The following is a 535,902-nucleotide window of genomic DNA, read 5'->3' on the forward strand; positions in this document are numbered from 1 at the left end:
CTTCCCACCATGAAGGGATAATAAAAACTGGATCCCTCATGTTGCAATAAATGACATTCCCAATATAGTCATATAGTCTGTGCCCCACTGGGAATCTACTTCTTTTGTGGCCATCAGGCTTATACCCACATACCATATACTAACTTTTCCTGTTTTCAGGACAATTTTTAGAGACTTTCAGATATTTAAAATTACCACCCCTCTAGTAGATCATGTTCCCTGAAAAGAATGTCCAGAAACTTTCAAAAAGAGGTGAGCAGAGGCTACCTGAGAACTGTCAAAGGGGACAACCAACTCTTTCTTTGTGCACAGTGTACAAACTGCAATTCCCACAGTAGGGATCCTTCAGCCAGAAGGGATGGTCCAAAACTTCTCCCTGTCCCTACTAAGACAACATCAATTATGCAACTTCTGGCTCTGGAAGCCAAACCAACCAGTTTAAATGTATATGCATAAGCCACAGTTGTCAGGGGTGATCATATGGTCCTTAATTTGGTCTTAGTTAGCTGAGGGGAATTTACACAACAGCAAACCTTTCTTGCTGCAGCCATGTAGACACTACAGACTCAAGTAGAACAGTCTGGAAGTAGGCTAAAAGAAAAAGCCACCTGGATCTCTAGAAAAAGATCAGCTGGATTTGGGACACATTTTCATTGTCTGGAGTTGATAATCCAGGCTCCTATCTTCAGGGCCTATTATAAGAACCAATAGCAATCTTTGTTTCTGGTCACTGCCTGTGTTGCAGCTGGCTGGTGTCTTCTATTCAGAGTCTTTAATGCTACTGTGCAGCTTTTGTCACATCAGAAGATTAAAAAACTCACCCTGCCACAAAAGGAGCAGGAGAGACTAACTCATCCAACGACAGACTGCAGTCTCTGAACAACCTCCTAATCAGCAAAATGCTGGCAATGGTGAAGACCCGAATATCACAGATTCATGTTTTGCAGCTTGGCTTTGCCCTTGGCCAAAAGGGATCACTGGGGAAGAGAAAAGCAGCCCCTGCCAGGGACTGACTTGGCACTCTCAGTTAGTCCTTAGCGTTCTCCAAGTCACAAAAATGACCAGACATCCTCTGATCCTGGCTAATACAAGTGACTGCAGCTTCTTTACCAATTATGGCCTTCGCCTCGCTCCATTCCTCCTGCCTTCCGGATAAAACATATTAAGACCCATTTCTTCCCTTTTCCCAACAGCATGCAATTCACAGCAAAGGCCTGCTTCCTTGAGTCCTTGAGTCCCAAAATCACCTAACCAAACTCAAATCCTATAAGAGGTCCTTTCTAACACCCTTTTGCCAACACTCTCCATGTTCCTCATGAGGTGCGTTTACCCTTTGTTGCAATGGCCAATAAACCAACTTTGTTCAGCTCAAGTGTGTTTCTGGTGGCCTTTGGCTGGAGGGTTAAATGCAATGACAGATACAGAAGCACCTTGACAAAAGGCAGACGTTGGAGTGTGCTATGAGACGTGGCTCTGTTCAAGTGGGAAATTATATTAATATAGAGAGGAATTATTAGGCTAGCACTGAAAGTGAAAAAGGTATCTTGCAAGCATTTCTGGATATGACCACGTTTAGGGCTGGAGGAAAGTGTTTTCTGCCTTTTTGCCAGACAGGAAAACAACTATTTTGATCAACAAGATAACCAGGGACCCGAATATGAGAAAGAGAAAGACATTAAGACTGCTGATGTTGTTGACTCGCCAGAGTGAGAGTGCCTGGGGCAGCGAGCAGGGGTTTGTGCAGAAGACAATGGCTGGGATCCCATGGGGAAGGGCTTGAGGGCAGATAAATAATGTGTTCTGCCTGGGAGCTCGGGGATGGCTGGCACCCCAAGCAACACTGCCTGCTGCCCTCCTGCAGGTCTGATCAGTCTCCTGGTGGTACCTGCTAGCTGGCACGCCTTACAAATGACTGTGGCAGCCAGCCTGCCAGAAGGGAAATACTCCCCCATCCCATGCTCCAACCCCCTACCCCACCTCACTCCCAGGGGTGGCAGGAGACTAAGAGTGAGCCAGGAGGGCTACCCACTCACTAAGCAGGAAAATGTTACCACCAAAACCATGCAGGAGCACAGAGAGGAGAGTCCATTTAAAAAGAAAGAAACCCATGATGATGACAAGAAAAATAGTTAATACACTTGAGAGTATAATGCCCTCCACAGCATCAAAAGAACATATTCAGAGGAATTAGACAAAAATCTCCCCTCTTGGCAAAGAGATAAACACCACAATTCGGCAAATACAGGAGGATACACGGGGACTTCCCTAGCCAGACTCATTTCCTGAGCCCTCTCTATCTAACGTTTCTTCTGAGTCTTCGTGTTCACCCTATCAAACACCATACCAATCTCAGACTGAAGGGCCTTTGCATTTCATTATAAAATGACCATGAAGCAGAAGTAGCTCTTGTTTCAAAAATGTCTTGTTTGACAAATGAGAAAACTGAAGGCTAGCAAGATAACCCAGCTGATGATGACTGGAGTGTCCAGTCCAGGTTCTTTAACCCCAAATCTATTATCTGCTTTTTTTTCCCACCAATGTCAACTCAAACACAGCTTCTGAAATCTGCATGGTCTAGACTGGGACCAGCTTCCCTTCTCTTTGACATGTTCTAGCATGGTGGGAACACCTGGGGTAAAACAGGTTAAAGCAGAAGTAAGCAGTCTACAGCGTGTCCAAGGCCTTTGCTATTAAGAAACATGTCAGATGCTGAACACGCATCTAGAGTATTATAGTCCAGGGCCTGGTTACCTCTTTTCCTTTCCTATAACATGCATTATGGATACATAATTACAGTAGTCAAGAAACTAAACCATTGGGTGGGCCAGCGCCCTTCTCCAGGGATTCTAAGAGTTATGTTTGCACATGCCTTATACCTTGTGAGTTATTTGGAATCCTCACTATAAAAAGTAAAATAGAGGTTTCTCTTCAAAGACTTTCCTCCTCATCTAATTAGGAATAAATAGTAACTTCTTTTAGAAACAAAATTTATTCAAAGACCTGGCTAATGTTCTTAAATATCTGCTAGCCATAATAAAAAAATCAATATAATTTATGTTCTTAGCTCCCACAGTTTAGCCTAAATATTTGCCCTGACATACTTATACTAGTCCAAACAAATATTAGATCATAGCCTGTTTCTCTTCCTTATTTAAAGATGTTTTTACCCTTCTGGACATTCTACAAGTTACTTCCTCCTTCTTTTGTTCTCCTCTGTCTTTGCCTCTTTTAAAAAGTTCTAAGTTACTAACCAATCAAAACAAATATAAAATATAAAGTCCTGTTCCAGCCAATAAAAACCAGACACAGCAGTAAGGTGGACACGTCAGGTTATAAATGACCCTGTCTCCTTTGTTCAGTATACTCTCATGACAAAACTACTGACAAATATACCATTTCTACAAAAAATAAAAATGTCCTTACTAAAAAATTAAATGTATTTTCAAGTACTATTTCTTTATAACACCGAAAAACAAGTATTTCTAACATCACAAACCACACACTAGCCTGGATTTGTTTTTGCATCCCAAGCACTATTTCAGGTACCTTCAATTGCCATTGGTCACCTAGCTTTCAGAATTTATTTTCCAAAGCTAAGTCTGCCATGACAGGTGCTAAGGTATCCCTTTGAAATTCTTGGCTTTTCTAGCTTGGGGTAGTTAGACAGCCATCATGTTTCAATTCCTAGATTGCTTTTCAGGAAGTTTCTAACAGATCTCAGTTTGCATTTCTAGGTGGTCATTTTACAAGTTCAAACTCATATTTTTCATTGCTATTCCTTATACAGAGCTAAAGTGCTATGGGGGCTTTCTAGAAAAGTGACCTTTTAAAATGGAGTCTGGATCTCATTCTTAGCAGAAGCATCAAGGGAACACCTTCATAGCATTGCAAGGTCAGTGACTTAGGTCAGCATCAAACTCCCCACTTCCCATGCCCAGGCCTAACTTGGACTCACTCCCACCTATGGGACCCTTGCTCTTTTTCAGGAACTGGAAAGGAGGTACCCCTCAGATACAGGGCCACAGGCAGATAGATTTAACCTCTAGATTCATCCTATGCCTCATGAGGCTGAGGCAGGTCCCTCCACTGGGCCTCAGTTTTCCCTAAATGTGTAACAGAGTGGGGTTTGGGCCACATGATCTCTAGGTCCTCTTCTGGCTCTGTGCTTCTATGACTTGGATTAAGAGAGGCAGATGAACACCTCAATAGAGGAAGACAGCCCAATTTTTAAAAATCAGATTGACTTTTGCCATTCAGGTCCATTACCCCCTCCCTTTCCTATAGCTGCCAGCTGTTCAAACCCTCTAAACCCTAACCTCTTTAGGCAAACCAAATCTTGCCTAGATGGCTGCAGGGTCCTCTGAGACACCTAAACCCTGCGAACCTTGACCAACCCTACCCCACCCTGCCACCTAATTGAAAGAGCCTCAGGAGCTCCACTGCCTTCAGAACCTAATTTCTCAGGACAAAGACGTGCCCTTGAGGATGTGGCCTCTCCTCACCTTGTTGGGTGCACAGATACCAGCCTCCAAATATTCGCAATTCTCTTTTTGATCCCTCTCTCTCTCTCTCTCTCTCTCTCTCTCTCTCTCTATTGTCCTAACCCATGTTCCAGGTAAGAAAAAATTCTTCTCTATCCTAATGAGGGTGTTGCAGACACTCCACCTGTGACCCAGCCCCATCCCACAACTTGTCCTCCTATCTCCTCAGCTTGCTTCCCTACCAAGGCTCCAAGCTAGACCCAGTTCATGAAGGCAGAGAGGGTAGGTATCAGGCCGAAGTTGGTGGGTTCTTGCTCAAGGTTGGTATTTCAGAACTAAAATCTGCAAGTACATTTTTCCTTTTCTTTTTCTTCTTCAGACCCCTGATCAGGAGGTGAGATTCCTTACACTTGGCCATACAACAGGATGAAATCCTGCCATTTATGGTAACATAGATGATCCTGGAGGTCATTATGCTAAGTGATATAAGCAAGGCACAGAAAGACAAATACCACATGATCTCATTCCTATGTGGAATCTAAAAAACTTGACTTCATAGAAATGGGGAGTAGAATGATGGTTACCAGAGTAACCCTTAGGGGAAGTGGGAGAGAGGTATACGAAGAGAGATTGATCAACAAAGTATAAAGTTACAGTTAGGAAAAATAAGTTCTGGTGTTCTATTACACAGTATGGTGACTATAGCTAACAATAATGCATTGTATATTTCACGATAACTAGAAGAGAGGATTTTGAATATTCTCATCACAAATAAATTATAAATATTTACAGTGATGGATATGCTAATTACCCAATTTGATCATTATACTATGTATACATGCATTGAAACATCACACTGTACCCTATAAGTATGTACAATTATTATATGTCAATCATAAATAAAACTTTTTAAAAAGAAGAAGTTAAGATTCCTAGAGGAAACTTCACCTCACCCTTTCTACCCCTACCCAAGCCAGTAGCCAGAGCACCTCACAACCAAGTTCCCAAAACCCATCTCCAGAATGACACGTGGGGCCTTATCCTCTTCAGGAAGAACAAAATGAGCCCAGGCTTCCCCCTTAGGACCGCTATAATGTGTTCAAATGTTTTCCGTCGAAGAAACTAAGCTGCACAGAGGTCGAGACTTGCCAAGGTTATACTGCCAGTTAGCAGCCAAGACCAGACTTCAAACCCAAATCATCTGACTGTGAGGGTTCTTTCTTGGCATCCAACCCAGATTAGAGGAAGAGCTTATTTCTCTGGTTGCTGTGGGGGTGTACCCCACACTCAGGCTCCCGCCGGGATTGCCACAACTGTCCCTGCCGAGTCTGGCTGCCTCCAGGGATCTAAAACCAGGGACTTTGTTACCTTTTGTCCCTTGCTGTCCTCATAAGGTACTGATTGACTGATGGAGGCATGACTGGAAGACTGGCAGAAGCAGAAAGCAAAACTATGTCGCCCCCTGCCATGCGCCTGTACCTCTGTCTAGACTTCACAGAGGAAGGAGGAAGTCATCAACCCAGGCTACTCACCACTGCCTCTCACCCTTCCTCCCTCACGTATATTCCATTCAAAGACTGTGGATTTCCCCTAGGTCGACTTGAGAATTTTCTAGAGTTCCCAGTAAGCTGCTGAGGATGAATTGGGGGTTGGTGGAAAGGTCAGAGACAGACCTGAACAGCTCTCTTCCTAAGAGGCACAGGCAATCACTGGGCCTCGCCCGCCCCAGGTTGCCTGTTCTCTTCACCACCAATAAACTAGAGGGACCACGATCTCACAGAGTCTGTGAATAAAGTCATTCGGCAAAGGTCTGGTGGGCAGTCATCCTATACCAAGTACCAAGAAGATGCAGAGAAGTCTAATGCCTCCTGAACCCGCCCATCTCCTGTTTTGGCTATTGTCTGTTCACCCCAGTGCATGGGTATTGACAATCATTTCTTAAAGGAGTCTTCCTTCATCCAGTACTGTCCATGCTTTACAATATAAAACCCAAATCACCCCTCACACCTGATCCATCTTCACACAAGTCCAAGGTCCCCAGGCACTTGAGATCACGCCACACGCCTGGAGTGACTTCTCTTGAGCAGGTTTGGAGTATGCTCTTACTGCTAACTAGCTTTGTGATTTGGGGCAAGTCTTTGACCTCATGGGCCCAAGGTTTGCTTATCTGAGGCTCCTAGAAAAGAAAGTCCAAACTCCTCAGCATGGCTGGCCAGGCCTTCCCCAAGCCAGCACCACCATCCGCTCCAGCCTGTTCTCTACTCAAAGGCCACAGTTTTTGCCTGTTTGTGTCTGACAGCACTCATTTCACTCCGAGTTACATCCAAGGGATCCGTTGCTAGGCCATCTCCCAGCTTATGTGTAAGCTCCTTGCGGGCAGAGCTCCTCTGAAGCACCTATAGAGCCCTGCACTGGGCGTGAGCAGGGCTCACTCAGCAGGGCCCACTCAGCAAGTGCTAGGTCGTCAACGACCTGTGGAATAAATAGCCAGCCCTCCCAAGCAGCTGCCTGCCTCCCTCCTCAAAAAAGTCTGTTGACTCCACAGATCCCAGAATCAGGCTTCTCAAATGTGCTGCATGGATGACCGGCAGCTGAAATACCTAGTGAGCTTGTTAAAGATTCAGGTTCCTCAGCTCCACCCCACACCTATGAAATAAGAATCTCTGGGGTGTGCTGACTCCAAGAGCCTCCCCAGGTCTGGCCCAGAGCTCCAGTGGACTCTAAAGCTAGGCCCTTCTGCAGGAAGGGGATAGACAATGTCCCATAAGCAGCCCAGGGTATAGATGGCAGGGGATTGAGGCAGGGGACAGGACTGAGATTCTGCATCTGCTAACCATCATTGCAAGTCCCTGATACTTGCCTTTCTCTAACCAAGTTATGACAGCAAAGGCACCACCTTCCTGCCCATCACCAGCAGCTAGCAGTTCTCTTATTGCTGCCTTCCTTCCCCGTCCCATCAACCCAACAGGGCTGGAACTGACTCTCATCTTCAGTCAGCCTCTCCCTCCACCTAAGGCCTCATAGCTCTTCTTCCACTGAATTTAAACAGCTTCTTCTTCCCCAAGGCAAAGAAAAAAAGGGATTCTTTTCCTCCTACTCTTTCCACTGCCCACCAGCCTGCTAGGGTGTTTTCTAAAACCAATGTGAGAAGCGTTTTCAGTCACACACTTTATATCCCACCTAACTAAACCTCTGCTGGCTGTCCAGACAGACTTTCCTCCCATCCCCTGGGGCTTCAGACCCACAGGGCCCTCACAGACCTCTCAAGTCAAGTGTCAGTGGTGTGCTGGGCACCATCACAGGACTGGAAATACAAGTGCCCAGGTGAGGACCAGCTCCAGGTGGACCACGTGGCTCTGGGGAACTCTTGCGCCCCTCTGTTGGGAATAACGTTCAAAATCCTAAGGAAATTGAACACTCAAACAAAGGATGCTTAGCAAAGCAATTTTGCTTCTGTGCAGAGGGTGCTTCTCCTTGGCCAGTCGCCATGAGAGCACACCTGAACAAAGGGGCACGAGAGCCTTTAATCCTGACGCAAGTCCTGCCCCTGTACCCTTTCCCCGTTGGCCAGGGTCAGGTCGCACAATCTGAACTAATCCCGGTTGGCTAAACATTTCAGCTTTTTTTTTTTTTAGATAAGGTGGGCACATAAGGGAGAGAGGGGAAAGGGGAAGGGGTGTCTGCAATGAGCTAGAGAGCTGGTCTTCTTTCCAAATAAGGAAAGGAATGTCAACTGGTACTGATAATGCCTGGTACTGTGGTGTGTCTGGGCATGTAACAAAGGCAGAAAGGAAGAAAAAAAGAGAAAAAGGAAAAAGGGGTCGGGGGTACTATGAATTAAAGACTAAAGGATTGATCAGGCTATTTGAAGAAAAAAACCTCATCATATCCCACACCTCAGTCTCTGAAGAAGAAAGAATTTGAACCAGGTGAGCCCAGGGAAAATTTGGATTTCCTTTTGAAGAGGGATCTAATGCTAGAGTACTGGAATTCTCTAAGTTATTACTCCAGGACTAAGGGCTGCAGGGTGAGAAGACCAGAAGGAAAGAGCTCCAGCCACGAGGACAGAGCCCCAAAGCCCGGAGAAGTTGCCCTGATGGTGGTGGTCAGGACTCAACTTCACATTTTAGCGGATGCTACCCTGGGAGAAGCCAGGGGGCATTTTCCAGGAGAAGCAAGTACTGGGCCCGAGTGAGGCAATCAGAGCAAATGCTCACATCACAGTGACTCTGAGGCAGGCAACGTCTAGCACCTGAACTCATTTAATCTGCAACACATCCCATAAGGAAGGCGTGATGATTATCCCATCTAATAATGAGGATGAGGAAACGGGCACAGGAAAGGCAAATAATTTGCCTAAGGCCACAGAACTAGCAGGTGGCAGAGACAGAATTCGAACACAGGCCAAGTCGGTGAGTCGACACTCTCCACCACAATCTGTTCTCCTGTCACTCAAGGAAGACATACCCTCTCTGACAGTGTCCTTCAGCCCATCCTGCCTACCTCACAGGGGAGCGGAGCCATGCAACACTATTTTCGTGTAAGCTACCACCAGAAGCGTAAAGTCTTTGAGGTCTCAAGTCAAATGGCCTATATTTGACAAGAGACCACACATAGATTTGTACATTTCAAGAATGGGTACCTAAGGCCTAGCCCTGGGCAACATGGCCAGGTTGGGAAAAAAGATCTTTGGTGTCCCCTTCTTTCTTCACTCCATCTTTCTTCCTGGCATCCTGTTCATCTCTTCACGACAACCCCACCACCACCACCACTGCTGCCTTCTGTGCTGGGTGTAGAGAAGAACTGGACTTCAGTTTGAGTCCTATTCATTCTCCCAGCCTCTCTGAGCCTCCATTTCCTCACATCTGGCTGGCTTCTGGGCCTAGGAGCAACATCATCTAGTGGCTGGTGTCTGAGCTTAGGAAAGCCACCGAAGCTCAACTGCCACTGTGGCAGACACTGTCAGGCCCCCGCCTGCCAGCGTGTGAAATGGGGCTGTGCTGGGCTACCCGGGGGATTCAGGGCAATGCGTGGGAAGTGCTTGGGAGAGAGTCTAGCACCAAAGTCAGCACATTACCTCCATGTTCAGAAGTCGATTCAGTGCTCTTGGGAGCATGGCCTCATTTCACACTGTGGATGAAGCCACCTCCCCCGAGGAGATTCAGAGCTGAATGTCACACGGGGCCCAGCCTGGGAAAGCACTTCATGAGCAGCTCTCAGGTGGCCCGGGACCAACTGCCAGCTGTCTGGGGAATTTCTCACTAAGGCTGACATCCATTTTCCACATTTCTGTCATCTTCCTTCCTCACCCTTAGGATTCCAGATCACCTTCAGATCCCTGTAGGAAGGCAAAATGCCTCCTCGAAGCAACTGCAAACCACACCCTGGGACAAAGTATCCCGAAAGCCACGGGGCCTCCTCCCCTCTGACACCACTTCTCCATCCCTGCCCATGCTGCTCAGAAGGCCGACTCTCATATCTCTTCAACTCAAAACCTTGCCCTGCCTTCCAGGCCCCACTGGAATTACACTATTTTCAAGTGAAGAATTTCCCCGGGCTGAAGTGAACTGCCTGCTTCCTGAGCTCTCATGCCCCTGTCCTAGGATTCTGTGTGCCCGCCAGCCTCTAAGTGAGACAATGTGCTTCTTGAAGAGACCCCATGTCATGCTCTTTTCCTGAACCTGCTCATCACCAGCCTGGGTCCTGGATATGTGGTAGTCATACCATCCATGCTTGATAAACAATATGGAACAGGAGAATAAACACAGTGGTGTGCTCTGGTCCAACACAAAAGTTAGCAAACAGCAAAGGTTGATTTCCCTGAAGAACCTGGATTGGGGTGTTTCTCTACACCATGGGCTCCTGGGCCCATGTAGAATCTTCCCAACAATGCTGTGTCCTTCTCTCCCCTTTAGATCTGGACCTCAACCTCTTTCTAAAAATGTGGCTCTCCCTGCCTAGTAGACAACTGGCCTCTGCTGATTTTTAGTCTGCTTTGAGGCCAGTGTGAGGCTTTGCTTCCTCAGCAGCTGCTTCTTGGGAGAACTGGGAAAGAGGCTCCCATGGCAGCCTAGGATGGAGTATGAAGATTGTGCCCTTGGCTGTGATCCATCTTCTCAGCTTGAGCTGAGAGGTTTTGCCCAGGCAGGGCCTAAAATGGATGGGTCACAGGGCATATTAACAAATCCACGTTTAACAGAAGGTGGCCAAGAGAAGGTACCTCATGCAAAAGTCAAAGAGGCGGTCTCCTTGCTGGAGTGGCCTTTGGTTTTGTTGCATTGTTTTTTGGGGGGCGGGGAGGCAAGGAATAGAGAAATCTCTCAAAAGTGTCTCCCTGGCTACTTGTGAAAGGAAGGATAGGCCACAGGAAAGCACTGGACACTTCAGAAAAGAATGAAGGGTGAGGACTTTTTGCAGTTTTGTCCAGAGCTAGCGTTGCAGGTGGGTCTCTGGATTAGGCTCCACCCCTTATGTACAAACAACTGGAAAATGTAATCATCTGAAACACAGACAAAGTGTTATGCACAAAGAGGCTGAGTCTAGTTTGTAATGGTAAAAAACTGACCAAAATGTCTGGTAAAAGTTGAATAGTCAGATGAATAAGGACAGCTCCTTGGGATAGATTTTTATTAATATATTAAATTTCTTGAAGAATTTTCATGACACAGAGAAATGCATAAGCCATAAAGAGAAAAAACTTGCTGCAATACTATACCTACAGTATATGCAGGCTGCACCAAACCAGGAAAAAAAAACAGTGGTCAAACTCAGCGTGATAAGAAGGCAGGCCCAGGGGACCCCTAGAAATTGAAAGGGAAGAATAGTGGAGGCCACATCAAAGCACAGTGACATTCTGAGATCTTCTCTTATGTATTTATTTCTGTGTATACATTTCCAAGTTTTCTATAATGAACTCATATTTCTTTCATAATCTAAGATCATATAAAAGGAAACAAAGAAGAAAAGTAGGGAGGAGTGACTGTTAGAAGACAGAGAAGAAAAAGGGAGGCAGGCAGGGTACCTGCGATGAGGAAGGGTGAGACCTTCTTTGTCCCACTGAGCCCTGGAGGGACTAGATTGGTGTCACCTCAGAACCCTGCCACTGGGAAGCAGGGTCTGTGCCAAACCATGGCAGGGCAAGGAAACGGTGGTCCAGGCTCCATTCAAAGGCTGGAGCAGAAGTGAAGAGAGAGAACAAAGGGAGGAGACTTTGGCACCCCACTTCAACAGCCTTTGTGCTGGCACCTACTCCGCTTGGCCACATGCTAGGACAGCTTAGCAGCGTGTGTCCCTGAGGAGCAGCCTGGGCTCTTCATGCACACACACACACGGACACGCATGCACGCACACACACACGTGAATCTCCCAGCCCAGTCACCCCATCTCTAGTTCCTCCCCTTCAGGCTGCAAAAGGGAAGGATGCCTGGCACCTAAGGCAGTTTGCCCTAGTCCGGAAAGCTCCCACCTGCACCTCTCCCTCCCTCCACTTCCCACAGCTTGCCACCCCCAGGGCCTTGGGTCTGGCTTCTTTCTGCTTCTACCCAGCTCCTCTGGGGTGGCTTGCAGGTGCCCCACCTTCTCCAGCTCACTTCTCCAGGTCCCTGCCGGCCATGCCTGAGACTTCACCTGGTAGATCTGCCTCTCAGTGCTACTGCTGCCCATTCTAGCCTCCACCACTCTCCCCTTTCAATTCCTAGGGCCCTATGGGGCTGGCTCCTTATTACACAGTCCAGTGTGTGTCTTTGCAAAGTAAGGACTGAAGAGCTAGAGTGTGCAGACATTGCCCTTATCGCCAGCCTCTTCTGAGAAAAACCACAACATGTTAGAACTGGAAGAGACTTCAGCAGCCATTGAGGTCAGCCCCCTTTGCCTGCACCTGCCCCCAGTTCTGCTTCCAAAGATCCAGAATCAAACACAGCAACCCCAGGTCTTCTCCCAAATGCCCTCCAGCTTCCACAGGATCCATGGTCCTGCAGAAATGCACAGGGGAGATGGGTGAGACCATCACTCTGCACAGGTGTGTCATAAGGAGTGCCACAGAAAGTTCAAAGATGCCCCAGAGCCCAGGATGAGACTCAAGTAGCCAGTGTAGCCCATAAGACACCTCCGCACACACACAACCCAGGACCTCTCCCCATCCCTGAGACACCAGGGCCAACCAGAGGGTCTTTTCCTCTCCCATGACTCCCCTTTGAAGCCCATCGTCCTTCCCAAAGGAATAAGAGAGCTTAACTCAGACTCTCTTCACTGGCTGAACAGGATATTGGACCACACATGCTCCACTGAGGGTCCTAGAAAATCCTCAAATTCAGAACCCAAATGGTACAACTGCCAGAAAGATATTGCCTGCCCCTTACATGCTTTTGCTCAGAAGACCACCTAGAGTCCCAGCCCAGGAGTAGTCCCAAGAGATGAGAGATGTTCCAGAGGGGACAAGGACACATAGTGTCTTTCCACCACCGCCTCTTCCATTCCTCTCTCCCCATAAGGACATGTGGCTCCTCTCAGCCATCCCTGTGTTTCATTCTCATTAGGCCCCAGAGGAGGGATGTCATTGCTCCTTAGTTCAACCGGAACAATAAGATAATGAGGAGACACTTTCATATTTCCCAATCTGACTTCACATGGCTGTTGCAGAACTTTTCCTTAGTTCAGCTAAAGACGGGGTTCTTTGTCCCACAGCCATGAAAATTTAGGTTTGCAGACAATTTGAGTGATGAGTAAGACAGGGTTTTATTGGGTGAAAAGGAAGAAAAGGGGGAAACAAGGACTCTCACCAGGACAGAGTCCCTGCTACACGGCTTCCCACCTGGCCTTTTCAAATCTGTTTCCATACAGGAAGAGGAGAGGCCAGTCTCCTCCCTGCTGCAAACGTCATGAACTTCCTGAAACTTCACCTCAGTGGGCAGGCTGGTTGAAGTTCTCCAGGGACCCCCTCCCACCTGGCTGTCTCAGCTGCAAGGAGGGACTGCATTGGGGATTGCTGAGAGATAAAAGTTTAACTCAGGTCCTGCCATCTCTCTTGGCCACCCAGCCAGCCAGGAGTTTAAGATTAATGACTGAGAAGAACAGGCTTATGGAACTCCAGTGGGTTGGCTGGAATTTGAAATGTCTATCCTAGAAAACAAGGAGTTTAAAGGAGCTCCAGGCTTAGAGGCAAGGAAAATTAACTAGGAGGATAAAGAAGTGGGAGATTGGCAAGATAGAAGCTAGGGATGGGCAGCTCCCTGGACAGGGCAGCCAGGCAGGATGTCGAATCTGGTGGCAGAATATCCAGCCCATCCCAGGGCTCAGAGAGTTCCAGCTTCTTCTCTCCTCATCCAGGGAGGCAGCAGAATGGAAAACTAGAAATGCTTTAGAGCAGGACAGACTGAGGCTCCAATCCTCATTCCGTTGCTTCTGAGCTATGTGATCTTGAGCATATTACTTAAGGTCTCTGAGCCTCGGAGTTTTGCCACCTATAAATGGGAGTCACTGATACCTCAAAGTGTTTTGTAAGAGCTAAATGGGATAAATGAAAGCCCTGAAACAATTCCTGGCCTGTAACAAATGTTGGATCAAAGTAGGCAGTTCTCCTTTAAATCACATGAAATATCAGATCTTCTCAGGCCTCAGAGCTATTTAGCCACCTGCTCCCCTTTAATGGGAACAAAGGTCTCCTGAAGGACACACCGGTTATATGAGGACAGCCCACTTATTCACTCATTCATTCATTCATTCAACAATTGTTCATTGAGTGTTTCCTTATATGTCACGCCATAGGAATGTAACTGGACAAAATGAGGTACCTGCTCTCATCCTTAACACAGACAATAAATGGGAGAATATGCAAAATACCAAGCAGTGATAAATGCTATAAAAACATAAAGCAAGCATGGGGAGAGAGAATAATTGTTTTACACAGAACGGTTGGGAAAGACATCTCCAGAGAGGTGTCATTTACGGATACCTGCAGAAGTGAACGGCCAGCTGTGTGGGGTTATCTGGGGGAAAGCATTCCATGGGGGGACAGAGAGTGCAAAGTCCCACAGTGATAGCAAGCCCCAGTGAGAGATGCAGACACCAACTACTGATGGGTTTAGCTCATAAGAAGGAGCACCCCTACCCATCAGGAAGAATCATGAAAGGCTCATAGAGACCAAGGTGTTGAAATTGACCTTCAAGAATGGGTAGTATTTTAATAGGCTTAGAAGAGGGACAGAAAGAATCCCAAAGAGAGCACTGCAGCCCTCATGTTTTTGGGATCTAGCTCACTCTCCCCCAAAGAAGGGCTTGCGAAAGTCACACCACCAATTAGGGAAGTCAGAACATGAATCTGTCCTCCTGAAGCCCAGTCAAAAGCTTTCTAACTGGATGAGTCCTTATTATTCAAAATATATGTAAGTCAGCTCCCTGGAGAGACTGCAAGCTATCTGGGGTCAGAAGCCCATTCCTTGCCAACCTCATTACTCCCAGAGCCTACCATGACACTAGACACAGTAGGAGGCTATGACCAGTTCTTGTTTTGACTTGAACTCGCACGTCCCCCACAGGGCCAAACACCCTTACTTTCCTCTAACCACACCCGTGCATTCGGCACAATGCCTTTCTTAGCACGTTCTGGGTCCCTTGATCCAGAGAACAATCTGCCTGACTGGATTTACTGACACTTACCACCCCAGAGGGGCGTAAGGTGACTGCCCAGGAATTCTGACCAAGTCTTGCTCATCTTCATCGGAGTCTCTGAGCATCGCAGCTGCCAGGCAGCCAAGCATTGTGTCGCAACTCTGCAGAAGTGCCACACACACAGTGATTAATACCCTATCTCCTAGCAAGTAATTATAATTAATGCAGAATATCAAATCAGGAAATCAGGCATTATTAGGAGGAATTAACTATTTATTTTCATTTTACGCTCTGCTCTCCCCCACCTCACCTCCCACATCTCCACCCCCACCTCCTATTTCCAGGTCTGAGCTGGAGAAGAAGAGCGCAGCTAAAACTTTCTTCATTCCATACGTGTGTAGCAAGCACCTATGTTCCAGGTCCTGAATGGGGCTTTAAAAAGACAAAGAGCAGCACAGTTCCTATTCTCAGGGAGCTTATAATCTAGTGGAAAGCACGCTTCTCAGGTAATTAATGGCAGGGATGGGAGTAAACAGAAACTGCAGTGGCGGCTCAGGAGAAGAAGCACTTGACTCTGCCTGAGAGGGCCCAGGAGGGCTTCTAGAGGAGGTAGCATTTGAGCTGGGCCTGGAACGATGGGCAGCAGTTTTCCAGGTGGGCAAGCAGGGGAAAGGGCATTCCAGGCAGAAGCCCTAAGATACAAGAGAAAGTGACTGAAGAGCAAACGATCCAAAAAGGGGAATGAGGAGTGAGAAGGCTGGGCAGGGAAATGGGGCCAAAGTGGGAGGGGCTGTTAGCCCACCAGTGCCTGGGAAGCCAAGAAAGAGCTGAAGGAAGCCCCAATCAGATTCTGGGCCAGGCCCAGGAGGTGAGTTCCAGAAGCAAATATCTGGGGATCAGGAGAGACGAAGCAAAGTCTAAGAGCATGGGGGTGCAGCTGGTCGTGCAAAGAGACTCAGGCTGGAAGTGGAAAGGGGTCTAGCACTGGTTTCTCCTACTACATTCCTTTCAAGAGAGGCTCAGGAGCACCCTCCAGGCATCTGGCCATGTTTAGCAGTCCTTGCTGATATTTAGCTGGGAACAAAAAGAAACACTGAGTCAGAAATAGGGAGGGTAATTAATTAGACTGTAAGCTCCAGGAAAGCAGGGGCGGCAGCGCAGCCTATGCTCAAAGGGCATTTGATGATTAGGTAACTGCTTGAATCAACAACTTCTGACAGCAATGTGGAGAACGCATGGCAGCAGATGGAGGCTGAGGTCTAAGGAAGCTACAGCAACATTTCCAGAGGCAGGTGGGGCAAAGGTACAAAGACCCAAGTAGAGATCCTCTGGGTAGGGAGAGGATGCCTGGAATGGATTTGGGAAAGAATCTGGAAAAAGGACCAGAAGAGAAGCCCCGTGACACTATCAAAAAGGGCCCCCAAATGTCCAGATTCCTCACCTCTGCTGCTTTGTCTCAGGAAAGCATAAAAAGGGGAGTGGGATCCCCCAAGGGCCAAGACAATTGCCTTCTGGGGAAGACACAGTTGGAATTCTCTAATCCTAATCACAGTAAATTAAAGAAAGACGAGAGGAGTAATCCAGCAGACTAGCTTCAGGCAACTGGACTCAGATGAAGAAGAGTGTCTTGAGAACAAGGAAGTGTGTGGGAAATCTGGAAGGTAGCAATAAGGCCTAAGGACTAAGCATTTCAGGATGGATGGCTCCGAGGCCTGGAGACATAATATCTAGGGTATGTCCTCCAAGGAGTTTTTGCAGCGGGGTTCTGATGCTTTGGAAGCCAGAGTAGGTCAGGCCTGCCCTATCTGACCAGTTTCTCTGGATCCAAAAAGCCTCTTCCCAGCTTGAAGGGCCGGATAAATAAGAACCCCATCAGATGACTGCTGTCACCCCTTTAAGACTGGACACACAAGACCTGAATATAAGGACCTTTGACACTAAGACCCCGTGGTATTCTCAACCCAGAATATCTAGTTAGGGAGGCAGCCTTCAACACAGGTCTTTGGGATCAGGGTTATGGCCTCTCATAAATCAGTCTTCCTCTAGCTTCAAAAGCAACTTAGGCCAGTACATTTGAACGCAGCTTAACTGTCTTATAGCTCCATTACTGAGTGTCTAAAGCTTTATCTTACAGATATCTAGCTCTAACCTCGACAGAAAAGCATTCTCTCCATTTTTCAAATGAAGAATCAGGCTCGGAGAAGTGAAATGACTTTGCTCAGTGTCACGTGGTGGCACTCAGTGTCCAAACCCAGCTCTGGCTGACTCCACAGTCAGATACAGGGTGTCTTTGAGTGGTCCTATCTACCTTAGTTTAGGTATAAGTAGCAACTGTAGCCCAAATTCTATTCTGGGTGAAAATTATAAAGTCCATTTTGAATTGGCTATGGTTTTGCCCCACCAAAAAGATAATCAGCTTTTCTCTAGTAGCTACCGTTATCAAAACATTGTTCTAGTCTTTTGATATGCATTGTTTGATCTTAGATCCTTCCATCCCAGCTGCCTGTGTCCAGCTTTAGAGTTCAGCTCGTTTCAGACCCAGGTCCCACCTCCTCTTTCTTCTCCCACCCCTGACTGGGTTCCTGAAAGTCTGTTTTCTCAAATCTACCCTGTTCCTTCAACCAAACTTGAGAACCACCTGCCCACCCCATCCCACGCCATCTACCACTCCTGACTGTACAACTGGCCACAAAAAAAAAAAAAAAGGAAGTCCATCTTATCTCCCATAGCTTCTGCTCCAGGCCCCAATCAAGCTACATAACACACCCCAGCAGAACCCTGATTCTCCTCTTACACTGGAATTCCCACAAGAGATCCTGTCTACAATTCTCTCTTGCAACATAACTCTCACCCTAGCAATAGAGAGAAAGACTGTCACCCAATAGCAAGAATCAGACTGAAATAAGAAATGCACATCATCACCTTTAAACTCAAAAGAAATATAGAGGGTTACCAAAAGAGGGAAGACAAGAGAGGAAACTGGTCTAGAAGTCTCCCCAAGTCCCCATCATTAGGGCCCCCATTGCCAGAGGGAGGCGAGCCAGCTGATTAAAAAGCAACCTCTCCTATAGAGAGCTGGCCCCCAGCTGATAACCCCAAGCAAGTCAGCCCCTTGGATGATGAATAACTTGGCTTGGCCACCCAGTAGAGGCACTGCACCCAATATGCTGTAGTAGAAATTGGGGCAGCTCGTTCAGGTTAGCTGAGCCTTAAATTCCTCATCTGTACACTCAAAATAATAATCTCAGCCCTGCCTACAGGAGAGGGTTATTTTGAAAATCCAGTGAGATCTTGGATGCAAAGGTGCTTTGGCTACTGGGAGAGGAAAATGGAAAGGAGGAAAGGAACTTATATATATAAGTCGAAAGGGCTCAAGCAAGACCATGTGGTGTCCCTCCAATCTGCCAGGTAGTATTCATTCTGAAAACACACACAGTACTTGCTGTGCTTTAAGGCAGAAGTGCCAGTGTGGGGCAATGGGGCTTCAAATTGCATGCTTAGACATTGGTGAGGTTATGTGCACACAGAGCTAGCCCACCCCTCACTACTAGATGAATAGGTAGCAGGACTTGAAAGAATATGAGTACTAAAGACAAAGACTTAGAGTCCAAGCTATGTCACTGACTTACCTGAGCCTCTGTTTCCTCATCTGGAAAATGGGAAGAAGATATCTCACTTATAGGGTTTTTGCAAATTTTTAAAGATTATGTTAAATAATTTATGCCATGTGCCTGGCACAAATGGTAGTTGTTCCTATAATAGTGATGATAACAATAATTTCCCCTTTGCTGCTGTCTCATCCCTAAAGGTAAGGAGGCAGCACTGAATGGCTATTGATGAGAAATCCACAACCCACCTTAAACAATAGGCAGCTACTGGGCCCTCAATAAGCTCACTAAGCATGAAATTGAGCAAGAATACTTATGTGTCTACTTGAATGCTAATGAGGCTCTAACTAGGAAAGACAGGATGTCTGTGGAGTTCCCACGCTGGTGATGGGGCTGGCAGGTTAGAAAATGAGGTAGAGGGAGGAAGAGCAGTAGGGAAGCTATTGTCCAGGTCCCAAAAGCCAATAGCTTCTGCCTGGTGGTGTCCCTGCAGGCAAGTTCTATGAGCCTGTTGAACACTCCTTTCCAGCCAAACATTAAACACTCAACAAACTCAGATGTGGCATTTCTAAGACTGGAAGCATCACACTCATGGATTTCCAAGTTTGGAAGGGTGACCCCGGTAATCCCTAAGAAATGGTCACCATGACCTGGAAGGAGGTCCACCCCAGTGGGACAGCTAGGAAATGACAGCAATAGCTTCAGCAGAGAACTAGCTTTAGATCACTCCGGAAGGGGGTCTCCAGGTGAAACTTTACAATGAAAAGAAGTAAAGAAGAAAGGGAAGAGGGGAAGGACTGGGATAGACTGACTGAACAGTTTTAGTGGATGGAACATCAGAGAGAAAACAGAGATAGTAAAAGGGAAAAGCAACAGGTGTCAGAACAGAAGGGAAAATGTGTTCCTGCTTGTGTACGGAAAGGCAAACAGGAAAGGAAAGAAAGTAGTGTTTCTTAAGCCCCAGCTTTATGCTGGACAGCATGCTGGGATGGTGATAGACATTATCCTATCTATCCTCCAAACATCCTGGCTAGAGCAGTAAATTATTACCACCATCTCAGAGATGAAGACAATGGGACTTTGGGCCACTGAGTAACGTGCTCTGTTAACTTTCCTTTTTTAATTCTCCATTCACTTTTAAACAAAACAACAATGAAAATGTTGATGTTTAGATACCGACACCTGATGAAGAAAAAATTCCATGGCTACATGATCCATTGTGGGGTTTTTCCCTGTTGTTTCAGTTCCTGATTTCCTACTTCAGCCCTTTCCTTTTATCTGTGAACTTTCTGATTCTTGTTTGTAAAAAAGACATACTCTTATTAAAACAGTTAAATGCAAACGCAAATGTCACATAACCCTTATTTTTAACACTTCATTAAGCACATGTTTGTAAAAGAATAAATGCCTAGGTTACAAAATTCAAGACCTTTCTCAAGAATCCTAAACTTTTCATCAGCTCACCCTGAATTTTGATTTGGCATCAGAGCCTTGTGCCATTGAATTGACCTTGACCTTAACCTTGCTTAAGGCACCCATCAACTCCTTCTCGCTTAGTGGCAATTATTCTCTCTCTCTCTCTCTCTCTCTCTCTCTCTCTGTCTTTCTCCCACCAACTGTTTAGATTCCCCTGCTGGGCCTGTTTAAGTCAATCAGAAGGAAAGCCTTAATTTGCCTTTAAATCTGTATTTTCAGAGCTCCTGCATTCTTTCCCTTCACAAAGCAAAACAGAGCAGCAAGGGTGCAGAGCCATCTGTATCCAACCCCTCCCGCCATGAGGGTTTATCTGCCAGTTTGCCTCTGTTTGGCTCTCTAGAGACAATCCCTCTCCTGGCTCAGTCTTTGCCTGTATAACCAGCACTATGCCAGGTAGGGCCTCTCCACCCCCAGTCAATCTCCACACCCAAATGTTATCCCTGATGTATGACTGAGATCCACCTTGTTCATAACATTTTCCCGGATCTCCTAAGACCTCCACTCCAAATCTGAAGAACCTCTTCTTCCCCTGAATTACTTTGCCATTTCCAGAATCTTTTAGCACTTTTGACTTGCAGTAAGTACAGTTGTTACTTTTCTTTCCTTTCTTCCAGACTGTAAGCCCCTTGAAGGCAGGACCTATGTCTAATCTGAAGGAAGTTCGGCTTCTCTCTCTAGGATCAATCTTAAAAGGACAAGGCTTACATCTTTTGCAGATTTCTCGTATTCAAAGCTGAGCATTCCCCTAAGAAGGACCCTTCCCTGGAAGCAAATCCCATAAGGACAAGGACCTTTGTGTCTTATTCACAGATATCCCCAATGTGTGGGCACTCAGTTAATACATATTTAACAAATACTGTCTATAGGCTAGGATTTCCTAGGATTGTTCGTGATTTTTGCATTACTGCTTATCACCTAGGATCTTGCATCCCCCTTGACTAGGATCAGATTTCTGGCATTAAGTCTTTTTTACTGACTAGAACGTTCAGCCCCTTTTCATCTGCTATTTGACTTCTTAAAGTTAGAACTAGAGGCAACATTATTTGAATGCAATACCTGTCTACTTCCATGACAGCCTATTGCCCAGTGATGCCATCAGACATATGAAATTAACAGATTTCTTTATAATTATTTTACTAAAGGTTCTATATCCTTTATGTGACATTATATGAAAACATTACTTAACACATAAAGAATAGTTGATAAATGCTTGCTTTCCTTCCTTCCTCATACAGAACATACAAAACAAGATTTAAATAACATTTGTAGTGGAGATTTAGGTTCTTTCCAATTGGTGCAAAGGGGGGATGTATGAGTGCAGAGAGATGCCTATGAATGTAGGATACATGTAAGGACACACGTGAGTCTAGGTGTAAAGGACAATCAGAGAAGGCTTTTAAGCAAGGAACCCAATGGAATTCGATTTACATTTTTAAAAGACCCCTCTGCTATAGTATAGAGCAAGAGCAAAAGCATTTAGGAGGCATCCAATGTCTAGGCTCACGATGATGGTGGCCTTGCTTACAGGTAGTAACGGTAGTGCTAACGAACACATAGACAAGTCTAGAATGTATTTTGCAGGTAGCACTAACAGGACTTGATGACAAATTGGATGTGGAGATGTAAAGACAGTAGATAAATCAAGGGTGATCCCAATTTGAGGGCTGTGAACAAATGTAGGTCCTATTATTAAAGTGGGGGAGACTGCTGCAGAAACAATTTGGGAGTTGAACTAGAAAAGGAAATCAAGGATTCTGTTTTAGACAGGACACAAGCAGTTAAAAGCTCAATCTGGCTCTCATGGGAGTGGAGAGCCATTAGCATATAATCTAAAATCATGAATCTGGCTGAGATTAGAGGAGTATGGAAAAGCAATTGCCCCAGGACCTAGGCTAGTCCAGCAGAGGCCACTGAAAAGTGACTCATGAGACGGAAAGAAAACCAGAGGAGGGTAGTGTCAACGAAGCCAAGGAGGGGAAGGCATCCTCACATATTTAATGAACATCCAACTCTCCACACTATCAACACTGAAGGCACCCAGTTAGGCACTGGGATTACAGAAACGAACAAGGCACAGCCCTTACCTTCAAAGAATTCACAGTCTAGAGGAATAAGAGGTAACACTTAGGAAATGGGAAATTTAAGTGGAGTTTCTTGGCAGTACAGATTCTGATTCAACTACAGCAACACCAGAAAAAAACAAAACACGAACCAATTGAAAAGGAAAGTTACAGCTACAAGATAATAGTTGCAATCCTTCTGCTTTATGTATAGATCAGCAGATTTTTAGATGTATTAAACACAGGCTGTGTCACAACCTACAGGTTGCTGAACTTGTATCCTATTCACAACCTCTAAGAGGCTTCAAGTCTAGCAAGGAAGCCTTGCAACAGAGGGACTATCAGCCACCCAGTGGCATTTCGTGTCCCCAGCAAATCAGCCTGAATGGTGAGAGTAGAGAGAGAACGAGATCACACGGCAAGTCACACTTGATCTTACCATTATCCCTCAACACAAGTGCACGAGTTAAATCCTGTTAGAATAATGACAGGAACAGCCCAAAGACAACGTGTCATCTCAAAGAAGCAATACCTGGAGGTTCACTGAAATTGGATCGAGGCAACTACCACTGAATTTTCTTAACAATAGCCATGGGGTGGCAGGAGTTTGGGCAATAGATTTTCTGTCCCAATTCCCTGCCCCTGAGCTATAGCAGAAGCCACATCAGTCATCGCAACAAGAGGAAGACTAACGTTCTAAAGAAACAACCAAACTCTCTATACAAACACTGCCTCTGGCGCAGAGGCATACATTAAAAGCTTATAATAGATTCTGTACACATTTAGAGCTAGAGCTTTCTGAGGTTCTCTCAATCTAAAAGTAGCATCTCGCCAAGGTAGAAGTGAGGTAATCATTTGAACAACAAGCATGGGAGGTGGGAGGCTGGTAAGTGGCATTTTCCCTACTGTAGCCATTTTGGATGTGTTAACCAGAAGGACAAAGCCACAAGCCATCAGGGACCAGGGAAGAGGAGATGGACAGAGGAAATGCGTATCAAGGGTGCAGAGAAGAAGAGGGGAAGGTACAGGGACAAGCTGTTGCATTAGGAACATACTTGTACCAGGAGAATTTGTTTTTAGATATTAATTTTGTGTTGTGACTTTTTATATTTCTCTCTCTCCCTCCAATTTCAACCAGGTAACCTTAGGCTTTTAAATCCTTGCTTCAGCTTTCTGACACTGTCGTGGCAGAAAACTGAAGCTATCTAAAATCCATTTAGTTGATCATTCCAGCTGTGTAGGGGGAGGAGGAAGGTGCCTATGAGAAGCAGACAAGTGAGAAAGGAGATTTCCCAAGTCTAGGAAGGGGACAAGGGCCAATGTCCTCTCAAGCAAATAGGTACCAGGCCCTGCTCTCTGGCAAGACACTAGGAAAGTGGCAAAAGTTAAGAAAGGAACAAGAGATCTCATTCCCTTTCCTGCCCAACCATGAAATGAAGAAATACCACTGGTCCTAATCCAGGCAGACTTGTGACTGATGAGCTAGAAAAACCTTCTCAATGCCTTGGCCAACTAAGACATTGGAACCAGGCAGCAGTAAGGAGCTGCCAGGGTGACCAAAGTTGAAGCTCAAAAGTAAACACACTGGCGTAGCCTACTACCACATGACCTAAGCAACAAGTTAGAGGCATCATGAATAGAAAAAGTTTTGGGTTTTACAACCAGCCTTGACCTTTATTAAAAGCCTCATGGACTTCATAGACTGTCTGCCTATGGTAGAGCAAGCTAGCAAATTAACTGTGCCAGGACTGGCACACCTCCAGACAGTTTTTTCTCACCCCTCCAGATAGTTTTCCCGATCCCTAACCTACAACGTGACAGTCATTCCTCTCTCATCTAAACTCTGGTTGGCTGCTTTAGGCTGAAATTCCCTGGACAGCTACCCTTTGATAGAATCTTTACATTCCAAGATTTGCAGGACATGTATTGCACATTTGATTTTATCACTTCCTCAGTCAGACTCCAAGGAATAGATGCATACCCACCAAGTTCCCAAGAAACAGATTTTAAAGCTCAACTGCTACTTAATGCCTTTGCAATAATCAATTTGCCAGCCCAAGTTATCTATGTGGGACTTGCTCTTCTTGGCCATACAACACAACAGAGACCAGAATAGAACAGACCTTGGGAAACACAGAATCAGAAAAGAGAAAATATTGTCTTACCCAAAGGATATTGTATATATATAAGGGCAGGACTAGAGGAGGATAACACCAAGGCAGGCAGATAGATAGATAGATAGATAGATAGATAGATAGATAGATAGATAGATAGATAGATCTTGATGTTATCTGCCTCTAGTCTAGAATAACTAACAGGATAGAACTATCCCATCATAGAGTCACTGACAACGAAGTCATGCTAAACTAAGCAAATTTTCTATTTTGATAGGGTGACCAAGAGTAAGAACAGGAGGAAAGAATGGCATATCATACACCTTGACCAGTAAAGTACTTGACAAAGTGTCATAATGTCCACATCAACCAGACAGAAAATGTGCACAGGATGATAGGATGACTAGGTAAACCCATCACTGCATGACCAACTAGAGTCACACTCTGCTTGGCTCCACCCCATTCAATGTTTTTTTAAATAATGAAAACAAAGACATAAAAGTAGTGTCCCTCAATATGTGTCAATACTACAAAATAGAGAGGTATAGCTAGTACTGCCTGAGTGAATTAAGACTCAGAACTGTCTCAAGAGATAGATATTGTTTTTAAAAATGAAATTTACTAAGAAGGGTTCGTAAATCTTGCACTTAAAAGAAATCAATATCATTAAGTATAAAATGAAGAGCCTCATCTAGTAACAGTATGAGTTTTAAGAAAAATGGAAAAAATAACAGGGATTCAGGTTTTTCTTACTATGACCTCCTCAGTCTGCATCAACTCAACTACAGTCCCCAGGTAAGGATTTAACAGTATCCTCTGTGCCTAGCTGAGTACCACTGTGGTACTATATTTCAGGGGGACAAAATGACTTAGAGCAAGTCCACAGAAGAGTGAGCAAAATTATGAAAGGACTTGAAAACATATTTTATGAAGAATGGTTGGGGATGGGGAAATGATTGAAGTAGCCAAGAAGGCTCACAATAGTTCATGGGGATATTTGCTTGCTTGCGTCTTATATTTATGCACAGGAGAGATTTTGCAATTTAACAGACTACTAAAGGCTGAACTAGAACCCATGGGTGCTAGTTATAAGACAGACGGATTTCAGATCAATAAAAATAACTTTTTAAATTAATCACAACCACCCTACAGTAAAATAAACTACCCTATGAAGTAGAAAGCTCTCAGTTACATGTGGAGCCCATCTGTTATGACCTGCTCCCTCCCGGGAAGTAGGCCAGTCCCCATCCACAGCTCAGAGACCAAGCGGCCAGCTTTCTCACAGAACTTGAAGAACCATTCAGGGCAGCTAGATCAAGTCCTGGCTGGGGATTCTGGTGACCCAGGAACCTGGGCTCTAGCATGTGGGCCCTTGGCATTCTTCCCAATGAACAAGTCGTTTCCTCAAACACCAGTTTCAATAGGTGAAGCCACTGTTTTGTTCTTTGGTCCTCAAGAGCAAGCTGATATCTTGCTTTTCATTCTGTTCACTATTTCATTATTTCTTAAACTGGAGTCTTATCTCTCTCTGAGCCCCAGTCTCTACAGGTAGGTCTCTGGAACTACCCCGAAGGGGTAAGGCTGTCAAGCCCCCAAGGCATCAAACAGTTGTCAGCCTGGATCATTGCCTACTGCCTGCTGCCAGGAGCCCTGACGCCAGGCCTGCCTATCAATTTTAGGGCAACTGACAAAACTCCCTGCCCTCAGCCCTCACTATATATCAGGCACTGAGGATAAAAAAAAAAGGAACAGTACTTGCCCCCAAAGAGCTCCCAGTCTAGCAGAGAAGTCTTCATATTTGCAACTGATCACACAACTAATACTTTATATAAATGAGAAATTGGAATGTAAAGAACCACTGAGGTGTGGCATAGGGAGGGTTCTCAGGATAGACTTCAGAGGACATGGCACTTGAGCTAGGTTTTGAAGGATGACCAAAGCCTTAAGAACTTTCTGAGGAAGAAGTATGCACAGGTTCGAAGGCAACACAGACCCTCACTTTTACTCTCCCTCCCACCTCCTTTTGCCCTCTTCCTTTTTCCCCCATCCATTGCACTGCCACTTCTAGTAGTGGTTATTTGGGAGAGATTCTGTTTCTTTCCTTTGGATTTCCAAATTCATACTTCTCCTACTCCACCCTGCACCTTTATGGTCCCTTGTTCCACAACAGGAACAGATTTTGTGTCTTTACCCACATGGAAATTCAACAAATAATTTAGTTCAATTCAGTAAGTGCCGATTTATTGAGCTCTTAATATATGCTAGACACGTGGGACATAGAGATGAAAGAGCCTGTTCCCTGCCCTCAGGGAGCTCAAGGAAACAAGGGAAGAAGCTGTCTTCTACCTGGCTCTGACTCAAATTCTCTCCACTTTCTCTCTTTTCCCACACAAACCCAAGTCCCATGAGTAATTAACAAGATGAGTAATAGATCTTCACCCAGAAGGTACATCTTGCAAGCTGGAAAGTTTAGCAAAAGTGGCTTTGTATAGTTTCCTTTTTTTTCTTTTTACACCTTTGAAAGGCTCTGAAGACATGGCAAATGTAACTTTGAAATCAGCAGAATCTTTTTGAGGGGCAGCTGGTATAGGAGGAGTGACTTGGTGGACTTGTCACCTGGGCTGATGTAGTCTTTTTCTGGGTTTCTGCCTTTCAGTGATTACCTGATTTTCTTTTTCTGTGTCTGTCCTTCAGCTCATCTGATTCTTTATCCTCCTTCTCCTCCCACCCCCATTCAAGATGGAAACGAATCTTGGAAAGTTATGAAAGATGTAGGTAAAGGGGGAGAGGGCATCTTCCACCTGCCAACCACAAGAACAGACTTCAGAGGCAAAGTGAGGATCACCCTGGCCATGTGATACTTCCATCTGGAGACCCTGCTTCTGAGTCGATGTCTTTCAGAAGAGGCTTTCCTCATTCATCAGAAACCCACCATTTACCGTCTTCACAGGGATGACCCAGGCTTGTCTATGTCACCTGATCTGCCACAGTATCCTCACCCATGATCTCACTTAACTAACCCAAAGGCCTCCCATGTTCTGATAAGCTCACCTTAGATTCTGGCCTGCCACAGAAAAGTATTAGCCCTTCATCCTCCCAGCCACTCTCTGGCATATTTATTATTGTTCACTGATAAAATTATTGGCTACAAACTCAAGTCAAATGAGAAGATTCACTCCCCCAAAAGCTCTTTTCTCTTGACAAAAAGCCACCTCAGCCTTTTGCTTCCACCCTGCATTTGTTTCGCTAAACTCCACATTCTGCTAACATCAATCATGTGATGAGAGGGCTAAAGAGAGGAGAACAGAGCTGGGATGGCAAAGACATCAGGAAGGTGCGAGAAAAGGAGGGATGGCTGTGCCTCCCTTCTCTCAGAGATGAAAAAGAGGCAGCCACCCTCTACCTGGGCACTGGCCCAGGCAACTCTCTTGTAATGATGCCACCCAGTGCTCCAGATACCACACTGGGACATTTCTATCTGATTAAGGCACAGTGGAGAAACCTCATATAAGGAATGAGTTTCACTTTGGCTGGGCATGGAGGCTCACGAGTTGTGTAATCCCAACACTTTGGGCAGCTAATGAAGTACCATCACCCGAAATCAAGAGTTCAAGACAAGCCTGGCCAACATGGTGAAACCCCATCTCTACTAAAAAGACAAAAATTAGCCAGGCATGGTGGCGTGCACCTGTAGTCCCAGCTACTTGGGAGGCTGAGGCAGGAGAATTGCTTGAACCCGGGAGGCAGAGGTTGCAGTGAGCCAAGATCGCACAACTGCACTCCAGCCTAGGCAACGGAGAGAGACTCTGTCTCAAAAAGAAAAAAAAAAAAAAAGAATGAGTTTTAAGGGAGTAGGAGAAACCTCACTCTCTCTCCTACTCCCACCTCTCATTCCCTGTTTTCTCCCCTCCAGTCCCAGACTCCCCAACTGCTAGAGTGATTAGGGACCCTTCAGGGAGGCCTACTCTTCCTTTTCTTTCTTCTCGTTTTTTGACTCCTAACCCTACCCCTTCCCACACTCTAGCCCGCTGCCTTTCACAGCTCTCTTTTCTGGATCACCCAAAAAAAAATGGAGACATTCTCTTTGTTCTGTTACACCCCAAGAAAGAGGAAAAGAAGACATCTGGCAGGGCCGTCCCTCCTGTGGCCCACTGCCCCTCCCACCTTCCCCCAGCAAACCAGGAAACCGGAAGGAAGGAATACCAACCAAGTTCCAGCCTGCTTCTGTGAAAGTGCACACCTCTTCCAGCTGAGAGGATTTATGTGAAATGCATAGTGTAAATAAACAGTTTTTCCTGAGGCCTGCAGGGTTCTAAAAACACTATGACCATGCTCTGTGAATTGGCTGAACTATTTTCAATGGAATACAAGAGCAACTTAAAAGGCTTAGTTGCCTCCTTCTCCAGGCTGTCTGTCCACCTTTATCTACTTGAACTTTTTTCCATGCCTCCCCTGCTTCCTGCAGACATGCTCTCCTCTTCTCCCCCAATGCAGGCTCTCCAGAGAAAGTGGAACTGACATTAGGGATTCAGAAGCATTTTACCAACCCCTTAGCCTCAGGTAGCCACATAAAGCCACACAGGAGGCGTGGAAAGAAGATGGTCCCTAGTACTTCCTACCATTGCATTGTTCTAGCTGCCCACATGCTTCTCTACCTACATCCACAGGAAGACCAGACACATCACCCTGTGGGCCCTAGTTCATGGATGCTTCCCATACTTCCCTGACAAACTCAAGAGGCCTATCAGGTCTCTTGCAGCAGCCAAACATAGGCACCTTAGACTCCAGCCTGCCGAAGGCCCAGGCCCCTGTGACCTTGCACCCGGCCCACTCCCTGACCTGCCTCCTTAATGCGTTATCTTGTCTGTTGAAGCTGCTGTTTCTCCTCAGTGGTCCCATTTACAATTCCAGACTGGAAGATTTCTTCTTCTATTGTTCCTCAATGAAGCAGTCTTTTTCCTCACTGCCTTCCCTTGCTGGTCAATTAACCTCATCTAACCCAATATCAGAGAGGAGCCAGCTGGTGGGGGGAAGAGCTTGGCCCCCTGGAGAACTAGAGAAAGTAAGAGGATGTGGTGCAAAAGTGCCCTTTCCTCCAGCACCCCACGGGATCAGACACAGACACGAGTCCTCTTCCTCGCTCGTCCTCCCTAAAAAGGTACGCATACCCAGGAACATAATGTATTTCTTTAGTAAATTACCCCCATGCCACCACCATGACTCCGATTCCATCAACGACTCAAGTGACCTGACAAGAAACTGCCTTGGCCTCTGAGGTGTGCACCACAGGCCTGTTATAATGGGACCTCTAGCGGGGCCTTCTAGGGGGGCCATGGTTCCCCCAAGACTCCGGCCTCCAGCCAAGACACAGACAGTTTACTTCAAGAGCTGCATCATTCCCCAGCCTTCTTCTTTTGCTCCTATCCCCTAAGACCCAGTTCTCAGTGTCACCCTGAAGCCTTCCTCAGGCTCACTGACCCCCATCAGGCACCCCATCACAGAGTATCTTAGCCATCCTGGGGTCACTCAGACTTCAGGCTCTGCCACCCACATCCCTCACCTATTGCCCTGGAAGGCCCCCTGAGGCCAAGGCCATACGTCCATAAGCCTGCCAACATCCAAGGAGATGCCTGCTGAGACCACTAGACTCCAGAGCTGGCTAAGGTAGCCCCACCCTGCCCACTCTCCTCCCACCGGCCTGCCTACCATTTTAGCATTTGCATGAATTCACTCTTTTATTTGTATATCATATTAACATACCTAACATATACTTCTAGATTAAATATTCAATGTGTTCACATTTTCTCTGAGGTTTAGTTTATATTATTAGGCTCCAGCCTTGTCTTCTCTGTGAAGAAATGACCCTTATTTTCCTTTGAGAAAAATTCCTTTCAACAGTAATGTGTTTTTAGTATTAATTTTGTAAAACTGCAAAGACTGGATTCCGTAACCACTGGGAGGACAGGAAAGACAGGGGAGGGGACATCTTAGGAGTTTTCAAAACAGGAACAGAGATGAAACGTGAGCCTCGAACAGCATTTTATTTCTCTTGCTAATGACCTGACATCTCTGTGCACAGCCTAACTCCTTATGCCACCCCTAAAATGGCTCCTACACAGGTTAAAACTAGAGAATAACAAGGTTTTGCACCCCAACTAGTCAACCAAGAGAAGAGATCTGGGCTAGAGTGCAGGACCACAAAAACAGAGGAACGGGACAGGAGGTGAGATGGAGAAAGCTCTGCTCCACCCATGGTGACCAAAGAGTGGAGGAGGCGACCCCAGGGCTCTGCAAAGTATCCATTTCCACAAGACCAAGATGAGAACGGGTGGGGGAATCCAATAGAGCCAAACGGCTAACGGCAAGGTTTAGGATCATGGCAGGTTGCCAGCCAGTCAAAAGCCCTGTTGGCTCTAATGTTTTCACATCATCTTATTTTATTTTCTTTTAACCTTTGTTTCCCTGTAAAAGTTCGTTTTGAAAAATTCCAGTCTTGTCCTAGGCTGCCGCGGTGCAAAGGACTATGCTCACTCCCATGGCAATAATGCTGGCAGACAACTTTGCAGACTCTTCCCTCCTGCCTGTTACATGCATCTCATCAGAGGGGGCTTTGGAGGAAAAACAGAGGTCTGGGCTTAGGGAAGGGCAATAGTATAGGATGGGGAGTTTCTGCTTCCTTTGAATCTTATAACACATTAGAAGGTATTCCTCCCATCCCTAAGTAGGAAAACAATTCACCCAAAACCTCACTCCTGAATCTTAAAAGCATCAAGTTCCAAATATGCCACAAGCAGAAGAAATAATTCAGGGTACTCAGATGGGGATCAGGAGTCTCATCTCATTTCTGGTGGCCTAGAGGCAGCCTTAACCATTACATAACACAACTACCCAAGGAGCAAAGTGACACAGAGACACCTCTTCAACCTCACCCTCAGGCATTCCCATTTTATTTTCATCACCTTTTCCATCCAGGCCTGTCCACCTTCATCCATGCTCTTTTCCCCTCTCTCAACCAGGCTACTGCAGCAGACTTGGAGAGAGTAAGGACTCACAACTCCTTCCTGCCTCCTTCTACTCCTCATTTTCTCCCCTCCCCTCCTTTCCCTGTATACGCCCATGTGGAAGGGAAAGGGGGCAGCTGGCAATGTTTACCTCTCAGGAGTGCCCTCACATTATCTAGGAATTAGCGCAAACCCCTTGTCTCTGAATCACTTAAACTCTTCATAAGCTGAGGGATCTATTTTTTAGCAAGTAGGGACACCAAATGCAAGTTGGGAAAGTTTAGCTCAGAAAGTATGATGGTTGGGCTCTAAATCCTTGATGGAGGGCATAAAGATCCCCTGAAAATGAGCATAATCATTTATGAAGAAAAGCAACAGAAGAGATGTAGAGGCGGCATCACTGTTCAGTGACTCTGTCTTTCTGTCTCTGCATATATCACCTTGGTTCAGTTTCTCCCCATCCCTGTCTCTCTTCTTCTTTCCTACCCTCCTGCTCCCCACTCCTCACTTTACTGCAAGACATATGACAGGTGACAGGCCTAGGAGGCTGGGAAGGACGGGAAGTTTAATCTCACAGAAAGTCCAGCTACAGAACACTACCCGGGAGTAGCAGAGGGAGGTAGAGGACTCATGCGCCCACCTGCTCTCCTGCCACCGGCTGGGTTTCTCTGCCTGCCTGCCTTCTCCCCCACCTCCTCAAAGCCTCCTGGTGACCATCAGACCCTGTCACCACTTCCCACTGGCAGAGGGAAGAACTTGGAGAAAAAGTCCATGAAATCAGGGGATAACTAGCTCCCAGTGTGCCGGTTACTGCCTCCTCTTGGACATTTCCCATATTTGGAGTCACCAAGACAAGGCCACCACACAGGAGAATCATCTACCCTTCCAAGCTGAAAACCCATGTTCTGTTGCATACAAGCTTCCCATGCATGGAGATGGTTTAGTGGAAGTCAGTACCTTAAATGACAAAGGCCATTTTCTGAAGCCCCAAACCCCGGATCCATTTTAATCACCCTTGGTGTTTTATTAGAATCATCTCAGGGAGAAGTAGGAGCAAAAAGAGACATCCTTAGATGACCTGAAGAGTCAGCTAAATGGCCTGCCATCTCTCATGATTCTCCATCACACTCATTTGCCTCTCTTGCCGTCATCTGCTTATTTCCTCTTCTCCATCTCTGACTCTGCCCATGACCCTCTCAGGCCTGTTTGATTTCCTTCTGGTGGGAGGGGAGAGTACCTTTCCAGACTAGCAACAATTGGCTTCAGGGCCCTGCTCAGTACCTGTGCCCTCCTTACCCAGGCCCTACTTTCCTCCCAGCCCCTTGCCTACAACCTTAGTCAGATTATCAGAAACACTTCTAGTCATTGACTATGAGTAAAACATCCACAATCATCAGAAACTAGCTCTCATTGAGGGCCAGTTTATCCTCACTCCCCACTACCATGCTCCATCAGGTTTTCTCCACTGCAAGGCCAACAGCCTCTATCATGATGCTAATTATCTCCACATTAGCACCTCAACTGTGATGCCACTGTCCATGCCACATCCCAGCATGCTAACAAGGAGACTTACTCCACTCCTATCCAATGACTTGTTCAGCCCTTGATCCATGGAGATAAGAAATGAGAGCACCTTCTAGAAACCAACTTCCAAGCTTTGGCTTCCACAAGCACCCCACTGCCTAGCTCATCTGCCCCACCCAGATCTGAACACCATGAGCAAGATCATCAGGAGTTTCCTGGGAGCCTTAACAAAATTCTGAACAGTTTCCATAAAGTGGGTAGAAGTGAGTAAATGCAAGGCTTTCTGGAACCATAGAAGACTATATAAATTTTCTTTGTAAATTAGGAGAACCATATTCAGTGGAAATAGAAATAGAAAAGACTTTGAAGATTTGGCAGGTAAGTTAACTGGGTCATTCCAGGGCTGTCTCTCGTAACCCTCTCAGTCCAGCCTCAGCCTCTGCTGTCACTAATCTCTCCATCTTGTCTCTGCCTTCTTCTCTGTGTCTCTCCTCTCTCTGGCCTACCTTATCTTCCCCTCTCCCTACTTGCTTTTCCCCCAGACATTATAGAAGAGAGTTCCTTAGGTAGTAGGCTAGTCCAGGTGGCTTTGCATTTCAACTGTTGCTCAAAGAGAGCTTGTTGGTTCCCCTACAGATACATATTTAAGTGGAATTTGGGGTCTCAAAAGCACTCTTTGCTCTTCCTTCAACATCACCTTCTCTTAGCTACCTCAGAGCTGCCCAGTCTGCACCCCTCCCAACAAATGCCAATCATTCGATGACTTGCTAAAAAGAGAGCACACATTAGTGAGGGTAGGAAGGCCAAGGGAAATGGAGTATTGACATCAGGAGTTTCATTTTTTCTGTTCAGAACCTTGACGCACTGTACTATGCACTCTCTGTTTAGGAGCCTCAGCTGATACACACCCTGCTTGCCAAATAGAAAATTTAGAAGAGTCTTTTCCTCTCTTCCCTCAGAAATTTGTGGTGCCTGAGTCGGTTGACATTTGTGACAATGATTGTTGGGAATTTCCAATGGAGTCTTGAATCTCACCACCATTCCCTTTTCTTAGGAGAGACAACTAGGGGGGCTCCTCCCCATGACCCCACCCCAGCAATCATGACAACTGTTATGTATATCATACATGGTTCACCCAGGGCCTAACCATGCCACAACCCATTCTACTTCTCACCTGTTCCCCTCTCTTTCACCTCACTTCTAACAGGCTCTATTGAAGACACTTGGAAGGGCAGCCTCTCCCCATGCCTACTTCCCATCCTTTGGGTTTCCAGCTGCAGAACATACCAGCACCCTCTCTCTTTAGTTCAATTCTTCCCTCTCATTCACCCAATGGAGGAGTGGTTTCTGCAGCTCTCATAATCACGGGGGGAGAGAAGCGGACAAGTAGAATGGACTATTTTCCTGGCACTCTTTTACTTCTCCACTCACTTCCTCCAACTGCCTTTGAACTACTAGACTTGAACGACCCCTCCCCTACCCTTCCAAAGGGAGCAATAATAATAGCTAGCACTTACTGAGTGACAACTATGTACCAAGCGTGGTTTGCTCAGCTTTTCTGGGACTCCAGCTCTCAGTCCCTGTGGCACTCTCTCTTTCCTTTGTCAAACTTTCCATCTCTCAACTCCCTGTCTCATCTCTCTTTATCTCCAACTCCATCTTCTAACCAGTTATGGGGTAATCCACTGTCATTCTTCCAGAGGCCCCATCTTATGTGACTAGACCCTTCAAGGATAGGCCACCCCATCTCTATGCTCGGACCATCACTAGCTACTCTCAGGAATTGTCTCATGGTCCAGGCTACCCTTTTCACCATCCAAGCCAGCTCTTACCACAACCACTGCCTCATCACCCCACTGCCAGTTAGCCCCCGATTCCTGGACCTTAAGAGTCCCCTGAAGTGACCCCATCCTTTCCCCCAGGTCCCAGAACCTATCCAGACCCCAAGAATGGCCACGGCATTTCACACAGGTTACAAAAGCTGCAATAAGCATTTTTGACTCCAGCCTTCTGCTGCGTGACTCCTCTGTCCCCATTCCCGGCCACCTTTCCCCTCCCTCCTGCCCACTCACTTGCCCACCAACTGTTTAGCAAAGCAAAACCCCCTTTATAAAATGATTCATTCAATATGACACTCTCATTTCTCCTGAAGGGTTCGTTTGTACTTTTAGAGCCCCAAACGCATTCCTTCTTTGGAAATTTCTTTACACCCTTTACTGAGAAGACCCTGGATTTTGAGTGTGAAAAATGGCTGAATCTACTTCGGAAAAGAATAAAACCGTTACCCCAGGATCTCGCAAAGCGAGAATTGACTGGTAACTGCCATCACGCTTCCAAGGCTCATCATTCACTGGGCTACTGACCTGTCAATCACTTCTGCTAGGCCAATGAGCAGCACCCCCTGACACAAACGGAGGTTGGAGGACAGGCCAATCGCTCCCAGCTATTTGAGCCAATGGAGAAGTTCCTGATGCCCACACCTGCTGGTCTCACCGCTAGGGCCTGGGCATCACAGGCAGGGGGAATGGGGAGGGGACGGTAGCGTCAGCCTACACCCACACGCAGGTTAGAGCCTTGGACGGGGAAGCGGAAAAGGCTTAGCAGCTACTAATGGGTTCTATTAATAGTAGTAGTGTTAGGTAGGCTGCACTGGCTGTATTCTGCCCCCATGCCTATCATTCCCTCACTCTGTGACCCTGGGCGAGTCTCTTCCTCATCCTGGTGCTCAGTTGCCTTTTCATAAAGAAAGGGTTGATTCCCCATGATCTGTTGACTCCTTTGCTTTTGGATATTTTGGAAGACGCCCTGCGTCACGGGCTAGTTAATTGTGAACGTCAGGGAAAGCACCAGAGTAGAGAAGCACTTCCAGGATCCAGAGCCAGGAGGATGCTCAAAAGGAAGGGAGGAGAGATGCCCTTCGGCCAAAGGGAGAGCTTGGAGGGTGAGGGGAAGTGGTTGCTTACCAGAAGGGCCTCGGAGTGTGAACTCAAAAGATAGAGGATGGCCGAGCGTGGAGGCTCATGCCTGTAATTTCAGCACTTTGGGAGGCCGAGGCGGGCAGATCACTTGAGGACAGGAGTTCGAGACCAGCCTGGCCAATATGACGAGACCCCATCTCTACTAAAAATACAAAAATTAGTCAGGCGTCATAGCAGGCACCTGTAATCCCAGCTACTTGGCTACTTGGGAGGCTGAGGCATGAGAATCACTTGAACCTGGGAGGTGGAGCTGCAGTGAGCCGAGATTGCACCACTGCACTCCAGCCTGGGCGACACAGTGAGACCCTGTCTTAAAAAAATAATAATAATAGAGGAAGCGTTTTGGTCCACTGTCCACTCACACAGGGTTAGGCGGAGAGGAAAAAGCTACTGAGACTGAAGAATGCCCTTTAACCCCACTTACTGGTTGTTTTGATTCTTTCCTGTAGTTTCCTGATAAAAGGTCCTTTGGAAACTTTGATTCTCTTCTCACCAAGTTGAACGGAGATGTGTTCCCATAGTAAGAGTGAGGCCCCTGCATTTGCTGCCCTCGGTTTTCCCAACTAACACCAGGGCCTCCCCCCTGTACCCCATTCATATGCCTCAGAAGCTGACAATGACTGTTGGGCTTTTCCAATGAATACCAGAACACCATTTCCTGCAGCCTGAAAAGAAGACAGTATAATTGTTTGGCAGCAAGAGGTGAGCATGGGTAAGGAGGGCGGAACTCTTTCACTCATACCCACGCCTCCTCCTCTCTCCTTTCCTTTTCCCCATATTCTTTCTCCCCAGCCCTTCCCTCCTCCCACCTCCTGACTCTAGCCCAGGCCAGCGAAATTTTTTCCACTTTTCACTCCCGCCTGAGAATTTCCGGGGGCCTGAAAGAAGACCTGTTCCCTAGCACTAGTTCATCGTCTGCTCCACTGAGAAATAACCAGCTACCAGAAAGTTTGAGAAATTGATTTGCAGAAAGAGGGCACCAAATCAGTTTAGAGTCAGGGTCTGTAGTCAGTAGAGTTGGCAAATGCCATTTCCCTGACCCACTGGGTATCTGAATACTTGTCATTGGCCCTTGAGAGCTCATCAACTGTGGATGTGCAATAAGCTTGTCCAGGACCAAAAGTGTCTCTTGCTGCTTAAATATCCACCAAAAAGATTCCACTTGTCAAAGCACCTGCCTCCCTGCACTGACTTCTTTTACCTTCTGTCTCTTTTTTCTCACTTTCACACTGTTCTCTTTTTCTCTTTTCCTGTGCCCTTCTCTCTCTCTGGTTTGATTTCTTTTTTCCAGGCCAAGCAGGAAACTAGAGATATGGTGACGGTAGTGGTCCCAGGGAGGAGCTTTAACCTGAGCACCACCCACAGAAGGCAGACCACCCTCCCAGCCGCAGTGCAAATGAATGTTGGCCCCCACCCAGGTCCCCAAGTGCTTTCCCAGTCACGCCCCAGCTGCCAGGTTTTTTTCTCCAGGCCTACTACAGATGGGTTACCCTGACTCCACCCCCAACACCCTCCAATGATTAGAACCACTGACTCCTCCCTCCCATGCCTGCCTCCATGGCAGGCCCCTGCAGAAACCAAACATAGTCACCTTAGACTCTGGCATACTGAGACCAGGGCTTGATCCTGGCCCCCTTGCCTCCCTGGCAATTTATCATTTAATAAAAATATTGTTAAAAAATATTCATGCGTCTAAAATATGTGTATTGTTTCAGAATGTAGCATCAAATTACATCCCAGCTACCCGGGAGGCTGAGGCAGGAGACTCGCTTGAACCCAGGAGGCGGAGGTTGCAGTAAGCTGAGATTGCGCCACTGCACTCCAGCCTGGGCGACAAGAGTGAAACTCCGTCTTAAAATAAAAATTTTAAAAAATTGGTTTCCCTGGGCACAGGACATTGCACCGGATTGGGGAGCATTTCCCCTACTCTGTTAGGACATTATGTAACAAAGACTGAGGGTTCTTGTGTTATTTATAACAAAAGGCCAAAAATAGTTACATTTGAGTTGGTTCATGTAGTGAACTATTGTGTAGCTGTTAAAAGGCATTTGAAGACTTTTTCATGACAGAAGGAAAAAGGCATATTCCAAAACTGTATGTACAGTATGTTCATAATTTTATAAAGTATCTATGTGCATAGGAACTTTGCAGAAAGACACCAAAATCTCCAGAAGTTGGAATTCTGGCTGATTTTTATTTTATCATTTTTTTTTATTTTCCACAATGAACATTATTATCATGAGAATAAAAGAAATCCCATATTATAAAAGTTGTTGGGTCTTCCCTGCTGGAAATGAAGAAGGAATCACAGCTGCTCTGGTGAGGGAGCTGTTAGGTCCAGTGCTCTCTGACACTTGACTGCTTAGGCCAGCGGAGGTGGAAGGCCCAAATGGGAGTCAGATCCTGTAATCCTGCCAACCATCAGGAGGAGACAGATTTAGATCTGGTGGAGGACAAGGCAGTCTGTTCCTCCCTCACCGCCTCCCACTCACTTTTCCTTTCTCTTGCACCTTCTTTGTGCTGTAGTGACAAGCACTCTGCTCTTAAGGGCAGAAGACCTGGGTCCACATCTTGACCCTCACACCCCCTAGATAGGTGGCTGGATGAATTTTTCAGTCCTACCAAACCTTACCCCGTTTACCTATAAGACACAGAGCAGAAGCCTCAGATTGATCATTAGCAGCTCAATCGTACCTAAGGGACTTTGCAATTTTTTTTTAACACACCCACATCTTCTTAACAGCAACTCTTTTCCCTCTTTCTAGAATGTCATGTGGTTAATTCCTTCTTGTCATTTGGGTCTCAGAGTGGCACCTCCTCAAAGAGTTCCTCACTCCCCTCAGTCCCTCTCCATACATTTTTTATTTTTGCTGAGTACTGTTCCCTAACTATTATCTTATACATTTGCTAGCTTGCTTCTTGTCTCCTGGAAATTAAATTCTTTGGGAGCAGGAATCTTGCCTGCCTTGAGCACCACTGTATCTCCATTACCTAAAACACTGTCTGTCACCAATTAAATGAGTCAAGTACTGTGCAATACATTTTCACCATGTTTTCTTATTTAATCTTCCCAAGAACCCCGTGTGGTTTATGTATGAGAGAAAAGTTAAGAACAGAGAGGTGAAGTACAATGAGTAAGTGACAAAGCCAGAATTAGCACTAATTCTGTAACACTTTCCACTTTGCTACCCCTCCCTCCCATGCAGCCAGCATGAAGCCTGTTTTGGAGAGAGGGCTGGGACGGTTCAAGGGCAGGGAACATGAAGAGCCAAATTTCTGAGTCTGGAAAGTTCAAAATAGGAAAAAGACAGAATTGGGTTATGGTCATGGGAAATAGGGGGAGCAAAGGCTGGAAAGAGCTGGAGAAGCTTGCTTGGAGTTTAGGATCTTGAGACCATTTTATAAGTATCTGAGTGACACATCCTCCCTTTCATTTATTCCATAAGTAGACATTGAACACTTCCTGTGGGTTTTAAGTGGTTCAGAACTTCCCTGGAAGGGGCAGCCCCTGTCCTTAAGTAAACACCTACTGTGTGCTCCATGTGGCTCAGGACACATCTAGGCTGGGAGATCGTTGTCCTTGTCCTGCCGGTGCCCGGGGTACTGCCTCGAGCCAACTGGGTGTCTGCTTAGTAGGGGTTACCTGCCCTGAGCAGAGACAGATGGGAGATTTCAGTCATCATTAAGGCTTATTGACCAGCAAGGCTGGAATTTCCCAGAGAGAGGAAGTAATCTCTCTGCTGACTGAGAGCAGACATCCTGCTGGGAGTAGTTACATAAATTCTGTTGCTCAAATTAATTAGGATTGTGATTCATTTGTTTAATGAGGAAGAATCTGATGATGGCAAGAGTCAAGCCAGCCTGGCCTTTCAGAGCCCAGCCAATCCCAGGTGACACTGTGGCAGGTGGGAGGATCCGGTGGCTGGAGCAGGGCTCTGCCATGGGCAGAAGAACCTAGCCAATCAGTAAAAGGAACAAACTGAGGCAGGCAAAGACAGCCAATCAGAATTCAGTGCTAGTTTAGAAGGGGATCCGAGGCTTTGGAGTCTCCTGAAGCTCATGTCTGTGTAGTCTCTCAGCCAAGCATGGAAGGATCTCTCAGCTTCATCCAGAGTCTTACACCCTCCTCTTTTTCCAAGCTGTGGAGAAAAATTTCTGACCTGAGATCACCTCAGCAGCACTCCCAGGACCCATCCAGCCATTTCCCCCATCCCCAAAATTTGCAGGAGGAAGGGTTATTTCAATAAAGCAAAAACCTGTTGCCTGAAGCATATAAAAAGATTCTTCTCTTTCTCCTACCTCTACTTACAAAGTGACCCCTCCCTTCTACTCAGAATGTCCCTACTGCCTATTCAAGGTAAGCCCCAAATCCCACCAGCATCACCTTCATTCTACCTGTGAGGCCCCTGCTGGCCTGGGTCTCAGCTTCCTTAAGACCTGGGTCTCAGCTGCGGTAATACCGGTGAGAGACAGGATGGTTGCTGGATGAGGGTAGCCACAGTGGGGAGGGAGAGATGCAGAAACTCCACACAACTCCGGGGGTCATGATTCATATTATAGTGTATGTGATGGTGCCCTTTGGGATAGAACAGAAAAGGTGCTTCCTGAAGGTGTGTTTCCTGGTGGCCCTGAAGAAAAGGGGCCAGAGTCAGCAAATGTTTGGAAAGGCAGAAGGATTTGGTGATGGACTACATGTTGGGGAAGAAAAAAGGAGAATAATGCAAATTTTGGGACTTATGAATTCACAGCAACATCTACAGAAACCCCCACGGAGCCTTGTTTTCTTTCAAGGCTCACCCACCTCTTACTGTGACAGACCAGACTGGTGTGACCTGGATAAATCATGAGTTGGGCACAACAGGACCTGTAATGAAGCAGGAGTATTGTCAAGGGTGGGTGCTGGGCTGCCCCAAGGGCTTCGTCTTCTCTGCATACCAGGCCGAGAAGCTTCACCTGGAGCCTGGTCAGTTGTGCCTCAGTTAGAGAATGTGTAGCCACAAAGGGCCACTGGTCTGGGAACCAAAAGTACAAAATGGAGTGAGCTAGGACAGATCTTGTCAGCTCTCTGGGCCTTACTTGCCTCGTCCTTGAAAGGTGCCTATTGTCTGCCCTGAGGAGAATAGATCTTCTGCTCTTGCTCCCTATAGACTGTCGCCCATCAGCTGCTAGAGAGATCTTTTGTAAATTTAAGTCAGACCTTGTTATTTCCTATATTTTAAATCCCTCTAAAGCCTTTTCAACACATTCAGAATTTCTAAAAAAAACAAAAAAGAGAAACTAATCCTTGGCAAAGGAGGCCCATGTGATCTAGCCCCTGCCTGCCTTTCAGTCACCCTCCTCTGCAGCTCCCATCCCTCACCCCACTCTGCCCATGCCAGCGCTCCTTCTGATCCTTGAATCCAAGCCCATTCAAATCATAAGGCCTTTGCACTGACTGGTCTCTGTCCCTGGGGCATCTTTCCCCAGCTCTTTACATGGGTGGAAATTCAATTCTGCTTAAATGTCACCTTCTTGGACAGACTTTCCCCAACTAATCTAAAGTAGCCCAGGCTCCATCCATTACCCTGTCTAATTTTTCATTGTAACATTTTTTACTACCCTTCTTTTATTGGTTTGTTGTCTACCTTCCTCACCTGGAATTTAAGGTCCACGAGCCCGAGGGCTTTCCCCATGGCATCAGTCAGGGTCCAGCCAGGAGAACAGGAACTGCACTACATATTTCAGAGGTGTCATTTAATAAAAGAAGTTACTTTCAATAAAACATATTAGAGGGAGAGGAAAAATCTAAACACGAACACTGAAGTAAGACAGAGGTAATAACCACAAGAAGTAGTGTGTGTTGTCAGAATCTATGTACTGGGGCCGGGCACAGTGGCTCACACCTGTAATCCCAGCACTTTAGGAGGCTGAGGCGGGAGGATTGCTTGAGGTCAGGAGTTCAAGACCAGCCTAACCAACATGGTAAAAACCCATCTCTACTAAAAATACAAAAATTAGCTGAGTGTGGTGGTGGGTGCCTATAATCCCAGCTACTCGGGAGGCTGAGGCAGGAGACTCACTTTAACCCAGAGGCAGAGGTTGCAGTGAGCCAAGATTGTGCCACTGCACTCCAGCCTGGGCAACAGAGACTCCATCTCAAAAACAAACAAACAAGCAAAAAAGAATCTATGTGCTGTGAGGAAGAACCCACAGAGGTAGGAGCCAGTCCTCCAAGGGGGCACCACCCAGCTGCCACTCACCTCTAAGGTGGCATAGGGAGGCTGGTTCTGGGAGCGTTGAAAGGAGCTAGAAACTAGAGCCAGCTTCTGCCACGAGGAAGAAGGGCCATTGCTGGGGCAACCCTGGCAAGCATAGAGGAAGCATAAAGGAAAGATCAGTTTCCTGCTTCCTCTGCCTGCCTTCCAGTGTCCAACTAGTATCACCGCCAATGAAAACCGGAAGTCCCATGTCAAAGGATATACCAGCCCCAGCATCACAAAGAGAGCATTAAAAGGTGGGATTTGAGCCAGGCGCGGTGGCTCACACATGTAATCCCAGCGCTTTGGGAGGCCAAGGCAGGCAGATCACTTGAGATCAGGAGTTCAAGACCAGCCTGGCCAACATGATGAAATTTCATGGGCTTGTGGACCTTAAATTCCAGGTAGGGAAGATAGACAACAAACCAATAAAAAGAGAGTAGTAAAAATCTACTAAAAACACAAAAATTAGTCGGGCGTGGTGGTGGACACCTGCAATCTCAGCTACTTGGGAGGCTGAGGCAGGAGAATCACTTGAATCCAGGATGTGGAGGTTGCAGTGAGCTGAGACTGTGCCACTGCTCTCCAGCCTGGGCAACAGAGTGAGACTCCAACTCAAAAAAAAAAAAAAAAAAAGGTGGGATTTGGAGCAGAGATACAACAGCAGAATGACTAGTACACCTGTCTTGTACAGTTCCTTAGCCCCATGCTGGAAGAGTGCTTGGCCTCTAGTAGACAATCAAATATTTGTTGAATGGATGGATGAAAAATGAATCATGCACCATATACAGTGTTAGTAGCTAGGGGTGCAGATATGAGACACACACTCTAACCTCAAGTGGCTCACACTCTAGTAAGAGAAACAGGCATTGTTTATGGTTCAGGATAAGTGTAACAAGAGAAGCACCTGCAATGTACTTTGGAAGCACAGAAGAGAGACTCGTCATGGCCAAGGACAAAGAGGAATTAGTGAGACACACAGGGAAGCTGATGGTCAGAGGTGTGAGGTTGCAGAGCACGTTAGGGCTGGGAACAGTTCATACAAAGTCAGAGCTTGGAGAGAGTATGACTCAAGTAGTTCATGACAGCTGGAGCATCCATAGGACATCAGGGAGAGCTGAGCCTGGAAAGCTCAAGTCCAGCTCATGAAGGCTTCTTATGTCATGCTCAAGGTCAAGGAGCACCGGCCAGGGTTTCACCTCAAGGCAAAGGAGTACTGGCCAGGATTTATGAGCAGGACAGCACATGATCAGAGAGTAACATGATCAGATCTGAGGAGTATGAGTTTGCAGGGAGAAGAATGAAGACTGGAGCCCAGTTAGAAAGTTTTTAGAATAGGCCGGGCCCAGTGGCTCAAGCCTGTAATCCCAGCACTTTGAGAGGCCAAGGCGGGCAGATCACGAGGTTAGGAGATCAAGACCATCCTGACTAACACAGTGAAACCCCGTCTCTACTAAAAATACAAAAAATTTAGCTGGGCATGGTGGTGGGTGCCTGTAGTCCCAGCTACTCGGGAGGCTGAGACAGGAGAATGGCGTGAACCCGGGAGGCGGAGCTCACAGTGAGCTGAGATCGCGCCACTACACTCCAGCCTGGGTGACAAAGTGAGATTCTGTCTCAAAAAAAAAAAAAAAGAAAGAAAGAAAGTTGTTAGAATAGTCCTGGATAAAAACGATGCTGCCTTAGTCCATTCCTGCTGCTATAACAATGCTATAAACAATGCTATAAACAAATGCTGCTATAAACAAAATACTTCAGACCAGATAATTTGTAAATTATAGAAATGTATTTCTCACAGTTCTGGAGGTCAAGGTGCCGGTAGATTTGGTGTCTGGTGAGGGCTTGCTCTCTCCTTCCAAGATGACACCTTGTTCCTATACCCTCCAGAGGGGATGCACGCTATGTCTTCACATGGCAGAAGGATGAGAAGGGCCAGGCAGCTCTCTGAAGCCTCTTTTTTTGAGACAGAGTTTTGCTCGTGTTGCCGAGGCTGGAATGCAATGGCACAATCTAGGCTCACTGCAACCTCCGTGTCCTAGGTTCAAGTGATTCTCCTGCCTCAGCCTCCTGAGTAGCTAGGATTACAGGTGCCTGCCACCATGCCCAGCTAATTTTTGTATTTTGAGTAGAGACGGGGTTTCACCATGTTGGCCAGCTGGTCTTGAACTCTTGACCTCATGTGATCCGCCCACCTCAGCCTCCCAAAGTGCTGAGATTGCAGGCGTGAGCCACCACGCCCAGCCTCTGAAGCCTCTTTTACAAGAGCATTAATCCCATTCCCAAGGGAAGAACCCTCATGACTTAATCAGTTCCCAAAAGGCCCCACCTGTTAATACCACCACAATGGGGATTAAGTTTCAACATGAATTTAGAGGGACACAAACATTCAAGCTTTAACAGATAGGTATTCATCTAACTGTATACTTTCATGGATGTAGTTTGCTATTTGTAATTTATACCTCAATAAAGTCGGATTAAAACAAGAAATAAATGATGGGAATCTGAGCAAAGGCTGTGAAGGTTGAGGACCAAAGGAGGGGAAGAAAGAACTACCGAGGAGCTGGGATCACTCAGCCTGTAAACTGTCACGGGATAACCCAGGCTCCGGTGCCTGAGAGTCAGCCAGGTCGTTACATCGTCCCCTCACGAACGTGTAAGACTTCAGAGTTGGAAAGAGCCTTCAGAGAATACATCAGTGTCCCAACAGGAAACAGAACTCTGCTCAAATAGTTCAACTGAAGAGACCTTACTGAGGAGGTACTATTTACAGAAGGCTAGATTAAAGAAACCAAGAAGAATATTGAGAAACCCAGAGACTGCAAACTGCTGTGTATTAGTGTGTTGCCGCATTGCTATAAATACCTGAGACTCGGTTATTTATAAAGAAAAGAGGCCCTGGGTATGGTGGCTCATGCCTGTAATCCCAGCACTTTGAGAGGCGGAGGCAGGCAGATCACTTGAGGTCAGGAGTTCGAGACCAGCCTGGCCAACATGGTGAAACCCTCTCTCTACTAAAAATACAAAAATTAGCCAGGCATGGTGGGGAGTGTCTGTAATCCCAGCTCCTCAGGAGGCTGAGGTGGGAGAATCACTTGAACCCGGGAAGTGGAGGTTGCAGCGAGCCGAGATCATGCCACTGCACTCCAGCCTGGGCCACAGAGCGAGACTGTGTCTCAAAAAAAAAGAAAAGAGGTTTCATTGGCTCACAGTTCCACAGGCTGTACAGGAAGCATGGCAGCATCTGCTTTTGGGGAGACCTCAGGGAACTTATAATCATGGCAGAAGGCAAAGCCAGAGCAGGCATTCACATGGCCAGAGCAGGAGGAAGAGAGAGAGGGTGGAGGTGCTACACACTTTTAAACAACCAGATCTCATGAGAACCCTATCATGAGAACAGCACTAGGGGAATGGTGCTTAAGCATTAAAACTGCCCTCATGATCCAATTACCTCCCACCAGGCCCCACCTCCAACAATGGGGATTACAATTCCACATGAGATTTGGGCAGGGACACAGATCCAAACCATATCATGCTGGAAACCACCCATGGGCCTAAAGAAGGTTACTGGAGCCCACTGAGGCCTGGAGCAGTGGGAAGGACTGCTGGAAAGAAGCTATAGCCAGGCAGAATGGCACTGGCCCAACCCTGCATCAAAGCAGAGAGGTAGCAGAGAAGAAATACTCTCCCACTTTCCAGCCTCCTGCCTGTGTCTCCCAGTGGCCAAATCATACTGGAGCCAATAGACACAGGAACCCATTGATTCATTCCACAGGGATCAGCCTTCTGAGGCACAGAGCAATTCTAAGAAGGAGAGACAATGAATTGAAGACGACAAGTGGAGAACAACAGCATCATGTACTGCAATTTCCACCCTGTTGTTTTTCCCCAGAAGAAGCCTCAGAGAGTGGAGGCAATCTGCCAAAGGCCATGTAGCAAGTTAGGACAGGGCCCTTAGCTCCTCTTCCTTGGGGCCCAGGTTCCTTGCACACTGGGCCTGCACCGAAGGCAGCCAGGTGGGATGCCCCATTGTCTTGGAGCTGCAGCTGCAGGTCCCAATTAGCCAGAGGAAGGCAGCTGAGCAAGGGCAGCAGTGGGCAGGGCCAGGAAAGATGAACATCCAAGGGCTGGCCACCCACCCTCAATGTCAGGAAGGTAATAGACACTTGCTTCCTTGTCTCATGATTTGCTACCTGCCCCCCTGGTCCCCATTTCCTCTCTTGAGTCCTCCCTAGACCTGGGGACAGGAACCCAGACCTAGGATTGGCAGGAACAAAGGGAGGAGACTCTGCTTCCCTGGTAGCCAGTGCTGCTCATCGATTCCCTAGAGCTGCTCACTGATCCAGCACAAGATGGTTTAATTGAAGTCACTACAATAAATGGTGCAGAAAAGCAACACCCTTTGTCTGCCAGGAGCCTCAGAGAAATGGGAGAGGGAGCTGGGAAAACCAGCAGCAGCAACTGCCATTACACGATGATGCAAAGGGGGTGAGACTGAGGCGTCACAGAGTCCTGGGTTCGAAGCCTGACTGGTCACTTACAAGTTATGTGACCTTAGTCAAGTCCCTTTATCTTCCCGAGCTTCTAGGTCCTAGTCTAGGAAAATGGGAATATTGTAACCTGTCCTCCCAGGCCCTGCATGACCCTGGGCCCTGCCTGCATCTCCAGCTCCATCTCCCACCACCTCTCACCTCCTGTCACTCTGCGGTTACCCACGTGGGTTGCTGTTCCCTGCCAGTCCTCATATTTCACTCACATGGATCTCTCCCCTGAAATGCCCTTCCCATTCCTTCCTTGAGTAATTCCTACTCACCTTTCAAGATTCAGATCCAGAGTCACCTCCTCCAGCATGACCCTCTATGCCCAGCCTCCCTTCCCCTGAGTGCCTCTAGCACACCCCGACTGCTGACATCCATTTGGCATTTGACACTCCCTCTCGTGCACAACAGTCTTTCTCTCTCCCTGTGGCTTATCTTCTCATGGAGATAAACATGGGAGCTGTATCTTCTCTTTCTCATCTTCACATGCCTAATATATGCCTAACATCACAGTCGTGTTGGGGTTGGGGGTACTGAGGTGCAGAGATTCAGAGTCCAGAGGTGGGCACAGCCAGGATGCAGCCGGCACTGGCAGATGATAACTCCCATGTAGCCACGAAGCTCCCTTCCCAGATAGTTAGGATGGTACGTCCACCATATGTTCTTGTCTTCAGCATGGAACACAGCCTCCTCTGTGCCCAGGACCAGCTGGCTCTCTGCTCAGCTCCATAAACTACTATCTGATTCAGTATCAGAGGACAGAGGATCCAAGTTGTGAAATCATAAAATGTCAGCATCTAACCTTCTAATGTAGCAAAAGTGATGTCTCAGTACCTCCAGTCTACGTCATAAGAAGCCTTATCATTTCCACTTGTGTCTCTTGGGATGCTCTCTCTCAGAATCCAGGTGCCCTTCCATGAGAAGCCCAAGCCATGTGGAGAAGCCACGTCTAGGGACTCCAGTTAACACTCTCAGCTGAGTCCCCAGCTGACAGTCAGCATCAACTGCCAGCCACCTCTGTCTAAAAGTGGGCTATCTTGGGCATCCAGCCCAGTCAAGCCTTCAGATGAGTCCAGTCCCAGCCACTATCTCACACAACCACACGAGAGACATCAAGAACTCCCAGTGGAGTCCAGTCAGCCCATGGAACTGCAAGAGGTAATAAATTATTGTTTTACAGTACTAAAAAAAGTTTTAAAGAAATGTAATAGCAATGTCATCTTACTTATGAGAAGCAGAAGCTCAGAAATGCCATGTAACTTATCCAAGGTCATAAAATAAGTTAGAGGCAGAGTACAGTGCAGCTAACTGTTGTCACCCATCATCAGCATCAGAGATGATAAAGGGAAGTGAGCTATCTGGGGTGGGAGTGGAGGGAGAGAGAAGGAAGCTAAATTGTGTAGGAAACATCCCAAGTTAATTCTGTTTATCTGTTTAAGAAGAAACTATTTCAAATGTATATGTATTTTTTTAATTTTAAAAAAGTGTCTTATGACTTTTCAGAGTTTACAGAGTTAATGGTTCTATATTTCAGCCTTGAGTTCATTTTGTTTTTTCTTCCCCCTTGAGATAATTAGCCATAAGCGTACCTGAGTACATTTTTCATGTCAAGAAGACAATGGCTTCAAAGGAAGGGAAAGGGCAGCCCCACAGGAGGCCCAGAAAAGAAGGCCAGGTGAAAAAAGCAAAGCCTCCCAGGGAAACATTCACATTTCCTGAATGATCTGTCATCAAAAATGCATGTGCATGCAGAGGGGCAACCAACAGAGTCAGGGCAAACGCAGCCAGGCTGGCCCCTGCTCCCAACTGTGCCCGGAGGACTTTGAAACACACCCATACCCAGGACAAAAGCAACCCTCCTTCCCGAAATCACTGCCACCTATCTGGCAAAACCACAAGTCCAAAGGAAAATCTTGGATTTGGCTTTTTTTTCAGGCTCCTAAATTTAAGCAACATTAATTTTTTAAAGGCCTGTCCTGCTCTCTATACTGCAATGGAAGATTCAGGGGAGCAGCATTTCATGGTAAGATTAGAACCAGGCCATTCTGTTCTTAATCCTTACCTTGGAGTTGATGTGAAAAGGTGTTGGCTTCACACTTGGATAGTCCTGGGACTGGGCCCAGTATTCCCTTGTTGTATGTTCTGGAGCATTGCTGTGAGAAGCCATTATTTTTTGCTTATGTCCCTGGGGCTTTATTTACTTCACCTCGTGTTTAATCTTCCCAGCAACCCTATGAGGGAAGTATATTACCTCATTTCAAGGGTAAGGAGATTAGTCTCAAAAAGAAACACACACTCCAAATAACAGATGGGATTCAAACCTTGGCCTGCCCAATTCCAGAGATCTGCTCTAATATGGTTTTGCTGTGTCCCTACCCAAATCTCATCTTGAATTCCCACTTGTTGTGGGAGTGACACGGTGGGAAGTAACTGAATCATGGGGACAGGTCTTTCCCAGGCTATTCTGATGATAGTGAATAAGTATCATGAGATCTGATGGTTTTTAAAAGGGGAGTTTCCCTGCACAAGCTCTTCTTCTCTTGTCTGCTGCCATGTGAGATGTGACTTTCACCTTTCACCACAATTGTGAGGCTTCCCCAGCCACGTGGAACTGTAAGTCCATTAAACCTCTTTCTTTTGTAAATTGCTCAGTCTCGCATATGTCTTTATCAGCAGTGTGAAAACGGACTAACAAATACTCTTCCCTGTACACCGCTTCTATCAGTTACATACTGCCATAATAATTCTGTGAAATAAATAATCACAAAACCTAGGTGGTATGGAATAGTAAGGCTTTATTGATCACAGGTCTGGGATGGTTGGCTAGGTGGTTGTGCTGATCATGGCTGGGCTCACTAACATGCTTAGGGCTTGGTTGCCATCGACTGACCTAGGCTGGCCTCAACTGGGACAGCTGGGATGACTCAGCTCTGCTCCAAGTGTCTCTAATCCTAGCCCAGGCATGTTCTCATGGCAATGGCACAGGTACAAGAGAGAAGGCAAACATGATTAGTTGCACAAGTATTTCTCAAGCTTTTGCTTACATCACATTTGCTGTTGTTATCCTGTTGGCCAGAGCAAGTTATATTGCTGAGCCCAGAATCAGAAAAGGACATTGCAGATGAATGGCAAAAGGTGTGCGTACAGGGAAGGGTAGGGATTTGGAACCAGTTTTGCAATCTACCACATGATCTTGGGTAAGTTACAGTCCCCTCTCAGAGCCTCTGCTCCTGCATTTTTTAATAGGATGGTATCTACTTCATAGGGCAGCTGAGATCATTAAATAAGACAAGCTGTGTGAAACACTAGCAAATTGAGAACTACCCTTCCTACTGATGTATTTCAAGTGTACAAGCCTGGGGGTGTTTGTACACATTAACAGAGATACATGAAAACCTCCATGTCTATTTCCAGAGTCCACAGAATTCTACCCAAGTCTCAGAGGTGAGATGGTCCAATCACTGAGATGATAAACAAGAATTGTAGAAAGAGAATAAATCAAGGAAGAAAACAATAAGTAAATGATGTAATTAAAGTTACTGTTGAATAACCTATCAAGGAGAGAATGAGTCAGTGGCAAGTTGAAGCGATGAATCAGGCACAATGTCATGTTTCTAGAATTCTTGTCTATTTCAAGAAAGCCTGATGTCCCAGTTAAAAGAGCACCTTGAGCCTGTAGCAACAACATCTGGAAGGAAACACTCTTGTAATTTTAATTCCTCCTGGGTGCCACCACTAACGACAGGAGCAGCACCCGGGTAGCACAGTTAGGCACTCCATAAAATCTCTCGTGGGAGGAGCTGAAAACTACAACATTACCTCAAATGTATTCAAGGGGATTTTATTTTTTATTTTTATTTTTGCTGGATTTATTTATTTATTTTTTTTTTTAATTTATTTTTTTATTGATAATTCTTGGGTGTTTCTCACAGAGGGGGATTTGGCAGGGTCATGGGACAATAGTGGAGGGAAGGTCAGCAGATAAACAAGTGAACAAAGGTCTCTGGTTTTCCTAGGCAGAGGACCCTGCGGCCTTCCGCAGTGTTTGTGTCCCTGATTACTTGAGATTAGGGATTGGTGATGACTCTTAACGAGCATGCTGCCTTCAAGCATCTGTTTAACAAAGCACATCTTGCACCGCCCTTAATCCATTTAACCCTGAGTGGACACAGCACATGTTTCAGAGAGCACAGGGTTGGGGGTAAGGTCACAGATCAACAGGAACCCAAGGCAGAGGAATTTTTCTTAGTGCAGAACAAAATGAAAAGTCTCCCATGTCTACTTCTTTCTACACAGACACGGCAACCATCCGATTTCTCAATCTTTTCCCCACCTTTCCCGCCTTTCTATTCCACAAAGCCGCCATTGTCATCCTGGCCCGTTCTCAATGAGCTGTTGGGCACACCTCCCAGACGGGGTGGTGGCCGGGCAGAGGGGCTCCTCACTTCCCAGTAGGGGCGGCCGGGCAGAGGCGCCCCTCACCTCCCGGACGGGGCGGCTGGCCGGGCAGGGGGGCTGACCCCCCCCACCTCCCTCCCGGACGGGGCGGCTGGCCGGGCGGGGGGCTGACCCCCCAACCTCCCTCCCGGACGGGGCGGCTGGCCGGGCAGAGGGGCTCCTCACTTCCCAGTAGGGGCGGCCGGGCAGAGGCGCCCCTCACCTCCCGGACGGGGCGGCTGGCCGGGTGCGGGGGCTGACCCCCACCACCTCCCTCCCGGACGGGGCGGCTGGCCGGGCGGGGGGCTGACACCCCCACCTCTCTCCCGGGCGGGGCGGCTGGCCGGGCAGAGGGGCTCCTCACTTCCCAGTAGGGGCGGCCGGGCAGAGGCGCCCCTCACCTCCCGGACGGGGCGGCTGGCCGGGCGGGGGGCTGACCCCCCCACCTCCCTCCCGGACGGCACGGCTGGCCAGGCGGGGGGCTGACCCCCCCACCTCCCTCCCGGATGGGGCGGCTGGCCGGGCGGGAGGCTGACCCCCCCCCCACCTCCCTGCCGGACGGGGTGGCTGCCGGGCGGAGACGCTCCTCACTTCCCAGATGGGGTGGCTGCCGGGCGGAGAGGCTCCTCCCTTCTCAGACGGGGCAGCTGCCGGGCGGAGGGGCTCCTCACTTCTCAGACGGGGTGGTTGCCAGACAGAGGGTCTCCTCACTTCTCAGACGGGGCGGCCGGGCAGAGACGCTCCTCACCTCCCAGACGGGGTCTCGGCCGGGCAGAGGCGCTCCTCACATCCCAGATGGGGCAGCGGGGCAGAGGCGCTCCCCACATCTCAGACGATGGGCGGCCGGGCAGAGACGCTCCTCACTTCCTAGATGTGATGGCGGCTGGGAAGAGGCGCTCCTCACTTCCTAGATGGGATGGCGGCCGGGCGGAGACGCTCCTCACTTTCCAGACTGGGCAGCCAGGCAGAGGGGCTCCTCACATCCCAGACGATGGGCGGCCAGGCAGAAACACTCCTCACTTCCCAGACGGGGTGGCAGCCGGGCAGAGGCTGCAATCTCGGCACTTTGGGAGGCCAAGGCAGGCGGCTGCTCCTTGCCCTCGGGCCCCGCGGGGCCCGTCCGCTCCTCCAGCCGCTGCCTCCCGGGCGGCGCTCGCCGGCGCGGCGGCAAAGACTCTATTTTTGCTGGATTTAAAACATTGTTTTTATGGGTAAAATGTAACTGAAAATATGACCATCATAACATACTTAAACCAAAAAACAAGTATTCAAACCACAGGTCTTATGTCAATTCACATCTGTCTTTTTTATTATTTTTTATCTTTTTACAGACAGGATCTCGCTGCGTTGCTCAGACTGGTCTCGAACTCCTGGGCTTAAGGGATTCTCCTGCCTCAATCACAGCCTCCCAAGTAGCTGAGATTAAAAGTGCTCACCACCGTGCCAGCGAGTTCAGTTTTTGAGGTAAAAACAAGTGCACTCAAAAAGAAAAACACTGACAAATGTGTTAGAGTGGAGCATATTCCAAATAAGAATCACAAGCCTCGAAGAGGGGCTTCTGGAGAGTTCAGAGACTTACAGGCTAAAGATGACAGACCTCGAAGTGAGCCAGACCCACTGTGTACAGAGGCTGGATTTGGTCAGGCAGTTTCTTGGGACTCAAAAGAAGTAGAATCAAACCAGAAACAAAAGAACAAAATTTCCAGAAATGCTGGGGTCTTGGGTGTGCAGACTGATCAGGATTGAGTGCTGTTGCCCAGTTCTGGGTCTTCTTTTTCTCCCCCAGCTTTATAGAGATGTAATTGACAAAAATTATATATATTTAAGGCATGCAATGTGATTTTTGATATGTGTATATATTGCAAAATGTTCACCACACTCAAGCTGATTATCTAACATATCCATCACCTCACATAGTTCCTTTTTTTTTTTTTTCCTTCAAGACAGGGTCTCACTGTGTCATCCAGGCTGGAATGCAATGACGTGATCTTAGCTCACTGCAACCTCCGCCTCCTGGGCTAAAGGAATCCTCTTGCCTCAGCCTCCCGAGTAGCTGGGACTACAGGGACATACCACCACATCTGGCTAATTTTTTGTATTTTCAGTAGAGGCAGGGTTTTGCTGTATTGCCCAGGCTGGTCTCAAACTCCTGGGTTCAAGTGATCTGCCCACCTGGGCCTCCCAAAGTCAATTTTTTTTTTTTTTTTTTTTTTTGGTGAGAACAATTAAGATCTACTCTCAGCAAATTTCAAATACACAATACACTATTGCTAATTGTAGTCACCATTAGATCTCCAGAACTTATTCTGCATATCTGGAACTTTGTACCCTTAGACCAACCTGTTCCCATATCCCCCATCCTCCAGCCCCTGGCAACCACCATTCTACTCTCTGCTCCTAAGCATCTGACTTTTTTTATATTCCACATATTAGTGAGATGTGTGCAGTATGTGTTCAAGGAGATTTTAAATTATTTTTGCAAAGGAATTTCCTGTGCAATATGCTATTTGATTGCCAAAACAAGACTGTGAATTCAGTGCAGGACAATGTGAATCACTCTACTCTATAGATGAGAACTGAGGCTCATACAGTCCTCTAGTTAGCAGCAAGACAAAGGTCAAAAGGCAAGCCTCTTAGGCTCTGTTATCTGAACTAACAGAGAACTGTATTCCAACTATTGGTAACTTCATTCAGATAATTTCACCCTCTGTAAGAAATAACACTGAACACTTATTGAGCACTTACCTTATAAGCATAGTAGTTCATGTAATCCTCGCCACAAACTGAGAAGTCAATCTATGTGGGTTCCTTCCATTTCACAGATAAGGGGAAATTGGAGCTCAGAGATTTAAGCCACCTGCCAGAGGTCACATGGCCCATAAAAGGTAAACCAGGATTCACACTCAGGTCTGCGTGACCCCACACACCAAGCTCAACACTGCCGTTATGGATAAATTTGCCCCCTACCCACACACACATATATGTTTTGCCCAGTTACTCAGAAAACACATTTTCTCACCTGTATTTTGCACTTCACTTTGCCTGCCCAGCCACTGCCTTTAACTGACACAACTCAAGGCATAGGGGCAAGCGATATTAGCTCAGGAAACCTGAGCTGTGACCCTGAGCTGCTGACAGAATGTCTGATATTTATAGCAACTTAGAGTCAAGCACCAGGAAAAGTGTGTTCTGGACTATTGCAGATGTCCTCAGGGAGAAAGAAAATATCTCTATGAAAAATCATGTGGGATGCTTAACTGATGGAACATCAAACATGAAAAGACAGTTCAATGGGTTTGCATCGGTTAAAAAATAATAGTAAAAGCATGACCCAGTCAACCTCTGTGGATAACATTCTTCAAACGTTTAGGATATAGCCACAGGAGAAGACCCATCACTAGTTGAATTTCTAAATTGCCACCCTGTACTTTAACTATCTTACTTATGCATTTTGTTATTGATTTAGATCTGTCCCATTCCACCAAGGATTTAAGGCTAAAGATTTAAGTTGTGAAGATGATAATGGATTGACTCTATGAATGGCCACATTTTTTTATGCCTCCCTTTTCCCTTGTCCTCGGGCAGTGTCCTCCGACACTGACTCTGTGCTTGGCCCTGTGACTTGCTTTGGCCAATGGTACAGCAGCAAACTTGATGCAAACACAACTTGAAAAAGAAGAGGACAGCCAAGTCATCCCAGCCAAGGCCACCCTGGACCAGCCAGCCTCTTGCCAAGCTGCCAGTGACCACAGAGTCCAATTAACAACAGCCAGTCCTGGCCCAGGTCAGCACACCCATGAGAAAGAACTTGCTATCATTTAAAGCCATGGGTTTGGGGGTGGTTTGTTGCACAGCAATAACTAACTAATACAGAAACTTACATTCTACAAAAATGCTATTAATCAACAAGCATATTAAGATGCAATCTCGGCCTGGTGCAGTGGCTCACACCTGTAAACCCAGTACTTTGGGAGTCGGAGGCGGGTGGATCACCTGATGTCAGGAGTTCGAGACCAGCCTGGCCAACATGGCAAAACCCGGTCTCTACTAAAAATACAAAAATTAGCTGCACATGGTGGTGGCCGCCTGTAATCCCAGCTACTCGGGAGGCTGGGGTAGGAGAATTGCTGGAACCCAAGAAGCGGAGGTTACAGTGAGTCGAGATCACGCCATTGCACTCCAGCCTGGGTGACAAGAGTGAAACTCCATCTAAGGAAAAAAAAAAGATGCGATCTCCACCGCTAGAAACTTTGTATTTACTTGTGGCAAGACAGAAAAAGGAAAAATACCAGGGAGATCTAATTAAACTATGTCAAAATTGTTTATATCCTATTCCCTCTACCAGGCCAAGCTCATATGCCAATTTCCTCATGGAACCTTTCACTCCTCCATCTCTTCGCCAAGTTGAAATGTTAACTTCTGCTTCTCTGGGATACTTCGGACCTTTGTTTAAAGCTCTCCCATCTGCTTTCTGCGCTATGTTTAGGGTTATGTCTGGATGGGAATAGGTCTGTCTCTTGCCACTACTGGTAAAATTGGTTCTTGCTTAGCATGATGTGGGCTCCCCACATCTGGCACAGTGACTTGCGCAGGTATGAGCAATCTTGATCAATGTTTGTTGAATGAATAGGCAAATAACTATTGTAAGAGTTTAGCATGAGGGAAAACTCCAACAGAAGTGTGGTAGTCAAGAAGGGTTGAATTAAGGAAGGAGGAGTTAATGTCCTTGACAGGGGCCTCCCATTAAGAACTCATAGAATTCATGGACAGAAGAATTTAGATGAGGAAAATTTTACATCTTCAGATTCACTGATCTCTGAAACTTCACATTTTCTTCCATTATAAATGTAGGCTACAAACCACAGAAGTAGATGTAACAGATACTTTGCTATCACACGTAATGTTGCAGATATTGGAGAGAGGAACAAAATATAATTTATGTTCATCACTACTGTACTTTGAAATTATAGTGGCTTTTTGGCCAGGCATGGTGGCTCATGCCTGTAATCCCAGCACTTTGGGAGGCAGAGGCAGGTGGATCACTTGAGCCCAGGAGTTTGAGACCAGCCTGGGCGAGACCTTATCTCTACAAAAAATAGAAAATTTAGCCAGATATGGTGGCATATGCTTGTGGTTCCAGGTACTCGGGAGGCTGAGGTGGGAGTATCTCTTGAGCCCAAGAGTTCGAGGCTGCAGTTAGGCAAGATTGTGCCACTGGACTCCAGCCTGGGTGACAGAGAGAGACCCTGAAAAAAAAAAAAAAGAGGAAAGGAAGAAAGGAAGGAAGGAAGGAAGGAAGGAAGGAAGGAAGGAAGGAAGGAAGGAAGGAAGGAAGAGAGAGAGAGAGAAAGAGAGAAAGAGAGAGAGAGGGAGGGAGGGAGGAAGGAAGGAAGGAAGGAAGGGAAAGGAAGGAAGGAGGGAAGGAAGGAAGGAAAAGAGAAAAGAAATTGTGTTTTTTTATGTTAATAAAGGAAAGTATTCTTATATCATAAATTTGGTTTTTTGAATACTTTAGTAACTGTTTTCAGTTTCTTTTATAATCCTGTGTATTTTATATCTTTCAAATCATTTTTTGGAAGACAGGCCTAATAGGCTTTATCAGACCATTAAATGGTGCCCATGGCACAAAAGTGGTTAAGATCTCCCTGCCTTGGAGAATAGGTAGATTGTTATTACAGCGATGGGAGGGAAGTATACATCCCAAATAGATGACCAGAACAGCATAAACCAAGATACAGGTGGGGAAGAGTATGAGATGCATGGCGGGATGGAATGTGCCTCCCCTCCCCATCCTTGAGGAGAAAGTCTCCTTGGCAAGATTAAGTAAAAAGACAGCGACTTTATTAGCATAATAATGCATCAAGGAGCAAGAGAATAGTTGATTTGTTTTAGACATGCTCTAAGAATCTGGAGAATTTAAATTCTGAAGGCTCTAACGTCTCCTCTGCAGGGTGGAGCCAAGACTCTGAGGAGAGGGCTGAACTGTGAACCTAGAAGTACCATCTCCCCCTGCACACACCTTTGGTCAAGTTGACCCCAAGAAGAAGGACAAGTCCTCTGCACGGCGATGAGGCCATACACACAGTCTGTGGCCCGGCTTTGGGAGACTGATGGGACAAAGGATGTTTTGCACGATCCTTGGTCTCTGAGCAAATATATACATGGGTTAACACAAAGGCTCTCTTTTTGAAAAATGTGACTGTGAAAGTGTGCCCTCCCAGATATTCCAGGCATAACACAGGAGTGACTGCATGTTTGGGGACAGTGCGGAGGCCACTCTGATTAGATCAGAGGATGTGGACTGGTTCATGATGTAAAAGCTGAAGGGAGGCCGGGCACAGTGGCTCACGCCTGTAATCCTAGCACTTTGGGAGGCCAAGGTGGGTGGATCACGAGGTCAGGAGATCGAGACCATCCTGGCTAACAAGGTGAAACCCCGTCTCTACTAAAAATACAAAAATTAGCCAGGCGTGGTGGCAGGCGCCTGTAGTCCCAGCTACTGGGGAGGCTGAGTACTGGGGAGGCTGAGGCAGGAGAATGACGTGAACCTGGGAGGCAGAGCTTGCAGTGAGCTGAGATCGCGCCACTGCACTCCAGCCTGGGCAACAAAGCGAGACGCTGTCTCAAAAAAAAAAAATGCTGAAGGGAGGGTGGTAATGAAGGGAAGAAGACTCCAGGGTTTCAAGTGCCATGGATTAAGGGAGGGAGTAAAGGCAGAGGGCCAGGACAGATGGTTGGATCTGTCTTAGAGGTGAGGTACCTTCAAGATGCCTCAGGGAAAATGGCCAGTAGTCCATCAGGACTCAAGAGTAAGACTCCAGGAAGACACTTGAAATGGGAAGAGAGCTAAGAAAATAATCCACATAGAGGTGATCATTAAAGGCGTAAAGAATAAAGCAATAACGTAAAAAAAAAAAAAAAAAAAAAAAAAAAAAGCAAGGACTGAACTTTAGGGAACAAGTAAGTAGGCTTCTTTTGTGTCCCAAAGCCAGAGAACGAGAACATTTCAAGAAGAGGGGTTAAATTCAGCCTGAAGAAGGAAGTTGCACAAAATCTCTGGATGTGGCTACCGGGAAGGCCTTGGTGAATTCTGAGCGAGCCGTTCCCACGGAGGGAGCAGTGGATGGAGGCCAGCTGAGGACTGCCGGGGTAGAGGGTGGGTGGAGCAGCCAAGGGAGACAGGAGAGGGTGGGAGCCAATGAAACGGAGAGAGGGAGGCTAGGAGATTTGCAGGCCAACAGCATCACATTAAGTTTCTTTTTAACAAGACGATCCAGTTTTTCATTAGAGAAAGAAGGAAACTGCAAATCAGGGGTATTTAAAGGTCGTGTGAAAATCACGAAAACCTCAAGTTGAATCTGTTCCCACCTAAATAACTTTTGTTTAGAAACCAAGCAAAGCCACTGAAACCATCTCAGCACAAATCCCAAAATGGAATTATTCGGATGTCTCTGAAATGGTGTAGGTGCCATGAGCCACTGTGCTAATATGCAGTGTGTCCACACAGAGCCCAGGGCCCAGTGGTGTCAGAGACAAAGGCCAGAGCTTCCCAGAAAGTTCCATAAGGACAGGAATTCAGGAAGTGGGGTCAAGGGAAGAGCTGCTGTCACTGAATATACTGCAGCTTAAGAAAATGATCCTGTTTAACCAGCACCTACTATGGGCTAGGCACTTCACCGACATTTTTCTCATCCTGAACAAGACTACGAAGTATTTTTTCTGTTACTATCCCCACAGTGGAGATAAGGAAACACAGGTTCAGGGTAAGTTGCCTCAAACCCACAGTTCGTAAGTGGCAGAGATAACCTTGGAGCCCAGGTATATCTGCCTCTAACCCCACCGTGTTCCCATCCGGCCTGGAACCTCACCCAAACACACTGGACCCTCAAAAATAAAAAAATGAATAAATAAATAAATAAGTGTCATTATCACCTGTAACAGCCAGTAAAAGACAAGTGCCCCTTGATGTGAGTGCAGCATAACTTTCCCAGTTTGACCTCTTCAAAAGTTGGGTTTTGTTGTTTTTTAAATTATCCTGAACTTGACAAACTTTATTTTAAAAAAAAAATTCACTCACTTAGTCTTTGAGTAAATGAAGAATAGGGCCATGTGTCAGTGCTGGGGACACAAGCCCTGTGCTCAAGTTGTCACAGAGAGAGAAGGCTCAGGACAGCAGGGTGGTGGGGGGGCATCTTCCTTCATAGAGGAGAGAATATGAGCCAAACCTATTTGTCTAAATTTGTTTTTATTTTCATCAAAGTATTACCTATAAATCTGAAAAACCAAATAGTGCCCCAAAAAGCTTACAATTGAAAATGGAAGTCTCCTGTTTCCTATCCTTTCACCTTGTTTCCCCAAAGCTGTCTCTGCTGTTATTTCTATCCCCATCTCTAAATAATACATGTATTCTTTAAGCCAGGTGCGGTGGCTCATGCCTGTAATGCCAGCACTTTGGACAGCCAAGGCTGGTGAGATCACTTGAAGCCAGGAGTTCAAGACCAGCCTGGGCAACATGTTGAAACCCCATCTCTACTAAAAATACAAAAATTAGCCAGGTGCAGTGGCACATGCCTGTAGTCCCAGCTACTGGAGAAGCAAAGGCAGGAGGATTTCTTGAGCCCAGGAGGTGGAGGTGTCAGTGAGCTGAGATCAAGCGACTGCACCCCAGCCTGGGTGACAGAGTGAAACCCTGTCTCTAAATAAATAAATAAATATATAAAACTAAATAACATGTGTATTCTTCAATCTCTTGGCTCGTCATCTCAGCCTCGTTGTGTTTAGAGAAATTTTTCTTCCATTCCCTCTTTTCCTCCCCTTATGCTCCCAAAATAATATCTCAATCTTTTAAAATCCACATTCCACATTTTCACTTTTATAAATACACAAATATTATCTTATTCCTGGGCCAAGTAGCACACTATGATCTTATTTCCTTTCCTTTTTGTTCTTCCTGTTAACAATTACCTCATTTTTCATCAACTTAGTACGGTTTGTTGTTGTTGTTGATGATGAAAACAATTGATGAAATCTTTCCATGCCTCAATATAATTTTCCACATCACCAAACCTGTCAGATCATTTGTTAGGCCGAGTTTTCTTCCTGAGGACAAACTCCCCCAGCCACTAGAGCCTTCTGACTTCTGCTGATCTAGGCAGCTTGCTCTCTGGTCCAAGGCATAGCTGTCTCCTTGTGTCCCTGGAGCCATGACCCAAGGAATTCCCTTCTCTCTTCCCTCCTCTGTTGCAGTCCTTGTTTCTGGATCTAACTTCTTTCTTGGAGCCCTGATTTAAGTTAAACACATCCTTCAGCAGTTCCCTAAGAAAGGTACATAGGAGGCAAGTTATTTGAAGACACAATATGTCTAGAAAGCTCTTTATTTCTCCCATCATGTTTAACTGACAGTCTGGGTTGGTGTGGAATACTAGTTAGAAAAACATCTTCAGTCAGATCTGTTTTTTGCTTATTTTGAGACAAAGTCTCACTGTCTCCCAGGCTGGAGTGCAGTGGTGTGATCTTGGCCTCCCGGGTTCAAGAAATTCTCCTGCCTTAGCCTCCGAAGCAGCTGGGACTACAGGCCTGTGCCACCACAGCCGGCTAATTGTTGTATTTTTAGTAGAGATGGGGTTTCACTATGTTGGTCAGGCTGGTCCCCAATGCCTGACCTCAAGTGATCCACCCGCCTCAGCCTCCCGAAGTGCTGGGATTACAGGCATAAGCCACCGCTCATGAGCCAGTCTTAGTCAGAATTTTGAAAGGCATTGCTTCCTTGTCTTCAAACTTCCAGTGTCACTGTTGAGCAGCCTGATGCCATCACTCCAGAGGTTTCCTGTGCGGAGCTGGGACTAGGACGAAGTGAGTGAAGCACCCATCTGAGATGCAAACATGCAAGGGAGTGCCAAAAAATTCACCCATTGAAATGTCAATTTCAAATAAAGACGAGATCCAAACCTACGCTTATTCAGCTTGACCTCACTCACATCGCCCAAATCCCAGTCCTGTCGGACCATCATGTCTTTACTTAAAATTTTGCTGTTTGTTTATCATGGGTTGCTTTCTTTTTCTTTTCTTTTTTTTTTTTTTTTTGAGACAGAGTCTTGCTCTGTCACCCAGGCTGGAATGCAGTGGTGCGATCTTGGCTCACTGCAACCTTCAACTCCCAGGTTCAAGCAATTCTCCTGCCTCAGCCTCCTAAGTAGCTGGGATTACAGGTGTGCACCACCATGTCCAGCTAATTTTTGTATTTTTAGTAGAGATGGGGTTTCTCCATGTTGGCTGGGTTGGTCTTGAACTCCTGACCTCAAGTGATCTGCCTGCCTTAGCCTCCCAAACTGCTGGGATTACAGGCGTGAGCCACTGCGCCCGGCCTCTTTTTTAAATAGTGCATTAATTTTTTTATCTTGATCACTGAGTTTTTTGGTGCCCCCTTAAATTCCACCCACAAGGCAAGTGCCTCACTTGTCTCGTCTAAGTCCCAGCCAGCTGTCTCCAGAAACCTCACAGAACTACCTTGATCTCTGCATCTGAAAGGTTGTAATGATGAGCCTGGATGTGGATATTTTTTTCACTGACTGAGTTGGATACTCAGTGGATCTTACCATCTAGGACACATGTCCTTTAATTCTGGGAAATTTTCTTGTATTATTTCCTTGACAATTTCATTCCTTCCTCTCTCCATTTCCGGGACCCCTATTAGCTGAATGTTGGACCTCCTAGATTGATTCATTAATTATATATAAATTTTTTCAGAGACAGGTCTTGCTCTGTCACCCAGACTGGAGTACAGTGGTACGATCAGGGCTCAACAGCAGTCTCAAACTCCTGGGCTCGGCCGGGCATGGTGGCTCACACCTGTAATCCCAGCACAACAGAAGAAAAAAAACCTCCTGGGCTCAAGTGATCCTCCTATCTCAGCCTCCCCTAGTGGCTGCGACTACAGGTGCACCATATGCAACTAATTTGTTTATTTTCTGTAGAAATGTGGTTCTACTATGTTGCCCAGGCTGGTCCCAAACTCCTGGCCTCAAGCAATCCTCCCACCTCAGCCTCCTGAAGCACTGGGATTATAAGCATGAGTCACCACGCCCAGCATGATCCCTAATTGCTTACACTTTCTCTCCTGCCTCTTCTCTGCTTCATGTCTTTGTCTCTCTTTGTTATATGTACAGAGGAAGTTCTTCAACTTTATCTTCCAACTCTTGATAATTTTTAAAATTTTTACCATCAGGATTTTTACTTTTAAGGATTCTTTCTTTTTCTCTATTTCTTTTTTATTTCACTCTGTTACTTTTTAATGGGTGCAATATGTTCTTGTATCTCTCTAAGGATATCAGTTATGGTTTCTTCAACCTTATATTCTGCTCCCTGCATAGTCTCCATTTCCTCTTGGTTCATATCTTCCTCAGAATACTGAGAGAAAGTGTCCCTCAAGTGTCCGTGATCTTTGGGTGTGTGTTGGTATTTAATGGTTCCCCACTGCAGGGCCAGTTGGAGGTATGAAGTGCCTGAGTGTGGCATGTTAATTGGACACTCAGTTGCTCCCACCAGCTTATCTGCTACAGACCCCTGAGCATAAGCATCTGTCAGTCATTTCTTTGGGCTTGTTTAATTCCTCCAGTGAAAACACACTTCAATCTTTGCATGGGGTTAGTGCAGGATGCAGGCATAAGCCTGATTCTGGTACCCTGGAGGTGGGTGGGGAAGGAGGCTGGGAGCCTTTATTAGGACACCTCACCCCTTCTCTTCACACTTGGCATCTCTGAGACCAGGACCTCTGGTCTCTCGTGGGAGTAAGGAGGACAGTCACCTGGCTGCATAGGATGGAGTGGGACTTGGAAGTCTACTGCTCCTTACACAGACTTTCAAACTACCCCCTACCCCTATTCTCAGGTCCTGCCCCACTTCCTGTGATACCTGGTGCCTCTGATCCTGGACCCTTTCTGGGTCTCTGTAGAGAAAATCAGCTCATTTCTATAGTGCCTTCCCCACTGGTAAGTACAGAGGTTTGATGTTTCTCCTCTCTGCTGAGCGCTTTATCCTCCTCCAGCAGCTTCCCCCTCCACGTATTGAGATTCAAGAGTAGGGAGGTCTCCATGTTCCACCAAAGACGGAGTTCAGGCTTCTATTCCTGTTCTCCTGTGGTTTCTGTACAGTTTTCAGGAGGGGAAAGGAGTGGAAACCTTTCTTCTACTGTCTTAGAAAGTCTTGGGCAAAATCTGAAATGGGGGATAGGAGTTGACCAGGCAGATGAGGCAGCAAAGGGTATTCCTGCCAGAGGCAGCTATCTTCACAGGCAAAGAGGAATAAAGAGAGCCTCCTGCTGCATGGCTGCAAGCAGGGAGAAGCTAGAGCCTAGGCTAAGGAAGTGGATCCGGAAGGGCCTTCAATGGGCCAAGAAGTGTGTCCTTGATCCTGGAGCAAACGAGGAGTGGGAGGAGAGGAGCCCCTTGGCCACATCTGCCCTGGGGCAGCAGCATGGCAGAGGTGCCAGGGGAGCAGAGCGTGGGGGGCATGCGGGGGAACAGACACGCTGGGAGGAGAGAGTCCCCTAGGGATGTGAATGTGGGAACAGGAGGAGGAGTACTCTGAAAGCTGTCTCAGAGCTGGAACCAGCAGGACTTGTGACTAACAGGAACGGGGCATGAGGGCAGAGGGAGAAGTGTAGTTTGAATCAAGTTTCTGGTTTGGGCAACAGAGTAGGTGGCAAGGCTGTTGACAGAGATGAAGAAACACCGCGGGAGAAGGCAATGTGGGGAAAACTCTATTTGCATCTGTATTACATTCCTCCAAATTCCATCTCTGAGAAGTCCACGCTGGCATTATATATAGTCGCAGTCAATATCCACATAACATTGTGGTCCTGCTTTTTTCCCTTAGCAGTACGTTTCCAGGTGTCACCAGAATCCTCAACGTCTTCCTTTGATTTGGCCACAGAATATTCCATTGTGTTAATAAACATGCCGGTTTCACCTTCTTATCCCCATATTCTGGGCATTCTGAAGAGGACTGTGATGGACACCAAGTTGTTCTCAGTAGGGCCTGTGAGTGGCTCCATAGCCCAGGTCTCCTGCCTCCTCCAAGGCTGAGGACCCCCTGAGGGCAGCTCAGGGGTGCCGTTGCATCTGCTCTGCCATCTACAACAGGAAATGTTGAGGAAGAATGCTTGAGACCTCACAGTCCCTGTAACTCACTGATCCCCAAAACCACCCCTGAACCTCAGAGGAACTTGCTTCCCCCTCTGGTCCCCAGGCAACACTGATTCTCCCAAGCTAGGTCGGAGCAGGGAACCTCACTCTTCCTCCACCTGAGCCCTCTCCCCTTCCCAGTGGCCATGCTGTTTTCTGCCGTCACCCTCCCCAGTAATGGCCTCGCTCACATCTCCTCTCAAGAGGGTCCCAAGGTACATGGGTCAAGTGAAATCAGGGTTGCCCCAGACCTAAGAACAGTGGTGCCCCCAGAGGGAAGCTGGAGCCCTGTGGCAGAGGTGGAGGAAGAGGAGAGGACCAATCAGTTGTTATGGCAACCAGGGCTCCCAAGATGGAGGGAAGGGAAAAGGCGGCCCTGCTCATCAGTTGCCATGGCAACCCAGAGCCTCCAGGCCAGCTTTGAAAACAAAAACCACACACACCCCACTTAACAAAGAAAGTACCCAGGACTCCTCGGTATGCTCCGCAATCCAGAGCGCCAAACGGAACAGGTCAAGGTCTGGTCTCACGATTGACTTTGTAGACTTTTTTTAGGGGCAGAAGGGCTGCTTTTTTTCTGAGAAAATAGAGAGCCAGGGCTTGATAACCCGTAGGGTCACTCAGCAAGCATTTACTGAGCCTACTACATGCCAGGGCCACAGCGACAAATTAAGATCCAGACCCACTTTCAAAGGAGGAGAACAGATATTTCCACATCAGTACGAGACTTGCTGGAAGTCTTCCCTGACGACGGTTTGGCAGTGTTCATTAAAAATTTTAAGTGGATGTTCTCTGTGACCCAGCAATCCCATTTCTAAGACGCTGCCTGCAGAAATATTTGAATCTGAAGGTGATCTTTGCAGCATTATTTACAGCAGTAGATAATGGAAAACAACCTAAATGTCCCGTAATGGAGGCCAGTTACATCAATTTTGGTACATGCATACACGTTGAAAATGCAAAGGCGTACGGGCGGAAGAACACATAAGGAACCATTAGCAGCCATTACCCAGGAGTCGCAGGACTGACCAATAGGGTTAGAGAAGGGGGGCGTTTCACTTTACTTCTCAACCATTTGGAGATGTTACAAGAGTGCGCTTCCCTCCCGCCCCCAAGAGAGACGGGCTCTTGCTTTGTCACCCAAACTGGAGTGCAGTGGCACATCACGGCTCACTGCAGCCTTGACCTTCCAGGCTCAAGTAATCCTCCCCTCAGCCTCCTGAGTTCAGCCTCCTGAGTAGCTGGGACTATAGGTGTGTGCCACCTGCCCAGTTAATTTTTTGTATTTGTTTAGTTTTTTTGTTTTTGGGGGTTTTTTTTTCCTTTTTTTGAAATGAAGTATTACTCTGTCATCCAAGCTGGGGTGCAGTGGCACTATCTCGGCTCACTGCAACCCCCGCCTTTCGGGTTCAAGCAATTCTTGTGCCTCAGCCTCCTGAGTAGCTGGGATTACAGGTACCCGCCACCACGCCTGGCTAATTTTTGTATTTTTTAGTAGAGACAGGGTATCGCCATGTTGGCCAGGCTGGTCTTGAACTCCCAACCTCAGGTGATCCACCCGCCTGGGCCTCCCAAAGTGTTTTTGTATTTTTTGTAGAGACGGATTATCGCTATGTTGCCAGGGCTAGTCTTGAACTCCTAGCTTCAAGCGATCCTCCGCCTTGGCCTCCCGAAGTGCTGAGATTACAGGAGTGATCTACCGCGCCTGGTTTACTTTTATAACTTAAGGAAAATGCTAAATGTTTGGGATGATTGGTCATACAATGGGATTTATAGTGATGAAAATCAAGTACGTTAACTGGTTATGATACAATGCAAAAAAAAAAAAAAAAAAAAAACCAGCACAGGCCAGGCGCGGTGGCTCATACCTGTAATCCCGGCACTTTGGAAGGTCAAGGCGGGTGAATCACTTGAGGTCAGGATTTCGAGACCAGCCTGGCCAACATGGTGAAAACCCGTCTCTACTAAAAATACAAAAATTAGCTGGGCATGGTGGCCAGTGCCTGTAATCCCAGCTACTCGGGAGGCTGAGGCAGGAGAATCTCTCACACTCAGGAGATGGAGGTTGCAGTGAGCCTTGATTGTGCCACTGTACTCCAGCCTAGATGACAGAGCAAGACTGTGTCTCAAAAAAAAAAAAAAAAAAAAGCACAAAGGCACTTACAATAGGAGCATCAAGGGAGAAGAGGAGAAGTAAGATGGGTGGGAAGAAGTTAGGTCTTGCAGGTTGCAGAAAATGTCATCATCAGGAGAAGGAGGAAAGGCATTTTAGCTGAAGAAATGGCAAAAGCAAAGGCTAGGAAGAGTAAAACTTCCAGTACTCTAGAAAATCCCAAGTGGTCTCTGTGGCAGAGGTGAAGAGATGTGACACAGACCTTACACAGGAGCAGCAGGAAGCCATCCCAAGTTTGAAAGTAGGGAAAGGACATGAGGAGAGCAGAACCTACAAAGATTTCTCCAGGCAGACGTGAAGGAGAAGTACTAGAGTCCAGGAGACACCTTAGGAAGCTACTGTAATCACACAGGAGTGACACGAGGAGGACCCCACAGGAGGGTGGACGGAGGGGAGAGGGAATTACAAGAAGTATTTCATATGTAAATGGCAGGAGTTTATGATGTTTCTCAATCCATAGACTTACTTTCTAGAGCTAGATGAGGTTCCTCAGCTTACAGATGGGGAAACCGAGGCACAGCTAGGGGAAGTGAGGGTTTCCAGGACAATAGGTTTATGACTTGAAGTTTTCTCTGGGCCTCCTGGGAGAGGAGGCTCAATCCTTCCAAGATCTGACCTTTTTTAACTCTTAATTCAGACAATTCCCAACTGAGGGGGATGGGCAAAGGTGAGGCTGTGGCCCAAGAAACCCCTGCAGGAAGAAAAGAGGGAGGAAGAGGACGACCCCCTTTGGTATCTGGATGCTGAGAGTCCCACTCTGAGATCCCAGCCTCCTTAAAGAGAGCACTCTTGGTCCCAGACTCGAGCATGGCTGTCCTGCAGGGAGCTTGGGGCAGTGCTCAGGCCCTGGGAGGGGTGTCTGGTGGTGGGCAAGGTGCCACCACGAGCTGGTCCAGGAAGTGCCTCTGTCACGTGCGTGCCTCCCCAGTGTCCTGTCCCACACCTGGCACCATGGCAGCACTGGGACAAGCACAGCGCTGGACTCAGGAGTCAAGAGCCCTGGAATCTACTGCCTTTCTGTCCTGCCACTCAGCAAGCTGGCCTTGAGCTTGCCACTAGCACTCCCATGTGATAAGGCCCATGAAGGCATGAACTCACACTGAGGAATGCTATGCTAAACACGGCCCTCTTCCTGGAGAGGAAAATGGAAAAGCCCCAGGCGGGGGAGTATTATCACAAAACTGTCAGCATGTCTACATTTATCAGATTAGTTAAAAGAAGAGACAGGGCTGATCGTAATCATTCCCGAAATATGTGCAACTATTCAGCTTGCAACTACTCCCACACACAGGCCTCTCATTTGACTTTCAAAAATTAAAACAAAAACACTCAGGACAGGTGCTGCTATTCCATTTTACAGGAAGCAGGTTCTGAGAGATTCAGACTCAATCCATATGTATTAAGTGTCCATCTCACGCCAGCGCCTGGACAGAGGTACCAGCAGCTGCTAGAATACAGTTAGATCCGTTCGCACTGGTCCAAAAAGATACTCCATGAGAACAGGGTTACATGTCAAACAAGCTTAGGAAATACTCCAGACTTTATCCCTCCCGCTTCTGATGAATCGCTGTGCCTATTAAATTACTCAAGGCCCTGCCTGGGAAGTCCTGCTTAGCTCTGTTCAACATCTCTCCCAAGTACATGGCCATGGAACCGCCTTTTACACACAACTTCTTAACAGCCTGCAGAACTTGGGTTTTGTGGAACACATTCTTGCAAATGCTGACCTGAGCAGTAGAAACAGAGCACTGAAGATGGGATTTCAGACAATCAGATGAAGAATACATCCTGGGGCAGCATCTTGCCTCTGTCTATCAACTCACAGCAGAAGCATCTGCCTTTTCCTGGGCTTCGGAATACAGCGAGCTGATGGGGCCAAGTTCTGTGGGACTGTTAGTTGTAGTCTCAGCTGGCAAGTCAAGGACCAAGCCTCGGCTGCATCAGAGCTTGTCTGTGGCTCTGGACCCGTCGTTTTCAGGTGGGCGCAGGGTCAGGCATCTGGAACAGCCAAGACACAGATGTTCCAGCCACTCTTGGATCCCCGCCTGGGCTCCTGCCTTCCCTAATTCCAATATTTGGCTGCCGCTCTCGCCTAATTCATATTCCAATGTCAACACTGCATAATCTCCCCCAAACACTGACAGCCTTGGAGTGGGAAAGGGGAAGGGACAGCTGATGAGCAGGGGCGGTAGAGACCCAGGCAGAGGCAGAGGCAGAGGCAGAGGCAGAGGCGGAGGGAGCGTGGGGGGAGGAGATGGGCAGAAGACAGGAAGTTCCCCAAAGCCCTTAGCAGGCAGCACTCCCCCAGACTCTCAGCTGAGAGAAGAGGACCTCCAAGGAGTCCCAGAGGCACCCAGCCGCCACCCCGGGCAGTCAGTGCCACAAGACAGAGAAGGGAAACAGAGCCCCCACAGTGGTCAGGCTGGGCTGCCTGGGAGGGGAGTCTTGTATGCTATGCAGGAAAGAGAGCAAGACCGCCAGTCAGGACCCTTGGTCAAGCTCCAGCTCTGCCCCTAACTAGCTGTGTGACCTTAGGCAAGTCCCTCAACCTCTCTGGGCTTTATTTCATGTATTAAATGAAGAGTTACCCATCTCTGAGACCCACCAGCTCTAACATTTGGGAGGAGGCTGTAGAGCATCAGGAGGAAACAGCCCAAGTCTGAGTGTGAAGCTGGATCTGTCCTGGCTCTTCTACCTCATGGGACTCCAGCATCCTCATCTGTAAACTGGGAGTAATAATAGTGGCTACATAGCCAGAGCTTATTGGGATTAAATGAAACAGAGCATGTAAAGCACAGATTTCCCAGCTGGGCTGTGAAGGGTAGGAGCAGCTGGAACCAGCCTGAAGACCCCAGACTCACACTCACCGAGCACTTTCTCTCCCCGGCCCTGGCCATGCCTCGCTCCCCGCATCTTCACAGGAGCTCTGTGAGGGGGAGACTGTTACTAACCTGTATTACAGAAGAGGAAACTGAGGCTTGGTAACTGGCTCACGGTCACCCAGCTGGAGGATGACCAAGGTCTGTCTGATGGCAGGACCAGGGCTGGCTCAGGATCCCACGCTGTCTTTCCAAGCTTCCGGACTGGCTAAGGAGTGGGCCTGGCTGGGAGAGGGATCCGGTCCAGGGATGCAGAGCTGCTGAGTGCCCCTTGCTGCTGGCGACCGCCTGCACCTTCACACAGTCTCCGCGCTCCATAGGCTCCTGTGTCCATCCGGACTGGCCTCCGCCCCCATGCGCACCCCAGATCCCAGCCCTACCCCACCTACCCCCACCATGTCTGCCCTCACCACTCTTTCCTCCCACCCTCCCCCACACCCATTCCGAGGCAACTGTTCTCCCTGGTTCTCACTGCAAACTCTCAGGAATTCAGTGACCTCCACCGAAATTTTCCCCCAGGGCCACATCCAGGCCAAAGTCCCAAGGAGGGCTGCTGATAAATATGGGTGATATTTGCATGTGATTTGCATACACTTCTAAGGCCCTGGAAGGCAGCTTTTAAGAGAAGCATTATCCAGGCTATACCCTCCTTCTTATCTATTTCTTCACATTCCTTTGAGCCCAGCCCCCACACACACCCACCTCCTCTTGTCCCCACCCTACTCCACCCCTCCCTGCACTGGTCCCCCTTTCCTATTTCTCAATGTGTAACTAAGTAGGAAGAGCAAAAGTTTTAACAATAACAATTGCTGTTTATTGAGCAACTATCTGCCAGGCATGGCCCCTCACAACAGCCACCAAAGGAACTACTATTTGAGGGTGTCTGAGTGGACCCAGTATCCGTCTTCCCAGCCCCTGTTCAGAACCAAGTGAGATGAATTTCAGACTTGACTATTGGTGAAGGTGATTTCGGAGAATACATCTTAGGTCTGCGGTTTCCTAATACTGAACCCCAGAATAAGACAAAACGACTCACTCCCAGACTGCTGGACTTCGCCCCCAGAATCCAGCCTCCCCTCACAGAGACAGAGCTGGCCCCTGTAAAACTTGAGGTAGAGAAGAGCGTGGAGAGAAGGCTTGTCTCCGCAGGTGGGCAGAGCTCCAAAGAGAAGAGAAGGAAGGGGCTGCGCCGCACAGGCAGTGACTTGGTCCCAGGCGCACCAGTTAGGCCAGTCACCCCCTCCTCCCTGGGGAATATTGGGCTGGGCCCAGGCCAACCTTGTTAACAGATGACCCCTCTACAAGGACGGAAATATCAGGAGTGGATGGGAAGTGCTCCCCCTGTTTTACAGAGGTGAAAGCTGAGGTTACTTAACAGAGAGTTTACCTAACTTGCCCAGGGCCACTCAGTAGGGAATGGTGGGTGGGCACTGGAACCCAGAGCCTATGGTCTTTCACACCACCACGATTATGTCTCAGAGAAAAGCCCACAGTCCAGGGGAAGGGAACAGAGAAAGCGTGGGAAGAGGATGGAGGGAGGATGGAGGAGTGTGCAAACGTGGGTCAAGTGCAGCTGGGGGAAACCTACGGTCTCAGAGCCAGAGCACGGAGGCCTCTGGACACCATGGAGTCCAGGGACCCACTCTCACACGCCCACAGGGTAAAGCAGCCTGTAAGTGAGTGGGTGGCAGGGAAGACAATAGGGAGTGGTAAGGACTGTGGTGAACGGAACAGGGGCAGGCCCAGACCAACTCCAGGCTCTCCTGGTCATGCAGCAACACAGACTCAGAGTCACCAGATCTTCTGACTCTTCAAGAGATGCCAGAAATCATATTATGACTTGAAATCTCCCTATTTGTATATGTTGGCTCAATGCTTTAATAAAAGAACAAACTCTATTCAGGCAAGCAAAATGTCACTGCCTTTTGGCTTCAGCCCACTGGCACAACCAGCAACCTCAAAAAATGCAATCCCATCACCTCCCAAATGTGCTCACTGGAGTGTGAGCCGCTGAGCTCCAGGACTGGCTGCATCTTTGTCTCCTGCCATCTCCCCAGGCTGGCGTCCTATGTGCTCAGTCTCAGGGAACATCCATGGAAGCCTCTCCCAGAGCCAGCAGGTGGAGATCCAGGTCTCCTGACTCCTGGTTCAGTGCTCCTGCCACAAACTCACAGCTCATCTCACTGCTTTCAAGGAAGTGCTTGTTAAAAAATGCAGTTTCCTAGGCCAGGCACACTGGCTCACACCTGTAATCTCAGCACTTTAGGAGGCTGAGGCGAGTAGATCACTTGAGCTCAGGAGTTCAAGACCAGCCTGGGCAACATGGTGAAACCCTGTCTCTACAAAAATTAGCTGGCATGGTGGCATGTGCCTGTAGTCCCAGCTACTTAGGAGGGTGCGGTGGAAGGATGGCTTGAGCCCAGGAGGCGGAGGTTGCAGTGAGCCAAGATCGAGCCACTGCACTCCAGCCTGGGCAACAGAGCAAAATGCTGTCTAAATTAAAAAAAAAAAAATTTAAAAATGGGATTTCCTGCACCGCACTTCAGACCTAGAGTCAGAATCTTTGCAAGTGAAGGTTGGAAAACTGCATTTTTAACAAGCCATCCCAGGACATTCTTAAACATGCTAATGTGTGGAAATCATTGCAGGGAAGCTGATGACAAAGATGAAAAATGCATTGGCATAGGTCAGAATGCCAGCTCTGCCATGTCACCACCGGAAGACACTCTGAGCCTGTTTTCCCACCTGTTAAACAGACACAGCATCGGCCGGGCGCAGTGGCTCACACCTGTAATCCCAGCACTTTGGGAGGCCGAGGCGGGTGGATCACGAGGTCAGGAGATGGAGACCATCCTGACTAACACAGTGAAACCCCGTCTCTACTAAAAATACAAAAAAATTAGCCGGGCCTGGTGACGGGGGCCTGTAGTCCCAGCTACTCAGGAGGCTGAGGCAGGAGAATGGCATGAGCCCAGGAGGCAGAGCTTGTAGTGAGCCGAGGTTGCGCCCCTGCCCTCCAGCCTGGGTGACAGAGTGAGACTCCGTCTCAAAAAAATAATAATAATAATTAATAAATAAATAAATAATAACAAGACACAGCATCATCTGCCTCACAAGCCTGCCTTGAGGAGAAAATGAGGGCAGGTACACAAGAGTACTTTGTAAACTCTTAAGCAGTGATTTTTCAAACTACAATTCCCAGCCAATAAATGGGTCACAAGCTCAATTTAGTGGGATTTGACTGGCATTGTTTCCAGTGAGATAGAACGGAATAGAAAACAGAAAGAGTATATATTATTTCATGAAACTTATACACGTATGGGAATGCTAGGTAACAACACATGTTTTCTTCCTGTGAGTAGTGGTCAAAAACTTGTATTTAAAAATACACTGCTGGCCAGGCACGGTGGCTCACACCTGTAATCCCAGCACTTTGGGAGACCGAGGTGAGTGGATCGCTTGAGGTCAGGAGTTCAAGACCAGCCTGGCCAACATGGTGAAACCCTATCTCTATTAAAAATACAAAAATTAGGCTGGGCATGGTGGCTCACACCTGTAATCCCAGCACTTTGGGAGGCTGAGGTGGGCAGATCACCTGAGGTCAGGAGTTCGAGACCAGCCTGACCAACATGGAAAAACCCCCATCTCTACTAAAAATACAAAATTAACCAGGCATGGTAGGGCATGCCTGAAATCCCAGCTACTCAGGAGGCTGAGGCAGGACAATCGTTTGAACCCAGGAGGTGGAGGTTGCGGTGAGCCGAGATCATGCCATTGCACTCCAGCCTGGGCAACAAGAGTGAAACTCCATCTCAAAAAAAAAAAAAAAGAAAAAGAAAAAAAATTAGCCAGGCATGGTGACGCTCGACTGTGGTCCCAGCTACTCAGGAGGTTGAGGCATGAGAATCACTTGAACTCAGGAGGCAGAGGTTGCAGTGAGCCAAGATTGCGCCACTGCACTCCAGCCTGGGTGATAGAGTGAGACCCTATCTCAAAAAACAAAAAAAATGTACACCGCTCTAAACATAGGTGTAAATCTTCCTGACCTCGGATCAGGCAATGATTTCTTAGAAATTACACCCAAGCAAAAGCGACAAAAGAAAAAATAATCAATTGGACTTCACCAAAATTAAAAACTTTTGTGCATCAAAGAACATTATTAACCATTTTCCCGTTTAGAACAAAAGCTCAGCTCACTGCCAATGCTCACTTAAATTTATGTAAACATGCTCTTTGAGGCTGAAGCAAACCTGACTGATTTTCAATGTGAAAATAAAGTGTAAAAACTGTTCTTGGAGTTATTTCTAAACAGAACTAACATCAGAATCATCTGAATCATCAGAAGAGTCTATATCAGAAAAAATCGGATTCATCAAATGAATCTTCAGTCAACAACTGTCCGAGAATGAGGTTAACATCACATGTAAGAAAGCTACATTTTCTAGGATTTGACATTTTCAGCGATTGAGAATGACTATAATTTATAAATGGAAATACCACTGCTAAAACCAGCCTGCTATAAATAGAATAATGTCTTTTGTTTCCAATGTCAATTATACTGGAGCAATGCAAAAATAATAATAAAAGCAAGATCGTGGCCGGGCGCAGTGGCTCACGCCTGTAATCCCAGCACTTTGGGAGGCTGAGGTGGGCGGATCACAAGGTCAGGAGATCAAGACCATCCTGGCTAACACGGTGAAACCCCATCTCTACTAAAAATACAAAAAAATTAGCTGGCTGTGGTGGCGGGCACCTGTAGTCCCAGCTACTCGGGAGGCTGACACAGGAGAATGGCGTGAACCTGGGAGGTGGAGCTTGCAGTAAGCCGAGATTGCGACACTGCACTCCAACCTGGGCGACAGAGCAAGACTCCCGCTAAAAAAATGAATAAATAAATAAATAATAGCAAGATCGTTCATGGCAAATTATCTCAGGGTAAACCTGCAGCCAACAAGTGCCACTGGCGAGTATTCTCAAGGCAAACATCACAAAAGTGAAAGAGCAATCCACAAAATGGGAGAACATATTTGCGAGTCATATATCTTACCAAGGCCTAGTATTTAGAATATATAAAGAACTCTTTCAATTCTACAATTTTAAAACTCAGTTTTAGGCTGGGCGTGGTGGCTCATGCCTGTAATCCCAACATTTTGGGAGGCCGAGGAGGGTGGATCACCTGAGGTCAAGAGTCCGAGACCAGCCTGACCAATATGATGAAACCCCATCTCTACTAAAAATACAAAAATTAGCTGGGTGTGGTGGTGTGCGCCTGTAATCCCAGCTACTCAGGAGGCTGAGGCAGGAGAATTGCTTGAACCCAGGAGGCAGAGGTTGCAGTGAGCCAAGATCGCGCCACTGAACTCCAGGCTGGGCGACAGAGCAAGACTCCATCTAAAAAATAAATTTTAAAAAACCTCAAATTTAAAAATGGGCAAAAGACTCAAATAGATATTTCTCCAAAGAAGATATTCAAATGACCGGCAAACACAGGAAGAGATGGTCAACATCATTAGTCACCAGGGAAATGCAAATCAAAACCACTATGAGATATCACTTCACACCCACTAGTCTGGCTATACAGATGCTCCTCAGGTCCACTGAGCAAGGTGGCTCATGCCTGTAATACCAACACTTTGGAAGGCCGAGGCAGGAGGATCACTTGAGGCCAGGAGTTTGAGACCACCCTGGGCAATATATCGAGACCTCATTTCTACAAAAAATAAAAAATAAATAAAAATAAAAATTAGCCAGGCATAATGGTGCATGCCTGTAGTCCCAGCTACTCAGGAGGCTGAAGCGGGAGGATCACTTGAGCTCAGGAGTTTGAGATTACAGCAAGCTATGACTACACCAGTGCACTCCGGCCTGGGCAATAGAGCTGGACCCTGGCTCTTAAAAAAAGAAAAGAAAAGATGCTCCTTAACTTACAATAGAGTTGCATCCCAATAAACCCATCATAAGTGGAAAATGCACTTAATACATTTTAAAATAATTTAATAAGTCAAAAATGCATTTAATACACCTAACCCACCAAACATCATAGCTTAGCCTAGTCTACCTAAAATGTGCTCAGAACACTTACATTAACCTACAGTTGGGCGAAATCATCTCATGCAAAGCCTATTTTCTAATAAATTGTTGAATAGCCCATGTAATTTATTGACTAGTATACTGAAAGTGAAAAACGAAATGATTGCACGGGTTCTGGAAGTATGTTTCTACTGCATAGCTGTTGCTTTTGCACCATCGCAAAGTCATTAAGTCAAATCACTGTAAGTCGGGGACTGTCTGTAATCAAAAAGACAAACAATAACAAGTGTTTGAGAGGATCTGTATAAGGATTTTGTCAAAATTCTTATACATCGCTGGTGGGAACGTAAAATGGTACAGCCATTTTGTCAATTTTTCCAAAAGTGAAACATAAAGTTACCACATGACCCAGTCACCCTCCTAGGTACCTACTCATGATACATTAAAAAATACCTTCATACAGAAGCTCATACACCAAGGTTCACAGCAGCCTTACTCATAATAGTCAAAAGATGTAAACAACTCAAATGTCCACCAACTGATGTATGGGTAAACAAAATGTGATCTAGCATATGATATGGTTTGGAGGTCTGTCCCCTCCAAATCTCATGTTGAAATGTGACCGCCAATGTTAGAGGTGGGCTGGTCATGGTGGCTCACGCCTGTAATCCCAGCACTTTGGGAGGCCAAGGCTGGCAGATCACCTGAGGTCAGGAGTTCGAGATCAGCCTAGCCAATATGGTGAAACCCGATCTCTACTAAAAATACAAAAATTAGCCAGGCATTGTGGCAGGTGCCTGTAGTCCCAGGTACTGAGGAGGCTAAGGCAAGAGAATCACTTGTAACTGGGAGGCGGAGGTGGCAATGATCCAAGATCACACAACTGCACTCCAGCCTGGGTGACAAGAGCGAGACTTCATTTCAAAAATATATATATATAATGTTGGAGGTGAAATCTGGTGGGAGGTGTTTGAATCATGGGGGCGAGTCCCTCATAAATGGCCCAGTGCCATTCCCGTGGTAATAAGTGAGTTTTCTCTTTGGTAGTTCACGTGAGACCTGGTTGTTTAAAGAGCATGGCACCTTCCGCTTCTCTCTCCATCCAGCTCTGGCCATGAGATACAGTGGCCCCCGCTTCGCCTTTGGTCATGATTGAAAGCTCCCTGAGGCCTCCCCAGACGCTGAGCAGATGATGATGCCATGCTTGTACAGCCTGCAGAACCGTGAGCCAAACAAACCTCTTCTCTTTATAAATTGCCCAGTCTCACATATTTATTTATTTTAGTAATGCAGGAACAAACTAAGAGACACATACAATGTGATATTATTCAGCCATTAAAAGGAAGGAAGTGCTGATACACACTACAACATGGATGAACCTTGAAAACATTATGCTAAACCAAAGAATCCAGTCACCAAAGGCCACATATCACAGGATCCCATTTATGTGAAATGTCCAGAGTAGGCAAATCCATAAAGGCAGAAAACAGATCACTGGTTGCCTGGGCTAGAGGCAGTGGGTAATGGGCAGTGATTACTAACGGGCATGGGGGTTCTTTTGGGGGCAATCAAAATGTTCTGACAGTAAATAATGGTGATAGTTACACAACAATGTAAATATACCAAAAGCCACTGAATAGGACACTGTAAAAGAGTGAATTCTATGTGAATTATGTCTTGAAAAAAATACACTGTTCTAAAATATTGTACATGTGGAATTTATTTGTGCTAAAGAAGATGAGGCAGGGGCCAGGCACAGTGGCTTATGCCTGCAATCCCAGCACTTCAGGAGGCTGAGGCAGGTGGATCACTTGAGGTCAGGAGTTCGAGACCAGCCTGGCTAACATGGCAAAAACCCATCCCTACTAAAAAATGCAAAAATTAGCCTGGCATGGTGAAGCATGCCTGTAGTCCCAGCTACTCAGGACGCTGAGGCAGGAGAATTGCTTGAACCCAGGAGGTGGAGGTTGTAGTGAGCTGAGATCGCGCCACTGCACTCCAGCCTGGGCAACAGAGTGAGACTCCATCTCAAAAAAAAAAAAAAGAAGAAGATGATGAGGCAGGGAATAAAATAAGTGAGAAGGAGGGTGCTGAGCTTGTAAAGCAGCTGTAGAGTTGCAGGGGGCTTTGCTTCCCCTGAATCTGCGCTTGCACAGCCTGACCAAAGGCAAGCCATATGAATGAACGGATGGATGGACAAATGAGGTCCATATACCGAGGGTGGTAGTGTTACCAAGTGCAGTCTCATAGAGGGGCAATTTGGCAATATTGAAGAAAAACTAAAAATGCTCATACCTCTTGCCTCGGACTTTCTATTTGGGGGACTATAGCCTTCAAAATGACTCTCAAAAGCAAGTAGCAATAAATACAAGTACATTCATTGCAACATTGTTTGTAGTTGAGGGGAAATTGATAAATATTACCCAGCAACTGAGAAATGATTAAGTAATAATCAGGATATAGTCAGACAGTGGACAACTCGGCAAATCTAGGATCTGAGAGTTAGTATTAAGTGGAAGAAAAGTTATGCAAACAGCATGGATGGGGAAGAAAGGATAACTTTTTCAGGACAGAAGAATTCCAACTAATAAACTGGATAGCCTCAAAGTATCTCCACCCAAAGTATCTCCAGATGCTTATTAATTGCAAAGAGAATAGTCAGTTGAGTCCGTTGACAGTGGAGAAACCCAGAAGATGCCACCTTAACCAAGTGATCCAGGTTAACATCACCAGTAACATCACCAGACATATGGCCACCACGCAACCCCTGAGAAAGACACATTACTTCTGCGGCTGCTCGTAACTAAAATGCGTAATCTCAGTCTAATTATGAAAAAGCAACAGACAACCCAAATAGAGGACTATCCTACAAAATAAGTGACAAATACTCTTCCAAAGTGTCAAGGTCATGAGAGACAGAGAAGGGCTGAGGAGCTGTCCCAGCCTGTGGGAGACTAAGGAGGCCTGTCAACTAAATGCAGTGTGAATCCTGGGCTGCATCCTGGAGCCAAAACAAAGCTATTAATAGAAAAACCGGGGAAATCTGAACGAAAGTCTGTAGGTTAGTTAGTAGTAGTGTGTCAATGTCAATTTCTTGGTTATGATCATTGTATTATGGTTACGCAAGACAGTAACATTAGGGAAAGCTAAGTGAAGGATATTAAAGGAACTCCGTACTATTTTTGCAATTTTTTAGTAAGTCTGAAATTATTCCAAAATAAGAAACATTTTGAACAGAATGGATTTTATCATCTTAATTTAATCTGGTGAGCATTAGCTAGTTATCTTCAGTACCGGGTTGAATCACATTCCCCCAAAATGTTCATCTGGAATTTCAGCATGTGACCTGGTTTGGAAATGGGTTCTTTGCAGATGTCATTAGTTAAATTAAGATGGAGTCATATTGGATTAGGGTGGCCACTAAATCCAATGACAGGTATTTTTGTAAGAAGGCCATGTGGGCTGACCACAGTGGCTTGGTGGGGCATGGTGGCTCACGCCTGTAATCCCAGCATTCTGGGAGTCCGAGGCAGGCAATCACTTGAGTCTAGGAGTTCAAGACCAGCCTGGGCAACATGGCAAAACCCCATCTCTACAAAAAATACAAAAAAAAAAGAAATGAGTTGTTTGTGTTGGCATGTGTCATACACCATGTGACAACAGAAGGAGAGATTGGAGTGATGTGGCTACAAGCCAAGGAACACCAAGTGCTTCTGGCAACCACTGTAAGCTGGGCGAGGTATGGAGCCGATTCTCCCCCAGAAGCTCCAGAAGGAACCAACCTTGCCCCACCTTGTCTGAATTCTAGCCTCAAAAAATGTGAGAGAATAGGCTGGGCACAGTGGCTCATGCCTGTAATCCCAGCATTTTGGGAGGCTGAAGCAGGAAGATCTCTTGAGGTCAGGAGTTCGAGACCAGCCTGGCCAACATGGTGAAACCCTGTCTCTACTGAAAATACAAAAATTAGCCGGGCATGGTGGTGGGAGCCTGTAATCCCAGCTACTCAGGAGGCTAAGGCAGGAGAATCGCTTGAACCCGGGAGGCGGAGGTTGCAGTGAGCTGAGATCAATCTACTGCACTCCAGTCTGGGCGACAAAGCAAGACTTCATCTAAAAAAAAAAAAAAGTGAGAGAATAAATGTTTGTTGCTTTAAGCCCCCACGTTTGTGATGCTGTTTTACAGCAGCAATAGGGAACTCCTGCGTCTTCCCAGCCAGCATCCCCAACACCTCTCCTCAGGCCAAGCCCTATTTCTCTTGAGGCTCTGTGCTGTTCAGTGACACTAACCTGCCCCCCAGCCAGCCAGCCTTGGCCCATCAGCACATTCTGTCTCCAGCCTCTGAGATTGGTGCAGGGACGGTATGTGACCTGACCTGAGGCCATGAGACCTGAGACATTTGCTGCCAGCTCCTGAGAAAGAAGCTTCCTCGCTTCCAGAACAAACACTCTCTCTCCTGTTAGACCCGAACAAGGACGCCATCGTGCTCCAATGAGGGTCTGAGAATACATGGATAAGCAGACTGTTTCTCCCACTATACACTCACAGTGGGCTTCTTACACCAGATGGGTGTTTGGGGAGGCGTTCCCACATAGTAAGCAAGCAATCAATTACGCAGCAGACACCAGTTCGGTGTCCTCTAATTCAGTTCACTTCCCCACCTGGAGATAGCGTCAGGTTCCACAGGCTAAGGACTCAGTCCCCAAGATGCTCCCCTTCTCCCGATGCCAATCACAAGTCCCAGAGTATTTTAGCTGTGCTTCTGACCAACTGACTATAATTGAGGTTCCCACAATCCCCTCATTGGTTGGATTAATTTGCTAGAGCAGCTCACAGAACTCAGGGAAACACGTTGACTCACTTATTATAAAGGATACCACAGAGGACACAGATGGGCAATGCATAGGGCAAGGTATGGGGGAGCAGAGCGCCATCCTCCAGGAGCCCCGTGTGTCCAGCTGTCCAGAAGCTCTCCAGACCCTGTCCTTCAGGGTTTTTATGGAGGCTTCATTACACAGGCGTGATTGATTAAGCCATCGGCCATTGGTGATCAACGTAACTTCCAGCCCCTCTCCCCTCTAAGAGAGAATGGGAGTGGGGCTGAAAGCCCCAGTCCTCTAATCCTGCCTTGAACTTTCTGGAGTAGCCCCCATCCTCAAGCTACCTAGGGGCTGCCAGCCAACTGTCAACTCATTAGCATACAAAAAGACACTTACCACTTTGGAGATTCCATAGATTTTAGGAGTAACATGCCAGGAAATGTGGACAACAACTCAATATGTATTTTACGATATCACAAAGGGGAGCCAGCCTCCAGATGAAACCAGCAAAATGGGACCCAGAGTGGAGAGACAAGGACACTGGTCCAGGGGCTACTGATTCAAGCCTCACCTGAAACCCACATCACCTCCAGACTTCTGAGCTATGTGAGCCGCTAATTCCTTCTTGGGTTTAAGCCAGCGAAGTTTCAGCTCTCTACTCCTTGAGACTGAAAGAGTTGACTAACTCCTGTGAGGCTGGATCCATGAAAACAAAGGCTGTCATCATGATCAGGGCTCTCATCCTATCTCAGCTCCATTTCCCTCTGGGTTGGTTTTGCCCTTAGGCAGGCCCTGCTTTCCTAGTGACAAGATAACACCTAAAATCCAAATTCAGCTTAGCAATCCCCCTGGAAAGAAAGTATGTCTTTTATACCAGTCAGGTGTCTGCTGCACCAATGCCATGCAACAAGCACTCTGAAAATCTCAGTTGCTTATAACAACCATTCCTTTCATACTCATGGGTCTGCAGGTTAGTTGGGGGGTTGTTAATATCAGAGTTAGGCTGGACTCCAGTCTCTGGTTAGGTTCAATTTGCCCCACAGTCTCCATCCTGGACTCCAGATGAAGGTGCCATGGTCGCCTGGGTGTACCTTCCTTTCTCATGGTGGGCAGGAGCTCTAGAGGGGCAAGCGGAAACACAAGATACTTCTTTAAGGCCTAGCTTGGAACCCACACATCATCACTTCTACCGACATTCCATTGACCAAAGCAAGTCAGTGGCTGAGCTCACCATGGATGGTGTGGGGAAGAATATTCACCCACAGTGAACCATGCAAGGGAGGGAGGGAATGAAGAAGCCTCAGCAAAACTCCATCAAACACGTCTTCCTCAACAGTGCCTCAAAGATCTTGGAACTGACTCATTGGCCTGGCCTGGGGTCAATGCCTGAGGGAGGTAGGAGTAAGGGTACAGCTAGGGGTCTCCCATATGGGAAGAAGGGTTATTTCCCAAATGGAAGTCAAGGTGTTGCTGACACAAGAAAGGGCAATGGATCCCACATAGGCAATGAATAAATAATTACATAAACCAGCACTCAGCAAACGGCAACGTGAAAATAAATCACCTGAGATGCTATTACAATGCAGATTCTGAGAGCCAGGCATGGTGGCTCCGACTGTAGTCCCAGCTACTAGGGAGGCTGAGGCTGGAGGATCTCTCAAGCCCAGGAGTTCGAGGCTGCAGCAAGCCACAATCGCACCACTGCACTCCAGCCTGGAAGACAGAGCAAAATCTCATCTCTTTAAAGAAAAAAAATTCATTTAATAAAAAATAATGCAGCTTCTGATTCAGTAGGTCCAGGGTGGGGCCTGAGATGCTGCATTTCTTTTTTTTTTTTTTTTTTTTTGAGACGGAGTCTTGCTCTGTCACGCAGGCTGGAGTACAGTGGCGTGATCTCGGCTCAGTGCAACCTCCGCCTCCCAGGTTCAGCAATTCTCCTACCTCAGCCTCCTGAGTAGCTGGGATTACAGGCACGCACCACCATGCCCAGCTAATTTTTAGAGACGGGGTTTCACCATGTTGGTCAGGCTGGTCTCAAACTCCTGATCTCATGATCCACACGCCTTGGCCTCCCAAAGTGCTGGGATTACAAGCGTGAGCCACCGAGCCCAGCTGAGATGCTGCACGTCTAAACAGTCCCAGATGATGCTAGCAAGGACCAGTAGCAATGAGCAAGACTGAAATTGGGAGAGTCTCTCAGCCTTCTGATGCCACATTCTCATTTACAAAATGATAATTCCACCTGCCACACAGACTTTTCTCAGCCAGGAAGATGGTGCCCTCGGGGGGATAAGGTGATGCGACATTTGTGCTGTCACTCACCTCCTGCCTGCCCCCTGCACCTCGAGGCCTCCCTCAGCCCCCAGGAAAGGACTCACAGCCCAGCCAGCAAGGAGACAGGAGGAAGATATCACAAAGTGAGTGCAGCTTCTGTTAACTGCCTTAAGCTGCTCCCTGCAATAATGTTGGTGTAATCCATAAGATTCAATTATGGTTATCAGACAATTAGGCACACCACAGCGAGGTTATTGCATAATTAATGCTCAGTCCCCATCTCAGCCTCTGAGAGTGACACAGGTTACAAGATTCACCTGCCCCGCATCTGGGAGAGGAGCAGGGGCACCCAGGATGGGGAATGACCTCCCTGTGGGCTCAGAGGAGGATGTTCTTAGGACCCCAGAGGCATGGCAAAGGGACAGTGTGTGGCTGAAAGAGCTTGAGTCAGTGTGTGCCCAGGGCCCTCACGCCTGCCATTGTGTTTAGGACTTGGGCTTTAATCTCTGGAGCGAGATTCAAATCCTGCCTCAACTACTGATTGGCTATATGGCATTAAGCACTCGCCTTACATTTTTAAAGCCTCCATCTCCTTGTCTTTTAAAGAAGGGAATTGATGATGTTATGAAAACTGGATGAGAGAGTTTGCATATTGGTTAGATGGTTCCTGCAGTACTATTTTCATTATTTCCCTCTCTGAGCCTCAGTGTCTTCATCTGTAAAATGGGAATAATTAGCCTCACCTTGCCTAGGCTTGAAAGATCAGCCGGTAGTTTGAGACCTGCCTGGGCAATATAGCAAGACCCTGTTCACCACAAAAAAGGAAAAAAAAAAGGATGAAAGATCAGTTTGTGAGTCAAGTAAGACACACATGTGAACGGGATGTGTGGAGTGCTTTGCTAACGCGCCATTGTCTTAGTTACTATGTGCCTGGTTTTCTGCTCAACCCTCCAGGGTACGACTTTGTACAAGTCCCCAGGTCTCAACAGGACAGTGGGTGATCAGCCCACCTGAGAAGTGAAACTCATGATTTGGGTGAGTAGACTAGAGGAGAATCACTTCTTTCTTTCTTTTTTTTTAGACGGAGTCTCGCTGTGTCACCCAGGGATCTCAGCTCACTGCAACCTCTGCCTCACCGGTTCCAGTGATTCTCCTGCCTCAGCCCCCCGAGTAGCTGGGATTACAGGCACACGCCACCACACCTGGCTAATTTGTTATTATTAGTAGAAACGGGGTTTCACCATGTTAGCCAGGCTGGTCTTGAACTCTTGACCTCAGACGATCCACCTGCCTCAGCCTCCCAAAGTGCTGGGATTACAGGCATGAGCCACCATGCCCGGCCTGAGAATCATTTCTTGAGCTATGATCTGTAACATTCAAATGAGCCTCAACGGACACAAAACAGAAAAATCATCAAAAATGTCGGTGAAAAGTTCAGGTGGGAGAACTCAGGTGATGGTGCAGACAGAAGCAAGTAGGGGAGAAAGCTGGCTTCAGGGAGAGTGGTTAGGCCTTTGTGAGAAAGACTGGGGACTTCTCATATCATCCTCTGTGTCCCAGTTCCCAAAACACACACGCACATGGGCACATGCATGCAGGCACACAAAAACAAGCCCATACACCAGACGAAAAAATACAGATGCAGGTACACACACATGGACATGGACATGTGTGTGCCTGTGCCCATATAAACAAACATTAGTGCACACACACACTCACACACACACAGGCTCGGGCAGTATGTGCTCACACACAACCATACACACAGATACGCACAGAGGTACATTCACACACAGACCAACACACACAGGCACACAGATGCATGCACGCATGCACGTGCGCGCACACACACACACACGTGCACCCACCCTCAGTGATAACCTTCCAATCCACTGGCCTCTCCGAAATTAGCACAGACCATTTTCCCACGACCCTTTCTCGCTGAGCGTGTGATTCCAAAACTGTCCACAAGAAGGTGCTCGGGAGCCAGAATTCAGGCGTTCCCGGCCCGCGGACGCTTAGAGAGGGGAGCTTCGGAGTTATGGGGGGACCCACCCTTCCATTTAATAACTGAGAAAGCCACGGGAGGGGACTTGCTGGGCTCACAGCCAGTGATCCCTGCCCTGTTTCCTTATGGGGACTGCGGTCAGAAATGGGGAGTGGGGCAGAAACTGTCACTGTCACGGTCCTGTTTAGAGAGGAAGGTCGGAGAAACCAGTGCCGTGGAAGGCTCTGGGGCGTTGACAGGCGCTGTCCCCAGCTCACCGGCTCTATGACCCTGGGTAAGTTACCTGGCTTCTCTGTTCCTCAGTTTTCTCGTCTTCCCTGACCCAGGCTTTCCCGACTCCTCTAGGGGCCCCTTCCCCTCTCCATGAACACCTTCAGATCTCGGACTGTTTTCTCCACTCAAGTGGCATCTCAGCTATCCCCTCCCGGGTTAGGCCTCCCTGGCCCCTATTTAACGGTGTCCCCACCCCCACCACTATCTTGTTTGTACCAACACTTGCTGCCTGACAATGCACACTTGTTCATTTGTTCACGTTTATTTTGTCTTCTCCAGAAGAATGGAAACTTCGTCAGAGCAGGGACGTGAGGGTGAACTGCTCACCCGGGCACCGCTGGCGACCGGAACCCAGCTCCCTCCGGGCTCCGGGAGAGGCGGCCTCAGCTGTGTGCTGGTGCTGCCCTCCAGCGGCGCTGGGTCCCCATGGCACCTGGCTTTCTCCTGCTCCCCAGGGGCCTTTTCTTCTCCCGCCCACCTGTCACCAGCCGCCAGGGCAAGTCTCTGTGTGACTCTAGGGTGAAGGTGGAGGGACCTTGCCTCCGAGGATTCATCCCACCCGGATTCCGATGAGTGAGGGACCCTCTCTGGCACCTGGTGTTTGAATGGCCAGCCTCACAGTTAATAAAGACAAGTTTGGTATCAGCTGTGGGATCCGTCCAGAAAAAGACACCTTTGGGGCAGAAATATAATGGTGCCTGTCTCGACATAGTCTAATAAGGAAAGAAAGACAAGCCAGTCCAACGGTCCCATTTTACACATGAGGTCACTTCATCCCCACCTAGGACAGGAGGGTACAACGGCCTGGCCTAAGATAACCCTAGAATATGGTCACTCATTCTTCCACCCACTGAGAACCTCAGGGCAGTAGAGTTTTATGCAAAGCATGTGGTCCTGAAAAACTTGCATAATTCAAAGCGTGCATAATTTCTGACTAATTTTGCCAGAGAAATGAATGCAAAGTAGAAAGGATAGGTTGCATACATTACTCCAATTGTGGCATATTTTTGCCTTAATGCTGCTTTTTATTTCCCTGGCATTATCGCTAATATTTCATAACGCACTCTCTGCTAAATTAACAGTGCAGCATTTCCTGCCGGTGGTTTGGCCTTCTTCATAACGTTTTATCACATCTCACTTCCTTTCCAATGTTATCGATTTTCAGGTGCGTTTTTCAGCACCACCACTTAAAGAACACTTGGATGACATTGTTACAGGATATGGGTAAAATATTTAAAGTTATAATAACTGTGAACATTGAGAAAATGGCACACCAGTCACCAGAATCTCCTGCAGAAATTAGAAATTCAGAGGCATGTAAACAACAGTGCATGCATATAGAAAGCAGGTATTTCTATTTAATAACCAAAGCAACGTCGCCATGTGGCAGGTTTACAGTCCTCATTTAACAGCTCACTTAGTTCCTCCGACTCAAGGAAACTGCAATTCTTGACAGGTTTTTTTTTAACTGAGGGGCTTGGCATTATTTCCAGCTTAGTGCATAAACATGTATTAGCATTTTTATATTGCACCTTGCCAAAGTCACAGTTTAGACTCCCATAAACAGTGACTTCACCCTAAATGGTCACCCTAAATGGTTAAGGCTGTGTCCTTAACCCCAGAAGGGTGGAAATGTATGACTCCACCTAGTCATCTCAGATACGGATTTCAGAAATCTCAGCCACCCACCTCATACTTACACAGGGACCTTTTTGGAGGCAGCATCATCTGAGGCCGCTCTTGCCCAATTTGGCTGGCCCCACCTCCTCCCCAACGTCATCTTCTCTTGCAGTCTAGAGAGGGGGGCTACTCCCCCAATATAGCATCCATATTTAGATCCATGTTGGAGGGTGGGTAGAAAGGGGAGGTAGGATGAGGGAAAATTGAGTCTCAGTTTCACACATTTGTAAGATCGTCAGACTTTCCACATTGCCAAGAAACTCGTCAGCACAACCGCTGTGAATTGGCTTCTTGGCCTTCGTCTGCCCAGAATTGCTTCCAGAATGGCTCCTTCAGCTTGGCCTGAGCTTGGCCCCAGAAAGAGTGCCACGGGCCCTAGGAAGGAGGAAAAGTGGGGCATTCAGGGCAGGCTCTGAACCCACTTGGATTCCAGTCCTGATTCCATTTGCATGTGACCTTGAGCAAGTCTCTATGCAAGGCACTTCACCTTTCTGGGCCTCAGTTTCCACCTCTGTCAAATGGGGATAATAATACCATCTACTTCCCAGAATTGGTGCCAGAATGAAAAGCAGTCCCTGCTGTGATAGTGTCTAGAACAGAGTAAGTGCCCAATAAATATTCCTTCGCTCTTGTTGCAGTTAGAAAAGCGACTGGATGAGGCGTACATTTACTGGTACCCTGGGATGTATAAGGGCCAGTGTCCGGGTGAGGCGATCCTGCCCCTCGGAGAATTTATGGTCCAACTTTGGAGAGTGAACCTGCCCTCCCACTAATTCAAGAATTCACCAGCCAGGAGAACTGCATGTGGAATTGCCCGGTCCAGCCCTGACTTTGCGCAAGTGTCCATCAAGTCTCCTTCTGCCTCTGGGCTGCCTCTGAGACTTGAGGGGGAGTAAACAGGAGCCTAGGGGTCTCTCCACCCTCCAGGTGCCCCATCAGGCCGGCACCTCCCCACCAGCCCACCCCTCCCCTTGCAGCAGCAAATCTGCAAATGTGCCTTGCAAGCATGTCCAGTGGGCCAGAAGCCACACTCATCCTCCCCACCCCTTCAGAGGACAGCAGAGGTGCCTGGCCCAAAGGCGGTGGTTGGAGCCTGGGCTTCCTGCCTGGGGTGGGGTGGAGAGGGATCTGCCTTCTCTTCTGGGCCCCTGCCCCCCAGGTTTTTCTTCCTCGATACTCACGTTCCTTTCCCTGGACAATCCCTTGCTCTATGAGGGCCTCAGCTTTCCCCTCTGAAAAATGGGCAGCCTGGACTTCTCCAGCTCCTCCAGCTAAGACATTCATCTCCCTATCTCCACACCAGCCTCGCCGCCAACACCCCGGTCCCTCTCTCTCTCCTCTGCTGTTGTGGGGGCCTGTCCCTGGGGTCACTGAGGCTACTGCTGGCTGGGCTCCCAAGCACCAGAGAAGGACTCCACAGAACAATAGCAGAAGGAAGGGGGCCATTCTTCAGGAGGAGAGAATGAAATGGCCTAGCTCAGCCATGCCTGCCCTAGGTCCAAAGCCCCCAGCTCCATTCCTGCCTCTTCTGCCATGTTCCCATGTTTCTACATATGCATGTCTCCCACCAGACAAGGTGGTCCTGAGAGCAGGAGACACCCAGGCTATCCTCGCTGTATGCCTAGCACCTGGGTGCTGGGACCTGTTTCCTGGTCGGACAGAATGGGCGCCCACCCAGCAGGTGCAAGGATGGTAATGTTTTCCCGGCCTGTAGCCTGAATTCCAAGTGTCCACTCAGGGCCAAACCATGCAGTCAGAAAAGGATTCTCACTGGGCAAGTGGCTCAGGCCTATAATCCCAACACTTTGGGAGGCCAAGGCAGGTGGATCACTTGAGGCCAGGAGTTCGAGACCAGCCTGACCAACATGGCAAAACCCCCTCTCTACTAAAAATACAAAAATTAGCCGGGCATGGTGGCAGGCACTTGTAGTCCCAGCTACTCGGGAGGCTGAGGCAGGAGAATCGCTTGAACCCAGGAGGTGTAATTTGCAGTGACCCGAGATCGCGCCACTGCGCTCCAGCTTGGGTGACAGAGCAAGAATCTCTCTCAAAAAACAAAGCAAAAAGAAAGGACTCTCACAGTGAATAACCTAAGTCTACAAAAATAAAAGAAAGGACTCTACCTCAGGCCCACACTTCCCTCCCCTCTCTGCCTCCCTTCCCCTCTCCCCCAAGCCCCTCTTCTGCTTGCCTCCAGCCTCCCACCTAGAGACTCAGTCATTTCTGGCTCTTTCTGACCCTGCTTTAGAATGAGAAAAAATATGGGGAAGCAGGGGCTTTTGATCATAAGGACAGGGGAAAGGAGATGGGATCCTTATCATGGCCTAGCTTCCGGCAAGATGTCTAAAACTCACATAGAATTGTCTCCTAGGGGAAATCACCCACCTGCATAATTTTCATATCCAATAATACTATAAGAGTGTCTATGTCCTTCCTACCTTGAGTTACATTTCTAAAAATCTTTATCATGTGAGTCACGAAAGGTGCCAGCTGCCAATAAGTGTGCATGGGGAGAGGACAGATAGCTGGGAGTAGAGATTTATGTTGCCTGATAATACTAAAGAATTGCTATACTCAGTTTCATCAAACCCAGGTCCTAATGTCAGCCTGAAATTCTTCCTCCTCCAGGAAGCCCTTCTGGACTGGGAGGGAAAGTCTATGATACAAGAAACAGTGTCTGATGTTTCCCAGATCCACCTTTTTTTCTCCTGTACCACGCCCACCACCTAGACAGCCCTTTCTCCATAGGTGTCCAAATGCCCCGAGTCTGTCAGTGCCAGGCTTGCATGCCATTATTTCCCAGATGAAAGTGACTACCCCCCTGTTAGGACCCAAGCACTTCCTACCCTGGCCTGTGATCACAGGTCCTAGGAGAATTGCTCAGCAATGGGAGGGAGGACACGTAGCAGGTCCCAGCCCTGACTTTGCCCAAATATCTGTCAAGCCACTTTCGGCCTCTGGGTCTCCTCCCTGAGGGATGGATGTGAGCTTAGAGGCCATTTAGGCTAACCCCTCCCCAGCCTGGTTGCCGTCTCCCCATATCCCTGACTTATTCATGGATGCTGAGGAATTGGTATGTTTGTCAAGTGACTAAATGAATAAATTCAGAACTTGGGGATTCCAAGATCTAACGCTCCCTCAAAGTTAAGCCTCTTAGCCTCCTTAACCCTGCAACTATCCTTCCTTTTCCTTATACCAGTCCAGTAACCAAATCACCTTCTAAACCACCAGCCGGCCAGCCATACCCCCAATATGACCCAGGTGAAATGACCAAAAAGGTTGACAGTACATCCAGTCACTGGGTTTTTATAAAATTGTAATTAGTAATTATTATGTACTATGGAGGTAATAATAATAGCAGCAAACATTTATTTTATTTTATTTTATTTTATTTTATTTTATTTTATTTTATTTTATTTTTTGAGACAGAGTCTTACTCTGTCGCCCAGGCTGGAGTGCAGTGGCCCACCTGGTACTGGGCTTGAGGCTTTGATGTGAACGACTTCATTTAATCCTCACAGTAATCCATAAGGGAGTTCCATCATTAGCCTCTACCTTTCAGACCTGGAAATGAGGCGTAAAGGGGTTAAACTTGCCCCATGTAGCAAGCTGGTAACAGAATTTGGGGACTTTATAAAATCATTCTTTATCCATTGTGTACAATATTTTTCCATTTTTGTAGTCCTCTTTCAGACTTTGACATTTTTTTTTTAATTTCATATCCTAATCTATTTTCAGTTCATTACCCCTGCCCTATTTGTTTGGCAATGTTTCTGTGAACTGTCAATCTTGTCTTCCTCTCTAAGAGACTAGAAATATTCATGGAATTTGTGAAAACATAGCCAAATAGGTAAAGTGGACATGGATGACTGAAAATGAATTTTTTTAAATGAAACAACCTAGAAAGAAGACAAAATTGCTTTCAAAATGCATGCAAAAATTGCAAAATCTCCCCAGGGTGCAATGACCTTATCAAGACAGGAACTAATGGCTGTAAACATTCATTTCCAACTGAATTTCTTTCAGTTGATTCACTTGGAACCCAGAAAAACTTTAAAATTTGTAATAACTTCATCAGATGAATGCATAATTGCTGGGAAATTATTTAGCAATTAAAAGCCCAGAAGTCTGAAGGTGGGGTTGGTGTATAGAGCTAAAATGCACTTTAGAAGCTATCCTCATTGTACATAAAAATTAATAATACTTGATAAAACAGGGGCCAGAAATACTGTTTCAACCAAATTTTTTTGGCGTCAGTTTTATTGAAGCATAACTAGATACAATAAAATGCAAAGATTTGTAAGTGTAGCGTTATAACAACCGTATAATCAAGATATTGATTGACTGCTTTTGTTTGTTTTAGAGACAAAGTTTCACTCTGTTGCCCAGGCTGGAGTGCACGGGTGTGATCATAGCTCACTGTAACCTTGCACTCCTGGGATCAAGCGATCCTCCTGCTTCAGCCTCCCAGTATCTAGGACTACAGGCGTGTCCCACCACGCTGGGCTCATTTTTCTAACTTGTACAGAGAGGGTCTCGCTCTGTTGCCCACACTGGTCTTGAACTCCCGGCCTCAAGCGATCTTCTTACCTCGGCCTCCCAAAGTGCTGGGATTACAGGCATAAGCCACCACACCTGGCCTGACTGATACTGACAATGACAAGATATTAAACATTTCCATCACCCCAGGAAGTTTTCTTGTGCCTCTTTGTAATCAATCCACCCCATCACCAGTCAACCAATGATCAGTGCTCTATAACCAGAGCTTATATTTGTCTGTTCTAGAATTTCATATAAATGGATTCATACAGTATGTACTCCTTTGTGTCTATCTTCCTTCACTCAGTAAAATGCCTTTGAGGATCATACATTGTATTTATTTATTTATTTTGAGACAGAGTCTCGCTCTGTCACCCAGGCTGGAGTGCAGTGGCACGATCTCAGCTCACTGCAACCTCTGCCTCCCCAGCTCAAGCGATTCTCATGCCTCAGCCTCCCAAGTAGCTGGGACTACAGGTACACACCACCACACCTGTGTAATTTTTGTACTTTTTGTAGAGACTGGGTTTTCACCATGTTGGCCAGGCTGGTCTAGAACTGTCCTCAAGTGATCTGCCCACCTCAGCCTTTCAAAGTGCTGGGATTACAAGTGTGAGCCACCGCGCCCGGCCGAGATTCATACATTTTGTTGTTACAATCAAGCAGTTCTTTCATTTCCCTGAGTAGTATTCTACCCATTTTATCAAGTAGTGTTCCACTGTATGCAAATATCACAGTGTGTTTATCCATTCACCTGTTGATGGACGTTTGGATTTTCTCTGATTTTTTGGTATTAGGAATAAAACTGCTATGAAGATTTTTGCATAGGTTTTAAGGTGAACATAACTTTTCATTTCTCTTGAGTAAATACCTAACAATGAGAGTGCAGGGTCATATGGAAAATGTGTCACTATATTAAAAAACTGCCAGCTGGGCACAGTGGCTCATGCCTGTAATCCCAGCACTTTGGGAAGCCGAGGCAGGCAGATCACAAGGTCAGGAAATCGAGACTATCCTGGCTAACACGGTGAAACCCCGTCTCTACTAAAAACACAAAAATTAGCCGGGCGTGGTGGCAGGCGCCTGTAGTCCCAGCTACTCGGGAGGCTGAGGTAGGAGAATCGCTTGAACCTGGGAGGCGGAGCTTGCAGTGAGCCGAGATCGCACCACTGCACTCCAGCCTGGGCAACAGAGTGAGACTCCATCTCAGAAGAAAAAAAACAAAAAAACTGCCAAGCTGTTTTCCAAAGTGACTTTACCATTTCACCATCACCCCGCAGTATGTGAGGATTCCAGCTGCTCCCCATTCTGACAAACAAATGACAGCTTTTAATGTCTTTTTTAATTCTAAGAGGTAAGAAATTGTATCTCTTTGTTCAACCACGTTGCTTTTTTTTTTTTAGACAAAGTCTCACTCTGTCACCTAGGCTGGAGTGCAGTGGCCCAATCTCGGCTCACCGCAACCTCCGTCTCCCAGGTTCAAGTGATTCTCCTGCCTCAGCCTTCCGAGTAGCTGGGACTATAGGCACGCACCACCACGCCCAGCTAATTTTTTTCTATTTTTAGTAGAGACGGGGTTTCACTATGTTGGCCAGAATGATCTTGATCTCTTGACCTCGCGATCTGCCCACCTCGGCCTCCCAAAGTGCTGGGGATTACAGGTGTGAGCCACCGCGCCCAGCCAACCACGTTGCTTTTTATGCAACAATCTGCTGGCTTCTCAACACCAAATGTGTATGCCCTACCTATTTGCATTCATGCACAAAAATGTGTCTATGTGCATACACACAAACACACACATACACCTGGGCCCCTCCTGCTGCTCCCCGTGTGGTGAAGAACACCCTCAATGAGGATGAACTTTGGCCTCTGCACAGGAACTGGCTGACCCTGAGCAGTTCACTTCAGACCTGCTTTTCCAACAATCAAATGTGGACAATAATCCAGCCCACTAAGATCAAAACACCAAAAGCATAATCTACGAAAGAAATTGATAATTTGGACTTCATTAAAATTAAAAACTTCAGCTGGGCACAGTGGCTCATGCCTATAATCCCAGCACTTTGGAAGGCCAAGGCGAGAGCATCACTTGAGCCCAGGAGTTAGAGAGCAGCCTGGACAACATGGCAAAACCCTGTCTCTACAAAAAAAAAAAAAAAATACAAAAATTAGCCAGGTGTGGTGGCATGCACCTGAGTCCCAGGTACTAGAGAGGCTGAGGTGGGAGGATCACCTGAGCCCAGGAGGTTGAGGCTGCAGTGAGCCTGGACTGGACCAATGCACACCCATCTGGGTGACAGAGTGAACGCTTGTCTCAAAAAAAAAAAATTAAAAACTTCTGCTCTGCAAAAGAGACTGTTATGAGAATTAAAAAAAAGCAAGCCACGGACTAGGAGAAAATATTTTCAAAACACATGTCTGATAAAGGACTGTTATCCAAACTATACAAATAACTCTTAAAACTCACTATTAAGAAAATATATGAACTAAAAGTGGGCAAAACATCTGAACAGACACTCCACCAAAGAAGATACACAGATAGGAAAGAAGCAAACGAAAAGATGCTCAACATCACATGTCATTAGGGAATTGTCAATTAAAACAGCAATTAGATAACCACTACACACCTATTTGAATGGCTACACCCAAAAAACCAACAGTAACCAATGCTATAGAGGACGTGGAGCAACAAAAATTCTCATACACGCCGGTGGCAATGCAAAGTGGCACAGCCACTTTGGAAGACGGTTTGGCAGCTTCTTCCAAAGCCAAATATAGTCATAACATACGATTCAGCAATCGCATTCAGTTATTTACCCAAATGAGTTGAAAACATATCCACAGAAAAACTTGCACACAAGTGTTTATAGCAGCTTTATTCGTAACTGACAAAACCTGGAAGTAAGTAACCAAGATGTTCTTCAAAAGGTGAACAGGGCCAGGCACGGTGGCTCACGCCTGTAATCCCAGCACTTTGGGAGGCTGAGGCAGGCAGATCACCTGAGATAGGGAATTTGAGACCAGCCTGGCCAAAATGATGAAACCCCATCTCTATTAAAAATACAAAAGTTACCTGGGCATGGTGGTAGACGCCTGTAATCCCAGCTACTCGGGAGACTGAGGTGAGAGAATCACTTGAACTTGGGAGGCGGAGCTTGCAGTGAGCTGAGATCGTACCACTGCACTCCAGCCTGGGCAATAGAGTGAGACTCCGTCTCAAAAAAAAAAAAAATAGGTAAATGGATAAAGTGTAGGATATCCATACAGTGGAATATCATTCAGTGCTATGGGCTGACTTGCGTCCCCGCTCTCTGCCAACAAATTCGTATGTTGAAGCCCTAACATCCCCTGCCATTTTGACTGTATTGTAGTTAGGGTCTTTATGGAGGTAAAGATATGACAATTATAAATGTATATCCACCATGCAACAGAACCCCAAAATATATGAAGCAAAATTAACAGAACTTATGGAAAAACAGTCAATTGTATTATTATAATACAATACAATTTAGGGAGAATTGACATCTTAACAATTTAAAGTCTTTTGATCCATTTTGATCCATGAACATCACATATCTTTTGATTTATTTAAGTCTTTGTTTCTTCAATGTTTGGTAGTTTTTTGTTTGTTTGTTTGTTTGTTTGTTTTTGAGATGGAGTCTTGCTCTGTTGCCAAGACTGGAGTGTGGTGGCGTGATCTCAGCCCACTGCAACCTCTGCCTCCCGGGTTCAAGCAATTCCCCTGCCTCAGCCTCCCAAGTAGCTGGGACTACAGGCGCCCGCCACCACACCCAGCTAATTTTTTGTATTTTTAGTAGAGACGGGGTTTCACCCTGTTAACCAGGATGGTCTCGATCTCCTGACCTCGTGATCCGCCCATCTCAGCCTCCCAAAGTGCTAGGATTACAGGCTTGAGCCACCGAACCCGGCCAATGTTTGGTAGTTTTTAGCATACAAATCTTGCACGTATTTCAGGTTTTCCTTGATATCGTAAATGGTCCTTTTTTTCTTTTTTTTGACACAGAGTCGCTCAGGCTGGAGTATAGTGGTGTGATCTCGGCTAACTGACACCTCCACCTCCCAGGTTCAAGTGATTCTCCTGCCTCAGCCTCCGGAGTAGCTAGGATTACAGGCATGCGCCACCACACCTGGCTAATTTTTATATATCTAGTAGAGATGGAGGTTTCACCATGTTGGCCAGGCTCGTCTTGAACTCCTGACTTCAAGTGATCCCCCCACCTTGGCCTCCCAAAGTTCTGGGATTACAGACATGAGCCACCATGCCTGGCCATAAATGGTATTTTTTTTTTAAAAAAATCTCAATTTTTGCTTGTTTATTTCCATCTATAGAATTGATTTTTCTATATATACAATTGATTTTTGTGTATTGATCTTGTATTCTGCAACCTTGTTTAACTCACTTATAAGCTCTAATAGCTTTTTTTTTTTTACCTCTAATAGCTTTTTAAAACAACTTTATTAAGGTATAAATCACACACCATACCATTTATCCATTTGAAGTGTCAATGGTTTTTACTATATTCATAGAGTTGTATAAGCATCACCACAACCATTTTAGGATAATTTAGTCACTCCAGCAAGAAACCTTCCTATCTTTTGCAGTCACTTTGCATTTCCCATAGCCCCCTAGGTCCTACGCAAACACTAATCTAGCTTCTGCCTCTATAGATTTACCTATCTGGGATTTTATAAGTGAATTCATACAATATGGTCTTTGGTGACTGGTGTCACTTACTTAATGTAATATTTTCTTTTTTTTTTTTTTTTGAGATGGAGCCTGCCCTGTCGCCCAGGCTGGAGTTCAATGCCACAATCTCAGCTCACTGCAATCTCTGCCTCCCAGGTTCAAGCGAATCTCCTGCCTCAGCCTCCAGAGTAGCTGGGATTACAGGCACGTGCCACCACGCCTGGCTAATTTTTCTATCTTTAGTACAGATGGGGTTTCACCATGTTGGCCAGGCTGGTCTCGAACTCTTGACCTCATGATCCACCCGCCTCAGGCTCCCAAAGTGCTGGGATTACAGGCGTGAGCCACTGCGCCCAGCCTAATGTAATATTTTCAAAGTTCATCCATGTTGTAGCATGTTATCAGTACTTTTTTCCTTTTTATGAATGAATAACCTTCCATTGTATGGACATATCACATTTCATTTATCTGTTGATCAGCTGATGGACATTTGGGTTGTTTATACCTTTTGGCTATTATGAAGAATGCTGCTATGAACATCTGCATTCAAGTTTTTAGGTGGACATTTGCTTTAATTTCTCTGAGGCTTATACATAGGAGCCGAATTATTAGGTCATATGGTAACTCTGTGTTTACTCCTTTGAGGAACTGCCAGACTGCTTCTAAAACAGCTTCATCATTTTACATTCCCACCAGCAATTTATGAAAGCTGCAATTCCTCCATGTCCTGGCCAACCTTGTTATTGTCTGTTTTTTTATTATTTTTATTATTTTATTATTATAGCCACCCTAGTGGATGTAAGTGCTACTTATTGTGGTTTTGATTTTTGTTTCCCTAATGACTAATGATTTCTAGCATCTTTTCCTGTGCCTGTTGGCATTTTGCATATCTTCTTTGGAGAAATATCTACTCAAGTCATTTGATCATTTTAAAATTGTGTTATTCCCCATCAAAAAGTGGGCAAAGGATATGAACAGACACTTCTCAAAAGAAGACATTTATGTGGCGAACAAACATATGAAAAAAACTCATCATCACTGGTCATTAGAGAAATGCAAATCAAAACCACAATGAGATACCATATCATGCCAGTTAGAATGGCGATTATTAAAAAGTCAGGAAACAACAGATGCTGGCGAGGCTGTGGAGAAATAGGAACGCTTTTACACTCTTGGTGGGAATGTAAATTAGTTCAACCACTGTAGAAAATAGTGTGGTGATTCCTCAAGGATCTAGAACCAGAAATACCATTTGACCCAGCAATCCCATTGCTGGGTATATACCCAAAGGATTATAAATCATTCTGCTATGAAGACACATGCACACATATGTTTACTGCAGCACTGTTTACAATAGCAAAGACTTTAAACCAACCCAAATGCCCATCAGTGATAGACTGGATAAAGAAAATGTGGCAAATATACACCATGGAATACTATGCAGCCATTAAAAAAGAATACATTCATGCTGGGCACGGTGGCTCATGCCTGTAATCTCAGCTACTCAGGAAGGCTGAGGCAGGAGAATCACTTGAACCTGGGAGGCGGAGGTTGTGGTGAGCCGAGACTGTGCCATTGCACTCCAGCCTGGGCAACAAGAGCGAAACTCCATCTCAAAAAAAAAAAAAAGAATGAGTTCATGACCTTTGCAGGGACATAGATGAAGCTGGAAGCCATCATTCTCAGCAAACTAACACAGGAACAGAAAACCAAACACCACATGTTCTCACTCACAAGTGGGAGTTGAACAATGAGAACACATGGACACAGGGAGGGAACATAACACACTGGGGCCTGTCAGGGGGTCGGGGGCAAGGGGAGGGAGAGCATTAGGACAAGTACCTAATACATGCAGGGCTTAAAACCTAGATGTCGGGTTGATGTGTGCAGCAAACCACCATGGCGCATGTATACTTATGTAACAAATCTGCACGTTCTGCACATGTATCCCAGAACTTAAAGTAAAATTTAAAAAAAAAAAATAAAATAAAATTGGGTTGTTGGTCTTATTTGTTGTTGAATTGTAAGAGTTCTTTATATATTCCGGATAGTAGACCCTTATTGAATATGATTTACAATTTTTTTCCCATTCTGCAGATTATCCTTTCACTTTCTTAATAGTGTCTTTTGATGAACAAAATTTTTCTAATTAATGAAGTCTAAAATAGGTATATATTTTTCTTTCACTGCTTGTGCTTTCATGTCATACCCCAAAATCCATTGCCAAATCAAAGGTTTACCTTAGGTTTTGCTGGAAATGTTTATACTTTTTTTTTTTTTTTTTTGAGACAGAGTCTTGCTCTGTCACCCAGGCTGGAGTGCAGTGGCGTGATCTCAGCTCACTGCAACCTCAGCCTCCCAGGTTCTAAGGGATTCTCCTGCCTCAGCCTCCCAAGTAGCTGGGATTACAAGCACACACCACCATGAATGGCTAATTTTGTATTTTTAGTAGAGATGGGGGTTTCACCATGTTGGCCAGGCTGGTCTCGAACTCCTGACCTCAGGTGATCCACCAGCCTCAGCCTCCCAAAGTACTGGGATTACAGGCATGAGCCACCGTGCCCAGCCAAATTTTTACAGTTTTAACTCATTTGTAGGTCTTTGACACTTTTTTTTTTGGTCTTTGATATATTTTGATTTAATTTTTATAGTTGGTGTGAGATAAGGTTCCAACTTCATTCTTTTGAATGTAGATATCCATTTGTCCAAGCATCATTTGTTGAAGAAACTATTCTTTCCTCATTGAATAGTCTTGGCACTCCTTTTGAAAATCAAATAACTACTGACATCTACATTGATGATGTTTTTCAGGACTCTCTGTTCTATTCTATTGATCTATATGTCTATCCTTATATACTGTTTTAGTCACTGTAGCCTTATAAGAAGTTTCGAAATTGGGAAGTGTGAGTCCTCCAAATTTGTTCTTTTTCAAGGTTGTTTTGGCTATTCTGGGTCCCTTGAAGTTACATATGAACTTTAGAATCAATTTTTTCATTTCCACAAAAAGGCTTTTGGGATTTTGACAAGGATTGCCTTGAATCTGTAGTTTGCTTTGGGGTATACTGCCATTCTTGCACAGGATTTCTTTCAAGGTATTTAGGTCTTCTTTAATTTTGTTCAGTAATGTTTTGTAGTTTTCAGTGTACAAATCATGTACCTCCTTAGTTAAATTTATTCCTAAGTGTTTTATTCTTTTTGATGCTATTGTAAATGGAATTGTTTTCTTCACTTCCTTTCTGTGTTGTTCATTACTCCTGTATAGAAATGCCACTAGTTTTTGTGTGTTGATTTTGTATCCTGTCATTTTTCTAAATTTAATAGTTGGCTCTGATAGAGGATTTGTTAGAATTTCTTATATATAAATCATGTCATCTGTGAATAAATATAATTTTACTTCTTCCTTTCTAATTTGGATGTTTCATTTCTTTTTGTTGCTTAATTGCTCTGGCTAGAACTTCCAGTACAATGTTGAATAGCAGTAGCAAAAGTAGGCATCCTTATCTTATTCCTGATCTTAGGGGAAAGATTTCACACTTTCACCATTGGGTATAATGTTAGCTATGAGTTTTTCGTAAATGTCCTTTATCATGGTGAGGAAGTTCTTTTCCATTCCTAGTTTCTGAGACTTTTAGTCTCGAAAGGTGTTGGATTTTGTTAAATATTTTTTCTGCATCAATTTGAAATGCTCTTATGGGGATTTTTCTTCATCCCATTAAGGCAGTATATTACACTGATTAATTTTTATGTTGAACCAACAGTGCATTCCTGGGATGACTCCTACTTGGCAATGATGTATAATCCTCTTCACATGTTGATGGATTTGGTTTGCTAGTATATTGTTGAAGATTTTTGCATCTACATTCATAAGGGATATTCGTCTGTGGTTTTCTTTTCTTGTGATGTCTTTATCTGTCTTTGATATCAAAGTAATGCTGAATTCCTAGAATGGGGTAAGAAATGGTCTCCCTTTCCATTTTTTGAATGAGTTTGATAAAGATCAGTGCTAATTCTTTGTCAGATGTTTGGTAAAATTCACCAGTGAAGCCATCTGGTTGTGAGCGTGTTTTTATTGGGAGGTTTTTGATTACTTATTCATTCTCTTTATTTACTAATGGGCTGTTCAGATTTCTATTTCCTCTTGAGTCAGTTTTGGTCGTTTGTGTTTCTAGGAATTTGTCTATTTCATCTAGACTATCTAATTTGTTAACTTTCAATTGTTCATTATATTCTCTTACAATTTCTTTTTTTTTTTCTGTAAACTCTTTTGTAATATCCCCACTTTCATTTCTGATGTTAGGAATTTGAATCTTCTCCCTTTTCTCTTTGTCAGTCTAGCTAATGGTTTGCCAAGTTTGATGATCTTTTAAGGCCAATAACCAACTTTTGGTTTCCTTGATTTTCTCTACTGTTTTTCTATTCTCTACTTTTTCCACTATAATCTTTATTATTTTCTTCCTTCTGCTAACTTTGGGTTTAGATTGTATTCTTTTTCTAGTAGCTTAAGGCAGCAGTCCCCTACCCTTTTAGCACCAGGGACCAGTTTTGTGGAAGACAATTTTTCCACAGACCGTTGGGGAGAGGATGGTTTCAGGATGATTCAAGCACAATACATTTATTGTGCACTTTGTTCCTATTATTATTACATTGTAATATATAATGAAATAATTATACAACTCACCATAACAAAGAATCAGTGGGAGTCCTGAGCTTGTTTTCCTGCAACTAGACAGCCCCACCTGGGAGTGATAGGAGACAATAACAGATCATCAGGCATTAGAGTCTCATAAGGAGCACACAACCTAGATTTCTTGAATGCACAGTTCACAATAGGGTTTGTGCTCCTATGAGAATCCAATACCACCACTAATGTGACAGGAGGCAGATCTCAGGTGGTAATGCAAGCAATGGGGAACAGTTGTAAATACAGATGAAGCTTCACCCTCTGCTCACCTCCTGCTGTGTGGCCCAGTTCCTAACAGGCCACAGACCAGTACCAGTCTGTGGCCCAGGGATTGGGGACACTGACATACATTGTAAAGTTAGGTTATTTATTTGAGATCTTTCTTCTTTTTTAAAGTAGGCATTTATAACTATGACTTTCCCTCTGAGCACTGCTTTTGCTGCATCCTATAAGTTGTGGTATGTTGTTATTTTATTTTCATTCATCTCAAAGTGTTTTCTTCTTTCACCTGTAATTTCTTCTCTGGCCCACTGGTTATTTAAGAATATATTGCTTAGGCCAGGTGCAGTGACTCATGCCTGTAATCCTAGCACTTTGAGAGGCCGAGGTGGGCAGATCACGAGGTCAGGAGTTCGAGACCAGCCTGGCCAACATGGCGAAACCCTGTCTCTACTAAAAATACAAAAATTAGCCGGGCATGGTGGCATGCTCCTGTAATCCCAGCTACTCAGGAGGCTGAGGCAGGAGAATCGCTTGAACCTGGGAGGTGGAGGTTGCTGTGAGCTGAGATCACGCCACTCCACTCCAGCCTGGGCAACAGAGTGAGACTCCATTTCAAAAAAAAAAAAAAAAGAAGAATATATTGCTTAATTTCCACATATTTGTGAATTTTCCAGGTTTTTTTCTGTTGTTGCCTTCTAGTTTTATTTCATGTTAATTGGAAAAGACACTTTGTACAATTTCAATCTTTTAAATGTTATTGAGACTTGTTTTGTGGCCTAACATAGGGTCTATCCTGGAAAATGTTCCATGTGCACTTGAGTAGACTATGTATTCTGTGGTTGCTGGATGGAATGTTCTTTTTCTTCATAATTTTTTTAAAAAGAAAATAATCACAATGGGTAGTACAAATTTGGGATCTAAAGCCACTGTTTTCTTGTTGGGGGAGGAGGGCATTTTGGTGTTGGGGGTTTTTTTGTTGGTTTTGTTTGTTTGTTTGCTTGTTTTTTGAGACAGAGTATGGTTCCATTGCCCAGGCTGGAGACCAGTAGCACAATCTCAGCTCACTGCAACCTCCACTTCCTGAGTTCAAGCAATTCTCTTGCCTCAGCCTCCCGAATAGCTGGGATTACAGGCATGCACCACCATGCTGGGCTAATTGTTGTATTTTTAGTAGAGACCGGATTTTGCCACGCTGTCCAGGCTGGTCTCGAACTCCTGGCCTCGAACTCCTGGCCTCAAGCAATCTGCCCACCTCAGCCTCCCAAAGTGCTGAGATTACAACTGCGAGCCACCACGCCGGGACTTGGAGTGTTCTATATAAGTCAGTTATGTCTAGTTTATATACAGTGTTGTTCTAGTTGCTCTATTCATTATTGAAAGTGGGATATTGCAGTCTCCAGCAATTATTGTAGGACCGATGTACAAACTGAATGTTTGTTTCTTCCCAAGATTTGTATGTTGAAGTCCTAACACCTATTATGGCTGTATTAGGAGACAGGACCTCTAAGGAAGTAATTAAGGTTAAGTGACGTCATAAAGTTGGAGCCCTGATCCAGCAGGATCAATGTACTTATAAGAAGAGAAACCCAACAGCAATCTCTCTCCCTCTCTCTGTCTTTCTCTCTCTCTCTGCACATACACAAAGAAGTGGTCGTGTAAGTACACAGTGAGATGGCAACTGCCTACAAGCCAAGAGAAAAAGCCTTAGAATGAAACCAACTTTGGACTGGACACAGTGGCTCACACCTGTAATCCTAGCACTTTGGGAGGCCAAGGCGGGCAGATCACCTGAGGTCAGGAGTTCGAGACCAGCCTGGCCAACATGGTGAACATGTCTCTACTAAAAATACAAAAAACAGTGGGGCATGGTGGCATGTGCCTGTAATCCCAGCTACTCAGGAGGCTGAGGCAGGAGAATCGCTTAAACCTGGGAGGCAGAGGTTGCAGTGAGCCAGAATCGCGCCACTGCACTACAGCCTGGGCGACAGAGCAAGACTCCATCTCAAAAAAAAAAAAAGAATGAAACTTACTTTGAGGGCACCTTGATCTTGGACTTCCCAGCCTCTAGAACTTTGAGAAATGAATGTATGTTGTTTAAGCCACCCAGTCTGTGGTATTTTGTTATAACAGTCCATCAACTGGTGACTGGAAAACATACTGTGGTACATGATAAAAGGAACCAACGACTGATACATGCAACAACATGGATGAACCTTAAAAGCACCATGTTAAGTGAAAGAAGTCAGACACAAAAGGCTATATACTATATGATTCCATTTGTAAGACATTATGGAAAAGCCAAAACTAGGTAGGGAAATTAGTTTCCTGATGACCAGAGGGAACTTTTTAGGGTGATAGAACTATTCCTTATCTTGATTTTATGGTGATTACCCAAGTATAGACATTTGTTAAAACTCATAAAACTGCACACCCTAAGAATGATAAATTTTCCTGTATGTAACACATAACTCAATAAACCTAACTTTAAAGAAATTTGAAATTATGTGCAGGAATGCTACTTTCAGCAAGGCATGGTGGCTCACGACTGTAATCCCAGCACTTTGGGAGGCTGAAGCAGGCGGATCACTTGAGATCAGGAATTCGAGACCAGCCTGGGCAACATGATGAAACCCCGTCACTACTAAACATACAAAAAGTAGCTGGGTGTGGTGGCGTGTACCTGTAATCTCAGCTACTCAGGAGGCTGAGGCAGGAGAATCACTTGAACCCAGGAGGTGGAGGTTGCAGTGAGCCGAGATAGCACCACTGCACTCCAGCCTGGGAGACAGAGCAAGACTCTGTCTCAAAAAAACTGAATGCTACCTTCTCTGTACCTTAAAAGGTTCCATTGCTCTCAAAATCACACACTGCACATTTGTCATACTAAGTAGTCTCTCATTTTCAACTGAAGTTAGTGAAAAAAACAAGATTTTTTTTTTGAGATAGAGTCTCACTCTGTCACCCAGGCTGGAGTGCAGTGGCACGATCTCAGCTCACTGCAACCTCCGTCTCCTGGGTTCAAGCGATTCTCCTGCCTCAGCCTCCCAAGTAGCTGGAATTAAAGGGGACTGCCACGACGCCCGGCTAGTTTTCGCAGTTTTAGTAGAGATGGCCAGGGTGGTCTCGAACTCCTGACCTCAGGCGATCTGCCCGCCTGGCCTCTCAAAGTGCTGGGATTACAGACGTGAGCCACCATGCCTGGCCCAAAACAAGATCTTTGTACTTGTAAAAAAAAAAAAAAAAAAAAAAAAAACGGAGATACTTCTTTATTTTTAACCACTTTCTTTTTTCTTTCATATTTTTAATATTCTTTATCATATTTGAATGAATTTGGATGGAAGTTAATCTATCATGGATCTTGCACTTAATATCAGAATTTTTCTTCCTTATAAAATTTTGAAGTAGCAAAACAGACATTTTACTCTTAATTGATCCCACAAGTTATGACTAATTCTCAAGTAGACATTTTCTTAAGAGATTAATGGTCTAAGTCGAATTAAATAACTACAAGTTAAATATAGTTCTTAAAAATTCTTTGATTTAATGTTTAAACTGCTATTCTGCCAAATAATTCTATAAAGATTGGAATTATAGAAGATAATTGAATCTCTATTATTCTGCCTAGGTATTCTTATTTAAATTTGTATAAACATTTGTTGGCTCCTAAAGAATAAAATGTTCTTCCTAAAGTTATCTAGCTAACACACTCTTTTATTATTAATATGAACTATCAGTTTATTTTCTATTTATTTAAATATTTGAAACTTAACAATTACGTTTGCAAATAAAGTTCACATCTTTCAATTATCATTAATTATTGTACTATTTTATCCTGGAATAATATATGTGTATTCACCAACTGAGAGAAATAATTTCAACATATAAAGCATGAAAGGAGATTTTTCAGTTCAAGTGACTTTTAAAATATTTACCTATGTCTGAAAATGAATGTCCAGATATTAATGATAAATCCAAATGAGCTGCCTTGTTTGTATTCCTGATGTAATTACACTGGTTAAATATTATGTTCCTTTCTCAATCACAAGACCATTGATTTGCAAAATTTCAGAGATGTCAGAATGACACCAAAATAAGCATTCAACTATTTACCTTCCAAAGGCCAAAACCCAGGTGAAACAGAAGAATTTGGCTGAGTTGGAAGGCTGAAACCAAACTTCAATGCCTACTGACTCACAAAGGTTCTCATCTAGATTAGGAATGATCAGGCAACTGGCTCCCAAGCCAGGGACAGCTCCACAGTCCAGCTCTTCATTGACTCAGTCAACAAATGTTCATTGAACACCTACTATGCGCCAAGCTTGGTGCTAGGCACAAAGAATCCAGCAGTAAAAAAAAACAGAGTCTGGTTGGAGAGAGAGAAGTAAACAATTAGTAGACTATAGTGTATCAGATAGATTTCAATGCATTAATAGTCCCAACTATTGTCCTACCTGTATTCAATACAGGTAGATATGCTGTCCTGTAAGTTTGTACCCTCCTCACACTCTGACTCTGCTCTGCCTAGGGGTGTGCTTTGGCCAGTAGAATAAATAAGGCAGAAGTGATGTTGTACCAATTCTGAGCATAAGTTTCAAGAGGCCCTGCTACTGTTGCTCTCTCTCAGATCTCTGATCACCATAAGAATAAGCCGGCCGGGTGCAGTGGCTCATGCCTGTAATCCCAGCACTTTGGGAGGCCAAGGCAGGCAGATCACCTGAGGTCAGGAGTTTGAGACCAGCCTGGCCAACATGGTGAAACCCCGTCTCTACTAAAAATATATAGATAGATAGATAGATAGATAGATAGATAGATAGATAGATAGATAGACAGATAGATTAGCCAGGCATGGTGGCACGTGCCTGTAGTCCCAGCTACTCAGGAGGCTGAGACAGGAGAATCACTTGAACCCAGGAGGCGGAGGTTGCAGTGAGCCAAGATCGCGCCACTGCACTCTAGCATGGGCAACAGAGGGAGACTCCATCTCAAAAAATAATAATAATAAAGAACAATCCCAGGCTAGCCTCTTGAAGGATGAGAGACCCCATGAAGGGGAGCCCAGTTATCCCAACTGAGATGATCCTAAACCAATCTATAGTCAGCTGACCACCAAACATGTAAGCCCAGCCAAGATCAGCAGAACTGCCTAATTCACCCATAGATTCATGAGCCAAATTTTGAAAAGCCTTGTTACACAGCAATAGCTAACTGACAGAGTGTTAGTGCAATGATAAAGAATGTGCCCAGTGCCAAGAGGATTCTTAGGAACAGTTGAAAACCCAGCACAGGGAAAAAAAACACAAGGAAAAATAATAATAGGTAACTAAATGACAGACACTATGCTAAGTAATATATTATCACAATTCTCTATTTTAAGATACAGCATTCTGCTGGGAGCGGTGGCTCACACCTGTAACCCCAGCACTTTGGGAGGCTGAGATGGGCAGATAACCTGAGGTGAGGAGTTTGAGACCAGCCTGAACAACATGGTGAAACCCCATCTCTACTAAAAATATAAAAATTAGCCGAACATGGTGGCAGGCACCTGTAATCCCAGCTGCTCAGGAGGCTGAGGCAGGAGAATTGCTTCAAGCCGGGAGGCGGAGGCTGCAGTGAGCTGAGATTGCGTCACTGCACTCCAGCCTGGGCAAAAAAAGCAAGATTCCCTCTCAAAAAACAAAAAAAGAACATACAGCTTTCAAGTTCAAGACCAGCCTGGCCAAGAAGGAAAAACCCCGTCTCTAATGAAAATGCAAAATTTAGTAGCGCATGGTGGCATATGCCTGTAATCCCACCAACTAAGGAGGCTGAGGCACAAGAATCACTTAAACCCGGGAGGCAGAGGTTGCAGTGTACCAAGATCATGCCATTGCACTCCAGCCTGGGTGACAGAGGGAAACTCTGCCTACAAATACAGCTTTCAGGCCGGGTGCAGTAGGCGTGTAATCCTTTGAGAGGCCCAGGTGGGCAGATCCCTTAAGCCCAGGAGTTGAAGAGAAGCTTGGGCAACATAGTGAAACCTCGTCTCTACAAAAAAAAATTTTTTTTAAATTAGCCACATACCTGTAGTCCCAGGTACTTGGGAGGCTGAGGTGAGAGGATCTCCTGAGCCCGGGAGGTGGAGGCTGCAGTGAGCCATGATCGCATCACTGTACTGCCTGGGTAACAGCAAAAACCCTGTCTCAAAACAAACAAACAAACAAACAAATACAGCTTAGCTTATAAAGCAGCGAACCCAAGACCTGAACCTAGGTCCATGTCATTTTAAAAGGTAAGGTTTCCATTGCTCTGCTGTACCACAAGAGAGAGGGGAAGAAAGCAAAAAAAAAAAAAAAAAAATTAGTGAGAGGACTCTTGTTATGGATTCTATGGCTCCAAAATTGAAATTGCTTAACTCGGTTGACTTATGTCGTCATTCATTCATTTATATAATCTGCATGTTAAACTTGGGTTCTTGATGTTCATTTCAGACCATTCAAAACCCATGAAAGGTTAAAAGTGCTATCAGCATGCCAGGGTGAGATGTCCCTAAATCATCTGAACTGAACAGTAAACCTAGGGATGGGGAAAACAGAAAGAGCATTCGGAAGATGTTTGTTAAATTAAACTGAGTTCAAATTCCCAGATATCCACAGCAGCCCACCTCACCACCACCTCATTGCACCTGCCAGGTTTACAGCAGGGACAGAGAGAAAGAAGCCAACCTTAACCTGCACCCACCTGCTGGCAGCCCTTCTGCAAACACACCAGTATGTACACAACCTGATCTACACTTCCTGCTGCCCGGCTCTTTTCCTTTCTCCCTGCCCCTGCTCTTGGAACCCCACCACTTAAGAAGAAGGTGGGGCTGTGAGGTCCAGACACACTCCCTGGCACTGGCCAGTTCCTGCCCTAACCTCTCACCTTGGACAGCGATAAATGCCCACAATGTTATCTAGGGTTCTCTGATTGCAAGCAACGGATACAGACTCCAGCCAAGTTATGCAAAGAAATGGTTAATGAAAGAGTCCAGGGAAGCTCACAGAACTGAGGAAAAAGCTGAAGAATCAGGCTGGGATGGAAGCACAAGCAGGGCAGCTCTGGAAATCTCAGTTGCAGGAAACCATGAATGGTCTCTCTGGATGTTTCTGCAACTGCGAATCAGCTATAACCAATTTCAGGCTTTGTTGTTGTTGCATCTGCTCTGGATTCCATTTCAGAGGCAGAAAAAGTACATAATTGGCTTATTAGCCTTGCCTGGGTTATGTACCCTCGGCTAGGTCATGCCCTTTGCCTAGAGGAGAGCAGGTGTCTTGGTTGATGGCCCCAGAATACTAAAACAGCTGAGGTGGGACACTGCCAACAAGAAATGGGGCCCAGACGCAGTGGCTCACATCTGTAATCCCAGCACTTTGGGAGGACGAGGTAGGCAGATCACTTGAGGTCAGGAGTTTGAGACCAGCCTGGCCAACATGGCGAAATCCCATCTCTACTGAAAATAAAAAATAAAAATAAAATGAGCAGGGCATGGTGGCGTCTGCCTGTAATCCCAGCTACTCGGGAGGCTGAGGTAGGAGAATTGCTTGAACCCGGGAGGCGGAGGTTGCAGTGAGCCAAGATCACGCCAATGCACTCCAGCCTGGGTGACAGAGCGAGACTCCATCTCAAAAAAAAAGAAAAAAAAAAAAAGGACGCTCTTACTAGATGCCTCCTGCGCATACCTCCTTCATGTCTCATCACAAAAGGAATGGACAGGAGCAGCTCAGAGTGTCCATCGAGAAGACCGAATCTAGTGGGAAGGCCTCCCCAAGGAAGGGACATCTGCACTGAGCCCTGAAATATACATTAGCCGGGTGTAGGGATGAGTGTGGGAGAGCGCTGAACAAAGTGGGAACCTTCCAGATTGCCTTCCCCACTTCCAAGGCAGGCTCCTCATGTGGACCCTGGTAGCTTGCCATCCAGCATTCATCCCCTTGTGATAACGCCTCCCAAAATTCACTTGCAGAGCCCTCCCCGACTCTCAGCCCACCTTGTCTGGACCTTTGGCTAGGAACCCCCAGTTCCCAGGGAGTGGAGCTTGTGACACAGGCTTAAACCAGAGCGCTGGTCTTATCTGCTTGGCCACCGTGATTGGTCAGGGTGGTCATGTGACCTGAGCCAACTAATCAGAGTGTACCTCAAGACTGTGGAAGAACAGTGATTGTTTTTTCCCCCACCAGACTTCAACCAGATGGTGTAAGGTGTGGAATAGTTGAAGCCATTTTGCCATCCCATGGAGCCTCAGAGCAAAACCACTACTTAGATAAGAGCCTAGACTAGGATCTGTAATAACTGGGTCAAGCTGCACTTAAACCTGGTAGATCTCTGAGACTTCCCAGTGACATGGGCCAATAAGTTCCATTTGGCTTCAACAGGCCCTTCCCTACAACCCACTTACCATCTGGGATGAGAATCGGAGTCTTTTACCTTAGAAGCTATTAAGCCTGGCTCCTCTTCCATCTTACTGATGGGAAAACTGAAGTCTAGAGTGATGGAGAAATTATCTAAAAATCTCAAGACTGTAGCCACCAGGCCAAGAACTAAAAGTCTAGGGAGGTTTCCACCATGCCTCAATGTCTTTCCAGGTGGATCTGTGCCATGGACTTGCAGAGTGAAGTGTTTTAGCCACTGAACCCTCTCTCCCCTCATCCCCAGCCAAGATTAAGACAAAGCTGTTGCTTCTTTTTTTTTTTTTTTTTTTTGAGACCGAGTTTTGCCCGTCGCCCAGGCTGGAGTGCAATGGCACAATCTTGGCTCACTGCAACCTCCACCTCCCAGGTTCAAGTGATACTCCTGCATCAGCCTCCCGAGTAGCTAGGATTACAGGCACCCACCACTATGCCCGGCTAATTTTTGTATTTTTAGTAGAGATGGGGTTTCACCATGTTGGCCAAGCTGGTCTCGAACTCTTGACCTCAGGTGATCTGCCTGCCTCGGCCTCCCAAAGTGACAGAGAGTGAGCCACTGCGCCTGGCCAAAAGCTGTTGCTTTTGTGGTCCCCCTGGGATCTATCAGTGAAGCAACAGTTTCTGATTTTGTTTTTCACAGACCTACTACATTAGTTTCCTAGACCTGCTGTAACAAATTACCACAGACTTGTAGCTGAAAACAACAAAAATGTATTCTCTCACAGTTCAGGAGGCCAGAAGGCAAAAATCAGCCGGTGTCAGTTGTGTTGGTTCCTCCTGGAGGAATCTGTTCTGTGCCTCTCTCCAAGTTTCGGGAGCTTGCCAACAATCCTTGGAGATTCTCGGCCTGGCGCTGCACTAGTCCTATTTCTACCTTCTGCCTCCATCTTAACGAGGCCTTTCAGCCATGTGTGCCCACTCTGCGTCTCTGCATCACCAAATCTCCCTCTCCTTACAAGGACACAAGTCATAGGACTGAGGGCCCACCTTAATCCAGTATGAACCCATTTTAACTCAATACAGCTGCAATAATCCTATTTCCAAGTGAGGTCATATATTCTGGGGTTCTGGGTATGAATTTGTGGGGGATACTATTCAACACAGTACACCGACTATATGCCGGCCATTGTGCCCCATGCCATGAGACATACCAAAGATGTACTGGAATGGAGTGGTGTGTCTAATAATGACGTGAGCCCTGGGCTCATATCCATTCAGTGCACACTTCCTGAGCACCTATTGTGTGCAAGGTACTGTGCTAGGGGCCAGAGGCCTAAGGATGCCTATGATGCAGCCCCAGTGCTTAGAGAGCTCACAGGGCAGGGAAGGAGCCTGGGGTCTGGCAGGGCTATCTATGAACAGTTAGGAGAGTGGGGTTCCAGTCCTGTCTCACCCTTTCATAAACTGTGTGACCCTGAGCAACTCATTCCTCTCTTGACCTATTCATTCTCTGTAAAATGAGGAGGAGTGGGCAATCTCTAAGGTATTTTGAAGCCCTGATGTTCTGAGAGCCTTTTTAAATGTGGGTGAAAATGCTTTGTAAACCACAAAGTGCTATATACACAAGGAGAGGCAGAATAACATGAATAGTTAAGGGAGTAAATCAGTCGGCCTGGGGTTCAAATCCCAGCTCTGCCATTTGTCAGCCCCTATGACCTTAGGCAAGTTAACTTAACCTCTCCAGACCTCAGTTTCCTCTTCTGTAAAATGGAATAAGAATGCCCAATTCACAGAGGTATCATGGGGATTAGAGGAATTAATCCATGCAGTGTTGAGGCCAGGGCAGAGCACACAGCAAGTGCCCAATAACTATTAGCTATCATGATCCCTAGACATCCTCTCTACTACCACGGAGCTTACAGTTAGGTGGGAGATAAAACTAATGGGTGGAAAAGCTACAGACAAAGACCAGATAATGGATCAGTCAGAGGGTTCTCAAGTACCAGCATGGAAAGAACCCTGGGACTGGTGCAATCCAACCCTAGGCACGTATCTGCCCTTCAACAGCAGGACGGAGAGCAGCAAGGCCAGGGTCACTCCATAGGCCCAAGGACCTAGAAGACCAATTGGAAAACTCTCTGGGAGTAAGGTGAGCTCATGCAACAGGATAAACTTCTGCTCAGAAGTCAAACTAGCCTGGGTTCAAATCCAGCTCTTACCTCCTCATGGGTGGCCTTGAACCAAAGACTTAACATCTCTGTGTCTCAATTTCTCCCTCTGGAAAATAAGAATATGATGGTGGACTCTACCTCACAGCATTGTTGTGAGGACTAACATGTTGTATATAAACCACCTGGTATGAAGCCAATCTCCAATAAATGTTAGCTGCTGGTAACACACCCTCCACCAAGAGGGGCAGACACCATTACTCCCAATGGATTAGGACTGGGGAAACATCACTCCTGCTCAGAGATTAATCAGATGCATATTTCGGGAGTTTTGTGAAGTAATGCTTTTTACTACTTGTATTAGTCCATTCTCACACTGCTACAAAGAACTACCTGAGACTGGGTAATTTATTTAAAAAAGAGGTTTAACTGACTCGCAGCTCTGCAGGCTGTACAGGAAGCATGGCTGGGGAGGCCTCAGGAAACTTACAATCATGGCAGAAGGTAAAGAGAAATCAGTCACGTCTCACATGGCTGGAGAGGGAGGAAGAGAGCAAAGCAGAAGGTGCTACACACTTTTAAACAACCAGATCTTGGGAGAACTCTGTCATGAGACAGCACTAGGGAGATGATGCTAAACCATCTGAAACCATCCCTGTGATCCGATCACCTCCCTCCAGGCCCCACCTCCAACACTGGGGATTACAGTTCAACACAGGATTTGGGTGGGGACACAGAGCCAGACCATATCACTACTCTACATCTCAACAGATCCAAAAAGGCCAACACCGTCCAAAGTCAGCCACTGCCCAGGAGCCAGACCAGGAATGCAAGGTGACGCCTCGTAAGTGTCATTGTGAAAGCGGAGCCAGCTCCGTGCCAATCCCCTGCCTATTTCCCGTTCTTGCCTGAAGAATCCCCTCCCCCCGTTTCTGGCCACACATCTCATGCTTTGGGATTTGTTTGTCCTTGTTCTGACTCTCCCACTCCCAATCCTTGTCTGGCAAGTGGGCCCTGCCTTTGGAATTCTCCACCCCACCTTTAGCTCATCAGCATGGGTTCACTCCCTGACAAGTGAATCCTCCACATTGCTGCCCCAGACCCAGAAACTACGCAGTCCCGAGCCTTCCTGGAACCTTCAACATGAGTTCCAGCAACACTGAATTGCTCAATAGAGCACTGTTTACATTAGGACTTTCCTCCACAGCCAAAACCAGAATACCATCCTGGAGCGGTTTAAACTGATAGGGGTTATTCATCTCCTACAGTAAGGCTTAGGCAGCCCAGAGCTGAGAGGGCAGCTTAGCCAAGCTCTAAAGGACTCAGGACAGCTCCCAGCTGTCCTGCCATCCTTAGTTCTGCCATCCTTAGTTTTCCTCTTCGTAGCTTTTGCCTCATGGCCACAAGATGGCTGCCGCCTTTCCAGACATCAGTTCCACATTATAGGCAGAACAAAGGAGGGGAAAAAAAAAAAAAAAAAAAAAAACAGCAAATAAGTCTATACCTATCGCAAAAAGCAAAAACTTTCCCAGAAATCCTCAGCTTACTACTCATTGGCCAAAATTATGTCACATGGTCACCTCTAGCTGCAAGTAACCAGTTTGAGGTGAAACATGTTGACATGTTGACTTACAAACAAAATATGGGTAATGTTAGTAAGAAAGAAGAATTTATTTATTTATTTATTTATTTATTTATTTATTTATTTTGAGACAGAGTCTCACTCTGTTGCCCAAGCTGGAGTACAGTGGCACAATCTCAGCTCACTACAACCTCTGCCTCCTAGGCTCAAGCAATTCTCATATGTCAGCCCCCCGAGTAGCTAGGACTACAGACATGCACCACCACGCTGAGCTAATTTTTGTATTTTTAATAGAGACTGGATTTCACCATGTTGGCCAGGCAGGTCTCAAACTCCTGGCCTCAAGTGATCCGCCCACCTCAGCCTCCCAAAGTGCTGGGATTACAGGCGTGAGCCACCATGCCCGGCCAAGAAGAATAATTTAATATAGAGTAAACCAGAGGTCTGCAAACTACAACCAGTGAACCAAATCTGGTCCACTACTTGTTTAATGTTTAAAAAATTATTGATATATCATAATTGTATTTTTTGAGTACATGTGATATTTTGATACATGTATATAATGTATAATGATTAAATCAGGGTAATTGGGATACCCATTACCTCAAACATTTATCTTTTGTGTTAGGAGCATTACAGTTCTTCTCTTCTAGCTATTTTGAAATATACAATAAGTTATTGTTAACTATAATTCTTCTACTGTACTATCAAATACTAGAACTTAGTCCTTCTATCTAAAACTGTATTTTCGTACCCATTAACCAACTTCTGTCCATTCCTCCATTTTTATAAATAAAGTTTTATTGAAATGCAGCTGTATCCATTTGTTTACAATACTACAATAGCAGTGTTGAGTACTTTCGACAGAGACTATATGGCCCACAGAATCTGAAACACTTACTCTCTGGCCTTTTACAAAAAAAATTTGCCAACTCCTGAAATAGATGATTGGTAGCATCTGCCACAAGTACTAGAAAAGGAAGACATAATTTTTTTCTGGAAATAGCTTATTATTTTCAAAAGAGCATTCCAGTAATAATGAGGAAAAAAAAGATTTTTGCTCTGCTTACATGTATTTTGTAGTTTAGTGTTAATTTTTACTTTGAATTATATGTGGGATGAATGAGAAGCCTTATAAACTTCAGGGATTAGGGTCAATACGGTTCTTAAATTGGCCCTGATTTCCAGGCATTCCTACCCATGGTCTGACTTCCATTCATTCCACAACGAGGCACTAGGCACCTACTGTGGCAGGCATTGTGCTAGGTCCTGGATAAGGACAGGATGGACAGACGGATGGATGGATGGTTGGATGGATGAACAGTTGGATGGATGGATGGATGGATGGATGGATGGATGGATGGATGGATGGGAAACTGTGAGAGATAAAGCAAAAGAGAGAGAGAGGAACAGAGAAATTAGACTAAGCAATTTCATGCCTTCTCAATTTTGCCTAGAAAATATGTGTGTGAGGAGGAAATGCCATTCCAGTAGGCATGTGGGTAAAGGCCTTGTTGCTGTAGCAAAGAGACCCCTTTAGAACTGTGTAGGTATGCAGGAACATAAGTTGATTTCCCACAGTCCACAGTGGCAGGTATCTCTGCTCCACAGAATCAGGGACCTCGGCTTTTTCCATCACATTCCTCCACAGCCTCTAAGACGTTGTCCTTGTCCTCATGGTCAAGACTGGCTTATAGATGCATTTGGTTTCCAGGTTATGGGAAGAGGAAGAAAAAGCATGGAGGAACACACTCCTAAAGTTTTAAAGACCTAGAAAGTAGCATATCTCACGTGTTGCTATAGACTGGAGGTATCCCTCCAAAATTTATATACTCCAATGGACCCCTAAGCCCCAATATGATGGTATTTGGGGATGGGTCTTTGGAAGGTAATTAGGTCATGAGAGTGGAGCCCTCATGGTGGGATTAGTGCTCTTATAAGAAAAGACATGAGATCCTCCCCCCACTCCACCCCCATCTATGTGCCAGGTGAAGACAGAAGGAGAAAGCAGCCTTCTACAAGCTGGAAGCAGCCCCTTGCCAGACACCAGATCCACCTGGGCCTTGATCTTGGACCTCCCAGCCTCCAGACTGTGAGAAATAAATGCTTACTGTTTAAGCTGCTCAATCTATGGTATTTTTGTTATAGCAGGCTGAACTCACCAAGACACTTCCCTTCACCATCCACTAAGTCACATGGTTCATCTACTTAGAAGGAAGGCTGGGAAATGTAGTCTTTGGCTGGGCAACCATAAGACTAGCTACAATCCAATTATTTTGGATGAATGGGGGAGTGAATTTTGGTAGACAACTAGGAGTGTCTATCACATAGGGTAGGCTCATGAGTCCTTGTTGAACTCAGAGTGAGACAGTCAACATCTGTGTGTTCCCAGAAGTTCTCAAGCCGCACAGGTACAGATCCACTGACCCCTGAACCTGGGAAGTTAGTTCTGTTCACTGTGACTGGCAGAAATAATTTCCTGCTGACATTATTAGTGGCTCCCAGCCAAGGCAAGAAAATGAGACTACACCCATAAAGGAACTATTACAGCCCTTCAGCTGCCACGTTGATGATCTTATGCTCTACCTCACACCAAATTCACACCCTGGATAATCACTGTTGGCAAGACCTAAAATTTCACCCTTTGTGGATGGTTTAAACAATTAACATTCCTTAAAGAAAATTCAAAAGCAAACCATTTATGCAAGGTACACAATTCCCAGGGGCCTTAGACCCCCTAAGAAACATCCCCACCCCTCCTTTCCCTCATAAGGGATAAAATGATTAGAATCCAGGAAACTTGCTGTACTGGCCTGTTAACAACCTTAATCCAAGGGAGTGACACTAATGACAGAATTTCAGGTATGATGTGAGAGATTGGAGACAGGGGTATACTTTGGCCTCCATAGAGAGCCCACACTGTCCCCCACACACGCAGCACTGACTGCCCCTGGGCCTCTCTCAGCGAAGTGCATCTGGCCTATATACAAGATATATCTCTTCCCTCCAGTTCAAGGTGGCAGCAGTCATCAGACAAGTTCCTGCTAATGTGCTAAGGAGAAGGCCCTTCCAGATCACCAGGGCCTCTCAGGGACAAGTTTGCCCTGTCTGTCACTAAATTGTTTGTCATGGTGAACTCTCGGGCATAAGAGAGGAGAGACTGGAACAGATACGAATTGCTCTTAATGAACCAAAACCCACAGCTTCAAAGGAAAATCCCAGAGGTAGACTCTCCAGGTGGGGTTGAGGAGACCAGCTCAGTCCCTCTTGAGTCTTTCTTTCCCCAAAGGGATATTTTAGTTCCAAAAGTGACAAGGTAACCAGATGGTATCCTCCAGGTGGAGAACAGCCCACAACTAGGAAGCAGAGTCTCATTCCTTGAGGAGGAAGAGGGGAGTGCTAGTACCCGGGGCTAGTGGAAGAGGGTAGGGTGTGGGCCCGGCTCGTTGTGGGGCAGCTGTTTACTTCACTGCAGCCTGCAGCCCTCCCATTTCCCTACAGCCCACCCAGGGCTGCGCTCAGCTCCAGTGAAGGTTTGTGCAGTTAGGATCTGAGAGTTTAAGCGTACTATATAGGTTTTACCTTTTTATTCTGGAAATTTGCAAATGTACACAAAAGTAAGGAAACTCTTATAATGGGTCCTTGTGTATCTACGCCTAGCTACAACTATCAATGGCTTATCTTATTTAATCTATCAACCTTTTAAAAAAAATCTTTTTGAGGTCAGGCACGGTGGCTCACGCTTGTAATCCCAGCACTTTGGGAGGCCGAGGCCGGCGGATCACCTGAGGTCAGGAGTTAGAGAACAGCCTGGCCAACACGGCGAAACCCGGTCTCTACTAAAAATACAAAAAATAACCGGGCGTGGTGGTGGACGCCTGTAATTCCAGCTATTCGGGAGGCTGAGGCAGGAGAATCGCTTGAACCCGGGAGACGGAGGTTGCAGTGAGCTGAAATAGCACCACTGCACTCCAGCCTGGGCGACGGAGCGAGACTCCGTCCCAAAAAGAATAAATAAATAAAAATAAAAAATATTTTTGGTAAGTATTCTTAGTATTTTAAAACAAATCCCAGCCATGACATCATCTTACCCGTTAATTAAATGGCACTAATTAAATGGTGCTTGAAATATTACAAACATCTATGTTCGACCATACCACCTAGAGTTCTGGGCAAGAAGGTTGGGACCCACAGGTCAAGCCTAGCCCCTTAGTTTTACCATGAAGATAACTCAGGCCGTCGGAGAAAGTGGCCTGCCCAACGCAGGTGCTAGAGCGCGAACCAAGAGAAGTCGATCCTCCTGGTCTCCCCGGCTGCCTGGTGAGTGGCAGACCACAGGCTAGACTTCCCAGGCCCCGGCCCTGGAAGGGGCGGGGAACCCTCCCCCTCACTGCCAGCTGGAAGAATCCGAGCGGTCCCCGCACGCACTTCTGGAAGTGCAAGCCGGTAGCGCGGCGGGCCAGGGATACAGCCAAGTCCCGGGACGTGCCAGCTGCGGTAACTGAAGCCGGGTCCCGGGCGGGCGGGGGTACCAGGGACAGGAGTAGCCTTGGAAAGAGGAGAGGGCCTCCTCCCACGACCGTCCGGATCACCGCCTCTCCGCCGGCACCCCCGGGGCCCATGCCGCGAACAGGCCGGCGAGGCTGGCAAGGTGCCCGGGCCCGGGGCGGAAAGCAGGAAGTCGATCCCGCGGGCGCGGCCCAGGGTGCGGCGCTGCAGATGCAGCACGGGGTCGCGGGGCGGGCGCCCAGTGCACCGGAGGAGGTGAGCGCCAGGTCGCCTTCGCGGCCCGGGGACACAGGCAGGGACGCGGGAGCTGATGCGGCTGGACCGGCCGGGGAAACAGTATTTTCTGGAAGGGGTAAGAGATGCTGTCTTGAGCCTTTGGAATCTCGGATCCGGGCCGCCCAGAGGACCTCGACAGGAGCACAGGGAGGACAAACTGAAGTCCGAGAGAGGCGGCGTGGCCTCCGGCCTCGGGGAGCGCTGCCGGGGGTCTCGGGCTTGGGAGAGGGCCTGGGGGCGGTGAAAATGGGGGGAAAGGAGGGGACCACAACATTGTTATGGAAGAGTGAGCTCGGATTGGCAGAGGGACGCGGGGCTGCAACGCGAGTCTCCGGAGGTGGAGGGGTCCAGGCTGATGTAGCGCCGCCCGGGTCCTGGGTCGGGGTTCCGGGAAGTGGACCTGCGAGCCAAGCCTAGCCAAGTCGGGGGACGGAGGCTCCGGGGCGGACGGAGCTGAGGGTGGGCAGGCGAGGTTGATGGAGCCCTTCCAGGAAGCAGGGCGAGGCTCAAGCACCCAGAAAAACCTGTGGCTGCCGAGGTCCCCCGCCAGCAGCGGGCAGCGGAGCGCAGGGGCGGGGCTGGGGACTGGCGAACTCCGCCTCTCTGGGGCTGTCGCTTTAAGGGCAAGGCGGGGCGTGCGGGCCCTTTAAGGCCACGTGGGGGCGTGTCAGGAAGTGAGTCCAGGGCCCGCCTCCCGGGGAGTCGGCCTCGGATGTCCGGAGGCTCCTGGGCTGAGCCGGCGACAGAGCCCGGGAAGGCAGCGAGACGTGGGCGCCGGCCCAGCCCCCTCCCGCGTCCTTCAGCCCCAAGCCCCGAGCCCCTCTGACCCTTCCGCAGCCCTCCCTCCAGCCGCGCCCGGCCTCCGGCAGCTCCCTGTACGCCTCCCTCCCCCTGCCCGCCCCTCCCTCCCACAGCCGCCCATGACGCCCTCTCGGCACCTCTTCCCACTCTGCCACGCGTCCTTTTCCTGCACCTTCGCCCCGCGTACCTACTCCTGCCCCGCCCTGCCATTCCTCTCCCCTCCCTTCTCTCTGCGACCCCTCCCTGTTAGGCCCCAGCCTCTTCTCCCCTCACAGGTCTTCTCTGTCCTGGCCTCACCGCCTTATCCTATTCCTCTCCCTTGCCCTGTGTCTTGTCTCAGAGCCCCCTCGGGGTGGGAGTAGGTTGTGGAGCAGCACAACTGGGCTCACCCCAAAGCAGAACTTCTCAATCCATGAGGACAATGGGGAGGCCTTTAGGCCAGCCCACATGTGACAATGGAGGGCTGCGGCTTCCTTGCGGAGAGCACAAGTGAGCTCACTGCCCTGGACTCCAGGGAATCAGAGTTCTGGCCGCGGGGTGACCCAGCTCCTCTGCTACCATGAATAGGGCCCCTCTGAAGCGGTCCAGGATCCTGCACATGGCGCTGACCGGGGCCTCAGACCCCTCTGCAGAGGCAGAGGCCAACGGGGAGAAGCCCTTTCTGCTGCGGGCATTGCAGATCGCGCTGGTGGTCTCCCTCTACTGGGTCACCTCCATCTCCATGGTGTTCCTTAATAAGTACCTGCTGGACAGCCCCTCCCTGCGGCTGGACACCCCCATCTTCGTCACCTTCTACCAGTGCCTGGTGACCACGCTGCTGTGCAAAGGCCTCAGCGCTCTGGCCGCCTGCTGCCCTGGTGCCGTGGACTTCCCCAGCTTGCGCCTGGACCTCAGGGTGGCCCGCAGCGTCCTGCCCCTGTCGGTGGTCTTCATCGGCATGATCACCTTCAATAACCTCTGCCTCAAGTACGTCGGTGTGGCCTTCTACAATGTGGGCCGCTCACTCACCACCGTCTTCAACGTGCTGCTCTCCTACCTGCTGCTCAAGCAGACCACCTCCTTCTATGCCCTGCTCACCTGCGGTATCATCATCGGTGAGTGGCAGCTGGGGCCACGGGGGATAGAGTGGTCATGGGGACTGAAGCAGTGAAGAACAACTCTTCTAGGCATCCTAGGACTTCATCTGTCCCAGCTCCTTTGGTGCAGCAGTCATAGGAGAAAGAGCCTGGGGGCACAGAGAGAGCAAGTAACTTACTAAAGGTCACCCAGCAAGTTAGGAGCCCAGCCGGGGCAAGAACAATAGTAATAATAATAGTAACAACAGCAGCAAAAGCAACTGACATTTGTTGAGTGATTAAAATGTGCCAGGCACATGGATCTTAGCCATATTAACTCAGCTAATCTTCATAACAAGATGGGATTATAATCCACATTTTACAGAGGGAAAAACCAAGGCACAGAGAAGTTAACTAACTTGTCCAAGATCACCCAGCTAATAAGTGGCAGAGCTGGGATCTGAACTCAAGCAATCTGGCTTCACAGTTCACATGCCCGACCACTGTACTTTATTGTTTCTCAAGAGCTCAGGTGTCCTGATTTCCCAGCCAGTGCTCTTAGTAGAGGACAATACGTCTTTTAATAAATATACCATCACTCTCTGCCAGCTCAGGATAGCGCCTGAGACAGTAGCAAGCAATATGCTTTGAGAGGCCTCAGCTGTCTTCCTGGACTTGACCCTCAGAAAATAATAATTATTGATGGGGAAATTATGCTAATTATTTCACATATAGCATCTCCTTTGTTCTCCCAGAGATCCCCTGGGTTGTGGCATCACTACCAGCGGTCATCTCTATACAAACAAGGAAACTGAGGCTCAGAGATGTTACATTACTTGCCCACGGCCACACAGCTAGCAAGCAGCCAGGCTGGGATGCAAACCCAGATTGGCCAGACTCCCAGGCCTGTGCTTCTATCCCCTCTGCTCGTCTTGGAGGTTAGAACTGCAGTATTCAATGCAGTAGCCATTGGCCACTTATTTAAATTAGTTAAAATTAAGCAAAATGTTAAACATTCACTTCCTCATTTGCAGATGTTACAACCTGATTTTCTAGCCACATTTCAAGGGCTCAGTAGCCAAATGTGGCTGAGGGCTATGGTATGGGACAGCACAGGTTAGATGGGCCCATATTTTACTGGGCCCCATGCTGCGTTAGAGAGCCTCCAGCATCCCATTCCCTCCGAGTCTTCCCAGGGCTGCGTCATCTAGGAATGGGGTCTTCATTTGAACCTATGCTGGTTTTTCCTGGTGCTATAAAGTTTATCTTATTTGGCCTACATATCATATTCTTTGCTGATGGCTCAGGGTCCCAGGCTAGATGCACCGGTTGGTGGGGGAAGGGACCCATCCCATGCCACCTGTCCTAGAAAATGTTTCCCCTTGTTGAGCAGCTGCTGGATCTAGGGCTGCTGGGTCTAAGTCCAAGAGGGGAGAAGGGAGAAGGTCACAGTTAGAGTAGGGGAAGCTGCAAGACCCCCCCTGCCAGAACTCTCCCAGCCTGCTTCCATTTCCCTCTCCAGGGAACAGGTGTACCTCCCCTCCTCCCTGTCCTCCTCAGATGCCCCAGGGCTCTCTACTTCATTCCTGCTGACCCTGCCAGGAGTGGCCTCAGGGGTAGAGGCTCCTAGTTGGAGAATTTGCTTGCAGGAAGGTGAAGACACTAGGGTAACTGGGCCCAAATCCCAAAGGTAATCCAAGTAACCAGTGGTGAGGTTCTGAGAATGGTGCATTCACGGGCGTGCCTGACTGGGACAGGGGCCAGGGAGGTGGACGCTCTCTGCCAGCCCAGGACCTGGCTCCCTATCTGCAATGTTTCCTCTTTCTTCCTCCTTGTAGGGGAAGACGAGTCTCAGGCAACTATTCTAGGCCTCCCCTCCTAGCCCCCCATGTCACACAGTAACTTTCAAAGCTCCTTCTGGGCCAGGCACAGTGGCTCATGCCTGTAATCCCAGCACTTTGGGAGGCTGAGGCAGGTGGATCACCTGAGATCAGTAGTTCGAGACCAGCCTGGCCAACATGGTGAAACCCTGTCTCTACTAAAAATACAAAAAATTAGCCGGGCGTGGTGGCATGTGCCTGTAATCCCAGCTACTCGGGAGGCTGAGGCAGGATAATTGCTTGAACCCGGGAGGCAGAAGTTGCATTGAGCCAAGATCGCGCCACTGCATTCCAGCCTGGGCGACAGAGCAAGACACAGTCTCAAAAAAAAGTTCTTTCTGGGCAAGAGTCGCTCTAGAACATTGATGTTGCAGTTGCTTCTGGACTCAGAAGGTAACCACCAGGAGGGCTAGGGGTGCTGTAGCCAAGCAGGTGAGTGGGTGGTGCAGCCCTCTGCCCCCCTCACCCTACCCCCAGCAGGTCTGTGGGTACCCCTTGTGCAAAGGTTCTGTCAAGAAAGAGGAGGGTCGGGCTCTGTGGTTGGGCTGGGCATGGTGGCTCATGCCTGTAATCCCAGCACTTGGGGAGGCTGAGGCGGGCAGATCACCTGAGGTCAAGAGTTCAAGACCAGCTTGGCCAACATGGTGAAGCCCCCTCTCTACTGAAAATACAAAAATTAGCCAGGCATGGTGGCGCATCCCTGTAATCCCAGCTACTCAAGAGGCTGAGGCACGAGAATCGCTTGAACCCAGGAGGCGAAGGTTGCAGTGAGCCAAGATCGCACCACTGTACTCCAGCCAGGGTGACACAGCGAGACTCCGTCTCAAAAAACAAAGAGAAAAAGAGAAGAGTGCTGTGTGTTGAGTGCCTATGATGTAGGAAGTATCCTGTCTCCTTTAATACAACCACCTCCATAACAACTTTCATTCATTCATTCCACGACTAGTAATTGGTGGCTAAACACATGCCAGGCACCATGCCAGGCTTTGGGGATACAAGTTTGGAAAAGGTAACCTCAGCTCCTACACTCCTGGAGGGCATGGTGGTGACAGTTACGCTAGCATAGTAAGGGCTGTGATGGGGCATGCATAAAAGGGGCTGTGGGAGCTCTGGGCAAGGGAGGGGACCCGGGGACAGGGCAGTCTAAGCAGGCCTTCTGGAGGAAGTTTAGAAACTGGGTTTAGAGGAAGAAGTAGGGACAGAACATTCTAGATAGAAGGAAGAGCACGTGCACTTCTTCATGGCTGGGCCACAGCAAGACTCACCAGACACAAGGCTGCCCAGTCAGGCCGACTCCACGTGGTGCAGGTCCTAAGAGCTGTGGTGAGTGAGTGGAATTTCTCCTGAAGGCAGTGGAGAGCCACAGAGAGGCTTCACACCAGGGCACAGCCTGGACCGATCTGGACTTCAGGATGATCATATCAGTTGCAAGGTGGAGAGTAGATTGGCTGGAGTGGAGGACAGGGAGGTGACCCAGAGAGCTCAGAGTGGTTAAGTAACTTCTCCCAGGCCACTCAGCTTCTAAATTGCAGAGCCTGATTGGAGGCTAAATCCCTCTGACCCCAAAACTTTCCCCACTGCCCCGTGTTGCCAGATGCTGTGGCAGGAAGTATAACATGCATTGTTCAGCCCCTGGCTTCTGGGAGCATGGGATCTGGCTAAAAAGACCAGACTGTCACCATGGGCAGGGGCCCAGCAGCCCAGAGCAGGCAAGGGGCTTTGCAGGAAAGCGAGGCAGTAAGAGTCCAGGTTCTGGGATTATCAGGAAAGGATTCCCCAGGAGAAGCCAACTTTGACCTTGACAGATGAGTAGAATCCCCCAGAAAGGAGGAGGGTGTTTCTGGCACAGGACATGAACAAGGACACTGAGGCCCAGGGTGAGAAGCAGGGAGACGAGCAGGGAAGCTGGGGCGACCATAGGACAGAGGAAGGGCCTGCACCCCCGCCTGCCACGCCAAGGAGTGTAGTCCTCATGGCAGAAGTGGGGAGCCACGGAAGCTCTTTGAGCAGGAAGTGACACAAGATGAGAGTCTCAGAGTCACTGCCCCAAATGACACAAGAGATTCTAACTTAATGTGCCCCATGATGACATCATAGGCTCCCATTCCATGCAAGAAGCAGCCAAGGCTTAGACACTGGAAGTCATTTACGCAGGGTCACCTTAAATCACATTAACCACTAAGTGGCACTCATTCTTCAGAACTCAGTTCAACTGTTATTTTCAGATGCCCCAGGCCAGCACAGTCGCCCACTTACAGGCTCTCACAGCACCTTGTACTACTTTATGGACCTCATTACAATTCTTACAATTGTAATTAAAGAAGTAACTGGGAAGATTTGTTTTAATGTCTTTCTCCTCTGCTAGCAGATAAGCTGCCAGAGGAGGTTTTCTTGCCCTGGGCGGCTCCCATAGTTCATGTGGAGTGCTTTGCCTGCAGTGGAGACTCTGGCTGTGCTTATTGGAGGGAGGCCTGGGGAGGAACGGGGAGGGCCGCAATACTCAGTCTGTGAAATTTGGTGTCTGATCCTCTGTCCTTCTTCCTCCTCGTCCTCATCCCTCTTCCTCACCCTTCCCCACTCCTCCTCTCCCCACTGCAGGGGGCTTCTGGCTTGGTGTGGACCAGGAGGGGGCAGAAGGCACCCTGTCGTGGCTGGGCACCGTCTTCGGCGTGCTGGCTAGCCTCTGTGTCTCGCTCAACGCCATCTACACCACGAAGGTGCTCCCGGCGGTGGACGGCAGCATCTGGCGCCTGACTTTCTACAACAACGTCAACGCCTGCATCCTCTTCCTGCCCCTGCTCCTGCTGCTCGGGGAGCTTCAGGCCCTGCGTGACTTTGCCCAGCTGGGCAGTGCCCACTTCTGGGGGATGATGACGCTGGGCGGCCTGTTTGGCTTTGCCATCGGCTACGTGACAGGACTGCAGATCAAGTTCACCAGTCCGCTGACCCACAATGTGTCGGGCACGGCCAAGGCCTGTGCCCAGACAGTGCTGGCCGTGCTCTACTACGAGGAGACCAAGAGCTTCCTCTGGTGGACGAGCAACATGATGGTGCTGGGCGGCTCCTCCGCCTACACCTGGGTCAGGGGCTGGGAGATGAAGAAGACTCCGGAGGAGCCCAGCCCCAAAGACAGCGAGAAGAGCGCCATGGGGGTGTGAGCACCACAGGCACCCTGGATGGCCCGGCCCCGGGGCCCGTACACAGGCGGGGCCAGCACAGTAGTGAAGGCGGTCTCCTGGACCCCAGAAGCGTGCTGTGGTGTGGACTGGGTGCTACTTATAGACCCAATCAGAATACGGTGGTTGAGAAGGAACCAGTGTTTACAAGTAATATCAGAAAGTTGAAGGAACCAGTGTTTACAAGTAATACCAGAAAGTTGCCAAACCCTTCTCTATCCTCTCGTATTTCTGAGTTTTTGTCCTTCCCGAGGGAGCACCCTAGTGAGAGTTGAACCCCTTCCTTCTGCCTCCAGGGCCTGTCTGCCTCCACATCACTCTGAGGACAGGGACAGGCAACAACCTTGAAGGGACAGCAATGGCAAAGCCACAAAGGCTTCACTGTACTCAGGGGAGATGGCCCTACCACAGCCACCTGGAGAGGGTTGGGAAGCCTTCCGTCTGCGGTGGGCAGGCAGCCTCACCCTGGGCCCACAGACCGGCCTTCCTTTGGAGGAAAGTGTGGCCTGGACTGAGGGAGGAAATGAGCGAGTTCCCTCTGACACCAGCAGATCCCCAGGGGCTGCTGGGCAGTGGCCTGGGAATGGGGTGGATTGTGAGAAAGTGCTCACCATCTATACACCCTGTATGTCCAGCTTTTGAACACAAGGGAACCATGCTTCTCTTAGAGGTTAAGCAGGGTCATTAACATCCTCCCCCAGTCCCTAACATCACATTGTCCTGCGTGGCTCCTCTGGCCCTGAGTGGCACCTGTCCCTCTGGTCTCCCAGCACCTGGCCCAGGTAACAGCCTTCTGAAAGCAGAGCCAAGGAGCTGCTTCTCTCTTCTCCCAGTTCTACCTCCCCAGAAGCCTTCCTCCCCAGGTGGGGCTGATGGAGCAAGGGTCCAGACTAGGAGCCTTCCACCCCAGCTGTGTCTGGCGCCCCTAGATCTCTGCAAGGGAGGTGTTACAGCTGGTTCTGAGCCGCTTGCCTTGTGATGGTAAGACACCAACCTTTACATTCTTCCCTGAGGTTGTGGCTGACAGAGCCTGCTTGGCCCCACTGTTAGTCCAGCGAGCTCCTATATCAAAATGCCGTAGGCCGGGTGGCTTACAAACAACAGAAACGTATTGCTCACAGTCCTGGGGGGCTGGGACGCCCAAGATCAAGAGGCCAGCAGATTCGGACTCCGCTGAGGGCTGTTTCCCGATCCATAGATGGTGCCTTCTCGCTGTATCCTCAATGGTAGAAGCACAAACAAGCAAGCTCCTTCCTGCCTCTTTTATAAGGACTCCAACCCTGTTCATGAGGGTTCCGCCCCCATGACCCAATCAGCTCCAAAGGCCCCACCTCCTAATACTGTCACCTTGGGGGTGAGAATTCCAATGTGAATTTGCAGGGGGAGTGGGGGACACACACAAATTTCGGGGCCATACCACCCTTCACCACACCCTCCTGCGCTCAGGGTGGCTTGCAGTCCCTGGCCCTTCTGGTGGGCATTTGGTATGTCCTTTCTCTTGGGGTGATTTCTGATGTTTTTACTCTATATAGTGAAAAGCTAGGGAGAGCGGGTCTTCTCCCCCCTCCCTCTCCAGTCCCCTCACAATCCCAGATGGGTTCTAATGCAGCTGCTGGGGCCTGATGCCCTGAGTTGTTTGTGATTCAATAAAGAATCCATAAGATCCTGTGTGTGTGGCCTGAGGGAAGAGGCAGCAGGGCTGGAGAGGATTTGTGAACAGGGCCTGGGGGTGGAGGGGAGGTTGGGACCTGTCAGAGGCAGCAGGGCTGAAGAAGGTTTGTGAACAGGGCCCTGGGGTGGAGGGGAGCTGGGGATCTGTCAGGAAGGAGGGCTCATCCCTGCCTTCACCAAGCCCACCCACCAGCAGGCAGCCTTTCTAGGAGCTGGTTCTTTCTAAGGATACCAGGCTCCTTCCTGGAAGGTAGGTGACCAGACTTGAAGTTTCCTATTAGTCGTAATTGCCATTTACTGGATGCTTGTTGGGGGCCATAGGCTGTGCTGAGTGTTGTACATCCACCCTTGTGAAGTTGAGAAGTTGTGAAGTTCATCTTCACAACTCCCCGTGGCCCCTTAGGTGGGAGCCGTCACTGATCTGTTTTTTTTACACATGAGGACACTGAGGCTCAGAGAGGGCCCCAGGAAGGAAGAGGCAGGAGGAGGATTCAGAGTTCTGTGCCTTCAGAGCTTGGTACTTAACTCTACCCCAGCATTCTGAGTCCAATACCCAGCACTGTTTTTTGTTTTTTTTTTTTAACAGAGTCTTGCTGTGTCACTCAGGGCTGGAGTGCAATGGCGCGGTCTTGGCCCACTGCAACCTCCATCTCCCGGGTTCAAGCGATTCTCCTGTCTCACTCTCCCAATTAGCTGGGATTACAGGTGCCTGCCAACACACCAGGCTAATTTTTCACATTTTTAGTTGAGACGGGGTTTCGCCACGTGGACCAGGCTGGTCTCAAACTCCTGACCTCAGGTGATCCACCCACCTCGGCCTCCCAAAGTGCTGGGATTACAGGAATGAGTCACCGTACCCAGTCTACCCAGCACTTTTCTGAGCACCTGTTATATGCCAGGCACTGTGGTAGGTTGTCTTAGTCCACTTATTGTTGCTATAAGGGAATATCTGTGGCTGGGTAATTTATAAATTAAAAAAGACTCATTGGTCGGGCACAGTGGCTCTAGCCTCTAATCCCAGCACTTTGGGAGGCCAAGGCAGAAGGATCACGAGGTTAGGAGTTCGAGACCAGCCTGGCCAACATAGTGAAACCCTGTCTCTGAAAAATACAAAAATCAGCCAGGCATGGTGGCACGCACCTGTAGTCCCAGCTACTCAGGAGGCTGAGGCAGGAGAATCGCTTGAACCTGGGAGGCGGAGGTTGCAGTGAGCCAAGATCACACCATTGCACTCCAGCCTGGGTGACAAAGTGAGACTCAGCCTCAAAAAGAAAAAAGGCTTATTTGGCTGATGATTCTGATGTCGGGAAAAGTTCAAGGTTGGGCATCTGGTGAAGGCCTCAGGCTGCTTTCACTCTGGGAGAGCCAGCTGTGCAGGGATCATATGTTGAGGGGGCGAAGCAAGACAGAGGAAAGGGGAGATGCCCCAGCTCTTTTTTTTTTTTAAGGCAGGGTCTCACTCTGTCACCCAGGCTGGAGTGCAGTGGCACAATCGGCAGTCCTCCCACTTCAGCCTCCAAGTAGCCAGGACTACAGACATGCACACTATGCCCTGGTGGATTTTTTCATTTGTATTTTTGGTAAAGACAGAGTCTCTTTATGTTGCCCAGGCTGGCTTTGAACTCCTGGTCTCCAGCGATCCTCCTACCTCAGCCTCCCAAAGTGCTGAGATTTCAGCCGTGAGCTACCACACTGGCTGCCAGGCTCTTTTTAACAACTAGTTATCATGAGACTAATAGAGCAAGAACTCACCACCCACTCAGGGAGGATATTACTATAGATTAATTAAGAATCTATATTATAATCAATAATTAAGAATTAATCTATATTATAATCTTAATAATTAAGAATTAATCTATATTATAATCTTAATAAATTTATATTAAGAATATTAACAGGCCGGGCGCGTGGCTGACGCCTGTAATCCCAGCACTTTGGGAGGCCGAGGCGGGCGGATCACACGGTCAGGAGATCGAGACCATCCTGGCTACCACGGTGAAACTTCGTCTTTACTAAAAATGCAAAAAATTAGCCGGGTGTGGTGGTGGGCGCCTGTGGTCCCAGCTGCTCAGGAAGCTGAGGCAGGAGAATGGCATGAACCCGGGAGGCAGAGCTTGCGGTGAGCCGAGATCGCGCCACTGCACTCCTGCCCGGGTAACAGAGCGAGACTCCGTCTCAAAAAAAAAAAAAAGAATATTAACAAGTAATTATTAATCTATATTAATATTTAATAATTAATATATTAACATTGTATGATAATATAGTAGTAATAATATATAATAGTTAATATATTAGTAATATGTACTAGTATATTAATAATATTAATACATATAGTTAATGTATTCATACTATAATATTAATGATTATATTATTATTGATATATTGATAATATAGAATTGATACAGTATCAATTATTATAGCATTGATACAGTATCAATTATTATAGCATTGATACAGTATCAATTATTATAGCATTGATACAGTATCAATTATTATAGCATTGATACAGTATCAATTATTATAGCATTGATACAGTATCAATTATTATAGCATTGATACAGTATCAATTATTATAGAATTGATACAGTATCAATTATTATAGAATTGATATATTACTAATTCATGAATAATATAGATTATTCATGCGGCATCTGCCCCTGTGACCCTCCCATTAGGTCCCCACCTCCAACATTGAGATCAAATTTCAACATGAGGTTTGGTAATAAACATCCACACTATAGCAGTTGTATTAATATGAAGACCCGGATCTGCTTCCAGGGGATTGCACATAAACAGGCATGACAGCCCCATAACAGAAGCCACACTGGACATCTGAACATATTGCCATGAGCAAGCAGAAGGTGGACAGACCAAGTGTGGCGAGTCAGCCAGGTCCTCACAAGGGCCAGGATAGTTGAATAGGCTTACTGAGTGAGCAGAGGCCTCCAAGAGGAGAATTGGAGAAGAACAGGGAGAAGGTTAAGCTCAGGAAATAGCACAAGTGGGAGTGGTGAGAGGTTTGGGGCTTGGAGCTGGAGAGGAAACCAGAAAGGCAGGGTGGGATGTGGGGTGAAGGCCTTGAATGCAGTGGTCAATCAACATGATCGGATTGATGGCTATGCCATTGCCAGGTCCCTAAAACAGAATGGACATGATCATTTCTGCACCCTTTGTACACTCAGAAAATTGGGACTATTTTCTTAATGCTATTTGCACTTTTTTGAGAGAAATCTAAGCTGGGCATGGTGGCTCATGCCTGTAATACCAGCACTTTGGGATGCCCAGGCAGAAGGATTGCTTGAGCCCAGGAGTTCAACACCAGTCTGGGCAACAAAGCAGGACTCTGCTGCTACAAAAAATTTAAAAATTAGCTGGGCATGGTGGTGTCTGCCTGTAGTCCCAGCTACTAGGGAGGCTGAAACAGGAGGATCACTTGAGCCGAGGAGGTGGAGGCTGCAGTTGATTGCATCACTACACCCCAGCCTGGGTGACAGAACAGACCCTGTCTCTAAAAAAAATTAAAAATAAAAAAAAGAGAGAGAAAGATCTAAATTTCAACTTTTTACCAAAAATGCTTAAATGCAGACAAAAGGATGCATGGCTTCGGGCTTCTCAAATATAAACAAATTCATGAGTTAAAGTAGTTGAGAGAGGGCCTAACTCTTAGGACACAGTTGAACAGCCCTCACCCACTGTGCAGGACTCCACACACACACATACAAAGACACACAGTGTAGGTAGATGGGTTTGGATCCACACAGTGCCACAGGCCCCAATTCTCATGCAAATGAAGCCCAGGGATAGCCTGAGCCAGCTGGCCAGCATCCCAGCCAGGTTCCACTGTCAGCACCGCCCCGCAGCTCATCTCTGTGATATTTAAAGGGGCCAAGACCACCTCCAGGAATGATGTTTCTCTGGCAAGAAAGAAGAGTGATACTTCCCCCACCCACCCCTGGCCTGAGCCCAGACTGTCTCCCCTTTTCTCTTGTCCCTTTCAGAAGGCGGGGATGTAGATACTGAGCTGCCCAGTTTAAAAAAATAGTGGGCCAAGTACAGTAGCTCACGCCTATAATCCCAGCACTTTGGGAGGCCGATGCAGGCAGATCCCTTGAGCTAGGAGTTTGAGACCAGCCTGAACAACAGTGAGACCCCCATCGCTACAAAAAATTAGCTGGGTGTGGTGGCTCCCACCTGTAATCCTAGCTACTTGGGAGGCTGAGGCACGAGAATCGCTTGAGCACGGGAGGCCGAGGTTGCAGTGAGCCGAGATCACACCACTGCACTCCAGCCTGGGTGACAGAGAGACCAAAAAACAGTGAAAGACATGGAGAATTTAGGAACAGTGACCTACCACACGCCTCTCCTGCGTTGCCCTTTCACTTCTGCTTTTGAAGAGCACCTGATCAGGGGTCAGGAGACCTAGTTTCCACTTCTTAGAAGCTACATGGTCTCAGGCAAGTCCCCTAACCTTTCTGGGCCTCACTTTTCCTACCTGAGATATGGGGATAATCCTTGCCCATCCTCCCACATAAAATGATTGTGAATGAAGCATATAGAGTGCTCAGCCTAGTACGGGACAATAGCAAGCTACTGTTACTGTGCACATCAACAAACAGTCTCTTCATTGAGTGCTAACTCTGCCCAAGCACTAGGGGAGAAGCAGTGGACAAGACACTAAAAACAAATAAACACTCAAATAAATGCAAAACAAAAAGGCAAAGTGTAGATGATTGGGGAGAACCTTCTCTAGATGGAATATTCACAGGCCTCTCTGAGCATAACATTTAATCTCAGGCCCAAATGGTGGGAGGGAGCCAGCCATGGGAAGAGTGAAGAAAGGGCATTCCAGGCAGAGGTCACAGCTCATGCACAGGCCCTGCAAAAGGAAAAGAGTTGAAGGTGGTCAAGGACCAGAGAGAAGGCCAGGGTGGCAGGAGCAGACTTGAGGAAGCTGATTGGCTGTCTCCACTGGGGTCCAACCTCACAGGGGAGGACAAATCCCAGAAATAGGAAAGGAGGTAGAGATAAATTTGGCAGCTTTCTGACATTCCTTCAAAATGCTGTTTCCTTTTGATTCCACTCACCATGGGGAAGAGTGGAAAGAGGGGTTAGAGGCTTGGGCTCAGGCAGGGCGTACCAAATTGAGCACCAGGCAAGGGGTTTAGATTTATTTCCAGTGCCATGGGCAGCCACTGGGAGTGCCATGATTTGATTTATAATTTACGAAGATCTCTCTGGCCCTTGTGAGGCAAATGAATTGACACCAAAGGCAAGGGTGGCAAGGGCACAAGTAGGGTGACCAGTCAAGAGGTTGTAGTGTGGCCAGGAGAGAAACAGTGGTGGCTTAGACTAGGGTGGTGGCTGCGGAGATAGAAGAGAACAGCTTTGAGATGCATTTTATTATTTTATTTATGTATTTATTTATTTTTTGAGACTGAGTTTCGCTCTTGTTGCCCAAGCTGGAGTGGCGCAATCTCGGCTCACTGCAACCTCTGCCTCCCGGGTTCAAGTGATTCTCCAGCTCCAACCTCCCAAGTAGCTGGGATTACAGGCATGTGCCACCATGCCCAGCTAATTATTTTTTTTAATAGAGATGAGGTTTCATGATGTTGGCCAGGCTGGTCTTGAACTCCTGCCCTCAGGTGATCCGCCCCCCTCGGTCTCCCAGAGTGCTGGGATTACAGGTGTGAGCCACTGCACCCGGCCTGAGCTGCATTTTAGAAGTAAAGCCAAGAGACCTTTCAGAGAGATTGCCTGTGGGGTTGACAGGAAGAAAGAATTCAAGGACAATGCCCAGACTTCTGCCTTACACAACTGGGAATGGAGGTGCCATTTATTGGACAGGGAAGACTAAGCAGTGAGAGACAGGCCTGGGACCAAGAGTTTATTTTTGGACATGTTAAGTTTGAGATGTCCGCAGACTGGGATGGGACATGATCCAGTGGGGACGTCAAGTCGACTCTGAGATGTTAGGACTATGGAGGTCTTTGTGAAGGAGAAAGCACTAAAGAAATGGCCTATTCCACATACTATGGATGCCTGACATATTACCCCAAAATTTGGCAGCTGAAAACAGCCATTTCATTTTGCTCATGATTTGGGGAAGGGCACAGCTGAGTAGTTCTTGCTTCAAGTCATGTGGTTGCAGTCAGAGGTTGGCCTGGGCTGCAGTTGTCTGAAAGCTCAACTGGGCTAAACGTCCAAGACCACTCATCACATGGCTGGCAACTGGATGTCGGCTAGAAGCTTAGCTGGCGCTGTTAACTGGAGCATCTACATATGGCCTTTTCAGTATGGGAGGCTCAGAGTGGTCAGACTTCTTACAAGCTGTTGGCTTCCCCCAGACTGAGTGTCCCAAGAGGAATAGTTAGAAGCTACCTGCACTTTTCTGCCCCAACTTTGGAGTCACATAGTTTCACTTCTGCCCTTCTCTACTGGTTGAAGCAATCAGAAGCCAGCCCAGAATCAAGAATAGAGGACAGAAACCCCACCTCTCATGGGAGGAGGCTCAAAGGATAATGAGGCTATGTATTAAGACCACCACACAGCCTGTTTTAGTCCACTTGAGCCGCTCTAACAAGATACCTTATACTGCGTAATTTATAGACAATAGAAATGTATCGCTCACATTTCTGGAGGCTGGGAAGTCCAAGATCAAGATGCCAGCAGATTCATTGTCTAGTAGGGCTCATTCTCTGCTTCATAGACAGTGTCTTTTTGCTGCATCCTAACATGGCAGAAGAGGCAAACAAGCTGGCTCTGGCCTCTTTTATAAGGGCACTAATCTTATTCATGGGGGCTCCATCCTCATGATTTAATCACCTCCTAAAGTTCCCATCTCTCAATGCTATTGCACTGGGGCTTAGGTTTCAACATATTTATTTTAGGGGAACACAAGCATTCAGACCATAGCATAATCTTTCTATGGTTGTGCATTGATAGCAGCCCCTGTAGCTCATGATATGTAGGAAAAACAAATGGGACGTGTCTGTGTTATTTCGTGTAGCTCAGCCAGGAGCCACATTAGATCTGAGGTATAATGAAAGTTTAAGCCCGGTTCTTCACAGAACTCCCAGTGTGCCCTCTCAGTAGTAATAGCTAGAGGTTTATACTGTGCCTTTAAATTTTCCCACCACTTTCTCACTTAGAGTCATGGACTCTCAGAATCAGAAAGGATCAGGATCATTGAGATTATCCAGCCTAGATATGAGCCTGCCTCCCTTCATGGAATCATCTATGACTTCCATTAAGCTGCCTCTAATCAGGACTTTTTGAATATTAATATTATCATATCTACAAAGCATTAAAATTCATTCTTTCAGTAAATATTTTTTGAGTACTTACCATATGCCAGGCATACCTCAGAGATTGAGACAGACCACAGTTCCTACATTCTTGGAGGTTAGTGAGAGAAGAAGAACAGTCAACAAAAAGACAAAATATAAACAATACATAGCAAGTGCCACAAAGAAGATAAGGCCTAGTTAAGGACTGACGGTATCGAGGGATGACTTTAGATCAGAGGATCAGAGACCTCTCTGTGTAAAGATGTGAGTAAAGATTGAAATGTGGCAAAGGAGCAGTCAGGAGAAGATCTGGGGTCAGAACGTGCCAGGAAGAGGGATCAGCAGGTGCAAAGGCCCTGGGGTGGGAGTATGGCCAGCGTGAGTAAGGAAAGGCAAGGCCAGGGTGGCCGAGAGATGCTAAGAGATGAGATCAGAGTATGGGGGTGGGAGTTCCTAAGTCATAGGATAAACTAGTTAAATTTATTTTGCCTGCAATAAGAAATCAACTGAAATTAGTCACAGTAGTTCCATGCATACCTGGTCACTTTCCGTTCCTTCCAGCCCCATACGTGCATTCTTCATCTCCCATCAAGAGGTGGATTCTGTTGAATCTTTAAGTCAGGGCTGATCGTGTAACTTGCTCTAACCAGTAGAAAACAGAAAAAGTAGGCCGGGCGCGGTGGCTCACCCCTGTAATCCCAGCACTTTGGGAGGCCGAGGCAGGTGGATCACAAGGTCAGGAGATTGAGACCATCCTGGCTAACGCAGTGAAACCCCGTCTTTACTAAAAATACAAAAATTAGCCGGGCGTGGCTGCATGCGCCTGTAGTCCCAGCTGCTGGGGAGGCTGAGGCAGGAGAACGGCGTGAACCCGGGAGGCAGAGTTTGCAGTGAGCTGAGATCGCGCCACTGCACTCCAGCCTGGGTGACACAGTGAGACGCTGTCTCAAAAAAAAAAAAAAGAAAACAGAAAAAGTAATGTGCTGGGGCTTCGGAGGCCAGGCCTTAAGTGGAGTGGGAGCTTGTGCCTCTCCCCTGGCAATCCTGAGACCACCATACTATCAGGAAGCCCAAGCAAGCCGAATGGAGAGGCCACATGGAAGAGAATCGAGGCACCGCAGTCAACAGCCCCTGCTCTCAACCCCACCAGATAAACACAGCTGCACAAGTGCCCCTACGTCAAACCTGCAGAAGAATCACCCAGTCCACCCACAGATTCTAGAGAAATAGTAAATTGTTGTTTTAATCCTCTACATTTTGGGATGATTTATTACACAGCAATAAATAACTGATACATTAGCCTAAATAAATAGGGCGGGGGTTGTTTGAAGGAAACTGGGGTTTCTTATGGAATTTCAAGATCAGAAAAGCCAACTGTCAAAAAGAGCAGGAACCAGAATTCTGTAGCCATCAGCAGCAGGAGTTTACAGCCCTCCAGCCAGAGCACCTGTTAATGCGTCCCAGTCTAATGTTCAGATCCGACTCTCCACTTCCTGGGAGGAGGGTGTGATTGGGTCAGACACCCTCACCCCCAAGCAAGGACACATAGGTCACCCAGAGCATTGCTAGGGGGCCCATGGGTGAGCCCCACAGCATGCTGGGACAATAGTCAATGCTGCACCCACTACACTGGAATATTCCTCGCAATCGACTCTAATGGGTAAAACTAATGTGGCAAAAAAAGTTTTGATTTTTTTTCTGACTTGATCTTTGTTCATAAAATGCTGTTCATCACTGAACTTGCCCAAGCTCCTTACTTTGCAGCTGAGGAAACTAAGGCACAAAAAAATTAAAGTCTCTGAGGCCACAAAGCAAAGTAGTGGCTGTGCCTAAAGTAGACCATGAGTCTCCTGATCCTAATCACAGACACTTTCTTCCTGCTTAAGGTCATATGCTGATTGGCAAGAGAGCTATTTTTTAAATTAAGCAAACATTTAAATAAACTTTACTGGAGGTCAGGCATGGTTGAAAGTGTTTCGCAAATATTAATTCACTTAATCCTCATAACAACCCTATGTGGGTACAATTATTATCTTCCATCTCACAGATAAGAACTGAGGCACAGAGAGGTTAAGTAATTTGTCTGAGGTCACACAGCTAATAAGTACCAGAACTAGAAATCAAACATAGGCAGTCTGGCTCTCAACTGTAAAACCATGTTGCCTCCCTGGTATAAAATTTATTATTTTCATGTTATCATCATAGTAATCCCATAATGGAAGTAAAGTTGAGATTATCTAAAGGTAAAAAAAAAAGACTAGGTCTTAGGGTCTAAAGATCTAGACTCAAACCATGTGCTAGCTGTGTGGGCTTAGCGAACTCACTTAACCTCTCTCTGATTTTTTTCCTCCTCTGAAAGAAAGGAAAGTTGTTCTACTTTAAAGGATAACATAGGCCGGGCACGGTGGCTCACACCTGTAATCCAGCACTTTGGGAGGCCGAGGTGGGCGGATCACAAGGTCAAGAGATTGAGACCATCCTGGACAACATGCTGAAACCCCATCTCTACTAAAAATACAAAAATTAGCTGGGCACGGTGGCACATGGCTATAGTCCCAGCTACTCGGGAGACTGAGGCAGGAGAATCCCTTGAACCCGGGAGGCAGAGGTTGCAGTGAGCCGAGATCGCATCACTGCACTCCAGCCTGGCAACAAAACAAGACTTTGTCTCAAAAAAAAAAAGATAACATGGTGGCTTAAGGTGTCAACATATATAAAATTTAATTGCCAGGCCTGACACAATGGCTCACGCCTATAATCCCAACTTTGGGAGACCAAGGTGGGCAGATCACTTGAGGTCAGGAGTTAGACACCAGCCTGGGCAACATGACAAGACCCCATCCCTATAAAAAATACAAAAATTAGCTGTGCCTGGTGGTGCGCGCCTGTAATCCCAGCTACTCAGGAGGCTGAAGCAGGAGAATCACTTGAACCTGGGAGGTGGAGTTTGCAGTGAGCCAAGATCACACCACTGCACTCCAGCCTGGGTGACAGAGCAAGACTCTGTCTCAAAAAAAAAAAAAAATTAGTTGCCAGATGAAAAACTGAGGCCCCAAAGGGTCAAAGGACTCGCCCAGCATGAAGAAGGAATTAATGAAATCAACTATAACCTAATAGTAGTAGTAACAGAAATTTTAAAATTCTCTTAAAGTTGCTGCAAAGTGTGACCCCTTCCCCCTTACACTCAAGTTAAAAGGGAATGTTCACAGCCTGTCTCCTCTCTGTGGACAGTGAACCTTATCTATACTCCCCAACTCCACATTCCTCAAAGTTTATTACAGGCCCAGCGAGTTCCTGCACAGCTGCAGGGTCACAAGACTGGTAAGTTTAGGTTGCAAGACATGTTTCTCTCAAGATGTAAGAAATGTTGTAATGCTGCCTTTGTTTCTTGCTTCTGTAACTCGCTTCCCGCCTCACGTAGTTCCCCCCTTAAGATGTTTAAAAGTAGGAAAAGCCCTTTGTTTGGGGCTCAGACTTTCTGGACATATGTCCGGCTGGGCCGGTGATCACCTTAATAAACTCTCCTGAAACTTCTTTTCCGTCTCTCCAGTCTTTGATTGTCCTGCAACAAGTGCATTGATGACAAAATGGAATGCAGTGCTCAGCCCTCCTGGCCTCCTGCCTGATTCTCTTCGGAGTGCACCACATGGGTGGAAGAGCTGCCCCCACCACATACAGCCCTCACCCACAGTGTGATGGGTAGAACCAGGACCAGATCTACCGGGAGCCCTCCTCCCACACACCGTGGCTTCTATGAAAGGACTAAATTTAGGACCTGAAACCAGCTGAAATGGGGACAGCAGAGCCTGCTGCGCCGCAGCTGCCCATCCAGGTGTGCTGGGAGCGTAGATGGAGTGTGGGTATGGGGAAGGGAGGGGCGATGGCAGGCTGTCACTACACACCCAGTGGGGAATTGATAACATTAGAGCTGGGAACCAGTTTGGAAGTCAGAGCTCAGCCCCCTGCTCTGCTGACAAGACTGAGACTCAGAGGAGCCTCAAGAAGGCTGAGGTCACAGTGCGATGGGGCAGAACCAGGACCAGAGCTACCCAGAGCCCTCCTCCCAGGCCAGTGCCCTTTCCATTGAGTATAATAATACTAATACTTTTTAAAAATTGCTCTGTCAGCCCGGTGCGGTGGCTCATGCCTAGAATCCCAGCACTTTGGGAGGCCGAGGCGGGCAGATCACAAGGTCAGGAGTTTGAGACCAGCCCAGCCAACACAGTGAAACCCCATCTCTACTAAAAATACAAAAAAATTAGCTGGGCATCATGGTGGGTGCCTATAATCCCATCTACTCAGGAGACTGAGGCAGGAGAATCACTTGAACCCAGGAGGTGAAGGTTGCAGTGAACCGAGATCACGCCACTGCACTCCAGCCCAGATAACAGTGTGAGACTACACCGCAAAAAAAAAAAAAAAATTGCTCTGCCACCCAGGCTAGAGTTCAGGGGCACAATCCTAGCTCACTGTAACCTTGAACTCCTGGGCTCAAGCAATCCTCCTGCCTCAGCTTCCTGAGTTGCTGGGACTACAGGTGCCAGCTATTATGCCCAGCTAATTTTTTTTATCTTTTGAAGAGATGAGATCTTGCTATGTTGCTCAGGCTGGTCTCGAACTCCTGGCCTTAAGCAATCCTTCTATCTCAGCTTCCCAAAGTGCTGGGATTACACAGGTGTGAACCACACCAATTATGCCCATAATTTTTAAAATAATAACTAATATTGTGTTGGGTACTCGCCACATGCCAGTTGCTAGTCTAAGAACTTGATATATATTCACATCTGAAACAGGTACTATTAACATCCCATTCACAGGTAAGGAAACCATGGCACAGAGAGGTTAGCAACATGTCCCAAATCACATAGAAAGGCCTCCCTCTCTGCACACCGAGAGACCAAATATACAAACGGACAATGGCCAAACCGTATATGATAATAGAACTCTTTCCTACAACCTCCATCATGATCAGCCCTGGAAACCAAACCACCACCTCTGCAGCAATTGGCCCAGAAGGATCAGGACTTGGTCAATGATTGCCAGTGACTGCCAGTTTCCTTGTGTCCCCCTGACACCCTCCCCACCAGTACAACCGCCACATCCAACTCAGGACCAATCAATCACGTAGGATGTCCAGCTTCTAGTTAGCTGCCTCCAGCACCCCCATGCCAGCAGCCTCCGGTGAGGGCACACCTGAAGCCTTCCCTTTTTCTCACTGCAAATCTTCCTCACTCTGCCTGACTTTGAGTCTTTGCCGAATATATGTAGTGGTGGCCAACTCCCTTGCTATGGCTCTGAATAAAAAGCCTCTGTGTGGTCTTACTTGTGTGGTCATTGTTTATTTCTTTTTCTTTTTCTTTTTTTTTTTTTTTTTTTTGAGATGGAATCTCACTCTGACACCCAGGCTGGAGTGCAGTAGTATGATCTCAGCTCACTGTAACCTCCGCCTCCCGGGTTCAAGTAATTCTCCTGCTTCAGCCTCCCAAGTAGCTGGGATTACAGGCATGCACCACCACACCCAGGTAATTTTTTTGTATTTTTAGCAAAGACGGAGTTCCACCATGTTGGCCAGGCTGGTCTCGAACTCCTGACCTCAGGTGATCCACCCACCTCAGTCTCCCAAAGTGCTGGAATTACAGGTGTGAGCCACCGTGCCCCGCCTGGTCATTGTTTATTTCTACACCCTCCACTGCCCATCAGCTTTCTGTCCAGGTACAGGCTGGCTCGGGAGGAAGACAGAATTCATTCTCAGAGGATTTTCAGGCAGGTGGAGGGTGCCTGTGGGCTGGGGGTAAGGCCAGCTGTCATTTCTACCAGGCCAGGGGTCTGGCACCCACACATCTTGCTCTGTAGCCACAGAAGGGTTATCTGATTTTCCAGCCAGCCAGTGAGTCCAGCCCTGCTGCCTCCCCAGGTCACAGTACCTTGGGTCCCTGCCTCACCTCATCTTTCATTCCCCTATGCCAGAAGGAGGGAGGACCTGCCCTTCTTGAGTGCCTAATATGTGCTGGGCCTGAGCTAGCCTCTTTACATCCTTCACTTCATTTAGTCCTAATCCTGTGAGGCAAGGCCATGTTTCCACTGCATTTGAGATACACTGGTTTTTAGCAGTGTATCCAAAATCACTTAACTTCCCCCATGCCTCTGTTTCCATGTCTATAAAATAGAGGGAGGGGCTGGGCGTGGTGGCTCATGCCTGTAATCCCAGCACGTTGGGAGGCTGAGGCGGGTGGATCACTTGAGGTCAGAAGTTTGAGACTACCCTGGCCAGCATGGTGAAACCCCGTCTCTACTAGTTAGCATTTCAAAGTCTCATTTGTTATCGGAATTAACCAGACAAAGAATGGCCATGCACCACCACCCACAGAATTGAGAAAGAGCTATCAATCTGTCAATCCTGTCCGTGTCCAGGCTGGGTGAGGTTTCCCGTGTTGAGATTGCAGTGAGCCAAGATTGAGCCATTGCACTCCAGCCTGGGTGACAGAGTGAGATTCCATCTCAACATAAATAAAATAAAGATGCTGGAAAAGATCCAGTGCCTCCAGGAAGCTGGGGGAGCCAAGTGGGCTCCTGGCCTTCACTCCTGCTTCAAGTAGGGCAGCTTTGGATGTGTCCCTTCGCACACGGAAGATATGCTTTAGACGTAGTTAGACTAACAGGGGTAGGGGGAGCCTTGCACACATTGGCCATAGGATTTCAGTGAGGGGAGTGAGTAGAAGTCCCTGTGGACCAATCTCTGATCTTTCATCCTCGCTGACATAGCCACAGTTTTATTCCTTTCTGTTCTGAGAAGACTTGGAGAAGGGAGAGGTGGCACTAAATCTCGATTCATGAGAATGAATTCTGATCATCCCAGCCTCCTTGTCAGTTATTAGTTTAAGCAGGATTGGCCAGTGAGGTATAAGAAGTCTACTAGTGGCTTCTGGAAAGGTTTTCTAACTCTTCAAAAGAGACACAAAACAGGAATGTTCCCTCTCTGGTCTCTTGAGGGATGCTCAGCATGATGGCTGGAGCTGTGGCAGCCATTTGGGACCATGACGGCAATCACTTTAGGACACCTGAGTCTTCGGTGACATCACTGAACTTTGGAACTAACTAACTTAGGCACCATTTATGCTTCTTTTAATATGTTTTCTCTCCCATGCTGCTGAAGTGTCTTAGCTGGCTTAGCTCAACATTTCTGTTGTGTGGTTAACACGGTCCTGTTCTAAGCCTTAAGAACCCATGACTAGAACAATGGGATGATGCAGCCCAGCGGGGCTTGAATTGAAACTATTCACCCAACAGCACCTGTCAGAGCAAGCTCCTGGGCACCTGCCTGGGTTCTCAACCTCCAACCAATCCCCTTCTTTTCCTTTTACTCTGTACTGTGCTTCTCAACCTATTCCCAGCCTTTCATTGGTTCTATGACTTCCCTGCTTCCCCTTGAACCAACCTAGGCTCCACTCCTGGACTTTCATCCACTCCTTGGACTTTCTGGTTAATCTGGGAAACAGTTCAGCCCCATTCAGCCTGATCCCAAACTCCTGCCATAATGCCTGCCCATTGGTTTTCCTGCTTACCTCCTCCCAGAAAAGTAAATGAGACACAGAACCCACACCTGAAACAACATGTATTTGAAAACCCCTGATTTAAAGCATACTCACTTTGGATGGAATCTCAAAGGGAGAGAAATGATTTAGAACAATACAATCAATTCAACCACCACCCCAGTGAATCAGTGGGTCCTGGAACCAACCCTATCAATCCTCTAAATCTCTAAATCTCGGGCTCTGGAATGGCATCATAGTCATGGAACTGAACATGAACCAAACCATATTCCATTTGTCTCTGCTCTCAACTCCCAAAACCTACTGGGGTAGGATCAACAGAGAAAAACACCGACCTTCATCTCTGTCCTAGAACTGAGAGCTCAAGCCCATCAGAGTTGAACTCTGGGAGGTAAGAGAACGTGCAGAGGATGTGAAGGTCGTCACCCCTCCTGAGGCCAGGCAGGCAACATGCGTGGGGAAAGAAGCCAGGGTGTGAGGCAACAGTATTGGTGGGACCTGTGAGAAAGTGGGGACCAGTGAGACCAGCAAAACGCCAAAAGTCCAAATTTTCAAAAATACTACCAGCTAAACTAGTTTGCCCCACTGGCCTCCAGTTTTCCAGCTTCTAGGCTTTGGAGTCAGTTGGCCCTGAAATGGAATCCCTGCTCTGCCATCTGTTGGCTATGTGACTTTGCAAGAGCAAGGTAACATCTCTACAGCCTCAGTTTCCCAGCCACTTCCTAGCTGTGTGACCACAGGCAAATGACTTGATGTCTCTAAGCCTTGGTTGCCTCATCTTAGAGTGAGGATCATCATAATTTCTATTCTAGAGGGCAGTGCAATGATCGGATGAGATAATGCATGCTGCATTGCTTAGCACATTGGCACACAAAGAGCAAGTGTGATTATTAGATGGAAGCTTCCAGGAGAAAGAATGGCAGGGCTTTTTCCCCTCTGCTATGTGGGCTCATGGATTCAGCTCTGACGCCTGCCAGACAGCCTTCTAGCCTGCTGGGTGGGAGAGGGCTGTGCTGGCAGGAACTAGAGATGCCTGGACCTTAGTGCTGCATCCATCTCTGATGCCCTCATCCCCTAAGTGGATCTCCACTCCTTCCCTGCTGCTGCAGTCTCAGGGAAGATGAAACTTGCTATCATAAGAGTGAATTCCTAATGAAAAGCCCAAAGGGGACAACTAGTTACATAAAGGAGGAAAGCAAGCTGGATGGAGACGATGGTAAACTAGACAGTTCTGCATGGGGGAGCCACTCCTCAGCTCTCATCATTTTTTGCCATTTGGGAATGTGGGCCTCAAAGGCTGGAATTTCTAATTTTGAAAGAGAAGCCGGAAATCTGAAAGTTTATGTGCAATTTCCTGAGTTTAAAAGAAGATTCAAATTTATAAAAGACTGTGCGTGTGGGCTGTGTGGCACATATGTGGACCAAATTCAGCCTCAGGCCATCATTTCACAGCCTCTTAGAGGATAAATTCTTTGGAAGCTTATCACATCAGTGAGAGGTCGAGTAGGACACAGAACCCACAGGGCAAAGGTGGCAGCATCTCTACCAACCAGAGCTAATGGGATTGTCCCTGTTTTCTGTCCCAGTTCAAATGCCCTTCTTTTTCCACCTCCACAGAAGAGAAGCTTCCCATAGGGGATTGGTCTGGCTGCTTCTACCATTTTCCAGCAGCCTGTAAATAAAAAACATTTACAGGCTCTCTGAGTGTGTGAAAGGTTTTACCGCCCTTCTCTGCTGTGTTGTTGCTAATGAGCAAGGCAGGGAAGCGGGAGAGAACTAGAGGAGTTGTGTGACGGTTGCTTTTGCTACTGCTGATAATAATAGTTATAATAACAAGTTTTCTGTTACAATAATAATAATAATAACAACAGGCTGGACGCAGTGGCTCATGCCTGTAATCCCAGCACTTTGGGAGGCCAAGGCCGCTGGATCACTTGAGGTCAGGAGTTCGAGACCAGCCTGGCCAACATGATGAAAACCCATCTCTACTAAAAATACAAAAATTAGCCGGGCATGGTGGCAGGCGAGCAGTGAGCTTGCAATCTGAGATCGTGCCACTGCACTCCAGCCTGGGTGACAAGAGTGAAACTCTGTCTCAAAAAAAAAAAGAAGAAAAAATAAAAAAATGAGTACTAACCATTTTGGCCCACAACAGTTTGGTGAGAGCCTTGGGGAATTCTTTGATACCTCAGGATCTGCCAAGCTTGGCTGTATGTTGAACCAGCTTGCCAGAGTCACCATGGGCCATGCATCCAGCCTGCTGAACCCCCTTCCTCTAATGGCGTCTTCACTTGCTCTTCCCAGGGAAGGCCAATGCACTTTCTATAAGGTGCCCCGAGTGATTAGAGCCTGCTAGAAAAAGTTGTCTTTGGTGTTGAACAGTTCTCCTTCCTCCTCCCAGGTGAGGCGGGCTCTGCCTCTGCTGTGTTTCTTTGCCTGGCTGGCTGGGATGCTTTACACTATGGTGGGGGCCCAATAATGGTAGCTTTTATAGGCCTGGGGTTCTTGGCATCAGTTTTGCCTCTTTTCGCTTTTTATCTTTTGGTGCCTTTATCAGTTTAGACTCCAGAAAGCTCAACTTGGAGGGCATAAACCAGGAGTCAGCAAACTTTTTCTGTAAAAGGGTAGATAGTAGCTCCTTTTGATTCTGTGAGCCGTGCAACTTTATAAGTCGCAACTCTGTCTGTGAAGCTCAAAGCCGTGGATCAGATGTAAACAAATGAGCAGGGCTGTGTTCTAATACAATTTCACTTACAAAACAGGTGATGATGGATGAACCTTGTAAGCATTATGCTGAATGAAGAAGGCAGGTTCAAAAGACCACATATTGTCTGATTCCATTTATAGGAAATGTCCAGAATTGGCAAATCTCTATAGACAGAAAATAGATCCCTGGCTGCCTAGAGCTGGGGGTGTGAGGTGAGGGAAAATCTTCTAAAATTAGATGGTGGTGGTGGTTGCACAACTCTGTGACTAGAATAAAAAGCATTGAATTGTACACTTAACTGGGTGCATTTTTTGATATGTAAATGATATCTCAATAAAGCTGTTTAAAAAGAAGAGTACACCGATGTTCATAGCAGCCCTATTCACGACAGCCAAAAGGTGGAAACAAGTATCTGTCAATGGATGAATGGATAAACAAAACGTGATGTAGACCTACAATGGAATATTATTCAGCATAGAGCAGAATGAAGTACTGATACATGCTGCAGCATGGATGATCCTTGAAAATATGGGCTAAAGTGAAAGAGGCCAGACATATGAGGTTCCCAGAATAAGCAAATTGATAGAGACAAAAATAGAATAGAGGTAACTGAGATCTTGGGGCAGGGGGAATGGGGAGTTATTGTTTCATGGGTACAGAGTTTCTATTTGGGATAATGTACAAGTTATGGAAATGGATAGTGGTGATTGTTGAACAACACTGAATGTACATAATGCCTCTGCATTGTATACTTAAAAATGGTCAGGCCAGGTGCGGTGGCTCACACCTGTAATCCCAACACTTTGGGATGCTGAGATCAGAGGATTGCTTGAGCCCAGGAGTTCGAGACCAGCCTGAGCAACACAGCAAAGCCCCATCTCTCCAAAAGGAAAAAAAAAATACAAAAATTAACCAGGCATGGTGGCACACACTTGTGGTCCCAGCTACACAGCTGGGACCCAGCTACACTACTGTTACAACAGGAGGCTGAGGCAGGAGGATGGCTTGGGCCCAAGAAGTCGAGGCTGCAGTGAGCCATGATCACACTGCTGTACTCCAGCCTGTGTGACAGAGCAAGACCCTGTCAAAAAAAAAAAAAAGATTAAAATGGTAAATTTTATGCTATGTGTATATTTTACCACAATTTTTAAAAACTGAAGAAAATGAAACAGGATGGAGGTGAGGCAAGGACAGAACATCAGGGTGGCTGGTGCACACAGAAAGCAAAGTGGAGCATGAGGAGGAAACTAACAAGGTGGATGGAGGCAGCTTATGCAGGGCCGCATGGATAGAAAGGAACGGGCAGATTCCAAAAAGATCCAGACCAGGGAGCCAGGACCAGGACACTGCAAGGATCCTCAAAGGAGGAGGCCAGTAGAAGAGGACAAAAATGACCAGCAGCATCCCTAGGAACAGGCTCTGCTCTCCCCACCACACCACCCCTACTGTGCCTACCTGCAGTCAAGGCTGTCCCCCACACTGTCTTGTCCAGAGCATGTGAACAGTCCTACCCACCCACCCACACAGACACCCCAGCACCCAGCAGGGCCTGCACACAGTGAGCACTAAGAAATGTTTGTTTCTTAAACAACAAGAACAAAAAGAGCAAATGAGCACATCACACTCTATCGTGTAATTGTGCTGGGATTACTTAAGATTTTTCTTTTTAAATTATTATTATTATTATTATTATTTAATTTTGAGACGGAGTTTCACTGTTGTTGCCCAGGCTGGAGGGCAATGGCACAATCTCAGCTCACAACAACCTCCACCTCCCGGGTTCAAGTGATTCTCTTGCCTCAGCCTCCCTAGTAGCTGGGATTACAGGCATGTGCCACCACATCCAGCTAATTTTGTATTTTTAGTAGAGACGGGGTTTCACCATGTTGATCAGTCTGGTCTGGAACTCCTGACCTCAGGTGATCCACCCACCTCGGCATCCCAAAGTGCTGAGATTACAGGCATGAGCCACCACATCCAGCCAAGATTTTTATTTTCTGATTGGCTTTTCTGTGGACTTGCCAACTTGTTTAAAATGAACTTACACTACTTTTACAACTGGAAAAACAAATTCCATTACACAAATAAACAGAAACCCAGATGAAACTGTTGGACCTACCCTCTTTGGGATTTTTGGGCCCATTTCTGCTCAGAGCCTACCCCCGCCTTCTCTGCTCATTTGGGATCTGCTGGTTTGACTTGGCCCCTTAACCCTTGGCCCATCCTGTTCCTCCATTTCCATCCCCCACCACATCAGGTCCTCCTGTCTGGGTCAGATTTTTTGGATCAACCCACATGATCGCTCCCTCAATCTCCAAGGCATTTACCTCCAGCTCCGTAGTTCTCAACTAGGGGCGATTTGGCACTGTCTGGAGACATGTGGCTGTTACAGCTGGAGAGTTGCTATGGAATCTGGTGGGTGGGGGCCAGGAATGCTGCTAAACATCCTACAGTGCTCAGGACAGCCACCACAGCAAAGGACCGTCTGGTCCAAAATAACAAGATTGAGAAAAACATACCTGAGCCAGTAACGATAATAACGTGATCATCCTGACCGTCATTCAACAAGAAGCTTCTATGTGCAAGGCACTGTGCGGTGTGCATTACACAATTTAGCAATCAGAATCCTTGCAACAGCCTTCAGAGGAAGGTAAGATTACTATCTCCATTTTATAGATAAGGAAACTGCAGCTCAGAGAAGGTAAGTAACTTGTCCAAGGCCACACAGCAAATATCCGAGCTGGAATTTGAATCCAGGTCTATCTGACTCCAAATCCCATTAAAAGCCCCTAAGGGGCCCTCAAACACACACACTCCTCTTTCTTCCCTTGAGCTTTAAGAATGGTTACTGTTTTCTTGAGCAACAACCTGTAAAATTTCTGTTTTGAAATTAAACAAGGTTACGTGCCCCTGTTCTGTTGGTTGGAGACCCTCCTCTTGGTTTTGCTTTCTTGTGTTTGCTTTATTTATTTATTTATTTATTTACTTATTTATTTATTTGGGCAGGGTCTTGTTCTGTCACCCAGGTTGGAGTGCAGTGGCACCATCATACCTCGTTACAGCCTCAAACTCCTGGCCTCAAGTGATCCTCCCGCCTTAGCCTCCCAAAGTGCTAGGATTACAGGCACAAGCCACCACACCCAGCCTGTTTGTACTTTATTAATATAGAGTCCACTATGGAGGCAGCACCTTGTCTCTCAAGGAGAAACTAAGGGCAGCTTTTCTGAGTGGTGGAAGTGAGTAAGGGCTCAGTCCCAGGTGATCTGAGCATAGCCTCCTGTGAACCCAGAAAATCTGAGACTGGTCTCAGTTAATTTGGAAAGTGTACTTTGCCAAGATTGCAGACACGCCCGTGACACAGCCTCAGGAAGTCTTGACAACAGATGCCCAATGTGGGCAGGGCACAGCTTGGTTTTACACATTTTAGGGAGACATGAGACATCAATCAATATATGTAAGAAGTACATTGGTTCAGTCTGGAAAGACAGGAAGACTCGAAGCAGGGGAGGGGGCTTCCAGGTCACAGATAGGTGACACACAAATGATTACATTCTTTTGAGTTTCTGATTAGCCTTTCCAAAGGAGGCAATCAGATATGCATTTATCTCAGTGAGCAGAGGGGTGACCTTGAATAGAATGGGAGGCAGGTTTCCAGCTGGAGTTTTGCTTAGTGATTTTGGGGGCCCAAGATATTTTTCTTTCACACCTCCCGTTCCCTTCCACCATCCCTTGACTCCATGATCTGATGGCCACAGCTGGAAAGGAACATCCCATCTACTCACAGTCAGCTGTGGCGAAGATAAGAAAGCACTCACATGCCCATTTATTTGGCCCTTTGTTCGAGGTTACCAGGTCAGGGTGCCAGGCAGGAGGCCAGGCCCAACTTTACTCAATGTCTCCTCCTCCCGTGCTGTTGGACAAATAGTGCAAGCCCCAGTAAGACTTAACAGAAGGATGCTACTAGCTACTTCCTGCCTCCAGTGAAAACCTGCCTGTGGCTTTAAGAGCTTAGGTCCCACAGGTCCAGCTTCCTCAATTCCTAGAACCAGCAGAACATTCTCAGAAGGCTTCTAGGGCAACTTCCAGAGAACCGCTATTCTTCACAGGAGCTGGGTAGCAGGGGATGTCTCTGTGCAGAAACCAAGGCACTACAGGGAAACCCTTGGGGGCCACTCTCTGGAGCTAACACAGCCAGAGAGGGCAGAAACAAATGGGGGGATTCTGAGCTCACCATGCCAGACCCACCCAGAGCCACCACCTTTTCTTCTTAAACTTCTAAATTAAAGTGTAGCATATATACAAGCAAAAGAATGAATTATAAAAGAATACAGCCTGGCCAGGCGCAGTGGCTCACATCTGTAATCCCAGCACTTTGGGAGGCCGAGGCGAGTGGATCACAAGGTCAGGAGTTTGAGACCAGCCTGGCCAAAATAGTGAAACCCCGTCTCTACTAAAAATACAAAAAAAAACAAATTAGCCAGGCGTGGTGGCAGGCGCCTGTAATCCCAGCTACTCGGGAGGCTGAGGCAGGAGAATGGTTTGAACCCGGGAGGTGGAGGTTGTGGTGAGCCGAGATTGCGCCATTGCATTCCAGCCTGGGCGACAGAGCAAGACTCCGTCTCAAAAAAAAAAAAAAAAAAATACAGCTCAATGGGTTACCATAAGATGAACACATCATGCAGAACATTATCAACACCCTAAAATCTCCCCTAGGAGCCCCCACACTATCCCATCCTTCCTATTCAATGGTAACCACTATCCTGATGTCTGATGTATAATACCATAGATTAGTTTTTATTGATTGTTGTTGTTGTTGTTGTTTTTAATTTATGAGCTCAGAATATTTTAAATATGGACACCAATAGACTAAATTTTTTTTTTTTTTTTGAAACGGAGCTTTGCTCTTTCACTCAGGCTGGAGTGAAGTGGCACGACTCTGCTCACTGCAACCTCCACCCCTGGCAGTTTCAAGTGATTCTCCTGCCACAGCCTCCTGAGTAGCTGGGATTACAGATGTGCACCACCATGCCCAGCTAATTTTTGTATTTTTAGTAGAGACGGGGTTTCGCCACGTTGGTCAGGCTGGTCTCGAACTGCTGACCTCAGGTGATCCACCCGCCTCTGCCTCCCAAAGTGCTAAGATTACAGGCGTGAGCCACCCCGCCTGGCCAGGTAAATTTATTTAAAACATTGTACACACTAAACCAAGGTACATAATTCAGGTAAATAAAAGACCCCATAACATCAGTGAAAAACTTCATTCAAAGTTGATGTAAATGATGTATTTAGACTTTAGAATTTCTGAGTGGACAAAACCATACAACTACATGGAAACTGAACAACTGGCTCCCAAATGACTACTGAGTAAATAACGAAATTAAGGAAGAAACAAAGATGTTCTTTGAAACCAATGAAAGCAAAGCCACAACGTACCAGAATCTCTGGGACACATTTAAAGCAGTGTGTAGAGGGAAATTCATTGCACACAAAAGAAAGCAGGAAAGATATAAAATCGACACCCTAACATCACAATTAAAAGAACTAGAGAAGCAAGAGCAAACAAATTCAAAAGCTATCAGAAGACAAGAAATAACTAAGATCAGGGAAGAACTGAAGGAAATAGAGACCCAAAAAATCCTTCAAAAAATCAATGAATCCAGGAGCTGGTTTTTTGAAAAGATCAACAAAATAGACCACTAGCCAGACTAATAAAGAAGAAAAGAGAGAAGAATCAAGTAGACTCAGTAAAAAATGATAAAGGGGATATCACCACTGATCCCACAGAAATACAAACTACCATTAAAGAATACTATAAACACCTCTATGCAAATAAACTAGAAAATCTAGAAGAAATGGATAAATTCCTGGACACATACACCCTCCCAAGACTAAACCAGAAAGAAGTCGAATCCCTGAATAGACCAATGACAAGTTCTGAAATTGAGGCAGTAATTAATAGCCTACCAACAAAAAAAAAGTCCAGGACCAGATGGATTTATAGCCAAATTCTACCAGAGGTACAAAGAGGAGCTGGTACCATTCCTTCTGAAACTATTCCAAACAATAGAAAAAGAGGGAATCCTCCCTAAGACATTTTATGAGGCCAGCATCATCCTGATACCAAAACCTGGCAGAGACATAACAAAAAAAAGAAAATTTCAGGCCAATATCCCTGATGAACATCGATGCGAACATTTATCCTCAATAAAATACTGGCAAACCGAATCCAGCAGCACATCAAAAAGCTTATCAACTATGATCAAGTCAGCTTCAACCCTGGGTTGCAAGGCTGGTTCAACATACGCTAATCAATAAAGATAATCCATCATAAACAGAACCAATGACAAAAACCACATGATTATCTCAATAGATGCAGAAAAGGCCTTTGACAAAATTCAACAGCCCTTCATGCTAAAAACTCTCAATAAACTAGGTATTGATGGAATGTATCTCAAAATAATAACCGCTGTTTATGAAAAACCCACAGCCAACATCATACTGAATGGGCAAAAACTGGAAGCATTCCCTTTGAAAACTGGCACAAGGCAAGCATGCCCTCTCTCATCACTCCTATTCAACATAGTATTGGAAGTTCTGGCCAGGGCAATCAGGCAAGAGAAAGAAATAAAAGGTATTCAATTAGGAAAAGAGGAAGTAAAATTGTCTCTGTTTGCAGATGACATGATTGTATATTTAGAAAACCCCATCATCTCAGCCCAAAATCTCCTGAAGCTGATAAGCAACTTCAGCAAAGTCTCAGGATACAAAATCAATGTGCAAAAATCACAAGCATTCCTATACACCAATAACAAACAGAGAGCCAAATCATGAGTGAACTCCCATTCACAATTGCTACAAAGAGAATAAAATACCTAGGATTACAACTTACAAGGGATGTGAAGGACCTCTTCAAGGAGAACTACAAACCACTGCTCAAGGAAATAAGAGAGGACACAAACAAATGGAAAAACATTCCATGCTCATGGATAGGAAGAATCAATATTATGAAAATGGCCATACTGCCCAAAGTAATTTATAGATTCAATGCTATCCCCATCAAGCTACCATCGACTTTCTTCATAGAATTGGAAAAAACTACTTTAAATTTCACATGGAACCAAAAAAGAGCCTGCATAGCCAAGACAATCCTAAACAAAAAGAACAAAGCTGGAGGCATCACGCTACCTGACTTCAAACTATACAACAAGGCTACAGTAACAAAAACAGCATGATACTGGTACCAAAACAGATACATGGACCCACTGAACAGAACAGAGGCCTCAGAAATAACACCACACATCTATAACCATCTGATCTTTGACAAACCTGACAAAAACAAGCAATGGGGAAAGAATTCCCTATTTAATAAATGGTGTTGGGAAAACTGGCTAGCCATACGCAGAAAGCTGAAACTGGATCCCTTCCTTATACCTTATACAAAAATTAACTCAAGATGGATTAAAGACTTAAATGTAAGACCTAAAACTATAAAAAACCCTAGAAGAAAATCTAGGCAATACCATTCAGGACATAGGCATGGACAAAGACTTCATGACCAAAACACCAAAAGCAATGGCAACAAAAGCCAAAATAGACAAATGGGATCTAATTAAACTAAAGAACTTCTGCACAGCAAGATAAATTATCATCAGAGTGAACAGGCAACCTACAGTATGGGAGAAAATTTTTGCAATCTATCTATCTGACAAAGAACTAATATCCAGAATCTACAAAGAACTTAAACAAATTTCCAAAAAAAAAATAAACAACCCCATCAAAAATTGGGTAAAGGATATGAACAGACACTTCTCAAAAAAAAGACATTTATGCAGCCAACAAACATATGAAAAAAAAGCTCATCATCACTGGTCATTAGAGAAATGGAAATCAAAACCACATTGAGATACCATCTCACGCCAGTTAGAATGGTGATCCTTAAAAAGGAAGCAACAGATGCTGGAGAGGATGTGGAGAAATAGGAATGCTTTTACACTGTTGTTGGGAGTGTAAATTAGTTCATCCACTGTGGAAGACAATGCAGTGATTCCTCAAGGATCTAGAACTAGAAATATCATTTGACCCAGCAATCGCATTACTGGGTATATACCCAAAGGATTATAAATCATTCTACTCTAACGACACATGCACGAATATGTTTATTGCGGCATTGTTCACAATAGCAAAGACTTGGAACCATCCCAAACGCCCATCAAAGATAGACTGGATAAAGAAAATGTGGCACATATACACCAGGAATACAATGCAGCCATAAAAAAGGATGAGTTCATGTCCTTTGCAGGGACATGGATGAAGCTGGAAACCATCATTCTCAGCAAACTAACACAAGAACAGAAAACCAAACACCACATGTTCTCACTCATAAGTGGGAGTTGAACAATGAGAACACGTGGACACGGGGAGGGGAACATCACAACTGGGGCCTATCAGGGGGTGGGGGCTAGGGGAGGGGTACCATTAGGAGAAATACCTAATGTAGATGACAAGTTGATGGGTGCGGCAAACCACCATGGCACGTGTATACCTATGTAACAAACCTGCACGTTCTGCACATGTACCCCAGAACTTTAAGTATAATAAAAAAAAAATAGAATTTCTGAGTGGAATACTTGTCTTTTAAAAGTCCTGGCTGAGCATGGTGGCTCATGCCTGTAATCCTAGCACTTTGGGAGGCCGAAGTGGGTGTTTCACTTGAGCTCTGGAGTTTGAGAACAGCCTGGACAATATGGAGAAACCCCATCTCTATGAAAAAATACAAACACTAGCAGGGTGTGGCGGCACGTGCCTGCAGGCCTAGCTACTTGCGAGGCTGAGGTGGGTGGATGGCTTGAGCGTGGGAGGTTGAGGCTGTGGTGAGCCATGACATGTATACTCCAGCCTGGGCGACAGAGCAAGACCTTGCCTTTTCTTGTTTATTTGTTTGTTTTTGAGACCAAGCCTCACTTTGTTGCCCAGGCTGAAGTGCAGTGGTGTGATCTTGGCTTACTGCAACCTCTGCCTCTTGGGTGCAAGTGATTCTCATGCCTCAGCCTCCTGAGTAGCTAGAACTACAGGCATGAGCCATCATGCCTGGCTAATTTTTGTTTTTTTGTAGAGACGGGGTTTCACCATTTTGGCCAGGCTGGTCTCGAACTCCTGACCTCAGGTGATCCACCCGCCTCAGCCTCCCAAAGCGCTGGGATTACAGGCGTGAGCCACTGTGCCTGGCCTGAGACCTTGTCTTAAAAAAATAATAATAAAAGTCCCGTTCTGGTTCTGAGGCTTATTTTATTTTTTATTTATATTAATAACAGTCTGTAAGTTTTTTAATAATATCTTTGTTAAAATAATTCACATAACATACAATTCACCTATTAAAAGTAAGCACACTTCAATGGTTTTTAGTATATTCACAGAGTTGTACAACCATCATCACAATCAGTTTTAGAACATTTTCATCATCCCATTAGTGTTTACTCCTCATTTTCCTCACCCCCAGCCCTCCTAGCCCTAGAAAACCAATTTCTGTCTCTATGGATTTGCCTATTCTGGACATTTCATATAAATGGAATTCTATAATACAATATGTGGTATTTTGTAACTGGCTTCTATCACTTAACATAATGTTTTCAAGGTTCATCAATGTTGGTATGTGTATCAACACAACACCCCTTTTTTTTTTTTTTTTTTTTTTTTTGAGATAGGGTCTTGCTTTTGTCGCCCAGGCTGGAGTACAATGGCACAATCTCAGCTCACTGCAACCTCCACCTCCTGGGTTCAAGCGATTCTCCTGACTCAGCCTCCCGAATAGCTGGGATTACAGGCGCCCGCCACCATGCCCGGCTAAGTTTTGTATTTTTTGTAGAGATGGGGTTTCGCCATGTTGGCCAGGCTGGTCTCGAAATTCTGACCTGGCGATCTGCCCACCTCGGCCTCCCAAAGTGCTGGGATTACAAGCGTGAGCCACTGCGCTCGGCCAACACTCCCTTTTTATTGCCAAATGATATTCCATTGCATACAGAGACATTTTATTTACTCATTCATCAGAAGATAGTCATTTGGGTTGTTTCTACTTCTTTGGCTATTCACACATTAGTTTTGTCGGATTGCGAACTTTATGTAGTGGATATATACATATTGTGTTTTTCTGTCCTCACACCACTGTAAAGAACTGCCTGGGAGTGGGTAATTTATAAAGAAAAGAGGTTTAATTGACTCACAGTTCCACACGCTGTGCAGGAGGCAGGGCTGGGGAAGCCTCAGGAGACTTATAGTCATGGCGGAAAGGCGAATGGGAAGCAAGCACATTTTCACATGGGTGCAGGAGAGAGAGAGAACGAAGGAGGAAGTGCTACACACTTTTAAACAACCAGATCTTGGGCCGGGCGCGGCGGCTCACGCCTGTAATCCCAGCACTTTGGGAGGCTGAGGCGGGTGGATCACGAGGTCAGAAGATCGAGACCATCCTGGTTAACACGGTGAAACCCCGTTTCTACCAAAAATACAAAAAATTAGCCGGTCGTGGTGGTGGACACCTGTAGTCCCGAGGCAGGAGGATGGCGTGCGTGAACCCGGGAGGCGGAGCTTGCAGTGAGCCGAGATTGCACCACTGCACTCCAGCATGGGCAGCAAAGCCAGACTCCGTCTCCGTAAAAATTAAAAAAAAAAAAAAAACCCCAGATCTTGTGAGAACTCACTATCACCAGAACCGCAAGGGGGAAATCCGCCCCCATGATCCAATGATCCAATCACCTCCCATCAGGTCCCTCCAATACTGAAGATAATAATTCAACATGAGATTTGAGTGGGGACACAGAGCCAAACATATCACTTATATAAATATTTTCTTTGGTTTCTGACTTCTTTCAGTTGATATTAAGTTTGTGAGAATCACCCATGTTACTGCTGCCTGTAACTGTAGGTTTTTTGTATGGTATTCCTAAGTTTGAATACAGCACAATTTTTTAGCTATTCTTTGTCTAATGGACATTTGAGTTATCCCTGATTTATTATTATTACTAATAATACTGCTATGAACATTCTTGCACATGTCTTTTGGTGCACATGTGCACGGATTTCTGTTAAGTATATGCTAGGAGTGAAACTGCTGGGTCATAGAATATATCGTTCATGATTTGTAAGGTATTTGGCTTTTCGAATTTAATATATAACAGACACTTTTTTAAAGTGGTTGTATCAATTTACACTCCCAACAGCAGTGTATTTTAATTGCTCACATCCTCCCAAACACTTGGTTTTATCAATCCTTTTAACTTTATTCATTCTTGCGGGCCTATAGTGGTACCTCATTGTGGTTTTAATTTGTAGCTCCCTAATGAGCTAATGAAGGTGAGTACCTTTTCATGTGTTCATTGCCCACTTAAATATCCATCCTTTGGGGCGGGGGTGTGTGGAAAGTGTCGCAGGTAGCCACTATCTGGGGCCAGTGTTGTGCAGGCAGTAAAAAGAATTTACGAGGACAGTTGTAGGTAAAGAAAGGCAGATTTATTAGAGAAAGTATGAAAAGACATTGCAAGGGTACAATGGGCAGGTCAGCAAGAGAGGAGCTGACTACAAAGAGACAAAGGCTTGCTGGGGATTTTATAGGATGGTGCTTGTGCTGTGTACTGAAGAGGGCTTTGTGCAGTGCTGATAATGCCAAGGTTGCAGTCAGCTATCAGCCAAGGGACTGGTGATAGCTGGGCACAGGAAGATTGTGAGTTATTTGCACAGGAGGGCTATGTGTCCTGGGCCACAAAGAAAGGTAGACTTACAGTTTATCTGCTTTTTCTTTTTGCTTTCCTTCAATCCCACCAGTCTGACTCCTTTTGCCTAATTAGGACTCTACAGAAAGTGCCTATTCAAGTCTCTGGCCTAGTTTCAAATTGGATTGCCTATCTTTTTTTATTATTATGATTTCTAAGGGCTGTTGACATATTCTGGATTTGAGCTCTTTAAGAATTATAAATATTATGTAAGTATCTTTTCTCATTCTATGGTTTGCCTTTTCACTCTCCGAATAATGTTTTTTGATTAACAGTTCCTAATTTTAACACAGTCCAACTCATCAACATTTTCTTTAATGGTTAGTGCTTTTCATGTCTTTTTCAAGAAATGTTTGTCTTCCCCCAAGGTTGCGAAGATATTCTCCAATACAATCTTCTTAAAGCTTTATCGTTTTACCCCTCACATTAAGCATATAATCTATCTGGAATTGATTTGTATGTTGTGAGATGGAGTCAAGTTTCACTTTTTTACAATGGAATACCTGATTGACCCATTACTTTCCCCACTTCTTTACGGAGACATCTTTGTCGTGAATAAAATGTCCAGATTCATGTGGACCTGTTTCTGGATTCTCAATTCTGACTTATTAGTCTATTGACCTTTCCCTAATTTCATATTGTACTTTTATTATAAGTATCATCATCCCCATTTTACAAATGAGGAAACTAAGGCACAGAGAGGTTAATTAGCTCGCCCAATTAAGTAATTTGCTAGTTAATGTCAGATCTGGAAATGGAACCCAGGGAGTTTAGTTTTACGGTCTGTGCTCTCAATAAGCTTTACTGCTTCTCAAGCTTAACAGTTCCAAGAACAAACATTTTACGTCACTACATCAAAATAGGCTTTTGCGTGAAGCCTTGGGAACAGGCATGCCACCTCTGCACCCTGGATTGGTCCTGGTGTTCCCCGCCCAGCCGCAAACCGAACCGCCGCTGTCCCAGTCCTACCACTAGAGGGCGCGGATAACTTAAACTGGCCGGGGACTTCCCTCCCGCCGCGCCTGGTTACCTTCAGCCAATCATCAAATATTTACCCAAAGCGCAGTTCAAAGCCAAAGTAGAAAGTTGTCTAATCCAGTCTCCATGCAGGACATTAACAAAAAGAGACAAAACAGGACTGATCTATCTGCGTAAGTATCTTCGGGGGAGAAAGACGCCACTCAGTTCCTGGCTAATTCATCTCATCCTTAAAGCACCTTATCCTAAGTCTCTCCAATCTTTCACTCTTCCTAGTGTAAACTAGGTTGTTTGGCATCCTCATGACAACCACTCTTTGGAGGTACTTTTTACAAGGTGTACACTAGAGTGCATTATTATGAGATCAAAAATTAGCTTTTATTTCTCTCGAAGAGACAATAGTACCCCATTACATTTCACTTCCTTAGCAATGTACAGGTTTCTTTGGTCTCTGTCCAATTTCTCTGTGTCCCTTTTAAAGTGTAAAAACCCAAAGTGGACTTTGCACTCTAGTATTCTATCTAGTGTCAGATTTACTTCCCGATTCTTTTTTTTTTTTTTCCGAAGTCTCACTTCGTCACTCAGACTGAAGTCTGGTGGCGTGATCTTGGTTCACTGTAATCTCCACCTCCCGGGTTCAAGTAATTCTGCTGCCTCAGCCTCCTGAGTAGCTGGGATTACAGGCACGCGCCACCACACCTGGCTACTTTTTGTATTTTTAGTAGAGACGGGGCTTCACCATGTTGGCCAATCAATTCCTGACCTCAAATGATCCTCCTGCCTCGGCCTCCCAAAGTGCTGGGATTACAGGCGTGAGCCACCGCACCCACCCTACTTCCCGATTCTTGAATGTTACACTGTTAATATACTGAAGCAATATGCAATTATTCAATGAAGTATTAATAGTTCATCTTTATCAACTTGACAACACAAACCACAAAAAAACACAAAAGTAATGATGCAGCAATATACAACATGCTTAATATTTTAAGTTTTAAAAAAGCTGGGCCGGGTGCAATGGCTCATGCCTATAATCCCAGCACTTTGGGAGCCCAAAGAGGGAGGATCGATTGAGGCTAGGAGTTGATTGCTTCAAGACCAGCCTGGGCAACATAGCAAGACCCCTGTTTTTACCAAGAAAAAAATGTTTTTTAAATTAGCTGGGCATGGTAGTGTGTGCCTGTAGTCCTAGCTACTCAGGAGGCTGAGGCAGGAGGATCCCTTGAGCCCAGGAGTTTGAAAATGTATTGAACTAGGGTCACAGCACTGCACTCCAGCTTGGGTGACAGAACAAGACCCTGTCTCAAAAAAAAAAAAAAAAAAAAAAAGAACAGGCTGGACACGGTCGGTGGCTCACACCTGTAATCCCAGCACTTTGAGAGGCCAAGGCAGGTGGATTGCCTGAGGTCAGGAGTTCAAGACCAGCCTGATCAATATGGTGAAACCCTGACTCTACTAAAAATACAAAAATTAGCCCAGCGTGGTGGCTGCCACCTATACTCCCAGCTACTTGGGAGGCTGATGCACGAGAATTGCTTGAGCCCAGGAGGCAGAGGTTGCAGTGAGCTGAGATCACGCCACTGCACTCCAGCCTGGGTGACAGAGCAAGACTCCATCTCAAATTAAAAAAAAAAAAACAAACAAAAAAAAAAAAAAAAACACAACCCAGGGAGCACTGAACCTCTGCTTTGATTAAAGTTTTAAAACTTAAATGTTTGTGGACAAAGTCTAGAAGGCAACATGAAGATAAGAAATAATTGATTTGTTAGGTTTTGGGAACTGAGGTTGATTACTTGTTTTTTCATTATTGGCAAAATTTCAAGGACTTTAAAAAAATAAGTAAAATATTTTATGTAGTCAGCAACTTATGGAGCCCACATTACATGTAAGACCCAGGGCTGAGCATTACAAGGAAGACAAAACCAGACACAGGTCCTGCTGTTCAGAATAACAGTAGCTGACACAGTACAAATGCTTACTATATCCTAAGTGCTATTATCACCCTATTGCAAAGATTAAGAAAGTGAGGAACAGAGAGGTTAACTAGCTTATCCAAGGTCACAGAGAATAAAAGCAGAACTAGAATTTGAACTCAGCAACTCCAATGTGCAAAGCCTCAGGTTTAACCATTACATCACACTGCCTCTCATGATAGCTTAATAAGAGAGCGAGGGGAGGGGAGGGAAGTGACTTTTGATCATTCAACAAATGTTTTTTGAGCACCTACTATATGTTAGGTACCAGAGTACCAGCTGAGAAGACACTGAAAAGTAAGACAAGCACAGTCCCTGCCTCACAGGGTTCACGGAATACAGATATAGCATTATGGGAATTTAGAGGAGAAAAAGGGAAGAGGACCCATCTCTGAGGTTAAGGGAGAACCACCTCCTTACACTCTGTTTCATTCCTAGCAAAGCACCAACCTTGTGGAGAGAAGAGGGCATAGGAGAGGGGGAACACAAAACCTTAAAATAAAAGTAATGAAAGATTGCATCGATTTATTCAGCAAGAATTTGGAAAGGAAATTCAAAAATAAGGAAAGGGTCAGGTAAGCGGACTAGGATAAACCTTTAAGAGCCTGCCAATATGAGACTCTAGTTCAATTTTTACTCAAATAATCCTTGAGCGTTAGGTGCCAAGCCCTGAGCTAGACTTCAGACATACAACTGTATGTAAATAAGCCACAGCCCCTGCTCTCCAGGAGTTTATACTCTAATGGGGCAGAAAGACTTTTAAGCAAGAAATTTCAGTATTGTGTGCCAAGACAAGTGACCAAAAAGAAGCACAGAATAAGATGGGGCACTATTCAGGTTGGGATCAGACAGCAAGAAGGTGACATCTATACTGAACAATGATACAGAGCAAACTGGAGTTAGAAACAAAGATGGAAGAGGGAGTGTGATCTAGACTGCTGGAACAGCTCGTGAAAAGCCCTGGAAATGACAGAGAATGCCTAGGATTGCAGTGACACTGGTTTAGAGAGTGGTGCCAATTAATGCCACTAAATTGCAGACTAAATTACTAAATGCTTTCATCACTCTGTCCCAGGTCCAGGAAGGGTTCCAAGCATGGGCTCAACCTAGGGTCAAGTTGAAACAGACTGTTTTCCACCTGATAACCCCAAAGCTGCAGCTTGACTAAGCCGTCTTAGCCCAAGAGGGTTCCACCTGGCGTCCCAGAAGAATGGGGACAGTGTCCTCCACATCTCTGAACCCTACCCGGAATCCAGTACAGTGCTTTGCACACACTGGATCTACTAAACAGACTAAAAGAAAATAAATTCATCTGATGGCATAATTACTATCTCAATTCAAGTCCCCCACATTCCCAGTCCTTACTCCCAAATCCTCTACTGCTGCATATTAGGGCACTCCTTCCCCGTCCTTAGACTCTGCCACTTGGAATTACCAAGGATCTTCGCACAAAGAGAAGTATAGCTTCGTGGATAAAAGCAGAAATTTCGAAATCAGAATAATCTGGGTGAAATCCTCTTAGCAGCTTTATGATATTGAATAAGTCACTCAACCTGCGGCACCCTCCGTTTTCTTCATCTGTGAAACGAAAACAACAGCAGCTTTTTCACTGGGGTTCGCTAAATGAATGTAACTGGGCTGAGTTGAGAATAGTAAATGAGACCGTCTACGTAAGGAGATGATCATGTCTCTTGCCATATAAAGTGCACTTAATAAATGGCAGCTGTAGTAGAATGATGTAGATGGTGATGGTGACGATGTTGGTGATAATAGGAAGGTCAGCTGTCAGTCTTGCAAGTCACTGGCTGTAGTCACAGCAACCCCTACCAGCCCAGGCAGCTTCTTCTAGAAGCAGGCCCTGAACAGGACGTGGGTAAGAGATCCGCTGTCCCTTGAGACTTGGCCTACTCCCGGCACTCCGCGGACAGCCCCAGCCTGCGGACAGCCCCAGCCTGCGTCACTTGTCCGCATGCCAGCTCCACCCGGGCGGACCCACACATGGTAGGAACGTGAGGGGGCGGGCCTGTTCCGGCGCCTCTGGGCCAATCGCCAGGTGGAAGGCACTCAGCCAATGGCAGAGGGGCTCTGGGGCCCTGTGGGCGGGGACTAAGGGTGGAGTTGCGGCGTCATAGGTCACTGGGCGGGCTATGGGCGGGGTCCACGTCGCCTACCGGGGCGGAGCGGGGGTGGCTGGAGCAGTCTGGACAGTCATGGCGGCGACTGTGGCGACGGCGGCAGCTGTGGCCCCGGCGCCAGCGCCCGGCACGGACAGCGCCTCTTCGGTGCACTGGTTCCGCAAAGGGCTGCGACTCCACGACAACCCGGCGTTGCTGGCGGCCGTGCGCGGGGCGCGCTGCGTGCGCTGCGTTTACATTCTCGACCCGTGGTTCGCGGCCTCCTCCTCAGTCGGGATCAACCGATGGAGGTGAGGGGACCCGGGGCTGGGTGGCGGGGACGCAGCCAGGACCCTGACCCTGGGGTGACCGGCGAACAGCACGATCCCCCCAACCCCGCCACGGCTGGAAGGCCAGAGGGGAGAAGCCGAGACCGGGGAAGTAATTCGTCATGGTCCTAACGCGCCGGTGGGCCAGGGTTCAGCCTCTGACAAAGCGCGTTCGCACTGTTACCCCTTTGAGCCTCACAACTGCCTGTGGAACGGAGATCATGATCCCCGTTGTACAGATGAGACCCTTGAGCCCTGGAGACCCAAAGTCGACCTGCCCAAGGACTTGTAGCCAGTGAGTGGCAGAACAGGGGCTCCTGGTCTAGGGCTCTTACGGTCTACTCAGGGAGGGGCGGAAGGGAGATAACGTAGTGTGAGGGCGGGACGGGTTTTTGCTCGCATTCTTCAAGAGCCCGTTGCTGGGCTCGGGGAGATCACTCCGAAGCCTCTGGCTCGTTTGAATCCGCCCTACCACCCATCCTGGCTACCCTGCACCCAGACCGTCCTGCCTCTAGGGGTGTCAAGTGACCCTGGCTTAGCATTAAATAAGGTCTTCTCCCCTATATTATAAATAAAGAAGCCAAAGGCGTCTTCAGGTGGAGTCGCTTTATGTTCAAAGCTCCAGAGAATCCAGGGGATTCTCCAAAATGTTTTAAGCCCTGCTCTGGAGCTTTGACCTCGATAGAAAAATTTAAAAGAATCCAAAGTGTCACCCCGTCATCCTCTTGTCATGATTTTAGAGGACAGTAGAGCCATTAGAGATGAGACTTTTATGAACTGTTGTGGTAAGGTTAGGGAGCAGGAAAGCCATGATATCAAGGGCCCCTCTGATGACCCCCCAGGAGATGGAGTCGACATGATCATGGAAAAAGATGAACAGGTCGTTAGTGTATTTTCACTGTAAACAGTATTCAAACTAAAGAGTTTTGAGACATAATGTACCCATCGCTCTTCAGAACACCTAGTGGCAGTCGCTCGGTTTGTTTGCATTGTTCTGGGGAATGTTTGCTTGTGGCCTTGTTGCATCGATGGACAGGGTTATTTCCAGGATACCGTGGCTCTCGGCACACCATTCTTTTCTCTCCAAGGTGTGTGCCCTGCTAAGAGAGTGAGTGCTGCTAGCAGTGGGCCTGTTCAGTGTCCCCTCCTGCCCAGAAGGAACAACTAAGGAGTCCTGTGGAGAGCCTGCCCACAGTTTTCAGGCTGCCTTATTGCTCTGTCTCTGCTCCAGTTTTCTACAGATAGGAGGTTGGGTTTGACAAGCATCATCAAATGACCATCCCTAGTGTGCACATTAAGCCAAGCCTCAGACTTTGCCCTGCACCAGTCGGAGCCAGGCAAATGGAATCCGACTACCTTCTTGTTACATTGTCACAGAGTTTCTTCTTTTATTGGGTTTTGGGGGACATTGCATAGTACTGCCTACTCTTTTTTGATAGGGAAGATTAAAAATCAACAATAAAATTCCTGTTGATTAAACTCCAGTTTGCTAGGAACCAGGTGTTTATGGATTTTTGTGGGTCATCATTTTGTGATCGTGCTATCAATCTAGTGAAGAAGAAAAGGAATGTGGCTCAGATGCCTGAGTCAAATCCTGAAGTCAGAGGCTGTGTAAGAATGCAGATATTAATTGATCACTTAATAAGTGCCTAATATCTGCCAGGTACTGCTCTAGATGTTGCTAGGGATACAGCAGTGAATAAGCAGATGTGTCTGTGCTCCAGAACTCCTGGAGCCTACATTTTACCAACAAACAACCATAATTTAGTGAAACGAAGTGCCATGAGAAACATAAGATAAGGGGACAGACTAGAGCAGTGGTTCTCAATCTTGGCTGCTGTGCATTGGAATCCCATAAGGGTCTTTAAAAGATACCTGGGCCCCTTTCCCCCAATTCTATTTTTTTTTTTTTTTGAGACGGAGTTTTGTTCTTGTTGCCCAGGCTAGAGTACAATGGCGCAGTCTGGACTCACTGCAACCTCCACCTCCCGGGTTCAAGCAATTCTCCTGCCTCAGTCTCCCAAGTAGCCAGGATTACAGGTGGCCATCGCCACACCTGGCTAATTATTTTGTATTTTTAGTAGAGACAGGGTTTCACCATGTTGGCTAGGCTGGTCTCAAACTCCTGACCTCAGGTGATCTGCCCACCTTGGTCTCCCAAACTGCTGGGATTACAGGGCATGAGCCACTGTGCCCAGCCCCTTTCTCCCAGTTCTGTTAGAATTGTTCTGGGTTATGGCCTGGGCATTAAGGTTTGGGGATTTTTTGTTTTGTTTTGTTTTTTGTTTTTTTTTTTTTTTGAGACGGGGTCCTGCTCAAGTGACAACCCAAGCTGAAATGCAGTGGCATGATCATAGCTCACTGCAGCCTTGACCTCCTGGGCTCAGCGATCCTCCTGCCTTAGCCTCCCAAGTAGCTGGGACTGCAGGCATGCACCACCATGCCTGGCTAATTTTTGTATTTTTTGTAGAGATGGGGTTTCACCATGTTCTCCAGGCTGGTCTTGAACTCATGGGCTTAAGCAATCACCTGCGTCAACCTCCCGAAGTGCTGTGATTGCAAGTATGAGCCACTGTGCCCGGCCTTGGGCATTAAGGTTTTTAAAGCTCTTATTGCAGCAAAGCTTAAGAAGCACTGGACTAGAGAACCTCAGTCCTGAGACGGGCAACCTAGGAAGTATGTTGCAGTGCATTGGCAGGAAGTCTAATTAATGTTGGCATTCAGAAGAAAGAGATGAAGTAACACAAACAGATTGAATATAATAACTGCTCCTGGGCCTGGAAACAGACACACTCCTACCACCTCCACCATTCTGCTTGCTTCCTGGATCAGTTGAAGGCAGAGCTGCATTCTCTTTTGTGCACAAAGTTGGGGATAGAGGGGAGGGCTGGAGCCAGCCATATCTTGACATGACTGTAGTATGTGTAATCGTCCCGTGGTTGTTTCTGGATTCCAAGAGTGGTCTAAGAGAATTGTGCTGCAGCATAATGTCCTAGCTCTGCAACTGCTTAAGTTGTCTCTGAGAAGCCTCCCTGGGAAGGGCAAGGGACCATCTGCAAGGAGGGGAGGACCCAAAATCTGTGACTCTGTTTCCCTCCTGCTCCTTCTACACTGACTCCCACACAATGTTTTTCTGCAGAGGAAATCAGATTAAAATAACTATGAATGGCACTAAGAGTAAAAACGGACAGAGAAATGCAACCAAGAAATACACATATTGATTAGCAAGAAGAAGCCTAGCATACTTCTTGCCCTGGTGATGGTGGGAAGTTTACGGGCTAATTGTAGCTATATGAGCCTCAGGACTTTTTTTTTTTTTTTCCAAGTGCTACTTGGCTAAGCCCTTTCACATTTTCCCCAGCCTCACCTTCCCCAGATTTGCTACATCTAGAAGGAGGTACTGCAGCAAGAAGATAAACTAAAGGAAGATGTGAGCAGTTCCTAGATTTTAAAATGACCTCTGTGGTTTTTCATTACCTTTCTCTCCCCACTGCAACTTGGATAGGTGTTAGCAACAGTTCCTCTTCCACTTTATTTAAATCATTTTGTCCCTGGCTCTGTGCTGCGCCTCTTTCAGGAGCTTCTGGGACAGAGGGAATTTGTAGAAATAAAATATGTTCCCTCTCAGCCCATTTCTCTTAGAATTGGTAAATGAGGTAAACTGGGAACTTCCCAGGATGCCCCATGAGAACAAGTGTGTCTCTCTTCCCAGATGCTGAGAGCTGAACACTGTTGGACTGTTGGGAAGTGGATTGAGAACGCTAGTCTACTGGCAGGGAAACAGGAGCTTCTCTGAGCTATTCACATTGGTACCTGAGAGAGGCACTTTACTGTTCTGCTGCCAAGGAAATGTTTCTGTTTGCCCAAAGGGGATAAAAACCTTCATCTTTCTCTTTGAAATTAGGAAAGAATAAATATATTTTTAAAATAATAAGAATTTAATATTTAAGTATTTCTAAATATCACTCAGATACTTAGAAATAAATCCCTGCCAGAGATTGTGAGTTTAGGTTATCCTTTTCCATGGGGCTTAAGCTCTCTTAATTACTTAGGAAAAATTAATTTCTATTAATATCCTATGTAGCCAATCTGTGCCAGCCAGTGGTATCATCATCGTTGTTAGATAACCTTGCCTTGAAGCAGAGGAACTTGGTCAAGGACAGCCTGGACCCAAAAGAATTCACTGTTATCCTCCCTCCCCCCATTAACAACAAATAAATAAAATATTCCTCAACACAGGATCAGCCATTCCTAGAGAAGGCCTTCCCTAAATATGAGTACTTAATCAAAGGATCTGCTTGTTTTATTCTAAAAGGCTAGCCTTGTAGAGTCCCTGAGTTATAGTGTCCTCTCTATATTTTTGGAAATCCCAGTCTGGTTTTCTCCAGTTCTGCCTGCCTCTGGCTCCAGAGCACTTACATAATAATGTAATTCAGTTGCACATGTTGTCTAATCCAAAGGGTAAGCTTTGCTCTCCCAGGACCATGTGCTCTGAATTTTGGCCATGTGAGCTCAGCTAAGAGCTGCCAAGGGTGAAGTGCCAGCCCCCAACACCACCATCTCCAATGCCCAGGCCAGTTTCCTTCAGAGTCCCCTCATTGGAGTAAAGAGAAATTGGAGTAAAGAGGAGGGTTCTAAGGGACCACAGAAGGCCCAAGGTTCTCTCTGGTGAAAGAATGCATATACCTGCCCACTGAGCCTTTGCCCAGTCGCAGCACTGCTCCAAATGTGAGGGACAGCTGTCACCTGGCAGGCCTCAAAGGTAGTACCCTAGTGGTGGCTTCTCATTCTCTGCATTCTCTGGCTGCCTGGAGTCTGGAGATACTGGGGACCCTCCTCACATCCCTGTCTATTGCCTCCGTGTGGTGGCTGTCCTGAGCCCTCCCTTCCCGGGTTGACTCGGGAGGGAAGTTGGAAGAAGCAGAGCATTTCTAGCAGGCCAAAGGGGAGGCAGAAATATGGATGCTCAAGAGAGAAAGTTTAGTACAAACAAACTAGAAGCAAAGAAAGGCAACTTGTAACAGAGACTAGAAGTAAAGTTCAGTTTTCTAGAGTAGTGCTTGTGAAACTTTAATATGCAAATGAATCACCAGGGGATCTTGCTAAAATACAGATTCTAATTTTGGAGGTCTGGGTTAGAGCCTGAGATTCTGCATTTCAACAGACTCCTGGGTGTTTCACAGCCAATGCTGCTGATTGTCAGACCACACTCAGAGGAGGAAAGATCTGGCAGCAGAGGTGTTGCTGGCCTTTGAGTTGGCCTGTGGTGCTCCCTAATGGCTGAGCCCAGGGCAGCACAGCCTCAGTGCTCTGTTTGTTGAGAGGCAGTGGCTGGCTAAAAACGAACATGTCAAGCCTGACAGATTGCCTAGGTTTGAATTCTGGCCACTTACTAGGTATATGATGTTGGGCAAGTTTCATAATCTCTCTATGCCTCAGTTCCCTCATCTATAAAATGGGAATAATAATATTACCTACTTGATTGGGCTGTTTGAGAATTAAATGAGGTAATGTATGTGAAACAAGTAGAATAGTGCCTGTCATTGTAAATGCTTATTAAATGTTAATCATTGCCATTATTATCATTATTTTTATTTAGTTGCTGGGTTCAGAGTTGGGCCTTCTACCAGCCTCACATCTCTGCTTCCTGCTATAAACATCTTTTGTGAAAGAAGAAAAGGGCTCTCATAGGATTAGCTGTACTTTAGAGATGCTACGAGGAATCTCTCCTTTTAGTAAATGAGGTCTAAAAATAAAGTTCTATAGAAGGCAGATTGCTACATGTTCTGGAACCTAGATTTCATGTGCATTCCAACCTTATTTATAGCTTCAAATCAAAGTCCTATGCAGCCTGGTGGACTGTGAAGGAAAAGACCCCCAAAGCGCATGGCAAGGACACTCCTGGGAGCTGCAGATGGAGGACCCTGTGTCCTGGGGTTATGAAATTTAAATCACTGCTCCTAGCCCTAGGCATTCTACCTGGCAGGGTCCAGGTTTCAGATGGCATGAGACCATTTGCATGGATTTCTCTTCTTTTCCTTCCAGAAGAGTGGTGAGGCTTGGGGGAGGCCAACACAAGTGACGCACTTGCAGCTCCCTGTTCCTTTTCTGGAGGTGACAATTTTTCAAAAACAGAAATTCACAGAGGTGGAGCTTTTGGTTTGCATAAAGCAGCATTCAACCTGTTTGTCTTCCATCCCAACCTCTCAGAGAGTCTTCCTCATGCTCTTTTGCAAACATGATGCTTTGAGCCGAGGCCAGGGCTCAGCCCATGCTAGAATGTGGGTCGGTGGCATTGGCCGTAGGAGTGTGTCAAGTTGTGTACGTCAGAGGCAGCAGTGGGGGCTGGTTCTAGTTGGCAGCCTGGGAATAGTCACTGCTTCTGTAAGCCTCCAGTAGTCAGGGAATGTGACTGTGATGTGCCATTTCTATTGTTGACAGAGAAAAATGCTGGGGATGGGTGGAGACCCAAGGGGTAGATAGCAGGTGCCTCAGAGGTATCTGTGACATATGCAGATTGACCTGTGGGTTCTTGAAGAAGAAGATAAGAATGCCAGTGGATTACCTGTAGTCACATTGCTATTAGAGAACAGGATTCCAAACTCCTGAGGGCCTGCAGAATCTCAGCCCCTGGAACAGAGTTGGTGTGCAACTAGAAATCTTTAGAAATGGGGCACAGAACCCTCACGGTGGCTCACGCCTGTAATCCCAGCACTTTGGATGGCTGAGGAGGGCGGATCACTTGAGGTCAGGAGTTCAAGACCAACCTGGCCAACATGGTGAAACCCCATCTCTACTAAAAATATTGTTTAAAAAATTAATTGGGTGTGGTGCACATACCTATAACCCCAGCTACTCGGAAAGCTGAGGCAGGAGAATCGCTTGAACCTGGGTTGGGGAGGTTGCAGTGAGCCGAGATTACGCCACTGCACTCCAGCCTGGGCGACAGAGCGAGACTCTGTCTCAAAAAGTAAATAAATAAATAAAAAAGGGCACAGAGAGGAAAATGTGGGTTTCAGAGTGACCACCCTAGGTTCCTGAATCCCCAGCTTTGTCACTTAACAGCTATGGTCTTAGACAAATTAATTCACCTCTGAGTGTCTCAGTTTCCTCATCTATAAAATAAGGATGGTACTATTTCCTTCAAAATAGTTGAGAGAATTAAATGCAGAAATGCACTTAAAAAGCATGACAGAACCAAAATCCCATTGATAACCTTGGTTGCCTCTGGGGAGTGAGGGAGGGGAAAACCCTTTCTACTATGTACCACTTTGTCACTGGAATTTTGAGCCACATGAATAGTTTATCTGGTTATAATGTTAATTTAATTTAAAAATAAAACGCTGAAGGCACTCAGCAAATGTTAATGTCCTTTCCCTTTCCCCTGGTGATCCAGGTCTCCTGCTGAAGTTCTTGCCTAGCTGCGGTCTTCCCCACCCCCACCCCCACAAAAATGTGAAGATAGCTATTGAGAAGTACCTTTTAAGGCCTTCTCCCTCTTGGGATGAGAACCTGATCACCAGAGCCCTGGAGAGGCCTGGAGAGTGAGCCACCTGCCAAACAAAGCTCTGGGAACTAGGGACCCATTGCAGGCTGTGAGGCTGTGGCAGCAGAAATACGCATGGCCCAGAGCATGCATGCAGAAAGTCAAGGAGTCTTTTCCACCAGAGTAAGGAGGATTTTCCCGGCTGTGGCAGTCTGGTCCTCTGCTAAGAGGACCTTAATGCTTCATACCACAGTATTGCACTGGCTTTTCAGATGGCTCCCACGTGAGTCTCACAACAACCTCATGCTGGGCAGATACTTATATCTAGCCCCAGAGACTGCGAGGGAGTAAGTGACTAGCCTCTGATCACACAGAAACACCACACTAGGAACAGCTCACATTTATCTCATGATGTCTGTGTGCCAGGCACAGTGCTAAATGTTTTTCACACATTATTCGATTTTCTTTTCTTAGCAATTTTATGAGATGGGTACTAACATCAGCTTCACATTACCGGCGAGAAAACAGGCAAAGAGGTTAGGTTATTGCCTAAAGTCACACAGCTAGTAAGTGGCAAGACCAGGGTTTGAAGCAGAGCAGCGCTGATCCACTACCACATCCCTCCTGGGCTGGAACCCAGGCCTCTCCAGCCCTAGTGATCATGAGGCTGCCTGTTGGGCATAAACAGCGAACCAGTTTCTCCCTGCTTTGTTAGGAAAGAGAGCCACTCTTCATGATGTTATCACTAACAAGGCCTGTGTGGACTCCACAGGTTCCTACTTCAGTCTCTGGAAGATTTGGACACAAGTTTAAGGAAACTGAACTCCCGCCTGTTTGTAGTCCGGGGACAGCCAGCCGACGTGTTCCCAAGGCTGTTCAAGGTAAGCGTGCAGAGCCCCAGAGAAGACAGTGAGATTCTGTCCCTGACGGTTTCCCCACAGCCTGAGTGATATGATATTCCGACTGAGGGAATGGAAACATCAGGGCTGGTCTGGCTGTTGCTGCTAGAGAAGTTGGGAGCAAAGGCAGCCAGTTAGCTTGCTCTTGGAATGGAAACTGTGTTAAGGAAAAAAATTCTGGGAAACCAGTGTCTTGTTGGAAAGCTCTCAGCTCAGTCCAGACATAGGATGTGGTAAGTCATTCCACTCTGGATGCCACTGGCTTCCTTCAATGTTTTCTTGGCTCAAGCCAGCCAGATTTATTAGGGTTCCTTCTAGGCCAAGACTTTGAGGTGGGGTTTCATGTCTAGCAAGGTACATTTCCCATCTTGCTTTGCTCTGCTTATTGGGAAAAGTCAGCCTTTTCTGCCGGGCGAGGTGGCTCACGCCTGTAATCCCAGCACTTTGGGAGGCCGAGGCAGGCGGATCACGAGGTCAGGAGATCCAGGCCATCCTGGCTAACATGGTGAAACCCCGTCTCTACTAAAAATACAAAAAATTAGCTGGGCATGTTGGCTGGCACCTGTAGTCCCAGCTACTCGAGAGGCTGAGGCAGGAGAATGGTGTGAACCCGGGAGGCGGAGCTTTCAGTGAGCCGAGATTGTGCCACTGCACTCCAGCCTGGGCAACAGAGCGAGACTCCGTCTCAAAAAAAAAAAAAAAAAGGTCAGCCTTTCTGAGGAAGCTTTCTTGTTTCCCATGGGGTAAATGATTGATAGAAATCTTCATTTTGGTGCCACATAGGTTTCTGTTTGCAGTAACGGGGCCAGTCCACTTTTCCCTCAATCCCTTTAAAAAGTATATTCTAAGGCCCACATAGAAGCACAGGAACTCATGGACAGAGGGCTGTGGGACAGACTGCCATCACCCTCAGCAGCACACAATGATTGTCATGCCCCTCCCCACCCTAACTCCGAGACAAAAGGAAAAGTCATGTCAAGGCAAACAGCTTAGTGAATACATCATCCTTCAATTCCCCTCCCCGTAACCCCACACATAATTGTGCATACATGTACAAATCACACAGTGCTAGTAATTGCCCACATTCATTGAGGGCTGCCTATGAGTCAAGCGCTGTTCCCAGTGCTTGTTTACATCAACTGAGTTCTTCCTCACAGCAGGCCTAAGAGGTGGCTACTGCTATCCCGATTTACAGGAGAGGAAACAGTCATTGGTTGTGAAGTTAATAAGTGACGATCTTGGATTCTGACTCTAGAGCTGTATCCTTACCCACCATACCATATAAATACATTTGCCTCCCTTCTCCCCTCGACATTGCCCTTTTTCTCCCCCAGCAACTCAGAGGCCAACCCACTTATATCCCAGAGATATAGCTAGGTCATCCATTCAGTCATGTAATGTATTTTTATTGAGCTTCTGCTAGGTACTAGGCCCCATACTAGGTATAAGGGTAATGATGATGAGTGAGACAACATGGTTTCTGCTCTGAGAGTTCACACTAATAGGGGAAACAGGCAAGTGTATCATTGTCATATAATACATGCTGCAGTGGAAAAAAGACAAGGTGCAGAAGAATTATATTGAAGGAGGAGGTCAAGAAGGCTTCTTGGAGAAAATGTAATTTAATAATATTGTTATTCACAGGTTACAATGAGTATTCAGTGATGTAACCTATATGAACTATAAGCATGGTACCTGGCATATAGCAAGGGCTCAATCAATGTTTAATGCTGATATCCTCGAATGAGGGATAACTGGCCCTGCTAAGGACCCAGTCCCCGGGCAGGGCTGAGTCAGGACCAGACCAGCCTGTGCATGGCTAGGACATTTGCCCCTGTGGTTCAGAGCTTTCAGAGACTATGACCAGAGACTTTGGAGAATGTGTTTTTCTTCTTGCAAGTTGCATGCTCTAGGGCTTTCTGTGGGTTGACTGTACAACCATTCACTGGGCCAGCTTGCTATGAGATCTAGAAATTCCTACCAGAAATGACTAAAGGCTTAGGAAAGAACTTCCTCCTTTTCAACATGTAGCCCCTCTGGTCAGTTTCCTCTGACCTCCAGACTAAGGATCGCTTCCCCTTTCCTGACTCTCTCAGGGCTGGAACCTATTAGCTCTGTTTGCTATTGGCCTCAGGAGTGTTGCTGTGGAAACAATTAAGACACTTCACATAGCACAACTCTGCCAAGAAAACTAGGCCACAAGTCTGCAGGGCTGTGAGGAGCTCTGGGAAAAGCTTGCTGAGCAGGCAGAAGGCTGTGGTCCTGTCCCACCTGTGAGTCAGTGCCACTCTCTGGGACTGGGGGTTTCCCAGGAGCGTTGTATTTATGGCCTCCTGCTGCATTCTCCTACCTCAAGGACACAGCAAGTGCACAAGGCTGCCTACCTCTCTCCCAACTCCACTGTTGCTGTGCTGTTGGCTTCGCCACACTGCCTGCCCTCCTCAAACTTTCTGAACCTCAGCTTGTTTGCTTTCCAGATCAAATCCCTGTTCCTAGTTTTTTCTGCTGCCCATCAGATAGGTCTCTAGACTAGCTCTGTTCTCTCCCAGGAAGGAACTGAGAGTCCAGCTTCCCCCTCCTCCCCAAACACAGTGTTGAGCATAACAGATCCTCTCCCCACAGGAATGGGGAGTGACCCGCTTGACCTTTGAATATGACTCTGAACCCTTTGGGAAAGAACGGGATGCAGCCATCATGAAGATGGCCAAGGAGGCTGGTGTGGAAGTAGTGACGGAGAATTCTCATACCCTCTATGACCTGGACAGGTAAGAGATGGGGCCCAGGGATCAGGTTACCAATTGTGAGAGTTAGTAATTTGGGCCCCTGCTGAGCGGAACTCAGAGAGGTTCAGCATTAGGGCTACCTGACCCAGGAGGCATGGCATCTTCTAGAAGCTGGAGGAGAATAGGCCAGAGTCAGGACCTGTAGAACAGGTCACAAAGAGCTTTACCCCATTGAGGTGGCAGAGAGGCTTGTTAGGCCCAAAGCATGGAAGCAGTGAGGACCCACACTCAGGGTATTTACAAATCTGCTCCTAGTATGCCCGAGTCCCACCTGTGCCTCATATTCCCACTTCCATCCTGCTCAACAGCTGCCCTCTGACCTCAGTGGACCCTGTCTGTTACCCCTCCAACAGACCTCTGTTCACACAGGTCCAGTTTTTGTACCTAAGATGAGTTCCTAGGCTGGGCATGCTGGCTCATGCCTGTAATCCCAGCACTTTGAGAGGATCACATGAGTCCATGAGTTCAAGATCAGCCTGGGCAACATAGTGAGACCCCCGTCTCTACTAAAAATAAATATATTAGCCATGCATGGTGGGACATGCCTGTAGTCCCAATTACTGAAGAGGCTGAGGTTGGAGGATCACTTGAGCCCAGGGGCTTGAGGCTGCCATGAGCTGTGATCATGCCACGTCACTCCAGCCTGGGTGACAGAGCAAGATCCTGTGTCAAAAAAAAAAAAAAAAGAGTTCCCAGGTTCTATGACTATCTGGGTTTCCAGGCCATGTTGCTTGGTGGCGGGGAGGGCTCTAGAGATCCCTGCAGGGAGCTGCTAACTACAGAGGAGCCTCCTCCCCTGGTGACAGCCTCTGTGCTTTCAGAGATTCTAGGAGGAAATCCTCTCCTCCCCTTCCCTGCCATGCCAGAGCTGTCACCCTCCTGCTGCTGCTGCTGCTGTTGCTGCTGCTGCCAAGCCAGCAGCCGCCGCCGCTCCCCACCCCCACTTCCCAACCCAGTGCTGGCTGCCAAGAAGCCAGGTCACACAGCTGTGCACGTGAGCCGGGCCCTCAGGAGGAGAGGCTGGGTGTGGAGATCCTCCTCCTGCTGCGTGCCAGAGGAGAGGGAGGCATAGCAGAGGCAGCAGCCGACCATATATCTCCACTAACGTGGGGAGAGCAAACTGAGAAATGAACTCACCCAGCCAGATGGGCCTTGCGTAAGCTACTTCTTGGCCAAGAAGAGCCCCGGGAATGTGGCTCCATACCATCCCAATTCATCCTTATATAAACAGCCTCCGTTCTCTTCTTCGCCCTCTGATACTCCTTCCTTCTTGCATGAGTGCAGTTATGTTTTCCCTGGTCATGAAAAATACTTTGTAAACTACAAGACTCTCTTTAAGTATCAGTTGTGGCTATGAACTCTAGCTCCAGTCTCTGAATTTGGGAGGATAAGCTGTCTTCCACCTCTCTGTTCAATGTTCTAATAAATGGAGGCTAAGAAGGGGATGATTTTCCAAGAAAGGAACATGTCTGCTATTCCTTATGATGTTAGAGTTAAAAAAAAAAAAAAAAAAAACATGTCTTCAGCTCTTATCAAAGAACTTTCTCCAGGGCTTACATGGGTGGTAGAGGCCTATGGGGATTCCCTTAGCTTGGACAGATAGGCCAAGTGCCAAGCAGGCTAGTAGGGATTTTTCTGTGATTAGAGATTTTGTCAGTCTCTGTCTTTAGGCGGCTCTGCGTCAACACCAGGGAGCCCGGAATTGAGTCCCAGCTCTGGCCCTGCCTTGCTCCATTACTGAGGCACCTGCTTCAGCTCTCTGGGCTTTATTTTCCCTCTCGGTAAAATGGAGATGCGGCCTCCCTTGCCCCCTCCTTTCCACTCAGGCATGGGACCTGTGAGTGGATGAGGAAAGCCACCCTCAAAGCCTTCAGAGTCTGGGTTCTTTTTTGGGTGGGCAGGGACCCACATCACAGGGCCATGTGGGTAACACTAGCTATGCTTTGGGCTCCCCAGGATCATTGAGCTGAATGGGCAGAAGCCACCCCTTACATACAAGCGCTTTCAGGCCATCATCAGCCGCATGGAGCTGCCCAAGAAGCCAGTGGGCTTGGTGACCAGCCAGCAGATGGAGAGCTGCAGGGCCGAGATCCAGGAGAACCACGACGAGACCTACGGCGTGCCCTCCCTGGAGGAGCTGGGTGCGTACTTCCTGCCCAGAGCCACTTGTGCTGGTGCCTGCTTTTGTGTAAAGAAATTCTTTGTGAAAGTAATGCATGTCATTATAGAAAGGTTAGAAAGCACAGGAAAACAAAAATGGAAATGGCAGTCACTATTACTCCACCACCCAGAGGTAACCACAATTAATTTTAAACTGTGTCCTTCTAGTATTTGTTCTGTTCATACTCATACATGTAATCTTCTGTTTCTGGTTCTAGATCATGCCTCTATTTTTGTACTAACCTCTCGCAGACAATACAGGCACTGCCTGGTGCTGGTGTCCATGGGCTTCTCAGTAACAAGATAGCTAGTATTGCTTCTGTTGAAAGCAGGGAATCTGTCAGCCTCTCAGATTACTAACTACACTCTTTCACCCCTCCCTCTTTCTTACCTTTTTTTTTTCTTTTTTAGACGGAGTCTGGCTCTGTTGCCCAGTCTGGAGTGCAGTGGCACAGTCTTGGCTCACTGCAACCTCCACCTCCCGGGTTCAAGCAATTCTGCTGCCCCAGCCTCCTGAGTAGCTGGGACTACAGGCGCCTGCCATCACGCCCAGCTAATATTTGTATTTTTAGTAGAGACGGGGTTTCACCATGTTGGCCAGGCTGGTCTTGAACTGGTGACCTCGAGTGATCCACCCACATCGGCCTCCCAAAGTGCTGGGATTACAGACGTGAGCCACACCTCCAGTCTTTTGATCTGAACAAAGCTATTAGCCTTTTTCACCTGAAAACCACAGTTGTTGCCAGCTAATCTGAAAAGGCAGGAGGTCCGGGATTGTTGTCATCTACCTGGAGCGATGAGGGTGCAGGGGAAAGCAGAGAAAATAGTGACTGTGGGAAGAGAACCAAGTTGACCTAGAAAACGCTAAAACTTTAAGGATTATCTAACCCCCAGTAGCACCGAGACACTGTGGTTCAATTCTCATAAAGTTCAAATAACAGAACAGCCGTGCCGGGCTATCACTGAAATGGTCAAACCTCCTGTCTTGTGACCTTTCCTTCTCTTCAGGGTTCCCCACTGAAGGACTTGGTCCAGCTGTCTGGCAGGGAGGAGAGACAGAAGCTCTGGCCCGCCTGGATAAGCACTTGGAACGGAAGGTATGGGCCGTTTCTGAGACACAGAGCTGCAGATACTGATATCCACACAGCAGGAGATACAGGTCATGTCCATGTCCTTTAGTCCCTCTTAGCTCACATTGTTTGGAAAATGAAAAATCCTCCTATCCTCCTGATGGCCATAACAACAGCAACACTAACAGCAACTACCATTTAGAGAGTACTTACCATGTGCTGGTCACTAGGCTCAGCATTTCTGGGTTAAGCACCTGCTGGCATTTCTTTTAATCTTTCCAATAGCCTGCAAGGTAGGTACTAAGCTGTTCATTCTACAGATTACAAAATTGAGGCTTAGAGAGGTTAAGTAACTTGCCTGAGGTCACAAAGTTAGTAATTACAGGTTGAGTATCCCTTATCCAAAGTGCTTGGGACCAAAAGTGTTTCAGATTTTAGATTCTTGAATTAGGAATGCTCACCTTATAACACAGTAAGACCTTGTTCTATGTTATTCTAAAGCTATGTCGGATTGCTTTTCTTTCATCTGTGGGCAGGTTCCCCCTACTAAGAGGATATCTGGTTAGTAAAATCTATAAGATTATTTTGTGTTGATGTGTCTCCGCACCTTTTTGCTGGAACTCTTTCAGCGTGTTGATTTCCATATGCTTGGACACAGAGCAAATGGCCCACCTCCCAGTGCAGTGAGAACTGGGGAGGAAAGAAGCCCAGGCCTCAGAGGCACAGTGTCACAAAGTCCTCACTCCCCTGCAGCTAGAGGAGCAGAGAAAGTTCTCATGTCCGAGAACAGTCAGCTCCTAGTTTCCTGCCCCCTGCAGCTGGTTTATAAAATGTCAGCTTTTTCTATGCCTGCTAAGATGGCTAGGTATTTTGCCTAGCAGCCAGATGATGACGATAATAGAACAAGGAGGCCAAGGCAAATCTACTTGGGAAGAATGTTCTCCAGCCCTGGAGGTGTCCAGTCAACAGTGAAGGCCCACAGCCTCGATGTTTCTACCTGGTTGTTTCCTTCAGCCTGGGACGAAAGCAAGCCCCACAGACTTAAAGGATGAGACTAGCTATCTCTGTCCACATCAAAAGGTTCACCTAGAGATTCTTGGGCCCAGTTTGAAGACAAAGGTTGGGCCAAGGGGCAGAAGGGTGGAGATGACAAATGGGATTGCAGGAGTAGAGTAAGGCTTAAACCTGTAAAGAGCTATCATCTATGGTTAGTTTTTATCAGCTGGAGAACATTTTGTAGAAGGATGTCCCTTAGGTCACCGACAGGAGCTCCTTTTCCACATACCCCCAGAGAGCGGGCCCCTTCTCTCAAGGGCCCTTACGCCATGGACATATTCAGACTCAGTGGTGCCCAGAGGAAATACTGTGTCCTGCACATCTGGGAGAACAAATGGTGCTAGAGATACAGGAGTTGAACCTGATTTCAGGATGTTTATTTTAGCTTCCTTCAGTTCTCCAAATCTGAAGGGAGCACCTACTCATGCCAGTTTAGCAATACTAGATAGAAGAAGGTATGTGCCTCTTTTCCGAAAGCACCAGGAAAAGTCCCAAGGCATGTTTTCATTGTCCTGGTTTGGGTCATGTGACTGTCCCTGACTCAATGACTGTGGCCAGGTATAGGAGGTGGTGCTTTCCCTGGCCAGACTTGCATCATGAGTCCGCTCCCAGAACTGGAAGGTAGGTTTAGCTCTGCTTTATCCACTCGGACTAGGATCAGGGAAGGCTGATTCTCCACAGGAATATGAGATGCTGTTACTGAAAAGCAGAGGAAGCTACATGATCTTTACCACTGGGTTACTCAATAGTAGATGAGGGCAAGCATCTCTCTATAAAAGTATTCTGATTATTAAATTAAAAAGGAATGGTGGAATTTGAATACCACCATTTTGTAACCCTCAATAATGATGCATTATGTATTGGTGACTGCTGACACCATAGAAGGAGGCAAGCATTATGTGCCCCCTGTAGTCTTGTCAAAGGGATCAAACCTGAGTCCAGTCCAGTTTCTGGTACTAGCCACCAATGTGCAGGTGATACACAGGACACAGCACTTGTTGAACTGCACCATGAGTATACAGTCAGCAAAATCCAGACTGTGGGAATCTTGGCAAGTCAGATGGCCTGGATTCTTTCCCAGAACAATGGAAAGGAAAAGAAAAAAATGGCATAAAATGTGCAGATTAAAAGAAAATTAAATAACATATTAAAGTTTTTTTTAAGGCCAGGCACAGTGACTCACACCTGTAATCTTAGCACTTTGGGAGGCCAAGGCAGGAGGATCTCTTGAACCTAGGAGTTCAAAACCAGCCTGGGCAACATGACAAGCCCTCATCTCTAAATAAAAACAAATTAGCCGGGTGTGGCAGCATGTGCCTGTAGTGCCAACTACTTGGGAGGCTGAGGTGGGAGAATCACTTAAGCCCAGGAAGTCATGCCACTGCACTCCTGCCTGGGTGACAGAGAGTGGGGTCTCAGAAATAAAAGAAAAAGAATCCCAGCACTTTGGGAGGCCGAGGCAGGTGGAGCACTTGAAGTCAGGAGTTCGAGACCAGCCTGGCCAACATAGTGAAACCTCATCTCTACTAAAAATACAAAAACTAGTTAGGCATGGTGGCGAGTGCCTGTAATCCCAGCTACTTGGGAGGTTGAGGCACGAGAATCGCTTGAACCTGGGAGGCGGAGGTTGCAGTGAGACGAGATCATGCCACTGCACTCCAGCCTGGTTGACAGAATGAGACTCTGTCTCAAAAAAAAAAGAAAACTGAGTAGCTGGGATTACAGGCTCCCACAATCATGCCTGGCTAATTGTTGTCCTTTTAGTAGAGACAGGGTTTCACCCTGTTGGCCTGACTGGTCTCAAACTCCTGACCGCAAGTGATCCTCCTGCCTCAGCCTCCCAAAGTGCTGGAATTACAGGCATGAGCCACCACACCCGGGCAGAAATAAAGTTTTTTAAATGGCCAAGACTAAATTGTAATACCTAGGAATGCACATTTGGGTAAAAAAAAAAAAGCTACTTAAACACAAAGAATAACTGTGAAAAGATAAAGTCCTTCCTTTCAAACGTTTTGCCAAAATAGAAAAATGTAAACATTTCAGAAATGCAGAACGTGTTTATTATAAAAGCTGAGGTAGGGGTTGCATATACTGGGGGGCAGGAGGGAACTATTCCTGGGATGAGCACATAGACTCTTGGGGTGGCTGTCAAAGCTCTGTTTCCCAAACCTTGGTGGCTATTGCGTGGATGTTTGCCTTAGAATAATTCATTAAGTCACACATGTGTGTGATTTTCTGTATCCAAGTTTCATTTAAAATAAAAATATTTTAAAAGCTGGGGGCTAGCAAGGGTGTGTACACGCAAAAATACCTAGTATCTGTTAGAAGTGCTTAACCTGATACCACAGGGGTTACCTGCAGAGGAGGAAGCCTTGAGGTTGCGACTTGAAGGAAGAGTCTCAGTTAACCAGGTGAAGGTGAGGGAAAGGAAGACAGTGGTCCAGAGGCAGCTGCTTGTGCAGAGGCAAAGGCCAGTGAGAGCAGATGCGTAAAGAAGAGGGGCAGCAGGAGGCGGAGGGTACAGTGAGCCGAGATCACACCACTGCACTCCACCCTGACCCTGTCTCAAAAAAAAGGGGCAAGAGACAGAGCTGGAAAGGCCTGGGTGCTGGGGAGCCACAGAAGCTTTCATGAAGATTTGGGCTCTGTCCTCAGAGCAACAGGAAGCCCACTGTGTACATTATCCCGAGCAACAGGCATTACATTACTCTGGTCCCAGCGTGGAGAATGAGTTAGCGGGGGATGGGAGTGGACGCAGGGAGGCCAGTCAGGAGGCTGCCACAGTTGTCCAGTCTAGATATGACCTTAGCCTGAACCAGGTTGGTGGCAGCAGGGAATGGAAAGAAAAGGACAGATTTGGGAAATATTTAGGCAGTAGAATTGACAGGACTTGGTGAGGGGACAAAGGTGATGGCTAGGATTGTGCCTTGGGCAGCTAGGTAGCTAGCAGTGTATTATCTGAGGTAGGGAGGCCAATGGAAGGGTGGGTTAAAAGAAAAGGGCACATCTCCCTTGAGCTGCCTGAGAGGCAGCCAAGTAGAGGTTTCTAGCAGGCAGCTGGGTGGAGCAATCTGGGCTAGAGCTATGGATGTGGTGGTTGTCTGCAAAGGGGTGGAACTGGGAGCCATGGGCCTGGATGAGCTTGCTGAGGCACACAGTTGAGTAGAGAACCTAGAGCTGAGCCCTGGGTACCCACATTTAAGGGAGAGGCAGAGGAGGTGGAGCTGATGAAAGACCAAGAGCGCCAGGCAGCTGGGAGATACCAGGAGATGTGGAGTCACAGAGGCCAAGGAATCAAGAGGATAAGACAGCACAGTTGGCAGGTATAGCGCTGCTGAGAGATCCCAAAATACAAGGTCAGAAAGTGCCTGCAGGACTCAGTGGCACAGAAGTCACAGGAGACTCTTGTGGGAACCAGCCTTGTGGTCACCTGAGGTTTGGAGTTAGAGACCAGCCTGGCCAACATGGCGAAACCCCATGTCTACTAAAAATACAAAAATTAGCCAGGTGTGGTGGCAGGTGCCTATAATCCCAGCTACTCAGGAGGCTGAAGAGAGTCAAGGTTGTGAAACAGTATCATGGAGAGGAGGAGAGGATGTTGGGAGTTAAGAAAGTGGAAATAGGCCGGGCACAGTGGCTCACACCTATAATCCCAGCACTTTGGGAGGCCAAGGTGGGCGATCAGGAGAATCCCTTGAACCCGGGAGGTGGAGGTTGCGGTGAGCCGAGATCACGCCACTGCACTCCAGCCTGGGTGACAAGAGCAAAACTCTGTCTCAAAAAAGAAAAAAAAATAAATAAAAAAAGTCGTGAGAGACTGCATGGAACAGCAAGTCAGGAAAGTAAAGTCCTATGCCAGCAACCAGTGATGATAAAAACATGACCAGTAATGTTATATGACACATGGCCCCAGAAATGAATGATTCCATTGGTCCCCAGGAATGGATTGGAAGTTTCCTCCTTCCCCAGCTGCTGTTGAACAATAATGCGAAGTCCCTGGTGTCTGTGATACAACCTCAGGGCCGCTAGTGACTAGAGAAGGGACTGAGATATTCTTTTCTGTAACATAGAAGCCTTGTTTCCTGCTGTATAATTAGAGAGTTCATTCAGTGCTTTCAGAATTCTTTCATATCTCATTTTAATCCACAGAAGATTGGAAATTTTGTTCTTATTTAATAGATACGTAGCTGAGGGAAGTAACAACGTGTTCACAGTCACCCCACAAATTAAAGAGCAAGTCAGAGAATGACATAGACTCGTTGTTTGGTCTGATGGTGGTTCCGTCTCAAAATCGGCTGGACAAGCACAGTGTTCCATGGCTCCATGGCTGGCTGTTCTGTGACCGTAGGCAGATTCCTTAACCACCCAATGCCTCCATTTTTTCCTCTGTTACATCCAAGCCTTTCCTTTTGCCACCTTCTCTTTCTGCTGTAGGCCTGGGTTGCCAACTATGAGAGACCCCGAATGAACGCCAACTCCCTCCTGGCCAGCCCCACAGGCCTCAGCCCCTACCTGCGCTTTGGTTGTCTCTCCTGCCGCCTCTTCTACTACCGCCTGTGGGACCTGTATAAAAAGGTAAGGGGGACATACCTGCCCACATTGCACCTAAGGCCTGCAGCCAGGCCTTTTGGGCTTGTCAGTCACCCTAAAAAAGGCACTGGTGGGTGGGGGTTGGGCTATGGCCCCTGGAAGGGCCTAAGTGTGTGCAGATAGTCCGGAGGAGGAGAGAAGACTCAATATCCAAGAGGGCAGAGCCAAGCACAGAGTGAACTGCCCACCAGAATGAAGCCCAGACCATCATGTAGAGCAGAAGGACAGGCAGAAAAGCAGGCCTCAGGTGTGACCCTAGAGGTGGCATATCCTCTGGCAGCTGGTGGACAGGGGCGAGGTCCCCAGGGTGAGAGGCATGGAGAGGGTGAGGCTGGAGCCAGTCTGAAGTGGAAGAGCATAGCTGCCCGCTCTGGAGCTGTGTCCACAGCATTCAAAAGGGGAGTCCAGGAACAGCAGTTGCCCATCAGTGATGGAGGGAGTGGTGTGGAGGGGCTGCACACAGGGCTGTGCTATACAGACAAGAAGCAAATAAGCCTGTGTTAACTGTCCCCAGAAGGAGAGAGGGCAACACAGTCAGCATTCAGAGGGATCACCTCATCTTGTGCCTATGTTTTTTGTTTCTGTTGTTTATTTAAGAGACAAAGTCTAGCTGTGTTACCCAGGCTAGAGTGTAGTGTGGCCTGATCACAGCTCACTGAAACCTCAGACTCCTGGGCTCAAGCAATCCCTCTGCCTCAGCCTCTCAAGTAGAGCTAATTTTTTACATTCTTTGTAGAGATAGGGTCTTGCTATGTTGCCCAGGCTGGTCTCGAACTCCTGGGCACAAGCAATTGTCCTGCCTTGGCCTCCCACAGTGCTGGGATTACAGCCGTGAGCCACCATGCCTAGCCGTTGTGTCTACATTTGTTTTTTTGTTTGTTTTTGAGACAGGATCTCATTCTGTCACCCAGGCTGGAGTACAGTGGTATGATCACAGCTCACTGCAGCCACAACCTTTCAGGCTCAGGTGATCCTCCTATCTCAGCCTCCCCAGCAGTTGGGACTATAGGTGCATGCCACCACACCTGGCTAATTTTTTGTATTTTTTTGTAGAAACTGGGTTTTTCCATGTTGCCCAGGCTGATCTCAAACTCCTGGGCTCAGGCCATCCACCCACCTCAGCCTCTCAAAGTGACAGATGCTAGCCACCACACCTGGCTGTATCTAGGTTTTTAAATGTTATCTCCTCATCCTTGCCATTATTGAGATTTTGTGGCATGGGATAGCTTTGCCAGTTTGGTGAGTAATCTTGTGACTTTAGGGAAGTCATTATTTGCTTGGAGGTCTGATTTCTTAATTACCTTATGGCCCCAGATCCAGGCTGTGTGTATAATTTATTCAACCAAAATCTAGACTGAGCATTTTTCATGTGTGCTGATAGGAAAATTCCTTTTGACTTTCTAGAAGGTGGAGCCAAACAGGGAACTCTTGAGGACAAGGAACATGACCAGTCTTGGGAAGTTTGAATCCTAGTGCAGAGTCCTGTGGTGAGGCCCCTTCCCACTGCCTGGCCCTCTGTAGCTTTCTTCTTGCTCAGAGCAGTGGCACAGTGCAGGCAGGGCCTGGGTGTTTCACATGCAGGCATGCTGTGCCACTTCTAGGGGATAGTCCCTCCACATCTGGCAGCTGAGCCACTAGGTCTTTGGAGGGCCCAGATTCCTTTGTAGAAGAGACCTGAGAGGCACCATGCTAAGAGCTGGGCGAGTGTTTGTATCCATGTGCCACCCCTACCTCTCAGGTGAAGCGGAACAGCACACCTCCCCTCTCCCTATTTGGGCAACTCCTATGGCGAGAGTTCTTCTACACGGCAGCTACCAACAACCCCAGGTTTGACCGCATGGAGGGGAACCCCATCTGCATCCAGATCCCCTGGGACCGCAATCCTGAGGCCCTGGCCAAGTGGGCTGAGGGCAAGACAGGCTTCCCTTGGATTGATGCCATCATGACCCAACTGAGGCAGGAGGGCTGGATCCACCACCTGGCCCGGCATGCCGTGGCCTGCTTCCTGACCCGCGGGGACCTCTGGGTCAGCTGGGAGAGCGGGGTCCGGGTGAGTGCTCTCTCAACGAAAAGCTGGCCTGTACCCTCTGGTCAGGCCCGTCAAAGGGCAGCCCCCTTCTGGGCTGAGGGATGAGGTGGGATTTCTGGGTCCAGGAGATCCCCTCCAGATCCTCTGTGGCTTGCCTTCAATGGAAGGGTTTTGGCTCCTGGGGGCACTGTGGTGACTTGGGAAAAAACATGGCTGCATGTCCCCAAGGAGGCTGATCATCCCCTCCCCTATCTAGGTATTTGATGAGCTGCTCCTGGATGCAGATTTCAGCGTGAACGCAGGCAGCTGGATGTGGCTGTCCTGCAGTGCTTTCTTCCAGCAGTTCTTCCACTGCTACTGCCCTGTGGGCTTTGGCCGTCGCACGGACCCCAGTGGGGACTACATCAGGTGAGGATACAGACCAGGCTCTCTGGCCTCTGACCACTGTGGCCTCCTACTAGGATGGGATACCCTGGGCCTTTTGAAGGAGGGTCTGGGTATGCTGATGGGTCATCTGGTGTATCTTATTTCAGGCGATACCTGCCCAAATTGAAAGCGTTCCCCTCTCGATACATCTATGAGCCCTGGAATGCCCCAGAGTCAATTCAGAAGGCAGCCAAGTGCATCATTGGTGTGGACTACCCACGGCCCATCGTCAACCATGCCGAGACCAGCCGGCTTAACATTGAACGAATGAAGCAGATTTACCAGCAGCTTTCGCGCTACCGGGGACTCTGTAAGGAGACAAACACCTAGCTCACTGAAGGGAAGGACAGCACCTACAGGCTCAGGGGGCCAGATGGGGATGTCCAGATACTTGCAAAGGGAGACTGAGTGCTGTCTTTCAGGTTGACACCTTCGCTGGGTATGGGACACTGCAGGCTGGGATGAACTGGGCCTTCCTGAGTAGTTGTGGGGCTGTGGGAGGAAATGGAACCTCAGTGTCTTGCTCCTACCCTCCCCACCCCCACTTGCTTCATCCTGCCCTGTAGCCCTCTGCAATCCTGCGAGACGGCACTCTGATTACTCCTCGCCTCTCTCCCAGGTCTACTGGCATCTGTCCCTTCCTGTGTGGAAGACCTCAGTCACCCTGTGGCAGAGCCCAGCTCGAGCCAGGCTGGCAGCATGAGCAGTGCAGGTGAGCAGCAGCAACCAACCTCCTGTGGCCTCCTGTGGCCTGTGCCACCACTTCAGTCATTCAGGACTGAGGCCAGAAGGAGGCCTTGCCCAGTGGAGCTTATATTCCACCTGGGGCAGTCAGATAGTAAAGAAACCAAGTTGGATCATTTCAGATAACAAGTGCTTTGGAGGAAAAGAAAGTTGAGTATCTTGACAGAGGGACTGGGAAAGAAGGATTTCTTCTGTGTCACTTGAGATTGGAGCAGTCAGGGAACACCTCTGTTAAGCAGAGACCCACGTCATGAGCAGGAGCCAGCCCTGCCACACACTGAGAAAATAACATTCCAGACAAAGGGAGTAGCAAGAAAAAGCTCACAAACAGTACCGAGCTTAGTCCATTCAAGGAACCGAAGGGAGGTCAGTGTAGCGGCATGTCCCAGTGAGGAGCTGGAATGAGATGAGGACAAGATACAGCATGAGCAGCATGTGGCAGGCCTGATGTCCGAGACGAGGACTAGGATTCAGCCTTCAGTGCACTGAAGGATGGTCAGTAGGGCAGGGCATGATTGGACTTAGGTCTGAAAAAGCTCCCTGGCCTGCTGGGTGGAGATTGGACAGTGTAGGCCGGAGCGGGCACAGGGAGGCCAGAGAGGAGGCAGCACAGACAGGGTGGTGGCCGCAAGGAGAAAGACTGGACAGATTCGCTGCATTCGGAGCCTCTTCCCTTCTTGGGGATGAAGATGAGTAACATGAGATGGGAAGAACACGGGTTTTTCTAGTTGGCCCAGCTAGGCTGCCTCCATGGGCAGCATGACTCCTCCACAGGGGCCCTGCTCTTTGCTGCTTGGGGAGGCTGATTCAGGGTTGCAGAGGGAATGCCTCACCTTCAAAGCAGGACAGCAGGCAGGCCAAATCAGTCTCTGGCCACAGCCCATGCCATTTGGGGCCCAAAAGCTGGTCCTGCTACCAGCAGGCCTGCTTGGTCATGTCCTCCTTGGACATTTCCAGGCAAAGTCACTGCTGAAAGCAAGGCCGAGGGGCAGGTCTGAGGAGCAGCATGCTGGCATTCCATTGATAAGTGTGCTCCCTGTCCCCTAAAGAGCTGCTGCTGCATAGTGTGGGATCATTTTGGCTGCATGCACAGTCTGTGTGACCCTTTGACACGCTTCCCTACAGGCCCAAGACCACTACCCAGTGGCCCAGCATCCCCCAAACGCAAGCTGGAAGCAGCCGAGGAACCACCTGGTGAAGAACTCAGCAAACGGGCCCGGGTGGCAGAGTTGCCAACCCCAGAGCTGCCGAGCAAGGATGCCTGAGAGTGAGTGACAGCAGCCTAGATTCAACCTCAGGAAGGAAGTTGGGAGTGGGGGGGCCTACTGCCCTGCCAGCTGCAGGTTGAAACATAGCAAACTAGATGAAAATCTGGTGGGACCACCCAATGCTCAGCCACTAAAGCTTTACCATTTTACAGTGGCAGCCGGGTTCCATCCTGGCTTAGGGAATGAGTACTTTCTGGTTGATATCTGTGTGACCTTTACCATTGGGCCGGCTATGGTGGCTCATGTATGTAATCCCAGCACTTTGGGAGGCCAAGGTGGGAGGATCGCTTGAGGCCAGGAGTACAAGACCAACCTGGCCAAACCAACATAGTGAGACTCCATCTCTAAAAACATAATAATAATAATAATAATAATCTGGTGGGACTGCATGACTTTTAGGATTTCAGCTCAAAAATCCCACCATTCTGACTTTTATCAGAGATTTAAAAGTCAAGCCCTTTTGTATTTTTTTGCCAGCTAAGGGAAAAAGGGAGGCATGGGGGCTGAGGGGTGGCGCTTTCTACCTATTAAAATGAGTCACACTCAAGAGAAAGAAAGCTGAGACCTGCGTGTGAAGCAGCGGGGAAAAGGCGCATTGCAGGGTCTGAGGCTGCTCCAGGCCCCCTGCTTTCCGACAGGCTGTGTTCTATAGGCCAGCCAGTGGAGGGCAGCACTGACCTTGAGAAGCCTGGACAGAGGGCTGTGCTGTGTCTTACTTGGCCCAGCCCTGCCTGAGGACCAGTAGACCCAGTCTGTCATCATCTTTGCCTTTTGCGGCCTCTCCTCCCTTCTCACCCATCCTGTGGCCTCAGCTCTGCACCTCCCTGGCAGCGCTCATCTTGGAAGCCTCCTGAATGTCATCAAAACACTGGCTTCTCCTTTCCCAAGGGAGGAAGGGCCTTTTATGCCACTCTTGGGGAAATGTAAATTCCTGTCCCCTCTGAGTCATCATCTCAAGCTGTTCCTTATGCACCATGTCTTCGTCATTAGATTGGAGGGTGATTTTTCTCCATGGAGCTGATAGGTTCTTTTTATCAGATCCCTCTTACTTCAGGGCCAGGCCGCAGCCATCTGGTTTGAGTGTCTGGATTTGTGTGCTCACTGAGATGGGCATTTGATGCCTGCACCCTTCACCTTTCCTGGGCTCTTTGACATAGACATTGCTGATGGACAGATGTGTGCTATCTTGTTCCTGGGAGTACCAGCAACCTACTACTCTCTCAGTTATCTCTTAGCTCTGTGATACTAAGCAAAGTTCATCCTGTATTACAAATTTGGAACTTGCCAGGCTGACACTCTGATTTTCGGATGAGAAGACCAAAGAACAGAGAGGTTAAATGTCTGGGTCAAGGTTGCTCAGTAAGCTAATGGTGTCCAATTCAACATGAAATTGTTGCCAGCAGGTGGGTGAAGAAGGGGGAGCATTAAACATATAAAATGTGATGTGCTGTCCATCCATAAGGATTGAACAGTCTGCTTAGATAAAAAGGAACAATAACCTAGAATTCCTGGACAAATGATACAGACTATACAAGCTTAGCAGAAGGCTGCTGGTGTGGTCTGGAACAATCAGGGAACATATCACAGAAGTTTGCGCTAGGGGGCCTGAAAAGTGAATTGGATTCAGGCAGTGAGCAGGGCGCTTAGGACAAGAAAAACAGCTGAAGGTTTATGTGATCTTGTACAAATGACTTAACTGCTATGGGACTCAGTTTCCTCACCTATAAATTAGGTTGCTGTTGCAAGAATTAAATGATTAAATCTGGGCCGGGCGCAGTGGCTCATGCCTATAATCCCAGCACTTTGGGAGGCCGAGGTGGGTGGATCACCTGAGGTTGGGGGTTCGAGATCAGCCTCATCAGCTTGGAGAAACCCCGTCTCTACTAAAAATACAAAATTAGCTGGCATGGTGACGTATGCCTGTAATTCCAGCTACTCGGGAGGCTGGGGCAAGAGAATCACTTGAACCCGGGAGGCAGAGGTTGCAGTGAGCCGAGATCGTGCCATTGCACTCCAGCCTGGGTGACAAGAGCAAAACTCTGTCTAAAAAAAAAAAAAGATTAAATGTGTATGTGTCAGCTAGAAATGTGGGGGTCTATTAATAATAGCTCAATTACTGTGGCTAAAACAAATAGGGGCTTATTTTTCTTACCTAACAAGGGGCCCAGAGATAGTGTTGCTGGTCTGGGCTTGGGTGGCAGCCCCAGCTTCAGCCATCAATTCTTGATCAAAGAGGAAAGAGAAGGGACAGCAAGGGCAGCTGCACTCCTTCCGTACACATGTCAAGAGCTCATGTTTTGCCAGACACCATTCCAGGCATTGAGGGTATGGTTGTATACAAGACTGGCAATATCACTTCCCCCTTGGGTGCATATTAGTGGAAGGAGACAGACAGTAAACAAATAAATATTTAAAATTTAAAGAGGCCAGCCGGGCGTGGTGGCTCACACTTGTAATCCCAGCACTTTGGGAGGCTGAGGCAGGTGGATCACGAGGTCAGGAGTTCGAGACCAGCCTGGCCAACATGGTGAAATGCTGTCTTTACTAAAAATACAAAAATTAGCCAGGCGTGGTGGCAGGTGCCTGTAGTCCCAGCTACTTCGGAGGCTGAGGCAGGAGAATCACTTGAACCCGGGAGGCAGAGGTTGCAGTGAGCCAAGATCGTACCACTGCACTCCAGCCTGGGTGACAGAGCTAGACTCAGTCTCACAAAAAAAAATTTCAGGAGGCCATCAGTGCTATGAAAACAATAAAATAAAGTTGAGTAAGAAAGTAAGGTCGGGGCACAGAAGAGGCTGCAGTTCTGTATTATAAGGGTTGCTGGTCCAGGGACCATACTTGGAGAATCACTGACTTAGACCAATCATAATCCATTTTCTGGGTGAAGCCCATTGCCTCCTGAACACATTTTAGGTTCTGTTAACCAGGAAGTGTGGATACTGGTAGACAGCTAATGGTGACTGCTTTATAGGCAAGACACTTACTCAAGTGTGTGGGTCATGAGTGCTTGGTAAGCAGTAGTTATTATTGTAGGTATTGTTATTATTGTAGAGGACACAAGGTTACAGTTGGGTCTGATTATGGAGGGTTGTAAATGGCAGGCACATGAGTCTGCTATGTACTCTTTGGGAGTGAAGAAACATTTTGGAACAGGAATGATCAAATTGGCATTTTGGGAGGATGAATTAGGCATTGGGCTGGGACCTGCAGAGGAACAGGTTGGGGAGAGAAAGTCAGCTGAGAGGCTTGACAGTGATTCCAAGGGAAGACATGACAAGGATGCAGAGGTAAATGCCCGTCTCTTGCCCTGGAGTCCAGAAGATTGTCAGCCTACTGGGATTTTAAGGACTGATTCTTGAGGTTTACTCTGCCCTCCACTGGTGGCTCAGTGGGGAGTTAGGCCAGGCTAGACTGTGAAGGTTGGGGGTGCAGAGGTCAGAGGATCTGGGGTGGTGCAGACTTCCCTCCAAGACAGACTAGGGAGGAACAGCTGTGTTCTTTGGAAATCCTGAGAGAAGAAGAGTACACCATGTCTCACCATGTGCTGGCAGAGGCACCTGGGCCTAAAGATGCTTAGCATCCTCAGCTGTAAAATGGTGATAATAGCATCTTGTCACCTGCCCTACCCATCGAAAAAGTCTTTGAATATGTAAAATGCACTATGCAAATGGAATCACATTATCATCTTGCACTTTCTTCTCTGGGTGTCTTTGATTATGTTGGTGTTACTTCAGTCAGAGCCAGCACCCTAAGCTGAATGGACCACAGAGCTGTGGCTATGTAGCCCAAATTGGTATCATATTATATTGGGTTGGGGGAGGGGAGTGGCAGGGAGACTTGCCCCTCTTTCCTCCATTTCCTCTGTAATTTTTAATTGTGTGACTTTGGGCTGGATCCATAGCCTTTCTGCCATGCTTTAGGTGTAAGATGTGAATAGTCATTCTTCATCAGCCTGAAGGCTACATCCTGGGCCTTTTGAGGTCTCCTTTAGCTCTGAGCTCTATAGTTCTGGATTCTGTTTTTCTAATGCCTCAGGCCTGTGGCAGTGTACAGGGTGTACAGTCACTTAAAATTTAAACTGATCTGGTAGGAAAGCATGGCCTCCAATCAGTAGGTTCTACACTTACCTCAGATCCACACCAGCTATCTGTTCTGCATTAAGTTTTATTTTACAGCATTCACTAAACTGAAAAACAAGCCAGCCCCCAAATAGCTATTGTTTCAAATGGTTCCCCATAATCCCCAAAGCTGCTGACTGCTCCGGATTCCATTAGCCTTGAATTGTGTACAGATTTCTCTCATTGGTCCAATTATTTTGCCATGGGGAGAACAGCTCACGTGTTCCATTTGCCCTTCTGCTGGTACAGACTGATCTGTGGAGAGAAGCCCCACTGAATACAAAAGGTTCCCGGCCAAGGATCACCTCTTCCCCTCCCCCGCGGGCTTTTGTTAGCTCTGCAGTAAGCCTGACTGGGTAGATCATCGAGTAAAACCTGACTTCTGGATTCTCCTTGATGTCTTTTTGACACTAGTTTAGTTGTATACTCTGTCCTTGTAAGGTGAAAGGCACTAGCAATTGGTAAAATGCTAAATAGTGGAAGTGAAGGCAGTGTGGCATTGGCCAGAGAGCCCTGCATTATACTCAGACTAGTGTCTGCATCCCAGACCTGCCAGCATTACACTCAAACTAGTGTCTGTGTCCCAGACCTGCCACTTGCCTCTTGTGAGACTCCACCCAAATAGTCTCACCTCTCTGTTCCTGCCTTTAAAATCAGAGGCAGGATTCTCTGTTCCTGCCTTTAAAATCAGAAGTTTAGACTCATATCCCCTAGCGCTTTCCCTGGCACTTCATAAGTAGGCGTTGACTGATGGCTGTCCCTTCCACTTTCTTGCATGATCTGCATGCTGTGGGAAGGGTAAAGGTGTGGTTGACCTGAGGAATGAGATTGAGCTCAGAGCTTCAGCTCTCTCCCCCATCCAGGCCCAGCTGTACTTCCCTGACCCTCACTTGGAAGCAGGTAGCGAACCCTCTGCCTTTCTCAAGCTCTTGGGCACTGTGCCTTGCCCAATATGATGGGGAGAGGGAAACATTGAGACTCGGTGACAGTCTGCAAACAAAGTTTCCTCCAAACCATCAGCTGTTGTGGACCCTCTGCCAGCATAAACTCATGCCTGCACACGTGCATCCACCCCTCCAGGGCGAGGAGCATAGGGACGGGCAGACTTATACACTTGGGTTCTTGATAGCATCTAATGGATGGGAAGGGATGTGAGGGCAAAGGTACCCAGGAGGCCATGCTAACTAACATTGGGTTGCAGAGGGAGACAGTCGTTAACGCTTTTTGTTCTAGCCGCCACTGTGTTTCTTGTATCAATGACAGGTTGAAAGAGTTGGACAACTAAGAGATTGATTTTTCAGTGAATGTTTTATGAGTTGATTTTCCCTTGGTGCCTCCCCTTGGCTGTTCTTCCCTTCCCTTTAGTCCTGCTATCATCATTTTTTTGCAAGACCTCATTTGATTTCCCCAGACCCCTTTTTCTACAGACGCATGCCCTAGCTTGAGGACAAGAGCATGGCACCAACTAGTTATCTGCTGATCAAGCAGCTCGAGTAACTAGTTGAACAGGCCTTTGGCTAGCTTTGTAGGCGAGGCCAAGTTGGTTCTTCTAAACCTTGGTTTTCTGCATTGGTAGCTTTGAAACCATCATAGAGGGACTTGGGTGACTAGGGCTTATCTGAGTCCAGGACACTGCCCCCTCCCTTCATGAGCCTGCCCAAAACTAACTGGTGCCGAAGTCAACATATGTCTGAATTGTTATCATTATATCCACCTGACTGTACCTCACCCTCTTATCTTCTAAGCTTAGGCATTGGTTCTTAAACCCTGTTTGGGTTACTCCCCACTTTGGAAAGTCGATGGAGGATGGAACCCATACCCAGAAAACTGCATATGTTCACACACAGAGAGGAATGTGCACATCACTCCAGAGGCTCCATGGACTGCACCAAAGCCTATCCTTGGGCTCCTTAAGGCCCAGGAACCCCAGATTAACAGCAGTTATTCTAAGGAATCTTCATGCACTCTTTATCTTCCCCCATCCCTGAAAATGGATAAAACACACACAAAAAAAATGGAGGTGTTGGGCAAGGAGGACCTTTTGTGGTATATCCTGCAATCCTGAAAGTTTTCTATTTCAGAAGAATAGCCATCTCTTTAGTTTAACAACAGGGGCCAGAGAGAGCCCTGTGTGTGGAGTATATACTCAGAATCAGCACATTTCAATAAATACATGTACACCTTAATAATACATACATTTGTAGCAAAAAAATGGCTAGGTTATTATAGTACAAGCTTAAAGGGAAAAATTATTGAAAATAACACACATTTTAAAGAATAAAACACACAGCCAGGTGCGGTGGCTTACGCCTGTAATCCCAGCACTTTGGGAGGCTGAGGGGGGCGGATCACCTGAGATCAGGAGTTCAAGACCAGCCTGGGCAACATGGTGAAACCCCATCTCTACTAAAAGTACAAAAATTAGTTGTGGTGGCAGGTGTCTGTAATCCCAGCCACTTGGGAGGCCAAGGCAGGAGAATTGCTTGAACCCAGGAGGCAGAAGTTGCAGTGAGCCAAGATCGCGCCACTGCACTCTAGCCTGGGCAACAGAACAAGACTCCATCTATTAAAAAAAAAAAAAAAAAAAAAAAAAAAAGTCGGGCTCGGTGGCTCACTCCTGTAATCCCAGCACTTTGGGAGGCTGAAGTGGGTGGATCACCTGAGGTCAGGAGTTAGAGACCAGCCTGACCAACATGGAGAAACCCCATCTCTACTAAAAATACAAAATTAGCCAGGTGTGGTGGCACATGCCTGTAATCCCAGCTACTCAGGAGGCTGAGGCAGGAGAATCGCTTGAACCTGGGAGGCAGAAGTTGCAGTGAGCCAAGATCACTCCATTGCACTCCAGCCTGGGCACTAAGAGTGAAACTCTGTCTCAAAAAAAAAAAAAGAATAAGACACACAGTACTGACCTATACAGGCACCCACTCTTATGTCTGCTCTTTATTTTGCCCAGCTTCCAGATAAATTATCATCAGATAAAATCTGCTTCAGATTTACCATGCGGCCTTAAAAGCATCGCATGATACTGAATCCTTGTCTCCAATGTCTTTGACTTTAAGAGCATTTTCCCTTTTCTAATAACAGCTTAATTCACATGTATGTCTGTTGGATATTAGTCTTCATGCTGCCATGTTGAATTTCTTCTAAAAGTCTTCTTCTCTAAAAGTCTTAATGAGCAATACTATCGTATAGAGATTACTTGCTAGTAAAAAGACAGATTTGAGAATCAGACAGATGTGGATTTCCTTTTTTGGCTCTGCCACTTATGAATGCTGTTGTCCTGGGCAAGTTCCTTCTCCTCTCTGGTTTCTGTTTTCTCATCTACAAAAATGGAGGGCAAGCTTCAAGGTTACTGGGATCTCAAGTTGTGTTAGTCTGCTCAGGCTGCCATGACAAAGTACCACAGACTGGGTGGCTTAATCAAGAGAAATGTGTCCTCTCACTGTTCTGGAGGCTGGAAGTCTAAGATCAAAATGTTGCCAGGGTTGGCTTCTTTTCTTCTGAGGCTCCTCTCTGTGGCTTATAAACAGCCATCTTCTCCCTATGTCTTCACATGGTCTTCCCTCTGTACTGTCTGGGTCTAAATTTCCTCTTCCTTTAAGGACACCAGTCATATTGGATTAGGGCCCACACTAATGACCTCATTTAACTTAATTACCTCTTTAAAGACCCTGTCTCCAAATACAGTCACCTTCTGGGGTACTGGGGGTTAGGACTTCAACATAAGAATTTTGTGGGGGACAGAATTCAGCCACAGCACAAGTGTATAGTACCTGACCCACGGCAGGCTTAGTAAGCCTACTTATTGTCTACCTCACCCACATTTAAACTGCACAAACTTTTAATGGGACGCTGTGTGTCTCTGTAGACTCCCAGACACACTAAACCTATTTAAACAGACAACTCAGCATTGTGACAGGCGCACTCTGTCCTTCCTTTATTATCAGGGATGAAGCTGTTTCTTCTCTTTGCCCCAGATTCCGGATGTCATAAATCTTTAAAATGAGTCATCCTTGTGTCTCCTCTCTCCCTCCTGCCCCCACAATCTTCCAGCACTGTGCCAGGGTGCTTTCATCTATATGTGGAAATGTGCTCACCTGCTGATTGTAAACTCAGTCATTGCCTTACTCTTCAAAATTACTGGTCCCAGCGGGCTTCTCTTCCAGCCATTTTTTCCTGATTCTCCATCTCTGGCAGCAGCTGCTGTGCCTTGATTCAGAAGCTGCCCTTGTCATATCTGAGCAAGTATCCCCCAGGGCTTCACGTGACTCTCACATAGCCTTGTCCTCCTCCTCCTCTGCTGTCCGCAGCCCTGGGTGGAGGGCCTGCAGTGGGGAGCTTGTCCTGCATCAGCACCTCAGAGGGGCAGTATTCCCTCATCCCAGTGGCATCCCAGCAACAACCTGTCCCCAGGTACCGTGGCCCTTTCAGCTCACTCTTTCAGCTCTTCTCAGGTCCCGCTCTGAATGTCCCCAGAGAAGCAGCCAGAGGAGCTTGTGTCCCTGGGCAACTGAGCAGCCTCCTGAATGCTCCTTTTGCACTTGTTTTTCTCTTCCAGCTGCAGAGCCCTTGCTCCGTGAGCAAAGCCTGGGTGCCCAAGCAGCCACCGCAGCAGCAGAGTACAACCTGCAGAGAAGCTGATCACCGGGCAGAGATAGAGCGAGCATGTGTGTGTGTGTGCGCGTGTGCAGAGGAGGGAGTGGTGTGCCTGTTTGTGTGTGCATGCATCTGTTGACACTCATGATTCTGAATGTTGCCTGGGCTGGGGGAGTACCTGTAGCACGCCAGTGCTGTTTCCCGGCCTCCAGACACAAGGCTCGAGGTTATGGCAGTGACTTTCAGCTGAGACCTGTTCCTGCAAGCCAGCTGCCTTGTCTGAACAGAACGTAGTGGTAGGACCCTAGCTGGGATTCTGGCATCTGCCTCCCTAGACCTCCTTCCCTCCCTCCTCACGTCAGGCTGTGGAGCAGGAGCACAGCAGTTCTGGCTGTTGTCCAAAGCATGGGATTCTGGAGGCAGCCAGAGCCCTGCTGAGTTCCTGCTTTCTGACCTGGAGGCTGAGCAGGCCGGAGTGGATGGATGCTGTCCAGACGTAGCCACCTGGCCTCTGTTTCTTATTTTAAAATTCTCTGCTACTGGGCTCAGTCCCAGGCCCTTCCTTGGGCTTCTGGGACTGAGCATGAGGCCATAGACAGATCTAAAAAGTTTCCACCACCCTACAGAAGTACACACAGATACCTGACTGGTGTGGGGTATGCCTGGTACTGTAATAGGAGCCTAAGACAGCACACCTACCTTTTCAGGATTTAGAACCTAAAATTAGAAAGAGAATCCCAGCTGTCATTGTTCCTTCCCCAGAAGCTAAGAGCCAGCCTCAGAGCCTACCCAGGAGCTGTGAAGGGGCAAGGGTCAAACTGACTCACTCTACCAGGAGGAGACCAGGTTGCAGTGGCGTAAGGCCCCCTGGTTTCTCTGGCCACACTCCAAGGCACCACAGTGCTGCCAGTGAGGACAGCTGACACCCAGCCAGGGAAACCATTCTAGTCTTTATTCTGTTGGCTTCCAGGGCCTGTCCTGGACTTGTCAGCATCCAGACTGCCATGTCAGCTATCCCAGTAGCTGAGCTCCAAGGACTCAGGCAGAGGGACTCAGGGATGGGGACTGCCAGGGGCAGTTGGCAAAAGTCCAAGTAGAGATTACACCCAGAACACCATTCCTTCCAGGAGCAGTAGGTGGGAGGTTTGACCCAGAGAAGCCAATCCTTGCATTCCAGGAGTGGCCTGTGCCTCCCACCTCTTCCTTCCCACTGCCAAAGGCCTGTGTTGAGAAAGATGTCATGCAAAAGGACGACGGTGGCCAACTAAAGCAAGTCTTCCTTCCACCCTGTGGCCTGCACTTGAGCCACAAAGTGTGTGTGTGTGTGTGCGTGTGTGGTACGTGTGTGTGTGTGTGGCTATGAGGCTGATTCCTGTTTGGATTTTTGTCCTCACGTGTATCATTAAGCTGGCCTTTGGGCCTTTTCCTTTCTACCTCCCCTGTGACCTTTCCTAGCCTCAGATCTGTTAATTCTTTTGGCCCCAGCCCTGTCCCTCACTGTCCTCTGTCCTTGGACCAGAACCCTGGGGTCAGACCCATCTCCTGTAGCTGTCCATCACACTGACAGGCTTCTTCCTGAGATATCCTCAGGTTTTCTCAGCCAGAGAGCTGCCTTTAGAGTCCAACTGTTGTACGTATGTCACCTTCACTAGAAATGTCCCATCATCGTGGGAGGGGAGCAGGGCACAGGGGATGGTGTGCATTCAGAGCATTGGGTTGGGGGCTTCCCTGTTCCCTCAGCCCCAGTCGAGAGGAAAGAGAATCGGGCCACTGCCAGAAAGAGAGTCAAGCAAACCTGGAAGGGCAAATCTGAGAGTGGGAAGGCCAAAGGCCGAGGCCCAGATTTAGTATTCACTAGCAGCGCCTTCGGGTAGCAGGATGATTCCTTTTCCTGCCTGTCTGCTGCTGGCTCTCTTCCCTAAGGTACAGGTTGGCAGGACCACCTCCGCCTACTTCTCCACCATCCCTAGCATGTCAGCCCGTTCCCAGATCAACCTGCCAGTGGAGTCAGGCAGTGCACTCCTGGAGCCAAGAGGGAAGGGCAGGGTAGAGAGGGTATGTCCAGTAGCCTGGAGCTCCATGGTGGCTTCATGCCTCCCTTCTCCCAGCTCAGGTGGCCCTGAGGGCTCCCTCGGAACAGTGCCTCAAATCCTGACCCAAGGGCCAGCATGGGGAAGAGATGGTTGCAGGCAAAATGCACTTTATAGAGATTTTCTATTGCTGGGAAGGTGTGTTTCTCCCACAATTTGTTTGTGAATATTCACTTGTTTTATAAATGTCTGACCTGTCTTGAGTAAGTTTGTGCTGTCGTCAATCTTGTGGGAGGCCTGGGAACCAGGGTTTTGGTAAGCCTGAGCCTGAATGAAGCTGTCGGCCACCCCATCTTGGTTCTGTGGGAGTCAGGAGCCTCCTATTCCTCCTTAGGAAGGGGGAGCAGCCAGAGCAGACTGGAGCAGCTTGGTCAAGAGTTGGTCCAGAGCTTGGTCAAGAGTTGGGGGTCAATTGGCCAAAATAGTACAGAGCACTCTGGCCCAGAGTGAGGGTCCTAAGTGCCATCCTGCAGTGCCACCCAGCCTTGCAGCCCACTTAAACCCCCTCCCAGGCTGGGGGTCAGTCAGTGCAGGGCCTGCTCCACGCCCTCAATCCATCCTTTAATTCAATGCAGCCACTTAAGCTGCAGCCTGTGGTGAGGAGGGGATGCAGGCTCTCTGGCTGTGACTAGGTGGTTGAGATCTGCCCACAGCCAAGCCTAGGGCGCCTGGATGCTGGCTTTGTCTCCTGGCCAGAGAATGGCCCCTCTCTGTGCAGTGTGCCCTGCTTCCATGCTAGGGGATGCTAGCCTTGGACTGAAAGCTTTATTAGCTCACACCCCAACTTTCTGGGAAGGGGCCCAGGCAAGGCCCAAGAATATCACAGTCTGGCCTGCACAGAGTGAAGAAGGAGAAAAGGGGAGGAACCTGCCTTGGGAACTTGTCTCATTCTTGGCTCTGCTCTGAAGCTCCTGCTGGCCTCCCTCATACCAAGACCTGGGCCTGCCTTTCCTTCTTGCCCTTCTGGCTTCTCTCTAATAATGGCTTTGGGTTGGTCTTTGGAGCTAAGATAACTTTGCTCTTGAGCAAAAGGTTCTGGAAGAGGGAGTTGTCCTTTACATCCACCCCTGACCTGCTAAGGATGTTCCCTAGCTGAGGCAGGTCTACATTCTAAGGAACGATTAGTAGCCATGATGGCAAGACTGCTTTCCTGAGAGGAAAAGCCAGGCACCATGGCAGCAGATGATTACCGTGAGGGCCCAGTGAAAGGGGCCTGATCACGAAAGCTGAGAAAGTAGTGGCCACCCCTCTGGGCCCCAGGGACAGGGAAAAGAGAAGCAGCCATGACCTTTGGCTCTAGGTATTGGGATATTCTCAGGGCTGGTGGTCGGAGGTTGCCTTCTGCACGGAAGGTGCCTCCAGCTCCTTGCTAGGTGCCGCACTGAAGGAAAGGGGCCAGCATGACTGGTCGGCAGTCCAGATTTGCAAATAGGACTCCACGAGTTGTGGCACAGTTTGCTCTGCACGTTTTCTGCCCTGTGGACAGGGTCTCTAGGGTTCTCTCGAGAGACCAGAGAAGCCAATGAGGTTTGACCAGAGGCTCTACGACCCAGCAAAGCTAAGGCCCTAGCCTTGGCAGTCCGTACTCTGAAATAACTCAATCGGGAAACTCAGGGACTTGAAGGCCTGGAAGCCCAGGAATAACACCCTCTCGAGGGAGAGACAATGAGGAAGAAGCCATGGCCAAAGCCTAGCAGGGATGGAGGTGCCAGAGGGAACAGAAACAACCAAAATGATCCCAAGAAGTCAACAGTGGGAGGAGAGGGAAAGGCGCCAAGTCTTAGAATGTGTGTCTGTGGGTGCAGAAGAGGGGTGCTCTGCAGGAAATGCAGTTGAGGCGCTAAGAAGGAGAATGCTGGGAAGGTCCTGGCGAGAGACCGAGAAGCCTGGAGGGCTCAATTCACCACGAGTAGCTGTTTGGGGCTGAAGAGAGATTTGGGTCAATCTTTAGAGAAGACAGCCTCTAGGGAGAGTCTTTGGGAGGGTCCCCTCAAGGTAAAGGGACAGGACTGGGGTGAGGGCTGGATCCCAGCGCAGGAGGTGGAGTGTTTCTGGGTCTCAGGCAACACATTTGTGTTACGTTACATTCTCACAACAACCATGAGAGGGACTGCTATTGTCCCATTTCACAGATAAGAAGACCAAACCTTAGTGCTCTGAAGTCACTAATGCAAGGCCCCACTGCCCAGTCACTTGTGGAGCCAGTGAATTCACACCACCTGACTCCAAACCTGTACACTTTAAGAGCCCACTGACATCCTCTCCTTTCTCTGCCTTCCTCCACGACCCTCCTTTTCCGCCTGCCTTCTTGGTCTCTGCTGCGGGGGGCCAACCTGGACCTTGGGGTCCAGTGTCCTGCCATTAGTCATCTGATACCCGGGCACTAAGCCCAACCGGAGGGACAAAGCCCACACCGGCCACGGGGTGGAGGAGAGTCGATGTCGGATTTAGGGCGGGGCTGAACCAAGCCCAGGGCCGCGGGGGCCGTGGCTTCAGCACCGCGGAGAGCGCCATCTCCGGGGGCGGGGCTGGCGGGGTGGGGGCGGGGCCTGGGCGGGGCGCGCGAGACCCCGGCCGGGTCCCGGGGGCGCGCGCGGGGCGCTCTCGCCAGTCCCGCGGGCCGTGCGCGGTGCTGTGCCGCGCCCTGCCAGACACAGGTGCGCCCGCCTAGCCCGAACTCCGCGGCGGCGGCTGCCCTCTCGCCGCGCCTCCGCCTCCTTCGCAGCCGCCGCCTCCTCCGCGCCGCGCTCCGCCCGGATGGCCAGGGCTGTGCCCGAGAATGGCGGAGCGAGAAAGCGGCGGCCTGGGAGGGGGGGCCGCGTCCCCGCCCGCCGCCTCCCCGTTCCTGGGGCTGCACATCGCTTCGCCTCCCAATTTCAGGTGAGAGTCCCCGGCCGCCGCGCGCCTCGCCCTTCAGCGGGGACTGATCCGCATTGGCTGCCCTGCCCGCCCCCCACCCCAGAACCTCGGGAACCCGGGAACGAAAGGGCTGCGTGGGAGTGGGGTCTCTTCCCGGGACAGAGCCCCCCTCAGAAGCCCCGCCAGCCTCAAGTCCGGACTGGTAGCCGTTGCATGTTCACGAGGCTGTTCCCTCCGCCATTCCTGGTCCTAGGCTGGGAGGTCTGCGCTGGAATTGGAGGAGGGGGCTCGGAGGCCTCCTTCTCCCCAACCTCCGGGCTGCGGCAGGGTCTGGGGTCGGGGTTGCGATCCCGGAGCGGGCAGGCAGGCTGCATCTTAGCCTGTGAATAGAGCTGGGAACAGCCTGGAGGGGCGCGGGTCGCAGTTTCCTGGGGCAACGACATTGTTGGTGCTGGGAGGAGGATGTTTGAGCCCCTCCCCGAGCCCTGCCTGGCCAGATGGGCCTACCTGCCAGGCCTGGCGTGGCCGGGCCCCTCTCTGGATTGGGCAGCACCGACCTAGGCAGGTGTGTCTCTCAGGGCAGGCGCTGAAGGCTCAGCCTCAACCAGGGGAATCCTAGGCCCGGCTGCGGGAAGGGAAGTCGGCTCGGCTCTGGAGTAGCCAGGGCCAGCGAGGGTGTCGAGGGGATCCCTGCTGGGGTAAATACCCAGAACCCTGACCTGAGCTCCTATTCCACCACCCCCACCCCCCAATCTGGTGTTAGGCCCGATGCATTTCAGAGAAGTGAGGGGTGAGTGTTGTGTGGAGGAGGAATAGATGTACCTCCCCCATAATTCTGAACCCTAGTTGGTGGGGAGGAAGAGGCCGAAGTCACTGCTCCCGGCCTAGAGAGGGAGGCTTAGACATACCCCATTGTTTCCCCATCTCGAGAACTGGCGCCTTCCCCTCTCCTGGGGCACCACCCCAGCCAGGCTCCAGCTGGGCTGTGGTGCCAGCCCCTCCTGGGAGCAAGGGGTCACTGGCTCCCAGGTCCTCAGGTGGGCAGAGACCCCTGGGGATCTCTAATAGCATCATCAAACTCAGAAACCTTCCCTGAGGCCCTGAGCTGAGCTGGAAGGACCAGAGGGGGCCAGATGGAGGAGGCCAGGCCTGAAGGCTCCAGGGCTGCAGCTCTCTGATAATGCCTTAGACTGAGGTCTGAGACTCCACCTGGCATGGTGCATGAGGCCTCCATGCAAATACTGCCTCCCCACCTGGAGGCCTCTGCAGTGGAAGCACATGGGGCTTAGAGGGACCTGGGTTCAAATCCTAGCTCCACTACTTTCTAACTGCATGACCCAGGCAGGTTTTTGTCCTCTCTGGGTGCCATCTGTTAAGTGGGCTAATTAATATTGATTCTTGCCTGGAAAGGAGAAAAAGCACATCAGGTCAGTGTTCAACAAGTGTCAGCCCCCACACTAGCAGACAACACTACGGCTCGCTGCTGTCCAGAGTGTCTTCCCAAGGCCCCTCCTTTAACCCTCATAACTGCCCCAAGAGAGGGTAGTGACCTGCCCATTTTATAGATGAGGTGATTGAGATTAACAAAGGCAGGGTGGCTCATCTGGAGACTACAAAAGAGTCAGAGACTAAGGCTACACTGGGACCCAGGTCTGTGCGTGTTTAGTCCACTCTACGTCCCAGCCCTGCCTCTGGCCCAGTGGGCAGCTTTTCTTCCTCGACCTGCTTCCCCAGGTGTCATAGATGCTTTAATGAGAGGAGCTGAGGAAGCAGACACCAGCCAGTGAATGTGTGGCCAGCTCTGCGGCATGTGGGACAAGGGTGGCAGTAGGCCACGAGGCTGAGGTGTGGGCCAGCACTCCAGAACATGGTGGCCTGGCTGCGGAGACAAGGCCAGTGCGTGGGAATAATAAGCGTCAGTGTCTCAGGCCCTGCCGGCCTGCCCCGCTGCTCCCAAAGCCCCCGCTGCCCTTTCTCCTGGCCCGCCTCTCACTGTGCTTGGCCAGGCTCCACTTAACCCTGGGTGGGTAGATAGTGCTTTCTTGTGGCTCTTTGGTGGAGTCATAGATCCAACTGGCCTGGGTTTGAATCCTGGCTGGCCCTTCTTACCTGTGTGCCCTGACACTGGGCACTTAAGCCCTCTGAGCCTCTGAGATGCCAGCACTGGCCCCTGCTCAGGATGGTCCTAAGAATCAGATGAGATAACACGTGTTGAGTGTTTCAAGGGCTGAGGAGAGCCGCCTGTAGGCAGGGCTGTGTGTGTGCACACACACACAGGCGCCTTGACCCCCAGTGCCACTGTCAGCTCCCAGAAAATAAAGGGGGTCTGTACCCAAACTTTGGTATCCCCATTGCTCAGCACGGGATAGTTACTCAATAACAGTGGTAAGCGCTGACATTTGGAAGGCACTCAGTTCGCCCAGGCACCATTCTAAGAGTTTCCTATGTGCAAGAGTATTTACTCCTCCCAATAACTGTATCAACAGAGCGTTGTTATTATCCACACTTGCATGAAGAAACTGAGGCAGAGGGAGGTTAGGTAAGTGGCAGAGCTTGTAAGTGGCAGGCAGTCTGATGTCAGAGCCACCCCAAAAAGAAAGAGCCCTAGAGTATTGGAAGAGCATGTGCGGAGGGGGCGAGCATGTGGACCTGACCTGAAGGGGTGGGAGCATTCGTTTGTTTGTGGTAGGTTAAATACGTGTTAATTTTTGTTCTGATTATAGCTCCAGCTGTTTATAGTGGTTGGTTACCTTTGGGTATGGTATGGGGTGAGGGATTTTTACTTCTTATTTTACATACTTTTTTTTTTTGAGACAGAGTCTCACTCTGTCGCCCAGGCTGGAGGTTGGAGTGCAGTGGCATGATCTAAGCTCACTGCAACCTCTGTATTCTGGGTTCAAGCGGTTCTCCTGCCTCAGCTTCCCAAGTAGCTGGGATTACAGGTGCCCACCACCACGCCCGGCTAATTTTTGTATTTTTAGTAGAGACGGGGTTTCAACATGTTGGCCAGGCTGGTCTTGAACTCCTGACCTCAGGTGATCCACCCATCTCAGCCTCCCAAAGTGCTGGAATTACAGGCTCGAGCCACCACGCCCAGTGTCATACTTTTATATTACAGGTTGAGTATGCCTGATCTGACATGCTTTGGACCAGAAGTGTTTCAGATTTCTAATTTTTTTGGATTTTGGAATATTTGCATATGCATAACGAAATAGCTTGGGGATGGGAACCCAAGTCTAAAAATGAAATTGATTTTTTCTTATATATCTTATACATATAGCCTCAAGGTAATTTTATACAATAATTTAAATAATTGTGTGCATGAAACAAAGTTTTGATTACAACCTGTCATGTGGAGTCAGGTGTGGAATTTACAGCCTGTGCTGTTATGTTGGTGCTCAAACATTTAGGATTTTGGAGCATTTCAGATTTCAGGTTTTTGGATTAGGGCTGCTCACCTGTATTTGACTTCTTATTTTATAATGAGTATAGGTTACTTCTGTGTCTTACAAAATAATAAAAGAAAATTCAAAATTAAAGTGATACATGTTCATTATAAAGAAAACTCTAGAAAAGAGAATTTAGAAATTTACACAGTGGAGACATTGGCACTGGGTAGGTGGGACAAAGAGGAGGGGCAGAAGGACAGTTCACGTGGGAGGAACAGCAGAGACAAAGGGGGTTTCATGGACAAGAAGGGAGCGAGCGGCCTGTCTGGGGTGTGTAGAAGGGGAATCGTGGATCTGAGAGACCTTAGAGACCAGCTCGTCCAACCAGCTCCCTCCCCTTATGAGGAAACAAGAGAGGGCGAGTGGCTCCCCCAAGAGCACACAGCAAATTAGTGGCAAAGCTGGGATAGAGCCAGGCCATGGCTGCCTGGATGGTTGCCATCTGCCCCAGCACCCTGCCTCAGGGATGAGAGATGGGGCCACCGAGAGGCTTCTTCCTTCATTCACTCAACAAACGTTTGCACTTTGCCTAGGTCACCAGGGAAACACTGCAAAGGCCCAGACGTGGGCCTGGCCATCATGCTATTGGTGTTGTAGAGGGGAGACAGACAGACAGACGGCTTTACAGATGGGCTGGTCGGTGTGATGATGGCTCAGGTCAAGGGACCCAGGCTCAGCGGGTCTAGACAGGCCCCCCAGAGGCAGGGACATTTCAGCTTAGGCCTGGTGGACGCATAAAAATATCACCCAAGGGTGTCACTGGAGTGAAGGGCGGAGACCAGAGCGGGTGGGCAGGGTGTCTGGTGCCCAGTCTGGCAGGAGGGTGGAGAGCAGGATGTGCAGGAACTTGTAGGCCATGTGACGATGCCGACCTCTTCACCAACAGCCAGAGGAGCTGGCAGGGGGTTAGGAAAGGAATGACAGGGTCAGACAGATCCTCTAGGACAGGGGTGTCCAATCTTTTGGCTTCCCTGGGCCACATGGAAGAAAAATTATCTTGGGCCACACGTAAAATACACTAACACTAACGATAGCTGATGAGCTAAAACACAAAAACATCTCATAATGTTTCAAAAAAGTTTATGAATTTGTGTTGGGCCACATTCAGAGCCATCCTGGGGCTCACGCACCCATGGGCCATGGGTTAGACAAGCTTGTTCTAGGAGGATCACCTGGCTGCTGGGTAGAGAGCGGCCAGGGGACTAGCCATCCTGCTGGTAAGAAGGAGGGACAGGTTCAGGGTGTGAGGAAGAGTTAGGGGGCAGATTAGCCTGCTTGGTGAGGGATACAGAATAGGGAGTGGGGAGGCAGGAGTCTAGGATGATGCTGGGGCTCCTTGGTGGGTGGGGTGTCCAGTGGGAGACCAGAGGGCGGTGGGCAGGGTGTGAAAATCATGTGGGAACCTGCTGAATTTGAGACTGGGGATCATTGGAGGACCCAATTGGAGGAATCATACAGTCAGTCGGTTTTGGGTCTGGAGCTCAGAGGAGAGGATAGGGCTGGGGCCAAAGACCCTGGGAGTCTGAGTTTGGAGGGATGGCCACTGAAGCCTCAGAGAGGACATCACTGTCCAGGGAGACTGAGCAGAGGGCAGGAAGATGGCTGGCCGGTGGCCTGTTCAGCCAACCATGTTTCGGTGGAGGTGGGGAGGTGCTGCTGGAGCTGCCTCATGCCCAGGACCGCCTTGGCCTGGCTCCTGATGGACCTTGGATGTGGAGGCAGAGAGTGTTGACTTGCCTCACACAGTCCGGCAGTGGCCAGGGCAGAATTTCAACCCCAGCTCGCTGATGGCAGAGCTTTAAAGTTCGTCTCTGGATTGCTGGAAATGGGCCACAACACACTTCTAGCTTGGGGCCCCCATGGTTCCCACAAATTGGGTCACAGCCACCATCCACACGTAGTTCTTAATCATTCTATGATGCCATCTTTGTTCCCTGGCCCCACTCTTGTATTCATTCCAAAATAGCAGGAGCGTCTCTGGGTGCTTTGCCTTGTTCCGCCACTGGAGATGCCAGTGGAGAGCTCATGGCTCCTGCTGTCATGTTGCTTGCAGTGCCTCTTTAATAGGCACTGATTTAGCACCTATGGTGTGCAGGGTTTTGGGCTTTGTGCATAGATTGGAGCAAAGGTGGGGAGTCAGTGCCCAGGTGAGTATGATGACCCTGCCCTCAGGAAACTTGCAGCTCTGGGGAGGGCAGGCAGCCCAGCAGCAGACGGGGAGCCCATGCTAGGCTGGCATGACCCAAGATGAAAGTCTGTGAAGGACAGCAAAGGAGAAAAGAGCGCCCCAGATTCTACCCCATCTCACAACTCTGTGTCCATGTGAGTGTTTCTTCCTGTGTGCAATATCATCCTGGGGAGACCACTGGATCATATATGCTGTCTTTTTGCTCATTTTATTAGTTGTCACCTTAATACACAGACTTTATAATGTTGATTCCAAAAGACTGCATCACATTTCATCTGCTGATGGCCACGATGGAACCAGCCCCCTGGTGCTGGGTGACGCAGGTGTTTTCAGTTGTTTGCTGTGATGAGGAATGAACATCCTGTGTGTAACAGTTCTTCTCCAAACAATGTGGGATTGTTTCCTCGAAGCAGTTTCCCAAAAGTCGAACAACTGGATCCCAGAGTTCTTGCAATGTATCAGCATGAAGATGTTTAAACAGATCAAACATGTTATAACCGCAAGTGGGGTTGTCCCTCGGGGCTCATTTCTTTGGTTGGATTCAGTTTTCGTTGGAGATGACCTCCGTATGGAGGTGGTCAGGAAGGGAATTCTGACCCAAAGAACAAACCCAGCCCAACCCCATGTTCACCCAGAGCCAGGTGGTGGGGGTAGAGCGAGGGCCTGAGAGGGATGCTGGGTCTGGCTCATCCCCACCCCACCGTTTCAGCCAGCACCGTCTTCCCAGAGGACCTGACATCCTAGCCCAGACTCTGGTGTAGGTGGGGACACAGGAAGTTGATTGGAAAAGTGGACTAACTTAGAGATTTCCAAGGCAAAAATCCAGAGAGCCCTGGGACACCTGTGGTTAATTCATTCAGCATTTGTCAAGTACCTATTAGGCACCACACATGTTGATCAAAACAGATATGATCCCACCCATATGGATTAACTGACTCCAAGGGGAGGCCACCGCGGGCCGCATAACCCAAAGGTAAAATTACAGTGATACGGAACCACAGCCAGGAGGGACTCCGAGAGCCCATAGCAGGGCGGTTTGGCTTGGTCCCAGAGGTCAGAGAAGGCTTGCAGAGGAGACCATGCTACTGCTTTGGGAGCTGCGCTATTGAAGGAGGAGATAAAGGTGGGAGGTGGGGGGAATGAAGGGAAATGATACTGGTTGGAGGGAAAGGAGGCTTTACAGAGCCTTCAGGCCACAGATGAGAATTTGGGCCCCTTCTCCTAAGGACCAGGGGAAGCTATTAAAGGGCTTTGAGCTGGGAAGAGTGACCAGACCAGATTTGTAATTCAGAGGTCAGCTTTGCTGTCATTACCTGGTGGAGAGTGGCTGGTAGAGGAACCAGAGGGAAATGGGGAACCCACTTAGGGTTGAGCGGCCAGTCAACAGGTGTCCTGAGAACTCACTGGGAGCCAGCTTCGTTCTCAGCACTTAGAGGGCTGCAAAGAGGCAGGCTGGATCCCTGGACCACACGTGCCCTCTGTCACAAGAGAGGCTTGTGGGGCATTGTGGCCAGGACCCAAGGTCAATCAGCTGGCATCCTTACCTCCTCACCACAGCACAGCCAGGAACACAAAGGCCCAAGAATGACATCTGAACAGCCAATGCCTGGCTCAGATTTGGCCTTGCTCAGCTAAAGCCTCAGCACTTTACCACTTAACCTTTGCTTTACATACACTTCTAACTCAGCCTACTACGGAGCTGAAATAGTCCGTTAGAAAGGGCAGGACTGTGGTTGGTGGAAATGTGACCCAGCAAGGCAGGGGAAAAGGGCCTGAAATCAACATCAGAACACAAAAGGCATGTTTGTTCAGGGCCATTTAGAAAAGTGCAGCTCAGGGTGGGGTGGGAGCAGGAGCTGGTATGGCGAGAACAGTGAGGAGCTGGCAGGGCAAAAGCAAGGACTGGGGCAGCAGAGTAGGAGGGATCAGGTGAATGCAGGAACAGGGCCTCAGGTAGAAAGGTCAGGGCGGTCTCCAGAGACCAAACTCACAGCTCAGAGCCACCAAACGTTAATATGGATGACGTCTCAAGGATCACAGCATCCAGGATAGACAAGCAGGTCTGATGGGTGGGCAGGGGCTGCTTCTACAGGAGACTGCTGAAACTTCCAGACCCAGAGGTGAGGGAGGCCGGCCTGCGGAGGGCCGTAGGATTCAGTTTGGAGGCCTCCTGGTGCTAAGGCTGCCATGAGCAGGGTGGATCAGGCGGGACAGGAGGGAACCGCCCTCTTTTCCCCTTCTTCCCCTCCCTTCTCCCCTCCATCTTTTCCTCCCTCCTCCTTTCCCTCCCTTCCCCACATTGACCTTCCATGAGCCTTCAGGGACCAAGTGTCTGTTTAGCCTTCTCTCCATAAAGGGACCCCCCAGGGTTTTAGCTGGGAGGCCAGAACATCTGGTGCCTGGAAAAGAGGAAAGGGCAGAGTCTTGGATGGGGGGTGACTTGCACAGGGTACTCTTTGACCAATCAGTCCCCCTTGATCCTTGGTAGTGACCTCCTACTCACACAAATTCCATTCTGCTAACCCTCACCAGCCCTCTGAGGTGGGTGGGCAGGGATTGGTGGCTTCATCCTGTATCTGGGAAGCTGAAGCATAAGGCACCTTTATGTCTAAGCCTTAGTGTTCCTCATCTGTAAAATGGGAAAAATGGAACAAACCCTCTCCCAAGGTTGTTGCAATGAGGATTAAGAGAGATGCATGGCATAAATGTTGGGGCCAAGATGGGGCAGCTTCAACGTGAAAGAGTCAGGATTTATTTCAGGCCTCCTGCTTCCAAGCCTGATATGGTGATCATTCTTCCATCCTGCCTTACTTATGAGAGGCACCTAAAAAGTCAGACAAAGCATCCCCCTTAACCCACCCCAGTAGAGCCAGGGATCAGGCATAGGCTCTCTGACCCCCAGCCCAGTATTCTTTCTAGCATTGCCCAATTAAAGCCCAGTGCCCTCAGCTGTACAGGAAGAATGCTGCTGTCCTTGCCCCACCCAGACCTATTGTCCAAGGAAGTGGGAATATCAGGTGATGTTGAGGGTGTAGAAGTGAACTGAGAAGCCTCTAACCCAGGTCTAAGCCAGACCCTGCAGGCCCTGCTCCAGCCTGCAGTTCGAGAGGAGCAGGTGGAGGCAGAGGCTGTCCTGTGACAGACATCTAGCAGGCTCATGCTGAGGACTCAGTGTATGCAGGATGAACTCGCCAGCTCTGCCCTCCAGGAGCAAGGGGAGGAAGGGGTCTTGATCACCTGCTGGGTACAGTATAGGGTCATCAATCAGGGTGCTGGATACAGGCCCCATCCACCTTTGGAGCAGCCAGGGGGTGGGAAGTGGGTGTTTCTGAGGGAGGGCTGGCCCTGTCTGCTGCACACACTACTGTACATCCAGGCAGATGGTGACATCAGCCACATGCAAGGGCTGGGAGGGCTTCCTGGAAGAATGAGCTTAACTGAGCACTCTTCCAGCAAGCATGGTTTGAGAGTCTGCCACGTGCTCCCTCTGAGCACTGGGTTTGGCACTGGGGAGACACAGTGCCCACGCAGACTACGCATGGAGCTGGAGGCCTTGCCTGCAGGCACAGGAACCTGCTGCTAGTGGAGAGCCTTGAGGGTTCCAAGTGGGGCGGGAGGGATGATGGCATTTCTGGCAGTTTTGCCTGATAGTGGCAGGTGGAGTGGGATGGTGCAGGCATAGGGAGACTGAGACAGACAGGCCAGTGGGGACATCTGGGAGGGCAGAGGCAGGAGCTGGACTAGGGCTTGGCAGTGAGGAAGCGGAGCCATGTGTGAGGAGACACAGATGTGTGCAGGGGGGCTGGGCACCATGGCTCACGCCTGCAATCCCAGCACTTTGAGAAGCCGAGGCGAGCAGATCACCTGAGGTCAGGAGTTCAAGACTAGCCTGGCCAACATGGTGAAACCCTGTCTCTACTAAAAATACAAAAATTAACCAGGTATGGTGATGCACACCTGCAATCCCAGCTACTCAAGAGGCTGAGGCAGGAGAATCACTTGAACCCAGGTGGCAGAGGCTGCGGTGAGCCAAGATCATGTCATTGCTCTCCAGCCTGGGTGACAGAGCGAAAGGCCGTCTCAAAAAAAAAAAAAAATATATATATATATATATATATATATATGTGCAGAGGTCACTGGCAGAGCAGGGGCATTTCAGGGCACCTCTGGGTCAGCGGTCCTGCAGCTCTCCCATGCCATCTGAGTACCAGGGGCTCCCTTTTGCACCACTGGCCTTCTCGGTGACCATCTGGGCAACCAGTGTGAATTGAACACTTACTTGGTGCTGGCCACTGGGTTTTTGTCCCTGAGCCTGAGATGCCACCCTGCCCTGGCCGGACGGAGGAGGGCTGCTCTGGCTTCTGGGCCAGGCCCTCCTCCCCACTTCCACCCCAGCTGGCCAGCCACACCCTCCCCATGGCCTGGGGAACCACCACCCTTGGGCTGCAGGTCAGACGTGACCCTACAGGGCACCTTGTCCATCCAGCCCCCATTCCCCACCCCTCTGTGCAGTGCCCTCCAGGGGCCTCCAGGTTCTGTTTATGTCATTCCAAAGGGAGAGGAAGCTCATTACCACACAGCAGCCCTTCCAGCTCTGCTCTAAGGGCCCAAACACTGGCCTGCCCTTAGCTGTGGCTCTGGTGCCTCCTGCTTCCATAGGCCCTGCCTTCCTGGGTCCTGAAGGCTCAAGCTCTGGCTGCAGAAGGAGGCAGCCCAGATCAAACCCAGTTTGGATGCAGCCTGGGCCCACAGAAGCCTCTCTGATGAGGTCGGGGGGCTGAGCCTATGGCAGTGCAAACCGAGTGTTCATTCTTAGGGTGTTTGGGAAGCCCCCCTTCATCTCCCACCTGGCACCCTGACTGGGGAACTGGCCCTTTAAAGCCAACCAAGGGCTGGCTTTTGGGGGGAAACATCCTAGATTTCTGCCATCTACTTACAAGCCTGGGCCAGGGAGGGGGGGCCACTCAGCCCCCGACAGGGGCATTGGAAGGGCAGGTGGAGCCAGTGGCATTGATTGCAGTAACCTGATCCCGTGAGGGAGGCGGCCACAGCGGCAGCAGCGCAAGGGCCAGGCCAGCCGGGAGGAAGGTGCCTGCAGCTGAGGGCTGCGCTGGGAAGAGCTGGGGCTGGGACCCGGGTCGGCAGCTGCAGCCTCCTCTCCTGGCCTGTCTATTTTTAATGAGCTCCCCAGGCTTCTGCAGCAGGCAGGACGCAGAAAGACAGGCCCAAGCGGTGGAGGCCAGAGGCCCCCAGCCCTGCCTTGAGCCCTGGCCCCCCCACCCTTCCGGGCATGAGAGGGCAGCCCTGGGGCCCCGCAGCCCCCCGGCCGGGCAGGGCTCTCCATGCAGCTGGTGCTGAAGATGGATTCGAGCCCAGACAATGACAGCTGGTTGGAGGATCAATGGGAGCGCTGGTAGGGGCTACCGGGGCTGGCGGGGGTGGAGACCGAGTTGGGGTGAGCTCCATCGAGCTCAGGGTCTCTGATCTGAATGAGGCGAGTGGCAGGGAGTCTGGGCCTCCTAGGTTCCCCTGGGGGCTAAGCCACCATCTCTCCTGGGTGACCTTGAACTAGTGGGTTTCCCTTGCTCTGTGCCTCAATTTCTTGGACTTATTTGGGAAAAGGCTCATACATTCTCCCCAACTTCCTAAATGTTCTACCCCCCCACCACCCCCCCAGCAAGCCAGGCAGAGTGCCCAGGACCTAGAGGTGAGCAAGAGACAGGCTGCCTTGCAGTGGCTGGCCCAGCCCTGCATTCTGAGGTGGGGACTCAGGGCTGGCCTAGGGAGAGGGGGGTTCTAGTGGAGCTGGTTAGTATTCTGGTGCCCTGGTGCTCTGAGCTGTCTCCCAAGGTTGTAACACCTCTGGTCCCACCTGGGGCTTCTCCTGACCCCATCTGTGCAGCCTCCTGTTCAGGGTCCTTACACTGGATAAGGAGAAGATGTTGTGGTTGAAGAGATGAGACCACCAAGTGCACAGCATGAGGCTGGAGTCCTTTCTGGAATAGGCTGAAACTACCCACACTGACACCAGATTTTCCTTCGCTTGTTCCCTGGGCTCAAGGGGCATGAGTCTTCCTGAGCTGGGGCGTGGGGCACTCCTCTGAGGCTGCTGCCGGCGCCTCGGGTCTTGCTACTGCAGGGATTGCACTGGGAGCTCCCCTACTCCAGGCTGCTCTTCTCAAGTCCACATTCTCCATGGTGAACTGGCCTTGGCACCTGCCTTGACCCTGGGAGGAGGCTCTGACCAGTTGGGCCTTCTAAGCACTGCCTGCTGGTTGGCAACAGAATGACAGCTTCCAGGGAGGAGCCAGAGTGACCTGGAGCCTCCTCTTCCACTGCCACCCTAGGAGGACTGCCTTTTGGCACAAGCCCCTCGCTCTTTCCCTGCCTGCTGACCACCCCCTGCATTGATACAGATGAACCCCAAATCCTGTCCTCTGGGGGCTGTGTTTGGCCTTCAAGAGGCTGCACCCTGGAAGAGGTAACAGGGAGATGTGAGCAGGCATAGTGCCCCTGAGTTGTAACTTTGGCTTCCTGTCCCCACCAGGCTCACCCATGACATCAGCCTGGAGGAGTTTGAGGATGAAGACCTCTCGGAGATCACTGATGAGTGTGGCATCAGCTTACAGTGCAAAGACACCCTGTCCTTACGGGTAAGGGCAAGCTCCCAGGAGCTCCTGAGTGGGGTGGCAGGAAGGCTAGGGACAGGGGTAAGGGTATCCCCATAGTGACAAAGGGGGTTTCAGGTCTGTGCTGGCACCCTCATGAAATGAAATGATGTGCAAGAAACATAGGTATACTGCTTGGCACGTCTTGAGTGTACAATCAGAATTTCATTTGGTATTATTATTATTATTACTGCTGTCGGGGACTAAGACAGGAAGTAGCTCCTTCAACTGCCCACGAGATGGGAGAGGCCAGGAAGTCTTGAGACCTAGGGCAGTAACAATTAGGACCAGACTTAAGGGAGACTCAGGGCTACCCCTGAATCCTTTTGGGAGCAGCCCTGGCAGAGGGCCTGAGGCAGACAGGGTGGAGTCTGGTGGAATCTGCAGTGCTTTAGGGCAGGAAGAAACAGCCAAGGCACCCCTGGAATAGCTCCTGTGGCTGCTGGCTGCTATTACACCAGACAGATGGCACCACGCGGCCTCCCAGACCCTCTCTGGCCTATAGTCCTAAAGGCCCCCACTGAGGGGTTTGCCCAGCATTGCTGCTGGTTTGGGCCCCTTGGCTTTGTCATAGGGAAGATGGCTCTCTCCTGTCCCTAAAGATCTGAATGCTGCCAGGAGGTCCCCAGCACCTGGGTAACTGGGGTCAGATGGGGATCCCAACTATGTCTTTTCAGAACAGGAAGAAGGGGCCGGCTTGCCAGGAAATGGAGGACAGAGCACAGGGCTAGGTTTTAGAGCCCAGAGCTCCTCTGAGCCCCCAAGAGGGCGGGTAGCCAGATACGGTGTCAGGAGAGTGGTTACCATAGGAGCGTGAGGTGTGCCTTGGGGAGGGAGTACCTGTCTCTGTGTTGACCTCCTGCTACTCCCAGAGACTCAGTAAGCTCTGCAAGAGGAAACCAAGGGGTGAGGATAATCCCCTAGTCCCCAGTACCCCAACCTTCCACTCTCTGGCCAGGCCAGGAAGAGGCAGAGGCCTCTAGATTTGGGGAATGGTCTCAGAGCCCTGACTTAGCTTCTCAGAGGTCAGGCACCTGTTCTGGACTCTCACCCTGCCCTCTCCCCCAGCTGCACCAGCAGAGCCTTGGAGAGGGTTGCCTCCGAGCTAGGCAGGGGCCCCAGGCACTACTGGCCAGAGGTGTGCCCCTAAGGGGCCTCAGACAAGCTCCAGCGGGCTTCACACACGTTCCAGTGAATACTCAGCTCTCTCAGAGGCTGGGAGGCAGTAGTGTTATCCCCACTCAACTGATGAGGGGGCCTGAAGGATCAGGGGATCTGTCCAAGGTGCCAGGGAGTTGGCGGCAGAACTGGAGCTAGATGGGGCTCTGCATCCTCAAGGCAGGCTCGTGGAGGACCGATCTAGGGCTGGAGGGGCCCCGGGCCAGCTGGCTTAGGGCGCGGCTGCCACCGCCTTGGTTCCTGGCCCCCGCTCGCCCCTCCCCCTCGGCGTCTCCTTCCCATCCCTCTCAGGTCTCCGCCGTTCCTTGCTTGGCTGAGCCTCAGTTTTTCCAGTTTTCCTCAAGACCCCTTCAAATACTATTTCCCCAACCCCCATCCCTTGCCCACCCCACCCCGAACTCCTTGGCGACCACTGAGTCCCCATAGCAACAGCGGTGACTTCACTCTGGGCTCGGCTTACAACCCCGGTGAGGTCACCGGCCGTTGCCAGGGGAACGGGAGGGCGCAAGGAGTCCGGGGTGGGGACTGTGGGGAGGTGCTGGCCGTCAGAGGCACGGCTGGATCGGGGAGGCGGCGGCCTCGCGCTTCCTCGCGGCGGACGGGCGAGAGCGCCCCAGTCTCCGGCGGCCCCTGCTCGGCTCCCCTCGTGCCCCCTTCGCGCCACAGAATGGACTCGCCCGGGCGGGGGGCGGTGCAAGCGGCCTCGGCCCCGCCCCGGCCCCGCCCCCTGACGCCCCTCCGTGCGCTGTGCAGCCCCCGCGCGCCGGGCTGCTCTCTGCGGGCGGCGGCGGCGCGGGGAGCCGGTTGCAGGCCGAGATGCTGCAGATGGACCTGATCGACGCGACGGGGGACACTCCCGGGGCCGAGGACGACGAGGAGGACGACGACGAGGAGCGCGCGGCCCGGCGGCCGGGAGCGGGGCCGCCCAAGGCCGAGTCCGGCCAGGAGCCGGCGTCCCGCGGCCAGGGCCAGAGCCAAGGCCAGAGCCAGGGCCCGGGCAGCGGGGACACGTACCGGCCCAAGCGGCCCACCACGCTCAACCTCTTTCCGCAGGTGCCGCGGTCTCAGGTGAGGCGCCAACGTGGGGGGCGGCGCCCTGGGCCGCCGCGGAGATGTGAGGGGGAGCGCAGAGGGGCTGCAGCGGGAAGGGGCACCCACGGGTCCAGTGCCTGGGGACAGCGCCTGCATAGGGGCCGCGGTGGCTCGCTCCCGGTGTTGGGATCCGAGGAGCGGGCAGAACCATCCTTACGAAGAGGGGGCTGAGTCCAGCTGGCCGGGCTTGGAGCCTTGAGGCGGGATTGAAGGAGGGAAGGACTGGGGTTAGGAGAGGAGTAGGGAATTAAGAGAATGAGGCTTTGAGGGGTTCGAAGGGTTTGGAGCCTGGGACCTCAGGCTGTGACAGGGTTTCTCCTTTAGGATATGGGGCTCCTGGTGAAAGTGGAGCAGGAGCAGGGCCTGGAGAAAAGGGCATCTGAAATGGTCATCGTGGGGGAGGCCGTGGGAGATCGTGGCGAGGTGGGGATGGGAAGCTCAGGGGCCACAGCCAGTTTAAGATCTGGGCAGCTGCGAATTCCCAGAAGGCAGGGGGGAGGAATGGGAGATGGAGCTGCTTGGCTAAGTTGGGGACCTAGGGCCCCTGGGAGGGTGGCTGGATGCCAAGGAGAGTTGAATAGGGTTGGGGGAGCTGGCTGTGGCCCTTTGTCTTCCAGGCCCATCGGGAGCGGTGCAGGCAAGGAGCTCCTGGGAGGTGGGGCGGCTGGGGCTGCGGGGAAAGGCTTGGTCCCTTTCCCAGGATCCTGTGAATGGCTTTTGGCAGCCCGGCTCAGGAACGTGAGGGCTTGGGAGAGAGCTCCCAGGGGAGGGAGCCTCCGTGGAGTGGAGGGAGCCCTGTGTGGGCATTGTGGGGAGGGGTCCCAGGGCTGAGAATGTAGAATGGGCAGCCCAGGAGATCCAGGAAGGAGGGCTGCTGACAACTGCATCTGTCACTCCTCAGTCTCATGCCACTGTGGTGGGGGGTGCAGGAAAACTCTGTTATGGATTTGTCACTGGGATGATTCATCCTGGTCCCCCAGGCCAGCTGCTAGGGAGACCCTTCCTTGTGCTTTTTCCAGGCTCTACCAGAAGGTCCTCACCCCTTCTAGGCCATAACTTCCCAAGCTCCAGAGCAGAGAGTCACCTGTCTCTGACTTGGGCTGGATTTGAGCATTTTCCAAGTAACCCTCAGTACCTGGGACTGGGGGTCTGACTGTGTCTCCAGAGAGCTCCTGCTTCTCTTCTCCCCTGCCTCCTCCCCCTCTTGCCACCACACACATTGGCCATCACCACCTTTGTTAAGGCTGATAAGAGCATCTCCCTGAGGGTTGGCCAGCTTCCCTGAGCAAGGCGGAGGGCCATCCAGAGCCGGCAAGCCTGGCTGTGACTTGCCACCCTTCCTGCCTGCTCCAGAGGAGAGTTACGAGTGAGGCCTTTGACAGTGGAGGCGGGGTGGACACAGCAAATGGCCCTAGGGATGGCCTGAGGGGGCAGGGCCGGGGCCTCCCTGTGCCGGGCACTGTTGACCACTTCCATCACAAGAGCCTTTTGTTCCCTGCACAGGACACACTGAATAATAATTCTCTGGGCAAAAAGCACAGTTGGCAGGATCGGGTGTCTCGATCATCCTCACCCCTGAAGACAGGTAAGTCAGGGCCCTCTTCCTTACCTGGACCTCCGCCTGCCCTGACTCAGTCCCCACTACAGAGAGCAAACCCTACAGTCTCCAAAGGGCTGAGTAGAGGTGAACTGCCCACCCACATCCCTGCACGAGCCCATCCAGGGGCTGAGATCAGTGGTGGCATGAGTGAGTTGACTGGCCCCAGAGCCTGCGAAGGGCCTGTTGCCCAGGGAGGCTTTGTCTTGGTTTCTGTGTCACCAAGCTGAGAGTGGCAGGTGCAGGTAGCTGGGAGTTGGGAGAGAGCCCCTGCCTTCATGACCTGCCTGCTCTCCAGGGGAGCAGACACCACCGCATGAACACATCTGCCTGAGCGATGAGCTGCCCCCCCAGAGCGGCCCCGCCCCCACCACAGATCGAGGCACCTCCACCGACAGCCCTTGCCGCCGCAGCACAGCCACCCAGATGGCACCTCCGGGTGGTCCCCCTGCTGCCCCGCCTGGGGGTCGGGGCCACTCGCATCGAGACCGAATCCACTACCAGGCCGATGTGCGACTAGAGGCCACTGAGGAGATCTACCTGACCCCAGTGCAGAGGCCCCCAGACGCTGCAGAGCCCACCTCCGCCTTCCTGCCGCCCACTGAGAGCCGGATGTCAGTCAGCTCCGATCCAGACCCTGCCGCCTACCCCTCCACGGCAGGGCGGCCGCACCCCTCCATCAGTGAAGAGGAAGAGGGCTTCGACTGCCTGTCGTCCCCAGAGCGGGCTGAGCCCCCAGGCGGAGGGTGGCGGGGGAGCCTGGGGGAGCCGCCGCCACCTCCACGGGCCTCTCTGAGCTCGGACACCAGCGCCCTGTCCTATGACTCTGTCAAGTACACGCTGGTGGTAGATGAGCATGCACAGCTGGAGCTGGTGAGCCTGCGGCCGTGCTTCGGAGACTACAGTGACGAGAGTGACTCTGCCACCGTCTATGACAACTGTGCCTCCGTCTCCTCGCCCTATGAGTCGGCCATCGGAGAGGAATATGAGGAGGCCCCGCGGCCCCAGCCCCCTGCCTGCCTCTCCGAGGACTCCACGCCTGATGAACCCGACGTCCATTTCTCCAAGAAATTCCTGAACGTCTTCATGAGTGGCCGCTCCCGCTCCTCCAGTGAGTCAGCAAGGGGAAGCAGTGGGGTGGGGGGGTCCCTAGCGGGGGCAGAGCCAAAATGCGAAGTGTTCTGGGAGGCGACCCCAGGCCCCATCTGGTTAGGACTGAGGCTTCTACCTGCCCCGCTAAACCTGGATCAGAGCTGCGACCCCCCATCCAGCCACACCACCTCACCTGCAGGTGCTGAGTCCTTCGGGCTGTTCTCCTGCATCATCAACGGGGAGGAGCAGGAGCAGACCCACCGGGCCATATTCAGGTGAGAGCCATGGGCTGGCTGGGCCTAGCCAGGCAGCAGTTTGGGCCACACACCACCCTCTACTTGTCACCCCTACATGGCCTCAGCCTAACCCCTGCCATCAGCCTTCATTTATCCACTCAGCCCTGGGAGGACAGTGTCCACTCTCTAGGGACTCAGAGTATGGTGACAAAGAGGATGGCTACAGTGAGGGATCCCAGAACTGTGCACCTAGTCTGGCCAGGGGCAGGGCACCCAGGAGGGTGACCAGGAGGATGCCTGCCCACACCCCACCTGACCCTTCTCTAGACAAAAGCCTGCGCTTCCCACAGCCTCTCCATTTTAGAGGGGGCCCTGCCCACACCCTCCCTTGGCCTGTGTTTCCTCGATGGCAGATGCATGTCTGCTTGACCTTGCTCTCCCCTGGGGTTAGTACTGCAACAGGCACACAGGATGCTTTTGCAAATGTTTACTGAAATAACGATGCTGCTGTGGCTCCCAGACCCCAGAGTAGGCCTGGCTGGACAGGCCTTGGTGCCGAATTTCTCACCTGTCCTTGCTGGGGACAGGTTTGTGCCTCGACACGAAGACGAACTTGAGCTGGAAGTGGATGACCCTCTGCTAGTGGAGCTCCAGGCTGAAGACTACTGGTACGAGGCCTACAACATGCGCACTGGTGCCCGGGGTGTCTTTCCTGCCTATTACGCCATCGAGGTCACCAAGGAGCCCGAGCACATGGCAGGTAGTGTTCCCTCCCTGGCCTGTGCCCCCAGCCACCACATCTGTCTGCCCCAACTTGCTGCTAGGTGAACGTGTACTCCAGATCTCAGCCAGCCAGGTGGGGGGCTGAGTGGAAGTGATTTTAGGTCCTTTTCACGATCAAGCAAAGTGAGGCCCGGCCAAGTTGGGCAGCCAGGGATTGTGGCAGCCTCTGTGGGCTCTGCCATTCCCCGTGCCTCACCCACCCTCCTTCACTTGGCTGCTCAGCTCCCTCCTGCTCTTTCTGCCCCTCCTCAATTCACGCTTGCTTTCCAGCCCTGGCCAAAAACAGTGACTGGGTGGACCAGTTCCGGGTGAAGTTCCTGGGCTCAGTCCAGGTTCCCTATCACAAGGGCAATGACGTCCTCTGTGCTGCTATGCAAAAGGTACCTGAGCCCTCTCCCTTCTCCTCCCTTGGATGGGTCCCTGGGGCAGAGGGACGCAGGTGTCTAGAGGCAGTAAAGGGCTCAGGCCCTGGGACAGGAGGGATCAGCAGAGGAACAGACAGCAGCTGACGTGGCTCCATTTGTCACCTGTAGATTGCCACCACCCGCCGGCTCACCGTGCACTTTAACCCGCCCTCCAGCTGTGTCCTGGAGATCAGCGTGCGGGGTGTGAAGATAGGCGTCAAGGCCGATGACTCCCAGGAGGCCAAGGTGACTTCTTCCAACCCAGCCCCTTCCTTCCATGGCCCCAAGCTCTCCCCCAAGACTTGTGATGAAGAGGCCATCTCCTGTCACCCTCACTGCAGGCCAGGTGACCGCCCTCTTGCTTCTTTTCTCCCTCCTGTAGGGGAATAAATGTAGCCACTTTTTCCAGTTAAAAAACATCTCTTTCTGCGGATATCATCCAAAGAACAACAAGTAAGTGGGGGTGGGATGGCAGTGGAGGAGGCACGGGTGGTCTGCAGCCTTGAGGTGGGTGGGTGTGGGCCGAGCCCCCGTCCCAGCACAGACAGACCTGTCCCTGCAGGTACTTTGGGTTCATCACCAAGCACCCCGCCGACCACCGGTTTGCCTGCCACGTCTTTGTGTCTGAAGACTCCACCAAAGCCCTGGCAGAGTCCGTGGGGTACGTGTACACCCTGCTGAGCACCCAGCCCGAGGGAGCACGCCCAATCCCAGGCCCTGGGGCTGCTTCCTGGCGCTCAGCTTTGCCCCTCGGTTTCCCCCGCAGCTCTGGAGAACTATCTCCGGACCCCAGTGCGGGTGGCCTGGAGGGAGGGTGGCGCGGCAGGGTGAGCCTGAGGAGCAGCTTCCAAGCTTGGTAGCTGTTGGGCCATGTCTTCAACTGACATCTTACTGGGAAACGCGATGGCAATTCTGTAGAGAACAGAGCCAAGTGGCCCCAGCCAGAGGAACCAGAGCTGCACTTGGGCCCCAAGGCTCCAGCGGGAAAACCCTGGGTCGGGATCCTGTTCCTCCCTTGCCAGTGGCGATCTGAGCCATCTGTGTGTCCCCTGGCTTCTAGGAGAGCATTCCAGCAGTTCTACAAGCAGTTTGTGGAGTACACCTGCCCCACAGAAGATATCTACCTGGAGTAGCTGTGCAGCCCCGCCCTCTGCGTCCCCCAGCCCTCAGGCCAGTGCCAGGACAGCTGGCTGCTGACAGGATGTGGCACTGCTTGAGGAGGGGCACCTGCCACCGCCAGAGGACAAGGAAGTGGGGGCCGCTGGCCCAGGGTAGGGGAGGGTGGGGCAATGGGGAGAGGCAAATGCAGTTTATTGTAATATATGGGATTAGATTCATCTATGGAGGGCAGAGTGGGCTGCCTGGGGATTGGGAGGGACAGGGCTTGGGGAGCAGGTCTCTGGCAGAGAAGGATGTCCGTTCCAGGAGCACACGGCCCTGCCCCATCCTGGGCCTTACCTCCCCTGCCAGGGCTCGGGCGCTGTGGCTCCTGCCTTGATGAAGCCCGTGTCCTGCCTTGATGAAGCCTGTGCCACCTGCAAGTGCCCGCCCTGCCCCTGCCCCAACCCCCACCGAAGAGCCCTGAGCTCAGGCTGAGCCCAGCCACCTCCCAAGGACTTTCCAGTGAGGAAATGGCAACACGTGGAGGTGAAGTCCCTGTTCTCAGCTCCGTCATCTGCGGGGCTTCTGGGTGGCTCCTGCCACTGACCTCACCGGCATGCTGGCCTGTGGCAGGCCTAGGACCTCAGGCGGGGAGGAGGAGCTGCCGCAAGGCCCTGTCCCAGCAGAAGAGGGAGGCTTCCTGACTGACACAGGCCAGCCCCATCTTGGTCCTGTCACCCTGGCCCCAACTATTAAAGTGCCATTTCCTGTCTGGACTGCAGTGGATGTATCTGCATGGGCCCCTCCCGTCCCCGTCTCGCTCCCAGCCCAGGAAAGCCAAGCCTTTGTCACACATGGTATCTTTATGAGGGCCTTGGGTCATAGGTGTGCATCATAGTAATACTCGGCAAGGTCGGGCCCGTCCCGCTTGCGCTGCTGGGCCCTAGACAGGAGGGGTCGAGGCCCTCGCGGCCTTGGGTGCTTGGGGAGGATGCCATAGTCTAAAGAGAGAAAAGAGGGCATGGGTGGTAGGGGGCAGCTGGCTCTGATGGAACTGAAGTCACCCTTGAACAGATGTGGTTTGGGATGACAAGCCCCTGAAGGCTGGACTTGGGGCACCTCTTAGGGGCGTCTCCACTGTCAGGGATGGGTAGGGGAAGGGGACAAGAGAGATACTACCATCCACCAGGCCGGAAAGTGGCTGCGAGAGTTCCAGGGGGGCGGAAAATGCCTCAGGAACAGACCGCTGAGACCTGTGGGAGATGTCGGGGTGCTCAGCCCTGGCCCAGAAGGCCACCGCCACCTCCTTGTGAATGGGGGGATGGCTCAGTGTGGGGGCACTTGGCAAGCCCTCGAACGCCCAGGGTACCAGGGCCAGCCCCACTCCAGAGAGGGGAGGGGCAGCACCTCCACCATCCGGCCCAAGTGCCCTGCCCTCTGTGCCCCAGGAGTCACCTCAGAGGCTGGGAGCGAAGCAGTGCCACTGCCAGGATGAGGTGGAGGAAGAGGCTGAGCCCAGCCCGGGGGTGCAGAGCCCCCAGCATGGCGAGAACCATCTCCTACACGGGTCCTGGCTCCTGTCGTCCCTATGCTGGCAGGACGGAACCCGTTGCCGGCTCCCAGGGCCACCTCACAAAGGGCCTTCATTCCAAGCCTGCGTCAGCACCTGCCCTGGGGCAGGGCCAGCAGTCTCCCCCGAGGCTTGTTTTTGTTCTTATTGATGCTGTTGGCTAATAGGTGCCAAACCCGATCTTGTTCTAGTGTTGCTGTCCAAGGAATAAGAGCACACACTGTGGAGTCAGATCTCAGTTGAGGTCCTGACCTTGCCTCTTACTAGCCGGACAAGTCACTTCATCTCTGTGTGCCGGAGTTTCCTCATCTGTGACGTAGTCCATTACACACCCTACAGACATAGGCCCTCCGAAGAGGGCAGGGGATCCTCACCACCCAGAGCCCCAGCCATTCCTACAGCACCCCCCCCCCACCCCCACTGGCATGGCAGGAGGTCCGAGCAGGTCCCGCCAGCTGAGGAGCCCAGAGTGGCTCTCTCAGCCCTGCCTGTCTCAGGGTCTACGTGAGAGGGAGTGTGCAGGCTCCCTGTGTCCCCAGCTCAGGGCCTTTCCCTCTCCGCTCTCTGCAGCTTACAGCGGCCTGAGGCTGGATGGAGGGCTTCCAGACATATGGTGGCAGAGCTCTGGACCTGCCCCTCAAGTGCAGGCTTCAGGAGGGCAGGGAGGGCTTTGTTCACTGGAATCTGCAGCCCTGGACCCCTGGTAGGCGCCCAGTGAGCCTGTACAGCTCGGCCCTGCACTGGACACCGTCCCCTCGCAGGCCTGGGCTCAGCTGCAGGTGCCACCAGAAGGCCTCTGGCTGGCTCCTGGTTCTCCACTCAGCAGCCAGGCTCAGCCCATTTATACCTGCAGTGCGAACCTGGCTCACCAGAACCATGGCAAGCCTTCAAAACAAAATCCCTGGCCCCACCCCAGATCTGTAGTATCAGAACCTGAGGGCCGAGCCCAGGGCTCTGGAGCTTTGGTAATCCAGTTGCTTGAGATGGCCAACCTGCCAGCTGGCCCAGCCGCTCTCCTCTGACAGCTGAGGGGCCCAGGGAGGGAAGTCCCTTGTTTCCAACCCTGGCTCCTCCAGTGGCCTCATTCATGCTCCTGGTCCTGAGTACCGGAGGCTGACAAGTTCTGGCGGTTCCTTCAGCCCCGTCACCCTCTGCATGTTGTTCCCGCACTCACTTCCCAGTGGCCACCTCCCTTTATAAGTCCTGGAGACAACACGTCTCCACGAGCCTGCCTCAGCATCCTGTGCCCACCAAGGCTTGCCCTGCCAGGAACCTGGAGTTCTGTCCACTCTGTCTAACCCCAAAGCCCCTCGTCCTTCTTGCTCCTCGTCTCCTAGACACCACCCTCTTCCTCCACGCCAGTCCCCAAGACTAGCTGGGGTTACCCTTAATCTCCCTATGTCTGCTGCCACTGCCATTGCCCCTCCCACTGCTACAGACCACTGCCTCCAATGTCACGGCCCCCATTCTTCCACCTCTGCCCACCAAAGCATCCTCCACCAGGCTGCTGGAATATTTACAAACACAGACCCCTCCCCGCCTACCATAGACCAGGTCCAAGTTTCTCCCCTGGATATGTGATGCTATGTTCAGTTTGGCCCCGACCTTCCCCTCCAGCGTCCAGCTCCCACCTCCCATGGCTCCACAGAGCTGTGACCCTGGGCACACAGCGGCCCCTTGCAGGCTGTCTACCGAAAAACTGGACAGTTCTACCGGTTTCAAGCCTGCCTGAGTCAAGGCTTGGCCAATGGAGCCCGATGAAACCCTTCACCTCTGTCACCACTGCAGGTAGGCAGTTGCCATTACCGGGGCACCCCCAAGCTAGACCCCGCTCTGGACATGCCACCTCCTGCCAAGTCCCCAGTGTGGTGCCTGCATCCACATGCCTGTTTCCTCCGTTGGTGAGAGGCGGAGGGCAGGGGACTGTGCTTCACTGCTGGTTTCTGATGGCCAGGCATGTGCCCAGAAACGCCTGTTCCACTAAGCTGGAGGCCATGGGAGCCCAGGCAGCCCCTTCCCCTGCCTGTGGGTGAGGACCTGGGGGGCGCTCCTCAGAGGGCCCTGGGGAAAGCAGTGTGTCTTGGAGGAGCTGAGGCATGGAGGACCAAGGTGTAGATGGAGCCCTCTCTGTGGGTTTGAAACTCTAGCATGAGAGGCTGGCTCTTCACAGGGCCAGTGGCTGAGGACAGGCTAAGTTCAGGGAGAAGACGACCAGCCTGCGGCCCACCCTGTCCAGGCCCTCCCCCATAGCAGCTTGCATGGCTCCAGGTGGACCCGGCCTCTGGAGCCTGCAGGGCAAGCATGGGGAAACCCCAGCTCATACCCCCTGAACTGGCCCCGGCTTCCTCCCCGAGCCTGTCCAGCTCCCACTCCCTCCCCAGTGCTGGCCAGTGCCCGATGTCCTTTTTCTAAGGGAGAAAAGCCTTTTACTCTCAACCGAGGATGCAGGGCTTAAAGTGCCACTTGCGTGGGAGCCAGGCTCACTGTTCACCAGGCTCTGTCACAGGGAGGCTGGCAACGCCATGGCCTGGGGCTGCCAGAGCCACAGGGCCCTGCGGAGAAGGGGCAGACGGAGGGCCCCAGCCAGAAGACACGCTGGGCAGCGTTCAGCCATCACCCGGGTTCAGGCTTCCTGTCCTCACCAGGGGCCAGCGAGAGAGCAGCAGTGTTCGCTCCTATGGCTGCCGAGGCGAGCAGCTTCCCGGGCTCCATGAGGTGAAGTCACCGCTTTCTGTGGGAGAGGAGCCTGGATCCCACTCCTAGTGAAGGCTTCTTGGCCCAGCAGTGACAAGGTGCGGGCTGCAGTGGCATCGTCACAGGAGAGCGCAGTCAAGGGTGTCCTGGGAGGAACGCTGGTGGCGACCAGGGCTGTGTGTGGGGCCTGGCCGGTAGGCACGGAGAGGCCGCACGCTGGGACGCTGCCGGAGTCAGTTTTATTAGGGAAGAGGGGCTCCCTGCCCCACCCCTCCCCACACCCTCCTTCCGGGAGGTCTGTCAGCCCCAACTGTAGAAGTAGATTTTCTGCCAGGTGGGCAAGTAATCCATGAGCGGCCCTGCAGTGGGAGAGGGACACATCAGGGCAGGCCAGACCCCAATCTGCACTGTGGCGCCACATACAGCACCTCACCCCTGCGGCCCAGGAGCCAGCCCAGCTGGCTGTCTTGCCCTGCCCCCAGGAGGCAGCACTGCAGGGGACTCTGGCACCATTTACAAAGACCCTCAGGCCCAGAGAAGCTCAGCCAGGGTAGACACTGAGGGGCCTGAGTCAGGTCCAGTCACCCAACCCAAGCCCAGTGGGCCTCTGCTGAGGGAGGATCTCAGCAGCCCGGTGGACCCCTTCTCTGCCATTGAATCCCCCCAAGATGAGATGGTCCCGTATCGCTCCAGGATACTGTGACCAGAAAAAAGCTGGCAGCTGATGTGGTCCCCCCACCAGTGGACACCCTCCTTCCAGCCATCCCTGGCTCCTCAGGCCACCCTGGCCTATGCCCAGGGGCAGTCCCACCCAATCCTGACTTCCCGACTTCCTCTCCTGACTGTGCCAAGAATCAAATTGCAAGGAGACAGAGGAGTCAGGGAGGTGCTTGCATGCATGCGCCTTCCAGCACTACAGTCATCGCGTCCCCATCCCTGCTTACTTGTGACCAGGCCAACGCCAGGGACGTGGTCGGCCAGCAACTGGAGCAGGAAGAGGATCCTGGCCCTGGGGGAGGCAATAAATGGGGAGCAAGCTGAGTGGGGTGGGGGTGGGTCCCTGCAAACCAGGAGGCCCAGAGGCCTTCACTGACCACCGTGCCGAATGCAGCGCATTCCAGAAAACAAAGGTGACTTTCTTGGGAGCTAGGACAAAGCCCGGTACACAAGGGCAAGACCTCTGGGGTTGGCTCTGGCCTCCACCCTCCACCAGCTCAGCTTCGGGGTGGCCGCTGACCCACAACACCTCCTCCCATTCCTCTTTCCCCTTCCACCGACATCCAACACTGAAGGCCTCTAGAGGGTCGCATGTGGAGCAGCGCCCTGGCAGTATGGTGGAGGGTCCAGGGAGGACAACCCCACCCTGCCCTCGGGAAGCCCCCCAGTCTGGCAGAAGTGCTGGGCTGCATGGAAACCTCACAAGCCACCAATGAGAGTAGTCAGGACCTTGGTAGGGGACACAGTACTGAAGAGGGCACATTTTGGTTCAGGGGAAGGGGCAAGGCCCAAGGCCCTGATTTTTAAGACAGGAGGGTTTTCCACAGGGGAACTCGGGTGAGATGAGGATGCTGATGACAATACATAGCGCTACGTGCTTACTACACCCCACGCACTGCTGTACGCGTTAGTCACTGAACCCCTACAAAGTGGGTACTGTCATCATCCCCATCTTACAGGTGAGGAAATGAGGCACAGGCGCATCAAATAACTTGCCCAAGGCTACACATCTGGAAGGCGGCCTGACTCCTTATATGTCTGTCTGAGCAGCAAGAAAAGAGGAAGCCTGGGGGCCGGGTGTGGTGGCTCATGCCTATAATCCCAGCGCTTTGGGAGGCCAAGGCGGGCAGATCAATTGTGGTCAGGAGTTCGAGACGAGCCTGACCAACATGGAGAAACCCCATCTCTACTAAAAAATACAAAATTAGCCGGGCGTGGTGGCGCGCACCTGTAATCCCAGCTACTTGGGAAGCTGAGGCAGGAGAATTGCTTGAACCCGGGAGGCAGAGGTTGCGGTGAGCCGAGATCACGCCATTGCACTCCAGCCTGGGCAACGTGAGTGAAACTCCGTCCCAAAAAACAAAAGAAAAGAAAAGAAGAAGGCTGGCTGGGTGCAGTGGCTCCACCTATAATCCCAGCACTTTAGGAGGCCAAGGCGGGCCTTTGTTTCCCTAAAGGACAGGGAGCAGGGTCCAGAGAGGTGCCAGGGTGTGGTCCAGAAGGAGCAGCCTTACTCTTTTTTCTGTTTTAAAAAAAAGATGGGTCAGGCCAGGCGCGGTGGCTCACGCCTGTAATCCCAGAACTTTGGGAGGCCGAGGCAGGCGGATCACGAGGTCAGGAGATCGAGACCATCCTGGTTAACACGGTGAAACCCCATCTCTACTAAAAAATCAAAAAAAATTAGCCAGGCATGGTAATGGGCGCCTATAGTCCCAGCTACTCAGGAGTTGAGACAGGAGAATGGCATGAACCCGGGAGGCAGAGCTTGCAGTGAGCCAAGATTGCACCACTACACTCCAGCCTAGGCAGGCAACAGAGCCAGACTCCATCTCAAAAACAAACAAACAAAAAAAGACAGTGTCTCGCTCTGTCACCCAGACTGGAGTGCAGTCGCGCGATCTCGACTCACTGCAACCTCTGCCTCCTGGGTTCAAGCGATTCTCCTGCCTCAGCCTCCTGAATAGCTGGGACTACAGGCGTGTGCCATCACACCTGGCTAATTTTTGTATTTTTAGTAAAGACAGGGTTTCACCATGTTAGCCAGGATGGTCTCTACCTCCCGACCTTGTGATCCGCCCGCCTCGGCCTCCCAAAGTGTTGGGATTACAGGTGTGAGGCATCGTGCCTGGCTAAACTATGCCAGTTTTGTTTTTTTTTTTCTGTTTTGTTTTTTTGAGACAGGGACTTACTCTGTCACCCAGGCTAGAGTGGGATGGAGTGATCATAACTCACTGCAGCCTCAGCCTCCTGGCCTGATCCTCATGCCTCAGCTTCCTGAGTAGCTAGGACTTACAGGCGCACACCACCATGTCTGGCTAATTATTATTATTTTTTTTTTTTTTTTGTAGAATTGGGTTGCCCAGGCTGGTCTCGAACTCCTGGCCTCAAGCCAACCTCCTGCCTTGGCCTCCTAAAGTGCTAGGATTATAGGTGTGAGCCACTGCTGCCCAGCCTATGCCAGTTTTTAAGCTATTATTAGGTCCTAGACAAAGGGGGTCCCGGGAGCCTTGTCTGCCTCACAGTCCCAGCCACTGCACAGGGTTTCCCCCTGTCAGACTGTGGTCTAACCTCAAGCAGTCATAGTGGCAGGCCTGTGGAAGAACTAGTCCCAAGCTGCCCCCTGCTCAACCCAGCAGGCCTCTCTCAGGCTGGGAGCTCTGGACCCTCGCAGGTGACTGAGTGGGGGCTGGGCCAGGCAGGGAAGGCCAGGGGAGATCCTGGGTTTGGGATCTAGCTCTACCACTGGCTAGCTGGGTGTCTTTAAGTTGCCCAACCTCCTTGAACCTCCAGGTCCTCCTCTGAGAAGTGAGGATAAGCCAAACTATTTGGCAGGAAGAAGTGGAAATGAGCTAGAGGCCATGGGCGCCCGCCCTGTCGCCATCCCTGTGGGCCACCTGGCAATGCCCTCAGCCCTGCCCTCAGTGCCTCTCCTGCCAACCAATGTTTAAGTTCCTGCTCAAGTGGCCTGATGGCCCAGAGAGCTCTGCGGGCGGGACTGGGCTGGCATCTGGTGACTGCCACCCGGACAACACACAGTGCTTGGTGAACCCTGGATGAGGCGTGGGGAAGGGAAGGCGCCAGCAGGGACCGGAGCACCAGTGCCCGCTTGCCAGCCCTCTCCCTGGCTCAGGGTGTCCTGGGTGCTTACTCGGAGAAGCGGTCATAGAAAGGAGAGCGCAGCAGGTAGTAGAGCAGCAGGATGGTCCGGCGCCGCAGCTCCCGCCGCTCCCTCCGGGTCAGGCCCTTTCTGTCACTCAGGAGGCTCAGGCTGGGAGGCAGGGAGGACATGGTCAGGGCCAGGGGCATGATCTAGGCCCACGGAAGGGGAGGAGCCATGGGCTGGGTGTCCAGAGGGGCAGCAACAGGAGGAGCAGGGGCCGCTGCCACCCCGCCTATGTGAGGCCAGGATTATAGCAGAAAGCCCAGTGGAGAGTGAAGCCCCAGGCAGGCCCAGGCTCACCTGGTCACGTCCACAACACCAGCCAAGAGCCAGGGTTTCCACGACCTCTGACCCCACAGGCCCAGGCTGAGCACTGACGGCCAAGGCGTCAAGGATGTCTCCAGCACAGGGGCCTTGCTCAGCACACTCCCCACTCAATCCCCAGCCCACAGTGCCAGCCCTATCCTGCCCCGCGCTAAGGATACAGTGCAGCAGCGGCCGGGCAATGTACAAAAACTCTGCGATGGTCTCCTGCAGCCCCAGGGGGGTGGGGGTCGCACTCAGCTCCTCGTGATGCTGCTGCTGCCGTCCCTCCCGCTGCTGGGGAGCTCCCCAGTGCCTGGAGTGCAGGGACGGCGCTAGAACACAAGGGCGGCAGATGAGCGAGCCAGGCCCAGGCTGGGGCAGGGGAAGGTGGCTGCTGACCAAAGCCAGTCCCTCAAGCCCAGGCAGACAGCACCTAGGTGCCCAGGCCAGCCACATCCTCCACTTACTGTTCTGGAGGGTTCGCACCACCCGGTTTGACCGCTTCCCCACGTAGGACTGCTCATGGTTGCCAGGGCTGTGGTCACCATCTAGCAGGGATAGACAGAAGGCCATACAGTCAGAGGGACATGCTTCCAGCGGAGCCTGCAAAGAACGTGTGCAGTGAATGCTCAGGAGCTAAGGGGAGAACAGATGAGCTTGTACTATGGCAACAGCTGAGTCAAGGGAACTACAAGCAGGGTGGCGGCTCAGCACAAGACCCGTCCACAGAGGAAAGCACTCTGCAGCCCTCCCTAGCCTGGGGAAAGCTCAGCATAGCTGTGGCCAGAGCCAGCCTCCCGGAACCCATGGACAGGCAAGGCAGGGAAGGCCCAGCCTGACCACATCTATGGAGACCACAGCACCAGAGGGGCCGTCTCCTCTCAATCCTTTGCCTTCAAAACAATCATGATGAGAGGCAATGAACGGCCCCAACTCAATGTCCAGAGAGTGAGGCCCAGAAGCTGACGGGATGGGCCCAAAGCCCTGAAGGGACAGATGTGGTGCGTGCCCTGCCTCCTGCCTCTAGAGGCTATGGTTCTGGACACAGAACCAGGCTCAGAGTCGAGGTTGGCGGCATCCCATCTGTTCCCTCTTCCTGCAGGCTACAAAAATGAATGACTCTGGCCATGACAAGTACTGGGTTCGTGTTCTGATTTTGTCCCTAGCCGCATCATTGTCTTCTCTGTCGAATACATGGCAATGAGAACACATAGTTGATAGGGACAGGCGTGCTCCATAAACAGATACTACTGTATTCATGCTGGTTGGATCTAAATCCTCAAGTTAGTCCCATGGCCCATTCCGCTCCAGGGCTTGGGGAAGTAGCTCACCCGGGGGCTGTGCCTGGGTCTCTCTGTCCAGTGGAACGATAGGGGGTGAAGTCTGGAGGCCAGCCTTGAACCAGAGCAGCAGGAGCATCCGCAGTACAGCCCTGGGTCGGGGAGTATGTCAGGGTTGTGGGGAGGTGGCTAGCCGGCGGGAGGCCAGGGATGCTCTGCTGAGCACCATCTGTGTAGCTAGCCTGCGTCACCCCCACCCAGGACCCTCTCCACAATCCCAACCTACTTGGCCAGCTGGACGAGGGCGATGACAAGCCAGCGGCCCACTTCACCCCACACCTTGGCAGCTCCCATCTCCATGAACACCTCCACGCACTCCAGCACGCTCAGCCATGTCAGCAGCTTCTGCTGGGACAGCGACTGCAAGAACCCCAGGCCAAGAAGTCAGGGGGCCTGGGACTACAGGGAGTCCCAGGCCCTTCTCCTAGGAGGGAGCTTCTCTGACAAGAGATGTGGACCTTCCCCTTTCCAAGCCTAACTGTGCAGGTGTGAGTTCAAACACCAACTCCACCATTAACAGGCTGGGGGACCTGAAACAGCTGACTCTACCTCTCTTCACCTGAGACAGTCTCTTCATCTAAGATGGGAATACTCACACTTTACAGGTCACCTAATGAGATGGTTTGAGGCTCAGATGGACATAGGCCTGTCTCATACTCCATGAGACATGTGCTGCACGCATGGGCTAGCTGCTACTATTTCATTCCTGAGTCCCCATGCTTCCCACCCTGTTCTTGGCAGAATTCTCACCACAGGCAACTTTTTCCGAAGCTCCTTCCGTAGGATCCCGTCATTGAGCAGCACAAGCAGGTTAGAGGCAGAGTACACTGAGGGGTAGAGAGTGGCCTTGAGAGGCTGGCTCTGCAGCCTCCATCCCTCTCACCTTCTCCCCAGAGCTGCAGGGATCACCTGTCACATGCTCTGCTCAGACACCCACAGACTATGTGGAAACCAACCTTCTTCTCCACCCACTTCCTCAGCACTCCCCTCTCCCCAACATGATCTCACAAGGGTGGCTGGACCAAGAAAGGATGGGTCAATCTCAGTGACAAGCCAGTTACTGCCCTGCTGGATGGCACTGGTCATCCAGCTGCCCACAACTGCCCATCGCTCTCTGAACTGCCACAGATACACGGTCCCACCTCCTGGCCCTTTCTCTCTTGGCAGCCTGTTCCTGAGGGTCTATTCCACCTCCACTTTTCTTTTTTCTGAGTCGGAGTTTCACTCTTGTTGCCCAGGCTGGAGTGCAATGGCACAATCTCGGCTCACTGCAACCTCTGCCTCCCAGGTTCAAGCAATTCTCCTGCCTCAGCCTCTCAAGTAGCTGGGACTACAGGCACCTGCTACCATGCCCAGCTAATTTTTGTATTTTTAGTAGAGATGGGGTTTCACCATGTTGGCCAGGCTGGTCTCGAACTCCTGACCTCACGTGATCCACCTGCCTCTGCCTCCCAAAGTGCTGGGATTACAAGTGTGAGCCACTGCACCTGGCCTCACCTCTGCTTTTCAAAACCCAGTGCATTCTTTCAGGACTGTGACAGCAGTCACTGGGCAAACACTCTTGAGGTAGTTACAATCTGGGAATCCTGGAATCTGGGAGATCTAGACTTGAATCTTGGTTCTGGGACCATCAGTGACTGTTCTCTAACCTCACTGAGCTTCTTCCTTAAATGGACAGTGATGACAATAAGTACCACTTAATATGACTGTAGGGAGGATTAACAAGTAAAGGTAAGAAAGGCACTTAGTCCAGCGCCTGGCCAGTAGTGAATACTCAGATAAGGTCCCCAGACGTGTCTCTTGACTTAGGGACATGGAGGGCCCAGGACAATGAACAACAGACCTTGTGCCGATTCAGTCATAGCACAAGGTGTCTAACGGGCAGCCCAGGTCCTCGGGCTGGGGTGCTCACCCTCTCTGGGGAACTCACCAGGGGCCAGGCAGCCGATCCCCCATCCCCCACCCCCAGAGCCCGGCTCACCCAGCTCTGACAGCTCGTGCGAATCGGCGAATCGACCTGGGGAGAGGGTACAGAAGGAGGTGTGAGTGAGCATCTGCCTCACATTTCGTCTTCGGGTCCCGGAAATCCCCTCCCTACGCCCTTTGGGAACCTGGACGGGTCTTCTCAAGCACAGCGATCACTACCCTGACTCCGCAGGGAAGGGGGCCACTGGGGTCATAGGTCAGGGCCCAGAAGGAACTGATCAAAGGTCAGGGTGGCACCTGCCAGCAGGTAACTGAAGCCCCGCACTGCTGTCTCCAGCTGGGCCGTGGCGGCCGGGTGACGAGTCACGTACTCCTGGTAGCGGAGGCCCAGGAGCCGCAGCTTCTCCATCCTGCCCTCGGCACCGACAGACCCACAGAAGGACCGTACGACAGGCTGCGGCGCCCTGCTTCCTGCGCCCTCCTTCCTGCTTCCGGTCTTAGGCCCGCCTCTTGGTTGCTTAACTTCCGCGGGCCAGAAGGCTGAGGACTTGAAGAACCGGTGAACCACCCTTCACCCCATCTCTTGAACCGCTTCCCACTCGGGTAGCCCTTAGCAACTGAGGGCCCAAACCCGGCCCCCTACTCCCTCAAGTCATTGGTTAGCACGCTCTCCGCCCCTGACCCGCCCAGCGCCGTCAGCACCCAGCTCTTCCGTTTACCGGGTTGGCTGCCCTTGCGCCTGCGCAGTTAAAGCTCCGGTAAAGCCGGGCGGCAGTCAGAGCAGTTCATTCTAGAGAAGGGAGCTGGAGCCCCGAGTCTTTCCAATGGAACGCCGAGAGACTCGAACGGCAGGGCCGGATTTTAAAGGGCTGAGAGATAGCGGGTGCTTGAAAAAAGGAGCCTCGATCAGATTTGGGGAGGTGCGGGGCGTCTAAATACAGTTGCACTGTGTCTCAGCAGGCGCGCGTTCGGCCAGTATCCCCATCTCCGTTTCCTCAACAAAGGTAGTGCTGGGGAAACTGAGGCAGTAAGGAGTCCAGCCCTCTAGTGCCGTCTCGATCCCCTAGACAGCACAGTTAGTGCTCCGGCTTCGGCCTCAGCTCCCGTATGGACTGTGCCCCCCAAAGGGCTCGCGCCTGCATTCCCACATACGCGAAGAAAGCCCTGGCCCGGGCTTCTCTCGGCTCGGTGGCCCTTGGGCGGGAGTATCCCTTCTCTGGGTCTCGGATTTCCCGATCTGTAAAATGGTTTGAGGGCAGACTTGATCCTTGAACTCAGAATCGATCTCAGCTTTCTGGCCCTCGGACGCACCTCGCAGTCCTCAGCTGCGCCCCCAAGGGAAGGGGAGACCCCTGGGGAGTATCTTCCCAAACCAAGCAGCCTCCCTGGAACGGGTGGCACCGGGAGATCTGCGGCGAGTGGTGGAGGGAACGGGCGCTCTGGGGAGGTAGCGCTGATTGGCTGCGGGGAAAGGGGCGTGACATGGGTGGAGCCGTGGGCCAGTGGCCTGAGGGAGCGGGCCAGCGGATTTATGGTACCCTGAGAATAGTAATACATTATTTTACCTAATCCTCTCCACCAGATATCTCCAGATGAAGAAAGCATCCTTTTAAGAACGCCCAGCCAAAATTTGAGTGTTGGTCTTTTCTGACCTCAGAGACTAGGCGGTTTTTTTTAATTCATTTTTTTTAACTTTAATTTTATTTTTAGAGACCAGGTCTAAGCATCACACCTCACCAGGAAACCACAACCTTCCTTCCACTCCCTCACTCCACCCTACTCCACAGCTTAGTTTTCTTCTCTATCAGGTGGGGGATTAAAGCTGCCCTCTTCTCACATCAAAGAACGAAGACCCAGGGAAAGGTGACCAGGGGCCTGAGGAGAGGCAAAGGTCTTGGAGAACAGAGGAGGTGGTCATGGGCATCGTCGACATCATTTCTGGCCACGCTCTGGGTTCCAGGCTTGCTTGCCCTCCTCCCAGCAGCCCCAAGTTGCTATGAACTGTTCACAGATGGGAAATTAGGGCCCAATAAGGAGGGGAAAGGATTTGTCCCACATGGCACAGCAAGGCACTGGCCAAAGAGGCCACAGCGCAGGTCTCCAGTGGCAGTGCCCTCTCTCCTACTGCCCACAGCCCACAAAAGCTGTGACATGTTGAGGCTCCTTGGTCATAAGGCCAGTTAGCAACTGGGATTAGGACCTAGGCTCAGGGCCCTCAAGGTGAGGCTCCTTCTCCCTTCCTCTGCCCCACCTTGTTTTTTGTTTGTTTGTTTGTTTGTTTTTGAGACGGAGTCTCACTGTCGCCCAGGCTGGAGTGCAATGGTGCAATCTCAGCTCACTGCAAACTTTGCCTCCCAGGTTCAAGCAATTCTCCTGCCTCAGCCTCCCGATTAGCTGGGCCTACAGGCGCCCGCCACCACGCCTGACTAATTTTTGTATTTTTAGTAGAGACGAGGTTTCGCCATGTTGGCCAGGCTGGTCTCGAACTTCTGACCTCAGGTGATCCGCTTACCTCAGCCTCCTAAAGTGCTGGGATTATAGGTGTGAGCCACTGAGCCCTGCAGGGCCCTGCTGTGCACCAACACCTTAGTGAACTTGTTCCTCAAACCTCCAGTTTGGCCACTCCTCCAGCCCTCCCTCTGCAGCTGTGGAGAGGGTACAGAGAGAGAATTTGAGGTTCTTCAGCACTCCTTGGGCTGGAGGTCCTGATTCTGAGAGCAAGGTGTGGAGGGGAGAGGGGCAGACTCCCCAGGACAGAATAGGAAGGGGCTTGGGCTGGAACCAGTTTCTTCTCCCTCCCTGCAGAACTGGGAAGGGGAGCATGGGTCTAGCCAGCTTGGCAGCAGCAGGGCTGCCTGAATTTCCTCTCTAGATCCCAGGCCGGATTAGGGCCCAGAGACAAAGAGTTGCGGTGTGTGCAGGAGGCCCCTCCCCTGCTCCCTGGCCCCCTGCCTGGGCTTGGCCGTCTTTGTTGGGCTGGAAGGACCTTTGGGCAGATTGAGCCGTATCCTCTCTCCTTCAGTTTGCCCCAAGTCACAGGGGAAGAGAGGTAGACCAGTCCAACATTTACCTACGAGAGTACCAGAGGCCCAGAGATGGAGCCTCACTCGTCTAATAGGGTCACACAGCAAAGTCCTGGGCAGAGCTGGGTCAAAATGGGTCTTAGGCCAAGAGGAACAGCACCTGTTTATATGCCCATACGTGTCCCTCTTTCTCCCTCCACGCCCCCAGAACAACCCCTTGGGGGCCTAGCAGGTATCTCAGCACTTCAGTTTCCCTGAGTGGTGAGGTTGAGCCAGAAGAAGGGCCAACATTGTGAGTGACTACAGTGAGATCTGCAGACCCAGCTTCCTGCACTGACTCCCCCAGCCCCTTTATTGAAGACTCATCCTGGGCCAGCACCCAACTATGGATCCCATATGGTGTTTGTTTGTTTTTAGAGACAAGGTCTCACTCTGTCACCCAGGCTGGAGTGCAGTGGTGTGATTACAACTCACAGCAGGCTTGACCTCCTGGGTTCAGGTAGTCCTCCTACCTCAGCCTCCCAAGTACTAGGCACATGCCACCACGCCCAGCAATTTTTGTATTTTTTGCAGTCATACAGTTTGGCCGCATTGAGCAGGCTAGTCTCAAATTCCTGGGCTCAAGCAATCCACCTGCCTTGGCCTTCCAAAGTGCTGGGATTACAGGCATAAGCCACTGTTCTGGCCTGGTCTCACATGTTTAACCCCCACAAACCGTCTCTGTTGAGGGTCCTGGAGAGGGAATCACATTTCCCCACCCCAGCTTTAGGCTACAGATGAAGATCAGGGAGGCTGGAGGCTCAAGCTCCAGACGCCTGAGTGGCCAGTGCATGGCCCTTCTCAATTTCTGGGTGCACAAGGAGCCACCATCAGTCTCCATAGCAACCATTATCCCTGCCCTCCAGAGACCCAAAGCCTGACCTTCCCCATCTCCCAGAGAAAGGGGGTCTCAGGTTGGGCTGCTTTCCACAGCTTCTTTTGAGTTTGCCTCACTTTTTGCAGCCAGAAGTTGGGCAAATGACACAGCCTGAGCCCCCTTTCCAGGTCATGGGAGGGGAGATTCTCATTCCAATCCACTTTCAACAGGTATTGAGCACTTGGTATGTGCAGGCCCTGGTTGGGCACTGGGGACTGGACAGACAAGGTTCCAGTCCGGTGAGCAGCTTACATTCTGGGAGGGAGACCTGCAATAAACAAGCAAACAACTTCAACTTTCCATGAGTGCTAGCCAGCCCTGGGAGGCTCCGCTGCCAGAAGGAACGTCAAGGGCAAGTCCTGGGGCGGGAGACCCTTCCGGAGGAGGAGCAAGAAAGCTGCTTCTGCAGCGCAGAGCCTGGGGAACGGAGTGGGGCCGCTTGAGACGGGAGGGGCCGGAGGGTGTTCTTGTCTAACAGGTCACTTAAACTCTCCGGGGGAGAATTAGCCCGCATCATGGGATTAATCGAGGGTGATTAAATCCTTAGCACAGGGCCTGGCACGCTGTGCTGGTTTAGGGTCCAGAGCGCCCCCCACCCATTCCCTGGCCTGCTATGGGGTGCGCGGGGGAGAGGGAGGAAAGACGAGCTCCAGGCCGGTGCGCCCGGGCACAATCACGACGATCTGGACAAGAGTGGGGATCCCCGGCCCTGCCCAGGCAGCCTAGGCCGCCCGCGTCTGGGGCCCCTCGCCAGCTCCCGGGCGGGAGGCGGCCTTCACAAGGGCGCTTTGTCCTGGCGGCGCCGGCAGGGCCCGGCCGGGCCACCTGGACTGAGAGTGGGGGAGTGAGGCGAAGGCTTCAGGTGCTCCGCGGCTCTGGCGCAGGTGTCGGCCGGCTCCGCCCCTGTCCCCAGAGCAGGTGTCCCAGACCCTGCGGCCTGCATTCCGGCCCCCTCCTCCTCCCTCGTGTCGAGCTCCCGCAGTGTCTTTGATCCCGGGCCCGGGGACACTGGCCCCTCCCCTTGGGGAGTGAGGGGAGGAGACGCGGCCCCAGAGCGGGGGCAGGGCAGGGGGTCAGGGCAGGTAGCGGGGCCCGGGCCTTCGCGGGTGGCTGCTCCCGCTCCCCCAGCCCTCCCCTCGTCCTGGTGGGAAACTCAGCCCAGAAGGGGGCTTCGGGGGCTCCTCGCGGGCTGGGGAACCGTCGGATGCCGGCCCAAGGGGCGGGGCCAGGACCCCGGGGGGGTCACCCCGCCCCTTCGCGCTCAGCCCCGCTGAGGTGAAACCTGAGCCCAGGTCGGGGGCGGGACCGGCCCGCGCCTCTCCCCTGGTTCCCGCACCCTGGCCGGCGGCTGCGAGCGCAGGGCCCAGCCCGGGAGCCGCTGGAGCAGGTGAGGGAGGTGGCTCGGCGCGAGCCGCACAACCCGGCCGTCGGGCCCCGCCGCCCAGGGCTGAGTCTCCCATCTCGCCCCTCGGTCCGCAGGGCCTGCGATGGAGCCTGCAGCCCCGGGTCGCGTCCCTCCCTGAGCGCCCCCGTCGGCGGCCATGCTGCCCCGAGGGCGCCCCCGGGCGCTGGGGGCCGCCGCGCTGTTGCTGCTGCTGCTGCTGCTCGGATTCCTCCTGTTCGGTGGGGACCTGGGGTGTGAGCGCCGCGAGCCTGGCGGGCGAGCGGGGGCCCCGGGATGCTTCCCCGGCCCGCTCATGCCACGTGTCCCCCCAGACGGGAGGCTGCGGAGAGCCGCCGCCCTCGACGGAGACCCGGGGGCCGGCCCCGGGGACCACAACCGCTCCGACTGCGGCCCGCAGCCGCCGCCGCCGCCCAAGTGCGAGGTAGGTGCGCGCGGCCCTGGCGGCGGGAGTCCTGGGGGCGCCGCCCCCGAGCCCGGCCTCTTGGACATCTGCGGGAATCACAGTACCTGGCGTCTGTCCAGCACTGGCCAGCCGGCTGGGGCGCACCTCGAACGTGCAGCTCCTCTGCTCCCGACCTCATTTCCCCATTTGAAATGAAGGGTTGGCTCCTGCTGCCCCCTCCGCACACTGTTCCGGGCTCTGCTGCGGGGTGGGGCAGCTCAACATGGGTCCTCACCGCCTAGCGGAGAAGGGGGGCTGCTGCCGACCTGGGCGTCCCTCCCCAGCTCTTGCATGTGGCCATCGTGTGTGCGGGGCATAACTCCAGCCGAGACGTCATCACCCTGGTGAAGTCCATGCTCTTCTACAGGTACAGCCAGGTGTCCGTGGAGGAGGGTCAGGAGTGGGGAAGGGACAAAGCCCGGGACAGGCTGCTGGTCTCAGAGCTTCAGCTTCCTCATCTGTGACGCGGGGACAGTGTCCCCTTCCTCCCTTAGAAGGGCAGTTGTAAGAACATCCTGCCGGGCGCGGTGGCTCACGCCTGTAATCCCAGCACTTTGGGAGGCCGAGGCGGGCGGATCACGAGGTCAGGAGATCGAGACCATCCCGGCTAAAACGGTGAAACCCCGTCTCTACTAAAAATACAAAAAATTAGCCGGGCGTAGTGGCGGGCGCCTGTAGTCCCAGCTACTTGGGAGGCTGAGGCAGGAGAATGGCGTGAACCCGGGAGGCAGAGCTTGCAGTGAGCCGAGATCCCGCCACTGCACTCCAGCCTGGGCGACAGAGCGAGACTCCGTCTCAAAAAAAAAAAAAAAAAAAAAAAAAAAAAAAAAAAAAAGAACATCCTGAGCCGGGCGTGGAAAAGCTCTTTGCAGATGGCGCTTCCATCTCTGCGCCCCTCGGGGTGGGGGCTGTCCCATGTTGCTCCTGCTGGGGCCTCTCAGGCTTCCTCTTTGCCCACCCAAAAGGAAAAATCCACTGCACCTCCACTTGGTGACTGACGCCGTGGCCAGAAACATCCTGGAGACGCTCTTCCACACATGGATGGTGCCTGCTGTCCGTGTCAGCTTTTATCATGCCGACCAGCTCAAGGCAGGGGCCCAGCCCTTCCCCCCTCCCCTCAGCTGTGTCCACCGCTCTCCTCTCTCCAAGACCTGGTGGGGTTGGAGAAGAGAATCATCAGTCCCCCCTCCACCTACTGAAGCGCAAACCCCTCTCTTTTGGGGGTTTACCCCCTCTCCTCTGTGTCACTGCAAGCATGTGTTCTGGTGCTCATAGGCCCCTCTCTGCCATCTCATCTCCTGCCTTTCCCCCACACAGCCCCAGGTCTCCTGGATCCCCAACAAGCACTACTCCGGCCTCTATGGGCTAATGAAGCTGGTGCTGCCCAGTGCCTTGCCTGCTGAGCTGGCCCGCGTCATTGTCCTGGACACGGATGTCACCTTCGCCTCTGACATCTCGGAGCTCTGGGCCCTCTTTGCTCACTTTTCTGGTGAGAGGCCTGGGAGCCTGCCTGGCCTGCCCAGGATCCCTGCATCCAGCCCTGAGCCCAGGTCCTGTGGCAGCTTCAGACAGCTCCCTTATGCCCTCCCCTCCCAGACACGCAGGCGATCGGTCTTGTGGAGAACCAGAGTGACTGGTACCTGGGCAACCTCTGGAAGAACCACAGGCCCTGGCCTGCCTTGGGCCGGGGATTTAACACAGGTGGGGACAGTGGTGAGGGGAGGCAGGCGGGGTGGTCTGCTGGTCCTTGGGCCCCTGGGGCTGGGTGGGGCAAAGAATGCTAGGAAGTCCCCCAGGAAGAACATTGCTGTGAAAAGAACCCTGGATGAAGAGACAGACAGCAGTTCCAACAGTCCTGTGTGTGCTGGATGACTTTGGCCAGCTCTCGTGCTCCCTCTGAGCCTCAGTTTTCTCATCCATTAAATGGGGGATAATTTTAACAGCCCTGGGATCACCAAGTGTGAGAAGGCCATGGATGTGCTCTGTAAGCTGGACAGCGCCTCCTCTTCACCCCCGAGGATTGACTATTGACAAAAGTAGTCTACGAGCAAGCTGGGTGCAATGGCTCAGGCTTGTAATTCCAGCACTTTGGGAGGCTAAGGTGGGAGAATCGCTTGAGCCCAGGAGTTCGAGAACAGCCTTGGCAACATAGTGAGACCCTTGTCTCTACAAACATTAAAAAATTGACCAGTCGCAGTGGCTCACACCTGTAATCCCAGCACTTTGGGAGGCTGAGGCAGGCAGATTACTTGAGGTCAGGAGTTCGAGACCAACCTGGCCAACATGGTAAAACCCCTTCTACACTAAAAATACAAAAATTAGCCAGGGGTGGTATCACGTACCTGTAATCCCAGCTACTTGGGAGGCTGAGGAGGGAGAATCACTTGAACCCAGGAAGCAGAGGTTGCAGTGAGCCGAGTTCACACCACTGTACTCCAGCCTTGGCAATAGAGTGAGACTCTATCTCATACATAAATAAGTAAATAAATAAAAAATAAGTAAATAAATAAAAAGGATAGGTGTGGTGGCATGCCTGCAGTCCCAGCTACTCGGTGGGGGTTGTGGTGGGGTGCTGAGGTGGGAGGTTTGCTTGAGCCTGGGAAGTCGAGGCTGCAGTGAGTCATGATTGTGCCACTGCACCACTCCAGCCTGGGTGACAAAGCAAGACCCTGTCTCTAAAAAACAAAACAAAACAAAACAAACAACAACAACAAAAAACAAGTAGTCCATGATCATGTCTGAACAGTCAGAAAATACCAATGTCAAAAAACAAAGGACACCTTCATGACCCCCATGTCCCCCAGGAGCTGGTCGTCCCAGGTGGGCATGACAGCATCTCTTCATTGGCAGGTGTGATCCTGCTGCGGCTGGACCGGCTCCGGCAGGCTGGCTGGGAGCAGATGTGGAGGCTGACAGCCAGGCGGGAGCTCCTTAGCCTGCCTGCCACCTCACTGGCTGACCAGGTCTGAGGAAGCCTTGCCGGGTGGGGTGTGGCAGGCTGGGGGCTGGGATGTGATGGGTGTCTCTGCTCAGGACATCTTCAACGCTGTGATCAAGGAGCACCCGGGGCTAGTGCAGCGTCTGCCTTGTGTCTGGAATGTGCAGCTGTCAGATCACACACTGGCCGAGCGCTGCTACTCTGAGGCGTCTGACCTCAAGGTGAGTGGGACAAGAGGCTGTGTGGTGGTGGGGGGCCATGGATGGAGACTTCTGCTCCCTGCTCCCATGGCCCCAACACCCTCCTGGGTCCCAGGTGATCCACTGGAACTCACCAAAGAAGCTTCGGGTGAAGAACAAGCATGTGGAATTCTTCCGCAATTTCTACCTGACCTTCCTGGAGTACGATGGGAACCTGCTGCGGAGAGAGCTCTTTGTGTGCCCCAGCCAGCCCCCACCTGGTGCTGAGCAGGTGAGAAGGAGTCACCTTCCCCTGCCCCTCTCTGCTTTGGTGGGACCCAGCCTTGTCTGGGGGATGTGTTGTTCTGCCCTATCCCCGGTCCTTGTCACCCCTTGCCCCCTCAGTTGCAGCAGGCCCTGGCACAACTGGACGAGGAAGACCCCTGCTTTGAGTTCCGGCAGCAGCAGCTCACTGTGCACCGTGTGCATGTCACTTTCCTGCCCCATGAACCGCCACCCCCCCGGCCTCACGATGTCACCCTTGTGGCCCAGCTGTCCATGGACCGGTGAGGGTGCAGAGGGCAGCCCAGGGGGTATGGCATGGGCTGGGGTTGGACACTTCTGAGAGGAGGTTCCATCTGGCAGCCTGATGCTGTGGTAGTGAGCTACCTGTCCCTCAGGGAGTTCCAGAAGTTGGAGACATTGGATATGGTGGAAAGAGCTTGGGCTCTGGAGTCATTCAGATGCCCGGAGCTGCCCCTCGGTCGCTGTGGGACCATGAGCAAGTCTTCATATCTCTGGCCCCTAGTTTTCTCTCTCAAATGAGAAAGTACCCACCTGGTGGGGGTAGTTGTGAAGATTCAATCAGACTGGCTCTAAAAGTATTTGAAGGGTGCTCAGTAAGTCACTTGAGGAGGTGGCAGCAGCAGCTAACTGGGGAGGTTTGCCAGGCCTCCCTGAGCTCCTGTGCAAGAGGGGCAGAGCTGTGCTGACCTCCCTCTCCCCATAGGCTGCAGATGTTGGAAGCCCTGTGCAGGCACTGGCCTGGCCCCATGAGCCTGGCCTTGTACCTGACAGACGCAGAAGCTCAGCAGTTCCTGCATTTCGTCGAGGCCTCACCAGTGCTTGCTGCCCGGCAGGACGTGGCCTACCATGTGGTGTACCGTGAGGGGCCCCTATACCCCGTCAACCAGCTTCGCAACGTGGCCTTGGCCCAGGCCCTCACGCCTTACGTCTTCCTCAGTGACATTGACTTCCTGCCTGCCTATTCTCTCTACGACTACCTCAGGTGGGCCTGCAGGCAGAGAGGGGAACAATATATGGGGTGGACGTGGACGGGGCATGCGTGGGACCCCAGGCTTCCATGTCCCTGCTCCTTTCTGGGCCTCAGTGGCCTCTGTCAATTGGGGTTTGTATTAGGCTGTTTCTCTGGGCTGTCAACAGGGAGGCCAGGGCCGGCTTCAACAGCAGCTCCACCTGTGGTTGTGCCCACCCGTCGCATCAGGCAAGATGGCCCATGGTGGTCTAGTCCTGTGGCTAATGCCCTGATGAGTGTCACTGGCCCAGTCCTAGATGCCCCGCTCTTCTCCCCTGCTCATGGGTGCTCCTCCTCAGGGCCTCCATTGAGCAGCTGGGGCTGGGCAGCCGGCGCAAGGCAGCACTGGTGGTGCCGGCATTCGAGACCCTGCGCTACCGCTTCAGCTTCCCCCATTCCAAGGTGGAGCTGTTGGCCTTGCTGGATGCGGGCACTCTCTACACCTTCAGGTAGGAGAGGCTACTTCTCTGCCCACTCCACTCACTTGCCCACACTGGCCCCCACTACCCACGAGCTCCTAGCCTCAGCCTGGCTCCCACCCGACCCTGCTGCACAGGTACCACGAGTGGCCCCGAGGCCACGCACCCACAGACTATGCCCGCTGGCGGGAGGCTCAGGCCCCGTACCGTGTGCAATGGGCGGCCAACTATGAACCCTACGTGGTGGTGCCACGAGACTGTCCCCGCTATGATCCTCGCTTTGTGGGCTTCGGCTGGAACAAAGTGGCCCACATTGTGGAGCTGGATGCCCAGGTGAGGAGGGCACCTTGCTGCCTCCACCTTTGACTCGAGCACCTCCAGGTCCAGGGAACTCACGACACCTGCATGGGGGACCACACCACTAGGCAACACTGTTAGAAATGTCCCCCTTCTGTGGAATTAAAATAATCTGCCCTTTGGCCCTTGCTTTAGCTCTCAGGGGCTACAGGGTAAGCCTGTTCTCTGGAGCTGCACCTTCCCCGCAGGCCAGGCAAGCCAGGCAGCCACTGCTCCTCTGCCCCACCCTGCAGGAATATGAGCTCCTGGTGCTGCCCGAGGCCTTCACCATCCATCTGCCCCACGCTCCAAGCCTGGACATCTCCCGCTTCCGCTCCAGCCCCACCTATCGTGACTGCCTCCAGGCCCTCAAGGACGAATTCCACCAGGACTTGTCCCGCCACCATGGGGCTGCTGCCCTCAAATACCTCCCAGCCCTGCAGCAGCCCCAGAGCCCTGCCCGAGGCTGAGGCTGGGCCGGCGCTGCCCCTCATCTTAGCATTGGGCAGACACCAGGGCAACCTGCCCTCCGCCATCCCTGCTATTTAAATTATTTAAGGTCTCTGGGAAGGGCTGGGGCAGAGCATCTGTGGGGTGGGGTCTTCCCCTTGCTGCTATTGTATGGCTGGGGACTGGTCTCTCTCTGCCCCAGCCAGTTTGGGGCTGGTTCCCCCATCTTGAATTGTTTATCCCTTTTTCATAATTAAAGTTTTAAAACATCTTTTTTGTGTTCCTGGTTTGGGGGAGCAAGGGCACTCTGGGGCTAGGGCGTCAGTGCACAAGGGAGGTGCTACATCCAGCTGGGGTCACAGGAGGGCCTGGGCCCTTAAGGGCAAGCACCCCCCCGCCCCCCACCCCCAGACAGCCAGTCAGGGAGGGCAGAGGCTGGGACTGGAATGTGTCCTGCCCACCCTCCCCTGCCCCAAACCCAACACCATGAGGCTGAGAGGCTTTATTTGGCTTTATTTAGTAAAATGTTAAAATAAATAAATACAAATTGATCAGCTGCTCTGTATCCCCCCCCACCCCCTCAAAACAAAAACCAAACAAACAAAAACAAAAACTTTGAAGCACAAAACTCCAAATACAAGTCTACCAAGACTGAAATCACAAAGGGCATGGACAAGAGACAGGGTTGGGGTCTGGCTGGCTCTTCTCTGCTAGGAGCTGGCTGACCTCTGGCCTGCCCGTCCCATCCCGCCTGACTGCAGCTCACCCTGGGCTGAGGACCCACGGACACCGGAGAGAGGTGAGGGTCCAAAGGCTGCTGGGGAAGGGGTAGGGGGGTGGGGTCCTCAGGGAGGAAGGGCCTTGTGGGAGGGGGCGCCAAGTGGAACTGGAGAGCCCTGCTTCCGTTTAGAGGAGGTATTTTTCAGAGTTCCTACCCCGGCTTTCTGGAGGGCAGCCCCAGCTTCCTGCCCCTCACTTTAGCAAGGGGCCAGAAGACTGCCCAGGGCTGCCCACTCCTGTCTTGGAGAGGAGCTGACTCAGAGGACAGTCTAAGTCAGGGTGAGGATGGGAGTCCTGCTTCCTGCCAGGGGTGCCCGGCAGAGGGACAGGGGCGAGGTTCACACAGAGCAAAGTTGCCTCCACTCAACAGAAGCCACGGGATCTGGAGAACCCAGGCCCTGGAAAATGCACCTGGGCCACCATCCATCTCATTACCCTAAGAGCCTTTTGCCCCTGGGTAAAAAGTCTCCTAAATTCAGCCCTTTAGATAAATAAGAAGGACCACGCCCTATAAGAGAATGAAGAGAGGAAACCACTGAAGAGTGTGTGTGAGCTGGGAGGTGACAGCCCAAGGGAGGCTCTGATGGCCCCAAGAGAGAAGTATCAGAGGTGGCTGGAGAGGCAGCCGTGCATGCGGAGACGGAAGCGTGCTGCAGACACGGTCACCCTCACGGAAACAGCTGTGTGTAACCACCTCCATGCACGCTGCCTGTTGGGCCTGAGCCAAGCAGCAGCAGGGACAGAGAGGCAGGTGTTGCAGGGAAACCAGGCACACGATGGTGCCAGCTGGAGGCTGCCAGGGCGGCCCCACCAGGGACTGCCCCTAACTGCCTCCCTATGTCAGGTACAACCAGCAGGCTTACCCCAAAGGGCCTGATAAGGAAGGAAGAAATCAAAACCCCAGAGGAGCTCAGCACAGGTGAGACAAGACCCAGCAGGCTCCATGAAAGAAAAAGGACCCACAGGCAGCAAGAATGCAGAGGTGGAGATGACAGCAACATGGCCTCACTGTTACCAGGATGCAGCGCCTGGACAGGAGCTGGCAGGGGACTCCCAGTCATCACTGCCACCAGGGCGCAGCGCCTGATCAGGAGCTGGCAGGGGACTCCCAGTCAGGGCCCAGTGGGCAGCCGCTCCAGCTCTCTGAAGTGACTACAAAGCCAGCTGGTCTCAAAAGTGGCTGTCAGAGCAGCTAAATTCTGGGCCGTGGGGAAAGAGCAGCGGAGGGAAGGAGGAGGAAGCAAGTGGAGGTGGCTGGGGTGGGGCAGTGTCACGAGCGTATGTCTCAGGTGGTCACAGGCCCCCCCCCCTCCCCGCCCAGGTCTGAGGGGACAGTGAAGGACAGGGAGATTGGGTGCCAGGGGCCTCTTCTTTACAGTAAAGCAGTGTTTTGGAATTTGAGTGCAGAATGTAGGTTTGGGGGCTGGGTTGCATCTCGTACTCCATACTAGCTGACTCCCAAAACAGCTCACATCTGAATGTCAGGAAGAATCCACAGCCCAGCTGCAGGCGAGGTCAGAATGTACCCGACACTGCTGAGGGCGGCAGGCAAAGCCCTGGTCAATTCCTAGCCCCGTCCTCCGACCCAAGACTCCTAAGGCAGCTCCTCTCTGAGCAAAGGCCTCTAGTGATGATGGTTTCCCAACTTCTTTCAGGAAAAGGTAAGTTAGGTGTTGTGTGGCAACCCCCAGATGGGCCCAGACAAGTTGAGGGGAAGAGCTCTAGACAGGGCAGACAGCCTGCTGCTGGTCTCTGATCCTCTGCCAACGATTCCTCCAACTAGTCCAGGCATCTCCAAGGCTCCCTGACTAGACACAGCACCTTGGTTTCTGAATGAGAAAAGGGAACTCTTTCCCCCTCAGCCAATCAAGCAGCCAGGGCCTAACTCTGAGGCCTGTTCAGCCTAACTTAATTCCTTCTTCTGAGGCCCCTGGGAAGATGAAAGGCGATGGCTGATAGAGATGAGACACATTTTACTCTAAGAAGTGTCTCTTCTCTGTTGCATTTGCTTTCAGATCTGTCTTTGTCTCTCTGGGCCTAATTGGGTGGGAGAGAAGCTGATAGGATCGTTTCTACCTCTCCTAGACTCTGGCCATTCCCAGGGCCTGGAGTGGGCTTGGGGGAGATGCTCCAGCAGGGCCAGGGTACAGAGCCTCCACCGCCCTCCCATCGGCCAGGGGCACGCAAGGGGCAAAGGTCTCCAGCGAGAGCACAAATCTGACACAATTTACTTCTGACAAGGCAAGATGAGAGAATGGTCTGAGTCTTTCACAACCCTGGTTTTCTCAAGGAGAGGCCACAACCGGCCAAGCCGAGGCAAGCGCAGCAATTCTAGCCCAGGGTCACCCAGGAGGCTTGTGGGTGGGTGGAGTGGAGTAAATTTCTGGTGCCTGGAGCCAACAGGCAGAGAAAGGAGTGGGAGCTTCAGACCTCTCCCCAAAGGCAAGACAGAGCGAAGGCCACGCTGGGGCTCTGTCTCAGAGACGTACCCTCAAAACATGTCACTCCTCCTCTGTTCTAAGCACCAAGGGCTGATGCAGCCAGCCTGTACTCCCGCACCCTCCTGTCACGGCCAGGGTGCGTGCGCACCACAGAGCTCCGCTGGCCAGTTCCCTCGGAGGTGTCCCCCAGGCACTCATAATGCTGGTGGCTGAAAGACCAAAAGCAGCACCAAAGGAAGGGATCTTATTTAGGCACCAGCCTTTTGCTCTAGCAGAATCTGAGAAGACCACGGGTAGGGCCCTGATACCATCCACGCTTCCATTTGGGCTTCACAACAGGAGACAAGATCCCTGCACCAAGAAGAGAGCACGGTCTTTTCTGAGGAGAGAGAAGGGTGGGGAGCTCCGCCTCTGTCCTTCAAGGAGACTGGCCCACCAGTCTAGAGACACACACACGGCAAAATGTCATCGTGATCAGCAGGGTCTGTGCTAAAAAATTATAACTACACGGCATTTTCTCCAGTTCTGACACCTTTTTAATAGAAATCACTGTTTTTAGGAAACAAATAGCACTTTTGTAATTTTTTTTTACAATGTTTCTTACCTTGATCTTAATTTAAGTAACACTAGGAAGACCTCAATATCTTTTATTTTCCTTTTTAATTTAAAAAAAAGTTTTTTTTCCCCAGATACAAAGATTTTTGCCCTTGCATAAAAAAACAGTGCCCGAACGATGACACAAGGACTCACAAAGACTCACGGGACCTCACTGACACTATGATTCCTACTCTACCATGCAAGGTCTTGGCTACCCTTAATTGGACTGTCAGCCTGAAAAACAGCTTTTCTATTCCTTATTTTAGTTTTTGTTACCAAGAAAGTAAAATGAACAGTAAAATAAAACTTTCCTTAAAGAAAAAAAGAACAAAAACAAAAATTAAAGAAAGAGAAAAGAAACGTCTCCATTCAATTCACACACACCTGGGTCGCGTGCTGCTTCACTCAAGATCTTCTCTTCTTATAAATATAGAAAAGGGATGGAGCTTGTTTTCAAGTAAAATCACTGATCCACCTTTTTTTCCTTCCTGGACACACACATCCTTCTTCCCTGCCTTGGGCAAGGGCCAGTGGCCCGGGCTCTGCTTGTTCTTGGAGAGGAGACAGCGGGATAACCACGGAGATGCGCGACTCACCAAGCAGGGAAGGAAGGAGACTGGGCAGGCTTCAGGAGTGGTGGGGTTACCGCGCAGGGAGCAGAGTGCAGGGGAGAAGAACCTACTGGCTGTTCTTGGTGTCAGTCTCCCCTTGCACGAGGCCCCCGCCAGAGGTGATTAAATACTGCTTATTTGATACACTGTCCCACCCCCTGCTCCCTCCAGCCACTCCCCTTCCCTCTTCTGGGCACTGGGGTTGGTGAAATCTCAATTCCTTTTTTTGGTTTTATAGTAGCGAAAGTTTAGAAACAGGAAAGCCCACACACTCTTTGGACTTGTCTTCTCTACCTAAACAAACGGCTCGGCAAGTAAGGATCTGAAACCTGCTCTCCTCCCTCCGCCCGTCCCTGCTCCCCACCCAAGAAAACAGAAACAAACCCATCGTGGCTGTGGAGGCTGCTGCAGGCACACACTGGTGTATAATAGAGAGAGTAAATATATTATTTCACTTGGCATGGTGCTGGCAAAGAACCTCCAGCTGGCACTATTTCATGTAACATGGTCCAATCTTTGCATGTACACACAGAATAAGAAGGATCAATTGGCAAACTCTGGTGCCACCTGGCACAAGCATCTTCTCTCTCTCTGGAACCAAAGAACCAAAAGAATTCTGCACTTTCCAGAAATCCGGCTTTGCTTTTCTAGAGTCTTCAGTGTTCTGTTCTCCTTGCCGCCGGGATCCCGTGGCTTCTCCTAGAGGGGCTCTGTTATTTAGTCTCTTCCCCCTGGTTACAGTTCGCTGTGCAGCTCTGGGAGGAGGGGGAAGGGGCCGGCGTGGAGGTGGCGGCATTGGCAGGGGGGGTGCAGTCCGGGCCATTGGAGATGGCCCCCACAGTGGCCTCAGAGTCTACAGGTTTGGAGAGGTCGATGCCGTGGATGAGGCGAATCAGCTGTTTTACCTTCTCCAGGGAGCTGTGCATCTCCTTCTGCCGGGCCAGGATGGTGTTCTTCATTTCCATGCATTTCTGCAGCAAATGACAAGGGCAGTGGCACTGAGCCGCCTGGTTTCTAACAGGCCTGGCAGCCCCTAAGAGCAGAGCGCCTTCTCTCTGCCCAGGGAGAAGAAGCTCTGCTGGCTGCTGTGCAGCCCCTGGGCCTTGCTGTGTTCCTCAGTGGAGTGGGCGGCTACCACCTAAGGAACAGGGCGGGTGGAGTGGGTAGGCTGGGGGGTCCCAGGTCCCAGAGGCAACAGAGGGAGAAAGAGCATGCGGGCACCAACACACAGGAGTACTAACGCTTAAAAACAAACCGGCAGAGCCGCCATCAGACTTCCAAACAAAGGTTGTTTAAAAAAAAAAAAAAAGTTCCCACAGCTGTCCTGCAGCCTGTTTAGGCAGGTTTTGATATGCTTCTGTCATGCTAACTGGGGAGCCTTCAGGACTGGACTGAGCTCTCCAGGGTGGAAAACACACAGTGCTATCTGGATTCCATCTGAGGGCAGCAGGAAGTGAGACGACAGGCCAGCAGCATTTAGGAGGATCGAAGCCCCAAGGACAAAGGCCTGCAGCCAGTACACCTTCTGCTCAGCCGGGGACTTAGAGTCTTTTGCCCTTTTGCCCTCAGCTTCCCACACCTGCTGGCTTCTATTTTAGGCAGGGAAAGAGAGGAAAGAGGTGTTAAATCTGCATGCCATGGGTAGGTATGGTGAGGAGGAGAAAGCAGGTAAGCAGGACAGTTCAACTGCCACCAAGTACAAGGCACCACCTGGTATCCATGAGGGCTGAGGTCACTTCACTCCAACAAGGGTGACCTACTCAATGGAAAAGAAGACTGGCTCCTTGCCTGGGAGAAGCCTCTGTCCCCCTGCTGCAAATACAACCCTCTTTCCCACTTGGACAGGCCGGGCTGGGCAGTACTTACTTCCAATACTTGTCTCTAGAAAGCCCGCTTCCTCACACTGGTCAGGAAAACCGGGAAATGCAATCAGCATGGTGTGGAAGAAAGAGCGAGGGAGGGCCGTACGGATGGGCCCACTCGCTCAGGTGACTAGGAAGAATCACACGAGGGGACCTGGTCTGTGTCTGCTCAGTGTCAGGTGAGGCGCTACACTCCCCCCACACACTGTCAGGAATACGCAGGGCCATGGCTACACTGTTGTAGCTGTTACTTATTCAGCCTGAAGACTGAAAATCCTCTCTCTGATTAAAGCCAAGAGGATGTTACAGAGCTTGGGTAAGGCACCACCTACCAACTGGCCGCCTGTACCTGAGGTCTGAACTCTAACTGGATGGCAAACTGCATTTGCCCAAGTTAATCACGTTAATAAACAGAAGGACCCGAAACAGCCTGGGGCCCACACGTACTGTTACGTATATTGGAAAGGCCTAGGTCTCTGCACCTATGTATCGACTGCTGAAGGCATGAGGTTTACTTACACTTATGGAATTGCTGAGCTGTTTCACCTTTTGCTCTAGTTGTTCTCGTTCTTGTTTTAAATCTGAACTCCATTTAAGTAACTTCTGTTTCTCTTCTTCTTTTGCTAAAAAAAAAAAAAAAAAAAAAAAGGAACGGTTTTTGACAATTAATTCTTTGAAATGTCCTCTGTGCTCAGAATGCCTGCCAAAGAAGGTATTTTCCCCAGAGCTCCCATGAGTCCTACAACCCAGTGCAGAGAATCTGCCCACCTGGACTTTTCCTTTTTCTGTGTACAGTATGCTAAAACTGTCAGTGGCTTGGGTCTGGCTTTACATAAATGAGATACCACATCTCATTTTCTTCCCCCAAGAAGTGCTACAGTCCAGGCATGATGGCTCATGCCTGTACTCCTAGGACTTTGGGAGGCCAAGGCAGGTGAATCACTTGAGCCCAGGAGTTTGAGACCAGCCTGGGTGACATGGCGAAACCTGTCTCCACCAAAAAATACTAAAGTTAACTGGTCATGGTAGTACACACCTATAGTCTCAGCTATTTGGGAGGCTGAGGTAGGAGGATCGACTGGGCCCAGGAGGAGGAAGCTGCAGTGGGCTGTGATCATGCCACAACACCCGAGCCTGGGTTGATACAGTGAGACCTTGTCTCAAAAAATAAATGAATAATAATAATAATAAATGCTACAGAAGTTTTCCACTTTATCCAATAAAAAGTTTTCATTTGCTTTGTTTCCTCCAATAGTTAAGGGCAAAAGGTTTTCATTTTTAAATTTAAATTCCCTTTTGAGAATAAAACAAATACTGCCAGTATTTTTTTCAAACAAGGGGAAGCTTACAAAAAAGTGGGTATGGATAACTCCTTACCTGCTTTGTAGGCAATATAGGAATGAACAATTGCTAAAGTTCCAGGCCATGGAATTGCTTCTTCCTTCTTCAGCATCTGAAAAGATTTTTAGAATTTTACCTTGAGAAGGAGGTTTAAACACACATCCTCTATGTAACAGCTAGCAGTGGTATCTGTGGCTACTGGCAGATAAAATCCAGGAAGGATTTATGGTAGCAGTGTTGCAAAACCCTGGTCTATAGTTTCTGGACTAAAAAGTTCCAAATATCAGCTTAGGAGAATCAAGTTCAAGGCAGGAAGAGCCAGGACACTTGAGCCCAGGCTTAGAAGGAGCTGGGACTTGGCTGAGCATTCCTATCTTTTCACACACGCCACATGACACCCAACCACTCCCGACAGCTAGAACCACCAACACAAAAGCTGCACATCAGCATGATGGCAGCAGCCACTGGCAGTTTCGTCCTTGACCTGACATGGGCTGCCTGTCTCAATTTTAGATTTCGATGTCCCTCAAAGACAGCCTGACCAAGAAAATTAAATATTAGTTCCAAATACTAAAGTATAATCTAGACCCTATGTCAAAAATCGTCAGAAGGTCACAAAGCAGCATCAGGAGGAGGACACTGAGAGAAGTGTTCCGCTGCACCACAGGCTGCAGGATGAGGACAATATTACAAGGGAAAACCAGAATTTGTTCAAAGCAGGATTCCAAAGAACTGAGCAGAATCCCAGTACTTGCTGAGCTATTGGGCTTGCTTATTTATTATTTATACTTTGCCTACCTCTAAAAAAGACTTGAGACAGCTTATAATAAAATCATAAAGACATAAATATACATGCATAGTTGAGAAAAGGCGACCAGAAACCAAAGAGAGAACGAGGGAGGCTAGGACAGTTACTAATATGTTTGCCTTTTAAGTCTATAAAATATCGACAGCACTTTACACTTAGTTCTCTGAGCCTGATATAACAAAATAGGTTAAAAGTGAAATGGGTGTTGTTTTATTATTAGTATTATTTTTTTGAGACAGAGTCTCGCTCTTGTCACCCAGGCTGGAGTGCAGTGGTGTGACCTCCGCTCACTGCAGCCTCCACCTCCTGGGTTCAAGCGATTCTCCTGCCTCAGCTTCCCAAGTAGCTGGGATTACAGGCGCCTGCCACCATGCCCGGCTAATTTTTATATTTTTAGTAGAGATGGGGTTTCGCCATGTTGGCCAGGCTGGTCTCGAACTCCTGACCTTAGGTGACCTGCCCGCCTTGGCCTCCCAAAGTGCTGAGATTACAGGCCTGAGTCACCACGCCTGGCCCAGGGTGTTATTTTAATTAATCAACTGGGCAATTTCCCTTAATTTCATTCCCAAAGAAGAGTTTTAAAACCATATACTTGGTCTGGACCATTCCTAGAGAATGAGGCACACTGGACTTTAAAGGGTCTTGACTTTTAAAGAGAAGACAAGTCATTTCAAATACAAGGAAGCATCTATCCAGCTCAGTAATATGGCAGAGGGCTTCTGAGGGAATGAAGGCCATGCGCCTGCGTGCTGTGTCATAAACAGGGAAGATGCAGCCCGGAGACGGACTGGGAGAGAGAAGAGACTGCCATTTCCCCGGGAAAGGAATTCCTCCTGATGGCCGTGTCTTTGTCCTCCTCGGCCCCTCCCCTGTTGGACCCACCCACAGTACCTGGTCCTGACATCTGGGACAGATCCACATGCCCTTGGGAATTGTTTTCAGAGGGGGGTCTAAGCAGTCCAAATGATATACACGGGAACATGTGTCGCACATCAGTAACTGGCCACTTTTTCTGCAAACGCTGCAAAAATCCTCATGAATATCACCCTATAAAGTTGAGAGGAAAGGTAAGAAAAAGGACAAAAAAGGTAAAATTTTAATGTTAACATGCACATTCTAGATGCATATAAATGTTTTAGGACAATCAGCTGCCTCGTTCCAGGAGTACTCAAGAGAAGCAGGAATCACCAATAGCACATGCCCCTACTCACTCCACATAGCTAAGGCTCCCTGGGTGGGGACAGTACAATAGTCCCCCCTTATCCTTGGGGAATATGTTCCAAGACCCCTAGTGGATGCCTGAAACCTCCGTACTGAACCCTATAAATATGTTTTTCTATACACACAGACCCACAATAAAGTTTAATTTATAAATTAGGCACAATAAGAGATTAACAACAGTGACTAAGAAAACAGAACAATTATAACGATATACTGTAATAAAAGATGGGAATGAGGTCTATCTTCTTTTTTCTTTCTCAAAACATCTTAATATTTTCAGACTGCAGTTGACTATGCGTAACTGAAACAATAAGAAGTGAAACTTCAGATAAGGGGGAGACTAGTGTATTCTTTTTTTTTTTTTTGAGACAGAGTCTCGCTCTGTCACCCAGGCTGGAGTGCAGTGGCGCGATCTCAGCTCACTGCAAGCTCCGCCTCCCAGGTTCACGCCATTCTCCTGCCTCAGCCTCCAGAGTAGCTGGGACCACAGGCACCTGCCACCACCCCCGACTAATTTTTTGTATTTTTAGTAGAGACGGGGTTTCACGTGTTAGCCAGGATGGTCTCGATCTCCTGACCTGGCTATCTGCCTGCCTCAGCCTCCCAAAGTGCTGGGATTACAGGCGTGAGCCACTGCACCCGGCCGGGACTACTGTATTCTTAAAGTTTACAGGAGAGGTCTATAGTCGCCAAGGCCAAAATTAACATTATAGGCGATACCTAAGAGTTTTATTATGTTTTGGTAGAGGACAACCTACATATCATAAATCTTACAGGTACGGAAATCCATTCATCAAAGTGTTTCACAATATGATACAAACAATTCTCATCACCTATCAATTCTAGGGGGAGTTTAGAAGGACTGGGAAAGAAGACAGACAAATATTGGAGTTTTCCTGAATTTGCTTGCTCAAGAAGAAAAAAATACAGTGAAAGTTCAAATGGGAAAATATTAAGTCAGAAACAAATTAAATTCATATGCGAGTTCTTTCTAAAATGAAGAATTTAAAAAGCCAAAGCAACAGCTGACAATGTTCTCCTAAAACCAGTATTTTGTGTTTGCTGTTCAATGGGCCATTCTATTCTGGGAGGCTTTATCCCTATAAAAACTTCACCAGCTGGAAAAAGACGAGCAGCCCCAGTCTGTTCTGCTGGTCCTGTCTCTCTACCACCCCCATCACAGTGATAGTGTTAGGACTCAGGTAAGTCTGCTGGAGCCTCTGAACAGAAGGCACCATCAGAATAAAGCAGATCTACTTAAAATTGGAAGAGGAGAACATAGCCCAAAAAAAAAAAAAAAAAAAAAAAAGAGCTATTAAAGAGGTCTTTTCCAGAGAGTCAATGCCTAGCTCATTCTCTGGATGGGATTAAATCCACTGATAAGAACACCAGGGAAGGGAAGACTGAAGGGAAGTGCTAGAGGTGACCCAGCAAGTCAAGCCAATGTGCTGCTGTGGATTTCCTGGCTATTCTGCCAGAAGGTCTAATACAGAAATTGTGCACAAGAAGCAATAATAGAGAGGAATGTGAATCCTTCCTTTCTATGATGTAATCCCTCCACCACCACTAGTGAAGGAACACATCGTCATGGACCTACAATTTCACTCCAAGGGAAACCTGCTCTGTAATCCACTAGGGTATCTGGCAGCCCAGAAAAAAGGCTACACAAGTTTTAAGATACATCATAGTGTGGATGGATTTTAATCTTTTTCTTTTTTTTTTTTTTAGACGGAGTCTCTTGCTCTGTTGCCCAGGCTGGAGGGCAGTGGCGCGATCTCGGCTCACTGCAACCTCTGCCTCCTGGATTCAAGCGATTCTCCTGCCTCAGACTCCTGAGTAGCTGGGATTACAGGCGCCCACCACCACGCCTGACTAACTTTTATATTTTTAGTAGAAACAGGGTTTCACCATGTTGGTCAGGCTGGTCTCGAACTCCTGACCTCATGATCTGCCCACCTCGGCCTCCCAAAGTGCTGGGATTACAGGTGTGAGCCACTGCGCCTGGCAGATTTTAATGTTTCTTAGTAGGAAAATGTGACCACTGGACAGTAAAAAAGATAACATATGTTCTAAAATATTACATGTGAATGTAGCCTAATAGTTTAACTTCTAGGCACCAAAAGAGGTAAGGTTTCATCCCTAGATTAACTATGATTTTCTTCCTTCATTATTAAAATCAGGCTGAGGGCTACTCTTTTCCTCTAGAGGGTCAGCCTTTCTTGAACCTTATCCCTAAGTGGTGAGTCTGCGTCTTTAGAAAGTTTATTTAAAATGTGTGATTTTAGAGACTGTTTTATGTGAACTACAGAAAAAATTATCAGTGATGGAGTGAATGAGACAAACTGGGCATCTTATTCAGACGGACTTGGGATAAACGAAGAGGCGTTCACTTTCCTTTGCTCCTGAGCAAGGAGCACATCAAGAAACAGAAGGCAGAAAGACAGAAAATAAAAATTAAATAATTTATTTAAGTTCCCAAAGGAAACTTCCTATCTGGTGTATATACCCTATAATTTTTGGTGTTAAGATCCCTTTTCACTCTTAAAGTTACTGAGGATCCCAGAGAGCTTTTATATGAGTTATATCTATTAATATTTACTGTTAATAGCAGTTAAAAAACAATTTTTTTTGAGACCGGGTCTGGCTCTGTCACCCAGGCTGGAGTGCAGTGCTGTGATCTTGGCTTACTGCAGCCTCGACCTCCCAGGCTCAGGTAATCCTCCCACCTCAGCCTCCCAAGTAGCTGGGACTACAAGTGCGTACCACCATGCCCGGCTAATTTTTTTATTTTTTGTAGAGATGGGGGTCTCCCTTTATTACCCAGGCTGGTAAAAACTTTCAATTCTGAATTACAGAACCATGAAAAATTACAAACAAAGCATATTAAAACATTTTTAAACTCCAAAACACAGAGGTACACATTCCATTAGCTGCCAGAGTGACATCATCACACATCATGCAATATCTGGTAAACCCCACTGTTCGGTCTTGAGAGAATGAGAATGAAAATGGCAAATGATGGTTTAGTATCATTATGAAAATAGCTTTGATTTTATGACTCCCTGAAAGAGTCTCGGGGACTCCCAGACTACACTTTGAGAACTGCTGCCCATAGAAATGAATATAAAATGCCAAAACATTTTACCCATACAGAACCGGCTCTTTGCCTAAAAAGAGCAGAGGAAGTCCTACGGAGGCACCATACCAGGTCAAAATGCTTAGGCTTTGATGACTGACCAAATTATTACTATAAACCAGACGGTAGGTAAGTTGAAAAACAGCTGGCCCATGATGCTTTGCTAGGCGCTGAGGACGTATGTTTTTAGGAAGCACTCTGGCAATACCAACTGCAATTTCATCATGTGCTAAACAATTTTTATAATTATGTTAACGTATCTTCCCTTCTCATAAAAATGATGATAGTGGCAACACGGTACATCCAGAGGATTAGTGTCTGGTAGGTTTTGTATTATACCAAGTCCCTCAAAATGGTTATTGATCCCTAGAAATGCCTGCCTCTCAAGTGTTATTGTTTAATTAATGTTGTTGGAACTTATGCTACCCAGCAGCAAACATACAGAGACCTGTGTGTTGATTTTAATCACTGCCACTACTGGGATACTGTAAAAGGAGAAGTCAATTATCTTAAAAATACCTTCTGCTGAGTTTAACTTAGGGAGTTCTTTAGAAAAGCTTTCTTTTACCTGTAGATTTCTGAAAAGAAAAAGAATGTTTCAATTTTTAAAAAAACCTGGCAGAAGCTCTTAGTTTGTGAGTTGATGAGTGGATCCTTTGGGTTCAATCTTTCAAAGAAAACCATAATCCCAATTGACCCAAAAAATACAACAAAAACAACACTGTTTAGGAGAGAGACTCACATGCAGAACCACAAAATCAACTGTCCCCTAGCATTTGTGTACCACCCTAGAGGGAGAGCTCTACCAAGAGGCCAATGAGCTGGTGATCCTTTGGCAATACTTCAACTGAGAAAAAGTTGGGACAATCTTTGGCGCTAGCAAACAAGATTTCTGAGAGAGACCCTGCTGCTCATTAACAGGACAGTTAGGAAACCTGTGTCAATTATTAATGCCAAAAGTCAGGAAAGCGAGACAAAATGCTGAATCTTTAGAGAATGATGAATCTGTAACCACCAGCGACGTCTAAGGAAGGAAACAAGGAAACCTGTCAAGAGAACAGAATTCTTCTATGACCCTAGTCCTCCAAAGGTAACACTTTCTTTGTTACCTCTGGAATTTTAACTCAGAATATTCATATGGTATTCTGCTGCTCCTTGGAGAGGGGTGTGCCACTAGTAGGTTCTGAGAACCTTCAAGTTCAAGGGACATTTTATCTTAGGATGGTCAATGACAAGCTCTGTAATTCACCAAATAACTGGAACATGTGTGAAATGAAACTCTTTATTTCCCTCCTCAGATCTGCTCCTCTCTTAATCTTTAGTAAATGGAAGCTTCATCTTTCTAGTCAGTTAGGCCAAAAACTTTGGTTTTCTCCTTGACCATTCTTTTTCTCATAACCTATATTCAATCCTGATGGCTCTTCAAAATATATGCAGACGTGATCACTTTTCTCCATCTCTGCTTCTTCCAAGCTATCATCATCATCATCTTTCTTTCCTTTTTTTTTTTTTTTTTTTGAGACAGGGTCTTGTTCTGTCACCCAGGCCGGAGTGCAGTGGCGCAATCATGGCTCACTGCAGCCTCAGCCTCCCATGCTCAAGTGATCCTCCCACCTCAGCCTTGCAAGCAGCTGTGACTAAAGGGGCACACCAGTATGCCCGGCTAATTTTTGTATATTTAGTAGAGACGGGGTTTCACTATATTGCCATCACACCTGGCTAATTTTTTAATGTTTTGTAGAGACAGGGGTCTTGCCATGTTGTCCAGGCTGGTCTTGAACTCCTGGGCTCAAGCAATCCACCCACCTCAGCCTCCCAAAGTGTTGGGATTTACAGGCGTGAGCCACCGTGCCTGCCCATCATCATCTCTTGCCTGGACAACTGCAAAAGCCTCCTAACTGGTCTTCCTGCTTCCATCCTATTTTCCCTATAGGCCCTTTTCTTCTGCATATTTTAGACACAGTGATCCTTTTTAAAATCCAAGTTGATTTTGCATACATCTTAAAAATAATAAATGCAAGCAAGAATCATTAAAGGATGCTATCATTAGATAACAGTTTGTTGGGAAACTGGATATTCATACAGACTCAAAGCTATCTCCACCACAGGAAAAAGGCACATTTACAGGTGGAAAAATCTGATAGAAACTATCTTAGGAGATGAAAGTTAACATCACCAACAACAGAAGAGACTGACAACACGTGCCCCCTGCTGTGATGCCCTGATAATGACCCATCGTCACTTATTAGTGCTCCTGCAAAAATGCATACCCTGAATCTACTGCTGAGAAAAAAAATCAGACAATCCAAACGGAGAGGCATTCTACAGAAGAACTGGCTATCTTTTTAAAAACGTCAATGTTATGAAAGACAAAGACTGAGAAACTCTTCCAAAATAAAGGATTACCAAACAGACAATATCATGACAATAAATGTCAAGAGTAATCTTGAATTGGACCCTGAAGCAGGAAAAACAAAGTGTCACAAAAGTAAGTAAGGGACAAATGGAGCAATCTGAATATGGACTGTATATTTTATATAGTAATATTTTATTAGTGTTAAATTTCCTCAATTTGATAAATGCATTGTACCTACATAAGACAGTATCTTTGCTCTTATGAGATATATAGCAAAATATTTTAGGGTGAAGATTCATGAAGTCTGCAACTTCTTGTTACCTTGTTCCCCTAAAATAAGTGTGTATGGTAGGTGAGAAGCATAGGCAAAATGTTAACAACTGATGAATCAATGTGAAGGATATACATTGGTTCTTTGTACCATTATTGTAACTTTTCTGTAGGTTTGAAAATTTTCAAAATAAATACCGAAAAATTATGTCACTCCTCTGCCCAAAACCCTGTAATGGTCTCCCATTTTACTGAGAACGAAAGCCACAAAGCCCTGCGCAACTGGCCCAGCCACTTCTGAGGCCTCATTTCCCACCACCCTGGCCAGCTTGCTCTGCCCCCGCTATCCTGGCCCTCTTGCTTTTCTTTCAGGATGCCATGTACACTCCCACCTCAGGGCTTTGCACTGCTGTTCCCTCTGCCTGGCAGGCTCTTCCCCCAGATCCTCCCGAGGCTTCACCACTCTTCATAAACATCAGCCTCCTGCCAGTATGCTATATGCCCTTAAATCCATTCCATTTTTGATCTCTTTTTAGAGATGGAGTCTCACTCTTGTCACCCAGGCTGGAGTGCAGTGGCACAATCTCTGCTCACTGCAACCTCCGCCTCCTGGGTTCCAGGGATTCTCCTGCCTCAGCCTCCAGAGTAACTGGGATTACAGGAGCACGCCATGCCCGGCTAATTTTTGTGTTTTTGTAGAGACCAGGTTTCGCCATGTTGGCCAGGCTGGTCTTGAACTCCTGACTTCAGATGATCTGCCTGCCTCGGCCTCCCAAAGTGTTGGGATTACAGGCATAAGCCACCATGCCCGGCCCCATTTTTCTTCATAGCACTTATCATTACCTGACATTATATATTCACTTTCTTATTATCTGCCTCTTTAGATGAGCTCCTTGAGGACAGGGAGTTGGTTTTGTTCCCTGCTGTATCCCCAGCCTCAAGAATAGCACTTGCTCAGCAGAGTAGCGCTCAGTGAGTATCTGCTGAGTGAATTCTGAGCTTTGTTGAGGTTCATTTAAACATTTAGAGCACTAGTTCACATTCCTGCAGTTTGTGGGTGAAGGGCTACTAAGTATTTGACAGTTTTTCCGGAACCTGTTTCTGATCAACTCTGCTCTAAAGAGCAGAGTTTCTGCTCAACAGTTTCTGATCAACAGTTGCTCTAAAGAAAACTTTCCACTTTTGGAATTGTATTTGAAGCAGCAAACAAGGGCTGCTGGGGGACTGTATGTCTTGTTCATTTTCCCCACTCCCAAAACACTGATGATAGAAACCTGCACACCTCTCAACTGTATGAGCTGATCTCCCCACCCCATCTGTTTTCTGAGAACTCATTCACAGTAGATCAAATTCAGACTCTGAAGGCTGGCTGAGTTCCATGAGGTTATATTTAACATGTTTCTCAAGGACATGGAAGGCCTGGAAACTCAGAAGAAAGCTGCCTTACATGGCATAAAAAGCATTCTATAGTGTTTAATTGCTGTTCCAGGGTTAGTCAAGAAGGTGCAAGTCGATAAGGAGACAACATATGATAACGCTTTTCCCAATTTAAGCTCTCAGAAAGACAGTGTGCTTTTCCCAAGTTACTTACGTCTGTGGAGGTGGGGCTGGGCAGGGACACAGGCTGAACAGGTGCAGGGAAAGTGAATGTGGTCTCTGTCTTTTCATTTTCAGGGGAGTCAGGATGACTGGATTGGGGGGATGTTGGGGTAAGGGCTCCAAACCCCAGCACTGCATTGTATTTTGGAGGACGACCTATATACCAAGAGAAGGGAACAAAAGGGAAAAACGGGGAGGGAAAGAGAGGGGGAAAATGATCTTACATACCTTTGGCCAGTGTTCCTCATTGGCTAGCATGGAAAAGGAAGTGAGGTAGCAGACAGAAGGTTAATTCAACAGTCCCAAAGGAAGGAAGAGAAGCAAAGATTTAAATGTCATTAGAAACAACTATATGACTCTCAAGAGAAGGGAGGATAAGAGAGCTCTGGAGAATGACAGAAGGTGCTGGCTTATGTAGAAAGACCTCACCTTGGGCAGATTGTGGTGAAGTTCCTGGACTATTGCAATTTGAGATTTCTAGTGCAAGAACCAAGATGTCAAAGCCCAGTGGGAGCCAGGGCCAGGAATGAGTTTATTTTATTTATTTATTTTTTGAGACGGAATCTCGCTCTGTCACCCAGGCTGGAGTGCTGTGGCACGATCTCGGCTCACTGCAACCTCCGCCTCCCGGGTTCAAGCCATTCTCCTGCCTCAGCCTCCCACGTAGCTGGGACAACAGGCGTGTGCCCAGCTAATTTTTTGTATTTTTAGCAGGGACGGGGTTTCATCGTGTTAGCCAGGATGGTCTCGATCTCCTGACCTCATGATCCGCCCATCTTGGCCTCCCAAAGTGCTGGGATTACAGGTGTGAGCCACCGCACCTGGCCGAATTTATTATTTTTTCATATCTTGCATACTGTTCTCTAAGGTTTCTCTGCAATCAGCATTCTCACAATACTTTAATGATTCTCAGTTCCCACAAACTGATTTATTTAGGATTTCTGCTTTTCCTTCTCTATTCTGTCTGCATTTTATGAGGGTGGAGACCGGCAAAGCAAGGAGGCAAAATTCAAGTTAACTATTCTTATCCCTTGCTTTTAGAGCTATTGAGAGGCATGTTCTGGGAGTAGCTGAAACCTAAGAGCTTAAAAGATGCTCTGGGCTTAGCAATTAATGTTTAAGTATTTCTGTCCCTGGATACCCTCCCCAGTTGACTGGCAGCTGTCTCCCCCACTTTACATGACAAACATCCTGATAAACTACATCTCTAAAAATTGGGGCTGTTTAAAAGTCTCAGGAAAGGCCCTCCCATCAGCACTCCTAACTGAGAGACCTGATTTGTGTAAGAGCATTTTGACTCAAACTTCAAGGCTACAAAGGAACTTGAATGAGCCCTGTGGGTACAGAAAGTCTAGGTCAGCCACTCTTGCCTTACCACATATCTAAGTCAGGGCCCTTGTCTTCTAGGGGCAAGGTCATTGCTTCTAAGCTATGAGTGATCAAAAGTATATGCCCAACACACCAAAGGAAAAAAAAGGGCCAGAGAGATACAAAACTGCCTATAAGCACTGGTAAATGGTATGTAGGATCATGACTTTGCCAACAGTTATCATTTATATTAGGATTATGCACAAGAGTCATGATTCTGTCAGATGTTACAAAAATATTACCTCTCTGTATTAAATTGGTGATGCCTATAGTACAAAGACAGATCGTACTGGTTTATCTTTTCTAGGGAGTTCAGTGCTGCTGGAAGGGGAAGAACAAGATGAATGCTCTCTTGTTTACCCACAAAAGGCATATCCTAGGCACTGTGGATGCAAGCTTTTATCCTCTGACCTTAGCAAGAGATGCCAAGGTCTTTCTGGCTCATTTAACCCCTGTCCTCTTAGCAGATACTGCCCACTATCAGGCCAATTATTGTGGCTTCTGGCTGGGGGGCTCCTTTCCGAGAACTGCATCAGGGGTCACTAAAAAAATCACCAAGCACAAAACAAAACAAAACAAAACAAAAATAACTTAGAGTACTGGTTACTGTGGCCCAGGAATCAATATAAAGCCATGACTTAGGGTTTCCCATCTAAATATTTTTGAGTACTTGAAGGACAGGACTGATGAAACATTAGAATGGGTTACTAAGGGTGGGTATATCTCTTTTGTGGAGAGGGAATGGTAATAGTGTAGTCCTGCCTAAGGCAGACAAAGGGTCAGGATGACCTCCTGAGCTTCCAGTAGCTCTGAGACTGTGTGTGCACATGCAAAAATTAGTATGCTACTCCGCTCACTCTGCAACCTTTCTAGCCTGCAACTATAATTCAGGGACACATTACCATGTGGAGAAAAGGATCTTGGGATGTATTACTGACATCAAAGAAAAATTTCAGTACCTTGTTTATGAGCTCAAACCCTGAGCTGTTAAGACCTATTTAGACTTGCATGGTGAGAGACACTGCTGCTGCTACTGCTATTTTTTCTGCTCTGCCTAAGAGTAAGATTCTGGAATGTCCATGGGAAGGTCTGAAATATGGGATTGGAGCTCTTTAGGAATCTGTTCTTTAGGGAGCCTGTTTTGAGAGTGACCTTTTCTTCCTTAGTTGGAGATGCCCTCTTCTCAAAGATTCTAAGTTCTCAAGTGTGGCTACCTCTTTCCTTCCTGGAAAGTCTGCAGCTCCAAGAAACTCAGCGTCACACTCTGGCCTTGCCGGCAGCAGGACAACCAAGACGCTATTAGGAACACCTTGGCAATGGCAGTGCTCTGTTCTGCTTAATGACTCTCAAATGCTTCCTTTTACATGGGGTTCTGTTCACTGTGCTATTCATGGATGGCCTGGCAGGCTTGGGGCAGAAATGCTACATTAAGCCATTCCCCTGAGTCAGCTTTGCCAGAATCCTAGTAAAGTCAGCTTTTGATTCAGCATACAGAACTCTAATAAGAAATCTCATTCTCTTTTCTCTCCCATTCTCAGAGAACAACAACAAAACTATTTTCAAAGGATAGAGGAGTTAGGTCCTATAATGATGGGAGGAGGGAAGGAGAAGAAACACACACACAAAGCAAAAGCAACAGCAGCAAGGGAGAGATACAAAAAGGTCCTCACCTCTCTTCCGGGTCCCAGGGTGCATTGTGCTGTTTAGGTATGTCACTGCACTCTTCTTACGCTTTGAGGGTTGAAGGAGGAAAGGTGACTGTTGAGTAGTGTGGTTATTACTAATACTGGCACAAGCTAAAGACCAAGCATGGCATGACTGTCAACATGCCGACTAGTTAGTGCTAATCATCCTAAGGTCTCAATGCTCAAGGGTTTTATTGTATGTACTTGGCTCTCAGAGACTCTCTCAGAGAAGCCTGCCTCTGTTGCCGATGACAGCTGTATTGAAGTCAGGGTGAATTAAAATTTTAAGGTAGGCATGTATCTGCTGAAACTTAGGAAAAAAACCTAAGGGGTAAGCAGTGACTAATAAAAATGATAAGTCAAAAAAAATCTACCACTTCACAGAACTGGCCAAGTACAATCAGGGTGCTGCTCTTCAGCAGGTTTTCAGAGGGGAGGCACTGAACAGCTCATAAATAAAACTGGAACATGAGGGAAGGGCCAGATGCTGGCCAGTAATACCTCTGGCTCAAAGACTGCTCCACTGTAGACCGGATTTGCTGTTGTTCTTCTTTTTCGCTCTTGCCTCTTGCTTTGGATTTCTTGAGAGAAGAAAAGGTTTTCATTAGCAGAGAGGCATGGAGAACCTAAAAAACTTAACTTCATTGTTTTATCTATTGGTTTTCCCATAAGAAATCAGAATCAGGGACAAGTCTCTGTTTCACTGAAGCCTCAGCAGAGGCAAGCACACTACTGGAAGCAAATATGTAGGACCATCTACTCTCACCTGCAAGACCACGCTGTCCTACACGTGGTTCTCTGTTGAGAGTTTAACAATAGACAACACTTGTAAACAAGTTGTCCTGATTTTTAGACTGCTGTATATATAGGTCTGGATGAGCTTTATCCATAAGACTTAAACTGAGTAACCAAAGTTCATCATTCTTGAATTAAATAATCAGGACAGGTATAGCTTTGTAACTGTTGTCAACATTCTGATAACCTGGAGTGACCAGAAAATATAAAGGCTTATCAGAAGAGCACTTCGCTGTGCTGTTCAGAAAAAGAAGAGCTCCCCTAAATGAACAGAAGTCACCTGAATTTAGGCAACTGGGGAGGTTTTCCCAGGACAGTAGTGTGGATAATGATAGGAACATTAGACAGAGGGAAGGCAATTTTCCCACTAAAGGAAATAAAGTCCACATTGGCTGAATCATACTCTATTTGTGTTCCAATTTTCTATTCCAGGAATTCAATCAAACATCATTTTCAGGAACAAAGCTGTGGGCCAGAAAAAAAGGCAGTGCCAAGAATATCTTCTCTTACCTTCTAGATGGTCATGTGTTACCAACCCTAGAGACACCATGAAGGCAAGTTTCTGTGCCAGAGAAACAAAAGAAGAATATGCTTCAGTCTGGGTTCTCACAAAGCCAATTGCCAGTTCCTAGTAGGACATTAGGGAAAGCCAGCCCAATGGGCGGGTCTCATGAATGCACAAGAGCAGGCATTCTCTAAGCAGCCATGGAGATCCTCTACAGCAGGGGTGTCCAAGCTCTTGGCTTCCTTCAATGTGGGCCACATTGGAAGAAGAAGAATTGTCTCGAGCCACACATAAAATACACTAACACTAATGATAGCTGATGAGCTTCAAAAAAAAAAAATCGCAAAAAAAACTCATGATGTTTTAAGGAAGTTTACGAATTTGTGTGGGGCCGCATTCAAAGCCATCCTGGGCCACAGGTTAGAAAGTTTGCTCTAGAGGCTCTCTGGTCTAACAGGGCCAAAAGAGAAGGACTGGGGTCTACATCTTCTTTCTCAATGACAGAAATCAGTATCTTGTGTGATCCGAGTGACCCGCCCCACAGAAAAATCCTCTTAAAAAGAAGAGGATTTCATACTCACAAAACATGCAGAGAGTTTTAAAGAGCCTCCCATTTAACAAGCTCCAAATCCTGAGTGTTTCACTTGTCACGACTAGGTCAGTTTCTCACATTTATACTGCCACAATGCTAACTCACAGCTAAATGATTTTCAGGAATGACAGCAGGTGTTTCTGCTGAATACTATGATTTTTCAATCACACATGAACCTAAAAATTATGGAGCAATTTCTCTCTGAAGACCACTCTTAGGGCTCCATCAGAAACTAAGCTGGTCAAAATACTGGGCCCTGAAGATGGAACGTTAAGACTCTTCAAGCCAGAGAGGGAAACAAATTGATTTCTATTCTTTTCTTTGCTTGCATGTGGTCTGAAAAGTGTGTCTTCATTTTCTGTTGTACTACTGCATGCAGTTTCTAAATATGCCAAATAATACATTATCAATTTATTTCTCTGATGAATAAAGAACATCTTCAATTGTAAAAGACATACTCCTGTAGAGTTATTTATACCACAATTTGATCTTTAAAAGTCCTGACATCTTATCCTCGATATTATCCTACTTTGGCCTGAAGTGATAGGTTCAGCCTATTTGAAAATAAACTTCTTCAGCAAGCCACTTGAGAACATAGAAATGTCATTTACTGGTAACTTCAGAGTCCTGAAGAAATGTTTTTATATTATTTCTTATTTCAAAAACTGAGATGGGCACCTATCCCCTTGACAGCCAGATTAGTCTGGTAAGAAAAAGCAGTCTTGGACTTTCCTGCTTTCTAAACTGTATGTTGAAATGACATACACTTTGTGGTTGCCAACTAACTACATTCCTAATTTTCACTATTCCTTAGAAATATAATCAAGATCAAGAGGCTTTCCCCTAACTGTTGTTCTTTTGATGAAGCAGTGTGTGGACTGATATTCAGATGCACCCTCTTTTAAGCAAGTAACAGCACCCTTATTGGCCACTCACACCCAAATCATCTTTGCCAGTTTAGATCAAGCTCATAAAATAATTAAGTGAAAAAAAATGTCCTCTCTTGTGGAATAAATTTTTTTTTTTTTTTTTGAGGCGGAGTCTCACTCTGTCACCCAGGCTGCAATACAGTGGCACAATCTCGGCTCACTGCAACCTCTGCCTCCTGGGTTCAAGCTATTCTCCAGCCTCAGCCTCCCGAGTACCTGGGACTATAGGCACGCGCCACTGCATCCAGCTAATTTTTGTATTTTTAGTAGAGACAGAGTTTCACCATTGGCCGGGCTGGTCTCAAACTCCTGACCTCAGGTGGTCCGCCCGCCTCAGCCTCCCAAAGTGGTGGGATTACAGGCGTGAGCCACCGCGCCCAGCCTAAATTTTTGATGATAGAATAAAAAGCTGTCAAAAACTTTTACCTCATATATGTATCCCACATATGCCAAGAGCAATTTACTTTGTTTATGGCAGTGATTCTGTCCAACTAGAAGGTGAACTATATGCTACTACACATGATGGTACTTGCTTGCCCACACTGGGTCTAGCTCCATCACCTAGGCTGGAGTGCAGTGGCACCATCTCAGCTCGCTGCAGCCTAGACCTCCCGGGCTCAAGTGATCCTCCCACCTCAGCCTCCTGGGTAGCTGGGACTACAGACATGTGCTGCCACACCTGGCTAATTTTGTTTATTTTTTGCAGAAACAAGGTCTCACTATGTTTGCCCAGGCTGGATCCTTCAGTTTCCTTTGATAGGGAAATTTTGCTCAATTTTTCCTTCTCAGAGCATAATACTTGTCATTAATTCTGTGGATGATTTCACAAGTTCCTCAGCAATTTTTGTGACTAGTACTTCTTTTTGGCTTAAGTTTTGGTCCTCTTTTTCAAGATAAAATTAAAAATTCATTCATTTCATATCAGAAAGAATTACATTTCGTACTTGTTTTAGGAAACCTGAACTGGCTCAATAAATCACTGCTTTAAAAAAATGGCATGAAGCTTTGATGGCTTTATGCCACTATTTCACATGGTTTCATTATGAAGAAAGCACTAAGGATAGGGGCAAGAGAATTACTGGCCAAATGAAATCTGTCAGATATTCATCATCATATTACCTGTCTACATTTTCCATTTATAGCTGCTTATGCAAAAACATCAAACTGAAAAAATTTGCTTGTCTAAGGACATACAGATTCACATTCTACATTTTTATCAGGGTCTTCTTTGCTATTTATGTTTATAATTCTATCCTAAATTATAGTATAGATGTTACTATTTTCATCCCTACTTTTATGCTTCAATGGATTACTTCTGAGCTACTGATTCATTTGGGGTTTGGGGTTCTAATGTAATACAATGGTTGTAACAAAAACGCACACTTAACAACTGCAATTGATAATATAAATACACATTAGCTGAGTGAACTAGATATCTTATAAATGTTGGCTGAGACAAACAGAACACAGTAATGATTAGGAATGTAATGGGACAGCTGGGAAAATCATCGCTCATCTTAACATTTCAAATTTGTAACATGCATATGAAGAATAACATTTTAAAAAACTTTTCCTTTGATACAATCAAAATGCCTATGTACTAGTGCATGGACCCTCAAGACTACAGTCTAAGAATTCCACTCTAGACCAATCTGACTTGGCAATAACATTGCTGAATAATAAAAGTGCATAAGAAAATGAACATCGAGTTCATTTCATCATTCAGAGAGCAGGTGCCCCTCCTGGTACATGAGAATAAACCATACACCATAGACTGAGACCTGCCTTTGGAAACATAGGCCTACCTGAGGGTTCTCCTCCCGTTTTGGTTTGGGTGCAGCAGGTGGGGTGATGGTGCGGCTCTCTGTTTGTTTCTCATCTGTTTCTGTGTGAGATTTAACTGTCTAGGAGAGAAAAATTAAATAAAAATTCAGAATTCGTTTTTTATTAAAAGGATGAAGCAATCAGAAGTTTAATAGTAGTAGTCAAGAAGAAAGAAGACAACATATTCAAATGTGGAACATATTAATAAAAAGGTTAGTATTATAGATTTCATTGGGGGAGGGGAAACTAAAATGTAAAGCCCCAGTTGAAGTTATTAAATTGCATGGCTAGAGTAAATATGAATCTATAAATACGAGTCTAAATAAGGTATATGAAAAGAAAAGTATGGTTTAATTCCTAAGTATAGAAATACGGTACAGGTTGTCCTTTCTGATTTCCACGTATTTTAGAATGTGGGGATAGTTGCCCAGAAGCAAGCCTGCTATTTTTTGTTGTTGTTGTTGTTTTGAGATGGAGTTTTGCTCTCGTTGCCCAGGCTGGAGTGCAATGGCATGATCTCAGTTCACTGCAACCTCTGCCTCCTGGGTTCAAGCAATTCTCCTGCCTCAGCCTCCCTAGTACCTGGGATTACAGGCACCCGCTACCACACCCAGCTAATTTTTGTATTAGTAGTAGAGACGGGGTTTCACCATGTTGGTCAGGCTGGTCTTGAACTCCCGACCTCAGGTGATCCACCCACCTCAGCCTCCCAAAGTGCTGGGATTACAGGCGTGAGCCACCATGCCCAGCCCACTGTTTTTATATTATAGGTCAAGCTCCAGCTCACAACCTGCTTAAGATCAGAATGATGTTAAAAACATCTCACATACACAGTCTCCTATTTCGGAACAATTCCAGTCATAATCTCAGAGAGACTGCAGAACCACCCTTACATGGAATATTAAAAATCTGTCTATATAATCCATCAGAGGAGAGATGCAATTGCTAAGAGTGGGCCATCTTGCAAGAGGCTGACTTCCTAATTTTTCCAAGCCTCTTCTTCCAGAAGCCTCTTCTCAAGCAGAAGAAACACCAGTTGATTACCATCTTCAAACACAAAAGGTAGCTAGCATACTGGTAGACTGGGCTTGCATTCCTATTCTTACCATGACCAATGTCTAACTCATTTTATGAAGCTCTCCGTAAATACTGAAATAATTTTAAAACAGAAAATATCAAACTATAAACACAAACCTAATTTACTTTTTCAAAATTAGAAAAAATGTGGAAGTAATGCTCCTTTCATATGGCAACAATAATTAAATAAGTGAGAATAAAACTGATTATTGATGGGCAGGGGCTACATGAGACTTTGGTCCTACAAACAAGACATCTAAAGCTCTCAAAAATCATTATGCTGGAAATATTTTACTAGATCTGAAAAACACAAGCACATAGATCTTTGATTTTCTTTCCTGGCCACTTCCATATTTTCCTTCTGCTTTTATATGATTACATAAAGAAAGCGTAAGCATCTGCCTTATCAATACTGTGGCAACCAGTGCTCTGGGGCACAAATGCGGCTTTGTAATTTTCCCCCACTGGTGTTCTCTCGTATTTCCCCCTTTATACTAAACGCTATGTAAGAGTGGGAATTGTTTTATGCACCTCTTGTTTTTGCATCCCTTTGTGCCTATTATGGTACTTCATGCAGAGCGGGTGTATAGTAAAGAGTTGATTGGGCTTCTGGGTGAAGAGTATGATCTAAGCGAGAATCACTCAAGTCTTTCTCTCTCCAACACACACACACACACACACACACACTTTTTAATCAAAAAGGACACATTTCCTCCATAAAACAAAACACCAGTGGGAAAGTAGTTTACAGTGACATTTTAAAGTCCTGGATGCCCAGAAATCTTATTTTCATGTCTCTTTGAATAGGAAGGAGAGAAGTATGATGGAGGAGGGAGAAAAGAAGGTCAACTATAAGGGTGTGCTGTTCCATTCCAAGGCTGTGTGAAGTCTCTTGGAGTCTCTTACTTCCATTTCTAAGGCTGAGTAAAGCAATTAGCAGCAGTGCTTTTAAGGAAGGGCAAATCAATTCCTTTCCACTAAAAAATTACCCATGGTTCAAATTTCTCTCTCTCATGCAAGAAAAAGTACAATTATCTCAGTGTTATATAAATAATACCAAAAGGATCCAAAAACAAAAATACAAATAAAACAATCAAAACATTGGTGGTGGTGGAGGGTGTCTTTCCTTCGTGGATCTCTTGCTCTGGGGGAAGCCAGCTGCCACGTTGTGAGCAGCACTATGGAGAGGCCCAGGTGTGAGGAACGGAACCTCCAGCCAACAGCCAGTGAAGAAGTGAGGTCTGCCAACAACCATGTGATGAGCTCAGATGTGGATTATTAAGCTGTAGCACAGCCTTAAAATTACTGCAGCTCTAGCCAACTAGTTTGACTGTAAACTTGTGAAGGACTATCAGCCAGAACTAAGTTGCAGACCAGAAGGAAATGGGTTAATATATTTAAAGTGCTGAGCAAAAAAACCCCTATCAACCAAGAATTCTATATCCTGCAAAACTATTCTTCAAAAATGGAGAAATTAAGACATTCCCAGATAAACAAAACCAGAGGACATTCACTGCTAGTATACCAGTTCTAAAAGATATGTTAAAGGGAGTCCCTTCAGGCTGAAATGAAAGGACACTAGACAGTAACTCAATGCCATATAAAGAAACAAGAACTCCAATAAAGCTAACTAGATGAATAAATATAAAAGCCAGTGTTATTATTTATTTTTAACTTCTCTTTTTGTTTCCTATATGACTTAAATGCACAAAGTAATTATATATCTATATTAGTGGGCACACAATGTATAAGATATAATTTGTGACAGTAACAACATAAAGGAGGGGCAGAGCTGTATAGGAGCAGAGCTTCTTTTTCCTTCATTGTCACTGGCAAAGCTTTTATTATTTATTTATTTATTTTTATTTTAGATTTGAGGGTACAGTGCAGGTTTGTTACATGGATATATTGCATGACGCTGAGATTGGGGCTTCAACTGAAACCATACAAGCAGGGTTTTAAAAATCTAAGCTGGGGTTAATTCAAACTAGATTGTTAAAAACGTATGAATGTTTACTGTAATCCCCAAGGTAACCACTAAGAAAATAATTATATACAGAAACAGAAATGAGGAAAGCATGAAAATGACACACTAAGAAAAAAATCAAACAAAAAAGGCAGTATTACAGGAAATGAAGAACAAAAAACGTAAGATATACAGAAAACAAATAGCAAAATGGCGTAAGTCCCTCCTTACCAGTAATCACTTAAATGTAACTGGATTAAACTCACCAATTAAAAGACCGACTGGCAGAATGAACAAAACACATGATCTAATGATATGCTGTAAGAGAGACTCATTTTAGAGAAAAAGACACAAAAAGGTTGAAAGTGAAAGGATGTTTATAATGAATGGCTATAGTACTATTAGACAAAAGTGACTTAAAGTCAACAACTGTTACGAGAGACAAAGAACCTCATTATATAATATACTGACAAAAGGGTCGATTCAAAAAGATGATATAACAGTTATAATCATATATGTACCAGACAACAGAGCCCCAAAATATATGAAGAAACTATTGAAAGGATTGAGGACAGAAATAAACAGTTCTACAATAATAAATGGAGACTTCAATATCCCTCTTTAAGTAATGGATAAAACTTGTGCAGAGATTAAAAAGGACATAGGGAACTTGAACAACACTATACACCAATTAGACCTGTCAGGCATAGAAAGAATACTCCACTCCACAAGAGCAGCATGCATATTTTTATCAAGTGTACATGAAACATTCTCCAGGACAGATTATATGTTAGGCCACAAAACAAATATTAATAAATTTAGAAAGACTAGAATCACATAAAATCTCTTCACCAGCCACAATGGAAAAAAACTAGAAATTAATGACAGCAGAAAAACTAGAAAACTCACAAGTGTATGGAAATTAAACAACACATTCTTAAACAAGCAATGGGTAAAAGAAGAAATCACTAGGGAAATTAGAAAATACTTTGAGAGAAATGAAAACAAGGCCACAACATACCAAAACTTATGCGATGCTGTGAAAGCAGTACTCAGAGGGAAACTTATAGCTGCTAACAGTCTATATTAAAAAAGAAGAAAGAGCTCAAATCAATAACCTAACTTTACACCTTAAGAAACAGAAAAAGAACTAAATTCAAAGCAAAAAAAAAAAAAAAAAAGAAAAAAGAAAATAAAGTCTAGGATGAAGATAAATGAAATAGAGAAGAACAACAGACTCAACAAAACCAAAAGGTGAATCTTCGAAAAGAATAACAAAATCGACAAACCTCTGGCTTAGACTAAGAAAATAAGAAGATACAAATAACTAAAACCAAAAATGAAACTGAGGACATTACATCTCACAGAATTCAAAAGGATTATAGGAGAATATATTGAAAAACTGTACGCCAACAAACTAGACAACATAGATGCAATGGAAAACTCCTAAAAACACACACATTACCAAAATTGACTCAAGATAAAGAAAATCTCAACAGACCTGTAACAACTAGTGACTGAAACAGTAATCAAAATTCTCCCCGAAAAGAAAAAGTACAGGATCAGATGGTTTTATTAGTGAATTCTACCAAACATTTAAAGAATTAGCACCAATCTGTCTCAAATTCCAGAAAATACACTCTTAAATCATTCTATGAGGCCAGCACTACTCTGATACCAAAGCCAAAGACACCAAAGAATAGAAAATGGGCTGGGCGTGGTGGCTCACTTTGAGAGGCCAAGGCAGGCAGATAGCTTGAGCTCAGGGGTTCAAGACCAGCCTGAGCAACATGACAAAACCTGGTCTCAAAAAAAAAAAAAAAAAAAAAAAATATATATATATATATATATATATATATATACACACACACACACACACACATATATATTAGCCAGGCATGGTGGTGCGCAACTGTAGTCCCAGCTACTTGGGAAGCTGAGGCGGGAGGATCACTTGAGCCGAAATCATGCCACTGTACTCCAGCCTGGGTGACAGAGCAAGATTCTGCCCTGTCTCCAAAAAATAACGAAAAAAATTAAATTATAGACCAGGCTTGGTGTTCATGCCTATAATCCCAACACTTTGGGAAGCCAAGGTCGGGGGATCACTTGAGTCCACGAGTTCGAGACCAGCCTGGGCAAGAAAGTGAGACCCCATCTCTACATAAAATTTAACAAAATTAGCCAGGGATGGTGGTGCATGCCTATAGTCCTAGTTACTTGGGAGGCTGAAATGGGAGGATCACTTGAGCCTGGGAGGTTGAGGCTGCAGTGAGCTGCAATTGTACCACTACACTCCAGTCTGGGTAACACAGCAAGACCCTGCCTCCAAAAAAACAAAAACCAAAAGAACAGAAAATTACAGACCAATATCCCTTATGAATATAAATGAAAAACCCTCAACAACAACAAAAATTCCTCAACAAAATACCAGCAAACTGAATCCAAGAGCATATTAAAAGGATGGTACACTATGACAAAGCCAGATTTATCCCAAGAGTGGAAGGGTGGTTCAATGTAAGAAAATCAATATAATATACCACATTAACAGAACCAAGGGGGAAAAAAAACATGGTATCTCAACTGGTGTAGAAAAAGCATTTGTCAAAATCTAGCACCCCACTACACACACAAAAAAGGTTAACTATGTGAGGAGATAGATATATTAATTAGCTTGATTATAGTAATCATTTCACTATGTATATGTATATCAAACCATCATGTTGTATACCTTATACATATACAGTTTTTATTTTAAAAATTCCAGTTATCTATTCATAAAAACACTCAGAAAGCTTGGAATAAAAGGGAATTTCCTTGACTTTATAAAAAACATTTATGAAAACACAGCTAACATCATACTCAATGGTGAAAGCTTTCCACTTGAGATCAACAACAAGACAAGAATGTTTGCTTTCACCATTGCTATTTGATATTGTACTGGAAGTTTAGGCCAGAGCAATTAGGCAAGAAAAAGAAAAGGCACCCAAATTGGAAAGGAAGATGTAAATCTCTATTTGCAGATGACATGATCTTACAGAGAAAAAAACTCAAAGAATCCATAAAACAAATACTAGAGCTAATAAACAAATTCAGCAAAGTTGTAGGGTACAAGATCAAGACAAAAATCAGCTGTGTATCAAAGGACTGTATCAAGAAAGCAAAAAGGCAAACTACGGAACAGGAGAAAATATTTGCAAATCATGTAACTGGTAAGGGTCTAGTATCCAGATTATATAAAGAACTCTTACAACTCAACAACAGAAAAATAACCCAATTTAAAAATTGGCAAAGGATTTGAATAGACCTTTTTCCATGGATGTACAAATGGCCAACAAGCACATGAAAAGATGCTCAGCATCATTAGTCATTAGGGAAATGCACATCAACACTACTTTGCACCCACTGAAATGGCTATAAATAAAACAAAAAGGAAAGTAATAGGTGTGGTAAGGATGCGGAGACAATGGAATGCTCATGTACTGCCTTTGGGAATGGAAAATGATTTAGCTGCTGTGGAAAACAGTTTGGCAGTTCTTCAAATAGTTGAGCAGAATTACTGTATGACCCAGCAATTTCTACTCCTAGGTATATACCCTAAAGAACTGAAAACAAGTAGTCATACAAATGCTTGCACATGAATGTTCACAGCAGAACTATGCACAATAGCCAAAAAGTGGAACCAACCAATGTCTTATGATTTCCTAGGTCTACCAAGAGATGAATGAATAAACACATTGTGGTATATACATGTCATGGAATATTATTCAGCCATTTAAAATAGAAGGGGGCACTGATATGTATTACCATATTGATGACTCTCAAAAACATGCTAAGTGAAAGCAGCCATAAGAGATCACATATTGTATGATTCTATGTATATGAAATATCCAGAACAGGTACATCTATGGAGACAGAAAGCAGACTGGTGATTGCCAGCGGCAGAGGGCAAAAGTTAAATAATTGCTTAATGGATACTGGGTTTTATTTTGGGGTAATGAAAATGTTGTGTAACTTAACAGAAGTGATGGTTGCACAATACTGTGAATATACTAAATGCCACTGAACTGTTATTTTAAAATGATTAATTTTATGTGATTTCACCTCAATTAAAAAAAAATTGGATTTAGAAAACAAAAAAGAATTCATGGATATCCCTTCGATGAATCTAAAGTTTGGTCTCTGAGATTATAAACCATGATGCAGACTCGAAATTGTCTTGCAGATGTTATTTTCTGCATATATGGTGTTTAAACAGTTACCAGTATTTTAACAACTTGGCAACTTTTAAAAACATCTGGATTTCAGGCTTTTCTTGAAGAAGTCTCCATGTGATAAAAGTTTGTTATTGCCAAGAAGCAGCTGCTTCCTTGAGATGAAGCATATTACTGTGCAGTTTGCCACAGTTTCTTCCATTTTCTATTGTCAATTATTATCATGCTTGTCTTACTTATTATTTTAAAGGGGAATTAAGAATAAAAGCGGGATATCTGTTATACTCATGTTCCCACTGAAAGTGGAAAAATAAATAAAAAGTCCAGTTGTTTACTCCTAGCCTGTTTCACTCACTTACATCTCCTCTTCGAACCCACGGTTGCTGGAATTTGCAACTCCTGTTCTTTTTGGTATAATAAAAGAATCCAAAAACTCTGCACAAACCTAGAATGAAGTTAATCAAGTATACTTTATATACTTGTCTGCATGAAAAATCAAAGGTAGGCAGGTGCAAATAAATGTCCAAATAATTTCGTTAGTCAAGGTTAAATAGATTGGGATTGAAGGCAAAGCAAAATCCATGGTTTGGTCACTTGGAACTATTTTCTCTACTATTGCACCAGTATTAAAATGGGGTAAGGGGAGGCATCAGCTCTGGTTGACTAACAGGGAAAACAGAAATTTGAAGATAATGCATTGGATAATATTATTATCTTGTAAGTACTTCTCTTTAGAAGATACTGTGCAGATTCCTATGAAAAATATTTATGGTAACGTGGCAATTTTTTTCCCCACAGAACCTTGGGATTTTTTTCAGTAGCTCTGAATTGACGACATGTTACATAGAAGTCTTTGTTGCAGGGTGGCAGTGGGGTGGAGAAGAAACATAATTCCTGAGAACTCCATCAAGCATAATCTAATAAACATTAAATACCTGACTTCATTTCATCACCAACAGGTGTTAGCCCCATTTTAGAGCGCTGGAGAGGACAAGGACAGGGGAGGTGATGTGAAGGCTATATCGTAAGTCTTCTGGCTTCATCTACTTTTCTGTCTAAAACGAGTCTTCAGCTTCAAAGATTTTTAAACCCTATCACTTGTTTTCTCAGAGCCACAGTGTAACGTGGTTTCTAATAAGGGATAAGATCTCTTATCTGGGGTAGATAAGGAAGTTGGTTATGTCTGACAGGGGAAGGACACGTGAGACCACTGCTGTTATAACTGGCATTGCCTTCTCCCATTCCTATGCCAATGTGGGAGGCCATGCTTCCTTCCCTGGAGACACAGCCTCAGTGCCTGCTCCAAACACACTAGAAACTGAGTTCCGTGAGGGTACGGGCTTTAGTTTATCCACCTTATATATAGACATCACATGCAGCATAGCAACTGGTACTTAACACATTTTTATTAAATGAATGATGTTATCATCTAAAGGGAATAGCAGAAAGCAAAAGGGAACCTATTTAGCCTGGTCATAGAGAGAACGTTGGATACGGGTTTGGTAACTGTGAACAGGTGTGAACAGGTTCTTCCATGGCTACATACATTACATTGTTTTACCTTTAGCTCTATGATCTATGAGATCTCTTACTGGCTATAAATGTGATACTGGAAATGAAATATAAATAGAAAACAAGGATAGTTGAAAGATACGAAGTAAGAGAATCCTGAGAATGCAATCTAGTCTAAAGAGAGTCTCTGCTGATCGGGCTCGGTAACCTCTAAGACTATTATGCCAGGCTGCCCAGCAAACTAAAATAACAATGACTGAATTCCTTTATTAGACCAAAAAGAAGAGAGAACATTGGCCAGGCGTGGTGGCTCATGCCTGTAATCCCAGCACTTTGGGAGGCCAAGGCAGGTGGGTCGCCTGAGGTCAGGAGTCTGAGACCAGCCTGGCCAACATGGTGAAACCCCATCTCTACTAAAAATACAAAAAATTAGCCGGGCATGGTGGCAGGCGCATGTAGTCCCAGCTACTTGGGAGGTTGAGGCAGGAGAATGGCATGAACCCGGGAGGCGGAGCTTGCAGTGAGCCGGGATCGTGCCACTGCACTCCAGCCTGGGCGACAGAGCGAGACTCTGTCTCAAAAAAGAGAAGAGAGAACATGAAATTTACTGCTACAAAAGAAATTATTTTAATTCTTAAGATTTCAAGGATATCTTTTTATAATATTATAATTAAAATAAAAAGCTCTATCAACGTGAAGGCCACGACAGGAAAAGATGCTTAAGATCTATTAAAGTAGGGAAAAAACCAAATTACAAAATACATAAGTTTGATTTTGGTTTTTGCTTTAAAAATGTTTTACACGTACATAGAAAATATCTGGGGGCCGGGTGCGGTGGCTCACACCTGTAATCCCACCACTTTGGGAGGCCAAGGCAGGTGGGTCGCCTGAGGTCAGGAGTCTGAGACCAGCCTGGCCAACATGGTGAAACTCCGTCTCTACTAAAAATACAAAAATTAGCCGGGTGAGATGGCGGGCACCTGTAATCTCAGCTACTTGGGAGGCTGAGGCAGGAGAATTGTTTGAATCCGGGAGGTGGAGGTTGCAGTGAGCTGAGATCCCACCATTGCACTCCAGCTTGGGTGACAAGAGTAAAACTCTGTGTCAAAAAAAAAAAAAAAAAAGAAAAGAAAAAAAAATCTGTAAGAATATAATCTAAACTGTTAATAGTAATTAACTCCTGGGGGTAAAATTATGATAAAAGTTTACTCTCTCTTTAGATTACGGGGAAAAGCACCTTCTACAATTTATATTTTTGTAATGTTTGAATCTGTTTTAAAAATGAACTTGTACTATCTTTGTAATCAGAAAAGAAATGTAAAAATAAAATGAAACCAAAACAATTTGTCTCCTAAAAATATCTTTATCAAAAAAAGAGGTAAAGAGAAATAATATTTAATAACCTAAAATAGTGTTGTGAAACGAGGTTCTGTGGAACACTGAGGCTCCTCAGAGGTTCTTTGAGAGCCAGTGCAAAACAACAGGTCCCCACCCAAACTCCTAAGCTTGAGCATCTGACTCTCAGTAGTTTAATACCAAAGTTCTGCTGTCAATAAGTTTGAAATTTTCTGTGTTAAAATATGTGTAAATAATTTATTTCTGGGCTGGGCGTGGTGGCTCATGCCTGTAATCCCACCACTTTGGGAGGCTGAGGCAGGCAGGTCACTTGAGGTTGGGAGTTTGAGATCAGCTGACCAACATGGAGAAACCCCGTCTCTACTAAAAATACAAAATTAGCCAGGCATGGTGGCTGACGCCTGTAATCCCAGCTACTCAGGAGGCTGAGGCAAGGAGAATCACTTGAACCTGGGAGGCGGAGGTTGCAGTGAGCTGAGATCGTGCCATTGCACTCCAGCCTGGGCAACAAGAGTGAAACTCCATCTCAAAATAATAATAATAATAATAATAATAATAATAATAATTTATTTCTGAATGTTTCTCAAAGCACTTCCTGGGGTTTGAATAGGTTCCCCAGGAATTGAGATGTGTTCTTGTGTTTCCTAAGCACAGATTTTGATAACTAGCTTCTTGAATGCAAGGTCTGCCGCATTTGTGAGCTGCCTGGGTTTAAGGTCTAGTACCCTATGCATAGGTTCCTCTGCTCAAGAAGACTAAGGCAGCAGGCAGCATCTGAACAGCCTCTCTGAATCATGGTCCATCCAGAAGCAGAAGATTCAGGATCACCACAGACTATTTTCAGATAAATGAGAAGTCAAGACTGAACAATTAGAAATAGGTCGATGACTTTTTAAAGCAACTTTCTTGAGAGAGAATGCTTTTCTTTGCCAAATTCTTCTTTCTCATCACTAGTCGTTTTTCAAATAGGATACGGTGACTGCCTATAAATCCTTCTTGTTTTCAGAGGTCTTTCTGCTACAGAACCTTCAAGTATTTTTGCAGGTTACTTGTATGTCTCTAGCCTCGTTTTTTAAGATAAAATCTGACTTCAGGAAATATAAATGAAATGTTTCAATATTTGAGCTAAAATATCTGCATCCTCTAAAGTTAAAGAATGCTTTTTGGAAATTTTAATTTTTTTTGTTTGGCTCCCCATTATCTGTAACAATCAAAGAAAAGTCTTTGAAATGAAATCCCTTTCCCTGTTTTGTTTATTCTTCCTGACTTTCACAGTCCTACCTTCATCTGGATTCTTATTGGGCCGAAACTAACATGGCGTTTTCTGTTTACTACCTCATCTGTGCTTACTGACGGAGGGCAGCAGAGCCTGTCTGTGAATTTCCACATCAGAACCACCAGGGGGAGCTCACTCACACAGGAATCCCAGCCCATCTACGAGGGGATGGTGGGAAAAGCAAACCAACTTTCTTCAGTAAGAATGACCCTTCTGCACGTGGATGAATTATCGCACATAAGCGACAGCTTACTGACAATGGTGGTGAGATGAAGAGCCCTTGAGAAAATGTATTTAGAGAAAGCCCAGCAGCCATATGCCTCAACGACAAGGCTACTGCCCAGAGCAGGTACATACTCTGCCTGTACCTGTTTTTCAAGACTTGGCTTGCTAAGCTGTACAGTTTGAGGTCCAGCGAGTCTGGTCCCTGGAGTAGCTATCACAATGCTGGTGAGCTGGGCCATGGGGAACGTTTTGGCTATGGTTGCAGTCTGCCCATTGACGACACGGACGGGGTGGATGGAATTCTGGGATGTGGGAAGGGTTGTGGGGGTGAACTTGGTCAGCATGACGGGCCTCTGGATAAGCTGAGGAGCTGCGAGCATGGGAGGTGGTGCTGGGGCAATAGGAATGTTATTCTGGGCCACAGGCTTGGGTCGAACCTATAGGGGAAAGAGAGAATAATTATTGTATTACTTAAGCTGCTCAAGTCCTATAAAAGCAAATCTTCCACACTCTATGTATGAAATGGTGTTTAATACACTTATTAATGTTCATTTTGGTACATTAATTCTATAGACCTCAGGGCATATAATCTTATACAAGACTCATCAGCTCTTGAGGTCCAAACCTCACCCTAGAACATAGCTTTTGATTCTAAACCCTGAGCTCCCTCTTCTATACCATGCCACCTCTTCTAGCTGAGGTCAAAGGCCTAATCCAGAGACTGGTCCCACCCAGAACTTGTGCACAGTATAGTCATAATGTTGCCAATAGCCTTAACTCGCATTTGAAATTTCTTCATATCCACAGCTTCAGTGCACCCCCATTTCTGGCCCTCTAACTCCCTGTTCTTGGCCACTCCTCCTCTCAGTCTCCTTTGTGGGCTTACTCTTCCTCTGCCTCATCCTAAATGTGAGTATTTCTTAGGATTTTTTTCCCTGGCACCCCTTTTCTTCCCAATGTTCTCATTATTCCTAGGAGCTTTTGCCCATCTCATGGCTTCAATTACCATCTATGTACTGAAGACTCACACTTTTACCTCAGAACCTGAGACACTTCCTGAACTTCAGAATTATACAATACTTGAATATCTCAAAAGTTCAAAATCAACATGTCTAAGACTCATCAATTTCTTCTTCCAATCTTCTCTTCCTCCGATAATTGCCTCAGTAAGTACCCTTTTCTTGACAAATTTTGGAATCACTCTTGATGATTCCTACCCCACCCTCTACTCTCTAAATACTTCTAATATCTGTCTACTTCTATCCTCACTCCACTATCTACTATCCTAGCTTATGTTTGGCTCACTAAAAACAGTGAAAAAAAGTTACAGTTAAAAACATGAGGTCAGCCTTGCTTGGGTTCAAATCCTAGTTCTACCACTCACTAGCTGTGTAACCTGAGGTAACATACCTGATTTTTAATAGCCAGTTTTTGTTTTTTTGTTTGTTGTTGTTGTTTTTGTTGTTTGAGATGGAGTCTCGCTCTGTTGCCAGGCTGGAGTGCAGTGGCGCGACCTCGGCTCACAGCAGCCTCCGCCTCCCAGGTTCAAGTGATTCTCCTGCCCCAGCCTCCTGAGTAGCTGGGGCTACAGGCACATGCCAGCACGCCCAGCTAATTTTGTATTTTTAGTACGGACAGGGTTTCACCATGTTGGCCAGGATGGTATCAATCTTCTGACCTCGGGATCCACCCGCCTTGGCCTCCCAGAGTGCTGGGATTACAGATGTGAGCCACTGCACCCAGCCATAAGCCAGTATTTTTCAAACTTTTAAAACTGTGACCCTGTGGGCAAAACGCTTTCCCCTTATGCATGAAGCTTGACCTTCAATTAACTCTTTAGCTCTGCTCTCCTGGAAATAAGAATGTCAACTATATTACCAGGCAACACTGCTTATGATAAAAATGACCCTTTCCTGGCCGGGCACAGTGGCTCACACCTGTAATCCCAACAATTCGGGAGGCTGAGGCTGGTGGATCACTTGAGGCCAGGAGTTTGAGACCGGCCTGGCCAACACAGTGAAACCCATCTCTACTAAAAATACGAACATTAGCCAGGCATGGTGGCACACACTTGTAATCCCAGCTACTTGAGAGGCTGAGACATAAGGATTGCTTGAACCTGGGACGTGGAGGTTGCAGTGAGCTGAGATAGTGCCACTGCACTCCAGCCTGGGTGATAGAGTGAGACCCTGTCTTAAAAAAAAAAAAAAAAATCCCTTATTGCTAAATCAAATCTGGATGGGCTTGAGGGGACCCCATGATTTGGGCTTCCCTAAGTGGGGTGACTCTCATAACTTGGGCACATCCATTGTGGGGACCTTGAAGCCATGCCTATGTAGTTTTTATAAGATACATTGGCTCCTGTGGGCATAAGGCTTCTATGCCAAGGTGGCTTTCCCACTGTCTTAGATAAGGAGCTTATTTCCTTACACCTGAGCTATCCTTGGACAGCTGTAGGGACTGCTGTATGGACTCATTGAAGACAAATGTCTGATGCTATCTTGCTCACAAGCTGTGGTTTCTGTCCTGTATCATTCCAAGTAGACTGGTGCCAAGTGTGGCCCATGAAAGTCTTGTCGGTATGAATGTCTGACTGAACTTAAAACGACCCTGTGGTGGGTGCTACTGACTTAACAGTAAGAAATATATTTTACTCTGTAATCAGCATGTGCCTATAGACATGTATCTCTAAAACAAAAACTTTCTGAAATAGAGAACACAGTATGTGCTATGTACTCTTAATAGTTCATATTCTATTCTATTCATTTTATTTAAACACTCTGGTTACAATCCACTAAACTGCTTTCACAACAAGTGGGTCATGATCCACTGTTTGAAAAACATGGACTAAACCTTAGATTCCTTACCCTAAAAAGAGTAATACCTATTTGCATAGGGTTGTTGTAACAATTAAAATGGATACTCCATGTAAAGTGCCTAGCATAGTACCTAGTATGTAGCAAGATTCTCTCAACATTGGTTATTACCATTATTGACAATGTCTTAACTGTTCTTCCTGCCCACAGTCTTGACCATCCCCAATTTATTCTCTGCACAGAGGCAAGAAGGAATTTTCTAAAACATAAATCTGACCACATCAAGTGCTTGCTTGAAAATGCTTTAATGAATGCCTGCTGCTCCTAGGATAAGGCCCAGGTTCTTGCATAGCCTACAAGGTTCCACCAGCTCTGGCCCTAGTGGACTTCTCCAACCTCAACTCTAACTAACTCTAGCCTGCATGAGCCACATGGCCCTCTGTGCTCAGCCACAGCAAACCTCCTTTGGTTCTTTAAACTTAACACATTTCTCCACCCTGGAACTACATACATGTTCTGTCCTCTGCCTGGGACATTTTTATTCTTCTTTCAAAGTTTTATCAGGCTAACTCAGCTAGGATTTTAGGTCAGACTGAATGTCAACTCATCAAAGAAAGCTTGAAGAAACCTTCTCTAATACTCTTAAAAATAGGCAGGCAGGCCGGGCGCGGTGGCTCAGGCCTGTAAACCCAGCACTTTGGGAGGCCGAGGCAGGTGGATCACCCTGAGGTCAGGAGTTTGAGACATTCCTGACCAACATGACAAAACCCCGTCTCTACTAAAAATACAAAAATTAGCCGGGCGTGGTGGCACATGCATGTAATCCCCAACTACTTGGAAGGCTGAGGAAGGAGAATCGCTTGAACCTGGTGGGTGGAGATTGCAGTGAGCCTAGATCGTGCCACTGCACTCCAGCCTGTGCGATGGGAGCGAAACTCCATTGCAAAAAAAAAAAAAAAAAAAAAAAAAATAGGCAGGTATCCCTCCCATGTGCTCTCAGACTACCCTCTGAGGTATTTACTAGGGATTTATCTGATAAACAAATGATATCATCTTATCTCATATTAGCACTGCCCATCCTTCTCCCCAGAGGCTATTTGGAAATCATTTACACTACTGACCACAAAACTCCTTCTTCTTCTCCCTTTGTCTGAAAACTAGGGCCTCAGATAGGAACTCTCAGCCTTCCTACCAAGGAAGTCAACACTCCTCAAGGTCCAGAATGGGGAAATCTTGACATTTTGCACTGGGAATGGTGAAAGTTAGCCTAATTGCTGGAAGAACACTCTCAGGAGAGTATGGTCATGCAGAGCTGCTCGGGCCTAGGGAGAAAGTCCTCTGTACAGACCCCTAGCCTAAGCCTTTAGAAGCAAGGCTTTGCCTTTAAGCATGATTCTCAAAACCATCACTTTCCAGGGCAGAACTGAAGAATAGTTTCTACTAGTTGGTTTAGCTGTTGTTTCCTTCCCTACTCTTTTTGGCATGTAGGAAAGAAATAAGAAGTGTTAATTGCATTCTTTCCCCACTGCCAGGCAGACTTTGGCTAAATTCTTCTAGTAAGTTTAAGGTTTATAATGGTTTTAATTATTTTAAATTTAGAAAATGTTCCCTTTCCTTTACTTCCCCCTGCTACTGCCTTTGGTCATTGCTAATAAACCATGATGACAAAATAAACTTCTTCATAGTACAGAAATCAACAGTCAGAATGTTTAGCTAAGCGGGATAGACAGCTGGGCTGACAAGCCCCATTACAGGCTACTTAGAAAGAGCCCATGAGGATTTCTGTCCCATCTAACCTATCATTGAGCTTGTCATTGGTTTACTCACCTGTGGAAGAAAGTTTGGACGTGGAGTGAGTCTAGGAGGGGGGATAAACTGTGGTACTTTGATGGGCTGAGGAGGTGTTGCCTGAACCTGCTAAAAAATGAGGAAGATAAATAAACCAGAGAGAACAATTACTCTTCAATATCAAAGCTAGTATTTTTAGCATCACTATTCTTTGGATCAGACAATATTTTCTACAAGCTTTCATCGTAAGTTAATCATCTGAATTAACACTGCATTAGGAAACTTTTTAACTCTCCCACCTGTGTGCTTTACCCTATAAAATGAACCAACCACACTTCTGTTTCCTCCTACACCTAATGGAGAACATAGCAGGCTCAGTAAATCTTAGACAATTTTCTTTGACACTCAAGAACTTTTGCATTAACATATTTTAAAAGTCAAGACTGGATCCAAAGTAAAATCAAACTTGCTGCTTAGCCAAATAGGCTTTTTCCTGATATAAGCTAACAGTGAATGGCTTTATTCCTATAGAAAATTTTCTAACTCTCAGTATCTGGTTGAGTGACCTCGTTGCTTCTCTAAGGATTCCTGGATAAGCGGTGAACCTTCACTTTATTGCTCTCTAGTTTCACTCACCACTGGTATTATTCAAAAGCCACCAAGAGCTCTTAGGTGCCATTTTAAGGGAATTTTACATCAAAATTTAGATATATTTCTCCCAAGCTTCTGAGAATATCAGTTTTCTAAATGGCTTGATCCTAGAACTCTCATGAAAATTCTTGTTCAAGTACTTCCTCCTTAAAGGGATTTTTTTTTTTTCCTGAACAAAACTTGGGCACTGACACGGTTAATTTGTGAGTTTCTTGAATATTTTTAAAGTGCCTCAACTAACTCCAGTTCTTTCTGGGTACAATCAATTTAAAGAGATATTAAAACTAAAAGAATTATCAGGGAGTTTTCACCAAGGCAGTAATACAGCACAAGAGAGTTTAAGCACTCAAGTTTCACAGGAAAACACTGTAGAGAGAGTGAAGGGAGAGGGAGACATAAATGAAACAGTGTGTATGCCTCTGTGAAGGAGACCTTCCCCCTAAAATCAAGTCATACTTTGACCTCAGATAATGCACTGAATTTAGTCCTTGGTGTCAGGACGCTTCTGTAGTGATTTGAGCAGATAGCAGAAATGCCATATTCCCTTGTCAGCCCCAAAGGGGAATTTGGTATGCTAGAAGAATGATGGAAACTGAGAAATCCAGCAGGAGCCTAGAAGGGATATACTATACAAATGCGTATCCTAACCTTCTCATGTGATCACACATGAGGAGCAGCTGCTGGCTTACCAGAGTGACTGTGTTTTTTGCCACAATTTGGACAGCCTCTGCCCCAGGCCCAGTGACCTTACTAGACGTCTGGAGGTTGACTGGTGTGTTCTGCACATCAGTGCTGAGCACAGCCTTCTGACTGTTGATGGCGGTCACCATAGCAATGGTAGGTCTCTGGCCCACCACAGAGGCAGGCATGGTCGCAGTTGCTGCTTTCAAGACGAGAGGTAGTGTCTTTGTGGTAATCATAGAAGCTGTAGTTACAGTCTTCTAGGAGACAGGGAAAACAGATATTAGGACACTAAATCTAAACTAAATAATAAACTAAATCCCACTAAACAATATGCTGCTTAACCTTGGAAGAAAACAAAACAATAATTCTCATAATCAAGTTTCTCTGTAGAACAACATTTCTTTTGTGTACATACAGCATACTCCTTACTACAGAGAAAGGCAATCTCTAGTTTTCAAGAGTTCTCATATTGGTGTCACTTGTAAATGGGTAAGTTCATAGTAATAACTGCAGACTAATTCAGGCACAGGGTTTTCAACAACAAATGGGGTAGGTATACAGATACAGAATGTGAGTATACTTAATTCTTTTAGTTTTTCTAGTTCTTTGCTTGCTGTCAATTAATTTAAACTTTGTACTAGTTGCAAATCAATGAGGTACATGTCATTTCTATCCTAACTGCTACAAGCTCACCAATATGAAGAAAGCCACCATACAGTTCTGGATATCTGCTTCCTGAGACACAAAGGCTGGGGTAAAAGGACAGTGTCTTTTTCTTTCTTTTTTTTTTTTTTTATGGTGTCACCCTGGAGAGAAGGAAGGGAAACTCACATAAGGATTAGCATGTCGCCTCTGAGGTAGTTACCCTGGAGGCAATGAGTCCCAAAGCTCCAGATAATGAAACATGTTAGCCAATGAGTATATAGTAAATACCAGTTCTTGATACTAAAGGGATATTATGAGTTACTACCTATAATCTTTTCTCTGGAGAACTGCTGCAGAAGTGATCAAAGATGCAATGAAACATGACAAGGTGAAAACAAACATCTGAGTTTTAAAAGCCTGAGAGATCAGAAGATGAACTGAGGTGAGAGGACTTGACTGATGCTCCTTAAGTGCTATTGCAGCTTTGAAGCTGTACTTTTCTAGACTTTTTACTAGAATAATTAAAGGAATCAGTTACAAAACAAACAAAAAAATATAAACAAACTCATTATATGGCCTAAACATCTATCTGGAGATAGATCAACATTTCAGGAACATGAAAATTTATCTGGTCAAACTCATTGATTCTGATTTTGATACTACTCCACCTTTACTGTATATTTGCACTGTCTGATTTGGCAGCCACTAGCCACAAGTTGCTATTTAAAAGGAAATTAATTGGCCAGGCGCAGTGGCTCACACATGTAATCCCAGCACTTTGGGAAACCGAGGCAGGTGGATCGTCTGAGGTCAGGAGTTCGAGACTAGCCTGGTCAACATGGCGAAAGCCCGTCTCTACTAAGAATACAAAAAGTAGACCAGGTGCGGTGGCTCGTGCCTGTAATCCCAGCACTTTGGGAGGCCGATGCGGGTGGATTGCCTGAGGTCAGGAGTTCGAGACCAGCCTGGCCAACATGGTGAAACCCCATCTCTACTAAAAATACAAAAATCAGCCAGGCCTGGTGGCAGGCACCTGTAATCCCAGCTACTCGGGAGGCTGAGGCAAGAGAATTGCTTGAACCCGGGAGGCGGAGGTTGCAGTGAGCAGAAATTGTGCCACTGCACTCAGCCTGGTGAGAGAGCGAGTCTCCGTCTCAAAAACAAAAAAAAAAATTAGCCAGGTGTGGTGGCAGGCGCCTGTAATCCCAGCTACTCGGGAGGCTGAGGCAGGGGAATCACTTGAACCCGTGAGGCAGAGGCTGCAGTGAGCCGAGATCACACCATTGCACTCCAGCCTGGGCGACAAGAGTGAGACTTCGTCTCAAAAAAAAATAAATAAATAAAAATAAAAACTAAATTAATTAAATGTAATTAATTAAAACAAAAACAAAATTAAAACATCAGCTCCTCAGTTGCACTAGCCACATTTCAAATGTCAAAAGTCGCATGTGGTTAGTGGTGACCAAACTGGACAGTGGAGATAGACGGTATTTCCAACATCACAGAAAGTTCTATCACTGTGCAATACCAGTGAAAAGTACCTCCATTCTCTCAGAAACACATCTGGACAACTTCCCTTATGAATTTCTATTTCAGTGTCTATGCTTTTCTACTTAGGGGTATTAAGTTGTTTGCTTCTAGGGAGTTACTTATCTCTATTTTTCTGCCTTATGCGCATATACACATATTATCTAATCTTTTAAGATCATCATCCAAATCTTTGTTTCCTCTTCGCTAAGTGGCTTATTCTCTTTGCCATTGCCTCCTTAAATGTGAAATGAGAGTAAACGCGGAACACTGATATTTATTTTGGGGTGCAGTGGATCACCTATCTTCGATCAGTGATGAAAACCAAATAAAAGCCAAATGCTATTTATTATTAGAAATGGTATATTAATAGTAGTGTAACAGCAAGGACTGACTGCATTATCAGCAATTTGTAGTAAGTGTTTTTACCACAGTGTATTAGCCCTTGTTTTCCATTTAAAACATGTCGATTTAAAGAACTTCTGAAGTGGTGATCCAGTCACACCAGATGGCGTTCAATCCAGTGCTATCGTGGATTGTGGGAGTAAAGCTCTAGTCAGAACTCACTGACATGGATTTTAAAGAAACGCATGTTGTTACTGCTTTAAGAGAAGTCAATGTACTTTTGTTTCAAGTAAATCATCAATATTTTGAATAACTCTAAACTGATGATTCTACAAAATACTGACTAAAGCCTCAAACTCACCTGAATTATATACTTACCATTAACCCAACACTTTAAAAACACTGAAACCTAACAAGTTTGTTCACATCTTAGGTTAGCAGTTTTCTTTTATTTTACAACTATGGTTATGGCTGATTTCACTACATGATTTCTAGCATCTACATACCTGTTTGTCTAGTATACAGGCACAAGACCTAGTACTGTATGCTTCAGTGAAAACTTTTTGAAGAATATATTTACTATTTATTGACACCAAGACCCAGGTAGTGCTTAGATCTTTACCCCTACTCTGGTGCTTCTTCTTTCCCAAGTATTAGGGAACACAAACCAAACTCCTGGGTTTAGATGACAAAAGGAATTTAGAACTTTGAAATCCAAGTCTAATTAAAATGTCTGAACTGTTCTGGAAGGAGGAAGAAGAGACATAGAGAAGAAAGGTGTCAAACGACAAATTATTATTATTATTATTATTATTATTATTATTATTGCTGTTTATTTATTTTTGAGACAGGGTCTTGCTCTGTCACCCAGGCTAGAGTGCAGTGGCGTAATCACAGCTCACTGCAGCCTTGACCTCCTGGGCTCAAGTAATCCTCCCATCTCATTCTCCTGAGTACCTTGGACTAAAGGCAGGTGCTACCACACCTGGCTAATTTTTTTTATTTTTAGTAGAGACGTGATCTCGCTATGTTGCCCAGGCTGGTCTAGAACTCGCTCTCACGTAATCCTCCCACATCGGCCTCCCAAAGTGTTGGGATTACAGGCATGAGCCACCACACCCAACCAAGAGATTTATTTATATGAAAGCTGTGATTTGTTTTTAGCTAGTTAACAGTGTCTAAGTATGATCACCTTTAAGAGAAGGTAGCTGTTTCTCCACAGTTTCATGATGGGGTCCTTTATTTTGACAAAACCCAAATTGCATGAGCTAGAAGTTAATGCAGAAATACATGGCATGGCAAATACTGCCAATAGCAAAATCCTTTTTATTTATTTATTTATTTGCTAAGTCATTGTTGTCTGCCTGCCAAATATGAAGTATTGATTTAAAACAGATGGACTCAGGCTGGACACAGTGGGTCATGCCTATAATCCCAGCACTTTGGGAGGCTAAGGTGGGCGGATCACTTAAGCCTAGGAGTTTGAGACCAGCCTTGGCAACATAGTGAAACTCCACCTCTACAAAAAATACAAAAATTAGTTGGGCATGGTGACACACACCTGTAGTCCCAACTACTTGAGAGGCTGAGGTGGAAGGATCACCTAAGCCTGGGAGGTCAAGGCTGAGGTGAACCGTAATTGCACCATTGCACTCCAGCCTAGGTGACACAGTGAGACCCTGTCTCAAAGAAAACAAAATAAAATAAAATAAAATAAAATAAAATAAAATAAAATAAAATAAAATAAAATAAAACAAAACAAAATAAAATAAAACAGATGAACTCCAATATACAAATCAGAATTTAAGGGATTATTACTATGGGATCTAACTTCCACATCTGTTTTATATTATTTTGCTGGTTTAATTTTGAATGCAGTCATGATGTATACTCAAACAACCACAAATAGAAACTTTTCCCTTTTTTGTCTCCAAAGGTTTGTTTTCCATTTGGTTTTATTAACTGCTTTCTTCTTTACATTTGCATTATGCCATTAAAAATTAGAGGGCTGTGAATATAGGTTGGAGAGTATACCTGTATTTAACTGTTCTATTCTTTCACTTTTTCTGTAGATTGGAAAACTTTTAAAATACACCTATAAGCATGAGTTGACGTTAACTAAGTAAAGCAAACTGTTCCCATTCCCTCTCCCAAAAAGAATTCCTCATTGCTTTCTCTACGCCTTGGTATATGCCAATCACCCGACTTAGAATAAAAAACTTTCTCCTCTTAGCATCTCCCCCTGGCCCCCCGATTGCTACTTAATATTTAATTCTTTCTGAAGTTGTGTATTTAATATATGCCATATATAACCTCCCATTCGTCCTTGCCCTCATACATTAAATATATGTATTTAATATATGCCATATATAACCTCCCATTTGTCCTTGCCTTAGACTTCCCTATGACTGTTAAAAAACCCAGAAGCTCTGGCATGCTTTGGAGGGCTTGGCCTTATCTCCTCTCCATCGTTTCGTGGATCACACACTCCAACCACACCAGCCTACTTACGATTCCCAGGGCATACATTTACTATTTTGACGCCATCCTTTTGTTCATACTACTCTCTATACTTGTGAAGCTCTTTCCCCTTTGCTCTATCACTAAAATCCCATTCATCTGACAGGGCCCTGCTCAGATGCAACCCTCCTTGACAAGTACTTTCTGATCCCTCTAGTCAAAATTACTCTGTCCTCAAAATTTCTCTACATCTTAAATTTTTTTAATTCTTGAAAATAGAAACTCTCTGATTTGTGAATTTAGTCTCCACATTACCTAGAACAGTGCTTGCACACAGTAGGAACTCCACAAATATTTACAGAATGAATAAAAATTATTAATAATGATATACCAGACTTTTGGCAGGGACCACTGCTCTTTGTATACCAGAATCTACCACATAGATTGGTAGTACCAATAAATAGGTTAGTAGTGCCAAGCGCAGTGGCTCATGTCTGTAATCCCAACACTGTGGGAGACCGAGATGGGTGGATCACTTGAGCTCCGGAGTTTGAGACCAGCCTGGCAAACATGGTGAAACCCTGTTTCTACAAAAAATACAAAAATTAGCTGGGCATGGTGGCCTGTGCCTGTAGTCCCAGCTACCCGGGAGGCTGAGGTGGGAGGATGGCTTGGGGCAGGGGTTTCAGTGAGCTGAGATTGTGCCACTGCACTCCAGCCTGGGTCAAAGAGCCAGATCCTGTCTAAAAAACAAACAAACAAACACCAAAAACCAGATTTGTAGTTTACCTGTAAACTCAAAAACCAAAAACTCAGAGGATCCTTTTGGTTTTTAACATTAAACATTTGCATCATTTGCATTAAATAAAACAATATTTAAAAAAGGTTGGCAAAATCAATTAAATATGTCAGGTGGGCTACTGGATGGAGAGGTGCTATACAACACTGTTTTGGAGGCAGCCCTGGGCCTCTTACCATTCACCATCCCAAAGCAACACAGACTACCAGGGAAAGGAAAAGCTATTATATTTTGGAAATGCTTCCTTTGATTTTTTTTTTTTTTTTTTTTTGAGATGGAGTCTTGCTCTGTCGCCCAGCATGGAGTGCAGTACGATCTCGGCTCACTGGAACCTCTGTTGCCCGGGTTCAAGTGATTCTCATGCCTAAGCCTCCTGAGGAGCTGGGATTACAGGTATATGTTACCACGCATGGCTAATTTTTGTATTTTTAGTAGAGATGGAGTTTTGCCATGTTGGCCAGGCTGGTCTCAAACTCCTGACCTAAAGTGATCCACCCACCTCGGCCTCCCAAAGTGTTGGGATTACAGGCGTGTGCCACTGTGCCTAGCCTCCTTTGATTTTTATAACATAAAATGTTACTTGAACAGGATGTTTCCATGGGTTAAGACAGAAAACTCCTATGTAACAGGAAACAATGAATTCTACCACACTCCTTTCAGATAAACATTTTCTGATCAACCTGTACTTTGGAAAGAGAACAACCTAACCCAATTCTGTTTAAAACTTAAACAAAAATTATCCTCTAAACATTCTTTCAGAACTAATACAAGTGCTGGTAAGGAGATTTTTAAAGTCAGTTTTGAATGCCTAATTTCCAAATAGCCTTGGGGTGGTGATTAGGGTAAAAATTTATGTAGGCTGTCCTAGCTATCTGATTTACAACAGGGATTTTTCTTTTTCCTTCTTTGGTTTTATACAGTATTGGTATTGCTTTTTTCTTTTTTTTCTTCTTCTTCTTTTTTTTTTTTTGGTATTGAATGGCAGTACAGAAGAGTAGTTGAATGGACCTATTTTTCAGCCAGAACATCTAGGTTCAAATCTTAGCTACACCACATACCACCCTCCATGATCTTAGGTAAATTATGTAACCTCTCTGTGCCTTAGTTTTCTCTTCTAAAAAACAGAGATGGTGGGCCGGTTGCGGTGGCTCACACCTGTAATCCTAGCACTTTGGGAGGCCGAGGCGGGCAGACCACGAGGTCAGGAGTTCGAGACCAGCCTGGCCAATATGGTAAAACCCTGTCTCTACTAAAAATACAAAAATTAGCCGGGCATGGTGGCACGCGCCTGTAGTCCCAGCTACTCAGGAGGCTGAGGCAGAAGAATTGTTTGAACCCAAGACGGTGGAGGTTGCAGTGAGCCAAGACTGCGCCACTGCACTCCAGCCTGGGTGACACAGTGAGACTCCGTCTCAAAAAAACAATAACAAAAAAACAAACAAACAAAAAAACAGAGATGGTAATAATAATAACTTCCTCTTAGGATTAGGGTGAGGAGTATGTCCATTATGTAAAACACTTAGGAGACTGCCAGTATACAGTAACCTCTATTAAATGTTAACTTATCTTTAGTGTTCTTATAAAAAATTCATTCTTTACTTGCAAAATGTTGCACATGAACCAGTCCAATGTCCATAAACAGTGAACAGCCAACTGAACTATACTCTTTTTCTCTCTATATAAAGACACAGTGAAGACCTGGTGTTGGTTGTAAGAGGTATCCACGCTTAGGTTTCAGAGGATCCCAAAGTCCTTGAAGTGTGCAAAAATGAGTGTATTAAGTGTGAATGTATATTCTTCTGGAGAGGGATCTATAGCTTTCAACAGAGTCATAAAGGGATCTGTGACCTTCAAGGATCCAAGTATCATTTGGAATATCATTTCCAAATACGCCCTTTTTGTGTATCTTGATTGCCTCACGATTCTTAAATTGTATGCTTGTTTAAATGCCCTTTTTGGTAAAAACATTTGCACAGCTACACCAAGTTAGAATTTTATTAAGCTCCCATTTCTTTAGTTTTGACCTGTAGCTTTCATTTCAGATTCCCATCAGTGTATTAGAACAAATACATTTTCTTATAAATATGGGCTTAAAAATGAGTGTTTCTATGAATAGTGCAAATATAGCACTCTTCTTTTTTTTTTTTTGAGACGGAGTTTTGCTCTGTTGCCCAGGCTGGAGTGCAGTGGTGTGATCTCAGCCCACTGCAGCCTCTGCCTCCTGGGTTCAAGTGATTCTCCTGCCTCAGCCTGCCGAGTAGCTGGGATTACAGGCGCCTGCTACCAGGCCTGGCTAATTTTTTTGTATTTTTAGTAGAAATGAAGTTTCACCACGTTGGCCAGGCTGGTCTCAAACTCCTGACCTCAAGTGATCTGCCCACCTCAGCCTCCCAAAGTGCTGGGATTACAGGCATGAGCTACTGAGCCCAGCCATAGCACCCTTCCAAATGCTTCTTTCTATCTGGTCCCAAGAGCACTGATCCTGGAATAGCTCTATGCCTAGTTGCTAAGAATTCCAGAAGAGGTCAAGTCACAAACTTTTAGAACAAGTGTAAATAAATACCTCCAAAAATTCAAAATAAGGTTTTAATTCTGCTGTAAAGCAGATAATTGATTTTTGTTATTGACTACCTTTCTCCCCTTCTTCAGACAGGTGGGAAATCATTTAATTTTTGCTTCTTAGTAATGTTATTTCCTTCTGCCAATGATTACAAGTGATACTTATCTGGGTTATACTGTAAAAAAGCAATCAAAATAACTTTTGTTTAGTTCTAGCTGAGCTTAGTATAGTGTGAGACAGGACCCAGTTCTATATGACCAACAACAAATCAGTCTACAATCTGCAGCCTGCAATGTTCCATCCACACATTTACCTGTGAAGCAGTCAGGTTGGGAGAGGCTGCAGCTGACTGCTGGGCGTGGTGGTGGTGGTACTGCTGCTGTTGTTGTAGTTGCTGTAGTGGTTGCTGCTGTGCTGTTTGTAGTTTGTTTTCAGATTGTGGCAATGGCTGTATTTGGAACTTGTCCGGTTGTTCTTGCTTTACTATCAGGTTCTTCCGTAGCTGTTCAACTACTCTTTTCTACCAAATGAAGACAAAAAGAAATAAAAGATATTAGAATACTGCTCTATCAGCTGCACAGAAATATGCTCTGACATCTTTTCTATAAATAGCTTCATCTAAAACTTATTACATCTAAATTTACACAGGTTCTACATATGAAGAGCTTAAAGCATTTAATATACATTATTGGTAATATGAAACTGATGGTGTAAGAAATGTTTTATATATAAAGGGCAACTGAGGCACACAAATGAAAAATCTGAAGGAGATCACACAGCAGAGCTCAGATGTCCTATTATTAACTTAGCATGCTGAGAGCAGTATACAACGTAGCAGTAAAAAGCAGGACTCTGGAGCCATCCTACTTCAACTCCAATTTCAGTTTTGCTACTCACAGCTCTAAGATGTTGGGTAAGTTTATGAACCTACCTGTGCCTCACTGTCTTGCTCTTTAAAATGAGGTGGTTAACAGTACCCTTGAGGTTCTTATGAGCACCAAATGACTTGTTATATGGAAAGTACTCAGAACTGTGATTGGCACATTGTTGATCATTATTATTATTATTAGAGATAGTGTCTCTCTATACTGCCCAGGTTGGAGTACAGTAGCTATTCACAGGTGTAGTCATAGTGCATGCACTACAGCCTTGAACTCCTGGCATCAAGCAATCTTCTCACTTCAGCATCCCAAGTAGCTGGAACTACAAGCACACACCACTGGGCCCAGCTTATTATTTTTTGCATATGATAACACAGATACTAGCCATAGTAATTTTTATTAAGCAAACATCATGTATCTGTCCCAGTTGAAAACATTAAACAGACTGTTAAACAAAGAAACCTTGATCCCAGTAATATGCCATATAAACAACACATTCTAAATTACTGAAATGTGTAACTCATGAGCAGGACTTCTTTGCTGGGACAGGTTCTGTGGCGGTACACACGTTTGTTTAGGCAGAGTAGGGATTTAACTGCGTGGAGTGAAAAATTAATGTCAAAGTTCTTCAAACTTTCTAGGCCTTGCTCAAATCCAAGAGAAATGTGTTTCTGGATACCTTCATTATTATAATACACTTCAACAGCATGTAAGCCCCATGAGTGCAGGGGCTTATTTGGTTCACAACTATACTCTGCACTTATAACTATATTGCTGGCCCAACACGGTGGCTCATGCCTGTAATCCCAGCACTTTAGGAGGCCAAGGTGGGTGGATCACTTGAGGTCAGGAGTTCAAGACCAGCCTGGCCAACATGGTGAAACCCCATCTCCGCTAAAAATACAAAAATTAGCCAAGCATGGTGGCACACACCTGTAATCCCAGCTACTCAGCAGGCTGAGGCAGGAGAATTGCTTGAACCTAGGAGATGGAGGTTGCAGTGAGCCAAGATCATGCCATTGCACTCTGCACTCCAGCCTGGGTGACAGAGTGAAACCCTGTCTCAAAAAAAAAAAAAAAAAAAAAAAAAAACTATATTGCTCAGTAAATGTCCTTGTTCTCTTTACCTGATGTGTAAAGTGGTGGGACCAAAGACCAACAAATGGCTCATAAAGCATATAATAACTATTTGGGGCCATATTTGGGCTCTGACTCTCCTGCCCTAATAGGAGGAAGAAGGTATAAGCAGCATTCCTCTCATATCTCATACACTTTCAAGTTAGTTCATTAGCAGAGGTGTGCTATTTCTGATAAAAATAGATTGTGATTTTCTAATATAGATTATGAATGAAGAAAAAGAAGTGAATGAAGAGCTTTAAATAGTTAGATGAAACCATAAGAGCCAGGTTAATTCTCAAATGCCTGCTTATGGCTCTAACCAACTTCATCCCCCATATTCTCTGAAGAATCCAAATCTGTGGATTACTCATTTAACATATTTGAACATTAAAATATGTATAAAATGAATTTCTAAAATCTTTAAGTAAAAAAAAAAGTTCTCTTGAGAGTTGTTTGTTTTTATTTTTTGGTTTGTTTCTCTCTTTTTGTTTTTCTTTTTTTTTTTTTTTTTTTTTTTTTGGTTGTTTTGAAACAGGGTCTGGCTCTGTCACCCAGGCTGGAGTGCGGCAGCACAATCTTGGCTCATTGCCATTTCCACGCCCCAGGCTCAAGCGATCCTGTCACCTCAACCTACCAAGTAGCTGGGACTACAAGAGCGTGCTACCATGCCCAGCTAATTTTTTTATTTTTTGTAGAGATGGGGTTTCGCCATGTTGCCCAGGCTGGTCTCAAACTCCTGAGCTCATGCAATCTGCCCACCTTGGCCTCCCAAAGTGCTGGGATTATAGGCATAAGCCACCACGCCCGGCTGAGAGGTTTTTAGAAAAATATTTTTATTATTGATTCTTTTCAGACAACTAAAATATCATATAAAGGCCAATTTTGGGGGGAAAAATTCTGCTATGCATTATATTCTGCTAGCACTGCCTCTCTGAGTAAATATTTTTTTTTAAATGATGCAGAGTTTAAAGTCTTTGCAGAAACTATCTGCAGAATAATAAAAATGCAAATTAATAAAATATCAAATGCTTATAAAGTTAACTTTCAAGTCTTCAAAATTCTATTTCTCCAATATAAAAGGCAGAATAATTAAACTGCTGTAGTTTAGGAGAAGGCAAAGTAATAGCAGTGGTGCTGCAGATAATGTTGAGAATCTCATGTAAATTTTATTGCTTGGTGACTGCTAGAACATTTAGACATTTAAAAATTAAGTAATTATTTAGAGTTGCTTCAGTCCTCCTCCCCATCAGACATCAAACATATTAACGAACTAGCTAACGTGCAGCATCAGCAGCCAGAGAAAGGAACCCTAAGAGCTCTTACAAAACAAAAACAACAATAAAAAACCCAAAACAGATCAAATCAGAAGAAGGAGATAAATCAGGAGGAAATAATACAACATAAACATGACACCTGCCAAAAAATAAACTTTGGACAAAAACAGCACAGGAAACTAATTACTATACCAGTCACAAAAGGAAAGGGTGTTTTTTTCTCCTCTACAGCCATCCTTAGGAAACACAATGTGCTCTCCTAATCACTGCCTAGCTAAAGTACACTAGAAGCAAGAAACAAAGCCCAGAACCCATTTCCAATGTCATGTACAACAGAAGGGAACAGTAGGGAAAGCAGGAGCAAGGGATGCGGGCTAGAGTACTACTCTTCAGCCATATGGCTAGAGCAAGGTGACGACCAATCAGAACCAGAATCAGGAGCGTGGGAGTCAAGTGAGTCACACTGCATTCACAACTGCTCCTCCCCCAGGGCCTGAAACAAAGCCGTGGAAGCTTGGGGTGGGGGCTGGTGGGGGGACATGATCAAAATACTTGCAAACTTACATCAGTCCTTGAGAGGAGGGAAAAAAAAAAGGAAAAAGAAAGAGAGCTCTGCATTACAGGTCAGATCATATGAGCTGGGTAAAGCTTTCTTTAAAAGATAGCGTTGGTATGTCAAACTGCCACTCAGAAATGAATTGTCCCTTACTCCTTGCTGTGTTCACCAGATTAGAATACTGCGTGTGTGGTTATACATGTCTGTTGCTATCTGTGAAAAAAAAAAATTTTTAAATCAAGATTTTGAGGAAGCACTGATGCCCTCTGTCACTTAAATATAGATGACTGCACTTAGAAACCAGTAACTGAAAGCCAGGTGAGCTCTGCAGCAGAGGTGCTCCTTAGGTGTGGAGGCCCTGCAGGCTCTTCCAAGGACTGGGAGTAAAGGAGAGTTGCTGTGCATATTAGCTGGCTTTTCTAAGTCTCACAATCCAGTCTCGTTCTAGTTCAGTCTTGCAGCTCTGGCAAACACAGCACTCAAATGACTTCAGAGGGACCCCGGATTTAGGTCAGTACCACTTCTGGGTGGCAGCAAGAGAATACGGCGAAAATATCTCAAAAACCCTAGCTGTGTGGTATCATCCAAGGTTCTCACTGCTCCCTATATAAAGGATATCCTCTCATCTCCACAGGAGATGAGCCTATATTTTTACTACTATGTGTTTTAAATGAAGACGTCATGACTGCTGCTGGTCACTGACGAAGGTTATACTGGCATACATGATTTGATATTTTCAAAGGTATTCACATATAATGGAGATCTTTAAATGTAGCTAACTATATTGGAACATTATCCTGAAGCTTTGAGAAAGGGCTAAATTTCACAAACTGGCCATTCATCATTCACTGATAAGTTAATGAGAGTTAAAAGAGAGGGAAAAAATCAGGGAAATGAAAAAAGAAAGCTGGAAAGAACAAAGACGGAAGGGAGAGAGGGAGAAAAAATTAATAACTTATCATCTTTTCTTCTTAATATATTTCTATAAACAATAAGCCAACATGCCAGGCCTCCAGAACTGCTAGTACCGCCCACTTCAATCCATCTGTCAAGAACTGCTCCATAAACCCAGCATGTAACAAGGAGCCTTAGATTCCCTTGACATTCGCATCACTGGGTTTCATCAGGGCTTGTTCAGGCAGAAGAGTTCACAGAGCCTCTGACACTTCAAGTCACAGTTTCCAAGACAGGTAGTCACGGTGATCAATATTGTGACATTCAGCGATACTATCAACGTGTTCACACGACAGCAAGACAGATCCTGAAGAAAAATACGGAATTTTATAGGTCTAATACAACAGAAAATCAGGTTCGTTTTTCCACCGTTTAAGTCACGTTCCATGGCTTTTGTCAACAGAGAAGGGAGACGGAGAGACGGAAGGACTGCCCCCACCCAATCAACCCACCAGTTTATTCCTATCAAAAATTGCTCCCACAAATTTTAGAAAGCTTCTCTCAAAAGAAACTCCAAGACCCTGCCCTCCACAACTGGATGTCAGTGCTGCAAGTCTCTGCTTTTTCACACATTCAGTCACTCCACTGGTTTGTGCTCTACATGGCAGTATCTGTTGCGTATCAATTATTAGAGGGCCACACCCACTCAAGACATCTTCTTACACAGTATTGCCTTAAAGATGCATCCTTTTATTCCTTCCATGAATCAACATGCAATTTAAAAATACAACCTTCACTCTTTATACCAGAGGCTGATAGAGACTTGTAACTTTTCACAAATGCAGAAAGGTATCAAATCTTACTCAAAATCTTTCTGGGTCTTCAGACACACCAATTGCTCAAAATGAAACCAAGGATACTAAATTTTACGCGTATGGAAAAACTAACCTGGAGAAATGTTTATTTGTTGATGAGATCAGAACTTACTCAAAGAGGAAAAAAAAGACTTTCTACCGTCTAACTAAAACTCAGCCACTGCATTGATAAGTCACACCAATATTCATCAACGCTGAGGATGCAGGAAGGAGACAGGGCAGTCTTCAGAATGTGCCACAAAATTATCCTCTAAAGAAGAGGGGATGTGTTACTGTCATAACATTAGAGACAAAATTACAATCTAGAGTAAAATGTATGTATTGTTTAATGGAAACAGAAACTAAGTGAAGATTTCACCATTTTATGAACAAAAACACAGAATGCCATTTTATGGACAAACACACAGAAGAGAAACTCAAGATAAACTCCCTCCTTAATGCAAGTAAAATTCAATAAGAGAATCTGCACTGGAGTTATTGGAGGGGATAGTCCAGGCAAGACACAGGATAGAATTCTAACAGAGGAAGACAGGGAGGAATACTGGTGGCAGAAGCTATAAAAATATACTTAGCTAAAATAATTGCACTTTCTTCATTTTGTAAGATACTAGAAAGTTTTCCCCAGACTCTCTGAGATTCACAAAGAATTAGACAAATAGTTTCTTTCCCTTTTTAACCTCTTTTAAAAAGTACATATCCTTTTAAAATACCACCTGTTTGACAGAAACAGCATCTACAACCTCATCTTACACAGTGAACTGGACACAATGTCTACAAAAGAAGGTCTCTTTCCTGGTTTTGAGATTTGGGGACATAATTATTTTATAGTTCTCAAGTTGTCATGGAATTTATATAGTACAAATAAACAAATTGACAACAGCAGCAACTGTAATTATCAGAGATTTTTTTCAGTAAAGTTTAAAATTCTCTGCATGGATGTTTAACAGATGGCAAAGAATGCATATATCATGGTATTGATTAGACTTCGGCTTACTTTTTTAATTAAAAAATATTCTTTGGGGCTTATTCTTCCTTCAAAACACACACACACACACACACACACAGAGGTATTTACATCAATGGATTTTACATCTCATCTCCATAGGAGATGAGACCCTTTATTAATATCATTAGGATTTACAGTCCATCTCTCTAAAAATTTAGACTTTAGACCTTTTATTTGCTAGCCTGATTGAAATGCAGTTTTCTTATTTAATTCACTCATGCTCTAATAGGTAAACTCAACCCCATCTTCCCCCTAACTTGATATGTATGACTATAAAAGACTAATATTGATATAGTCAGACTTTGCCTAAATTTAGAGACCCTTCTAAAAACCTGGGACTGCCTTTAATTTGTGTCAAACAAGAAAGAGTGTGGCTGTTGTACTCAAGAGAGATGTGACCCCTAGAGAATTACAGATTCTAATATGTAACATACGACGATGCTGCAGCAAAAAAGTATAAACACATAAACTACAATCGAACAATGCATACTAGGAATGGTAGTTGTAATATATTTATGTGTGATAAAAGACCTAAAAGTCCAGATGGCTTACATTCAAGTTTTCTACATTTCTTTGAAGCACTAAACTATACCGCCCTCCTTCCTTCAGAAAAATATTGGGAATCAAATTAATTAATGGTGGGGAATGCTTAGGAAACTGTCAGGGGCAATGTGAAAAAAAGGGATAGTAACTAATGAATGACACAATTTGTCTAGTATGAATTTTTAACTCAGAGCAACAGCTAATTAAATGTGACTTTTATTTCCAATGTCAATTATATTTCAATCACTTGATTTTTAACATCTAATCATTTTAATGCTAGTTCAATCTATGTTTGGCTATTTTTTTTTTAATGACAACTGCCAAAAAGAAAGTACAATATCAAAGCGAATGCTACCTGTTGCCTTTTAATCTCAGAAATCAAATATATTAGGATATATATCCCTGTGGAAATCTAGGTACATCCCAGATTTCTTATACCTCTATGGTGGTTCAGGGCCATAATTATGAATGCGTAAAAGAGATGCCCAATTTAAATGTAACCTGGGCCAAGCACAGTGGCTCATGCCTGTAGTCCCAGCTACTTGGGAGGCTGAGACAGGAAGATCCCTTAAGCCCAGCAGTTTGAAGCTTCAGTGAGCTATAATCATGCCACTACACTCCAGCCTGGGCAACAGAGCGAGACTGTATCATAAATAAATGTATGTATGTATGTATGTATGTATGTATGTAACCTGACCCATCAAAGACCCTAGACGCAGTAAATACCTAAGAACCATTTATAATCTGCACAATTTAGCTGTTTGTTACCATAAAAAAGCACCTGAGGCCAGGCGTGGTGGCTCACACCTGTAATCCTGGCACTTTGGGAGGCCGAGGTGGGCGAATCACAAGGTCAGGAGTTCGAGACCAGCCTGGCAAATATGGTGAAACTCCGTCTCTACTAAAAATACAAAAAATTAGCTGGGCATAGTGGTGGGCGCCTGTAATCCCAGCTACTCGGGAGGCTGAGGCAGGAGAATTGCTTTAACCCAGGAGGCAGAAGTTGCAGTGAGCCAAGATCACGCCACTGTACTCCAGCCTGGGTGACAGAGCAAGACCCCGTCTCAAAAAAAAAAAAAAAAAAAAAAAAAAAGCACCTGAATCATTGTGTTTGTACCACAATAAGATATATCATAGAGGCTATTAATTTGTAAATTAAGCTCCAATAGAGCAAAACGTCTGTCCCTCTGTAACTGTCTGTTTACAGAACACCGCTGCACATACCATCAGCTTGTCATTCATCATTACATGGCTGTATCCCACAACCTAAAGGCAGCACTGCTTTGTTAATATCAGAATTGTCTTGGACACTACAGAAATTCTCCCATTCCTCTGCACTGTAGCTGCTGTGGTTTTCCTCACAAAAGAATGCTGACTGGAGATGGCTGCACAGTAGCTGTCCCTGACAAGTTGGATATGAAAATACAATTTAAGTACAGTGATGATGCTAAATTGGAGGAGGGGAAAGGAGGAACAAAACCAAAGCCCCTATCATTTTATGGAACACTGCTCAGACAAAACAAATTGTTTTACCTACTCCAAGCCCTAGGTACCATTTGAGATAATGTAGGAAGTCACATTTTCACAGAAACACAAGACAGAATCAGATGCTAGAAGAGGTAAATATAACAGATTATTTAACCAAATTCTATGCAGAATACATCCACTAAGAAATAGATCCATTATTTTCAAAGATGAGGATACCTTTTAAGAATCCTCAACTCTGTAAGTTTTCTTAGAAGACAGAAAAAGACAATAATATTAGAAAAATATATCGTAGCAGGCAGTATATATCATGTAGAAAATATTATATGATGAAATGTAATATTTGCCTTACATTTAAACAAAAGTAACACTTGTATATAACTAAACACTGGCATTTTTAATTGGGAAGTATTTTTAACAAAAGTACATTCTTAATATCACACTCTTGATGCTTAAAATCATAATTTAAAAAATCATCTACAGTAATAGCACAGGCACATAAATTTTAAAAGATTCTAAAGCTGCTAGGCCAGGCGTGGTGGCTCACCCCTGTAATCCCAGCACTTTGGGAGGCTGAGGCTGGATGACCACTTGAGACCAGGAGTTCGAGACCAGCCTGGCCAACATGGCAAAAATCCCGTCTCTACAGAAAATACAAAAATTAGCCAGGCATGGTGGTGGCACAATTGTAGTCCCAGCTACTCGGGAAGCTGAGGCATGAGAACTGCTTGAACTCAGGAGGTGGAGGTTGCAGTGAGCCATGATCCTGCCATTGTACTTCAGCCTGGGTGACAGAGCGAGACTGTCTTTAAAAAAAGAAAGAAAAGATTCTAAAGCTGCTGAATGCTACCCTCTTAGTTTCACAAAGTATTCCTAATTTCAGTAGTTAAATTTACCACCAAATATTTGTTACAATCACTTAAAGAAAAAAATGAACAATGTTATAAATTTACTTTCTGACAAGACACCCCTCGTCAAACAACAGGGAGGGTGCAAGTTCCTCACAAGTGCAGCCTGCCAAAATAATTACTGATTAACTTCATGGAATTGGCTCTTCCAAGACATGTGATAAAGGATAATTTGCACTTCTCTGTATTTATCTGAGTTTACTTCATCAGAGACACAAGAAACCTGAACTCATCTTTCAGAATTTCAGAACACATTTGCTTTTGTTTGTTTTAAATCATTAGTACTACAAATCTTATTAAAGAGAGAGGTTCAGCATTGTAGAAGAAAAGCATGAACGATCTCTTAATGAATAAAACAAATTTGGTTAAAAATTTAGCTGGGGTGGGCCAGACGCGGTGGCTCATGCCTATAATCCCAGCACTTTGGGAGGCCGAAGTGGGCAGATCACAAGGTCAGGAGATCAAGACCAACCTGGCTAACACGGTGAAACCCCATCTCTACTAAAAAAAAAAAAAAAAAAAATACAAAAAATTAGCCGGGCCTGATGTTGCGCACCTGTAGTTCCAGCTACTCGGGAGGCTGAGGCAGGAGCATCTCTTGGACCCAGGAGGTGGAGGTTGCAGTGAGCCAATATCATGCCACTGCACTCCAGCCTGGGTGACAGAGTGAAACTGTCTCAAAATAAATAAATAAATAAATAAAAATAAAAATAAAAAAATAAAAAATTTAGCTGGGCACAGTGGCTCATGCCTATAATTCCAGCACTTTGGGAGGCCAATGCAGGAGGACTGCTTGGGCCCAGGAGTTCGAGACCAGCCTGGGCAACAAAGTGAGACCCTGTCTCTACAAAAAATACAAAAATTAGCCAAGGATGGTGGCATACACCGGCAGTATCAGCTACTCAGGAGGCTGAGGCTGGCTTGAGCCCAGGAGGTTGAGGCTGCAGTGAGCCATGATCGTGCCACTGCACTTCAGCCTGGGCAACAGAGTGAGACCCTGACTCAAAAAATAAATAAATAAAATTAAAAGAAAGAGAATTTTTTAAATCTTAAGCCTGAAGAAAAACATTTTTCACAGGTGATGAAAATTACAAAATCTAATTACAAAATCTAATCCACAAATTTCTACACAAATATTTACAGTCTTCACACCTGAACATACACATGTATGCACCCACTAACACAAACATACACACACCCCTCTCACACTTTAGAAAGGATGGAATGGCCACAGTAAAAATCATTTATAGCATTTTCATCTTCTTTTTTTTTTTTTTTTTTTTTTTTTTCAAACAGGATCTCACTCTGTCCCCCAGGCTGGAGTGCAGTGGCATGATCTGGGCTCACTGCAGCCTTGACTTCCTGGCCTCAAGTGATCCTCCCACCTCAGCTCCCCAAGGAGCTGGGACTACACGAATGCACCACCACGCCCGGCTAATTTTTTGTATTTTTAGTAGAGACATGGTTTCGCCATGTTGCCTAGGCTGGTCTCAAACTCCTGGACTCAAGCGATCCACCCGCCTCAGCCTCCCAAAGTGCTGGGATTACAGGTGTGTGCCACTGCACCTAGCCCATTTTCATCTTCTTCCAGTATACTCCTAAGTACTGAAGCTGTGATTCATGCTTTTACTGTATTGTTCTCCAGTTTCTACATACAGCAAAAGTATTGACATGCATGGTCAAAAGAGGACACTACAATGAACATAAAGGCAGTCCCTTGATTTGTTTTTTTTTTTTAAAGAAGACTTTATTTTTAGAGCAGTTTTAGGTTCAGAACAAAACTGAACAGAAAGTAGAGTTCCCACATACTCCTGGCCTCCCCACCCCACATCTCCCCACTATCAACAAGCTACACATAGCAGAACATTTGTTACAATCGAACCTACACTGACACCTCAATACTGTCGAAGTCCACAGTTTAAACTAGTGTTCACTCCTGATGCTGTACATTCCATGGATTTAGACAAACATATAATGACATACAGCCACCATTATACTATCACACAGAGTAGTTTCACTGTCCTGAAATTCCTCTATGCCTGTCTATTCAGCACAACCTTCCCTCACCCTCTGGCAACCACTCCTCTTTTTACTGCCTCCATAGTTCTACCCTTTCCAGAATGTCATAGAGTTGGAGTCATACAGTATGCAGCCTTTCCAAATTGGTTTCTTTCACTCAGTAATAAGCATGTAAGGTTCTTCTATGTTTTTCATGGTTTGATAGTTCATTTCTTTTTAGCTCTCAATAATATTGCATTGTCTGAATGTATCACAGTAGTACCTTGATTTTTTCCATATGGTCTAATGTAGTAGCTAGTGAATTCTATAACTGTTACATAAAAACGAAGTAATAATATCAGATGGATATTACTTGCCAGGTAGAACAATGAGGCTCTGAGTAATTAAGTGACTAAACCTAGGTCACAAATCAGGGATAGAGTCAGACTTAAAGAGTTCCAACTCCTGATAACTAATTCCATATTCCCACCTCAAACCCCCAACACCAGTATCTGGCTTGCTGGTAAGGATCTGGAGCCCTCACACCTGTAATACAGCTGCAGTAAGCTTATACACACACACACACATGCACGCGTGCACTTTTTCTCCTCCGCTCTGCTTTTAGAAAAAATAAGTAGAGAGGCAGTATTGTGCTGTAAAAATAATACACTGGGTCGAGAAACCTAGGTTCTGTCACTAAACAAGGTTTGTGACCTTTGGTCAGTTATTTACCCAATCTTGGTCTCAGCTTCTGCACTCAATCTCTAAATTATCTTCTATTAAAATTTTATGAATCTCTGAATGGCAAGAATACATTCCTGATGTATATCTTTACCTCTATAGCACTGCACAGAGAAAAATGCTCACAAAGATGATCCTGACACACCCAAAGAAGCTAAATCATTAAAGAACAGTTTCATTCAGGGGTTGAAATCTCACTCACGTGAACATGTAAACTGATGATTACATTTTGCAAGACATGTAATAGGATTATTACCTATTGCCAGGCAAGTAATATTAATACAAGAGAATGAAGCAGGCCAGGTGTAAGATACTAGGCATGATAGGGACTGACATCAACTGGAGAGGCAGTGCCCTAATAACACTAATCAATGAACTGCTTTTAATATTGTGAGTCAAACAAAGTATCTTTGCTGATAGATAAAGCCCATGGGCCACCAGTTTTCAACCCTCAGACGGTAATTACACTCACTGAACTGTAACTACTAGGAAAGTGGAATTAGACATTACTTAGAAAATTTTTCAGCCCGGCATGGTGGCTCATGCTTGTAATCCTAGCACTTTGGGAGGCTGAGGCGGGCAGATCATGAGGTCAGGAGATCAAGACCATCCTGGCTAACATGGTGAAACCCCGTCTATACTAAAAATACAAAAAAAAAAAAAATTAGCCAGGCATGGTGGCGGGCGCCTGTAGTCCCAGCTACTCGGGAGGCTGAGGCAGGAGAATGGCGTGAACCCAGGAGGCAGAGCTTGCAGTGAGCTGAGATCGCGCCACTGCACTCCAGCCTGAGCGCTGGGTGACAGAGCGAGACTCCGTCTCAAAAAAGAAAATTTTTTGACATCACAAGGTGAACCAAAAATGATTTTAGATAACCAGAAAATTCAAATGGCCTTCTGACTAATCAAAATTTTATCATAATGGAAGAGCTGGGATGTGACTTTAGTGGGAAAATGCATAGACAAAAGGCAAGTTATATGAATGAGTTCTGAGAATATGCTAAGATAAAATATCTGAAGACACAGGGAAACACACAACTATATACAAAATATAACAGTGGAAATGAAAATGGTAGTAATACGTTTCATAATGGTGCCTACTTTATCAAAACAGCTTAAAGTACCTTACATATAATTTAACCCCTGTCACATAAGACTGACACAAGGATAAACTGAAATCCGTTCCTCTACCACTGAACCGCAGCTACCTCAAGTGGTGGAGAAAGCAGTTGTTTAAAGAGCTGTAGAGTAGAGGTCAGAAAACTGAAAACTACCTTGCTGAAGCTATCTAGGGAATTACAGTAAGCAAAATGTAATAATCTCACTTGGAATCCAACCAGAACACTGAAACTAACATCTTTTACATTTAACTGGTTCTCATTTCTGAGTACTCTGATTTTTCAAAATCATTTAATTTACATGATTAAGAAAAAACAATTCATGTTATAAACATACGACTATTTAATAATTTTTCAAGAATCTTACTTTCTGAGTAGACCCTAAATGAAAAATGATGGTACTATTTTCCACAAATATTTCCCTAATGATGTGATTTTTCTGTGTGCTTGTGTGTATAAGTAATCACATATTTACACAGCACTTTACGATTGTAAATTTTGAAACCCTCTTATCAAATAAGACTCTCAGAACTGTGCAGGGCTAATTATGTTAACTGTCATTGATTCAGATGGGGAGAGTGAGGCACATGGTGATGGGTGACCAATCAAAAGTTACACAGTTCTGTGATAGTAAAACTGGGACTAGAATATGGAATCCCTGCCCTCTGGAAAACTAGTTTGAATGAAGCTCTGTTCACTAACAAAAAGCTGGAGCTCATTTTTCTGAGCCAACTTTTCTGGGGCTCACAGGAGGTTGGGTGGCATCCAAGCAGACTGACTGAATGCAGAGTACACTAGTATGGGGAGCTGGGCCAACAGGGAGAGATGTCCCTTTCTGGTCATATTCTCTAGATACAGTCAACTGCCAGGAAACAGAGTCAGGCTGTTGAGATCCAAGGAAGTAGAGTAACCTACACAATAAATTGAAAGGGCCAAGCAGGAGAGGAGCCAGTGGATGCAGTGATGCTGGGAAACGGGACGGTCAGAGATGAGGCTCGGGCAGCTGGCGAGATAGCTCTGGAGCCTGTTACACCGACAGTGCCTATCTGAGATGAATTTCCTAGAAACTGCTCTAAGTACTTGGAAAGGCTGGGAACGTTCCTAAAGGGACTGGGCAGGGCTAGATAACTTGCTTCAAAGTGCCAGGGAGACTGTACTTCTGTCATCCAAGACAGTCTCTTTGGCAGGGCAGCTGAGCAGGGATAAATGCTGGAGCCAACCCAACAAGAATGATATACTTCCTCGTCTACATAGTATGATGGACAATTTTAAGATTCTGTTGCTAACCTTACAGCCTCAAGCCAAAAACTTCAATTCTGGAATAATGACTTCAATTTTAAAAATGGAATGGACACTGGCAACATTTAGACTGGGTAAAGTGTTGGGCTCTGGTGGGTTTTTAAAGTAAATCATAGCAAACTTTACTTACCATCCACTAAAGCTGGATTTAAAAATTTGATTCACTAACAGATTTATCTTACTGCCATAAAAATTATGTAGCTATTTGTCTTTTGAAATAGAGCTCAGATAATCAAAACCCATATGCAAAGGGGCTGCGGAAATACCATTACAAACCACACAGAGAGGTTTTAAAACCAGCCTCCCTGCTTTCAGAGCTGCTACTAGGAATCCTGGCTGCCCCTCCTCCACGTATCAGGCAAGACCAGGGCTCAGTCAGTAAGACTGCTGTGTAAGTGACGCAGCCATCACTTCTGCTTAGTCTCCACAGGCCTAATGTATGTGATGCTGAATTTACTTATCTCAGTAGGCAGCACAGCCTCACCAAGAGTGGTTATGTTTTAGGCTTTGTAAGAACAAGATGTCAGGGGTTTTGCTGTTGCATCATTCTGCAACACCTTATTTCAACTCTGTGCTGAGCTGGCAAAAGCTCTAAATCAACCCAGCTCTGCAACCCAGCTCGCTTAGCTTACCCTTCAGATGTTCCAGTAGTAGGACGACTTTGCAATATTCACTGGCAACGTGACACACTAGTAACAGTTTGTCTAGTCATCACACGCTTTGAATGTCTCCCTGGTATTTCTCTGTCCTTGTCCCTCTGTGCTGCATTTTCCTTACTAAATATTTCTGATAATATTTTCAACCAAAGGACGTAAGAATCTAACTCCATCTTGAGCCCACAGAAATGTGTATAATCTCTGTGCTATATGCAGACCTGGGAGAAAGACCTAATTGTCAGACTGTACCTAAGCGTCCTAGAGTCTACTCTGCTTAGATGTTGAGAATGAGAAGAGACAATTATTTCCATCCCCTTTATAAGAATACAGCTGATTTCAGGTTGGCTGCTAAGGCAAGTGTGATAGGCTTGCTTGGAGAAAGCATGGATATTTGTTGTCTGATGGGATACAGTGGAACGAACCCACTCATCAGCAGGCTATCCACTTTTGCCACTAATCATAGGGGAGAAAGCACTTTTAGGAAAAGAAAATGGAACAAATTCAGTGGAAAAGAAGTGACACAAAAGTGCAATGTTTAACAAGCAGCTGCTCTTGGTGGCTGAAGGTGCTCCTGTCCTAACAGAGACTCCCCTAACAGGAAGGAATCATTCTTACACAGGGGTGCATACCTATACTTCACAGCATGTTTGTGTGACAGTTATACTGTCATAATTTTAGATGGTTAAACCTCTACTCCCGGGTTTATAAAAGATCAGAGCACTTGTCACTCTTGGTGCAGGTAGAGTGAGATAGAGTGGTTGAGCAGTTCATTTTTCTTTATAATTACACTCCATTAACCTTCCACATGAGAGCTCCCCTGTGCTTTCATACCAGCAGCACCAACTGGCTGCATTTGATAAGGCTCTACAGAGTCTGCAAGACCAGCACATGTAACAAAAGGAAGACTTTAATACTGCAGACTTAAGCAGAAGCTGAACGCAGCTCTGTTACTTATTGGCACACATATTCAGCTCAATTATACATGTGTAGACAAAAACAAACCAAAAACATAAAGCTGGAAACCAGTAAACAAATGATGGGAGCTTATTTAAATCAAAAGTGATTCAAAAACCTTCTGGTAATCTTCATAATATTCAAACCCCAAATTCATTATTATTTTCAGTATATGGCTTTTTTTAAAAAAATAATTTTTATTTATTTATTTAGACACAGGGTCTCCACTGTCACCCAGGCTGGAGTGCAGTGGTGTGATCATAGCTCATTATAACCTCAAACTCCCCGGCTCAAGTGATCCTCCCACCTCAGTCTCCCAAGTAGCTAGAGCTACAGGCATACACCACCAAATCCAGCCAATTTTTAAGTTTTCTGTAGAGATGAGGTCTCACTGAATTGCCCAGGCTGGTCAGAAACCCCCGGCTTCAAGTCACCCTCCTGGCTCGGCCTCCCAAAGTGAGCCACCATGCCTAGCCATTATTGTTTTTCTAACCTTTGATAATGTGGCATCCTATTAAAAACATAGGATCTAGTACTCAAGGTAGTAAAGCTTACAGGTTGACACATTATAGAGTGATCTATATTACAATTAGATCACATTGGTGTCTACAAGCTACATGTGGTATTTACTTGCTAAAGCATTTCTCTTTATGTATTGCTCAGTAACTCACTTAAAAAATATGCTGGTTAAGAACTAGCACTAAGTCTGTCCCTATCATCCTTGACAGTGGCCACATAAATGATTTCCCTTTTTGAGAGACAGAGAGAGAGAGAGAAACGTATTCCATTAATAATGCATTCTCCTGGAGTTTTTAATGCAGTGCCAGGAATGCTACTCTCCATATGCACAAAGGTAGATTAGTGCTTTTTCTACCCTGAGCAAAGGCTAGGTGTACATGCTTGAGCAGATAAAATGAAAGGCAATTTTGAAAGTAGGTGTTGGCACAATTAATCTTGAATAGGATCCCAATTATTTGGGAAACAAAAGGTAGCTATATTTATAACTCTGCCTTAACTAATGGCATAACAGCCTTCACAGCAACTCAGAATAAAGTTTCCATCATAGCAGTTTGTGTTTCTGAGTATATCCCTAACCACAGTAACCTAAAAAAGGTCAATAGTTATCCTAACAATACTGCTGACTACTAACTTACTTTCTTTGGGCACAAATGTATCCATTGTAAATGTTAGTCTATGGTACAGTGAATGTGATAATCACAAAATTAAAGTATAGGAACTCAAGTGGTACACCAATTTATTCACCAAATGCCATATTTAAAACACTTTTCTAGAGATATAAAACTATCACAAAATCTTGGTTTTGAAAATTAATAAGACGCTTAGTATTTCTGAAAGTGTTTGGCGGAGAAATGTTTGTTTACATTTACATTTTGAAGATGGATGATTAGATCTAGGAATTCTACTACACTCTTCCTTTTTCCTATGCTTGATGTATGAAACAGAGGGATTTTTTTCCATGAATGTTTTTCCTTTGCTTAATACCATTACAAACTTACATTGCTGTATGTTTTTATGACACTTATCACTAGTGTATCCTTTTTAAAAATGCTTTTCTTAACCCAAATATCAGAAGTGTACTTGCAAATAACAGGACTATACTTCTTAAAATCCAAATATAAAGGACATCATTTTACTATTTTCTTGCTGCACGTTACATACTAGAGGATTCAGCAAAATGATACAGTTGAATAACTGTATGCCAAAAGATGAAGCCAGCCCATGCCTACGTGAAACAGCTCCTGAAAATGCTGGTTTCTCAATGTCTAGATCCAGTGACAATCAGATTTCTCCTCTGCCTAATAACATTTTTCATTTCCCAATGAATAGAATTTCTTTCACTAAATGCTTGTTTTGCAGCCTTAAAAGTGGCAGACAAATTAAAATTCCACTCTCTATAACCACGTTAAGAATCAGACAAAAGCCAATCTACCTGTTCAGGATCTGTTGTTCTGACTCATTGTTGGGCCATCTGTTTATGTGTGCTGCTTGTCTCACGGTGCAAATCAACCTGCTGCTGGGCAGACCTGCCTCATGCTGCAAACTCATTCTGCAATTTCAACCTCCCTCACCAGCAATAGGTCCTCTTATCAGAACCTAAAACTACCACTTCAATCAACTCGAGTCAGACCTTATTCTACTGCTCTTGTATAAAAAAGTGATACACCACAGGCCCATGTGCAAACAGGTCACCTCTGAACACTGGGCTCGTAAGGAGGATGGCAGCACAGTTTTGCTCCTATCAAAACATTTCAGTACCATCAGTAGCAATCAGCCTGCTACCCAGGAATATACATGTACCACTGTGGAGAGAGGCTAAAAAGATTACTGAATCCCAGAGGACAAGAATATGAACTACAAATACAAACCATTCTAGTCGTCTTTGTTTTAAAGATTGGTAACTTACTCACAGCTAGGTTTCCATCTGTGTTATTAGCACACAAATTTAAAGCAGTTTAGAAAAGGTTCTCAGAACATCCTTTGAGTCATCCACAAATATCAATTTGCCTGCTGCTTTGCAAGCACTGTGCTAATCACTCTCTCATCTTAGATGTGAAAGGATGTTAGGGCCATGGATAGAGTGGTAGGCAGTATAAGGTTTGAAGACAATATTAAATGAATATGCCTACTGAGTATATAGTATTGTAACAGATGTAGTATATTAACAAGTTAAATTATTTAAGAAGTTTCCACATCTATTTTAGGAAACAGAAGATGTACATGCAAAATAACTCTACCATTTCTTTTTCTTTTTTTTTTTTAAACAGAGTTTTGCTCTTGTTGCCCAGGCTGGAGTGCAATTGCGTGATCTTGGCTCGGCGCAACCTCCACCTCCCAGGTTCAAGTGATTCTCCTGCCTCAGCCTCCCGAGTAGCTGGGATTACAGGTATGCGCCACCATGCCCAGCTAATTTTGTATTTTTAGTAGAGACGGGGTTTCTCCATGTTGGTCAGGCTGGTCTCGAACTTCGGACCTCAAGTCATCCACCTACCTCGGCTTCCCAAAGTGCTGGGATGCTGGGATTACAGGCATGAGCCACCACACCCGGCCTTTTTTTGTTTTTGTTTTTTTTTGAGACAGTCTCACTCTGTTGCCCAGGCTGGAGTGCAGTGGTGTGATCTCAGCTCACTGCGGCCTCTGACTCTTGGGTTCAAGCAATTCTCCTCCCTCAGCCTCCCTCCCGAATAGCTGGGATTACAGGCACCTGCCACCACGCCTGGCTAATTTTTATATTTTTTGCACAGACAGGGTTTCACCATGTTGGCCAGGCTGGTCTCAAACTCCTGAGCTCAAGTGATCTGCCCGCCTCAGCCTCCCAAAGTGCTGGGATTACAGGCGTGAGCCACTGTGCCCGGCCAGAACCCTACCATTTCTTACAGAGTATCAACAAAGAAAATTATTAGAAAATTTAAAAACTATGTAAACAGAGAAGAGAGCAGTAAATAGAGAAAACAGGACCACAAACAGAGGTCAAGATCAAACCTGGGAGAGTATATATTTTGTGCAATGCTAACTCAAGGAAACTTTTTTGAGATTAAAAATAAAACTTGGTCTATCAATAATAATTAAAAATTATTACTTTGCAGAAATGGAGTAAGGCAAGTTTCCCTGCTAGTGGTTGATTATAGGTCTCTAAACAGATAAACTAATATGTACCCAGTGAAATAGCACATAGTATATACTTCCACCAGGTTCTATTCTTTACATTTAGAAGACTGTTCCTTGAGACTAGAAAGTAGAATTATTCTACCTTGTTTCTAACAAATGTACTTCAAAATGCAAGCTTATTTTGAGAAGGGAAATTTAAAAATATATCTATAGAGGACAAAAAATGTATAATTTAGGAGGAGCTGAATATTTAATGGATTAGTGGGTTAGAAGAGGAAGAACAATGTCAATAACATGCAGAAATACATCTAAAAACACAGATTTGAAAGGACCAAATATTATGTTACTTATTTAGTGATGACAAAGCACAGAGATGATAAGGGACTGATACCTACATGAGAATTTATGTATCCCAGTGGGTGAGAAATTCATCATGTTTCATTTTGTTCAAGCACCTACTGCCTCCAGTATATAGAAACATCGTAACTTTTCTCTTGAGGATGAGGCATAGCAGTGGTGAACAGGAAGGCTTGTCTTATCCTCTGTGCTAAGAGAAAGTCGCAATATTCTGCAAGGCTGCAACATGACATTTACTAAACAACCAGCAACATCTCTAGTCTTTTTAAACAACATTGATAAGTAAAAATAATGATCTAGGGGAGATTCTAATTTTTCGATTGACTAGAGAGCTGAGGACAGTACATTAGCCCTTTTAACTGCTTGATAGGTGTAAGCAAAATAAGACAACACAATAGTACCAGTCAAATTGTTAGTGAAGGCAGCAAACTATAGAGAAGAAACCAACATATTTAGCACGAAGAAACTGCTACACTATTTCCCTCACTATGCTATGCAAACAAATTATTCACTTCTACACTATATGCCAAGGAATACAGTGTTATTTAGAAAATATATTCTCTCACCTCTAGCTGTAACAGAAGCTAAGCACTACTTCTTCATACTCTACTGAGAGTTGCAGGATCTCTCTCATCAAGATATGATAGTACTCATAGCACTTCTGAATTCACTGCTGAAAATGACCATTAGCTGCGATATGGGACTAAAGACAAGTACACAATTACCAGAAACTAGGTAACAGTCAAATGGTGAATAATTTTAAACAGCTTTAAAGACTCTATAACGTTTTTCTTTTGAAAAGTTGTAAAGACACTTAAAATTGACCAATGATCTGTCAAATTCAATTGTCTAATGATTTTAATCCAACCCCTCTGAAACATTCCTATTAAGATATAAATTTATGGCTGGGCATGGTGTCTCACGTCTGTAATCCCAGTACTTTGGGAGGCTGAGGCAGGCAGATCACCTGAGGTTTGGAGTTAGAGACCAGCCTGGCCAATAGGGTGAAACCCCATCTCTACTAAAAATACAAAAATTAGCCAGGTGTGGTGGTGGGTGCCTGTAATCCCAGCTACTTGGGAGGCTGAGGCAGGAGGATCGCTTGAACCCAGGAGATGGAGGTTGCAGTGAGCCAAGATCGCACCATTGCACTCCAGCCTGGGCAACAAAAGTGAACCTCCGTCTCAAAAAAATAAATAAATAAATAAATAAATAAATAAATTTATATGTCACTTTTTCATTGTTTCACGTTCAGAGGTCACTGTGTCATCTTCTATATTCAAAACCTATGTTAAAATAAGAATGTGACACTCTAAACTCTAAGTAATGCTACAGCAATAGCTCAACATATCTTAACCATAAAATCAGACATTTTGCTAACACAACTGAAATAATTCACTGGAACTTACTAACATAGCTGCTTCAGAAGCAGAAACATCACAGAAGTCTAAGAAGAAAAACTTAAAGCCATGTATGGTTCTGGTAGAGAATCTGAAGGGAATGTGGAAACTGAAAAACCATCAAGGTTAAGTCAAAGGTTCTGTGACCACCAGGGGGGCTGGAAATGGGGCTCTAAGATGTTCTGTCACCAGGTCCATTGACAGCACACTAGATATCACTGTTATCAACAAATTTCTATTCCGATAAAGTATTGCCATGTACTTAGCCAATGCACCTGTAGATTCTAATGAGATAAGCCCACATTGATATAACCTAGGAAATAAATAACAAGACTAACAATAGAAGCTCCAGTTGGTGTCTCCGTCACATGCACCACAGCATCAACAGACCACCTAATAACATAGGGAGGAAAACAAAAACACTGCTAGCTAACACTGAATTTTTGTATAAGAAAAGAACAGGAAAAGGATTAACTACATTCTTTTCCCCCATGCTTACATTTTTAAAATTCCATTAGTATCTTGCCAGATTTTCAAGAGAAAGGCTGTGTGCATCAGAGTTAACTGGTATGATAGGCCATGGGAGAATAAAACCAATAAGAAACCTTTCTGTTCTGCACTTCACAGGGCTGTCACTCGTACTAGAAAAACGTCACTTTGAAGCCCTGTTTGCATTCCATTTTTAACTAGAGGGAAGAGGATGGAGGTCTTTGGTTTCTATGACAACCCAGATGGGCCATAATACAAGATACTTACAAATGTTCAATTGCAGGGATGCCAAATCAAATTAAGGCAGAGTTAGCACTACTTCATAAAAACTAGATGGGGAGAAAACAAAATACTTATGGCAAGACGATGCCATTTCTAGAAGTGGTTCGGAAGGATTTCATGAGAAAATATAAAGAAAAGAGTGACTATTTTTAGTGAAAACAAAACAGTAAAACTAATATATAAAAATAAAGCTCCAATTTACATAAGTAAATGCTTTCATTAAAATTTAGACTACTGAAAAATTACTACTTCACTTAATGTTTTTAAACACTCCCTTACAAATAACATGATATTCATTAGTGATTTACATCATTATAATCTGGCACACTGGGCTAGGTTTTAATGGTGGGTTGAGCTCCTTTGGGCAACTTTTTCTTTTGCTCCATCCTCACCATTTGTTACTATATTTGGCCTTCATAACTAGAATGCATAGTCCTCAAAATATTTGTGGAATGGCTAATGCTTCAGAAATAAACTAATTTGTAACTTTACTACAATTTGTAAAATTTATTAACTTTCCAATAATAACCTACCATATCTCTTTCCATTTATAAATGATGATTTATTTGAGAACCACCCTCAGCAAATACTTCTGGGCTTTTGAAAGCACTATTTGGGGGAAAAAAAAAGGAATTCACACATGGCCTTTTTCATTTAAGGGCAGAAAGTGCTGTATATTCAAACTTCATAAGGGAACTTATTTACGTCACAGATATTACCATTAGATAAAGGGGATGTCATATACACCTTTAAGGGATATAATGAAGAACTTTGGACTCTGTCCCCGTAAAATGTCCTATGTGTGCAAACATATAAAACAATTTTGCACACATTTCAGGGAATTTAGAGGCACCCCCTCAAACCCCTCCACAGAACTAGTTTTATCTTTATTCAAAAGACCCTTCTTCCCCAAGGCCGAAATTTGTAATGAAAAAAAAAGTCTCTAGAACAAAGCAAAACAAAAAAACACCCAATGTATTTAACATTAAGTAGATCATTGATACCTTTTTACTTAAAACACAGCTCAAATTAAATGAATTCAAATAAAATGAATTAATTGGATAAATATCTGCTACAGAAATTTTTCTAAAGATTGAATACTATGATTTCTAACTGTTTTGGATTTGCAAAATCAGGTAAGTTTCTGTGACTTTCTCTTCTCCCCCAAATAGCACAAACCCATTTAAAATTATCTTGAGACATTCTGAGACTATAAAAACAGGAGTAGAATAATTTCCTCAATAGAATCTTTTTAAAGCTCAGATTATTTCTTGCTTTGAAAAGAAAATCTGTATATGAGAGTGCCACTAAAAAAAGTCCTAAAAACTTTGTGCATATAGTGTATGGAGGAAAGAGCTTGGGTTAAAGGCTAACATTCAAAAAAAAAAAAAAATGCCAAGTTTTCTTTTCACACCATCTATGTGTCTAGTCATCACTCAGACTCTCTTCGGTGTTAATACTGTTACAAAATGAGGATAATACCTATCCTCTCCCCCACTGCTAAAAGAAAAAAATATTTTATAAAACTAAAGAGTCATAAAATATTCAATATTCATAGTACTAATGACACTAAAACAAGAAATTGATAGCTTAAAAATGCTGATGAACTTGATTTTTAAAACACCATAAAGCTGCCCTGCTGCCCATAATGATGATGACATTTTCACGAAGGGCAGAGTGAGAAAACGCTACAATTCTCACTAGGATGATGACTAGTACTTATAGAAGATTAAAAATAAGAATGATATATTATGTAGAAGAGAAGTAAAGATGGAAGTATGAGTATGGCTCAGCACACTACAGAGCACATGAATTTTAATTTGAAAAGTACTGGCAAGGCCTTGCATGCAGGCCCACACAAGTGCTTTTAAAAGCTTCATTACACTCTGCAGACATTTGCCCTTCATCAATTGCTTCCTATGCCAGGATTTCCTTTTTGAGTGTTGCAACCTAATATTCTTCACCCAGGCAACCACAGCCTATTTTGGAAAGGTTCCCTATTTCAGAAGCTTCAGTGCTGTTTCCATTTGGAAATACATCTTTATGAAAATATGTATCATCCTCAGAACAAAAATGCTTCAATATATTAAGTTTCAGCTGTAAGTGATATTTTTAGAAAAGTGGTAATTTCAGAATCTCTGCTTCAAAATTACAGAGTTGGTTTTTTTAAACGGAGTCACAAAGTAGAAAATTAAAAAGATATACCAATGAATAAAATCCTGTCTCCCCTTTTTCTTATCCCATTTCATTTAAAAATGTTTAAATTTATTTTCCATAGATTCTTAAAATCATTGAATTATGCATACTGGTAAGAAATTTCATCCAATGTTCATCTTCATAAAAACCAAATAACTCAATGCAAAAGAGCTCTTAACAGTCAATTTTCTAAGAAATGGTCTGACATCACAGATGGTGTTTTCTATATAACAAAGTGAATCAATTTGAGATGTCTTGGACACTGTAAAAAACTTGTACTTTTGACCAAAGGAAATGGATTTCACTTTTAATAGATAAGAAATAAGAGACACTGGGGAGTAGGGAAGGGGTAGAGGAGAGAAGGAAGTCCTTGTTCTAAGATTATATTAAAAGCTACTTAAAACATGTAAGTGACAATATTTCATAAACTGAAATATTTTATCAGTAGCTATGACAGAATATTCTCTATTCTTTTCTTCAACATAAAAGTTTTAAAGAACTGTGCTCATTTGACCTCTTATCAAACAAAAACTCACTTTTCTTCATATTGGTTTGCATAGCACAGACTATTACTTTTTCATAGCACTTAACTTTTACTGTGGATGAGGGCTGTATCTGCCAGGCCTAGAATGCTTTCCATTGAACTGTCTCCTCAAGACTAAAGGACTCATCATCTAAAAGATGTCTTTGTAAAATACAGTTTATGCCTCCTGAAAATACCATCTCTCCCTCTCTCCCATTCACTACACACATACTTACATGTGTTCGAAATTTATTCCCCTTCTTTATCATGGCTACCCTCAAGAAAAAACACAGGGAAACAGATAAGCACTACACAACAAAGTTTACTTTTTCCCTTTACAATAATATTTGTCTCTTACTGCAAATGTCTCTGAATATGGAAAATGAGATTATGCAGTTAAATTTTAACACATGCATGTATACACCCAACTAATACAGCAGTCCCCCACATCAGTAATTTCACTTTCTGCAGGCTCAGTTACCAAGAGCAACCGCAGTCCAAAAATTCAGGTTGAGCATCTTTAATCTGAAAAATCTGAAATCCAAAATGCTCCAAAATCCAAAACTTTTTGAGCACTGACGTGATGCCACAACTGGAAAACTTCACACCTGACCTCAAGTGATAGATCATAGTCAACATGCAGTCAAAACTTTGTTTCATGTACAAAATGATGTAAAATATTGTATAAAATTTATACAAATTTATGCTTGGGACCAGAAGTGTTTCAGATTTTGAGATTTTTCAGACTGTAGAATATTTGCACAATATATTAACGCCTTGTATATACCAAATAATCTTAGGCAGTTGCTTTTTCTGGTTGAAGGTTTCAAGATAATAAGAAAAGCAAAAACCTCATTTGCAATATTAACTTAATTAATGGGCACCAAATGTTCAGACCTTCCTGTTCTGACTTATAAAACAGGTTATTTTGACTCCATTAGCAAATGCCCCTGATTATTCTCAGCTTTTTATTACATACTAGGTAAATGAAACTATCAACGATCCTTTTACTAAGAAATGTGAACTGCCTTATACTGGAATAGTTAAATAAACATTAGGGGAACCATCAGCACCAACTACTTACTCCCTATGAGCAATGAATAAAAGAATAATATTTGTAGCACAATTAAGCTTCCATAGCTCAAGACGGATCATCCCACCAATTCTGAAACAATTTACTCTAGCTGTATGAATCTGATCATAAAGAAAAAAGAAACACTTCTAATGAAATGTGGAAATGCTTTTTTTGCATGTGAATCGTATTCATTTCTTTAAAAAACTTCAACTTCAGAACTCTCAAGAACAGTAAGAAAAATAAAACATACAATTTTAAAAGTTTATTTGGAGCCTACAAATGCCTGTGGAAAAGCACAATTTTAAACTTTGAAAATGGGCTGGTCTAATATAAAACAGTCTTTGTAGATAAAAAATAATTCAAATTCAGACAAGAGAGAATTAAAGAATTAGGATGTTCACTGTTATTTTACATTTACGATTAAAGAACCAGATTAACTGACAAGTAGATCACTGTTGACATAGTTCCTATAAATAAGAGCCAAATGATTTTAAAATTAAATGTTATAAACTTCATGCTTTAAAAAATGTGTACTCCCAATTTTCATTTGTTTTCCAATGCTTCCAGAAGCCCAAACAAGAATTATTTTAATAGGGCAAAAAACCATGAGAAATCAGTAAATTCTTAATCTTTCGGTTGTATATACAATTAGGGCAAAGGCTAAGTCAAATCCAGAATTAATAAGCACCTAACGAAATATTGCAACTTGTTATAGTTCTTTAGTTTGAATAAATCTGCCCTCAGTGTTCTATCTTCCTAAACTTTCTGAATAACCTCCACAAATCACGCTATATAAATAACAAGGAGTCTAAAAGTTTACTGCCACATTCACTCTCTAAAGATACTAAAATCAGTTCATCTACACAGGCAGCTGTCTGCCTGAGCTAGAGGATGAAGTTATGCCTTAATGAACTAACGCCATCTAGTGGGATCAGTGAGATTTCAGCTGAAACTAGTTTACAACAGGTTACTACAATCTATTCAGCTGGTCAAATGTCTTATTTAAAAAGATACACTTGTATTAAGTATTGAACTGTCTTAAACGCCTATTAGAATGTGATATACTTGCCTACAATAAAAATGGCACAAAAATATTTTAAGACCAACAACCCTCCCTTGGAATAATATTTCTATTCTTTCCTTCAAAGGCACAAAATACAAATCAACAGGTACTAACAATATGTATTTTCAAAGATCTCAGAAAATGCAAAGTCAAAGTCAGAACAACAGTCAGTAAAATTTAAAGATAACAATAACAAGAGCTATTATTTACTTATTAAGTGCCTAGCATATGCCACACACTTCACAGTTTTAATCTTTAGAGCGTTCCTGCAAGCTCGTTTTACAGGTGATTTCCCATTACAAAAACACTTAAATATAGAGTGACTAACTTAAAAAGTGATCTTTCTTCCCTCCAACCAACCATAACGTGACGAGACATCTATCAACACTAGCTCACTGCATACCTACCATGTGTTCAAAAACATGCAAAGTGATAGTGAGGTTCTAAGAGATGAGAAAAGGGCCCCCTGTCTTTTCAAGGAATCCAGGTAGCGCTGAAGCCAGGAATCTGTGGCACTTTACAGAAGATACTTCCATCTACCTTTTTTCTTCTTCTTCTTTTTTTTTTTTTCGAGATGGAGTTTCACTCTTGTCCAGGCTGGGGTGCAATGGCGTGATCTTGGCTCGCTGCAACCTCCACCTCCCAAGTTCAAGTGATTCTCCTGTCTCAGCCTCCTGAGTAGCTGGGTTTACAGGTGCCCACGACCATGTCCAGCTTATTTTTGTATTTTTAGTAGAGATGGGGTTTCACCCTGTTGCCCAGGCTGGTCTCGAACTCCTGACCTCAGGTGATTCGCCTGCTGTGGCCTCCCAAAGTGCTGGGTATTACAGGTGTGAGCCACCGTGCCCGGCCCCATCTATCTTTTATGATAGTTTTACTGTTAATTTTATTCACATTAAAAATAAACTGCTAGCATGAATATTAAATCCGTCATTTTAAAATTTAGTTACATTAATTTAAATCAAAAAACGATGTGAAAGAAGTGAGATGTGTACCCTTTACATAACCTAACAATGGACATATTCTTTCTTTAATTTCCATTAATATGACTTATTTTTATCATTTTCAAATTTTAGAACAAGGGACTTTTCCATCTTACTCCTAAGTGGAATGTCAGAGTCTTTAAAAAGGTACAGGATCTATCACAATAATCCGTGTTGTTATGTTATTTTCATTTTTAATCGCATATCTGCTTCTTCTTTTTCTGTCTGTACTTGGGATTACCATGCTCCAGATAAGAACAGAAGGGTACTAAAGTAAAATGTGTTTAATGTTGTTCTACCCACCAACTGGTAGGTGAAAATTAACACGAAGTGAAGTTCAGAAAGTAACCTGCAAACTATCCCATTTTCTATTTGGGAATGTTAACTTTAACATTTCAGCACCTTCCCCTACAATGTGTATTTGTTTACTCACATACGCCCATACACTCTATCATGTGAAATCCTAGACTAATCCATAATGTTCAGATGATAACTCAATAAAATCTCAAAACATTTGTGAGGTCTTCAATTGAAATTTTCCTGTGTGTGTGTCCTTATTAAAGAAAATACAGAGCAGAGTTCCACACTGTGAAGCATATCCGGGACACTATGGACCACATATGGCCTGGGTTCTGAAAAGATGAGCTAAACTTAATCAAAATTCCTCTCTTGCTTTCCTGAAGGACTCAGGAAATGGGCAGCATACATCTCATCTTGACCCAGATTTGCTTCAGTAGAGAAGTGCCAATGTCTTGAAAGCTACTCCATGGGTCAAAGGTAGAAGACGGGAAAAGAGTCTGCTTTGATTGGCTGTCAAATTTACCTGTATATCTAGCAAAGGAAGAGAAATGGCAAGATATGGTGGAAATGTGACTCGGTTTTGTGTATGAAAACCTGGTGCTGCTGGACAAGTCACACTCTCTGAGTTCCAGTATATTCATTTATAAAATAAAAGGAAAATAATAATATATGTTTTACATATCTCATATAAATAAATCTGAATATAATTTTTGTTAGATTTAAGTAAATAAATGTAAATTCAACTGCAAAATGCTATGTTTGCAACTGTAAAATGTGAATGCAACTACAAAATAATCTTGTCAACCCTATCCACTCCCATTCCACTACTTATTTGACCAGTGTTCACCCTCCATCTTAATCAGATCCTTCAATCAGACTGGACTCTTCCCTGCTCAGTGAACTCAACAAATTGGTTCACATTTCACTTTTTTTTTTTTTTTTTTTTTTGGAGACGGAGTCTCACTGTCGCTCACGCTGGAGTGCAGTGGCGTGATCCCGGCTCACTGCAACCTCCACCCCCTGGGTTCAAGCGATTCTCCTGCCTCAGCCTCCTGAGTAGCTGGGATTACAGGCGTGCATCACCATGCCCAGCTAATTTTCTGTATTTAGTAGAGACAGGGTTTCACCATGATAGCCAGGCTGATCTCCAACTCCCGACCTCAGGTAATCTGCCCGCCTCGGTCTCCCAAAGTGCTGGGATTACAGGGGTGAGCCACTGCGCCCGGCCATTAGTTCACATTTCTCACCTTCTGTTCATGATGTTCCCTGGTCCTGGAGTACCTTTTTTCTTTCACCCAATTCTGTTTAACCATCTACCTTTGAGGGTTCTGACACATTCCATTTCCTTTATAAAACTTTTCTTGACTCTACCTGCCTAGAATGATCTGTGAAACCCTATTATACCAAGTGTCTGAACCATACAATTTAACATCTAAACATGTAACGATAATAGCAGCTGCACACATTTATTATAGTACTTACTATAAGGCAAGCACAGTTCTAAGCACGCTATGTATTACATAATTTAATCTTCAAAGCAATCCTAGGAGATATGTACTATATAGTATGCTATTTTACAGATGGAGAAACTAAAGCACAGAAAAGTAACTTTCCAACATTCCAAAAGTAGCAAATAGCAGAGCCAGAGCAGACTTCCAACTTGGGCAGTTTGGCTACAGAGCCCATCCACTTAGTCACTGCACAATACAATTAATATAATTCTGCTCGTTCATTGTTTTATGTGTTCTGCTTTGTCTTTTGGTCCAGAATGTGTGGTTACTCAGGATAACAGTCATTTCATCTGGTATAACTCTTTCATCACCTTGCATTTTTCTGGCTTACACAATTAGGTGCTAAGTGTTTCCTTGAAACAGATAAAGGGGCCGTCAGTCACTTTACAGTATTTTCATTAAATAAGTATCCTAATTTGTTCAGCTTCTAACAAAAGATTATTCCTGCTTCTATCCCAGAATCAAAAATTTTGGGGAAGTCTGAGGAACATTCATTTAGTTGCTTAACCATATCATACTAAAAGAAAGGGGAGAAAAATATGCCAAGTTTGAGAGTTACTGCAGGAATGAGAACAATCATTTAAAGACAAAAACTAAAGCTCTCTCCTGATATACACTCATGAAGCAGTCTCCTGGGCATTTCTAAAGAAAATTAATAATGGAGATTTAATAATTCAATGATTAAGTCACCTGAGACCAGGAACAGTCCAAAATACACAACTATTTTTAAAATGTCAGCATTTTGTAAATATAACTGACATTACAGTTAACAAAGGCTTTTCTCTTAAATACATTATGTTACTTATACCTCGCAACAATCTTGTGAAGATACTTTACAGAAGAATAACATGAAACTCAAGGAGATTTAGTAATTTGTCTAAAATTATACAGTTAAGTGGCAAAGCCAGAAACCAAATCTTTGTTTCCTGACTCTAATGCCTGAATTTCTTTCTGCTTTACGACATTGTTTGGGAATAGTGGTATGAATAACTCAAAATTAAATTATATTTGGCACCGGAGTATGCTTTTTGGGTTCTCTTCTTTTGGTAATTCATAATACTGCAAGTCAACAATCACAAAACAAAACAATCTTGGCTGTGGAAGAAATAACAGGTTTTCTAAGCCAGCGTGCAAAGCCTTGACCCACAGAAGTTAGAGAAGAACAAGGAAAAAGATATATGTATTTCTGTGCCTCTCTTTTCCCCTTATCTTGGAAATTCACTGTGTCTCTCCCTGACTAACTCTACACCCCTACCCAGTGGACTGAGGATAATAATGATCAGTTCATTCATAAGTCTGAATTGTTGGGGGCAATTAAAGTAACCAGGCAGTGAACAGCATCATACCAGCTCCTTTCTCTCCTACTATAATAAATAAGCATGATCAAGTCTCCTCTGTATAAAAAACTTTCTCTTTCTCTCTCTCTCTCACACACACACACCCCTCTCAAAAAAGTGATCAACAGAAAACAGGCATCTGCTTAATTATAGTTCCCTTTCCCCTTTATCACAAAACTTCTTAAAGGAGTTACTGGACTCTTTGATCTTGCCACTAGATCGTGAACTCCTTGAGGGAAAGAATTAACCGTTTTAATTTGTAACTTCACTTTTTAGCCTGGCTAGTGGTAGGGTGTATAAAAGTGTTCAATGAGGTTGGGCATGGTGGCTCACACCTGTAACCCCAGCACTTTGGGAGGCAGAGGAGGGCAGATCACCTGAGGTCAGGAGTTCAAGGCCAATCTGCCCAACATGGTAAAACCCTGTCTCTACTAAAAATACAAAAATTAGCTGGGTGTGGTGGTGCATGCCTGTAATCCCAGGTACTTAGGAGGCTGAGGCAGGAGAATCGCCTGAGCCCAGTAGGTGGAGGTTGCAGCAGTGAGCGGAGATGGTGCCACTGCACTCCAGCCTGAGCGACAGTGCAAGATTCAGTCTCAAAAAAAAAAAAGTGTTCAATGAACCAATTGTTGAAGTAAGAAGATTGGCAATTTCTAAGATACTTTCTCGCTCTGGAAATCTAGGATTTCAAGACATGTCCCACTTGGTGGTACTAAGCACTGCTTTTCATTTCTAAATTCAAGAAACAGTTTTGGTTTAGGTCCTTTCTCTTTTCTGACTCCCGCAGAATACAGATGTTCTTTCAAGCAATGTATTTAGCTAACAAAAGTTCCCTAAAGCAAAATAGTGGATGTCCATGAGCTTGGCAGAGGGGAATTTTACGAGTTTTTATTTACTGCTTGATTGCAAAGATAAAAAAATCACTCTTAACTCTTACCTTCTTTTTATTCTCTCTATGCAACACAACAAAACAAAAAGAGCAAAAACTTCTTTAGTGTAACATTAATTTTAAAACATTAGGCACAAAAATTAGAAGCAACCTGCACACTCTAGGTCCTTCACTCTATCTAGATTTCCAGATGACTATCACCTTCTTTACTTCCTGTCCATCCTGGGACCCATGATAAACCACTTCTACTATGTTCTCCCTCACACTAGACCCCTTTTCCTTTTTACCTTCATAATCCCTAGTCCTGAGCTGTTCATTACTACCGGAAAGAATCCTTCAACCAGGCCAAAGGCTCTGCCTGAAGTTCATGCCATCTTTACCCTAACCTTCTAATCATCCATGTGTGATCATCTATCCATTTCCCTCAGAAAGTATTCAAATCTTTGTCTTTCCTGACCTCTTTGTGCAGCTGCACTATTACTGACCATGCTCTTCTTGGGCCTCTCTGCTTTCCTGTCACCATCTGCTTAATTCTCTTTCTCTTGGCCCAGAAAGCTCCTTCTTAGACCCTTTTATATTCAGATGCTTTTCAAGTTTCTGTCCAGGCCTTCTTTGTTTCCTCCCTATAGTCATTCCCTGGATAACAACATTCAGTCTCAATGAAGCAATTATCTCCACAAACAGTGAAGGACCACACACCTTGGACAGAATTCTGGCCCTCATCACTAGCTATTTGGTCTTACGCAAGTTAACTCACGACAGTCTCTGTTTATTCACCTCTTAAATGGAGATAAAAGTAGCTACCTCAAAGGGCTGTGAAGATTAAATGAGGTAACATATATCAATATAAAGTACCTAGCACAGTGCCTAGAACATAGTAGAGGTAAGTAAATCTATATCTCTAGTGCTGGCCTCTCCTGCAACCCTACACCCACATTTCTAATTCTATCTTAATATCCCACCAACAACTCAAATCTGGCCTGCTTAAGGCCAAACTCATTGTCTTCCCTCTCTTGCAGTTTCTCATCTTAATGATACCCTAAGAGCTCATGCTGGGATTTCTAAGCATGTTTACTTCATCACATCCCCCCAACTCTTTACATCTAATTAGTCTTTGCACTGTCTTGTACTTCTGTCCTGCTGCTGTACTTCAGTCCTCATAGGGGAAAATTTACCATCAGTCCCCCTTATCCTTGGGGAGTATGTTCCAAGTCCCCCAGTGGATGCTTGAAACTGCAGATAGTACTGAACCCTATATATACTATGTTTTTTCCTATATATTCACACCTATGATAAAGTTTAATCTGTAAGTTAAACTTATTTAAACCCGGTTAAACTGGGTATTAGTATATACCCAGTAATGGGATTGATGGGTAAGAGATTAACAACACCTCATAATAACACAATATTATATACTATAATAATGTGAGATGAGTGGCATAGGCACTGTGAATAGAAAATTCCAGAAAAAATAATCCATAAGTTTTAAACTGCACGCTTAGAGTAGCCTGACGAAATCTCTCCCTGTCCCACCCCTTCCTACCCAGACTGCCATTGGTCACTTAGTAGCTATCTCGGTTATCAGATCAACTGTGGCAGTATCACAGTGCTGTGTTCAAGTAACCCTTATTTTACTTAATAATGGCCCCAAAGCGAAAGAGTAGTGATGTAATATTTTTGGGCCTCAGCTGACCGTGAGTAACTAAAGCCACAGAAATGGAAACTGCAGGTAAGTGGGGGAGTACTGTGTAATGTCTTCCTAACTGATCTCTCCCCATCTAAAGTAGACACAGTCATGTGTTGCTTAATAACAGGGATATGTCCTGAGAAATGCATCCTTAGGTCATTTCATTGCTGTGCGAACATCATACAATGTACTTAAACAAACTTAGATGGTACAGCCTACTACACACCTAGGCTATATGGTAATAGCCTATTGCTTATGGGCTAAACCTAGGAGCAGGTTACTGTACTGAATACCATAGGTAACAATGGTAAGTATTTGTGTATCTAAATATATCTAAAAATGGAAAAACTACAGTAAAAATACACTACGAAAGATGAAAAACGGTAAACCAGCTTGCAGGACTGGTAGTTGTACTGGGTGAGTCAGTGAATGAGTGGTTAGTAAATGTGAAAGCCTAACACATTACTATACACTACTCTAGACTTTATAATACCGTATACTTAGGCTACGCTAATTTTAATTTCTTTGAAAAACATTATAATTATATTTATTTATTTTAGATTCAAGGGGTACATGTGCAGGTTTCTTATAACAGCATATTTCATAATGCTGAGGTTTGGGCTTCTATTGATCCTGTGACCCACATGGTGAACATAGTACCCAACAGGAAGTTTTTCAACCCTTGCTCCCATCCTTCCCTACTCACTTGTGGAGTCCCTAGTGTTTACTGTTCCCATCTTTATGTCCAAGTGTACCCAATGTTTAACTCCCACTTATAAATGAGAACATATAATATTCAGTTTTCTGTTTCTGCATTAATTCCCTTAGGATAATGGCCTCCAGCTGCAGCCATGTTGCTGCAAAGGATATTATGTTGTTCTTTTTTATGGCTGTGTAATATTCCAGTGTATATGCACCACATTTTCTTTATCCAATCCACTGTTGATGGACACCTAGGTTGATTCCATGTCTTTGCTACTGTGAATAGTGTGGCAATGAACATACAAGTGCAAGTGTACTTTTTGGTAGACTGAGGTATTTTCCTTTGGGTATATATCCAGTAATGGGATTGCTGGGTCAAATGGTAGTTTTACTTTTATTCTTTCATTAATCTCCAAATGGCCGAGGCTGAACTAATTTACATTCCCACCAACAGTATATGTGTTCCCTTTTTTCCATAGCCTCTCCAACATCTGTTATTTTTGACTTTTTAATAATAGTTATTCTGGGGCCGGGCGCGGTGGCTCACGCCTGTAATCCCAGCACTTTGGGAGGCCGAGGCGGGCGGATCACGAGGTCAGGAGATCGAGACCATCCCGGCTAAAACGGTGAAACCCCGTCTCTACTAAAAATACAAAAAATTAGCTGGGCGTAGTGGCGGGCGCCTGTAGTCCCAGCTACTCGGGAGGCTGAGGCAGGAGAATGGCGTGAACCCGGGAGGCGGAGCTTGCAGTGAGCCGAGATCCCGCCACTGCACTCCAGCCTGGGCGACAGAGCGAGACTCCGTCTCAAAAAAAAAAAAAAATAAAAATAAAAAAATAAAAAAAAATAAAAAAATAAAAAATAGTTATTCTGACTGGTGTAAAGTGGTATCACTGTGCTTTTGATTTGCATTTCTTTGATGATTAGCAATGTTGAGCATTTTTTCATGTTTGTTGACTGCTTGTATGTCTCCCTTCAAAAGTGTCTGTTCATGTTGTTTGCCCACTTTTTAATGGGGTTATTTATTTTGTTGTTGTTGTTGATTTAAGTTCCTTACAGATTCTGGATATTAATCTTTTGTTGGCTACATAGACTGCAAATATTTTCTCCCATTCTGTAGGTTGTCTGTTTGCTCTGATAGTTTCTTTTGCTATGCAGAAGCTCTTTAGTTTAATTAGGTCCCAAATGTCAATTTTTGTTTTTGTTACAATTACTTTTGAGGACTTAGCCATAAATTCTTTGCCTAGGCCAATTTCCAGAAAAGTATTTCCAAGGTTTTCTTCTAGGATTCTTATAGTTTGAGATTTTAAAAATTTATTTCTTCAATAATAAATTAACCTTAGCTTAGTGTAATTTTTTTGCTTTATAAAGTTTAATTTTTAAACTTTTTGACTCTTTGTAATAACAGCTTAAAACACATTGTACAGTTGTATAAAAATACTTTTTTTATCCTTATGTTTTAAGTTTTCTATTTTTAAATATTTAAATTTTTTGTAACTTTTTAAGCATTTTAATTAAAAACAAAGACACAAACACACACATTAGCCTAGGCCTACACAGGGTCACAATCATCAATATTACTGTCTTTTACCTCTATACCTTATCCCACTGGAAGGTCTTCACAGACAACAACATCCATGGAGCTGTCATCTTCTATGGTAACAATGCCTTCGTCTGAAATACCTCCTGAAGGACCTGCCCGAGGCTATTGCTGTTTTACAGTCATCTATCTATCTATCTATCTATCTATCTATCTATCTATCTATGCAGAAGGAGTATATTTTAAAGTAGTGATAAAAAGTAAACACATAAACTGATAACACAGTCATTTATTATTATCAAATATGTACTGTACATAATTGTATGTGCTATAGTTTTATATGACTGGCAGCACAGTAGGTTTGTTTACACCAGCATCACCACAAACATGAGTAATGTATTACGCTACCAAGTAGTTATGATGGCTACTAAGCAACAGAAAATTTTTAGCTCCACTATAATCTTATGGGACCACCATCATATATGTGGTCTGTTGTTGACCTAAATGTCTTTGTGTGACTGTAGATCCTTTTGCTAGTAGAACAATCTTTCTCAAAAAGGGATATCACCATGTCATTTCATGACTCAAAATTTCCCAGAGTCTTCTCCCTAAACTCTTAGGTAAGGCATTTAAGGCCCTTAACAACTATACTTCGCCTCCCATTATATCCATTCCTTCAACCACTCTGAATTATCTGCTATTTCCAGAACTCAAAATGCTTTTTCCTGCCTCTGTACCTTTGCCTTTGCTTAAATTATTCCCTCTCTCATGCAACACCTTTCCTACCTGTCCAAACCTTACCCATTCTAGAAGACCTAGATCAAACACCATTTCTTACATAAACCCTTCCCTAATCCCCTACTCAGGATTAATATCTCCCTTCTCTATATTCAAAGAGCACCCGTGTACAACTTTAAAATGGCACATGACATAATCTATTTTACACTGCAATTTGTAGCTTATGTTTTTCTCCTCTACTATACTGCCAGCACCTTAAGAACATGGGGAGACTAGGTCTTGCTGATTTTATAGCCCACTACCTGGAGCTTGGCAGCCCTCAGAAATGTTTGGTAAACTGAACTGAATCATTACATGATTCTATCATCTAGAATGCAGACCTATAGCACTTAAAAATTAAACAGACACGACCTCAACCAATGATCAAAATTTGTATCAGCAATTCTGGGGCAAATCAACATGATGTGCCCTGATGTGATGAAGTCACAAGGTAGTGTTCTTACTAAAAATGTTTAACCTGGATTTTTTTTTTTTTAATTGAGATGGAGTCTCACTCTGTCACCCAGGCTGGAGTGCAGTGGCGTGATTTTGGCTCACTGAAACCTCTGCCTCCCAGGTTCCAGCGATTCTCCTGCCTCAGCCTCCTGAGTTGCTGGGATTACAGGCATGTGCCACCACACCCAGCTAATTTTTGTATTTTTAGCAGAGACGGGGTTTCTCCACATTGGTCAGTCTGGTCTCAAACTCCCGACCTCAGGTGATCCGCTCGCCTCAGCCTCCCAGAGTGCTGGGATTACAGGCGTGAGCCACCACGCCCGGCCTACATCTATTAATTTTTAACAGGCATATTTGCTATCTTCTCATAGTTCTAGCAAAGGAAAAAATCAGATTTGTTTTTTTAGCACTCAGAACGACTAAAGAAGTAGGAGATACTAAAGTATATTGAAAGCTAACAAGACTGTAAACTACTCTTTGCAAATACTAGTTGGATGTGTTCTTTTCTTGCTTTGGGTGTGTGGACTGATAACACTCTGTCTCCCTGTGGTGGTAGGAAGCTATTTGTAAGCTGAAACTCCTGACAAGGAAGAGCTCCATATTTATAAGTTACAGTTCAGGATTTGCCCTTAAGGGGGAAAAAAAAAAAACACCTCCCTCATCTCCTCAAAAAAACCAAACTGGAAAAGAAGTCATTATCTTTACTCACTATAATATTTTCTTCCAAATTTCTACAAAATTAACAAAGATTACATAAATCAAATGCAAATGATTTTGTCCCTAAAAACTGTTCTTGATAAATATGTAGACTGATAGGAAAAACTAATCTTTCCCCTAGAAATAAACCAAGGTTCCACAGAAAAGGCTATCAAACAGCAAAGCACAGTGTAAATAGCCACCCAAATTGCTCTTATTACTTTGCCTTTTCAACTCTGTAATCTCAATTGGAACACAAAATGAAAATTTATTATTTTGGTTAAATTCATTACTCTAACTAGCTGTAGGGGTTAAAAAATGTGTCCTAGGCCGGGCGCGGTGGCTCACGCCTGTAATCCCAGCACTTTGGGAGGCCGAGGCGGGCGGATCACGAGGTCAGGAGATCGAGACCATCCCGGCTAAAACGGTGAAACCCCGTCTCTACTAAAAATACAAAAAATTAGCCGGGCGTAGTGGCGGGCGCCTGTAGTCCCAGCTACTTGGGAGGCTGAGGCAGGAGAATGGCGTGAACCCGGGAGGCGGAGCTTGCAGTGAGCTGAGATTGCGCCACTGCACTCCAGCCTGGGCGACAGAGCGAGACTCCGTCTCAAAAAAAAAAAAAAAAAAATGTGTCCTATGCTTCAAAAGCTTTCTTATAAAAGCATCAAAATGTACCTCCCCAGAATGCCCAATGATCTGTTAGCTGCGCATCATGAAGGTCTGGGCTCAAGCTCAGCACCATTTTCAGGAGAATGTACAGTATAGTATTAACACTTAGCCTCTGGTGTATTTGGCCAGTTGGGAAAAATCTATAGGGGAAAAAGAAAAGAATCTCCTTAAAACTGAAAGAAATTTGTCTAAAGACTTCATCTCTCATCAATTCAGAGAAAACAGCTATCCTGAAATAGCCGTCTGTGCATAATTTATGTGTCCATTTAAATGCCTTTTAAATCCCACTAACCTATTTGACTCAATTTCATATGGAAGAGATTCCATACAGGTACATATGTCACATGACTTGGCAAAAGATAATTTGGTAAACATGAACAAAATCCTGATATGGACAACACATTTTTTTTTTTAAATTCAAGAAAACAGAGATAGCAATTGATAGTTGTAGAAAAAATGATGATGCTGTACCAAGAATAACTGTAGGTAGGAGCAGATGGTGATAACTCACTTAATGGCACTGCTTACTGCATACCATGACACGCTCTCACAGATGCACATCACCAATTTCTAAAATAACATCTCAGAGTAATGCAATCCAATGCAAGACTTTTTATGACAAAATCAATGTATCATACCGTAAGCAGCAAGAACACACACATCATGTAAGAAGCTAAAACTGTGTTTAAAGACAAACTCATTTGGTCAAAATAAGGCAAGAAAAAGAAAGGGGGAAGAAAATAAGCCTTTCTCATTCTGGAAGCCTAATCTAATTTTTTTTTTTTTTTAATTTGGAGCCTTTGAAACTCACAGACTCCATTTGCAAACTTTTGTGGCTGTTAATTTCTCAGTTATTGGTTTTTCGCTTTATCTTCTCTAAAGAGGAAAAGAAGAAACTGCTTTTTAATTCTTTCTAGAAGATAGGGGAAAAGAATGTCGCTTTTAATGGTACTTTTTGATTAGCTTGGGATCTGAGTTCCAAATAAAGTCACATCAAAATTAAGTATCATGTCAAATGAATCATCTTAATTTTTTTCACTTGAGAACTAATCCAGAAGCTAACTTTCATTGGTAAGCATGTACACCACGCCAAAAAATAAGATGGGCTTTTATAAACTAAGTGGGAATGAACCAGGTCCACACAGCCCTAAGATGTGGCCAATCCAGGCAAAGCTGGCTAAAAGCAGGGATCAGAGGAATTTAGTTAAACATACTCTACCATACCCCTGAACAAGTTCTGGAGTAGATATTATGGAGTACTATGTTCTTTCTGATGCTATAAATTGCACTCTATTCACCTGTGACCAATTTTTCCAAGATCCAAATGCTTTACTTTTATATTAACTTAAGCAATCAGACGGCATTCCAATCTTAGCAATGAAATTTAGTCGTATTAGTCTCCGGTTAGATTTAACTGGTTCCTTTGTTTTTATATTTCTGCTTGACAGTTAAACAGTAGCTCTGCTCTAAAAATGATAACACAACATTGCAACACAGAAGCAAGTAAGAAATATTACATCTGTGAGTTACATCTCCTAGGTAGAAAAGGACCACACAACCATTAAGAAGCAGGAAAGCCCATATGCTTAACTTTCAGGGTTCCTAATAATCTTAATCATCATGTCATCTCATTTCAAATTGTGTTCTTTTAAGGGCATTTTGCTATTTTCTACATTTTGACTCTTTTTTTTTTTAGCCATCATTATGAAGAGACCTGAATGATGATACTAAAACAAAGATACTATTGTGAAGGCAGGTTTCTCACCACTCCATTTTATTTATCCTGGTTAATGACCACCAGTAAATGGGCAACTCTACCACTCAAAAGTAATCAGGCTGGGAATATGATTACTTTTTCTTGGATTTGATCCCTACTTTGTGGCATCAGTGGTGTCATTTCCTAATGCCTTCTTTTGTTCCCTATTGACATTCTCAGACATGGCATTTCATTCACACATCTGCAGAGTAAGATCCTATGACATGTTTGGGGACAACACTAGAATTCCCTGAAGTGGCTGCTAGTATCCTGCAGCAAACCAATTTTTCATCAGAACTGCCACCAAGAACCAGGAGCGCCTGCTCTGACACTGTTCGATGGGTCTTTGCGCAGCAGCAGGAGGGAAGCACCGTGTACATACGCAGCGGATGGAAGTGCTTACCAGGCTTGTGGATTACTGCTGTATCTTTTAAAGCAGGCCCTGGATACAACTAGCTCCCACTTTCACTTTTCTGCTTCCCTTGCGTCTAACACCATCTGATGATCTAGAATATAAAATACTATCCTCTTCGGTCCTATTTAGCTCTATAAGTTATGAAATTTCTCAAATATGAACATGACCCAGAGTTCTCTATATTTTAAGTTATCTTTTGGGGCCTGCACCAACTGTACCGACTCCAAATTCAAAAACAACCTGTTTTGAATGCTGATGTCCTATAAAGCCATGATAGTTATGGTTGAAAAACATTATTCTTAAACTAAGCATTTCAAATACAGACAGTCCCCAACTTACAATAGTTTGATTTACAGTGGTACCAAAGCGATATGCATTCAGTAAGCTTCTCAATTAACTTATGATGGGGTTATGTCCTGATAATTCCATCTGAAAAATCCATTGTAAACTGAAAATATTCTAAGTCGAAAGTGCATTTTCCACTTACGATAGTTTCAATGTATGATGGGTTTATTGGACCATAACTCCATCATACACTGAGGAGTATCTGAATATGGAAGGGACCATTAGATAGATTCTTTAAAAAAAAAAAAAAGAGAGACAAGGTCTTACTCTACCACTCAGGTGGGAGTGCAGTGGCAGGATCATAGCTCACTGCAGCCTTGACCTTCTGAGCTCAAGTGATCTTCCCACCTCAGCTTCCAGAGCAGCTGGAACTACAGGTGCAAGCCGCTATGCCTGGCTAATTTTTTTTATTTTTTGTAGAGATGGGGGTCTCACTCTGTTGCCCAGGCTGGTCTTGAACTCGTGGTCTCAAGCGATCCTCCTGCCTTGGCCTTCCAAAGTGCTGGGATTACAGGGATAAGCCACTGTGCCTGGCCATTAGACAGACTTTTAAAATAACCTCACCACATTTTAAACTATTAACAAGTATACACCATACCTCCATCAGTATTGTCAATCTAGAAACAGTATTCATCCTGGGCCCAAGCATCACCAAGGGTGCCACAGAAAGCAATCAAAGAGACCCTTATTGCACATGTGTGTGCGTGCATGTGTGTGTGCATGTGTGTGTGTGTTCAGAGACAGGGTCTCACCCTGTCATCCAGTCTGGAGTGCAGTGGCATGATCATAGCTCACTGCCTTGAACTCTTGGGCTCAAGCGATCCTCCTGCCTCAGCCTCTCAAGTCTCTGAGACTATAGGCACACACCACTATGCCCAGCTAATTTTTATGTTATTTTATTTTTTTGTAGAGATGAGATCCCACTTTGTTGCCCAGGCTGGTCTTGAACTCCTGGCTTTAAGCAAACCTTCCACCTCAGCATCCCAAAGTGCTGAGATTATTATAGGCATGAGCCACCATGCCTGGCCACTTATCTTCTTTGAATTCACATTTCAGGAATTCCTGAGGAGGGGCAGAATAATTCATTTTGGAAAGGAAAAAACCACCATGGGAACAGAAAATACAGGCATTGCACTAGTAGGAAAGGAAAAGATCTGTGTGTGTGCAGTGTTCCAGTGAAGCAGAGATAACTAAGCAATATTTTCTTTAAAGAGACACAAATGCTGTAAGGAGAGGAACAAGAGAATGACATAAAAGAACTAAAAATTAATCATATGGTTATTTTTCTATTATAGAACAAAACCATGTACTGTTTGTTTCTTTCTTTTTTTATTTAAGAGACAGGAGCTGGTTGTGGTGGCTCATCCCTGTAATTCCAGCACTTTGGGAGGCCAAGGTGGGAGGACCACTTGAGATCATGAGTTCAAGACCAGTGTGGGCAACATAGCAAGACCCCCATTTCTACAAAAAAATTTAAAAATTAGCCAGGTATGGTGGCTCACACCTGTAGTCCCAGTTACTCAGGATGCTGAGGTAGGAGGATCACTTTAGCCCAGGAGATTGAGGCTGCAGTGAGCTGTGATCCCATCACTGCACTCCAGCCTGGGCAACAAAGTGAGACCCTGTCTCTTAAAAAAAAAGAAAAAGAAACAAAAAGACAGGGTCTCCCTTTGTCACCTAGGCTAGGTTGCAGTGGCATGATCATGGCTAACTGCAGCCTCAAACTCCTGGGCTCAAGCAATCCTCCAGCCTCAGTCTCCCAAGCAGCTGGGACTACAGGCACATGCCACCATGCCAGTGTAGTTTAATATTTTTTTTTAGAGACAAGGTCTCACTATGTTACCCAGGCTGGTCTCTAACCCCTGGGCTGAAGCGATTCTCCTGCCTCAGCCTCCCAAGTAGTTAAGCAGTAGGGATTACAGGCATGATCCACTGTGCCCGGCTCATATACTGTTAGTTTCCTTTCTTTTTTTTTGAGACGGAGTCTCGGTCTATTACCCAGGCTGGAGTGCAGTGGTGAGATCTTGGCTCACTGCAACCTCCACCTCCTGAGTAGCTGGGATTACAAGTGTGCACCACCACACTTGGGTAATTTTTGTATTTTTAGTAGAGATAGGGTTTCGCCATCTTGGCCAGGCTGGTCTCGAACTCCTGATCTCAGGTGATCTGTCTGCCTTGGCCTCCCAAAGCGCTGAGATTATGGGCATGAGCCACCGCGCCCGGCCTTGTTATTTTCTATTATAGTATATTTAGGCTAAGGTCTCAGACCTTGAGTGATATGTGGACAATCTGGAAAAGGAACAAAAACAATTAGAAAAAAAGAGAGGAAAAGTTAAAGGAATTTGTATTATTTGGTCTGTGAAAGAAGCCAGGGACTTATGAAAGGATGCAGTTTAAGTGTAAGCAATGGTTTCTTAGCCTTCCATAAGGCAGGCCGGGATCTGGCAGAGAGACAGCTGATGGCTAATTACTGAGGCCCCTTCTATTTTGAACATTTTGTGAGTCTGTCTTGCACAGAGCTATTTTGCCCAGAGTAAGAAGTCATGAGCAGAAGGGATTTAGGTAACATTTCGGAACCAGACTACCATTTGGGAAGTGCCAAAACCCATTTCCAAAACCAGGTAAGGAAATTAAGAAAGAAGACTGCTCTCTTTCTAGAAAGGGTTAGGTCAGCATTCCTAAACTGTGTCATATGGAATACTGGTATCCCCTCAGATATGAAAAGGTGTGTTCCTGAAAAAGAGGTTAGTAAGTTTACCAAATACCAAGTTAAACACACTTAAATAGATTTTTACTAAAGGATTCTTTATCCTCAGTTGCTAATGTGTGTTAAGAATCACTGAATGGAGGCCAGGCGCAGTGGCTCATGCCTGTAATCCCAACACTTTTGGAGACAGAGGTGGGCGGATCGCCTGAGGTCAGGAGTTTGAGACCAGCCTCGCCAACATGGTGAAACCCTGTTTCTACTAAAAATACAAAAATTAGCCAGGTGTGGTGGCGGGTGCCTATAATCCCAGCTACTCAGGAGGCTAAGGCAGGAAAATTGCTTGAACCCAGGAGGCGGAGGTTGCAGTGAGCCAAGATCGTGCCATTGCACTCCATCCTGGGCGACACGGCAAGACACCATCTCGAAAACAAACAAACAAAAAGAATCACTGAATGGCATAGAGCATGTAGCAACCTGTAACATGTGGGAACACTGATGTTCTAAGGAACACAGTTTGGGAAATACTGGATTAGTTGCAATTGGTTATGAAAGCAAGGAAAGGGCAAGGTGGTGTCTGGGGATATCTCCCAGCTTAATGATTTTATATGTTGGGCTAACTGAGTTGCTGGTCCTCTTTCTTTCTCCTCCTTCCCATCACAACCTGATCCAGGCATAAATCTACCTTCCATTAAATTATTATCTTCTCTGACTTTCCTATTTCTCCCACTTACATGTCTAGGCTATCAAAACTTTCCCTCCCTCTCTCCCTATATCTCTTTCCTCTGTCCTTCTCTTTTTCTTGTAGCCTCCTTTCTCCCATGAAAGTGCTTTCTGCTTGTTATTAAGCAACATCACTTTTCTTCCATTAAAACAATGCTTTTAATTGCTTTTTATGTAATATTAAGCTTCTCTCTGATGTGGCCACCTAGTTTAGATTCTCTTCTATTTTTTCCTCTATACTTTAATTAAGACTTAGGGACTTTTGGGCCTGGCATGGTGGCTCATGCCTGTAATTCCAGGACTTTGGGAGGCCGAGGCAGGTGGATCACTTGAGGTCAGGAGTTCAAGACCAGCCTGACCACAATGGTGAAACCCCATCTCTACTAAAAATACAAAAAATTAGCCAGGTGTGGTGGCACACGCCTATAATCCCAGTACTCAGGAGGCTGAGGCAGGAGAATAGCTAGAACCCAGGAGGTGAAGGTTGCAGTGAGCCAAGATTGTGCCACTGCACTCCAGCCTGGGTGACCAAGTGAGACTCCATCTCAAAAAAAAGAAAGAAAGAAAGAAAGACTTAGGGACTTCTTTAAGAATAAACCTGCCATCCTGATGATCCCTTAATTTCCCTTTTCTATACCATAGTGACTCCTAGTTCTAGACTAGTCTATAAAGCCATCATCCCTTATTATTGAACATCCCTTCCAATAAATAATTTCTCACAGGAAGCTACTCAAGATCAGCATTATGCTATGCTGTTCCACCTCGCTTCTTAATCTTGTCATTAACACTATTAGCCAGCTGAGTAATGGTGTTCTAGAAACTTTATGAAAATAAACACACACTGCCTATCCACAAGGAGCTTTCTCTGAAAGAGATAACAGTGACAGGAATATGTTGAAAGAAAATAATTTTCTCTGGGGCATATGTATACAGATTAAAAAAAAAAAACAACTTTTCTCCATCTCCCAACAGAGTATGATTTCATACCACAGATACAAAGAGGTGGAGTCTTCTTCTGTCTTATCCCCACTGAATTTCTTCTTTTCTCAAACTTACTATGTCCCTTTCACACAATATGACCAATAGGAAAGTGAACATTTTAGTTGGTTTTTAGGTCAAATTCAAATACTTTCTGATGAAGTAGATATCCCCTTTCTTCCTGCTTTAGCACCAATTCTAGACCTTCCATGATAATCGATTAGGTTAGCAGAGATGTCATCTTCCTGGTCTGAACATTTTCTTAATCATGTATAGCTCTGGACTACAAAAGAAAAATTCCTTTACCTGAGAAGAAAATGATTCTCTGGTATCCTAAGAAAATTCCAATTTGATTATGCTCTTATAATCTCATTTAAAAAATTTTCACTTTGACACAATTTCAGGGTTACAGAAAAGTTGTAATGGCACAGAAAATTCCTATATACCTTTCACCCAAATTCCCCAAAAATGTTATCTTTACCACATTTTTTTTATTCTCCTCTCTTGCTCTCTCCACAAACACATAATTTTTCTCTGGAATTATTTGCAAGTCATAGGCATAATATGGCTTTTCATAAGACAGAGTCATCGGCAGATATGTGATGGAGCAAGTATAGGTGATGGGCTGTGACTGCTCATAGCCCATTGTAAATTAAAGTGTTTTCAACTTTTATTGTAGGCGAAGACATTTCAAAATAAAATGTTGAGGGGAAAAATCAGAAAATCAACACTGATACAATACTATTATCTCCAGACTTTATGCAGATTTTGACAATGTCCCAAGAATGTCCTTTAAGTAAAAGAGAGTCTCAGATCATGCCAAGTTATCTAAATATATCCTGGTATCAGAGGAAGTTGGCTTTCTGACTATTCGTACTTAGGCGAGAGACCTGGGCTAAGGTTAAACCAAAATACCAAAATATCCAAAACTTCGTTATATTTGGCTTTAAAATTTTCAGTCCTTTGGGGATAGATATATCTATAAAATTATGTTTTGACTAAGTTTTAAAATTAAAATTCCACCCCAGCTCAGTGGCATGGGATATGTTTTGTAGTAAAATGTGCCTTAGGGGGAAACTGCCTGAGGTGGAATATTGAGGTGCAGACAATCCATGATGTAGATGTCATGCACAAGGTACATGAAAGCTGACAATGAATAGGACTTAGAATATCATTCCAATGCTTCATGATCCTTTGCATAAACAGGTGTCAAGGTTATTTTTATTAATATACCTCTTTTTGGCCCTTTAAAATAAACCTAAGGGAGAGCATTGAGACTTTTTCTCTTGTGGAAAGCTTTAGCTACCTCTTCTCTACCCTGTTCGCCCCTCAAACAAGTTTATGTGGTAAACTGTTTCCATATTGAATGGCTGACTGTCTTTTATAATCTGAATTAGAAAATGCAAAAAAAAAATCCTTTAAAGTCAAGCAGTGGAATTAACATATGAGCAGAGCTCCTGTGGGCTTTTAAATCCGTAATTAAAAAACCTGAGACACGTTGGCTTGGCAATCGTTATTGTCTAACGTGCACAGATAGCCAAAAGGTACTGAAATGCGACATTCTGTCCCACATGACTCACCCACTCAGCAGAGCCAGCATCACGAAGAATGCTGAGAAGGCCTTACATCTTTAAATGCCTGGCCCACCAAAGGTCTTCTCCCAGCATTGAAAAATGCCCAGAGGTCCACTGGAGAGACTGTTGAGTGTTTGGAACACAGAAAATCTGCTTTTGCTAGCATTCTCCATTTTTATGTAGGAAAAGGAATCCTTTTCTGAAAAATTAAAAGTCTGAGAGCAGGAACACACACGCACACATGCACGCAAATCATCATTCCTATCTGATGTGTGAGAGCATAGCACACAGCACAGCAATCTAGCAACGAGCCTCCCAGATTATAAATAGGCTGCCAATCCAAGCAGCAGCTGTCTCACATCACTCTGCTTTTTCTCCCTGATTTTATTATATTTCAAAGATGATGCACTGATTTCTACAAGTTTTCTCCGTGCTAACAGGTACAACATGAACAGGCCAAGGAAATTTGTTTTTAAGATTATTCACATCAAACAATATTCCATGCTAATCTGCCATCGTTTACCTTATTTATACATGTATAAGGGGTTTAACAGGTTTGCACTCCTGCATTTTTCTGTTATAAATTAAGTCCTCAGTATTATAATTCTGCACTCAATCGCAGTCAACCAAGAAATTGCCTTTATAAAGGCAACTGAGCACCCTGCCCTTTCTGGGATGGGAAAACAGTACTACCTACACCTGAATGCAGATGCCTGCACAGGAAACACACAAAATACAATGCAATTTGATTCAGTCTTTAATGCACACAACTCTTTCAAGAATGAAGCAAGCCAATCAACGAAATGCACTGCTTAAGATCTTTAAAATACCCAAGTGCTAAAGACATTCTCCTTATTCACCTTCCATCACATGAAGACTAACACACAGAGCTATGAGAAGACGCCTATTGTTCCCATATGGAAAAGCTACTGTCCCAGGAATCAGTATTCAGGGGATACCTGTTAAACAATGATTTATATCTTCTTTTTATCCTGTTTTCAGCATATAATTCACACTGGAAAAATACTTAAGCCAATATTTTACTTTATTTGTAGTAAGTACATAGAAAATTCTTATTTGAACATCTCAGAACTGTCAGTCCCTATCCATGACATAGCCTATCTCATGCCAAAGGGAAGCAGCCAGCACCTACCATTTTATTTGTCAGTAAGGAATTCATTTCACTACAGCCTAATAATACAAACAGGGTAACATTTGCTACAGTTGAAATTTAATAGGCTAGTAGCTGATTCTCTAAATTCTTGAGTTGGAAATCTCTGGGGACAATTTTTTTTTTTTTGAAGGATGGGCTTGAGGGGATACAACAAAAAAAGAATTGAAAAAGTTGTGCAAAAACTGCATTTGTATTCCTATCCCAAAAATTTCAACATTCCAAAGAGTTTGGTGTCAGGATGCAAAATTATTTCAATTTTCAAGTACATGTACTCAGGACTGTCCCTGAACTTTTAAAGTCATGGTTCTTTTGAAACAATCTCATATTAATTTCTATAAAAATAATAATACTATACATCAAAATGTTAATAGTTGAGTGTTAAGCTTACAGGCAATTCTCACTTTGCTGAACTGGCTGAAGGTTTTATGATCAAACATATTACTTTCATAATTAGAATAATAATTATACAATCTACTGCATTTTGAGGAAAAAAAGTTTTTCCCTCCTGAAACTCTAAGACTTCCTGATTCTGTTGTAATTCTCACTTTTAAGTTTACATGCTAAAATATTACTTTATACTTTAAAAGCTTGCCTTTTTTTTTTTTTTTTTTTTGAGACAGAGTCTCGTTCTGTCGCCCAGGCTGGAGTGCAGTGGCATGATCTCGGCTCACTGCAACCTCCGCCTCCCAAGTTGAAGTGATTCTCCTGCCTCAGCCTCCTGAGTAGCTGGGATTACAGGCGCCCGCCACCACGCCCAGCTAATTTCTGTATTTTTAGTAGAGATGGGGTTTCACCATGTTGGTCAGGCTAGTTTCGAACTCCTGACCTCATCGTCCACTCGCCTCGGCCTCCCAAAGTGCTGGGATTACAGGCGTGAGCCACCACGCCCAGCAAAGGCTTGCCTTTTAAGGCATTTCTAATTTTTTATTTGCTTCAATGTGTATTACTATGCCCCAAAGGACTATATGAACACAAGTTGACTACAGACTGTTAGATCCTCTTTCATTTCTATTGGATCTACAAATTGTACCACAAGTCTAATATTGATGCAATCATGGTTTATTAATCTGACCATTACCTTTTCAAAACAAAATGTAGCTTGCAAAAGAGTGTTATCTGTCATGATAAGCTAAACCTTGTGGAAATTAAGGGCTTAACTCAAGAAGTCAACGATAACTTCTTGTCTCATAATCTTTGGTCAATTTTTTTGCATTTAATGTTGTGGAAATGCTCTTTCACTGATTAATTCTACTTGATACTGACTTTCACAAAGTCTAACAAATACTTGTTGAATTTTTCCTCACATAATAGGTTCCCAAAACAATATTTTATTTTTTTCTAGAGGCCCAGCTAAATAACTGTTCTGAAAACAGACTTGTTTTTATTCTATATTCCCTTTGAGTTTAAGGATTAAAAAATTCTTCACTGGCTGGGCGCAGTGGCTCACGCCTGTAATCCTAATACACGGGGAGGCCAAGGCGGGCAGATCACTTGAGATCAGGAGTTCAAGACCAGCCTGGGCAACATGGTGAAACCCTGTCTCTACTAAAAATACAAAAATTAGCTGGGCGTGGTAGCGCATGTCTGTAATCCCAGCTACTTGGGAAGCTGAGGCAGGAGAATCACTTGAACCCAGAAGGCAAAGGTTGCGGTGAGCCAAGATCGTGCCACTGCACTAGAGCCTCCGTCTCAAAAAAAAAAAAAAAAACTGTCTTCATAAACTATATTTCCTTAAATATGTACAACCTAAAAACCTAGCAATAAATTTCATGTCATTTCCAATAGTGCACCTAGCTTAAAAATAACAAATGTCCGTTAGAGTGCTTTTAGTTAAAAGTATTTCAACTTTACTCCACCTGCAGTTATACAGTAAAAATAATAACAAAGGCATAGAAGAAGATAAGAATGTGAATCCCTAATTGGTAGGTAAAATACTTTAATACTTACAAAAGTGTTTTAAAATTGAAGACATAATTTGGATAGTCTTTATAACTTGATTTGATAAATATCCTCCTCACTCAAATTTATTTTCAAAACTAAGTGTATTACGCTCTGTACAAGAAGAGAGCCCTGATATATACAACTAATACAGTAGGTTGTTATTCATTACGGTCTTTGGACAAAGAATCAACGCTAAACAATAGAGCAAACTGCTGACTCTATCTGGAGAATATCTTGCTAATACATTAAAAGCTACTGCAGGTTTAGAATCCCAGCCTCTGAAAAGAGCTTATCCAGAGAATAAGACCAAGGTACATTTTTAGTTTCTATTCTGATTTCTTTAAAAGGGTGTCAAGACAATATAAAATTATTTTTTCTCTCCATAAGTTCTCTTGCTCCAATCAAGAATGCTTCTTTCATAACAAGACGATCCTGCACGATCTTTTATTCTTACCAAATGATTTGCCCAGGTTTTCATCATTTGTCTTCTAATATTATGATCAAGAGATTATTCTTTGAACCAATGGGGGCTAATATCAGATTTCAATACCAGCATTTTAAAAAGATCCAAAAAGAGACAACAAGGAAAGTATTCTTTTTCAGTCTCAAGTGTATAAATAAGCTACTTTTCATTAGTCTGTTCTCTGAATGTTACTAAAATTTAACTTTTATATCACCTTGAACACAAAATTCAAAAAGATTCTTTAATCCTAAAACACATATTTGTATCTTTTAAACAACTGCATCATAAACATAATAAAACCAATTTTCACTAAATCTCACATTTGCATTCAAATATTTTATGTTCCCATTCAACTATATTTACTTCAGTTTTTTTTTAATTTGTAACTTTAAGAAGGTGACGATCATTTCTTCTAAACCACATAGTGTGTGTGTGTGCGTGTGTGTGCGTGTGTGTGTGTGTGTGTGTGTGTGTGTGTGTGTGTGTGTTTCCAGTAGCAATTTCTACTTTTTGGGGGAAGTGGAGGAGACTGACCAGAGAAATTGCTGATTTTAAAACAGTAGCATCTATCAATATTTGCTCACAAATAAATAAATGTCCTAAAATGCAAATAATGCAGAGCCATAAGGAGCTAGAGCCTACACCAGTGAGTGAACTTTTACAGGAAATTCATGTACGACAAGCGATCACGTAGTAAAAGCTGTGTTCCAGTGCTATACATTTTTAGCCACCCAAGCTCAAAGCCTCAGAGTCACTTATCATTCTTTCTTCCTCTACCTTGTGGCCCAGTTCCCAATAATGCCTAATCTTGTTGATTGTTCTGCAATAATGTCCCTTCCAACCTCTTTCCATACCTTTTGTCCCTTACCAGTGTCAGAAATTGTTTCCTTAGCCTTAAGCCACAATAATATAATTCTAACTATACTCCCACACCCCATTTCTTCCTTTCCATATAGCACTGCCAGATTAATAGCAAGAAAATGTAGCTCAGATTGATTATGTCACTTCCTTGGATAAACAACAACAAAGAATCACAGACTATTACTGTTGGAGGGGCCCAGAGTAGGAAGGGAAGGTAATGGGAGCTGGAGCCTGGCAACAGGAACCCAAAGATAGTACACAGGACCCATGAGGTGAGGGTCTGGCAGGATTTAACCTAGTAGTTCATGCAGCCGGTACGAATTCATTCTTTTTCTTAAAAGTTGATAATAAACATGCATAATTAGGCAGTTATGTAATTTACATTGTTTAGTTAGTGGATTCTTTTCTCTTTAGATTAATAGGCGCTCCGAGGCAGGTCAAATCAAAAAGGTTTGGCTGAGACTCTTTTTTCCTCTGGCTTTGTCTGTTAGGTCTAATAGTGTCTGGAAAAGAATGCAATAATTTTTTTCCAGAGACGTTACTAACACTATACGCAAAAGCTGGAAGAATCTGTAAGTACTCAGGGGTGACATTCACTCAAGAGACTATGGAAATGGGGTGAGACATAAATGCTTGATTAAAGTTAGCAGAAGCATTATCAGGTACAAGGAACTGGATTGGATTGGGCCACACAGTTACCCAATTTTCCCCAATGCACATCTTTTTGTTCTCTTCCACACTAACATGAAAACCACAGCTTTATTAGCTGATAATTTAAAACACAGTCAAAGCCCAACTCTTAAGTGCTGCTTTAAAAAGAAAACTGTTTGAATCCCTACAAATTTCTCAAAAGGAGACACACCAGAGTTTGATTTAGATAGCCTAGAGCAATGTCCTGTGTCCTTAGTTAGGATCACCCTGCTACACAAAATGATGCTAATCTCACAAAAAGCGAAAATATCATTATATTTTCCTATTTATAAATGTAATATAATTTCATTTAATTTTTTTCAAGAAATTAAAATATCATGTAATCCCTCTCAACCCCAGAAATAAGCTCCGTTATTTCTTTCTAATATTTTTCTGATTTTATATAACAATCTGGGATCATACACTGCATAGTGTGCTACCATGTCCTTCGTTTATTTAATAATATGTCACGAATACATTTCCATGTGAAAATCAGTATCATCTACTTCCTTTTCTTAACAAGTGCACTCACAAATACACCAAATGTTTTTTTCAATTCTCCACTATTATTTAAAAAAACTGTAATGAACATCCTTATAAATGTATCTTTATTCACTTATCTGAATCCTTCCTGAGAATAAATTCTTAGAAATCATGCTGCTGGGTTAAAGGGTAGCCTAATTTAAAATGTAGATTCCTATTCCAAAACTGTTGTCTGAAAAGGCTATATATACTTTCATCAATAGAGTAAGGACTGCCTGTTTGTCTATCTCTTACAAGTACACAGACTTGATACCCTTAAAATTTATCAGTTTCATGAGTGAAAAAATTTCATTATTGTTCTAATTTATAATTCCTATTAATGAAACTGAGCATCGCTTCATATTTATTGGCCATTAATGATTTTAATATGTTTAATGATTCATACAAGAGTATAAGTACATGTGTGAATGTACATATGAATGTATAAGTATGTATACATACATGTACATATAATCTCTAATAAACAGGCTAGTTTTGGTACCTCTGAATCCCTAAGAGCCTCTCTCTAATTGCATCCCTCTCCTTCTGCCCAAAAGGTAGTTACTATTCTGAATTTCTTCTAACTTTACCACTTATATAATTATCCATATATAATGTTTTATTAGTTTTTATGTATCCTGTGACTTGTATTTTTTCCCAAGTCTCATGAAATTCTCCATGTTGATACATATACCTGCAGTTCATTCATTTTTTAAAAACTATAGTATGGTATTCCACCATAGGAGTGTCCCATAATTTACTTATCCTATCACAGGATATTTGGACTGATTCCATTTTCTGTTGTTGTTAGTATTATTGTTGTTGTTGAGGCACAGTCTTACTCTGTTGCCTAGATTGGAGTGCAGTGGTGCAATCATGGCTCACTGCAGCCTCTGCCTCCTAGGCTCGAGGGATCCTTCCACCTCAGCCTCCCAAACAGCTGGGACCACAGGTGTGCACCACCACATCTGGCTAATTTTTGTATTTTTGGTAGAGATGGGTTTCGCCATGTTGCCTAGGCTGGTCTTGAACTCCTGGGCTCAAGCAATCCACCGGCCTCAGCCTCCCAAAGTGTTGGGATTACAGGTGTGAGCCACCATGCTTAGCCCATTTTCTGTTATTATTAACAAGGCTGCTACAAATATTCTCATGCAAGTCCTTCTGTATGTCTGTAAGAGTGTCTTTAAAGCTGCATTGTCCAATATGCTATCTATCCACTAGCCATATATGGCTATTGAGCACTTAAAATATGGCTACCTCAAGCTGAGATGTGCTGCAAGTGTAAAATATAAACACCGGATTTCAAAGACTTAAAATTGATTTCAACTCTGTTTACTTTTTTGTAGGTGGCTGCTAGAAATCTTTTAATTACATATGTGTTTTCTGTTCTATTTCTATTGGACAGTGCTGCTCTAGAGTATATATCTAGGAGGAGAACTGGTGGGTCATAAAGTATACACATCTTCAAATTTGCTAGAAAATCAAAAATTGTTTTCCAAAGTTGTTGAACAATTTTATATTCCATTCAGCAGTGTATAAGGTTTCTTGCTGCTTATCCTTGCCAATGATTGTTGTTGGATATTTTAATTTTTGCCAATCTGTCAGAAGTAAAATGATATCTCACTGTGGTTTTAAATCTCATTTTCCTCATTACTAATAAAACTAATCATCTTTCACATATTTACTGTCCACTGATGCTTCCTATTCTGTAACATATACTAGTATTTTTACTTCTGCTGTGAGTTGCCTTAATATTAGTGCCCCCACCCCCCCCTTGCATACTTTTCCCTTGGGAGGCTCATACTTTTCTTAGAGATTCATAAGAACTCTTTATATGTAAGACTAATAACCCTTTGTCACACATGTGTTAAAAATATCTGTCTTGAATTTTTTATTGCTGTTTTTGCAATTTTGCTTTTACTGCCTTTGCCTTAAATAAGGTTTCTCTTCTTTCTTTTATCCTCTTATGTTATTAGGTCCTTTCCTGTATGGTTTCTGGTCTTCTTATCATACTAAGGAAGGTCTTCCACACTCCAAGATAAAAAGAACAAAAAAACTGTTTTCTTTTAGTATTTTTATAATGTTATATATTAAATCTCTAATCCACTTTAAATTTGTTTTTTAGTATGATGTAAAACAGAGATAACAGCAGACAAAAATTACGGTGACTATCCAGCTCATGACAGGTCTCCCAGTGGCTATCTATGGCTGTGCTACTCGCCTCCTTTCCTGGGGAGGCTTTCTTTTCACGTTCATCCTTCCCCAAATCCACACACTGAGACACACGCACCTGCAGAAACCAACATGTCATATGTGTAAGAAGTCTTACATGACCCAGTTTCCCAGGATATAGTGATTGGTCTGAGCCCTACAAGGGGATAGTGGGCATGTGACCCTGGCCACACAAATCAAAGTACTTCCTCAAGTATTTTCAACATGCCAGAGAACACTTTTCTTCAAAAGGTGACAAAACCTGGAAGCTGCTAAAGGCTACATTCTCTGCCACACAGAGTTAGCCTACCGTAGTTAAAAATGAAGTGGAGAACATATGATATAAATGAAAGAGTAACTAGTCTATGAGGACTGAAGAGGTTTGCTGCTTCTTGCATTCCTGAGGGAATACTGTTCACCTATTCCCTCCTTTCTGTGATACCTTAACATCCTCCCAATATGTCCGCTCTCTTTTTGGCTTCAGCTAGTTTGAGCTGAATGTGTAATTTGCAATCAAGACAGTCCTGACTAGGAGCCTCACTTGATATTTTTTCCTGAAGTGGACAGCCAATTGTTCTTATACCATTTCCTGAAAAAAATCCATCTTTCTCTACTGATCTGAAATATTATCTCTATTATATTAAATTCCAATTCATATGAATGTTTTATTTTTAAGTTGTTTTGCTCTGCTAATCTGTTTGTTCCTTGCCAGCATCATACCGTTCACTGACTAAACCTTCTAGTATGTTTTGACTCTGTTGGTTACTTCATTCACTTAATGTACATATTCAGTACACTACATTGTGTTAGCCAGAGAATATTCCCTTGAATAGGCAGGTGGAGTCCTGACTCTCATTGAGTTTAAAACCTAGAAGCAAAGAGAGACAAATCATTATGATAAAATATAATGAGTGTTAGGATAAAGGGAATAAGGTACACTAGGGTAAACAACCAACAGGTGGACCTAACCTAATCTATAGGTCAGAGAAGGCCTCTAGGAAGAAGTAGTTTTACACTGAGACTTGAAGGATGTGTATGAGCTCACCAAGGTGGGGAGGAGAACAGTGTCTCAGAAGGGAGACCAGTAAGTTCAAAGATGCAGAAAGACTAGGGTCCATTTAGTTGTGAGAAAAGTTAGAGTTTGAAGAAAGAGAGAGAGAAAAGAGAGGTTGGAGAAAGTAGGTATGTATCACACAAATTTGCGAGCCACGTTAAGATTTTGGACTTGGTCCTAAGAGCAAAGAGAAGACACAGAGAGGTTTTAAGCAACCATTTAAATTTGCATTTTTGAAGATTCACTCTAGCTACAGTAAAGAGAAGGGAAGAAGGCTGGAAGCAAGAAGATTCAAAAAGAAACTCTTTAAATAAGCCAGGCAAGAGATAATAATGGCATGGGCTAAAGTAGTGCTTATGGAAAGAAGATAGATTTAAAAAGATATCTAAGAAGAAGACTGGCAGAACATGATGACTGAATTTCGGAGATGAGTGAAAGGGAAGAATCAAGGAAGGCTTTCAGAGTCAACAATGATGTTTAAGATTCTGGCTTTTTTATTGTGGTAGACTGTGGTAAAATTTACAGTCATAAGTAACATAACTGGAAACACTGGAGAGAAAATAATGAGTACAGTTCAGGACATCCTGAGTCTAAGATGCCAGTACGACACTGAAGTGAAGTTGTTCAGTGGGCAGCTGGGCTAGAAATGTAACATTCTCCTTAATTCTTTTTCAAAGTTTCCTTGGCTACATCTGGGTGAACTTTAGACTCAATCTGTCAAATTCCCCAAAATATTCACTGGAATTTTGAAGAGAATTATAGTAAATTTATAGATTTCAGGATAATTGACTTCCTTAAAACGTTCAATCTCCCCACTTAGAAAGAAGGTATGAATGATCTTCATTTATTTAAACTCTTTTATGTCCCTAAGTAAAAGTAAAGGTACAGGTATACATTTCTTGTGAAGTTCATTTCTAGCTTTTAAAAGGTTTCTTGCTTTTCTGACTCGACCATTTTTTCCACTGTTATTTCCTCACAGAGTACTGCTGACATAAAGCAAAGTTCTTGGTTTTGATTTTACCTTGTATATGGACATCTTACTATTATTATTTGTAATAAGTCATTGATTTTCCTGGTTTCTCTAGGTAGATAATCAGGTCATCTGCAAATAATGATGATATACATCTGTTGTTTAAATAGCATTTTTTATGTTTAAAAAAAATTTTTTTTGTAGAGATGAGGGTCTTGTTATGTTGTCCAGGCTAGTCTTGAACTCCTGGCCTCAGGCAATCCTCTCACCTCAGCTTCCCAAAGTGTTGGGATTATAGGCAAAAGCCACTGCACCTGGCCAGTATTTTTCATTTTCTTGCCCTATGTTATTGTACTAGCTAGAATATCCAGAATAATAATCTTTTTTCCCTTGGTCAGTATAGCTAACAGTTTATTTTGTTGATCTCAAAGACTCATTTTTTGGTTTTGTTTATTTTACTGATTCTTTAATTCTGACTAATTCGGTGCACATCCCTACCAAAAAACTTTCAGAAAGGCTATGTTTGTAGTATATTTTGTGAGTCCAAATATATCTTTCTTTGCCTTTCCTAAGTATAAAATTCTAGTGTCACAATCCTGTACCCTCAGAATTCTATGAAATTCCATTCTCTTCTAGCCTTCAGGCCTATTGATAAAAAATGGAGTGCTCGGCCTGGCACAGTGGCTCATGCCTGTGATCCCAGCACTTTGGGAGGCCAAGGCAGGCAGATCACCTGAGGTCAGGAGTTCAAGACCAGCCTGGTCAACATGGAGAAACCCCGTCTCTACTAAAAATAAAAAATTAGCTGGGCATGATGGCGCATGCCTGTAATCCCAGCTACTTGGGAGGCTGAGGCAGGACAATCGCTTGAATCCGGGAGCCGCCTCTGTTGCGGTGAGCCGAGATCGTGCCAGCGCACTCCAGCCTGGACAAGAGTGAAACGTCATCTCAAAAAAAAAAAAAAAAAAAAAAAGAGGGTGCTTATCTGATTCTTATCCTTTTGTAAGTAACTTTTTTGGTGGTTGCTGTTTATTATTGAGAAGTTTGTGGGATTTTTCTCTTTACTTGAGAACTTGAACAATACTTGAAAATTTTAGCAACAGTATGAATCTTTTTTTTCCTCCAAATTTTCTTGCTTGATGCTTAGTAAGAGCTTTATCTCAAGATCTGAGGCTTTTTCAGCTCAGAAATTTTTTCTTCTGAAATTCCTTTTAGGATCGCTTTTCTTTTGAAGCTCCTACTATAAAATTTTAAATATCTTAAATCTAGTCTCCATGTTTATTTTCTCTACCAAATTTCCATCTCTTTGACACTTGCTTTATTATAGAATTTCTTAAGTTTCTTCTAATTTACTAATTCACCTTCTTGCAGAGCCCATTTTGTTATCTGCCTCCCTGTATTGAGTTTACTTGTATACTCCTATTTCTCTCTCTCTCTCTTTTTTTTTTTAAATGGAGTTTTGCTTTTTTTTTGTCACTCAGGCTGGAGTGCAGTGGCACAATCTCAGCTCACTGCAACCTCTGCCTCCCAGTTTCAAGCGATTCTCCTGCCTCAGCCTCCTGAGTAGCTGAGATTATAAGGCATGTGCCACCACACCCGGCTAATTTTTGTATTTTTAGTAGATACGGGGTTTCACCATGTTGGCCAGGCTGGTTTTGAACTCCTGACCTCAAGTGATCCACCCGCCTCAGCCTCCCAAAGTGCTGGAATTACAGGTGTGTGCCACTGCACCCGGCCCATTTCATTCTTTCAATAACTATTTATTGAGCACCTCCATGTGCTACATACTATTCTAGGTTCTTGAAGGAGGTAAAGGAGTCAGTTGTGTGATTATCTTTATTAGTTTACTGTTGTTTATGATATAATACCTGAAACTAGGTAATTTATAAAGAAAAGGAATTTATTTCTTACAGGTATGGAGGCTGAGAAGTCCAAGGTGGAGGGGCCATATCTGGTGAGAGCTTTTTTGCTCATGAGGACTCTCTGCAAAGTCCCAAGGCAGCACAGGGTATCACATGGCGAGGTGGCTAAGCATGCTAGCATACTTGCTCAGGTTTCTCTTCCTTTTCTTATAAAACCACTAGTTCCACTCCCATGATAACCCATGAATCTGTGGATTGATTAATCCGTTCCTGAGGAGAGAGCCCTTATGATCCAATCACCTCTTAAAGGCCCCATCTTTCAGTGCTGCCACATTGGGGATTAAGTTTCCAACGCATGAAACTTGGGGGACACATTCAAACCACAGCACTATCAAAGAGCTTTCCAAGCAGAGAAAACAGTGTTATAAAGACCTAAGGTGGGCACAAGTTTGACATGAACAGAGAACAGCAAGGAGCCCAAAATTACTGGAGCAGAGTGAGTGGGCTGAATAAAAGTAGGGAAGAAGGATGGGTTGTGGGGTCTGACAGACAACTCTAAAGACTTGACTTTTATTCTGAAGGTAATGAAAATAGCCTATTTTTGTTTTACTGATGAAATAATATGCTCTCAAATCTTACTGAGAATACTAATGAAACGTTTAAAAAGTTATCTCCTGTTTTCGTGCATTCGCTGTTTTAGTATAGGTAGGGTGGAGAATTTGTTTCGATTACTCAGCTTCATTCCCCACTTTCAATCTGCTGATTCTCTTCATAGAACTGGTAATTTTTTCTTGTCTGCTTATAGTTACAAATAAAGGTTTAGCTAAATCAATATATGCGTGGCTGTAAAAAGTCCAAGTCTTTGTCCCAGGCATAGTGGATACATGGGGAAGCCTGAGAATAGTCAGGTAAGTACAGGGCCCACCTTGAAGGAGGTAGCTCACCATGATCTTTATAATAATATTAATTCTCAGGAAGCTTGCAAGTGTCAGCATGGAGAATTTTATCTTAAACCTGGAGTTCTATACCCTAACAGTCATATTCCTCCTATGAATCAATAATATCTTAAAAAGCAGGAGAGGAATAGGCTCAATTTTAGATCTACGAAGGCTGAATTAAGTTTGATATTGCACTCCACCCTTCTCAGTAGTAAAGACAAAAGGTCAATATTATAAAGAGCAAACTAAAATTACAGATCACTATCAGGATCTCAGTCAAAACTGCACAATCTGCAGCTTTCTAGAGTCCTTGACTAAAGTCAGAGGAAATAATTTTTAAATTTCCCTAAGATTAAAAATATCTGCATGAATGAAAAATACTGAGTACTTATCAATCTGTTTAGCTTTCTGCATCTTCCCAAGACTTCCAAGTAATACATCTATTTTTAAAAACCCTCAAATGAGTTTATTCTTATTTGATACAAACAGCATTTTTTGGGAAAAAGAGATTAGGCCTTTTATAAGCCTAAAGCACATGTAACTGAAAATGTTCCAGTAGAAGAATGCAACCTTCCAAGTCTTTTTGTGCTGGCTTCTGAGTATGAACTGTGCCAGATATAACAGGGTTACTAGATGTGGTTTCTTCTGAACAACCTCTGGCAGTAATCCCAAGTGACTTTTCACTCTACTATTATACTTTAGTGGGTAGAACATAATACAAGTCACATAGGAAACAGAGTTTCATTAAACATAATGGTCTCACCTCAGTGGAAAAGAGAGGAAGGATGGAGGCAGGGTGGGGAGGTGCTGGAAGGAAATACCTGCACTACAGTGATGACACTACTGGTAGTTATAAACAAAGAAAAATACTATTTGGCACAGACAATAAAAGTTTTTTTTAGCATTCTTTAATTCCAAAATAACTTAGCAATCTAATTATAAGTAGAAGAGAAAATGTCTGAATAGTGATATTTAAAAAGTGGGGAGGGGTGACGGCTTGGGGCTCTGTAGCCCTTGTACAATGTAAAATGACTCTGAGAGTAAAAGACTGGATTACTCATTACTGCAGTACATTAGAAAATTAGGGTTTAGCAACTAATACAATCTAGTGCACCAAAAATAACAGTATGTGCTGAAGGACTGTATTAAAAGGTCCTGCTGGTAACAAACCCTTGCTCACAATTCTATCCTGAAGCAGCTTACATGAAACTGCATACTATGTTGGAGAGCAAAGGATTCTGTATATGTTCGAATTTAAATACCACTGCAATTTTTTCTTATAACACTGATTCTTTCTCATGAATTGATTATTTAAATAGCAAAAGCCCAGGAATAGCTCCCCCTTTCCTCTTTGGTTAAATATAAATCTATTTCACCCTTAGAACTACACTGACAGGAAGACACACACACACACACACACACACACACACACACACACACACACGCACGCACAATTAAGGTTCTTGATCTAGCCACAGTAAGAATTTCCCAGGTTGGCCCCATCCTTTGTCAATGCACTAGATTTGAACATGCCTCTACAGTAAATAGGTCGCCCTCACTGACTTTTCATGGTGAATATAATAAGGCAAGCACTAGATGCATGGACTTCTTTCTCTTTTTTTAAACATGTATAAAAATCCACCTTCTTATTCTCTCTTTCCCCATAGCCCACCACCACAGTTTCAAATACAGAAGCGGAAATAGTCACCTTTTTTTGTAACTGAATTTTCTCAATACACACAAATGCTTTTTAGAATATATACTAATATGTCGCTAGAAAAGATAAAAAGTAAGGAGGGTGGAAAAGATAAGTCATTAACAAATGAGATCTTATTTAGGATGTTCAAGGAAATTACTATGTCAACCATGATTTGGGCACTGTGCGTACTTCTTTCGAGCAATAACATTTTTTGTTGCACACTACTAAAGACAATGAAAACTGATTATTTTTTAGTCATCTGAGTCAAATGTATATTGGGAAACTAAGGGGTAATCTGAAAGTCAGAAGTCTCTTCATCTTGGTTTCAATTATAGCCAGGCCAAAATAACCTGCTTCTTTCTGGGGTAGTGTGATTTATTAAGTGATGTATGTATGTCAGGATTCCAAAGGTACAGGTCCTACCCAATTTGTTGCTTTATAAGCATACTCCATACATGAAGACCCAGATTTAAAACAAAGAAAACATTTATTTTTAAGACTTTTTATTTTGTAAAATTTCAAACATACATAAAAGTTCATAGTATAGTGATCCCTTTGATAAATCAGATACCTATATACCCTTCCACGCTCCCTGAACTATCACACATCTTTCTTCTCCCATGAACCATCTGAAAGTACGCCAGATGACATTATTACATTTAACCCTTAAATACACTAGTAGCCATTTCTATTACAAAAGGATCTTGTGTCTTATAGTAAAGACAGAGCCCAGAATTCCTCAAAATTTTACACTATGAGATCCTGGGGACAGGATTCATCTCTTCTATTTTTAAAATCCTGTATGTCTGTTTAAGTGTTAAAAATGGCAATTTTCCTACTATACTTAATATGATTTGAGATTCACAAAACATTTTCTGGAACACAACCATTGTCTATAGGAAGTTGAATAAATAATTCCCCAGAAGCACCAGTTCAATATTATCCTGGTTATTTTTTAGGGTGCCAGGCAACTTAATATAATAAATATTTTTTATAAAAAGCAAGCACATCTTGGGGCCTGTGGGAAAGCCACATGACAAAACATATTCCTCAATAAGGCATATTCCATATTTTTACGAATACTTGAACCAAACTTTAAGATTGCTGGACAGGTATTTGGCCATTTTAAACTGGGAGCTAGAATTTGACGGTAAACCAGAAGATCCTAGAAGCAGCCATATTAGTATGTGTGATAGTGCAACTCCGGAAAGTTCATCACCACTTGAGCTGGTCTACGCTGAGGTACAGGACAGGCCAGGGACACGTTATAAGACTGGACTAAAATCACTGAATGGTTTTTATAAATCCTAGAAAACCGAAGAAAGAGATTGGTGAAATGTATAGCATGTCTCCTAAACAAGCAACCTGAACTCTCTCAATCTCATCTATGTCTTATGACTAGGACATGGTGCTAGATCTGAATGTTTGTGTCCACTCAAAATACGTATGTTGAAATCTAATCCCCAGTGCAACTGTATTATGAGGTGAGGTCTTTAAGAGGCCATTAGGTCACGAGGGCCCTCCTTCACAAATGAGATTAGTGTCCTTATAAAAGAGGCCTATGAAAGCTTGTTTTTCCCCTTCTGCCATAGATAGCACCTTCTTGCTATGTCCTCACAGCAAGAAGGTGCTATCTATGAAGCAGACAGTAGGTCCTCACAAAATCTGCTGATGCCTTGAACGTGGACATCCCAGCCTCCAGAGTTGTAAGCAATGAATTTCTGTTATTTATAAATGATCCAGTCTGAGGTATTTTGTTATAGCAGCCTGAATGAACTAATACATGTGGTAATCAGGATCTCCAGATCTCTCTCCATCTAGAATTCCTATTATTACTCTAACTCTCCTTCCTTTCTCATCCTACTGTCCTACCCCTCCTTTCCATAAAAGATACCTGAAATTTTAATTTTGTGAGGATAAAAAGATGGCATTCATGTTTAAATGCCATTTGGGTCCTTTAGAGGTAAGAAATTCAATCAATGTAAAGTACACTTTAAATAATAATTAAGCAGAAATAAATGATGTGGGAATAAGACTGACAACCTATCAATGATCCTATTCTATCCAAGGACTTCTTTCGAAAGTTATCATGTCCAAATAGAAAAATAAAACAGATTTATGCAATTGTGGAATTTGTTCAGAAACACCATGCATCTGAAGACACAGGTTACTTCTGTTTACCCACATCATCACCTTTATCAATACAAGGTTTTCCTCAAATTAATCCTTTCTGGTTAACATACTACCTTCTATATCTAGAAAAGCAAACAGAATGGCAAGTAAAGCCCATATCACGGTCTATTAGTTATTAATATCTGCAATGCCTCTCCTTCCACTGGCCTAGTGAAGCTTTGGCCCCTGAAGTGATAAAGACGAGCTCTGCCAAACTGTTCTCCATCTCTAAGGCAGTATTAACACGTTACAAAGTGCCAAAAGGGCCATTAAAAAAAAAAACTGACCCACTTTTAGAAGTCAGCAGCTTTTTCCTTCTGGTGAAGTATGAATATTTAAATCAGGCAGACAAGTCAAGAAGCAAACATTCCATCCTGAATGCAATGTCTGCATCTCCCACTCAGAGATGAGAGGACCCCGCTGTCATATACCCACATTGAAATGAATGCTCACTTTGGACTCCAGAAGGGCAGTTTTCTAATCATTTCACTGTTTTTCAGACTTGAAGTTCCACATTTGGATGTGAGTGCAGAAAACAGTAAAAGATGGATCGCAGCAACTGCTTTAAATTATATACTTAATGATTTATATCAAGCACAGAATTTAATTTGTAGTAAATCAAACAAACTGAGGAAAGGTTAAGATTGTGGTTAACAGCTGTAAATTTGTTTTTACCTTCATAGAGTAACAATGCATTAGAGGAGTACTACATTTGAGAAGATGGTAAACTCATCATAATAAAATTGACTAGAATCAAGTTTCAACCTAAGCACTACTGTTTAAATGAGATAAATAATAGCAACTATTAACACAAGACACAGGAAAACAAACTGGAAAATAAATCAAACTACTATTCAAAAGCTGTCCTATAGTACAGCTAGAGGTACCTTTTGGCTTTATTGAGAATACATTATTAAACCAAATGTACCTTAAATGAGCAGGAAAAAAAAAGAAAATTCATGCAAGGTAAAAGAAGTAATTAGAAATTTGAGGGTCAGCTGACCTACTCAAATCTATAGTGAAAACTTACAACAGAAATTCCCAATCTTTACACTTCCAGTGACCCCGGTACTACTTTTTCCCCCTCCCCTTTCCACCCCCATTTGGATTTCATATCTTATTTTCCAAACAAGCAGCATTTCAAGTAACAACCTGTGTAACCTTCACACAGGGATATGCAGGACTTCTCTTACTCTTTCGGGCAACCCAGATTAGGAAGCAATGTTAGAAATCCATTTTGCTTCTGCAACGGTTATCCAAACTCTTTTAAACATTAAACCTGTGCTTTCACTCATAAACATTCTCATTTCTAAGCAAACAGGCCACAATTTCACAATTAGGAAATAAAATTCCTTTTAAGGAAAAAAAAATCTGCTTTCTTAACTATATGCCTGACTTCCTTCTACAAGATAAAGCACTGATTCAATTCTCTGAATATATTGCCTTAGCAAAACAAACATATACAAAAAGCAGACAGGCCAATGAAACCTTATTTCCTCCAATATAAATTCATTTTACCCTTCAAATGCTAAAGTATTCCATTCAAAAGATAGGAACTGATCGAAGCTTTCAAAGCAAGTCTAGTTCTAGGCAAGGATAGTATGGTCATTTAAGGCCTTCTAGTACCAGGTCCTGTCATAACTACTTAATCCTATTTTTGATTGTGGCCCAACACTTTTTATGAAAAGTGTTAAACATACAGCAAAGTTCTTATCTTTATTTTGTGTTCATTCCTATATCCCTGCCTTAGCTTGTGTGATTCCCCTGACTTAGAATGCCTCCATTCTTTCTGTTTCTGGAGCAAAGTCCCAATTGGGTTCCCAAGCTGTTCTTGCTTTCTCTCTTCTCATTATCTATACCACATGCTAACTCTTCACTATGTACTGCCCTGGTCTACCATGTGTGTTTATTTCTTTTTCCCTATGAAAGATCATAAGCATTAGCACACATTATTATACCAGGTACTAACACAAAGGAGAGGCTGAAAATATACTTCCTGGCTGATTAATTTCATATAAAAATACATAGTCAAAACTTGCTGAGGGGAGTTGGGAAAGGTAGAGAAAGAACAGAGAGGTTGTCTGATCCAGTGGCTGATATGTTTTTAGGACACTACTATTACTCCAGTCTAATTACTTGCTATATTTTACCCAAGTAAGCAAGCTAGGAATTGGAAAAAATTTATTTAGAGCTTCTAAAATTAGCATTTTATGTCCTAGTAAACAGAATCACAAGGACTCAAAGCACTACAATGTATTCAAAAAAAGAATGGTTAGAAATCAAGTTTCTCTCTCTGAATATTTAGTTAAATGAAAAAGAGAAGGGGCCTAACTTCAAAGGAAATCACTATCTGTTCTCTAAAACACGTAGGTTACTAGACTTTTTGGAAGCCCTACTCTTGCCTTCTGTGAGTTTCTTAACCCCTTTCTGCTCCAAGACCCCTTTATGAGACCACAGCAGGCAGGTGTCTTAGTAAGACTCTGCTCATGGTTTACCTTGAGATGTGGTCACCAGAAAAATGAGGATAAACTCCTCACTGGGTTGGACTCAATAGCCCAAGAGTTCACAACTGGCTCTGTTTTCTTGCTTACAGAGATAAAGTACCGTATTAAAACTCAATACATTTTGGGAAGAAAAGATAAAAACACAAAAAGAGTCTGTCTTATCTTCAGAAATGCAATTCTCAGCTTTGTGAGCTCTGGCATTCAGCTAGCCAGATTACCAAACTTATTTGAAAGCTGAAGGCTCTGCCCTGACTCCATCTTTTGCTATTTTCAGGGTTTGTTTTCAAGAGTGTCCCTGAGCTTATGCACATGTGCTTCACTCAATTCACACACATCAGTGAATAGCAGCAGCAGAAATCCAGGTCCACAGCAGGAGGTTTAATTAACTGTACACAGGACAGTGCCAATAGCACTGGGGCCATCCTCCTATGGGGCAGCACACCAACAAGGCTAATATGCAAGGGAAACCCACTTCTGGAGGCAAAAAAAGTATTTCCCCATCAAGCAAAATGAGAGATCAATATGGCAAAAGAGAAACCAAAAACTAAAACAAACCAAACCCAAACCAAAAAACCTTGCCATGACAGCCTCAACAAGAAACCAGAGCTCGTCATACAGGGCAAGAGAAAAGCCAGGATTTAATGTTTTCCACTGTTTGGGTCAGGCTTCACTCTGCTTTTTTAATGGTTATTAGAAGCCATTCTAAGGCAATCTCACAGAGGCCTTTCTAATCATTTTGTGCATATATTTCCCTCATATATCTTCTCTGTCAAAAGGGTTGGTAATGGTATGCCACAAGACAAAAATAATATTAAATGATGATGGCAGCGGTGAAGATCTAGGTGGTAATGCAGATGGCAAATGAGCTTTCTACATGTAAACACACTATAAAACCCAACAACATAGAAGGAAGCCTGCCTTCACTCTGTGAAGAGTGTCTGGACAAACGAGAGTAGTTTCCAAACACTGATCAAGGATTTCTCCCATCCACACAGTAAGACACCAGTTGGCACTGCTCCCCATGATGAAAGTTTGAGTCAAAAGTGTATATTCAGAAGTCTGAGCTGTTTGTTTGCTAGTCTAGATTGAGGATGACATGGGCAGGTCAAAATAAACAGCTTTACCTCTGATAAAGTTTAAGCTAATTTAAAGTGATTCAGGAAGTCTATTCAAACATTCTTCTCATGTTTAACAAGTAACAAACTTTTAGAAAATAAATGTAGTTGACCAAATAAATATCACTAGGGACAAATTAATGAGCAATTGGTAGAGTATGGACCCAGTCTGAGATAAAGGCTTCAGGCAGGTTACTTTGCTCTAGCTCTTTTGATACCAGTTCCCTATGTAACTCATAGGGGTGTAGGGAGGATTAATTTGATAATGTCTGTAAAGTGCTTTGAACTCCTTAGTGAAAAGTGACATAAGTGGTTACTATTATACACTGCTGGAGTTGAAAACATGAAAGAAAGGGAAAAACAATACTCCTTGATGGTTTATCATGAAGCATTTTTATAGGCTGGTAAGGTATTTTATAATTTTTTTTTATTAGTTAGTCCTTATTATATGCCCAAGAGATAGGAAATATTCCTGGCTTGTTCTTCTGGATAAAGAAACCGAGACAAAAAGGTAAATGACTTTTAGTTAGGAAGCATTATTATCTCCATTTTTCAGGTAAGGAAAGCAAGACAGAGAAGGTGAATGACTTTTCTAGTCACATTCAAGAACTGAAAGGGTTAAAGCATAATTAAGAGTCTGAAAGATATTATTTTTTCTTTGCAATGTTCTGACATTGTTCTGACAAGAAGGCAGTGACTAACAACCAGAAAGCCTGAGATTAAATACTTGCTCTACCATTTCTTGGTTGTGTAAGCTTAAGAGAAGTCACTTTTTCTTTGTGTCAATTTCATCTGCATGGTGAGGTCCAGTGGGGATCAAATTACATAAAGCATGTGAAAACTCTGGGTAAACAATGGCACACTATGCAAATAAGTTATTACCATTATTAGGCTGGTATTCTTATTGAAAATATGGGTTCTCCTAGCCAGTACAATTTTGAATTAAAAGACAATTCAGTGCCCTGAGACCAAATGAAATATGTAATACTTTTTTAAACAGATTTATTGAGATACAATTCATATATCACACAATTCATCCATCTGAAGTGTAGAATTCAATGGCTTTTAACATATTCACAGTTGCACAACTCCAGAATTAATTCCAGAACATTGCCACTGCCCCAAAAAGGAACTCTGTGACATTAGTAGTCACTCCCCATTCCCCAACTACCCACACATATCCACAATTCCCCCAGCCCTGGGCAACCATTAATTGACTTTCTGTCTCCAGGGAGGTGCATATTCTAAACATTTTTTATAAACAGAATCATACAGTATAAGGCCTTTTGTCATTGGCTTCTTTTACTTAGCATGTTTTTAAGATTCATCCATGTTGTAGCATGTATCATTCTATATGTAGTACTTCATTCCTTTTTATTGTCAAATAATATTCTACTGTATGGATATACCACACTTTATTTAACTATCCATCAGTTTATGGGTTGTTTCCACTTTTTAGGTACCATGAATAATGCTATGAACATCCATGTAGAAATTTTTGTTTGAGGGCTGGGAGTGGTGGCTCATACCTGTAATCCCAGCAATTTGGGAGGCCGAGGCAGGCAGGTCACCTGAGGTCAGGAGTTTGAGACCAGCCTGGCCAACATGGTGAAACCCCATCTCTACTAAAAATACAAAAATTAGCCGGGCATGGTGGCATACACCTGTAATCCCAGCTACTCGGGAGGCTGAGGCAGGAGAATCGCTTGAACCCGGGAGGCAGAGGCTGCAGGGAGTCAAGATGGCGCCACTGCACTCCAGCTTGGGCGACAGAGCAAGACTCCATCTCAAAAAAAAAATAATTTTTTTTTTGTTTGAACGTATGCTTTCATTTCTTTAGGATCTATACCTGGAAATACATATACCTAGGAATAACTGCTCAGTCACATGGTAAGTCTATGTTTAATATTTTGAGAAACTATCAGACTGTTTTTCAAGTGGCTGTAACATTTTACATTCCCACCAGCAATGTCTGAGGAATAGATAATTGAAGCTAGACCACAGAAGGGAGACTATTAACTAGCTGTCTGTTAGGGAATGGCTAAACTAGCTCTGCAGAATGACAGCTTGTGTTACTGACAACAGGGATGACAATGCTTCACACCAAGTTTTAGAAAGGAGAGATTATCATTGTTGGGGCATTTTCCTCCTTTTCTCCCCACTTGCCTAGGCCTGGTCCAGGCCAAGGCAATATAAACAGCTTTTTACACACAAACTAATGTTGTTCCCATCTCTAAGAGAAAGTAATACAGAACTGTCAGAGCCAGGCTTTAAAAAGTCCTCTATCATTTCTCAAATCCTGATAGTAAGGTATGTTGTCCTTCTGAGTCTCCATAATTGCTGTATAAAAGTTATGAAATTTCTTATGCCCTCACCATTCCTTTTGATCCATTAGGTTGAACCCGGCCCAAATACATACGTTCAGTAGGTCAAGCATAGGCTAGCTTCAACACAGTGTATTCCTGTACAGTGGCATCTGCAAGCCAAATAGAACTGGTAGAGGGAAACAGATGGCTTCTAAAAGGGGAAGAGAAGAAAAACAGAAGGTCAGGTAGAAGAGGGTGTGGCGGGGGAAGGAGGGATAGAAAGAGGATAGGAGAAAGGAGAAGCATATTTCTGGTTTTGCTCTTCCCACCTGTCACAGCACTCTCCTTGCTGGTTGCCAGCATGCTCCCTTGCAAACACAGCTGCAAGTGACAAAGAGCAGCCGCTGTCCTACTCAGGGGGTCCCCTCCACGTTCCATATTGTAAACTATACTGAAATGCCAATTGCATACAAGAAAGGGAATTACACACCCATTAGAGTCACGAATAGCAAACTGCTGTCTATATCCAACAAATTAGCACTGAGAACCATAGGTTCCTAAAAACAACGTTAAGACTATCCAGCAAACAGTAAAAAGCAACAGAATCAAGAGATTAAGTACTAAAAAATGTGGCTTATTTTAATTTTGTATATTTGTCAGACCTGTGATTAACTCAATCAAAGTAGGACCATATTCTATCATATATTTCATGTAGTCACCACATGTTCAATTTGCTGTAGGGCTCTGCTCTTATGCAATTAAAAGAAAATTAGCAAGTCTTTCCCCAGCAGAGTTAGCGATTGCCACTAGGGATTGCCACTGAAAGGAAATGCTTCACGCCAAGTTTTAGAAAGAAGAGATACTAGCTGTTGGGACATTTGCCTCCTTTTTTCCCCCCTTAATTTGGCCTAGGCCAAAGCTACAGTAAAGGGAACATAAGCAGCTTTTTTACACACAGACTAATGTTGCCAGCAGCATTCCAGTGTCCTTGCTCACGGCAGGAGAAAGGCATAGGGACTAATACCACTGGGTCTTGTTGAAGAAAAGTGGCCGGCTTACTTTGATCAACTGAGTGGTGTGCTGATCAGTGTGATTTCCCTGTTCTGCTGACTGTGAGCATGTTGGGGAGAGCAGGAGAGCTGGCTTTTGAGAGGCCCATGCAGGGAGGCAAATTCCATAGCTGCCGAATCACAGAAAGCAACAAGAAATAAAAGAGGGCTGAACTGGAAGCAGACACCTTAATTCTGCCAGCATGTTACTTACTGATATAAGCATCTCTGGGAGGGGAATGAAGTAGGTACTTCTATAATTTTAATTCATCAATTGCAGTACTATACATAAAACTATTAAGCACAATGTTCAAGAGCATAGTCCAAGATCCTGAAACTATAATTTACAATTTTTAATTACTTCAATTTGATGGAGAAGAGAAAGAATGGGAATTAATAAGATTTTTAAAAATTAAAATTGAGGAAACAGGAACACATCAGCCTATGTGGCTCTTGGCATTGTTCGAGACAAAGGAAGTATGTCCAGCAACTGAGTATGTGTGCAGGACTACAGCTATGGCATACACCCCTCTCTACTATTTGCCAGAGAGGCAGCTGCTGGATTAACATGAGTTAATCTGCTTGTATGCTACACAGATTTTTTTCTAGTAAATTGCAAAAATTTACCTAAAGATAAATATAGCAGTCTCCGAGTTCTCTGTGCCATTCAGCTGCTGCTGAGAAACACTTCTGTTATCTTAAATTTCATCAGCAGATTGTACTCCTTCCTGGGAAACAGCAGCAAAAAGTAGCTTTCTAAAAGCATAGTTAGTCTCTCTGAGGTAAAATACACCACATTTAAATGGCTTCTTCCAAAAAGGATAACTTTCCACCTTTCAAGTTTTAATTCTTGATAAATAAAGTATGTGGTTTCTTATACTAGATCTAATCATTGCTGCTTTAAAGAGTAAATAGTCAATTGCAAATTGAGCAAATTGCTTTGGCTATCCTAGTACCAGAAATGAAATGGATTAGGTCAGCAGGTGGCATGTCATTTCAGTGCTGCCTGGGGGCCCAAAATACAGTTAGGTCATTTTTATTCTTGTGACAGCCGGAATGAAAACCAGAGCATTTACCATTACCTCCCACCTCCATTCTCATACCATCTTGGGCACAAAAGAGTTTACTAGGCCTTCATTTCCAGTGTCCAGACTCCTTCTGGGGCCTCGAGAGATAAATGGGTTGAAATTGCCTAAGGAAACCTCAAACAGAGTACTCTAACTTTGGTCTTCAGAAACACAAAGCTTCTTGTCTACACAAGAAAAACTGAGTTCTCATTAACCAGCTGTTTTTAAGCATGCCAATGTGCAATTCCATTCTGTAGTACTTTCCTTGAAGGAAGAGAATGGTCATCATGCCTCAACTCAAGGGGGTGAGGACACTGGTCTCTGCTACCACGAAGGAAGATATTAGAGGAAGACAAAGGATTGGATGAAGGAATGGACTTAAGCTAAGAAGCAGAAACAAAGGTGATGGGGGTGGGGAAACATGCAGAAGAAGAAAAGATAAACTGGGACAAAAATTCTTCTGTACAGAAACCAGGAGCCTCTTGCAATGGTTGGAACAGTTAAAATATCCAAAAATAGCTTTTCTATCAAGCCTTCTTTCCCCCATATGTGTTTCAAACTACTAGTAGAATTCCAAATATAAGGTAGCCTCCCAAAGTTTACTCCTATGAAAACAGTCAAAGGAATAGTCAATAGTCAAGGTTGAGATGATCCAGGAGTAGCATATGACCCAGGCCTAATGAGGGGACTCCAGTTCCCTGGCCACAAAAGGATGACTGATTCAAGAATGGACCTAAAACTTGTGCCCATGCTCTATGCTGGTACTTCCAGGAAAAAACAAACAAATAAAAAAAACTTTCCCTCTTCAATGGAGTTGATTAAATGGCAGGCTGTAAACCTAGAGCTGCCAGAGGCAACCTCTGCCAGTACAGGACAGCCTGTAAGCAAATGAAGCCAAAAGAGGGAGAAAGTGTCCTGAAGCTCCTAAATCCATCCATGCCTGAAAGCAGCTATATCCCTGAACTTACTACTTATATATACCAATAAATCTCTTTTCCTTCAACAACATTGAATTGAGTTTCTATCACTGGAAAGCAGAAGAGTCTTCACTCATATACCTACTGAATACCTCTGCACTAGCCATTCAACCTCACTGCCTATCAGTTTTCTGAACTCTGAGAAGAAAAAAAAAAAACCATGTTTACTTTACAGAATTGAAAACTGCTAAGTACTACACAGGAGCTAACAATATTTTAACTAAAACAGAAGGTAGGGATAGAAGAAGAAAGATATTCATGAAGCTAAATTGCTCCTAGCTGCTAGTGCTGATAAGAAAACATTATATTTCTACCAGTTTTTCACCATGTGCCCTGGTGGAGCCTCTGAAATCTTTATCAAAGCAGTTAATCACCTAGTAAGTCTTTAAATATTTTCCCTTTTACTTCCAGTTAACAAGCCTTTTCCACCTTCTTGGACATCTCTGACCAAGCCATCTTACCAGGCTTACCATGATGAATAAGCAAAGGCATCACAGAAAGGGAAAATTAACAGTTCCATCTTCAAGGGGCATGTGTGTGTGTGAGTGCCCATGCAGATACACATGTGCTACAAGATGAAGTAGAAGAATAATTCTCACATGAAGGCAAATCAGGGATGAAAAGAAGCTACCTCTACACAACAAGGTGAAAATCTAAGGGCCTCGAGTAATGTGCCCCCTCCCAAAGCATTATTATTCTAAGGGCAGAACTGAACTATTAGGATTACATTTTCAATTCAAAATTTGTAATTAAATGTAATGTGTATTTTAGAAGTTGATTTAGTGTCCTGATAAATGTTTGGTTTCACAGAACACTAGATCACATCTCTCATGGATAGCAGAATAAAACACTTTTTATAATATATGTAACTGATTTACAAAATATCAATATGAAAGAATTATTAGTGAAACAAATACCTAAAAGTAAAGGGTACTAACTTCTAGTCCTCTTTTGATATAAGTGTATAAATAAAAGCAAGAAATGCACAACTAATATTTTGCAAGAGCTAGGAAGAAAAATCATAAATGTGCTATACTTTCAACCTCCAAAGTTGCTGGGCCTAAATATTAAGTATAAATGAAATCATTCTTAAGAGGATATTTTATTTTAAGATGTTATCAACATCTTTGACATCAATTAGTTTTTCTTCATTATATATATAATTATATGTATACCATGACTGGTAAAAAGAACCCCATGGCTCAGCATGGGGTTCTAACCTTAATCAGTGTTTCATACAGGCTGAACATTAATTTTTGTTTGTTTCTCATCTTATTCAATAACTCATACAAAATATTCCAGATAGATGAGTTTCAATCCTCATCTTCCTCCCGTTCTTCTTCCTGGTTAATTTGGCAGTAACATAATTTGTAACTCCCTTTGCTGTTAGCAACTATGTGCAATCAATCACATAAATTATTCTTCTTCAAGTATTTTTTTGTGACATATTTCAAAAACCTTTTGGAAAAAGGCACCTCAAAAGTTACTATGACCTTGCTCTGCTGCATGTGATGATTACAACCCCTCCAATGAGATTCCAGGCTTTTCCATTCACTTTCTCTTGGAGAACCTGCTAAAAATTGGCAGCATCCACGATTCCATTTGGACCTTTCTTCTTTTGCCCCCACTTCGCCACAAGCTTTTTCACAAGCAACGTCGTGGCAGTGGAGGAAGAAAGTTGAACATTAATATTTTAAGCAAATAAAATATGTGATGCTTTTCTTGAGGCTTCTCACCCACCAAAATGTTTCTGAAAACTAAAATACACTAGTAAAAGTTGTATTCCTCTAACTATAGTCAGAGAAGAATTTCAACCAACTCATTTAAAAAAATTTTTTTCTAAAAGGAAAAGCTGAAAGTCAGAGTATTAATATGATAGTAACCCTTGAAAATTATATCACATAAAGTTTCTTCTCTAGCAAGATTCAAACAAATCATTAACTCTGACAAACTAACAACATACAGATTTGTCCCCAGATGATTCAGGAATAAAAATGCTATGTCAAATTGGCTTGGGGTTATCCAATTTAGTTTGGGCAATATCAAACAACTTTAAAATCCACTTACCTACTCCTACACATCTTTTTATGCCTGGGCGCCATTCTCGAAGATTCTGATTCAACTGGTCTAAGGTGCAGCCCTGTATGCAGGATTTTTCAAAAGCTTTTCATTTTATTAGGGTACCAGCTAGGGCTGAGAACCAGCAGTTTACACGTAGATGTGGCACTGGCCTTCAAATCAAAGACTAGATCTTATTACTCTACAACTGTTGAGAAAAATCATTACTATTCAAATCACTATACTCTCACTAATATGCCACTAGAAGGTAAGTTCCTTAAGAAGAGAAGCTTTTTCAGCCTTGTTCATCACTGAGGCTGAGTGGAATGCCTCCAAATAATAGATACTCCATAAATATTTGTGACTGAATGAATTAAATGTTGAAAGATTACCTTTTCAGCTCTACACCTTGAAGCAATACAGTAGAAGCTCTTTTAACCAGTAACGACTAGGACCAGCAGTTGATCAGATAAGGAAAAAAAGTCATACAAAGCAGGAAATCATTTGATAAGCATACCTAAGCATTTTATTTTAGTTTAAATGAACCTTCATTTGCTAATCTTGTAATACAGGACCAGGCTTTCTGTTTATATGGATCTACAGGTTAGAGCGCCAAAACGTCTTTCTTTCATAAACCATAATTATAATGCATCCTCTACCATTTCCATTTTGGACTTTTAAATTATGGCGAGAACTTAAGATACTTTGAAGCAATCTGAATGTAGAATCCTTCTGGACATTAATAATTTATCCCATTCTGTTATAGATCTCTTACCCAAATATAACAAAGCAGCAAATTTTTAGTAATTTTTTTTATCATTTCCAAAGCATTAAATTATGGATTTCATGAAAACAACTTGGTTTTTTAAAACTCATTGGTTTAATAATAGTTAATTAAATTACAGTAACAAGAACAAATGGCAGAAACAAGTTTGGAAACAAACACAACTCACTCTTGATAACTGTTCTACAACTGATGGGAAAAGTGTAGAGTACACAGTAACCCACCAGAACTGGCATTCAGAATGAGGAGTGACAATTAAACCAGTGAGTCAGTTGAGACTTTGCTCTCCACAGAGCTTTTACTGTTACACAAATGCTAGCCACAGGTTTCTTTCCATTGACCTTTCCAATTCCCTAGAGCAGTCAATTCATCCCTTTACTAGTAGGTCATCTGAACTGAGATCCAACAAAATTACCAAGTCTATACATTACATCATCAAAGGAATGTCAGGCACAGAGGCAGCAGGAGTCATGGAATCTCTTTATATAAACGCCCCAACAATTTACATCCAGACTCCCTGATTTACCTTTAAGGCATTTATAAGTTACATAGCAGGGGATTCATTGAAAATATAATACGATCTAAGCCTAAAATCAGAATTTTTAAACGCTCAACATATTATTTTACTTGGAGTTAAAAGGATATGGCAAATTGAATAGTTTTGTTTTGCTAATTCAGAATCAGTTCCCATTTGGCAGGTGTCTCAAATGAGGACACTGGTGACAAAGAACTGCTGCCACCAGGAGGTTCCTTAATGTACCTTTTATTGAAAGTCTTGAAATTTAAAATATTTTTGCTTCTTTATAGCTCAAGCAATACTTTCTCAATGACAAGTTTTCCATGTAACCTGTTTTTTTTAAATAAAGTTATTGCTTCTCTGTTTCCTATCTTAAAGTAACAAAATACCCTTTATGTAATTTAATGCCTCCGGTTTTGAATTTCATCTTATAAGGAGAAAACAGAACTATTTAAATTTTTTTAAGTTAGATAGCAATTTAGCAATTTTGTTTTCATTAAGTCTTTCTCAAGAGAGTCAATAATTCCAATCTTACCCCATGGGACACCTGGCAGGGGATTCAGAGAGTAAAACAGACTTTACATTTTCACTGGCTTGGGCTGTGTGGGTCAGTTTCTATGACAAAGATAACTCCAATTATGTCTGGGTTAAATATGGAGGTGATGACAAAAGGAAAACTTTTACTTTAAGAACCTGTAAATCCTGATAGTTCTCAAATTAGTATGAGCTAATATCACAGTGAAGATTTTAAAACAAGAAATTGGGCTTTTAAAAAATAGGTCCTTGTAAACGTCTTTCTAAAAGGGGGAGAATGGAGACAGGAGAAATTAACAGCTTCTGTTAATATCAAGAAATCTAAACTCGTTCAAGATAGACAATGTCATTTTTATTACCCATGAAACACTGTTTCACCTGTACGTTTACTTCACCAATAATGGCTCTCCCAATCAATGAATCAGGATTTAGCGGCAGAAATACAATGTAGATTTATTTCACATTTGCTGCTGCTTAAAAGACCCTTAGAGAGGGAAACTTTAAGATTAGCTATAGAATCCTTGTGCTTCCTGAAAACCCTGACACTTTTAGTCAACAATACTCATGCTGTCCTCCTCCCCCAGGACTCAGTTCCATAAAACAATTACATTATTTACAAGCACAAACAGTGGGCTGAGGTACTTTTTGCTTATCTATTTTTAAAACTAATCAAGTACCTCAGCTTAAAGATAACTGATTTTATTTGCTTTAAATATAGTAAAAAAAAAAGTCAAGATGGTTATAGTAAGTGCCGAAAAAATTAAAATGTTAGCACACAAAAAATATTATTGACATTAATCTGTTTTGGTTTATATAAAAACTACAATTGAGAGGTTTTTTTCCCCAAGTTCATTTTGTGCCTAAGGAAACTAAGAGCAGAACAGTTTTTACTGGGTCATGTCCAGTGGGCTAGTAATGCTTAAGACTTGTTTATTTTCCATCTTGGAACTACATAAGCAGTTGCCCTATCAATGTACACTCAACTCAGCTATAATCTTTGCATGTCTATAAGTTTTATGGGAGAGAGTTTCCCATCAGCCTTCCTCAGCCAGGATTCCTCATTTAAACCAAAAAACACAAATATTTCAGTGACTATTTTCTCAATTATCAATCTAGATGCACAGGAGTGTTAATTCAATACATATAACAGATGCCCAGAGCATTAGGGCTTAATTTTCCCAATGAACCCAGGCTGGTTTAGAAACTACAAAACAGAATGAAATGTCTTGACTTATAAAGGGAAAAACTGTACTTTCTGTTCTCCATGTTTTGCTTTTCAAATAGAGGAAAAAAGAAAGAGAGTTGGTATCTCTTTTAAAATGTCATCTATAATATGACTCAAGCTGAAATAAGTAAAATCACCTAAAACCCTAACTCCAGCAACAAGAGGTCTCACAAGTGCAAAAGGTACTAGGCTGTTCTAGAACTTACCCTAGCTCACTTGAAGGAGGACCTATGAAACTGAGATCGGGTCTCATGAGAAGGCACTCCACACTAACCTTGGCATAAATGCATCATAAATTTTCTAGATGAGAGCCGACTCAGAGGTGCCAAGTGTAAAAATATGGTGCTTAAGGGAATTTTCCTCTAAAACTCCACTCTCACACACACTATTTTCAACTTTGTCACTGGGTGACTTAACTACCAACCTGACAGGCACAAATCAAGAAAAAAAGTCTAATTTGTTTCTGGTGGAAATTCAAAACATACCTGTTTTCCTACTTTGCAAACGTTTTTCCGTCAGTTAAGTTTCCAACCTGGAGAACTCTAGTCCCCTAACATCTCAACTTTTAACAAAGCCTTGTTAAATGTGAAGGATCTCACTTAAACCTGCAGAAAACAGAAACTAGAAAGTCATAGCCTGAACACCTCCCTACATTCTACTGCTGCCTTACCATGGGGGTAAGAGAAGGAGAAAGGTTAAACTGCTAATATTCTTAGATGTCAAGTATTATAACCTCACAACTTCCAATCATTTACTTAGAAAAAAATGAATGGTGTCCAACAGAGGAAACATTATAGATGTTTCCTTTTTACACTAGGCTTAACTGTGTCACATTGTTGGTAAAACGAAACCTGATTAAGACTTTGAAAGGATATTTTGAAGGGCAGTTCAAAGGAAACTCACCTTCTAACAGCTGACTAAAAAGGGCAGGCAGGAACTTAGTCTTGTAGGACTGATATATTCTCAGCATCTAGAAAGGTACCTGACACATAGGAAGTGCCTGATAATTATTTGCCAAATGAATTGAGGTTTAAAACTTTTCATTAGATTCAAGGTAAAAATTCCATCTAGCATGTTAAATAATTCTCCTTTAATAAAATGACTGACCCTAAACATGGACAGTCTTTCTAGAGAGCAATTAGGTAACATAAAAGGCTTCAGAAACTTGTTAGGCTATCTGCCTACCTCAGAACTCTTTTCTCTGACAGGGGCTCTCTGATCTAGCCATGTCTGTACTAGTAATATGGTCCCCTGGCTCAAAGCAGGCTTATTACATTCTCTTTACAAAATCTGGAACAAGAACAAGCCAGTGGGTCTGGGACAGTATCTAGAATGGAGAAGATACAAACATGGGAACTTCGCAGGGACCAGAGCCTTTTGCCTGCTACGAGTACAGAAGAAGCTGAGAAAGTCAATCTCTAGACAGCAGAAATGAAGCAGAAGCAAAGAAAGATGAAGAGACACAAGAGACAGAGACTCCAGTTCCAGCCCCTAAAACTGCCCCAGGGTCACCCAAGATGCCCTAATACAGTTCCAATAATTCCTCTTCATGATTAAGCTAGTTGGAGTTAGATTCTACTATACATACCAAAGAAAGTTATGAAGAAGCATCTATTTATGTATTCCTTATCTGATTTTTTTTACTTCTAGGAAATAATCAAAATTACGTACAAATATTTACGTCCAAGGATGTACACTGCAGAGCTAGGCATACAACAGTAAAAAACTGGGAATAATTTAAACGTCTAAAAATAGTGAATTGATTAAATAAACCCTGTATGATATAATACCCTACCCAAATGATAGGATACTATCAAGCCACTAAAAACTATTATTCCTGAAGAATAATTGAGAATGTAAAGAAATGCTCAAGATATAGACAAAATAAGTATTTCTAAAATAATAAGTACAATACCAATCTCAATTTTTTTTATTTATTTATTTTTAAAAGACAGGGTTCCACTGTCGCCCAGATGGGAGTGCAGTGGTATGATCATAGCTCACTGTAACCTCGAATTCCTGGGTTCAAGCAATCCTCCTGACTCAGCTTCCCAAGTAGCTGGGACTACACACATGCCACCACACCTGGCTAACTTTTTAAATTTTGTGTAGAGGTGGGATGTTGCCATGGTGCCTAGGTTGGTCTCAAACTGGCCTCAAAGGATCCTTCTGCCTCAGCCTCCCAAAGTGCTAGGATGACAGGCATAAGCCATTGTACCTGGCCTCCATTTTAGTATTTATTTATTTGAGACAGAGTCTCACTCTGTTGCCCAGGCTGGAGTGCAGTGGCTCAATCTCGGCTCACTGCAACTTCTGCCTCCCAGATTCAAGCAATTCTCCTGCCTCAGCCTCCCAAGTAGCTGGGATTACAGGCACCCACCACCACGCCCAGCTGATTTTATTTATTTATTTTTGGGGGATTTTTAGTACAGATGGGGTTTCGCCGATGTTGGCCAGCCTGGTCTCAAACTCCTGACCTCAGGTGATCCACCCACCTCGGCCTCCAAAGCGCTGGGATTACAGGCGTGAGCCACTGCACCCAGCCCATTTTATTTTTTAATATAAATTTATGGAACAGAAAAAAAGACTTAAAGGATCTAAAACATGGAAGTAGGATCACAGCTAAATTTGATTTCTCTCTTTGCTGAATTTGCCAAATAAACATGCATGACTTTTTCAAAACATGGATGGGGTCTTGCTACGTTGGCCTGGCTGGTCTCAAACTCCTGGCCTCAAGCAATCCTCCCATCTCAGCCTACCAAAATGCTGAGATTACAGGCATAAGCCACTACACCCCAACCATGAATTACTTTTATAAACTTTTGAAAAACAAATGTTTAAAGAAATGATGGACTTCAACTCCTAATGCCAATATTCTAGTCTCCTCCTACAGCTCTAAGAAAGAAAAAAAGGCAAGAAACAAGTTGTAATCTTAGCACATACTCATATAAAATTATGTTATATTATATAAAATAATATTTTTTACTTAAGAATTCATTGATATTAAAAGAGACTATTTCTAAGTAAATTCTAACCACTCATTGTGGTTCTGATGTGCATTTCTCTAAAGATCAGTGATGTTGAGCTTTTTTGCATATGATTGTTGGCCACATGTGTGTCTTCTTTTGAAAAGTGTCTGTTCGTGTCCTTTGCCCACTTTGTAATGGGACTGTTTTTTTCTTGTAAATTTGTTTAAGTTCCATATAGATGCTGGATATTAGACCTTTGTCAGATGCACAGTTTGCAAACATTTTCTCCCATTCTGTAGGCTGTCTGTTTACTCTGTTGATAGTTTCATTTGCTGTGCAGAAGCTCTTTAGTTTATTTGGATCCCATTTGTCAATTTTTGCTCAATTGCTTTTGCACCTTCATCGTGAAATCTGTGCCCATGCTTATGTCCTGAATGGTATTGCTGAGGTTATCTACCAGGGTTTTTATAGTTTTGGGTTTTACATTTAAGTCTAATCCAACTAGAGTTCATTTTTGTATATGGTGTAAGGAAGGGCTACAGTTTTAATTTTCTGCATATGGCTAGCCAGTTATCTCAGCACCACTTATTGAATAGGGAATCCCTTCCCCATTGCTTGTTTTCGTCAGGTTTGTCAAAGATCAGGTAGCTGTAGGTGTGTGGTCTTATTTCTGGGTTCTGTATTCTGTTCTATTAGTCTATGCTGTTTTTGTACCAGTACCATGCTGTTTTGGTCACTGTGACCCTGTAGTATAGTTTGAAGTCGGTTAGCATGATGCCTCCACCAGCTTTGTTCTTTTTGCTTAGAATTGCCTTGGCTATTCAGGCTCTGTTTTGATCCCATATGAATCTTAAAATAGTTTTCTCTAGTTCTGTGAAGAACCTCAATGGTCGTTTAATAGGAATAGCATTGAATCTGTAAATTGCTTTGGACGTTATTGCCATTTTAATGATTAAACCCATATTTAAGGCTTGTATTATTATATAAATAACATTAATTAATTGGTGAGACAACTATACTTCTTGTACAACATTTTGCTATTCCTGGAACTTAAAATTGACTTGCTTTGTCATTTGCTTGGTTTTCTATATTCCTACAATTAATTCTTTCCCATACTTTCCAAAGAAACTATACAATGTCTCTCAATAATGGCTCAAAACACATTGTATGATATATTGGTCCACTTTCTTAGCTTTGTTTCTCCTAAGTCCTCCATCCTCCTGTCCAACCTAAACTGGCTGTTTTCTAAACCTGTTGTACATCAATTATCTAAGTTTTTCCCTTCATCAAATGGGATTTTCTTTGATACTGAATTCCCTGTTTTCGGAACCAATGCCTTCATCTTTATTGGTTCACTTTCTCGTTTGATGGAGAACCTCCTCCAATAGCTTCCTCAAAAAAGATGTATGGGAGGTAAGTTTTGTGACCTTGCATGTCTTAAAATGTCTCTATTCTATCCCCGGACTTGATCAAGAGATGGGTTGGGTATAGAATTCTATACTGGAAATCACTGCTTTTCAGAATTTGTAAAGCATCATTCCAATGACTGCTAGCTTTCTTTGTTGCTGCTGAGAAGTCTGATGACATCTGATTCCCAATCCCTGTTTGCAACTGTTTTTTGTTTTGTTTTTTTTTTTCCTCTAAGGAAGCTTTTAGGATCTTTTATTCTTGTTTTGCTAAAGTTTCACCACGTTGTGCCTTGGTATGAGGGTGTGGGGTTTTTTTAATTCACAGTTTTAGGCACTCAGTGGATTCTATTAATCTGGAATTATATGCCCTTCGGTTGTGGGACATTTCCTTATATTAGTTATTGGCTGGTTTTCTCTTCTCCATTTTCTCTGTTCCCTTGTCTCAGAACTTTTATTAGCCAGGCATGAGACTTTCTGGGTGACCCTCTTAAAATTTTTCTCTATTCTACTGTCTATCCCCCTTTGTCTCTTCCATCTATTTATTGAGAAACAACTCCAATTTTGTTTTCCAACCTTTTTTTTTAAATCAAGAATTGTTTCTGTTTTCTAATTGTTCCTTTATTTCTAGCATCCTCTCCTTGTTTCACTAATGCAATATCTTCTTTTACGGATCTAGGGATCTAAATTTATAGTTATTTTGAATGGTCCCTTCCAATTCTCTTGGCCTGTTCTGACTTGCACATTAGCAGCTTCCCTTAAATATCTAGTGATTCTTGGCTATGTTCATATTTAAGATTGAAGCGCTAAGAATGTGGAGCAGCTAGAACTCTCATACACTACTGAAAGGAATGTAAAATAGTACAATCACTTTGGAAAACATTTTGGCAGTTTCTTAAAAAGTTAAAAACACACCTACTATACAACCCAGACATACTAAGGCATTTACTGAAGAGAAATGAAAGCAGATCTCCACACAAAGACTTGGACATGAATGTTCAAATTAATGTTATTTGTAACAGCTAAAAACTGGGTTACAAAAAGCAGACCAGTGTTTGCCTGGGGACTGGATTGACAGAAGGATGAGCGAGACGACCAAGAACACTTCAGAGGTGATGCATATGCTCATCTTGATCGTGATGACGGTTTCACACCATCAAAAATTACTCTTTCAAGGTGTATCATTTATTTTACATTAATTATGACTCAATAAACCTATAAGAGAGAAGTGGGGAGAGGAATAGAGACGAAGAGAATAAAAAATAAAAGTGGCTAAAAAAATGAGGTGTTCAAAATGAATTGAATTCGCCGGGGGGGCTGGCATGTTTATAAGAGAAGGAGCTCTTACTATTCTGTATACACCATATACCCTGTTTTCAGTGTACATACAGTCTATATACAGTGTAGCACTCACTCCTGCCCAAGGCTGTTACATGATGCCTAGTATCTCTGAGTTGAGTGCCTCTCTGGTTAAATTTCTCTAGAGTAAGATTGGCAAACTTTCTAAAAATAACCAGATAGTAACTACTGTAAGGCCATACTGTCTTTGTCACGACTACTTAACTCTGTCATTGTGGCACAAAAGCAGTCAGTCATAGAGAATATGTAAATGTAAAGAGTGTGATTGTGTTCTAATAATTTTACAAAAACAGGTGGCAGGACAGATTTTGCCCAGGTTCAAGCCATAGTTTTACCAATCCCTGCCCTACAGAATCATACTAGTCTTTCCATTTTTGGAGAACTAATCAATTTCTCTTCAGAAGGATACCCTGAAGTAATGGCTAAAACCACTTTACCCATAAAGTATATAATTAAGCAAGTAAGAGCTAGGGGAAGGGAAGCTATAAAAAGGAATACTAGAAATTTAAAGAGTTATATATAATTTTATCAGCTATTAGCAGGAACTGATGAGGCTTAGGGGCAGCACTTTTGATAACCTGCAAATACTGTTTCATCTGATGAACCCACATCATAGGATAAGCAGAAATCAGTTTTTATGACAGATGTTTATAAATGTTATAATTAAAAGGCACTGGTGGATTAACTCAAAATCTTATGTGAATTTGTCTCAACTTCAAGACAAACTTCTAGAATCTCTAATAAATAAAATCACATACTCAGAAAAACAAATTTCAAGTTCTGTCGATTAACACCCTCCCCCAATTTCACTTGATTATTTTCCTTCAGGTAACAGAACTTTTCAGGGTAAGTTCATTTGTGCTTCTTGACTCCACAGGAAAGGAGTTGTTAATTTTTTCCCCAATTCCTATATTAGATGACAGAAGCACTAGATAAAAGCAGATGAGTAATAATCATTCACTGTTCATAGGGAAAATTAAGTTCAGAACTGATCTCTATCTTTAATATTCTTCTTGGTCAAAATGATACAATTTGTTTGGGCAAAGTGGGAGGGTTTTTTAAAAGGCGATGGAGGTGCGAGCAGGAGAAAAGGTGACAACTGAACAGATTAGTTGAAAACTTGTAGGGCCTCATTTCTCAGAGCAAAGGAATGTTTGGTGCTTCACTGAGAGAAACTAAGAATCCCTCTCTCCTTTTCAGATAGAGCTAGGATGAGAGAGGTTAGCCAAACCCTGCTGATTCACACAAACATTTGCTTCCTAAACTTGGGAGTAAATCAACTTTGGGAAACATATCTTCTGAAAACATAATTTTGCAGGACAGCCTCCCATCTAACCAGCTACCATAAAAAGATACTAGTTAAAGAGTAAACTTCTTTTTCCTGTCTGGTTCTTATACCCTAATCTGTTGGGGAAAAAAAGAAGTGAAGGAATATATGATTTGGCCTGTCATTTAACATATTCAACATTTTAAAAAGGAGAAATCCAAAACACCATATTAATATCAACAACGATAATGATAGTTTATAGACAATTTTTAAATACCAAAAAATTAAAAAATAATTTATAATTCACATTTGAAATAAATTACATTATTTTCTGTAATGGATTTACCCTTCTAATAATGTATTGCTTTGGCAAAGAGTAAAATTATTTTTGTACTCCTAGCCCTAAAGCAGGCTGCTAGCTAGGGTGGCAAAGGGAGACTTTTCTAAAATAATCCACAGAGCCAGTAACAAGCACTAATGATGTATTATAACTTCATGGTATTTCAGCATGCATATACCTTTAGATATACATTATCCTTAATTTACATTAGTAGAGGAAAGTGTTATAGAGACAGACATTGTTAACTTTCTTGAATATCCATTCTTCTCCACCCTTTCTCTTCCCTGATAACAAAAAAGAGTTTTGTTTAGGTATCTAGCTTCCAAATGCTCAAGGAGAAAATCTCCAGCTCCAGGACACAAATCAGTCTTGGACTCCTCCTTCTTGCCAGGAACTAGGCATTGGCATATGACAGAACTGTGGTCAATGAGATGCAAAGTCTGTTGAAAGGCTTCTAATTAAAGTTTTCCATAATCATAAAAAGAGATATTTAATAAGAAATGGTCCTTTTTTGCCCCAGGATGTTGATGTGTGAAGATGTAAAGCCTGGCACCACAGCAGCCATCCCATGACAACAGCAGTGGTTGCCGACATGCTGAGCATGGCAGTGCTGAAAGATGACCAGAATGAATATGGGTCCTGATAGTGTTGCTGAGCTGCTGAACTGAGCAATTCTAGCAAATTCTCCTTATTTGAATCAATAAATTCACTTACTATCTTAGCCACTTTTAGTTGGACTTTCTAACTACAACTAAACTACAGCTAAAAGCATCTGTACTGATACAATTATAACATCTATATTACAGTTGAGGAAACCAGCTCAGAGAAATTCAATGGACACAAAGCCTGTCAGTGACTAGCACAGCCAGGACTAGAATTTACTCCTTTTCTTTAACAAAAGTTGTTTAAGCGCCACTGTGTGTGAAGCACTAGGGTATAAAGCGGGTGTATAAGGGTGAAGGGATCACAGTTCACAGAGGCTCACAATCTAGAGAGGAAGAAATGACACACAAACAAATAGTTAAAAGATATGTGGTAAGAGCTACACAAAAGTCACAGAGCAAGGAGCTACTGGCTCACAGAAGAGAAACCACCTGACTATGCCATGAGATGTTAGGGCGGGCACATCCAAGAGATGACAAACTTTTTTTCTTTAGTGATTTAAAATTTCAAAAGACAGCTTCCTGTGAATCTGTAATTATTTCCAAGTAAAAAGTTTTTTACTACTTCAAAAGAAAGGGATATAGTCTCATAAACATGTTGAACAAAATAAGCCAGACAGAAAAAAGTAGGCTCTATTTTATTTGATACACAGGCAACATTAGTCTATGCTGTTAGAGGTAACAAAGGTAGTTTCTCTGGTAGAGGAGGTAGTGAACTGGGGAAGGACGAAGGGATTTATGTTGTGACAGTGATATTCTGATTACTGATATAGGTATTAGTTACCTAGTGGTTTCAGTGTGTAATAATATATTTGAGCCATATGTACATACATATAAATATATATTAGATATTTATCTGTATGGTATACCTCAACAGTTTTTAAAAATTAATATGTGTTCCTTATAAAAAATAAATTCAGCCAGCCATTGTGGCTTGAACCTATAATCCCAGTTACCTGGAAGGCTGAGTCAGAAGGATCACTTGCCAGGAATTCAAGACCAGCCTGGGCAACAAAATGAGAACCTGTTTCTAAAAAAATAAAAATAAATTAGCCAGGCGTGACAGTGCATGCCTGTAGCCCCAGCCACTTGGGAGGCTCAGGTGGTAGGATTACTTGAGCCCAGGAGTTCAAGACTCCAGCGAGCTATGATTGTACCACCGCACACCAGCTTGGGCGACAGAGCAAGACCTTGCCTCTAAAAATAATAAACAAACAAAATAAAAATAAATAAATTTAAATAACAAAAGCATATATAAAGTTAAACGTGCTAGCTCTCTTGAACCTCACTTCTTAGAGGCAATCACTGTGAATGGTTCTGTGTAAACAATTCTAGATAATCTAGACTTTTTCCCATGCATTTTCAAGTATAAATGACCATGAATGCATAAATACAAACACAGTTTTTTAGTATTTTGCATTTTAAACTAATACTGAATTATACCGTATGTCTGTTTTACAATTTGCTTTTTTAACTTTCTATTCATCTTTCCATTCAGTTAAGCACCTCATTATTTTTTAACAGCTACATGTTATTCCATAATATGCATATATAGCTAATGTATTCTTTACTAATGCACCTTATGTATTACTTACTTATGTATTACTTACTAATGCACCTTGATTCAATCACATTTGTTTTCAAATTTTCTTTTGTGGGGATTTCTGTACTATGTTGTCCTGTAAGGGGGTCTGCCGGAAGAAAGGTATAAGGTGACCCTAGGTTTGCACTATGCAAAGAAGACAGGTAAAAACATCCCAGGTTGAAGAAACGACACAGCATAACAAGTATCTGAAAAGTCTAGAGGGTAAGGTATGTATGAGTTCAATGGGGAGGCGGGCATGAGTGAGAAAATGAAGGGTTTTCTGAGGTAAGTGACGTAGTAACATTGCAGAAGAGACTTGTTTCTAGATGTATCAAGTTTTCAAACTGGTGGCCCCAGACTCATTTACTAGTTTATACAACTTCACTTAATAAAAACTGTCCTTTTCTGAAACTAAGATAAAGCTGCTCTAAATTGGAATAGAGTTAATAATGGCACTGAACTCTCCTAAAACACTGAAGTAGGAAATAATAATAAGAATATTCCACCCCCCACAAAAAAAAAAAAAACTGAATTGAATCATTTAAATGGGAATTTTCTTTTGATGGTGAACCCTTGGTAGGGACATCCTTGGCCACCTTACCAGCTTTCTGAGGGCATAATGAATTAATAACATTCAAAAACACTTGCTGCTCATCTACCATTCTAGACTTGAGGGGTACAAATGTGAGCAAGACACAGTCCTTGCCTGTGAGGATCTTACAAATAATTACAATACAACTTGATGAGTGCAAATAAGTACCACAATGAGCGCCAAATAAAGTAGGCACAAGTACCAAGTACCATGAGTACACAGAAGAGGAGTGTCTAACTCTGCTTGGAAGGTAGAAAGAAGTCAAGAAAAGCTTATAGAAGACCTTGCTTAAGCTGAGTCTTCAAAGGATACATAGGAATTAATCAGGTAAAAAGGTAAGAAAATTCCAGGTGTAGAGAAGAGGATGTGTGAAGAAGGCACAGTCTTGAGAGAGCCCAGGGAGTAAAGGTGACAGCAGAGAATTTATGGGGTATGTATGAGAATGAGTTGCTAAAGGTATCAGTGCTAATGAGCTTGAATGCCTTGTAGGTCATAACCAGTCACATGGAAGTAACACTGCCAAGATTTTCATTCTCTGCATCCTCCATGGGCCTAGTATCATGCCTTTCACCAGAGTAAACTCTCAATAAATATATGTGGAATAAAACAGATGAATCAGACTCTGAATGATAAAGAAGTCTGAAAAGCACAGATCCTAGAGAAAAGGGAATAAATGGGAATGGATTTTTTGAAAGCATACATATATATAATATATGCACATTATTTGAAAGCACATGATATAGTAGAGAGGTGGTGTCAGTTATATTGGCTCCTAAAAAGCATTCGTTATTCACACTGCCTATCACTCAAAAATTAACGTTCTCCAAAGAGTGGAAGAGTCCCTAAACATTCTGAAATACAGATATGTTCTATGCAAAAGAAAAAAGACAGATACCACAGGCTTGAAAAACATTCCACAAACTTGGCCTTTGATTTGATATTCATAGCTTGAAGCAACTGCTCTCAGCTAAGCAATAGATGAGCAAAGTGGAAAAAAAAAATACAGTAGATTCCAGTCAGTAGATTCTAGTAGCCCAGTGTCAACATATATAACACCTGATGACAAGGGCTAAGAAATTCAATTTGAATTTTAAAAGTCATTCCATTTGCCAGCACCAAAAATACGTTATTAGGATAAACTTACAAGAGGATTGCTCTGCCTTAACTCAGCAAACTGATGCATCTGGTACAAGTAACCAACTGACTTGATTTCCTCTGCCATACTCAGGTAAAATGCCCTATAATAATGTGGCACGTTATTAAAGTATAAGTTACTCAATCAAGCATCTCTTTCTCAAAGAGATAGTAAAATCTTTGACCACTTAGGTACAACTAGCAGCAACAGACACAATCACACTCCAAGAAGACAGGTAAAAAGGAGAGCAGATAATACAGCACTGGGAACCACAGTCACACTACATATATACAACCTCTCGATCTTCAGAACTTTCATACTTGCAGCCAGTTATTTCTGAGCCTTTCCTTCATCTCATCTTGGCTGAATATAAGCCAATAGGATTTCACCAGGAGAAATTTGAAATATTACATTTCCTGTATTTGATGAAAACGAGGAGCTGATGTCCTCTGATGTACACAAGTGGCAATAAACTCAACAAACAATTGGACCAATGGCTTTACATAAATATTACACAGGAGGGATGAACTAGACTAAATCTTAGGAAATTCCTAGGCTCTGGATAAAGTCAGGTTTCCATCACAATGAGAAGATTTCTAAGACAATAATTTTAAATTCCAATGTGATGTGCCAGTCACACTAGTTTGGCTGTGAACCACGGAGGGTAACATTTTACAGTAACTGGTATTAGAGGCTGGAGATAGTCATATATCAGGTAACCAACACAAGGACTATAGGATCTAACTTACTTATTTGACTCCAAGGTAATGAAGCCTAAAGGCAATGTAATTATTTTGCCTAATGTCCTATTTCAAAAAATATTTGATAGATAAAGGTCTACAGTTACTAAATAAAACTGAATGAAGAGTACAGCAATCTGGATTCTAGTATTGAATCTCATACTGATAAATTATACAATAATGGTTAAGTCATAAAGCCCACATCTCAGTTTATGTATCACAATGATGCACTTGTGATTGAGTTAAATGTTAAATGTTCTAAGCTTCTTAGAAAAGTAGTACTTTACACGTAAGATGAAAGTGTTACATATGAGATGAAGTTAACCACCATGACTACAGCCAACAATTTCCTTTTAAACAGAACTCACCTACAAAAGAACTCCATGCACTCAATGGATACACGTGCATTAACTCCTCAATGCATAATCCAAACATTCCACGAATATGGAAAGAGACATATTAAGTTATTCAATAATTAAAATCTATCAACAAGTCTATTACAGAGTCAGGAATAGAATCAAACTTCTGGTTCCCCCATCCCTACCCAGTCCTTTGTTTCAGTTACCTAATTAGCTTAAATTATGTTGTCCTATAGATCAGAAACATAACTAGTTATAGGAGGGACAGAAACTTCTTTCCCAAAAGCTTCAGAATCTTGTATTAAAATATATTCAAATTTAAAATTGAGAATGATTCCATAAACGGCAAGATGAACTTACTAAACCCAGAAAAGTATTTCATCTAATATTATATTGAAAAGATCTGTAAGAAATGGTGACTATAATTTTTTTTTTTTTGAGACGAGTCTCACTGTGTTGCCCAGGCTGGAGTGCAGTGGCACCATCTTGGCTCCCTGCAGCCTCTGCCTCCAGGGTTCAAGCAATTCTCCCGCCTCAGCCTCCTGAGCAGCTGGTACTACAGGTGCCCGCCACCACACCCAGCTAATTTTTGTATTTTTAGTAGAGACAGGGTTTCGCCATGTTGGCCAGGCTGGTCTTGAACTCCTGATCTCAGGTGATCTGCCTACCTTGGCCTACCAAAATGCTGGGATTACAGCCGTGAGCCACCGCACCCAGCCTGGTGACTATAATTTTTAAACAGAGTCAGAGAAGGAAACTTGTAGAAAAGATCAAAGACTACAGAAGGGTCTATCTCTCTAAAAAGGAGTAAAAAGAAATAGAAGAAGGTGTGAAAGAACAACAAAATTTAAAACCAAAAGATAATTTATGGAATACTACAATAGACTTGTGCCATGGACAAACGGCAAATTCTTTGAAAAATATACTTCCTGATAAGCATCAAATGCATATCAATACATCTTCCAAATTAGCAGAGTGCTTTTTTCCCCTGTGACAGGGTATCTCATGGGGAAAATCACTTATTATCAATATATGCTATTAATGTGATATAGCCTTTTCTGGGGGTTATTTGGAGATACATGGTTAAAAATTTTTTTTGATGTAGCAAAAGTTTTTTTTATACTTTTAGACTAAGTGCGGTAGATGAATTACTGTTTTCAATTTCCATATCCTCTCTGTTTTAAAATTATACATTCACACCCTTTGTCATATAACTTTGCAAGGCTTGGCCATGTGGCTTCTTTTGGCTAATGAGATGTTAACAAACCTGATGCCAGCAGAGTCTTAAAATTATTTTAGTAGTTTGGCCTGCTTCTTGTGCTCTTAGGTAAACTACAAAATGAATACGCCCCAGGTAGCTGCTGTCCCTTCATGCAAGGCCTCAGAATAAACACATTTAGAGTAGACCTAACCAAACCTGCAGCCTGAAAGGCAAGTTCAGCCAGCCCACAAACTGAAGCAGAGGTGCCTGGCCAAGTACAGCCTAGATTAGGAGAACCCCAGATGACCTACAGACCTAGTGTGAAAATAAACACTTAGGTAAAATGCCCTATAATAATATGGCACATTATTAAAGTGTAAGTTACTTCATCAAGCTTATTTTTCTTAAAGAGATAATCAAATCTTTGACCAGTTAGGTATAAGTACTGGCAGTGTTGAAAGCCACTCAATAAAACACTAGTTTCTGATGCAGAATTGTTAGGGTAATAGGTGACCAACACATCCAGTCATCACACATCTAGGAATTTCTCCTAAGACCATCAGAGAGAAACACGCATTCATATAAAAGGGTATATCTATCAAAGCAATATTGATAATAGCCAAAAAAAAAAACTGGAAACACCCTATCATCAAGAGAAGAATAGTTTTAAAAAATCATGATATAGCCAATTATGCTAATATTTAAAGCTGTTAAAAATCATGTTCTCAAAGAACACTCAAAAATCTAAGAAGATTTTCATAAGTTAGTTTAAAAAGCATAAAAAGCAAGACACACCGTTCTATAAAAAAATTACAATATAAGCAGAGCAAAAGATCGGGTGGATAAAATAATTCATTTAAAGAATATAAGTGCCTCTTCTGTGTTAATATTCTATGTTAAATATTATACTAAATATTATACTAGGAATAAAAAAGCAAATAAAACAAACACGTTCCCTGACTTCCTGAAACTAACAATCTAATAAGGAAGACAGATATTTAAAAAATAGTAATCCTACAGATACAGATATGCTACTGTAATAGAAAATGCTAATTATTCCCAGTATTTATTTCCCAATTCTTACTCAGTAATAGTCCTTGAATTTTATCTGGCCATGACTACCAGCAATAAACTACCTACATTTTCCAGACTTCCTTGCTCCTAGCAGGGGCCACATGACTAAGTTCAGGCCCATGGGATCTAACTGGAAGTGGTGCATGCAACTTCTAGTAAACATCCTTAAAAAATAAAGGGCTTGCTCTTTGTTGCTTCTCCCCCTTCTTACCAGATGGAGCAGCTATTTTGGACTATGATGTGAAAGCTGCATGCTGAGAATGGCAGAGCAACAGAATAGGAGGAACCTGGGTTCCCTGACATCGTGGAACCACTCTCAGCAGCCCTAGCCCTAGGGGGACCTATAGAACTTTTAGATGAGACAGAAATTAAGTTTTCCCTGTTTACATTACTTTCATTTTGGGTTTTCAGTCATTCACAACTGAATGTCTAAATGGAATAACTATGAAGGAAAAGTATGGTTCAATGTGAGATAATAATAGAAACAGTTGATTTTGACTAGTGGAAGGAGTGTCAGGGATAGCTCCTCTGAGGAAGTGACATTTAAGCTATGACATGAAACCTCACCAGGAGGCCACCAGGTAAAGGGAGATAGGGCAGCAAACTGTTCAGGCTGGGGAAACCGAAGCTGCAACCACGATGGCTTAACCCTGAAGCACCACAGTAACAAGCAACAAACTTCGGAATGTTAAGATTGCCTCTACAAGAAAGCAAAATGAAAGCAGAGAACTAGAGCAACTAAGTGCTTTGGCTCCATATCAGAATATCTCCATAAAAGATCACATATGCCTATCAAAAAATCAGGGTGTGGGGAGTGAGAATGAGAGTGAATCCTGTTAAATAAATTAATAGTTGCTTCCACACTTCAGCATTACATCACGCCTGTAATCCCAGCACTTTGGGAGGCCGAGGTGGGAGGATCACAAGGTCAGGAGATCTAGACCATCCTGGCTAACATGATGAAACCCGGTCTCTACTAAAAATACAAAAAATTGGCCAGGCGTGGTGGCGGGCGCCTGTAGTCCCAGCTACTTGGGAGGCTGAAGTGGGAGAATGGCGTGAACCCAGGAGGCGGAGCTTGCAGTGAGCCAAGACAGCGCCACTGCACTCCAGCCTGGGCAACAAAGCGAGACCCCGTCTCAAAAAAAAAAAAAAAAGTTGGATTCTCTGATTAGAGTGGTTCATATATTTAATACCATGAGAAGAATGTCATTAGATTTTTAAATGTGAACTATGCCTGAAACAGACAAGAGCTTGATGTTAAAAAAATTTTTTAAATCTTATTTCTTGTCTATTTCTGATCCTAAAAGCGAAACGTAATTTATTGTGGAGCATTTAGAAAATATACATAAGAGTATACAGAAAAAATAAACCACCTGTAAACTTAACCACCTTCCAATATTTTATACTGACACTGTTTTTGCATACGTTTACACGCCCACATACATATATACACAAAATAAACATAAAAATGGGACTGTAATGCACATAAAGTTGTGTATACTCTCACTTATTATTTCAGAGCACATTCCTGTATCATTAAAATACTTTCCAAAACCATGATCTTAATGGCTATATAACATATAATTTATGTAGCCAATCAAGTCAGGGATTTTCTGAGTTAAAACTGTCAGCCACAAATTGAAGCCCTGCAGGTCAAGAAGCTGACTTTGAAATCTGCCAGAGTTTCTTTCAGAAATCTCAAGTTACACTTTAAAAGCACTAGACCCTTCCAACCAAGAATTCAGTGAAATTCACTGAGTTTTAGTCATGAAGGATGCTCACTAAAGGCTGTATTTTCCCAAATGGAGCATACGATTACATAGTTTTAAGGGAGAAACTGAGTAAGTATCAAAGATTGAAGTGGCAACAGTGAATAAGAACTAGTGTCTACCGCAAGAAATAGTGACTATCTGCAATGGTTTTGTCAGATGCAAAAAAAAAAAAAGTTGTCAGATGCAACTTTTTTTAATAAAACAAAAGAAGAGAATATATGAGTCCATTATTTGTATAATTAAAGTTTTCTAATAAATATTGAAAAAAATGATTACAGAAAAATGCACAAAGAAAAAGAATAGAAGCAAATATGACAAAGGGTTAAGTGTGAAATATGACATTATTCTTCAAACTTTTCTGTATTTTAAATTTTTCTAACAAAAAATTAATGTTAACTTAAAATATCAGTCATACGGATAAGGTAATTCAGATTTTAGTTATTAAAGTGGAAGGAAAATTGGTTAGGTTCTGCCAGAGGATAAGTGGCTCTTTTGGCGGGAGGGGGGAAGGCATATAGCATTAGGAAACTGTTCTAAAATAAAACTATTTTATTTTTTTGAGATGGAGTCTTGCTCTGTCGCCCAGGCTGGAGTGCAGTGGCATGGTCTTGGCTCACTGCAACCTCCACCTCCTGGGTTCAAGCAATTCTCCTGCCTCAGCCTCCCAAGTAGCTGGGACTACTGGCATGTGCCACTACACCCGGTTAATTTTTGTATTTTTAGTAGAGACGGGGTTTTGCCACGTTGGCCAGGCTAGTCTCGAACCCCTGACCTCAGGTGATCCACCCACCTTGGCCTCCCAAAGTGCTGGGATTACAGGCGTGAGCCACCGTGCCTGGCCAATAAAACTATTCTAAACTAAAGAGTAATATCACATGTTGAAAATAAGTCTGAGGACGGATGAGCTTTTGAACTTTACAGCTGTGCTTCCTTCAAGTATTAGCCTACCTAAAAATGATATTTTTCTGTTCCATCAAGAAGGTTGTTTTAACAGTTAAGGAAATATAAAAATTGCAGGACTGGATTTCAGTTTCTAACTCTAGTTTTACTTACTTTGTATACCTAAAGTTTTCCTGATGTTAGACATTTTTTAAAATTCCAGTTTCTGAAATGCAAACTTAGTTCAGAGAACAATTAGAGCTTGCCACTTGATGAAATGTCTTAACATAGATAGTTGCAATTTTCTATTCAGTAAGGTCCCTAACAGAAAAAAGATTAAAGAATAAAAAGTTACAAATAAACCAAATCTATGTTAGTTCTCACAAACAAAAATTTCGAGTAGATGTAAATTTCCAAAAATTGTCCCACTTTCCCCAAATGTAGTCTTAAGTTATCTTAACTTTGCAACAGCATCCCCCAACCCCTACTCCACTAATCAGTTCTCACCTTCTTCCCCTGCTGGAACACGTGAATTTTTCAGCAAATGTGACTCATTCATTGGCGTCTTGTCAAACTAACCCTGAAACTATAAGGAGGCTCAGCGCTAACAGAATTCTAAAGCTAGAACACTTTCACTAACACACATCATGTTGACTTTAGAGAACTGAATCACATTCAGAGCCAAATACATACTAACCGACTCTGTTTATATTTTTTCTTACAAATTGTTCTCCACCATCCCACCTCCTCCCAATTTTAGTTTGGCAATTCCCTAATCTAAAATACCTCCTGTCTGTGGAGAAGACAAGATGGGGACGCATAAGAATAGGAGGGAAGAATATAAAGCAGTTGTTCACTCAGCTTGGAAGATGATTCTATTCTGAAACATTAATGATTCATATCTCTTCCACATAATTCTCAAAGTTTATTTCTCCCCTCAGTTAAATGAAAACACAATAGAAACACAATAAAAAATCTCCAGAAATGAATTATTCTCATTGTTATTATTTCACTAAATAACATTAAGTAACAACATAAAAATCAGTTATTGAGAACTATTTAGTCAAAAATCCTCAATAAAATGTCACTGGCATGAAATATCAACTGCAAATCACCTTATTCTTTTGATTAATATATTCACCTACTCCAAGACAGAAAACCACTCTTTCTAACCAGAGGGAGAGTGGTGGGGAAGAAACAAGAAAACAAATGCTTTGTGGGATTACCATAAACATTTACTTATAGCTCTATCAATTGCCACACTCCACCTGGTGGCAGGCACTGCCTGAATTGGTAAAGTGGAGGTCATCATACAAAAAATTCCAAAGAATATTTTCCAGGTGTCCTTGGAAAAAAGCAAGATGTTCTTCTCCTGCCCTATATAGAATAAGTCTAATAACATTTCACCGAAGTTTTTTCACGTAATAGTAGGTCAATATCTAATAGAGATTAACATAAAGGCATGACCATACTTAGAATGGGAAACCTACATTTAGAGCAATCTACTTACAAGAAGATTCTCTCCACAGTAAGTTTAATGTCAGCTCAAGGCTTTAAGACAGGTAACAAGGTACACGCAGCACCTACAAGATTCTCTATCACCTATTCTCACTAACTGCCTTTACCCCATCCCCTATAGGTAAACTATAGAGTTTAATTAACACAGTTAACGGCAGCCTGCCACATTGCTTTTAGGTATTTGCCAGTAACATATAACCATGGGATACTCTAGAGACTGATTTCAACCAAAAATAAAAATAGATAAACAGAGCTCAAACAAAATTAAAACCAAGTCTGGCTGCCCACACTTATTTTCACACATGAGGAAAAATAGCAGTTCTCTTAGAAGCCTCGAGCAGACATATCTTTAGAACACAACGTTAAAAATATGCCCCCCTCCCCTTTTCCCCTACCTGTTTCTCACTCAAAGCTGTGATTTTGGCTTGGAGTTCATGAAGCTGTTTCTTTAAGTCAGCATTCTGATTGGAAAGAAAAAATATCTGTGAGAAAGATATTTCATTTGTTAACAGAATAGTAGCAGGAAGACTATGCATACTGCATTACAAATGATGAAGCAACCCGAAGCATTTAGCCAATCAAATCTGTCATGCATTACACTGTGGCCATAATACCATCACCTAATGCACAGATCCTAAATACAGGCTCCTTGCACCAAAACAGGAGCAGCTCCTCTGCAACTGTTTTAAATTACATGAAGTTTTATATTTGAGCATCTTGTACGGTAAGAGTACCTGTCCACTAAAATATTCTTATTCTTTATAGAAAGTATCCATTGACAGAAAACCCAAAGCTCCACTAATCACACAAAAGTAGGAAAATGGAGGTTATAAGTATGCACACACTACATGCTTTACAGCATTATCAACAAAGATAAGAGGTTTTCTCCACTTGCCCTCTCCCTTATTTAGCAAAGTACATTTGTTATTTTAGCCTAGATCTGAAAAGCTGTCAGTACTGCAACTGCCTTAACACTACATCATTCAAATTAACACACTGACTACCAGGGCATTTTCTCAGTTCTAAAATTCTAGGAATCAAAAAAAGAATACTATTTTAGATGAGATACACAGAGCATGATTGCCTTTTACTAAAGTAGGCAAAAAATTCCAAAATTAAAGTTTTCAAATGCTTAATGTAGCAGGACAGCCTACTAGCAGACTGAACACCACCCTAATGAGAGACTGCTTTTACTTGATTTGTCTCACATACAATTCTTTCAATTTACCCTGCTTGGTCTTCTGTCAGGGTTAGGGAACACATCTTCCTCGTCTATTAAATTTGGTTTACTCCATGTGGACTTTTTTATTAGTGTATTTGACATAAGGCTTCTCCAATGAGATCACCCACACCTGTTGTCCAACAAGTTACTGTCCTGCCTACCTCAGATTCTTCAGGTTAAGACAATTCTGTTACATGATCACCAACTATAACAGAAATGATAGTTTCTAGTAACATTTCACAGTTGCTGATAATGTAGTTTACCACATTAAATAGGAAAGGACCTGTTAATCTAAAGTCTACCACCTCTTGGTTCCCTAAATCTAATTTATTATTTATTTATTTATTTTGAGATGCAGTCTCACTCTGTCGTCCAGGCTGGAGTGCAGTGACAAGATCTTGGCTCACTGCAACCTCTGCCTCCCAGGTTCAAGTGATTCTCCTGCCTCAGCCTCCTGAGTAGCTGGCCTTACAAGGCACCCATCACCATGCCTGGCTAATTTTTGTATCTAAATCCAATTTAAATTGTGACTATACCAAAAAAAAGAAGAAAAAAAAGGAGAAGTTTCTCACGGAAGTAGGATCATTCAAAAGGAATAAGTACGGGCTACCAATGCCAGCTCTCAGAGTCAAAACACAATAGTTAGACCTGAGTTCTCAATTTGTAGAGATAAGTGTTATTTTTTTACTTCCAAAAATCAATGTGCCTCAGTACCATTCTTCAATCAAAAACTTGATTTTACTTTACAGTGAAGCCTGTATGTACTGTTTATCAACCCAGATATAGATATAGATATAGATAAAGATATATTTGATATTTGATAAACACTCTCCATACTTATGACCTAGTATCTAATGGTTACAAAAGAGACAATGCCCAATAATAAATATAATTATCAGAAGACAAGGTAAGTTTTTAGGAAAACATCTCTTCAGAAATAGAGAATAAAATGCCTAAGTGAAAAATGCCTATGAGAATTTAAAGAAAAGTTAACATTCTCTGTTAATTTTTCTGTTAGAAAGTAACATAAGGTACTTTTTAACCCTCCTTTAAGGGTTCTTTCAAAAATAAAATTTTCTAAAATGCTTCTTTTAAAAAATACTCTAAAATTCTTACCCTGAACATGGAGAATTCAGTACTATTCAAATGTTCTATAATATAAACTCCAAGTAAATAAAAATGGTTTGGGGTCTCTTTTCATAATATTGGGATGACAGAAAGCCTCAAAAACTCTGATTTTGAATAAGTGGGTTCATGGAAATGAATTTAAGCTATATGACAAGTATTAACTCAATATTTTTCTCTAAAATACTCAAACCAATTAATATGACACCAAAATAATAGTAACAAAGATGAAATAATAGCTATATTAAAATAGAATGAATTTTTCTAAACCCTTATAACCTGAAGATCAATGTATTAAAAATAATTGCTATTAGAAATGAAATAATTCTTAAAAGTTAAGTACCATCTATATTTAAGTATTTTATGGTGATTTTATTTTAAATTATTTTTAAATTTAACAATTAAATGAATAACAATAGTAGTTTTACCTGTGGATCCTGCTTCATTTGAGCAACCAGTTTCTGGTAATAAAGAGAGAAAAAGAGCCATCAGTCTTACATATTAACTCCCTATGGCTAATCAGGTTTGGACCAAAAAATCTAGGATTTTAAGTTAACACAAAAAAAAGAGCAACACCACAATCAGAACAGACTAAAACCTTCTGTGATCCATGTAATAGGCTCAGGAGACACTTCCTTTAATAAAAAAATCAAACCACCACTTTATATTTGAAATGAAAAAGTGCCTGATTTTTAAATCTGGACAGAGACGGGTGACAGTGGCTTCCGAAAGGAATTTAAGCAAGCTGGATGCTCCAAAAGCCAAGCATCCCTTTCAAATGTTGTCAATGTCTAGAGTCCCAAACAAGGCCTGGAAAGAAGCTGGCCCCACACAAAACCGGCCTGTTCATACACAGAGCAAAGTACAGATTTGGCAGGTCTATTGGTTTGTTTCTTACCACAGAAGGAGCTTAGTGTCCCATGTGACTTTGCCACTGTCTTCTCTCAAGAAGGAGTTCGGTGCAGGGGAGGATAAGTTCAGTGGGGCAGTGATGCTCAGTTTTTGAGAACAAGGAAGTGCAGGAACAATACAAAACTCTATCTAACTCGATTCCTCTGGGAAAGAGTGCTACCCAATACTGAATGGAAAAGATCTTTACTAGGGAAAACAGAAGCCCAAACAAATGGAAAGGAAAGGAAAGGAAAGAGGAAAGGAAAGGAAAGGAAAGAGGAAAGGAAAGGAAAAGAAAGGAAAGGAAAGGAAGAAAAATGAATGTCTTTTGACCTAACCCAACTTCTAAAGACATCGCTGCCCAAAGTTAACAATAACCATAGACAGAAGAATATGAAGGATAAAGGAACATCAGAAGTCCTAAAGTATCTGGGAATAAGCTATTACCCAAGTCAATTTTTCATCTAATGGAAAAATTTGTCACTCTCTTTTGGTGACAAGGCACTTTTAAATTGTTTAGTTGTAAAATAAAACCTTTCTAAAATATACTATATATTTATCTAACTACTAGTTTTTTTTTGAGACAGGGTCTTGCTCTGTCACCTAGGCTGGAGTACAGTGGTGTGATCATGGCTCACTGCAGCCTTAACCTCCTGGGCTTAAGTTATCCTTCCACCTCAGCCTCCCGAGTGGCTAGGACCCCAGGTGCACACCAGCACACCTGGTTAATTTTTTAATTTTTTGTAGAGACAGGGTCTTGTTATGTTGCCCAGGCTGGTCTTGAACTCCTAGGCTCAAGGAATCCTCCCGCCTCAGCCTCCCAAAGTGCTGAGATTAAGGTGTGAGCCACCCGCCCTAACTTCTTAAAAAGAAGAAAAAAAATTTAAAAATCAAGCTTTTATTGATACTTAGAGGAATGATTATATTAATATACTAAACTATAAACAATAGGTTCCTTACAAAAAAGGTCCCAAACTACTATGTGTTAAAGTTCTTAAATCCACATTGTAGTTTTCCAGTCCACTCCTTAACGTCAAGTAGTCAGCCAGCACATTTTGCTACTATTCTTTTTTTGTTTTTTGTTTTTTAAAGATGGGGTCTTGTTCTGTCACCCAGGCTGGAGTGCAGTGGCACAATCATAGCTCACTGCAGCCTCCAACTCCTGGGCTTCAGCAATCTTCCCACCTTAGCCTCCTAAGTAGTTGGGACTACAGGTGCACACCACCATATCCAGCATTTTTTTTTTTTTAAGAGATGAGGTCTCACTATGTTATCCAGGCTGATCTCAAAATCCTGACCTCAAGCAATCCTCCCACCTCAGCCTCCAGAGTAGCTGAGATTACAGGCGTAAGCCACCATGCGCAGCTCTTGCTACTATTCTAACAACCCTGAAACCCAGCTCAAATTTGCTGTTTCAGACCTGCTGTGTGGTACGCTCACTGGACTAATTTTAAAAAGACGAGTGAATAGGTTGTAATAATCTAAGAAACCCTCCTTTAGTAAAATGTATAATCTTTGGTGTATCACTTCAGACATTTATTCTAATTAATCAAAAGTCTTTCTCCCTGATGCTAAGACACATTTTAGATAACTGAAGTTGCCAACCATGGGACCTCCAAATACACAAGGTATGTGTCACTATATGACTTCATACTTAATGGTAGTAGCTCTTCTATATCCTAGTCTTAACCTACAAAATAGAAACAATACATATTCCAAGAGTTTAAAGGGGACTGAAACACAAGGTTTTATACACATACATTTTTACATTAATGCTAGCCACAGTCTTCAATGAAAAAAGCTCTTGATTTTCCTTTTTGATTTGGTTACCAGAGGGTTGGCTACTACGCTGTAACGTTTTAGAAGCTGAAAAAGGTTTTCTTCCAGACACTGGAATTTAAAAATTCACTGATAACCACATGAAGTCTTCACCTCTAGAGGAAATAAATAAGCCAATTTTTCTATCTGTAAGCAGTTAAACTGCATTTCAGACAATCAGGGGTAGGACAGGACGAGCTGGCCAACTTACTGGACCATCCAAATCCCTAGTAACTTTAAGCTGACATTGTGTTAACAAAGTTAGGTTACTTTCCGCCAGAATGCGGCAATATTTCTTGAGGATATACTTCATGCCAAAGGTAAGCAAAACAACCCATAGGCCAAATCTGGCCCACCACCTGTTTTTGCAAATAAAGTTTTATGGAAAAAAGCCATACTCATTCATTTATATATTGTCCGTGGCTGTTTTCTCTGTGCAACAGCAGAGCAGAGTAGTTGTGACAGAAACCATAAATTACCCACAAAGCCAGAAATATTTTACTGTGTGTCCCTTTACAAAAAAATTTGCTAACTTCTGCTTTATACTATTCTCCATTCCATATGGAGTAAATACCCTGAAAATTTAAATGTGACTTCCATCAAATCTAAATAAGATCAAAAAAGGGAGGAGGAAAAAAGGCAATTTCCCCAAAAAGATGAGATGTCCATCACAGGACATTATTATTTAAATATTTACTGAACATCAACTATGTGTACATTGCTACTTTCATAACTATCTCACCATTCATAAAGAAAACACAAAGAACAAAAATATGTTTTCACTCCACAATACCAGATAGTTTCAGAACACATTTTCTATCCAGTAAGCTCAATTTCAGCCCTAATCTCATTCCCTAACTGGAAATGCAACAAAGCGTGGCTTTTGTCCCACTATTTCGTCAAATGTATGTTCTGGCTTTGGTCTCAGCCTAGTAACCAACACCCCTACCTTGATGTCATTTCTGGCATGCCTCAATTTGTCATGATCAACAATCGTGTAGGTGACACCATATAAATTATTTTTTCAAAAATAGTAAAGTATTACAGATATAACTGGAGTGAAATATATGCTTTCTCTGTTAAAATATTATTGACATATAAATAAATGTTTATAATCACACAAGCAAAATGTTGTATAAAGGATGAATATAAAAGCTATTAATTTTATGCTCAAAGCTGACAGTTAATATGAATAGTAAGAGAGTGTTTAGAATAACTTTAAGAACTATATCCCTTTTGAGTCAACAAATGTAAATTTAAAATTTTAATTAGATTTAAAATAGAATAATAAATATTAAGTATTTTCATAATTGTGATGTTTATAAAATTGGTATGCTTGAATTCAGAATATGAAACAAAATATTTAGTAATTAACTTCAATTAATTTAGGTCATGAGCCTTTCAAGAAAGGATTATTTGGGATTTGCTCATATCTTGTGAAGAGGAACTAAAGCAGAATGTTAACTTTGCCATCTCAATACTTCTTCAGAGGAGGAAAAACTCCAAAAATCACACACAACATCATAAAATTATCCTTGATCCACACAAATTTCAGATTGATTACTGTACTCCCAAAATTCATTCTATGATGATGTCAGCTTTGAATAAAATGTGAATTTAATTTTTATCACTTGCCATTCAGCCAAACTGGGTATTCAACACACCTCTATGTTAAACTAATTTCACTCAGAAAAAGACGAGCTTGTTTTTGTAACAAATTTCTGCTCTCCTCAATTAGTAACAGAAGCAAAGTTAAAAAAAAAAAAAAGTACACAGCTTATTACCTACTTAAAGAAGCCCACGTGCATAGGGCCAACTCTGCAGCGGAACAAGAGTTTAACGAGATCCGGAGCAGCAGCAGGGATTTCTGAACAGGTGCTTTTGAAGCTTCCTTTAAGTTCTCACCCACACTAATTCTGAGCAATGTGCAAATCTAGTAGTTACCAAAGGCCCAAGATATTCTCCCAACGATTTCAAAAGTTAATGTTACCTCAGACTACTCAGATAAACAAAGGAAACTATACCTAAGAACAAACATCTTTAGAAAGTAGTTTTACTTATCCTTCTCTCCGCTCCCATATCCCCAATTGTTACAAATTCAAAAGTAGTCAATGCATCATCCTTTATCACTTTTGAGTACCAAGGATTAGATACATGCATGTGTATGTGTGTCTTCCGCCTGATGTCCAGCTAAAGTCTAGAAAGATATAAAACAGTGGTACTCTGTTTACATAACAAATTTTAATTATGTAATTATATAAAGATAGCTTTTTGTAAAATATAAGAATTGTGAAATCTGAAATTTAAACATCTGTGAAGATAATCACATTTTCTTTAAGATTGGAATCAACGCATAAAGCTGAGTCATATGATCTGTAAAAACTTTAGTACATATGGTAGTTGAGTTAGACATGTTGTTATTTAAAACATGCAAGTTAAATCACATGAATAAAGTCCTTCAGATGAACCAAAAAGCAGAAAAAAGATTTCTTTCTTTTTTGTTAACACCTTTGGTATATGAAAAAAATCTTTTCAGTTCTTTTCTCTAGAAAGGAAGTCAGGAATACTTTAAGTTCTTAAAAGCAGTATCTATGACTTTGTCGAGTAGTGGTAAAAGGCAAACGACATGACTCTTGGACAAAATTGTCTTAAAGATTATTAAAAACTATACTAAACACCAGAGATGGACTTGTTTACTAATCTTAGCCATTACTTAACAACAGTGTGGGAGAAGCCAATAATACAACTTACCTGGTGAACCTGAATTTCCACTTTAAGAGCCTCCTGTAGAGTCTGCAACTCCATCCTCTACCTTCTCCACTTTCTCTGCTAATTCTATAGTTTCTTCAGCCTCTGTTTAAAGTAACAAACTCCTCTTCTCACTGCAGCTGTAAAGATCATAAAATGTTTTGGATCATTACATTTGGAATAAATATAATATTTATGTTAAATAAATTATGTTAGTAAAAGAATATCTGATTCTCTAACGCAGGGCAAGAAATTTCCCAAAGAGATTTTTTTTCCCTCAAAACAATTCTTCAAGTATTCCTCTAAAGAACACTTCAAATAACTAAGAAATGAAAAACCAAAAAAAGGGTTTAATCTGGTCATGGAAACATCTAAGCACCCACTACATGCTCAGCACTGTGTTAATCACTACATACTGAGGATACAGAGCTGAGTAAGACCACTTCTGTCTTCAATGAGACTATAACCATCCAGGACACACTGTCCTCAGAAAGAGACATATAACAACAGAATCATAATTTTTTTTTTTTTTTTTGAGATGGAGTCTCGCTCTGTCGCCCAGGCTGGAGTGCAGTGGTGCAATCTCAGCTCACTGCAAGCTCTGCCTCCCAGGTTCACGCCATTCTCCTGCCTCAGCCTCCAGAGTAGCTGGGACTACAGGCACCTGCCACTACGCCCGGCTCATTTTTTTATATTTTTAATAGAGACGGGGTTTCACCGTGTTAGCCAGGATGGTCTTGATCTCCTGACCTCGTGATCCACCCATCTCAGCCTCCCAAAGTGCTGGGATTACAGGCGTGAGCCACTGCGCTGAGCCAAAATCATACATTTTTAAACTTCACACAGAGTGGACTGGAGAGTTCAGGGTTTCTCGGAGGTTAACGAATGCCAGGGTAGTTTTATTTGGATGGGTTCTTACTCTACATAAAAAACAGAGAAACTCAAAATGGGGAAATTCTGGTATAACTTAAACATTTACATTTAACAAATTAATACTCAAAACAGACAAATACAATGCAATATAACTGTACTATCCACGAACTTATGATGTGGATATTTTAAAATGTATCTATCGTGTGTAATTGAGGTGGTCTAGTAATGGAACACATGTCCAGCTTTACAATGAAAATCATCTTCTTTCAAGCTTGCCAGTCATCTCTTTGACTATACATATAATGGCATGTGGAGATAATGTCAAAAGTCTAAATCTGTTAATATGACACCCAGCTTGACCTTCCTATCTCCCTCAGTCATCACTGCTCTAATTTAAATTATTTCGATGGCTAATTTATCCTTTATTGTTGTTTTCTTTTCTTGAATGTGGCCTTAGACATGATTTTAGGTACTCTGTCAAAGCAAAAGTCTGTTTTTGCCTGAATAAATTTAAATTTTACTTCAAATTTCTTTTCTTCTTTGCACCTATAAAGCTTGTAGCTAGAGCAGCTTTTTAGCATTCATATAAATTGGGGAATGGAACAATCAGGAAGTTAGAGGAACCACTACTCCTTAAACCAATACAATAAGATTCATGATCTTCATATTTCTAAATATTATTTACCTATGGGTACAGTCTATATTCAACCTAAGTTTTCTAAGAGTCCTTTGAAAACTGGTTTAACAGAGTTATAATGGAATCATTAACTAGGGAGTATATTCTTGTGAATATGAGTTTTCAATATATTTGCTTATTCTCATTAGGCATAAAACATCAGCAGAAATCTCTCTCTCAGGGCTTATATACTAGATTATATAACATCAAAATACTCAAACCTAAAAAAGAATAAATTCCAAAAGTGCAAAATTCCTTTAAATTCACATTTGCAAAGGATAGGAAAAATTTACTGTATAATGATAATGTTAAACAAAACATTTTAAAAGGCAGTATATTTAAGGGAGTTATTAACAATTTAGAAAGGGAGACATACTATGGTGAACAAATCTGGGTAGTTTTAGCTACTATCTTTTTTTTTTTTTGAGAAAGAGTCTCGCTCTGTCGCCCAGGCTGGAGTGCAGTGGCACGATCTCAGCTCACTGCAAGCTCCGCCTCCCAGGTTCATGCCATTCTCCTGCCTCAGCCTCCTGAGTAGCTGGGACTACAGGTGCCCGCCACTACACCCGGCTAATTTTTTTGTATTTTTAGTAGAGACGGGGTTTCACCGTGTTAGCCAGGATGGTCTTGATCTCCTGACCTCGTGATCCGCCCGTCCTGGCCTCCCAAAGTGCTGGGATTACAGGCATGAGCCACCGCACCCAGCCAGCTATTATCTTTTAAAATATTTGGAATGATAACCAATCAATCAATAAATATCAGAATCATTAAGTCACTAAGACCAAGATTTTTGTTATCATGTAAGCTTACTCTACCTGCAATACTAAAGTTAAAACTACACAGCCACTTTAATTTTAAATAACAAAATAATCTCCCTACTCAAATTCCTGATTATGTATTACAGTTCTTCTTGAAAACAACACTTGGTTTTAATTTTTACAAGGCTCTACCAGAAAATGTGTCCAAAATGATTCCTTATAATTTTTGTCAAGAATCACTTTGAAGTTGAAGGTGTATTTTTCAAATATTCGTACTTCATTCTACTGACAGTAACATAAAACCATAGTTCAATTCAATTCACATAAACTCTGGAAATGAACGGCAGGTTAAAACACAAAGAACTTAACATTATACATAACAAAGGGCTAATACAGTTTATATATTTAGGGCCCTCAAAAATTGATAACAAAAATCTATGAAAAAACAATTTACAGAAGAAATAAGAATGACCAACAAACATGAAAAACTTCCATCTTTTAAGACACAGAAATATAACTAAGATTATATGCTTTGTCTATCAAACTGAAGACCTATAAGATAATAATACTCTGAGCTGTCTAGAATTTGTGTCAGGTGCCACTTCGCAATTTGCTGATGGTTATCTCTAGGTAGTAGCACTGTCAGTTATTTACTTTCTTCTTTTTGGGGTATTGATATTTTCAAAATTTTCCATAAAAAATATGCACATCTTTTTAAACAAGAAGACATTAACCAAGGATTTGTAGATAAAGCATCAGAAAACATTATACTATCAAACAAAATGCTCAGGAAAAGAAAAAGTTAAAACCAGGGTTTAACTTGAAGACTGTAAATGTCAAAGAGTGCCTCGCACAATAATAAGCCTGCAACTCAAGTTAATGAGGAGCCGATGGCTTTTACTTTCTCCATCAGATTGTTGTCTGCTTCTCAGAGATACACAAAGGCATGAAGTTTTATTCAGCAAGGACTCTAAATGCCAATTACTCATTTTATTTCAAAATAAAACTAAAAGGGTTAAAAAAGTTAGGACTAGTTGTAGAAAAACATATGAAGGATTAGAAGATTCATTTGAAATTCTTTTTCTTTTCTTCAGAAAGATCTCTTTCTGGATAGTAATTTTAAGAGACTGGTCTGTGCGGAAAGAAACAAATTACAGACATGTATTTATAGTTTACAAAAACAAGGCAGGTACATGTTGAATCTTGTTTGTTTAATTTTATTTTTTCTTGTAGAGAAGGGGTCTCATATGTTGCCCAGGCTGGTCACGAATACATGCTGAATATTTTGAAAAAATTTTTTTCCTGAGATAGGGTCTTACTGTGTCACCCAGGCTAAAGTGCAGTGGTGCGATCACGGCTCACTGCAGCCTCAACTTGCTGGGCTCAAGTGATCCTCCTGCCTTAGCATCTTGAGTAGCTGTGACTACAGGTGTGCCCCACCATACCTGGCTAATTTTTGTATTTTTTTGTAGTGACAGGGTTTCGCCATGTTGCCTAGGCTGGTCTTGAGCTCCTGGGCTAAAGTGACCCATCCACCTTCAGCCTCCCAAAGTGTGGGATTACAGGTGTGAGCCACTGCACCCAGCTGAAAAAATATTTTGAGGTCTTGGACATCTCATGCAGTCATCTGAATACCACTGGGAGGCAGTTTATAGCATCAAAAGAATTATTGGCTACATTTGTAAAAGATGATTTAACATATTTTGACCAATTCTAACAAGTTATAAATAACAAATCAGTTGCTGCAAAGTGAATACCATCAGACTCACAAGACAGTAACACACTGCATTCCACCATAATGAGTGACTCTCACCATCCAACAGCTCTACAAGTCACTATCAGCAAGGCCACTTGCCTAGCCCAAAATATTAGCATTTGCAATCTTCCAAACGGTACATGTCAAACCATTCTGATATCTAATGGCCTCTAACTTTCCAATAACAACAACAACAACAACAACAACAACAAAACATAAAAACCAAACACACAAACCAAACACACAAAAACAATAATAAAATCCCACTAAAAAGGTCAGCCATGGTATCTGGAAAGCACATTCACCATCCCAAAAAACAAAAAATGCTAATTCTACTTACTCACTGTGTGACTACTCTCATCCCCAGGGTTCATTTGTTTGTTTGCTTGTAAATCAGGAAAATGGAAACAATATCACCTACTTCATAAGACTGTTGTGGTTTAAATAAGGCAAAATTATATGAAAAGCCCTTTGCAAACTGTAAAGTTTTATGATAGTTTTAATACACTTAATTCTTTTCTCTATACAGACTTTTTAATAGAACTTCTCTACATAGTATATATCTAGAAGACTGTAGGCTTTTCTGTTCTCAAATTCTCTAAGGAGGTTCTTCTAACTATTTCTCTGGGTATACTTCTGCTTGAAGATATGTGACCTGCAGGTCTTTCATTACGATTCTAATAACTCGAAGGAAAGCTATAACTCCAATTTTACTGCTAAGAAATATTTTGCTGTTACTGAGTTGACAGAAACCTTTTTCCAATCAAAACTTGACTCATCAACCAACATTTCTTTAACTAACGATAAGTCCATGACACAGTGTGCCCCAAACTGTCCCTAAAAAGGACAACTCCATGTTCTCTATACCATGCATTTATTTGGTGTGAAACTCCTCTGCTTTTTATCTATATTCTCAGACACAATGTTTAAAGTAGGTTTAATTCATTTTTTTAAATAGGAAAAAGTAGGTCTTGACAGTCATCTACGTATCTTTACTTCTTGTACCATGCTTAATATTTGAATATCAGGTTTCAATTTGTACAAAATACTTCCTACTATGTATCTAATATGTAGGTAGATAAAATAATATCTTTATTAGCAGTAGTGCTAAAATTACCATGAATGCAAAAAATAATAAAATTCTTTTAATACTATTTATTAAAAACTTTAACATTTATTAACATGAATCAATACAAATGACAACATTAAAAAACATAATGTAATGTCTATTTTCTTATCATTTAGCAAATTTTCAACACATCTTGATTTATTTTCATCACAGTGTTTCTTTTATGACACTCCACAGGTGAACAGAAAATACTACTGCACAAAGAGCTTGGCAACCCTGATTTTCGAGGCGAACCCTCTGAATGTGGTAAGGCTGCTATGTTAAAATTCTGGTGTGACAGCTATTGACCTCCTTAGCTAGTTGGATGTTTCTATACTATTAAATTATATTTAATAATGTTGTTTCCTATGAAATAAAAAAATATGCATACATATCATTACATTTATGATATCTAAATGTCTGAATGTATGTGAGTATAAAATATCTTTCTAATCTCTATTTGTTTTGGAGGGGGTGGGGGGCGGGTCCTCATTTTTTAAAAAAGGAATCTCTACACAGGTCATACCTCCACTGCAACGTGCAGGCTATTATGGTGCCTTGGGCCAGGCCAGGGTTCCCCATAGCACCCTCCTTCACAAGTCTGTGTAGTGTCCTGGACCCCTCCCTACCATCATCAGTGCTCAGCCCAATATACAGTTTCTACCTCTGCTTCCTGGGGTCCAGGCTGTCTGAATATACACATTCTTCTATTTCCTAACTTTCTTTACAAAAATCAGGCACGTCTACTAGATTATCCCAACCACATCCAACAAAAGGAAAACTGAGTAAATTTTAAAATACACAGAAATTGAAAATGGAGGAGGTTGGGGAGTAAGGTATGAGAGCATAGTGACAATGAGGCCAAGGTTTTAGAACTAGTTGTCACATTTACCAGAATGTTATTAATATTTAATGACTATTTAAAAAAAAACTGTCCAGACAAGCCTGGCCAGAATCTTACAAATATATACCACACAAAGGATAATGCAAGTGGGTGTGGTAGTCTCAGCATAACCAATAAATACTTAATAGAAGTGGAAGTTATGGGAGATAGATTTCAGATCAATATAAGGAAAAGGAAGAACTAAGGATAAGAGTCGTACAAAAAAGGAATGGGTTACCTTATGAGGTAGTGGGCTCCCTGTCATTAGAAGTATTCAAGAATGCTGCATATCATATCCCCCTCTTGGAGATTCACAATGCACATTAGCATATTAAAGGTTCTGAGAAGTCCTGCAGTAAAGAAACCTGTTTAACTTTGTTTAATGCAGCATTTCCCAAATTACTTGACCACAGAAGCCTTTTCCCACCCCCACCCCACCTCAATAATACTTATTTTTTGTGGAAGTAGAATTCCTCAGAATACATTATAGAAAATGAGCTACATTTTTTTTAAATGTGGTATTCAATATGTACCTGAATAACAACCTGTCAGGGATCTAGAAGAAACTGCCACACAAGGTAAAATACTGGAGGAGAAGGCCCTTAACCCATTTATACCTAGTGTTCCATTATTGGAACACTAAGCTTGTGGGAGTTATTTATATCCTACTGCTCAAGTTCATTGCCAAAGTCTGATTTTTCACAAAAAAAATTTGCAACCTCTGGTATAAATGGGTTAAGGTCGCTTCTCTAAGATTCCATCCCATGTCAAAGTAAAGAGCTATAGGATCTTGATTATTTATTTTAAAAGGTTTAATGAGAGAAAGGCAAGTAGAATAAAAAGGTAGTAAATGCAAGGATTAACTAGTTCAAGTGCCTCCATTAAACATGTTCAAATCCCAGTCCCCAAAAGGAAGAGAGACACCACAAGCACCATAAACTATCAAAAGGAAACCTTGGCCAAATATCTACTATATCTACTCCACCCACCAAGTTAATTACTATTTGAGAGAGGATTTAAAAATTTTTTTAAAAAGGAGTAGTCTTGCACTAGGCGACTACCCTATTCCAGCTATCTTATTTGAGTGTAATTTTTTTCATAATACACACTCTCCTAATAAAGTTAATATTTGTTTGATGGCTAGTCACTAGATTGCCCTGTGCATTCAAAGAAATGTTTAAGAATGATGAAGAGCCATTAAAAAAACCTCTCAAAGTAGATATTAGGAAAAAATGTTTGCCTGTATGCCCCACAATTACATTTCTCTCTCTTTTTCTCTCTTTTTCCTTTTGAAGAATTATATAAAACAACACATGCTAAAAATGTACTATCAGACATGAAGCTAACTAATCCAATATTAATTTTAAGAATGTAAATAAACACGAGTCCCAAATTTCAAAGTCAAGTTTCCACAGTTAAATTAACCTAAGCCACTCTGCACATATACTAAGGCCATCAAATAGAACAGCATATTAAGTAACACAAAACACTATAGGAATCTTAATCTTTTTTTAAGAGATGAGGGTCTCGTTTTGTTGCCAGCTTCAAGCTGGATGACTTGAATTGGCTCAAGCCATCCTCCTGCCTCAGCTTCCTAAGTAACTGGAGCTATAGGCACACACCCACTGGGCCTGGCTGGGAATCTGAACTTTTGAATTTCTTGACGTTTGAATTCTCAACCAGAACCATTGCATTAAGGACATTTTTGGAAAACGGGACTTTTACATTTTAACAGGTTATCGAACGGTGGAACATGCAGGCCTAGCTGTATTAGCAGAAACACAAATGCGTTTGAAGTATAGCTACGTGAAATTAGACAATTCATTTCCACTTAGTGCAAATAGCAAAGCCCCATTTCTGAGAGAGAGCCTATTTGCCAAAAAAAAAAAAAAATCACAATATTTGAATAACTATCCAGCTAGCATCAGGATCAGGCACACGATGTCTACCTAGTCAAAGTACTTACCAATTTTGGGGAAACTGGCTCTCCTTCAGCTCTCTAGCCCCCTATAACAGAAGAACGGGAAAATGGAATTAGACAACACACACATATTTATGACATGTCATTAAAAGCTGAAGACTCAAAGATTACTGATTTTAAGAAGAAAAAACAAAACACACACAAGTTTCCAAAGTTTTAAAACCCAAAAGAAAAAAAGAAGCAATAGGTAATTTTTACAGCAAAGAAAAGAACTCAAGAGCAGTTAAATTGCTACTTTTCCATAGTTTTTCAAGACAAGCAAAAGTAAGTAGTTGATAATTTTCCTTTCCTAAGAGACACATAGAAATGAAATGCACCTCATTTAAATAACATACAACTACTCCTTCATCCCCAACAAGTGACCTCTACTGTCAGTTGTTTTACATTAACAAATTAAGGTAACATCACTAGTTCTTAGTTTGGTCCTCATAAAAGGCATTTTTTTCAATTAATCTTGAAATGTATTTGCCTTATATAAGGCTTTAAAATCACAGCATTTTATAATAATGTATAGTCAGAATTTTAATTAAACTTTTTTTCACATTCTTAGATGTGTCTCACCTTTTTTTTTTTTTTTTGAAACAATGTCTTACTCTGTTGTCCAGGCTCAAGTGCAGTGGCACAATCACAGCTCACTGCAGCCTCAACCTCCCAGGCTCAAGCAATCCTCCCACCTCAGCCTCCTGAATAGCTAGGACTTCAAGTGTGCCACCATGCCTGGCTATTACTTTATTTTTTTGTAGAGTCAGGCCTCACTGTGTTGCCCAAGCTGGTATCAAACCCCTGGGCTCAAGCAATCCTCCCTGCCTCAACCTCCCAAAGTGCTGGGATTACAGGTGTGAGCCACTGTGCCTGGCCACATCTTACCACTTTAGATTGTAAACCACATACACAAAAGCTATTTGTTTCTATGCCACATATCTAATCAGTGATGAAGCCAGAAAGAAAATTTAGGTTTTGGGATCCCAATCCAATATTAGGAAACAAAAATTAAAACTTTTCCCTTAATATTTTAGTATTAAATTATTTAAACTCCACTATATGCTATGCTCTAAAACTACATGTCTTCCTTTTGCCTTAAATATGGTGTTTGTTGACTGATATTACTCCAATAGTGTCTCATTGCCTCAGGGAATATTTCAAAAGAGCTTCATGTCTCCCAGATTGTAAATCTTTGTTTAACCATGTACAGTTATACCAAACATACGATAAAATTATTTAAAAGGGCCCCAGTTCATGCAGTTAGCACTCATTTCCAAAGAAAGTCAATGTGCTATTCTATTCTGCCTTTTCTTTAGCAGCTGTCCTTTTTAAAGTTCTCAGGCCCATGCAAATAACAATTTTAATCACCAAGGTTAGGATGACTCTCAACCAAAAGAGAAATCATGCAACAATCTGTAGAACAATGCAGTTATTAAAAAGTGGATTCTTAACACTACTGATATCTACAGGACTCTGTGCCACTCAAAAGGTTGCCTCAAACAGTACCAGGCACATAGTAAATGCTCAATAAATGTTTGTTAAGTCAATGAATTGACTAAACAGACACTTAAGCTGTCTGTTGAGGGCTTATCTTCCCTATTAGGGCTTTCATGTTAGCTCTTTTAGGCTGGGGATAATTTCTTATGCATCGATTTCCAGCAGCATTATTTGTTAAATGAATGACTTTCTGGAACTGTTTTCATCCAAGTTGTTGATTAGGAAGTAAAATATTACCATTTTAAAATATAGTAAAAAGGAAAAGACTGATAAATTGGACAAAATTAAAATTAAGAACTTCTGCTCATCAAAAAAACACCATTAAGAAAGTGAAAAGGTAAACCACAGAATCGGAGGTGATAATTATATTACGTATAATCAACACAGGCTTATACCCACAATATATAAAATATGTTGAAATTCAAAGTGATGAGGATGGGACTGGGATTTTAACTTATACAGCATTTGAGAAAGTATTAATAAATGCTGCTGAAAAGTCATATTCAACAAAAGGCAGCACAATGTACATATATCTTATCTCCAAGGCATTTTCTCCAAAAATGAGGAGCAGGGCCAATCCTGAACTGATAAAGAATTTTGCCATGATATCCTGAAATCATGATGTCATGAAACTGCTCATAAGACTATTTGTAGGGACTGCAGAAATCGCATAGAAAATCAAACCCGGAAAAGTTAAGTGATTTCCCCAAAGGTCACTCAGCTAGCTGATAGTGAAGCTGGAGAAGAGCTTATGGGCCCGAGATTCCTTGGCTGAGTTCATTTTCCACTAGACCTCACTTTCTCTTAACCCGCTGCAGGAGTTACTCTTCTAAAAAACAAACTACAATAAACACTAGCGAAATATTTTTGGAAAAGTCTGCACATAAAGTTTTAAAGAAAAATCACATAAGCCATCTTAAAACATGAAATCCTGGCCGTGCACAGTGGCTCATGCCTGCACTCTGGGAGGCCAAAGTGGGTGGATCACGAGATCAGGAGATCGAGACCGTCCTGGCCAACATGGTGAATAATAATTATTTCGTAGAAGTCTCTACTAAAAATACAAAAAAAAAATTAGCTGGGTATGGTGGTGTGCACCTGTAATCTCAGCTACTCGGGAGGCTGTGACAGGAGAATCACTTGAACCCGGGAGGCAGAGACTGCAGTGAACTGAGATCGCGCCACTACACTCCAGCCTGGCGACAGAGTGAGTCTCCGTCCCAAAAAAAGACAAATCATGAAATCCTTTAAACCTAAGGGATCCCCATGAATGGGCTTCAGAGGGGTCTGTCAACTGCTTCCTACTATATGCTAAATTCTATACATATCAGCATAGGTACACCTTTCTTGGAAGAGGGTCCACGGCTTTAATTGGTTTCACAATGAGGTTCACATACCCAAAAAGAGGAAATTATTTTTAGACTAATGATTCTTAAACACTGTGCACATCAGAAATCCCAAAGTGTTTCTTCTGAAGATTGAATATTAATTGACTACCATTTGGAAATTGTCAAAAAAAAAGCAAATATTCTATTTCTATAATTTAAGAAAACTGAGCAGCAAAAAGCAAGATCTATACACACGTTTGTGCTTTTTACACTATCCATATGTAAAACATATTTAAGTCTGAAATGCAAGTTTGATTTCTTCATGTTAAGCTGGTTAAAAGCCACTTAGTTTGTTTCTCACATACATTTCACACTTCTAACTAAGGTACTTCAAAATTTTAACCATATTTGCTTAAATTTTTAAAAGATAGATTTGTTCTTGAAAAATATATCCAAAACACCTAAGTTAGAGTAAATGAAATTATTTTTGCTTTTAGAGGTGTTATACTATCTTGCTAATATAATGTCATACAATTTTTTGCAAACGGAAGATTGTTCACCTCTCCAGAACTTCACAGGTAACTGCTCTAATTAGAGCTGGTAAAGAAACAAATCATCCAGATTTCTAATATGGTTATAATATTTTAAATATTATAAATAAATCTAAAGCAATTAATAATTATTTAAATACCTTTTGTAAAATATCTGAAACCCTTGCGATATGAAGAATCTGTATTAAACAAAACTTGCAGAGAAAAAGTTTAATACTAGATCATGTTTTAAATTAGGCTAAAATTTAATTCACCCTACTACAAATTTCAAATGATTAAGTTTATAGCCTGTGCTCAATCATAAATTTTGATAAGGGACTAGAATAGCACAGATAATTGTCATTCAAAGACACTTTAAAATGTCACCTTACCCAGAAGATTCAATCTCTTCTCTTCCCCTTACTATACCAAGCTGATAGAGGCCCCCAAACTGAGTTTTATACACCACTGGCTTTACTGCTTTTTATCTACCCTTCCTAACTTCCAACAGAAAGCAAGTAAGTTTGAAATAAATTTAAATGCAGATAAGTGGTTAGAAGAAAAAGCAGAATCCCGCTTGATAGGCTTAGTCCTTGGGGCCCCAACATCTTAATAACCATCCCTCTTGTACCCACCTCTCTTACCCTCTCCTGGACATTCCTCTAGCTCTTTTCCTTTTACTCTCATGGAGCATCAATTTTCCCCTCATCATTACTGGATCATTTTGTTCCTTCTATCTTAAAAAATAATAATTAAAAAAAAAAACCCTCTTGACTCCATATCCTTCTCTAGTTATTGTCCCCGTCTAGGCTCACGTTTATAGCAAAACTCCCTGAAAGAGGTAACCATACTCCCTCTAATTCCTCTCCTCCCAATCTCTATTGAACACAACCCATTAGGGCCTTTGCCTCCCTCCATTCTTGTGAAGATCACCAATGATTTAACAGTTGTTAAATCCAACAGAAAATAGTCTTCACTTCCTTGACCAGTATCTTTTGACCCACTGCTCATTTCTTCCTCCTCAAAATTTTTTTTCTCTTGACTTCCAGGAGACCATCCTCTCTTGATTTTCTTTCCCAACTCTCTGGCTACTCTCTTTGGTTTCTTTTGCTGGTTCCTCCTTGCCTCCAACACCTTAAAATGTGGAACTGTCCCAGGACTCAGTTCTTGGAACTCTTCCCCTTAGGTGATCTCACACAGTCTCATGGCTATAGAAGGATCTACACACTGGCAATTCCCAATGTTTATCTCTAGCACATATCCTTCCCCTGAATTCCAAACTCATATACCCAACTGCCCACTCAACACTGGTCAAATAGGTATCTCAAGCTCAACACATCCAAAACTAAACTCCTGACTACCTCTCCCCTAACTTCCTCCTCAGAGTCATTCCCATCTCAGTAAATGGTAACTCCACCCCCTCAGAAGAAAAAATCCTAAAAGTCATCTTAAGACTCTTCTTTTACCACACTCCACATCTACTCCGACAGCCAACCATGTGCCTCTACCTTCAAAATATATCCACCATGACCCCCTTGCCTCAACTCTCCTACCACCTCCCTGGTCCAAGTCACCTTCACCTTTCACCTAGATAATTGCAACAGCCTCCTAACTGGCCTCCCCAATTCTACCCTAGCCCCGCTAAGGTATATTCTCTCGCAAGCCAGAGTAAGCTTTTCAAAATCCAAGACAGATCTTGTTACTCCTCTGCTCAAAACCCTCCAGTGGCTTCCCATCATACTCCGAGAAAAGATGAAGTTCCTTTCAATGGCCCACAGGCACTGAGTGATTTGGGCCTCTGCCACTCGAAGCCGTCCCATCTCCCTATCGCTCAATCCTTTCCAGCAACACTGGCCTCTTTTCCGTACTTCAGACCCTCCAGGCAAGTTCCCTTCTTGGGGCTCTGGAACACTCTTTTCCTCCAAATATCTTCATGGCTCACTCCCTCAAATTATTGAGGAAATCTACAGCAGTTTCAGGAGCAAAAGAATACTAAAATAAAGACTAAAACTATAATCAGAATTGTTCCGCTCCCCAACTTTTACTTATGCTCTTCCTTATAACAAGAATAATACCTTTTTACCCTCTCTCTAACTATCCAAATCTCACCCACACACTAGGGTCCAGATAAAGACTCACTGATTAACAGAGATCTGCTCAAACCATCCTAATTCCCAATTCTTCCTTTGTTTAAACTCCTAAAGTGTTTATCCTCTTTCTCATTCATTTTCAAGTTTAACCACACACTGCCTCACATTTTAATCTGACCTATATGACATCTCCCTAACTAGAACACACACACACACATACACAAAAGAATAGAATACCTTGTACAAGTAGTTCTCAATCCTAGATCAGGATAACACATAAAACTTCAAAAAATACAGGTTCACAGGCCCTACCCTTAAAGATATTGAATATATTATGTCTTATTTAGAACCCATAGATCTGTATTTAAGTTCCCCCAAAAGATTCTAATAGGGAGCCAGGATTAGAAACCACTGCCTGCCTTACAGTACTCTATTTCCTTCAGTACCTAGGAAAGTAGGCCTTCAAACAGCCTAAAACTAGAATGGACACCTCAGAGGGCAGATCCATACCTTCATTTCATGGAGGAACAGAGGTCCAAGAAGTCCAGATGACTAGCTAAAATCTACAAAGATTTAGACTGTACATAAATAAATGGAAGTAATAAAAATCCACAATTCACAGATGGGTGTAGTAAACACTGATTATCTATTACTTGACCAGTGGTTGTAGTGTCTAAGTTCTAAAACAGTGCATATTAACTTCTATATGCTTGAAAAATGTGAGCCACACTAGCTAATAAAAGACTTTGAGGCCAGAGGGTAATTACAGGAAGGCTTTTAAGTAGAATAAAAAACAAAACAATTTTTCTAAGTCTTCTTACAATATAAACAAAAACTGTTAGAACCATTTTTTATGGTTGAGAAGAAATAGCAGAAATAAATAGAAAGAAGAAATCTTGCTTCCTCACTCTATAAAGTACAAAAATCCTTATTCACAAGCTTCCATAGCTCTCACGAAGCTGTTTTCTGAGTCTAATGATCATAACGAAAACTTCTTAATTATAGATCAGACTTAGTAAATCACTCCTTATCCCAAGACAACTCAAACTCTATCTTAATAATCAGTTAACCTCAGGACTAAAACTCTTGTCATTAACAACAAAAAAACAACTCAGGTATCTATAAGGCATTATAAAAGAGTTTGAGCTTATTTTGGTGTACAGGGATTTAAGGAAGTGCCTCCTATTAACACTAATGGGAGTTCTGGGTGTAAACCATAAGCACCAAGGAGGAGGATCAACGCCCAGCACTGCATCTGTGAGAACCCTTTCTATTGCACTAACTGTAACTACTGGGAGTTGTTCGCTCAGAAATGGGATAATAGACCCAAATTCCTATGTCTCTAAAGCACAAGATAATTCAAATAAAAGTCACTAAGAAAGGTCAATGCTAGATACCAGATTTTAAAAATAAACAAGAAGAAGTTAAACTAAAAGAACAACACATTAAGAAAATTTTATAAAATAGCATCAACATACACAGAAGAAATTAGTGAATTGCTAGAGAAAAATATCTCACACAAAAATAAATTCAACAAGATTAAAACAACCAAATTTTAAAAAATTAAAGCACAGTAAACCCAACTATAGCCAGAAGCTTATCCAGAGAAACACATGCACACAAAACAAAACTCAACTCCTCCCTGATGGAGCCCTCAGTATACTACAGTCCTTGCTTTAAACACAGAAGAAAACTCCTGCTGCATCGATAGCCAAGAATAATCAGAGTACTTCCAGATAAATGGACAGTGATCACAAGCTGCCGAGGATGAGCAAAACTAACTAAATAAAAATTATAGCACCTTATTGTGTTCCATCCTGCCTCACTTCTCAATATAGCACTGCTGTACTCACTAGGCTGGAAAATGAGCAGGTGCCTTTCAGGCTATAGAAAAATTAGACACACACACACACACACACACACACACACACACACACACCCTAAACACAAACACAAACACAAAGGGAATGATACTCTTTCACTTGAAGGGGCTTAAAAAATGCAAGGCTTTGCTGCAGGCCTAGAAAACTCAGAGTAGGCCTTACCGAAGAAGTGAGAAAAAAGCCAAGCTTTATTCCAAATCCACATTTCAAGCACTAAAAGAATTAACATTTATTTCAGTTAAAAGGTTTTGGCAACAATCCATTTTTTAAAAAGGAAAGAGAAATTAAGATTTTCCCTGTTTCCAGCCTGAAAGAAAATTAGAATCTCTTCTCTCTGACTATACAGGTTTAGCTCCACAACACAAATAAAAAAGAACCCTGACTTTAGGCCTAAAAACTAAAAATGGTTCCATACAATTTACATTTTTTAAAAAATCTTTGTAGTCCAACATATTGATCCTTTCTCACCACTGCTATCCTTAATGAACATTTATCTTTTTATCAGTACTTTGAAATGTCAATGAGAAGTGGAAACAGCTACAATACACTGGGAATTTTAACTTTTGAAACAAAAACCACAAAGAAACAGGAGTCTGAAACATGCCTCAATCACGCTGATAAGTAAGTAGTCCTAAAACTTGAAAGTGAAAGCAATACAGACCTCAAAAAGAAGTTGTTTGCTTGATATTAATGCTAGCCTTTAAGACCAAAAATATGTTATGTTACAGAAGACTGAAATCAGGGCTTCCATTAACCTTGTTTAAAAAAAAAAAAATCCCATGAGCATGGACTTTTTTCCTAAGTCTCTTCATCAGAGCAGCATGGGGTCCCATTAGGCACCCTATTTTACTTCCACCTTATAAATAACGTTAGCTATTTGCTATTTCCATGGAAACCAAGTAGAGAGAAACCCACTTAAATGAATACCGGTTAAAAGAATAAGTTTTATTTTAGAAAGGTTTTGCTGCTATAGGCGAACTCTTCTGGGGAATACCACAAAGTCTTCTTAAGTATAATTTTTAAAATATATATCTTTGGTGTAGAGGGAACTTATTAAAGGTCCTGTTAAGTAAGTATACTCCTTGCACTAAATGATAGATGCCAAATAACATCATAACATTAAAGACACATTTTCAATGCACAGGGGTTTACATGCACAACTTTCACTGACTATGCTTCCCCATGCATTGAGATGGAATAATTACACCTGTGGGTCTAATTTAAACTAATGCAACCAAATAAATTCAGAAATAAGTCTACCATTACCTTGTAGTGACTCCTAATGAACACGCCCCACAACTGCAGACATATGTACAACTTACAGTGCAAAGAAGAGCAAACAAGGGAGCACATAGCAAGTTTCTAACCACTGTTACCACGTCTAAAGATAGCAGGTAGTCAAAAGTCCCTCCTTGACAAACCATTTTATAAGTGAAACAAGCATTCCTTAACCAATACACACATTTGGGTTAAATAGAAATAGAATATGCACAAGAAGGAAGTGCGGAACAAGACTTGTGACCTGCAACTTTAAGCTGACTTATATATTGTCCTGCTTATGCTAAGAAATGGTGGTCCATACAACCATCACAGACAGGAAAGTGTACATAAAATAAAATGCAACTCCTAAGAACACAAGCTCAAAACTAATAATCTCAGAACTTCTAAAAGCAGGAGTAAGAAAAGCTAAAATCTGTCCAGCAGGCATCGTTCTTCACTAAGTTAGTGGTGGCTCAGACATCTTCAGTAAGTTAAAAGACAAATGAAAATATTATCCTAAAAGGGATTACCAGTATTAAACTAACAATGTATGAAAAGAACATTCTCATACACATTTTTCCTTTGAGTATACCAATGTATCTAACTGTAGTGCATGTTTTGAAAACACAAAGTTACTTTCCTGTTATGTTTTACACACTATAAATAAAGATTGGCAAAATGCTGGTAATTGTTAGTTAGGGAATAGGTACGTGGGGTTATATTATTCACTCTATTTTTATAAATGTTTTTAAATTTCCATAAGAAGAAGTTATTTAAAATCCTATAAAGGCTCTTGTCTCAAATGTTTTTCTCTAAGTATAATTAAATAATAGATGAAATGCCTGGTATAGATCTTAGAAGCTACTGAACTGATTGACTGATTGAGACAGTGTCTCGCTTTGTTGCCCAGGCTGGAGTGCAGTGGCATGGCACAATCACAGCCTCGCAGCCTCGACCTACCAGGCTTAATCAATCCACCCAACTCAGCCTCCCTAATAGCTGGGACTACAGGCACATGCCACCACACTCGGCTAATTTTTGTATTTTTTGTAGAAACAGGGTTTCACCATGTTGCCCGTGCTGGTCTCCCTCTTTTTTTTTTTTTTTTTAAATACGGAGTCTCGCTCTGTCGCCAGGCTGGAAGCAGTGGCGCAATCTCGGCTCACTACAACCTCTGACTCCTGTGTTCAAGCGATTCTCCTGCCTCAGCCTCCTGAGTAGCGGGGATTACAGGCATGTGCCACCACGCCCAGCTAATTTTTGTATTTTTAGTAGAGACAGGGTTTCATCATGTTGGCCAGGATGGTCTCAAACTCCTGACCTTGTGATCCACCCGCCTCGGCCTCCCAAAGTGCTGGGATTACAGGCGCGAGCCACCACGCCTGTCCCTGTGCTGGTATCAAACTCCTGAGCTCAAGTGATACACCAGCCTCGGCCTCCCACAGTGCTGGGATTACAGGCATGAGCCACTACACCTAACCAGGAGCTACTGATTTTAAATCCAGCAGAGACATTAACTCAACATGTAACCATAATTAATTTCCAAGTTTTATTTTTCTTACCAAACAATTATGTTAACAATTTAAAACCACTAGGAGAAATCTAAAAAGGAAAGGGTCTGCTACTTTGCAACTATCAACCAATGACATGTAAAAGATCAATATATAATAAGGCATCAGTGGTATTCTGTATTTACAAATCAAGGAAAGAAAGCCTAGTCTTCTCAATTAATAAATCAAAATATTTTAGCAATTCACAACACCAAAATTTCCATTTTTTAATTCTCCAATTAGGTCCATGAGACTAGAGAGCAGTCTAATAAATTAATGCTTATTTTAGTTAAGTAACATGCCTGCCTCTTCCTCAACTTTGCCTCTATCTCACCCCAACCAGAAAATACAGCAATTTCTGAGGTAAAAAGGTATTTTTCTATTCTCTCTCTTAGTCCAGATATAAAGTATTTTACAAATATTCAGTTACTGTGCAAGTGATTTTAAGCTATCCATTCTCCAAATTCCAGCTGAGGGCCCAAAGTAGGGGGTATCCCCACAAACTGTTAAAGCTTAAGGTTTTGATAATAGCTCAGTATCTCCCTGTTTAAAAACTAATAATTACAACAGTGTTTTGTTTTTAAGAGAAATAGAAATAAAACAGTGGTGGCTTGAAGGGAAGGATGAATAACAGGCAGGGGACGGAAAGAGACCATCAAGAGGGTAAGCAGAGAAGCAGGAGAGGAAAGGCAACACAGGGAGTCTGGGCAATCACCGGCGGCATCTCTACACAGGAGCACCACCGGCTGGACAGGGTCCTGCAGAGCTGAAATGGGACTGCACCCCCGTCACATACAGCACCACTTTTTACAAATTAAGCAGGGACAAACTGATTTTCAAAATTGTATAATTCTTTAACTCAACCCCCAAACGCTTGTAGAATCTCTTTCTAACACATATTTATCAAAATGAAATATACTTCTAAAGTTTCCACAATTCCATTCAACCAACGGAAACAACTTTTACAGATTCTGCAAAGAGCTAAAGTAAAGAAAACTTAATACTATATATTTGCTATGCTAATTTTAAAACTATAATGCTTTACCTACTGGTCACTCTATTGCAAAGTAAGATTACAATTATTTAATTGAAAGATAACTATACAACCCATTATAAAATTGCTTAGTTTTAAAAATATTTGTCGAGCCAAAGTACACCACTTTATTTTTTAAAAAACTCGTTGGAATTTCTCCTCAGAAATGAGATACAATGTTTTAGGAACAGGGACAAAATAAAATATACACCAATTCACCTATAGTAAACACACCTATTCACCTACTAGACCTTTATCAAATGGTACAGCTGGGTTAGTGAGAACAAAAAGTTAATAGGAGCCATTATGCTACTTTAACTTAAATTCTTGCTAAGGGTAACATATACCATATTCAGAATGTTTTGGTAAGCTATTACAAATACATTTGTTGAATCACAGAAAAAAACATATCAAGGATCAAAGACCAAAAACGTTCAGATCCTGATCAGTAGTGAATGAACAAAGTTAATTATATTTTACACTTAATGATCTTTCCCCTTACCTCATTTACTGGTTTCACTTATAAGATAGAGACATTCGTAAGACAGATACATATATACATTCTAATGGATATATTAACTCAATTATTTACCCCAAAACTCCTCAAATCTGAGGAGATCATTGTACCTTTTCTCATAATCAACTTGTTCTCAGGCTCAGTTTCTAGGCTCAACATAGGTAGCTTATGACAATTAAATATAGAAAGAAAATAACAACTACCATAAGAAAACATCAGGCACCAAATGAGAGGAAATTTCACAAAGGCAAAATGCCCAAAATCAGAAAGCAAATAAACTGTGCCCATCATTATTAGAAAGCATTTGTATGCCACTTTTATATCTCTGGGGTTCTACAATTGTTTCCACTAGTTGTTACACCCAAGCATGAGTTCTCAAGGGTTAAATACACATAATTTGCCAGACCCAATGGACTGACCAGCTGATGAGTATTTAAGACTTGAGAGTTACAATGCCTAGTCTACTACTGACTTGATTCTAAGAGACCTACTATAAACTGCATCAATATCTTGGTGCTGGTCTCACCAGCTGTTGAGAAAAAAAAAGAAAAGCTTATATCACTATGGGTTTTAATAAACATTAAATCCCCTAAAATATTTAGCAGGCTCTGTTAAAACTGACATATTCCCATGTATTTTCTATTTTTCCCAGAGGTATTCACAAATAAGAACTCATTAGATAACACTTTTATCATCTATACTCTTTCTCACCACGCATTTCAAGGGAGAAAAAAAACCTCTCCAGCTAAATTGTTCCAAATTTACTCTTTTCCCATGAACTTTTAGTGGGACTGTAATAATAACAATAATAATGATAAGAGCAGCTATCATGATTGAGTGTCTCAAGATTTCCTCATTTTATTGTCACATGAACCCTAGGAGGCTGGTATTACCATCTCTGTATCACAGATGAAGAAACTGAAGTCCCAGTGACCAGCACAGTGGTATGCAGCACGTATGTGATACATCTTTATTGGAGTGAGCTTAAATAATTAGTCCAAGGTCACACATTAAACTTTAAGTGGTTATACTGAGATTCAAATACTGGAGTCAGATGCCAAAGCTCAGGCTCTTATACTAATACTTGTCTCAATCCTTGAGAAGAGAAGAAAGGAGCAGAAAACTAAGCTTCAGTACCATTTATTTAGTACTTACTATGTGTCAGGCACTTCTACTAGTTTACACATTAACTCACTTATTCCTCATAACCACTTCATTTTATTCAAATTTTACAGGTGAAGAAACTGAGGCAGAGGCAGAGCAGGAAGTCATTTGGCCACAGTCAGAGCTAATACGTGGCAAAGCTAGGATCTGGGCCCATGCAAAGTGGCTCCTGCACTAACATTCTTAACCTCTGTGTTCTACTGACACGCTATAAACTCCCCTTCACTCGAATTACATGAAAACAAAACTTTTAACCTTTTTACCAAATTACTAAATTGTAAGCTTCACTGAGAGAAAACTAGTAGTGCTTTCCAAGCATGTGTGCCAGACGTCTTTACAGGCACACAGGACATGCCCCTGATGATTAGATCACTGCACGACTCAGGAAGTAGCACAACTGTAAATCTGGTTAAGAGCCCCCAGCCCACCTTTCTCCACACTCAGACCCACACTAACCAGGAACTGCAAGAAATGGGCAATTCAGAGACGTCCCTGTGCAATCTTCTATAAAATGAATGTCACTCTGAAAATATCCCAGTGTGTACAGTACCCTTCCATCACCCCTTCTTCTTCCCAAACACCATAAAAAAAAACACAAAAGGAATGAATGAGTCTAAGCTACTTAAAAATCATAACAAATGTCCAATGATAACTACAAATTTAAATGAGAAAAAAGCAAAATTCTCATAATTTTGTAACTTGTCCAAATTTTACATTTAAAAAGCACTAGGCCTCTTTGAAAGACTCAATTCTTAGACTACCTTCTTATCATAAATGTGCCTTGAAGGATGCAGAGAATTTTTGCTTCAGATTCTGAATATCTTGATAGGTGTATTTAAAACAAAAAACATGACTATTGCAGTATAAGTTATTGGGCTTTTTATACTAATATCTAATAGCATGACAATGTATTTAATTACACAAATATAAGTATTAGGCACGGATTTAATATTTGTATACTAACATGTAATATACAGAAAATAAATACAAGGAACAGGACTGGACCTAAAGGTACTGAGAACCTGACACAATGAAAACAGGAACTATTGCAGCTCCCTCCATTGACATCGTAAAGTTGCCACATTTTCTGGGCTCTCTTTTGAATTAATGTGGCATCTGTTCCAAGTACAGCATGCTAACATTTTACTAAAAGATATTTTCATTCTACATTTGTATCTGATTTGCTTTTTATTTGAACTCCTGTTTTATTTCAATGGTCATTATTTCTTTATACCAAGTTGTCAATTTGGCATTCCTAATCTATCTCCCCTGAGCACAAAAGGGTGGGGGGGAACCATCAGCTTAAAACTCTCTAACAGCAATAATTACAATATGTTTTGCATATAGATTAAATAAAGAAAATAAACAGCACAAAGATTTTTGTAGGCTTTTTAGTATCAAGTCCTGATAAGTTAACGGCATCTGTTCCTTTCAGAAAAAGAATTCTGCTCTGAGGTGTTGGGGGTTGGGGGAAGTAAACAAATACTAAATAGAATAATTCAAGTTACAAAGTTTGGTCTTCGAGATATGATGATTTCAATAATTTGCACATATCCAACTCCATCCACTGATAATTGCTTTTTAAGACATCTTCAAAAATGCTGTAGCAACAAGCCAAATACAACCACTTGTACTTAACATGCATGCTGCATACTCCACAATGTTACGTCACATCAGGCACAGAGAAGACGCTTACCAAGCTATCCTGCGTTCTATAAACTGCCTAACAACAGAAAAAGGCACTGCCATCTCAATGGGAGTAGAAGCTATCAGGGCAGGCAGCCCTTTCCCTTTTGGTCAACTCTGAGGAAAACAAGTAAGGTTTATATTTCTGTCTTTTAAAGCTCACCTCTCTCCAGGCCTATACTTTGAATCCTTCAGCCTTTCACAGAAAGAAAGGCTGTTTCTTTAAAATTAAAAAGCTGCAAAAGATCACTCCAACTTAAAAGTCCCACACCTTTTACCAACTGTCCTCCAGCTGTCCCCACGGCTGCCTCTTCTGCAGGAAGAATGGCCTATCTTGAGCACTCATCTCCAAGTGGGTGTGGGTACCCTGAGGAAGGGAGCCACTGGGAAGAAATTATTACAACTTATATTTTAAAATCTCATCCTTTTAAAAATTTCAAATTTCCTATATGTTTGACAACATGCATAAAACACTAGTTTAGACTATCATACATTTAACTGGTAACCATAATTTTTAAAAGTGTAGAGAGTACTGGTCAAGATGACTGAGTCTAGAATAAAAAAGGAAAACTAGGCTCTACCACTAACTTAGTCAAATTCTTGTCTCTCAGTTTCACCATCCATAACATTAATTGAGCCCTCTGTACACTATTAGACTAGAATGAACAAGAATAAAATACTCTGTAGGACATGGTCTGAGCCACTCAAAAGGAAAAGCATATTTATGAATGCTACCAATGAGAAAAACTAAACTTGGCTGGTAAAAAACGTTGACTACTCTATAGTTTAAATAAACTGCTACATTCTACCAGGTCCAATTCTTAGAATTTTACGGCAAGGCTTTAGCACTTCGTGGATCTAAAGAAGCATAAAGCACCTTAGATGCAAGGAGTGTATTCTAGGATTAGAAAGGCTTTTTTAAAAACTTTTATAACGAAAACTTTTTATTACCTGTGTAACAAAATTTTTTAATTTAAAAATTACAACAGTGAATTATCACTAATAATCTCAGCAACAAGTTAAAACTCTCAAAGCTGGAATCAAGAGTTCTATTTAATGTAGATTATAAGGCCTTTAGTATGTCTTTCTAAATATAATGCCAGAAAAAATGAACAGCACTCAAATAACTTACTTTTTTTTTTTAACTGCGTTAAAAAATACTGAGTTATCAGCATAGCATTTGGTAGTGGTTGAGTGAGTAGGGATAGGTGATGGGGATGAGGTCAGCCCACACTACTCACATGAAGTTGTGAAGACCAGGACTAATTCCTATGTAGGGTATCTTTACGCTGATTAAGCAGTACTACTTTGAGTTTCTATTAATTAAAATATTACATGTATTATCTTGGTTTTAAAATCCTACTTTTTATTTTTTCTTTTTTACAGGTTTGCCCCAATTCTTGCCTATTTACTTTGTAAATGTGAAATAAATGTGTCCTAACAACCAAGAAGAGAGATTACCAGTTTTTTTAAATGTTATTTGAAAACACAATTGCTCTCTTTATAAGTAGCTACTAGAATAAACTAGAATCATTTAATTCAGAAATGATGCCTCCTAAATTACTTATATAGGACAGAAAACAATGTTGTCATTTTAAACTGATTTTTTTTTAAGTTTAAAAAATAACAATGACCATTTCCTAAAGCATGAGGTACAATCAATCTAAGGCATTAGGTTTGGAATCTTAATGTATAAATCTTACCCACCTCTCTTCCTCCAACCTTACTCCCACTTCCCACATGAGCCCTATTTTCAAAAATAAACAAGTTTTTTAAATAGTCACCTGGAAAAAAGTAAACTTTGAGAGTATTATGGTATAATTAAACTTCTTTAAAAATGTGTGTGTGTGTATATATATATATATATATAAAATACATATGTAAATGCACAGGAAAAGTTTAAAAGTAGGATGAGAACGGAATGACTAATTTTCTACTTTATACGTATCTATATTGCTAGAATGACTTTCTAACTTAGATGCACAGCTTTTGTAATATTTCTTGAAAGGACACTTATCTAACACTCTAAAACGTTGATCGTTATATAAGGACTGACTGAAATAGTGAATGTAAACCATTTGCACCTACTAAAAAAAGTATTAAACTAACTTACACTGTGCTTTATAAAGTGCCCAACTTCCAAACTTTAAGAAATAGCTATTAGACCCCACCCCATGCTACGCACTATGCTTGGCAATGGATATACAAGGATAAACAAAGCAGGCACTGTCCCAAATGTCTTCATTTCCATCCCATTCCAATGTTTACTATTTTCAAACTACTCAACCTAACCCAACCAAAATCAACATGAAACAGCCTCAAAATGATACACTGTAGCTGTGGCCATTTCAGTAAATTGAAAACTTCTTTAGTAATTCATTTCTAGGTATCTATGGGAATTACATAGTTTAGTATAGCATTTTGGACATTTAAGAGCAAGGGCTCAGGAATCAAACCTGGGCTTGAATCCAGGTTGTATCATTTGTTACCTATGTGATCCGAGGGAAACCTCTACTTCCTCATTTGTAAAATGGAGGTAGGATAATAATAGTAAATCCTCAGAATATTGCTGTGAGGATTAAAACTAAATAAGATCCTATGTGTAAAAAGGCTTAGCACTATACATAATAAACACTCTTTATTATTGATGACAACAGATAAACCTAAGGTACAAAAACCGTTCACAACTTGTCAAACATTTAAAATCTATGTCATTTCTCCAAAATGTGTGTATGTCACTTCTCCAAACACAAATATATATATTTATGTAAGTTTGTATATTAACACATAAAAATAAAATTTATATAGTTAGTAAAATAAAATTTTTAAAACACAAAAGCTCATAATTAAAATTTTTCATTCCCATGACAACACACCAGTACATTTATATTTATAATATACACACAAATGTACCAATGTGTATACTGTTAAGAACTACACCATAAACACACACGTAAACACATGTCAAGAATTTGTCTATTGGGCCAGGCGTGGTGGTTTAGGCCTGTAATCCCAGCACTTTGGGAAGGTGAGGCAGGTGGATCACTTGAGATCAGGAGTTAGAGACCAGTCTACCCAACATGGTGAAACCGTCTCTACTGAAAATACAAAAATTAGCCGGGTGTGGTGGCACATGCCTGTAGTCCCAACTACTCGGGAAGGCTGAGGAAGGAGAATCACTTGAACCTAGGAGGTAGTGGTTGCAGTGAGCTGAGATGGCCCCCCTGCACTCCAGCCTGGGCAACAGGGCAAGACTCCGTGTCAAAAAAAAAAAAAAAAAGTACTGGTCTATTGGGAGCAGGGTGGATCACTAATTTTTTGGTTCTAACTCATTATTTAAAATTGTATAATATTAATATTATTAACATGATACAGATAAATATCTTAAAACCCAGCCCCTTATTGCTGATTAAAAATTCAATTTACATACACAACTTTAGTAATATAAAGTACATTCATGAGTATTATCTTATCTAATCCTTTTAATATCATAGTGAAGCAGGCCCTTATTATTATCCCCATTTTACCACTGGGTAAACTAAAGCCCAGCAAGGATGAACTTCCCAAGAGTGTACAGCTACGTGACAGGAGTACACTTAAGACCAAGTCTTCTGACATCATCACAACTGTTTCCTTTATACTGGCCTGGGGCATTTCATTAAAAAAGAAAACTGTGTTCAATAATTTAGGTGTGTCAAAGGTCTCTATACTGAATCTACATGGCTGCCCAGTTTTACTCTCCTTATTTCCTCTCCTGATTTCCAACTTTAGTATTTCAGTAATCACATGGGTACATATAATGATAAAAATATGGAATGAGAATTCCTACAAACCTGATATTTTCTATATTGGCCATTAACACCAGGGACTATTTTTCTCCTTATATTTAGCCCTTTGTATTAACTCCTTTGTAACTGCTGAATTTATTTCATTTTAATATTAGGTCTTGAAAAGACAAATTGATGTCATATAAATAAAACAGCTTATAAAGTAGAAGCATATCAGACCAGATTCCATACATTTTGGACACATCTAAGGAATCTATTTAATGTCTAATCTACATATTAACAATTTTTTTTTTTTTTTGAGACAGAGTCTTGCTCTGTCTCCCAGGCTGGAGTGCAATGGCACAACCGCAGCTCACTGCAACCTCCGCCTTCTGGGTTCAAGCGATTCTCCTGCCTCAGCCTCCCGAGTAGCTGGGATTACAGGCACCTGCCACCACGCCCAGCTAATTTTCTATTTTCAGTAGAGATGAGGTTTTGCCATGTTGGCCAGGCTGGTCTCGAACTCTTGACCTCAGGTGATCCACCCGCCTCAGCCTACCAAAGAGCTGGGATTACAGGCGTGAGCCACCGCGCCTGGCCATATTAACAAATTTTAAATCACAACTATGTGGGGGGGGAGGCTAGTATTATTACAGCAGATTGGTTTGCTATATAAACAAGTACTTTAAAAAATATTTCTTGGGCCAGGCGTGGTGGCTCACGCCTGTAATCCCAGCACTTTGGGAGGCCGAGGTGGGCAGATCACTTGAGGCCAAGAGTTAAGAGACCAGCCTGGCCAACATGGTGAAACCCCATCTCTACTAAAAATATAACAATTAGCCAGGCATGGAGGTGCATGCCTGTAATTCCAGCTGCTCGAGAGGCTGAGGCATGAGAACTGCTGGATCCTGGGAGGCAGAGGTTGCAGTGAGCTGATATTGCGCCACTGCACTCCATATCCAGCCTGGGCAACATGGCAAGACTCCGTCTCAAATAAATAAATAAATAAATAAATAAAACTAAAGGCAGAGTTTTCTTAAATAAACATGGTAGCCCTCAGCAACAATATTGTAAGAACTCCTCGCAAGAGAAAAAGCTGGAATAAGATACTGGCTAAGCAAGTAAGAAAGGCACTGCCCTGCTTCTGCATACATTCAAACTAAGACATATACATTGCAGCTTACACTTACATTTTCCAATATCCCCAGGCATCCCTTTCCCTTCTCAAACAGCCAAAAGGAACCAGCCATGCAAATAAAAATACAAGTTCAAGAGCCTAAAAGAAGTCAGTGTCCTAAAAGAGAAAATTAATGTAAAGAATTAAGATTTTTTGAAACTACACTTTCTTTCTGGGGCTGTTTACTGGCCTCCAATACATCAATCCTGTAACACTGTGAACTACAGTGATAGATTGGTACATGCTTCTAAACACAACAGAATTTTTCCAAGGTTACATACACTGTAACAAAAGGGGCATTTTGCAGCATCTTATTTTCCTTAATCAACTAGTTTGGATATTCTAACAGTGCAAACATTGTAAACAATAAATTTTCATTACCTTTTGAACTTTCTGAAGTCAACCAAAGGCTTGTGGTATGGATGCAATGAGTACTAGACAGGCAGAGCTGAATACTAGTCAAAATATTCAGTTACTGGTGTGATAGTCCTTTTGGGGGCATACATCACTTAGGGAGAAACTGAGGTGCAAGGACATTTTACACACAGCAAAAACATTCTCAGGAATTTGTCACATCATTACCATAAGCCAAAAATCTCAAGGTCTTAGAACAGCCTGAGCTTCTGATCAAATTATATTGTAAAAAGAGAGGAAAAAAATGTGAAGCGTGCTATTTTTTAAAATAACAGTAACTACTACTACTGCTGCTGCTGCTAATTCTAAACGTTTACTGAGCCCTTATTATGTGCCAAGCACCGTGCTAGGTACGGTCATAGATTTTAACAATTAATCCCTGTAACAACCCTCTGATATTAGTTAATAAAATTAAAGTAGAATCCTCACCAAAAAAATTTAAACTTTCCAAATAAAAATATAAATAAATTATTAAAGACATTTCACCTCTTTCTCTGCCTCAGACTACATTTTCAAGTATTAAATTTACACTAAAACCACATTTATTTTCAGGAATTCCAGTTAAAGCGTACAGATATTCAAGATGTTGACAATTATTACAGAAGAATCACAGAACTCTGAAATTAAATACTGGCACAGAAAACCTTCCATCCAACCTTACGGAACAACTATCCCCATTTTAAAAAAAAAGGAACAGCATATATATCAGGCTTGATAATAAGAGGCTTCTCATGCCCACACTAGCAATGAATGATGCCATAATTATAAAGAGACCTGTATCGCCACATGCATAAAAATAATTTACATCTGCTAAGTCAAGTTTTCAATATATTATTTTGTGTGTAAACCTTATAGTAGCTGATAAAAAATACAATAAACTAATCTAAGGTAAACTAAAACACTAGGTTGTTTCTGAAGACTCACTTTAGAATTTGAGCAGCATAATAATCATAATATTAGTAATCAAACTACTTAGCAGAAAGTTCTTAGAGGGCTGGGAAGCTGTGTATAATAAAATGGAGCAGACAAGAAGGAAGGGTTTTCCGTACTGTTTAAATCAACTACAGGTCCCAGCATGCAGTGCTCTAATCTGAAGTTAAGCAAAAACTGCAATGCATACTGGGACTTGTAGTAAGTAAACCACGTTATCACAGCAAGTTTCAAGAAAGTCTGAACTATCTAGCACAATTTGACTATATCTTATTATCAGAGTCTAATCAAATTTAAATCAAATTTGTATGTTCTCTGATGTGGCACACAGTTTCTCTAGCACATACCGGAAAAAGTATCAATATTTAGACCAACATTTTCACATTAGAAAAATCTTACGTAGGAGAAGCACAGAAAAAAATGCTGAAAAAGCAAAAAAACTTGATGAATAAAAAATATAATTTTTGAAATAGTTTTTTAAAGTTTGAATGGATCCATTTCAACATTCTCTAATCCTCCCCCACAAAAAGTTTAATTGTTTTGGCCGGGCGCGGTGGCTCACGCCTGTAATCCCAACACTTTAGGAGGCTGAGGCGGGTGAATTACGAGATCAAGAGATCGAGACCATCCTGGCCAACATGGTGAAACCATCTCTACTAAAAATACAAAAATTAGTTGGGCGTGGTGGCGCACGCCTGTAGTCCCAGCTACTCAGGAGGCTGAGACAGGAGAATTGCTTGAACCTGGGAGGTGGAGGCTGCAGTGAGCTAATATCGCACCACTGCACTCCAGCCTGGTGACAGTGTGAGATTCATTCTCAAAAAAAAAAAAAAAAAAAGTTTAATTGTTTTAACAGGTTGCTTTTTAACAATTATTCAAGATGTATTTTATAAATAATTTTTCTTGAAGAAAATTCTCAGAAGCAAACATTCCCCATATTCTAATATTGCCCACCAGGAAATAATTTTTTTAGTAATACGCACACACCCCATCACAAAAACAAACAAAAAACACTGAAGTTCTGCTTTTGTCAAGTCCTTACTCAATATTTATGCCCTCCATTCCTCACCTCTAATTCCCTACACACACACACACACACGCACACATCCCCACACACACACGCTTCTACAAAGAACACTTAGAAAAACAGTATTCCAACTACAAGCCCACTTCTCTCATCCACTGACCTCTTCTGAAAACACAAAAGATTTTTTAAGCTATCAGTAACACGTCCAAACACAAGCTGATAAGTTTGAGCTAGAATTTACATATATACAGTTGCTACACACCCTCCTATTTTCTGCAAGTCTGTGGAAGGAGGCTGGGAAAGAACTAAGTGCAATCTGCATCAGGAGGCCTAACACAGGTGGTGGGTTATTTTCAGGCAACAGCACCTTCACAAACATGTTTTGGAATATAGTCCAAGAAATTCCTAACAAGGAAAGATAAGCTGGCACACAAATTTAACGCAATCCAGCTAAAAATCATCTGCAACACATGCTACTACATTTCACCATAAAAGTGACGGGCTACTATAAAGGATTTGAAGCTTCGTCAATACAACATACTGTCCATAAGGCCAGAGATAGCAGTTGCCATGGTTACTATACCCACTTTTATCAGGAAATTACTGTCATTACCCCAAAGTTTTGGGTACTTATTTAAAATTTAAAAAAAACACACACAATTTAGGGTTCTGACTGTTAATTGAGTGAAATAATCAACTACTGTTTGATTTGTAAGTATGTCGCTTTGGAGATGCACATGGTTAACAATACTTGGATCTGCAGCAGAAAAAAAATCAATTCCTTTCTGCTGCTCCTTCTCCTCAAGTACTGACAGTTTGTATTCTCAATGCAGCCAAAACAATAAAACAAAACCCATCTTTTTGGCTTCTGTGTTTAAGTTATTTTTCCCCTAGGCCCACAAACAGAGTCAAAATAAAGCCTAGATCATCAACCTGTTAGGCCTCATCCCCTTCCTATCCCCTCCATACTGGTTCACTTTCTTGACTACTTAGAAAAGGCAGAAAACATTTCTGTAACTGATTCCAAAGTATAGAAAAGAATAGTTGCCTTCAACTGAGATATTTTCACCAAAGTCTTTTTTATTTACTTTTTTTTTAAGGCAGGGAGAGGGGAGAGACTTGCAGGGTACTGAAAGGGAGAAGTGGAGGAGTATTCAAATTGCCACACAAGTCTAGTGTAAGAAAGTTGCTTTAGAAGAGTCCAAAGGATGGCTGAACCTCACATATAATTTCTAAAAGCTTTGGAAGAGTTCACCATAATTTTAAGACTGAATTGAGGGACAAGTAATAGAAAAGTTATTCATAAAGTCTACTTCAACATTTTTACAAAAGATAACTATTCAAAAATTTAACACACATATAAGAATTATACGAAAGCCTACAAAATAGTATGGCCACATATACACACAAACATACAAAGTAGAAAACATAAGCTATTTAAGAAATAATTATCTACAATAAATTCAATGCAATGTTAACATATTATCTCTTTTTTAAAAAATCGCAAAGCAGCAAAAACATACACCTGAGAAAATTAATGTGATCAAAACGTTAAAGAATTCTTAGGCCTATAAAAAAAGCCCATGTACAAAAGCTCCTGAGAAGTCAACATAAATCATTAATATTTCCCAGCACAAAATAATATGAAAATTCAAACATGTTTCAAGAAATCAGTTCTAGATATAGATATAAAAGAATTCCATTAAAGGTCAGAGACCTAAAACTTTAATTCCTTCCCTTCTCTGTTTGAATAGTAATTAAATACAAAAGCCTTCAGCAATAAAATACTAAGGATACAAAATTTAAAAGCACATTAATATAAGCTTAACTTCAGTATGTCTTCACAGAAAGCTTTACTATTCACTGTCTGTAGGATGAAAAAGTTAATAACACCCTGAGAGGTTTCATTTTTATCTAAACAGTTAAGTGTTTTTCTCACCGTTCACAGAAGCAAGTTTCTATATTTACTTTCTAAAGGGGGCAATTTCAAAAGAATAGTCACTTCTAAAATTTAAGATACTATACCTTTTGATAGGCTCATAAACACAGGGTTCCTAATTATCTATATTTTACTTTAAAATGTTTCTATTCCAAATTTGTGAGCAGAGTTTATAAGAAAGCTGAAACTCAAGGCTTTAAACTTTTGGGTTATTTTTACACAAAAATATTTCAGTGCACTCCTCTAGATTTGAGTAGTCATTTCCTTGTGCATCCTTCTAAAATAGAAAAACAAAAATGATATATCCATATATACCTAATACTAACACATACAGATATACATCTTTTTCACTGTGAAACAAGCTTGAAAGCTTTAGGCAGTAAGAATTTTTCAGAAAGTTAGCAGAGTCAGTCAAAACATTCAAAACTTGAACCATGACATCTGTTACTCTGTCAATAAGAGTCTATAGAAGAATCAGGGAACTTACATACTCACTAAAATCAACTACTATCACATCACATCAATGGAGAAATGAAGAAAAACTGTAATAGGGGACATACAATTCACAGGATCTTCAAAAGGGAAAATGATCTTTTTTTTTTTTTTAAATTATGAGAAACTGACTAGGCAGCATTTTTTCAAAAGCAGCTTCAAAACTATAACAAAGACATTTTTGGTAACCACAGCAGTATTTAAAAAACAAAAATTTAGGCCGGGCGTGGTGGCTCACGCCTATAATCCCAGCACTTTGGGAGGCCAAGGCAGGTGGATCACCTGAGTCAGGAGTTCAAGACCAGCCTGACCAACATGGTGATACCCCGTCTCTACTCAAAATACAAAACTTAGCCGGGCGTAGTGGCGGACACCTCTATAATCACAGCTACTCAGGAGGCTGAGAGGCAGGAGAATCGCTTGAACCTGGGAGGCAGAGGTTGCAGTGAGCCGAGATCACGCCGTTGCACTCCAGCCTGGGAAACAGAGCGAGACTCCGTCTCAAAAAATAAAAAAATAAAAAAACTATAGTGTCCAGGGTGCACTTTAAATGTATTACTTTCTCAACTGATATGGAAAAAGTTAGCATTTAAAGACAGAAGCTTCTGTCCATGTATTAATTAGTTACCTATCTCAACAACTTAATATCTGCATGCTTTCTTACCATTTATGAAGAACTTTTATATGTATTATCTCATTTGGTCTTACTGAGAAAACAGTATTTTGCCTACAAAATAGACAAAATTCAAAGCAGATTTATCAAACTTTCTAGCATCCCCAAATTTTTAAAACTTCGACACAAAACTTTACAAGCAACCACAGTGGCATGATATTTTCAGTGATAATCAATTCACCTAACACTAACAGAGTTTCAAAGGACCATGTGCTATAAATGCTATGAAACTGTTAAAGTAGCTATATTCATCTTTATGCAGTTACTGTTACATCAACAATGACCTACCACTGATACAACTTGACTTACAGTTCAAGAATCTCAGTCTTTGCAGGCTAACTTAAGTACATCAACCATATGTATTTATAAAGCCGAGTGCCTAAAAATTGATCTATATTAGAATCATAGTCTGTAAATCCGAGGGGAAAAAACTACAAGAAGTCTAAAATTTTTTCAACACACTATACCCCTTTCCAAAATCTCAACTACTCTATATCCTATTTGTATTAATATTATAGGGATGATAACAAGGCTTAAAGCCCTAAATCATACCAACTACTTTTGTTTATAACAATTACAAATAATTTTTTAAAATACATGCTCAACATCCCACTCATCAACACAAGACTAATTCCCCTTCCAAATAAAATAATTCTAAACAGTGCTCTGTACCAAGGGCCAGAATCCTTATACTATCCGCAATCGCACATCTACTTTGTACAGTCAAAGACTTCACTTTCAAGTAGCAAACATTATTTATGAATGGAATTTTTAAATGGACTTACTCAAAATCTTTCTGGAACTTTAAGGTGTTAATCCTGTTGCTTAGCTGAAGCTAAGCAGAGCTGTAATAAGTAGCAAGACCCTCAAAATTCAAAAATTTCCTTTATCTTGCTGTAGCACCTCCTGCTGGATAGCATTTAGAGATCTTCATGTAAGCAGAAGAAGAGTATTTCAGAGGCAGCTCCTTCCAGAAGACTGAATAGGAAAAAGGATGGACCCTTCAAAGCTAAAAGAAATAGGCCCCATCCATCACTTATACCTTCTAAAAATACAATTTAGCCCAGGTAGGTGTCTTTTTCATCTATTACTACTCCAGTTCCACAAAGACTTGCCTCAGTCCAAAATACAACATGCTTAAATAAAGCCTGCAAAATTGTCTAAAAACTAAGTTAAAAAGCATTCAATAGCACCCAAGCAAAACACTTTATTATGGGCAGCCAAGCAATGTCAGTCAAACTGTAAATACTATTATGTTACCAAAAGCAAAAGTCTGATGTTAAAAAAAAAAAAAAAAAAGCCCCTGGAATATTCGTAACATGTTAGCCAGATGTTTGTGTTTTGAGAACTTTGTGCACTATTACTATGCTCTTCACTTAAGGATAGTTGTACATCTACAAACGTTTTAAGTACAGAAATTTTTTTATAAACATTAGCATAACTGTACACAAAATTTCCTCTTTGCCATGAAAAGATAGGTCCTGGGATTTGAAAATGTATTTTTCAGACATTTTTAATGACCCCCTAAAATAAACTAGTTTTAAGCCCACAACACCGATTCCATAAACAAGTAAAGACAGAAGAAGAGAATAAGAAGGAACTTACCAAAATTAAAATGAATAATAGTATTTCCAGTAAAAATGTAGTAACAGTTTCCAACAATGCTGTAAACCAAATAAATTGTGAAACTTAAAAAAGGAAGGAGGGGGCCAGTCTTCAAAGACCAAAAGCAAAGCTGACCTATTTATTTCTATTGCTTAGAGTGAACACCAGATGTAAACAAATATCATAAACACTGAAAAGTACGCTTACATGGTTTAGCCTCAATTTCAGTACCCTTACCAGGCCCTCAATAAAGCTACAGATGTTGGTGAGAACTCGCTCAAAAAGGAGATAATTCCAGCCCCTCGCCTTAAAGAATCCCTATCAAGTGAACCTGTGAAAAGACTTCCTTCCCAGAGTGCACAACTGCTTTAAAAAAAAAAAACTTTCATCAGCCCAAATTAATCTGATTCTAATATTCAACTATCCATTATTTATATATAAATGTTCTTCCCTCTCTAACTTTCCCAGCTCGAGCATCTACATTCCTGACACCGACTATTAGCAAAAATGCACAACTCCTTCCCCAGCTATGGGGCAAATCTTTGAAATCTGAAACACAGCCACAAAGTTCACTGTCAAGGCCAGGTGATGAGGCCCACACATGCCCGGACCTTCACTCAGATTTGAAATTCTAGAAATCCAGACTCCCAGAGACATCATTTTAAAAACAACACAATGTGGACGTGCAGAGTGAGATCCTCTACTTCCAGACCTAAACAAAGAATATTTCAACATATGACCGGAATATGATGACACCAGATTCACCAATGAAAACAAAACCTGCCGACCATTAGCAGTCGTACCCTCATCACAACAACTCAACTACTTAGAAATCACTCTCGGCACATCTGCACCCGACAACCGGCCTGTGGCCTTCTCCGGGGGTGCAAGCCACAGACAAAGTTGAAAGAAGGCGTTCTCCTCCGGTGCCCAATCTCGATACCAACCCCTCCCCTACCAGGGCCACCTTGCTGCTACCCACCATCGCGAACGTGGTCAGGGGAAAAAAAAAAAAAAGAAATCCTAACAGCACCGCTCAGCAGAATAAAGAGACCAAAGAGAGGATGACGAGAAGTGTTGGGAACTGCGTGCACGACGGGGCTGGACCAAACGGAAAGAGTCCCACTCCGCGCGCCCCTCCCCCCGGCGGGGGCGCGGGCGGGGGAGGGGCGGCCGCGGCCCCTCTCGGAGCGGCCTGTCCGCCCCGGCCCGCTCGGGGTCCCGGGGGCGCCCCGCGGCCGCCGGCGGCGGGGGCGAATGCGGGAGGGCCGGCCCCGGGGTGAGGGGTGCAGGCAGACTCTCCGGAATAACAAGTTGCAGAAGAAGAAGAATAAGCGGAATTTCCCCAACGCTGCTCCGGCCACCCAAGACAAATGCACCAACACACTCACACTCACACACACACAAACACACACACTGGGGCCCGGCAGCGTCAGCAGCCGCAGCTTTTTTTTTTTTAAACCAGATCCCTCAGTCAACAAACAAGATGGTTTTCCAAAAAAAAATTTTTTTTAATTAAATAAATAATCATAATAAAAACTTCCCCCCGACAGCATCCCGGGGTGGGGTGGGGGGGATGGAGGAGCCCCAGCTACCTCCCCGGCCGAGGGACAGCCGAGGGGGGGCGGGCGAGGCTCCGTGCCCCCCGCCCCCGCCCGCAGCCCCCGGCCGGCCCCCCGCCGGGACAATGTGACGCCCCCTCCCCGCCGCCCCCGGCACGCCGCCTCTGTCACCGGCTCCGGCCCTGCACTCTGCGCCCAGGCTTCCGAGGCTGCTCATAAACTTACTTCCAATTTATCCTGGGGAGGGGTGGAGGGCAGAGGGGAGGGGGGGGAGCCAAGGTTTTCCCATTGTCTTTTTTTTCGGGGGGGAGGTATGGGAAGGGCACGCAGGGGGGCGCCCCGAAGGGGAAGTTATTGCTCAAATCTCAAGTTGACTGAGGGGTCCTGACGAGAACACCCCCCTTTCCCTCCTCCCTCCCACACACCCCTCCCCTCCCCCTACCTCCCCCCACAACAAACTCCAAGCAGGCAGCCCCTGATCCTCCCAGAGACAAACACCAGCGACAAGACAGAGGGAGAGAGGAGAGAGGCAGAGGGGGAAGGGGGAGGGAGGGGAAATAGAGCTACTCCAGAAAAAAAGAGAGAGAGGAGAGTGAGAAGAAGAGAGAATGGAAAAGCTGGGATACTGCACCCTCCTGCTGCTGGCTGGCTGTCCCCCCTGGCAGCTGGAGGCAGGAACTCTGAGCAGGAGAAGCAGGAGGAGGAGGAGGAGGGAACTCTTCTTCATGGGGAGGGAGGGAAGAAGCTGGAGCTGCTGCTGCTGCTTCTGCTGCTGCTCTGGGCCTCTCGCACTTTTTAGATATTAGTGTGTTAAGATGGTAGGTTGTTCCCTTCTCCCTCCTCCTCCTCCTCCTCTCCTCTCCTCTCTCTCTCACTCACTCTCTCTCTCTCTCTCTCTCTGGGCTGTTTCTTTCCTCCTCTTCCCCAGGCAAGGGGGGGTGGGGAGGAGGGGGTTGGGGGGAGGAACTGGATCCTCCTCCTCCTCCAGGAGGGACACACACAGGCCCCGGGCCGGAATCGGGAGGGGGGAATCAGAGCAGCAGGAGAGAAACTGTAGGAGACAAACAAGCCCAACTCTTCATCCTCCTCCTCCTCTCAGCAGCAGCAGCGAGCACCACCAGCCCATTCACCACCCGGCCCCGGGCCGCAGCACCTCCGCCGCCTCAGCCCGGGGATCCCTCCGCCCAGGCCCAGACACACTCGCCCGCGCGGGAGCCCGCCGCGCGGCCCCGCCGGCCCGCCGCCGCCGCCGCCGTGCGCGCCCCCGCCGCTCCCGAGAGCCGGGCGAGAGGGACTGGGGCTGGGAAAGCGGGGACGAGGGCGAGGGGAGAGGAGGCGCCGGGGGAGAGCGGGCCGCGGCGGGGAGGGAGGGGGCCGCCGGGCGGAGTGGTACGGCGGCCGGCCCGGGCCCCCGCGCCTCGGCCCGCGGCTCCCGGGACGCTCGGGTCCCCCCACCGGGGGCGGTGGGGCGTCGGCGGGGGGGGCGACGGGGGCCCGCGGCGGCGCTCGGGCGGGCGGACTACTTGACGTGTCGGTGCGGCGAATTTATTTCACTTTGCCTAAGGAACGGGGTGTGCTGCGGCACCCATTGCCTAGGGAAAAAACCCGGATGTAAAGTGAGTGAAACTAAACTAGAGTGAAGTAGGGCAGCGGCAGCCAAACTCCAGTGCAGCGGCGGCGGCGGCGGCGGTGATGGGGCCGAGCACCGAGCGGCGGCGAAGGCAGCCAAACTCCGGGGCCCGTGCAGCGCCGCAGCTCGGCTCCCGTGCAGCCGCAGCCGAGGCGAGGCCGGAGCCCGCGGCGGCCCCCCCAACTCCGCGGCCCGAGCCCAACTCCCCCCTCCCGCCGGCGGGAGCTGCAAAGGGGCTCCAGAGCGGCCCCAACTCCCTCCAGTGCAACAGCAGTTTGAAGGGGGGGGGGGAAAGCCGTGAGGGGCAGGAGCGAGGAGAAGTGATGGGGAAGCACTGCAATGGGGGAGCGTGGTCCAGGCAACAGGAGAAAGATGCAACCTCAAGTCGAATGCAACATGCAATCCCCGGCCGCCGCTCGCCCGCTCCCTCCCCTCGCCACCCCGCCCCCTTTCCAAATAACTACCCTTGAACCACTTTATTAGCAGTACTTAGTCCAGCACTCGCTCCCGGGAGGGGCGGGGGACGGGGGCCTTCGCTCACCTTTATTTATTGCTGCTTTCTCCCCCCTCTCCATGTTTTTTATTCCTAAGTTCTTTTGTTCTAAGGGGGATGATGGCATTTACTTTTCTGCTTTGTGTAGCAGGGCAATCACTGGGAATCGGCCACGTATAATCCGGCGGTTTGTCATATTTTATTAGTGAAAGTATTTTATGCCTATTCTACCTCCAAGGACTGTAACATGGAGAATTGCAGGGAGGAGAAAAACATCAGAAGAATTCTTGTTTTGAGAGATTTCTTGGCGGGGCGGGGGAGGGCCTTTTTTTTTTTTTTTGGAGGGGGTTTATTTAGATTTTCGAATCGATAGTTTTCAACTTGAAGCTTAACGTTTTTGTATGGATGTATTACCGGATTCTAAACCCCCAACCACAATAAATTTTTTAAAAGTAAAAAATCTTAGATTAAAAAAAACCCCTACTGGACAGTGATATTATCTGATCTGTGCAGCACTCTGGACTTAACATAGTGTTGGCCTTCGAATGTTAAATAACAATAAACCCCAACCTCAACTGAATACAAATGGGGGGGTGGGGGGTTTTGTTTTTAAAGCTCAGCACTTTTGTAGCAACTGCCACTACGCATTTTCCAGGCATTGATTAGCCATGCAACTCCCATAGGCATGAAATCCAGTTTTTGCAGATAAAGAGCAACAGTGGTGAGATGATTTGCCCAAAGTCAAAGTGAGTCATTCGCAGAACCAGAAATAGCCTTGGACTTTACTAGTCACATCTTTTCCATTAAATAATATTTCTATTACCTTGTTATGTATTTTCACAAGAGGTGCTTTGAGATCATTGGATATGAAGGTATTTTTTTACTTTCGTGACCTGCAAAATTAAGTTTAGTTTCTCAAGAAAAAGCAATTTTTAAAAATTCTGATTTCTTAAAAAATAAAATATGGACTTTATGGTACATGTGTAGGCCATTTAGTAGTCTGAGCTTTATGTTAAAAAAAATTCACAGCAGCGAAAGTGTAAGAGTTTGAGAGTGAAAATGAAAATTCCTATAAATGATTCAAGAAGCCTAGATGAACTCATAATGTTGTGAAACTAAACCCATAACGCAGTCAAGATGAATAACGGGAGGACAGGTTGGGTAGTAAGACCCAGCTTTACCATCTAGAGCTAACTGTAATGTATTTAAAATGAGGGAGGGGGTCTTTCAAGCTGGACCCACTGGCCAGTCACTGGAACTATAACCTAATGGTGTGATTTCAAATCATCCCAGGCTATCAACCTTTTTTCATAGGAAGACTGCTTTGGTGTTCTTTCTGGAAAAAGAAGGTAAAATTTTTTTTGGAATTTCATAGAAAAAAATCCAGAACCTCTAATTGTATCATGCTATAGAACTGGGGTTAGCAAACTTTTTCTGTAAAAGCCCAGATAGTAAATATCGTAGATTTTGCATCCCATACAGTCCCTGTCACAACTTCTCCACTCTATGCTGTTATAACCCAAAAGCATCTATACGACAACATGTAAATGAATGAATCTGGCTATGTTCTAATACAATTTGTATTTATAGGCCTTGACATTTGGATTTAATGTACTTTTCACATGTCTTGAAATATTCTTTTGATTTTTTTCAGTCATTAAGAAAAATTTTTTAAAAAGCACCACATTCCCAGTTTGGGGACTTCACAAAACCAGGCAGTGAGCTGGATGGGGCCCACGGGCTGTCATTTACCAATCCTTGCTATAAAAAAAGACTTAAGGTGGACTAACCACTGAACTTGTACCAAAGGGTGCTTGGTTATTAAGATGTGTGGTAGCAACCAAAAATCAATGTTATGCAAAGTCATTGTCTAGATATTTAATTAAAATATTTTTAGCTGAATATAAGAGTGTCTAACACTCCTGTAACTACCAAACTTAATGGAAAAAAAATACTCTGGAAGTATTGCTCCTTCAACTAAGGCACTTTGGGGCAGGCTGCTTAATCTCTGTTAACAGCCTCAGTTTTCCTATCTTGTAAATTGCAGCTTAGAATACCTACTTCCAGCCCCGGGCAAGGTGTTGCATGCCTGTAATCCCAGCACTTCGGGAGACCGAGGCTGGCGGATCCCTTGAGCTCAGGTGTTCAAGACCAGCCTGGTCAACATGGTGAAACCCTATCTCTACAAAATGTGCAAAAATTAGCTGGGCATGGTGCCACGCACCTGTAGTCCCTGCTACTCTGGAGACTGATGTGGGAGGATCACTTGAGCCCAAGGGGTTGAGGCTGCAGTAAGCTGAGATTGCTCCACTGCACTCCAGCTGGGTGACAGAGTGAGGCCCTGTCTCAAAAACAACAACAAAAACCCTACTAAGTAGGGCTCTCGAGAAGACTGAATAAAATAATTCATGTAACGTGCTTAGCACAGTCCTGGCACATAGAACTGTATAATGCATTTTCACTGTGCCCTTAAATTCATTTTCTTAGTTAACATAACTCAAGAAGGTGAACAGGTGGCATCCCAGTATTTTGATGGTGCAGATGTGCATGTGGGATTCAGGGACTCTCGTGTTGATTGAAGATTGTGAGGTTGGCATTATAAGCTTTGGTGGGTCTTTCTCAAGCTCTCAGCATCTCTGTGTGCTTGACACAGGCACTCTGTGGGCACACACTAGCTCTGTGGCCTTATACAAAATACCTAGGCTTTCTGAACCCTGGTGTTCCTTAAACATAAAGATAATACCTTGTGAGATTGTTGTAAGGGCTAAATGGCTTAAGTGTTAAAGGAAAAAAGATAACAATTAGTATGTTAGCAGAAATTCCAGAAATAAGCTAGAAATTGAAAGTTTACTGTCAAAAGCTGCTTTGAGACATTCAACTTTTAGACATGAATGACATAATCATAGCAGGTGCACAATAACTTAAAATTTGCTCTCCTGCCACCTAGTTACCCTTCCAACCCATTTAATTGCCATCAAAACCCTGTTGAACAGTCCAGGCGCAGTGGCTCAGGCCTATAATCCTAGTACTTTGGGAGACAGAGGCAGGAAGATCACCTGAGGTCAGGAATTCAACACCAGTCTGGGCAACATAGCAAGACCCCATCCAAGCTACTAGTGGGGAGCTGAGGTGGGAGGATCACTTGAACCAAAGTGTTAAAGGCTACTGCAGTGAGCCACAATTGGACCACTGCACTCCAGCCTGGACAACAGAACGAGACCCTGCCTCAAAACGAAAAAACAAAAACTGCTGAACAAAGGTTAAAACCCAAATCTTGAATGTTATTAAATATCAAATGTGCAGTTTTAAATTTTTGTAAAAGTACTCAAATTAGTATTTTCTTACATATTCCTGCCTCCTGTTCTATGCTTCAAGAAGTTATCCAAACTCCAAGATTAGAAAACTACTTACAATTTTCTTCTTGTATTTTTATGGTTTCTATTTTTTCCATTTACTTTGCTACATTTATCTTTAAAATTTTTTTTGGTGCGAGATATGAGGTAGGAATCTAAATAACTTTTGTTCAATAAAAAGTATTTAATTAGGCCGGGCGCGGTGGCTCACGCCTGTAATCCTAGCACTTGGAGGCTGAGGCGGGCAAATTGCCTGAGCTTGGGAGTTCAAGACCAGCCTGGGCAACATGGTGAAACCCCATCTCTACTAAAATACAAAAAATTAGTCGGGTGTAGCAGCAGGCACCTGTGGTCCCAACTACTCGGGAGGCTGAGGCAAGAAAATCGCTGGAACCCAGGAGGCAGAAGTTGCAGTGAGCTGAGATTGCGCCACTGCACTACAGCCTGGGCAACAGAGCGAGACTCCATCTCCAAAAAAAAAAAAAAAAAGGATTTAATTAATATTAATATTGGGGTTCTATGGGACAATGTAAAATGCCACTCAAAATAGTAAAATAGCTTCCTTCCTATTTGCACTATTAGTCTAATGCAGATACACTGTAAATATAGAAAAAAGGTAATAGGCATTACATATTATATTATTATAGAGTCCTTATATACTATAATAGAGAATGAATTTTTCTTATTTTACAGTTTTATACTAGCACAGCACATAACCACACCCATGGATATTAAGGTATTTTTGTACATGTATATGATTTTCTCTGATGTTCTGGAACTTGACAGTATTTCAAATAAAGCAATGAAACCCCCCCTGGAAAGGACTGATTGATGGCTTTCTCATCCAACCCGGCCACCCTTCCCACTTCACTCAACCACTGTCCTGTTTTCTGCTCCAGGCTGAAAAGTAACCTCATTATCTCTTAAAAGGTCAGCCCAAAGAAGATTTGAACTCTGTCTGAAAACCTGGGAGTTCTATTTCTTCACTGAGGCAGGAAGGTAAATATTAGAATTCATCAAGTCTTCTTTTTCTAATTCTTATTGGGCTGGAATAAATGAAAACCTGGCTTGTACCAACAAAGTGCTTAAGTAAGTAGAGAAGACATATCAATGTGATTTTTAAAGAATTATGACAGAAAATCCCCAGTGACTAGCAGAAGTTGAATGTACTTTCTTTCTCCCCACTGTCTCGATGGTTTCTGATCTTTTTGAAAAATCTTCACTGTAACTGTCTTGTGTGTGCATTTGTGGTAAGCCAAAATCATAATTGGAAATGGGTCAGATATAACTTGTAAATGTATATTGGTAGATAAACAGTCCACTCTAGAGAATACCTTCAATTTCATTACTTTGCCATAATCTCCAAGGTCAATTCAATCCTAAGTAATTTCAGTTGTGTGTGTGTTTAACAGCATTCACTAGACCAAGGCTCCTCAACCTCAGCACTATTGACATTTTGGGCCACGTAATTTTTTTGTTGTAGGGGGCATTGTAGGACTTTTAGCAGCATCCTTGGCCTCTAGAGGCCAGTAGCAGCTCCCCAACAGTTGTGACAACCAAAAGTATCTCCAGGCATTGCCAAATATCCGGTGTGTACAGGGTGAGGGTGGAGTCCAGTGGGAGGAGTGTAAAACTGCACTGGGGTTGGGTTCGTTGGGAGGGGATGGTTGAGAACCACAGAACTAGACTAAACGCCATGGAGAGATTCACGTGTGCATTTGTATGTGTGTGACTCTACCCTCCAAGAAGCAGATCCTGACTCCTTTTCCAGAAGTAACTGATGCAGATTGGGGGCCTGGGCTGGACCTGTTTGTTAGGAACTAAAATGGCTGCAATTAGAGCTATAGAAATGTCTGCCTTAAAGCTGCTGAACTGCTAAATGTATCACAGGGATATTCTTCCAAGACCAGGGATTTGAAAGAATTTTATCATCTTGTTATTTCCACCTTCAATGTCTAGTCTTTGATATCTATTATCAACATAAATAAATTACACTGTGGGCCTGAGCAATGGTGTTATCTAGTGTAAGGTGTTACCAGATTTGGAGGCTGAGAAACTGCGAGTGAGTCTGGGTTCTGCAAATATCCAACTAAACACTTTATCTTTCTGGACCTATTTCCTCCCCCAAAATGGGGAAAATAATAATACTTAATCGACTGGATTGTTTTGTTTTTGTTTTTTTGACACGGAGTTTCGCTCTTGTTGCCCAGGTTGGAGTACAATGGCGCAATCTCGGCTCACTGCAACCTCTTCCACCCAGGCTCAAGCGATTCTCCTGCCTCAGACTCCCTAGTAGCTGAGATTACAGCCGCCCGCCACCATGCCTGGCTAATTTTTTGTGTTTTTAGTAGAGACAGGGTTTCACCATGTTGGCCAGGCTGGTCTGGAACTCCTGACCTTAGGTGATCCGCCCACCTCGGCCTCCCAAAGTGCTGGGATTACAGGTGTGAGCCACTGCACTCGGCCTCACTGGATTGTTTGGAGGGTCCAAGCAGTTAACGGGAAGTTAGCAGGGCTTATTCTTGAGGAATTAGTAAAACTGGAATCAAACAGTCCCGGGTTGACCTTGGACAAATGATGCGCTATTGTAAGCGGCAGTTTCCTTATGTGCAAAATGCAGAAATAATCATATTACTTTATAGAGTTGTTATGGAGGTTAAATGAGATAATGTGTGTCATACGTGCTTGATAAATATTACTTTGGTTCCTTGGTAATTTGTATCACATTGCACAATTACGTATTTTATTTTTATTGTTTCTTTTCTGTGAGCATTGAAACCTGGAAACCTGAAAAACTAATTAGTATACCCATATGAGTGAAACCCTGTTTGAAATATATTACATCCCAAATTCCAACCAAGTGAAAGCAGCTTTAAACTGTAGTATATAAAACCTTCTGTCTTCCAAGTGAAATCAGTTAGGGCACACGTTTCTTACAATAACATAAGGTTCTCCCCTCATTGAAATAATGTTCTAATAAGTTTTTTACAACCTCTGTATTACATAAAGCACATGGGGTCAGACGTAGCATGCCCAGCTAGCAGTTTGTCCAGTCATAAACATTTAAATATGACTAGGTGTTATCCCAAAATTCACCTTTCCGCAAAGCACTGGCAAATTGCATTGCAGTCCTAAAACTGAGTGCAGGTGGTGAGATACTCAGGGATCTGACAGTATCTTTTACATAAACTCTTTAATTGAAGTATAACATTCATAAAGAGAAGTGAACAAATCACAAGTACATTTTCGTAAATTTTCACAAAGTTAACACACCTATACAGAGGTGTTCTCGAAGGTTAGAGAATTCTGTAATAAACGTGTTTTATCATTGGGGCGCGGGGATAGAAAGGGGCATCACGAATCTGAAAGAACACAGTGGAGATTTCCCAGACAAGATAGTAATTGCCTTTGATATGCAAATGTGATTTTGAATTATCAAATGGAGATATTGCAAAATGATAAATTGGAATCAGATTGCCAATGCAAAAGTTATATCACCATTTGCCACTTGATGTATGATCTTGGACAATTTACTTCAAGTGCCTCAGTCTTCTCATTTGTTAAATGGGGAGAATAATAGGACTGTTGTTTGGATTAAGCAAAATAACATGTGTAAAGGTTTGGGTGAGTCTGGCACGTAAGCTCTCAATAGAAGTAAATCATTTTCCATATAGTATGATGCCCCAAGGGATGAGAGAAAAGAAGTTATGGACATCTCAAGAATTATTTTAGGGGAAAAAAAAAAAGGAAATTTTGCACAGCAAGGGAGCTGCATCAGAATAGCTAAGGGATGCTGCCACAGAGCCCCAGGACTCACACCAGCAAGGAGGGTATGTCTGTGGGAAAGCCTACAGAATGAGAGAAAGCAGGGTATCTGGGGGCAGCAGGCAGGGTGATGAACCAAAAAGCTGTGAAGATAGCTCGGTTCTGAACAGAAAGCCACAGGAGTATGCCTAGCATCCAAACAGGACATGACCTGATTTTTTTTTTTAGAGACCAGAGTAAGGTCTAAGAGTGATTGCTTGTTTGATGTGGGTCTATAGAGAGGAACGAGAGAAACTGCAGCCACAGGAATCATAATCCCAGAGGCCAGAGTCTTGAAAGGCCTGTGCACTAAAGGAGGAGGACTCGTTTAGGGCTTTATCCAAGGCCAAGTGACTGGAGCACCTTATAGCTTATGAATGACCTCAAATGTGTATCTTTAGGCCCGGCATTCCCTCACACTGCGATAAGATGTAAGTGCGCATTTGAGTCAACCTGAATACTGAATGAGAGAAAGAGATACTACAGTACCGAAGGGGAAAAGAATGGGGCAGACTGGGTCTCGGAACCGAGACCTGACAGAGGAGTCTCCCCCTTTGGATGATGGCAACAGGGAGTTCCCCCAAATCCAGCCAGTAACCTGATTTGTTACAGCTGGACCTTTGGGTCTCTCATTTCTTTTTGACTGTCTCAATCCTGTAAATGGCTTCTCATCTTTGAAAGGAGGCGATTTAGTTTCTCATTCCTTGATTGGTTGCAGGAGATCTATCAGCATACACAATCCAGGAGGACAATTATGGTGAAAAAATGTGACCCAGTGTTCTTACTTTCATGAAACTTCTCTTGCTGATGGGTAAAGGATAGGAACTAAGCAAACCGGGGATGGCTAATCTGTGGGTTTCCCAGGGCCTAAACTTGACCTCAGAATCCTTCTCAACACAGTGCATCAGGCAGTCATTAGCAACTGTTTGGAGCTTGCCCAAGATACAAATCTATTTTGGCATACCTGGACTCAGCCCTGATGTCTTGCTATAATTAATGCACCTTTCCTATCCACTTCTCCCAAGCCCAATGTAAAGGGTGTCAGACAGGAAATTATGCCCAGCTTCAGCCCTGCATATTTAAATTAAGCCCTGGATAGGTAACAATTGCCTATTTAGGGAACTGTTCTCATATTTCTGAGTTTATAACTGATTTATGACCTATAAATAGTCACATCAACCTCACTGCTGAATAATTTACATACTGAGGTCGTGCTCTTTGAATGAACCTGACACCCATTTGTGTTAAGCCAACCAGCTGTGAGCATTCAAGCTAGAACACATGGAGAACCGCACCCCAAAGCAGTGGGAATGGAGAAGCAGAGGGCTTAGATTTTATTCTCTCATTTTAAGTCCAGCCAATTACTTTCTTTTTAGCCCCATTTTCTTTCTCTCTAAAATAGGATTTTATTTCCTCGTAAGCGGCAATGTTAGGAGAACAATTTAAATAACAAATGGGCCGGGCGCGGTGGGTCATGCCTGTAATCCCAACACTTTGAAAGGCCGAGGTGGGCAGATCAATTGAGACTAGGAGTTCGAGACCAACCTGGCCAACATGGCGAAACCCCATCTCTACTAAAAATACAAAATATTAGCTGGGCATGGTGGCATGTGCCTGTAATCCCAGCTACACGGGAGGCTGAGGCAGGAGAATCACTTGAACCCAGGAGTCGGACATTGCAGTGAGCTGAGATTGCACCACTGTACTCCAGCCTGGGCGGCAGAGAGCGACTCTGTCTCAAAAAAATAAAAAAATAAAAAAAAATTTTTAATGTCTTCCAGGTTCTCAGAATTCAAAACCTTAAGACAAAAAGCATCATTTCTGTAGCTGTATCCTTCTTTGATGAAAGCCTTATTATCCTAGCGCTAAACAGAGGTTGATAATTTGTGTTTTACACTTCATTATGCAAAAAAAACCCCACATTTCTTCAGCACTATAATGTTGATGAGATGGGAGGGGTACAGTCCACATTGTTCCAGCCTGTAAAATGGACATGCCATACCATTCATTTCCCTCTCCTTGCTTACAGAGAACTGATGAGATAGAAGTTGCAGATGACCAAGTTTACTGAAAATGGGTGCTGTGAGTGAAAGAAAGAGGAATGGATTAAATTTAAAATGACACTACTTCAGCCATCTCAGCATCTGGGTTGGTGGACAAAACTAGAGGTAATAGTAGGTTGGGGGCTTGGGTCTAAGAATTGCATTGGTGGATATGGAGATGACACAGAGAAGAAGGGACCTGAAACATTATGTTCTAACCTAGTGAGAGTCAGAATTTAAAAACAAGAAGCATATTCCAATAGCCACTTGGGGAGTTTTGACTCCCTGAAGGTACAGGTATTATGAGTTTCAGAGCCACAAACACTTTATTTTAATACTAGTTCCTCAATTAGCATAAGTATAAACATTATTTTTCCAAGTACATTGAGTTGTCACTGTTCATCTAATAGAAAAGAAAAACTCATTCCAATTCCAATCTGGGTGAATATTATATTTCCTTTGATAAACGTCAGTGGGTTGATGGGAACGGATTCATTTCAAGTGGAAACGCTCAGACCTAAGTTTTGTGACTAACTGTGCCTAAAGACAGCTCATTTCATACTGGAGTGTCCTTGCCTCAGCAGCTTAGGCAAAACCAAAAAGATCACAGAGCAAAACCAACGGAGAGTATGACAACATTAACACAGAAATTTTATGTTCACATGTTATTGGAACCTAATTCAATTTACAAAAATGTTGTTTTAAAGAAACGTGTTTTGTCCTGAGTAATTATGAATAACCAGAAAAATCAAACAAATAAAATATGACAGTAGCCAATACAAGTGGGCCCTGTTTCCAGTTTTTAAAAATGAACTCTTGAAATGAAGGTGGGCTGGACATGGTGGCTCATGCCTGTAATCCCAGCACTTTGGGAGGCCGAGGCGGGTGGATCACCTGCAATCGGGAGTTCGAGACCAGCCTGACCAACATGAGAAACCCCGTCTCTACTAAAAAATACAAAATTAGCCAGGCGTAGTGGCGCATGCCTGTAGTCCCAGCTACTCGGGAAGCTGAGGCAGGAGAATCGCTTGAACCTGGGAGGCAGAGGTTGCGGTGAGCCGAGATTGTGCCATTGCACTCCAGCCTGGGCAATAAGAGCGAAACTCTGTCTCAAAAAAAAAAAAAAAGAAAGAAAACAAATGAAGGTGTGTTCAGATCTAATATTTTCCATTAAAGTTTTTATTTTTTATTTTACCAAACGTATAATTTCAGGGAAATTGGATCTTCATTGCTGATTGGATTTCATGGAAATAGCTCCCAAAGCTATAAATTTAAGTTTCTCTGTTTTCTCAGGTGCATTTAGCTTTTTGACACATCAGGGTGTCTTAAATTTCTGTGCTCCGGGAATCCAGGTCCCAGTTCTGCTATTAGCTACTTGTGCACTTGAAAAAGTCACTGACTTAACAGGCTTCCGTTTTTTCATCTTAAAATATCTGTATCTTATCACACCAGGATAGTTGATTTGAAGTAGGAATCCCTAACATTTTCCTAATAAGTATTTTTTTTCTCATGACGGCTTATTGTTAATTATTAATGGTAAAAATAACAACTGCCATTTACTAAGCATTCTGGGCCAGATGTTTTGTACATATTTAAAATTTTATAGATAAGAAAACTGAGGCACCGAGGGGTTAAGTAAATTGCCTAAGGTCACATAAATAGTACATGGCAAAACTGGGATGCCTGCCCACAGCTACTTAGATTCAGCTTCTGCTTTCTAATGGGAATTCCCATGAGCCACAAGGAAGGAAGTGTGGGGTAGCACTACGTTGAGATGAACCAGGCAAGGCCTTGAGGAGAATGGATGGATCCTGAGACAAAGGTCTCCAAAGAAGAGCAACTCATTTTCTCTTTGGCAAAAAAAGAAGTCAGTCTTCATCCTATATAACAAGATGTGTGGTATGATGGAAAATGTGAGTTTTGGAGTTGGAAAGGCCTGGGTTAGAATCTTCACTAAGTTTGATCAGGCTCGGTGGCTCATGTCTATAATCCCAGCACTTTGGGAGGCCGAGGCGGGCAGATCACTTAAGGTCAGGAGTTTGAGACCAGCCTGGCCAACATGGTGAAACCCCACTCTACTAAAAATACAAAAAAAGTAGCTGGGCATGGTCGTGGATGCCTGTAATCCCAGCTACTTGGGAGGCTGAGGCGGGAGAATTGCTTGAACATGGGAGGTGGAGGTTGCAGTGAGCCAAGATCATGCCAGTGCACTCCAGCCTGGGCAACAGAGCGAGACTCCATCTCAAAAAATAAAAATAAAAAAAAAGAATCTTCACTAAGTTACTACTTAGTTGAGGGGCCTTGGACAGGTGACTTATCCACTCTTAGCCTCATATGTCTTATCTAGGAAATAGGATGGGATAGGATGTGAAATGAGAATAGGATAATAATATTGGCAGAGCTATTTTGGTGGGTAGAAATAATTCGTGCAAAGTGTCTTGAAGGCACATGAAGGCATACAGTACATGGCAGGCAAAATATCAAATCCTTCTGTAAGTGCTTTCCTAAAGTATGTTGTTAATAGGCATTAGGTAATAAAAAGAGAAAGGATGAAAGAAGTTTTAAGGGCGGGGATAGTTTGGCAGTCAAGTAAATCTGGGAGATACTGCTAAGCAAAGTTAAACTCCTTTACTGCAGGGCTTCTCAGAGCCTTTAAATTGCAAAGATGCAATAGGAATCTCCAAGAGGAAGCTTTTTCTCAATTTATTTTGAGTCTCAATTTATTTTGACCCATTTTAATGGTGTCTCTTACAGGACTGGCGTTTCTGGGGGCACGTGTCAGGAAGCACTGATCTGGTGACTTTTGGAGGAAAAAGCTGGCTTATTCGGGTCCAGTCATCATGGTCCATTTACTGTTTTGTAGTACCTCCAGAATTGTCTCTCTTTTCTATCTATTTCTCCCAAAAATAGGATTTCTCCTCTTTACAAATGTCACAGAAGGAAGCTCTAAAGAGTGATTTCCAGCATCCATACAAGTGAAAAGTTCAGCTCCCAAGAGGAGCAGACAACGTCCGCAAAGCAAACCAAGCAAGACCCATGGGGCCAAGGCATTAAGTGGTTTCTCAGGGTGGTGGAATGTGGCTGCTTCCCTGCTTCTCCCAGAGAAGCTTTAAATGTGTAGGTAACTTCCCAGACCACCAGAAGGCACCAACATGGGAAAAACAGATCCAGTCACTGGCCCAGAGAGTCAGAAATCAGCCCATCCAGGTGACCCCGCTTAGGCTCCTGTTCATGCACTTGTCAAAGGCCAGCCCAGCCCAAGGAGGGGGAAAGAATTAGACAGAGGATCAGCTTTTTATTTTCATGTACAAAGCACTTGCCCTCGGGTTATAAATGTTATTGCATTTGTGTAGCACTTTACTGCTGCCCTCAGCTTGCAAGCATCACAGGATCCCAGTGGCAGTACTTTCTTAACCCTTGATCAATAGCTTATTTCTATCGCCTTCAGTCCCAGCTGCCAATCCGTTCTGTAAAATGTGGGAGGCAGACTTCGCTGCTCTCCAGCTGTACATGTTATGAATGTAAACGGTGCAAGTAACATATGTATTATACGTATGTGTGTGTGTGTACTGAGTGGGGGACATGAGATTTTTGAACAAGGAGTAACAAAAATGGGACCCTTGTTCTGGGAGACTCCCATACAGCTGGGAGTTTTCTTTCTAGTTTCTCCTTTTCTCTCTTTCTCTCTCTCTGAAACGATGTGCTTGGTATTCTGTCATGTGGCAGGAGAAATTCTCTCTTAAGTTTCTGTGTTTTTATTTGATATATATTTGGGGGAAGGGGTGAAAAGTGGACAGAAAGATCTAAGTTCCAAGAAAGAAAGGGTCATGTCCATCTTATTTATCACCCCTGTAGTCCCAGCACCTACACTGAGCCTAGCACAGAACAGGTGCTCAGGAAGTATTTGTTGACTAAATGAATGAATTCAGGAATGGGAGGATAAGAGGGCCCCAGAGCAATCCTCTGGAGCTGCCTGAGCAAAGAGGCAAAGGCCTTGTCTTGCTGGCAGCAAGGGGGACCACAAAAGGTTTAATGGGCATCTACTTTATTTATTTTATTTTTATTTTTTGAGATGGAGTCTTGCTCTGTCTCCAGGCTGGAGTGCAGTGGCGTGATTTCGGCTCACTGCAACCTCCACCTCCTGGTTTCAAGCGATTCTCCTGCCTCAGCCTCCTTAGTAGCTGAGATTACAAGCACGCACCACCACGCCCAGCTAATTTTTGTACTTTTAGTAGAGACGGGGTTTCACCACGTTGGCCAGGCTGGTCTCAATCTCCCCACCTCGTGATCCGACCACCTCGGCCTCCCAAAGTGCTGGGATTACAGGAGTGAGCCACTGCTCCCGGCCAGCATTCTACTTTATTTAAGGCTCACTCTAGGCACCTTGGGAACCACAGAGAAATGAGATCATAAGCATAACCAGCTACTACTGTTCCAGTTTACCAGGGAGCAGAGTCAGCCAAGAAACCACTTGGGGACAAATTCCTCATCTCACCTTCTTTCCCTCACCTCTGAAGCTAGTTTTAAGACAAACGCACCCTAGGAGACACTTTGAAGGATGAAGGAGGATCCCAAAGCTCCGTGACATCCTCCAGCTCCAGGAAGATGACTCCATCTCGCGGTAAGGCAGCCGGGACTGCCCTTGTCTGAACCTATGTCCTTGAGGCTCAGCCAAACCTCTCCTTCTGTGGCAGAGGGATGTTTAGGTGACATTCTTCTCCCTGCCACTCAGCATCTTTTAAACAATCTTCCTCCACCTTGGGAGAATATGCATGAACTCACTGCAGTCTGGGACCACGGAAGCTGAAAATTGTCTTTCTCCCTGGGAGGGGAATTGGTCACAAAGGGAAAAACCGACCTCCCCTGAAAAATAAGAATCTGGGGCCAGGCGCGGTGGCTCACACCTGTAATCCCAGCACTTTGGGAGGCCGAGGCGGGCGGATCACCTGAGGTCAGGAGTTCAGGACTAGCTTAGCCAACATGGTGAAACCCCATCTCTACTAAAAATACAAACTTAGCCAGGCATGGTGGCACATGCCTGTAATCCCAGCTACTCAGGAGGCTGAGGCAGGAGAATCGCTTGAACTCAGGAGGCAGAGGTTTCAGTGAGCCGAAATCGCACCACTGCATTCCAGCCTGGGCAACAGAACAAGACTTCGTCTCCATAAAAAAAGAATCTGGGATGACTGCAGGTTCTTTCAGGCAAAGTTCTTTTGCTTGCCATGGTAGAAATCCACGTCAAGTGGAATTAGTGAAGGAGGGACCTCGTTGGAAGTATATCAGGTACGTTGCAGGGCAGGGGCAGTTGGCTCAGAAGGACCGGGTACCAAACCCTGGAAGATGGACTCCCCAGGAATCCTCAGAAGCAGCAACACCCCACGTTTGGCTGCTGTCAGCTGCACTTAAGTTTCCTCAGCCTGCTCGCCCCAGCCTCGGGGGCCTGTGGTGGGAGGGGAGGAGGTTGGCACAGCCCCTTGGCTCTGCAGCACACTGCCTGTAGTGCACCATGAATTAATATTTTTAATAAATCCTGTAATTATCTTGTGAACAGAACATTTTTGTGGCACTGTGTTTTTCGGTGTTAAAAGCATTAATTTATTCAATATAAACATTAAAACTATACCGTCGTTTTTGTAACCTTGTTTCTTTATTTCTTCATGGAAAGTGGGCTCTAAGGCCCCAACTAAGAGGTGCGCTTGGCTTTGTGTAGCCACCCCAAGTGGCCAGCCAGACTGCGGCCAGCTTTCAGACCCGGGTTGGAATGTCTAGGAGTGACACTCTGACTTGCTCAGCTTAGGAGGAGGTTCACCCAGCACAGCTAACTGTTAGACCGCAAGCTCCCTTTTCCACGCAAGGGAAAAGGAGTCATTATGAGCTCGGCAGACACCCACAATGTGTCTACAAGATTATCCTCTTTCTGGACTCACCCTGTACAGAATCTCAAATACACAGGTCTCCAACAAGCTGAGCAGAGGACTCCCAGGACTATGGAATCTCAGGGGAGCTCACCTTGCAGCTAAACTTTCCTAAGTGTGTACGACCCTGCTTCCTCCCAATTCTTGTCTCTCTAGTACATCGCTGTTTTCTCTTGATCCTGAAATTTTTTTATTTGTAATGTTCTGTTTTATCATATGTTTTGCGTTCCCTCAAGTCCTTTGTGGCAGGACAAAAGACCGAAAAGTTGAATAAATATCGGGTTTGTACTTAATGTCATCAAATCAACACACATGTTGTAGGCGTCTCAGGAGCCTAGCCAACCTCCAAAAGGGCTTGGTCCAAGTTAGACTTAATTTGTCCTTCCTCCTTCCCTCCCTCCCTTCCTTCTTCTCTCCCTCTTTCCCTCCCTCCCTCCCTCCTTTCTTCCCTCCTCCCCTCCCTCGATTTCTCTTTGCTTCCTTTTTTTTGTTTTCTATGAGTAACTTTTTTTGTGGAAGCAATACAAATATCTTTAAAAACCTTTTTTAAACACTGAAGTATGACCAATAAAATAAAAACGATTCAAATTCCCACCACATCCCCCCTAAGAGGTAATTACTATTAATATTTTGGTCTACAACTTTCTAGATAATTTTCAAGAAAATTAGCCTCACAGTGAAAATAACTGTATCACTAACTTATATCCTATTTTTTAACTTGGCAGTACGTTATGTTTCTTTGCACATCATTGCATTTTCTTCTGGAAACATTTTATTTTCTAAACCGGAATCAAATTTGTTTTTCTGATATATAAAATATTTAACCAATACAGAGAAATAAAGAGTCCCTCATAATCCCACTTCCTAAAAATAGTCACTATTAATTTTTAAAATCCTTCAAGTTTTTATGTATGTGTAAACATGCATTTCTATAGACAGACTCCTAACACATTGTTGGATAGTGTTTGGTAAACTGCTTTTTCCTTCTTAACACTAGATCATGAGTATCTTCCCACATCAATACATAGAATGCATCATCGGGCCGGGCGCGGTGGCTCATGCCTGTAATCCCAGCACTTTGAGAGGCCGAGGTGGGCGGATCACCTGAGGTCAGGAGTTTGAGACCAACCTGGCCAACATGGTGAAACCCTGTCTCTACTAAAAATACAAAAATTAGCTGGGCATGGTGGCATGCACCTGTAATCGTAGCTACCCAGGAGGGCGAGGCAGGAGAATCACTGGAACCCAGGAGGCAGAGGCTGCAGTGAGCCGAAAAGAATGCATCATCCTTCTTGATGGCTACATTGAATTCTATTACATTGAATAAATGGACCATAATTTCTTTAACCAATCACCTCTTGTTGGAAACATATTCTAATTTTTCAATTTTTCACTATTATAAGGAATTATTATTTTTTCAATTTTTCACTATTATGAGGAGTACTGTACTAAGCATCATCGTGTATGCTTCTTGGTCATGTATCTGATTACTCCTTTAGAAATAAATTCCTAGAAGGAAGATTGCTGAGAAAAAAAGGATACATCTTTTAAAATTTGATCATATCAATAAATAGTCCTCTAGAATATTGCACCAATTTACATTTCACCAATATGTATGAGATAAACTGATTTTCCACACCATCTCCAACATTGGCCATTATCACTCTTTTTTATCTTTGCCAGGCTGAAAATGAGATTTCATTTTGGTTTCAATCTGTAAGACTTTGATTATCAGTGAGGTTGAAGCATGCTTTTATATCTTTATTTGTCCAATTTAGTTTATGAATTACCTATTCATGTGTTTTGCCTATTTTATTTTATAAAAGCATTCTTCTTTCCTTATTGATTGGTAAAAGTCCTTTATATATCAAGGCTATTAACCTTGACGTCTATGTTGAAATTGTTTTTTCTCACTTAGTTCATTGTATCTTTTGCCATAGAAAGTTCTTATTTTTATATATTTGGTGGGTTTTCTTTTGAGATGGGGTCTCATTCTGTCACCCAGGCTGGAGTGCAGTGGCACGATCTCAGCTCACTGGAACCTCTGGCTCCTGGGTTCAAGCTATTCTCCTGCCTCAGCCTCCCGAGTAGTTGGGACTACAGGTGTGTGCCACCAAGCCCAGCTAATTTTTGTATTTTTAGTAGAGACAGGGTTCCCTCATGTTGGCCAGGCTGGTCTCAAACTCCTGACTTCAAGTGATCCACCCACCTCAGCCTCCCAAAGTGTATTTTTATGTATTTGTACCAGCCTGAGCAAACAAAAAGCCAAGTGACGGCCTTAAACCATACAATATTAGCTGTTTAGTTAACCTGAAATTCAGAAGTAGGAGGTCACAGGATTGGTCTGGTGGTTCAGAGATGTCATCAGTCTCTGTATGTCCTTCAGATTTGCCGTTTAGTGTGCGTTGACAGTGCCTCCCCTCAGTGAGACAAAATGCCTGCCACACCTTTGAATATGATATCCTCATACTCTGATTAGGAAGGATGAGGACAAAAAAAAAGAGAGAATAAGGACAAAGAATTTTTTTTGCCATCCCCCAGATCTACTATTTTCATCAGGGAGGAAATTCTTTCCCAGAAGGTCCCAGTAGATTTTTACTTACATCTCACTGGTAACCGGTAGTGTGTGCTGAAATAATCAAACCTGCCAATCACTTCCTCTATGACTTGTGGCTTAACACCACATTACCAAAAGACCTCCCTATCCCCAAATTCTTTTTTCTTTTTTTTTTTTTTTTTTTTTTTTGAGACCAAGTCTCACTGTGTCACCAGGCTGGAGTGCAGTGGCGCAATCTCGGCTCACTGCAACCTCCGCCTCCTGGGTTCAAGCGATTCTCCTGAGTAGGTGGGACTATAGGCGCGTGCCACCACGCCCAGCTAGTTTTTGTATTTTTAGTAGAGATGAGGTTTCACCTTGTTGGCCAGGATGGTCTCTATCTCTTAACCTCGTGATCCACCTGCCTTGGCCTCCCAAAGTGCTGGGATTACAGGCATCAGTCACTGCGCCTGGCCCCCAAATTCTTTTAAAATGTAATCCACTACTATCTCCTAGGACTTTTGAGTTTTTGTTTCTTTGTTTTATTTCCAAATCCTTAAACTATCTGGAATTTATTTAGGAGTATAGTAGGAGACAACTTTACTTTTTTTTCTAAAAGGATATCCGATGTATGGATAACTTTTATTAAATAATCAATATTTTCCCCATCAAGTTGAAATATCATCTTCATTATTTACCAAATTCTCCTAAATTCATGGGTCTACCTCCATGGATCTGTCTTTTCTTGCTCCAGTACCACAATGTTTTTCATCACTACAGTTTCATATCAGGTAGCACAAGTTATTCTTTCTTCGTTATTTTCTTGGCTGTTCTTTATTTGTTTATTCTTCTAGATAAACATTCGGATTAGTTTAACTAGTCCCACCCACCCACCAACGAATGTTTTCTTTAGCATTTTGATTTGACTTACTTTAAACTTATAGATTAACTTTAGAAGGCTTCACATCTTTAACAATATTTAGTCTTTCCTAGCAGGATCTTGGACTGTGCCTCTCCACTTTTCATCTTCTTTTATGCCCTTTAGCAAAGTTTTATCATTTCTTCATAAGTATCTTGCACATTTTTGTTAAGCTTATTTATTTGTATTTTATTTTTTATGCTGATTGTAAATGGGATATCTTATACCAATAGGAAAACTCAAGAAGGATCATTTGTTCATTTCTTAAATATATTCTATTTGGCTGGGCGAGGTGGCTGATGCCTGTAATCCCAGCACTTTGGGAGGCAGGGGCGGGAGGATCACCTGAGGTCAGGAGTTCGAAACCAGCCTGGCCAACATGGCAAAACCGGGTCTCTACTAAAAATACAAAAATTAGCCAGGCGTGGTGGCAGACACCTATAATCCCAGCTACTTGGGAGGCTAAGGCATGAGAATCGCTTGAACCCAGGAAGCAGTGAGCCAAGATCATGCCACTGTGCTCTAGCCTGGGTGACAGAGCAAGACTCTATCTCAAAAAAATAAATAAATAAATAAATAAAATAAAATAGTATACATATATTATATTTGGCTACAATTATTTGAAAATATTCCTTGATTTAATTTGCTCATATTTATTTGTCATTTATTTCCAAGAAAGGTAAGGATGAAATATTTTTATCCTTTGAAGGACTTTTATAATAATGTTTGCAAAGTTTATAAATGAATCAGGGAACTTTCAGTCTTAATATTACTCTAGAAATGTATCATTCAACAAATACAGTAGCCACCAGCCATGTGTGGCAAATGAGCACTTGAAATGTGGCTACAGTGGCCCACTCCTGTAATCCTAGCACTTTGGGAGGCTGAGGCGAGTGGATCCCTTGAGTCTGGGAGTTTGAAACCAGCCTGGGCAACATGGCGAAACCAGTCTCTACTAAAAGTACAAAAAATTAGCTGAGCATGGTGATGCGTGCCTCTAGTCACAGCTACCCGTGAGGCTGAGGTGCCAGAATCACCTGAGCCTAGAAGATCCAGGCCACAGTGAGCTGTGATTACGCCACTGCACTCCAACCTGGGCGACGGAGTGAGACCCTGTATAAAAAAGAAGAAGAAGGAGAAGGAGGAATGTGGCTACTGCCAGTGAAGAACTAAATTTATTTTTATTATTATTTTGAGACAGGGTCTCACTCTGTTGCCCAGGCTGGAGTGCAGTGGTGCATTCATTGCTCACTGAAGCCTCCATCTCCTGGGCTTGAGTGATCCTCCCGCCTCAGCCTCCCAAGTTGCTGGGATTACAAAGCACACACGACCATGCCTGGCTAATTTTTCTTTTTTCTTTTTGTAGGGATGGAGTCTTGCTGTGTTGCTCAGGCTGGTCTTGAACTCCTGGCCTCAAGTGATCCTCCCACCTTGGCCTCTCAAAGTGCTAAGATTACAGGCATGAGCCACTCTCCCTGGACGATGTTATTTATCTTTAACATTTAAACTTAAAAACTGATGTTTGACTTAGTTACTGGAAAACGTTTAAGTATTTTGGAACAATGTAGGTATGTGAATCTGCTTTTCAACTGTAAATTTACTTTATAAAACCTAAGTCTTCAGAGATAAGTATTTCTGATGAAAATTTAGTGTCTGAATTGAGATATGCTGTAAGTATAAAATACACAGGGGTCGGAGCCGCCGGGGCGCGGGCAGCCCGGGGTGTCCACCCCCTCCTCCTGTCCTGGATGGTTAGGACGTGCTTCCCCACCTGGACCTCCTCCCACCCGCTTCACCGCCCCCGCCGGTGCTCCTGCCTTGTGAAGACGAGGCTCCTGCTCCAATGGGGGCCTCACTTATTGCGGACTTAGAGCAGCTGCACCTGCCCCCGTCCCCACCCCCACCACAGGCCCCTGCGGAGAGACCTTCAGTCCAGCCTGGGCCGGATCCCCTCTGGCCCGTGGAAAAAGAGCTGCCGCCTCCCCCAGCAGAGCCTGTTGAGAGAGAGGCGTCCACAGACATCCGTGCCTTCTGCCATAAGACTGTGTCCCCCCAGGAGCTGGCTGTGGAGGCCATGAAGAGGCAGTACCATGTCCAGTTCTTCACGTGCCGTACCTGCCGCCGCCAGCTGGCTGGGCAGAGCTTCTATCAGAAGGATATGCGACCCCTCTGCGAACCCTGCTGCCAGGACACGCTGCAGAAGTGCAGCAAGTGTGGCGAGGTGGTCCGGGACCACATCATCAGGGCCCCGGGCCAGGCCTTCCACCCCGCCTGCTTCACGTGTGTGACCTGCGCCCGGTGCAGCGGGGATGAGAGCTTTGCCCCGGGCAGCCAGAAGGAGGTGTACTGCCTGGACGACTTCTACAGGAAATTTGCCCCCGTCTGCAGCATCTGTGAGAATCCCATCATTCCTCGGGATGGGAAAGATGCCTTCAAAATCGAGTGCACTGGAAGAAACTTCCATGAAAATTGCTACAGGTATGAGGACTGCAGGATCCTCCTGTCTATTGAGCCCACGGACCAAGGCTGCTACCCGCTCAACAACCATCTCTTCTGCAAGGCGTGCCACCTGAAGCAGAGTGCTGCGGGGTGCTGCTGAGAGTGCCCGCCGGGTGTCAGGCAGTGAGCGGACTACTAGTCCCGGCTGGGGCCCTTTCCTGACTTGGTTTCCCTTCCTGACCTGCTCTTGCACACTTTCCTTCTGAGCCTCCATGGGGACCAGCCTGCAAGTCGGCCCAGCCTTTCCAGGACACAGTGGGGCTGAGCGCCGTCAGAACTTCCACTCCTCCTTTACCCTCTGGGCACCAGAAGGTTCCTGGACCATGAGCGTCGCCCCCAGAATTCCTTGCTGGCCCCACCCCACTTCCAGGGGAAAGCTGGGGGGAGTCTGCCGGGGACAATTGGACCCCTAGTGCTGACTGTAGCTGTCTGGTCGGGGTGCTGAGACCAGCATGGCTTTGCACGGTTGAGCTGTTTGAGGAAAAACTCCAAAGTCCCTTAAAAAGTGCTTTTTAGGCTGAACACAGTGGCTCAAGCCTGTAATCCCAGCACTTTGGGAGGCCGAGGTGGGTGGATCACTTGAGGTCAGGAGTTTAAGACCAGCCTGGCCAACACGGTGAAACCCCGTTTCTACTAAAAATACAAAAATTAGTCAGACGTGGTGGCACATGCTTGTAGTCCCAGCTACTTGGGAGGCTGAGGCAGGAGAATTGCTTGAATGTGGGAGGCAAAGGTTGCAGTGAGCTGAGCTTGCACAACTGCATTCCAGCCTGGGCGACAGAGTGAGACTCCATCTCAAAAATTAAAAAAAAGTGCTTTTGAAAATGTTGAAGTTGGCTGGGCGCGGTGGCTAATGCCTATAATCCCAGCACTTTGGGAGGCCGAGGCGGGTGGATCACCTGAGGTCAGGAGTTCGAGACCAGCCTGGCCAACATGGTGAAACTCTGTCTCTACTAAAAATACAAAAAATTAGCCAGTCATGGTGGCAGCTGCCTGTAATCCCAGCTACTAGGGAGGCTGAGGCAGGAGAATGGCTTGAACCCAGGAAGCAGAGGTTGCAGTGAGCCAAGATCGTGCCACTGCACTCCAGCTTGGGCAATAAGAGTGAAACTCCATCTCAAAATTAAAAAAAAAAAAAAGAAAAAGAAAAAGAAAAGAAAATGTTAAGGTTGAAATGATGGGAATCAACATTCTTTGGATTTAGGGGAGGCAGTGTAATAGCAAACACCTCCCCTTGGTTTGCACACGTACAAGAATGGGACCCATTGGGGGCACAGCCCTGGACTTCCTCACTCTGGAATGTGTGGTGCTAAAGTGGGGCTGGGGCCCAGGCCTAGGAGGAGAGGGTGGTCCACAGATACCCCGGGATGTTAGCAGCCCCCAATCTGCCTTCTGGCACCTCCTCCCGGGTGCTGTAGTGAGTCAGCAGGCATGGGGTGAGAGCCTGTTGCATGCTGGGCACAGGGCCGAGTGTGCCTCCTGCAGCCTTGACAGGGGCCATGCACCACCCCACCCCCAAACACACACAAGCACTTCTCCAGGACGGTTCCAGGACAGATGTCCCTTCAGTCCCCTAGTTATGACCCCAAGACCCACTCGGGCCCTGTAGCCCAGCCCGTCTTGTAACCGCTGCCTCCTCAATGCCACATCTAGAAGATTCTTCTTCCCTTTGAAAGAGAATCATCATCATTGCTTCATCACTTCTAAGACATTTTGCAGAGCATGGACAAGTTAAACAGAATGTGCTTTCCTCCCTGGGGTCTTGCTGTACCACAGGCTCCTGGGAGAACGTCACAGGGGCCGTGCACTGGGCAAGCTTCTCTGTAGAACTCCAGGGGCTTCAGTCCAGAGCACAGCATCTCACCCTAAGCCTGGAGAAGTGAGCCCTGAACTTCTGCATTCACAGACCACCTCCACAATTTTTATCATAACCAAAGGCCTCCTGTTCTGTTATTTCACTTAAATCAACGTGCTATTTTGTTTTCACTCACTTCTGACTTTAGCCTTGTGCTGAACTGTGTATCCACACAGTCATGTTCACGTGGCAGTTATGGTTGTCTTCTTACACATGAAAATAAATGCATAACTGTTTAAATACACACACACACACACACACACACACACACACACACACACACACATATATATATGTACAAGCCAGGCGCTGTGGCTCACGCCTGTAATCCAAGCACTCTGGGAGGCTGAGGGGGGCAGATCACCTGAGGTCAGGAGTCTGAGACCAGCCTGGCCAACATAGTGAAACCCTGTCTCTACTAAAATTAGCTGGGCATAGTGGTGGGCACCTGTAATCCCAGCTACTCGGGAGGCTGAGGAGAGTTTAATCTCTTAAACCCGGGAAGCGGAGGTTGCAGTGAGCTGAGATTGCACCATTGCTCTCCAGCCTGGGCAACAAGAGTGAAACGCCATCTCAAACAAACAAAAAAAAACACCAAACCCTGCCCCCCCACAAAAAAAATACTCAAGTTTGAAGACTTAGTGTGAAAGAAGAATATAAAACACCCCAATAAGAATTTTTATATTGATTACATGTTGAAATGTTAAATTTTTGAAATATTGGATTAAATAAAATACATTATGAAAATTAATTTAATTTTTTTTACTTTTTAAAACATGACTACTAAAGGATTTTAAATTATATATGAGGCTTATGTTATATTTCCGTTGGACACCACTGCTCTAGATTTTTAAATAATAGCATTTATCTGATTCTTAACATTTGCTGGAACTACACTTGTTTTTTATAACTGCATACTGTCTCATCAAATGGATATACTAAGTGTGTCTGACTGATCTGTATTTTTTACTTACTTAATTTTTTTTTTTTTTGAGACTGAATCTCACTCTGTTGCCCAGGCTGGAACACAGTGGCATGGTCCTAGCTCACTGCCGCCTTGACCTCCTGGATTCAAGTGATCCTCCCACCTTGGCCTCCCAAAGTGCTGAGATTATAGGCATGAGCCACCACACCTGGCCCAATCTGATATTTGTGAATATTTAAGTTTTTTCATCCTTTCTTTCTTTTGGTAAATAATTTTGTGTTTAACAAGTTTGTGGCTGTATCTTCGTACAGGGGAGTGACATAATCAGATTTGCTTTCTGAAAATCATTTTGGCTATATTGTAGAGAACATGCTGGCTAAGGGCAAGCATGGATTCAGGGAAACCAGTTAGGATGCCCTTGCAGAAGTTCTGGGGAGATGGGATCAGTGGAGATGGAAAGAAAGGGATACTCTCCTGAGACACTTAGGACATAGAGTCCATAGGACTTGGAATGGATTGGATACTGGAGTCATGGGGAGGGAGTCCAGGATGACTCCCAAGATTCTCATTGAGCAACCAGAGGTTGGCAAGACAATCACTGAATTGAGAACCCTAAAAAAGGAGTAGTTTGGGGGAATAAACTCCTGAGTTCAGTTTTGGAATGCTCTTGAGATATCCAAGTAGAGATGTGGAATAGCCAGGTGTACAGCAAGAGGAGAGACAAGGATAGAGATAAAATTTGGGAGTCATTGGTGTACAGACAATATTTAAAGCCTCAATGGTCCAGGCAAGGTGGCTCACGCCTGTAATCCCAGCACTTTGGGAGGCCGAGGTGGAAGGATCACCTGAGGTTGGAAGTTCGAGACCAGCCTGACCAACATGGAGAAACCCCATCTCTACTAAAAATATAAAATTAGCTGGGCGCATGCCTGTAATCCCAGCTACTCTGGAGACTGAGCCAGGAGAATCGCTTGAACCCGGGAGGCAGAGGTTGCAGTGAGCTGAGATCTTGCCATTGCACTCCAGCTTGGGCAACAAGAGCAAAACTCCGTCTCAAAAATAAAAAATAAATAAAAGTCTCAATGGGTCTGAATGAGGTTGTCAGAGGAGAGAATGTAGATGGAGAGACCTGGGTGTTTTGTGGAGAGGGAGGAAGTAGCTAAGACCAAGCCCTGAGCAGCATCAATATTTAAAGCCAGGAAAGGAGGAGTCAAGACTGGAGACTGCTTGAGAGAGGCCAGAGGTATAGATAGAAACAAAGCCAAGAGTGGTGTGGGGCTCACAAAAGCCAAGAAAAGGTGGGCATTTTAGGGAGGGTGTCAGTAGAATTGCTGAGAGGTTAAGAGAGATGAGAAACTTAAACAATGCCTATTGTTCCATCTCACTAATAATCAGTGACATGCAAATTAAAACAATAAGATATCAGTGTTCACCTATTCAATAGTAAAGATTTTCAAGATGAATAATATCCAGTGTGGGCAAAGATGGGGGAAGAGGTACTCTTAGATCCTGTTGGTAGAAATGTAATGGTACCAGCTTTGGGGGTGGTCTTGGCAGCATCTATCAAAACGTAAACTATGTATACTCTTTTTTTCTCTTTTTTAATTTCCCAGCTACTAGAACTGATACATATACACTTTAACCCAGCAATTTCTCTTCTAGTTTATTTATCCTAGAGAAATATTGGCTCATGCGCAAGAGATTGCAATTACAATACTGTTCACTGCAGCATTGTTTGTAAAACTGAAACACTGCTAATAACATAAATGTCCTTTGATAGAAAGAAGGCTATGTACATATAACTGAAGACTGGGGAAGTAGTTTAATAGAATGATGCAAATTTATATACACTTAAATGTAAAGGTCCCCAAGACAGCGTGAAGTGAAAAAGTGGCAGACCAATGTGTGTAGGAAAGTCCTGTTGATATACATTGTAAAACCTGCATATTATTAAATATTATATATTAAATAAATATATAATTAATATTTTATATATAATAAATATAGATATAAATAAATATAAATATATATATACATATTTTTAGACAGAGTCTCACTCTGTCACTCAGGCTGGAGTGCAGTGAAGCAATCTCAGTTCACTGCAACCTCTGCCTCCCAGGTTCAAGCAATTCCCCTGCCTCAGCCTCCCAAGTAGGGGGGACTACAGGCAGGCACCACCACGCCCAGCTAATTTTTCTATTTTTAGTAGAGATGAGGTTTCACTATGTTGGCCAGGCTGGTCTCGAACTCCTGACCTCAGGTTATGCAACCACCTCAGGCTCCCAAAGTGCTGGGATTACAGGTGTGAGCCGCCGTGCCTGGCCCAAATATTTACATTTATATGCATATAAATGCATAGAAAACTGTCTGGAAGGATGCCTAGCAAACTGTTAACAATGATTAACCTAGAAAGTGGTTTGGAGTGCTAAGGATGGGTGAAGGAAGACTTACCTTTACTCCGTGTACTTTGGAATGATTTACATTTTTAAAACAAAAAGTTATCTATGAATTTTTTAAGTTTTTGTTTTTTGGTGTCCGTGGGATTCTGGAACATAGGAATTACTGGCAGTGAGGTTAGTTAGCCAGGGTGTCTCAGTGATGGGTGATGGGGTGGGAACCATACTAGGAAGGTTTACCTATTTACATATGTGCTATTCTTCCACTATTACCTGCATTAGATCTGCAACACTGTGCCTGGGTCAGGATCTGGCGGGGAGGGGAGTGGGGCTGGTCAGGAAAGAATACGAGTTTGGTGTTAAAAGACTCCGATGGAGATCCTGGTACCACCATGAGCTAGCTGAGTCTTTTCTCATTTGTCTGTTTCATGAAAGTATTGATAGTAAGAGGGTGGCTGAAGGGTGGAAAGAAAGCGAGATAAAGGGCCAATTTCCTGGGAGAGGTGGTGGAGGGACCCCTCCTGCCTCCACTTCAGACATAGCCCAGGGATTGGTGATGTATTCATGGGTGGGGGGTGGCAGGTGTGAGAATTAAATGAGATGATGTTGTGTTATAAACCATACTTAGGTGGTTGCTAACATTATCATAACACTGGATCTTGCACCACAAAATCTGAATTATTGCCCTGCATCTTGAAATGACTGCTTCAAGTGCCCATTCCAGGTAGCCAAGCGTTGCCCAGGACCTGGTCTGCAAGACAGGGCAGCTTCATCCCCACAGCCTGCCCCAGCTGACCGCTAGTGGCACCCTGGGGAGCTGTGTGAAGAAGGATGCTCGAGGCCGGTGGGCAAGCGCATCACAATCCCTGGTCGATGTCTGAAGTGGAGGCAGGAGGGGCGCCTGGCCACGCACATGCCTCCTATTTACACAAGGCAGTGAGAGAGGCAAAGGCTGTCCCTCCACCACCTCTCCCCGGAAATTGGCCCTTTATCTCGCTTTCTTTCCACCCTTCAGCCATCCTCTTACTATCAACGGGTTGTATCTAATCCTTTCTGAGGTGTCAAACTCCCTATTACATCTCCTAGGGATGTTTACATTTATTAAGGGATTTTTAAAAACAGAAAAGCCTTCAAAATCCCCCCCAGATGACTCTTTAATGGTGGAATTAGAGCACAGTGAAAGGTAGTCATTGAAATATTTTTGGATCGAGAGCTTTATCCTTAATTCTTCAATCACACTTCAGAGAGCCCTTCTTTTTCTGCTCCTTTTAAAGTCAAAATGATACTCTGAGGTTTCAAAGGCGCAGTTTGATGACTCCTAGAAGGGCACCCCTCCCAGCCTAGGTAGCCACACTGCCTGCCTAGGTGACAGTTCAGGGAGGTTGGGGGATGGGTGTGGGAAGCCCAGATGGAGGTTGGCCAGCCCCAGCAAGAGTTTGGCGTGGGCTCCTTCTTCTGGGGGCAACCGGCTTCTCACTTCATTCCTCTTACAAACTCCATCTCTTCCCTCCAGGCCTTAACAAACAAGAAGGTGTTTGGGACATTAAAAAGGGCTTGTGCAAATGTTAAATAATGATGACCGCAGCACAGTGATGGCAGCTTTTATGGGGGCCACCTAGGACTCAGGGCCCAGCCCCTGTGCAGGATCTCAAGCCATTTCCTTTCCCTCTTTCACATACATAAAATAGTTCACCCTCTCAATGATTTCCTAATCTTAAAATTGACTTTCCTAGAACGGTGTTCTTTCATTCAGTCTGTATTGTTAGAGTTTTAAAATAATGATCATGTATTATTTTTTAAAAAGAGATTTTTCCATTTTGGAGGGGAAAAAGAACAGGCTTTCTAATAGCTTTCTCTGTCTTCTTCCTTTACAGCTGAGTTATTTCATATTTTCTTGAGTTTACTGCATGACAGCTACATATAATTTAAGAGTATTTGTACTTTTATTCATAGCATTTGGTTTGATTTTTTTTTTTTTTTTTTTTTTGAGACAGAGTCTCATTCTGTCTCCCAGGCTGGAGTGCAGTGGCACGATCTCGGCTCACTGCAACCTCCACCTCCTGCATTCAAGCAATTCTCCTGCCTCAGCCTCCCAAGTAGCTGGGATTACAGGTGCCTGCCACCACACCTGGCTAATTTTTATATTTTTAGTAGAGACGGTGTTTTGCCATGTTGGCCAGACTGGTCACAAACTCATGACCTCAGGTGATTCACCGGCCTCAGCCTCCCAAAGTGCTGGAATTACAGGCATGAGCCACCGCGCCTAGCCGCATTTGGTTTGATTAATCCATTGGCATAGAATACAAACAACTTTACCTGGGTAGTTTGAAAAACTTTGGAGCCAGGAGCCATGAATACTTTGAATGACAGAAGTCCACCTAACAGGCCCACGGTGCTGGATAAGAAAAGCATTTTTATGTGTTTGGAAATGAAATGATCTCATTCTGTTTGTCCTAAGTTGACTTTCCCTTCCTTTATTATTATTTTTCATTATCTGTACTAGTTTTCTACTGCTGCGTGACACATTATCACAAATGTTGTGGCTTAAACAACATCTATTTATTATCTTGCTGTTTCCTTAGGGCAGACGTCTGGGCATGGCTTAGGTGGGTCCTCAGTGAGTTTCACAAACCTGCAATGCAGATATTGGCTAGGGCTATGGTCTCAGGCAGTTGTTGGCAGAATTCATCTTTTTGTAGCTGTAGACTCATGGCAGCATGCTTCTTCAAGACCCGCGGCATCTTCTCCAATCTCAGGCAAGGGACTTGAATTACATCTGCAAAAATCCTCTCACATTTGTCATATAATGTCGCCCATCAAAGGAGTGACAGTCCTCATATGCACATGCCCCACACACTCAAGGGAAGGTAATTGATTAGGCAAGGCTCATTGGCGGTCACCTGAAAATGTTGCCTAACACATCATGCATGATACACTGAGCCATCATTTATTTCATTTACTTTTTATTTGTTTATATTTATTTATTTTATAATTTCAACTTTTATTTTAGATTCAGAGGGTACATGCACAGGTTTGTTATATGAGTGTATTGCATGATGCTGAGGTTTGAGGTACGATTGATCACATCACCCAGGTAGTGAGCATAGTACCCAACAGTTTTTCAATTCTTGTCCCCCTCCATCCCTCCATAGGAGTCCCCAGTGTCAATCATTGCCATCTTTATGTCCATGAGTACCCAATGTTTAGCTCCCACTTATAAGTGAGAATGTGCAGTATTTGGTTTTCTGTTCCTCCATTAATTCATTTAGGATAATGGCCTGTAGCTGCATCCATGTTGTTGCCAAAGACATAATTTCATTCTTTTTATGGCTGTGTAGTATTCCATGGTATATATGTACCACATTTTCTTTATCCAGTCCACTGTTGATGGGCACGTAGGTTGAGTCCATGTTTTTGCTATTGTGAATAGTGCTGCTATAGACATACAAGTGCGTGTATCTTTTTGTTAAAATTATTTATTTTCTTTTGGATATATACCCAGTGATGGGATGGCTAGATTGACTGGTAGTTCTGTTTTAAGTGCTTTGAGAAATCTCCAAACTGCTTTCCACAGGGGCTGCACTAATTTACATTCCCACCAACCATGTATAAGCACTCCCTTTACTCCACAGCCTCACCAGCTTCTGTTGTTTTTTGACTTTTTTTTTTTTTTTTTTTGAGATGGAGTCTAGCTCTGTTGCCCAGGCTGGAGTACAGTGGCACGATCTCGGCTCACTGCAAGCTGTGCCTCCCGGGTTCACGCCATTCTCCTGCCTCAGCCTCCTGAGTAGCTGGGACTACAGGCGCCTGCCACCACGCCTGGCTAATTTTTTGTATTTTTAGTAGAGACGGGGTTTAGCCATGTTAGCCAGGATGGTCTCGATCTCCTGACCTCGTGATCCACCCGCCTCAGCCTCCCAAAGTGCTGGGATTACAGGCGTGAGCCACCGCACCCGGCCTTGACTTTTTAATAATAGTGATTCTGACTGGTGTGAGATGGTATCTCACCGTGGTTTTGATTTGCATTTCTCTGATGATTAGCGATGCTGGGCATTTTTTTCATGTTTCTTGGCCACTTGTATGTCTTCTTTTGAGAAGGGTCTGTTTATGTACTTCGTCCACTTTTTTAATGGGTTTATTTGGCTTTTGCTTGTGAACTGTTCTAAGTTCCTTACAGATTCTGAATATTAGACCTTTGCCAGATGCATAGTTTGTGAATATTTTCTCCCATTCTGTAGGTTGTCTTTTCACTCTGTTGATAGTTTCTTTTGCCATGCAGAAGATCTTTGGTTTAATTAGGCCCCAATTATCAATTTTTGGTTTTGTTGCAATTGTTTTTGAAGACTTAGAAATTCTTTCCCAAGTCCAATGTCCTCAGTGGTGTTTCCTAGGATTTCTTCTAGTATTCTTATAGATTGAGGACTTATATTTAAATCTTTAATCCATCTTGAGTTAATTTGTGTATGTGATGAAAGGTAGGGGTCCAGTTTCATTCTTCTGCATATGGCTAACCAGCTATTCCAGCACCATTTATTGAATAGGGAGTCCTTTCCTCATTGCTTATTTTTGTCGACTTTGTCAAAGATCAGATGACTGTAGGTGTGCAGCCTTATTTCTGGGTTTTCTATTCTGTTCCATTGGTCTATGTGTCTGTTTTTGTACCAGTACCATGCTGTTTTGGTTACTGTAGCCCTGTAGTATAGTTTGAAGCCAGGAAATGTGATACCTTTGGCTTTGTTCTTCTTGCTTATAATTGCTTTGGCTATTCAGGCTCTTTTTTGGTTCCATATGAATTTTAGAATAGTTTGTTCTAATTCTGTGAAAAATGACATTGGTAGTTTGGTAGGAATAGTGCTGAATCTGTAGATTGCTTTGGGCAGTCTGGCCATTTTAACAATATTGATTCTTTCAATCTATGAGCATGAATGTTTGTCCATTTGTTTGTGTCATCTATTATTTCTTTCAGCAGTATTTTGTAGTTCTCCTTGTAGAGCTCTTTCACCTCCTTTGTTAGATGTATTCGTAGGTTTGCGTGTGTGTGTGTGTGTGTGTGTGTGTGTGGCTGTTGAAAATGGGATTGTATTCTTGTTTTGGCTCTCAGCTTGAACATTACTGGTGTATAGAAATGCTACTGATTTTTGTACATTGATTTGTATCCTGAAACTTTACTGAAGTCATTTATCAGTTCCAGGAGCCTTTTGGCAGAGTCTTTAGGGTTCTCTAGGTAGAGAATCATATCATCAGTGAAGAGAGATAGTTTGACTTTTTCTTTTCCAATTTGGATGCTCTTTATGTCTTTCTCTTGCCTGATTGGTCTGGCTAGGACTTCCAGTACTATATTGAATAAGAGTGGTATGAGTGGGCATCCTTGCCTAGTTCTAGTTCTCAAAGGGAATGCTTTCAGCTTTTGCCTATTCAGTATGATGTTGGCTGAGGCTTTGTCATAGAGGTGAACCATCATTTAAAAATGATAAAATAGGCTGGGCACGGTGGCTCATGCCTATAATCCCAGCACTTTTGGAGGCCAAGGCAGGCGGACTGATTGCTTGAGCCCCAGAGTTTGAGACCAGTCTGGGCAACATGACGAGACCCCATCTCTAAAAAAAGATACGAAAATAGCTGGGTATGTTGGCACATGCCTGTAGTCCCAGCTACTCAGGAGGCTGAGGTGGGAGGATCACTTGAGCCCGGGAGGTTAAGACTGCAGTGAGCTGTGATCACACCACTGCACTCCATCCAGCCTGGGCAATAGAATGAGCCCTGTCTAAAAAAAAAAAAAGAGAGAGAGAGAGAGAGAAAAAAGAGAATAGAGGTAAGTAAAAAGAAAAATAAATTAAACAGTTGGAAATTATCTCACCTATAGACAATTTATCTTAGCATGTTGATTTGGCCTTCTATACTTTTCCCATATGAACATGTATTTTAAAAATCAGATTGTGGCATATGTATTATTCTGTTACTGACTTTTTTCACTTTAACAATGTTTTAAGAATTTTTTTTTTTTTTTGAGACTGAGTTTAACTCTTGTCACCTAGGCTGGAGTGCAATAGTGCGATCTCAGCTCACTGCAACCTCTGCCTCCTGCATTGGAACGATTCTCCTGTTTCAGCCTCCCGAGTAGCTGGGATTACAGGTGCCCGCCACCATGCCCAGCTCATTATTATATTTTTAGTAGAGACAGGGTTTCACCACGTTGGCCAGGCTGGTCTCGAACTCCTGACCTCAAGTGATCCACCCACCTCAGCCTCCCAAAGTGCTGGGATTACAGGTGTGGGCCACCAAGGCCAGCCAATAATATTTTCTGATGCACATATAAATATCTATTGCATCCACTTTAAAGGCTGTAGTATACTCCATTTAATGAAGCTTCTGTAATTTATTTAGGAAGTCCACTATTGGGAGAGGGGGTTAAATAAACTTTTTATTTATTAAGTTTTAGATTTACAGAAAAATATGAATATACTACAGAGAGTTCCTATAGACCTCATACCCAGTTTCCTCTATTATTAACATCCTACATTAGCATGGTACATTTATTATAATCAATGAACCTATATTGATACATTGTTATTAACTAAAGCCCATAATTATTCAAATTTCCTAAGTTTTTTTTTATTATTATACTTTAAGTTTTAGGGTACATGTGCACAATGTGCAGGTTAGTTACATATGTATACATGTGCCATGCTGGTGCACTGCACCCACTAACTCGACATCTAGCATTAGGTATATCTCCCAGTGCTATCCCTCCCCGCTCCCCCCACCCCACAACAGTCCCCAGAGTGTGATGTTCCCCTTCCTGTGTCCATGTGTTCTCATTGTTCAATTCCCACCTATGAGTGAGAATATGCAGTGTTTGAGTTTTTGTTCTTGTGATAGTTTACTGAGAATGATGATTTCCAATTTCATCCATGTCCCTACAAAGGACATGAACTCATCATTTTTTATGGCTGCATAGTATTCCGTGGTGTATATGTGCCACATTTTCTTAATCCAGTCTATCATTGTTGGACATTTGGGTTGGTTCCAAGTCTTTGCTATTGTGAATAATGCTGCAATAAACATACGTGTGCATGTGTCTTTATAGCAGCATGATTTATAGTCCTTTGGGTATATACCCAGTAATGGGATGGCTGGGTCGAATGGTATTTCTAGTTCTAGATCCCTGAGGAATCGCCACACTGACTTCCACAATGGTTGAACTAGTTTACAGTCCCACCAACAATGTAAAAGTGTTCCTATTTCTCCACATCCTCTCCAGCACCTGTTGTTTCCTGACTTTTTAATGATCGCCATTCTAACTGGTGTGAGATGGTATCTCATTGTGGTTTTGATTTGCATTTCTCTGATGGCCAGTGATGGTGAGCATTTTTTCATGTGTTTTTTGGCTGCATAAATGTCTTCTTTTCAGAAGTGTCTGTTCATGTCCTTTGCCCACTTTTTGATGGGGTTGTTTGTTTTTTTCTTATAAATTTGTTTGAGTTCATTGTAGATTCTGGATATTAGCCCTTTGTCAGATGAGTAGTTTGCGAAAATTTTCTCCCATTTTGTAGGCTGCCTGTTCACTCTGATGGTGGTTTCTTTCGCTGTGCAGAAGCTCTTTAGTTTAATTAGTTCCCATTTGTCAATTTTGGCTTTTGTTGCCAATTGCTTTTGGTGTTTTAGACATGAAGTCCTTGCCCATGCCTATGTCCTGAATGGTAATGCCTAGGTTTTCTTCTAGGATTTTTATGGTTTTAGGTCTAACGTTTAAGTCTTTAATCCATCTTGAATTAATTTTTGTATAAGGTGTAAGGAAGGGATCCAGTTTCAGCTTTCTACATATGGCTAGCCAGTTTTCCCAGCACCATTTATTAAATAGGGAATCCTTTCCCCATTGCTTGTTTTTCTCAGGTTTGTCAAAGATCAGATAGTTGTAGATATGCGGTGTTATTTCTGAGGGCTCTGTTCTGTTCCATTGATCTATATCTCTGTTTTGGTACCAGTACCATGCTGTTTTGGTTACCGTAGCCTTGTAGTATAGTTTGAAGTCAGGTAGTGTGATGCCTCCAGCTTTGTTCTTTTGGCTCAGGACTGACTTGGCAATGCAGGCTCTTTTTTGGTTCCATATGAACTTTAAAGTAGTTTTTTCCAATTCTGTGAAGAAAGTCATTGGTAGCTTGATGGGGATGGCATTGAATCTGTAAATTACCTTGGGCAGTATGGCCATTTTCACGATATTGATTCTTCCTACCCATGAGCATGGAATGTTCTTCCATTTGTTTGTATCCTCTTTTATTTCGTTGAGCAGTGGTTTGTAGTTCTCCTTGAAGAGGTCCTTCACATCCCTTGTAAGTTGGATTCCTAGGTATTTTATTCTCTTTGAAGCAATTGTGAATGGGAGTTCACTCATGATTTGGCTCTCTGTCTGTTGTTGGTGTATAAGAATGCTTGTGATTTTTGTACGTTGATTTTGTATCCTGAGACTTTGCTGAAGTTGCTTATCAGCTTAAGGAGATTTTGGGCTGAGACAATGGGGTTTTCTAGATATACAATCATGTCGTCTGCAAACAGGGACAATTTGACTTCCTCTTTTCCTAATTGAATACCCTTTATTTCCTTCTCCTGCCTAATTACCCTGGCCAGAACTTCCAACACTGTGTTGAATAGGAGTGGTGAGAGAGGGCATCCCTGTCTTGTGCCAGTTTTCAAAGGAAATGCTTCCAGTTTTTGCCCATTCAGTATGATATTGGCTGTGGGATTGTCATAGATAGCTCTTATTATTTTGAGATATGTCCCATCAATACCTAATTTATTGAGAGTTTTTAGCATGAAGGGTTGTTGTCAAATTTCCTAAGTTTTAACCTGCTGTCCTTTTTCTGTTCCAAGATCCCTTCCAGGAACATTTTACATTTAGTTTTCATGTCTCCTTATGCCCCCCTTGGCTGGGACAGTTTCTCAGACTTTCCTTGTTTTTGATAACCTTGACAGTTTTGAGGAGCACTCATTATGTATTTTGTAGAATGTTTCTCATCTTTGTCTGATGTTTTTCTCATGATTAGATTGGAGATGTATGTTTTAGGAGGAAGACCTACAGAGGTGAACTGCCATTTTCATTACATCATATCAAAGGGCCCACAGTATCAACATGACTTATCACGATTGATGTTAACCTTGATCACCTGGCTAGGGTAGTGTTTGCACATTTCTCCACTGTAAAGTGACTCTTCTTTTTTTTTTGAGACCGAGTCTCACTCTTGTCACCCAGGCTGGAGTGCAGTGGCGCGATCTCGGCTCACTGTAACCTCCGCCTCCAGGGTTCAAGCGATTCTTCTAAGTGACTATTCTTATTTCCTTTCCACACTGACTGCTTTGGAAGAAAAGTCACTATGTGTGGCCCACACGTAAAGGGTGGGGAATTTTGCTTCCCTTCTTGAGGACAGGGTAACTACAAACATTATTTTAACTTCTACAGCATGGGAGATTTGTCTCTTCTCCCCAAATTATTTATCTGTTCAGTCATTAATAACAATACTATCTACTAATACTACTTTATTTGTTTATTCAAACTGGTTTAGTTTTAGCCACTGGGAGCTCTTCAATTTGGTTCCTGCATTCCTTTGACATACTCCTATTACTGTGAATTGGATGTTCGTTTGTGCCTTCCTTACCTTCTGGCACTACAAGATGCTACAGGTTTATCTTGTATATTACCTACCCTAGTCCTAGAATCACCAGTCTATTAGTTTTTGACACTTGAATCATTTCTAGGTTTTTTTTCACTGTTTCTAGACAAGGCTTCAAGGAACATCCTTGAGAACATATAAATGGATGTATCTATCTGATGATTTCATTTGAGCTATAAATGGGCAGAAACTGGAACTTAGACAAGGCTGATGATAGGATTTAGACCAAACCTCCCCCTGTCTAGCAGGTCCATTTGCATTTAAGACTGGGATTCGTGGGCCGGGCATGGTGGCTCACGTCTGTAATCCCAGCACTTTGGGAAACCGAGGCGGGAGGATCACTTGAGGTCAGGAGTTCGAGATCAGCCTGGCCAACATGATGAAACCCCGTCTCTACTAAAAATTCAAAAATTAGCTGAGGTGGCACATGCCTGCAGTCCTAGCTACTCCGGAGGTTGAGGCACAAGAATCACTTGAACCTGGGAGGTGGAGATTGCAGTGAGCCAAGATCGCACCACTGCACTCCAGCCTGGGTAACAGAGCAAGACTCTGTTCCAAATTTTTTAAAAAAGAAAAAGACTGGGATTCATGGGGTGAGTGAAATGGGGTGATATCGCCCTCTTTATCAATCTATTTGCATCTAAGATGAGACTTTGAAGGTCTGTATATAAAAACAGGTTTTAGCTGACCATACCAAATACTGGTGAGGATGTAGAGCAAACAAATGCTCATACATTGCTGGCAGGAATGCAAAATGGTAAAGCCACTTTGGAAAACAGTTTGTCGGTTACTATAAAGTTAAATATGTACACTTTCCATATAATTGGCAATTCAAGCCTCAGATATTTATTCAAAGCAAAAAAAAAAAAAAACATGTCCACCAAAACATGAGTACACGAATATTCATAGCAGCTTTATTTATGACAGCCCCAAAACTGGAACCACTCAAGTGTCCATCAACAGGAGAATGGGTGAACAAATTTCAGTATATCCAGGCAATAGAGTACTACTCAGCAATGAAAAGGAATGAACTATCAATACGTGCAACAACATAGAAGAATCTCAAAAAATATGCTAAGTGAAAAACAGCCAGACATGAAAGAGAACATTCAATATGATGTCATTTATCGAAAATTCTAGAACTGGTAAAACTAATCTATTGAGACAGAAAACATATCAATGCCTGGGATGGGGTGAGGTTGGTCGGGGAGACTGAGCACAAAGGGGCTTAAGGGAACTTTTGGGGAAGATGGGAATGTTCTGTATCTTGAAGTAGTAGTGGTTAAATGGATTTATACATTTGTTAAAACTCTTTGAACTGTACAGTTAAAATGGGTGAATTTTATTGTGTGTAAATTACAGCTCAATAAAGCTGATTAAAAGAAAGCAGCAACAACAACAAAACCGAGTCCAGATTGCAAAAGAAGAACCCTCAGGACAGAGGAGTAAGCCGGGAGGAATGCACTCACCCTTGGCAGGTGTTTTCAAGGAAGTGGGGGTGGGGTTCTTCTGTCTCTCTTCCCCACCCTTCCCCACCCAGAGAGTCTGATTCTGATATGTGCCACTCCCCACTCCTCAACTCACTGCTAAAGAAGAGACAAGCTCCCTCAGGGTGAATCAGACCCAGGTGCAGGGCTTGAGGCTGGGAGATAAGGCAGATTCCAGACACACCTGGTGTACCCCCCTCTACCCAGCAGCCCTGAGTCTGGAGGTGCCTTGTGGACATCTCTACTTGTTGGGGTGCATGGAAAAGGCTGTAGCATGTTGAGATCCAGGCAACTTTGTTACAGAACTCTCCCTGGCAGAACTTTACAAAAGTTGGGAGGGGGTGGTCCTCACTGCCTGTACAAACGGGCAGAGGTTGAAACCAAGGCAACTTGTGGACTGAAACTGCCTCTGCAAGGGGTGAGCTAAGCTCCTGGCATGACCAGCAACAACATGATAGCTCAAAGAGGCAGCAGCACTTGTGGCTGCAGATGCCAGCAGGTGCAGGTGGCATGGCAGGAATGGCTCCTTGGAGGCTGCCAGGGAGACCAGGGGATGTGGAATCTGGTCTCAGGGGACATGACTGAATGTCTCCCTCCACCTGCTGGCAGCAGTGCAGAGCAATGGCAGGGACAAACTTACGGAAACTTCTAGAGGAACCTTGGCAGTGTGAGAGCGCGGGAAATTTGTAAAAGACTAGACCTGCTGCCAGCCAAGCCGATGAGGGTTCAGAGTCTTGGGAGTTGAGGTATTTATGTAACATAAGCTCATTCGTTCTTTGATGAATCTTTGTTGCCGGCTTACAATGTGCCGGATGCTATTTTAGTCACTGGACATAAAGCAGGGGCAAAACAGAAAAATCCCTGCTATCAGGGGACTCACCTTCTATGACAGTTACAGCCTATCATTCCACCTGGAGGCAAGTACTTTGAAGAAAGACAAAAACAGGGAGGGGAGAAGCACTGTAGCTGGGGTGGTCAGGGCTCCTCTGCGGAGGTAACACTTGAGCCCTTTGTACCCATGGGTTGGGGAGACCTGAAACATATGAGTTATGGGATAAATTCCTAGCAGTGCAATTTCTGGGTCAAAAAGCATAAATATTTTAAGGCTTTTGATAAATATTGCTAAATTTTTCTCCAGAAAGTTTCCTAGGTTGTCTATTTAAAGAAGAGGGAGAAACGCCATGTTTTAGGGGTGCTCCAGAGAGTTAAAAAAGTAAATAAAAGTAAATGGGGAGAGGGGCGTCTCCTTTTCCAAGTGCTGTGTCGGAAGGGTTAGTTGAAGTCTACTTCCCACTCATGTCAGGCCTAAGATTTAGCTAGACATCCTAGTAGCTGAAACATGAGCCAGAAGCTCATCAGCTCATCAGCTCTATGCCGTTTTGGACAACTTGGCCTAAGGCTCTTAAGCCTCGGTTTTCTCATCTGTAAAAATGGGCGTTCTAATGATGCTTAGCTCAGAGGGTTGTATAAAGGTTAAACAAGATGATATATGTGAGGCTTTTCTCAGAGCACTCGGCACGCACACAGTAAGTGCTGTGATTTTTCTTCTGCAAAGTCAGCAGTACTTGGGACTCAGAAGCAGCTCCAGCACAGGAGCAGTGTGCTCCCACGTGGACACAGAGAGGGAGAGGCTTGCTCCACGCCTGCTTCTAGACTTCAGTCCCTGCAGCTCAATAGTTGCTGCTAAGATCTTCTACCTGGCCGAGGTTCCCTACCCAAGTATGAGTGAACCAGATGTTAAAAGACCTCAACATTAAAGGATCCCAAATGTGTATATGTGTGTGTATAATAAACTTATTTAGGCTGGGTGTGGTGGCTCAGGCCTATAATCCCCGCACTTTGGGAGGCTGAGACAGGCAGATCACTTGAGGCCAGGAGTTTGAGACCAGCTTGGGCAACATGGTGAAACCCCATCTCTACTAAAAATACAAAAATTAGCTGGGTGTGGTGTTCCCAGCTTCTCGAGAGGCTGAGGCTTGAGAATTGCTTGAACCCAGGAGGCAGAGGTTGCAGTGAGCCAAGATTGTACCAGCCTATATATATATATATAAAATATATATATAATATATATATTTAATATATATAATATATATATTTAATATATATAATATATATAATATATATATTTAATATATATAATATATATATAATATATATTATATATATATTTAATATATATAATATATATATAATATATATATTTAATATATATAATATATATTATATAAAAAATATATAATACATATATAAAATATATATATAATATATATATATATACACATATATAAAATATATATGTGGGCTGGGTGCAGTAGCTCACACCTGTAGTCCCAGCTATTTGGGAGGCTGAGGTGGGAGGATTGCTTGAGCCCAGGAGGTTGAGGCTACAGTGAGCTATGACTGCACCACTGCACTCCAGCCTGGGTGACAGAGTGAGCCCCTCTCTCTAAAGATACATAAATAAACAAAAATAAGGACGAGGACGAGAGGGGCAGATCACTTGAGGTCAGGAGTTCAAGACCAGCCTGGACAACATGATGAAACGCCGTCTCTGCTAGAAATACAAAAATTAGCCCAGCGTGGTGGTGGGCCCATGTCATCCCAGCTACTCGAGAGGCTGAGGCAGGAGAATTGCTTGAACCTGGGAGATGGAGGTTGCAGTGAGCTGTGATTGCACCACTGCACTTCAGCCTAGGCAACAGAGCAAGACCCTGTCTCAAAAAAAAAAAAAAAGTACATGTATAGACCTATAAATACATATGTATGTAAATTTATTTTCTCCTAGGAAGGAACAAGGATTTTTCTGCCCTTCCCTAAGTGAAACCAACTGAGCAGAGTTGGCTCAAACTTCTCAAAAAACAATTCACCTCTACACTTAGACCAGATCTGGAATATTGCAGCCCCAAAGTATACCTGTGTGTGTGTGTGTCTGAAAAGTCACAAGGAATTCAAAACACGGTCAGAGTGAAACAAACCATCATGAGCCTAAACACATTTCAGCTACAGATGTGGCAAGTTTTGCTTTGGTTTTTGGTTCTGGGGTTTGTTTGGGGGTTTTCTGGAGACAGGATCTCACTCGGTTGCCCATGCTGGGGTACAGTGATGTCATCATGGCTCACTGCAGCCTCCATCTCCTGGGCTCAACCCAGGCTCCCACTGCAGCTTCTCATGTAGCTGGATCTACAGGCATGAGCCACCCTACTGGGCTAATTTTTTGTAGAGACCGCGTCTCACTTGGTTGCCCAGGCTGGTCTCGAATTCCTGTGATGTGTGGCAAGTTTTGATTGTTCACTTGCATCCTTTTAAAAACTAAAATGCATAGAACTTTTTGTTTACCTGACACTCGGACATGAAATACTCTGCTGCTGCTCTCTACACTTACTCTACGTTGTACACATCAACTTCTCACATCTACTCTTATTTCTAGCAGTCCCAAGACCCCCGGACCCAGCAATCACACCTGGCAGATCTTTAAACTTTAAACTTAACACCGAAAAATGTGCCGCCCCCTCATGCTCCTACCTACCCCTCCCACCTCAGGGCCAGGCGTCTAGAGCGAGGGCACGCTCATCTGGAAAGCCTGTTTGAGTTGTCAGTGAGAGCAACGATCCCCAAATGCTGATCTGTGAACCAAGTTTCCATCCATTCCTGGTGAGATAAGCCAAGTCAGAACAATATAGTTTTCTGTAAAGCTAAATAAATGCATTTCATTTTTAACTCAAATTATGTCCTCTTTATTTTTTGTTTCTTTTGTGGGAAATGTAGTGAAAATAGACTGACATTAGTTGTGTTATTATTGTTTTTTTTTTTTTACTGTTCTTACTTGGCAAAATAAAAAGTTGGCAAACTTGGACTCCTCGAAATGTATTTTGAGATTTTCGTAGTCTACAAATTCCAAAAGTCTGAGAACCACCCAACAAAGCAGCCGAGTACATGAACTGAAGGAAACCCATACGCATTGAGCCCTGCCGTGTGCCTGTCGCTATGCCGCGCTCATGCAAGCTGTTTCATGTCATCCTTATAGCAACTTTCCATTCCAGCAAGCAGATTTTTATTTGATGGATATGGAAAGTGAGGTTTCTGGAGGTTAAGAGACTTGTCCAAGGTCACTCAGCTAGCAAAGGGCAGTGAAGAGGCTGGGATTTGAACCCAGGCTGCCTGAAACTAGACACATTACCCCTCCTCCACCCCCACAATGCCTCTTCCTAAATTACCCCACACAACGGGAGATCCAGGAAAACATCTACATTGAAGTGTGTGCAGTGCTTTATTCAGAAGTCACCAGGAATAAATACATTCATAGATCAAGAACAATCCTTCCACCACAAACACTAGAGACAGGGAGACAGAGAGAAAGGGAGAGACAGACAGACAGAGAGAGAGACAGAGGAATGAACCGCGGTATTTTGTGGTCCACGCACTTTCAATAGACACAATGGCTGAAATGATGAAGGTGTTAAGTGCTGAAAAACTCAGGGACAAGCTGATTCATGATGTGGAGGGGCAGGTCCTGGGCACATTAACTGCCCTCATCAGACACTGAGTCCCTGGAACAGGAACTGGACACGGCACTAGCTGCCTCGTTACCACACAAATGTACAGAAAGTGGCAGCAGACGGAAAAACAAGAGTGATTAAGGGATGGAAGGATCCATGAGTGAAGATGAAGAAATAATTACGCACAGTTTGGCTAACTCATAAATCAAGGATGATCATTCCATCTACAAACACCAGCAAGGTGAAAAGAATCAAAGAGAAAGATGGGCTATTTAATGTGCATTTAGAAGTAAAACAATGGCTGGAATTAAGAGAGTGCTAAAAGCGGGGAGTCAGGACAAGCAGATTCACTGCAAAAATCACCTCCCTAGAGGAAGGGGCTGGAACCCTGGGAGGCTTGACACACCAATGAGATTGGACAAAACATCAGAAAAGGCGCAGTGGGGAGGAGGCTGGCTCTGGTCCCCGTGGGAGGATGAGAGGTGACCTGAGTTCCTCTTACTGCTTCCTCACCTCACTCTCCCTCCTCCCCTTCACCTCACGAAGACAGGATGGCAATTTGAGCAGGAAAACAGTGTCAACAAATATTGCAGGGTGTCATAACATAAGCCCGGCTGGGTTTAATTTGGGGCTGTAGCAGAGGAGTGCTAATCATCCCCAAGAAACCAGTCCCATGACAGAACCATCCTGGGGACAGAGCAACCCCTCACTGCTTCTCCCCAGGAGCGCTGCGAGGGATCAGGTGGCCCAAGTTTATTTATCCATAACCAGCGATCAGAGGATTAACTGCTGGGATGAGCACGGCCGCCCTTCACTGCAGGCAAGATGGGGGCCAGAGTTTTGGCCTCTTCAGCCACTGGAATCATCTTCTGCCTGTGCTCCCACAGTGCCTTTTTGGGAACCCCTGAAGATACCCTCTGGGCTCTGTTGCCCAGGAGAGGATAGAAGACCAGGGTTTCTGTCGGCTTTCCACTGGGATCAAAACACTTTGTCCAATCTGTGAAGAATGGATTCTTGTCCTGAAACACCTCACAAAGGGAAGACAAGAGGCCAAAGTTTCAAATGTAGGTTTAGGAAGATCATAGTGCTTAGAAGGGGATTTGAATGGAGCAGGTGAATGGTAGCTACTTCCTGTGAAGGCACTGAACCCCACAGAAAAAAACAAAAAGCAGCAGATAGGTGGAAAAACACAAGCTGGTATTAGAGTCAATCTTGTATTATAAGCCCACCGGGACCTAATTCCAAGTTTCTCACATTGTCATGCACATTATTGGCGCTCCACAAAGGTTCATCATCATGCAATGAAATAAACAAGAATGTGGGAAATAGAAAGGCTCGATAAAGAATGGGAGACAAAGTGAAAGCGAAGAGCTAAATCAAGCACATGGCATAAATTATAAGCTTATTGAGGGCAGGGAACCTGTCTGCAAATTCTGCAAAATTTTCTCCCCTCGGAGCTCCAAGCATTTAAGGGATAAGTGACGCTAGCTAAAAAGTCAAGCATTTTAAAATAGTGACCCCCATGAGGTGTGTTTCAGCCCTTTTTCAATTTCTCTCTTTGGTCTCTTAGTGATAGTTTTTCCCCTCATAAAACAGGCAGTCCAAGTTTCTAGTCTGACATGCTTCTCAGAACTGCCTGTTGGCTTTAAATGAGCTAAAGGGAAGTAATATAATACTGCCGGTTTGGAACATTATGTCCAGCCATTGACGATGTGGCCAAGTGGCCTGACTGAAGAGTGCTTGAACCCTGGGCTCATCATCTCGGGGCCACCTTCTCACACTTGCATTCATTCACTGGACCAGTAGACATCAAGCACAGAGTGTGAGCAAGTCACAGTGCTGACTTTTGGAGAAGGCCACAGCACACTAGAAACAGAGGCCCTTGAGGACAGCAGGACTGCAGTGTTCATTTGGGCCTACCCTTCAGTATCTACTCGGGAGGAGAAAGATTGCAAGCCACCATTCAAACTAAGTCATCTTACTTAGTCTGAAGGCTCAGAAATGAAGTGAGTGTCAGGGTTCAGAGAGAGGGAGAAAGACAGACGGCACCGGTCCACAGAATGAGGGAGCGCACCCCAGGGCAGGAAGGGAAAGGCCGTACAGGAAGGACTAAGGAACTCAAAACAAGCCACATGATTTCATTGATTAATCACCCACACACACACATGCACACACACATGGAAGACACAAGGATAAAAGATATAATCCCAGACTCCTAGGGTTATTATGTGCACACAAAGGCACAGAAAAATGTGAATACATATCTATAAAGCAATGTGGTTGTTACAATAATGGTAATGAGAGGGATCACGGATGATTTTGAGAATGAGCTGTGGATTAGATAATGGTACTTGTGTCCATGTTAATTTCCTGATTTTGACAACTATAGTGTACTTCTTTTTTGTTGTTGTTTTTTGAGATGGAATCTCGCTCTGTTGCCCAGGCTAGAGTGCAGTGGTGTGATCTTGGCTCATCACAACCTCTGCCTCCCGGGTTCAAGCGATTCTCCTGCCTCAGCCTCCCAAGTAGCTGGGATTATTGGTGCCCACCACCACAGCGGCTAACTTTTGTATTTTTCATAGAGACGGGGTTTCACCATGTTGGCCAGGCTAGTCTCGAACTCCTGACCTCAAGTGATCTATTTGCCTCGGCCTCCCAAAGTGCTGGGATTACAGGCATGAGCCACCACACCCAGCCTGTAGCATACTTCTGTTAAGACAATTTTCTGATTTTAGGAAATATACACTGAACTAGTTCACAGTTTTTAAGAATTTTTTTTAAAGGCATGTGTGTAATATCTGTATAGCACAGAGGATGAAAGACTGATTCCAAGGGGGTGAAGGAGGAAAAGAGAGGAAGAGAGGACAATCTCACCAAGGATTTTATTTCAGTAAAACATAAAAGAGAGAGGAGTTCATGAGAAGAAGAGGGGTTGAAGACAGAAAAGGTCACAACGTGAGCAAAGGTATGGCCCGAAGGTAAAAGCAGGAAGGAGCAGGGCTGGCACAGGAAACATTAGAGTCAGGTCCAGCTAGAATTTTCAATGTGTGAGGAAGAGTGTGAATAAAAACACCGATGGGACAAGACTTTGAAGGAACTTAGGCTTGTATGAGGCAGGACTTGGCATTGGAAAGATGAAAAGAAATTCCTCAATACACACGATTCTTATCTGCAAAACCACCACTGTCTATCTTTTGCATATGCATGACATGCATGTAAAAAAAAAGGCTTAAGAACATTTTGAAAAAAAAAAAAATTTAATCAGTGTCAACTAAGCCAAGAAGAGCTCAGAATTGGGTTGGGTAAACTCAGCTCCACAGATGTTTGAGTGGCTGCCCCATGCAAACATTGTGCTAAGCCCTAGGGATAGAGGGACAAAAAGATGTGGCTTCTGCCCTCAAGGTAGATCATAGGCTGGCAATCAGGAAGAGCTTCTCAGACAAAATAAGTTTTGAGCAGGAGAAGAGGGATATGATTGACAATCAGCCAGGCCTCCAGGGGCTTGGCCTCTTCAAGCCTACCATTGAACTGTCGGGTTGTGTGTGGCCTCCACTGTAGTTGGTACACAGACATCAGAGTGCTGATGTTAGAAGGAAAAGGCCAGAATGGAAAGGCTACTGGGTGACCAGCAGAGGGAAAAAAGGGCCTTCTAAGTTATAGATAATTAACCTGTGCTTAGCAACAGTGACAAATCCATTAGAGGCATGTCAAGAAATAAAATTGGTCAAGAAAATGAGAGGTTAATCTCATCCATTCCACATTAGTGCAGAAATCCTAGAAATTGGGCCGGGCACAATGGCTCATGCCTGTCATCCCAGCACTTTGGGAAGCAGAGGAGGGCAGATCACTTGAGGTCAGGAGTTCAAGACCAGCCTGGCCAACATGGTGAAACCCTGACTCTACTAAAAATACAAAAATTAGCTGGGTGTGGTGGTGCACGCCTGTAATCCCAACTACCCGGAAGGCTGAGACAGGAGAATCACTTGAACCTGGGAGGCAGAAGTTGCAGTGAGCCATGATCATGCCACTGCACTCCACCTGGGTGACAGAGTGAGACTCCGTCTCAAAAAAAAAAAAAAAAAAATCTTGGAAATTGAATTCAGGAGTGTATAAAAACAGATAATACTGATCATAATCATCATGACCAAGTAGGGTTAATCCTAGGCTTGTAAGGGTGCTTTAACAATAGAAAAGCTATTAATATAATTCACCATATTCATAGATCAAGGAAAAAAACATATACTTAAAAAGATGCAGAAAAAAAAGCGTTTGCTAAAATTTACCTCCAATTCATAAAGAAACTTCCTATCTCATAAGGAGTTTTTACCAAAAAAATTACATCAAACATCATTCTTCAAGGCGAAATGTTAGAAGTATCCCTTTTAAAATCAGAAACCAGATAAAAATGTCTATATCAACACTTCTTTCCAACATCGTACTCGAGGTCCCATCCAGTACAATAAGAGAAGAAAAGTAAAATATGTAAGTTTTGGAAAGGAAGAAACAAGACTGATATTATTACAGAGAATAAAATTGTTTACTTAGAAAACACAAAAGACTTTATAAAGTGCTGGAGTTATTATAATTTTTAAAAGTTTAATGAGGAGGGTGGATAATACAAATCAACTGCATTTCTTTACTCCAGGGATAAACACTTAGAATGCATAACTTTAAAAGATGCCAGTTATAAAAGCAACCAAAATTAAGGAATAAACATGATGTAAGACATAGAAGACCTTTATAAAGAAAAAAATTAACTTTATTGAAAGACATGAAAAAAATTTAAGTAAATGGTCAGATGAGCCACGTTCATGGATAAAATGTCATAGTATGAAAATAACATTGCCAGGTATGGTGGCTCATGCCCATAATCCTAGCATTTTGGGAGGTCAAGGTGAGAGGACTTCTTGAGCCCAGGAATTCAAGACCAGCCTGGGCAACATAGTTAAACTCCATCTCTACAAAAATTACAAAAATTGGCTGGGTGTGGTGGTGCATGCCTGTAGTCCCAACTACCCAGGAGGCTGAGTGGGAGGATCACTTGAGCTCAGGAGGCAGAGGTTGGAGTGAGCCGTAATTGTGCCACTGCACTCCAGCCTGTACCCTGTCACAAAAAGAAAGAAGAAAGAAAGAAAGAGAGAGAGAGAGAGAAAGAAAGAAAGAAAGAGAGAGAGAGAGAGAGAGAGAGAGAGAAAGAAAGAAAGAAAGAAAGAAGAAAGAAAGAGAGAGAGAGAAAGAAAGAAAAGAAAGAAAGAAAGAAAGAAAGAAAGAGAAAGAAAGAAGGAAGGAAGGAAGGAAAGAAAGAAAGAAAGGAAGGAAGGAAGGAAGGAAGGAAGGAAGAAAGAAAGAAAGAAAGAAAGAAAGAAAGAAAGAAAGAAAGAAAAGGAGAGGAGAGGAGAGGGAAGGGAAAGAAAGAAATGATGTCAATTCTCTTCAAATTGATCTACAGAGTCAACTGAACTCTAGTTAATATCTCAAGAGGGTTTTCAAGGAACTTGGCAAGCAGCTAATTCTAAAATATATATGGAAGGATGGAGTCCTAAGAGTAACCAAGTCTTCATGTATAAAAACATAATATAAAGTCATAGTAAGTAATAGAGTGTGGTATAGCTATAGGGACAAACACATTGACAAATGGAATTGAACAGAATCCCCCAAAGCAGATCTGCACATATATAAAAACCTGATTTATGACAAAGATGGCATCACAGACCACAGGAAAAGAATAGATTATCTAGTAAGTGGTACCCACAATTTGTTATTCACATGGGGGGAAAGATAGATCCCTATATCATACCGTCTCCAAAAGTAAATTCTGTATAAATTAAAAGCAAAATGTACAAGTCAAAACTCTAAAACTTTCAGAGAAAATATGGAATTCCTTTATGATGTTGGACAGGTAAAGATTTTCTATACAAGGTACAAAATGTACTAGCCATAAAATAAAAGACTGATACAGTATATTAAAAATAAGAACTTCTTTCAAAATACATCTTCAAGAAAGTGAGAAGGCAAGCCACAAAGTGGGAGAAGGTATCTGTAATGCATGTAACTGACAAATAAATATATAATCAACCCTTCCTATAGCCATCTATCTGCACATGTCTTCATCTCTTTCAGGATCTTTGCTCAAATGTCATATTTTTCAAAAAACCTTTCCTGACCACTGTTCAAAAATTGCAAAGCTCACCACCACTCCCTGCACCACTCCCTGCCTATTGCCTTTCCTGCCTTTTTTTTTTTTTTTTTAGACAGAGTCTTGCTCTGTTGCCCAGGCTGGAGTGCAGTGGCACAGTCTCGGCTCACTGCAATCTCAGTTTCCTGGGTTCAAGCAGTCCTCCTGCCTCAGCCTCCCGAGTGGCTAGGACTGCAGGCATGTGCCACTATGCCTGGCTAACTCTTGTATTTTTAGTAGAGATGGAGTTTCACCATATTGGTCAGTGTGGTCTTGAACTCTTGACCTCAAGTGATCCGCCCTCCTCAGCCTCCCAAAGTGTTGGGATCACAGGCATGAGCCACCATGCCCAGCTCCTGCCTTATTTTTAACCTCAACATTTATCATTGCCATACATACTACCTATTTAACTAAATGATTTGATTGCCTGCCTCCTGCTGTCCCCAATAGACTATAAACTTTGAAATGAGACCAGGAATTTTGGTGTATTTTGCTCACTGCATACATAATACACAAGAGTGCTTGGCACATAGCAGGTGCTCAGTAAATATTTGTTGATTAAACAAACTCTTACAAATCAATAATAAAATACCAACAGCCCAGTAGAAAAATGAGCAAAAGATTTAAACAGGCATTTCACAAAATAAAAAACACAACTAGTCAATAAACATATAAAAAGATGCTCAAGTTTATTAATAATCAGGGAAATGCAAATAAGACCAAAACTAGATACTATTTTACACCCACCAGATTGGCAAACATTAAGAATTCTGACAGTTCTAAGTATTGGCAAGGATGAGGAGCAAAGAAAATTCTTAATACACCTGCTATTGGGAGTATAAAATTGCAGAGCCTCTTTGGAAAACAATTTGGGATTATCTTGTAAAGGTAAACATGTGCCTAGCCTATACACCAGTTGATCTGTTCTTAGATGTACAGCCTGAAGCAACGCTACTCAAAGTATGGTCCTGGTGCTGATATGTGAAGAATCTGATAGAAATACAGAAAGAGTAAGCATGTAAAAAAGTTCATAGCAACTTGATACTGACACACTATATTTATTTGTTTAGACATTTAAAACATCATAGTGAAATATCCATAACATAAAATTGACCATTTTAACCATTTTAAGCATACAATTTGGTGACATTAAGTACATTCACATTGTCACGCAACCATCGCCACCATGCATCTCTAGAACTTTATCTTCCCAAACTGAAATTACATACTGATATGGTTTGGCTGTGTCCCCACCCAAATCTCATCTTGAACTATAGTTCTCATAATCCCCACATGTTGTGGGAGGGACCCAGTGGGAGGTAATTGAATCATGGGGGCAGTTACTTCCATGCTGTGCTCGTGATAGTGAGTGAGTTCTCACGAGATCTGCTGGTTTTATAAAGGGCTTTCCCCTCCCACCACCGCTTGGCTCAGAACTTCTCCTTGCTGCTTCCGTGTAAAGAAGGATGTGTTTGCTTCTCCTTCCACCATGATTGTAAGTTTCCTGAGGCCTCCCCAGCCATGCTCAACTGTGAGTCAATTAATCTTCTTTCCTTTATAAATTACGCAGTCTCGGGTATGTCTTTATTAGTAGCGTGAGAACAGACTGATACATGTACCAACAACTTCCCCTTCTCCCAGCCCCTATCAGCCACCATTCTACTTTCTGTCTCTATGATCTTGACTACTCTAAGTGCTCATATAAGTGGAATCATGTAGCTTTGTCCCTTTGTGACTGGTTGATTTCATTTGGCCTCATGTCCTCAAGGTTCATCCATGTTGTAGCATGTGTCAGAATTTACTTCCTTTCAAAGGGTGAGTAATATTCTATTGTATGTTTCTACCACATTTTGTTTATCCATTCATCCATCAATGGACCCTCGGGTTGCTTCCATATTTTGTCTTTTGTGAAAAACTGCCACACTATATTCATTGGATTATAATTTATGTCTGTTGAATATAATAATTAAAAATTCAGGTTTATATTTTGTATGTCTTTGAATTCTTAAAATTTCATTTTCCAAGTAGTTAATTTTTGTTGTATTTTACAAAAGTATCAGTCTGTGACAGATTGGAAAAAATTTTAAAACTCACATAGATAGTTTAAGAAGCACCACCCTAGAGCAAGTGCTTTCAAACTTTTCTATGAACTATAGTAAGAAAATCTCATTAGCCGGGCGTGGTGGTGTGCACCTGTAATCCCAGCTACTCGGGAGGCTGAGGCAGGAGAATTGCTTGCACCTGGGAGGCAGAGGTTGCAGTGAGCCAAGATCGTGCCATTGCACTCCAGTTCTGGGCAACACAGCAAGACTCCGTCTCGGAAAAAAAAAAAAAAAGAAAGAAAGAAAATTAAAAAAAAAAAAAGAAAATCCCTTCACATCATAACCCAGGATACACAAACGTAACTGAAACAAAAGTTTCATGGAGATACTTAGAAAGGAACTCGGTTTATACATGAAAGGAACTCAGTTTCTGCTCTGTTTCTGTCTTTCTTTTTTTTAAGCACTGATTGAATCTATCAAATTGATTTTATGACCCACTAAAGGCCATGAATCCCAATTGGAAAACCAGTGCTCTTGAGAAAAATCTTACACATATGTTTCAGGAGCCATGTACAAGGATGTTCCCAGTAGCATTACTGACAAAGGCAAACACACACACACACACACACACACACACACACACACACACAAACAACATAAACATTCATTGATAGGAGACTATATAAAGAAATTGTGATATATGTACTTAATAGAATATTACAGGGACCCAATCAATGTTTATTGAATGAATTAATCAACAGCTGTGAAAATGAAGTACAGCTACACTCGGCAATTTGGAAGAATCTTAGAGATACAATGTGAAATGCAAAAAGCAAGTCACAGCTACTCTACACTGAAGGAAACCATTTTTATAAATCTAAAAAAGTAAGCCAAACTAAACAATCTATTGTTTAGGGTCCCATATGTGTGATGAAACTATCCTAAAAAGCAAGGAAATGATAAACACAAAATCCAGGACAGCAGTTACTTCTGGGAGGTAGGCAGGGGGCGGGATTAGGGAGGAGTTCACAGGTAGCCAACAGAATTGGAAATGTTATTAAGTTGGGCAGTTTATAAATGTTCATTTTATGATGTATGCTTTGTACTTTGTACTTAGATATATGTTGTATATACTCGTTTCTCTATCAAGCACTTCTTAAGGATAGAAATGTACTTGATGAAATTGGAGGACAGAGAATTCTACGCACATTGAGCAAACCACCTAACTCTTTCATGGATATATCAAAATGTCAATAAAATACGCCCCCACCCCCGGGCTTCTTCCAAGACTGTGAGAAAATAGCTGATAAGCATTTGAGGGTCCGGTTGAGAAGTGTATCAAGACAAGGTTTCACATTTCCCCTTACGGCATAACTGCCCCACTCTCCTCCTTATACCAGTACCATCAACTCCACCCCACCCCCGGCTGCTTCCAACAGCCATAGAATGTTCCCCTGCCTCCCTATTGCCAATTGCTTTTAGAATTCTGGGTGGGGGACCTGGGGTGACCAGAGTCCCTCAGACTACAAACCCCTCAAGCACAGGGGCCAAGCCTTATCCTTCTCTGTATTTATTTTTCTTTCTTTTTTTTTTTTTTTTTGAGACAGAATTTCGCTCTTGTTGCCCAGGCTGGCGTGCAATGGTGTGCTCTCAGCTCACTGCAACCTCCACCTCCCGGGTTCAAGCGATTCTCCTGCCTTGGCCTCCCGATTAGCTGGGATTACAAGCACCCTCCACCATGCTCAGCTAATTTGTTGTATTTTTAGTAAAGATGGGGTTTCACCATGTTGGCCAGGCTGGTCTTGAACTCCTGACCTCAGGTGATCCACCTGCCTTGGCCTCCCAAAGTGCTGGGATTACAGGCATGAGCCATGCACCCGGCCTCTTCTCTGTATTTCTAATCTTCAGCCCAGTGACCACACAGGGAAGGTGTTCTATAGTTGTTTTCCATATGAACAAAGGAAGCACTTAAGGAAAGAGTAAGTGACTAACCCCCTAATACTAAGATGCTCCACCGTTTGTCATTGTGGATGTATGGGATTATTTCAGGCTGTTCTGATCATGATCAAGCCCAAGACAGAGCGATGGGCGTGGCTTCCCCAAAGGTGTTTATGAATCCAAAATCTGAGAGAGAGAAGACAAGATGAAGTCACAGGTAAAAATGTGGAAGCAATAGGCTCAAAAATAAAAATTAGAAATCTTGGCAATATTTAAAGTTCAACTGGACTTACCAGTAAGTTGGCGATTATTATCTTTTTATCCCCACTTTTTATTTTCTTTTTTTGAGACAGGGTCTCACTCTGTCACCCAAGTTGGAGTGCAGTGGCGCGATCACGGCTCACTGTAGCCTCCACCTCCCAGAGTCAAATGATCCTCCCACCCTGGCCTTCCAAGTAGCTGGGACCACAGGCACAGGCCCCATGCCAAGCTCATTTTTTTTATTTTTAAATTTTTGTAGAGATGGGATCTCACTATGTGGCCTAGGCTGGTCTCGAACTTCTGGGCCCAAGTGACCCTCCCACCTGGTCCTCCCAAATTGCTGAGATTACCAGTCTTGAGCCACTGTGCTTGGCTTCCACTTTCATTTTTATCATAGTGCATCACAGGGCATCCTGAGCACAGCAGGGTGGTTAGTGGTGTGAAATATGGAGACAGCGCCTGGGTTTGAATCCTGGTTCTTCCACTTACTAGATGTTATGGAATGAATGTGTGCATTCCCCCAAAATTCCTATGCTGAAATCCTAACCCTCAATATGATGGTGTTAAGAGGTGGAGACTGTGGGCGATAATTAGGTCAGGAGGGTGGAACCCTCGTGATTGGATTGGTAACCTTAACCCAGAGAGCTCCCTTGCTGGTTTTCCACCACGCAGGGATACAAGAAGAAGTGGGCAGTCTGCAGCCCAAAAGAGGCTCCCACCAGCCCCTGCCCATGCCGGCAGCCTGATCTCAGATTTCCAGCCCCCGGAACTGGGAGAAATTAATGTCTGTTTATATGCCATCCACCTTATGGTATTTTGTTATAACAGTTTAAGCTGACCAAAATACTGGGTAACCTTGGGCAAATTACTTAACCTCTCTGAACCTCAGTTTTCCCATAACACCTACGTAACAGAATTGCAGTGACAATAAATGATTGAGTTGATCTTCACATAGAGAACAGTGCCTGGCACACAGCATTACCATATCAGTGTTTTTAAATAAAATCCTTACCTAGATTGACAAATAGTCACCCATGTACCCACGTGCCCTCCTGTACTCATGTATTAGTTGTCACGTGGGTGCTTACACTTCCACTGGGGGAAAGCAATTTCTGCTCTCCTTTCCATAGTAAGCCCTTGAATGCTTTCATCTCAATGAAGCTTTGCTGTAGGGTCCTTTATGGGGCACACTTGAGGTCCTGTTGTCCATGTTGGTATCTCCTAAGATGATCACCTTTAACGTGCTTGGATTGCTGACATTGTTGCCTCAGCATGCCTAGCCTAGCATTCTCTTTGCTCTTCTCACTGTCTCTGCTTCCTCCCGGCTCTCAGACTGTTGCTGCAGCCTCCTAACAGACTTCCCTGCCTCCAGTCTCTGCCACCAGTTCATCCACAGCCCCGGGACACATTAAAATCTTCCTTCAGCAACGCTGTGAACATCATTCTCACCCACCCCCTTCTACTCAGAACCCTCCACTCCCCTCATCACTGTGCATAAAGTAGTGTTCAAATTCCTTAGCTTGACTATTCAGACCCCCATAGTTGACCTTAGCCTCATGATCTCACTTTACTTCCCTCAACTTGACTTTCAAATTTTTTTTTTTTTTTTTGCAGTCTAGTCATTGCCTCAACACCAGTCATTCCTACTCCCACCCAGACAACATCATCTCCACTCCCAAGCCCGAAATGCTCCCTGCCATGCCTTCGAGGCTGAGGTCTGGGAAGAAAACTCTAAGAAGAGAGAAAAGGGCACCAGTATGGAGACCCTAGAATATAAAAAGCAGACTTAGCCTGTCTAACCTGTTCCTTGACTTGGCCATGATCCCAGGAATGGAGGAAGGATCTTCCTTTTCTTCCTCCTCCTGGAGAGGCATCAGAGCATGGGCCCTGGCTCTGTTACTCCCTGGCTGGGGAAGTTACTTACCTACTCCGTGTCTCAGTTTTACTTATCTCTAAAAGGGGTAGAGTAACAGCACTCACTGGAGTGGAGTGTGGTTATGCCTCCCAGCCTCTCCTTCAGAACTAGGTTACTTATTCCCTCAGCTGCAAGGAGTGTTAGCTGCGGACTGCTCACAACGGAGTCTCTTCTAGGGATTGCCCTCAACCGAAGGAAGCTGCATTGCCCAAGATGAGATCCCCTCGCTGGGGCATCCTGCATCCAATGACAAGTCAGTGGGGCGTACGAAGGCCTGGCTTCCTCATCTCGATTGGACATCTCCAAAGGGCCATCCCAGTTTCTGATCTCCCCGTAGAATCTCCTGAAGCCTCTGTTGTGACTGCATCAGAGCCCAACCTCTCTCTCTACCCAATCCAGTCTCCTTTCCTTCTCACAGGTGTTGTTCCCAAAACTCAGTAAACTGCCTACACGCAAATCTCTGCTTCTGAGTCTGTTTCCCAGGAAACCTGACCTACAACAGCAGTTAGTTGGCCTAAGACAGCAGTCTCAGAAATGGGATTTGGGAGCTGTGCTGCTCACCGGCTGACTGGTTCTGAGGACCCCATTACGAACAGTAGGTGGAACAGTGGCAGCCCCCAGCATGCGGTTAGGGTGCAATTGCTAACACTTTCGCTGGTGATGAGCTGGCATGGGATACAGGTAGATATTAATGTACTAGGGGCTGCAGCACATCAAGCATTTGAGAGGTTCTGGATAAATAGCATTTGTAAAGACTGTAGAATGAGATGGCCGTTGCTGGGGGTGGTGGGTGCATAGTTTCATTGCAGAAAGACAATGAAAGGCCCAGAATGATTAATTACCAATATAAGGCAAAGTGTAAGCGCTTGAGGATATCTTTGGTAGTGTATAAAGAGACTGATCTCCTGTACTGGAGGGCAGAGAAAACTAAGGATCAAGCCCAGAACTTAAATTATAAAAGCGATGAGACTCCAAAGAAGAGTGAATTCTCAAGTGCAGCAGATCTGCTATACCAAGGTCAGGGACCTGATCGGGAAGAATGGGACCCTGAGACCCTCATGAGGATGTAGTCGAGGTATTGGTTGAAAGCATATGCTTTTAAGCTCATGCTCATGGCTGTTGCAGGCCTTAAATCTGCTTCCAAGCTCATTCCTGCAGTTGCTGATAGACCTTGGTAAATCACCATGTGTTCTGTGTGTCCTCGCAACATAGCAGGTAGTGATGAGAGACAGACAGAGAGAGAGATCCAAGATGAGAGCCATAGTCTTTTTGTACCCTAATCTTGGAAGCGCCATTCCATCACATCTGCCATTTTCTATTCATTAAAAAGGAGCCACCAAGTCTAGTCCACACTCAAAGGGAGAAGAATACCCAGGGAGTGAATGTCAGGAAGCAGGGATCATTGGGGATCGTCTTAGAGGCTGCCTACCACAACCTCATAGACCTTTCCAGGTTCTGGAAAAAGCATGTAGCACACTTGAGAATATTATTCCAACCCATTTACTTAGTGACAAGGAAAGTTGTCACTAAGAGGGCCCAGGGCAAGAAAGGGCTCCACAGCGGGCATAAGCTGTGGTGCAAGTGGCTCTGTGGCATCTATGGTGGGAAAAGACTTGGGTCATCTACTTTGTGGGCAAAGAAAAGTGGCCTGAGGTAAGAATATATACAGAATCATGGGCAGGAGTTATTGGCTTGATTTGTTGGTCAAGGGTCTGGAGAGAGAAAGATTGGAAAATTAGGGACAAGGTGATCTGGGAAAGAGATAGGTGGATGAATCTATGGGACTGTGCACAGGTGTGAAGATCTTTACACATGAGATCTCTGCCATAACTGCGGAACAGTTCAGCTCCCTCTGCCTAATCTGGTGTCCTTTGCCCTCCACAGATTTTGTTCCTGAGAGCATCCCCACTTCCTGCATGCAAATCTCTTCCTAAATATCTGTTTTCCATAGAACCTAACACTTCCCACACAGAGTCATTATAAGAATTAAATGAATGAGTATCTGGAAAAGGTTTGGAAGAGTGCCCGGCACACAGTAAGCACTGTGTAAGTGTTTACTGTTATTACCCTTTCCAATACTCTGTAGTGCCCTGCTCTCATTCCTCAAACCTAGATTAGTTCTCTTACAGCCAAACATCAGTATTCCACTATGTAGTCCATGTCACGCTGGTGATAACTGAAGAGATTTTAGGTATTTTAAGAAGTATGCTGACATGTTTTGGCCAGGCGCAGTGGCTCACGCCTGTAATCCCAGCACTTTAGGAGGCCTAGGCGGGCGGATTCACCTGAGGTTGGGAGTTCAAGACCAGCCTGACCAACAGGGAGAAACCCCGTCTCTACTGAAAATACAAAATTAGCCAGGCATGGTAGCACACACCTGTAGTCCCAGCTGCTTGGGAGGCTGAGGCAGGAGAATCACTTGAACCCGGGAGGCGGAGGTTGCGGTGAGCTGAGGTTGTGTCATTGCACTTCAGCCTGGGCAACGAGTGAAACTCCGTCTCAAAAAAAAAAAAAAAAGTATGCTAACTTTTTAAATTGTTTTAATTTCTTTAAGTAAAAAAATAATTTTAGATTCGGGAGGGTTGCAAGGAAATATGCAAGGAAGTCCTATGCACCCTACTCCCAATCTCCTCCAATGTTAACATCTTACAACAGTTGTACTATATCAAAACTAAGAAGCTGGTACTGGTACAATCCATAGAACTTATTTGGATTTGGCCAGGTGTGGTGGCTCATGCCTGTAATCCCAGCACTTTGGGAGGCCTAGGTGGGCAGATCATCTGAGGTCAGAAGTTCAAGACCAGCCTGGTCAACATGGTGAAACCGCGTCTCTACTAAAAATACAAAAATTAGCTGGGCATGGTGGCGCACACCTTTAGTCCCAGCTACTCAGGAGGCTGAGGCAGGAAAATCGCTTGAACCTGGGAGGCAGGGGTTGTGGTGAGCTGAGATTGCACCACTCCACTCCAGCCTGGGCAACAGAGAAAGACTCTGTCTCAAAAAAAAAAAAAAAAACTCACTTGGATTTCATCAGTTTTACATGCACTCATTTGTGTGTGTATGTGTAGTTGTAGGTGATTTTTATCAATATGTGCAGCCTTTCACAACTACCACCCAAATTGAGATACTCAGCTATGCCATAACCTCAACACTCCCTTGGTTACCCTTCTATAATCACACCCTTCCTCTCCCCCTCATCCCTAAACTCTGCTCTCCTTTTCTAAAGTTTTACCCTTTTAAAAATACATCAATGGAATCATATAGTCTGTAACCTTTTGAGACTGGCTTTTTTTCACTGAGCATAATTTCCTTCAGGTTCTTCTACATTGTTGCATGTATTAATAGTTCATTCCTTTTTATTGCTGAGTAGTATTCCAAGGTATGGATGTACCACAGTTAGCCATTCACATATTGAAGGACATTTGGGTTAATTTCCAGTTTTCTGGTTATTCTGAATGCTGCTATGCATATTCATGTACAAGTTCCTACAAGAAAACATCTTCTTTTTTCTGAAATAAATGTCCAAAAGTGTAATTGCTGTGTTGTATGGTAAGTCCATTTTTAGTTTTGAAAAGAAACTGCCAAACTATTTTCCCAAATGGCGCTATCATTTTACATTCCCACCAGCAACGTATGAGAGATCCAGTTTCTCTACATCCTTACCAGGATTTAATATTATCACTATTTTCCATTTTAGCTGAACTTACTCATATGGCTAGCTTATATTTATGGCAAATAATACTGGTTTTGCTTTTATAGCAGTGATATAACACTTTATTTTAAAACAAAATTCTTTAAGTGTTAAAAAATAAGTTGAATCAAAGGAGAATATTAAGTAAATAAAAGTTCCAGTGCACATGTTGATGGCAAAAATCATGAACTCAGTGCATTAATGTGTGATGTTTGGGAAACCCTACCACAGTGTATCTATATTATGAGTTAAATTTGTGGCTCAGCCACAATGTATTTGTGGCCCAACAATTTTGTTTATGTAAAAATATTCCAAACAATTGATCCACAATGAAATTTGGGGAAATATAACTGTATTTTGAAAGCTTATCCCACTAACTTGTATTGCTTTATTCTTTTGGAGTATGTTCTATATTATCTACTGAACTGGAAACACCACAAAAGCAGACATCCTGTCTTATAACTCTTATAACTCAGCACCTAGCACATCAATAAGTGCTTCGTGACTACTTCCATGTGTGGTAGGAATCCCTGAGAATATTTGAAATTGCTTATGATGATAGATTGCTACATTGGCAGCCCCAGTGAACCATGACTCCTGGTAGTCAGGCCCTTGTGGAATACATTCCAATCCTGACTCTACAGTTATCCAGAGTCTTGGACAGTAGCAAGTGTGATACAGACCGAGGCTTATGGTTTGCACACCCTCTTGCATGCAAGCTATCCTAATGGAGAGAGAGAGGCCACATGGAGTTGCACTAGAGACACCACAAGCGAGAGAGGCCACGCAGTGGAGAATCAAGGTCCCCAGTCAAGTTCTCAACTCAATGTAGGCTCATGAGAGACCCCAGCCAACAGCATGTGGAGAAAAGCTCCCCAGTCAGCCATGAGAAATCAATCATTTTTGTTTTAATCTATTAAGTTCTGACATGGTTGGTTACATAGCAATAGATAACAGATATACTTATGCTGCCTAGGCTAGGAGAAGGAGATCCTTTAGTAATTCGATTAATTAGTCCATGATGATGGATTTTGGATAGGTGTGAAAAACTGAGAGGACCTAACCAGAGGAAAAACAAAAGGAGGACAGAAAAGAATACAGTCAGGATGGGCTTATTTATTTTAAAAGGTCAGGATGTTTAAATCAAAGAATCGTGACATTTAGCAGCCTAAAATACTTCATGATCACAGGATGGCTAACATATGACCTAAATGCAGCCTATGCTCTCTTCTGGGCTCATGCAGACATCACTAAGTGATCACAGAGCTCTTTCCTACTGAACTCAGCATAGCTTTTGAATCCTTGTCCACACAGCCCTCCTGACAGGCACTAATCAATTAGCTAGGTTGGCAAAGAATGTGGTACCAATCTCCACCTCCAATCTCTGCCATTATATTTATCAATAAAAGAATCCAGGACTTAAGAGGTTTATTTGCAGAGATAGTCACAGAGCTAGTAAGCAACAGAGTTAGGATTAAATCTCAGGACTCCTGAAAAGCTTTGGAATTGGTCAAGTTAAGTTTCAAGACTTGGCTCTGCCACTTGTCAGCTATGTGATCTAGCTTAGATAAATTATTTAACCTCTCTGTTGCTCAATTTCCTCATCTGCAAACAAGGATACTACTTCTACCTCACAAAGTTGCTATGCAAATTAAATGGGCTCATACACTCAATGGGAAAGGGCTTGCCGCCACACCTAACACAGAGTGGGCTCTCAGAGCGCACTAATTTCCTGACAAATATCAACGAGTGCCTGGAGGGAAGAGTTCAGTGCTGTAAATCTGGCCCATGAGAGCGAGCAAAGGGAAACTCAACAAACTTTGTCTATGGCAGAGAAGGTGTGTGGTTGGCACTGAAACCAGCAGGCAAGACCAGAGAGTAAAGAAGCAAAAGTGGGCAAGAGGCACCCATGAGTAAGTCTGTGTTCTCTGTATGTTGGGGGTTGGGGTAGCAACGACTTGTGCTTTCATCTACCCATGCCATTCCCTATTTCATCATAATTGTCAAATGACTTTACTATTTATCTAACATACAAGAATTTCATCATAATTGTCAAATGGCTTTACTATTTATTTAAAATATGAGACTTAGGAGGCCTGAAACAACATGGAAGTCTTGACCATCACCAAACTTTCTGAGCAAAGCAAAAAGCTGTTTTCCAAATTTGGGTCTCATTCTTCCCACCTGGACACCCCTACAGCTCCATTAAGACACCTGAGCCTCCTTGTTCTCCCCTCCTCTAGTCCTTGAGGAGCACCTCAAAAGACCCATTCTACTCACATCTTCCTCAACCTGAACCTTCCTCTGATTTGCTGAAGGGCCTTGCCAGCTCCCACATCCGTGACAGGCCATGAGGTCCCAGGCAAGAAGCCAGCAAGCTAACATTGACCCACTGACCACGGAGAGCACCACAGCACACTCACAAGCCCCAGCCTGTCTTCACAGAAGAGGGTCCAGTCTTGCTGAAGGAGGCCAGGCTTTCCATAATTCTTCCCTACTCCAGGCAGGACTCTTTGGTTGCAAGCAACAGAAACAAATCTTCACTAACTTAAGCAAAAGGATGTATTGGGAGAATGGGCCAACCCACAGAATCCAGAGACAGCTGAGAATGGGGCTGGAAAAGCTGGGAACAATTGGCTCCTATTCCAGAGATGTCCTGGAATAGGAGCTAATCAGCCATCTTGGTAGGAAATTGCTTCTTACACAACCTTCTTGTATCCCTCTGCCATTTAAGTTCAGATCTCAACTCCTTGAATCTGATTGGTTTGGCTTGAGTAAAATGCCCTCTCCTTCACCATGTTGACTGACAGCCCAACTAAGACTGCAACCAATAGGACACAAGTAATTGTCCAAAACTGAAATTGGGGTTGTTACCAAAAGAAGGTAGCATGGATGCTGGGCAGCCAAAAACTACACATGTCCAAAACACACCTAGTCTCTCCCCACTTAAACAATTCATTTTAACCATCAAGATTCCAGGTGCTGTGTATGAATAAAAGGTATCAGAACTGTAAACTAAAGCTGGTGATAAACAGTACAGAAATCAACTGGAGGGCTCTCAGCTTGAAGAGGAATTGGGCTTCTTGGGTCAGAAGATCTGAGGTCTTCTAGTTCTAGCACTGCCACTAACTGTGACCTGCCTTTCTTCATCCAAGCAACGAGCTAACCAGTGACCTGTCCAGCAGGTCATTATAAGCATCAAAATAGATTATGCACTTAAAGGCACTTTGAAGGCTATAAAACATGCAAAGTTGAGGAATCTTATCAGTCTGTTTGGGTTTTTATAAATTTTTTTTTAAGATCACATGATATTGACTACTTAACCTGAGATTATGTTTGGCCAGAAGCAGTGCAGTTCTGACCTTAGCTGGCAGACAGGCTGCAGTGAAGCGAGGCAGAGGAGAGAGTCCTGCAGGTAATGCAGTGAGCGGTCTTATTTCAGCCTATTTTGCAATGCAATTATCTTGAGGAAATATTAGGATGCAGCTCATAGAGAGTTCTTCCTAACTCAGAAAAATCAACTCCAGTGAGAGCCAAGAAATAGAAAACTGTCAGAGTGTAGGTAATAGCCATTTGGAAGAATGCATCAGATATTCAATATTCAACACGGAATTGAGTGGCAATGTAGTATAGTCATTCGGAACACGGGCTCTGAGTCAGGAAAACCTGAGTTTGAACCGTGACCACAACCATTCCTTGACTCATCTAGATAAGTACAATAATAATCCATAAAGTAAATAGTTATTGAGGACTTATCATATGCACTGAGGTTACAACAGGGAGCAATACAGATTAAAAACCCTGGTCCTCATGAGCCTTACATTCTGGTGAGGGAAAAAATTAAGTTCTTTTTAAAGTAAATTATATGGTGAATCAGAGAGTGATAAATACTATGGAGAAAATAAAGCAGGGGAAGAAGCCCAGGGGTGATTGTGAAGGAGTTACTAGAATCTGTAGGGGGATTAGGGAAAACCTCACTATGATGATGACATTTGAATCAAGAGCCAAGAGAAGGGAAGAACTGGACTATGCAGGAGCCTAGGGGAAGATCATTCCAGGCAGAGGGAAAAGTTTAAGTGCACAGGTCTGGCAATGAGAGCATATCTGGTTCAAGGATTGGCAAGGCAGACAGTATGGCTGGAGGAGATCTTGTTATTGGAGAGAAGGAGCTCCAGGCAGAGTGTTGGAGATGGGGCAGGTATGTAGGGGCTGGTAGGCCCAGTACTTTGGCTTTTGCTTTGAGTGACCTGGGGAGCCACTGGACAGTTTTGAGCAGGAAAGTAACATAATCTAATTTATATTTTAAAGGCATATTTGAGCTGCTATGCTGTGGAGGAGGCTATCGCAAAAATACAGATGAGACTTCTGGTTTCTGACCCAGCATGTAAGGAATTTGGAAGTCACCACTATGTCTTAACAAGTAAAAAGCTGAACAAACTGAAAAATCCACAACGCTTCTTAGATCTATTAGAAAAGTAAAGTCATGGAGAAAGCTCCTAGTCCTAAAATTTGGAGAGACAAACAGGCAAATATAGAGCTGAAACCTCAGCAGGAACCAGTGCCAGGAATGGAAAACCTAAAGTGTAATTGATGAATTACTAGAGGCTCAATGTGGACAAGTCTGAGAGTTAAACACTCCAGGGAACCCAGTCACAGAAGGGTACCTACACTTTTTTGAGCTTTACTTCTGGGAGTTCTACCAGCTTCCCATAATGAATAGTGGAGAAAAATCCCCTCATGCATTTGGAAAAGGTGAGGGGGAAGTAACCATTTTGAAATCCTCCAAGGCACCCTATTCTTCTAACAAAGCCTGCCCTCAAGAGGAACTATGTTACCAGAGCTTAAACTATTAGATATTTTTCAGAGCCTAACTGACCCAGAGGAAGAAAAATAAATACCCAGCTCCAGCCCACTGTAGCCATCCTCTTCCATCTAATGTTGGCAGGTGGGGCTGGGGGTGGAGACTGAGAAGCACTTGTGAAGTTCAGTCTAGAGGCACAGAACAGAAAAGAGTGAGACCTAATCATAGGGCTATAGAATGTTTCCCCTCCCCCAACATCTGACCATTACACTAGTAAAGACCTATTTACCACTTTTCCTTTTACCCAGTACATCATGTCTGACTATGAAGTAAAAGTTACAAGGCATATTAAAAGGCAAAAAACACAGCTTGAAGAGAAAGAGCAAGCATCAAAACTAAACTCAAATACAGCAGGGATGTTGGCTTATCAGACCGAGAACTGAAAACAACTATGATAAAGATGCTAAGGACTCTAATGGATAAAGTAGACAACATTCAAGAACAGATGGCAATGTACGCAGAGAGATGAACATTCTAAGAAAGCGTCAAAAAAATACTAGAGGTCAAAAACACTGTAATAGAAATGAAGAACGCCTGTGATGGGCTCATTAGCAGACTGGACATGACTGAGGAAAGAATCACTGAATTTGATATTTGATTAGAGGATATCAAAATAAAACTTTCCAAAATTGAAAAGCAAAGAGAGAAAAGACTGAAAAAGGCAGAACAGAATATCCAAGAACTGTGGGACAACGACACAAGCTGCACCATATGCATGATGGGAATACTAGAAGGAGAAGAAGGGCAGAATAGAACAGAAGAAATATTTGAACCAATAATGACCAAGGATTTCCCCCAAATTAGTGACATACACTAAATCACCTATCTAGGAAGCTCATAGAACACTAAGCAGGATAAATGCAAAAAAAAAAAAAAAAAAAACTAAAGCCACAAACAAACAAAGGCACCTAGACACATTATACTCAAACTGCAGAAAATCAAAGATACAGAAAAAAACCTGGCTGGGCGCGGTGGCTCATGCCTGTAATCCCAGCACTTTGGGAGGCCGAGGCGGGTGGATCACGAGGTCAGGAGATCGAGACCATCCTGGCTAACACAGTGAAACCCCGTCTCTGCTAAAAATACAAAAAAATTAGCCGGGCGTGGTGGTGGGCGCCTGTAGTCCCAGCTACTCGGGAGGCTGAGGCAGGAGAATGGCGTGAACCCGGGAGGCGGAGCTTGCAGTGGGCGGAGATCGTGCCACTGCACTCCAGCCTGGGAGACAGAGTGCGACTCCGTCTCAAAAAAATAAGAAAAAAACCTGAAAGATACCAGAGGAGAAAAAAAAAGCTCTTACCTGTAGTGGATTAAAGATAAGAATTACATCTAACTTCTCCTCAGAAACCACATAAGCAAGAAGAGAGTGGAGTGAAATATTTAGTGTTAAGAGAAAAAAAACTACCAAGAATTCTGTACCCTATGAAATTATCCTTCGAATGTGAAGGAAAAATACTTCCTCAGACAAACTAAAATCACCAGTAGACCTTGCAAGAAATGTTAAAAGAAGTTCTTTAGAGAACAGAAAATCATATAAGCCAGAAACTTGGATCTTCATAAAGAAAGAAGAACATCAGAGAAAGAATAAGTGAAGGTAAAAATAAAAATTTATTTTTCTTATTGTTAATTCATCTAACAGATAATAGTTGGTTCAAAATAATTATAGCAGCAATGTATTTGATATATATTTATGAATGCTTATGTATAAGTGAAAGATACGAGAGTGATGTGGTTGGGCTTTGTGTCCCCACCCAAATCTCATCTTGACTTCTAATTACTATAATCCCAATAATCTCCATATGTCAAGAGAGAGACAAGGTGGAGATAATTGAACCATGGGGTGGTTTCCCCCATGCTGTTCTCGTGATAGTGAGTGAGTTCTCGCGAAATCTGATGGTTTTATAAGGGGCTCTTTACCCTTTGCTTGGCACTTCTCCTTCCTGCGAAAGAAGGAAGGTGAAGGTGCCTTGCTTCCCCTTCGCCTTCTGCCATGATCGTAAATTTCCTGAGGCCTCTGCAGTCATGCTCCACTGTGAGTCAATTAAACCTCTTTCCTTTATAAATTACCCAGTCTCAGGCAGTTCTTTATAGCAGTATGAAAATGGACTAATACAGATAGCAATGATGCAAGGGATGGGAGGGAGGAATTAGGACTATTTTAAGATACTTGCACTAGCTGTTAAGTGGTATAGGTTATATGAAAGCGGACTTGGATTAGTGATAAATGTACATTGCAATCTCAAGTACAGCCACTAAAAATGAAAAAAAGAAGTATATAGAAAACAAGAGGCACTGAAAAAGAAGTATAACTGATATGCTAATAAGGGAGAGAAAATGAAATTATATAAAATGCTAAATTAAAACCACAAAAGGCAAAAAAACAATGGAAGACAACATAGTAACAACAAACAAAGGCAATGAATAGAAAACAGTAACATATATGGTAGATATTAATCAATATCAATAATCACTTTAAGCATCAATAGTCTAAATATACCAACTGAAAGAGAAATTTTTAGAATGGATCAAAAACGAGACTCAACTATATGTTGCCTATAAGAAACCTGCTTTAAGTGTAAAGACACATATACACTAAAAGTAAATCGATGGAAAAACATACACCATGCTAACTCTAATCAAAAGAAAGCAGGAGTAGCTATATAATTCCAAACAGATACTTCAAAGCAAAGACAAATAAATAAATAAAAGTTATCAGGGGTAACGAGGGGCATTAAATAATGATAAAGAGAATGATTTTCCAAGACAACACAAAAATCCTTAATGTTTTCACACCTAACAACTGAGTGTCTAAATGCATGAGGCAAAAACTGATAAAACTGCAAGGAGAAATAGATGAATCTACTATTATAATTGGAGACTTCAACACCCCTCTATCAGAAATGGACAGATCCAGCAGGCAGAAAATCAGAAAGGACATAATTGAACTCAACAGTACCATCAACCTCCTGTATATACAGTCATGTGCCACTTAACAACAGGGATATGTTATGAGAAATGTGTTGTTAAGTAAACCTAGATGGTATAGCCCACTGTACATGTAGGCTATATGGTACAGCCTATTGCTCCTAGGTTACAAACCTGTATAGCAAGTTACTATAGGCAATTATAACACAATGGTAAATATTTGTGTATCTAAACATATGTACATATGAAAAAGGTACAGTAAAAATATGGTATTATAGTCTTATGGGACCATCATTGTATATGTGGTCTGTTGTTATACAGTGTATGATTGTAATTGATATATGTTGACTCCTTCATCAACAACAGCAGCATATGCATGCTTCTCAAGCTTACATGGAACATTCACCAAGATAGTCCACGTTCTGGGCCATAAAACACACCTCAACAAATTTAAATTTATGTATACTTTCATATATATATGAAATTTTACAACATCTGCTCTCAGACCTCAATGGGATTAAACTTGAAATCAATACGGAAAGGTAGCTGGACAAAATCCCAAAATACTTAAATATCAAACAATGCACTTCTAAACATATGGGTCAAATAAGAAAGTCTCAAGAGAAATGTTTAAAATTTTAAAAATCTTTTGAACTAAATGAAAGTGAAAATACAATTTATCAAAATCCATGGGATGCAGCAAAAGCAGTACTTAGAGGGAAGTTTATAACATTAAAAGTGTATAGTAGAAAAGAAGAAAGATCTAAAATCAATCATCTAATCTTCCAACTTGGGAAACAAGATAAAGAACAATTTAAATCCAAAGCAAGCAGAAGAAATAAAAAATAAAAATTAAAGCAGAAGTCAATGAAATTGAAAACAGGAAATCAATAGAGAAAATTAATGACAACAAAAGCTGGTTCTTTGAAAAGATCAATAAAATTGATAAGCATCTAGCTAAGAAAAAAGAGAGATGACACAAATTACTAATATCAGAAATGAAATAGAGTACTACCCTATAGATCTCACAGTCATTAAAAGGATAATGATATACTATGAACGACTCTATCTGATAACCTAGGTGAAATGGAACTATTCATTGAAAGACACTGTCAGCCAAAATATCACACAAGAAGATATAGATTATCTGAGTAGGCCTGTATCAAATTAAATCAATAATAACCTTTCAAAATGGAAAACAGTAGTCCCAGATGAGTTCACTGGTGAATCCTACCAAACATTTAAGGAAAAAATTATACCAATTTTCTACAATCTCTTTCAAAGCTAGAAGCAGAGGGAGCACTTTCTAACTCATTCTAATGAGGCCAGCATTACTCCAATCCCAAAATCTGACAAAAACATTATAAGAAAACTACAAACCATGGTCGGGTGCGGTGACTCACATCTGTAATCCCAGCACTTTGGGAGGCAGAGGTGGGTGGATCACCTGAGGTCAGGAGTTCAAGACCAGCCTAGCCAACAGGGTGAAACCCCGTCTCTACTAAAAATACAAAATTATCCAGGCATGGTGGCACATGCCTGTAATCCCAACTCTTGAGAGGCTGAGGCAGAAGAATAGCTTGAACCTGGGAGGCAGAGTTTGCAGTGAGCTGAGACCATACCACTGCACTCCAGCCTGGGCGACAAGAGCGAAACTTTGTCTCAAAACAAAACTAAAAACCAATATGTCTTATAAGCATAGATGCAAAAATCCTGAACAAAATATTATCAAAGTGAATCCAACAATGTGTAAAAAGAACAATACACCATAACCAAGTGGAATTTATCCCAGGTATGCAAGGCCTTGATTTGAAAAGCACATGATCACATACATGCAGAAAAAGCATTTGACAAAACCCAACACTCATTCATAATCAAGAAAGGGAAATTCTCAGCAAAGTGGAAACAGAGGGAAACTTTATCAACTTGATAAAGAACATCTGCAAAAAACCTACAGCTAACATTATACTTAATGGTGAGAAACTAGAAGCGCTCCTGCTAAGTCAGGAACAAGGCAAGAATGTCCCCTCTCACTACTTCTTTTCAATATCATACTTAAGTCCTAGCTAATGCAATAAGACAAGAAAAAGAAAATTAAAATATATATTAGGAAGGAAGGGCTAAAACTATCTTTGTTCACAGAAAACATGATTGTCTATGCAGAGAATCCCAAAGAATCAAAAACAACTCCTGAAACTAATAAGCAATTATAACAAAGTTTCAGGACATAAGGTTAATATACAAAAGTCGATCATTTTTCTATATACCAGCAATGAATAAATGGGATTTAAAACACAATACCATTTACATTAGCACCCCCCAAAATGAAATACTTAGATATAAATCTAACAAAATATGTGCAAAATCAATATGAGGAAAACTAGAAAACTGATGAAAGAAATCAAAGAGGAACTAAATAAATGGATATTCCATGTTCATGAATAGGAAGACTCAAGTCTTCCCAACTTGATTTATAGATTCAGTAGAATCCCTATTAAAACCCAAGTAAGTTATTTCGTAGATAACAAAAAATTCATTCTGAGGCAAAAGACCCACAATAGCCAACACAATATTAAAGAACAAAGTTGGAGGCTGACACTACCAGACTTCAGCACTTACTACAATCCTGCAGTAAACAAGATAATGAAGTATTGATGAAAGAATAGACAGCTAGATAAATGAAACAGAATAGAGAGCCCAGAAACAGACCCCCATAAATACAGTCAACTGATCTTTGATAATGCCGCAAAGGCAATTCAGTGGAGAAATGACAGTCTTTTCAACAAACAGTGATGTAACAACTGGACATCCACATGCAAAAAAATTAACTTAGACACAGACCTTTACCTGTGACATATATTAACTCAAAATGGATTATAGACCTAAATGTAAAATGAAAAACTATAAAACTCCTAGAAGATAACGTAGGAGAAAACTTAAATGATCTTGGGTTTGGCAATGACTTTTGACATATAACACCAAAGACATGATCTATGAAAGAAATAATTGATAAGCTGAACTTTATGAAAATTAAAAACTTCTGCTAGTTAAAAGTCTTGTCAAGAGAATGAGAAGACAACCACAGACTGGGAGAAATTATTTGCAAAAGATAGCTGATAAAAGGGCTGTTATCTAACATATACAAAGAATATACAAAATATACAAAAAATGCAGCAATAAGAAAACAAACAGCCCTATTAAAAATGGGCTAAAGACCTTAATAAACGTCATAACAAAGAAAACATACAGCTGGCAAACCTTATATGAAAAAATACTCCCTATCATATGTCATTAGGGAAATGAAAATTAAAACAGTGAGATACTGTGAGTTAATAAGAGATAATACAGTGAGTTAATAAGAGATAACTCACTTATTAGAATGGCCAAAATTCAGATCATTGACAACATCAAGTGCTGCCAAATGTGTGAAGCAACAGAAACTCTCATTCATTCCGAGTGGAAATGCAAAATGGTATGGCCACTTTGAAAGACCAGTTGGCAGTTTCTTACAAAACTAAACATACTCTTACCATACTATACAGCAATTGCACTCCTTAATATTTACCAAAAGAGCTGAAAACTTATGTGCACACAAAAACTTGCACAGATGTTTATAGCAGCTTTATTTATAATTGCTAAATCTTGGAAGCAACCACGATGTCCTTTGGCATATGAATGAATAAATTAATTGTGGTATATCCAGGCAATGGAATGTTATTTATTGCTAAAAAGAAACGAACTGGCAGGGCACGATGGCTTACATCTATAATCCTGGCACTTTGTGAGACTGAGGCAGGGGGATCTTACCCTAAAAAAGTAAAAATATTACCCCCAAGTGGTGGCGCATGTCTGTAGTTCCAGCTACTTGGGAAGCTGAAGTGGAAGGATCACTTGAGCCCAGGAGTTTGAGGCTGCAGTAAGCTATGATCATACCACTGCACTCCAGCCTAGGCAACAGAGTGAGACACTGTCTCTAAAAAAAAATTAAAATTAAAAAAAAATCTTTAAAAAAAAAGGCCAGGTGCGGTGCCTCAAGCCTGTAATCCCAGCACTTTGGGAGGCCGAGGCAGGTGGATCACGAGGTCAGGAGATCGAGACCATCCTGGCTAACACAGTGAAACCCCGTCTCTACTAAAAATACAAAAAATTAGCCGGGCGTGGTGGCGGGCGCCTGTAGTTCCAGCTACTCGGGAGGCTGAGACAGGAGAATGGCGTGAGCTCAGAAGGCGGAGCTTGCAGTGAGCCCAGATCTCGCCACTGCACTCCAGCCTGGGCGACAGAGCGAGACTCCGTCTAAAAAAGAAAGAAAGAAAGAACGAAAAAAGAAAACAAAAGAGAAAGAAAGAAAGCAATGAACTATCAAACCATGAAAAGACATGGAGGAATCTTAAATGCTTATTACTAAGAGAATGAAGCCAACCTGAAAAGGCTACATATTGTGTGATTCCAACTATATGCCATTCTGGAAAAGGCAAAACTATAGAGATGGTAAAAAGGTCAGTTGTTGCCAGGAGTTGGGGGGAGGGAGCGGTGAATTGGCAGAAGAAGAGGATTAAACTATTTTATGAATAGTTTAGTGAAATAGGCAGTGAAAATATTTTATATGATACTACAATGGTGGATTCATGTTATTACACATTTGTCACGACCCATAGAACGTACAATACCAAGAATGACCTTAGTGTAAACTACAGGCTTTGGGTGATAATGATGTGTCAAGGTAGGCTCATTGATTGTGATAAATGTACCACTCTGGTGTGGGATGTTAATAATGAGAGAGGCTGTGCACGTGTTGGGGGAAGGGGTTTATGGGAAATCTCTGTACCTTTTACTCAGTTTTGCTGTGAACCTCGAATTGCTCTTAAAAATAATCTGTTTTCGGCTGGGCGCAGTGGCTCATGCCTGTAATCCCAGCACTTTGGGAGGCTGAGGCAGATGGATCAATTGAGGTCAGGAGTTTGAGACCAGCCCGGCCAACATGGTGAAACCCCATCTCTACTAAAAATATAAAAACTAGCCGGCCGTGGTGGTACACGCCTGTAATCCCAGCCACTTGGGAGGCTGAGGCACGAGAATCGCTTGAACCCAGGAGGCAGAGGTTGCAGTGAGCCGAGATTGCGCCACTGCACTCCACCCTGGGTGACAGAGCGAGACTCCGTCTCAAAAAAAAAAAAAAAAAAAAAAAAATCTATGTTTTCAAAAAATCTGGATGAGAGATGATAATGGCTTAGGCAAGGGTATGGAAGTGGGGAGAAGTGATTGGATTCAGGATACGTTTTGAAATAAGAGCCAACAGAAATTGCCAGTGGGTTGGATATGCAGGATGAGGACAATGGAAGATTCAGCCTATAGCCTAGATCAGACAACATATGAAAAAGACTTCACATGGGGCCAGGCACATCATAGATACCCAGCAAACACCAAAACTTCCGAAAATTTCAGAAGAGATGATGGTTCTTGTCAAGGTAATATGCTAATCAGATAATTCATGGGGGCTGGAGGTGAGTCGCACAGGAAGAGAATGGCCAATGTGCTATATTTTTTTTGTTGTCAGCTGCCCAGTTCCGGAAAGAGGAGAAAAATTGAAGTTGATACAGGAAAACAAATAAGAATGATTCATCCCAGGAATGGTACATAATAATAAAGCCATAGGTAACACTTAGTAATTATGGTGGCAAAATTGGCTAGATGCGGAATGTGGCATTTTTCAAAGTCCTTTGATAGGCCAGCCTCTTCACTGCAGTGCTTTTAGCTTGAGGTAAATGAGATTTGTGTAACAGTGTGAAAAAAAAGCAAAAGGGTTAGTTTTCTAAGCATTTATTGTCAATTCCCAAAGGAAATAATTCTACTCTACTTGGGCCATTTCTATCATTTTTTGAGCCCCTGCTATGCACAAGGCACTTTTTTTTTTTTTTTTTTTTCTGAGACAGTCTCACTGTGTCACCCAGGCTGGAGTGCAATGGAGCAATCTTGGCTCACTGCAACCTCCGCCTCCCGGGTTCAAGCGATTCTTCTGCCTCAGCCTCCCAAGTAGCTGGGATTACAGGCTCCTGCCACCATGCCCAGCTAATTTCTGAATTTTTAGTAGAGACAGGGTTTCACCATACTGGCCAGGCTGGTCTCGAACTGCTGACCTTGTGATCCACCCTCCTCGGCCTCCCAAAGTGCTGGGATTACAGGTGTGAGCCACCACACCTGGCCCTATTCTCTCTAGTGCTAACCCAGCAAGTTAGAGATTATGCTGTCCATTTTACAGATGAGAAAAGTAAGGCTTATACTAAGGGATGGAGGGGCACGGTGGCTCATGCCTGTAATCCCAGCACTTTGAGAGGCTGAGGCAGGTGGATCGTTTGAGGTCAGGAGTTCAAGATCAGCCTGGACAATGTGGTGAAACCCCATCTCCACTAAAAATAGAAAAATTAGCCAGGCATGATGGTGCACACCTGTAATCCCAGCTACCGGGGAGGCTGAGACACAAGAATCGCTTGAACCCGGACAGAGGAGGTTGCAGTGAGCTGAGATCACACCACTGTACTCCAACCTAGGCGACAGAGTGAGACTCTGTCTCAAAAAAAACAAAACAAAACAAAAACAAAGTGATCACTAGCTAAGGAGTCACAAACCAGGGATGAAAACCAAACACAATGAACCTCCATAGCCCATGCATCTTCTGCTAGGCCACATTGTGTCACCTTATTGCTAACAATAGCCAGCCTTCACTGAGTACTTACCTCGTGTCAGGACCTGGTATTTTATAGCTGTTAATACAAACTATTATTATCCCCATTTTAAAGATGGGGAAATTAAGGCCTGGAGAAGTTAAGAAACACACAGTAGATTCCTTTGCTGGTAAGTTAGGACCCATGCAATGTAGTTCCAGGTTCCAGGGTCCATGATCTTATGTTTTTTCAAAAAGTATTTCTTGGCCAGGGGCAGTGGCTCACACCTGTAATCCCAGCATTTTGGGAGGCTGAGGTGGGTGGATCATGAGGTCAGGAGTTCGAGACCAGCCTGGCCAACATGGTGAAACCCCATCTCTACTAAAAATACAAAAATTAGCCGGGCTTGGTGGCACACACCTATAATCCCAGCTACTCAGGAGGCTGAGGCAGGAGAATCGCTTGAACCTGGGAGGCAAAGGTTGCAGTGAGTTGAGATCGCGCCATTGCACTCCAGCCTGGGAGCCTGGGTGATAGAGTGAGACTCCGTCTCAATAAAAAGAAAAAAAAAGTATTTCTTTAACATAATAGTAATATATATTCACGGTAATAATATCAGAAAATACAACAAAGAAAAAGAAAAAATCATCTATAATCCTGTCATTCTGAGATAACCATGATTATCATTTTGGTGGGTAACCTTTTCATCTTTTTCCTACACACATACATACATGCACATTTTGTATAAAAATGAGATTGTATTATCCTTGCCTTTAACCTACCCTTCCTTCTCTCTCACTTAACAATATGTTGTCCACATCTTTCTGCTTTAAATATTTTCTACAGTGGTGATTTTTTACCCTCTTGGGTCAGGTAACTATTTGAAAATCCGTAAGAATCCTCTCTCCGAGAAGTGCGTACACATACACACACACACACAAACACACACAAACACACACACACAAACCTGCATATAATTTCAGAGATTTCCTGAACCATGAACTCTAACTGAGAACCTCATTCCTGCATCATCCTTTCTAATGCCTGAATAATATTCCATCATGGATGGATGCCCTGTAAATTATTGAACCAATCTAAACCAGTAGATTTGCCAAGTCTGTGGTTGGATGTTAAGATTATTTCCAATTTTCCACTATTATAAACAATATTGCAATGACTATTCCTATGGATAAATCTTTTGGTATAGCCTATTTATTTCCTTGGGATTCATTCCAAGAATATGAACATTTTAAAGACTTTTGATAGTATTTCCAAATTGCCCTCCAGAAAGGGTGTTTCCAATTACACTCCCTCCAGCAGCACCTAAGAGGCCCCCTTTCTCCACTTCGTTTCTCATATTTGGTCTTATAAAATACTCTAGTTTGGTCTGGGTGTGGTGGCTCACGCCTGTAATCCCAGCACTTTGGGAGGCTGAGGAGGGCAGATCACCTGAGGTCAAGAGTTCAAGACCAGCCTGGCCAACATGGTGAAACCCCGTCTCTACTAAAAATAGAAAAAATTAGCCAGGCATGGTGGTGTGCACCTGTAGTCCCAGCTACTTGGGAGGCTCAGGCAGGAGAATCGCTTGAACCCAGGAGGTGGAGGTTGCAGTGAGCTGAGATCATACCATGGCACTCCAGCCTGGGCATAGAGCGAGACTCTGTCTCAAAAAAGGTAAATAAATAAAAGAAAAGAAAATATTTGATATTGTACCTTTTTAATCCTGGCTCAGAACTTTTCTTTCTCTTTTTGCTGTCTTGAAGGCAGTGATTTCTGGCTCAAGGAACTAGAAACAGCAGTCTTTGGGGAAGACTCCAGATTGGGAATTGCTGTCTTTCCCTACTTCAATGAAGCCCTGAAGACTGGTTTCCTAGACTTAGCATAAGATTTTTCTTTACAGATCTCTTTGTCCTTGTAGGAAAAGCATCACTGGGTGAGAAGAAACAAACAGGCTGATCTTTTCTTTTTAATCTTTGTTAATTTTAAAATTTATATTATGAAATGTTTGTCCCCATAAGAACCGGAAGGATTCTCTTTACTAGATCTTAAAATTCACAGATAAGTAATCCTGTAATGTGACTGTTCCTTCTCTCCTACTTTAGACAGCCAAATCTGGCTCTTGATATATAAAATTTACAGGAGAAAAACTTAAGTTTGGCTTGAGAAGTCTACAAGAATGGTTAGAAAGAGAAATATCCTGCATATAGTAGACACTCAATAAATGCTGAATTGGGCTGGAAGCCTTGGACATGCACCCTGGAGTAACAGAGGATGTCATGTACGTGTTTAACTACTGAAGCTTTCATTAACTGTGGCAGTGTTAAATACAGTCGACACTAATGAGGGGGAGTGGTGACCTGGATACACCAAAACAGAGGGAAATCCCAGATCAACTCTATTTAGTCTTGAAATACAGTCCATGATTTTTTTTTCCTGTAACAAAAGTACCTTTCCAATTCTGCTTGGCTTGGATGAATATTGCAATGAGCTTATCCTCCATGAGCCCACAGAGAAAATCCGCTGCATAAGGCAGTCGACCAACCAGATTTAAAAGTTACCAAGGAAATTTGAATTTGAACGTACTGGCTGGTATTAAGAAATTATTATTAGTTGCATTAAGTGTGATATGGATGTTACTTTCACTACGTAGGGAATATGTTCCTTTTTTCTTTTAAAGGTACATACTGGAATTAACAAATAAAAGTTACCATGGGCCATCTTCAAAAGGGACACTAAAGATTTGACTGTATTATAGCATTAAGTACCATTTACTGAAATTTTTTGGTGCAAACCAGTTTAGATACTTAATTTGAATCCTAAACAAACCTCTCTGAGGCAGCTGTCATTATCCCCATTTTACAGGTGAATGAACTGAGCCTCAGAGGCAGTAGTGACTATTCAATGTTTCTGTCCCAATTCTGCTTCAGGGAACCCCTCTCCCTCCCACTGGACACTATCATGATGCGACAGTCATGACACAGTCTCATCAACAATAGTCGAAGTACCAAGAGTCAAAGTGCCCTGCCCTGCTGCCCAGAGTGTGGTGTGGGACCCAGGCCTCTCATGTAATCCACAATCTACATGACTAATATTCAGAGCAGAGATGGTGGAAACTCTGAGGACCTCATCCATCAGCCCTTTCTGAGGTCCAGAGCTTGAGCCTCCCCTGCTCAAGGCAGCCACATTAGTTTCTGTTACATGCAACCGAAGCACACTGACCAAGAGAGAAACATTACGTGACTGCTGCCAGACAGCCCAGCTAGTAAGTGGCAGAGTGAGGATCTGAACCCAGGGCTGTCTGATGTCAACGCCCCATGCTTCCTCTCAAGCAATATCCCTAAGGGGTCAAGTTCATGGGACTTGCAAGTCCTGACTTTGACTTTTCATGCCTTCTGCATCTTCCTTATAAAATTCTTACACACTTACCTCCATGTCTCTCTATGCACAGGTGTGTAATAATGCATCTCTGCACTATTGGAACTTTGGGTATCCAGCATTTAATTCAGTGATTGCTTTAATCCATATTCCCCCGAATAACAAGCTATGGAGGATAAAATTTACTGCTACTTTCACCATCTCTTTGTAAATAGAACAACATTGACAGAGAGGCATGAATAGGTCATCTGGTCCAACTTCCTGCCTCAAATAAATGCTGCCCTAAAATCAATAGAATTCAGTCATGTGACTGGAGTCACTTTTGCTATCATCATGATTACAAGTCTACTAACTAATGTCAGCCTTACAGAGCACCATGTGCTATTCTAATATAGAATGTGCTAAGTCCTAAAAAAAGACCGCAAGAGAGATCCTCAGCAGCCTTGGAGGGTAGTGGGAAGACCACAGGCTCTGCAGCCAAAAAGACACATCTCATCCCAGCTGTGTGACTTTGGACAATTACCTACCTTCTCTGAGCCTCGATCTCCTCATCTGTAAAATGGGGATAATAATAGTGCCAACCTCACAGTGTTCTTGAGATGATTGTATCAGATGATAACTATCAGATGACAGTTAAACAGCTTGATACACTGTAGGAGCCAATCACGCCAGTACTTCCTTTCCTAAACAATTTAGGACAGTTGATCGCTTATGCCTATTTTTAAAGATCTCCAAGGAAGGAGAAACCATAGCATCCCTTGGTAGCTACTGCCTGTGTTTAACAACCCACTTAGATGATGTGTGAATATAGCACAGAGGCCCACATCCAAGGAGCCTGACGCAGGCTGGGAGGCATGCCAAGCAGCTTGCTGGACTGCCACCCATCCTATACCTTCCCCCGCCATTGCCTCCTAAATATATATATCAGCTTAGCCATCCTTCCCGGGCCAACCTCTTCCTGGAAACCCTGTCTGATAATCCCCTGGTTTGGTATGTTTTTGATTCTCAACCACTGTAGCACCTGTTGGCTGTAACATGCTTCAGGCATTTCCCAAAAACAGGCTGGTACTGGAACTATTTATTGAATGAATTCATTAATTCAATAACTATCTATTGAATGCCTTGTACACTGCCAGGCAGCGTCCTAGGTACTGGCCATACGGCAGTGAACAAAACAGACGCGATCCCGCCCTCATGAAGTTCTAGTGGGAGAGAGGAAACAGAAAATAAATATATACTAGGTCAGTTGATCAAAAGTGCGAGGGAGGAAACTGGAGCAGATTTGGAGGGTAGGGAGTGGCTGTTCTATAAGGGGATGGTTTGTGTGTGCTTGGCTCCTCGGGGAAACTGTAAGCTCCCGGAGAGTAAGAGGAGGCAATGGAGAGGAGTGGTTAGTGATGAAAGGTCTGGAGTCTGGATGACCTGGTTTAAATCTCTTCCCCTCCACATCCTAGCTGTGTGACAAGTTCCTAACTTCCTGAGTCTGAGTCTCTTCTGGAAAGTAGAGAAAGAACAGCATTGATCTCATGGTCACATTGTGAAGATTCAATGAAATCATGAATGCACAGTGTTCAGCACCAAAGTGGATTCACCCTGAAGCTAATGAAGCTTCAGGGACGCCCCCACCCACCCACACACACACACACTTGTGTGAGCCCCTTCCAAGGCCCTTGGAGGGGTCCTAGCAATGAATTGACCTATCTTGCAAAATATGTCAACAACGATCAGTTAAGACTACTGTCTCATCCTGCTTTGACTTTCCTTTGCATGCCAGATGGCATGGAGAGGACACAAGCCTTTCTTTTCATAATGTTGTCATCTTCTTAAAGAGGTTCCTCCCAAATGGCAGAAGCCTCAGGCTTCACAAAACTCGAATCCACTCCTTCCCGGAATGGGGTGGCAGCTACTGTGGACATAACTGGATGTCTTTGTCTCTCTCAGAGTCTCCAGCCGAGTGACCAGCACAGAGCAGGTGTTCAGGAATTACATGATGAATGAAGGAATGATGGATATCTAGAGCCTCAAACAGCAAGGGGCCTTAAAATGCCAACTGCCGGCAGGGTGCAATGGCTCATGCCTGTAATCCCAGCACTTTGGGAGGCCGAGGTAGGTGGATCACCTGAGGTCAGGAGTTCAAGACCAGCCTGGCAAACATAGTGAAACCCTGTCTCTACTAAAAATACAAAAATTAGCTGGGCGTGGTGGCGGGCACCTATAGTCCCAGGTACTCAGGAGGCTGAGGCAGGAGAATCTCTTGAACCTGGGAGGTGGAGGTTGCAGTGAGCCAAGATCGCACCATTGCATTCCAGCCTGGGCAACAAGAGCAAAACTCCAACTCAAAAAAAAAAAAAAAATGCCAACGGCCTCCCTTTCCTCCCTCTCCCACCCCCCAAAATTGTTGGAGGACTATAAGGACAACTGAGAGATTTCTAGAAAAAGAACAGAATGAGCACTTGCCATAAAAGCGAATTCACCATCCTCTTGGGGATGCAGGGGTTGCGGGTCACCATCTGAGGATCTCCCCAGCATGCTGAGGAGTGGGGGCAGGTGCCAGGGTAGCCCCACTGCTGCCCTAAGACCTGGAAGAGAGGGCTTTGTGGAGCAGGACCACACACTTCCAGTGGGATTCCCACCTCCAAAGCCTGGTACTCGGGCCTCAGGACACTCTGGGACCTTCCTGGGTCATCATCAAGAGCCAGCCCCAGGGTCAGACCATTCTTATAATTAAGCTGAAAAGCTCTTGAAATCTCTACCCAGCATGGGAATGAGCTGTTCTCCCCTGCAAGGGTTGAAAACAGCTCATGACCATCTTCCAAAGGAAAACCCTCCCTACTTGAAAGCAGTTATAAAATCATGCCTCAGCCTTTTGTTTCCCAGCCAAATGATGCCAATTACTAATACCAAAGGGAGAGAACGTGACTCACTGATGTTCCCAGTCCTGACGGCTGACTGCCGTCAATTCCCTGGTCCCTAGAGTTCGCTCCACTGTCTCTTTTCTGACCGTTCTCCACAGTCGTCACCAGAAAGTCACCCTCTCTTCTTGCTTTTCTCCAGGAGAGTTCTAGGACTTCCCAAGGCCCGTAGGTCCATTGGCAAGGTCACACCAAGTTCCTTTGCCCACATTCCGATTGGACTCAGAGGAGGACTTGATGGGAACGTCCTTGTGTGTGTTTGTGTGTACACAGGCACGTTTCCTCCTATCATCCATTAAACAGAGAATCTTCATCTGCCCTTGTCTGTCCCCAGTCTCTTGCCTTCCCCAGGTTGTGTTTCCCGGTCATATACTCGGCGGGTTTCCCTGCTCTTTCCTCATCATTCGGGGGACACAACAGCGAGAGGCAGCCCAGCATGGGCTGTCTCACTAAAGAACATTCTACTCAGAAAGAACTGGCCCTGAGCCCTTGGCTCCCAGAAGACCAAGGCCTCAGCCTTCATTCTGCCTTCCTGCCCACCCTCCAAAATGAGAACAAGGCCAGGTGCAGTGGCTCAAGCCTGTAATCCCAGCACTTTGGGAGGCCAAGGCGGGCAGATCATGTGAGGTCAGGAGTTTGAGACCAGCCTGGCAAACATGGTGAAACCTCATCTCTACTAAAAATACAAAAGTTAGCCAGGTGTGGTGGTGCACACCTGTAATCCCAGCTACTTGGGAGGCTGAGGCACAAGAATTGCTTGGACCTGGGAGGCGGAGGTTGCAGTGAGCTGAGATCACACCACTGCACTCCAGCCTGGGGTGACAGAGTGAGACTCCATTTCAAAACAAAACAAAACAAAACAAAATGAGAACAAGACCCAAGACTCACAGGAGCACTTGCTCTTTTATTGGGAGAGGAAGGGAGAGTAACTTTGATTGACTTTATTTTATTTTATTTTACTTTATTTTTCTTTGAGACAGGGTCTTGCTCTGTCACACAGGCTGGGATACAGCGGTGCTATCTTGGCTCACTGCAGCCTCGACCTCCTGGGCTCAAGCAATCCTCCCACCTCAGCCTCCCAAGTAGCGGGGACTACAGGCACACACCACTACGCCTGGCTAATTTTGGTATTTTTTTTGTAGAGATGGGGTTTTGCTGTGTTTCCCAGGTCGGTCTCAAACTCCTGGGCTCAAGTTATCCTCCCGCCTCAGCCTCCCAAAGCACTGGGATAACAGGTATGAATCATCGTGCCTGGAGGGATCTTTTCAAATGTAAATTTAATCACACAGAGCCTTGTGTCCAAGGCCTCCCACTGCTCTTAGGACAGAGGCAAGAGCCTTGCTCAGCCCTCCAAGCCCTGCATGGCTTTGTTTCTCCCCCACCCCCCAGCCGCCAAGCAGCAGCTCACTCTCATTCCCTCTCCTCCATGCTGGCCTTCTCTCAGCTGGTCAAATCCAAAACACTTCTTCCGGCCTCAGGACTTTGCACATGCCTTTGGTCTGGAAGACTTGTCCCTCTCTGCCTCACCTGGCAGACCCCCTCTTTTTTTAAGAGGGGAGGAAGGGAGTCAGTGTGATCACACTTCCTCAGGGAAGCTTCCTCTGTGTTTCTCTCCCTTATACGTCCTCAGAGAATCATGACCCGGGCCCTTAGTTTCTTCCTTACCATGCCCCCAGTGTCATAATCGCTCTGTAATTGCTCCATAATACCCTTATAATACCCTTGCCCTGCTGCATTCATAGAATCGTGAAAAGCCATCCGTTCATTAATTCAGTCTTACCAAGTGCCTAGTATATGTTAGACAGGATTCTTTCACCAGAGAATACAATGGTGCACAAAAGAAAGCCCTGCCCCCAGGGAACTTCCATTTGAACAGAAAAAGAGGCGATGAGCAAATAGACACATACACGTATGATAGGCTATTAGGCAGTGGTAAGTCCTGCAGAGACAAATAAAGCTGGATAAGGACAAGTGTGGTGGCAGGGGGAGGGACAGCAGAAAAGGCCTTTCTGAGCAGGTGACATTTAAACAGAAACCCCAGTGAAATGCGGGAGCAAATCATGCAAAGATGCATGGAAAGACTATTTCAGACAAAAGGAACAGCAAGGGCAAAGAAATGAACTTGGTAAGTACAAAGGCCCTGGGGCAGGAATGAACTTGGTAAGTCCAAAGAATGAACTGATGTGGCTGGCGTTGAGGCAGCAAATTGGGAAATGACCAAATGGGGCTGGAGGGACACGTAGACAACTCTTTTGATAAATTTTGCTACAATAAGGAACACAGAGCTAGTGCAAAGAGCCAGGGAGCAATGAGTTCTACGGAAGGTGTTTCTGTTTTGGTTTGTGTTTTGTTTGAAGATGGTAAGTATTACAGCATACCTGTGTGCTGAAAGGTAAAGCGCCATAGAGAGGGAGACGTCAGTGATTCATGAGAGAGATCATTTCATCAAAGTCCTTGAATAGGTGAGGGCAAACGGGATTCAGGACCCCAGGGGAGGGATGGGCATTGTACACGCATAAGGATGGTTTGCAATTTGCAATACGAGGGAGGGCAGGGCCTGCACATACAGCGGTTGGAAGTGGGTAAGTTTAGCAGTGGGTAATGAGCATTCTGAGGGCCTCTATTTTCTCCGTGAATAGGAAGATGAGATCATCAGCTGAGAACCAGGCAAGAGAAGGATATTAGAGTTAAAGAAAGAGAAGGTATAAAACGGCTTGAAGAGAGGCAGAGTGCCTGAGATACTGAAGTAGGATTGTTGGGCAATGCAAAAACAGCCACTTATTGGCAGACTTCAGTATAAAATGAGGCGTGTCTGGGCAGCTGTGGGTATTTTCTTCAAGCCATGTTCCAGTGCCCAGATGGAGGCACGAAAAGTTAAGTTCTCCCTTGAGTTGAAGCAGGGTTGGGGTGTGGCAGATGAGTGCAGCAGGGCAAGAGTATTATAACGGTGTTACGGAGCAATTACAGAGCGATGAGGACACTGGGGCATAATGAGGAAATGAAGGGCCTGGGTCATGGGTGGTGAAGGACAGTGAAAAAGCGGTGGGGGGGTCAGTGGACTGAAGACCCCAACAGGGGTAGGAAATTGCTGAAATGGGAGTTCTAAGACAACTGAGTAAGGAATACCTGTGTCCACAGTCTAACAGGATGATTGAAAGGGAAACTTGAGCAGCGCTGTGGTTATGATGAGGTTTGTGTGGGGCTCTATGGCTAAGGTGGAGTGGAGGAGGCATCATGGCATGGAGGCATCAAGAATGGAGGCAAGGTGACTAGGTGCGGTGGCTCATATCTGGAATCCCAGCACTTTCGGAGGCTGAGGTGGGTGGATCATCAGGTCATGAGATCGAGACCAGCCTGGCCAACACAGTGAAAACCCGTCTCCACTAAAAATACAAAAATTAGCTGGGCGTGGTGGCGCACACCTGTAATCCCAGCTACTCAGGAGGCTGAGGCAGGAGAATCACTTGAACCCAGGAGGCAGAGGTTGCAGTGAGGCAAGATCGTGCCATTGCACTTCAGCCTGGACAACATAGTGAGACTCTGTCCCAAAAAGGAAAAAAAAAGAATGGAGGCAAGATGATGCGTGGCCATGTATGTGGATCTTAAATTCACCATGACAGTGACAGCAGGAGAGAAAGTCAGTGAGCCAGGTGGCCAAATTATCAATAAACACGTGAGCAGGCAGGTAAGACCACACAATAGACAATTTGACGACAGGTGCTCCCATTTTTCATGTTTATATGATTATTTGGCTAATGTTGATTTCACCTACTACACACATCACCCACTCTACACATCAGTAAGGAAGGGGCATGGCTGTTTGTGCTCACCACGTGATCCCTAGCATCTAGCTTAGCACATAATAGATACTTATTTAAAACTTCTTGAACAAATGCCTGAATACTGTTCTCTGGACTTGGAGAAAGAGAGAAGAGGGGAAGCGGGGATCCAATAATTGGCCCTTTTCTCTTGCCATTGAAGTCCTCAGCAGAGTCCCAATTTGCAGATACTTCTGTCAATGGTCATTCAACTACCGTTCACAAAATACCTCTTAAGTGCCAGGTCCTGTGCTATGCGCTTCAAAGAGAAGTAAGACTTGGTTGCTTTTGGAGATCTCTGAGTGTATCCAGGCAGACTAATGAATAAATAACTTCAATACAATGTGAATAGAGCAATGACAGAGGTATGAGCAAAATGCTCCTAGACCGCAGAATCTGACTGCCTAGGGGACAAAGGAAAACTGTGGAGACAGGTAATGTCTGGAGAATGAGGAGGGTCAGCTACCAAGACAGGTGGATGTCAGGCAAGGAACCAGTCTCTACAAAAGCATCAAGGATGGGGAAAGCTTGGCAAATTAAGAGGTCTGATGAGGCTAGAAATTAAGACAAAAATGTCATCTGGCCTTTAGATTTATGTCAATTGGTTTGCAACAAGGATGTCTAGACAATTCAATGGAAAAAGAATGGTCTTTTTTTTAAATGGTGCTTGGACAACTGGATACCACACGGAAAAGGATGAAGTTGGACCCCTACTTCAAACCGTCTACAAAAATTAACTCAAAATGGATCAAAGACATAAATGTAAAAGCTAAAACTACAAAAACTCTTAGAAGAAAACATAAGCGTAAATCTTCATGAGCTTGAATTAGGCAATGGTTTATTACATATGACACCAAAAGCACAAACTAAAATGAAAAAACAGATAAATTGAACTTCATCAAATGTAAACACTTGTGCTTCAAAGGAGACCATCAAAAAAGGGAGAAGAGGCCAGGAGCAGTGGCTCACACCTGTAATCCCAGCACTTTGGCAGGCCGAGGCGGGCAGATCACGAGGTCAGGAGATCTAGACCATCCTGGCTAACATGATGAAATCCTGTCTCTACTAAAAATACAAAAAAAAAAAAAAAAAAAAATTAGCCGGGCGTGGTGGCAGGTGCCTGTAGTTCCAGCTACTTCGGAGGCTGAGGCAGGAAAATGGCATGAACCCGGGAGGTGGAGCTTGCAGTGAGCCGAGATCGCGCCACTGCACTCCAGCCTGGGCAACAGAGTGAGACTCCATCTCAAAAAAAAAAATAAATAAAGTGAGAAGAAAACCCACAGAATGGGAGAAAATATTTGCAAATCATATATCTGATAAAGGACTAGTGTCCAGAATTTATAAAGAACATTTACAACTCAACAATAAAAAGATAAACTTTTTTTTTTTTTCAGATGGAGTCTCACCCTGTTGCCCAGATTGGAGTGCAATGGCACAATCTCGGCTCACTGCAACCTCTGCCTCCTGGGTTCAAATGATTCTCCTGCCTCAGCCTCCCAAGAAGCTGGGATTACAGGTGCTCGCCACCACGCCCAGCTAATTTTTGTATTTTTAGTAGAGATGGGGTTTCACCATGTTGGCCAGGCTGGTCTCCAACTCCTGACCTCGTGATCCACCTGCCTCGGCCTCCCAAAGTGCTGGGATTACAGGTGTGAGCCACCACACCCGGCCCAGATAAACTATTTTTTAAATAGGCTAAGGATTTAAATATTTTTTTCTCCAAAGAAGATATACCAATGACCAGTAAACAAATGAAAAGATGCCCAAGATCATTAGTCAGTAGGGAAATGAAAATCATAACTACAGTGAGATGCCACTTCATACCCACTAGGATGGCTAGAATTAAAAAAAAAAATAGACATTGGCCAGGCACGGTGGCTCACGCCTGTAATCCCAACACTTTCGGAGGCCAAGGCAGGTGGATCACGAGGTCAGGAGATCGAGACCATCCTGGCTAACATGGTGAAACTAAAAATACAAAAAATTAGCCAGGCGTGGTGGCGGGCGCCTGTAATCCCAGCTGCTCAGGAGGCCGAGGCAGAAGAATAGCTTGAACCCGGGGGCAGAGGTTGCAGTGAGCTGAGATCGCGTCACTGCACTCCAGCCTGGGTGACAGAGCGAGACTCTGTCTCAAAAATAAATAAATACGGGAGGCTGAGGCAGGAGAGTCGCTTGAACCTGGGAGGCAGAGGTTGCAGTGAGCCGAGATCGTGCCACTGCACTCCAGCCCGGGCGACAGTGCAAGACTCAGTCTCAAAAATAAATAAATAAAATTTTAAAAAATAAAATAAAAATAAACTTCTTATCTAATTATAATAATTGATGGTAGAAATTTTGGAAAATATAGAAAATTGCAAAGAAGAAAATTAAAATCATCCGTAATCCTTCTAATTAAAATGTCTACTGGCATTTTAGTATATTTTTCTATGAGCAAACATCATTTTTAATACCTTGTAAGAGGCTATCCAATATCATAAATCAAGGATCCCCAACTGGTCTGTGACCTGTTAGGAACTGGGTTGCACAGCAGGAGGCAAGCAGTGGGCAGGCAAGCAAGGGAAGCTTTATCTGTATTTACAGCCACTCCTAGCTCGCATCACCGCCTGAGCTCTGCCTCCTGTCAAATCAGTAGCAGCATTAGATTCTCATAGGAGTGCGAACCCTACTGTGAACTGCACATTCGAGGGATGTAGGTTGCATGCTCCTTATAAGAATCTAATGCCTGATGATCTGAGTTGGAGTTGAAGCAGTGATGCTAGCACTGGGAGCATCTGTAAATACAGATGAACATTAGCAGAGAGGTTTGACCACACAGAGACCATAGTCAATCAGTTGCTTGCAGACTCATATCAAAACCCTATCAGTGGCTGGGCATGGTGGCTCACACCTGTAATCCCAGCACTTTGGGAGGCTGAGGCAGGTGGATCACCTGAGGTCAGGAGTTCGAGACCAGCGTGGCGAACATGGTGAAACCCCACCTCTACTAAAAATACAAAAATTAGCCAGGCATGGTGGCACATGCCTGTAATCCCAGCTACTCAGGAGGCTGAGATGAGAGAATCGCTTGAACCTGGGAGACGGAGGTTGCAGTGAGCCAAGATTACGCCACTGCACTCCTGCCTGGGCAACAGAGTGAGACTGTCTCCAAAAAACAAAAACAAAAACAAAAAAACCCTATCAGTGAGTGGCAAGTGACAATTAAGCTGCAACTGGTGTCAAGCTTTATAATGGCAAGTGAGTTGAAAAAAAAGTGCACAATAAATGTAAGGCACTGGAATCATCCCAAAACCATCCCCTGCCCCCACCTCACAATCCATGAGAAAATTGTCTTCCACGAAACCAGTCCTTGGTGCCAAAAAGCCTGGGAACCACTGTCACAGATTACTTCTATTTTAATATAGTAAGGTTATTTCCAACTTTTCCCTATATAAATAATGGCATAATAAATAAGCTTTTATGAAAGCAAGAAGCTTTTTCACAGATGGGGTTATTTCCTTTGCTGCTTCTTTTGTTGTTGTTGTGTTTTGTTTTGTTTTGTTTTGTTTTGTTTTTTGAGATAGGGTCTCCCTCTGTTGCCCAGCTGGTCTCAAACTTCTGGTCTGAGGCGATCCAACCACTTCTGCCTCCCAAAATGCTGGGATTACAGACGTGAGCCACTATGCCTGGTCTCCGTTGCTTCTTTTTTTTTTTTTTTTTTTTGAGACGGAGTTTCGTTCTTGTTGCCCAGGCTAGAGCACAATGGTGTGTTCTCTGCTCACTGCAACCTCCGCCTCCTGGGTTCCAGCAATTCTCCTGCCTCAGCCTCCCAAGTAGCCTGCCACCATGCCCAGCTATTTATTTTTATATTTTATTTTTTTGTATTTTTGTACAGACGGGGTTTCACCATGTTGGCCAGGCTGGTCTCAAATCCCTGACCTCAGGTAATCTGCCTGCCTCGGCCTCCCAAAATGCTGGGATTACAGGCGTGAGCCACCACACCTGGCCTCATTTGCTTCTTAGAAATGAAATCACTGGATCAAAGACTGAATATATTTAAGTTCTTGCTATGTATTTTTGAACTGTATTCTAAAAGAGTTGGACAGCTTGCATTTCTATTAGTAATCAATGAGATTGCCTGTTTCACAGCATCCACATCAGCATCGAATATTATACTTTTTAAAATTCTCCCTGTTTTATTGTCATTCTGATGGAGGTTTCATAAGCAAGGGAGGGGCTGATTGGGTTTGTTTTTTAGTTGATAGAAAGGCTGGGCTGCAGAGAGATGAGAGAGTGGTGGTATGGAGACCAATTAGGAGAATGTTATACTAGCGCAGGAAAGAGATGACATAGGCAGTGCCAGGGAAGGTGGGTTTAAGACATTTAAGATTTAAAAGATATTTCTAAGAAAGATCAGGTTGGATTTGTGACTGATTCAAAACTGCCAGGGAGGAAGTGAGGGGTGTCAAGATTCACTCCGAAGTATCTGGCTTTGGAGATAGATTGGGGGGTGATAGCATTCACCAAGACAGGGAAACCCGAAGGAGAACAGGTTTGGAAGGAAAATAAAGCTTCCTATTTGCAACATGTTACTGCGGGTGCCTTCCAGAGTTCCAGGTGAAGACGTCAAAATATCCATTAACAACGTGAGTCTGAAGCTTGGCAGAGAAGATGGCACTGGGGATAAAAGTTTGGGAATGGCTGGGCATGGTGGCTCACACCTGTAATCCCAGCCTAGGGAGACCCAGGCGGCCAGATCACTGGAGGTCAGGAATTCGAGACCAGCCTAGCCAACATGGTGAAACCCTGTCTCTACTTAAATATAAAAATTAGCTGCGCATGGTGGTACACCCCTGTAATCCCAGCTACTCAGGAAGCTGAGGCAGGAGAATTGCTTGAGCCCAAGAGGCGGAGTTTGCATTGAGCCGAGATTGCACCATTGCACTCCAGCCTGAGTGACAGAGCCAGACTCCGTCTCAAAAAAAAAAAAAAAAAAAGGTTGGGAATGGTCTCTGTAAAGGATGATGAATGAGAGGGGATGAGGAATTAACTCAGGGGAAAGCAGCATTTGGAAGGCAGAAAGAAGAGTGAGTGAAGAAGAAAGAATTGTTCAGTAAGCAGGGGGTAACCCACAGATACTGGTACCAAAATGCCAGGGGGATAAGGAGATTCAGGGAGGGAGAAGAGTCAACAACGTGAAAATCTTTCACTGCTGCAGAAGTCAAGGAGGGCAAAGACCGAGAAACATCCCACAGAAAGTCCCTAGGAGAGGAAACCAGGGAAAGGCTGAAAAGGAGCAGAGGGAGGAAGCTAAATCCAAGGGTTTATTTTAGAGTGACCTTGCAGGCAAATGGGGGGTGTTGGGAAGGTGCAAAAGAGGACACTGGCCTCAATGGTGAGTCATTCTCTTTCCGTTTTTCTCTTGCCTTTCATGGTGCCAAGAGCTAGTCAGTGACTCTATTCCTCACCACTCACCCGACTTGCACAAGTGGTGAAACTGAAAGTTGGGTAAGAGGATGGAGGCTCAGCCTTGACCCTAGGACTGGAGACCTGTTTCTTAGGCATGGTTCTGCTGTAATCACAAATACCTAATGGAGGCTGGACCTCTGATCTCTTTACTTATAAGATGGAGGGGAGGGTGTGGAAAGTGTTGCCTGAAGCTAGCTGTGGTTTGGTGTTTGTCTACACCCACGGTGTCACATGGCTGCAGTAAAGTGAGAAAAATAAGGCCGAGGTAATGTGTGTTTCATGAATGAAGTTAAATGTATGCAATTTAAAAGACCGTCCTTTATCCTGAGATTATGTTTTTCTTGGTTTGATTCTCCCTCTAGCATCTGTTTTTTCTTTTTTTTTTCTTCCAACTTTTATTTCAGGTTCAGAGGGTACATGTGCAGGTTTGTTACATGGTAAACTGCATGTTATGGAGGTTTGCTGCACAAATGATTTTGTCACCTAGGTAGTGAGCATAGTACCCAAGAGGTAGTTCTTCTATCCTCACCCACCTCTCTCCCTCCTCCCCCTAGTAGTCCCCACTGTCTATTGTCCCCCTCTTTGTGACCATGTGTTCCTCAATATTTAGCTCTCACTTGTAAGTGAGAACGTGTGATATTTGGTTTTCTGTTCCTGCAGTAATTCACTTAGGATAATGGCCTCCAGCTGCATCTATGTTGCTGCAAAGGACATGGCTTCATCTTTTTTATGGCTGCATAGTATTTCATGGTACTTATGTTTCCTGTTTCATAGATGGGAAGTGGCCCTTTCTTTTGTGAAATGAAGGTAGATGGTAGCTGAGTATCACCCCATGTTTTCTCTCCATATCTTTATGTAGTGAGTAAGAAGTTGGTAACTCGATTGGCTCCCCGGTCAGTTTGGGAAAGTTACTGATGTATTAACTGCAAAAATGTGGGAATGAGTGGCCTAGATGTTTTTTCAGGACCCTCTCCTCTAAAATCCTAAACTCCCAGACCACTGAAGATAGTTCTCAGAAGGAAAATATAGTGACAGAGCTCAGCCAGTGTGGGGTGAAGTGGGCACTGTTGATCCACCACACCCTGCACCCCCACCACACACAATGCCTTTGAGTTTGGGCCTCTGCTGCAGGGTGGTGAGCTCCTGGCCTCCCCTTTGTCCCTCAGTCCCCCATGTGCTTTGCGGGTCTGGCCACCTAGGGCCCAAGCTTCTGTCACTGCTGCTCCTGCCCAGGGGCCAAATGCTCCTGGCTTTCTGTCCCAGCTCAATACAAGGTTCCTGCAGACAGTAGGTGCTCAGTATCTACTGAATAAGTAAATCAATGAATTCCCATTTTACCTATGAGAAAACTGACTCACCCCCTCCTTAAACTCCTTGAAGACAGGGATATGTACTCCCAGGGTCGACCATGAGTCCTGGTGCGTGCTCAGGGGATAGTTAAAATCTGTTATTTTGCTAACATCACTTGGCTAACACGTGGCAGAAATTAAATTTGAATCTAAATCCTCTAACTCCAGTCCACTGCTGTCTCTCCCCACTGTCACCACAGAATGGTAGGACATCCATCATCAGGAGAGGTGAGATTTGGGAGCAGGACAACCTTTCTAGGCCCCTCTAAATCAAACTCAGCAGCACAAGCATGAGCCAGGTCTTCCCTCCAGCAGCGATTTTATTCTTGTTCACACTGGCAGATAAAGAGGGGTAAATGTGAGCTGTCTACATGAGGTGCAGTTTTTACACTTCATCTTTATTTTTCTCAAAGTAATTATTGCACTGAGTTTAAGACGTCAAGGCCAGGTGCGGTGGCTCACGCCTGTAATCCCAACACTTTGAGAGGCTGAGGCGGGAGGATGGCTTGAGGTCAGGAGTTTGAGACCAGACTGGGCAACATAGAGAGATCCCATCTCTACAAAAAATTTAAATATTAGCTGGGAGTGGTGGCATGTGCCTGTGGTCCCAGCTACTCAGGAGGCTGAAATGGGAGGATTGCTCGAGCCCAGGAGTTCGACGCTGGAGTGAGCCATGATTGCACCATTGTACTCCAGCCTGGGCCACAGAGCAAGACAATGTCTCAAAACAAAACAAAACAGAAGAAATCAAAGAGCAGAGTGCCATGGCTCACACCTGTAAGCCCAACACCTTGGAGGCTGAGACAAGAGGACCGCTTGAGGCCAAGAGTTCAAGACCAGCTTGGGCAACATACTGAGACCCTGTCTCTAAAATTAAAAAAAAATTCTTGTAAATAAAAAACACAAAAAGTCCCATGGGAGAAGGGAAAGCATCAGGAAGAATAGCTAACAGATGCTGGGCTTAATACCTAGGTGATGGGATGATCTGTGCAGCAAATGACTGTGGCACACGTTTACCTATGTATCAAACCTGCGCATCCTGCGCATGGACCCCTGAACTTGAAATATAAGTTGGAAAAAAAAGAAAGTCAAAAGATACTAAAAACACCTTTAACAAAAAATAGTAAGACCTTCCTTCCCTTTGCCCCAGAGGTGACCATAATCACTTTGTTGTACGTATTTTATGGTATTTATCTTCAGATGTCTACAGAACAGGTTTAGTCACCATCTCCATTTATTGGTTTGACCCATCATCTCTGGACCAGCCTGACGAATGAGCAGTTAGCTTTTTAAAGTACTTCCTGTTCCCCTCTTCTACTCAATGTAGTATACCTCTTGCTTAAGTTAACATTAAATGTTTATCTTATTATGATTATGTGATTTTTATTCAATTGAGCCCATTGAAACCAAGATATGTTTCTCTTCTTGTACAACTTTTTGTTTCCCCTAAAGTTAGTAATCAGGTCTCTTTCTTTTTTAAAATTTGCTTACTATTCTAGATACCTAACAATAACTTTTCTTAGATCTTCTAAGAGCCTTTTAATATTTCCACACACCAAGAAATTCAGATAATCTACCCATTCCATTTTTTTCTCACTGATCATCCTCCTGGAACCCTCTGTCCTTCTCCTTTTTTTATTTTTTTTATTTTTTTCTTGAGATGGAGTCTCTCTCTGTTGCCCAGGCTGGAGTGCTGTGGTGCGATCTCGGCTCACTGCAACCTCTGCCTCCCAGATTCAAGCAATTCTCCTGCCTCAGCTTCCCGAGTAGCTGGGATTACAGGCACCTGCCACCACACCCGGCTAATTTTTGTATTTTTTGGTAAAGACAGGGTTTCACTATGTTGGCTAGGCTAGTCTCGAACTCCTGATCTCAAGTGATCTGCCCACCTTGACCTCCCAAAGTGCTGGGATTACAGGTGTGAGCCACCATGCCAGGCCCTTCTCCTTCCATCTGGGCTGGTTTGCTTCCATTTTCCATCATCCTGGGAGCTTCCTCTGCCACTCTCCTGTGTTGGGATCCCCTGGTTCCCCAGGCCCCCTCTTTCTTGGTTTTTTCCAAGAAAGTGGGAAGCAAACCTTTTGAGAAACTGCATGTCATTGCCTCTCGGCCTTTGGGCTAAGATCAAGTGGAGAAACTGCATGTCTAAAAATGTCTTTATTTCCCTTCAATACTCAATTGATAATTGAGCAGAATATGAAATTATAGGTGGGAATCATTTCCCTCAGGATTTTGATGCCTCATTCTATTTTCTTCTAGCTTCTGATGTTTTTATTGAGCAGTCTGAGGCAATTCTGATTGCTGATCCTTTGTAAAAATCTTCTTTTTTATCTCTCGGGAAGCTTTTAGGATCTTTTCTTTATCCCTCTAGTTCTGAAATTTCACAATGATACGTAGGCCTGAGTGGGACCTTTTTTCCTTCATTGTTCTTGGCGCTCAATGGACCCTTTTATACTGGAAATTCAGATTCTGCACTTCTGGGGAAAGTTTTCTTATTACTTATTTTAATAGTTTTCTCCCCTCCATTTCTCTGTCTTCTCTTCCTGAAATAAGGCAGAGTAAGGGGGAAGGGAGTAAGAGAAGATACTATTTTAGACAGAGTAGCCAGCAGTCTCTCTGATGAGGTATCTGAGCACAAACCCAAATCAGTATCCTCTCATCTCTGAGAAAAATTGTTAGACTTTTTCTCTCGTTCCTTGCTCTGATTCTTTTTCTTTTCCATTTCCTTTGTCCATCTTTTGTGGTCTCCCTCCTGTCGAGAGACTTCCCTCATGTGTCTAGTGATCCTTGGCTGAGTGTGCACATTCAGTGGGAGGCAAAACCTCACACTGTACCCCAAACATATACACAGTTATTATTTGTCAATTTAAACATTTTTTTAACTTGAGCAACAACAAAAAAGAGAGAGACACTGAAAGCTGATGGGAAGCTCTGAGTGGGTGCAGTTTGTCACCTGCAGATTTTTCTTTTTTTTTAGAGACGGGGTCTTGAGGTGGGAGGCAGGACTCGGCTCTGGAGGTGGGGCTCACATACCGGACCAAATTGAGGACTAACTAAAACAGGTCCAGAAGCAGCTTTCCATAAGACACGACCACAAGGGTGCTATGTCAGTTTACTGCTCCCATGCAACACCCAGATGTTACCACCCCTTTCCAGGGCAATAACCCTGACCCTGCAATGACCACTCTCATCCTAGAATCTCTGCATAAACCACCCCTTAATTTGTATATAATTAAAAGTGGGTATAAACATGAGTGCAGTACTGCCTCTGAGCTGCTACTCTGGGCACACCGCTCTGCCAGCAGCGGTACCTCTGCTGCTGCTGTGCACGGCCACTTCAATAAAAGTTGCTGTCTAGGCCAGGCATGGTGGCTCATGCCTGTAATCCCAGCACCTTGGGAGGCCAAGGCAGGCGGATCACCTGAGGTCAGGAGTTCAAGACCAGCCTGGCCAACATGGCAAAACCCCATCTCTACTAAAAATACAAAAATTAGCCAGCCATGGCGGCGAGTGCCTGTAATCCCAGCTACTCAGGAGGCTGAGGCAGGAGAATCACTTAAACCCAGGAGGCAGAGGTTGCAGTGAGCCGAGATCGCACCATTGCACTCCAGCCTGAGTGACCAGAAACTTTGTCTCAAAAGAAAAAAAAAAAAAAAGTTGCTGTCTAACACCTCTGGCTTGCCCTTGAATTCTTTCCTGTGTGAAACTGAGAACCCTCCCAGGCTAAGGCCCAATTTGGGGGCTTGCCTGTCCTGCATTAGTCTCACTCCCACCCAGGCGGGAGTGCAGAGGCACTAACATGGCTCACTGCAGCCTTGAACTGCTAGGCTCAAGCGATCCTCCTGCCTCAGCCTCCCCAGTAGCTGGGACCACCAGCATGCACCACCATGCATGTTGTCTTTTTCATTGGGGAACTCCTTCCTGTGGAATTGCTTCCTTTCCCCAGAGAGGAATCTCCCAATCTTCCACTTGGGGGTGGTGAGGGGGTGTGCAACTCTGGAGAGAGTGGGAACATCATCACTCATTCATCTGGACTTGCACTTACCTCTCTTCACTCTGCCTTCAGTGATGTCCCGAAGTTCCTGGGCCTTTCTGGGATTCCACAGGGCAAGCTTGTTGGCTTTCGGTGAGCAGTTCCTTCTGCGGACCCTGCAGTTTCTGTCCCTACCATCCCATCTCCGGTCCATCGATGACCCCTTGCCCATTCTCTCTGTCCTCATGATTTCAGTGGGATTTAAAGACAGTGCGCAGGTTAAAATGTATCCAACCCACTATGTTTAACCAGCACATGAAATACTCTAAAACAAATTCTAGCAAACAGATGAGGCTAAGAAATTTTTTTTTTCAAGAAAAAGAAAACCCTTGCAATCTATCCCTCCTGTCATGAAACCCCTGTACTTGACAATCGTGGAATTTTATGGGTGAAGTGAACTCAGACATCATCAACGCCCACTAGCTCATTTTACAGATAGAGAAACTGAAACCCAGACTGCAGAAGTAACTTGCCCAGAGTCACAGAGCCAGTGAGTGGCAGACTAACGAGTCTGCAGTTCCCACTTGGAATCCTGTACCTCTCCACTCAGGCTTCCCAGAAGAGCCCCTCTGGCAGTAGAAAGATTTTCCTCTTGATGGGGCTTTCGAAGCAAATGCTTTTTTGCCCTCTGGGCCAGTCTGACCCGGATCAGTCCTATCTGGAGAAGAACGATGAGAATGAACTAGACACTGTTTCTCGGCAAGACCAGGAGTGTTCACGGCATATTAAACAAAGATCGTTTCTTAAAGGACAGAGTCAAGATAACAAATGTAACTTAAAATAAACCTGCAGTCAGATTACCAATTAACACCTAAGTGTATTTAAGCAGAAATAAATTTAATTGTCTAATTAATTTTTCACCAATTAAGTCCATTTTCACATGTTGCGTTTTACACTGCCTTGGCAATGAAAGTAATTGGATCCCTTTATAACCATTTTCCACTTCCTGGTTTGCTAAGTAGTTCAATGCTGTTGTCTATAGAAGATATAAATTGCCCCAAACTGGCCACATTGCAACTTTATGAAGTTCATAAAATACTTCTATTTGGAGGATGGGAGATGAGGAGAAGCTGCAAAGATGAAAATGACAATTTGTGGAATGGCAGAGTAGAAAGGGTGCCTGCGGTAGGCAGCCTCTAAGATGGTCCCCAATGATCCCTGCCTCCTGACGTTCACACCCTGGTGAAGTTCCCTCCCCTTAAGTGGGGCCTGGACCTAATGACTTCCTTCTAAGATGTAAAATACACGCTGGGGCTGGACGTGGTGGCACACACCTGTATCCAAGCACTTTGGGAGACTGAGGCGGGAGGATTGCTTGAACCCAGGAGTTCTACACCAGCCTGGGCAACATGGCGAGACCCCATCTCTACAAAAAAAATAAAATACAGGATAGGGCACAGTAGCTCACACCTGTAATCCCAGCACTTTGGGAGGCCACGTCTGGCAGATCGCTTGAGAGCTCAGGAGGTTGAGACCAGCCTGAACAACATAGTGAAACCCCATCTCTACAAAAAATACAAAAAATTGGCCAGGCGAGGTGGTGCACACCTGTAGTTCCAGCTACTTGGGAGGCTGGGGTGGGAGGATCACCTGAGCCTGGGGAGGTCGAGGCTGCAATGAGCCATGATCGTGCCACTGCACTCCAGCGGGTGACAGAGCAAGACTGTGTCTCCAAAAATAATAAAATAAAATAAAATAACAAAAATTTTTTAAAAAATGTAATGAGTAAAATACAGCAAAATTGATGGGATATTACTTCCAAGATGGGTCATAAAAAGATTTCTAGCCTAACTGCTCTTGCTCACTCTCTCATTTTCTCCCTCTATCTCCCCACCCCCTCTCTCTTTCGCTCTCTCTGATCATTCAGTCTGGGTAAAACTATGTCTTGAGCAGCCCTAGAGAGAAGCCCAAGTGCAAAGGAACTGAAGTTTCCTGCCCAAAGCCATGTGAGTGTGCCTGGAAAAGGAACCTCCTGCCCTAGTCAAGCCTCCAGAGACTGCAGTCCCAGCTAGGCCACCCCAAACTGCTGATCTTCATCAACTCTGTGATGTAATGATAAATACTTACTGCTTTAAGCTTCTACGTTTGGGGATGATTTAGTATACAGCAATTGTGGGGAGACCTAGGTATGAGTCCTGACTTTTCCACTTCCTTGCAAAATCACTTTGTATGAGTCCCTTAACCTCTCGTTATTTATTTATTTATGACAGAGTCTCGCTCTGTCACCCAGGCTGGAGTGCAATGGTGCGATCTCTGCTCACCGCAACCTCCGGCTCCCAGGTTCAAGTGATTCTCCTGCCTCAGCCTCCCAAGTAGTTGGGATTACAGGCACTCGCCATCATACCCAGATAATTTTTGTATTTTTAGTAGAGACTGGGTTTCACTTTGTTGGTCAGGCTGGTCTCGATCTCCTGACCTCAGGTAATCCACCCGTCTCAGTCTCCCAAAGTGCTGGGATTACAGGTGTGAGCCACTGTACCCAGCCCCTTAATCTCTCTTAATTACTCCTGTTTCTTCATCTGTACAATGGGGATAATAACCATACCTAACCCCACAGAGTTCCATGGGCTTCAAGAAGGAAACTAGCTTTAAATGATCGTTAGGCATTAGATATTTTTATCTACACTATCTCATTTTTTTCATATTTCAAAGGAAAAAAGAATGCATGGAAAGTGTCTAGTAAATTGGAGCACCATGCTAGTATTCTTAGAGCCAATTCATTCTATGATTTATTAAAACATTGTTTAACCAAATATCAATCTTGGATCAACTTTAAATAAACCATATGTCTTTAAGAACCGATGGGTTTTAATTAGTTTCTTAATTAGCATGTGAGAAGTTTGCAAACCTATTGGGTTTGCTATCAAAATCAGAAGAATAACCTTTATATGATTCTCACATGAGGAGCCAGGGCCGAGGCGCCCAGGACCCTCAAGTTAATATGACCCAAGCTCAACTCTCTCTGATAAGCCCCTAATCAGGAAGGCTGAGCCTTATTAACAACACCACTCTCCTCCTGCTCCACCAACCTGGGAACCTCCAAGTCATCCCCCCAGAATCCTCTCCTTCCACTCTTCACCCCCACTCTTGTCATCAAATCCTGTGATTCTAATTCAGGGACATTTTTTCCCCACCACCACCCTGCCACTGTTTTAGTTCAGACTAATTGCCTTCACATTTAATCATTAATCAAGTATCTATTGACAGTGCGTGATGCTTCAAAAGTTGGGCTCTGCAGGCCGGGTGCGGTGGCTCATGCCTGTAATCCCAGCACTTTGGGAGGCCGAGGCAGGCGGATCACGAGGGCAGGAGATCAAGACCATCCTAGCTAACACAGTGAAACCCTGTCTCTACTAAAAATACAAAAAAAATTTAGCAGGGTGTGGTGGCAGGCGCCTGTAGTCCCAGCTACTCGGGAGGCTGAGGCAGGAGAATGGCGTGAACCCGGGAGGCGGAGTTTGCAGTGAGCTGAGATTGCACCACTGCACTCCAGCCTGGGTGACAGAGCAAGACTCCATCTCAAAACAAAACAAAAGAAAGTGAGCTCTGCATGGGAATACAGTAGTTAATCAGGCCCCCTGTCTTCAAGGAACTAACACGTTTCCTCATTCAGTTTTGCAAAATTCAGCTGAACTAGATTGATAGTTATGAGTAGGCTGCCTTGGGCTAAGTCTTGGCCTTTCCACTTACTGTGTGTCCTTGGACAAGTTACCTAAAGTCTCTGTACTTCGGTTTTGTCACTTGCAAAACAGGGATAATAATAGTACCTATGTCACAAGGATTAAGAGAGTTAAAATATGTTTAAATGCTTAGAATAGTGTCTGGCAATCAAAAAATGTTAGCCATTGCTATTTTTGGACCATAACCTGTTTTCTCTCTGTAGGCCAAACCATCCCTTCCAGAGGCGCCTGACTCTTCTTCCTAAAGAACCATTTAGCCATGTCATTTCCCTAACAAACGTCACTAACGTATGTCTTAGCATGGCCCATCTGTCTCTGGCCCTAGGCCTCCACCCTAACCCCATCCTTTCCCCAACACTCCACTGAATGTGTCTCACCCTTGCCAAAACATGCCACTCTGAGCCTAATCATGTGTCTTTGTGCCAAGACAAATGAGGCATTAAAGAGAAGACAGACTTGTGGCCGGGCGCAGTGGCTCACGCCTGTAATCCCAGCACTTTGGGAGGCCGAGGCGGGCGGATCACGAGGTCAGGAAATCAAGACCAACCTGGTTAACGGGGTGAAACCCCGTCTCTACTAAAAATACAAAAAATTAGCCAGACGCGGTAGCGGGCGCCTGTAGTCCCAGCTACTAGGGAGGCTGAGGCAAGAGAGTGGCGTGAACCCGGGAGGCGGAGCTTGCAGTGAGCCGAGATAGTGCCACTGCAGTCCGGCCTGGGCGAAAGAGCGAGACTCTGTCTCAAAAAAAAAAAGAGAGAGAAGACAGACTTGTTCAAGGGATGACAAGACAGAGCCCAAGATGGCGGCTGGACGCTCCCCTTCTCTTTCAGGCTCTGTAAGGAGTGGCTACTGCAAGAGACAAAACAGGCTGGGACTTCACTACTCTATGGCAATGGGTAGCACAGGTCTTAAAATGGCGGAAATGTTTGCTACCAGGAAATATCAGATGGGAAGAAAAGGAATTAGACCTTGTTCTTATCTTGCTTGGGAGCATAGAACTGCCCCTGCTGTCATCAGGGAAAGAGAAGAAAGGAAGAAAGAAAGAGCTTGAGCTTCAGAGTAAGTGAGACCTGTGTCCAAATCCTGGCTCTACCTCTAGCTAAACAAGCACTGTAACCTCAGTTTCTTTGGCTAGAAAATGGGACTAAGAACGGTTACTTTGTGGAGTTGATGTGAGAATTGGATGAGAAAACTTATGTGAAACGTACGCAGCACACCACAGGCTCCAGATAAGATATTACCTTCCCATTTTCTCATGCCCTGTTGTCCATGCTGTTGAAATATCCCAGCTAACCTCATCCTGTCTGCCTGGTGAACTCCTACTTGATCTTCAAGTCCTAGTTCAACGTCACTTGCCAGAGGAGCCTTTCCTGGCTTTCTGGGGCATAGTTTGTCACTCCTGCCACTATCTCCTCCTGGACTGGGAACTCCTGCAGAGCAGGAATAACAACTGAAACAACCTTTGCATCCTCAGAGCCTAGCATCATTCAAAAATAAATATCTGGGCTGGGTGCAGTGGCTCACGCCTGTAATCCCAGCACTTTGGGAGGCTGAGGCAGGAGGATCACTTGAGCCCAGAAGTTCAAGACCAGCCTGGGCAACATAGTGAGACCCTGTCTCTAAAATAAATAAATGGGCCGGGTATGGTGGCTCACGCTTGTAATACCAGCACTTTTGGAGGCCAAGACGGATGGATCACTTGAGGTCAGGAATTCAAGACTAGCCTGGCCAACATGGCGAAACCCTGTCTCTACTAAACAAAAAGTAGCTGGTTGTGGTGGCGTGTGCCTGTAATCCCAGCTACTCAGGAGGCTAAGCCAAGAGAATTGCTTAAACCCAGGAGGTGGAGGTTGCAGTGAGCCGAGATCGCACCACTGCACTCTAGCCTGGGCAACAGAGCAAGACTCCATCCCCCAAAAAATAAAAAATAAAAATAATTAAAAATAAATAATATAAAATAAATAAAAATTAAAAAAAGAAAAAATAAATATCTGTTGGGTAGCGTCCTACGATTTCCATGTAAAAATAAAGGATTCTTAAGTGCTTTAAAATATTTCTTATTACAGCATTATTTGTAATAGAGAAACTTTGGAAGCAACATAAATGTCTAATAATTAGGGGTTAAGTAAATTATGGTTTGTCCTCATAATGTAATGTATGCTGCCATGAAAATCACGTTATAGAAATGTGCTGTTGGCATTTCTCAATATACATTATGGGGAAAGAAGCAGGTTTCAACGCAGTACTATGTACAGAATGATCCTGTTTTGTGATAAAAATATAAATGTTTATGTATGCATAACAAGGTCTGGAAGGACCCAGTGGTTGTCTCTGGGTGGGTGGAATTTGCATGTTTCTTTTCCTTCCTTATGCTTATATGTATTTTGTGATTTTTCTATAATGAGCATAAATTACTTTTGTAGTAAGAAAAAAAAAATTTAAACTACCAAAAATTGTTTTTCTGATTGTAATACATTTTCATTGTAGAAAATTTGAAAACTATGAAAACTATAAAAAATAAAAGATAATTATGCATGTTGTTCCACCTAGAGAGCCTGTTAACATTTTAGTATAATTCTTTCTAGTCTTTTTTTAAAAAAAAATGCATGTATGAATTTTTTAAACTACTTGAGATCAAACTGATCTATAGCTTAAGATCCTGCAATTTTTTATTACATTGTGAATATTTTCCAAAGCTATTACAAATTGTAAATATTAGATGTCTCACAAAGGACTGGAAAAATCAGCTATCCTGGGGAGAAAAAAATAGAAGAATCAAAAAGAGGGTTCCTGGCCTCCCAAATACAGCACAAGGCATTTTAACGTCTTCTCTAGCCCTAGAGAGGGCTTATATTGTATAAAACACTTTAAAATATTCCATATTAGCAATTTTAATGGTAAATTTTTTGAAAGGGCTTTTTATAATTTTGCTATTGAATTTGGCTAAACATACTCATTTAATTTACAACTGGCAAACAACTCACTGAATTTACAATTGGCTATAATTTCTCAGTAATTATTGTGCCTATTTGGGAACTCGGGGAAAATTGAGAAAAATCCAACCTACGAATTGTTTTCAAATATAAAGAAACACAATATTTAACAATTAATGCAATTAACACAATGTTACATTGTATAGTTTTTAATTAAACTTTTTTATTTTTACAGTTTTCATAGTTTGGAACCAATAACTCTTTTCAGATCTAGGACTTGGGCTGTGTCTCCCCTGACTCGTGGAGAGAACATCCTGCTTTCACTACAGGGCAGCCATGGCAGAAAACACCAGAAACTTCCAGCAGGGGTGGGAGCCACTTCAAAGGCTAGCAATAAGGAAAGCCAATTTATTCAGCAGAGTTGGTTTTTCTGTGCCAACCTCCAAATAGAAAGTGGGAAGGTTTGGACAGGGAATTCCTGCTCCAGAAAGTTTTCGCTTCTCAAGTACAGAAGTAAAACTGGGGAGAAGGAGGGAGAGGCAGAAAAGGAAAAACAGGAAGGAGAAAGGAGAGAAAAGGCTAGAGAAGGAAGGAAGGA

General features: G+C 44.3%; 7 protein-coding genes, 8 long non-coding RNA genes, 1 other non-coding gene and 1 pseudogene across 99 annotated transcripts, besides 64 other annotated features; 9 read left to right on the top strand and 8 right to left on the bottom strand.

Moving 5' to 3' along the window:
- Nucleotides 1-4,680: 4,680 nt before the first annotated feature.
- On the bottom strand, nt 4,681-4,753 carry MIR7154 (microRNA 7154). The gene has a single exon (NR_106976.1). It is a non-coding gene; the product is annotated as a microRNA 7154 (primary transcript).
- Nucleotides 8,367-9,223: an enhancer, noted in NCBI's record as "H3K27ac-H3K4me1 hESC enhancer chr11:45716940-45717796 (GRCh37/hg19 assembly coordinates)". NCBI's record gives its function as "activates a minimal SCP1, AML or CMV promoter by ChIP-STARR-seq in primed H9 embryonic stem cells {active_cell/tissue: H9 hESC(primed)}" and the evidence as "EXISTENCE:reporter gene assay evidence [ECO:0000049][PMID:30033119]".
- Nucleotides 11,408-11,909: an enhancer, noted in NCBI's record as "H3K4me1 hESC enhancer chr11:45719981-45720482 (GRCh37/hg19 assembly coordinates)". NCBI's record gives its function as "activates a minimal SCP1, AML or CMV promoter by ChIP-STARR-seq in primed H9 embryonic stem cells {active_cell/tissue: H9 hESC(primed)}" and the evidence as "EXISTENCE:reporter gene assay evidence [ECO:0000049][PMID:30033119]".
- Nucleotides 11,518-11,710: a silencer, noted in NCBI's record as "fragment chr11:45720091-45720283 (GRCh37/hg19 assembly coordinates)". NCBI's record gives its function as "represses an EF-1alpha promoter that drives an FKBP-Casp9 reporter gene in an ReSE screen in HepG2 liver carcinoma cells {active_cell/tissue: HepG2}" and the evidence as "EXISTENCE:reporter gene assay evidence [ECO:0000049][PMID:32094911]".
- Nucleotides 11,910-12,409: an enhancer, noted in NCBI's record as "H3K4me1 hESC enhancer chr11:45720483-45720982 (GRCh37/hg19 assembly coordinates)". NCBI's record gives its function as "activates a minimal SCP1, AML or CMV promoter by ChIP-STARR-seq in primed H9 embryonic stem cells {active_cell/tissue: H9 hESC(primed)}" and the evidence as "EXISTENCE:reporter gene assay evidence [ECO:0000049][PMID:30033119]".
- LOC100507384 (uncharacterized) lies at nt 35,285-37,532 on the top strand. Its single transcript, NR_047569.3, has 3 exons — nt 35,285-35,434; nt 36,455-36,549; nt 37,139-37,532. It is a non-coding gene; the product is annotated as an uncharacterized LOC100507384 (long non-coding RNA).
- A 489-nt stretch (nt 37,533-38,021) lies between these two features.
- On the bottom strand, nt 38,022-41,767 carry LOC124902667 (uncharacterized). Its single transcript, XR_007062663.1, has 2 exons — nt 39,378-41,767; nt 38,022-38,258 (listed from the first exon to the last, which is right to left on the bottom strand). It is a non-coding gene; the product is annotated as an uncharacterized LOC124902667 (long non-coding RNA).
- Nucleotides 56,406-56,972: an enhancer, noted in NCBI's record as "H3K27ac-H3K4me1 hESC enhancer chr11:45764980-45765546 (GRCh37/hg19 assembly coordinates)". NCBI's record gives its function as "activates a minimal SCP1, AML or CMV promoter by ChIP-STARR-seq in naive H9 embryonic stem cells {active_cell/tissue: H9 hESC(naive)}" and the evidence as "EXISTENCE:reporter gene assay evidence [ECO:0000049][PMID:30033119]".
- Nucleotides 57,109-57,610: an enhancer, noted in NCBI's record as "H3K4me1 hESC enhancer chr11:45765683-45766184 (GRCh37/hg19 assembly coordinates)". NCBI's record gives its function as "activates a minimal SCP1, AML or CMV promoter by ChIP-STARR-seq in naive H9 embryonic stem cells {active_cell/tissue: H9 hESC(naive)}" and the evidence as "EXISTENCE:reporter gene assay evidence [ECO:0000049][PMID:30033119]".
- Nucleotides 57,611-58,110: an enhancer, noted in NCBI's record as "H3K4me1 hESC enhancer chr11:45766185-45766684 (GRCh37/hg19 assembly coordinates)". NCBI's record gives its function as "activates a minimal SCP1, AML or CMV promoter by ChIP-STARR-seq in naive H9 embryonic stem cells {active_cell/tissue: H9 hESC(naive)}" and the evidence as "EXISTENCE:reporter gene assay evidence [ECO:0000049][PMID:30033119]".
- LINC02690 (long intergenic non-protein coding RNA 2690) lies at nt 63,797-64,585 on the bottom strand. The gene is made up of 2 exons (NR_183774.1): nt 64,488-64,585; nt 63,797-64,185 (listed from the first exon to the last, which is right to left on the bottom strand). It is a non-coding gene; the product is annotated as a long intergenic non-protein coding RNA 2690 (long non-coding RNA).
- Nucleotides 68,813-69,526: an enhancer, noted in NCBI's record as "H3K4me1 hESC enhancer chr11:45777387-45778100 (GRCh37/hg19 assembly coordinates)". NCBI's record gives its function as "activates a minimal SCP1, AML or CMV promoter by ChIP-STARR-seq in primed H9 embryonic stem cells {active_cell/tissue: H9 hESC(primed)}" and the evidence as "EXISTENCE:reporter gene assay evidence [ECO:0000049][PMID:30033119]".
- Nucleotides 84,101-84,602: an enhancer, noted in NCBI's record as "H3K4me1 hESC enhancer chr11:45792675-45793176 (GRCh37/hg19 assembly coordinates)". NCBI's record gives its function as "activates a minimal SCP1, AML or CMV promoter by ChIP-STARR-seq in primed H9 embryonic stem cells {active_cell/tissue: H9 hESC(primed)}" and the evidence as "EXISTENCE:reporter gene assay evidence [ECO:0000049][PMID:30033119]".
- Nucleotides 84,409-85,335, top strand: LINC02716 (long intergenic non-protein coding RNA 2716). The gene is made up of 2 exons (NR_027134.1): nt 84,409-84,691; nt 84,970-85,335. It is a non-coding gene; the product is annotated as a long intergenic non-protein coding RNA 2716 (long non-coding RNA).
- Nucleotides 116,921-117,080: an enhancer, noted in NCBI's record as "active region_4665". NCBI's record gives its function as "activates an Ori minimal core promoter by ATAC-STARR-seq in GM12878 lymphoblastoid cells {active_cell/tissue: GM12878}" and the evidence as "EXISTENCE:reporter gene assay evidence [ECO:0000049][PMID:35858748]".
- On the top strand, nt 117,056-125,993 carry SLC35C1 (solute carrier family 35 member C1). Of its 7 annotated transcripts, none has more exons than NM_001145266.2 (3): nt 117,056-117,397; nt 118,787-119,313; nt 123,753-125,993. In NM_001145266.2, exons 2-3 carry the CDS (start codon nt 118,818-118,820, stop codon nt 124,310-124,312), a joined length of 1,056 nt encoding a protein of 351 aa, NP_001138738.1. In that variant the 5' UTR covers nt 117,056-117,397; nt 118,787-118,817; the 3' UTR covers nt 124,313-125,993. The 7 variants fall into 7 exon arrangements, with proteins under 7 accessions (NP_001138738.1, NP_001412084.1, NP_001138737.1 ...); NM_001425155.1 differs by having other exon boundaries at nt 117,383-117,494; nt 118,560-119,313; NM_001145265.2 differs by having other exon boundaries at nt 117,383-117,494.
- Nucleotides 117,251-117,420: a silencer, noted in NCBI's record as "silent region_3287". NCBI's record gives its function as "represses an Ori minimal core promoter by ATAC-STARR-seq in GM12878 lymphoblastoid cells {active_cell/tissue: GM12878}" and the evidence as "EXISTENCE:reporter gene assay evidence [ECO:0000049][PMID:35858748]".
- Nucleotides 118,151-118,380: a silencer, noted in NCBI's record as "silent region_3288". NCBI's record gives its function as "represses an Ori minimal core promoter by ATAC-STARR-seq in GM12878 lymphoblastoid cells {active_cell/tissue: GM12878}" and the evidence as "EXISTENCE:reporter gene assay evidence [ECO:0000049][PMID:35858748]".
- Nucleotides 120,345-120,404: an enhancer, noted in NCBI's record as "active region_4666". NCBI's record gives its function as "activates an Ori minimal core promoter by ATAC-STARR-seq in GM12878 lymphoblastoid cells {active_cell/tissue: GM12878}" and the evidence as "EXISTENCE:reporter gene assay evidence [ECO:0000049][PMID:35858748]".
- Nucleotides 136,830-136,919: an enhancer, noted in NCBI's record as "active region_4667". NCBI's record gives its function as "activates an Ori minimal core promoter by ATAC-STARR-seq in GM12878 lymphoblastoid cells {active_cell/tissue: GM12878}" and the evidence as "EXISTENCE:reporter gene assay evidence [ECO:0000049][PMID:35858748]".
- Nucleotides 159,903-160,012: an enhancer, noted in NCBI's record as "active region_4668". NCBI's record gives its function as "activates an Ori minimal core promoter by ATAC-STARR-seq in GM12878 lymphoblastoid cells {active_cell/tissue: GM12878}" and the evidence as "EXISTENCE:reporter gene assay evidence [ECO:0000049][PMID:35858748]".
- Nucleotides 160,063-160,112: an enhancer, noted in NCBI's record as "active region_4669". NCBI's record gives its function as "activates an Ori minimal core promoter by ATAC-STARR-seq in GM12878 lymphoblastoid cells {active_cell/tissue: GM12878}" and the evidence as "EXISTENCE:reporter gene assay evidence [ECO:0000049][PMID:35858748]".
- Nucleotides 160,095-196,221, top strand: CRY2 (cryptochrome circadian regulator 2). Of its 2 annotated transcripts, none has more exons than NM_001127457.3 (12): nt 160,095-160,258; nt 168,959-169,067; nt 171,708-171,850; nt 173,825-174,009; nt 175,037-175,125; nt 180,589-180,729; nt 182,483-182,794; nt 183,030-183,181; nt 183,307-183,509; nt 183,819-183,911; nt 185,069-185,210; nt 193,891-196,221. In NM_001127457.3, exons 1-11 carry the CDS (start codon nt 160,227-160,229, stop codon nt 185,206-185,208), a joined length of 1,599 nt encoding a protein of 532 aa, NP_001120929.1. In that variant the 5' UTR covers nt 160,095-160,226; the 3' UTR covers nt 185,209-185,210; nt 193,891-196,221. The 2 variants fall into 2 exon arrangements, with proteins under 2 accessions (NP_001120929.1, NP_066940.3); NM_021117.5 differs by lacking the exon at nt 160,095-160,258 and adding an exon at nt 160,452-160,682.
- Nucleotides 160,473-160,712: an enhancer, noted in NCBI's record as "active region_4670". NCBI's record gives its function as "activates an Ori minimal core promoter by ATAC-STARR-seq in GM12878 lymphoblastoid cells {active_cell/tissue: GM12878}" and the evidence as "EXISTENCE:reporter gene assay evidence [ECO:0000049][PMID:35858748]".
- Nucleotides 160,473-161,222: a biological region, named in NCBI's record as "H3K27ac hESC enhancer GRCh37_chr11:45869217-45869738".
- Nucleotides 160,643-161,164: an enhancer, noted in NCBI's record as "H3K27ac hESC enhancer chr11:45869217-45869738 (GRCh37/hg19 assembly coordinates)". NCBI's record gives its function as "activates a minimal SCP1, AML or CMV promoter by ChIP-STARR-seq in naive H9 embryonic stem cells {active_cell/tissue: H9 hESC(naive)}" and the evidence as "EXISTENCE:reporter gene assay evidence [ECO:0000049][PMID:30033119]".
- Nucleotides 161,113-161,222: a silencer, noted in NCBI's record as "silent region_3289". NCBI's record gives its function as "represses an Ori minimal core promoter by ATAC-STARR-seq in GM12878 lymphoblastoid cells {active_cell/tissue: GM12878}" and the evidence as "EXISTENCE:reporter gene assay evidence [ECO:0000049][PMID:35858748]".
- Nucleotides 165,295-165,589: a silencer, noted in NCBI's record as "tiled region #9087; HepG2 Repressive non-DNase unmatched - State 14:Gen5', and K562 Repressive non-DNase unmatched - State 18:Pol2". NCBI's record gives its function as "represses a minimal TATA promoter and a strong SV40 promoter by Sharpr-MPRA in HepG2 and K562 cells {active_cell/tissue: HepG2 | K562}" and the evidence as "EXISTENCE:reporter gene assay evidence [ECO:0000049][PMID:27701403]".
- Nucleotides 165,576-165,715: an enhancer, noted in NCBI's record as "active region_4671". NCBI's record gives its function as "activates an Ori minimal core promoter by ATAC-STARR-seq in GM12878 lymphoblastoid cells {active_cell/tissue: GM12878}" and the evidence as "EXISTENCE:reporter gene assay evidence [ECO:0000049][PMID:35858748]".
- Nucleotides 172,090-173,289: an enhancer, noted in NCBI's record as "BRD4-independent group 4 enhancer chr11:45880664-45881863 (GRCh37/hg19 assembly coordinates)". NCBI's record gives its function as "activates an origin of replication core promoter dependent on BRD2, P300/CBP, MED14 and CDK7 cofactors, and independent of BRD4, by STARR-seq in HCT116 cells {active_cell/tissue: HCT116}" and the evidence as "EXISTENCE:reporter gene assay evidence [ECO:0000049][PMID:35650434]".
- Nucleotides 172,283-172,828: an enhancer, noted in NCBI's record as "H3K4me1 hESC enhancer chr11:45880857-45881402 (GRCh37/hg19 assembly coordinates)". NCBI's record gives its function as "activates a minimal SCP1, AML or CMV promoter by ChIP-STARR-seq in naive H9 embryonic stem cells {active_cell/tissue: H9 hESC(naive)}" and the evidence as "EXISTENCE:reporter gene assay evidence [ECO:0000049][PMID:30033119]".
- Nucleotides 173,800-174,999: an enhancer, noted in NCBI's record as "CDK7 strongly-dependent group 2 enhancer chr11:45882374-45883573 (GRCh37/hg19 assembly coordinates)". NCBI's record gives its function as "activates an origin of replication core promoter dependent on BRD2, BRD4, P300/CBP, MED14 and CDK7 cofactors, with strong dependence on CDK7, by STARR-seq in HCT116 cells {active_cell/tissue: HCT116}" and the evidence as "EXISTENCE:reporter gene assay evidence [ECO:0000049][PMID:35650434]".
- Nucleotides 173,800-175,229: a biological region, named in NCBI's record as "CDK7 strongly-dependent group 2 enhancer GRCh37_chr11:45882374-45883573".
- Nucleotides 174,935-175,229: a silencer, noted in NCBI's record as "tiled region #13574; HepG2 Repressive non-DNase unmatched - State 15:Elon". NCBI's record gives its function as "represses a minimal TATA promoter and a strong SV40 promoter by Sharpr-MPRA in HepG2 cells {active_cell/tissue: HepG2}" and the evidence as "EXISTENCE:reporter gene assay evidence [ECO:0000049][PMID:27701403]".
- Nucleotides 174,935-175,229: an enhancer, noted in NCBI's record as "tiled region #13574; K562 Activating DNase matched - State 15:Elon". NCBI's record gives its function as "activates a minimal TATA promoter and a strong SV40 promoter by Sharpr-MPRA in K562 cells {active_cell/tissue: K562}" and the evidence as "EXISTENCE:reporter gene assay evidence [ECO:0000049][PMID:27701403]".
- Nucleotides 178,477-178,978: an enhancer, noted in NCBI's record as "H3K27ac hESC enhancer chr11:45887051-45887552 (GRCh37/hg19 assembly coordinates)". NCBI's record gives its function as "activates a minimal SCP1, AML or CMV promoter by ChIP-STARR-seq in naive H9 embryonic stem cells {active_cell/tissue: H9 hESC(naive)}" and the evidence as "EXISTENCE:reporter gene assay evidence [ECO:0000049][PMID:30033119]".
- Nucleotides 198,490-198,889: a silencer, noted in NCBI's record as "silent region_3290". NCBI's record gives its function as "represses an Ori minimal core promoter by ATAC-STARR-seq in GM12878 lymphoblastoid cells {active_cell/tissue: GM12878}" and the evidence as "EXISTENCE:reporter gene assay evidence [ECO:0000049][PMID:35858748]".
- Nucleotides 198,628-219,442, top strand: MAPK8IP1 (mitogen-activated protein kinase 8 interacting protein 1). The gene is made up of 12 exons (NM_005456.4): nt 198,628-198,898; nt 211,062-211,167; nt 213,115-213,429; nt 214,957-215,038; nt 215,349-216,161; nt 216,342-216,417; nt 216,966-217,138; nt 217,432-217,541; nt 217,695-217,811; nt 217,948-218,018; nt 218,128-218,226; nt 218,626-219,442. The coding sequence occupies exons 1-12, from the start codon at nt 198,798-198,800 to the stop codon at nt 218,696-218,698; spliced, it is 2,136 nt and encodes a 711-aa protein (NP_005447.1). The 5' UTR covers nt 198,628-198,797; the 3' UTR covers nt 218,699-219,442.
- Nucleotides 208,499-209,370: an enhancer, noted in NCBI's record as "H3K4me1 hESC enhancer chr11:45917073-45917944 (GRCh37/hg19 assembly coordinates)". NCBI's record gives its function as "activates a minimal SCP1, AML or CMV promoter by ChIP-STARR-seq in primed H9 embryonic stem cells {active_cell/tissue: H9 hESC(primed)}" and the evidence as "EXISTENCE:reporter gene assay evidence [ECO:0000049][PMID:30033119]".
- Nucleotides 209,371-210,240: an enhancer, noted in NCBI's record as "H3K4me1 hESC enhancer chr11:45917945-45918814 (GRCh37/hg19 assembly coordinates)". NCBI's record gives its function as "activates a minimal SCP1, AML or CMV promoter by ChIP-STARR-seq in primed H9 embryonic stem cells {active_cell/tissue: H9 hESC(primed)}" and the evidence as "EXISTENCE:reporter gene assay evidence [ECO:0000049][PMID:30033119]".
- On the bottom strand, nt 211,373-212,512 carry LOC124902668 (uncharacterized). The gene is made up of 3 exons (XR_007062664.1): nt 212,429-212,512; nt 212,023-212,068; nt 211,373-211,448 (listed from the first exon to the last, which is right to left on the bottom strand). It is a non-coding gene; the product is annotated as an uncharacterized LOC124902668 (long non-coding RNA).
- Nucleotides 211,867-212,536: an enhancer, noted in NCBI's record as "H3K4me1 hESC enhancer chr11:45920441-45921110 (GRCh37/hg19 assembly coordinates)". NCBI's record gives its function as "activates a minimal SCP1, AML or CMV promoter by ChIP-STARR-seq in naive and primed H9 embryonic stem cells {active_cell/tissue: H9 hESC(naive and primed)}" and the evidence as "EXISTENCE:reporter gene assay evidence [ECO:0000049][PMID:30033119]".
- Nucleotides 211,867-212,669: a biological region, named in NCBI's record as "Sharpr-MPRA regulatory region 31".
- Nucleotides 212,375-212,669: a silencer, noted in NCBI's record as "tiled region #31; HepG2 Repressive non-DNase unmatched - State 4:PromP, and K562 Repressive non-DNase unmatched - State 4:PromP". NCBI's record gives its function as "represses a minimal TATA promoter and a strong SV40 promoter by Sharpr-MPRA in HepG2 and K562 cells {active_cell/tissue: HepG2 | K562}" and the evidence as "EXISTENCE:reporter gene assay evidence [ECO:0000049][PMID:27701403]".
- Nucleotides 212,755-213,049: an enhancer, noted in NCBI's record as "tiled region #10000; K562 Activating DNase unmatched - State 1:Tss, and HepG2 Activating DNase matched - State 4:PromP". NCBI's record gives its function as "activates a minimal TATA promoter and a strong SV40 promoter by Sharpr-MPRA in K562 cells, with weaker activation in HepG2 cells {active_cell/tissue: HepG2 | K562}" and the evidence as "EXISTENCE:reporter gene assay evidence [ECO:0000049][PMID:27701403]".
- Nucleotides 212,755-213,125: a biological region, named in NCBI's record as "Sharpr-MPRA regulatory region 10000".
- Nucleotides 212,946-213,125: a silencer, noted in NCBI's record as "silent region_3291". NCBI's record gives its function as "represses an Ori minimal core promoter by ATAC-STARR-seq in GM12878 lymphoblastoid cells {active_cell/tissue: GM12878}" and the evidence as "EXISTENCE:reporter gene assay evidence [ECO:0000049][PMID:35858748]".
- Nucleotides 218,551-219,052: an enhancer, noted in NCBI's record as "H3K4me1 hESC enhancer chr11:45927125-45927626 (GRCh37/hg19 assembly coordinates)". NCBI's record gives its function as "activates a minimal SCP1, AML or CMV promoter by ChIP-STARR-seq in primed H9 embryonic stem cells {active_cell/tissue: H9 hESC(primed)}" and the evidence as "EXISTENCE:reporter gene assay evidence [ECO:0000049][PMID:30033119]".
- Nucleotides 219,053-219,552: an enhancer, noted in NCBI's record as "H3K4me1 hESC enhancer chr11:45927627-45928126 (GRCh37/hg19 assembly coordinates)". NCBI's record gives its function as "activates a minimal SCP1, AML or CMV promoter by ChIP-STARR-seq in naive and primed H9 embryonic stem cells {active_cell/tissue: H9 hESC(naive and primed)}" and the evidence as "EXISTENCE:reporter gene assay evidence [ECO:0000049][PMID:30033119]".
- Nucleotides 219,511-220,248, bottom strand: FREY1 (Frey regulator of sperm-oocyte fusion 1). Its single transcript, NM_001080446.3, has 3 exons — nt 220,122-220,248; nt 219,846-219,919; nt 219,511-219,667 (listed from the first exon to the last, which is right to left on the bottom strand). Exons 1-3 carry the CDS (start codon nt 220,220-220,222, stop codon nt 219,546-219,548), a joined length of 297 nt encoding a protein of 98 aa, NP_001073915.2. The 5' UTR covers nt 220,223-220,248; the 3' UTR covers nt 219,511-219,545.
- Nucleotides 220,571-221,516: an enhancer, noted in NCBI's record as "H3K27ac-H3K4me1 hESC enhancer chr11:45929145-45930090 (GRCh37/hg19 assembly coordinates)". NCBI's record gives its function as "activates a minimal SCP1, AML or CMV promoter by ChIP-STARR-seq in primed H9 embryonic stem cells {active_cell/tissue: H9 hESC(primed)}" and the evidence as "EXISTENCE:reporter gene assay evidence [ECO:0000049][PMID:30033119]".
- PEX16 (peroxisomal biogenesis factor 16) lies at nt 222,640-231,799 on the bottom strand. Of its 5 annotated transcripts, none has more exons than XM_047427886.1 (12): nt 231,099-231,799; nt 230,435-230,470; nt 229,951-230,118; nt 229,204-229,280; nt 228,680-228,813; nt 228,445-228,545; nt 227,581-227,661; nt 227,293-227,445; nt 227,108-227,180; nt 226,796-226,915; nt 223,875-223,939; nt 222,640-223,289 (listed from the first exon to the last, which is right to left on the bottom strand). In XM_047427886.1, the coding sequence occupies exons 3-12, from the start codon at nt 229,973-229,975 to the stop codon at nt 223,231-223,233; spliced, it is 888 nt and encodes a 295-aa protein (XP_047283842.1). In that variant the 5' UTR covers nt 229,976-230,118; nt 230,435-230,470; nt 231,099-231,799; the 3' UTR covers nt 222,640-223,230. The 5 variants fall into 5 exon arrangements, with proteins under 5 accessions (XP_047283842.1, XP_047283843.1, XP_047283844.1 ...); XM_047427887.1 differs by lacking the exon at nt 231,099-231,799 and adding an exon at nt 230,677-230,854; XM_047427888.1 differs by lacking the exon at nt 229,951-230,118.
- Nucleotides 229,910-230,662: an enhancer, noted in NCBI's record as "H3K27ac-H3K4me1 hESC enhancer chr11:45938484-45939236 (GRCh37/hg19 assembly coordinates)". NCBI's record gives its function as "activates a minimal SCP1, AML or CMV promoter by ChIP-STARR-seq in naive H9 embryonic stem cells {active_cell/tissue: H9 hESC(naive)}" and the evidence as "EXISTENCE:reporter gene assay evidence [ECO:0000049][PMID:30033119]".
- Nucleotides 229,910-230,678: a biological region, named in NCBI's record as "H3K27ac-H3K4me1 hESC enhancer GRCh37_chr11:45938484-45939236".
- Nucleotides 230,609-230,678: an enhancer, noted in NCBI's record as "active region_4672". NCBI's record gives its function as "activates an Ori minimal core promoter by ATAC-STARR-seq in GM12878 lymphoblastoid cells {active_cell/tissue: GM12878}" and the evidence as "EXISTENCE:reporter gene assay evidence [ECO:0000049][PMID:35858748]".
- Nucleotides 234,598-242,073, top strand: LARGE2 (LARGE xylosyl- and glucuronyltransferase 2). 19 transcript variants are annotated; one of them, NM_001300722.2, is made up of 15 exons: nt 234,598-234,670; nt 235,798-235,941; nt 236,035-236,144; nt 236,450-236,532; nt 237,131-237,254; nt 237,483-237,654; nt 237,762-237,866; nt 239,016-239,128; nt 239,199-239,324; nt 239,419-239,574; nt 239,688-239,848; nt 240,292-240,570; nt 240,897-241,046; nt 241,154-241,349; nt 241,607-242,073. In NM_001300722.2, exons 2-15 carry the CDS (start codon nt 235,860-235,862, stop codon nt 241,820-241,822), a joined length of 2,073 nt encoding a protein of 690 aa, NP_001287651.1. In that variant the 5' UTR covers nt 234,598-234,670; nt 235,798-235,859; the 3' UTR covers nt 241,823-242,073. The 19 variants fall into 19 exon arrangements, with proteins under 19 accessions (NP_001287651.1, NP_689525.3, XP_047282304.1 ...); XM_047426348.1 differs by lacking the exon at nt 234,598-234,670 and adding an exon at nt 235,633-235,705 and having other exon boundaries at nt 241,509-242,073; XM_011519889.2 differs by lacking the exon at nt 234,598-234,670 and adding an exon at nt 235,633-235,705 and having other exon boundaries at nt 241,562-242,073.
- Nucleotides 235,533-235,752: a silencer, noted in NCBI's record as "silent region_3292". NCBI's record gives its function as "represses an Ori minimal core promoter by ATAC-STARR-seq in GM12878 lymphoblastoid cells {active_cell/tissue: GM12878}" and the evidence as "EXISTENCE:reporter gene assay evidence [ECO:0000049][PMID:35858748]".
- A 222-nt stretch (nt 242,074-242,295) lies between the features above and the next one.
- PHF21A (PHD finger protein 21A) lies at nt 242,296-434,431 on the bottom strand. 55 transcript variants are annotated; one of them, NM_001352029.1, is made up of 21 exons: nt 433,723-433,796; nt 431,719-431,777; nt 430,899-431,091; nt 405,160-405,200; nt 403,432-403,543; nt 397,143-397,279; nt 392,111-392,143; nt 389,731-389,796; nt 292,737-292,943; nt 284,093-284,344; nt 282,792-282,881; nt 278,292-278,585; nt 266,504-266,602; nt 263,183-263,234; nt 262,379-262,458; nt 261,863-261,923; nt 259,053-259,075; nt 251,134-251,289; nt 249,471-249,546; nt 248,613-248,716; nt 242,296-247,202 (listed from the first exon to the last, which is right to left on the bottom strand). In NM_001352029.1, exons 6-21 carry the CDS (start codon nt 397,194-397,196, stop codon nt 246,945-246,947), a joined length of 1,905 nt encoding a protein of 634 aa, NP_001338958.1. In that variant the 5' UTR covers nt 397,197-397,279; nt 403,432-403,543; nt 405,160-405,200; nt 430,899-431,091; nt 431,719-431,777; nt 433,723-433,796; the 3' UTR covers nt 242,296-246,944. The 55 variants fall into 55 exon arrangements, 53 of the variants coding, with proteins under 53 accessions (NP_001338958.1, XP_047283049.1, XP_047283048.1 ...); XM_047427093.1 differs by lacking the exons at nt 259,053-259,075; nt 430,899-431,091; nt 433,723-433,796 and adding exons at nt 248,098-248,134; nt 258,817-258,980; nt 432,701-432,806; XM_047427092.1 differs by lacking the exons at nt 259,053-259,075; nt 430,899-431,091; nt 431,719-431,777; nt 433,723-433,796 and adding exons at nt 248,098-248,134; nt 258,817-258,980; nt 433,912-434,431.
- Nucleotides 242,935-243,124: an enhancer, noted in NCBI's record as "active region_4673". NCBI's record gives its function as "activates an Ori minimal core promoter by ATAC-STARR-seq in GM12878 lymphoblastoid cells {active_cell/tissue: GM12878}" and the evidence as "EXISTENCE:reporter gene assay evidence [ECO:0000049][PMID:35858748]".
- Nucleotides 243,475-243,564: an enhancer, noted in NCBI's record as "active region_4674". NCBI's record gives its function as "activates an Ori minimal core promoter by ATAC-STARR-seq in GM12878 lymphoblastoid cells {active_cell/tissue: GM12878}" and the evidence as "EXISTENCE:reporter gene assay evidence [ECO:0000049][PMID:35858748]".
- Nucleotides 247,712-248,710: an enhancer, noted in NCBI's record as "H3K4me1 hESC enhancer chr11:45956286-45957284 (GRCh37/hg19 assembly coordinates)". NCBI's record gives its function as "activates a minimal SCP1, AML or CMV promoter by ChIP-STARR-seq in primed H9 embryonic stem cells {active_cell/tissue: H9 hESC(primed)}" and the evidence as "EXISTENCE:reporter gene assay evidence [ECO:0000049][PMID:30033119]".
- Nucleotides 267,154-267,319: a silencer, noted in NCBI's record as "fragment chr11:45975728-45975893 (GRCh37/hg19 assembly coordinates)". NCBI's record gives its function as "represses an EF-1alpha promoter that drives an FKBP-Casp9 reporter gene in an ReSE screen in HepG2 liver carcinoma cells {active_cell/tissue: HepG2}" and the evidence as "EXISTENCE:reporter gene assay evidence [ECO:0000049][PMID:32094911]".
- Nucleotides 278,297-278,494: a silencer, noted in NCBI's record as "fragment chr11:45986871-45987068 (GRCh37/hg19 assembly coordinates)". NCBI's record gives its function as "represses an EF-1alpha promoter that drives an FKBP-Casp9 reporter gene in an ReSE screen in K562 erythroleukemia cells {active_cell/tissue: K562}" and the evidence as "EXISTENCE:reporter gene assay evidence [ECO:0000049][PMID:32094911]".
- Nucleotides 294,619-295,516: an enhancer, noted in NCBI's record as "H3K27ac hESC enhancer chr11:46003193-46004090 (GRCh37/hg19 assembly coordinates)". NCBI's record gives its function as "activates a minimal SCP1, AML or CMV promoter by ChIP-STARR-seq in primed H9 embryonic stem cells {active_cell/tissue: H9 hESC(primed)}" and the evidence as "EXISTENCE:reporter gene assay evidence [ECO:0000049][PMID:30033119]".
- Nucleotides 296,015-296,309: an enhancer, noted in NCBI's record as "tiled region #8215; HepG2 Activating non-DNase unmatched - State 23:Low, and K562 Activating DNase unmatched - State 1:Tss". NCBI's record gives its function as "activates a minimal TATA promoter and a strong SV40 promoter by Sharpr-MPRA in HepG2 and K562 cells {active_cell/tissue: HepG2 | K562}" and the evidence as "EXISTENCE:reporter gene assay evidence [ECO:0000049][PMID:27701403]".
- Nucleotides 306,763-306,944: a silencer, noted in NCBI's record as "fragment chr11:46015337-46015518 (GRCh37/hg19 assembly coordinates)". NCBI's record gives its function as "represses an EF-1alpha promoter that drives an FKBP-Casp9 reporter gene in an ReSE screen in K562 erythroleukemia cells {active_cell/tissue: K562}" and the evidence as "EXISTENCE:reporter gene assay evidence [ECO:0000049][PMID:32094911]".
- Nucleotides 307,385-307,930: an enhancer, noted in NCBI's record as "H3K27ac-H3K4me1 hESC enhancer chr11:46015959-46016504 (GRCh37/hg19 assembly coordinates)". NCBI's record gives its function as "activates a minimal SCP1, AML or CMV promoter by ChIP-STARR-seq in naive and primed H9 embryonic stem cells {active_cell/tissue: H9 hESC(naive and primed)}" and the evidence as "EXISTENCE:reporter gene assay evidence [ECO:0000049][PMID:30033119]".
- Nucleotides 313,698-314,320: an enhancer, noted in NCBI's record as "OCT4-NANOG-H3K27ac hESC enhancer chr11:46022272-46022894 (GRCh37/hg19 assembly coordinates)". NCBI's record gives its function as "activates a minimal SCP1, AML or CMV promoter by ChIP-STARR-seq in naive H9 embryonic stem cells {active_cell/tissue: H9 hESC(naive)}" and the evidence as "EXISTENCE:reporter gene assay evidence [ECO:0000049][PMID:30033119]".
- Nucleotides 325,067-325,650: an enhancer, noted in NCBI's record as "OCT4-NANOG hESC enhancer chr11:46033641-46034224 (GRCh37/hg19 assembly coordinates)". NCBI's record gives its function as "activates a minimal SCP1, AML or CMV promoter by ChIP-STARR-seq in primed H9 embryonic stem cells {active_cell/tissue: H9 hESC(primed)}" and the evidence as "EXISTENCE:reporter gene assay evidence [ECO:0000049][PMID:30033119]".
- Nucleotides 432,490-432,647: a silencer, noted in NCBI's record as "fragment chr11:46141064-46141221 (GRCh37/hg19 assembly coordinates)". NCBI's record gives its function as "represses an EF-1alpha promoter that drives an FKBP-Casp9 reporter gene in an ReSE screen in phorbol 12-myristate 13-acetate-treated (for megakaryocytic differentiation) K562 erythroleukemia cells {active_cell/tissue: K562(+PMA)}" and the evidence as "EXISTENCE:reporter gene assay evidence [ECO:0000049][PMID:32094911]".
- Nucleotides 432,831-432,890: a silencer, noted in NCBI's record as "silent region_3293". NCBI's record gives its function as "represses an Ori minimal core promoter by ATAC-STARR-seq in GM12878 lymphoblastoid cells {active_cell/tissue: GM12878}" and the evidence as "EXISTENCE:reporter gene assay evidence [ECO:0000049][PMID:35858748]".
- Nucleotides 432,961-433,040: a silencer, noted in NCBI's record as "silent region_3294". NCBI's record gives its function as "represses an Ori minimal core promoter by ATAC-STARR-seq in GM12878 lymphoblastoid cells {active_cell/tissue: GM12878}" and the evidence as "EXISTENCE:reporter gene assay evidence [ECO:0000049][PMID:35858748]".
- Nucleotides 434,454-434,513: a silencer, noted in NCBI's record as "silent region_3295". NCBI's record gives its function as "represses an Ori minimal core promoter by ATAC-STARR-seq in GM12878 lymphoblastoid cells {active_cell/tissue: GM12878}" and the evidence as "EXISTENCE:reporter gene assay evidence [ECO:0000049][PMID:35858748]".
- Nucleotides 434,954-435,263: a silencer, noted in NCBI's record as "silent region_3296". NCBI's record gives its function as "represses an Ori minimal core promoter by ATAC-STARR-seq in GM12878 lymphoblastoid cells {active_cell/tissue: GM12878}" and the evidence as "EXISTENCE:reporter gene assay evidence [ECO:0000049][PMID:35858748]".
- On the top strand, nt 435,122-450,155 carry LOC105376661 (uncharacterized). Its single transcript, XR_931252.4, has 3 exons — nt 435,122-439,755; nt 444,590-444,728; nt 447,357-450,155. It is a non-coding gene; the product is annotated as an uncharacterized LOC105376661 (long non-coding RNA).
- Nucleotides 455,693-456,340, top strand: FBLIM1P2 (FBLIM1 pseudogene 2; annotated as a pseudogene).
- Nucleotides 456,185-456,844: an enhancer, noted in NCBI's record as "H3K4me1 hESC enhancer chr11:46164759-46165418 (GRCh37/hg19 assembly coordinates)". NCBI's record gives its function as "activates a minimal SCP1, AML or CMV promoter by ChIP-STARR-seq in naive and primed H9 embryonic stem cells {active_cell/tissue: H9 hESC(naive and primed)}" and the evidence as "EXISTENCE:reporter gene assay evidence [ECO:0000049][PMID:30033119]".
- Nucleotides 484,932-490,083, top strand: LOC101928894 (uncharacterized). The gene is made up of 3 exons (NR_120565.1): nt 484,932-485,001; nt 487,562-487,667; nt 489,326-490,083. It is a non-coding gene; the product is annotated as an uncharacterized LOC101928894 (long non-coding RNA).
- Nucleotides 511,454-511,650: a silencer, noted in NCBI's record as "fragment chr11:46220028-46220224 (GRCh37/hg19 assembly coordinates)". NCBI's record gives its function as "represses an EF-1alpha promoter that drives an FKBP-Casp9 reporter gene in an ReSE screen in K562 erythroleukemia cells {active_cell/tissue: K562}" and the evidence as "EXISTENCE:reporter gene assay evidence [ECO:0000049][PMID:32094911]".
- Nucleotides 514,199-514,702: an enhancer, noted in NCBI's record as "H3K27ac-H3K4me1 hESC enhancer chr11:46222773-46223276 (GRCh37/hg19 assembly coordinates)". NCBI's record gives its function as "activates a minimal SCP1, AML or CMV promoter by ChIP-STARR-seq in naive H9 embryonic stem cells {active_cell/tissue: H9 hESC(naive)}" and the evidence as "EXISTENCE:reporter gene assay evidence [ECO:0000049][PMID:30033119]".
- LINC02710 (long intergenic non-protein coding RNA 2710) lies at nt 526,801-532,637 on the bottom strand. The gene is made up of 3 exons (NR_183776.1): nt 532,558-532,637; nt 528,704-528,868; nt 526,801-527,201 (listed from the first exon to the last, which is right to left on the bottom strand). It is a non-coding gene; the product is annotated as a long intergenic non-protein coding RNA 2710 (long non-coding RNA).
- Nucleotides 532,638-535,902: the final 3,265 nt, after the last annotated feature.

The sequence above is a fragment of the Homo sapiens genome, chromosome 11 (assembly GCF_000001405.40).
Source record: "Homo sapiens chromosome 11, GRCh38.p14 Primary Assembly".
Taxonomy (NCBI): Eukaryota; Metazoa; Chordata; class Mammalia; order Primates; family Hominidae; genus Homo; species Homo sapiens.

Coding starts and splice junctions, on each gene's coding strand:
- SLC35C1 (NM_001425155.1), top strand. CDS start 118,779: ATGAATAGGGCCCCTCTGAAGCGGTCCAGGATCCTGCACATGGCGCTG. Junction 119,314..123,752: donor CACCTGCGGTATCATCATCG/GTGAGTGGCAGC, acceptor TCCCCACTGCAG/GGGGCTTCTGGCTTGGTGTG.
- CRY2 (NM_021117.5), top strand. CDS start 160,468: ATGGCGGCGACTGTGGCGACGGCGGCAGCTGTGGCCCCGGCGCCAGCG. Junction 175,126..180,588: donor ATAAGCACTTGGAACGGAAG/GTATGGGCCGTT, acceptor TTTCTGCTGTAG/GCCTGGGTTGCCAACTATGA. Junction 183,510..183,818: donor TTCGCGCTACCGGGGACTCT/GTAAGGAGACAA, acceptor CCTCTCTCCCAG/GTCTACTGGCATCTGTCCCT.
- MAPK8IP1 (NM_005456.4), top strand. CDS start 198,798: ATGGCGGAGCGAGAAAGCGGCGGCCTGGGAGGGGGGGCCGCGTCCCCG. Junction 198,899..211,061: donor GCTTCGCCTCCCAATTTCAG/GTGAGAGTCCCC, acceptor TGTCCCCACCAG/GCTCACCCATGACATCAGCC. Junction 217,542..217,694: donor TCTGTGCTGCTATGCAAAAG/GTACCTGAGCCC, acceptor TGTCACCTGTAG/ATTGCCACCACCCGCCGGCT.
- FREY1 (NM_001080446.3), bottom strand. CDS start 220,222: ATGGTTCTCGCCATGCTGGGGGCTCTGCACCCCCGGGCTGGGCTCAGC. Junction 219,920..220,121: donor CTTCGCTCCCAGCCTCTGAG/GTGACTCCTGGG, acceptor CATCTCCCACAG/GTCTCAGCGGTCTGTTCCTG. Junction 219,668..219,845: donor ACTTTCCGGCCTGGTGGATG/GTAGTATCTCTC, acceptor TTCTCTCTTTAG/ACTATGGCATCCTCCCCAAG.
- PEX16 (NM_057174.3), bottom strand. CDS start 230,788: ATGGAGAAGCTGCGGCTCCTGGGCCTCCGCTACCAGGAGTACGTGACT. Junction 230,471..230,676: donor CTTCAGTTACCTGCTGGCAG/GTGCCACCCTGA, acceptor CCCTCTCCCCAG/GTCGATTCGCCGATTCGCAC. Junction 226,916..227,107: donor GGTGTTGTGGACGTGACCAG/GTGAGCCTGGGC, acceptor CCTGCCTCCCAG/CCTGAGCCTCCTGAGTGACA.
- LARGE2 (XM_047426344.1), top strand. CDS start 235,860: ATGCTGCCCCGAGGGCGCCCCCGGGCGCTGGGGGCCGCCGCGCTGTTG. Junction 239,129..239,198: donor CCACCTCACTGGCTGACCAG/GTCTGAGGAAGC, acceptor GTCTCTGCTCAG/GACATCTTCAACGCTGTGAT. Junction 241,350..241,606: donor TTGTGGAGCTGGATGCCCAG/GTGAGGAGGGCA, acceptor CCCACCCTGCAG/GAATATGAGCTCCTGGTGCT.
- PHF21A (NM_001441167.1), bottom strand. CDS start 397,196: ATGGAGTTGCAGACTCTACAGGAGGCTCTTAAAGTGGAAATTCAGGTT. Junction 262,459..263,182: donor AACACATGACCATCTAGAAG/GTAAGAGAAGAT, acceptor TCTTCTCTCAAG/AAATCCAAAGCAAGAGGCAA. Junction 258,981..261,862: donor CCCTGGGACCCGGAAGAGAG/GTGAGGACCTTT, acceptor CTTGGTATATAG/GTCGTCCTCCAAAATACAAT.